The 560,831-nt window shown below is 44.5% G+C and overlaps 7 protein-coding genes and 1 long non-coding RNA gene across 19 annotated transcripts; 4 read left to right on the plus strand and 4 right to left on the minus strand.

The window, feature by feature from the left end:
• Window positions 1-7,577: 7,577 nt before the first annotated feature.
• Gcc1 (GRIP and coiled-coil domain containing 1) lies at window positions 7,578-19,443 on the minus strand. Of its 4 annotated transcripts, none has more exons than XM_006236235.5 (3): window positions 19,361-19,443; window positions 12,074-13,168; window positions 7,578-11,080 (listed from the first exon to the last, which is right to left on the minus strand). In XM_006236235.5, the coding sequence occupies exons 2-3, from the start codon at window positions 13,103-13,105 to the stop codon at window positions 9,776-9,778; spliced, it is 2,337 nt and encodes a 778-aa protein (XP_006236297.1). In that variant the 5' UTR covers window positions 13,106-13,168; window positions 19,361-19,443; the 3' UTR covers window positions 7,578-9,775. The 4 variants fall into 4 exon arrangements, with proteins under 4 accessions (XP_006236297.1, XP_038964548.1, XP_006236296.1 ...); XM_039108620.2 differs by having other exon boundaries at window positions 18,786-19,438; XM_006236234.5 differs by lacking the exon at window positions 19,361-19,443 and adding an exon at window positions 13,451-15,226.
• Arf5 (ADP-ribosylation factor 5) lies at window positions 15,236-18,215 on the plus strand. 2 transcript variants are annotated; one of them, NM_024149.2, is made up of 6 exons: window positions 15,288-15,448; window positions 15,971-16,051; window positions 16,419-16,528; window positions 16,880-16,951; window positions 17,470-17,595; window positions 17,708-18,214. In NM_024149.2, the coding sequence occupies exons 1-6, from the start codon at window positions 15,382-15,384 to the stop codon at window positions 17,792-17,794; spliced, it is 543 nt and encodes a 180-aa protein (NP_077063.1). In that variant the 5' UTR covers window positions 15,288-15,381; the 3' UTR covers window positions 17,795-18,214. The 2 variants fall into 2 exon arrangements, with proteins under 2 accessions (XP_063142796.1, NP_077063.1); XM_063286726.1 differs by having other exon boundaries at window positions 15,236-15,448; window positions 17,470-18,215.
• On the plus strand, window positions 19,441-28,991 carry Fscn3 (fascin actin-bundling protein 3). Of its 4 annotated transcripts, none has more exons than XM_063285737.1 (7): window positions 19,441-19,565; window positions 21,315-22,011; window positions 22,839-22,957; window positions 25,336-25,495; window positions 26,371-26,541; window positions 26,887-27,092; window positions 28,820-28,991. In XM_063285737.1, the coding sequence occupies exons 2-6, from the start codon at window positions 21,573-21,575 to the stop codon at window positions 27,090-27,092; spliced, it is 1,095 nt and encodes a 364-aa protein (XP_063141807.1). In that variant the 5' UTR covers window positions 19,441-19,565; window positions 21,315-21,572; the 3' UTR covers window positions 28,820-28,991. The 4 variants fall into 4 exon arrangements, with proteins under 4 accessions (XP_063141807.1, XP_063141806.1, NP_001004232.1 ...); NM_001004232.1 differs by lacking the exon at window positions 19,441-19,565 and adding an exon at window positions 19,566-19,810; XM_039107275.2 differs by lacking the exon at window positions 19,441-19,565 and adding an exon at window positions 19,894-20,376.
• A 6,198-nt stretch (window positions 28,992-35,189) lies between these two features.
• On the minus strand, window positions 35,190-43,582 carry Pax4 (paired box 4). Of its 3 annotated transcripts, XM_006236232.5 has the most exons (11): window positions 42,241-43,582; window positions 40,115-40,220; window positions 39,641-39,771; window positions 38,905-39,120; window positions 38,573-38,648; window positions 37,910-38,035; window positions 37,625-37,707; window positions 37,195-37,264; window positions 36,590-36,645; window positions 36,163-36,304; window positions 35,190-35,370 (listed from the first exon to the last, which is right to left on the minus strand). In XM_006236232.5, exons 2-11 carry the CDS (start codon window positions 40,125-40,127, stop codon window positions 35,234-35,236), a joined length of 1,050 nt encoding a protein of 349 aa, XP_006236294.1. In that variant the 5' UTR covers window positions 40,128-40,220; window positions 42,241-43,582; the 3' UTR covers window positions 35,190-35,233. The 3 variants fall into 3 exon arrangements, with proteins under 3 accessions (XP_006236294.1, XP_063142832.1, NP_113987.1); NM_031799.1 differs by lacking the exon at window positions 42,241-43,582 and having other exon boundaries at window positions 35,231-35,370; window positions 40,115-40,175; XM_063286762.1 differs by lacking the exons at window positions 37,910-38,035; window positions 42,241-43,582 and having other exon boundaries at window positions 40,115-40,223.
• A 14,265-nt stretch (window positions 43,583-57,847) lies between these two features.
• LOC134486564 (uncharacterized) lies at window positions 57,848-71,779 on the minus strand. 2 transcript variants are annotated; one of them, XR_010065767.1, is made up of 3 exons: window positions 71,378-71,779; window positions 70,396-70,535; window positions 57,848-59,436 (listed from the first exon to the last, which is right to left on the minus strand). It is a non-coding gene; the product is annotated as an uncharacterized LOC134486564 (long non-coding RNA). The 2 variants fall into 2 exon arrangements; XR_010065766.1 differs by lacking the exon at window positions 57,848-59,436 and having other exon boundaries at window positions 69,568-70,535.
• Window positions 71,780-72,005: 226 nt separating this feature from the next.
• On the plus strand, window positions 72,006-471,243 carry Snd1 (staphylococcal nuclease and tudor domain containing 1). Of its 2 annotated transcripts, NM_022694.2 has the most exons (24): window positions 72,006-72,281; window positions 103,153-103,302; window positions 110,308-110,428; window positions 113,541-113,619; window positions 115,696-115,856; window positions 116,543-116,634; window positions 117,209-117,367; window positions 118,618-118,724; window positions 121,370-121,460; window positions 132,304-132,417; window positions 213,880-213,969; window positions 249,070-249,170; window positions 285,400-285,510; window positions 303,045-303,117; window positions 326,029-326,170; window positions 377,905-378,014; window positions 456,940-457,128; window positions 462,598-462,739; window positions 465,704-465,827; window positions 466,621-466,690; window positions 467,447-467,560; window positions 468,818-469,021; window positions 470,507-470,551; window positions 470,660-471,243. In NM_022694.2, the coding sequence occupies exons 1-24, from the start codon at window positions 72,207-72,209 to the stop codon at window positions 470,723-470,725; spliced, it is 2,730 nt and encodes a 909-aa protein (NP_073185.2). In that variant the 5' UTR covers window positions 72,006-72,206; the 3' UTR covers window positions 470,726-471,243. The 2 variants fall into 2 exon arrangements, with proteins under 2 accessions (NP_073185.2, XP_038964252.1); XM_039108324.2 differs by lacking the exon at window positions 456,940-457,128 and having other exon boundaries at window positions 72,147-72,281.
• Lipogenin lies at window positions 333,048-334,303 on the plus strand. Its single transcript, NM_145790.2, has one exon. It carries the CDS (start codon window positions 333,850-333,852, stop codon window positions 334,240-334,242), a length of 393 nt encoding a protein of 130 aa, NP_665733.2. The 5' UTR covers window positions 333,048-333,849; the 3' UTR covers window positions 334,243-334,303.
• On the minus strand, window positions 410,259-413,855 carry Lrrc4 (leucine rich repeat containing 4). The gene has a single exon (NM_001037336.1). The coding sequence runs from the start codon at window positions 413,751-413,753 to the stop codon at window positions 411,795-411,797; it is 1,959 nt and encodes a 652-aa protein (NP_001032413.1). The 5' UTR covers window positions 413,754-413,855; the 3' UTR covers window positions 410,259-411,794.
• Window positions 471,244-560,831: the final 89,588 nt, after the last annotated feature.

A 560,831-nucleotide genomic window follows, 5' to 3' on the forward strand; every position in this document is an offset into this window, starting at 1 on the left:
CAGGTATGAGCTAGCTGAATTTTGGTACATGAGCACCAGCACTCACAGGTGGACAATACTGAGTTAAGTCACCCTTAGTTAGCTCAACTGGTAGCACTATCCTTATGGTCTCTCCCCTTTTCCTTCTTGTATCTGTAAGAGACTTAGAAGCACTGGTGGAAGAGGAAAGGGGAGACTCTTACATGCACAGTCTTATAGCCATGGCTGTTCTCTCTCTCTCTCTCCCTGTGCCTGGTGTACCCTGAAAGTCCAAGTCCATGGCTCACCAATCTGTCATGTATCTGATGACCCACTCACCAGCCACTCGGCCACTGCCCATCACCCTGCCAAGTGACCTCTAGGTCACTTGGTTAAGTCTCATTACGTTCATGCTGACCGATCCTCTGTGTATCTTGGTCTCCTGATGAGCAAGGAGAAATGTGATTTGACAAACTCTACTATTTCTTTCAGATCTAACATCCTGGACTTTCTTCAACATGGCCATCTCTCTCACAAAGCCAAGTGGGTTTAAACAGTCCAGGTCTCAGGACTCTGCCTTTTTCCTGTGCGAGATGTACTTCTCACATCCTAAGCCACATGATAAATATTGTTCATTGCTTATAGCTGGGCTCATGTTTAAGTCTCTGCCTTTCCCTGTCTCCTTACACTCACATGATCCGTTGGTCATTGCCTTCTTCATGTTCAGAACCTGAATCTGGAATAAGAAGGAAAAAAGGAAGTGCTCAGGCCATGGGACTCATAACGGGGTAGAGAATCCACTCTGGTTGTGACACAGCTGATCCCCTCCTGGTCCAAGTTGGTCGCTGTAACTGTGGGAAAAACAGAGTTATGACTCCAACTTGTACACATCCAGATATGAGCTGAGTCATGAATGCCTATGGCCTCTGGCGTAAGGGATGTAGAGGAAGCCAACAATGTATCTCCCAAGGATGGTCCGCTAATTGCTGAAAACCCTGTTCCCTTCCGTGCCGGGGGACTCGCTGGCCACCAGCATCCAGAAGTATTGACTAAGGTGCCAGGGGAAATGGCAGACAGTTCACCAGAAAAGATCGTCAAAAGACTGTACCGTTCTTTGCTATCACCAACCAGGAAAACAGATCTTGGCTTTGATTCTCCCTAGACGCTGAGCGCTGGTTTGAAGGCACGATTCATTTCGAAATCTACTTTTTCGTTGTTTACTACTAAACGTAAGCATCAGAGAGAAGAAAAAGTTATGCTAAGAGCTTTTCTATAACCATAGAAGATTATTTTTATTTTTATTTTTTTTTGAGTTCCTTAAAATCAAAAAGTAGAGGTGCCTTTCCTTCTATCCAACCTTCAGGTGCAAGGGCATTGTCCTGTGGAAAAGCATATTGTTCATTGTACAGTAAGACCTGTGCTAAGTTTGACCTTAACACATGCCATAGCTTATTTTCCTCTTCTCAGGGGTCTTCCTGCTAGAGAAGAGAAGTCACTGACTAAACCAGGTCTAGTTCCCTAACTCCTGTAACAACCAAAGGGGGCTACTATACATAAGGTCAATTCTAGTCACATTCATAGAAACCCAAGGAATCAAAGCACATCCACTAATGTGCCTGAGAAAGCAGTCCCAGGAGAAGTGGAGAGCAAGACCAGAAAAATAAAATCTCTTACTCTGAACACACAAGATTAGTATTTTTGGTCTCTTTTCATCCATTTGGCTATTTATCAAACACCATATACTAGGCTAGAAAAAAAAATGTTGAGAGCGCAAAGACAAATGGGCTGCGAAATGTGACCTGGAGAGATTTGCTGAGTAGCTATGATGGTTAATAATTGCCAATTTGACAGAATGTTGAATCACCAAAGAAACAAGCATCTAGGCATGCATGTGGGGGATAACTTTAATTAGATTAGATCTGGGCATGCCCATGAGGTTGTATTGACTAGGTTATTGATGTAGGAAGAACCGCCCTAAGTGTAGGTGGGTAGTACCATTCCCTGGGCTGATGTTTGAGAATGCAGAAAAATGAGAAAGCTGGCTGAGCAGCAGCCATGCTCTGCTTCCTGACTGTAGTGCAGCAGGATCCTCGGCCTCATTCATTCCCGCCCTAGGACTTCCTGCTGGGATTGGACTTCCTGCCGGGGTGGACCTTCCACCATGATGGACTGTAGCGAGGAACTATGACCCAAGAGGCATCCTTTCTCCCTTAAGTTGCTGTTGTCAGGGAACTGTATCACAGCAACAGAAATGTGAGCAGCCAAAGCAGAAGCACGTTAAAAATGAACAAGAGCCACGCACAATAGCACACACCACCAATCCCAGGACACAGGAAGCTAAAGTGGGACTGCTGTGGGTTTAAGTCAAACCATGGGTATGTATCAAATCCAAACCCCTCTCCACCCCCAAAACACTGCCAACCAATAAGTGGGCCAGTGGCAGTTCTCAAAAGAACACAAATGGTCAATAAATATTTTTTTAAAGTGTGCAACACCCTTAGCCATTAGCACAATGCAAACACTACGTCTGATCTTACATCTCATTCCAGTCAGATAGTCATCAAGGATAAAATGGCAAAAATGCTGAAGATGTGGGGAAAGAGGAACCCTTAGTAACTCATGCAACCACTATGGAAACCAATGTGGTAGTCTCTCAAAAGATTAAAACTGGGGGTTGGGGTATAGGGCTGGGTGTGAGAACAGAAATCAGTAGGGGACATCTCTGGGACTTAGCTGGAGACCTAGAATGAGGGAGGCTCCCAGTAGTTGGGGATATGGAAGCTCAAGTGGCCACCTCCTGTAGCCAGGCAGCACTTCCAGTGGGGAGGGGAAACATCAACCCACCCACAAAACCTTCCACCCAAAATTTGTCCTGCCTACAAGATGTGCAGGGATAAAGATAGAGCAGAGATTGAGGGAATGGCCAGCCAATGACTACCCCATCTTGAGACACATCCCATGGCAGAAAGCCAACCCCTGACACTATTAATGATATTCTGCTATGCTTGCAGACAGGAGCCTAGCATAACTGTCTCCTGAGAGGCTTCATCCAGCAACAAATGGAAACAGATGCAGAGACCCACTGCCAAACATCAGGCAGAGCTGGGGGACTCTTGTGGAAGAGTGGGGGATATTGAACAAGCCAGAGGGGTCAAGAACATCACAAAAAGATCTACAGAGTCAATTAACCTGGGCCCACGGGGCTCACAAAACTGAACCACCAACTAAAGAGCACACAGAGGCTGGACCTAAGCCCCCTACACAAATGTAGCAGATGTGTAGCTTGGTCTTTTGTGGATCCCCTAACAATTAGAGCTTGGGGCTAGGGCTGGGTGCTGTCTCTGACTGACTCTGTTGCCTGTCACTGGATCCCCTTCCCCCAGCTGGACTGCATGGCCAAGCCTTAGTAGGAGGATGAGCTTGGTCCTGCTGGAAATTGAAGTTCCAGGACGGGGTGGTACCCAAGGAGAATTTCCCCTTCTCTGAGAAGAAGAGGAAGGGAAAATGGGGGGAGAGATTTGTACGGGTAGGACTGGGAGGAGAGGAGGAAAGTGGGTCTGTGATCTGTTGTGAAGTGAATAAATAAATTAACGAAGGAAGAAAAGAGATCTGCCATAAGACACAGTTACAAGCAATCTTCTAGCTTCTAATTATTATATAAATGTATTTATGTGTAATTAAGTGTAGGGGCCAGAAAACTAGAAAGGAGTGGATCCATGGGATGGGGAGGCCTTAAGCAGGGGATATAGGGGGCAACAAAATCCTGCAATATAAAAGTGAGAGGAGGAATACTAGGGGCAGAAGGGTAAGGTGGGGATGTGGATGATAGGGACAGAAGGTAGGCAACCAACCACAACCAAGCAGCCATGGAAACGACGTGGGAAACCTATAACTTTATCTGCTAATTAAACTATGGAGACTAGGGGCCTGGGAAAAGGACTCAGTGAGTAACCTTGTAAAAGGATGAAGACCTGAGTTACCAGGTAAGAAGGAGGGCACATGACACACATCTATAACTCGGTGTTCAGGAGGCAGAGAGACACAGATCCTCTGGGCTTGCTGGTCAGCAAGAAATGCTGTTTTAATAAACACAGCAGAGGACTGCAGAGATGGCTCCACAATTGAGAGCATGTACTGCTCTTCAGAGGGCCTAAGTTCAGTTTCCAGCACCCATGACAGATGGGTTACACCTCTAACTGCTACACCAGGGAGATCTGACAGTCCAAGCCTCTGAGGATACTTACACCTACGAACATACACACACACACACACACACACACACACACACACACACACACACACTCACTCACACAAAATAAATCTTTCTAGAACCTGGCATGTTGGCACACATCTTTCATCCCAGTACCTGGAAGGCAGAGACAGGCGATCTCTATGAGTTAAAGGCCATCCTGGTCTACCTAGTGAGTTCTAAATAGCCTGTCCTACATAAAGAAACCTGTCTCAAAAATAAAACAAAACAAAATCAAACAAACAAAAAGAACAACAAACAAACAAACAAACAAAATCAAACAAAAAGAAAAAGTCAAAAAGCAACTATTTCAAAAATAAATAACATAGAGAATAGAAGATACTTAACATCTACCCATGGCCTCCACATTTACATGTGCACCTATACACACATGCAATACAACACACACATACAAATTATTAAATTTAATTTTTCAAGAGTTTAAGGCCAGGGCTGGAGAGATGGCTCAGTGGTTAAGAGCACTGACTGCTCGTATAGAGGTCCTGAGTTCAATTCCCAGCATCCACATGGTGGCTCACAGCCATCTGTAATGAGATCTGATGCCCTCTTCTGGCCTGCAGGCATACATGCAGATGGAACGCTGTATACATAATAAATAAAATTAAATTAAATTTTAAAAAAAGTTTAAGGCCATGCAGGGCTGCAGAGTGTAAGAAATTCCAACAACTAAAAAGTCAATCTCAGCAAAGTTGTGAGTAGGATTCCTACAGACAGGGAGAGTTGTAGGGGAAAAGAAATGGAGGGATTCATGAGTACTCATAGAATTTAAGAAATCCTGTTGTGCTATTGCAAAGAGAGGTGGTTATAAGTGAGGTTCAGCACACTGCACATCTCAGAATGCTAGGATTCTGAATGTTTTCATCATAAAGAAATGGCAGGTGTTTGAGAAGGCATGTTTAACCTGACTTAGGACACACTACAGGTTTAGAATTGTACTGGCTGGTTTGTGGGTCAACGTGACATAAGCTGGAGTTATCACAGAGAAAGGAGCCTCCCTTGAGGAAATGCCTCCATGAGATACAGCTGTAAGGCATTTTCTCAATCAGTGACCAAAGGGGGAGGGCCCAGCCCATTGTGGGTGGTGCCGTCCCTGGGCTGGTAGTCCTGGGTTCTGTAAGAGAGCAAGCTGAGCAAGCCAGGGGGAAGCAAGCCAGTAACATCCCTCTATGGCCTCTGCATCAGCTCCTCCTTCCTGACCTGTTTGAGTTCCAGTCCTGACTTCCTTTGGTGATGAACAGCATGGAAGGAAGCTGAATAAACCCTTTCCTCCCCAACTTGCTTTTTGGTCATGATGTTTTGTGAAGGAAAAAAAAAACCCTAAGACAGAAACATATCACAAGATACCTTATTAATATACACATATTATGTCTATATTATCAGTTGAAGATGTTCAATAAAAATACAAATAGTAGATAGAAAGATCTGAGCATGATGGCACACATCTGTAACCCAGCACCTGGGGCAGGAGGATCGGGCACTAAAGGTTACCTTTGGCTACATAGCAAGTTCATGGCCAGATACCCAAGACCCCTTCTCAGGAAGACAAACTCAGGGCTGAAGAAATGATCATTCAGAAGGCAGGTAAGGAGCCTCTTACACCCCAACTCAAGGGTTTCCAGTGTTCTCTTCTAGCCTCTGTGGGAACGGCACATACATGTGCACAGAAACACAGGCAGACAAAATGCCTACATACATTTAAAAAAAACCTTAATTTTAATTTTTTTATGTTCCAAGACAGGGTTTTTGTGTGTAGCTCTGAATGTCCTAGAACTACTAAGTATGGCAGGCGGCTAGTAGCCTGTGCCACAACACCCACATATAAAATCATTTTTTAAAGAACAAAAATAAAGACAAAAATACCAATACAATATAGGTGATAACTTAAATTTGGATGACTAGCTTGCTGGTACTCCAGAGGCAAAAGTAGGCAGGTCTCTTGGAGTGTGAAGACAGCTTGGTCTATATAGTGAGTTTCGGGACAATCAGCTATATAGTGAGATCCTGTCCCAAAAATAATTTAAACTTCTACCCTAAAACTGGCCCAGTTGTTCTCCTAGAAGTCAAACACAATATAAAGAGACAGAAGTGGGCTGTTAGGGGCAGGGCAGACCGAACACATCAGGGCAGGAAAGCAGAAGGGAAGGGGATGGGGGTGGAAAGGTCTGAAGATGAAGAAAGGGACGAGACGCACAAGGTGTGGGTGGTGGGTAAACAAAGGGAAAGCCAGATGCACCCCTACGACTTTATTAAAGATGCACAAGCTTGGCCCAGGCATCACGGTAACACAGATTTTTAATGCTAGCACTTGAGAGGCAGAGGCAGGAGGAACTCTGTGAGTTTGTGGCCAGCCTGGTCTACACAGTGAGCTCTAGGAGACTTAGGACTACAGAGAGAGCCAGTCTCTAAATGAATAATGTATAATATTTATCTTTTTAAGTGTTAAATGAATGTGTTCTCCATGGACGAATGATTCTTCTAGAAGCCATGGATTATTAATCAAAATTCCCAGTCCCTGGTATGGAACATCTCCCTACAAGTTATTGGATAGGAAGGCCCCTTTGGGGCCTTCCAAAACAATACAGGCTTTTGACGTTTCTCTTGGTTTTCCACCCAAACTTGATAAGACCTAGTTGCTGGAGACGTTGTGTAAATTGGCCACACGACATAAAAGAAAGGAAGCTAGAAATGGGCTGCAGGCATCCTTCCTACTAGCCAGCCTTTGTTGTCAGAAGCTGCTATGCAGGCCATGGGGGAATGGGGAGAGGGTCAAATTGTCAACATTCTTACTTGTACATCAACATCCTATGAGCTACAATAATGACCTGCCAGGGAAGATGTGTTCTCCAGTGTAATAGTGGCTTGATTGTCATGGGGATTACCAACCTCCTTCTGGTTGAAGTTGAAGCCCATGTCACAGAACACCAGGTTCTGTAAACCTCACCAAGATCCTGTGGCCATAGGTCCCAGGGAGAAACCTACTAGTGTTGTTTAGCTGGATGATCTTGTCAGACTGTCTTCCAAATATCCATGCTGGTGCATGATCAGCGCTGAGCCCACCTACCATCCGGGAAGTGTCTTGTTGCAGCAGGTTGTAATTACTGCAGAAACTTCTAAATGGCTGAAATATTTGAGCAAGAAACTCTAATTGAGGAGCTGGAGGGATGGCTCGGTGGTTAAAGGCAATCAATTACTGCGCTCTAGCATTTCCAGGTTCAATTCCTACCGTCTATCTGGGAACTTGCTATTGTCTGTAACTCCAGTTTCAGGGGATGGGACAACCTCTCTGACTCAACCTCTGGGGGTATAAGGCGTGCATGTGAAACAGACAAGCACCCAGGCAAAACACCCATACACGTAAAAACAAAGGGTTCTTAACTTTTATTTAAAGGTGAGAGAGAGAAACGACTTTTTATTAAACTCCCAGGGCCTCACACAAAAAGGAAACAGGAATGTTTGAGGGGAACTTGCTGACAAGAATTCCAGTGGAAGAGGGGAGGGAACTTGAGAGGAGGAATTGACAATGTAGTGAGAATGAGTAAAATTCGTTTTATAAGTGTATGAAAATGACAAAGAAAAAATTTAAGCTCAGCAAATACTGGAAAAGCGACTGTGGCTATGCTTCTTTCTGTCCTTCCTAGAGCCACCTAGAAATAACAGCAAGCACAGGATATCCGACATTTAGAGGGAGCAAGATAAAGAAATGAAGGAAGTCTATTATTAGCTTATTAGCTTGATGTCCTGAGATAACTTTCCAGGGTATCATGAATCCCAATTTTAGTGAAAAAGAAGCACTTACAGATTAGTTTCTAGAATATGAAGCAGTAATTATGGAAGCACCAAGCCCACTCACTAAACCCTTTAAACACACATACATACACACACACACACACACACACACACACACACACACCACACACACACGCACACCACACGCACCACACACACCATGCACGCACGCACGCACGCACACACGCAATCCCAACCTAAGAAATTTGTTATATGTCAGGCAGTTAAAGCCCTGAGGTATCCCTCCCTGGAGTAAAGCTCATGGATTAACATAATGGAATATGGATTCGAGCTCAAAGATCAATATAAAGAACTATATATCTAGCCTTTTCATTCACCATTTACTTTCACACTCTACTTGTGTCCAGACGTATAGACACCACCATTAAGGAAACACAGCTCAAGTCACTCGGGTTTAATGACCATTGTTATTACCATAAAGACATCACTTCTGTTCCATGGAAGTCTGCTCACACAGATAATCAGGTCACCTCCTCCCATCGAAAACATCATTAATCAAAGTCTTCTGCACCCCAAACCCTCACAAAACAGATCTCAATAATAAAAATAGCAAATATATATATACATATATATACATATATATATATACATATATATATATATATACATATATATTAAATGGCCAAACATTGGTCTTTCAGGTCCAAAGGTCTTTATAACCAGGAAGAGCAGACTAATCGAAGAAAAGAGTTGGGCAATGATAGAGCTTTGACCCAAGTTTTCTGAGAGCTACTTTCCTTAAAGAATAGAATTAGCCAAAGGAAAAAAGAATAGAATTGACCTTTGCCAGGATCACAGGGCAGAAAGTATTTCAGCTGAACTTTGCTTTTCCTGTGAGGGTCCTAACAGTGTTTTGGAATCCGCAGCAAATTAACTCCTTTTTCCTGTTCTTGCAAAAGCAAACACAGCTGGGAATAAATCTTGGCAGAAATTCCTTGTACCCACGCAGGCCCCAGCTTACTGTCCAAATGCCCTGAAAGAAGCTAAGATTTCATTTCTTACACAAGCTCAATGTTTAGGGAAAGACCATAAAGTCATTCACTCACACTCTCGGGCCAACCTTAAGCAGGAGAGGTTTATTTTTAATCCTGCCCTGGCCCATATAGGACCAATTTGGAAGTCGCTAAGATCACGCTGCTGCTTGGGACCCTCCCTGGGAGGGCACAAAGTGGTAACCTGGTTCCTGGAAGCAAAGCTCCAAGTTCTGGGATAAACTCAGGATTCCACAGCCCTCTGGACAAACCATTACTGTTTCTAACTCCCCGGTCTCTTTGCAGCTTGATTTTAATGTCCCCAGAGAATTAGGACAAAAGTGGACCAGATTCTGACTGAGAAGGAATACACACATAGCTACTGTGTATGTTCCAAAGTCAGATGAACTCCCCTGGGAGTCACATTTACTCCTAGCTCTGAGCTAGGAGCATAAGAAAACATCTCGTTTATAAAGACTCTCACCACTTCCTTAACTTGCATCTCCTACCCCCACCCAGCCTTTCTCCCTAACCTGCTCCATACACAGACTGCTACAAAATGCTGTCTCGACATTGGCAGTTTCCCAAAAGCCCAAGGATAAAGTTGCATTAATGGCACTTGGCAGATAATCCCATTCTACTTTGAACGGCTCTGAGTTCAACACAGTGAAGAAATAAATAAGAATGCAAGAGAAGAGGCCGTAGAAATCCGAGCCTGCCCTTCCCACATAAAAGAGGCACGGAGATTTCGGGAGTTGGTAAAAAATTATCATCTCTTGCCAGAAGGCCACCAGCTCCCACCACTTGGGAGCCTCATTAGTACTTGTTTCTCCTCAGGACTGAAGTGCAAGATGGTGAGGATGGCCGTGAGGGTCTGCTGGCGGCCCAGGCTGTCTGGCAAGGTCAGGAAGCGGTAGATGATGTTTTTGAGATACTCCAGGTTGGCTCCCTCCCTGCTCTGGTCCCTGATGTTCTTTTCGATGTGGCTCTGAAGGGCTCCAACCTCCTCTCGATGCCGCTCGCCCTCCTCCAGCAGCCTCTCCTGCAGCTGATGGGCCTCTACCTCCAGCCTGTGTTTCTGCTTCCTCAGAGATGTGATCTCCACCTCCTTTCGGGCCAACTGCTCAGCATAAAGGAAGAAGGTGGGCTCGTTGGCTGCAGCAAGCTGCAAGGCTTGGGTCAAGCTATCCGAGGAAGCTGGGTCATCCGGGTCCCCAAGACCTCCACCACCCACTCCTCCCACAGGGCTTCTGCGTCCTGGCAACCCCGAGGATAAGGCCACAGAACGAAGCTGCTCCAACTCCAAGTCCTTCTCTGCGAGCACCGCCAGGGCCCGGTCCCGCTGCTTATGTAGCTCCTCCTCCAGTTTCATCGTGCGGTCCCTGAAGTCCAGCTGGCTGCGCTCCAGTTCCTGCTGATGGAGCTGCTGCAGCCGGGTCAGCTCCTGCTTCCAGTCCTCAGCCTCCTGCTGGTGCTGGTTTTCAAGCTCCTCACAGGACAGACGCAGGGAGATATACTTGTCCTTCAACTCCGCAAGCTGCTCCTGTGCGGCCTCGAGCTCCTTCCCCAGGTTCCCATCTTTGGTGTTCTTGCTTTTGAGCACCACTTGGGCTCTCATCTTGTACCGCTCAAACTCTTCCTTCAGCTGCTTCAGCTCCTGTTGGTAGTAAAGCGCAGTAGCCTTTTCCCCATCCGCAGCCTCTGAGTTGGCCATTATATCAGGGTCACAGAGCTTCTCTACATCCAGGGTCACCTGGCTTTTCCTAGCTGCAACCTGCAGGAGCCTCTTGAGCTTCTCCATCTTGTCCTTCAAGACATTGATATCCAGACTGGATTCGTCTCCATGGATGTCAAGAGAGGGCCGGCTGGAGGCTGCAAGGGCCAGTGTCTTGTTCTCCAAGTCCAACTGTAAAATTCGATCCTTCAACTTCTGGATGGCCAGCTGGTCTTTCTGCTTGGCTTTCTCATAGGTGCCCAGCAGTTCAGACACCTCAGAGATCTGGTTCTCCAGGGCTGCTACCCTTTGCTCCTCTACCTGAGACTGCTGGCGAAGCTGGTCCTCTGCAAGGGCTGTCTGCAAAGCAAAGAACAGGTGACAAGGCGTCCAGGAAAGTCACAAAACCCTACAGTCAACCGGATATGGGGGAGCAAGACAGAAGTGAACAGGGCTTGGGATGACCCAGAACAAGCGGGATTTATAATTGAAACTCCTTTGTATATGTGCTGTTTCTACCACAGTTTCCCACTTTTCACTAAGCTTGAATACAAAATGTGTTCCTTCCTGTTAGTCCCGCACCTTCCGAATCATTTAAAGAAGCCGCATAACATTCTTTCCCTTTCCCAACATTCCTGGAAACTGAAAACCAACCTGGATCCCTCTCTCCATTGAAAGGGAACACTGCAAAAACAGTTTTAGTTCTAAAACAGGCAAACCTCAACCGAGCGCATACACGAGACGCTTCTCCCAGGAAAACCCCCTTTGCTTCCTTCCTACCTATAAGCACACACTTCTCAGGACACACACAATCTTTCCCTAAATAGCTGTCACTATACTGCCTCAAACAGCCCACACTGGTAAGATGCCAACACCCAGAGGCCTAGATAGAGCTGTTTGGCTTGAACCCAGAAATACTCAGAAACTCCTCATCCTGTTAAAAGGACACCACACAAAACAAGATTTCCTAGGACTCACTAGTGGACTTTCTCACTTGACATCAAATATCAGTGTGCATATCAGGAAGGTGGAACCGACCACAATCCCAGCACTCACCCACTAACAAGCATCAGGCATTCCTTGACTAGAACAAAACCCTGTTCTAAGTAGAGAAGAGGGTGCCTTTAATACTAGCACTTGGTACGGAAAAGCAGGCAGATCTCTATGAGGGCAGACTTGGTTACATGAGAAGACCCTGCCTCATGAAACACACACACACACACACACACACACACACACACGCACAGGAGCGTGCACATATACGACAGTTATCTAATGACCAAAAGAGAAAAATGATACTAATATTTCCTATGGAAGTTAAAATAACTGTTTGAAGGACATAAAAATAATTACCTTCCTCATTTCTTGCTGCAACTGGGCCTGGAAATGGCTTTTAAGACGGGCAGCCTCCTGCTGAAGCTCCTGCAGCCGGGGATCTGGTCGGTTCTTCTCCTCTCGAATGGCTTGCAGCTCACCTTTCAGCTCCTCTACCTCACGGGTCAGCTGCTTGGTCTGCAGTTCAAACCCTTCTAGCTGATCAGCTGCATACGCCCGCCCTGCCAAGGCTTCCCTGGTCTCTTCTAGCCGAAGTTCCAGGTCCTGGCGTTGGGTCCTCTCCTCCTGCAAAAGCTTCTGTAGCTCCCGCAGCATCAAGGCATGGTCACTCTGCTCCTGGGCGCGATCGTGCTGCTGTGTAATAAGTCGGGCTTTGGTTTCTGCTATCTGCTCTTGCAGCCCCTTCAAGTCTCCCTCCAGGCGGCCCCGCTCTTCCTCTGCCTTTTTATTGGCATCTTCTAAGTCCTGCTTCATCTTCTTCTTATCCGCCAGGTAAGACGCTTCCATTCGGGACTTTTCCTGAGTGACTGTAGCCAAGGAGCTAGTCAAAGTGGCCAATTGAGTCTTCAGCTGATGCACTCTTTTGTCTATCTCACTACCCGCAGATGGCCCATCCCCACTGCTACTGCTAACGCCACTCTCTGACCCACTGGCCTCTTCAGACTTTGGAGGAAGTGGTCCACGGGCCACTCTGTCATCTTCAACCCCAAATTCACCCTTGACACTTGTAAGACTGGCTGCGGTATCCAAGCTCGTGGCAGTTCCGGTGCTATCCTCACTGTGAGTGGAGCACCGGTCATCCACAGAATCAGGAAACGTGAGACCCGGAGGCTGCACACCTGAGAGGCCTGCATCTGCCTCGTGGGATACCGACAGTACCTTGATGCTGGCCTCCAGGGCTTCTTTCTCCTTCAGCAGGCTTTTATAGGCGCGAACCACATCCTTGAGCCTTGCCTGGTACTGGAGAAGCTGCTTTTTCTGTGTCTCTATGGTCTCTAAGAGATCCTTCTTGCTTGGGCCGCCCCCGAAATTCATCCCAAACTTCTCCATGAGGGTTCCGGAGTGGGATGCTCCACGTCAGCGTTCTTGCAGCCCTGGACAGAGCCACAACAGCTAGAAGTAAAGCAGAGAGAATCGTCTGGCTGCAGGCAATACACCCGGTCGTCCAGCGGTCCGGGCGGGATGAGGGGCCGCGGTGGCCAGGCAAAAGCACTGTGAGAGCCAGGCCGAAGGTGGGAAACAGTTCCAACCTGGATGCGGAGTGACGCTGGCCTAGCAGGAACACTCAGCCAGGGCTCTCCGGTACAGGCCCTGATCCTGTGCCGCCCTAGCTGCTCGCCTGGCCACCGCAACCTAGACCCGCCTCCCTCCGCCCACGATCAGCCCAGGATTTACACTAAGACCGGTTCCATCACGATTTCCCAACAACTGGGACAACAACGCTTCCGGGTCCACTGGAAGTGACGACAGCAAAACGCCACAGACCCCGCCCCCGGCGGGCATGAGATGGGTGGGGCTTCCGCACCCAGTATTCGCTGGTGGCCTGGAGAGAGAGTAACCTGTAGGTATAGTTACCCAAAGCGAAGTCAAGATCACCTGAGCAGTTGTTTGGAGAAGATGCCTAACTTTGCCCTCAAACTACCACCAGTGAGCGACAGGGGGCGACGTCACACTGCATTTGCCCCCCCCCCAAAAAAAAAAAAACGATGAAAGACGCATCAAACTATTTGGGGCAATTTCCAACATTTAGGGCAACAGTTAGGACTCATACTAGGAAAACGAGCCCAGTACCTAGTTAACATAATAGCTCCCTTGTTTAGTTCTGCTTAGTAAGAGGGACATTATATAGCTATAAGGTCCATCTTGCATACCAGCATATGCTGGGGTGGGGGCTGTCTCACAAGAGTTTTTGCTATTTAGTCTTTGCAAAATTCTGTTCAGAGGGTATCATTAGCACCAATTTACATTTACTGGAACATACAGTAAATGTACAGAGGGGTAACATGCCCAATGTCACTCAGCTAGTAAGTTTAGGAATCCTATCTCAGTCTGCCTCTCACCATACTAAATGCTATGCCTGATGGCACCATTGAAGAAACATGGCCTTGGTCCCGAGAAACTCCTAACAGCAAGGACATGCAAACAAGTAGATGCTGCCCTCACACTAGTATAGTATGTAAGGGTATAGTTGAAGGGTATAAAAGAGGCGAGGCACCTGTCAGAAGGACAGAGACTCTTAGGGGAAATGACTTGAAGTTTGAGGAATGAGTAAAGACTGCCAAACTGCAAATGTGGGAAACCAGCATCAAGAAAAGCGGAAACGTTTACAGGAACCTCTGAGGTATCTATCAGTGAGCCTGACTTGCCCAGGAAGCTTATGGTGTGGGAGGTGGGTGGCTATTGATGAATCTGGAACAAAGGGTAGGACCCAACTTAAAGGCATTTAGATTTCATCTTGGGTGACAAGACATTAAAAGATTTTCATCTCCGGAGGGCACCATCAAGACTCTTTGCTTTTGTCCATTCCATCAAGACTCCTGTGGGGTTTTTAAGATGGTTCAGCAGTAAAGACGATTTTCACCAGGCCCAGTGACCTGACCTAAGTTCTATCACCAGGACCCACACGGTGGAAGGAGAGAACACACCCCTACAAGTTGTTCTCTGAGCTCTACACACCTCCACACACGAACACAACATAAAAGTGGGGAGGGGCTAAAAACAAAGAAGACTCCTGTGATATTATGAAGATACCAAGCCTGTGAGGAGGCTCACTCTGAAAGAGAGAGAGAGAGAGAGAGAGAGAGAGAGAGAGAGAGAACGCGTTTGAAGAAAATATTTCTGTAATAAAAATCTGCTCAGGAGGCCAAGCCGGCCGCATCTCTGTGAGTTCGTGACCAGGTTGGTCTACATAGCAAGTTCCAGACCACCCAAGGCTACATAGTGTTTCAAAACAATAGACAATATGCTACTTTGAGGATCTTTTACATGTTCGTGTGGACCCTATCAAAGCCGTCTTACGAGTGCAAGTCTATGACTTAAGAGTAAAGCAAAGTCATGCGGAGACTAGCGACCCCGAACAAGCCCTCCGCCCCAGGCAGGCTGCCAGGCCTCGCTCGACTTCAGTTCTTCCGCAAACGCGCCTAGGGGCGGGGCTGGGGCGGACCCGGAGGGGCGGGGCCACGTGACGTCGGGCGGACCCGGACGCGCGGAGGTGGCGGCGGCGGCGGCGCCTCCTCCTTCTGCTGTTGCGCCCCATCCCCCCGCGGCCGGCCGGTTCCAGCCCTCGCCCCGCGTCCCCTGCCCGCGCCCCCGCCCCGGGCCCCGCCATGGGCCTCACGGTGTCCGCGCTCTTTTCGCGGATCTTCGGGAAGAAGCAGATGCGGATCCTTATGGGTGAGGCAGATCGAGCGCGCGGCCCGCTTGGGGCGCCGGCCCCGCCGCAGCCCTCCCGCCCCCGCGTCCCTCCAGCCCGCTCACCTGGTCCCCTGACCCCGAGACACCCCACCGCCCAAGCCTCTGAGGCCGCGCTCCCGAGCAAGCCAGGATCTGCAGTGTCGGCCCCGGGCCTGAAACCCGGAGCTGGGGCCTGGGTGGGGTGACGCTTCCTCCGCCCCAGCCCGGCTGCTAAGAAGAGAGGATTCCGCCCTTGGAAACGACTTTTCAAAGGAACGCGGCCTTCCTCCCGGGTCCCCTACCTCCCTAGCCCCTGTCGCCCCTCGGGCACTTGAGGGGCAGGAGTTGGCACTCGCCACCTAGACTGCCCTCAAGGCCCGGAAGGTGGAGAACAGCGCGCACCTGGAGGCGCTCCCGCTCTCCGCCCCCATCACCATCAGCTGGCCAGGCCTCTCCCTTTCCCTGGTCTCTAGGGGGCTCTCTCGCTCCCGTCTCCATTCTTTGCCCCTCTCTCCGTTGCAGTTGGCTTGGATGCGGCTGGCAAGACTACCATCCTGTACAAACTGAAGTTGGGGGAGATTGTCACCACCATCCCCACCATAGGTGAGTCCGGGAACAAGGCAGGGGGCCGCAGGAATGTCGCTTTGGGCCTTGTCGGGGTCTGCTCCCACTTCTGCCGAGGCCCTTATCTGTTCCTGACCCTGACACCAGATACAGCTACTTGAGAAATGGGTCACCATATCTCTAAGCGCCTGATGGTGCCTGAGGCGTGGACCATGAGCCTAGCATATCTGTTGACCTCCGATCCTCTGGATTCAATTCCCCTTGGCCTTGGTGGTCATTGTCATCTGGGTTTATGTGCTTTGAAGAGATCCGAGTGGTTTTAATGAGTTCCTTTCAGGACCTTTTTTTTTTTTTTTTCCTTCTCTCCCCTCCAAAAAAAAAAAAAAAAAAAAAAAAAATTCTGCAGGCTTCAATGTGGAAACAGTGGAATATAAGAACATCTGTTTCACAGTCTGGGATGTCGGAGGCCAGGATAAGATTCGGCCTTTGTGGCGGCACTACTTCCAGAACACTCAGGTGGAGTTGGGTTGGAAGGTGGCGGGGGGAGGCAGTCCCTGGGAGTGGGTGTTAGACCAGGACTGAGTTGCTGGCTGCTCCCTTGACTGTCATCACTCTCACCTTTGCTAAGCTTAAGAACTCACCCCCATCTTAGTCTGGGAAGCAGAAGTTCTAAGGCCACGCCGTCTACCGTAGATCTCAACTACACATCTTTTAGCTGGCTCCCTCAGTGGTCCCTGCAAACCCTTACTGTACATTTGCCAGATGAGAAGGGCTGATACAACTCAAGAAGGAAGAAGTGAGACCAGGCCAGGTAAGGATGGGACCTAGGTAGGAGTGATCCCTTCTGCTTCCTTCCTTCCCACCCAGGGCCTCATCTTTGTGGTGGACAGCAATGACCGGGAGCGGGTCCAGGAGTCTGCTGATGAACTCCAGAAGATGGTAAATACCCAGCTCTGGGAACTGGGCCCTTGGCTTTCAGACAGGGAGGCCTCTGGGGTAGTCTGGAAGTCCAGGACACTAAGGGCAGGAAGTTTTCCTTCGTGGTACCAGATAAGTATTAGCTCATCCAGTAGACAAGACCCTTTTTTTTTCTTTTTAAATCCTTTCCCATCTGAGCCTAAGGGGTTGGGAGAAAGAGAGAGAGGTTATCTATGCTACAGAGAAACAACATCATACATTACTTGTTTTGTTTGTTGTTTTCTGTTGTCATTTTTGTCATTTTTTTGTTTAGAACAAGCTCTTAAAATAGGATTGTTTTTTTTTCCTTGAGGTAAAGTTGAAAGGTGTTGAGCTCGTTTATAACTGTCTTGTGTTCAGTGGTGAACTACACAGTACACTGTATTTTTCCTACAAAGAATCTGGAAGTTTGAAAGGGGTGCTCTCCCCAACAGTGCAGTCAGCAGGGAGCCTAGGGAGCCTTGCAAGCACAGGTCCCCATCTCCCCCTCCTCCCCTCAGCTGCAGGAGGATGAGCTTCGGGATGCGGTGCTGTTGGTGTTTGCCAACAAGCAGGACATGCCCAATGCCATGCCTGTGAGCGAACTGACTGACAAGCTGGGGCTTCAACACTTGCGTAGCCGCACGGTAAGGATCATGTCCCTTTGGCACTGGGCTCCAGGCTTTCCTGGGGAGCCCGACTGGACAGGGGAATCCCTTTCCTTCCCTGAGGCTGATTTCCTTCTCTTTCTTCCTACAGTGGTACGTCCAGGCCACCTGTGCCACCCAAGGCACAGGCCTGTATGATGGTCTGGACTGGCTGTCCCATGAGCTATCAAAGCGCTAGCCAGCCAGGGGCAGGCCCCTGCTGCCCGGAAGCTCCCGCGTGCATCCCGGGATGGCCAGACTCCCGGACTCCTCAGGCAGTGCCCTTCCTTCCCACTTTTCCTCCCCACAGACAGGCCTCTGCTCCTGTGCCTGCCTGCATGCTCTCTCTTGTTGTTGGAGCCTGGAGCCTTGCTCTCTGGGCACAGAGGGTTCTGCTCTCCTGCCTGCTGGGACCTGTGGAAGGGCTTCCTGGCCAAGGCCCCCTCTTCCAGGGGAGGAGCAGGGATCTGGATTTAATTTCGTTTTGGTTTTGGTTTTTTTGGTTTTTTTCTGTTTTGGGTGTACCCTTGGGGCCAGGTTTGGGGGGAGGAAAGTGAGGGCTCCGGGTGGTGCTATGATGTGGGACTGGATATTGAGTAATAAATTTGCTGTGGTTTGTACCCGGTGTTGTCTATCGCCTGGAAGTTGGGAAGCTGAGTTACTGTGGGCACAGAAAGATAATATGGGAGAGACTGAGAGCAGCTGAAGCCCAGAAGGCAATATGCACTGCCCTTTCTTCCTCAGCTTCCCCTGTAGTGCTTCTAGCTGGGGAAAAAATTCCATTTCTTCCTCAATTCCAGGATGGTTGATTAAGGGTATGAATACCTTTCTCATTCCAAAAACCACAGTCTGTTCCCTATCTCTTACCTAGCTACTACTTACATATCATACTTAATGTTTGTACTTATCATAGCTTTGTACATGGAGGAGAAATGGACATTAAAAAGATAGGTCCCCCAAGACACACAAGAAAAGTGATCAATCCTGTCAGCCCAACAACATGCATGTTTCAAATTACCCAGATTCCAGCTCCGGTGAACATCTCTGAGCCTTATTTACTGAACCCTGGGCGAGCCTTTGCCGGGCACCACTGAGACCCTGTCTACGTGGGAAGATTCCATCTATGCAGAATCAGGAAGTGTACCTGAAAGACCAGGGCTCTGAGCTATTCTCCAAGCAAGGTTGATTACCTGTTTCCCTGTGAATCCCAGCAAAGACTAAGCAAGGCCTGTTGTCCCCATTCCAAGGACCTCTTTTGGTCTTCTCGGTCTGTCCAGGTTCTGGGCTGACGTTTTCTCCTCGAGCTTTGCTGGAAGTGATCCAGCAGAGGCTGGGGGGAGGGGGAGGCTGGTATCCTTTTCTGGCAGATCTGGCTTTCTGCCTGGCCAGTTCACCTGTAACGCAGCTGGGTTTGGTAAAACGCAGTTCTGGGGTTTCCTCCACCTACACCATTCTGTCTGAGCCTTTAGAAGTAATTTCATCCTCAGTGGTTACATATCCAGTTTCCTTGCCTTCTCTACAAAATAGTTTCCAAATCATTTTGACCTTGTCTTCCTAAGGTCCCTAAAGACCGATTTTTTTTTTAACCTTGGCTGACTTGAACTTTGAGAGAGAGAGAGAGAGAGAGAGAGAGAGAGAGAGGCCACAGAGAAGCAAGCAGACTGCCCTTGTTAGGAAGTAAATAGGTTGATTCCTATCTTGTTAATAAGAGAGAGGAGCAGGTCTAAAGTCGAGGTTGCAGCACCGATTCCCAGTTTAATCCTACCTCATTGCTTGGGGTTACAAAGACAAACGCCCAAAGCACAGGACCCCACTTCCTTTGGCTCATGATTGATGCTACTATGCCAGTGCTCTTCCCCCACTCTGGTGGGATAAAGGTACCCTTTACAGTCACAATGCCCCCGGGTCACAGAGGTGCTGGGCCCTAGGCCAGACCTTGCCTGGGAAGCTTACTCTGGGAACGGCTTCTGGTGGGTACTACGGGCCTTATTCTGGGCCATATGGCCTGTGGGACCTTACCACCGGGGGGAAGCCTGGGCCGGACAGAGCCATCACTTGTGACACCAGCCCCATGGCTGAGGTGGACTGGATACACAGACATCCAAAGGCGGAGGCCCTCAGGGTTGGGCTCATCAGCTGGGCAGGAACCTACCTCACCTTTGAAGCATATAAGAGTACAGTCACAGCTACTGCAAAGAGTTTGGGCAGGAGACAGGTAACAAGGCGAACCTGGACCAGAACCCATTTTCTGAGTGCTGTGTGTGTGTGTGTGTGTGTGTGTGTGTGTGTGTGTGTGTGTGTGTGTGTGTGTGTGTGTGTGTTGTGCTTCTATTCTAATTACTGGCAGAGTCTCTGCTGTTGCCATGCCAAGACACTTCTACTCCAGGCTTTTGCTCATGGATCCTCATGGTTCTACCTTCCAAAATGTGTCCCTAAGATGAAGTCCAGCGCTGGCCTGACTGCTTCAATGTTTCCTACACTCCATCCCAACAAAGGGCGGTTGTGTTATCACAAAGCAGAGAGGTAGGGGTTTGAGGCTGGAAGGCAGAACCAGGCATCCAGAGGAAGTTGGACCATATAGTACAAGACCCAAGCACTTGCTGACTTGGTCTCTGTTAGAGAGGAATAGTAGCAAAGTCATCCAACCAAGTTTACCACCGTGTGCCTACAAACTACAGCATCTATACCAAGAGTTAGGATACCTTTCTGCCTCTTTTCCTGTTGAAGTGGACCCTGCAGGTGGAGGTATTGGGTAGGAAGCTTCCAAGGGCTGTAGAAAAGGTGAAAGAAATAAAACCTATAACAAAGCTTGTAGGTATCAAAGGGTTGGGAATAAAGGGAAGAGGAAGATTTAGCTTCTCTGAGGTCCTAATCTAGAATTTCTCATTGGTTTCTCTCTCTCTCTCTCTCTCTCTCTCTCTCTCTCTCTCTGTGTGTGTGTGTGTGTGTGTGTATGTATAGTATGTATACAAGTACATACATGTGAGCTCCGAGAACAACTTTGCAGAGGCCGTTCTCTCCCACTTGGCTGAGTCAGTCTCCAGTGGTTTGCCTATACTCTGCTTAGACCATCATGCCCAAGAGCTCCCAGAAGATGCTCCTGTCTCTGCCTCCCATCTTGCCACCAGAATTCTAGAATTACAAACGCCTGCCACTGTATCAAGCTTTTTAAATTATTGGCAACTTTACCCATTGTACAATCTCACCAGACTGCATCAAGCTTTTAAAATGTGGCTTCCAGAGATAGACGTCAGACTGTCAGGTTTTTGAGGCCTAGTGCTCTTAATACTGCGTTATCTCTCTGGCTCCCATTAGATCTTAAGAAGTCCTATGGCTCTAGAAGTGAGCAGCCCATAAATCTTTGTTGATGTTCTTGTTTGTTTGTTTTGTTCTGTTATGTTTTGAGACAGGCTCACTATGTATCCCTTGCTGGTCTAGACCTGGCTATGCAAACCAGGCTGACCTTGAACTCAACAAGAACCCGCTGCCTCGGTCTCCTGAGTGCTGGAATTAAAGGCATGAACACCCCCACCCCCACCCCGAGCCCAGAAACCTTTTCAATTGCGTTGATTAAACAAGAAGACATTCATTGCAAGGAGATGCAGATATGGAAGGGAGGGTAACTGGTCTTGTTGGAGGTGCTGGTTGGTACCAAAGGGGCGAGGTTTTGGTTGTTGACTTGGTACTATTTATTTCCCTCCTCTTCCTGACACCTCCAGACCTGGGAGCTCCTGGTGAGCAATGAACATGAAACACAGGCTGTGGTACGACTAAAAAGCTTGCAGGGCCTCTACCTGCTGTGCGAAGCAGACGGTACTGTGTGCTATGGCAAGCCAAGAACTAGCCATCACGGATGCTTCCTGCTCCGTTTCCACCGAAATGGCAAGTGGACCCTCCAGTGCATAATCTCTGGCCGCTATCTTGAATCGGATGGTCAAGATGTATTCTGCAACTCCAGAGTTCTTTCGGCTTACCATATGTGGACTCCCAGGCCAGCCCTGCATGTCCACGTGATCCTCTATAGCCCCACCTACCACAGCTATGCCAGAGCAGACCACACTGTGGGCCGAGTCTGGGTGGACGCAGCAGTCCCCTGCCTAGAGGAATGTGGTTTCCTGTTACATTTCCAAGATGGATGCTACCACCTGGAGACTTCTACACACCATTTCTTGTCTCGAGTAGACCGCCTGGTCCCTAAGCGCTCAACACAGACAGCTTTTCACATGCAAGTGCGGCCTCGAGGACTCGTGGCCCTATGTGATGGAGAAGGCGGCTCGTTATATCCACAGGGTTCACATCTACTCCTGGGACTGGGCTCCACCCCCATGAAGGGCGAGGAGTGGTTTGTCCTACAACACTTCCCAGCCTGGGTGAGCCTGAAGTCAAAGTCTCGGAGGTTCCTCTCAGTCATCTATGGCAAGTACAGGGTCCAATACCACCATAGGGTGGGGATGGGGAGAGGGCTAGGTGCTAAAAGGAGGAAACTGTGTTCAGGATGTGCCCTAGTCTTTGGTTGCTGTGATAGACACCATACCCAAAACAACTTGGGGGAAGAAAGGGTTTGGTGTTGGGGGGCGGGGAATCCTTGCTGCTGCTGCTGCTGCTGCTGCTGCTGCTGCTGCTGCTGCTGCTGCTGCTGCTGCTGCTGCTGCTGCTGCTGCTGTTTTGCTTTAGTTTTGGGGTTTTTTGGTTTTTTGACTTACACTTGAAGGTTTCTATACATCACTGAGGGAAGTTAAGGACAGGAACTGAAACAGAACCGTAGAGGAACAGTGATTATTGGCTTGTTCCCCATGGCTTGCCCAGTTTGCTTTCTTGTATCACCCAGGAATATTGGTACTGTTCACAGTGGGCTGGACCCTGGGCCCTTCCACATCAATGACTAATCAAGAAAATGCTCCCAACAGACTTGCCTACAAGTAATCTGATGGACTCTACCTCTCAGTTAAGATTCCCTATTTCCAGAGGACTCCATCTTGTGTCAAGCCAGCAAAACACTAACTGGCACAGGACAAGCAAGAAATTTTGAACCTTAGTCATAAGATCCTGGGACCCCGAGGAGACTTCTTGTGAGGCAGACTAACAAATGACAATACAGCTTTAAGGGAAAGCCACCTGGGCTTGTTCACATTATTCCCGTGTAGCCTAAGGTTGAGGAAGGGAAAAATTCAGGGAAAGCCAACAAGAAGCATGGGGGAGGGGCTGGGACTGAGCTAAAAGCTGCTTACTTCCCTTCCCTTCAGATGCCGAGGTGTGTGCCGCTTCTGAGCGATTGACACAAATGTCCTTGTTCCAGTATGAATGTGACAGCGAGTCCCCTATCTTACAACTTCGTTCAGCCAATGGCTTCTACCTAGCCCAGGTGAGACTTTGAGCTTCAATGCCAGAAACTGTAAACTCCGAGCTCTCCCTGTCTAGACATACTTTCTCCTTCCCCAGTGTGTATGGCCAGATAAGATTAGATGAGCTATAGAGGCCCAACCCAATAGATATTCATTTTTACCCAATGGGCCCTTTCCCTTTAAAAAAAAAAAGAATGTTAATAACACATTAGTAAAACAAAGGTGAATCATATGACATATAGTATACATTATATCTTGTATATATATGGATAAATGATGTAAGTTCTATGAATAAATTGACCTACGTTAAGTGTAAAACTCAGTGTGCTTCAGCAGATGTATATAACCATGCAACCATCACAGCAATACCACAAGTAAGCATTGGTTCTGCCACCATACACATTCCCTCACTATCCCCTCAGTTTTCCTCTAGCAGGCGCCTTCTCCCACCGCTGGTCTCTGTTCGTCCTGCTGTTACAGAGTAAATTTGCCTGCTCTAGAATTTCATCTAAATGAACTCATATGGTGTATATGCTAGACAACTTTACTTTTTTTAAGATTTTGAGTACATCGTCGTTGTCCTCAGACATACCACAGGAGGTCATCGGATCTCATCACAGGTGGTCATGAGCCACCATGTGGTTGCTGGGAATTGAACTCAGGACCTCTGGAAGAGCAGCCAGTGCTTTCCACTGCTAAGCCATCTCTCCAGCCCTATGACACTTCTTTGGGAGAGCAGAATTTTACTCAGTCCCACCCACGTTGTCGCATATGTCAGTAGTACATCCGCTGTGCAGTAGCCTCTCATATTACTCATAAGCATAAACATGATTTGTGTATCCATTCAGTTGCTGTTAAACACTTGGGTTGTTTATAGTTTGGTCTCCTATGAATAAAGTTGCTATGAACGTCCACAAGGAAATCTTGTGCAGGCTTTTATTGTCATATATCTTAGATAAGCACCCAGGAGTAGAGCTACTGGGTTATACAATGGAGATGTGCCTAATGTCTCAAGACAGGGTCACACTGTTTTCAGCTGGGTGTGAGGCCTGTAATCCCAGAACGTGAGGACGAGAAACAGGTAGATCAGGACGGATGGATGAAGAATCAAGTCTGGCCTTGTGTGTGTGTGAGTGTGTGTGTGTGTGTGTGTGTGTGTGTGTGTGTGTAGTTTAGGCCAACCTGAACTACATAAGATTATATTTTAAAGGAGAATAAGGACAGAAAAAATATCAAAAATTTTCAAAACCACTACGCCATTTTCTATGTTTCCAGCCGGGTTCACCTGCCTAACGTCACCAGCACTTAGTATTACACTGTGTTTTGTTTCCCTCTCGTGGCTGTGTAACATCTTATAATGCGTGTTAGTGTTTATATAATTTATAAGTGGTTATTTAAGCATCTCTTCAAAATCTATTTGGTAATTGTATGTCTTCTTTGCTACTTGTCTTCAAATATTTGCCCGTTAGTTACTGGGCCAGTCATCTTATAACTGAAAGGCATGAGCTCTTCATGTGTTCTAAATCCAAGTCCTTTGTCAAATCTATGTGCTATGCATGCTTTCTCCAGTCCATGCCTCATCTATGTATTTTTTCGTTATGTATGTGTGTATGTATGCATGTATGTATGTATGTATGTATGTATGTATGTATTTTTTGAGAAGGGGTCTTACTATATAGCTTTGGCTTCTCCTACAACACATGATTTAGACCAGGCTGGCCTCAAACTCTCAGATCTGCTTGTCCCTGCTGGGATTAAAAGCGTATGTCACCACACCTAGACCCCTTTGCATTTTTTGATGGCATTTTTGAAAAGCAAGTTTGTTTGGTTTCATCTACAGAGTCCAAATTTTCAAATGTTTAATTGTTTTCCATCCCAGTAAATCACTCTTTGACCCCCGTGTTGCAAAGTGTTTCCCTCGGGTCTTGTAGGTATTTTATAGCTTTCACTCTAAACCTTTCAAAATTACTTTGAAGTCAGGGTCAACGTTTATTTCTTTTCCTTTTTTTTTTTTTTTTTTTTTTTTTTTTTTTTTTTTTTTCCGGAGCTGGGGACCTAACCCAGGGCCTTATGCTTGCTAGGCAAGCGCTCTACCACTGAGCTAAATCCCCAACCCCTATTTCTTTTCCTAAAATATCCTGGCCCCTTTGTTTTATGCTTCTCACGGGATTACACTGCAGACCGAAGGACGTGGAAGATCTGAGATCTCAAAATTATTTTTGTGGAGATAATTTTTTCTTTATCACCTTACAGCGAGGCATTGAAAGCATAAAGCGTACTCTAGAAAATCACAGAAGCTGGGGAGGGAGATGGGAAGGTGGAGGATATGGGAATGGGGTGGGGAAAAGCTGACGTTGTCATCCTTACTTCTGGTCGCTGGTTCCCACATTCTCTCCAGAGGAGGCACCGAGCAATCATAGCAGACGGGCACCCCATGGAGTCTGACACCTTCTTCCGAGTGCACTGGAATTGTGGGAAAATCACTCTGCAGTCCCCCAATGGGCGTTTCCTGAGCATTGCCTCCAATGGCCTGCTAATGTCAAATGTCACCATCCCAGGTGAGCCCAGCCACTCTCCTCCCAGTCTAGCCCACATCACATACAAGTGGACTTTTATATTTGTGTTTATTTTTATTATTGTTGCATATGTATGCGGGGGAAGAATGAGCACAGAGGTCAGAGAACGACCCTCAGGGATCCGTTCTCTTGGTTTTCCCCTTTCACTGTGGGTTCCAGTGATTGAACCTGGGTTGTTAGTCTTCGGTGGAAAGTGTTTTCACACGCAGGACCATGTTTTTAAAGGCACTGGAAACACTGAGTTGAGATAAGGAGCTTAGGGTGTGAGTTCAGTTGCCCAGTGCTTGTTGTTGGAACAAACCCCCTTTGAGCTTCAGTTTTAAATTCTGTGACAGAGGATTCTGGCTCCTATGTTTCACAGGGTTGAGGTGGGGATTAAATAGATGAACACATCCCAAAGAAGGGAGAATATTTAAATTTCTTGTGCTCCAAGCGGTCCTGAGTGCCCTTGCAAACATCTTCACAAGCACCTTGTAAGACCCTGCACATAGTAGGTGTTTACTAAAGGTTAAAATGCAGACATCATTCTGGGGCTAGAGTGATTGATGGCTCAGTGAGCAAAGCACTTGCTACACCAGTGTGAAGACCCGAGTTCTGATCCCCGGCACACAGGTAAGAAGCTGGGTGTCGGGTGGACACCTATAACCTCAGCACTGGAGGGGACAGGAGCAGAGAGACAGGACAAGTGTTGAGGCTTACTGGCCTTCAACCTTCATGAAAAACGCCAAGTTACAGGTCCAGTTAGAAGTCCTATCTCAAGGGATTATGAGTAAGAGCATCCTTAGAACTCCTTTTCTTCCATCCAGGAAATCCCAGAGAGCCAGCCTATCCAGTTAACCCCTTCCTGTGTTTTTCAGGCCCTAACGAAGAGCTGGGGATTCGATTTGCCAATCGCCCCTTTCTCGTCTTACGAGGTCGGTACGGGTATGTGGGCTCCTCCTCCGACCATGACCTGCTGAAGTGCAACATGGATCAGCCTGACTGCATTCAGCTACTGCCCTGCCACCAGGGCATCTATCACTTTCAGGGTGAGCCGTTCCTCTTCCCCACCCAGAGATCATTATCCAGCCCTAGCCTCAGCCCCAGGCTGGACTTTAGGACCTGATACCCAAGTCACTACTCAGCATAAAAAGGAAAACAGGGGTTTGGGTTGGTTTCGAACTTCGAGGTTCTAGTGTGGGTTAGCAGAATAAACATCGGTGAGGTTCCCACTGGCCCCTCTGCATTTCTACAGAGGGACATGCTAATGCAGACAGGATGTGATCCCCAGGGGGAGGGTAGCATGCTTCTTGGAAGCCCTGTTGGAGGTTTTATTGCTAAAAAAAAAATTGCTTTCCAAATGGCCAACCAACCTGAGCTCTTTCCCTCCCCAGCACAGGGTGGATCCTTCTGGTCAATAACATCCTTTGGCACCTTCCGCCCTTGGGGAAAATTTGCCCTCAACTTCTGTATAGAACTTCAGGGGAGCAGCTTGCTTACGGTGCTGGCACCCAATGGCTTCTACCTCCGAGCTGACCGAAGTGGCACACTATTGGCAGACAGTGAAGAAATTACCAAAGAATGTATCTGGGAATTTTAGGTAAGAGAGAACGATGTCAGTCAGGAAAGCAGGAGCTGAGGAGAAAGAGCAGAATGGAAGTAGGTGGGGAGGCTTGTGGTAAGAAGACCAAAATTCAGGAATGGGCTGACTGGCTCACTGCAGGCATTTATTCCAAATTGGCACCTTCCTTCCGGGCTTCTAACCCTGCTCTTGCTAGAGAGGGAAGAAGAACGTCATGTCTGAGCTTCTCGGTATTATGCCGCACTGACTTGTGGGCCTGCAAGCAGGACTGGATGTACAAACATATGTCTCCTTTAAGACTCGGAATTTTACCCCATTTTGGAGTAAGGGAGGTTGACTTGACCTTAGCCGTCCAGTCCCTCAAAATCAGCACCATGGACTCCCTTCCAGGCCCTTTAGGTGACTCTGCTGCTATATCTTCCCTCCCAGCCTGATATTGTCCTTCAGAATAGTCAGTCCAAGACCGGGTACTGCCTGTCTAACCAACCTCCTTTGGGCAGCCTTTATCGAACCATGCAGATTCTTGGGCATTTCCTTAAGGATGCTTCTTCATGGCACTCTGCTCTGTGATTACCACCGTCCGCCTAGGTGCTGCTTTAATTGCCCCTCAGTAACAGCCCCTGTCCCCAGATGCATCCCCACTCTAAGCTTATTTCAACATGCTGTTCCACTACCCCCTGTTCAGAACTCCAGGATGCTTGCTCTCAAGCCTGTCCGTTCATGGGCCCCACTTTCCTGGTTGAATGAACATTGTAGAAAGTCCTTCAGGTTTGATGTGGTGACTGCTGTAGTTGGGTCATATGGTCCCGGATGCCTTACAACTTAGTCTGCAGTCAGGAATGTCTTTGAAGAAAGGATCCTCTTGCCTCACCCTCCTGGGAGCTGACTGCCACACACTCCACCATACCTGGTTTTAGGTAGTATTGGAGATGGAACCCAGAGCTTCCTGCCTGTGAGGCAAGTGTTCGTCTAGTTAGTACTGTGACCTGAGGGAAATCGCTATCACATTTCGAGACCTCTGTTTCCTTGTATGTGAAGCGGAAGTAATTTACTTGATAGGTGTTATCAAAGCTAAAAGTCAATTAGAAATTAACCATAGAGACCTTCGGTGTATGTTTCCAGCCACCTGACTGTGCCCAAACTCTGAGAAATCAAATGAAATCCATTAGGCTTCAACTTTCTTATCTGTATCATGAAGAAATAGATTCGGTTTGACGTAACTTTCTCAGGCTCCTTCTGAGCCCCACATTCTAGCAGACAATGCACTGTAGTGTCTAAAAGCTCAACTCTAGAGTCCTCTAACCCTGTCCCTTGATGGCAAAACAATAATATGGTTCTGAGGGATTCGTGAGGGTTACGTAACACTAAATGCCCTGTGGGAGCTGCCATCCTCTACATTTTCAGTCTGAAGTCTTTAACTCGGTTCAACTTCTTAGTAACAGGTACTTGTGCTTAGCGTGCTGGAGGTCCTGGTTCAATGCCAGCATTAAAACAAGACAAATACACACACACACACACACACACACACACACACAAGTTCTTGGTTAACTATACAGCCTTTCTCTGAACTCTGAAGGAAAGTTTTATTTGTTTCGTTTCACACTTACTTAATGTTTATCCTCATCAGGAAGGGGATAAATCACTTATTCTCTCTCCCTTCCCAGGTTTTCAGCCAGAACTCTCCCAAAAGCTAGTAATCAGCAGATGACTAGCTGCTGAAGGCCCATTTCCTCTTCCCTCTCCAGGTCAATGGAACGTCGCCTGCCAAACTGTAAATCCTCCAGGAGCAACTTCTGAACTGAACCGAGCAGGAGACCCAGCGTCACAAGAAGAATATGTGCTGTGCATTTTTTTTCCTACCGAGTTTAGCAAAACACCTCTTTCAAGTGACAATACATCACGAAAGGCTACCCCCAAGATCCGCATGTGTGTCTGACTTGGGAAACGTACTCTGCGTCTGGCTTTGGAGTCATGGGGTCTGGACCGTCACATTGTCTCTCACTGCAGACTATGCACGTACGAGTAAATGGCATGAGAATGTAAAGGGGGATGGTGAGGAAGGAGAAAGAGACCCAAGTGAGGGCAAATGACAGGAGAGGTGACAAAGGCTGCAGGTTTTCTCTCATATGTGGATTTAATATACACATGCATGTATATGTAACATGAAGCAGAAGGGGAAGGAAGGGGACCATTAAAAAAGTGGAGAGTGGGGGTTGGGGATTTAGCTCAGTGGTAGAGCGCTTGCCTAAGAAGCACAAGGCCCTGGGTTCGGTGTCCAGCTCCGAAAAAAAGAACCAAAAAAAAAAAAAAAAAAAAGTGGAGAGTGGGGGCTGGAGAGATGGCTTAGCAGTTAAGAGCACTGACTGCTCTTCCTCAGGTACTGAGTTCAATTCCCAGCAACCACATGGTGGCTCACAACCATCTGTAATGGGATCCGATGCCCTCTTCTGGTGTGTCTGAAGACAGAGAGAGTGTATGCATATACATAAAATAAATAAATAAATCTTTTTAAAAAAAGTGGAGAGATTCGGCAAGGGTGTACAAGTGAAGAAGAGAGAGAAAATTGTGTGTGTATTCACATGCATGCACATACATACATACATACATACATACATACATAAAAATGTCACAATAAGACACATTATTTAGCTTGGCATCATGATATATGCCTGTAATCCAGTACTCAGGAGACTAATAAAGTTCCAAGCCAATTTAGGCTACATAGTGAGACCCTGTAAAAATCATATGCACTTGTATGTACACATGCACACACACACACACAACACAAGCCATACAACCATTATTTTGAGTACTATCTAAAAATAAGAATAAAAAAGAAGGAAAGAATAGATGTCTGGTTGAGGGTTGAAGACTGTGGTCCCAGGATGCTGTAAGTTCTACCCAGAAGGAAGGACACCAATGGTTACCACATTCTCTCCTCCCCCAGCCCAAACTAATAAACTCTCTTCAGTGACCCCTTGAAGAACCAGCCCTGCCTCGAGGGATTCAGAATGCAGATGTGACTTTTACCTGTCCTTTAGACTCCTCCCCGGGGAAGAGCATCTCTCCCAAGCTCAGCTCTCCTTAGTTGCCTGCAGTTCTTTGTCTAGGGTTGAGGTTTTGTGAGCTTCCCCCTTCTATGTTAGCCTGTTTATTGGTTACCCAATACCAAATGGCCAAACATGAAATCATACACATACAAGTAGTATTGTATGGACTGAGTGGGATGTGTGTGTGTATGTATGTATGTATGTATGTATGTATGTATGTATGTATGTATGTATATAAGAACAATTAAAAAGAGGTCAATATGCCTAGATATCATATACTAGGAACCTAGATAACCACCCTGGGCTATTGAAATCATAGGTCTTAGAGGAATCTCAGAAATCATAGCAACTGCACAAATCATCTGTACACACCTTAGGAGAAGCAGATCAGCAGCTTTCTTCAGAGCAGCCAAAGGGGAGCTCGGTTATGCCATTTCTGGGTTTTTGAGCACCAGATGAATTTTAAAGAAGATTAAAAAGGAAAGGAATCTGACTGGTTCCAGATTTCAGCACGAGATGAATGAAAAAGAGAAATAGAAAAAGCATGACTGCTCTGAGATTTGGAGGAGAAGGTTTATTATAGGCATGCAGGAGAGCATAGCTAGAGCTTGGGACGTCTGGGAGAGTCCAGAGTGGACGTGACCAGACTGAGCTTTGCCATGTTGGGAGAAGCGGGCAAGGGAGGAGAGAGAGCAGAGGAACCAGGTACAGCAGCCAGGAGGCCCAAAGGTACAAATAAAGCAGGTAGCCAAAATGGTTGGATTATATAAGGAACAGCAGCCCAGGCCCTTGGGCTGGAGAGTTGAGGGTAGGGGTAGGATATGCTAGTCGGGACAGCCCTGTAACAAGTAGGATTGGGGTCTGCTGGGAGAACCTGGAAGTCAGGCACCTCAGCCATTTATCTGGGTTTGAAACCTAATAACCACCACTTTGCTAAACCAACATAATCTCAATTCTAAATATCCTCATAGCCTCCAATAAGTCTCATCCCTATAACCAAGGATCATTGTGAAAAAGTGGGTAGAAATATTATCAGAGCCAGAGGGATGGGGAGTTTGCTGTAAGGTTGTTTCTCTTAGAAATGCCAGAAAGTCTCTCATGACGTCTCTCACCAACATGGTTGCCTAAACGTGACCCGAAAAAAGGAAGATACCAACAGACATGCTAACATGGATGGAGAAATCTCAGGAAGCCTCAATCCTAGGCAAAGAACTATAGGCAACTGAGGAATGGTGGGAGCCAGAGAAATAGTCTTCCTTGGGGAAAACCCAGCCATTGGTTATCCAATACCAAATGGTTAGCCATGAAAACATACATACTAGTAACATTATATGGACTAAATAGGTTGTATACACACACACACACACACACACACACACACACACACACACACACACCAGATTAAAGAATAAAGAGGCCAGGAACTTGAAAGGGTACAAGGGAGGAGGTACTTGGGTCAGTTTGGAGGTAGAAAAATAAAGGGAAATTATATAATTATATTATGTATTATAATCTCAAAAAATGATATAACCATTCACATTAGAATAAACAATGCCATGATTTTGAAAGTAAATGGGGGTGCAAAGGTACATAGGGGTTGGAGGGAAGAAAGGGCAGGGTGGAAATGATATTAAAAAATAAAAAATATAAAATATCTTATGTTTAGAACAAATGAAAGAATGTTCATCTGTGGTGGTTGGAATGACCCCCATGGGCTCACAGGGAGTGGCACTATTAAGAGGTGTGGATGGTTTCAGATACTCAAGCCAGGTCCAGTGTCATTATCTTCTTCCTGCTGCCTGATGATCCAGATGTAGAGCTTCCAGCTACCTCTCCAGCACCGTGTCTGCCCACATGCTGCTGTGCTTCCCGCCATGACGATGATGGGCTGAACCCCTGAACTGTAAGCCAGCCCCAATTGAATGTTTTCCTTTACGAGCGTTGACGTGGTCATGATGTTTCTTCACAACAATAGAAGCCATACTGTGATGAAATCTTATGAACATGGGGTACTGGTATTAACGTCTATGTCCATTCAACCCTCCCCTTCACCTTCCTGTCTGGCTTTCACCAAGTCTCCTTGCACAATCATGAGCTTTAGCTTGGATGTAGTCACATAGGAAGCAAAGTAATCCCCTCACCATCTCTCACCTCTGCAGGGTGCTGGGGTGCTGGCCTCAGGGCCTCTTAACTCACTGCAGCAGAGCTCCACCTCTAACTAGATGTGACTGATGTCTATTGTGCTTGTCACCCAAGCAGAGCTTGCAGACTGTCTGTCTGTCTAGTACTGCCCTCGTTACTTAGCCTTTACCTGCCACTCATCCTGCTAATGTTTCGTTCACGTAGATGCTTAAGCATGTTCGTTAGGGGGTATTTTTATCGCTGTCATAAAACCTAGATCACTCACCATGAATACAAAGTTATTATAAAAAATATGCATAGTGAGCAGGGTGCTGGCAGCAGTGACAGCAGCAACACACCCTTAACCCCAGCACTCAGGAGGCAGAAGCAGGTGGATCTCTGTGAGTTCAAGGCCAGCCTGGTCTACAGAGTGAGTTCCAAGACAACCAGGGCTAGTTACACAGGGAGGCCCTGTCTTGGAAAACAAAATAAGTAAATAAATAAATAAAATAAAAACCAAAGTGAGTTCCAGGACAACTAGGGCTACACAGAGAAACCCTGTCTTGAAAAAAAAAAAAAGACAACAAAAAAACTAAATAATTAGATTAATTAATTAAACAAACAAAAAATAAAATAAAACCAAAACAGCAACAACAAAGCACAATGAGAAATGAGAAAACAAAGTAATGATATCAAATCCTGGTTGAGATGCCCCTTCCAGGCCAAGCTAGCCCTGGTCTTTCCTTAAGGTTAGCAACTGTTAGGGAGGTGCTAAGTGTATCCATGTGAAACTGTCTCCTGATACAATCAGAACTGAAAGGGTTAAAAAGAAAGTTTCCTCACTTGCTCTTATTTAGGGTAGGCTTCCTGTCCCCAGCTTTGGGCAAACTGCCCCAATATGATAGCAAATGCTCACTTTTAAAGTCCACCGACAGAAAAGTTGAAATAAAAACTAAAAAAGATACTCAAAATGGCCGCAAGTTTCAGTATTTCTTTCTCAAGATATGTGAACGAATTTATTCTTTAATTTAATATTAAGGAGAAAATGCTAGAGAATAAGAAACCACTTTCTAAGAGGATATTAAATACAGACCAATGCCAGGCAGACAGGAATGTGTCTGTGGTCCCAGCAACCCGAGAGGTTGAAGCAGGAGAATTACTTCACAGGAGTTCCCGGTTATCCTGGGCATCATGAGATTCTGCTGTAAAGCAGATCTTATCCAAAGAGCTAGAGGCTTGCAGGTCATTTAATACTGAGCCTCTTCTTCTGCATTCTGTAAACACGTACACACACACACACACACACACACGAGCGTGGGAATGTGTGTGCACTGGGATGCATATGTGTGTGCAAACACGAGCATGTGCACACACACTCATGTACAAGCACACCATCTTACATACAACTTCCCACAAGGGACCCTTAATCTTTCGCCCGCTTGGGTTCACTCGTGGACCTCAGCTGAAATGAGACAGTTCCGACCATTGCTGACATCAGTCCTGTTGCTAAAGTGAGGGGCTTGTTCAACTGTGCGGTGCAGGTTGTTATCCCATAGCCTTGTCTACTTTCCTGGGCAGCTCTACCCAGCCGACCTCCGTGCCAAAAGTAGCGAATCCGGGGGCGGGGCGGGGGGGTCAGGGCGGGGGCGGGGGGGGGGCTGCGCTGTACTACTGGTTCAATCACAACCAGGGCTACAACTTTCTCTGCTGATGGAGTTTTTCCTGTCCAGAACAGTAGCCACAGCAGCAAGTGGTGTTTGAATGTGGCTGGATCAGGTGGCAGCTGATTGTTTGTTTTGATGTGAATGGCTCTGGATAGATGAGTGGGTGCTCTTAGCTCCTGACTAGCCAGCTTTGGAGGATTTGATAATAGGACTAGTTGAATGACAAGCTCACAATTGGTGCCTATCCCAGGTGGAAAACACAACCCCCACCCCCACTGCTCTTCCGGCCCCCGCTACCCGCCCCTCCCCCACTCAGAAGAGGAAGGACATGTTGGGAATTGGCAGCGCGGGCCTGTAATTCTTGAGAGGTTGAAGCAGGAGGATAATGAATTCAAGGCCTAGCTGCGATTACCTAGGAGGAGAGGGAAGGAGAGAAAAGGGAGAGAGAAAGAATTCAGAAATCCAAGCTTGTCTTCCTTTCCAAATATCCCCTCGCGTAACTTCTTTTCCCTACTCCATTACCCTTCCTCACATCCCAACATACCCAGGAAAGGAGAGAAGCTTTTTTTTTTTTTTTATCAGATAGACTTGAGAAGATCTGGGACTCAAGTGTGTCCCTGGAGTGTGTATAAACATGAAGGCAGAATAAATACCAAAATGTTTTTTCCACTCCGCTGCTATGGCAAAAAAATATGCAATTAGATAATTGTTTGTACGCTTAGACCAAAGAACTATATATAGCACTGCCTTGCCAGGCATAGTGGCACACACCTTTCATCCCAGCTTGTAGGAGGCAGAAGCCAGGCAGATCACTGTGAGTTTGAGGCCAACCTGGTCTACATAATGAGTTCTGGTACAGCCAGAGCAACATAGTGAGACTCTGTCTCAACAAAACAGAGCAAACAAACAAATAAAGGAACTATAGTAAACTTCCTTAGGGGTGTCCATGATACTGTAGTTAGCTGTGTAAATAAGGCTCTTATTTGTTTGATTTTTACAAACCCGTGGAGGACTTAAAAGTGAAGTGTTATGTAATATGTGTGTGCATGTATGACCCCAAACCCTAAATATATAATATACATAATAATATATTATATATACCTACATACATGGGATTGATAGGTTCATTACTACATAGATAATTATAACTAGATATAATGCATGTATATATAAACTAGGAGCTAGAAGATAGAATAGATAGATAGATAAATATAGACAGACAGACAGACGGAGGCATACTGATGTTATGAGAAAAGAATGATAAATAGCAAGAACCATTGTTAACTTCTAGAAAAAGTTTTTATTACTGCCAAGTAGAGGCCTCTTATGGCCAGTGTAAGTAATAGGTTGATGGCGCTTGTCCTGGGCCTCCAATCAGATGATGCACAGGATGGGTGGTGAGGCAGGGCCAGGCAAATTCCATGTATGAGGAAGAAGCCACAGGAAGGAGGGAGTGGCATTCTGTAGGGGAAAATAATAACGGCATCAGATGGTACCCATCTCAGGGCCTCTTACTTCGGTCCAAGTCTTACCACAATGCAGGGCCAGCCAGATTTGGGCTGGAGTGGCATGGAGACTAATGGCAGAGCCAGTGGCAGGAAGAGTGAAGCTGGCAATGGGAGTAACACCATGCAGGGCTCAGGGGAGCTTGGATTTTCCCCCCACTAATTTATTCACTATGGGTGTGTGTGTGTGTGTGTGTGTGTGTGTGTGTGTGTGTGTGTTCAAATGCATTCCTGTACGTGCACAAGCAGTGGAGCTTGCCCCCCCCACACACACACATTAATTTATCCACTATTCGTGTGTTCAAATGCATTATTGCACAAACATGTGCCACAGCTCACAGGTGGAGCTCAGAGGACAACTTGTTGGAATCTCTCTCCACCATGTGAGCGTCTGGGTCAAACTCAGCTCATCAGGTTCAGTAAGGAGGGCTTTTACTTGCTGAGCCATCTCAGGCACCTGAGCCGGGCTTATTGATCCTGGAGACATCTCAGAGTCACTGAGGGGGAGAGCTGACACAATTGCCTAAGGGTATTCATACACACTCGGATCTCAACACCACTCCCTTTACCTCTGCAGGTGTCAGATCTACTATAGACTCCCCAGCCTCAGGAGCCATCCAGGAAGGAAGGAAGCTATTTCGAGAGATTCCTTTGGTATCCCCAACTGGAGAATCATGCCCTCCACAGAAAAGGAGCCAGCTCTCCCATCCCATACCCTGTAGGATTGAGACCTGTTCTTAATTCTTACCCCAGTAGGGTTGGAGACAGGCTTGGGATGTGGTGTCACTGGAACATCTGTCTGGTACTGCCCCCCAGCACAGCTGACAGAAGGAAGGATTCAATTGTTCCAGCACAGGCAGGGCTGCTGAGGGTACACTGCCAGGGGACTGCTAGAGAAAGCAAGAGGAGACCCTCAACTTCTAGCGAGCCTCCCTATTCCGAAAGCCTGGGTAATAGGACTGAATGACCCCTAAGACCACCTGCCTCACCCCCAGGCTGTGTCCTACACTCCAGAGGGTGCCATTCACATAGGCGTCCAGGGGATAGCACATTATAGAAATTCACTGTGAAGGCCTTGGCTGTCCATGGGTTTTACCCATGCCTTCACCAGAAATAGGAGAGGCCATGAGATATCAGTCTTCCCAGTTCATAAACTCCGCTCTCCTCTCAAGTACCTGTGCAGAGATGATCCCTGGAGAATCTTTTGGTACCATCAGGTCCTGAGAAGCACCTATAAGGTGAAGGTGAATCCACTCAGAGGAAGAAATAGGCATGGGGACCTGGGGTGTGGTAAAAGATAGAGGTTCCAAGAAAGGTTGCAACTTCTTGCAGAGTTTGGAAGGGCAAATTTCACAAACTTAGACCATCTTCTTCCCAAAACAGGGCCTTAGGAAACTAGAAATACTGATGTCCAAGGGATGATCCTGCAGACAGAGTAGCCCTTTAGAATAAGGTCTGTGTGTGCCTAGGATCTAGCACAGAGCCAGAATCATAAGGAATGCTATGTAAATATGGATGGATGGATGGATGGATGGATGGATGGATGGATGGATGGATGGATAGTCGGTGGATGGATGGATAGTTGGGTGGGTGGGTAGATGGATGGATAGATGGATAGTTGGGTGGGTGGGTAGATGGATGGATGGATGGATGGATGGATGGATGGATGGATGGATGGATGGTTGGGTGGATGGATGGGTGGGTGGGTGGGTGGGTGGATGGATGGATGGATGGATGGATGGATGGGGGGATGGATAAGTGTTACAAGCACAGAAATCACCTGGCATCTGTGTTTCCCATTTCAACTTCTCTTGTCTGCGCCATTTGGCTCTTCTGTTGGAAAACCAGACCTGAGAGAGAACAGGGACTGTTACTGACTGCGTTTTCAGTCACCTGGCACCAGTTGCTCTTACCGTGTGTCCCTTGCTTGGACTCAGAAAGTAGAGTCTCCCTCCATTCTGACACCCTCACCCACTGCTCAGGCCTTTCTTTGCTCTCTGTCTTTTTCCTCACCTAAAAGGCTCGGGTGGGGGAAAGAAGAGAGAGAAATTGGCAGGAAAGCAGGGAGGATTTCGTCTCTCTTTTTATTTTTTTTCAAACAAGTTTTTCCACCCTCTTGTTGCCATCTCTGCCTCCACAGACCTCAAGCCATGATCAGTACATTCTTCTCCTTTACTGTTTCCTCACACTGTGTTCCAGAGCTCACTCACCCTCACTGTGTCTTCAGGCAGAGAGGTGGCAGCAGCCAGCTTTCCACGGACAACTGAATCTGGATACTGCCCACGCTGGAACTCTGTAGGGACAGAGGCTCCCACAGTGAGGGTAAGGGAAGGAGTAAGGCTCCTTCCCACTCCCTACTTCTTAAAACCCTAAATAGCCCTTCTTCCCAAGGCCAAACCACCCACAGCCTGTACCCTTCAGCCTTTGCCCGTAAGTCTCAATGCCTAGCTGCTATAACAGAAGCTTCTTCCCCACTGTCTTCCCAAGCCCAGCACCTTTCTCCAGTGCCTCAGCTTGGCCCGGGGAGAAGATAGTCCGATTCCTGTGGCTGGTCCCCGGGTGGGGACCTCGGGGAGCCTCACAGTTACTGTGGGGACTAGGAAGAGCTGGAGCCAAAACAGCTGCAAAGGAGGACAATGTCTTATTGCCTTTGTGATGTTGACGTTCTGGTTGGTTAGACAGGGTCTCTTGCAGGGTAACAACAGGGGCACAGAAGCAGAGCAGAGGTAGTGGGGTATGAAGTTCCTTGGCAGTTGCTACTCAATGCACTCAGTAGCATGGCACTACTTAGGGAAAATAAAGTTGCTCCAGGTTTGAAGAACCTCATACAACATAGAGGAAGTCCTGAGAAGCTAAACAGGAAGCAGAGGAAGGGTATAAAAGGCCCAGCTTTTAGCAGAGACTGCGAATCCAGGAGTTAGGGGATACAGGTTCTGTCCAAGATGTGCCACCAATTGGCTGGTGACTGAGCAAGTAATTTCATTTTCCTGAATTTCCATATCCTACCAAGAGAGAATAATGGCACGTGCTAGACCCTTTAAGGATCGTTGAGAGGGTGATTCACAAAACAATAAGAACTCCTGATTGGCAGAAAGAAGAGCTATAAAATGCTAAGAAAGTTGGCTCCGATTATCTCTGGCAACAACTCGAAGACCCACCTGGAGATCTAAGTTGTGTCCAGTGTAACCTCTGGTCTTCCTGTAGTGCCCGAAGGACTCGATTGATAGAGGATACCTGGGGATGTTGGGGTACACATTGGGAAGGTGGTATATAGACCTAAGGTTGCATCCTATAGAGATCTTTTCCCTCTACTCACCATTCCCAAAAGTAGCAGCTCAACGCTCTCCCCATACTTCCTCCTCAGCTCCCTGACCACCACATTTCCAGCTTCCCTTAACTCCAGCCTGAGATACCCAAATTGCCAAGGAAAGGGGGATCTTCCCCCCAGACAGTTCACCTGCAAACCCCAGAGTAAGGAGAGGGCACTTACACTGGGAGCCTTGTCCTGGGTACAAAGCCCTTCAGCACAAAGCTGGCGTTGGATCTCCCAGGCAAAAAGAGCTGGATACTCATCCTTTAGCTGGGCAATTCGAGCCACCACAGCAGGTGTGGCCAGACGTGGTTTGCTTCCCCCAATACCCTTGGGTTCCAAGACTCCTGTGCGGTAGTAGCGTCCTAGGATCTTACTCACACAGCCGTTAGATACCTGAGTGAGGTGAGAAGTAAGAACAGGACACAGATGACATGAAGGGCAGAAGGAAGTTGAGCCTTCCTGGGACAAAAGGAGGCTACAAGGCAAAGTGAGCTTTACTGAACTAAGCCATGGAGTTAAGAGGTTCATCTCAGGGCTGGAGAGATGGCTCAGAGGTTAAGAGCACTGACTACTCTTCCAGAGGTCCTGAGTTCAATTCCCAGCAACCACATGATGGTTCACAACCATCTGTAATGAGATCTGATGACCTCTTCTGGCCATGCAGAAAGCTGCATGATATATACATAATAAATAAATAAATAAATAAATAAATAAATAAATAAATAAATATTTTTTATAAAAAAAAAAACAAAGAGGTTCATCTCATCTTTGGGCACCTAAAACTCCCCTTCCCCACCTCCATGAGGGTCTTCTAGGAGGAAACCCTGGGTGCCCAAACCCAAGTTGCTGCTTTAAGACAGGTCCTTGATGCCTGATTCTTGTTTCCCTCACTGGGTCATGGGTTTGGCATTACCTTAAGGCTCCGTGAGATGTCACAGGGTCGCATCCCTCTTATCGCTAGCTGCACAATCTGCTGTCGGGTGTCCAGTGGAAGGGGCCGGCCATTCACAAAGAGTCCCCCCAGCTGATTCACACTGCTGAGACCTGGGTATGAGAGGTAAGCTTCAGCATGCTGCCTCTGACCCACACACCTTTGTAGAAGGTCTCTCTGGTCTTGCAGCTTGGCCCATACACCATACATTATGTCCTTTTTTTGAGACTGTGTCCACCTTTTCCCAGGGTCCCCAAAACAAACTACTTTTTGGGGGGCTGGTTATCTCCTAATCCAAAGGTAGCAGAGTAGAGCATTGAGGGAGAAACTGGAGAAAAATTAGCTTAGAGCTCTGGCAAAGGACAAATGGCATTGTGTTGGTGGGAGCCAAGACCCAAGGGCAGTATTCTATCTCTGACCCTTCTATACTCTTCCAACTTCTCCCAGACCTCTTACCGTCCTGCTGCATGCTTCACACTGGTATTCCTCACAGAAGGACAGAAAGCCAACTGGCAAGCTGCAAAGGGGTGCTCCTCCTAGAAGTTTTTCTTTGGGGCTGGTTCTGTAACAATAGAGGGTTATGTGTGGCCTCTTGAAATGGTCATAGGATAGAATGTCTGTGACAGAGGGTCCGTAGGCTGGCTAACACTAAAACACTAACATACTCTTTTTTTTTTTTTTTTTGGTTCTTTTTTTCGGAGCTGGGGACCGAACCCAGGGCCTTGCGCTTCCTAGGTAAGCGCTCTACCACTGAGCTAAATCCCCAGCCCCACACTAACATACTCTTAAGTTCTTATGTACTGACATCACAGGGTCAGTTGAAGACTGAATCTTTTTTCATATCCTGATAAGGGAGAGTAGAAACTAATTTCCCACATATCTGTTAAAGAGGGGATAAAGAGCAGAAGACACCATCCTTCTCAGTACTCAGGATTTTTCTTCCCCAAGTGGACAACTTGACATCTGGCCCATCATAAGCCTTCTCCGTGCTCGGTTGACCTGCTCAAGCAAGAGACTCTAGTTCTCTAGTTCAGGTTTCACAATTGGACAGTCCTGGGTTCAGGTCTCCCAAGTACCAGTCAAGCACTTTCTTCAAAGCACTTCAAAGAGATCCAGACCCTTGTTTTCTGGGTTCTCCAGGAAGCTCTTGGGGGAGGATTTGGGGTTCAGCTCTACCTCAGGTTCCAGGCATTGGTCCCACACGTTGGAAAGAGGCACATAAAACCTGAGGAGATGACTTCTCCTAGGAGACACACCTCCTAGCAGCTTCTAAAGTCACTGGCGCTGTTGATTCTTTTGAGCATTGAAGAAGTCTAGATACCATGGTGAAATTCATTCTTTCAATGGCATTGCATATTTTACTGACATACCCTGACAGCATTTTGGAAGGAAGGGATGCTGTCTGCTTATGGGAGCAGAAGCCATCTTGAGCACAAGAGAGTCTGCGCAGCAACAGTCACAGTCATGTCTCTTCTGCTTTCCTCAGCAACTAAGAGGAGTTGATGCTGCCTCCCTTTCATGCCTGGAGTCTTGGCAGAGCTGAGGTAGCTCCAGGGAGCAGCTTTGCCCATGGAACTTTCCTAAAATAACCACGCTGTCTTGGCTCAGTTAACTCAACAGCAACTACTTAGTGAATAGGGCATTAAACACAAGAGCACTTGTTTGTTCGGAAAGAAGTGAGAAAGAAAGAAAAGGACAGAGGCAAGCTAAGCGTGTGGAGCGTGTACAGTTAAGTTATGCCCAGAGAGGGAACAGGGTTAGAACATCAGCCAAACCTGAATCCTTGATAGAACTCTACCCTTTTCAATGGAGATTACAATGTACTAGAAAGAGGAACGAATCAGGAGTGAAACACCAAGAATCCAGAGCCCACGGAATCTAGTGCTTAAAGTATCCTTTGTCTGTTTGTGTAGAGACATGCCCATTTAATCTCCTAGCGTCCCAGAAACTCAGTAAGAAAGCTGAAATCTTTATGCTAAGAAGAAAAATGAAGGCGTAGATAGATTTAGGTTAACCTAAACCAAGAACCACCCTCTCAGAGAATAAAACTCAAGGTTCAGAAGCCAGCTCCTGACTAGAGGTAAACATTACTGGCTCCTAAGCATGAGATTCTGTTTCTCATATTCCCATTCCTGCTTTGTACTTGAGCAGTGGCCATTTAAGAAATAGAGAGGAGAAGGGTTGCGCTGGGAATGCAAAGGGTAGGGGATGGGAGCTTAAACTATCAGCTTAGCCCTGAATCCTTCACAAGAGTTTATCTTCCCAAGTAACCAAGGGTTATTGCGGAACACAGGTTCAATATCCAAATCTAAAACAACAAACAGAAAACCTCCAAAGCATACCCTAACACACAAACAGAAAACCCTGTTCCCAATAGCCTCCCACATGGTATCAGTATTTGTGATAAGTCGTCAGAAAAAAATACCTAACACTCAACAGATGAGAAAGTAGGTTAAGGAGTTGAAAGGGCAGGAAAGTGCATAGCTGTAAAGACAGAGGTGGGAGAAAGTTGAGTTTGGCCACACAAAGACATGGAGATAGAATGGGAGACAGAGCAGACAATGAGCCTGCTGGTGCACTACCTGGGTGGAGGAAAAGAGGTGGGAATTCCAGGAAAAGGTCTCAGGGTCCTGTGCAGGCTCCAGGGGTTGCTGGTGGTCTGGTCTCGTAACAGCCTCCACTCTGCTTCTGCTTCTGTCCTTCCAGGGGGTCCAGAGCTTCACAGAGCCTGTTCACAGGAGCAGAGGGCAGCTTTCTGGGAGTAGCCAGTGATGTCACAGGCCACGAGCAGAGGAGGAGGGAAGTGTGCATGGGGCTGGCTGACACTGGCCCTGAGGCAGGGCAACCCACAGTCAGTGACCCACTGTGTCCTTCTGTGAGGCTTCAGAGTCCACCTTGTGTCCATCTACCCTGAAGCATTCTCAGACAGGCTCTCTCAATCCAGAATGTACTCAAGCATGGGCCAGAATTCTCAGAAAGAGTGAGGAACATGGAAGATGAAGAATTTCAGACTACATACCCAAAGTTTCCCATGCATCAAAACACAAAAGAATATTCCAAAAGTACTGATACAGTTTCCCAGCCATAATGCATATGTCTGAGCTTTTAAGTCAACCCCCAAGTTCACGTGTGTGTTATTACAAAAGATAAATGATGTATAACCAGATTGAGTACTGGCTGAATTGGCTTCTAGAACCTCAGGAGGAGAGCGGATGGAGAAGAGTGCGTCACATAAATCAGTTGTCTCCAGAGAGGATCCCCACCGAGTCTTCTGTTGATTCCTTGACTGAAATGACACAAAGGGCGAATCCTTGCCTGGAAATAGGGCCATTCTGAACTTCAGGACACCAAGAGTGGGAGGAGTTGGTGGGAATTCGTGTCTGAGGATGACTAGAAATGCATGCTTCTAAGGACACACAATCTAGACTTTTCTCTTTCATCTCTGACTATTTTCAGACTCCATTTTACTGGGGATTTGGTATGTTTAGATTAAATAAAAGATGATGCTACTGTTCCCACAAAAGACACCACAGATTGTCTGGGTCATTGCAAGGGTGAGAAAACCAGTGGCTGAGTAGGGTGGGGTACTGGAAATGAGCACAGACCTCAGTGTTTGGAAACCTTGTTGCTATTGCAGTCGTGGGTAAATAGATCCTTGTAAGGGTGTGAAGGAGTAGATATGCGACGCCTTGTGCGTCCATTTTATATTTCAGAATCTGTAACTCAGTCACAGAAGTGAGGTTCAAGTAGGCAACCCTGATTTATTGGGGGCGTTAAGAATAGACCTAGCAGTCAGAGAAGAGAACAGTAGCTCTCATTGGTAAATGTTTTGGGTTTGGTAATAGAGACGTGGGTATTGAACATGAACTTGGATCTTGGAGTTGGAAACTTGTCTTCCAAAGCCAAATGTATCACAAAAATGAGTCTTCAGTCTTACCCTGACACATACTCCACTCCCCTTCCCATCTGCTCCAGCATCTTCAAGCTGAACCTGAGCGCTGGCGCAGAGGGAAGACTGCAACAGATAGTTTCAGCACCATGGGCAGGACAGCACAGGGCCCTAGTGCAAGGAGAGCCCTTCCACCAGGGGTAGCTGGGGGCTGCTTAGCTGTGTCTGGTGAAAGAAGGTCCCGAAGAAGAGGGTAACCCCGCTCTCGGTAGCCTTTTCCTGCCTTATTCCTTTCTCTGGATCTGTCCTTGCATCTTGAAGCTCAAGGCTCATACCCTGAGCGTCTTTTCTTATAGACAGCTGCCTGAGGGTGTAGGTAGGGGTGTCAAGGGGGGAGAAAAGACAAACCCTGGCAGATGGTGGTGGCAGCGATTTCCCCCATAAACTACCCTCTCGCTTAGTCTTTACAACAGGCTCTTGGGTCTGAACAAACAGAAGCTTTCGACCCAGAGGTGATAGGGAGAGGAAAAAAGGGGAAAGGGCCCTGGCGGGGGGCCTAGCAAGCCCAAAGGCTCAGTCGCTCAGCCCTCTGCCCAACGCGCCAGACTGTTTGAGGAGCAAATATCTGCCTTCACTGTCTGACTCTCCCAACTGCCCCCACCGGGTTTGGGGCTAATTGTCCCTCATTAGCTGGGCCCAGCCCCCAGGCTGCTGCCAGCCCCCGCCATCTGCTCACAATTATACATTAACTCAGAGGTCTTGTCGCACGCCAGCCAGGCTGTGCGCCCCTCTCCTGGGCCAGCCAAGGCCATTCCACCTCCTTCCTCACCTGGATGTAGAACCTGGATCGATGGCTCCTGCCTTTGGGGAGCCCCTGGTCTAGGGGCCTGTGACTGCAATAAAAGTTCTATCCTTAGTAGTGGTGGCTGAAGTTCCTCCCTGCTTTCCTCGTGATGCCAAAAGGCGAGCTAACCCGTGCGTAAAGCTGGAAAGGGCTGGGCGCGGCAGGCGCACCGGCCCGCTGACTTTGTCTGGCAACTCCCTGGGAGCTCTTGGCATCTTTTGGAGGAGGTGATGCCAGTTTCAGCCTGTTTCGCCTCTCCCTTTGTGTAGGCTATAGAGTCGTGGTCCTCATCTTCCCTTTCTAAAAAGAGTCTCATCTCCTGCCAGCCCTTAACTTTTCAGAGCGCACGCGCCACAAATCCAAAATCACTCTCCTACATCTGGCACCTCCCACTTTAAAATAAAAGCGGTTCTTTTGCTACAAAAGTATAGGGATTCTTCGAATTTCCTGGATCTTTCTGAACGAGGGAGTCGCGCTAAAGTGGCATTCTCCACCTCACAAAATTTCGTGCAGTCATTCTATTCCCCTAGACATGATTTCCTTCCAGTATCAGAGCTCAGTCCGCTGACAAACCCTTGCGCTGTTCAGTTTAGATTGTACACGGCCAGGGTCCCTCCCTCTGCTCGCCCCAGAAAGGTAGTGAAAAGCGCACCCTTCATCCCGTTTTGGAGTAGAAGCGCAGGGGGAAAAAATCTTTCCTCTGTTCTTTTTCTCAAAGAGCTCTTAATCTCTGAGCTCCTGCCTGACCCAAGTTTATTACAGGACTAGGGCGGGTCGGGTAGGGTGGTGAGTCTGCACTTCCCCAAGACGAATCGGGAAGTTCAGAGAGACTAGAGCTACCAGCATAAGGAGAGACCACGAAGCTCACTGGGTGTGAAAGAAGGATCTAGAGCTACCAAGTCAAACACGGGGCCAGCAATCACACTAGAATCAAAGGGTGACATTGTGCCAGCCACCAGCCCTGCAAAGTGGGAAGGGGCTGGGTAGGCACTGGGATTCCCTGGGAATCGCTAACGCTGCGCTCGCCCCATTCTGCCTCACTTTGTCTGGGACCGAGGCCCTACAGACACAGTAAGTTTGACAGAGAATTGGCATACACTCCACATCCACTTCCCCGGCCAGCGTGTTGCGTTAATGTGGTGCATACGTTATAGTCAATAGACAATTTTGACGCTATCGCTTACTGAAGGCCATACTCAATTCGGATTTCCTCACTTCTTCAGGAGCCCATCACATTTGTCATCCCTTCTCCTTCAGTTCCCCTTGGAAACTTTTCAGTTCTTTCTGTTTTTAATAATTGGAATGGTTTTAAAGAATCATGTATTTTATACATCAGAAACCGCTTCTAATTTATTTTTCTACTATGTAAAAGCATAAAAACCACACATACTTATTAAGGGGTATCCTGTGATGTCTGATACATGTATCCATTGCATAATTTTAAAATCAGCTTAAACACATCTCCTTAAACACTTAACATTTCCTCATGGTGAAGACATTTGAAATCCTCTCTTCTAGCTCTTAAAAAATATGCATTACTTTATACACAGAACTGTCCAATAGTGGCAATTCAGATCTGGTCACTGTAACTAAGTCCCCCTTGATTAACCTCTTGCCAGTTGTTCCTTTCCTGGTATCTTTCTAATATGCTGTTTCTTGTTTTGTTTGTTTTGTTGTTATGTTTTAGTTTTAGTTTTTGCCTTTAAGACAAAGTCTTACGTAGCCCAAGCTGGCCACAAACTGAAGTATAGCCCCAAGTAATGTTGAGCCTCTAGTACTCCTGCCTCCGCCTCCCTGGTGTGAGACTACAGGCATTCACAGCTGGCTAGCTCAGCCATGTCAGATGGCTGGACTAGGCTGGTGGGTTCAGGAGTTGAAGGTCACAGAGGTACAGGGATGTTGCTATCGTATGGAATTAGTGGTGCCTAGGCTGACGTGGTTTGTAGCTGTTGAGGTTGACCCTGATCATCTAGCTGAAGGGATGTGTGTAAGTTCTGTCTCCCTGTTATGTCTCCTACATTCCACACAGTACTTTTCTGAAGGAAGCTGTTGGGGTGTGAGTCCTATTTAACGATAGGAAGTTATGTTTGTTTGCCTAAGAACACGATAATCCACATAGTCAAGTTGAACTTCTCCTGTGAAAATTTGTGTCTTCTCTTACTTATGTGCTCAATAATTTATTTGCTGAATAGAATTTGTAGTGTCAGTATGGATTTATAAGAAAATGTACTTTATTCTTTAGGGCATAATTAAATCTATTACTCAGTTTTGCTGCTCAATTTGCTCCAGGGCTGTCCATCATGACCGTGTTCCCTTCAGCATGCCCTCACTGGCCAAACCCACATAGAGTTTGTGTGGTTTCTGTTCAGGGGACTTTGTGGCAGTGTTCCATGGCTCTCTGACACTGAAACATGCTCCAAGCTTTTCTCCTCTGTTTCCCACTCCTAGAAACAGTAGTTTCTCCAAGGACTCTGGTCCTTTTATTAGGCAATGGTATGAGATACCAAAACCTGGGCACCAGTGTTTTAGCTGCTACTGGGGTGTCATTGCTTCTAATGCATATGTTTCTATATGTAAGCATCTGAATCTACAGTAAAACATAGTGTTGCTAACTGTGATTCATAATTACAGGAAATATTTTAATTTTACCCATATTTACCTGTACAATCTAATCCACCATCTATGTACCAATCTTTCCAATTCAAGTATACATTGTTATAGTAACAGAATGGTTAACACGAACCAGCCTTGGGCAACATTTTATTCACTAGAATTGGGCAACATTTTATCAACTAGAGTACAGTGCTTATTTACCAATAGTTATTTCAGTGCTTGAGTTTGTTTCTAGGGACCCACTTATGCTAGATAAACTCTCCATCACTGTTCTACATCTCCATCCAGCCTCCGTACGAATACTCTCACCTTTAATTTTTAGACCCTGCCACGCCCAAAGTTATCTAAAGCCACACCTTTACTACTATCCCTTCTGTGGGTTGCTTCATAGATGTACAGTGCGGCTGGTTTGCTTCGACACACTCTGCATTTCTTGTTAAAAGCTTCTTATTGTTAAATTTATGTGACTTTTGAAATTGCACACATTAGGGCTTACTGTTTATGCTGTAACGCTCTGTAGATGCCAGATTGAGCCATATTGTATATCCACAGTTATATCATCATAGAATACTAGACTCGTGGGTTGGGGATTTAGCTTAGTGGTAGAGCGCTTGCCTAGCAAGCGCAAGGTCCTGGGTTCGGTCCCCAGCTCCGAAAAAAAGAGAAAAAAAAAAAGAATACTAGACTCGCTATCTAAGGATTACTGTCACACCAAGTTCAACCTTTCTTCTTTCCTTAAGCCCTTGGTAAACACTAAACTTTTTCATCATAATTATAGTTTTGTTTTTCCCAGAATAGCATACGATGGAATCACAGGATATGTCTGTCACCTTTTCATTTGCATATATGTATTTAAAATTCATCTGTGTCTATCCATATCCTGATTACTCTCTTTATTTCTTAATACTATGATATTGTATGGATGAACCACAGTTTACCTGTTCACCAGTAAGGGACAGTGTATAGTTTTAGCAATTGTAAATTGGGCTATGGTAAGCATTTATGTGTAGGTTTTGGTATGAACACAAATTTTCAACACAGAAGGAGACGGTTCTCAGTTTTGGAAAAACACTGCCAAAGTGTGTTCTCCTGTTTCCACACCATTTAATGCCCTCAGCAAGAGCAGAGGATGGCTCTGTTGCTTTGTATCCTTGCCAATACTCCCTGCCATGGTCTGTATTGTCTGTCTGTTTGTCTGTTTGCTTGTCTGTTTGTTTTTAGACAGGGACTCTCTATTTTGTAGCTCTGGCTGTCCTGGAATTCCCTTTGTAGACCAGACTAGACTTGAACTCACAGAGATCCATCTGTATCTTTCACCCCAGTTCTGGGACTAAAGGCATGCACTACTGAGCCCGGCTTTTGTGGTACTTCTTTTTTTCTTTTGTTGTGTTGTTTTGGCTGTTGGTCTGTCTCAGTATGTAACCTGGGTAGCCTGGAACCCAGATATCTGGGCCTGACTTTGCCTCCTGGAAGCTGGAATTAAATATGTACGCCACCAACAACTAGCTCTTTTTGCTTTTTCGAGAGAGGTTCTGAGGAAGTCCAGGTTTGCTTGAAATTTACTAAGTAGCCAGATGATGACCTTGAGCTCCTAATTCTCTTGCTTCCACCTCCCAAGTGTCGGGACTGCAGGGTCAACCACCACTGCCCGTTAAGAGGTTTTATAGTTTTGCATTTAACATTTAGGTTCATGGTCAATTTTGAGTTGACATTTGTGAACTGTGTAGCTTCTGCCTATGTTGATTTTTAAATATATTCTAACGGTTCCAATTTGTCGAAAAGTCTCTTTTCTCCATTGAACTGCCTTCGCTCCTCGATCGAGAGTATTTAACTGGGGCTGGAGAGATGGCTCAGCAGTTAAGAGCACTTGCTCTTGCAGAAGACCTGGGTCTAATTCCTAGCATCCCCATGGCAACTCATAACCATCCATAACTCCAGCTGCAGGGGATCCAATGCCCTATTCTGACTTCTGTGGGTACCATCAGACAGATAATACACAGACATACATGAGAGTAAAATACTCATACTCATAATAAAATTTAAAAAATCTAAAAAAAGTAAAAAACGAATATTGGACAATGCCGGTATGGATTTATCTCTGTGTTATTGATTCTGCGTGATTGATCTATGCCTCTGTCCGCTCACTAATGCCACGCTCTCTTTGTTAAGCTTTAAAGTAAGTGTTAAGTTGAGGATGTGAGTTAGCCAGCTTTATACTTCTCCGTCCATATTGTGTTGAATAATCTATGTGGTTTTAACTTTTTTTTTTTTTTTGGTTCTTTTTTTCGGAGCTGGGGACCGAACCCAGGGCCTTGGGCTTCCTAGGTAAGCGCTCTACCACTGAGCTAAATCCCCAGCCCCTGGTTTTAACTTTTTAAAAATTAAGTGTGTGTGTGTGTGTGTGTGTGTGTGTGTGTGTGTGTGTGTGTAGTGTATAGTGTATGGTAGTGGTCGTGTGCCCACGCTATGGCACATATGCTGGAGTAAGAGGACAATGTACTGGAGTTGCTTTTCTCCTTCCACTGTGTGGGTCCTAGGGATCAAATTCAGGTCATCAGACTCGATGCTCTTACTATCTTGCTGCACCTAACTATAGACTTTAATCAGTATGTCAATCTCTGTAAAATAGTTCACTGCAGTTTTGATTAAGATTTTATTGACTCGATAGAGCAAGTTGGGGGAAATGGACGGTTTAACACTACTGGGTTTTCCAATCCATTAATATTGATTACCTATTCAGTTATTCAGATTTTTTTTGACCGATTAACCAGTGCTTAGTTTTTCCTCTCATAGATCCAGTACCTATGTTTTTAGACTTATATCTTCATATTTTACTTTTTTTTGGGTCTTTATTTTGGCAGGTAGAATTTTTTTATTTCAAATTCTCATAATCTACTATTGGCATAAAGGAAAGCAATTCACCTTTGACTATTAGCCTTGTATCCTGAGACCTCGCTATACTCATTTATTAATTCCAAGAAGTATAGACAGCCATACTGGAGCCAATATCGTGTAACTCTGGGAAGTGATTGTCTAATGCTTTGAACTTTAACACCTGGAAGTCATGCCTCTCATGAACAAGGTCAGCTTTTTTTCCCTCTTTCCAAGCTGTATCTTTGTAGTCTCTTCTTGTCTCACTAAGTAAGACTTTTGACATGACTAGGGTTGAAATACTGAGATAGAACCTCAGTGGCCGGTCCTCGGCCTTGGGATTTCTTTCCTGTATGAAGTATCCAAGCAGTAGGGCTGCTTTGCTTCTCAATCTTCTGAACCCTCTCCCTGCTCTGCTGTATATTCCTGTGCAAGCCTTTACCCTATCAGATGAGCCAGGAGAGCCAGTCTCCTTCTCACTACACTCTAATCAGAGCCTTTCTCTTTTACATCTTAAATTTATCACTAGCATGCACGTGTATACGTGTGTGAGCACATATGTGCATGCATAGGGGGGCACATTTTACGTTTTGAAGCAGCTTCAGGTTCTTAGCAGAGTTGAGATGAGGGCCCAGGGATTCTTTTCACATTTGCACCTCCATATACACCTCCTTCTCCATTATCAATATCTCCCACTAGAATGGTATATTTATTACAGCTGATCAGCCTGTAGACATATTGGAGATTTTGAACCACTGAGGAAATTCACCTCTTTAGTTTTCTGAGGTTGGTGGTTGTTTTGTTGTTGTTGTCTTTTTTCATGGATGGGTATTGGATTTTATTAAATGCTTTTCCTATTTCGACTGATATAATGATATGATTTCTTCACTAGCTTGCTGATTGCATTAATGGACTTTTAAATATTTAACCAGTGTTGCCTAGTTGGATCACGTCCCACGTGGCCATGGTGGACAGGCCTCTTATCGCCGATGGATTCAACGTGCTCACATAATGGTGAAGATTTCAATGTATTTGTTCACATGCATGTCTCATTTTCCCTTCCCTCCAATATTTTCTCTCAGCATTAGGGGAGTGCTGACTTCATTCGTACAGGAGAGCCAGGCTTGAGGAAGGGCAGGGCTTATCAAGCAGATGCAACTCTAGGTGATACACACGAAGTCCGCATCCCGTATCTGTTCCTTGGACCGTGCTCACTTCCTGATCCAGCAAATCTCAGTGTTTAGCTCAGACCTGCTGTGTCACCCCCATGGTCATGGATCCTCTAATGGCTACTTCAGCAGATAATTCTAAAGTCCATGCCAGGATGGGAAAGAGCAGTGAATAAAAAAAAAATTCTTGACTTCTACCTTGTATTTTTTCCCTTCAGGATTCTCTCAACAACTTTCTATCAAGCTGAACATAGTGGTGCACAACCTTTAATCCCAGCACTTAGGAGGCAGAGACAGGAGGATCTCTGTGAGCTCAAGGCCTGCATGGTCTATGACATGAGGTCCAGATCACACAGTGAGACCCTCTTTCAAAATAACATTTTAAAAAGGACATTATGGCTGCCTCGTTAAGACTGTGGTGTTACCAGCCAGAATACAGCAAATACAGAGGCGAATGCCAGCAGCAAACTACTGAACTGAGAATAGGACCCCATTGAAGGAATCAGAGAAAGAACTGGAAGAGCTCAAAGGTGCTCGAGACCCCTTATGAACAACAATGCCAAGCAACCAGAGCTTCCAGGGACTAAGCCACTACCTAAAGACTATACATGGACTGACCCTGGACTCTGACCTCATAGGTAGCAACGAATATCCTAGTAAGAGCACCAGTGGAAGGGGAAGCCCTGGGTCCTGCTAAGATTGAACCCCCAGTGAACTAGATTGTTGGGGGGAGGGTGGCAATGGGGGGAGGATGGGGAGGGGAACACCCATAAAGAAGGGGAGGGGGAGGGGTTAGGGGGATGTTTGCCCGGAAACCGGGAAAGGGAATAACACTCGAAATGTAAATAAGAAATACTCAAGTTAATAAAAAAAAAAAAAAAAGACTGTGGTGTTACATAGGCTAACACGTGTAAGAACGTTCTGGGTGCTTGCTATTATTTTTATATATTATTTTCATTATACATCATAGTTTAATATTGTGTATTGGCTGAGTTTAGTAGTTACAATCTCTCTTAGAGATTCCCAGGCCAACCCCCTCCCCCCTCATCCTAACTCTGTAGTCCCGTAATTTCTAGCTCTCTGCTTCTGCAGATGAGCCTTGTGACCTCTGGATTTACTCCCCTATCTTATGAAATCCCTTTGCTGACCTAGAGTTACCTTGCTTAGTGGATAGTTGGGTAACTTTCTGCTTTTGAAATGACAAAAAGTTGCATTTTAAGGCATGCCCACCCCTGTGTGTGTGTGTGTGTGTGTGTGTGTGTGTGTGTGTGTGTGTGTGTGTGTGACAGGTATGTGGTATAAGTGCAAACACAGACATGCCACAACATGAGCGTGGAGGTCAGAGGACAAGTTTGGGTATCAGTCCCAGCCTTCCTCGGGGTCTCGGTTTGCACTGTGCATGTAGGTTAACTGGCCTGAGAGCTTTGCAGCCATTTTCCTGCCTTTGCCTCCCACTGTGCTGCAGGAGTGCTGGGGTTGCAGGTACACCCTGCCCTTCAGGTTTATGTGGGCTCAGAGGATCTACACTCAGACTTTCAAGCTTTCATGGTGAGGGTTAACTGTCTCCCCAGCCCCACACTTGCGTTTATGAAAAGGAGGGAGATGAGGAACAAAATTTATTGATGATCCAACGGTTTTTGTCTGCATGTTCTCTAAAGACTGCGGACTTTTGGCTTAGGTTACAGTGAGAGTGGATGCTGTTAATTCTCTTTAGTCATCCCTGAAAATAAGTTAATAGTCTGCTGTCTGGAGCACTGTAGCATGGATAGCCTTCCACTGCCTAGCCAGACCTAGTGGAGACGAGACAGAAAACTCCCTCCCTCCTGATAAGGATCCTACCTCTGTTCCAGACATCCAGGGCTCCTCATCTTCGCTGTGTCCACAAAGATCCCCAAAACAACACCTGCTAAGCCTGACAGAGGCTCTGCCCTACCTAGAGATCGAGCTATGTAAAGACGGGTAATTATAAATAAAGTCTTATTACTATCTTTGGCTTGGCACCATTAAGCACAATAATCAGATTTGAATGACCCATTGCCATGGGTTTCATTATCAGCCCAGATGGCATCCCTGAACCCTAATCCTCAGCTCGCCTCCTCTTCAGCCGTCCTCACATGTTCTTCATCCTACATCAAATCAGATCTTTGCTCTCCACTCTCCTCAGTGGAAGTCAACGTTTTAAGCTCCGGCTAAATTTGACATCACTCCACATTTCTCTTCTTCACCCCCTGCAAGACACCTAAGACCTAGAGTTGGATGGAAGCTGCTTTCTAATCTCTGGGTTTTGTTTCCTTTCTTCTCCCTAGCATTTAGACTTCTCCTGACCACCCTTTCTTCCTGTTAACAAACCGCTTTCTTTCCACCATCCCAGCCCTTTGCGTTCTTTCTCTTGGTTTTATATGTGTGCTTTAATTTCTCACAATTGAGCGTGTAGTTGGAAATGTTGTGGCTGAACAGTATTTGGAGACAAAGCTGCCTGCCCTCAGCCTTCTGGCTCAGTTAGTTGTCTGGGAGCCCGGCAGCTACAGGCGCTGCATTGGGTCAGCTCCTGGGCGCCCCCTGCAGTCTTCCTACGTTTGTGGTGACTCTGAGAGGGTAGCATCTGCAGCCTCATTCCCTTCCTTTGCACCCCGTCCCCCATCCCCACCCCTGACAGCAACAGTAATGTCAAGAAAGGCAGATGACACCCAAATGGAGGTGACAAAGGAGTTGCATGAGAGACATAACAGCAAACAGAGCTCTGAGACATCTGTTTTCCCCAAAGACTCCATTATCCCTTGCCACCAGTCTGACTTTCTCTAGGGAAGGAGTTGAAGAGACACTATGGACTCTAACAGTTTAGCCTCCTTTGCCTTACAAGCCTTGTTAGAGGAAGCTGAGCCTGAGAATAGATTTATCTCTTGAGAAAACAGGAATGTATCTCATAACAAGCACTGAAAAGATGAATTAAATTATCTAGTTATAATTGCCCCAAGAAGCTAATCTGACTAACCCAGAGAGAGAGTGTGTGTGTGTAATTATGTTGGATGAGTAGTAAAGAATGTGGATTCTACTCTGGAATCTTCTTTTCTTTTTAATTATTGCAATCACATCAAATCAACCAGTTTAGTCTTTTTCGGGCTATAAGTGAGTCACAGTGCTAGAGGAGCACCGTCACTCTTCATTGCTACAACATTTTTATTACCCCAAAGGAAAGCTTGTGTCCTTTAAGCAGTAATTGTCACCTCTTTCAACTGTTAGTAGCATCTACTCTAGTTTTGGTCTCTGAGAACTTGTCAAGTTTAGGTCCAACACATAAATGGAAGTACTGATGTTTATTGCGAATCAAATCCAGATCCCTGCTCTTCCCCAACACCTCAGTTGACCGTGATAGTTTTCAGACTGAAGTTCTTACCCATTTCTACTTCCCTCCTCTTCATTACCCAATCTCAATAAACAACGAAGGCTCTTTTCTCGGTGAGCTTTGGAGGCAGAGGGGTGTATCAGTGTATGAGCCTTGGGCAACGAGGACAATGACGATGCCACTCCAGGGAGATGACAAAGGAAACCAAGCCTGCCAATGTCAGTCTGTGAAGGAAGGAGAAGCCCGGAGAGGTCATGGTTCACATATCTCTAGTTCAAGGGAGGAGACGGGCAAGAGGAATTCATCACTCAGTTCACAGAAATACTAAGCATTTCTACTAGACAATGGTGGTGGGCAGCTCTCCCCGAAAGGTTTTCTGAACCGGAGAGAAGTTTCCCTGAACTTGGATCTCCTCGTTAAAAAGGTAAAAGAGACACGGACAAAGCAGTTAAGATGCCCAGCGTCTATGATCTCTCCCGATCCACCCTTATCTTTTGGGAGATCTTTAAGTTCAAGTCTTGAAAAGGCAGGGGTGGGGGTGCCATCCCTGTTCAGCTCTTGCAAAGCCGTCATGCTGTCAAAACTGCATTAGCGAAATTAAAAAACAATAGGGTGGGCCCGTGAGATGGTTTGAACACATAGAGCATTTGCTGAGCTAGCTGGCTGATCTGAGTCTCATCAGTGGGAACCGTGTGAAGATGAGAGAGAGAGCCAGAGAGAGAGAGAGAGAGAGAGAGAGAGAGAGAGAGAGAGAGAGAACCTTTGGCCCCCACATACGTGCCATAGCATGTATATATGCAAGTGCTTGTGTGTGAGCACACACACCATACACATAATAATTATAACTTGAAAATATTCTTGGAAGTTTTAACAATAGGAGACTAAAGAGGAATGAATAAAGTAGGAGGAAGGTGTGGGAGGGAGATGAGAGAGAGATGTGGGAAACCTCTGTCAGCTTGCCTTATATGGATGCATGTGTTTGTCTCACCGAGAGGGGAGGCACTAATACCAAGTGAGTGGAGGGGAGCACAGTCCCTAAAAATACTGAGATTTAGGCTCTGGCCTGACACTTATTTTTGCAGCCTCTATGTGGGACATCTGCTCAGTGATAATTAAAGTGAACTCTAGTCCAACTTTTCCTTTTAATGATAAGAAATGCCAATGCTGCCATAACAAAGGATTAAAAAAAAAAAAAAACCAAGTAGCTTAAACAGTATGAATTTATTTGTCAGAGTTCCGGAGGCCAGAGGTCTGAGCTCGAGATGTCTGAAAGGCTCTAATTCCTCTGAAGACACCAGAGGAGGGGCTGGTCCAGGCCGGTCTTCTTGATTCTGGGAGTTTGTTGACCCTGGCAACTGCATCTCTGAATCCTCACGTGATGTTCTTCCTGCACATATGCATTCTCCACACCCATCCTTTACATAAGGATACCGGTCACACTGGAGCAGAGACCTACTGCTGGTATGACTTCATTTAACTAACTATGTCTACAATAAATAGTCTCCAAATACAGTCATGTTATACAGTCTTATCAACCCAATCTGGTACCTTGGGTTGAAAAGTTCAGCCTGTGCTTTTGGGAAAGACACAACTTATAGCAGGAATGATTCCATGATCTTGATCAGCACCTTTTCTATGGCCACCCCTTACCACTGAGGCCTACAGAGGGACAGCCAGGCCTTTCCAAGCCTTCTGTTCTGTATTGTCCAGCCTGGCCCCTAAAGTGAAGCCTGTGCTTCTGCCTGGACAGGGATGTGAGCGAGCACACCGCAAGGCAATATGCCCCTTGGCTTCCACCAACACATCATCTGCCTCCACCCTCACTACAGAGTCCTTTGTTTGTGGTCCACCTCACTGTTAACCAATTAGGATCATTCTGTCTTTGATGGTTATGTAGAGCTCACCCTAGGTTCATCTTGTCTTTCCCGACAGTTCTAAGAGCCAGGGCAAGGAGTAGACCAGAAGCTGGCCAGTGTCTATCTGACCGTCACAGTCCTCATGTTACCTGCTCTCTTCCAGAATGCACGAGACAGTGTGGAACAAGAGCCATGGGCTGGAGTAATGGGGTCCTGCCTGGGTACCCAGCTAACAGGCCCGAGCTGGGAAGCCAAAAGATAATGTTTGGTTACCAAGCAGCTGGAAAAAAAAAATCCCTCGCCACCAAAGGGGAAAGAAAGTCTTGAAAATGAAGATGGAATTGAGACAAGCAAGGATTATTAAGACGGTTATCTCTTTTTTTTTAAATTAAAGTTATTTTAAGTGTATTGGTATTGTGGTTGCATGCATGTGTGTACACCATTGCATATGTGGTGCCTGTGAAAGGCAGAGAGGGTGTCAGATCTCCTGGAACTGTAATTCTGGACAGTTGTGAGTAACTATGTGGGTGCTAGACACAAAACCCAGATCCTCTGGAAGAGCAGCCAGTGCTCTTAATGGCTGAGCCACCTCTTCAGCACAAATATTATTCTTAATTATTCCCAGAGCATTTGACGCTGTTGCGAACACTGGCAGCTCTGTCTTAACCTCAGAAGGGAGTTCTAAGAGAGCTCATCTGATTATCGAGTTACAGGAATAACATTTCTTAACAGAGATAATTAACAGTGAAGTTGAATAAAAAGGGAAAAAAGTACACAAAGTGTTAAATGCAAGTTTCTGTAGGAGAGACAGGATGGCCACCAGAGCTTGCAGAAGCTACTCTCAGTATCACCCAGCCTCATGCTTTTTCCCAGTGATGGGGAAAAGGGAAGCAGCCTCATCTGGCAGCAGGAGCAAGGCCGAGTAGAGCATGGGCCTCTGCGGTGACAATCCACATACATACGTAGGAAATCTCATAAAATGGAGAGATCTGTAACAATGACATAAGCTTCTGTGTGGGGTGAGCTAGCCTCCTCGAAACAATGCCTTATGAGTCTATTAATGGACAGCAGGGCCTGACAAATAGAATGGGTTAGAATTTCCCTAAATCTATGCTTCATTTGCCTTAGAATGGAAAGGTTTCTGTCATGGGATCACCATAACAATTTCACAATATATTATAAAATATATAAAACATATAGTACTGTCTCTACCCCTACTTTAAATACTGAAAAATTGGAGGTAGTTTGTATAATTGACTTAGGCACCAAGCGAAGGCGGCAGGAGGTGTGTGTACAGGGGTTGGAGGTGGCAGGAGTGGCGCTTCCCCAAGCTGGTGACTGTGGAGGCCAGAGAGAAATGCTGGGATCTCTTTCTGAATTGTTCCTCTGACTTGTCGTTTTAGATAGGATCTCCCCTTGAATTCGGAGCTCCCTGTTTAGGTTAGCCCGGCTGGCCCAGGAGACCCTGGCTCTGCTTCCCTGATTTCAGTGCTGGGGTTACAGGCGTGAGCTCCCATTCCCACTTTTATGTGGGTGCTGGAGACCTAACTCTGGCTCCTCACTCGTCTGCAGCCAGCACTTTGCTCTTCAAGGCATTTCCCGAGTCCTGGGAGGCTGTTTAGCTACTAAACATTATGAACATATGGGTTACACAGCACACTGATATGGTACTTGACAAAGCAAGGCCAAAGAAAACACTCACATAGGAAAGGGACTTTTGTTGCTTCTCCAAGCAGTTGTTTTATGGCCACAAGGGACTCGCTCCTATTTATTACTCCTAGGCGAATTCTGATCTGGAGGCTAGAATGTCATGGCACTATAACTATCAATCATACTGTCACCAGCGAGAAGCAATCTGCTCTCTTCTCAGAGCGCCTGTTGAATTGTATTGGCCTGAAGGGGTGACAAAGGCAGGGCTTACAGACCCAGCCTGCTGCCTGCTCAGCACTGCCTGATCCTGAGGGGAACTGAGGTATGTGCTGTCTAGGAGCCTCGGGCAGGAAGGAGGATGGGCGACCTCTGTGGGTACTGAAACACTTCTGGGGTACTTTGTTGGAGGAAAGTTTATCACTTTCATCTCATAATCAAGCACAACTTTTTATTGTGCTTCCACTAAGTTCCAGCTGCTTCTCTCTTTCTCAAGTTCCCTGACCCTAGGAAGTTTTAATCGGATGTGAAGTCTTTAAGGAAAGCAACAGTGGAAGAGACATTTTTAGTTTAAAGGAAAAAGGGGGTGGGGTGGGTTCCAAGTGCAAGCACTCAAGCTGTGGGAGTATCCGGCATTTAAAATAATCTAGTGTTGGAAACCACATCTGCTAGCTGGGTGTGGTGGCAGGAGTCCAAGAGGGTGAAGCAGGAGGGTCGGGAGTCTGAGGTCAGCTTAAGCTATAGACTACAGCCCCTTTCTCCAAAAACGAGTCAATAAATACACAAACAAAAAGAAATGGTACTCTTGCGGTACTCTATTGGTTGGGGGAGAGCAGAGACCCATACAGACCCCACTTAACAAACAAACAAACAAAAAACAAATCCATTTCTATTTATTTATTCCCCAGTAGTTTAAATCTGGGACGGGTACAGCATCACACGGACTCTGTCCAGTGGCCTTTGCAGGAAGGTTGCTTTGGAATTTGGCAAGAACCATGCCAATGTTTCCGTGGGCCCGAGGGCCCGTGGGCCCGAGTTACCTTTCCCCAGATCACTCTGGTTTGGTTTGGTTTGCCTCCAGGAGTCACTGTATTCTTTTTTGCTTTATACACATACACACTTGTCTTGCCTAAGTAGAACTCAGTTTCATCTCTTGCATAGATACCTTCTATCTGAGGAAGAGCTGTGTGCTCTCTGGGGTTCTGGAGACCTCACTTGTAGCCAGCAAAAATGGCCTTTCTCCTCAGCCTTCCAGACATACTTGCTTGTTTTAAGATTCTGTTCCCAGCAGACCCCCACAGGCGCCAAAATGAAAGAAAGAAACAGGATCCCACTTTTTAAGAGAACAAATGTAAAGGTTGCTTTTGTTTTTGCTTTTTTGGAAAAGTGTTTGAGAGCCACTGCTGTGGTCACCTTTGGACAACACGAGCTTTCAAAAGTCAAATGGTTTTAGATAGTAGAATGGATACAAGCATCCTGGTATATGCGTCCAATGAAGATGACAAAAGAGGCCATGGGAAACAATGTGGTCGAATCTATTCACGTGCTAAACAAAAGAAGGGATACATATTGTTAAACTCTAGACAGAATACTTTTCTTTTTTAAATCTTCACATTTAGGAAGGATAACAAGGAGGTGCTGGACATTCATTTCTCAACTTGGGTGGCGGATTTCAACCTTCTGTTATAAAATCATTGAATGGGCTTTGCTTTGGATACTGTTCTTATATTTCACAATGAAGAAGGTTAAGAAATTCATCTCTTAGTAAGGAGAACCGGTTTGTTTGTCTGTTTTGTTTGGTTGTTGGGCTGGGGATTGAACCCAGGATCTCAACTACATCTTTCTCCTCCTCCTCTTCCTCCTCCCCCTCTGCCTCTTCCTCCTCCTCCTCCTCCTCCCCCTCCTCTTCCTCCTCCCCCCCTCCTCCTCCTCCTCCTCTTCCCCCTCCTCCCCCTCCTCCCCCTCTGCCTCTTCCTCCTCCTCCTCCTCTCCTCCTCCTCCTCCTCCCCCTCCTCCTCCTCCTCCCCCTCCTCCTCCTCCTCCCCCTCCTCCCCCTCTGCCTCTTCCTCCTCCCCCTCCTCTTCCTCCTCCTCCTCCCCCTCCTCCTCCTCCTCCCCCTCCTCCCCCTCTGCCTCTTCCTCCTCCCCCTCCTCTTCCTCCTCCCCCTCCTCTTCCTCCTCCTCCTCCTCCTCCCCCTCCTCCCCCTCCTCCCCCTCTGCCTCTTCCTCCTCCCCCTCCTCCCCCTCTGCCTCTTCCTCCTCCCCCTCCTCTTCCTCCTCCTCCTCTTCCTCCTCCCCCTCCTCTTCCTCCTCCCCCTCCTCCCCCTCTGCCTCTTCCTCCTCCCCCTCCTCTTCCTCCTCCTCCTCCTCCTCCTCCCCCTCCTCCTCTTCCTCCTCCTCCTCCTCCTCCCCCTCCTCCTCCTCCTCCTCTTTTACTTCTTATGTTGAGACAGGATCTAACTATGTTGTGCCGGAAGGCCCTGAGTTTTCCATCCTCTTCCCTCAGCCTCCTGAGTAGCTGGGATTTAGAGACCTATGCCACCAGGCCTAGATACTAGGTTTATTAGAAAAACAATCATTATGAACCCTAGAGACATTATTCATCAAGAGAACACAATGTTAAATTCCATTTCCGTCTCTAAAACTTCTGTTGGGTTATTTGTTGTTGTTGTTGAGTTATTTTTGATTTCCACACATATTACTAAATCTTTGCACTCAATGTGCAAAACTTGCATAAATGTAAAAGGACATGTTTCATATTGGCTTATATGAATGATAGATGCTTAATATAGCATTTTACGTAGTTTGTATGTGTGTAGTTTTAATGACTACTTGGTATTTCATTTTATTTAAATAAATGCCATATTCTTTATTGTTTCTTGTCTTTTAGACTTTCAGTAGGTTTAAGTCCTCCAGATTGTCATCATCTCTAGACTGATTAAGAGCTAAATCTTAGGTATCCTAAATCATTCATTGTCTTATCCAGTTCCACAGCAGCCCATTTTATAGACGAGCAAACTGAGACTTAAAGATGTTAAATGACTTTCAAGTTTCACAAGGACTAAGTTTCACAAACATTCCTGACAGCCACACTCTAGTACGCTCAATCCTTAGGCCACATTTGTTTTGAATTCTTTCCGTTCCGCCCATTAAGTGGAGGGCCAGAATCATGCCAAGTTTGGGGAATCCAATTTCAGGGTTTCTCTGTATAACTTCATTCATAAAGATAGTATTGATGAATGCCTACATATTATCTTCTTTTCTTGGTCCACTTGCATGATTTTTGAAAGTCTTGTTTTCCCTTTTTGATGTGTTTCAGATGTAGGTATTTGTAAAGTAAGAATTAAATGTTTTGATATTGTTTATTTGTGTGTGCATGGTTTGTGTGTGTGTGTGTGTGTGTGTGTGTGTGTGTGTGTGTGTGTGTGTAGTGTGCATATGGGTATGCAGGCCATTCAGAGGCCAGAGGAAGATGTCTGTAGTTTTCCTTTAATTGCTCTCAGTCTAGTTCTTTAAGGAGAGAGTTTCTTTTTTTTTTTTTTTTTTTCTTTTTTTCGGAGCTGGGGACCGAACCCAGGGCCTTGCGCTTGCTAGGCAAGTGCTCTACCACTGAGCTAAATCCCCAACCCCAAGGAGAGAGTTTCTTATTGAACCAGAAACGTACCCACTGATTTTTGGCTATCCTGGCTAGCCAGAAAGGATCTGGCTGTCTCTACCCAGTAATTACATGCACAGCTGGGCCTGGCTCTTTGCATGGGTTCTTGGGGATTCCAGCTCAAGTCTTCTCCTTGAATAGTAAGCACTGAACTATTTCCTCAGCCCCTGCTCCTACTTTTGAAAGCAAAGGTTTTTCTTGTTGTTTACACATATATAATAGGTACTGTTTACATATATGTATACATATATGTTATGTTATGATTATTCTTTTCCTACCATGTAATTTTTACTAACTTACAATCAAAAAGTATTTTTCTAGGTTTTTGTATGGACTTTTTATAAGAACAGTAATATTTCTCCATCTCTTTTAAAAAACTTTAAAATATTGACTGTTGTATTGGGATTTTTATATATAATTTATATGTAATAAATGCCTTTAAAATTCAGTATCAAGGAAAGCGCTTGGCTCGGAATCAACAAAAAATTTACCACCTCATATTATCATTTTTATTTCTGTTTTGGCTGCCAGTACTTCTCGCAGACTTCAAATTTAAAGTTTACCTAGCATGGTGGGTGGTTCTCAACCTCCCTGACGCTGCACCCCTTTAATACAGTTCCTCATGTCATGGTGACCCCAAACCCAAATTCTTTTGTTGCTACTTCATAACTGTAAGTTTGCTTCTGTTGAGTCATAATGTAAAGGCCTGATACCCAGGATAACCGATATGTGCCCCTGTGGGGTTAAGACCCACAGGTTGAGAACCACTCAGTACAGTGATGCTACCCTGGGTCTCAGACCGTATAGATTTTGTCTATCTTTGTTCTCTGCTTCAGGGGCAAAGCTCCAGGCAAAGAAAAAGCTTACGGTCCTATGGTGGGAGTCTCATTTTCAAATGCATAAACATCATATAAGCCTCCAGCTGTTTAGTAGCTTGTTTCAATTTCGGAATGAAGCAACATCCTGTAACCCTGAGGCTCTCTTAAGAGAGCCACTCTACTAACCACCCCTTGCTGAACAACCGGGTGTTGTGTATTGAGAATTGCCTTGCTGTTTCCCATGTCTTATTGGAATTTGTTACAAAGAACAGTCTTAGGGAGAGTTTTCTGGGTTTTGTCTCTTTAGTGTTAGGATGGAACCTGGCTCAAAGATGTACCTTCTGGCGGAATTAATCTGGAAAAGATCCAGCAAGAGGCACCCGAAAGGCACGCTGAGTGGACCATGCACCTCTTAAGCTGCCCTCTGAACTCTGGCTGTGTCTCAGCTCCACCCGTGCCCTTTGCCTGGAGCTCTGACGTGTCCTCCTGGACTCCGGTCTTTTACTGGAGGGCTGGCCCACTCTGAACATCCTATCTGCTTTCTTCTTCAAAGCAGGGGTCTCATTTTGCTGCTGCTTATCCTTCCACTACTGATATCTTCCTTTGGCTAATCTTTGCATTCTGGTCCCTTAGCTCAGATGGCTGATATTGCTTTCCTGGTGGGGATCATGCCAACACAGAGGTTCAGCCTTTGATCATTTCGGGTCACTATCTTGCCTGGAAAGGGCCCCAGGGCCACTCTTCCATAGAGACGCATGCTGTCTTCTGATTCTATTTCTACTTTATCCAGAAGATTGAGAACATACAATGTGACCACATCAATGTCTTTCGTCTCAAAGTATGTGTTTCAGAAGATCTCTTTTCCTTCGCCTGTTATGTAAGCAATAAAGTAACCTTACTAGGTCAAACCACATGAAATTTTTAATAATCAGGCTGGGGATGCAGCCAAATTATAGAGTGTTTTTCCAGTGTGCACACCACATTGGGTTCCAGGCTTAACAGTGTCATCTTTGGCTCTCCAGCTTGCTCTGTGGCTTTGGGGCTTGCTAACCTTTTAATTATAGGAGTTATTTCTGGGGCTGGAGAGATGACTCCATGACTAACAGTACTTCCTGCTCTTCTAGAAGACTTGATTTTGGTTCCATCACAGTGGGCTCCAGAGGCCTGACACCCTCTTCTGGCCTTTTCAGGCACTTACATACATTTTTACAACACACACACACACACACACACACACACACACACACACACAAATTCTTTTTTAAAAAGTTAGTCCTTAAATCAACAGAGACAGGTTTAGAGATAAGCCTTTAGTTTGTTTCCCTGAAGAAATATGAATAGTATATGTATGATACAAGATAGGTTTTAGAGGAACGAAGCATTTATTTACTTTTGTATAGTGTATATGTACATGTGTGCATTCATGTGTATGTGCACATGCATGTGTGCATATGGGCATGGAGGTCAGAGAACATCCTGGGGTGCTGTTCCTCAGGTGTCTCTTACCTTCTGTTTGAGACAAGCCTGGAAACTTTACCGAGTGGGCTAGGCTAGACAGCCACCAAGCTCCAGGGATCTGGAACTTCCCCTCCCATCTCACCAAGCTGGGACTACAAGTGTGTGCCACCCATGCCTGGATTTTTACGTGGGTTCTAGGGATCAGAACAGCTTGCATGGTAAGTGGTTCACTGACAGAATCATTCCCCAGGGCCAGGAAGAACAAACCATAAGAACGGTTTGCAATGTGGAGTAAAGACAGAGTTTCTCTGTGTAGCCCTAGCTGTCTTGGAACTCATTCTGTAGACCAGGCTAACCTCGAACTCATAAGAGATCCAATTGCCTCTGCCTCCCTTTAATCCTGTTGGGATTAAAAGTGTGTACTACCACCACCCAACAATAACAATTTTAAAAAATTAGTTCTGTGGTTTCCAAAATTGGATCTCTAATCCCATTACTATAAACCTACTAGCAACAATGTCCATGAGAATCAATTACACAGATAATCTATGTTGTGATGTGACCGCACAGATAGACACAGTGTCAGCACTGGGGACTCCAGATATTCCTGAAGAGTCCCAGCTCTCCATGAACATGCACATACATGGATAACACCAAACATATTTGTCCCAGCAACAAGCATGCCATAGATGACTGCTCTGAATTTCACGAAGTAGGAAAAGAAAATGTTGAGAATCAGGATTCAAACTTCTACACCGAATGCTATGTATGTGTCCTGAAAGTGACTAGTTTTGCATGGAGTCCAGAGCAAGACAAGGTTGTGCAACTGGTCCAAGCTGACCTGCAAATGTTTTTGTCCCTTGGCCACATAATTCAGCAGACACACTAGTGGTTGACCCCTCTGTGGCAGATAGTACTGCTGTCAAGTGAATCTTAGAGGGTCATATAGGTGAGTCATAGACCAGGTTATTATAGTACTACAACAAAGCCTCTGAAATAATGAACTATCATTAGTTTGCCAATAAGACTTGTAACTGAGTCTTAATATGGAGGACTAAATGCTTAACCTGGACCCACTAGATGATCATTTCTCCTGAGCTGCCCATCATGTCCTGGAAACTATCTCACCAACCAGACAACAAAGTTAGTATCTATAGTGGCATTGTTTTATTTAATAGAAGTGCACACACACACATATATGATTGTGCCATAATAGGCCTCGAAGGCAAACTGTGTGAAAAGGCTCAATGTTTCAAATCCCTACACTTACCTTTCCTAGCTGCACCTGTGAGTGAGAGAGGAAGAGAGGATTCAGGCCTGGCTTACCAGTGGCTACAGTTGCCCACTCCCTTCTCTGGGAATTCCTGTAGGACAGTGATGACTACAAATCTATCCATTCAGTTTTCAGAGCTTGGGTCAGTGCACCTAATTGATTATTTTGCATGGAAGGAGAAATAGCCAGAAATTCCACTCTTTACCAATTTACAAGTTGTGGCCAATATTCTGAAGCCCAAAGATTAGAATGGTAATGGCTGGATTCTTCAGGATAGAGTATATGCTCTGAACTGTCGTTCCGTAGTGGATGCTGTTTCTTCTATGGTTGGGATGGAGAAGCCTGGAAATGTCTTCGAAAACTTGGCTGTGTGTGAAATCTTCACAGCGCTAACTTTGTAAGTTCACTTCCATGGACTCTTTCCAATGTGATCCTATATTAAGATGAACTTGAGTAACCCCCCAGAATATGCTCAGAATAGTTTTTTTGGTAGAATGTCTACTAATAGGTGGGAGATTGGATAATATGGAAAGCCATTGACTTGGGCTATTAAATAAAAGAGAAATACGCGTGCGTGCGCGCGCGCGCGCGCGCACACACGCACACACACACACACGTGCGCGCGCGCATACATTTATTTAGTGTTTCTGTTGTAGTGAAGAGACACCATGACCACAGCAACTCCTATAAAGGACAACATTTAATCTGGTGCTTGCTTATAGTTCAGAGGTTTAGTTCACTACTGTCATTGTGGGAAACATGGCGGTATGTACACGGACATGGTGCTGGAGAAGGAGCTGAGAGTTTTCTATATCTTGATCTAAGGGCAACAGAAGTGAAAGTGACCCTAGGCCTAGCTTGAGCATCTGAGATCTCAAAGACTGCACAGTGACGCACTTAATCCAAGGCCACATCTACAACAAGGCCACACTACAACAAGGCCACACTTCTTAATAGTGCCACTCCCTATGGGCCAAGTATTCAAACACAGGAGTCTGGGGGTGGGGAGGATACCTATTCAAACCACCATAGTCACTAAGTAGTAAGTGACCTGTACTGGTTCTTTTGTTTTAACAGCTAGCCTGTCCTATTTGAAATTAAGATACACATGGTTTCTTGAGTTTAGGAAGAAATGGAGACACAGACTACTGTAAGCAGGAGATAAGTAAAATCCATGTCTCAGTGAATTATTCCATGTCAAAATTTATTCAATGAGGGGTTGGAGAGATGGCTTGTTGATGAACAGTACTTGTTGCTCTTGCAGAGAACCTAGGCTCAGTTCCCAGTACCCACATGACAGCTTACAAACATCCAGTTCCAGAGCACCCAGTATCCTCTTCTGGCCTCTGTAGGCGCTAGGCACACATGTAGCATACCTACATACATGCGGAGAAAACACTCACACATAGAGGACATAAATAAATCACAAACTGTTCAATGATAATAGTCCTCACTGTAATCTCAGCTCCCACTCTAAATATCCCCAACACTGGTGGAAGGGAAAAGAGAAATAAGACGATCTCTAACTCCTGTGCAGACACGAACCAATCAATGGAAAACAACTTCAATGCAGCCCAGCCAGGCTGGCTCCGAACTCAATATCCTGACTGCTAGGACTACAGAAGTATGTGACCACAACCAATTTTATGCAGTGCTAGAGATCAAACTTAGGGCTTTGTTCACCTTGAGTAGGCACTGAACCAACTGAGCTATACTCCCAGACCCCTTTTGGGTGTTTTCTTTAGACAAAGTTTGTACTGCCTACACTAGTCTGGAACTCACTATGTAGCTGGGGCTGTCCTCAAATTCACTGTCCATCCCTCTTTCCTTAGCTAAGTGTTGAGATTACAGGAATGCGTCACCATACCTTGTTCTGGTATGCTTTCTTTAATAAAGAAATGCCAGGCAAATGGGACATTGTGTACCTGACTCATAGGAGCTTATTATAATAAAATTTATAGGCATGTTTAACCACTATACAAATAACTACAGTACTGGAAGGATATGGAGCACATATTTTTAAAGGGTCTGGGGATACAGAAGAGGGAGAATTCATTTCTGGTTGGAGGAAAGCTGTATGAAATGAGTGATAGATAAGGAAGCAGGAGGAATTGGGTGAACACACTGGAGTAGAAAGCTGAGTGTGTTTGATTGACTTATACAGTGTAGCTAGAACTGCAGGAGCCACGGTGAACAACCCAAGGCAATAGATCCCTGCTCTGTGTCTTCCTTGAAGGCCGTTGAGGGAGTCTGCCTTAGCGTCCTGTCCAGAGACAGCAAGGTTAACACGCAAACTTTCTGCCTTGAAGAATGTGTGAGATAGGGAATAGGCCAGAGTTCTACGAAGGCAGAACAGAACCAGACTAACAGTGTTGATGCCACTTTAGTACCCTTTCTTGATTTCTTCTCCCTTGCCAATCAAAATGACGCCTTTGTTGCTTCTGCAGTGAGCTGAGGCCTTGTAAAGGGTACTTCTGAGAAAACAAACGCTTTGTTTTTAAAGGGCAGCTATTTTTGGAACTGATCTTTCCTTCATCTTGCCTCCTCTTTTAGTTCCAGTGCTTGGAGCCGAAGCAGCTATTCTACAACTATAAAGAAAAGCCAAGAGAACTGCACGTTTTACTGACAAGACTGAGCCTTTAAACAGGTATTTCCAACTCCTTGATCTGTGAGAGAAAAGGTATGCTTATCTCAGAGTTGAACAGCTTGCTATTCTTCGGTGAGACCTTTGTAGCTGAGTGCTAGCCATTGACTTCAGGTTCTGGGAATAGAAAGAAACGCTCAGGTGCCATCCTTGCTTGGCCATCTTTTGTTAGTGAACCAGAACACTATGCTTCTACCGTTGTCTGGAGATTCGCTCATGTTTTGGTCCTTAGAAATAAGTACGGCAGATTTCTACAGTGGTAAAACTCCACAGTGCTCAAAAGCCAATAGCTAGAGCAGGAGTAAACAATATGTAATTTGTACAAACAACTGACAAGCTCAAAGGACTGAATGCCGTTCAGGAGAATGAAATAAAAATTGACCTTGCCACTAAATAGCAGTACAACTAGTTTCAAGGTCGATCAATTACAAGTTTTGTAACCATTACCCAAATATATGAAGTTTGCACTATAAAGTTTGCAAAGTATTTATCCTCCAAAGTCTAGGACAAATTGTCTTTTTTCTTTATTTGGAGTTTTGAGACAGTATCTTGCTACGCAACCCTGTCTAACCTAGCATTTGCCCAAGTTGGCCTTGAACAGGTATAATCCTCTTTCTGCCTCCCAAGTGTTGGGATTTATAGGTTTGTGCTCCAAGATTCTCTTCTCTCCTTTCCTCTTTTTCTTCTTAAAAAACAAACAAAACCCCCCCAAAACAAAAAAAATTATCAAAAACAAATTCTCCCTTAGTTTCCTTGAGACAAGATCTTACTCTGTACCTTAGACTGACTGGAAACTCACTATGAAATCCAGGCTGGCCTCTCATGCAGTCCTCTTCCTGTAGCCTCTTCAATGCAGGGACTAGAAAAGCAAGAACCATCATGCCTAGTTTTCCTTTTCTTTTCTTCTTTCTTTAAAACGGCATGAGTTCTACTTCTAATGTTACAAAGTAAAATTTTAGGGGGATGATATATATATATATATATATATATATGTGTGTGTGTGTGTGTGTGTGTGTGTGTGTGTGTGTGTGTGTGTGTGTGATATATATATCATACACACGCGTCCACATGCACGCATGCTGAGAATGCTGCTACATGGCTGGAATCCAAGGTCCCTGGAGGCTAAGGCAGGAAAGTTGAGAGTTTGAGGCTACCTTGGGATACTTGAGGAGACCTTATCTCACAAATCAATTTAGGGAAAAGGAAAGGGCGATTTATATCATTATGCACTTTAATCAAGTTTGGGGTGCATGAGGCATATATGAACACTTTAAAAACTTACATAAAAGGTAGCAGTACAGTAGTGCTGGCCCTGGTTGAGGGGGTGAGGGCAAGCCAGCCCTAAGGACTAGAGGAAGAGCTGGCCCTGCCACTTGTTGCTGTGGCATGGATGTAGAGGTGATGCCCCATACCCCTTAGCTCCTTAACTCTTGGGAAAGCTGACCCTGGGCTCGTGAGATCAGGCAAACTGGCCTTGTCCCTTGCCTGCTGCAGCACTCTTACACCTTGTCTGGCCAACCCAGTGGGGTTGGCCCTGATGATGGAAGGTAAGGGTGAGCCAGCCCTGAGGGTGTGAGGGCAGGAGGGTACAGCACTTGGGAGAGCAGGCCCAGAACCTTGACTGGGCAGTACAGTATAGCTTCCACGAAATGTTTTCTATACTTTGTTGTTTGTTTGCCTGTTTATTTGGGGGAGGGTTTCCAAAGCAAAGGGTAGATATGACAGGGACAGAGAGATGAGGGGCCCTGGAGTGCATGATATGAAATTCACGGAGAATCAATAAAAAGTTAAAAAGAGTAAAAATAAAATAAAAGATTCTAGCAACAGACAGCAAGTTTAAATTTTAATCACCTATTTTGATAGTGTGTGATACAATAGTTTCCAACCATGTGTGTTAGATTGATAACACTTAAATAACATTAAAAAGTCATTTCCTCAGTTGCACGTGCAGTACTGCAAGTTCTCATTAGTTACAGCAGGCTGGCGCTTCCCATGCTGGGCAGGGCATGAAGAGGGCATTTCATCACTACAGAAAGTTCTAGACTTTCCCCAGACGTAAATAGACGCTAAAACCACAATGAGGAGAGTAAGTAACTGGAAAGTAGTCCAGGTATGCTATGGAAGGAGCTGAACTCTGTTCTGAAGTTGAGAGACTGGCATGACTGGAAAGTGCATTATGTTAAGAACAGCGGAGTAGGGGTTGGGGATTTAGCTCAGCGGTAGAGCGCTTGCCTAGGAAGCGCAAGGCCCTGGGTTCAGTCCCCAGCTCCGAAAAAAAGAACCAAAAAAAAAAAAAAAAAAAAAAAAAAAAAAGAACAGCGGAGTAATGGTATGGAGGACTGAAAAGGGAAACAGAAGGCTCATACACAGCCGTGTCCTCCATCCCCACCCCCATGGGAAGCTTGCTAGAGAATTAAACATCTTTATCTAGGTTATGGATTCTAATGCAGGCAGAAGATGAGGTAGGTTTGTGTGCTGGAGAAGTAGGTAGATAATCTAAGATAGGACTATGTATGGTAGATAGTCGAACTCATATCCTGACTCTATCCTTTAAGATACTGACTTAGCAATGCTCACCTGATTTTTTTAAAAATTACATTTTTAATATATATGTTATATATAATGTATATCTGTGTGTGTATGCAAGCATCACGTCACCGTTTGCATAAGCAGTCAGAAGACGACTTGCAGGAGTTGGTTTTCTCCTTCCACCATGTAGGTCCCAGGGATTGAACTCGGGTCAACAGTCTTGCATGCAAATAACTTTACCTCTTGGACCATTCTGAGCTTCTTGTTCACTTAAAAATAAACAGATGAAAAATAATACATCAATGCCCGCCTTTGAAGAAACAGATTGTATGAACTTTGTAGACTTGTCCTGAGGACTAAATTATATTCTGCAGGGAAAAAGTATTTAACAGGTAGTATATTCTGTGCATGTTCATGCTCCACATGATTTGGTTGTTAGGATTGACTAGTAGGATCAATGGTTGTGTAGAAATAGAAAATTAGTACAAGACAAAAGAGAACTGGCTGAGTAGGGGAAAAGGACAGTAATTATGATCAGAAAATGAGATGTTTGGAATTACAATGTCAACTGCTTCAAATATCCTGGAGAGTGTGGTTAAATTGTTGCAAAGGTCAAATTCATTAAAGACAAGGTCCTGGAGCTGAGATTTCAGGGTACTGGGCAAACCAGAATTTATATATATTCGAATGTATCCATAAAGACCCACTTTCTTTTTGAATAGGGTGAATTCATGGTATGGACTTGCCTTTGGAGATATAGGAAGATGCCAACCCCAAAACTTGACCCTGATTTGAGACATGGGTGACTACTCAAACTTAAGCTATAGTGGAAGTGGTGTCTTTAGCATAGGGCCAGGTTTCATTATTAAGTAATGCATACTAGAACCTATGCTCTAAAAAGGGGCACTCCAAGGACATAAATTCTCCCTAAACATCCAATTGAATATGGCTTTCCTAGGAGTGAGGTAAGGGGTCGTCTCCCGCCCAGCCTTGGGATGGCATATCCCAAGGCTTTTCCTAACCACAGCTGGAACAGCAGGGGAAGTAGCGGAAAAAATGAGGCTATTCTCAGTGAGCAGGACGCGCGTTATCTAAGAGATATGCTTATTACCTCCATCAACAAACATTAGTGGAACTCACAAGACCTGTGATACTCCAGACCGCAGGAAGATTCGCGGCCACATTCCTGGGCAAGACTAACACCAGGAGATTATCCAGTGGCTGCGATTTTCAAAAGTTTCTTCTGTTCTGCTGAAGTGAAACGTCGGAACTCCGAGAGCAGTGAGATTCCTTCAGGACGGCTTCCTTAGTTCCAGGACCCAAGCCCTTGTTGTCCAGTTCCGGTGTACAGCTCCGGAACCTCCGGGTACACGTGGGCGCTTTGCCGCTTGAGGGGCGGGGCAGGGGCGGAACCAGGCAGGAGGGCGAGGCCGGCCCCGCCTTCAGGGCTCCCATGGCTCCCCGCGCCCCACGGCCAGATGCTGACGTGTCCTTTCTTTCCCACTACACCTCCCGACACCACCGGCTCAGACTTCCCCGGAAGTCCCGCCTCAAAATTTGCCCGTCACCGCAAATCAGCTCTTTCAGCGCTTCCTGGAGCTCCGCACCCGTTTTGGGACCAAGGGGCGGAGCTTCATAAACAGAGTGCCTATTGGCTTGAGTTCTAGCAGGTTCTGGACGCTAATTGGCCAGAGGGAGGTGGCGCTCTGGCACGCTTGCGCGGCGAGTAGAACGTGTGGCGGCGGCCGAGATCGCGTCTCCTCTTTTGCTTCCAGTCCCGCTGCTGTTATAGTGTGCGCCTGGCGCTTCTATCCAGTCCACCGACGGTAGCCTGTCGTCCGCCTTCTCCTTGTCGCTGCAACCTCTCACCAGCACCGGCACCCTCTCTGACACTTCCAGTCCGGCCGGCCGCCCCACTCTCTGTCTTTCCAGCTCCACACATGGCCTCCGCGCAGAGCAGCGGCTCCTCCGGGGGACCCGCGGTCCCCACCGTGCAACGGGGCATCGTCAAGATGGTGAGAGCGGGGCCCTGGACCCGGACCCCTCTGCTGTCTTGGAGCGGGAGTCAGGCATTGACTTCTTTACCTTCCGTCAACCTGCATGGTCTCAGCTCGCGTTTCCTCTGCCCCTTACTCTCCACCTACTCTCCGAATCTTCACCAGGCAGAACCCGAACGAACTTCCCTTGACTTTTGCCTCCCGGGCAAACCTGTCCATGATTCGGTCACAGTGATTTTCGTGGTCGCGGCTTTCGGAGCCCCTGGCTGTTTAGCAGAAGCAGGTCTATTACCGATTGATTAACGGAGATAGTTCACGGACAGTTACTCCCATCCCCCTCTTTCTGTCCATTTTGACATTTTGATTTGTCGATCAGTTCGCAGTTTTTCTAGATCCTGACATCTTTTCCTGGAGCCCCAGGAGTGCTTGCCTGTCACGAAGCTTCTCTTTCCACTGACTCTCAGTTACTTAAAGTTTTCTCAACTCTTTCCCCCTCTTCGTGTCTCGTTTCTAGGCCTGGAAGCTCCTGAGTTTTGGGTGCATTTAACTTAAAAATTTAGCCTGGCAGGGATCTTATACTAAGTAGCATTTCCTCGCTTCATAAGGACAAGGAGCCTGTTTTAAAGAGGGTAAGTAACTTGCCTTAAGGGCACATGGCGGTTTGGATTGGAGCCAATAAGAAGAGCCCAGGTGTTCTGATTCCCTGTGTAGGGCTCTTAATATAGATCCTGCTCACTTCATTCTGCGTTCTTCATTCTGATTTTGAATTCCATCACCCCCCACTTTGTAGCATAAATTGTTCTATTTTTTATATTGTTTCTCCTTTTTATCCTCCCACATTTTGAGATCTGACATTTATTTGTTAACAGATTTTTCTGATTGAGATGGCTGTGATCTTTTAGATTGTTTTCATATCATAACTCCGACTTTTCTCTCCAGAGTGGAAGATAGTTTTCTCCAAAGAGCCAGTTTTTAAAACATTTTTGTTTTTGCTGTCCCGTTTGTCTTTCACAGGATTAAAATATTCTGCAGGGGGAACCAGGGACATGGCTCACTGGATAAAGGTGCTTGCTGTTCAGTCATGAGGACCTAGTTTCAAGTCTTCAGTACCCGAATTAAAGCTGGATATGCCTGTTCCATTGCCTATAACCTCTGTGTTGCCAGTGGCATAGACTGGTGGACCCTGGGCTTTTGTAGCTAAAATATCAAGCTTTATGTGCATTGAGAGTGACCTTTCTCGAGTGGGTGGAGAGCAATAGAGGAAGACATTGATGTTCTCCTGTGCTCCAATATCTTTGGTCCCCTGCATGGGTACTCAGGCACATGTTCCCTAACATGCACCCACATACGTGCGCACACATATGCAACTCTTGAACATGCAGCTTGTGTGTGAGATTCTTGGGATGTTCAATGTTGTCCTTTTGCCTTTCTATTTATATCTGGACAGTCAGAATTCATTAGATTCAATAAGTAGGGAATTTCCAAGGTCCATATTTTCTCTCTGAAATTTTGACTCTTGAAAGGATTTTCCTGAACTGCTTCCTCTTTCATTACCCTTTCATTGGTACCGGTCTTCTCTTCATTATAGGAACAAACGTGTCACTTAGCTGTCTTGTGTGGTGTTAGTGGCCTGCAGTAGCATTTTTTAGTTTTCTTGCTAAGGCTTTACTTTTTCTTAAAGGCCTCCCTTTTGTGAGAAGGAAGTTGTAGGAAGCCTCCAGGGTATCTGGGTTGTCTGAAGTGACTTCCTTTTCACAGATGACATACCCTGTGGACACTGTATTATCAGCAGTCACTGTCTATGAGCAGTCACTGTTGCATCTTCAGCTGGGTTCTCTCTCCATATTATCTTACTTATATCATCTAGAAAGCAGATGTCTAAGCTGAGGTTCAGATAGGCTTAACTTACCCAGACAGGTACCTTTCTATTGGTAAGAAGAGGTACAGCTGAAACTTGAACCCAGGGCTGCCTGCCACCACACACACCAGTGTAAACCTGCTGTGAGGCCTCTGACTGAAGGACTCCAGGGTATTACTTTCTAGCATAAAGGGTGGGGCCAGTGATGCATGACCACAAATTACAAGGGAAGCTGACTGTAATTGAGTTGCGAAAAGATTAGATGCTGTCCATGACTTGTTGGTTGCTGCTGTCGTGGTCGTATGACTTCATTTGGTGCTTATGGTTGCTGCGTGCATAGGGGTGTTTTGTTGTATGGTCTTTAAGAGTCAGTGATTTGAGCAGTCTGTACCAGGCATGGACTGCCACATGACCTGACCACACTGCAGGGACTGGGTGGGTGAGTTACCAGCAGCAGATTTGTGCCAGGCTTAGGAGCCTTGTCTGGAGTGAAGAATTGACCAATGACAAATTGCTCTCTGACGCTCTTCCACCAAGCAAAGTTGTATTTTTCTGGAGGGTAATCATTTCCAGTGGTACTAGGAACTGCTTTGTAAGAAGTGTGCACAGGAGGGTGGAGCTCTTTTGCAGGGAAGAGAGCAAGAGGCAGGTTGCTAAGTTAGAAAACAGAGGTGCTGCTTTCATTTGCCATTTGGAAGGGTGCAGAAATTGGAACTGAATGAGAAAAGGCTGGCTTTTGAGTGGCAGCATTCATCTTCCTGTGGACTGGGCTGATCTGAGGGTCAGAAATGGTTAAAGGTAGAGGCTTTGCAGTGAGAAGGAATAGTTCTCTCTCCCCCTCTGACTCTCCTTTTCTCTCTCTGGCAAAAGAAGTGTTGTGGGACTATAGAGAGTCTGTTTCTTCTGGTCTCTGAGAACTAAGTTTAAAAGACTCTTTTAAACTAGCATTTAAAAAAAAATGACTTGTGCCAGTGGCTGTATGTGCTGTCTGGATCGGGGAGGAGACAGTTTATTCTGGAGTATCCTTAAGGAGGAAGTGGGCAGTAAGTTGACACAAGCATTTTAGAGCAGTCTTGTTACTAACAAGAAAAGTCAGGTTGAGGGAAAAATGAACACAGATTTCTGTGTTTTGAGTCAGGATAAGGTTAACAAAGATGCACATGGTTAAAATACAGCTTGGATAATTAACTGTCTCTGTCAAGTCAGATCTTACTCTTGAAACCCTGACACTCTCAACTCTGGGTTTCTTTGACTTGGACCTTCCTTTAGCTGTGGCAGAGTGTTGTCTACTGTTGTTACATAGGTAACTTACGTTCCATCGCCCCATTTGGTGGCTGCTGAGGAAAAGCTATTCTCTCTGGCTTTCCTCACAGGTTTCCTTATGTGTTGGGGACAGCACCTTCTCTGGCTTTCCACTTCTTTATGAAGTTTGGTGTTTTGGGGTCTCTCCTGAGGCAGGCTCACATGTCAGTTTGGCTTTCCCAACTGTAGATGAGGCATGCATGCTCCTTGGTCTTCTCTGCCTCTTGTCAGCAGCAGACATGGGCACGGCTTACCTTATTCTGCTTGTGGTGTGGGAGGCTAAGGGTTGAATGGTCCCACACTCCCCCCTCTTAAAGAGAAAGGACCTTTTGTCAGTCTCCATGGGTTTATACATCAACTCTGCTTCCCAGTGTCGACTACGAAAAAGGTACAGTGAGTGACCATAGCTTTCTGTATCCTTAGGACTCAGGCTGTTAGTTTGTGGTAAAGGGTAAATTCTCTCCCAGATAGCTTTCTAGAAATGTCTTTGACGTATATCCTGTAGGAGATCCTTCCTATAATTCAGTTTATTATTCTTAGGTATATTTTAACCGTCTGAGCTAAGAGGATGTTTCTGTTGAGATTTGAGTGGGGACAGAGTAGGCTGTTGATGTTGGCTTGCCTGTTTTATCTTCTTTTTTTTAAAGACAAGAGTCTCGTGTGTCCCAGGTGGTCTTCCAACTTCTGTCACCTCAGACTACCACCAGTCCTACTGCCTCCACCTCCCTAGTGCTGGGATTACAGGCCTGTGCTTCATAGCAGCTTTTGACTTTCTTCTTTCTGTCTGCTCTTATTTTATGGAGGGACAAACAGAGCATGCCTAAGCTTTTTAAAATGCCCTGGTTTACCGTTTGAAAGTATAAGGTAGCTGTAGAACAATCTCTTAGAGGGGCCATGGGCAGAAGTAGAGTAAGACTTCCCTGGAGAGAAGTTAGGCATGGCAACTCTCAGTCAAGATCAGTAAAGGAACACGAAGTTGTTCTTGTGTCTTGGACACTTTCTGAAATCTTTCAGCGAAAACAAAGCATCCATCTGGGTCCAGTTATGCTGACAAGTAGTGCTGCCATGTAACTAAATAAGTAGAGTAAGAAATAATCATATCTCCTTTTTTTTTTATTTGAGACAGATCTCACTGTGAAGTACTATGGTGACCAAGCTGGCCTCAAACTTGGGACAGTCCTTCTGCCTTTACCCTCCTGAGGGCTGGGAATGTGGGCATGTGCCCCTGTGCCGTCTTTGTGATATTTCTTTTTCTGTTAAACTACTACTAACTGCGCATCTAGTGCTCGTCAGGCTTTGTCTGGTCCTTGGGTTCCTACCCTGTGGCTCATGGAGGAGTCAGTAAAGAAGCAGATAAGTAGGCATAGTAATAGAGGAGAGTGAATTCACACAGTGGACCAGAGCAGGGAGGTTGGGAGCACAAGAGGGTTGATTCCCTTAAATAGTGTATTTAGGAAAGAGTTCTCTCAGTTGGCGTTTGCCCTGAGATGTGGACATCAAAGAGCCAACCGGAGGGAAGTGTTTCCAGTAGAGGGAATGACAAGTGCAGAGCCCGTGGGGTTCCCGTTGATCATTGTTCTCCAGTGTTTTTATAGTAGCTCTTCAGTGTCTCTAAGTTCAGTATCCACACAGATGGTGTGGATTTAACCTGAGTTACTGCATAACGTGTGTTTAAGGATGATAAAAGGAGCAGGCAGTAGAGGTAGTCTATGCTTTGGTACCCTGGTGAGATAGTAACTTGATAGGCTACTGAATAAATGGATGGAATGAGAGGCCGGGGGATAATATCTATGTTTGTTTCTTCTAGGACCAAGAGTCAGGCTTTTCTGACATCTTAATGAGTTAGTCCTGTATTTCCAAGTCTTTCCCTGATGGGTTTATGGATGGAAATAAAAGCCCAGGCAGACTCAAGAGTTAAACAGTGTCTGTAATTGTCAGTGTATGTATTCTAAGCAGGTTCTGTAAGAGTTAGTAGTGTCTGTCACTGCTGTTTTCTAGTGTTTGTCACAGTGTTGAATGTTGCTATGGGTTGCTTTCAGTACTCTTTAACCTAGTAAGCCTTAGCTGTTAGTGTTAGCAAAGAGCACAGTGGCATGCCTCACTCAAACTGGTGGTGGTGGTGGTGGTGGTGGTGGTGGTGGTGGTGGTGGTGGTGGTGGTGGTGGTGGTGAGGGGAGGGGAGAGGGGAGCTGGCTGGAGCACAGCTGGGCTCATTAGGCTTGCTGGGTTCGGTTTTGGAGGCCAGTGACCAATGCTTGTGATAACTGGGCAAATGACTCAGTGAAGTTGATATGCTAGCTTCTGTGAAGTGTCATATGTGGGGAATGAGGCTATTTTAGTTTCCACTTGAACATTCAAGAGAAAATTGTCTTTTTAAAGGTTATATAGGAGGGGGTTCTGTGTTCTGGTGTACACTCACTTCTTAGCACAGGGTAGCTAGCAAGGCGATTTATTTTTTTTCTTGGAAACAAGTCGTGGCTTAACCCAGGTTGACCTCAAACTTGTGACTCTTCTTCCTCAGCCTGCTGAAGGCTGGACTGGCAGGCTGGACCCTGTGGGCTGCAGTGTCTTACTCAGGCCTTACTGAGTGGATGAGGCTTTTCAGTATTGCTGGAGATGGGTACATACCCACTTTCTGTTGCTACTTCCTCTCTTGGGAGATTGACATATGCTTTTTGTTTTTACAGCAGAAACTGATGCTGAATCACAGTCTGTGAGCGTTGGATGCAGATGGAGAGTTGTGGGATTTCACTTACTTTCAGTGAGCCTTAATATGATAAGTTAATGTTGTGTTTTTCTCACTTAGCTTTAATGATTCAAAAATGAACAGTAGCTTCAGTTGGCTTTTATGTTTTAACTTAGGAAGTTAGGCAACTTGTAGGAAACGCAATGAAAGTTTTGCTTTCGTTTTCAGGGGCCATTTAAAAAGTGTGTGTGTGTGTGTGTGTGTGTGTGTGTGTGTGTGTGTGTGTGTGTGTGTGTCGGGGAAGAGAGAGGAGAGCTCATTGGCCTGGGATCCAGGAGACCAAGGCTTTGGCCTGTGTGCATTTGTTTTGGTTTTTCTTCTGAAAGATGTGTTGAGTGACTCATTGTCTCTCCACATCTTCTAGTCCCATAAAGCTGTGATTATACCGGAAGCAGTTACATTTTCTTCAGGCACACTGAAACAAAGTTGAGAAATAGAACACCTTATGGCAAACTTAATTTCTGACTTGGTGTTTATCCCACATGCTTTCTGTTCTCTGCTTTTTCTGTAACAACAACATCATCAACAACAACAAAAAACCCAACTTTTTTGGAGATGGATTAGTTGAAATACAGTTTTTAGTATGGAAGATTAAAGAATGTGAATTAGACTAGACTGTATAATCGATTAGAAGGTAGAAGGCTAGAGATTGGGTGGAGTGAGGAGGGGTTGGCTTTTCAGTAATCAGGATCAACAGGTGTGAGTAGTTGCTTCTGGGGGACTGCATCTATTCAGTCCCCCACCTGTTTCTGATGCCTCCCCATTTTTCTGGAGTAGTAGGCCTTGATTTGTAAGGTAGGAAGTGGGAGCTTGAGCAGGTAACTCATGGGAAGAATCTGCGTCTGTCTAGTTCATAACTGAGGGACTCGGAGTGCTCCTGTCCTGCCTGGAGATCGGCTCTTATTTTTCTAGGCATTTTTCACTTCCACTTTATATATAAGGATTATCTGTGTTTTCTTATCCTTGGCATTGATGCTGAGTCACGTGTGACGGCTAGGAATGCCTACCTTGAGGTACATTTCCAACCCATTTTCATTTCTCTATTCTTGTCATGGTTTCTTCTTAGTTTGAGTATTCTTAATGTGTGTGTTTATTTACTTATTCTCACCATGTTGTCCAGTCTGTCCAGTTCTAATCTCTTAGATTATGGGTAGGTACCACCTTGCTGAATTTCAGTTTTTGTTTTTAAATAGGAAAACTTTCTTAAGTCTTTTCAGGAGTAGATCTCAGTCTAGAGAGAGAATCTTCATCGTTTCCAACCAGGTCATTGAGTGGGGACCACCTGGGAGAGCCTCAGAATTAACATCTGGGAGAGGCCTGTGTGATTCTGAGAGGTGCAGTTTGGGATCAGGCTGGGACTGGCACTTGGGACTCACTGATTTGCTTAACTGTTTTATGTAGTAGAAGGGATAGGACACGTGGTGGATGAAGTACATTTGTGGGGTTGAGTGTGCCAGGACTTTATGAGGGAAGATAGAGAATTCTCTCTTTTTCAGCATTTGTTTTGATGGTTCCCAGGACACTGCATTGGTTTTGATCATTTCAATATAGGGCTCTCATCAGGTCCATCCACAGTGACTGTCAGATCAGATTCCTGGGTCACTACTGACAGCAGAGAAGTTGTTTTATATGCCTGATTGAGGCCATATGCTCCTTTTAACACTCATCTGCCACTTTTCCTTGTATTTGCATAGATTCCTGAGATTTTCCCATCACTTGGCACTGGTGCCCTGGCACATTATTGCTACAGAATTCTTTAGTGTCATTTATCCATATGACAACTTTGAGTTCTTCATTTTCTGTTCTTGGAACCCGGAAGTCCCCTCTCTCTCTTTTCTTTTTTTCCTTCTCTCTGTTCTTCCTTCCCAACCCCCTTTCAGAGGGTATTTTTTATCCCAGGCTGTACTGAGGATAACCTTGGGTCTTGCTGCCTCTAATCACTCCTGGTTTATATGGTGCAGGGGATCAACCCCCTGGGTTCATGCATGCTGGGCAAGCACTCTGACATCAAGTCATAGTCCCAGCTCTCTCACTCCCCTCTCCCCGACTCATTTGTTTTCTGTGTAGTCCGTGGCTGTTCAGGAACTTGCTCTCTAGACCAGGTTAACCTTAAACTCAAGAGATCCATTGGCCCCTGCTTTAATGCTGGACTCAGAGGTCTGGCCATCATACCTGCCTTTATTCTTGAGATCCTCTCTTTGTCTTAATTGTAGAGGGCAGGGCCAACACCTGGGATTTGGTAACCACTGTGTCAGCTGCTTGATGATCTTGGGTGTTTTAATGTTTCAGTACCATAGTACCATTTGGAGTTTTGCTGTTACTCGCTTTATCTGTAGAGAGCTTTGTGACAAGGACAAGTTAAGACTTCCTAACTTAAAGTGACCGGCAGAGAGATCAGATCAATCTTGTTCTTGCTGGTAGGCACATAGTTTCTCTGCTTTTTCCTTTTCTTGGTTAAGAAGGTGGAGGTATGTGATTATTGTGATGTAAGAGATAACTGTGTTTCTCGATGTGATCCTTCTAAACTCCTGGTAACTTGGGGTCTCTGAGATGGCCCAGCAGGAACAGCCTTGTCACCATGCTTGATGACATGAGTTTTACCTTTAAGTCCCACATGGTGACAGAAAGAACTGACTTTTTGTAAGTTGTCCTATGAGAAAAATTAGGTAACTATAACTGGGTTTCTCTCATGTCCTATATTCGTACATTGGCCTACTGTTGTGCCAGTGCCATTCAGTGTCCCCGTGATTCCATGTGTAGTTGGAGACCAGGTGCTATGGCCCCACTCCAGCACTGTTTTCAGGATTGCTTTGGCTGTTTGAGATCTGTAGTGGTTTGAATGTGGAGTGGCACTGTGTGAAAGCGTAGCCTCGTTGGAGGAAGTATGTCACTGTGGGGGTTGGCTTTGAGAGCTTCCTCCTAGCTGCCCGTGGATGCCAGTCTTCTGTTTGCCTTTGGAACAAAGATGTTGAACTCTCAGCTTCTCCTGCATCATGCCTGCCTGCGCACTGCCATGTTCCCATTATCCTTGATGATAATGGACCGAATCCGAACCTGTAGGCCAGCCCCAGTTAGATTTGTCCTTATAAGAGTTGCCTTGGTCATGGTGTCTGTTCACAGCAGTAGAACCCTAAGACAAGGTCTTGTGTGGTATGTGACTTTTAGGATTGCCTTTTCTAATCCTTTGAAGAGTATAATTGTATTTTGGTAGTGATTGAATTAAATCTGTAGATTTCTTTCAGTCAATAGAGCTAGTTTTATAATAATCATAATTCCAGTTCAGGAATATGATTTGTGTTTCTTCCATTTCTTTGAAGGTTTACACTGTGAAGCTCTTTACTACCTTGGTTAATTTATCACTTAGTACTTTTTGTCCCCCTTTGCATCTGTGGACTTTTATTTTAGGCGTGGCAAGACTCGTAAATGGTAGAGGAGCTATCTTTGACTCTGATCACAAGTCCCCAAAGACTATATGAGATTTGGGAGTAGGGGTGCTCATGGTGGCTTCACAAACCCAGCAAAGATACTGGCTCCTGCCTACTTTTGTTTTTGACCTCTGGCCTTCAGCTGGGAAGACTTGGAGCCAGACAGATGCCCCTGATGTGTGAGTATGGGCTCGTGAGTGAATATATCTCTGTGGGGGTAGCGAGTTGGGGTGGTATATTGTGACTTGCTTGACAGGCTGGTCTAGGATTTTCAGTCATTTCCTCTCTGTGGCTAACTGGTAGGAATGGCTTGTCCCTGCGGATGGCCAAAGTCCCATGGTGTCTTTGAAGGGCAAACTGGGCCAAATTTGCAGCTGGACAGCAAAAGATACAGCCTAGTAAATAGTAAGCAAGGGTCTGTAGAGAAGTATGGAAAGGGAGGGGGATGCCCGGAATTGAGGAGGAACAGAGCAAGAGGCAGCAACTAGGAAGATACTCAGATATCCTCTCTTGTGGAGAACTGGCCTCTGGAGCTCGTCCTGGCTTCACTGCATAGTCAGTTCATTTGCACTAACTTCATTTGAATCCCGAGGCTTCATCATATCTGGAAGATCAGGAGGCTCATGCATGCTCGGTGCCCCAAGACCTTAAAGGATATATTTTCTCAGGTCAGACCCACTATGGCCGGAGCCTGTGGCCATGTTGTTCTCTGAAGCCATTTTTACCCAGCCTTCTCTGTCACGGAGGAGCCTGTTTGTCTGTGTAGAGCCCCTGCTCATCAGGTGGCGCTTGAAGACCTTCTCTGGATGTGGTGCTTGACTCCTAGGCATTGGTAAAGGTGGTCTTGTGGTGCCAAGACAGGAGAACACCTCCATCTTCACTGTGTAGGGCTGTGTTTTCTTCTCTTTTCCACTTTCTTGGAAGCCATTGTGAATGAGGTGTGGTGCCCCTGGCCCCCCATTCTTTCTTATCAAGTTTGATATTGGGAGAAAAGCTGAGTTTGTAGTTCATTTGATTCAGTTAGCATGTGGGAAGTTATGGGTTGAGCCCCAGTCCCACATAAATTGGGTGTGATACCGTACCCCTGTAATGCCAGCTAGGAGGACCAGAAATACAAGGTCATCCTTGGATACATTTGAATTTAAGGCCAGCCTGAGATCCGTGAGATCTTGTCTCAAAAGGAAAATCACCCAAAATGACTCCTGCTTCGAATTCAAAAACTACTGATTTTTGTATGTTGGTTTTATTATTCAGCTACTTTCTGGAAGTGTTTGTTAAATCTAAGAGTTTCTGGAGGAGCCTTTAGGATCTTTTAAGTATAGGATCATGTTATCTGATAATTTTTGTATGTATTTTTACTTTCAAGATAGTGTCTTGCCCTGTAGTCCAGGCTGGCCCCAAACTGGTGATCTTGCCTTAGCCTTCCAAATGCTGTGCTTGTAGGAGTATTTCTCCATGCCTGGTTTGTTTGCACGTAAAGAGACATTACTGTCTGTGACCCTTTAAGATTCTAAGGCTCCCTGGCACAGTGGTAGCTGGCAGATGTGTGAATCGAGTTCAGACATGCCATCTGTTGAGCTGCTTTAGGGAGGAGGAGACAGGTTGAGTATGGAAATGTGTAGTGTACGTGTAAGTGCTAGGAGCCAGTAGTACAGGTGGTGGACAGGCTGGGCTACAGCAGGTAAAGATTTCTCTTCTGGGCTGTTTGTCCCATAGATTCCTTATTCCCAAGAAAAACACTTGCCAGAAGTGAAATTGGAATATTTCAGAACACAGTTTCCACTATACTCTTAAGGCATTAATATTTCCTTTGTTTTAAGGGGGAGCTAAGTAATTCAGATTTATTCAAGGGTTACTGGGTTTTGTTGACAACTTCAAGGGAGGAGAAGTATGTTCAATCATTAGAAATCTATTCTGTGCACACTGGAATGGTATGGTACCTGGCTTCAGAACTACTTAAAGACACTGGCTTCTGTCTCATCCTGCCCAAGACTGCCAGGTTTCCTCGACATGGCCTGGTTATTAGGAGTGGCCTGTGGGCCTGATCTGAGTGATGAGAGGATGGCAGCAACAGTCAGCTCAGGGGGACCGAGTGCAGGACAGAGGGTGCTGTGTGGCTCCCAGGTAGCAGCGCGAACAAGGGATGACCATAGAAGGAGGGTTGTGTGCTGAGAGTCTTCCGTAGGCCAGCTTTGTGTGGCTCTAGCCAGAGTTTTGCCTGAGAGGTTCTGCTGTCTGCCTCATGCCGTTGCTGCTAACTGGCAAGAAGTAGGTTGGTTTATAGTGGAAAGAGAAACTTGTGAATTTAAATGTCCATGGTTTCTGTGGAAGTAAAATGCATTGGGAAAAGTCACATCTTAGTTTTGGTTGGTTTTAAAATGTCTTTCCAGAGAAGATGGTGTAAGGCACAGATGACAGAGGTAAAGGACAAAAGATAAAGGGCGGTGAACTGGTGAAGCACAGTGGGAGTATAGAGGAGAGCATGGGCAAGGCTGAGGTATTTGTCTAAAGACTAAGGTGGCTGGAAGTTTGTTAATAGAAAAGGGGAAGAGGAAAAGGCTTCCGAGCTTTTGCTTCCAGTCCCTTAAATACACTCGTGTGATGTCCGTGTTCAACCTCATGAATTCTGTCCCAGGAGGTTCATTGTCTTACAGCCTTAATACCAGGAACATTGTTATTTGGGCAACCACCCAAGGTATAATCATTGTGCCAAGTAAAATTTATATATTTACCCATTAGGGGATTGTCCTAGGTCTTAATGAGAAAACTAGTGTATGCTATTTCTTTATGTCTATTGCAAGGTAGAGCCCAGAACCTGGGTCCCGGGTCCCACTGGGATCTGTTATTCTGTATGCAGTAATTACTTGCATTATTGCTCTTGGCAGGTGAGGCCTTTTACAGCCCAGAGGCCAGGAGGCTGCTTCTGTTACTTAAAAGCTAAGTTACCTTGTTAAACTCCTCTCTAGTGAGAGGCTAGAATCTCTCTAGACCTCCCATGGGCTCTCTCTAGGGTACAGGTTCAGTACAGGTTAAGGCTGCCCTGTCTTTGTATTAATAGTCATAGGCATTCTAGCTCTGTGTAGTGGAATGAACATTTTAATTGAATTCTTAGGAGTCCATTTAAAAAGTTGAGTAGCAGCATGTCTGTGGGAGAAGCCAGGAACAGTGTTAAATGGCAAGGGATTTGTACTTTTATTTCTTTATTTCTGACACTCTGCCTTGGACTTTTAAGAGTAAGAAGAATCCTGGGATGACATGCTAATTCATCACTAAAAGATTGGCAAGTCTATGGTAAGGTTTGTGATTTGTACTTTATTTTGAGATCTAAAGTTGACAATCGGGATTTCAAATAGGGAATGTTTTCAAATAACCTCAAGATTAAGCTTTTGTAGATAACATACAAGTTGATGTATTTCTTCCTTTATTGTATTATGAACCCTGCACATAAAGCAAAAATAAGCATTTGGTGTTCTTGAGATGATTCATTGAATAATGTGTTCAGTAATCGAATGTCCTTTAGTGCACACAACTTTACAGAAACAAACAAGAACAGTAAATGCATGAACTTTCACTTCTCAATCATATTGTGGTGTCTTGGGTCAGTTCATTTGGCTGTATGTGGTGCACAGGTCCTCTACCCCCATTCAGTCACTGATGGTTGGCTGTTCTGTGCAGTACATTTTGTTCAGGACAGGATGAGGGCAGTGCTGTGACTGAGAAATTCAGAGATGCCTGAAGTGGCTAATAACACAGTAACTTTCCCCTCTTCTGCCCTGGATTGGAAATTAATACTGCACTTGCTTTTGGATGTGGCCCCTGGAGTTGTGAGGAGGAGGGTGAGTTAAAGAATGTGGTTGGACACAGAGACTCAATTAGCTGAGGAGGCCTGCCGGAAATGGCATTCCAGGTTTTTCTACCTTTCCTCACCACCACTGATTTGACCTGAAGTCAAAGTTTCTTTGCCCAACAGGAGTACTTTTTGTGGCTTTGCAAAGATGCCCATAATCTTTGGAGAACTGCTTCCTGCACTTGTGGTGATAATACATATTTCACAAGAAATAACTCCAACTTTTGCTGTATACATGTGCCAGCAAGGAATTAGTTCTGAAACACCTTGGACATTTATTCAAAATTTATGTGAGCAAAACCGTGATCCATTAGTAAGATGCACGATGTAGGCCGAGCTTCTTTACCCTAGAAAGTATTCTGGAAAGGGGAAAAGCCTCCAAACACTTTTCCCCTTTTCTTTTCTTTCTTTCTTTCTTTCTTTCTTTCTTTCTTTCTTTCTTTCTTTCTTTCTTTCTTTCTTTCTTTTTTTTTTTTAAAGATTTATTCATTTATTATATATAAGTACACTGTAGCTGTCTTCAGACACACCAGAAGAGGGCATCAGATCTCTTTACAGATGGTTGTGAGCCACCATGTGGTTGCTGGGAATTGAACTCAGGACCTCTGGAAGAGCAGTCAGTGCTCTTAACTGCTGAGCCATCTCTCCAGGCGCCCCCCCTCCTTTTCTATTCTTAGACTCAACACAGAACCTTCTTGTGACAGATGTGTTGGTTATTTCCCACACAGCAAGTTTTTTCCTGACAGAAAACACCAAATGGATATCTTAATTCATTTCTGATGTGTTTACCTGGAGATAAGTGTCAAGTCTCACAATGGCCATTTTCACAAGAGACTCCTTAGGTACCAATCCAAAGTTCTAGGTTGTAACCTGTACTCCCAACCAGCTACAAACTAATGTTCTCTTCCCTGTCAGTAATTTCCTAAGCCATGTCATAAAACTTATAGAAACATTTACTGGTTTGTTGAGGATGCTGCTACAGTGGACACATACAGGAGAGGACATGGATATGACAGTGTGAGCAGGAGGAATGCTTCTCAGGACATGCCACCCTCAGACCCTCTCTGTTCAGCAACGTGGAGACTCATCAGATCTTACTCAAGAATTTTTAGAATGCATGGATCTGGTGGGCAAGCTTGTAAGTCTAAGCTACTAAGGAGGCTGAGGTTGGAGGATTACTTAAAGCCCAGGAGTTGGAGCATAGACTTGGGAAGCATAGCAAAACCTTGTCTCCGATTTTGCCCCAGTATATACAGTATGTGTGTACATACTGCAGTGGGTGTCTGAGGTCGCTGTCTAGTTTCTTCCTCTGTTGTTTGCCATCTTATATTTGGAGACAGACTCTCTAACTGATCTTGTTTCTGCTAGAATGGCTGTCTAGAGAGCCCTGGAATCTAGGTTTGCAGAGGTATTATTCTTAGTGTTTTATTTTTTATTCATTTTTAATTATTTTGTATGTATGTATGTCTTTCCTGCCTGTATTTTGTGTTCCACATTCATACCTAGTGCCCGCAGAAGGGAGAAGAGAGCATCCAGTTCTTTAAGACTGGAATTATAGATGGTTGTGAACTGCCATGTGGATGCTGGAATTTAACACAGGTTTAATGGAAGAGCAGCCAGTGCTCCTAACCACTGAGCTATCTGTCCACACCAGGCTTTACCTTGGTGTTGGGATCTGAACTCTGGTTCTCATGCTTGCACAGTAGAAAGTCTACTAACATTTTTGGTTTTTTTTGAGACATGGTTTCTCTTTGTAGGCCTGACTGTCCTGGAAGTCACTCTGTAGACCAGGCTGACCTCAAACTTAGAGATCTTCCTACCTCTGCCTCCCAAATTCTGGTACTGAAGGTGTGCACTACCACCACCCGGCTTCTAGTAACATTTTAAAGGTAGAATCTCAGGTAGCCCAGTCTAACCAAGGATAACTTTGGACTCCTTATTCCCCCAAGTATATACAGCCACACTTGCTGATCAAATCTAGGGCTTACCAACTGAGTTATATTTCCAGCACTTCATTCATTCATAGACTTTAATCATCAGTACCATTCCTGTAGACTGGTGGGTGGTTGAAAGTTTCAGTCTTTATTCATTTGTCTTTCGTGGGATCTGGCCATATCCTGAGGCAACGATAAGGCTCTATTCTAAGTAAACTCAGAGGGCTAGAAAGATTGCTCAGTGGTTTAATAGCCCTGGTTCTACCAGTGGGTTCAATGTCAAGTACCCACAAGTGTTTACAGCTCCAGTTCCAGGGGATTTGTGACCCAATCTGGCTTCTAAGGGCGTCAGGCATGCATATGGTACACAGACATAAATGCAGGCAAAACACTCGTATACATAAAATAAGAATAACTCTTAAAAAAAACAAAACAAAACACTAAAAACCTAAAGGGTCTGTATTGTGTTCCATTATGAGCAGTAGACTAAATTTTGCATTTAAATCTAGGGGTGGGAAGCTGGGGTTGGGATTTGAGTTTATGGGAGACTGATCCAGTTTCATTGGTGGTGGCTTAAGCTTGCTTGTTCTGTTTCCCCTCAGTATCCCCCATCCACTGTGTTTTGTGCCCATTCACTGCTGTTTCTTAGTGAGTTGTTAAAAGTAAACTCACTCTCTCGCTCTCGCTCTCACTCTCTTTCTTCCTGTAAGTTTAGGCATTTAAATACACCTTTATTACCATAGTATTTGGATGTAGGCTTTGGGTTATAGATCTGAGAGATTCTTGTCTACTAATGAAGAACAAATACAGAAATCATGGGGAATATAATTAGAGTAGAGATGATAGCACTCGCTCAGATACCAAGTATCCCTTCTGGGATATGGGAAGTGACTGAAGAAAGTGGGAAGACAATTGAATATTGAACAGTTAATTAGGAGAGTCTCCAAAGTGGTCAGGGATATAGATTTGAGTGGTTTCTGTTGAAAATAGAGTAGACTTGACAGCTCACAGGAAATAAATCAATTAAGTGGTTAGAAATGAGTTAGCCGAGACGTTCTTGAAGGAGGTAACTCTGATAAGAGCACTGAGGGAAGCAGCTGGAGAGAGCAGTGCCAAAAATAGCAGGAACTTCCTGGGGAGAATGAAGTGATGCCCAGCAAGGTTGTTGGAGGCGAGGGAGAAGGGGTCCTCTGGGGATGGAGGGTCCAAAAGAGGACAGCCACATCCCTTCATGCGGAGGGAGTGGGGGGCTTTAGAGAGCATTGTGCTTCGTGTTATTTGATGGAGAGACCAGAGGAGCAGGTGTGAGTGTTCTTTTCCTCTTAGGGTTTGTTAGCTTCTGCAGAAATCCTCTAACGTTAGGAATCGTGTAGGTACAATCATGTCTTGATGGTTTTTGTTCTTTCTAGAGTCCAGCATGGAATATAATATTAACAATAAAAAGCTTAGTTTATTTGGTCTTGTTCTGTGCTCTGAGCCTGTGCTCTGATTGAGGTTGACACAGTCCTTTGCACTCACAAAACTGCCAGCCCAGAAGAAGACTGATGCCAACAGTTACAGACCGATTCCATGTTGTTTTGAGTCCATGGGTGAAGAGTGTAGAGCTTCAGACTTCTCTGCCTTAGGAAGGCATCTCTGAGAAAACAAAGTTTCAGCTCTGTTTGCTGGAGAATTACCAGGCCTGAGAGTTAGGGTGGGGATTAGCCTCAAACCTCCTTATCCATGCCAGTCACCAGGGGATCCTGTTAAAATGCAGATTCTGATTCTCTAGGTCTGGTGCTGCGTGAGGATCTGCCGTTTCTGATTAGAGGGGAGATACCCTTGGTCTGTAGTCTCCTGCCAGGCTTTCTGAGCATCATCCCTGTGGTCATTTACTTTAGCTTCTGTTAAAAGGTGATGGGGCTCAGCATGGCCATTTTTCCTTCCTCATTCTGTGGGCATTGCAGTGATAGAACCAAGTTGATTAGCGCTTGCAGTCTGTGACTGCTTTGTAATAAAGATTCTTCTTGTCCCTACACTGTTTATTTTTGATTATTGTTTTATGTGTATGGATATTTTGTCTACACGCATGTTTGTGCACTACATACATGCCTGGTACCCTTAGAGGCAAGAGAGCATCCAGTTTCTAGGGACTGGAATTATAGGTGGTTGTGAACTGGTCTAATGTTAATGAAAATACTTTGTTTCCTTGGTCCTTTGCTTTAGATAGCTCACACTGCAGACAATACCCAAGGTGTGGGGACAGGAATAGAAACCTTAGGAAAAAGAAATAGTTTTGTAGTAAATTAACAGAGAACTTCTTTCTGCATTTCTCCAAATGCTTAGGTTAGAGCTCATCTGCCCTAATCCCCCAAGTGATGTTTACAGGTGTTACTACTGTATTAGTATTAGTTACTTTTTTATTGCTGTCATAAAATACTATGGTCAGTGAAAGTTATTCAAGAGTTTATTTAAGTTTCTGATTCCAGAGAGTTTATTATGGCCTGGGAGCTGCAGGCGTGGGAGCAGGAGTTAGCACGCTGGGAGCTCACATCTTGAGTGGCATGCATAAGTAGGAAACAGGATTCAAGAACTGGGAATATCTTGTCTTTAAACTCTCAAAGCCTGCCCCAGTGACACACTTAATCCAGCATAGTCCACACCTCCTAAAACTATCCAAACAGCACCACCAACTGGGACCAAACATTCTAATGCTGTGACATTTGTCGTCCAAACCACCACAAGCCTTGTTCTTGCTAATCTGCACCAAGATTGCAAATCTTCACTTACACCAAAGATCTAGAGAGCATTCTTGTTTCTTACAAAAAGCTCTTAATTACTCTTAACTCTAAAGTTGATGAGTTTTTCTTAAAACCTGTGATACTATTGTGAGGTCTGACCTTCAAAATATGCAGCCTCATTCTTTTGCATTTTATATATTTAAAAGAACACCTAGTAGATGACTGGCTTACAGAGAAAGGGGATCTTCCTAGAATTCAGCTCTTCCCTGGGGTCATAATTTTGAGCACTCTAGTCAGGGAAGGTTTGAATTCTCTGGCTTGAAAACATCTTTATTTCATTTGGGAAAACTTGAAGCAGTGAGCGGATCACAGTTAAAGAGACAAAGAGACGGGACACAGAACAGCATTGTAGTTTGAACCCCATGACTGGAAGGAAGATGTGTGTCTAGAGAGCGAGAGCAGTGGGTCAGGGGTCAGCTGGTACACAATCACCTGTGAGGCCCAGTCTAAGGATGTGTGCCAGTTTTGGAATGTTTGTGTATTTAGTACCTTATCTTTTTTCAAAATTTGTTTAAGAATATCTTCTTTTTTTTTTTTTTCTTCGGAGCTGGGGATTGAACCCAGGGCCTTGCGCTTCCTAGGCAAGCGCTCTACCACTGAGCTAAATCCCCAACCCCAAGAATATCTTCTATTTGATAATTTTATATATGTATACAATGTATCTTGATCATATCCACCCCAAACTTCATTTCCTCTCCCTTCCTCTCTCCTTCCTGTTTCCTTCTTTCCTTCCTTCCTTCCTTCCTTCCTTTCATTCAGATTTTATTTCTTTGTAACCCCTAGAGTCCGGTTAGTGCTGCCTGCTGACTATTGACTGGTCTTACCGGCTTGTCCTTATGCAGGCCTTAGGAGAATGACTTAGCTGCAGTTGGTTCATTCGAGCTATAGCTATAGCAATAGAACAGCATTCACATCACTCCTTTATCTTCTGCCTCTTACACTTTCCCACCCCTCTTCCATGATGTTCCCTGAGCCTTGCAGGGTTGACATAACCATTTAGGACTGAGCACACAATAGCACTTTGTCTAGTTGTGATCTTCTGTATTAACCACAGAAAGAAGCTATTTTAGCTAAGGTTGAAAACAGTGCCTCTCTCTCTCTCTCTCTCTCTCTCTCTCTCTCTCTCTCTCTCTCTCTCTCTGTGTGTGTGTGTGTGTGTGTGTGTGTGTGTAGAGAGAGAGAGAGAGAGATAAATATTTAGAAAGCAGTTTGACAACATATATTGTCTTTTCTAGGGTTTTATTGCTGTGAAGAGACACCATGACCATAGAAACTCTTATAAAAATAGCATTTACTTTGGGCTGGCTTAATAGTTTCAGAGGCATTACCATTTTGTAGGAAATAAGACAGTGTCCAGGTAGACATGGTACTGGAGAAGGAGCTGAGAGTTTTACATCTTGATCCACAGACAACAAGAGACTGCCACACTGGCTAGATTTGCACTTTTAAGACCTCAAAGTCCACCCCATCAGTGACACCACATTTATTCCAACAAAGGCCATACCTCCTAACAGTGCCACTCTGAGCCAAGCCACAACATGTGCATTTAGTAGAACAAGGGTAATGCGTTCCTCATATAACCTGTGGTCTCTAGGGTCATGGAATTTTGACTGGTCTAAATTCCCTCCTGTGGCGCAGGCTTTGAATCTAATCAGAAAGGCGCAGGTTAGCCCCACAGTCTTCATGGCATATTATTGTGCCATTATGTGGCTATTTCACTGGCCTAGCAAAATAAAATGCATCCTTAGTTTTGATTAACCTACTTCTTTCTTCTACTTAATTTTTTAGACACAGACTCATAAGGGTCCCAGGCTGGCCTGGAATTCCCTAAATAGCCAAGGAGAATTTTGAACTTCTTATCTTCCTGCCCATACCTCTGAGTGCTGGGATTGCAGGTGCCACAGACGAATGGAACCCAGGGTACAAAGGCAACACATTCCCAGTCTTGTATGTTTAGTTCTTAGGTTTTGTTTTGTTTTGTTTTTGTTTTTAAAGACCAGGTCTCACTATAAAGAATCTCTATGTAGACTAGGCTGGCCTTGAACTCACAGAGATCCACCTGCCTCTGCCTCCTGAGTGTGGGGAATAAAGGTGTGAACCACTCTGCCCAGTAGAACACTTTAAATGTAATTTTTAGCTTTGTAATTTGGAATACTTTGCAACTGTTGAGAATGGTTGGAAGAATAGTGCGTTTAACTCCTGTGTCCTGTGTACCTAGAGAGTTTGACTGACTTACCTCTTTGTAATAATTGCAAACAGGCATTTCTCAGTATTTATGTCCTGTGAAGTTGCAAATACTGAGTTCCTGGATAGTGAACAATTTCTATGAAAGACAATATAAAGTTAGGTCCCTTTGGGATCTCTGGACCCATATTCAAGTTTTTATAACCTTGTTCAACATGTACTTTGTTAAAGACATCTTTTTAAAAATATTATTTTTGGTTAATGTGTATGTTTGGTGGTAGGGTTTGCACCTGAGTGTACGTATCTGCAGGTCAGAAGGCTTCAGGTCCTCTAGAGCTGGAGTTATATACTGGAGTTATATACTAGAGTTGTTATATACTGGGGTTATATACTGGAGTTATGTACTGGAGTTAGTTATATACTGGAGTTAGTTATATACTGGAGTTAGTTATATACTGGAGTTATGTAGTGGAGTTATATACTGGAGTTATATACTGGAGTTATATACTGGAGTTATGTACTGGCCGTTGTGAGCCACCTGATATGTATGCTGAAAACCAAGCTAGGTGTCTTAAATACTGAGCCATCTCCCCCTAGCCCAAGAGGTATCTTATATAATACCCACTGTTGATTGCTTATATTGAACTTACAGACTGCCACATTATACTTTGTGTCCAAATGAAGCTTGTTTAACATGCAGTTTCTCTGTGCAGTGTTATTATTTCACAATGGTTTTCTTGTACTCAGAAATACTAAACAGTATATTGAGAATATACTTCAGGGGTATTTTAAATAATGAAACCAACAAAGAGCACAAAAATATAAAAAAAAAATGGCACTAAGTAGACCATGAAAAAAACACTTGCTGTCAGGGCTCAAACAAGAAGAAAAGGCCAAGCGTTGTCGAGGACCTCTGCTGTGAATGGTGGAACCAGCAGCTCAAAGTTTTGCTGATCTGCATCCCTGTGAGTAAACACAGTGATTTGTGAGTTACAGATAAGTTACAAAATGGGAAAATTCACAATTACCCGATTTTTCTTTAATTGTGATGAGTGTCTCGTGTATTGTGCTGGGATTGAACCCAGGGCTTCATGCATGTTAGTAAGCACCTATGACACGTTAATACTTGTAGTTGTTAACTCTAAAAATCAGGATACCCTTTCCCACTACTGTAGAATAACCATTGAAATCAGGAATTAGCATGAATACAAAACAATTCCGCCATTCGCTCCTTAGATTTTGCTGTTTGCCTTAATGGTGCCCTTTTGTGGGTACATGACTTAATCCAAGATTATATCTTATCATGTTCCCTGAGTTAGGGATTCTCCATTTTTTTCCCTTTGAGAAACCTGACAATTACCAAGAGGTTTTTGGTTTTGTTTGTTGTTTTGTTTGTTTCTTTGTTTTAATAGGATTCCTCTCAGCATAGGTTTCTCTTGCTTCCTTAAGGTTAAGTTATGTCTTTGTCAAGAATATCACAAAATGCATCGTATCAGAGTCACAGTGTTGGTAATTCCATTGTTGCTAATGCTGATAATCTAGTTCCTTGGTCACGGTATCAGTCAGGTTTCTCTAATGCATTTTAGCCGATAAAGATCTTTATGTAATAGCTAGTAAGTGTTTTACTTAATAGTAAACCTGCAGTTACTACCTCGGTAAGATGTTTTGAGATTGTACAAATACCTGCTCTTTATCTCTCTCATCCACCACTCAGCATCCCTTTGATTCTTACAATTTTAATTACTTTTTAAAAGAACTTATTTTTCTGTGCATGGTAAGAGCTTACATGTGCCACTCTGTGGGGAGATGGGAGAACAGCTTGAGGTCATCCGTTTCCTTCTTCTGCCACTCAGGGGATCAGGCTTGGTGGCAGGCACCTTCACCTGATAAGCCACCTTGCCAGTCCCACCTTTATGATTCTTGCTTGAGTCTGTTATTGCTGTGATTGTTCCGAAATAACAATTTCCTAATTTTACCATCGACCCTACACTTATCAGCACTTATCAGTTGTCACTCCAGAATTCTCTTCCACAGTTGTTCATTCGTTTGTTCAATGGATTATGGTCTACTGTTATTATTTTGATTTTGTCTTTTTAAAAAATTTTAAAAATTATTACATATATATGTAATAATGTATATATATATGTATATATATGTGTATGTGTATATGTATACTGTAGCTGTCTTCAGACACACCAGAAGAAGGCATCAGATCTCATTACAGATGGTCGTGGGCACCATTTGGTTGTTGGGAATTGAACTCAGGACCTCTGGAAGAGCATTCAGTGCTCTTAACCACTGAGCCATCTCTCCAGCTCCCTTGATTTTGTCTTTTTAAAGATAAATTGTCTGTCTGTCTGTCTGTCTGTCTGTCTGTCTGTCTGTCTATTGCATTGGTGGTTTGCCTTCAAGTATGTGTGTGAAGGTGTTAGATTATCCAGAATTGGCGTTCAAGACAGTTGTGAGCTGCCATATGGGTGCTGGGGAATTGAACTCCAGGTTCTTTGGAAGAGCAGCCAGTGCTCTAAAATGCTGCGGCATCTCTCCAGTCCCTATTATTTTGATTTTCCAGTTGTCCCAATTTTGGCCCATGATAATACTCTTAGTAGGCTATTTTATTTTGATAAAGTATGTCACCATTGTCCTTTGAACACTTTTTTAAAGTTTTCTAACACAGCCACATATTCCTGGCTGAGACTGACTTTTCCCAGACCCAAACCTAGAACCGTCAGTTTCTCAAGGAGCTCTTGCTCTTTTTAGCAGAGAGAAGTTAGAGGATGGAAGTAGGAAATACATACATGTCTGTACTTTTATATTTATCTGTATGTTTTCTCAGACAGCTCTGTAACTTCCTTCTCCACGAGAGAGACCTGGCTTTTGTTATCCTGCCCCTGTTTGCTCAGTTTCTCATGTGACCAATTGCTTGCCCTCAACATTTGCTTCCTCAGCATCCAGTGACCTGTCAGCCAGGGCTGGGTGAATAATCAGTCCCTGCCCGGGGTCCAACCAGCCAGTGACAATACATGTGTGTGCACACCACCCCCCCACCCCCCATACTTGCTTTTTTTTTTTTTTTTTTTTTTGGCCTTATTTCTTGGTGTAGAGCCTTGTCATCCCATCAGTTTTTATTTTTTAACCCATTGGTAGTAGTGTTTGGCAGTGGAAATGGTCACCCTTAAAACTGCCCAGAAGCTTGGCAGAAAACGGAAAATGGTATCTCCATTTCTTTGGGTGGAAAGAAAGCTTTGCTTCTAGGCTTTTCTTTCCTTTGAAATATTTCCAACATTGTTTATAAAATTTTTGGAAGGTTTCAACTGGGTTAATTCCACACCCCCACCTCCAAATTGCGCCTTTGGTGTTTATGTGTAACTGAAATAAAGTACTTAAAAACCCTTTTGTTCTGTGCTTTATTTACTGTTTAAAAAAAAAAAAAACCTCCAACCAGACATTCATTTCTTTCTCCAAAATGAACATGTTTCTTCACCAGAGGACTTTTAATTCTTCCAGATAGTTTGTGTTTGAGCTCTTTTTTTCCTATCAGGATATTAAATGTAAGAGTTATGAGCACTGCCAGACTTTGCTCTGGCTCTTCAGAATTAAATTTTAGTATCTGTGGGTCCTGTGGGCACACACTGCCGACTTTATATTGTCATTGCTCAGGAAAGAAACACTCTTTTCTTAATCTTTGCTGCATACTTTGGTATGATGCTCTCAGCTTTCTTTGTACTTTAGTTCTCGAACATTTAAGGAAATTCTTTTTTCCTTATGGTCAGAAGGTTGAAGAGTCCTGATCACTGTAGTACTTTTTTTTTTCTTTTTCTTTTCTTTTTTTTGGAGCTGGGGACTGAACCCAGGGCCTTCACTGAGCTAAATCCCCAACCCCACTGTAGTACTTTTCTGTACCTTTAATTAAGGCTGAGTACCTGACCCCAGTCATTTGATAGAACAGGGGGCATTTCTCTGTAGTGGTATCCTTAAGATCTAGAGTTTGTAGTGACAATTTTACGGAATTTTGGTTCTTTAAGAAACACAGAAATAAAAATTAGTTTTTGTTTTAATTCATGGGGCTGCTTCAGACTGTCCCGCAGCAGCTGACTGAGTTGCCTCATGCTGTAGCAGGAGGTGTGGTTTTCATGCTGTAGCAGGAGGTGTGGTTTTTGTTAGCTGCAGGTAGCCTCTGTGGTTGTGTGATTCTTGGAATTCTGGGAACTTTCCAGAGGGTATATAAATGCTAGCACCTGGAGAGGGGTAGGTAGTTGTTGGTCATTCAGGGGGATAGGTTATGGTTTGTTAGTAGTCATGCTCAATAAACAAAATAAACAAAAGGAAAGATATTAGAGTCAGGGATCACTGTTTCTCCCCTCTGCCCTTTTCTCTATTTAGTGATAAACAGTGAACCAGAGGGTAAAAGGGTGGGGAAAAGGAACTCACAAAACAGCAAAGACCAGCCACAAAGAAGAAACGAGGGAAAGAAGTTAGATTCAGGGCTCTCTCTCTTCCCTCTATCCTTTCTCTCCTACCTAGTGGTGGGGGTGAAACTAGGGGTAGTGTGAGGAGGGGATAAAGGTTGGGAAAGCAAGCTACAAGAGTTCATTTACTTTTGTTTATTTTTGAGACTGTATTTTAATTTCAGCATTTCCCCCTTCCTTTTTGTCCTTCCAAATCCTTCCATATATCCTCTGCCTTGCTCTCCTTCAAGCTCATGGCCTCTTTTTTCATCAACCCTTATTGCATGTATACATGTACTTGTGTATACATACGTATTTCTAAATAGAACTTGCCAGGTCTATATAGTGTTACGTGCATATTTTCGGGAGAGATTGGCACTGAGGACTTGATGTGCTCTTCCCTAGGGAGGGCCGCCTCTTCTGCTCCCAGCTTTATCCAGTTACTTGTACTTCTTTGTGTAGGGTTGAAGCTTCTTGAGCTTTTTCTCTGTGCAGCTGTCATCTTTGTTGGTGTTCCCCTTGCTCAACTCACCATGGGATGGTCGTGTTGGTGGGTATAGTTTCTGGTGTTATTAGGAGACATGGTTTTCACAGAAAACTCCAGATCCTCTTGCTTTTCCGTATTTCTACTCCCCTTCCACAATGTTCCCTGAACCTTTTGTGTGGGCGAGTTTTGTAGATGTAACCACGTGACTGGACTTCATCTACTTTTCTTCTTTCTTTGGGAAGTAACATGACTTTTGTCCTGAGAGTTTGTTGTTGTTTGACAACTGGAATGATTTTCTTTACTGCTACATGGGTCTACTCCATACTTGTTTTTCTTCCTGAGATCGTCTGTCTTTTCGTTGATCCTAATCTCTTGAGTCTGTGGCAGTAAGTAGAGCCCAGTTGCAGGTCGTAAAGACTTGACTCTGTGGAGGGCATGTTCTTTCCTTGCTGGGGAAGCTTCATTGTGCTTACCTGTACTTATTTTCACAAGTCACCAGTGTTGGCTCATGGGTCTCACAAATGCAGCATCTGGGGGTTATTAGGAAGCATGCTGGGACGCCATCATCTTACCATGCCGTGTTTTCCTCATTTATAAGACAGAATGATAGGGAAGAGCAACTTATGATCCCGTGCCATTTCCCAAGCTTCATAACAGGTTTAGGCCACCTTGTTGTTATTCTTATTGCCAGTCAGTCCATAATTAATCGCAAATATCATTAATATTGCATATTGGGTTGGGATAAGAAGAACAGATTTGTTTCTGCTCTTGATTGTAGATCAAAGTCAGAAGGCTGGATTTGATACCTAGTTTTATTTTATGGATGGTGGTGGTGTGTGTTTAGTAAATGTTGCTTTGATCTGTAGCAGCCAGCTCAGGGTTTGATGCTTCTGATGACTTGGTCTGTGACACTGCCGGCCACACTTCTTCCTGTGGTTTTTAGGCTGCAGTTACTGTAGCTGTCTGTCTCCAGAGTCTTCAGCTGTAAAACAGAAGACTTCTCTTAAGTGATCCTGAGATTCCTGAGCTGAGACCCTGTGTGTGGGGCCGGCTGGGGAGTGAGCATATCCTTAGTCAGAGAAACAGTAGCAGCATGAAGTCCTGAGTTTTTAGGACCTTGATTTTGGCTAGTGGGGCCTTTAATTTAGGCTTGCCTCTTATTTTTAGAAGAAAAAATGAGGGGAGACAAAATCAGGAAGACTTGGGTAGATTGAAATTTCCTCAACTTAGTTTCTGTTTAGTTGTTTCTGTACTCTGTTTTATGGGATGCTTCTGGATATTAGACAGTTTTGAGCTATATGCATTACAACTACTGCACCCTCTGTGTCCCCTCCTCCCTCCCAGTCCCCCCCTTACTCTCCCATTCCATTCCCTTCCTACCTTCACTTCTTACAATGTTGGGATTTGAATTTAGGGCCTAGCAGCTGAACTCTATCCCCAGCCTTGTTTTTATGGTCTTAAGTGTTTATTGAAACAGTACTTCCAGTTGTGACTTAAGTCCCGCCTGCCTGCCCGCCTCCCTGCCCGCCTGCCCTCCTACCTGTCCACCCGCCCTTGTGCTTTTGGTGCCTAGCTAAGAGATGATCATCTAATGCAAGGTTATGCAGATTTTATTCTCTCTGTTATAAGTCTGACTTCTGTTTTCATACTGTGATGCTGTTTGAATTCCTTTTGTTTATAGTCTGAGGTGCAGATCAGACTTCTTCCTTCTGAGTGTGGCTGTTGAGATGCACCTCTTATTGAAAGTTCTACTCCTTCTGCATTTAATTGTCTAGGCATCTTTGTTCAAAACCCATTGGTTAGATGTGTGGATGTGGTGTGGGCCCTGTTTTATTTCTCCTCAGTAGCCGGTCCTTATCCTTTATATTAGTCCTTCTGTTGTCATTTTTGCCTTGTCACATGCCTTTTATATCTTCAGAGGCAGAAGTGCCCATGAGGCTGGTCCTCTCCTCAGAACCAGTAAGATGCCTTTCTTGGACCAAGGCGATTTTGCTTTTGAATTGGAAAAAATGCTGGTCAGTATTTAGACTTAAGAGTTTTCTGTACAATCAGATCAATACAGCTAGTGAGAGTGTACTTTTGCATGGCCTGGATGTTCAAGTGTTAAGTGTACCAAATCAGAATCTAGTGAAGATTTAATGTCATGCTCTGTTGCTGGGCAATATTTAGTGACCCTCAGTCTTTCACTAGGTAAATTTCCTAGTGAACTTGTAAGTGGGTTTGAACAGTTTGAATGCCCATTCTTCTTTTCAGTGCTTTGGTTCAGCCTCTGTGGCTGTCTGACTTGTGCCTTGAAGCCAGATCCTTTGAATCTTACCACATCTCTCTGCGACCTGTGTAGGCAGAGCTGAGAAATGTCAAATCCGTACCCCAGTCAAACTGATTTTGACAGTTGGCCTCACAGTCTTCCTGCTGCAGCAGGTAGTCCTGAGATTCTTCTAGAATATGTCATTTTATTTTTCTAATTGGATAAAGCAGTAACCATATGACTTGTTTTCTATGCCCTATAAATTAGCAATTAAGGATAATTACTGTATTCATGAAAGTTTGTAACATGAATCAGTCAGTGGAGCTAAGGTAGTTCAATTACCCATGACAGTTTCTTTACAGTCTTTATTCCTCTGAAATTAAAAATATGATAAATGCTGTGTTTTCCTTGCATATGTTGTTACTGTTTGTCTCCTCGCTTGAGCATCAGCTCTTCAGGAGCAGAAACTTTTGTCTCTTCTATTCCCCTGAAGTATGCAGCTTGTCTAGAGCAGAGTCCCACATATCATTGGTATTTAATAAGTATTGATGAAAAGTGAATCAATCAATGAATTAACTTTGGAAAATCCAATGCTAATGTTTATGATGCCATATGAAATAAAGTCTGCTTTGTAGGACCTTCCTTAGTCTTTTCTGTGTTTTATGTAGATATCTTAGGTATATCCCCCTTGGTTTTATCGGGTAGAAAACCTTTATAAGGGAAGCCCTTTAGAATATTTTTACTGAGGGGAAACTTCAGTAAAAGCTGCTGACAAGGCCAGTGGAGGGAGTTATCAGTTGTTGGAAAATGAGTTGTAGAAAACTTCAAAGGAGGGTATAGTATCTCTTGAATGATTTCAAATCCTTTAATAAATAGGAGGGAAACTAGCCTTTCTTATCAGAGGTGTTTTATTCTTCTGCAGTGTCTTGAAGACTGTTTCTCTGCCTCTCCTTCAGTGCCATTGGCAAATGCTGGGGAGACTATTTCAGAAGAAAGCTGTGCCCATATCCGTCTCTTCTGCCTGGAAGAATGAGCCTTTAGGAAGTTGGATTGGTGACCATTGTCTTCAATTCTTATACTTAGAAATAAAGAATAGAGAGAGCATCTTAAGGGAAAGGAGAGGTGGCTCAGTCGGTAAAGTGCTTGCTGCACAAGCACAAGGACCTGAACTTGATCCCTAATACCATGTAAAAAAGCCAGAGCTGGGGAGGTGGAGACAGGCCGATGGATCCTTGCAGCTTGTTGGTTAGGGAATCCAGCAGAATCAACTGAAATCCAGGTTCTGTAAGAGATCCTGCTTTAAAAAATAAAGTGGAGAGTGATAGAAAGAAACTAATGTTGACCTTTGGCCACTACACAATGAGGGTTAGAGAGATGGCTCAGGGGTAAGAGTGCTTCTTGCTATTGCAGAAGACCCAAAATCACTCCTAGTGACTTATACTGCTTGTAATTTCAGCTCTAGCAGATTCATTGATGCCTTCTTGCCCCATTGATGCCTTCTAGCCCCTGTGGGTACAAGTGCACGTTTATGCATACATGCACATAGTCACATGCAGACACAAAGACACACATGAATAAAAAGTAAAGTCTAAAAAGGAAGAAAGGATGAAAATGAAGAGAATATCTTGTAAACAGGATCGAAAGGACAAGTTTTTGCTTGTGCATTCTGATGTGGCCACAGTGGAGTGATTTAGGCCAAGGTCTTATGTGCTTAAGGTATAGGAGATATCAACTTGGAGGGCTAATTTAAAAAATAACGGAATAAGGTGGTGGTGGAACATGCCTTTAATCTCAGCACTTGAGAGACAGAGGCAAGAGATCTCTGAATTTGAGGCCAGTGTGGTCGACTGAGTTTCAGGACAGCTAGGGTAACAACCCCCACCTCCAAAAAAAAAAATAAAAAAAATAAAAAAATAAAAAGGAAAAAAATTAGGATCTATGTATTGTTTGGAATTCTCATGTAAAGGTAGTAGAGTGGCTAGATCAATTATAATATCATACAATGAATTACCATAGTCATGAAAATGAATTGTATTTCACACCAGCGTGGGTGCATTGTGCTAAAAAGAATTAGTAAAAGAAACAAGACATTGTATAGAAGACTCAACTAGTAGAGCTTAAAAATAGACAATATGAACTTCTATTGCTTAAAGACACTTAATGTGAATGGAACGAAAGTGTGCAGAAGAGAGCAAGGGTTGATTCTCTCATAGAGTGATGGTGGATATTAGAAAACGGAGTAGAAAGGACATGGAGGCTCTTTTGGGGTTTCTGTTGCTGTGAAGAGACACTGTGACCACAGCAGTGTTTATAAAGGAGACATAATTGGGCCTGACTTACAGTTTAGAGGTTTAATCTATTATGGAGGGAAGCATGGTGTGCAGGCAGACATGGTGCTGGAGAAGGAGCTGCGATTCTGAATTTTGATCAGCAGGCAGCTGGAAAAGAGAGTGAGGCACTAGGCTTGACTTGAGCTTTTGAAACCTCAAAGTTCACCATCGGTGACATACTTCCTCCAAAAGGCCACACCTAGTAGTGCCACTCTCTATGGGCCTATAGGGCCATTGCCATTCCAACCACCACTTTTGGGGACCTGTATTTCTGGAGGTGTGCTAGCCATTGGATAGTAGCCTCTCAGTTATTTTACTCCTCTCATTTTCTGACTCATGATCCTTTTTCACAATTTAAAGCATTGGTTGAGATGGAGAATGCTAGTGGGGGTATGGAAGCATCCTCCCCTTAGAATGCTTCAGAGTGAACTTCCTTCACAAGGATCTAATGCAAGCTGTGCTCTCCATTGACCAAACCCTGCAGCCTTTTGCATTAACCTTTCAGTGGATGTTGTTTGTTTTGAAGAATGGAGTTGAGAATCTTTCAGAGAGAGTGAGCCTACCTCACGGTTAGAGTGGCCTCACAAAGCTGAGGCAGTTTGCATAGCTTGCATTTTTACAGCATGCCTCTTTACCTCTTAACATCTTTCCTTTTGTGGCCTTTCACGTATTGAATTTCAGAGGTCTTTTCACAGTTGTGAGTAGTTTCTGTTTTGGCTCCTTAGCCAGAACTAGGGAGAAGGGGACTTAAGTGTTTAGGATGTGGGCTTTTAGAGGACAGGAGTTGTGGATTTCTCATTCAATGGTTGCACATGCTTTGGTGGCCCCTGTGCCTGGCCCTGATTATGTAGGAGTTCCTTTCTTTTAACTTTCTCTTTCTTTAGATGTTTATAGTTTGCCTCATTCCAGAATGGAAAATATGGATATATTAACTTGTTAATAATTGAAAAGAACAGTGTTGGTGCATGCTGGGATAAAATTACAAAGGTTATTAACTTCCGCGTCTCCTATGTCTTTTTATCTCAGTCTATTTATTTTATGTCTTTTCTACTTTTTGTTTAATTCCTACTTACATTTTTGAGTCAGTCATTTTTGAATCTGGCCCAAGGCTCTATGTAGGTATTTCTCTTATAAAACTCAATTAATTCTGACCACTTCATCATTTCACAGATGTTTGAGGGCCTCTGAAGTACAAAGTTCTGATCTAGATGTTGGCACTTCATTAGCATACGAGTTACTTTCTAGAGATGCTATTTCCAGATCACTAATTCGTTCTCTCCCTTTTTAATTACCTGTGTAGGTCCTCTCTGGGTGTGCCATCATTGTCCGAGGGCAGCCCCGGGGCGGTCCGCCTCCAGAGAGGCAGATCAACCTCAGCAACATTCGAGCTGGAAATCTCGCCCGTCGGGCAGCTGCTACGCAACCAGATGGGAAAGATACCCCAGATGAGGTAGGTGATTCTCCAGGGCTTTTTATGGCTGTGGGGACCTGATTGATAGCCTGCTCTCCTCTTTTTGATGCACTTATTTTTTTTTTTTTTTTTCTTTCTGTTCATGGTGAGTACTTTGTCATGATGACTGGATCTCTCTGGTAGCTTACATCTGCCATTATACATACACTGCATGTCTGAGTTTCTTTTCAGTTTTCTTTGATAAAGAAGGAAGAGATACTTCATTCAGAACTCAAGGTTATAGTCCACCATGGCGAGGAAGTCAAGGCAGGAGGAACTTTAAAGCATCTGACCACATCAAAATAACCAGGAGGCAGAATGTGAGGATGGACGCTTGCATTCAGGTCACTCCCTGCCCCTGTACACCATAGGATCTTGGCCCAGGCAATGGTGCCTTCTACAGTGGGGCAATCTTCCCATCTCAGATAATCAAATCAAGACAGCCCCTCACAGACATGCCCAGAAGCTTAGTTCCCAGTTGACTCTCCATCTCATGATTGGCTACTCTCAAGAGTCAGCTCTTGAAATAATCGTTATACAGTAGTTAATTGCAATCACAGTCTCAAGGCTATCCCTAGTCCTTTTGGGTAGGCTTCACTCACTCCTGGGAAATAGCTTTGAAGTCACATCAATGTGACATTTTCATAAACGATAGCCTTCTGTCAGTGGTAGTACTAGCCTTTTGTTACTGTATCCCCAAAGCTATCTGAATTTATGAAACTCAAGTTTTATGGAAATAAGAGGTGGGGTTGTTTTTTTTGTTGTTCTTTTGGTGCAGTGCTGGGACTTGAATGCAGGCTCTCACACATGCCAGGCCAGCACTCTGCTACTGATCAGCCTAGTTCTCTCCTCTCCACTCCCCACCCTGTCTTTGTTGGTGAGAAGTTCTCATGTAGCCCAAGCTTCAGACTTACGTAGCAGGGGATGGGATGACTTTCAATTTCTGATCCTCCTGCGTCTGCCTCCTGAGTTTTAGAACTACAGGAATGTTGCTGTCAGGCCTGGTTTGTATGGTATTGTGGTTTAACCCAGGGTATCATGTGTGGTAGACAAACACTCCACAACCCAGCTCTAAACATGCATTTTTATTACCATTTTTATTAAATGTATTTGTGTGTGCCTGTGTGTGTGCGTGTGTGCATGCATTATGCATTGGTTCATGTGTGAAGTTAAGAGGCCAGTGTGGGAGTCAGTTCTCTCCTACCGTGTGGACTCATGAGTCAGGCTTAGTGGCAAGCGCCTCTAGCAGCTAAGCCATCTCCTCAGCTCTAAACAGTTTAGCTGCATCCGTTTCTGGGCAGCTTGTAGCTTCTCCTTGTGTTATGCTGTGAGAGGCCACACTCCTGAGCCTCTCTCCTCACCTCCTACACCCCAGCTTTTAATAGCCGTTGTGCGGCTTGCACCATTTGAGTTTTGACTGTCTGTGTCCATCCCAGTTGGTGTGGTTTAGGCTTCTTGGTCTCTACACTTGGAAATTGTTGGTGCTTGATTCTTTTAGCTGTGCTTTGCTGGTCAGAAACAGGATTTCTGGACCCCTAATTATTAGTTCTCTGCCCCAACTTGGTATCTTTGGGGAGATTAGTAATTGGCTGGTCTCTGCTTTTCCCTTTCAAGGAAATGATGAAGAAAAAGCAAGAGCTTACCAGCTTTTATTTAAGGAAAGCATTTAGTTCTTTTCATCTTTAATAGTATTTTTTTTAAATAAGGCAATAGTGAAACAGCATTATAGATAATGAAGATGGAGAAAAATCACCCACAATTATTCTATCAGCAGTAGTTGGTTAGATTCTAGAGATAATGACTAAATACATTAAAATCAGTTCTTTCTCATTGGTCCTCCATCACTAAGTACAAGTGTTGAGACTAATGTAGTGTCTATATCTACCTCTGGATTGCTCAATGAGGATTAAATAAGGAAACATGAAGTGCTTAGCGCTTTACAAAGTACTTAATACATGTTTGGTAATCACCACTCTGTTAGTTCAAGTACTGAAGATTAAACCTGTTTCAGCATTCTTCAAACATTGAGTGCGCATCAAATGGCCAAACCACCGTTTGAAGCATTTCTCTTCCTTGATTGCTTCTGAGGTAATGAGCTGCCTCTTTCAGAGGTCATCAGGCTCTTCCCCACAGAAGGGAGAGGCAGTATGGCCTCTAAGAAGGTTGTGTTTTCATTTCCTTGTCTGCGGATGGATATCTGGGGCTGTCAGAGAAGCACAAGGCTGCTCTGAGCTGTTGTCGCTGTGTCCTGTGTAACAGGAGGAGACTGAGCAGACTTGTGTGGCAGGAATGATAGTATGTGAGGTGCCTGGCACGCCTCCTTGGACATGAGTCTAGCGCTTCATCTTCTCAAGTTCTCCATCTATGAGATGGAGTCGGTCTCTCCCAGACCCCCAGCTGCTCTTTCACTGTGCTGGGGACATCCAGACAATATGCTGACTTCTCCTTTCCCCTCACAAGTCCTCCAGAGGTCTCAGATCCCTATTTTCCCTCTGGACAGGGGCTTGCTCAGAACTCCCTGTGTAGATACGGTTGGCCTTACTGCCTCTGCTGAAGTACTAGGATTGAGGCGGGTGCCATCACCCTCTAGAGTTTTTGAGCTAGATTTACATACTCTTGCTCACTGTTATTCTCAGAGACTTTAGTGCTTCTTCTTACAAACTAAACTGCAGGCCTCAACCTAGACCACGACCTGTGGAAAGACGACTGTGATTTCCAGTCTCTTCCTAATTCAAGAAATAAACTTATTTTACTACTTTATTATCTTTGAGGATTTCATATATGAATACTCTCCTTTAAACTTTTTGTTTTCACCCTTCCCAACTCCTCAAATTCATGGTCTCTTATTCTTTATACACACACACACACACACACACACACACACACACACACACACACACACACGCCCCACTTAAGTATAACCACTGAGTTGATTTAGTGTTGCTCCTCTATGTATATGTATGTGTTTAGGGAGGACTGTTCAGTATTGGATCATCAATCACAGGGCTTGAAGCACCTGTGGTCATGGGGCCCAGTGGTGATAAAGCACTCAGTCTTTCTCACACATTCTCCTCTGCCTTGGCTGCTCTCTCATTTCGCTTTCCCCATCAGGAGTGCTGCCCCACCAGTGTGACCTGGTGACCATCCACTGGACACAGCCCCTAACATTTCCTTTTCTGCTCCTTCTTTGTGCTGCTAGAGCACCCACAGCATTTTATTTCAGAGTTGTTTATTTTCTCTCCTGGATTGTGAACTCTTCCAAAGGGACCTCTTCTCTTCTCCTCTCTGTGTCCTTGTGTCTGGTCAGCACTGACTCAGAACAGGTACACAGTGAATGTACACTTGAATAAATGAGAGAAGAAGCTGAGTGGCTCTCTTTGGGTTGGTGAATTGCTCACTGAGGCACCAGCTTCCCAGGCTTCCCCTTGAGAACGTTGTCTATCTCTTTTCTTTAAGGAAGAAGAGTCTAGAAGATTCAAGAAGAATCAAGAATGTCATTATTCATTTGGTTTCCTTTGTGTCATGGCTCCAAATATCATTCATATGATTATTCTTTTCCTTCCCTCCTGGTATCTTCTTTCAGCCCTAGTCAGCTTTCTCATAAGTCCTGTGGAAATGAAAGCAGGGCCCTTGTATGTCCCCAGCCGTCACTGCCCTGTGCCAGGCTAATCCCCAGCGTTGCCTAGCTACTGCGGGCAGCCTAGATATTGCATTGGCTGACACTGTGCTGGTTATATATTTATTTCCCACGGAGTAATTGAGCCTGCTGTGTGTGAAGTTCTGTGCTGGTTTCAGGAGACATTCAGAAATGAATGTCCTAGTCCTACCTTGGCTGTGGCTTTAGGGTTGAATTGGTAGAGAGCGGGTATCCAGGTGCTAGAGTGGGATAGTGAGAAGAGAGGGAGGAAGTCCTGAGCTCGGGCCATGTACCGAAGTCTCTAGCTGCCTACTAACATTGTTCTGGGTTGGATCTCGTCTCAGTAGTTTTAGGAGTCTGACCTAAAGAAGACTAGAATTAAAAAATTCTATTTTATGATTTTAGACATCATGACTCTATTCGGGTCTAAGCAGTGAAAGCAGGCTGTCCCCTGTCTGCTCTTGGGCACCCTGAAGAGAAGATGTTGTTCAAATCTCAACTACGTAAGGGCACTGTTTCTTACATGGAAGGACTCTGGAATGCCCTAGGACTGTTCTTCCTAGACTGTTGTGACGTTTGACCAAGGCTTGTCTCCAGCAGCTGTACTGGGACAGACCATCTCCCTGGCTACGCTGCGTGGATGGACACTTGCCTTACTTTCCCTTGTAAAGAGTGACAGACTCTAGCCTGTGTAGTTCTTGAGTTGTCTCTTCTCCTTGTTGTTGCTAGTAGCTTATTTGGTAACAAATTGCCCAGTTTTGAATAGAACAAAACTTGTAGAAGGCCTGATTTTGGAAAACAAGATTGCAGTCGCTTGTGTTTTCCCCTATAGGATCAGGTGTATTTCATTTCAGGGTCTCCAGTGTGATTTTCTTTTGCCTGAGCAGCTAGTGACAGATCAGCTGTAAAACGAGGGTAAGAGTGCATGCTCTTTGAGCAAGCCTTAAAAGCTTTTGGAGAGCTTCTTCGTGGTGGATAGAAACTGGAGGATTTCTCACAGGGGCTAGAGATAGATTTCCTTGTGAACTGACCCTTCATGAGTTTGTTACCTGTGGTAAGCGTGCTTCCTTCCCTGTGGAGCACTTGCTGAGCTCTTGGGTATTAAGAAGGTACCGCATTACCGGGGTTTGAGTATTAATGTGCTGCTTATAGCGTGTTGGGAACACAGCTGTAGTTCTGTACATTTTCAGGAAGTTTTTACCACTGTAGTTGTCAAAATACAAGAGGCTCAATTCTGTTGGTTCAGATCTGTTTTCTGTTTATGATTGGAATCATATATCAGCCTCCACTTTGGGGAGTGGTGTTTTCTCATTTTTAGGAAGTGAGGTGATGGTAAGAATTCTTTCTCTGCCCCCTTTCTTTCTCTCCCTTTCCACCTCCTAACAACTTTCCCCCTTTCCTCACGTGTTCCCAGCCAGCACCCCTCCTTCTCCCTCCTCTCACCCCCCCTCCCTCCCCCTTCTCTGTCCCTCTCTTTCCCTGCCCCTACTCCCTTCTCGATAACCCCTCCCATGCCCATAAATAAACTCTATTTTAAACTTAAAAAAAAAAGAGTGAGAGTCTCTTTGCTTGTTGGTGCTTTAAGGAGAGAAGAGCAGATAGATGCATTGGAGGTTGGTTTGGGTTTCTTACCTGATCCAGGTTCTTCTGAGAGCTGCTCACCATTGGGATTAAATAACAGCACTTTTCATGACTTGCATGTTACTTTGGCTTCTAGCTTCTAGGAAGTTATATGGATTTTTCAAATTTTTACTAAGTTTATTGAATGACCTCATGAAATAGGCTTCCTGGATAGAAAAGGTTATTGGAGCTGCCCTTTTTCTGGCCATTAACTGACAGACTGCATTTTATTATGTGTGTCTTGAAGGGATGACAACAGGCAGTGCATGAAGATGGGAATCGTAGAGTGTCGCTCCCTTTTGATAAGTTCCCTTTTATACATTGACATTTAGTCTGTGGGATGCCGTTGTGCCCCTGGAGTCCATCCCTTCCGTTCCTGACCTAAGGAAAGTTGGGACTCTGAGCGAGGCCCTGGCTGTCAGATGAGGAGGAATACTTTCCTTTTCACTATACAGGCATGTATAGTTAAATGTCTAGACATTGTGACACAGTGTCATCTACAAAGTAAACACTTGAGAACCATGCCATCGGGAAAAGTCGCATATACGTGAGAACATTCTGAGTCTCAACTCAGTTTACTGTTGTATATTGGGCAGCATTTACAGCCACCATCAGCTGCACATGGACTATGGGTTGGACAGACCTGAGCCATCCTAGCTGTGCTGAGGTGGGCAAGACCATCCTTTTGTGCATTATCTTGTTCACGTGAAGGCTCTATTTCCTATTATGGGATGTGTGCCCCCAGCTTGTGTCTTTCCTGAGTGAGTGAGCAGGAAGAACCATCATGGCATTCATAAGGCGCTTCTTACCAGGAGCTGCCACTGCTGTCTGCCCAAGATTCTAGGATCTTTACATACTATTTTTTTTCTGAGTTTATTATTAATAGTATTTCTCTCTTGCTCTCTCTCTCTCTCTCTCTCTCTCTCTCTGTGTGTGTGTGTGTGTGTGTGTGTGTGTATGTGTGTGTGTGTGTGTGTTAGAGACCAGAGGACTGCTTTCAGGCATCTGTCCTCTCTTTGCACTATGGGGTTGGGGATTGTCCGTTGTCAGGCTTATACAGCAAGAGCTTTTACCTGCTGAGCCATTTCACTGGCCAAATTCCAGGTTTCAGACCAGAGTAGAAGTAGAAGAGGAAACATTTTAGGGACTGCTCTCTAAACTTTATTGCTGTTCTTGAAATGGTGGTGGAAATGACATAAATAAGGCTCCTGCCGGAGCAGAGATTCCCTCCCAAGTAGTGCCAGCACTAAAAGCTTGTCAGCGTGCCAGCTCTGCCTTGAACCGGCATTAGGGAAAGTAAGTGCTTATAAACTGGAGGGAGACAGGCAGATGCGGTAGTAGTTATTCATGATGTTCCGCTGGTAGGTGGTTCCTGGAGGGGCCTCCCATTTTAGGGACTGGAATGATCTATGGAAAATAATCAAGCACTGGAGGGCACATGCTAAGTGCTATAAAAACATTGGCAAAAATTGTACACGTCAGCCATAACCGAGCAAGAGTGTGAGGAGAGTGTTACTGCTGCTGTCTGGAAGTGCCGAGTCCTGGTTTAGTGCCTGTGCTAGTTAGTCCAACTGCTAGGCCCTTTTTAGGAGGACCTAAGTGTACAGTTGGTTGTGGTTTTTTTTTGTCTTTGGCCTATCTAGATCGAGGTAGGTATCTAAATATCGAAGACATGAAGTTCCTTTGATGCTGGCTTGGATCTGGAGAAGGCAGTTTTTCTGTAACACTTGTTCTGTTTTGTCTTTCAGCCCTGGGCATTTCCTGCTAGAGAGTTCCTTCGCAAGAAGCTGATTGGGAAGGAAGTCTGTTTCACGATAGAAAACAAGACTCCCCAAGGACGAGAGTATGGAATGATCTACCTTGGAAAAGGTGGGCAGCAAGAAGAGTGAACTTGTTTGTCTTGGAGCCTAAAGTTCATCCAAGATCAGTTTTTATGTGGCAGAAGGCCAGTATGTGCCTCCGTGGCCATAACTCTAGGCCAGTTGGTGTGGTTTGTATGGAAATTGTTGCTGGGCTCCTCTAGCAGCCCTGGTCCTTGTTTATCACTGGGCTTTCTTGGCTTGGTGTAGGGCCGGCAGCATTCTTCTTCCCATAGAGGCCACTCAACAGCTCCTTGTTCTGGGGTCAGAGTGTTAATTGAATTCCTGTAGATTTCCTGTGTTTTGTTCTGCATTCTTCTATCTCATGGCTTTTCTCCTCTTTTGGGGGACTCTTTAGCAAAAGATCTGTTTGGGGACAATTGTTATTTTTAAAATCTGTCTCATGGTTTGAAATAAAATAGAATGAAAACAGGTCTTGGAATTGGATAGATGAGGCTAGATGTCTGACTTTCTTATTCTCTATTCTTTTACCACTTGCCTCTGTAGGCCCTAGTTTCTTCATTTCTTTTTCTTTTTTTCAGAGCTGGGGACCAAACCCAGGGCCTTGCACTTGCTAGGCAAGCGCTCTACCACTGAGCTAAATCCCCAACCCCGTTTCTTCATTTCTAAGTGTTTGAATTTAACTTTGTGTGAGCACACTCTTGAATTTAACTTTGTGTGAGCACACTCATGTGTTTTTAGCTAGGTCAAATGATTCATAGGACACTAGAGTTTGTGATCTTTGGGTTGGATGTGGAGAGTGTAAAACTCGAGGATAATGAAAGACTTAATTTTCTAGACAAGAGCTAGGTATATATGGACAGTTTTGGAGCAGATTTTTCTCTTTATTAAGCTTTCTGTGCTTAATTAATTAGAAGTCTTTCTAATACCATAGCGACTTACGGTTATCTGTTTGAGTAGTCAGTGTTGACTCTAGGCTAGCATTAGAAAGTAAAGCTAATGACATCCCATTTAGACTGAGCAAGTTTTAGAAAAAAGTTAGAAAAGTGAATTGAGAATGACAACGTGGCCTCTTGCCCAGTTCCATTGCACTTATGGAGGGGGGTGGGGGGTAGAACTTGTGGTTAGCCTATAGCTTACTGTAGAAGGATGATAAGACTCTTGACTTATTGGGCTGGAACTTGCTATATAGATGAGGCTGACTTGGAACTTAGTGCCTCTGCCTTCTGAGTGCTGGGATTTCAGGTGTGTGACCAAGGCTTGCTCCTCTGACTTTTGAAGAGAAGATAGTTAATCTACCAGGTTCCGAATGATACTGAGCTGTGACTCTTTTATATTTGTAATTTGATAAGTATGTGAGATTGAGATCCTTGGCTTATAGACATGTTTACTTTTCTTCGCTTTCTATCACATTTTGTGATAGAACCTTTGAAGGTTCAGTCTAAGGGAATGTATTTTTCTCCTTTCATGAGAAATAGTCTATGTTTTCTTGAAGACAGCGGCTTTGGTTTGACAGTGTAAAGATCTGTACAGTCCATCGTAGCTGGGAAGATTGTGCAGCAGGACCATGAAGTGGCCAGCCACATTTCACCTCTGACCATGAAGGAGGGGGCATGAATGCTGGCACCCAGCTTTTTATGTAGACAGGGCCTCCACCTAATGGAGCCACCCGCATTCTGGGTTGGGTATTACTTCTCACGCCCCTGGAAACTCCTCAGAACCACACCTGGAGTTGTGGCTCCTGGGTGAATCCACGTCTGGTTAAGTTGCCAAAGAAGATTAACCATCACCTTTGAGAACTTACTTTCTAAAAGTTAGAGCATTTCAGCGTGCTCTGTAACAGGAAGTTGTTGACAGTGGGCCTGGGCTCCGTTCCTTTCTATCTTCTGAGGTTTTGTATCTCAGTACTCAGCTTTTCCTCACTGCTGCATCTCTGGCTTGACTTTCCACTCTAGAAGTCTTGTGTTTTGAGGAAACCATTGTAGTATTTACTAGCACTAGTGAGATCTGTGTTTGAATTCAATAGTAACCTCAGGGCAAAGGGCCAGGTGCTTAGCTGCAGAACATGAGAGTCCTTTGTATAAAAATTGTCCTCAACATTTATTGTAGAAAAAGGAAATGTCTTTGTTGTAACATTGGTCTTCTAATGGCGAGGCATTTAGAGGTATGTGCGTGTGTGTGTATATGTATGCACATGGGCTTGTTAGTGCGTGAGGAAGTAAGGATATGGTTAATGTACCAGGTAAAACTCTTCCTGAATGAAATTCTGTGCTGATGTTACCTGTCAACCAGACTGATCTGTTACAGTTTGTCTGGGAGCTTGCTGTCTGCCATGTTAAAGGTTTTTATGCAGTGATTATGGCGGAGATGTCTTCCTTTACTGTTATAGCTGACAAGGATTTAGAGACAGACCAAGACTAACACCTTCTCAGTAATATGGAAACGTAATTCATGTTTCAGGTGCTCAGGAGGAACCTTAATCAGGTTAGGTTTTATGCTTATCATCTTTTTCTTGCCTGTTCTGATGTCTGCTCTGTGAAAGAATCTAAGGCTAAGAGACACTGTCCTCTTAGTCTTAAGCTGGGTGGCTTGTCTTGGTGTCCCCTGGAGTCTAGAATATGATGTGGAGAGGAATTGGACCTTGTGGCATAGGTGTGATGGACGCACTGAAGGAGTTTATCTGCATCTTCCTAATTCCTGTCTTGGCGCTGTGTTGATGGTTTGCATTACTTCATTCTCACAAGAACCAGTGGGGCAAGTGCAAGCCCTGCTTTTGGGAGGAAAACAGGATTCTGAGAGAACTTTTCCAAGCCACCATGAAGCTGAGTTTGTGTTCAGTAATAGGGTCTCATCATTCTACAGAGCTACCTGCCATGTATGTCAGTCTCCTGTGGTTTCCAAGGTTGTTTTGGCCTAGGAATACTTTAGAAAATTAGAAACAAAGTCCTGGAAAGGAAGATTATTCCAAGACTAAATGTTTGGTAAGTTTTCTGAGAAGCTCAGTGCTGTACCTCTGCCAGTACCTTTCTCCACAGCATCCCTCTCCCGAGGAGTAAGCATGAAAATGGTCCATCCTCTGTGCTGTTGCTGGCAGAGGCAGGTTTGGCTTTTGTGGTTCATTTCCTTCCTCAGATACTAATGTGGTTAATTTTCTCCCTCAGATACTAATGGGGAAAACATTGCAGAGTCGCTAGTCGCAGAAGGCTTGGCCTCCCGGAGAGAAGGCATGAGAGCCAATAAGTAAGTATGCAGCACTCTCAGGACATTCTTTTTTGAGGCACCAAGAAGTTGGTAGCCACGATAAACTGTTTTGTTTCGTGTCATTTTTGTTCTCTCTTACAAAGTGCGTAACTGCGGATGCTTCAGTGTCTTCTGAGATCTTGCTGAGGGATTGTTTCGAGTCAGGAGGTCACTAACATTTCCTGATGGCATTTGGTTTGTGTATACCTCCAACACCAGGCCTGGAGGCTAGGCAGCTGTTTGTTTGTTTGCTTATGTTCTTGAATTATTGGATCTTAGACCGTAGATATGCCATTCCAGAGTATTCCCGATCCAGCCAACCCAAATATTTATCGAGCCTCAACTGTGTATCAGTCGATATTCTATTCAGAGAGTATAGCAGTGAATAGACTTAGGCTGGGCTAGCATTCTAATGGGAGACAGACAATGAAAAGATGTGACGTCGCATCAGTGTAAGGAACACTTCAGGGAAAAAGGAGGAAAGAAAGAAAGATTCTGCTTGGAATCTGCTTCACTGACAGGACTACGGTTGCTTGGATTTGAAGGTTGGTAAAACCTCTCTTTTCTGAGCCTGTGGTCTTGAATCTGCAGATACTTCATTAATAAAAACATATGTCTAGCCAACGGCAGTGTGAACTTATTAGAAGTTATATATGTAAGGCTTCTAGAATATAAATCATGTTCAAGTTCACTAGGGTTCTCAGTAGGGTGGATTGCAGCTGACTTTAATTAACACTTTAGTCTCTGAAAAGTGATATTCTCCATCAGTAATTTGGAGGCTATAAACATGCTGTTTAAACCATTAAGTCCTGGGTAAGTTATAAGTGCAGTAGCTGAAGAAAAAGCTTTGGATAAATATTTGCAGCGGTGCACACATGATGAGCGTGAGCCAAAGGCTCTGTCCTCTGAGGTTCTGGGGCCAGGTCACTCGCTGTGTACCTGTGGTCCTGTCTGATTGTTAAGAGACTTTTGCTGGACTCTGTAATTGTTGTTGTGTGTCTGTGGGAATTGGTTGAATTGAGACATTTGTTTTTAGGTGGTGTTTTTGGAAGCATGCCACAGTTCTAACTTAAGGACAATTACTGGCATGATTACTGTTGCAGTGTTTTGTTTTGTTTTTTTTGAATTCAGTTTGCAAGTGGAATAAAGAAAACCCCTGTAACCATTTTGTACTGCTGCCACCAGAACAAGTACCAATCCCTCTAGACCTAAAGCTGCCTCTTCTTAGTGTTTTCATTCGCTTCTACTTATGCCACCCCCACAGCCTCATTAATCCTAGTTAACTGTGACCTTGGATATCTGAATCCTTTAGTTATGTTTTGGGTGAAGAGGAGGAAGAAAGGACCAGAAGCTTTCAGCTTGGGAAATGTTAGGGCAGGCTTGCTTAGACAGAAATTCCTAGAGACCCCGAGAGGAAATTCCATGTGTATATGGCTGTGGATGGTCCTACATCTAGTTCAGATGGACAAGTGAGCGGTCGTTTCTGTACTGAGTCTTTCCCCCTTAAGAAGTTATTGTTTCTTTTATCTTTTCCGCTTGGGCGGTTCTACTAGTGGCTTCCTTCGGTGAAGGAAGAGGCCTTATTTTCAAACTGCCTGTTGTCTAGCTGGCCTTGTTGGAAGTCTAAGCAACTTTGAGCCAATATTATCTGACAGCACTGTGCCCTGCAGCTGCCCCCCAACCCCCTCTGTGGATGGAGAAGGCATTAAGGGTGGTTCTTAGTCACCTTCCCTGCTATACCCTGCTGAGCTGGGCCTGGCTTCTGGAATCTAGGATGCTTAAATGAATTTGCACCCCCTGGAGTGGCTCCCCTTGGAGCCCTTAACTTGTTCTATTCTACCCTCTGGCAGAAGGACTGTGTGTTCTGTTGGGCCTCTCATTAAATGTTCTTAGAATCTCATCTGTCCTTTGAAGGAACAAATTTGGAATTTGTAAATTGTACTTCTGATGATTTTTCTGGTTAAACAAATGCCTTGTTCTCTTTAGGGGAGAAGATACTGAAGAAACTAGTTGGCCAAGAGCTACATAGCTCTGTTTGAACCATTAACCACACTTTTTTTGCCTTTCATGTCCCAGCCCAGAGCAGAACCGGCTTTCAGAATGCGAGGAACAAGCAAAGGCATCGAAGAAAGGGATGTGGAGTGAGGGGAACGGGTCACACACCATCCGGGACCTCAAGTACACCATTGAGAACCCAAGGCACTTTGTGGACTCACACCACCAGAAGCCTGTCAATGGTGAGGATGGCAGTAAAAGGCAGACAGACTCAGGGTGATTTCTTTCTGTTTGCTTTCTTTGATTCTTGGGGTTTATAAGATCCAGCGAGTCTTTCTTTTGCTTATTTAGTATCCAAAGGGAATCCTTAAGGGTTAAAGAACATTTAGAGAAGGGGCTTTGAATTGGTTCACAATGCTTACTACAGCCATGTATTGCTGAGGCTAGCCCTGTACTGTTGCTCATGGTAAATTGTTAGTATTTTGCACATTGTGTAAATTCTGTTCTCTTAAGGCTACTTAGACTCACGCTGAAATTGGAGGGAGAAACATTTCACATACATGTAAACTTATGAACATGTTTATATGCTATGTATGTATTTGCTCCTTGGGGCCCTTATTGATTACTGATTTAGAACAACATAAGCAAGACCAATGAAGGTTATTAGTTATTTTGTGAGCATTCTAGATTTTGGAGAGTAGAGGTGCAGGAAGTCTCAGGAGGTCCAAAAGACAGAGAAGCAGGTTTGATCTGTGTTCTCCTGTACTCACTCAGGTGAGCCTTCCTGATCCGTCAGTTTTTCTAGTTTTTGAGGGAGGCTTCTCGGGTTTTGGGGAAGGAGATGGGTTAGGTGCAGGTAGGTTGGGCATGTATAATCCTGGACCAATTTTCTCTAATGATCAAAAATGTTTGTTCTATCATCATTCAGCTATCATTGAGCATGTTCGAGACGGCAGTGTGGTCCGGGCCCTGCTCCTTCCGGATCACTACCTTGTTACCGTCATGCTGTCAGGGATTAAGGTTAGACCACACACTGGGCTACACAGTGGGTTTGGGGTTTGTGGGAGTGTTTGTTGATGGGTAGATTTCTGTATCTGGGGAATTTGGATATACTTTTCTTCCTTCTAGGAGCCGTTGGCGAGACTATTTCATACTTACTTTGGTTTGAACTTTATAGAGAGACAGTTTTACTAGGTTTAAAGTAATCAAGGTCTGTTTGCTGTGGGGCACTGTTGGAGATATGAAGCTAGGAATAAGGAGAAGGATTTGTGAGTGACTCTGAAGCTTCGTAGATATGAATTTATTTTACGCACACTATCCATGTGTGTTTAAAAATCAGGATTGAGAGCAAGGAACTGCCAGATTGTTTCTCTGTAAAGGGACAGTTTTAAAGGAGGTAAAATGATCAGCATGGTGTATTTCATTTGTCTTTAATGAAAAACTTAATTGCCCTGGTGTTTTAAAGATGGTCAAAGAGCAGTGTTTCGGACTCTGAGTTTAGACTGTGGTCCTCCCGCCCCTGGGAGCCTGATGTGGGCGGGGTCACTGGCTCTCCCCTTAAGCTTCATTCCTCACTGATCTTACTTTCCTTTAGTGCCCAACCTTTCGTCGAGAAACAGATGGTAGTGAAACACCAGAGCCCTTCGCTGCAGAAGCCAAGTTTTTCACGGAGTCTCGACTGCTTCAGAGAGATGTTCAGATCATTCTGGAGAGCTGCCATAATCAGAACATTCTGGGCACCATCCTTCATCCAGTGAGTGTGCAGTGTGTGCAGTGTGGCCTGGGTCAGTGGGTCTGCTGTGCATTTATCAGTTTGCACTGCTTCTCTCTTCAGCAGGGTTTCACATCTTGGCAGGGTAGTTTGTATTGTATTACCCACCGACTCGAGAGCTTTCACATCTTGGCAGGTTTGTGTGTATTGTATTACCCACCGACTCGAGAGCTTTTGGTGCAGCAGGTACCGTCTGTCATGGAGTCATGCACAGATCGGTGCATCGGGATTTTAGGACGTTCATCTCAAGTGTTCCTGGCCTCACAGAGGGAAACGCTTGAGTCCGGACGTTGCCATTGCCAGTTGAGGGCTGGGAATAGCACTGGGAGCTTCATGTGCAGGTCTAGAAGTCAGCTATCCTGAGTACTGACACATCAATCAGGAGGAGACTGACACATGGAAGAATTCCCATATTCTGATCTTTAATAGTTCCTTCCGAACTCTGTTTTGAGTGGAAACTATGGCTTTGGGTTTTTATTTTTAATTTTTTATGTTGTTATAGTTGTGACTGTTGGGAATTTGAGCCTGTTGTGCGCTCTCATAGATGTGATGTTCTTGCACAAGTAATGACCTTGCTTTGTGAGAACCAAGTGGATTTCCACCATTGTAATGGAGATGTAACACACAGTTAATCTACTGTTACTTTCCCAGCTAGATGACTCCCAAAATGGCAGCTGTGGTAGGCAGGGAGGCTTGGTTTGCAGGGTGCCAAGGTCATGTCTGTTTCTTCTGGAGTGCCGACTCTCTGGCCATGCCTGCCAGAAGGTTCTGTGTCAGAGAAGAATATGAACTGTTATCCACCAGGCAGAATGCGGCTTGTGCAGTCTGCTCTTCAGCTTTCTGCTGATGGAAAGGGGAGGAAGTGCTGCTTCTCAGAGGGAGAAAAGAATAAGGTATAATCTCTTCTAAAGATTAACACCCTCCTCTGCCACAAAAGAACTACTGAAATGTCACTTCCGTGCGGTCAGTGCCTCTGACATTTGCTCTGCTCCTGTTAGGTAGAGTTTCTCTGCTGGGTGTTGTTGGGACATGAGGGCAGGCTGCTGAGAGGAGCCTCAGTAGCATCCCGAGTCTAAGGTGTGATTTCTCAGAGAAACTACTATTGCCATTTTAGAAAAACTGAAGTACCAGCTAGACGGTGGCTGCATTTGCAATGTCAGAAACAGAAAACTGATTTCTTGGTGCAACAGTGTATGATTTGTGTCTGTCTTCTCTTGTGCCTCGTCTCTTAGAATGGTAACATCACTGAACTCCTCCTGAAGGAAGGTTTTGCCCGCTGTGTGGACTGGTCAATTGCAGTTTACACCCGGGGTGCAGAAAAGCTGAGGGCAGCTGAGAGGTAAGTCCTGCCAGGGCACCTTGCTAAGTGTTTCAGGGAAAGAAGCCGGCCATCGTCTCACCCTTCCTGTTCTATTCAGTAAGGGAATTGGGAAATCCCGAGAGAAGGGGTAGCATGGTTGTCCTGTGGAGTGACTCACATATTTCAGTTTAGGTCCACACTAGTTTAATGCCTGGGAGTCAGGGCTGAGTGTATGCATGTGAGTGTGCCCATGCCGCTGTGTGTGGAAGGCACAGAACAGTTTGGGTTGAGTCGGTTCCTTCTTTCCACCACATGGGGAGTGAGCTCAGGCCCTCACGCTCGGTGGCAAGCATTTTTACCTGCTGAACCTTCTTGCCAGCCCGTATAACATTTTTTCTTGCTTGACTTACTTTTTAAATGGTTTTTAGTCATTTTTCTCCAAGTTTCCATCTCAAGTGTTATAGGTTTAGGTATTTAAAATGATGAAATGAATTGCTTATCAACTGCTCCAAACAGGTAAGCTTAGAACTGTGATGGCGAGGTAAAGCCTGTGGTTCCTAAACTAGGTCCAGGACATATAGGCAATTGCCCTAATGTATTTGAAAGTGTGGTTTAATTGTAAGTGCTGATACATTCCCGAGATGATGGAAACCTCCCAGAAGACATGAATGGACATTTTAAAGGTTGGTAGCTTGTTCGGATATCAAGGTCAAGTATAGCTAGGTGTTTTGAGCTCACATTTGGTGGGGCAGATGGGAGAAAACAAAGCAGGGTCCAAGAGTAATCAAAGGGGACATCGCCACGCAAGTCAGAGTTTCCCACTCCAGGACAGTGGCGAGCAGAAGTGGAATTTAGTTGTGACAGTGGACCATCCTTTAGCTCCCTGGCGTGGAACCTTAGCTCAGAATCTTAACATTACAGTGGTTGTGTTAATTTGTTTTTTGCTACTCATGTGTACAGGTGAGAAAAAAAAAGAATGATTCTTATACTTTTTAGGCATTTTCTGAGGACTCTTATTTACAAACTCCTGTCCCTATAAGTGTACATTTGTAAGTTTCCCTGGAAACATATTTTAATCTGAGACACTGGATAGGATATATCTGACAAGTGTATATTGTTTGATGAAAAGGAGAGGGATTGCTTAATTTTTCAAAAGTTGTATATTGTGCCATAATTAAATTGGAAAGATATAATAGTCTTGTAGATGAAGCACTACAAATACTTATTATTCTGCGATGCTCAATTTCTTTCTTTCTTGCTTTGGTTCAGAAACTTCTATTTTCTACTCATTACTGTTCTACGTTATTTTGGTTGATAAATTTTCTTGACATTTTTTTTAAGTTCCAGCTTGTTTTTGAAGAAAGTGAGTACAATTAGAATAATATCTATGCTTTCTAACAGCTGTAGGAGATTATAGATTGTTTTTTAAAGAGAGTTACTGCAAAACAGGCTTAGACCAGAGAATGCAAATCATACCTTAATGTTTATCTGCCGTCCTTCGTTGCATATCTGAGCTCCATGCGTTGTGGGTACAATTACGTGCTTTCTGTGGGAATTCTTACCGTATGTTACAGCTCCTTCATCCTTCATCTTTTCTGTTTTCGTGCTGCCTAGGACAGTTGCAGTGCTGCTCTCAGAAAGCTTCGCTCTCCTGCTGTACATGTACCCACTTAGTCATGAACACATTAAGACAGCATCGCTCCCCCCACTGTACATGTATCCACTTAGTCGTGAACACATTAAGACAGCTGGTCATTGAGTTTTTTTTTTTTCAATTTTTTTAATCGTTATACATATTCAATCTCCCACTCTTGGTCTGACTCAGAAAATAATCTACTTTGCTTAGTATTTTGAAATGAATTCCTGACCACATGTTTTTTGAACTTTTATTAATGAAAGTCTGCAGATTTTGTCTTATTTTTCCAAGTATACTTTAGATACCCTATGTTGATATTTTGTGAATTGAATCTGATAGCTGATAACAATTCAAATGGCAATCAGGAGGCAGGCCTGTGATTCTTTTTTTTTTTTTTTTTTTCCTTTTTTCTTTTTTTTCAGAGCTGGGGACCGAACCCAGGGCCTTGCGCTTGCTAGGCAAGTGCTCTACCACTGAGCTAAATCCCCAACCCCAAGCCTGAGATTCTTATAGGATGTTTTCATGTGTATCTTCTTCTCTAAAGAAGTAATTGCTCTGTGTTCTAGCGCTCACTCAGAAGATACTCAATAAGCCAGAGTTAGTCACTAGAGTGGACTTGGTCCTCTCTAAGCTCTGACAGTTGCATACCAGGATCTTAGTTGGCCATTCAGAAGTTTACTGTGTACGTACATCTTGTGTACTTTGTAGGTTTTTTGTTTTGTTTGTTTTAATTTTTTTGAGACAGAATTTTTCTATGTAGCCTAGGCCATCCTGGAACCAGACCCTAGACCAGACTGGCCTTGAGCTCAGAGATCCACGTGCATCTGCCTCCTAAGTGTTGGGATTAAAGGCGTGTGCCACTGGCCTTCTTTTATTTCTCTTTTCTGTATACTTTACATTTATAGTCAGGCTTTGTTCTGCATTGCTCTGGATCGTTCCACAGGCTGGGGTAGTAGGATTTCCTGCTTTACCTGCTCTCACACCGGTTCTGGACTCACCCCAGTGGCCTGGTCAGTGATGATCTCGCATCCTTGTTTTTTGTTGCCAGGTTTGCCAAGGAGCGTAGGCTGAGAATATGGAGAGACTATGTGCCTCCTACTGCTAATTTGGACCAAAAGGACAAGCAGTTTGTTGCCAAGGTGAGTCATTCTCAGCATGTTGATATGCAGAGTGGACATTGCCAGACCAGTGATGATAGAAGGATCTCAGCAATTAGAAATGCTGTAGCTCTTGACTGTTTCAACAGAAGTCCTGTGTGTGCGTGTGTGCGTGTGCGCGTGTGCGCGTGTGCGTGTGTGTGTATGTGCGTGTGCTCAAATTTCTCATGGAAAATTAACACAAGTTCATTATAAGTTCTTGGATTAATGTTCTGGGCATTGCTAGATCAAAACAGCTCTCATACCGGAGATATTTGCAACTGGCACTAGGGATTCCCTGTCTTCAGCATTCTTTTCGTTTTCTCTGGAATTCTGTGGCTTCAGTGTGTTCTCTGCCTTGAGGTCTTTACTGGTTGATGTGTTGGGGAGATTGGTTGTTTCCTGGGGAGCTAGAGCTGCTGAGTGGATTAAGTGGTTACATCACTAGTACTCAGCAAAGGCTTTTCTTTATTAAGGTTTCAGAGGGCTCCATGTGTTCCTAAATCGTATGAAGTTTTCAGTGTGATTTTGCTTTTGCTAAGAGGCACTGAAGATTTTGTCTATTTAGCAAAATGTGGTTAAAGAACCATATTTGTGGGTGGACATTGGGTGTCTCCATCAGTGAGTCATGAATTGAGGTTGGAAAGTCACTAGGTGGCACTGTCAGCTTGAGAAATCCCCAAACTATCTTATGAATGTAAAATTTTTATAAAGACTCTGAGGCATTGGCTGATTGATTTTCTTGTCTCTCCTTCCTCCGTCTCCCCCCTTCTTTTTTCCCCCGCCCCCTCTGTCTCTCCCTCTCTCCATGTTGAAAGTAGTAATAGGTTTCAGAGCTCAACTGGCCTCTCCCCTCCTTAGCAGGTATCTAAGTAGCAGTTAGGGGATTGCAGTCACTCTCTTTAGTGGGCATGGACAGCATTGTCCACGGGAACGGAGTTGCCAGTGCATCCTCCATATCTTGAGGTAGAACACAATGGGTGTTTGCTTCCTTTTTCTGAGGAATGTGCTGTTGTGCACTTGGACGAGGGCTGCTTTGCTTGAAGCTCATTTAGTCTTGCAGACATGTCCTGTAAGTACCTACGCCAGGGGTGACCACCACCCAGCAGGGAAATAGATCTTCAGTTTGCTGACATTCCTGAGAGGCTGCAGTGCCAGTGATGTAGGTGAGACTTGGAAATGTTCCCCTGGCTTGCTCTGTTTTTAGCAGATCCTACTGATTAGGGAACTGATGGGTTGCTAGTGAAGAAACACTTTGAAAGAAGTAAATGACTGGGCTTTGCATCCTCCTGCCTGCTTGCCTGCCTGCCCGTCTGCCCGTCCACCTGCCTGTCTGTCTGTCTGGTCTGTCTCTGTGATAAGGTCTCACTGTGTTTTTCATGTTAGCTTCCAATTAGCAGCCATCATCATGCCTCTGCCTCACCATACTGGGATTATCAGGCACATGTGTATTTTGAATATGACTATCTTGTCAACTTGAAAAGGGAGGAATGGCTATTGTAACATTTCTTCACTTTTTAAATCCAGGATACCTTGTGCTCTGGGTTTTGTTTTGGTTTTTTTAAACACAATAAAATAAGTCTCTTACTACAGTTGTTTTATTTATTACATTGTTGAAGTGAGGTTTATGAAGGATAATGATTTCTCTAGAATGTTGATATAAATGTAGATCATTTTTGAAAAAAGAATTATTTATTTTCTGTGAGTGCACTGTAGTTGTCTTAAGTCTGACAGACCAGAAGAGGGCATCGGATCCCATTCCAGATGTTTGTAAGCCACCATGTGGTTGCTGGGAATTGAATTCAGGACCTCTGGAAGTCAGTGCTTTTAACTTCTGAGCCAGCACCAAATTTAGGTCGTTTAATGGAAACCCACTTAGAAAAATATTTGTGGATGGAAAAAGATTTTATGTTTTATTGAATTTAAAAAATTTTTTGAGTATCATTTTGTGTGTAAAACAGTAGTAACGCCCAGAGGAGGTAAGCAGAACACTCATTCTTCCTTGAAGTGTTGTGATGAGCTTTGCTTCTACATTAGACTGTACACACCGCCATCTCAGCGTTGGCTAACCATGGCCCCTGGTTCACCTATGGCACTACCCTCAGTAATGCATGGCTTGTAGGTTTTGTAAAGAAAAAGACTGTTGTATGGCATATGAAAATGGCGTGAAATGAAGTTTTACTGTCATGAGTAAATGAGGGCCAGCCACATGTACTTGTTTAAGCATTTTCTGAGGCTCTTTTTCCTTCTTTGAGGCTAGGGTTTCAGTATGGAGTTCTAGTTTAACTTTGCACTTGCTATGAAAACCAGACCTCCTTCAAACAAACATCCACCTGCCTGTACCTTCCAAATCCTCAAATGAAAGACACGTGCTGCCTTTGTGTTCCTCGTGTCTTCTGTGGGTTATTTTGGTCCACTATTTTTCATATTAGAGGCTCCTCAGGTATTTGATGGACTTTGGTTGTCTCTCATTTAAGAATAAGGTTTTAAAATACTAAGTTATAAGCATTGAAACTGTGTGTGGATTTTGGGCATATGTCTCTAAGTCTAGCAGCTGTTTCAGAGATTTGAAGCCAATCCTAGTTTTCAGCTCCTTGGTTGTTACTTAAGATGCCTGATTTGGTAGTTCCGGAGTCTTTCTGGACAGCTTGGGATAGGGAGTGGGGGTTCTGCACTCTATATCAGATTGCCTGCTCAGTTTCCTCACTTCTGGCACAGGATTTGGTTTTATGAGCCCGTGGAGAAGGATAGCCATCCATTTACATACTGGCTTTCAGGATCTTAGGACAGAATCTGTCTCAGATTACCCTTGTATTCTTCAGCTCATGTAGATAGATGAATAGGTGGGTTAAACTCATCCTTTAAATTTTTTTTTAAATAATTGTTTAGAGAAGGAACCAAAATAAGTGTTTGGATCAATTTCCTTAATTGGTTCCTAATATTTCACTGTGAAGTCAAACTGTAATTTATGTAACCAGTCTCTAGAAGGTTGCTATTCATGTAAGCTATTAATTTTTCCCATATTTCAAAAGTACAGCGAGTGTCTGTAAATGCTAGTTATTTCCTTAAAGGTAGTTGGAATATTTTTGCAAATAGGTCTTCAGAAATATTAACTGATGGAAGTAGGCTTATTTTCTAATATGCACCTGAAGAAGGATTGGCCAACAAACATTTTCTGAAAGGACACACAATCAATGTTTGCTAGACTTTGCAGCTCACTGCTTTTTTGTAACCCTAAACCCAGCCGTAGCTCAGTAGTCATTTTTAAACAATTGAAAATGTTAAGAGGGGGGTGGAGCTCAGTGGTAGAATGTTTGCCAAGCATGTGTGTGGGCCTAAATTCAATCTTCAGTTCTGTTATCACCTCCTCTATACCCCCACCCCCAACCTGCACAGAAAAAGGTGTGTAAATGCCCAGTAAGTTCTCAGGGCAGTCCAACAAAGGTCCTTCTGGTCCAGGGCCCTCAGACCCACAGCCAAGCCCCACAGGCCCCCAATCAATTCCAAATATGGATTATTCTGCAATCACTGTGTTGTACAGGAGTTAATTGTACAGGGCATCACTAAAATAACCTGAAGTCCTTGAAAAGGTAGCTCCTGACCTCTTCAACAGGATGCTTCTGGGTCCACTAGTTGAGTTCAGAAAGCTGTAGATGGGTCTTTGTCAAGAGGGTCACTGTGAGAAATCTGAAAGTCAGCTAAGGATATATCTGGCTTGTTGAAAAATTGGTTTTCATCATCTGCTTAAGCAGTTTTATCCCTGAAAGAAAGAAATGCAAAGGAGGCCTCTTCTTGTCTCTCCAGGTTAGCAGAGTAGCATGTTCCCTTCACAGCGATTAGCTGAGCCTGCCTGAGACTTTTGTGCCTGTTGTGGCCTGCCAGTTCCCTGCCTGCCTTCCCTGTGGCGTTTTAGCTGATCTGTACAGTTTGTAGCCATATGGTCCCCTGAGCACGTGGCTTGGCTTCCCTGTCCTTATTGCTGGATCTGTGGGCATTGCAGATTTCACAGACCTGAATAGCATTGTTGGGGGCAGGGGGAAAGCGCTTGTCCCCAAGAGATGTCTTCTCTGCTCTGCTTGCTGGAGACCTCCGTTAGTTTTCTGCATGGTAACATAAACAACACTCGTCTTTGTGTTTTGAAAAGAGGTAAAACTTAAATTCCTTCATTCAAGCTTATTCTTTGATACTTTGCTTGGGAGCTCACATAGTTAGCTGGCACCAATAGCCAAAGGCAACATTGGAGACCAAGTTGTAAGGTAGCTATGGCTGCAGCATGGATCTGCTAGAATGGGATCATTTAGTTAGATTGGACCTCACTGCCCCAGTCACTTTTGCTTTGATTCCAGTTCAAGAACTTTTCAGCATCATAGCTATAGGTACATGTTTATTATGAGGTTTCTGAGATCCCTTACCCTAGTTTATTTTCTTGAAGGATTCATCGTAGTAGGTTTACCATGGCATGCCATTGCAGGCTTTTTTGTTTCCTGTGCTAGTCATCTTTAGGGAAATGCCTATGTAAGTCCTTTGCCTGCTTCTCAGTTTTTAAAAATTGTTCATAGTGCTGGGTATTGAACTTGTTTTTTTTCCCATTTTGAATTGTACTGCTTGGCTTTGTTGTTATAGGAATTTCACAAATATTCTGGGGATTAACTCTTTGTCAGATACTTGATTTAGAAAATGTACTCTCTCACAGTTTGTGGGCTACCCTTTTACTATTGGTCGTCCTTTGGTGCACAATCGAATTTACTGTTTTCATTATATTTTCTTTGGTTTTATATCCAATAGATATTGCCAGATGCAAAACAGTGATCCTTTGCCCTATGGTTTCTGTTAAGATATTTAAAGTTTCATATGTAAGTCACAGATCCATTTTGAGTCAGTCTTCAGTGTGGTATTGACGCTTCAGCTCGATTGCTTTTGCCTCCAGCTCTCTGTATTGTTTGTTGGGGACTTGTCTTTCCCCACCTACTGAATTCCCAGCCTTGTCCGCAGTCAATGACCATAAATGCAAAGGCTCATTTTTGCCCTTTTCCACTGATCTGAGGTATATGGTTTGTATTATTGTAGCTTTGTGGTAACTGTCGAGATAAAGAAACATATATTATCCAGGTTTGTTATTTTGCCTATTTGGTGATCCTTTTTGATACAAAGTGATTTAAAACAAAAACAAAAAAACAAAAAAACCCCCATGTTTTTCTATTTCTGCAAGTCCAGATCAAACCAATGAACAATCTGTCAAACCACCTTGGGTGCTCTTTTAAGTAGTACATATAGTAAACCGTGAACAATACTCACAAATTGATTTGTTATCTCCCTTTGTTTTCTTAACACTATGGTAAAATACCCTGACAGAACTGAAAACAGTAAATGAATACTTCCAGTGTTCATTGGCTCTTCTAGCTTAGAGTACCAAACTCTTCCACATTCTAGTTACAAAATAATTCCAGTGGCCTAAGAACCACACAGCCAGGGTTATCACCGCAGAACGCCCACATCTGCTGCTGATTTCTCTCCTAGCTTCTTTCCTCTTGCTGTAATAAAACTGATCGAAAGCAACTAACATGGAGTTCATTTAGCTTACAGCCCATCGTGGCTGGGAAGTTGTAGAAGAGGAGCCTGAAGTAACTAGTCTGACTGTATCCACAGTGAATGCATGCATGCCTGTGCCAGCTCCTATCTCCTTTTCATTGTGTCCAGGGCCCAGACTGTGGCTAGGTGCAGGTGATGGTATTGTTGATGGTGGTTCTGGCTTGTGATCTTCCCACTTTAGTTAACCCACCTCACAGGAATGCTCAGGGACTCATCTCTGGGTTGGTTTTAGATTTTCTCAAGTTTACACAGTATCAATATGTATCACACATAACCTGTGCACACAGATTACCTGTGATTATTTGAAACATTGCATTTTAAAAGAAAGCAAAAGTAATTACATTTTTGATTTTGATAGAATTGTATTAAATTTACAAATCGACAAAATCAAACCAACAAACATCCCAGCAAAAATAATACTGACATTGGTAATATTAGATCTAATTCATAATCATGGATGTGTTTCCATTTATCTTTGGTCTAGCAATTATATCTGTGTGTCTAGTAAATGTGTGCAGGTGTCTGTGCAGGCCAATAGTTAGGTAAAACGGCTAGCCACAAAGTTCCTGAAATCCTCTTGTTCTGCCTCTCAGAACTGGGACTGTGGACATGTGCTGTTACGCTCACCTTTTTATGTGGGTGTTAGGAGGTCCTCCTGCTTGCCCAGGCAGCGCTTTGCCTACTAGGCCACTTCTCAAGCTCCCTCCCTCAGCCATGCTTTAAAGTTTGCATTGTGTTTGCTTTTACTTCAGCATTTTGTTGTTTGTGATACTTGCTCTCGGGGATAAAATTCAGATGTTAGTGTTAGTGAATAGAAATTGCTGATTTTTGTCTTCTACAACTTTATTAATTCATTATTTGGTTTAATAATATTTGTTGGATCTTGGAGTTTTCTTCATGTATGTCTTACGAACGGTGTCATCTTATATTCTCCTAAAATTTGTATGCCTTTTAATTTGCTTTTCTCCTTAATTTCTAGATTTATGCTGAACGCAAGTTGCTTTTTGATAAAACTTTAAGCAACAATACTTAATATGTTTGGTGTGATCTAAACTGGCCAGTACATTCAGAGACAGCAAAACACAAACAAATGAGAAATTTGTCACTCACCTGACCTTTGTCAAAGAAGGACCTGCACGGCGATAAGGAAGTTGTTGGGATGGTTTGGCCAGAACATTATTAGCCCCACTGCACTGCAGATAGGCTAAGACTTGTTTGGGAGATTTCATTAGCAGTCCAGTTTGCAGATGTGAATAGAAGGAATTAGGAGTTTTCTGAGGATGGTTCCAGAATGGGTCATTCTGAGAGTCCATTGCTACCCTAACGTTCTTTGGTATTTTATGTGAATGTGGTACATTTGTTATAATTAATGAACCAATATTGATATACTAGTATTAACTAAAGTCATTACTTTATTTAGATTTCTCTTAATATATTTTTTCTCATTAATATTAAATTTGCTTATTTTTCCTCCTGCACCTAGGATTATGTTCTATTCCTAGTCTCTGTAGTCCATCAGAAAAGGACAAATGCAGTCTTGCTTTTAAAAAGTTAATAATCATAGCAATATCCTGGTACGACCAAATACTATCAGAGAGAACTAAGAGGATGCTGTACATCAGACAAAATTTCTATGGGTAACATCCTACAAACTGTCTCACAAGTCCTCAAAACAGTCAGAGTCACAACGAGAGTCTCAGATGCCAGGGATCAGTGAGGTGAGGGCATGGATTTCATTTCTGATTGTCTCATCCCTGTTAAAGCCCTGTTTGGGCTGATGGGCTCTCTGCCTCTTTCTGTACCAAGATTGGTGGTATTGCTAATTAGAGCTGTTGTTGGATGTGTCTGGGGGTGCTATTAAAAGGTGTCTATAGCTCAGAAGGTGGTCGTAAGCATGCATCAACTATGGCAGGGGACCAAAGAAAGGGATCAGTATTTCTTCTTCCCAACACAGCTCGGTAGTTCTCTTGACATGTGGTAGCCTTTAGCTTATATCGTACCATCGGGAAAACATTTTTCCCTTTGCAACTAGACTTGAAGTGATGCGGAAGGAATTGGATTTAGTGTGTGTAATCTTGAGTCCAGATGGTGACTTGTTCCTTATAGATTTCTGCTCCTGAGCCTTGGGTGATCTCTTGGTGTGTCTGCATGAGGATTGCATGGTTAGAGAGCTGTAGCTTATAGTGAAAATGAGCAGAGGGAGTACACTTAAGTTGTCCTGATGAAAAGCTCCCTGAGAAATATAGCCGTTCAGTCTCTGGGGTAATGAGCAGGCTCTGGGTAGGGTCCACTCTACAGTTTACTTACTGCACGGTGTATGTCTGTACCCAGTCGTTTATCGATTCTTCCATGGCTCCGTAAGCAATTGCTTGTTTGCTGGGCAGTGATGACACAGTTTACAGAGAAATAGAACACCCCCCTCCCCTCCCCACCCTCCACACGCACTTCCTTTCTTCCCTCCTGCCCTCCCTGCTAAAGCTAAGCCTTGCATCCTTGGCAGCATCTGAGTGCGCAGCTCTGAAGAGGAGGTTGCTAATCAGGGATATGCCAAGCAGAGAGTCTGCTGCTGTGGCCTAAAATTTAAGCTTCAAGAATCCATTTGCTGCTGTCGCTAACATGTTATAAGGGGTGATGAACACCAACCTTGTCAGAGGGGATGCTTAGATCCTCACATTCTGGAATGGGGGGAAGGTGTGACACTGTGATACTTTCCCTGGTGTTGTCTTGGTCTCTGAGCATGCTCACAAGCCAGTACTGACAAGATATTTTTCATGCATTGATGTAAGGAAGTTCTGTATGTTTTCGGCAACTGACAATTTAATAAGAGTTAATTTGAGTTTGAGAGTAAGTACAGATCTGTCCAAGAGTAAGATTTTCGAAATATTGTGAAATGTGTGCATTTGAAATGACTGAAGATTGTCTTATTTTCCTTTGGGTATCCTTTTGAAAGAATTATTGACTTTTATAGGAACTGTTTTACTTGGTATTGCTTAGAGGAATTTTTTCTTCTCTTTGGTTTGCAGTTAGAATTGCAGACTAGCACACATCATGAATAAGACACGTCATGAAGCCCACATCCCTCAGATGTCTGTCACCTGTTTTCTTTTTACGCAAATGCAGGGTTTTGAAGGATTGAGACATAGACACTGAGCCTTTTCTGTTTGGGTCTGTTGTCCACTGTTGATAGCTTTGGGAAGGTATTTTATTGCCATGAGTTCTTCTTGGCATTAATATGTCTAGATGGTAGCAGACATAATAAGCTTTTCGCTTTTGGCTTCTGTAACTGAATACATATTTTGGGTTGTATCTTCTAGACATTAAGTACTTTGTGGGTTTTTGGAGGGTCTTGGTACTTTGACACTACCCAGTTCTGATAACCAGCCCTAACCCTAGTTTGACCTCATAGTATATATTTTTATTACCTCTCATCTTCAAGTTTCTCTGTCCAGGAAAAGTTTTGGTTCTGACTCTGGGTTTTAGGATTTAGCCCTCTGACTCAGATCTGTTATAAGGCCATAGGAAAATGATTATGGCTACTTGACATTGACTTTTGCTTCTTTAAGAGTTGCAGGTTAATCTTAATGTGTAGTAGGAAAATAACAATTCCTAATTTCCTTTAGTCTGGTCAGACCTTTCGTTATCTGAGGCCTTTTCTCTGTGCTGCTTCCATTACTCAGAGGTCAAACCCAGACCTTTCCGTCTGCCAGCCACAGCCTTCCATGCACTCACAGCTGGATTCTAACGGCGTCTGCTTCCTTCTTTCTGGTGGACTGAGCTGCTACCGCTTTCTGTCATGCATATTTTCTAACTTGTTTCGGCTGTTTGCTCATTCTTAAGATTGTCCCTTAGAGCATGCCTTATTCTTTTTGGTATGGGATTGGCTGGCTCTTTGTAAAGGTGGAGAATAGATGTTTTTGATGAGTCTACAAATAAATGAGTGTATTCTTTGCTGAAGAGTTTGCCTTGTAAGAAATAGGTTTCCTTTAAGATACTGCCTAGTGTCCCATCTCTCATGGGAACAGATGGTCTAAGTGCTTTTGTTTCATGCATCAAAGAGGAGAGAATTTTTGTCAGTCTTCCCTCCCTGGTGGCAGCTGACCCTGGGTTCAGCCATCAGAGCTTCCTGCTGGGGGCCTGATTGAAGCAGAGCAGAGCCTGATCTTCACTCTGCAGATGGAGTGGGTGGTGAGCATATTTGGTCAGCGACTACCTTGTAATGCTCGAAAAGAAGGAAGAAAAAGAGAACCCCCAACAGCCTTGGAACAACAGGGCCTGGGCATAGCTGGGTGCATTGCTGGCTGCATTACAGGTTCTGGCCATAACTGTGGTGTGTGTGGCACTGTCCCAGTGTGTATACACTGGTGGGATGCTGGAACCTCCACAGAGCACATTTGTGCCTCTGTCCTTCAAATCGGTATCCTTGTACTCCAGCCTGGGAGCGAATCATTTCAGCTGATAGTGGAGCGCATTGGTAACGATTTCTGGTTTCCAAAACCAGACATGTCCGTACTAGCATTCTGAAAGGATAGCTTGTAGAGTAGCTGAGGTAATATTTTAGCAATTTAATATTTCTGCCTATGAGATGAACGACTAGGCAGCTTCTTTCCTGAGTGAGATGACAGCTCTTTTTGTCCTTCAGGCATCTTTGATTTTTCTGCTTTCTATTGGGGCATCTCATGGGGTTCTTTCTCATGTAGTGAGAGTGGTACCCTTTTCTCCTCCAACCCGTGTCTCTTTCACCAGAGTCATTGAGTTGGGATTTTGACTTGTAGTTTTAAACTTGCATCAAGAAAAATCTCAGTGAAGACTGGATTTAATGTGTTGCTTTTTAAGTTATTATTCTTATTTAAGCAGAGTTTTTACTGTCTAACCCTGGCTGTCTCATTTTGGAACTTCTAGTACAGCCCCCACCGGCCTCAAGCTTAGTGGTCCTCTTGCCTCTGCGTCTTGAGGGCTTAGACTGTAGGTATGTGGACCATGGTTTCTTGTTTTTTAACCTGCTAGTTAACCTCAAGAGATAAAGACTGATCATCTTTGTGAATGAAGCAGCTTTTCTTTTACTGAGAGATCATTATATGGTTTTGGGAATAATATTATTGTGTATTTTCTCTGGCATTGTTGGTAGGAAGACAGTATCCGGTCTATTGCAGACGGCTGCTTCCCTCACTTTCATGTCTGATTGTGATAGGCCTGGCACTTTGCTGTGTGGCGAGGACTATGGAAGCCAGTTCAAACATTGTTGCCTTCTTACTTACAGGTAATGCAGGTTTTGAATGCTGATGCCATTGTTGTGAAGCTGAATTCTGGAGACTACAAGACCATCCACCTGTCAAGCATCCGACCACCAAGGTTGGAGGGAGACAACATACAGGTAAGAACAGGAAAATGTGCTGGTGACGTTTCTACTACCGTGATTTAAAGCACCATGACTGAGGCAGCTTGTAGAAGGCAGAGTTTCTTTCCTATATGGTTTTAGAAGGACAGGAGTCTGTTGGTGGGGAACCATGGCAGCAGCAACAGCGGCAGTGGGACCTGAGTGCTGCTCGAAGCTCACATTTGGACATTTGGAGGTGAGGGCAGTAAGAACACGCACTAGGCCGTGAGGCTTTGAAATGTCAGAGTCCACAACCAGTGACGTACTTCTAGCATGGCATCTCCTAGACCTCCCTAAAACAGTCCCAGCAACTGAGAACCAGGCCTTCAAATATATGAACCTATGAGGACCATTCTTATTGAAGTCACTCGGGAAGCATTTGCACTTCTACAAAACTAGAGAAGCCAGAATAGTTAAGTATGGTATCATCTGTGAAAGGATAAGTCTTTGAAATTCTCCAAGTATTATGCCTTTTTATTTGCAGCTCAAACCTTAGTTAGCCTCTGCTCTGCTCTATTTCAAATAGTTAAACTTGGCATTCCTCCCCAGGGAGCTAGAGAACAGTTAGGGTTGGGATATGGGAGATGGTGGGCGAATTTTATTTTAAGATCTTATATTTCTGAGAGAATAAAATGGAGAAATTCTGTATTTGACTTACATAGTAACAGGGCCTGTTTTTGATGGTCATTTTGGTTTGGTAGTTCCTTATGCTTTTGCTCTAGGTATAAAAAAATGAATCTTTGTATATGTTCTCTGGTGTCACCAACTCATCTTCTATCACTGCAGACTGTATTGTTTCGTTCTGTTTGCTGAGCTTGCCTGAACATGTGACTCGAATGTATGTCATTTCTATATAATTATGCTTTGTGTGAAATTGCAACAAGAGTTGGTCTTCAGTGTACACTAGGTAGTGTGTGGGTGGATTTTGTGGTTACTTGATTTGAGTTGGCAGGGACAAGGATTGAGATTGAGTACTTTCTTGGATTTGGTTATATCTTGCTTTTAAGGCTCTCATTCTTGGTCCTCTTATTTCCTTCTGATAACTTGAGTAATTATGTTAACTGGTTATAAAATTAGGCCCTTGATGAGAGCTAGTGCCACCAGGGCAGTTTTTATAAAATATATATCATTGTTGAAGTTAGTGTTGTAGGTTATCTACCTTTTAATTTACCTTATTTGTGGTTTTAAAGATGTGGCATTTGCTCTTCCACTGTTTTGTGCACACACATGTTATAGTGCGTTTACAAACTGAGATCCAAACCCTGTTCCCATTTGTGAGGAAGTTTATGGACAGCCCATAAGAGTAAAATCAAAATATCATGATTATCTTTTGAATCAGATCATGCATAAAGAAACACATACAGGATGGGTGATTTCAGTGCCTGGCCAGTCAGTTCATTTGTTCTTTTCTTTGAGGAGGAGGTAATTTAGTGCAGCAAACAGTATTGTAGTAAGGTTGAAATTTTAAATGCATGAAAGCTTAGAAAAGCCAAAATGAGGTTGTCTCAGTAACCGTGGCTGTGCCTCATTGCACAGAGTAAATATCCATCTCCAGTTTGATCAGGATTGGGAGTAGGCCATGCTTCTGCATCTGTGCCCTACAGTTGGAATTAAGGTTCCCACAGCAACCACAACTTTGAAATTCTTGAATGTTAATTTTTGTGTCTGCATCATTAGTCAAAGCATCATGTTAATGTAGACTGTGTGGCTGGATTTTAAGCAGTTTCTAGGGAATAGGGCATGCTGAGCTTAGGTAGAGTAATGGTCTTCTGAAGAAAGAAGTAACCTACTGAGGACTCTTTCCAGGCGCCCTTAGCTGTTGAAAGATACCCTTCTCTTAGCTTAGTGGCTGATGGCAGTTGTTGATTTCCTTTTTGTTTGTTTGGTGTTTTCCTAGCTCCAGGTGGAATCTGATAATACTATTTCTTGTTTCCTACCAAAATGAATAACTACTTCTTTTTTTCTTCTTCCCAACCCCCTTCCTTTTTCTTCACTTCTGAGATCTTACTCCATTTTAAGAAAGTTCTAAGTAAGGCTTAGCTGTAATAGTCATCAACATATGGCTTTTGAGAGAAATGAGGACTGATCGTCGTTATTTGTTCATTAAATTCTTCTCAAAGCATGTAGGAAGGGATTCCACTAGAGATCAGTGCACATGTACAGACAGACAGACAGACAGACAGACAGACACACACACACACACACACACACACACACACACACACACACACCAGCCCCAGCTTGATGGTGGAGGACTCTGGCTGTCTGGTACTTTCGTAAGAAGCGGATACACTTGTATTTAAGGAGGTGGAAGCACATAAGAGCAAGGCCAGACCAGGCTGTCATGGAAGTCATACAAGCCAGTTAGGTACTTTGTTGCTTCAGATTTTAGCCAGCTATATTTAAAACCTAAAATATATTAGCTTTTACTAAAACATTAATGATAGAGACTCTCCTTCTCCCCCCACTAAGTTTACGTTTTACACTTACAGCCATCAGAGTTCTTTCTAGCATCGTTCAGGGTTTAAGTGGCTTATGAGGCTAGTGGCTGATAGGCAGTTGTTGGTTTTTGTTGTTATTTATTTTTATGGACAGCACAGCTGGAGAAGTTGAGATGAATGGGTTTGTCACCATCAGTATTTACCTGCCTCCTGGTTCTGTTCTGGGGTGTGAAACCTTGAGAGCTTTGAAGCTTAGTAGAAGTACATAAATAATTTCACTGCTGCAAAATTTTTAAAGTTTAGGAAGATTGTATAAACTGAGAGTTTCTTTGAGGAGATGACATTTAAAACATTGATGACAAGAATCATGTGAGTTTGGGGAAACCAGAGAATGGACAGCCCATGACTATGAGTCGCATGCCACCTGAATGGTAGGAAATTACAGGCACAGCCAGGACATGTATGTGTCCTGTGAACATTTCAGGATACACAATGAAGGCCTTATGAAGAACTTCAAGTTACTTTGTTTAACCAGGAATAGTAGAGTGAGCAGCTAGATGCCAGGGGATGGAAACAAAAGGGCCTGGTCATTAAGCAAGGGTCAGAGGTCAAGATTTTATGCTTTGTTTTAGGTTTTGTCTTGAATTTTAAGCAGAGGAGAAAGATGTGTTTAGAGTTAAGACCTATTTTGTGATGATTTGACTTACAAGAAGATATGAAAGTAATTTACCTCCGTACAAAACTAATCTATTAGGAGTAATTGTGGATTTTCTTTTGATAAGCCTTAATTGACCAAATACCTGGGGAGACTGTGACAAATGAGAACTGTAGCTGTTCCTCCAGCAGTCCCTCTGGGTCCTGGAGGATTCAGAGTATTTGCCTTCCTCCTTAAAGAATTCCCCTGAGTTCTTACAAAGAGCATGAGATTCTCTTCAACATTTATTCTAAAGTTTACAAAGATTTACAGAATGGGTATAGGAAGAAAACTTGTCTCCAGTTCCCAGTGGTGCTGTAATTTATATAGCTGTGTAAAGCCTGGGCAGCAGACATACTGGAAGCCCAATTAAGTATTCAAGGCAGAAGCAGGCATAGTGGCATGCACCTTTAATCCCAGCCCATTGGAGGCAGAGACAGGTGGATCTCTGTTCATTCGAGTCCAGTCTAATCCACATAGAGACTTCCTGGACAGTCAGGATGTTAAGGCTCCATAGAGAAGAAGAAAATAGTTTTTTGTGGTTGTTTTTTAACTTAAAGTATTCAAGGTAGAGCTGTTACTGAGGGTTAGTCCCTGTGCTAGTTCACTTGGTATCTTAGTGCAAGTTAGAAAGGGGGTGTCCTTTCCCCTGGGAAGCCTCAGGTCAGTCAGTGCTTGGCATACAGAATAGAAGCTCAGTTTCTGCTCCTGTCCTGGCTTTGTCCCTGTGGCTAGATGCCCTGCGTAAGATGCAGCTCACACAAGAGTGTGTTCCTGCCCTAGTTAGAACGAGATCTGCTAGAGTCTCCAAGGGAAAGATGGTGTATTTTTGGGAGATGGGGAGTGGCCTGTGGTTGCAGAAACACTGAGTGCTTGAGAACTGTTTGGGGATGAAGGTGTGTGGTAGAAGGATTGATTGTACAGAGCCTTCAGGCATGCACTTGGGAAATTACCTTGTGTCTAATTACCAGGCACGTTCTCGAGGGTCAATGGCTAGGAAATGGAGAAAGGTATAATCCCATTGCTTACGGTATGAGCCCTCTCTAAGCAACGGAACTGTGTGGGAGAGGATGCAGATGCAGGAGCTAGAGGATAGGTGGCAGAAGAGAAGTCTTGAGTATGGGCAGTGTGATGGGTAGGCAGATGGCCTTGGAACAATTCCTGCCACTGGGTGACCTGAGCTCCAGATGAGGACCCAATGATGTTGCCTTTTAGAAAAGTGTGTGACACATTTGCTGCACTGTTTCTCTTCCTCTTTCCCTAGAAAGTTTAGTAGTTTATCATTAGTTAAACAAATCTTCTGAGACATCTAGAAATCACAGGGCAGTAGGGTGTGTGTTTGGGGCTGGGGTGGCGTGGGGTCATGGGGATGTAATAGGGAAAATTGGAATTTTTCCTCCTTTTTTTTTTTTTTTTGGACACATCTGTTAAATTTTATAGGAAGACAAAGTTTTGCCCAGGCCAGCTATCCTTTCCTCTCTTACTCTGGTTATTTTCTAGTTGGAGCTTGAGGAAGCATTTAAAACACACTTACCAGAGCAACTTTTTTCTCCCAGGCCTTTCCTGGGTTGCCAGGCAGATCTTGTGTTTTGGTTGGAGCGTGGTTTGTTGGTGCTGGTGTGATGGGAGGATTAAATGCATGAGTGTGTGTTTAGTAGTCATCAGAAGCATTCGGTTGGGTGTGCCTATAGGTGTTGGTTTTACTTGTCTATTATTCAGGGTGAATCTAGCGTCCGCTCTTAGGAGCTCTGTGGTCCTTCGGGCTGAAAGCCTGTTTAGAACTTACATGTGGTGCTCTTGTGAACCTGGCACAGGCCTGGGGGTTTCTCGAAAGGCAGAGCTTGCTTTATCCAGTTGTTTGCCATAAAGAAATAAGTCTTAGGGAAAGGCTTTGGCTTTTCTGAGCTGCTGCCTTAAAGGAGATAGTACACTGTGCAATCTCAGGGCTTCCTAGGGAGCTCTTGGCTTTGATCTGAAACTGGAAAGCCTAGTGCTCCACAGCCCAGAGCTTCCGTAGGCTTTGTGTTACACTTGGAGTGTTAATGACAAAGGAAACAGCCCCCAGGCATCCAGTGAAGGGGCTGACTTATTCCCCATGAAGTCTGCTCTCGCAGTGCTGTTATAGTTGTTGGCCCAGAGAGACGGAGCTGAAATTTACCTCAAAAACAGGTACATCCTTTGCCCAGCCCCCACGTGTTTTGTGGATTAAGTTTGCTTTTGGTTGCAGAGCCTTTTCTCTGGTTCTTCTGTGCAGTGTGTCTGGTTCTTCCTCTTTTCCCTTGGACTCTTCTCTCTGGCTTGGTACTCTGGAAAGAGTGGAGACCCAAGGGTAGAAGCTGGTATCTGTTCGTTTCCATTTCCTGCCCTTAAGCCTCTTCCCTGTGAACTCACCACAAAGATTCTTTCACATCAGGGCCTGTAAACATTCAGACCTGGGCAATCTTGTGTCCTTGCTGTTTTTACTTTGGGTGTCTCTCCCAGGTCTGTGCCACCTGGGATTCTTGGACAGGGAGTTGATAGAGAGGAACTGCAGGTAAGCACATTATTAAGGATGCCCTGGGGACCTCAAAGGCTTTTTGTCAGAGGCAAGGCTGATTCAGGTTCTGATAACTCCATCTGTTGTGTAGGACCCTGGTGTGCTTTGCCATTTAGATACAATGACAAGTGGTTCGCAGCCCATTCCCTCTAGTTTTGACTGCCCCTCTGGATCCCCAGGAAGGCCATGTGTCCACTAAGGTGCATACCAAGAGAAATCTGTGGGATTGAAGTCCCTAGGCAAAGTAGGGGCAAACCAATAAACCCAGTGACTGTGATCTCAGGCTTGTAACTGGGAGCATAAGGCAAACAGCAAATTAGAAAGGGACTCCAGCTTGGCATTAAGGACCTTGGAGACAAGCAAAAGCTCTTTGAAATGGATATAGCATTTCACCGGTTTCCAATGGAGAGATTTGGGGACTGCGGCAGTGTGATCAAAAGACAGAACATGTCAGAGCGCTGGCAGAGGCATTCTGTACCCGGTTCCAAATTGTTTGATCTGGGCATTTTTGAGATGAACACTTGAAACTTCCTTTATTGAAGGCTGAAAAAAATTACTATTAGGAGAGGATGGGTGGCTCTTAGCTCACCTATTTAAGATGCCAAAATGTGTATGTTCTGTTTTCTGAGATTAATATCTAGGTGCCATCACTTAAAATCGTTGCTGTGATCTGCTTCTCCACTGGAGAGGTCACTGGCGGGCAAGCCTGGCTTCTTGTGATGAGGTCAAGACATTCAGTATCTGGACAGAGAGCAGTTTCCTAAAATGTACACTCCACTGATCTTTGTCGGGATATTTTAAACTGGAAATGACAGCATGTGCCTGTCTTGTTGCATTTGGTTTCTTTCTTCTCTGTCTTACAAATTATAGTTTCCTTCCATTCCTTGAGTCAGAGATCCCTTGCCTCTTTCAAATCATATTTTGTGGGATTTTAACAACCTCCTAGTGGGACTTGGTGGTTAATCCCCTGAACCTTGTGCATTTACCTTTTCAGCCCATCTCTCTCTTCTTGTTCCTTTAATCATCACTGTCACACAGTTGTAACATTTTCAACTTATCTAAATCTTGTTCATGCTGTGTGATCATGTTTCTTCCCACTTCTCAGACATGCTGAGCTGTAGTAATTCTCGGTTGTTTCTGGAGTTGGCGGTACCATCATTTATCGTTCCCTGACCTCTTCATGTGCCCTCTGTGCTGAGGGGTAGCTCTCTGTCTTGCTCAGAGTCTGTTAGGTCAGAGACTTCTGTACACACTGGCCTTTCCGTCTCCCCAGCATGGTGTCTGTTTATGTGTATGCCTGCTTTTCTCTGAAGTCTGAGCACGGCTGAGGGCGGGAATCACCTTTCTCATCTTTATCTCCTCTTTTAGAATCGCGTAGAGAGTACTCTGAACATAGTAGACAATTATCAAATGTTTAAATCATGTCTGTTGAGGCATAAGAATTAATTCCATAGATTGCTTTTGAGTGGGCATCATTTTGCCCACTCTAAATCCTCTGTTAATCTCTGGACGCCTCTGATAGTTCTTTTCAGCTGGGGCTCCTGTACTGTTCTTAAGTCCCAGGAGGGAGCCTTTGCTTTCCTGTTTTCTCCCTTCCGTCCTAATCTCCTAATCGTATTGCCTGGTTTTTCTGGGTAGTTCACACCTGGATTAGATGTTTGCAGCTACTTCATTTCCCCACTCTGTTTTAGCCTAGCTTCTGCCATTGCTTGACCAGCCCTGCTTCTTCCAGTATGGTTTTCCCTTAATGTATATTCTATTAGCACAGCATTGCTTGAGTTCAGTCTACCCAACAGGGTTAATTTCAGGATTTTAAGTGTCTTTGAAGATCAGTCCCTATTTGCCTCTGTCTTTAACACCTCTGTTCTTACTCAGGATTTTCCAAATGTCTTCCTCTCGGGTATGTTGATTCATTGATGTCTTTAGGTGTACTCTTTACTCAGGGCTATTTTTTTCCCCCTTTCTGTTGTCGACCTTGTTGGTTGTCAGATTATTTCTTTGCTGGAACTAATTTTAAAATCAATTAGAGAGCTTTTCCCGTCATCTTTCTCTCTTTATTTATGAGGTGCTGATTGCAGAACTACCTACACTGTGTTTAGATAAATTACTTTTTTTTAATGTAACATTTATATTCAAGGCAAGTTTAGTGCAGCCATCCAGTGCTTTGCAGGTTTGCAGGCCAGAGCTGGAGGCTTCATTCCTTGGTGGGCTAATTAGCCTTGGGCTGGGAGAATTTTTGTTCTGTTTAGAAACCAAACATTTAAGATTCTCATACATTATAGACCCTATGGTTCTGAGAAATTATTTTTGTTAATGAGATGTTTACAATTTTAGGGGTATGTGAGTGTGTATGTGTGTGTGAGTGAGTGTGTGTATGAGAGAGAGAGAGAGAGAGAGAGAGAGAGAGAGAGAGAGAGTGTGTGAGAATGAGAGAGAGTGTGTGTGTGTGTGTCACCAGGTGGACCGTCAATGGATTATGGATAGAGTGGCAGTGCTTTACCCCCACTGTTTTCAGCAAAGGCTTTTCTCAGAACTGCGACTAGAAAGGGAAGCTGAAGGACACAGATGCTTGCTTTTCCCCCCAGCAATTGACAGGCCTATTGGTTAGGAGTATTTTTGGTGTCACTTTTCATTTTAGCCTTTCTTTGAAAATCTGCAGTCATTTTATCAGATGTTCACATTTTATAGTCCTTAATCCACCCACTACTATGCTGGGTGGCTGCTTTGGAGTTACGAATACCTTTGCCCAGCTCAGTGTCTTATTTATGTCCACCTTGGATAGGGCCGCTTTACAGCCAGACCTCTGTTCAGTTTGACTGTGAAGACATTCTAGAAACTCCATGTTCTTTCCTCTGTTATTTTTCTGCTTGGAGTCAGTTTGTGCTGGTTTGCTGTGTGGCCCTTGTAACACTGAGCAGCAGCCGCATGTGATGTAGGGCATCTGATAGATAGGCTTTCAGCTCCACACTGGTCCTTAGTTTGCTGCTTCTGTCAATGCGTTCTGGGAAATCTACACATTAAATGCTTATAATTTCTAGTTTCTGTTCTCTCTCTCTCTCTCTCTCTCTCTCTCTTTCTATTTTTTTCTGTCTCTATGCAGTTTGATTTTCTGGGTCAAGTAGATTCCTCATTTCTTGAAGCCTGTCGCAGGCTAACCACCAAACCACCATGTAGTTGATACTGAGTTATATAAGGTGCTTGCATTCTCTGTTGCCCTCACAGCTCTTGTTCATAATCGTCTGCTGCAGATTGGCAGAATACATTGACCCTTAACTGTGATTCTGCCCTTTGCCCACCAGAAGGGTATTTTCCTGATGATCAGGAGAGCCAGACTCTTTCCTTGTGTGGCTGACTGCCTTTTGTAAGGTGGGTTGCAGTTAGGAGAAAGCCTTCTCCTTATTCATAGGGAGCCTGCTTAGCATCTGCTTCTCCAGCTGGATGGCTGGTTTTAGATGACTGCTGTGCAGGAGCTGTGGGTGGAACCTTGAAAGGGATTGCTGGTGTGCGGCTGCCCAGGTCTCCCTTGTCAGCCTTCTGCTCCTTCAGACTTGGTCTGGAGGCCCAGGCCCCATGAGTTGGGGTGCAGACTGTACTGGGTGCCTTGTTCTCCTTGGAGCTTCTTTTCCTCTCACTGCAGCTGATGGGAGAGAGTTCACTGTGTTCTATATGGCAGATCGGTAGACAGTGCCACGTGCTGGTTTGGCTTTTGGGATATTCAGATTATAGCCAGTTAGCATTTTAGGAGGAAGGAAAACTTGACATCACTCAGAGCACCTTATTTTATTCCCTTCTGGTTTCTTATAAAAAGGGAAGAAACTCTGTAGTACTTTGCTAGTCCCTTCCAGTGTATGTTAAACCTCCAGATCGGCCTTTTCCTAGGAAAATGTCCGAGTTCCTTCCTGCTGCCTGAGCTACCCCGGAGCCTTTCTGTCAGAGCACAACTGTGGCTTGCCTAGCTGATTGCTCGAGTGCTACCTCCTCCCTCTAAAAGCTTTTAGCCTCACTCCGCCCCTTCCCTACTCCAGTCCTCTTCTGAGGAAAAGGAACTGATACCTCCAGCTCCAGCATCCTTATCTGCAGGTGAAGTTAGTTAGTTCTGGGGTCCCTTCTTCCAGAAATAGCAGAGTTATGGGAGCTGTCTGCTTCTTGGGGTAAAGAACAGCAGGTAGAGGAAGGTAGTTGCTCTTGTAAGGAGATTTCTCAGTCTCAGAGAATAGAAATTAGTCCCATACTATTGAAGGAAGCTAACAAATGTAAAACTCAGTGCAGGAAAACCCTGCAGCCTTTCAGTTTTTACCACATCAGCTAGCAGGAAGTGCGTTCTGAGCGCTGTAGCCTCTCACCTGGTCCTGTAGTCTGTGTTGCAGATCTGTTCCTATGTGCTCACTAAGCAGATGCTCTCCGGTTTCCAGGCCCCCATTCCCACAGCTGGGAGACGAAGACTCCTGTCCCACTGTTTTCTTTTCCTCACCTTTTTGCTCTCAGAGCATTGGTTTAGTGGTCGCCCCTGCGAGTGTGGTCATGTGTGTGCTCCTGCTTCTGTGTTGCTTTTGCATTTTATTTGGATTCCCTCTCCCGTCCTAGGTTCTCTCCTCTCCACTCCTCCTCTCTATCCTAGAGTGACTTCTCCTATGAGAAATAAGAGGGGGCACCGTGGATTTGAGATGAGGAGTCACTCCTAGTGAATACAGTGTGGGCAGCTTGCTTGCTCACACCTGTCCAGTGAGCCCTGCTGAGGCACTTCTTGTGTGTCTTGTGTCGCTCTTAAGTCCTTAGTGTTCTTTTCGGTGCAACAGGAACCTGTCGTGAATTCTTAGCATTGTTAAATTGCCTCTCATTTCGCTGCTTTGCTTGGTTCAACAGAAAGAGCAGCTTCTCGAACATGAATTCACCACCTCAGAAAGGGGCAGCAACAAAACTGCCTTCTAGTTTTCTTGAGCAACAACATTTAAACTATTTCTTTAATGCCATCTTATATTCTAAAAGCTACATTTGCACAATTTAAGCAAGAATAGTGTCCTGCTTCTGGAATTTAAATCAGTTTTTGCTTTCACTGGCATCTTCTCTGGTTATTTATAGATCCAGGTTTAAGGAGACTTGTCAAGGCTAGAGTCTTGCTTTTAAATAGTAAGGTAGACGAATTTTCACTGTTTTTGTTGTTGACTTTTTTTCCCCTTTTTGAGACAGGGTCTTACTGTGTAGTTCTAGCTGTCCTAGAACTTGCTATGTACACCACACTGGCCTTAAACTCTAACTCATGAGTGCCTAGATAAAAGGTATGTGCTGCCACACCCGACTCATTGGAGCTGTTTTAATGTCAGCCTCAGACGTGGTATTTGGTACTAGTAATAGGAGATTGCAAACCTATAGTTGTTAGGAAAGGTAAGTTTTGCCTCACTGATGCTTGGGGGGTAGCAAGCCGTCAGCAGGCTCCGCTTCTCTTTGTAGATAGGGTTAGTTTCTTGCCTTTTTCTGTTTTCTTTCCTGACCTCTCAAATCTTTGGGTGATAGCCTGTATCTGACTCCTTGCCCCCAATTACCATCTTTCGTCTTTCTTTCTTCCCCATTGCATGGTCTTCATTACTAATGTTTCTGTTTCTCCTTTTCTCCCTCTACAACAAGTCCATCTCTGATCTGTTGTTTGATTGTTGTGAACTGGCCTGTCTAGTCGAGGAATCTAAAGCTTCTGTGGTAGGTAGTAAAGCTAACAGATTTTACATGTAATATGACACACAGAGGCTGTAACATTGTAAGGACACTGTGTTGATTCTCTCATCCATATGCGTGTGTACAGTTGGATTTCTGTAGCTGAATGTTTCCTATCCATGGATTCAAGCAGTTGTGCATTGGAAACATTTTATATTCTACACGAACTGATTTTCTCATCCTGAGTCAAATCTAGGGCTTCACAAATACTTGCCATTATTTCTTAAACAAATAAACATTCAAGTAACCTAGCCCCTCCATTCCATTCTCCCTTCCTCCCTCAATTCCTTCCTCCCCACTGCATACAGGTGTGTGTGTGTGTGTGTGTGTGTGTGTGTGTGTGTGTGTGTGTGTATGTATGTGGAGAGAGAGAGAAAGAGAGAGAGAGAGAGAGAGAGAGAGAGAGAGAGAGAGAGAGAATTGATTTTGACTGATAGTTTGTCCCAGAGAGCCAATCTTTGGATACTGAGGAACTTTTAGAGCCTTGGTGGCACTGAACTTCATATTCTGAACCTGGGGATTAGGGTCTCTGGTGTTTATTTCTGGCTGTTCTTTGACTTTGCCGTGTCTCCTTTACTTGGTTCTCCTTCCCTGCTAGGCAATTGATGCCCATATGTACACTTCCAAGGGATCCCCTGATGCAGAGTTCTACAAGGGCAAATCATTTGATTGTTAATGTTAGAGTCACTGCAAATATGGCAACCCAACATTATTGCTTCTCATTTGCTGCAAATGAGCTGCAAGCCTTCTGGGCTTGCACAGGACTGCTCTGAGGACAAAGATTAAGTGGATCTCTGCTGGTGCCATATATTTTGATTGAACAGCAGAGCTGCGGTGCGTATTCAGGGTCTGCCACTGACCGCCTCTGCCCTCATCTCCCTTCTACAGCTCTGTGCCCTGTTGGTTCTCACAGTGACCTCCAGCTGAGCTTTTCCTTTTGAAAAGCAGTCAGATCAGTTTCTCTTAAGGTGTCAGTTCTGGACTCCTTGTATTAAAATCTCTGTGACTGGGGCTCAGAATGCTCCTTTTTCTCAACTGCTAGCCATGAGCTTGAGAATCCCTGCTCTAGATTGTTCCTCTAGCAGTTCAAGAGTGGGCACTTACCAAAGTCATCTCCCCAGAGTTTGGTTTCTGACCCTACCAGCCTTCGCTTTTGAGCTAGATTTAGAAGTAGTCTCTTGTAGGAACACTACTGTGTCCCCAAGGTCACAGAGCCAACTGCCAACCAGTCATGGTGCCCTTAGTGTAGAATGTGCCCTGAGGTGCCAGTTAAAGGCGATGGGAGGGCAGAGGAGGGTTTGCTAGGGAAGAAGGGAAGGGTGTTAGCTGGGACTAGTATTTTTTTCAGAGTCAGTTTCACTTTAGGGAAACAGAAGAAAAGGTTTATGAAGGGCCGCCCTGATGACTGGGATTTGCATCTCATTCTGTCATTTGAACTATAAGACCTGGAAGAAGGAATGGGTTAAAGAATGTGCAAATAAAATAGCTCATGTAGATATAGAAAACTCCGGATGTTTCATGGCACATATGGAGAAGTCAGTTTTAGGCCACAGTTCAGCAAACCCTCAAGCACCTTCTGAGTCATGCTAGCGCACAAAAGGGTGTCTTGGGACTTAGTGTGCTTTCTGGGTGCCATTGTCTCAACACAGAAGCTCTGGGAAGCTTGTCCCTTATTAAGGTTTACTAGAGGTATGCTCAGGTCTGGTCTGTTCAGGGCTCACTCATCCGAGCTCTAGCTAGAGGTGGAGAAATGCTGATAGCCACTCACCGACTTAGATGAAGTAAACTCTAGAGATGGGATCTAAAGTCTTGTGGGTGTGTTTATGGTGTGAATTCCAGCTGTCAGAAAGACTAGCATATTTGGATGGGCCAAGGACATTTCTCTTTTTTAAGGAGAAAATTTTTATTTGTAGAATCTGAAAAAAAGAAGCCTCAAGATACCAAGGGAGCCTGTGTGGTAACCCTAACTATCATCCCAGGCAGGGATGGAAGCCCTGGACTTGTTGAATCCACAGCCATCTGGATAGACTAATAAGGAAGCAGGATTGGGCGGATTCAGTAAATGCTGAGGTCCCTGCCTTCCTGTGTGCCTTGTGAACATGGATTTGGATTTGGTGGTGTAGTGGTCCTCTTCCTTAATGCTGAGTGGATCTTTTTATAGTCAAGGTGTTTCCATTTTTCTCAAAGTAGAAACTGACTATCTTTGTTAATATTGTATATAATTTCCAAATGTTTTTACACAATCAGAATATTTCTTATAACCAGCTTTTGAAGGCACCATGGTTTACATAAAAAGAAAATTAATTTGAATATTCAAGTGTTTAACTTTGGACAAGAGGGAACCCCGATTATCCCTCCTTCCTTTTTAAATGATACTGGGGATTGAACTCAAGGCCCCAAGCATGCTAGGCAATGCGCTAGCTACTCTCTGTTTACTCATCTTGTCTTCATGTGAGGTGTCTTTGGTAGTAATCTCTCCAGTGATTTAGAATAGAGGGGCTAACCCCGACATCTCCCTCTTAATAATCTCAGTGGTTGTCTGTGGAGAGGTTCAGTGCTCTGGGAGTCCCTCTCTGGGCAGTTGACTGCCTCATCTTCACTCACTAGTTTTACAGCTTTAACCAGGTTGAGATAGGAGGCTACGCCTCTGCTTTCATCCTCACACCACTCTCTGCTTTACAGATTTGTCCCTGATTGTGAATGCAAAACATTCATTTATAAATTTGAGAAATTTTAAAGAAGCAAATATAAATTACTTAAATCTTGTAGCCCAGGGGAAATATCACTGCTGTTAATATCTCATGGCCTTTCACTGGTGTCTCTGTTCATGTTTTGTAACAGAACATTTCCCCTGGCCTTTAAATAATTTTCTAAAACAGAATTTTTAATGGTTATGTAGTTTTTAATAATATGGATATAGCATAATTTATTTAACCAGTTGCCACCTATTTTTGGAGACATAAATTATCTCCAATTTTTATGATTATATCTTTACACTTAAAATGAAAATGTGCCTTGAAGTAGGAAGCGTGAGCGTCAGTCAAGTTCATTGAGATCTGAGGTGGCCCTGCAGACTGTGCTGGAGACACTGCATGGCATTGGCATGCAGATGTGTGCTCCAGAGGAGCTGGTACTTAGTCCCGCTGGCAGGACTCTCATCACCTAATTCCTTATCTGTCGGTGTTATTTAGAAGCAGGCTGGGATCCCGGCCCCTTGGGTTTTGTTGCCAGCCACACTCCTCCTCCCAACAGCTCGCCTTGCTGCTTTTGAAATAAAGGGGAGTGGAGACTGGTCTATCTCCTTCTGGGTTCCGCTGCCTTCTTGGGCTGCCGCTGCAGAACGACACAGTGATACTGGAATGGGACTGCTCACGTGCACACGTGCAGTATCGCCGTGTCTCAGCCCGCTCTGCTTACACAGTTATAATGCAGATTATTAAACTGCATCCTATTGTGATAAAACTGTCACCCCTACATACAGGTGTATTATATTTAATTAACATATAATAGTGCTTGTGACCAGCAAAGTAATTACAACCACAGCTGCTAGTTTAAATGACTATGTCTCACCTTTGTCCTGAGGAGAATTTTGCTTCATGGAGATGGGAATGAAATACACGAGGGCTCCCCACAGCCCTTCTGTGTCTCTGAGGAACTTCGCACTGTCCACCGAGTCTTGTTTCAACTCAAGAAGTAATGGGAGGTTTATAGGCAGTGCTGTCTGACATTGTTGAAGACTCCATGACCTCAAATTCCCATTATAACTGTGCTCAGAGCATAACGGCAGCTGTGAGTAACCACACCTCCAGCTCGGTGTTCTGTGTACTCGATGACAGCTCCGCTGCTGGGGTGCTGGGGGCATAGTGACCATCCGACAGTGAGCTACCCAGACATCTTGGTAACACTGTATGCTTAACCCCCTGTGTTCATAATTAGAACTTATTCCCAGACCTTCTCTGACATTCACACATCCAAATTTACCTTCTTGTCTCAAGATTATTTTATGTGCCTCTTCTCAAAGGGTCAGGATTTACTGCGGGTGGTTGTCTCTGATAGGATTTTACTGTTGTGAACAGACACCATGACCAAGGCAACTCTTATAAAGGACAGCTTTTAATTGGGACTGAATTAACAGGTTCAGAGGTTCAGTCTTATCGTCAAGGTGGGAACATGGCAGTGTCTAGGCAGAAATGGTACAGGAGGAGCTGAGAGTTCTTGGTAAGTGCCTACTTTGAGCGTTTCCCTTAGGCTCAGCTCTATCTAGGCAAAGGCCAGCAGCATCAGGGTAGGGCCTGTTGTATCTATTTACAGCTTTACATTTTGGCTCTGTTTTTTTTTTTTAACCTCCTTTCCCTTGGAGATAATAATGTCATTGAACATAAAGATAGCGGAGAAAGAAGGTGTGGGATAAGGACTGAGTCTCCAGACACTGCTTTCCTCCCCCTCCCCCCATATTCCTGCCTCTGATGGACTTCCTAGCATCCTGCTTTACTGGCTCTGCTTGGAGCTCGACAGGAGCTGGGAGAGTGCTCTGGAAGGGCGTGCTGCAGGAGGTGTGAGTATTCACTTTGTGCATAGGTGTGTAGCTAGGAGCAGCGTTGCTTGCCCACAGTTCTATTCTGATGAGAAAAACAGGACCGTGTGCTGTTAATGTGTTGGCAATTTCAGGAAGAGACGTTCAGGGCTGCATATCCAGTTAGTACTATTTTGACATTTGTATGGCCCCTTTTCTAGTTCTGAAGAAGAAATTAGTATCTTGGTCACTTGGAAAAGTAATTTTAGCTCATAGACTCCCTGCCACACTTGAGTAACTTTTGGAAGTATAATATTTTACCTAATGCCCATTAAATGTTAGGCACTCTTTCTATATTCCCTTTACTGCCCTTTTACCGATTAGGGAAATATTTATGTGAACCCAGAAGGCTGATTTATTTATTTTATTGTCTGTTTTAATAACTTGCTTCTCCCTGGTGCTGGGTGCTTTCTGAGCCCCAGACAGACGCCATGATTTCTTCTGTGATAATCATCTAGCCTCCTATGGCCTGCAACCTCAAGGGCCTGCTTGGCACTTTCTTGGCTTCAAGAAAGCCTTTGGACATAAGGAAATAAATCCAACCCAAATGCTCCACCCAGGAACAGTGTGACTTCTGGAGGGTATAGGGCAGACTAGTGGGTAAGGACCAGCAGGAGCAGCCACTAACGATGCAGAAGTAAAAGCACTACTATGGAACTAGACGCCGTGCTCTTGCACTGGGAGCCTCTTTGGTATGTTTTTTGAGAGTCTCACCTGAGTTAAATGGCTGGCCAAGATGCTTCAGGCATGCTAAAGTACCTGCCTCTGTCTGGGCAGGAAATCAGGCACTTGCTGATGAGATGATCTCTTGAGAAATCGCTCTGGAAGTAGAGAGCTGATCATTTGGCCTAAGTCTTAAAGACATTGTGGCAAAAACTGGTAAGACGAAGGTCGGAGAGCTAGAACATAGGCACAGTGCTGGTGCTCCCTTTTTATTTGCTAGCCTAAAACAGCCACACCTCCTCCTGGCACATGGATGCAAGCACACATCTCAGGCCTTGGAGAAGCACACATCTAAGGCTTGGAGAAAAACTGGTTTCTGTAATCTCTCCTGTGCCAAGAATAAGTGGCTTCTTGTTTGTCATAGAAGTGTGTGTCCTCTCTCTGTGTGTGTATATGTGTGTAGCAGTGGGGGCTCTTTCCTTCCTCATCAATCATTTGTTGGATGGATAAAAGCCACTTTCTTTAGCATTTAGCTTGGGTATTTTTTAAGCATTTATGTTTTGTATGAGCATGAAATAAAAAGCACACAAAATTTTCAATAAAACTCTAATGAGAAACAAAAGCCATGAACTCCTCACCAGCATCTCAACACCACTAAATTAGTCTACGATACACAGTAGCTCATCTGCAGATTAGGAAATGGAACTGGTTATCGTTTGCTCCGGGCCCTATCAGGGCAGCATCACAGCACAGGTCGTAAAGCGGGCAAACATGTTTTGTGTGATGCTTCGATGTGCAGGTTCTGGCTGTGCATCATAACTACCCAATGGACACCCTGCCCCAGGCCACCTGACTCCAGAGTTCCCAAGGATAGGTCACAGATAGCTTTTCCTTTTTCCCCCCTTCCTCCCCATTTTTCTCAGGACTCAGAGGGAGGTTTCTGATGTGCAGCAGAGGCTAAAACCCATACATTTTGCATGGTTTGGGGGTGTTTCTAGCATCATTGGAGACCCAGTGGGAATAATCCTGGGTGGGGGCCAGTGATTGAGGATGATGGTATTTTAACCAAATAAAGTCTTGCCTCTGCAAATATTCTTTATTAGTCTGCCTTAAAAGCTGTGTGAAGAGATCATATTCTTTTACACTGAGGGGGAATTTTCACTTATTCTTTAATAAAGGTGTCACAGCCACTCATTTCTTCAGTGATGAACTTAAGTATTTCCCTTCTGGAAAGCTCTTCTCTTAGGAAGCAGGTATTGTCTTTCTCCCCTGGAAGGAGGAGGGGACTCGTTCTGAGTTGTGCGACTTGTCTAGGAAGCTTCCGTTCTCTCCTGAGAACACATGCAGTGTAGCTAGGATATTTATTTATGGGGTGTTTCACCCTGTACTCATTGTCCTTTCTCAAGGAGTAAAAGCTGTAGCATGCACAAGACCTGGAGTGTGAGCCCCTGCTTCATAGCGCCATGAGACAAGAACAAAAGAACAGAAAGGGGTCAGGGGGCAAGTGCTTTGGCTTCTAGTTTTCCTTTTTTGCTTGTTTGCTTGATGAACTTTTCTACAAGATACCTCTTTTGACATGTCCTTCCCACTTTGTCCTTTACCTGCTTTTGTTTGCTTCTTCCTTATTTAAACTGTTAACCGAAATCATTCAAGAGGTTGGAAATACTATTGCTATTCCTCCGTCCCCCAAACCTAGTCAGGGAGGGAGGTAGCTTGTGATGAGCCCTTCCTCTTTGTTCCTCAGCCTTTGTTAATATCACCTTTAGTGTCTCTTAACACTGTGACAAGACAGAGCCAGTCCCCTTCTATAGGGGACTGATTGTAAAAGACCTTATTAGAGTAGAACACAGTAGATTTCTTTACTTCCTAACCTTTGCTTTTAATAGCTGGTACAACATTGTTTGCTTATTTGTTTTAGGGTAATGCAGAGTTCTTTGAATGCCCATTAATAATCCCCATAGTGTTTCCCTAAAGACATGAAATGTTTCCTTCTCATCGAGTCTAATGTCCTGAAGTTATTGGGCTGTAATGTTCTTTTCAGTGTATATGCTTCCTTGTGTTGGTTTGGACAGATATCTGGAATGCCCTTTTGATAACCTGAGCAGTCAGATTCACCACCTTTCGAAGCCAGCATGGCAGCCTTGTGAGGACTTCTTTCTATTTCGTGAAGAAGTCCATCCACTTGATTGGCAGCTGGTGGCTGAGAGTGGGTAGTACTAGATGAAAGATGCTGTAATCTCAGGGCTAGTGGGCATGAAAGCTGGACCCATCCCAGACAGAACCAGGAAGACCAGAGGATAGCATGTGCCACCAAGATGTGTCTTGGCTGATGTTTAAATTGCATCAAATTAAAGGGTATTTCTCATTCTCCATTGATATGTCACCAAAGGGCAGAATTAGTGTCATTTTTAACAGCTTTGAGCTTCTGGAACTGCCACTTTCTCTGACGGTCACTAGGGATAGTAGCTCAGTGAGACTTTCTTGTTCTAAAACAGCCCTGATGGAGGACTTCTTAGAAAAGGAATTCTTCCACAGCCAGTGAACAGGGTCTCTCTATGTATTCCTGGAGTTCTGTATAGACCAGGCTGACTTTGAGCTCACAGAGATCATCCTTGTACTGCATTCTAAAAGGTGGTACTTAAGGAGTATGCCACCCCCCCCTTGCCAGCCCCCTCCTTTTTTTCTTAATCTAGGTTTTATAAATTTCTATCTCACAGTATTGCATCGACATTAGGATTTGTGAAAGAAGTGTGGTGAGGAGCAGCATGGACATTTTCTTTCATAGAAGTGCTACACTAAGAGGGAGCCCTAGGGGTGTTAGAGGTGTTTAGTCCTAGTCCATTGGGTGGTTAGTTTGTCCTTGCTTTAAACAGTGTGTTGTGCTAGGGCAGGATGGATCACTGGTGTTCAAGATAAAGACTGTTGTCAGAAGTTTAGAGTCCAAGAATAGCTACTTCAGTACTTGGTAATCAAGGCAGAGTGTGGTAACCTGCTGTGAGAGAGATAGGAAGGGAGCGGGAGGATATGGGGGAGGGGAGGAAGGATTCAGTGGTGTTGGACTCAAAGGAGAAATAAATTTTTATTTGATCTCTTGGATGCTTGTGATATCCATGGTTATTTCTCTTGTCCATCCATTTTCCCTTTGGTCCACTGACTTGTTTCCTTATTTTAAAACCCTTTGTCATAACCAGTGTAGTAGGAACATTTTCAAATCAGCAAAATTTTTGGTGGAGTTTGGTAGAGAGGGTGATGCCAGAATGAAAATGCTAGGCTGATTGCATGAAACTGCGTGTGTTAGTCACGTTGTGTGTGACTGCTTTAACCTAAGACTGTGCAGGTACTCTCCCTTGAGATGTCCGTTTTCAGCTAGATGTTTGTGGTATCCACTCCTCAGGCAGCTCTTGTCATTTTGCTGAATGTCACCAAGCATTTACTGTCACTTCTCTGATGCCAAGGAGGAAGGTGATACCTTTACTTTCTAGCAAAATATCCCTCTGTCTTTTGGGTAGCACATTTAAAGGTCAGCACCCTCTCTGTCCTACTGCCTCCTCTGCCCTCACTGTCATCTGTATAACCTTTCTTTTCTGGATGCTGCTTCTGTAAAGTACACTGGAGCTGCATTTAAGGAGATTAGTTCCTTCAGTCTGAAGGTGCCAGCTGATGGTAAGCTTGAGGCGCAACACTGGAAATAATTCCATGACTTAGAGGTGGCTCACCTGGTTAATAGAGTCTTGTCCTTCCAGAAGTTGCAATTACCCAAATGATCTTGAAAAAGCTTCTGAGACTTGTAAATTTCAGGAATATCCTGAGACTGGTTTATTTTCTTGGCAAGCCTTAAAGGAATGTTTCAATTTGCAAGTCACCTTGGTTCCTTAGTAAAAAGTCCATGCTTTATGGGTCTAGCTTTAGACATACACAGTTTGCTTGTTTGTTTTTAAGGGGATTATTTTTATTTTGAACCTGTATGCCTGCCATTTTTGGATTATATATCACAGCTGATGTGTATTTCAGTTTTGAGTTGTTTTCTTAATGAAATTAGCCAAGGCAATCTTGGTAGTTTTAGTGGAGGAATCTTACCTGTTTTTGAAGTCCCATTTAATTTCACATGCCTTGCACCTGTCTCTTAGCAACTAGCATATAAATTGCATATAGACGCAAATATTTTTAAATGTGTAATAAAGAACCTAGAGTTACTGTAAAAACCTTTTTAAAATAAAGTTTGTATGTGGTGGTTTTTAATGATAGATTATAATGTATCTTTCATGATGGTGATTAAGTTGTAAGTTTAGTCAAACATCTGTTTATTTAGCAGTGATCATGAATATTCCCTTTGCAATTAACATTGATTTAGGAAAGATCTATATTTATAATTAATGGATAATGAAGGTGTGCTAAGTGTATTCAGGTTCCTGTTCCTTGGCATTTCTTCCACATTTCCATTTTTCTCCTTGTTAAGGTAGACTGAAATACATAGTTTGCTTATGATACTTCTCCTTGTGAGTGTACGTTATGACTTAAAATATTATGTCTCATGATAACATACTTGCAAAGATTGTCTGTTTTCATTCGTGTCTGTATGTGTGCTGCCTAGGCCCTAACTTTGTGTGTTTAGTGGACATGAAGTAAACAGTCTTGCATGATTGGGCACTTATTTCTGCAGCTTTGGACCTGTTCTATACAAGAATTGTTTGAACTGGGCCATTATTACTTGATGATGCGCTCATTTTCTCTTGGTGCCCTGCGCTTTCTCTCAAAGTAATCACCTGAATGCAGTCATTTTCCCCCCTTTTTTGTTTTCAAGAACGTAATGGTCTTGCTAAAGTCCATTGTCACATGGTAATCTTTCATCTTGTTCTCTTGCCCTAAATTCAGAAGCACAGGTGCAGAATAGGAAATGATTTTGGGAAAGTGTGAAATAAGTGATGTGGAGAGAGGTTGGTGTGCAGACACTGTCCACTTACAAGGGTGTGCGTGTGTGTACTCCAGTGCTGTGGTGGCTGCTTGGAGCAAGCTCTTACGGTGCCTGCACTTTGAGCTGCCGCTGAGTGCTCTAGTGTTTCTTGTGCATGCTCTTACCTTGAATGTTGCAGGACCCTAGCACAGGGGAGTCTTTCCTAATTTGCTGATAGTTAGAAAGCATTGAGTCCAATAAACTGTCCAATAGCAACGGATACTGTTAGTCTTTTGAGCATCCTTAGCAAGGAGGAAGGAATTTGGGAAGGGGTACTTGACTGAATGATGATTTGGGGAAAGGGTGCAAACAAGCAAGGACCCTGATTGGTGGTTGTCCTTTTTAATGTAGGCCACCGTAAGGATGCTGCTGTGTTTATTTTTAGAATTCTGTTACTTGGGCTACCAGAATCTTCCCCTTGTTGTTTGCTGTAGCCCAGTGTTACTGACCCATGTAGGCTGACATCTTGTTATGATAAGAGGAAGATGACTGTAAGGTTATGATTAATACATACTTGCTGTTCTCTTCATCAGAGCTACCCATAGAGTTACCCACAAGGATATCATCTTCTTCTTACCACAGAACATTAAAGATCTTAGAGCACATTCAAAGCTCCTGACATCTTGTATAGTCTGATTACCAGCTGACTGGTGGATAGTTTTCTGTGGCCCGGGCCATTTAGAGATGCCAGCAGTCGAGGGAGTGGTAGCATGCCTAGGGGTGTTTGATTGCTGTTTGGTTCTCTGCACGGCTTATTCAGCTTTAAGGCCTTTCTGTGGTCAGCAGTTTTATTTGCTGAGGATGCTGCGCTTGTGCACACACCTGTGTGTGAGTGTTGTACATTACTCTCAGCACCTGTGAGGAAGCAGTGGGACGCGCCTGAAGGGGATGGTCACGGTGCAGAACTACCATCCCTAGAATGCCCTTTTCCTGGTTTTATAACAGACTGTCTGCCATTATTATGTACTAGAATATTTTAAAGAACCTTTAAAAAGTAGTGTAACTTTACCATATCAGGGTTTTACAGACGCAGACTGAGTTCATAATTTAATTCTCTTACAGAAACAAGGTTAAGGCTTTCCTTCAGCTCTTTCTTAACTGTTATACCAGCCCTAGCCTGTGTGGTCTCAAATTCATTTCCATAACAATGGTTGTTGTACCTGGAACTCCAGGAATCATGCTTTGAGATGGGGGTGAATAGCAGGAGCCAATGAATGCTTAAATGAGAAATCTGTTTGTAATGTCACAGGCTCATCAGGGAGGCATGAGAGATGGACAGCAAGAATGGGAACCTGGGAACCCTACTGCTAGTTAGTCTCTCCCTCCTTCCCTATTTTCTCAACTTATTTCATTGGGAGCAATTTCAGACTGGTTTACATGGCTGGCCTTTTCTTTCTAATTCCTTTCTCCCTGTGAGCATTCATCATTTCAATATGGTGGTGTCTTAGGTCAAAAGCTGATGCCTTCATGGAACAAAAATGCCTATTTATACCTTGGATTTGTGACTTAGTTGATGCCTATTATCTTGTCCCTTCTAGTCCATGGTGGCGACTAGACTTTGAGCTTATACTTGGAGTTTTATGTGTGGCTAGGCAAAACTGTTAGCCTTCAGTTTGAATAATATTTAGTAGTCAGCTAGTACAGTGTCTAGTTGTGTTGAGCATCACTTGAGGCAAATTATTGTGTATTTCTTTGGTAGTCTGTATATTTTTTAAATTCTGTTACTACCTTTTTAATTTATTGGAAGAATTGTATAAATGCCTGTGACTGTCTTGGTATTTGAGGACCCATACAGATAATTTGATTGCATGCATAGAGGCTTGTTGTTTGGGTGTGAAATACATAGAATTGAGGAAAAATGTAATTTGCAGAGGAGTTTTCCCAAGGTGTCCACTTTCTTCAAAGTGCTTGGATGTTACCTATCAACCGTTCAAATAAGAATGTGTATGTGTGCATGTGTGTTGTTGAATATTTATATTTGAACATACGTGTATATGTGTGCATATATGTTCTTTTTTTATCTTATTTTTCTAGTCAGGGTTTCTCTGTGTAGCCCTGGCTATCCTGGAGCTCGATCTGTACACCTGGCTGGCCTTGAACTCACAGAGATCTGCCTGCCTCCGCTTCTCGAGTGCTGGAATTAAAAGTGTGTGTGCTACCACACCTGGCTATAGTTTTTGAGGCTGAAGGACTCAAACTGTAAGGTAGCCTCTGTCAATTCTTGCCCTTGTTCCAGAAGAATCATGGACTAACAGCATGGGAGAAAAAGAGGTTTGAGTCATTGTTGAATTAATACATTTTGCAAACTGATGATTGGCCCTTTTGTGGTTAATGTCACCCTTTCTTACCTGTTTCTTAGTGTCCTTTACTACTCTGTATCAATCAGTAAGCATTTCAGCCTTTTCTGTGCTCCTTACACATTTGGTCAACAGTGACCATGTTAGGGCCTGATTGAAAACCACATGCATGAAAACAGGGCATTGAGGTTAGAATGACTGTGGCACTCCCACCTCTGCCTGTGGTGCTCCCTGGTCCCTGCCCTCCTGTGTTCCTCTTGGCTTGTTTATGCCTTTTGATTTCATAGTACTGACCAAAATGTATGTGCTCATATTAGATCTCTGTATCTTTGCTTTGGTTGAGCCAAAATTATATAAAAAACTATATGTTTGGAGTTGTTACCCCAAACATGCCCACTTCTGTGTTTTTGATCAGAACTGCACCAGCCAGATGTATTCTGGGAGTCATTTGTCTGAATTTGTAGCTAAGAGCTAGTTAACCCTCTGATGTGGGGCAGAGAATAAATATGTGTTAAGAACTGAGCTAAGGGTCTGCTGAGAGCAGAAATAGATGAAAAATTGCTTGTTCTCAAAAGGAATTTACTGAGCAATAAGCTTAAAAAGAAAAAGAAAAATTCAAGCTTAGAAGGAAAGTAAGTATTAGAAATCATAATCTTAACTTCAGAATAAGCAGCATGACATGAAATAGCCTTCTTTGTATGAAATTGCTGTAGATATTAGGAGGTAGAAGAAATGTTTAAAGGTAGGTTGAGTACAAGAAATGGCGTTTGAACAGCCTTGAGGATGGAAGAGGAAAGGTGTGAGATGTGTGGGGTCCGGACGACCACTGGTGTCTAATCCATGAGGGGCCATTCAAGTTAGGGACGAGGTGTAACAACACAGAATCAGGAACAGTAGCCAAAGATGTGCTCTAGCGCCTCTTCTGTTTAACCCGGTGTTTGCTTAGGGAGGGGATAGGCCATCTTCCTTCCACGGTGATTCAGATATACAACTGGGTCTAGGAAGATAAACATAGGGCTGCGGAGCTGTCTCAGGAGTCTGCTGTTCTTGTACAGGACCTCAGTTCAGCTCCATGCACTCCTGTGTTGGGCACTTCACAGTTGCCTGTAATTCAAGTCCCGGGGATCTTATATGTGTACCAGGATTTATGTATCTTCCCTCTCCCTCCCACATACACATAATTTAAAAGAGAAGTTAAGTGTCAAGGTAAAATTGAAAGTGTATGAAATAATCCTTCTGTTTTAGCTTTGTTTTGTTGGCTTAGAAATTAGTGAAGGCTTTTGATTAGGTATTCAGTGTGATCACAGTTTTCTGTTAGGAACATTCACTCTGCAGTCAAAAGGTTTTGGTGTTATTGGGGATGGTCAGACCCATGGGAAGGGAGCCTGTAAGATTTGTTGATTTTTTTTTTTTTTTTTCTAAAATTGAGATAGGGTCAGGGTTTGAGTCAGTGGGTACAGAATTATCTGTACAGATTTAATATTTTGATTCAGGAGGACAGAAGTTAGATGAATTAAAGTTGCTGGTGTTGGTTTAGTAGACTGAAGCCACAGATTCAGGTGCAAGTATGTTGATTTGGAGGAACCAATTTTGAACAGAAATAGTAAAAGGAAGATGAAAAATTAGGGTAGTTTATCAAAGTAATGTTTTGTGTGGCAAAAAAAATTTTTTTGATTAAGGTGAACAAAGCTTCTTGTCAACCCAGTAGAGGTTTTACTAGCTGCAGATAGGTCATAAAATAAGTACTGACAAGATTTGAAGGTTGAGCTAGAAATTGAAATGCTTTCAATGTGCTGGTTCCCATGAGCAGAGTTTGACAGCCGGGCTACAGGTGGAAGTGAGAGGCGGGTAATAGAGAGCCATACCCCTTACTCCTTAGATTGCATTAGAACGGTTTGGGGCCTTTGAAAAGGTCTGTGGGAAGTTGGGATAGCTTAATGCATGAAGAACTTGCTGTGCAAGCAGGACAACCTGAACTCAGATCCTTAGAATCAAACAAGTGCTGGGAGGGTCTGGTGGCCTGCCTGTAATACTATTGCTTGGGAAGTTGACCAGGAGGTCCTTTGGTCAAGCTAGCCAGATAGCCAGATTGGCAAGCTCTCAGTTCAAGTAAGAAACCGTGCTTCAACATAGAAGGTGGAGAAACAATCAAAGACATGTTCTTACATATGTGCCCCAGCAAAACCCTCAGTGGATTGTGAATGTCACCTCTGTAATTAAACACCGAAGTGATTATTTTCAGTGGGACACGAGTGTTCCTATTTATGAGACAAAGACTTAAAAGTCCCTCAAATCTTTTCATGTGCGGTTTTGTAACAGTTTCAGATCAAATTCTGTTTTTCTACCAAGTGTGTTATAAGACAATCTTTGAGTTTTCAAGAGATTTTTTGAAACTCTAAATTGTGGATCTGCAGTTTTAAGACTAGAGAATTTTAACAGTGAAGGACAGAGATAGAAAGCCACGTCTGCAACTTTCTTTTTAAAAAAAATAACTTTTTTTCCTTTCTACACTCAAGAAAATTCTTTCACAATTTCTTTCCAGTCGAGGTAACTTTTCTTGGGCAGTGTTTGTAAGGATAACAGGTGTCCATCTGTGGATGGGAGAGTGGCTTTGGTTTACCAATATCCTTGGGCAGGTAGGACATACTAAGTACTTCATTGATTATTTTGAAGTCAAACTAGAAAACGAAACATCATAAGCAAATGTCTATTTTAAAAGCATTTGGCATTGATCTCCATAATAAGCTATTTTGTCCATTTTCTCCCTCTTGTTCAAAGACATAGGCACAGCTCTGGAACTCTGGTTATAAATGGCTACACCTGGGTCTAAAGAAAGTAGCTTCTCTGGAGGGCTTTTAGCAGATTTGGGCCTCCTGGGAAGGGTCGAGCCTTTCACTGCTATAGTGGTGTATATTGTTTCGAATGTCAGACAGTAAAGCTGCCTTTTTGTCAGTACTGTCTGTGACAAGCTTCTTATGCTACCCTCTTTATTTTCCCTTATTTTATATAGGAATTGAGGCAGGACTTAGAATTCAGGAGGTTTTCCAAGGCAGCTTTGTATAGTAGTGCAAAGGAAGTTGGCTGAAGGGAACCGGTCTTGATTTAGCCTGGTGACATTCTAGACTGGATTCAGTGTCCTGTGTTTGCAAGTTAAAGTGTAGGGTTTGGTGTGATTCAGAGCAATGCTTGTAGCAAATTTGTGGCTAGAGGAGCATTTGAAAAATACAGAGTCCTTGCAGTTTTGCAGGATTGTTGTTCTGAACAAATGACAGTATTGCGTTCCCTGGTTACTCAGCACCCTGTGGACACTGGCCTAGTCATGGGCAATTGGCTGTCCAAATAGCGTGTGCAGTTTTGCAGCCTGAGCTCTTAGTGAGGATGAGATGCAGCGCCTCCCCAGCTGACTGCTCCAGGGAGCATTACCCCGTGTGCAGCTGGTGCCTGAATCCTAAGTAGCATCCGGTGTGAGGCCGGTGCCTGCCCGCTCCCCTTCCTTTCTACTTGCTGCTCTGTGAATATCTGATCGATAGGGCTGGGTGTTGGCAGAAATCCAGAAAAGCCAGCCATGTTGTTAGATGTAGCATTTTGGCCTCTCCAATCTAAGCTTTTCTTTTCTGTCAACATTTAAGCTGTAGTTTTTGCAAACAGCTGTGGAGCTGTATAGCAGGAGTTGTACTGGTCACTCTGGCCTCCCTCAATCATGCGTGATTTTCCTTTTTGTCTGTCTTGAAGATGAGCACATGGCAGGGTGGAGAGGCTAGGCGTGAAGGTAAGTAAGCCCTCGTGTTCTGCAGTGCTTGTTTTCACCTGCCATCCAACAGCCCACTTGGTGTGTGCCCGGCGGTGTGGGAGGATGCAGATTTGGAGTATATGTGTATACAGAGTGTATGTATGTGAAGGATAAGGAGGGCTGCTGCCCACCCCACCCCATGTAAGTCCAAAGAGTGTCTATTGAACCAGTATGAAGCTCTGAGACCATTAATCTCTATAGCCACTCACCTCTGCTTTGTGACTGAAATCACTAATGACCCAAATAACGACCGTATACACAAAGAAAAAATTTAACTTTAACCCTGAAATTTTGAATTGAAAAAGTAATTTCTCTAAATATCCTTTTATTTTTTCAAGCTTTTAAAACAATGTGAAGACTGCTTGGAACCTGAGTGTTACCTGCCCTTCAGATCTGGCGAGGGCACTAGGCTCTGGACTTACCTAGTTCTACCTTCCTGTCCCCAGTGTTGTCTGAGGAGTGCTCCCTCATGGCTGCCAGCATCGATCAGGTGCTGTTCCCTGAACTCTTGTTTGTGTGCTTTGGCAACATGGAGATAAACAGGGTATTGACCCAGTGATCTTGACTCATGCCTGGATTTTTAGGGACAAATAGCATCCCCCTTCAGAGTGCAGAGTGCTGAAAGTCCAGTGGCTGCTTCTGAATAACGACTTCCTGTCAAGTGGCTCGACAAGGTTTCATGTAGAAGAGGCTGGGTTGCAATTCTTCTGGAGTAGTGTGTGCTTTGGGCAAGATGGTCTGACTGGGAAACTTGAGCAGTACAGTGCTAATAGGAAGTGTGCTGGGCTCTGAAAGGCAGAGGCAGTGTGGAAGCTCCTGCAGCCTCGGGTACTCCAAACCACATGTTGTTTGTAGGAGTATTTGGAACGAAATTGAATTTTTTTTTTCTAATGTGTTTTTGTAATTAGGAAAAATTTCTTTTTTTCTCTCTGGCATCTAACACAAACCTCAGTTCCTAATCCTCCACCAAATCTTGTCTATTTTGTGCTTCTTGGTTTAGTAACAGAGCTAGGATAAAGGTGGGACAAGGAAGGCCGGCCCTACGGTGCCACAAGTCATTGCCTTCTCATTCTGGAAAATCATTTATGTTCTTTTTCAAACAACAAAAACAGAGCGTGTGCTCTCCCCATCCCATAAGCCAGAGCAGGGTCAGCCTCTTTATTGTCTTCATGAAAGTACAGGTTGTATCTTGCTTTCTAAAGATTCAAATAATTTTTATACCAATAAACATTTCAACTCTTATTATACCCTGTCTCTTGAACCCTGTCGAGGTAACAAAGTCTTGTAGCTATTGATCACTATGAAGTGGTTACTTCTTTGTTAATACTTCACCGTTCTGAATCATAGAGTAAATTTGATTCCCTAAGTTAGTATATACCAAGGGCCTCTGGACACTCAGAACCCATATAGTACTTTGTTTACACCTTGGACAAAGTGGGTTATCAAGTAGAAGTGATTGGAACTAGAAGTGTGCTATCAGAGTAGGAGGCAAAGAAGGATGAAACAGATCATGGTCTAAATGTGATATGTCATTTTGCCTCCGTATTTTCTGTTTTAGAATGGAAAATGATTTGTTGGAATTGCATGTATTATCTTTTAAAAAGTATTAATTTAAAAATTACATTTAGAAAGTGTGTGTGTGTGTGTGTGTGTGTGTGTGTGTGTGTGTCCATGTTTTGGCCCATGTGTAGAGGTCAGTTCCCCCTTTACATGTGTGTCTAGGGGCTGAACTCAAGCAAGGAAGGATTGGCAGCGGGAGCTTTCCCTGCTGAGCCATCCTTTCTCCCTATATTATCTTCCTGCATGAGAATAGGGCTCAGGTTCAAGAGGTTATCAAGAGTAGAATATATTTTCTCTCTTCAAGTGGGCCACCATACTTCAGAAACACTTTTTTTCTGCCTCTCCTGGGATGTTTTGCTGCCTTTTTACTGTAACATCAATGCCCTGCTGGGACCAAATTTCTTATATATTTTATTCAGTCTTCTTTATGGAAATTGTGTTGCAGTAAGAACCAGTGGTTTCTGACTTCTATATGCATCACAGGTAGGCTGAGCTGTGCCCAGCTCATGTTCATGTTAAGATCCAGGCTGCCAGATTGCTTTACCAGTACCGTAGGAATGTGGAGAGGAAGGCGTGGCAATAAAGAGCCTTTTGCTCCTGGTTTTGCTGGATACTCACATACCAGAGTAGGAATGAATAGTTTTTCCTGGACTCACATGGCCAAGCTTGACAGTATTGGGGAAAGTTGTTAACTCGTCTCAGACAGTATTTTGAAACAGCACCACAGACTAGATGGTTACCAAGCCTATTCTGTCTTGAACATGGAATCCACTTTCCTTCTTGAGGAAAGAAAAGTTAGAATTGTTTTTGCCCTGCAAAGGTTCACTGATTTGGTGGGCCAGTATTCATAGCCTACAGAAACTAGAGGGATATAGTATTCAAGCTGCCGGCATTACATGCATTAGCATTCTCATAGTTCCAAAGCGCTGCCGCCCCCCACCCCCATTGAAATTTGTACAGGTATTCTGCGTTTTGGAACCACATTGTAGGGGGTTATCTCTGGAACTCAAAGAAACATTTGGCTTCTGGTTTTCCACCTGTCACCAATTTGTATTTTGGGTAAATGATGCCAAGAATTATCTATTGTAACTGACATCTACTTCCTCTGGCTTGAAATAGCTAAGTAGATTCATGCTAACTTAATTCCTTATGTCATTGCTTGCATGGTTGGTAGCACAGAGCCCAAAAAGAGATTCATAGCCAGTGGAGTAGCAACTAAATATCCCTACCCCTGCGCAGTTAGAGGTGGAGGCATCTGACTGAAGATGGGCTCAGTCCAGGAAAAGCTCATTTCTTCTCTTCCCTGTTTCTCTTTGTCAGAAGAATGGCAATGGGTGGTTTGATGTGAGTGCTGATGCCAGAATGCACTGTAAAATTTGATCATGTCTTTTCCCTTTGACTAACTGCAGTGCAGACTTAGAGCCTGTCCTGCTTGGGAGGCTTCTCACAGTGTGCTCCCACTGACGCACGGCAGGTGTAGGAGACTTTGCATTTGGAGGGAAACGGGGTGTGTGTGTGTGTGTGTGTGTGTGTGTGTGTGTAGCGTCGCTGCATTTGTGCCCTTCAGAATGTGCAGCAGCCGGCTGCAGATGATAGTCTAATTTGATGTGGTAGCTCCATTTGAAAGCGGAAGCTGCTGGTTGCAGAGCGGTTCCCTGTAGGATAATGAATTGTCATGCCTCTGCTGATTATCTAACAAGTTTGTACAACGTGTAACACAAGCTGACAAGACAAACAATTTTATTAATTTAAGCCTGCTGCTAATGGGATTGCAGTACTATATGAATGTAGGAGTATTATCCACAAATACAAGAGTGTGCTACTCCACAAATACTTGTAGTCTGGGCCTGGTAATGGAAACAGTCTATTAATTTTTTTAAGCAATGTTTAGTGTTTCCGTTTGTCTTCAATGAAATGAAATTCAGTTGGATTTGAGTTGAAAAATACTTATGCATGTCTGGGGATTTATGAAGCTCAAATAAAATGAGCTGTAATATAAGCTTTTGAAGTATTAGAGTTGATAAATGCCAGTGGGCAGTAGATAAACTTAGGGTTTTTACAAACCAATTACAACTAGAGTTTTGTCTTCAATGTGTCTAGAGTTTGGTCTTTAGTTGAGAGAGAACTGAGGCCTCCAGGGAGAAGGTTTTTTATTTCCAGTATTTGGCCTTTGATCTTCAGTATTTTAACTTCAAATTCTTTCATTCTTAAATGTGAACTTGACAATTTGAGGTAGTTGAATCTTGGGTTGTTGACTAGAATTGATTAACTATGCTTGTGAAACCAATTTACCATCCAAGAGAAATGAGGCTAGTTCCGGGAAGGAGAATCTCAGGAGTTCTGTAGAATGTAATTCTGGAACCTGAGCGAGGTGCTCTCCAGGAGAAAGACCCCAACCTAAGCCCATGACGTATAAATGGTAAGGCGGGATGGATGTTGGGATAACTTCTGCAAAAGGGGCTCTGTTTCCATGGCTTCTCCTCTGGGGACACTGGCCAGGGGTGCAGCATTATAGCCCAGGGTTGCTACTCTTACACATCATGCCTTGCTTTGGGATGGGGCATGTAAACTGTGCCGAATTAAAGTGGCAGACAATTAAGAATTTAAGGCTCTTGCATTTTAAAACAAAACAGGTTTTGTTGTTGTTGTTGTTTGTTTATTTATTTATTTGTTTATTTATTTATTTGATGTATATGAGCACTGTCACTGACACAGTGGGCAGCAGATTCCATTACAGATGGTTGTGAGCAACCATATGGTTGCTGGGAATCAAACTCAGGACCTCTGGAAGAGCAGCCAGTGCTCTTAGCTGCTGAGCCATCTCTCCAGCCTGTTCTTTTATTAAAGTAAATCTTTGGCAGCCAGCACACGAGGCAGAGGTGTCACCATCATGGGTCATTTATAATGTGCACTGTTTCCCCCAGTCAGTGATGGCATTGCTGTCTGTTAACCATCCTTCTCCCTATCCTATCTCCCTGTACTGCCCTTAAAATCTACATTGGGGTTGGTTTATGCTCCTCCAATATGATGTGTGGAGTTTTAAAGTGTATGGGACAAAGAAGGAAGGGAGTGTGGCAGGTAGGTGCTGCTGCAAGTGCGTTTGGGCTAATTTAAGAATTAAGAAAGTGGAAAGTAAATTGAAGGTGTGTTTCCATTTTATTTCTGTCTGATGCAGATGCTAAACACAGCATCCTGACCCCCACCCTCACACCCTTTGCCTCTGCTTCTTACTGCTGTACCTTCTGTACAGACTGAGGTCCTTTTTTTCCACCAGCCTCTCCACCAACCAGTTCCTATGGAATTCTCAGTGCTTGCCCTTTGCCGGACTCTATGACACCATTGAATGAGAGCTCCCTCTAGTCGTATACCTGTTCCCAAACAAATTAGACATACAATTTCGTTTTGTCTTAGGAGGCAGAATTGCTAGCTGCTGCCAGAGATAATAATATATTTTCAGAGTGGTACAAATTTCAAGTAATTTCCAATTCTATTCCCAGTACTAATAAAAGTTATTCTTCATTTAAATGTAAGTGGTATTGCTCTGCCTACCTTTGCTGCTTTAGAAAAGCTTTTCCCCTCTAAGTAACTTTTGTATTCAGATCAACATCCAGTCATTGGATAAGGTACAGCAACATTAAGTTCAATGAATCTATAGTGGTATATACACTGCAATATATATCTACCATCCAAATCAAGATGTATAATATTTTTAGTGCCCCAGAACATTCCTATATGCCCATTCTCAGGCAATATTTTTAACATTTGAGGCAATGTGTGACTTAAATCATCATTGTTTAGTTGTGCCCCTTTCTTGAACTTCATTAAGTAGAAACATATAGTAGGCACAGTGTTTCTGGCCCATGTTCACACAGTCCGGCACCCGAGATGTATACGTATTCTTATTTGTATCAGTGGCTTTCCTGTATGGATTCCATTAGGTACACCCTGGTTTGGTTATCTGTGCTCTTGTTCATGGCCATTTAGGTTACTTCCAGGGTAGGGCTAGTTGTAGTGGAGCTGCTAAAATACATTCTTGATTATAGCCTTCCTTTCTTCTCTGTCAGAGTATGTTCAGATCACAGAGTAAGAAGTATTTGGCCTGGTTGACACTCTAAATACTTCTCTCATTTGAAGGCTTGGAAAGTTGCTCATTTAGCATCTTTGTGGCTTCAATGTTTGTTATTCTGATCTGTGCCCAGGAAGTACAATATCAATTTGTTTGTTTCTTAGTTTGTTTTCTGATTGCATTCCCTGATGACCAATGTGTAGAGCAACTGTTTACAAGGTTATTGGGTATTTGGGTGTCTCTTATGAAATATGTGTTTCAAGCTGATTTAATTTTTTTATATTGATCTGCTCAACTTTTTCATACCGGTTAGAGTTCTATGTGTATTCTGAATATGGCTTTTTAGTTGAATTTTTGTGTCAAGAACATTGCTTCCTTTCCTATTGTTTGCCCTTTTTCTCTTGAGTGACTGTTGGCTTTGGACAGGGCCTCACTAACTAGACTCGCCTGGGCTGGAACTTGCTATACAAACATGCTGGCCTTATCCTGCCTCTGCCTAAGATTATAATACTGTCAACCGTGTCCAGTTGCCGATGGTTTTCTTAAATGGTTCTGGAAATGTCTCCTGTGTTTCTCCTTCATTTTATTTAGGAGAGAAGAGAATTTTGATTTCTTTTTATTTTTGAAAAGCTTCCCCCATTATTACCCCTGCTATGCTGGAATGTAGGGATGAGGCAAGTGTGGATCATCACTTGGGAGTCCTGACACCCAGGTGAATTCTGGCTTTCCTTGAATTGCTCTGATTCTTCCTTGAGAAATGTAAATCAGTCTTGTGACATAGACGCCAGACTAGCTCACTAGTTACTACGATCTTGCTATTCAAGGCTGAAACATTAAAAAATACACAAGTTGTAACAGCATTGTTGGTAAGTGTTGTCACTGTTCCCTTTTGACAAATGAGGACATTTACCCTCACAAAGATGTCCTGTGGAGAGGCCTGGTTGGATGGGACCAAGTGCTTAGAGCTCTCATTTCCTTCACCGCTGGTCCCTGTCCTGCACAATACTGTCAGTGAACTTCACTGTATACAGAGCGCTTCCTTAGAAAGTCAGCTGGAAAAAAGCTCCATCCTTAGAGAATTGATTCTTAGTCCATCTTTTGCATACTACCTGTGATACATTAGATTTTGATGATAGTGTGTTAAGACATTTGGTTTAATTTATAAATTTAACAGGTTGTATGTACAAAGTAGGATTACTTTCTCTAGTTTTTTTATTAATAAATTTCTGGTAATGTGTGTCAGTGGTGTTGAAATCCTATTTCTTTCGGTACACACTGCTGTTAGATCTTGTAGTTTTTCATGTTGATATTCATTGTAAAATTTAGTGGGTGCATTTCAATTGATAAGTTATCTATTGGTGAGAACTTGGAATAAGCGGTTTTAAAGGGAGGAACAGTTGTTGCTTTCAGATTTTTAAGGTAACAGGCGCATATTGACTATTAGTGTGTAGTTTAATGAGCAGAGTAATCTGAATGTTATATAATGTAGGCTGGTATCTGTCAGGCTTTCTCTGTGTAAAGGTTTTTTTTTTCTTTTTTTTTTCTTTTGCCATTAATATTGTGTGGGAAGGCATATTGGAATTATATAATTTTTTAAAGGTATGTCAGTATAGAGCCCTGCTTTTATACTTTATTCAATGAGTTATGCATTGATAGTGCCATTTGTTTTGGTGTCCAAATTGCCCCCGATTTAGCCAGTGACATATAATTTAGGCTATTATATATGTTCCAATTATTAACTTCATGGTTCTTGAATGCGACTTAATTCAAGCACCTCTACCTCAAGAAGCGTTACTTACATATTTTAGTAGAAAATCCATTTAAAATTACGATCTGGGCTTTAGGTGTGTTCCTCATTGCTGGAGTGCTAGATTGTTGCTTTCAGACCCTGTCAGTTAATCAGAACTAGAGAACAAGTGTATGAAAACACACACACACACACACACACACACACACACACACACACACTTATTTTTGTAGCTATATCTCTTTAGAATTGCACATGATTTACTTATGCTAATTCCTTTCATTTTAATCCAAACTATAAGGTTCCTGTCCCATTCTCCAACAGTGCGAGGCCCCCTTGTGTCACTTGCTGACTCGGTCATTTCCTTTATATGCAACTAGTTCTTGGATTTTTGCTACCAGCTTGTCCTCTAGATAGGTACCTCAGTCAGCACTCTTCCCACTCAAGCAGAAACTCTTGTTTGACACAAATAGGTCCTTATATTTTTGTCTCCCCCTTGCTTGCCCTTCCTGGGTTTCTGACACTTCAGAGTGTATGGGCTTTGGGGACCCTCCTTAGCAACTTGTTCTTTGGCTAGAAATGACATCTTAGTCTACCTAGGATTTGGATTTGGGCTTCTATGACTTGATTCATTAATCATTTATTTGTCTCATTAATTTTCCCTACTTATTTATTTATTACGTGAAAGGAATAGAGTAGCAGACATGTCCTTTTGACACGAAGAAATGGCATTATTATCTATGAAGTTCATGTCTGAGAACTCTGTAATGGTATTATAAAACAGACTCACATTGCTTTAAGTAAACTTACAGTTTTGTGTTGGCTTGATTGGATTGCAGGCAGCCACAAGACCTCCAAGGCAGACTTGGACTGAATGAAAGTCAAGCTAGTTGTGTCTGAAACCAGCTCCTTCTCTAGGTCTTAGACGCTGAGAGGACATTAAGTTTAAGTCTGTGTTTGTATATGTGAGTACACTGTAGCTGTCCTCAGACACACCAGAAGAGAGCATCTGATCCCATTACAGATGGTTGTGAGCCACCATGTGGTTTTGGGGAATTGAACTTAGGACCTCTTAACTACTGAGCCATCTGAATAACCTTAAGTCTGTGTTTGAATTTATACATTCACACTGTAATGATGGCTGTCCATGATTACGGCTTAGGAGATAAGGCTAAATGACTCCCTTCATCTCTTTCTTTTGCTTACTGTATACACTGATCTTACTGCTTGCTCACAGCCAGTTAAGGGTGTTTTGTTTGCCCATTCAATTTTGAACTTTCCTACTTTTGCCTAGAACAATCATTATATACCTCAATAGTAATAGAAAAATTGGTTATGAGCTAGTTAGTCCAGTGGATAACTTTTCACTACATGTTTGTCCCTGGCATCCTGTTTTTGTTTTTTGCCACTATTAGGGGGAGTTCCTTGGCAAATATTTAAAGACATACATGACTTATATATCCCAGGCTGGCCTCAACTTTCTGTGTAGCTCAAGTTGACCTTGAACTTCTGATCTGCCTCACTTCCCTAGTGTTGGGCTGATAGGTATGCTTTTCTCACCAGGCTCTGTGGTGCTGGGAATCGAACCCAGGGGTTTATGCACGCTGGGCAAGCACTCTACCAATTGAGGTACATACAACCCAGTCTTCTGAACTCTTTTTAACCGAACTCCTTGAGTTTAGAAGCAATTCTTTAAGAATTAATTTTTTTCTAACCACAAATACATGTTAGCCACTTACTTTTGAGTCGTTGAGGCTTGACCGTGTGCCTGTGTACCTATTGACTGCTTGTATTGCAAGAGATGTGAACTGGAATCTACATTATAATTGCAAACTGTGTGCCTATCAAATTTGTAGTTTTTCAGAGTCTCAGTTTATAGCATAATGCAATTTTAGGGAACATTTTAACAGCATAGCAAGGTTTAAAAATAGATCTCAAGTGGTGTGTTGCGCTCCATATATACCTTAACTAGGGCTTCTGGGAAGCACAGTTCTTGTCACATCTCCATATGGTTTTCTAGGCCACCTAGCTCTAGCATTTTGGCCATCCGATACAAGATTAGCATCCTGGAAAACTTTAAATATTTTGCTTGCATCTAATTATGTTTCGACTTATGGACTTCAACTAAGTTAATCATCCCTGAGTCTAAACAAGTATCTCTGTTGGGTGAGGACCTAGACAGCCAACACTCTTCAGAAGTATCTATATGTGAATTCTTTGTAATGGCAGTCTGAGGGGTTAAGAGCTAAGGCAGTCCACGGTCATCACTTTACCAGCTGTGCTTCACGATGACAAAGTCGGTGCTCTAGTACAGCAGGGTGTACTTTACCTCCTCTATTCCTGCAGAGTGGGAAGGCAGTAAAACAAGCAAATAGGAAAGCATGCCGGAAGTCAGAGAGCTGCAGCCTTTAACATAACATGCATTGTAACCTTAGCTCTTGTGTACCACTCCTCAGCATTCCCCATGTTTTTCAAGAACTCTGGCAACCTGAAAGTTCCACTGTTTGTGATCCCACCCCATGGTTCAAAGCCTAGCATCCATCTGGTCTGATTAGTCATTTGGTTTCATTTTTAACCACCATCTTTCTTTGAAAGCTGTTAAAATTAGTTTCATGCCCTGAAGGTCTTTACTCTTATTTTTTCAAAGTCCTTGCCTTTTCACATTACTCTGTCTTCAATTTTTTTTTTTCTTGAAGGCATGTCTTCTGTATAGCAAATATGACTAGTTAGTATTCTCCAAAGACTGATACCTTGATTTCATTTTACTTTTTTCAGGTAATCTCAAGAAATGTACACCAGAAGCTAATTGATTAAATTGTGAATCTGCAGTATGGATGTTTAGAAATACCTTTAATTATTCTTGTAATAAAATGGATGAGGAGATCTAGATCTGCTCCCTTCCATGGCAGGCTTGGTTTCATCTCTGTAAATGTTCTTAGAGTTTCTCTTTGTTCCTCAAATGTACATAGATCCCCGATGTTCACATTCATCAGGATAGCAGTCCTTTTAGGGCCTATCATAAAGAATCCATCTTCTTTCAGTTACATCTTTAAAAACCCTGTTGTTGGGTGTAGTGCAGTGTGAGATATTTCCTTGGCTTTAGGACTTCAACACAAATTCTGGAGGAACGTAGGTTAGCCTTGAAGTTAAGCAAGCATGCTGGACATCCTCGCCTGTCAAAGTGACTTTGGCCTAGACTTTATATCTGATGTGACTGAGGACCCAAGTAACTTCAGATCTCTAGGACCTACATAAGAGCAGGCAGGGTCACGTGCTTCAGTACCTCAAGTGCTTGGGTGATTGGAGGCAGACTGATGAGGGCTTGCCGGCCAGGCAGTCTCATCCTAAACCAAGCTTCAGTAAGACACGTCTCAAAAAATTAAGTGTAGCTTTAATGCTCTATACCTACATGTGGATGAGCACACACGCATATACATGTGTATAAATTGTATATGCAATGGGATCATGTCCCATTACTTGGGTTAAATAGCCATCTATGTAGGTGACTTTATCTCTAGTGTACAGTCTTTATCAAGTGGTCTTCTTGTAGCGCTACCTAAGGACAGAGCCAAACTGTCCCTAACAATATTTCCCCATATCATGGTCTCAGAAAGATTAGAAATAGGCCAAATATTCAGACATAGGGGAATAGTCAAGTAAAGTATTTATGAGCATGGTCGTAAAAGATTTACAGCTTTACTAAATCTTAATTATATGCTTTGAATTATAGAGTACATATTCTAATTTTATGTCTATTAAAATTGTAGCGATTATTTGTAAATTTATTTAGCATGCAGTGTTAAGTGATCAGAAAAGGGAAGGTCAGTTAGTTTATTTGTAGAATAGTTAGTATTATGCTGAAATAGGTAATATCCGGTAGCATTGAACAGGCCATGTGCCAGGGTACAGTGAAACAAGCGTGCTTGGTGACAGTCAAGTGAATTAAAAAACATGCTTCTGGAGGACTTTCTATGAGAGTTGTCTGTGTAAATGACTGTCCTGTGAAAGGTGAGGACACTTTTCTAGTAGGACTATACTTAGAGTGTCTCTTTGAGTTTCTGGAAAAAAGTGTTTCTCAAACTTTTTAGTTAAGAACGTCATTGTAAATTGAGAGTTTTCCAGAGAGGTTTTGTTTCTATGGGTTAATTATGTATAATTAATTACTATATTAGACATTGAAGAAATTTAAAATTATCCATTTAAATCTAATAAACCCATGGCTTCCCAGCATAAGTAACTTTTTTTTTTTTTTTTTTTTGGATAGAAATAACTACTATGAGAAGAAAATTGAGACTACTAACATCTTTTAGGGGTGTAAATCTGTTTTTAATATGACCTATTATAGTACTGCATTCTCTGATCTGCCTCGAGTTTCTCTTTTAATGTCTTATTTTAATTGATGCATTTGAAGGAATTCTTGCCCTGGGTGTATGGCTGGTTGGAAAGGTTGCAATATGAGAACTGGCACTCTTTGTCAGCAGCGTTTCTGTATTGAACAAGCCATCAACCCCATGGAAAGCTTTCCATGACTGGAAGGCGGCTGTGGATTGTTTGGTCATTGCTGTTGTTTAAGAAAATAAACCAGGCATCTGTCACTGTCCTGCCATTCTACTCATTTTGGATACCTACAGTTGAAAGACATAAAAATACTACCTGAAGCTAAACTGGGGTGCGCCCTAATTCCACATAGATGTAGAGAATGTAAACAAACAAACAAAAAACCCCTCTGAAATCTTAGCCTGCCCCTACGGCAGAGAGCGCACTCTGCACTGGGCCCTGCTGCCTGTGGGCCCGTTGACCAGAATGCAATGGGAACTGTTCTCCTGAGAATGTGAAACTCTTCTACCATTTAGGTGTAGGCTAGCTCCTAAATCATTACAGGCGGCAAACCTGGTAAAGCCATGTCATAAAGTGATGTAATGTAATTTTAATCTAGGACAGTTCTCCTGCTATAAAGTAGATGAACATGAGCTCTGAGTCCAAACAATCATCTATTCCAGGTAATTCAAATTAAGCATGATTTGTTTTTCCAATTATCTCTATTAATAGGAACTGAATATTCATTGATTTATTGACATTTGCTAACAAATGTTCTTTTTTGTTAAATTTTTGGGGTGGGATTCCTAAATGGATACCATTTTATTTACTACCTTGGTTTTTTGTTTGTTTGTTTGTTTTTTGTTTTTTGTTTGTTTGTTTGTTTTTGGCAGCACTTATTATCTTAAGCAGTGACAAAGATACTTTTCTCTACATTCTGTCTGGAAAACATCAGTATTCTAGAAAAACATAAATCAAGACCTGGTTATGCATTGTTTTATGGCCTACTGAATCTGATTTCAGATAATGATGTAGTTATCAATGGGCTAGCATGCAGTTCTGTGCTGTGAACATTATGATTTTCACAGAGGTGATCTTAAAGGTGCTGACTTTTTCTGTATTCATGTTTTTAGACGTTCTCTGTTTCTCTTGCCATAGGAGCAGTCTCTTTTCTTTTGCCAATTCCTACACAGTGTATACTTCTGTGTTTCTCTTGGTAGTGTGTGTACAAGTGTGGACGTATCTTAATAGTGTGATTTCGAGTTCTCTTTATCCTAACTCTGGGAGGAACTCTGTACTTGCTGGGTCTGAGATGTTGCTGTATTGCAGATGCCACCAGTGGTTTCCTTTGGCCCCAGTCACCACCTTCGGTTTGCTGAGTGCAGAGGATACAGTAACAAAACCAAATGGAGTAGAACCTTGGCACACATATAGCAGGCTGTGGTTGGTATCAGCATTTCTTTTGATGTTAGTATATTTGAGCTTTTCAGAAGTATTGTCTTCTTGTTTTCTTATTTTCATTTATGTATATAACAAAAGGATTTGTGATCAGAGGAAAAAATAATTTGTAAGTTGGTTTCAAATGATGTTTCCAGGACTGGTTTGTAAGATCAGATGTGAGTTTTTCAAATTGGAACCTTTCCTAATAGGCCCTTGGGAAATGTCTTAGCTAAATTGCAACAGTGACTGGTGAAGTCGATCGAGGTAAATTGCTCCCATTGCTGAGGGCTCAGAAACCAGGCAATTGAAGCTAAAATTCCTGGGAAATCGGGCTGAACTATTGCACATGGTTTCCCCTTTGGATGGAGAAAAAGGCTGGTGTCACTGCTGATGGATGGGAGGAGAGTAAAGTCTGTTTTATTTGCAATGAATTGGCAACATGCTCTTTGAGAAACTAAAGAGGAATTTATGAGAAGACTATTAGGATCAGTTGGGTACTTATTTTAAATATCAATTCCCAGTGATGTCTAAGAACATATCCTGATGCCATTGGACTCTAGTGGTTTGTCTCTGAAAAGTAGCACCCAATGAACTCAGAGATCTTGGTATTACCCAGAGCATTTGAGTTTTAACTCAACATTCAACTATTGATCATCATGGTTTTTTGTTTGTTTGTTTTGGGGGTTTTTGTTTTGTTTTGTTTTGTTTTTGTATTTTAAAAAGTCAGCCTGACTGCTTGTGACTGGTTAGAACAGAGATTATTAAGTAAGTATTTGTTGACATTAGACATGTCTCGTGTCTTTGAGAAAGTCCCTTAAGCTCGCGCCACATGGCAATAATAATACATCACAAAATTGTGTGGCAACATTAGGTCCTTTGTAATTGGTAAAACTCAATACTAACAACATCTGTCTATTCATTTTTCTCAGTCTCTGGCAAGTGTAGACAGTACTGAATTAAGGAGCAAGCTTTAAATCCTTCAATTAAAGCTTTTGTGCCTGAGGGATGGGGAGTGTTTGCTCTCTGACGTGTGGAAATCCTTCCTTGTAGAGGTTTTAGAAGATGAAGTCTTTCATTATCAAGAGGGATGAAGGATGTGGTACTTCCTGAGCTGAGGTGTATTGTGGGCCTGTAACTTGTGTGGGCAGAATTATGTAATTAATAAGTTGGCTGTTCCTCTAGACCTATTATAAGATCATATCTAAGTCAGTTTTCTTCTTTCTTCATGTGTAAGCATTGGGATAGCTAATTATTTACCATTCATATTTTAATTTACCTCAGAGAAACTTGCATCATATGAACAGAAAACCACAATTTGTATTTAATGCCTGGTATGGTCTGAATGTTTCCCTCAGAATTTATGTTCTGACAATTTAATCCTCCATGTAATTTGGGGTGGCATTTTAGGTCACCAGAGTGGAATGGATTGATACCCATCATAAAAGGAGTTTGTTTCCCTGTTAACCAGTTCTCTGTTCTCCATTTGTGGGCAGCAGAGTTCCTCCCTTGTGGAAGATGTACCAACAAGGCACCACCTTGGGAGGAGAGGGGAGGCCTTCTCCAGATATCAAGTCTACTGAAACCCTGCTTGAAGATAGACGCATAGCTTCCAAGTCTTTATAAATTACCCAGTTCTACAGATTCCGTCACAGATCATTCCATCAGAGTAGGATGCAACCAGAAAGCTAGGGTTTACATTACAGATAGGTTGCTTATGGTTTCCATGAATTCTCTCTTACACACTATATCATTTAGTCCTGTTTTTGCTGTCTCCCAGAATTGTTCTTACCGTGAATTTGGTGCAACTTCATATTTTCCTGTTGTCCTTACCATCCTGTCCCTGTCTAATATAGGCTTAGTTCCTCCAGGCTCTAGTGCCCATGTTCTGTGGTTTGTAAAGTGCTGTGTGCTTTTATAGCCTCTATAAATAACAGAATAGAGCTCATGGCAACAACACTGTTGCACTGTCATGTTCAGATAGAGTGTATGTTAGAAAGATTAGGGGACAGAGGTGTCTTTCTACAGTTTCTACAATGCAAAACTAGTCACAGTCACATACTCATCGACACCGCTTCTGGTTTTACTCGTTTACTATCTCCATGACATCTTATGCTTAATGAAGTCTTGGTGCTGGGCTCTCCTGCCTCATCCCCCCCCCCCCCCCCCCCGACATAGTGGAAAGGCTCCTTCACAGTACAGTGACGTTCTAGCCAGATGCTCGCGTGCTGGGCGCCCAGCTTCGTATCTTGGCCGTCTTTTCTTATTTCAGTGGATCACCACAGCTGCCTTCACATATTTGGAAGATGTGAAGCTAGGAACTAGAAGCTATTTCTATTGGTCCTGTCAATAGAGTTTGATAAAATGCAAATGCCTGTAAAATGGTAGACTTCCAATTAAAAGGCTCCAGCAGGGAGTCTGTTTTGATAATGAAAGTGATTAAGAAGGCTCTATTTTTTTCTGTCGGTATGAATGCTCAACTAAAATAGCTTGACTTTCTGTCTGTAATTGGACTCTGTTAATGAGGTTCTAATAACTCTTAGGGTCTAATAATGATTCTAGCATCTCTTTGTTATCTTCAGTGATCAATGCTAGGGACTTGAAGAACATAATTTCTTCATGACACTGTCATATAAAGTCTTTAATGCCATTTATTTCCATTTTTCTCTCAATCTACAGAATTAACAGGAGTAAATGCTTATTTTCTTTAGTTCTGAGCTCTAGGTGCATCTTTGGTCTGAGTAAAGCTAATCATACTGTGGCTTAATGTTTATGTTTGGAATGGCCTTCAAACCTGCATTATAGACTAAGCCCAGGAATGTGTAAGTAGTAGGTGCAGAATAACACGCAGAATTAATGCAGCTGAGGCACCATCTGAGATTCAATTTGAAGAGTGTTTAGTGTATTCAGCCCCTTTCCACGGAGACCTAGCGGTCCCAGGGAACAGCTGCATGTTAGTGGAAGCCTAGCTGGTGAAAGTAAGCTAGAGAATTAAATATTCTTCCTTCCCAAGCCACATAATCTGGGACATGTTCTGAGCTGGAAGATTGTCAGGAATGGGCTTCCATGGCTAGCTCACAGCACCTCATTACCAGCCTGCCGCCTTCCACCTTTCCTTATTAGAGTCAGTGTGTTCTCTGACTTTAATCAGTCTTCTGTCTTATTACTATTTTTTTCCTTGTTCACTGTTTATTCTCAAAGGACCGTCTACTTTTCTTTATAACAAACTTATGAAGCAGCCTGCCTGTGTACTAGGAGAGGATCACTACGTGATTACAGAAATAACAAGAACAGTTGTGGATATGCTCGGTGACTCAGAATGGCCATCAAGCCTGCTTTGTTATGCAGGTTCATTGTCCTTTGTCATGTGGCCTTATTGTAGCCATCTCTGTGGGATTATCCCGGACTGTTTTCTGCACTTGCCTTGGGTTTATGTGAGACATCTTTCCTGGCTTTAAATGTATGTTAATGTTCTTATTCTTTGTACCTCATTACAAAGGGGAAGTTGTGGCTTTTAAAACAGATTGTGCATGCGTGTGTGTATTGGGGATACATTTCCATGAGTGCAAGTAAGTGCCTATGGAAATCAGGCATAATATCCCCCTGGAGCTGGAGTTCTGGGAGGTCATGAGCTATCAGAAGTGAGTGCTGGGAACTGAACTGTCCTTTACAAGAGTAGTATGTACTCTTTTAACTTGTAAGCCTTTTTATTTAAGTATCAAAATGGGTCAGGGAGATGGGTAAAATCACTTGGTGGACAAACTTAACAACCCAAGATTGATTCCCCATTGTAAAGACCGTGGTAGCATGCGTCTGTGGTCTCAGCAATTCTACTTTGTGAAGGGAAACTAGAGATGGAGAAGCAGTAAATAGCACAGGCAGAAGTAAGACAGACCTGTACACAAATGAGGAAAGGGAGAATCAACTCCCGAAAATTCTTTGACCTCCACACAAGTGTGCCATGGTTTGTGTATATATGCTCTGCATGTGTGTGCGTCACACACACACACACACACACACACACACACACACACACACAGAAAGCAAACAGACAAATGTCAGAATTAGAGTAGAGCTTTACCTCTTTTGGTCATCAAGTCTAAGCTCAGAACATAGACAAAGATAGAAAATTGTGTCTACCCCTCCCCCAGATGTATTTAGTGCCAGCTTTGCTCTGACTTTGCTTCATGGTTAGGCACATGACATGAGATCAGGAACAATGTACGATCTCTTTGAGTGAGATAGAGAAGGGGACAACTAGTCTAATATTTAATCCCCCCAACCCCATCTTCCTACCTGAGAGGGTGAGTTATACACCAGGAAGTTATAACATACATCCGTATGGCGGATTCTCTATCTTCAATCCCCTCTAGTGTTCATAATGATTTATCCCTGGAAAGGTAAATTCCTCATGATTCACAGAGGTACTAGAAGTTGAACTGAGGTAGAGGATTCTGTTTGATTCCCTGAGTGGAAATGTGTTAGCTACTGATACAGAGTTAGACTGGCCAAGAAGAGAGAGAGGTTGTTCCTTTAGAGGAGCAATGCTTTACTGTATTCTGCTTCCTTGAGGTGGTAACTAGCCGGAAGTCCAGGCCAGTGTGTCCCAGGTCAGAGAGGCCAAATGTCAGCGTGTTTGCCCAATTCCATTGGGTTCTTTGACTTCTGCTACCCACTGAATTGGATTACTGATGGTGTAAGGGACTACTTTGGTGTCTCTAGCACAGTTAATTCTAGTTTTCTTCTCTGGCAGTTCTGAGTATTCAGACAGCCAGCACAAAAGCTTGGCGTGGGGTAAACACGTGGATGTTTTATGCACATTCCCTGGTATCTGATCTCTTAGGTATAATCTGTCTTCTATCTTTACTGACTCAGACCTATTTATTTACCATTTCTGAATGGAATAGGAACAAATGATTTTTTTTTTAAATAATACCTTTTATTTTTCTTACGTTGGTGGAATCCTGAAGTTTTGGGCATTTCTGTATATGAAGATTGAATATAGAACTTCATGTGTGGGCTTGAGCAGGGAAGGAGAGAGAGGGGAGGGGGAGGACAGGTCCAGTCCTCTCCTCTTTATTCTTTTTCCATTAGAGAGGCAGCTTTTAACTGGGGCTATGCCCTTTGTAGACCACTACTGGAGTTTGCACTGCTAAATCCTCTCTTGCGTTTTAAACTCTCAGCCTGCAATGAATTAGATATTCTGACTCCTCCTGATAAGGACGTTTATGGGTCAGGCTGGCAGCACAGTGTCCTCTGAAGCACACTGCTGTCTCCATTGGGTTGAAGCATTTGTACAGCAACATACTTGTGAATGGAGGGAAGAAGACCTCAAGACATCACCTAGCTAGCTTTCCTGTTTTGTGGTATTCCTCTTCAGTGTGCAGTGTGGCAGGCTATGAATACCAGTACCCAAAAGGTCTTCAGCTGGTAATTAGGTTCATTCATGCTTCATTCATTCAGTGCTTGGATATTTTCTTTAGCATCTCTATAGAACTCAAATACTTTTCAGTATTATGCCACTTCACAAGAGGCTGCCAAGATGCTTCTGAGGGTAGATGGGGCCGGTGGGTGGGTAAATTAGGATAAAATGCAGATTAACATTGCACGGTAGCATCAGTGTGCTTCGGGATAGAAGAAAGAGCCCAGAGCAACAGAGAAGTTCAGATAACAAGAAATTCGTATTCGGTAGTAGATGCCTCCATGCTCCGTAGTCAGAAAACAGCCATCGTGTTCACCGCGCCAAGCCTTCGTGCTGGCCGATTACTCAGAACTCAAAGCTCCGTCAGCTTGAGTCTTTTTTTTAAGATGCTAGGAAACAGAGGGCTGGCTGCTTTAAGATACTTACACAAAGGTGAATTGCTGGTGAGCGGAACCCTTGGGAATAGACCCTCGGTCTGGCCAAAAGGATGTGCTTGCAACATCTACCTCTTACTGTTTGAATTCGCTTGACTTTCAGTTCAGTGCTTTATCTGGGTCACCAGTTCTTTCAGTTAAAAAAGTGTAGTGAAATGAATGGGTTGAGTAATGTGTGCTGTGCTGAATGCTTACTGCTATTTCATGCTATACACTTAATTACTTCTGTGTGCTTATTGCTTAATTACATAAAATGCAGCAGCTCCTTTGTCATATTTCTGCAGAACTGCCCCTTATTTACTGTGGCTTAAGCAAGCCAGAAAGCAGGAAAGGATGCTAATTTTTAATTTTGGTAGGTAGAGTTGTTTGGGGGTAATGTTTTATGAGTGCACTGATACCTGATGGTCAAAGCATGTGTCTTGTCAGGATGCAAGTATTCAGCATGGGAACATCTAACAGCTGTCACCATGTAGCATCTTTTCCAGGCACTGGGGTGACATCTGGACCTAGTATTTTGGTATAAGAGAAATGGTTCTTGCTAATCATGTTGTCACAGGATCATACATCAAACAGAGCTGGGGGCTGTGTGTTTCTGCCAGTTGCCTTCTGATCATTATTCACCCTGAGCTGATGCAAAGAACACAATCAGTTTGGGGGCCACAGGCTACTTCTTAGTGTACATACACTATCGGTATCTTAGAGGATCAGATTTAAGTTTTCTAATCTCTACACTAGGGAAAGTGATGTAAAGAATGGTGTTTAGGCCTGGTTAGATGTCTTCAGTAGCCATGGTCTTCTATTTCATTGCTGTATCATACCCTTACCTCTTTGAGTTCACTTGCAGAGAGATTGCTCTAATGCAGTGAAAAGGATAGGAACAGGTATACTAGCTTTTGCCAGTAAGATTTTTCAGTTATGATGGATGAAGACCTTTGTATTTATGAAACATATCCTGCTTTTGGGCTTTATCAATGACATATGACACTTAATTCTTAAGATTCCCTTATTACCCCCTCCCCTTGTTAAACATCATAATGGTTAGTGTATATGAAAAAGTGATGTGTTTTAAAGTAAGTGGAATCTACCATTTGATTAAATGTGATAGCTCTATTATGCCTTATTATGTGGTTCTCAGTCCCATTCTCATCTCTGTTTCCATAGATTGTAGATTGTTCAGCTGATTTGAAACACCCGGGTTCTTTGGGTTTCAGGCTGGCCTTCTGTTTTAAAAGTACACACTGTTTCCTGCTCGTCATTGATTGGTGTTTGCTCTCCTAGCAGATAATCTATGTATCACTTCATTGGGAGCAGTCTTCATAAGTGTAATCAACACAGAGCGGCATGGGAGGATGGGAGTGGAGCATCTATTTCAGTGAAAACTCACTTAGATTTAATACTGTTTACCATCGCCAAGATGAAGAAAGAGCAGTGGCTTTGTCCTTGAATCCTGGAGACCTGGGCCTGGGGGACTCCTGATGTATGTGCCTTTTTTTCACTGGTCAAAATTAGATTTAAGGACCTCAGATGAATGGTTCTTTCTCATGTGAACAGAGACAGGTTTCATATTTGTTTTTTTTTTTGTTTGTTTGTTTGTTTTATCTTTTACTATTTTTCTTAGGCTCAAAAACCCTATATAGTAGATAGTGCGCTTTGTGCCCTCAGTTCTAAAGTGACTCTTTTTAGCTATGTGTATTTTAAAACAGGTATCGTGCCTATGATCTTTCCACTTAAACAGGGTTCTTTGTGAGATTGGAAGAAACAAGGATATTTGATCTGATTTGCTTTTGTTTGTTTGTTTGTTTTATCAGCTCTGTGTCTAAGAAAGCATTTTCCCTCATATACCAAACTAATAAAATTATTACTCTAGTTTCCCACATGTGTTGACTGTAAAGGAGATCTATTAAAGGATCTTTAGCACTGGACGTACACAGTGCTCAAAAATAAGCATTGGCCTGAGGCTGTGGCTCATATGCTCACGAGTGCTTGCCTATCATGCTGAAACCCTGGATTCCCGCTCCAGCCCTACGTACCTGGACATGGTGGTGCGTGCCCATAGTCCTAACTAACGCTCTGGGGGCAGACTCTGGAGGATCAGGAGTTCCAGGCCAGTCTGGCTGGGAACATAGGATCCTCCTGCCTTAGCCTCTTGAGTGCTGGGTTACAGGCACGTGCTATCGGGCACACTTCTGTCTTTTTTTTCCTTTTCTTAAATTTCTTAAATTATTTTTATTTCTGTTATTTCCGAAAATAATAAATCAGATCTTCAACTTTAGTCTTGCAAATCAGTCATGAAGTTCCCCTGCCAAAAAAAAACAAAACAAAACAAACAAAAACAAAAACCAGCAAAATTTATACAAACCAGATATTTATTTGCTATGTTGTCTTGTTTTCGCTGTTTAATTATGAAACATGTCCACTTTGCTAGTCCTGAGCTTACTTCTCAGGTCCTGGCCTTGCATGATTAGCTGTAGAGAAACCGCCACTCATCCTCATGACAGCGCTGTCTGCAGATGAGGGTACATGCACGTGATGCACGGATCTTTTCCATGGGTCTTTAAAGGACTAAGACATGCTTCCCTTAAAAGCAAATCACTTTTCATTTAAAAGAAAGCAAAATAATGTGGACACCCTTCCCCCCCTTTTCTGATTCCAAAAGTAGTGTCTTAGCCTTGAAAATTGAATTACTTACTGTCTTTGTAAATTGCAATTCTTATGAACAAGAAGGAGTTTAGGGTGAAATCAGGATCAGGGATATTTGTTGTTAAGTATAATTTCAAAATTAGGAAAAAGGAAAGAAGGGGTTGGAGAGATGGCTCAGTGGTTAAGAGCACTGACTGCTCTTCCAGAGGTCCCGAGTTCAATTCCCAGCAACCACATGGTGGCTCACAACCATCTGTAATGAGATCTGATGCCCTCTTCTGGTGTGTGAGGACAGCTACAGTGTACTTATATATAATAAAAAAGAAAGAAAATGGGAACCAGTACTTTTAAAGAAAATTATTTTACATTTATTTATTCTTTGTGTAGTTGCCAGGCCTGTGGGCATCAGTATTTTTGCATTTCTCAGCCATTTCCAAGTGTTTTAATTTCACATGACACAACCTTTACTGTGGGTTTAGAAGTAAGGTTTTTCTTGCTACATTAATTCAATTCTGGGTCTAACTCATTACTGTCTCTTTAAAGAGATTCTGTTGTGAGTTCAATTGTAGCCTTTCTTAAAGCCTTTTAAAATTCCTGTTAGTGTAGCCTCACCTGCCTCCACGTGTACAAATGTCTGGTGTCCTCTTAAAACTAGATGAGGACACACGTGCACAGGGATGAGAGCCAGGGAAGACGGAGGCGGAAGTTGGGGTAACACAGTGGTAAGGCAGGAAGCACTCAGCCTTACCACCTCCATCAGCCTCCAGTCCTACCCAAATTGGAAGAGACAAGCAATGAGCCCAGACTGCAGAGGAAGCAGGGTCCTGTCAGTGCCTCGCTCTCATTGTCTGGGCTTTGAACTCTGTTAGAAAACTCCTGTTGTTTAAAGCCATCCAGCTGGTTTTGGAAGTTTTCATGTTTGACACTTTACATTTTGTGATTAAGAGTGGCTTTCCTTTTTAAATAACAATTGCAACAAAAACTTTACAGAGCTCTTAAGCAAACAACACATATGGTAGGGGTGTTTATTTTATTTTATATTTCCTCCAAAAAACTTGCTTTAAGTATTCAAGTGATCATAAGAATTGCTGTTTTTAGAATCTGAGATACCAACTCTGGAGCATTGCTGTCCTTCTGTGTCTAAGGCGTGCTATTGTATCTCTCCTTGGCCCCTCAGGCAGCCCTCCTAAGAAACTGACTGCATTTCAAGTATCCTGTTATTCCTAGTGTAATCACTCTCACTGGTGCCAGGAACCCTTTGTTGGGAGTGGTGAGCATCGATGAGTTGTACAGTCTTTCTTTCAAATACCTTTTCCTTTTGTACCCTCTGGATCGAATTTCTCAGCTTGTATCCAATAAATAAGAATGACCTCTTAGATACTATTATAGCTTATAGGTGTCAAGCTCTAAAAAAGTTAACCAAATCACAAAGATGTCAACAGATCTTATTTAGATCCCTCTGAATCTCTGATTTTGGTTAATATATACATGTTGCTTTATTTCTGATTTTTAAGCTATTTACGTACCATAGAGCAGGGAGGGGGTATATTGATTTTGTGTGTGTGTGTGTGTGTGTGTGTGTGTGTGTGTGTGTGTGTGTGTAAGACAGGTCTATGAAAAACCCAGAGCTAGACAGGGAGCCTGCCAGCCCCAGTGATCCTGCTGTTTTCTCTGACACAGCTCTGGGATTAAGGTTATAGGTACAGCAGACTTCTCATGTGTATGCTGGGATTTGAATTCAGGCCTTCTTGGTTATGTAGCAAGCATTCTTAACCAATGAGCTGTTTCTCCAGCCCTGCATCATGTACATAAAAAAAAGAAAATGTCTTGTATTGAGATTTATTGATGTTGAACGAAAACTATGCATATGTAAATGCACAATTTGTAAAACTTGAGGAACTATATATAACCACAAAGCCATGGCTGCAGACAAGATCGTGAACATGTGCCCCTTTGTATTCATCCCCATGTCCCTCTTCCACAGCTGCTAACCACTCATCTGCTTTCTGTCCCCATACATTAGTTTGCTGTAATTTTGGCTGAATGGAATTGGATAGATGTTCTTTTGTTTTAAATCTGGCTTCTTTAGCATCCACATTGTGACGAGTGTCCATAGTTATTTCTCTTTTACTCTAGGGCAGTGGCAAGGTCATGGTCTGCTCAGTGTGTGGGTGGTTGGCTTCCAGGGTTTGGTTTTCTTATTGTCAAAACTATGAACATTTGCGTATGAGCATTTGTGTGGAGTCGTGTTTCTTGACTTGAATACATACCTGTAGGAGAGTGTCTAGATCATAGGAGTATGTTGGCACCGTTCCCTCTAATTGAGTCTAATGGGCTTTTCCCTGACCTCAGCTTAGTTTTTCTCCACATTCATGTGTGATCAGTGTCCCGCTCTTTACATGAGTCATGGGTCTCTGTCTTTGCTGACCTCATCTCCTTGATGGTTTGTGCCTTGAACTCCGCCCTGTGCCTCTCCAGACTGTGGTTATGTTGCCAGGAGTCTTATCAGATAGGGCTGAGGCCATTGTTCACTGCCCCCATAAGAGAGGGCAGGCCCCCTTGTTTGCTGTCTATTAGGGTCACTATTCTTTGCTGTGTGTTATCTAGTGTCATGAAAAGCAGGTCTGAGTGCCTCTGCCCCTCCTTTTAGGCAAGAAGGCCCTTTTTGGCTGGAAACAGAAATTCCTTGTTTTAAATTACTGCACTTTTAGATTTTGTATTTAGATCCATAGTTCCTTTGTGTTAATGTACTATTTTCTAATTAGTCTTCCCATTCCAGAGTTTAAGTTTTCTTAATACCTTTAGATAGAGATTTCTTCCATCCAGTTTAGAATTATTTATTATAGACATATTCCCAAGCTGGTTAAGTGGTCAAAACATATATTTATATTTCCCTTGTAAATAATTACCTTTGATTACTTTTTTTTTTTTTTTCCGGAGCTGGGGACCGAACCCAGGGCCTTGTGCTTGATAGGCAAGCGCTCTACCACTGAGCTAAATCCCCAACCCCTTGATTACTTTTAAAGCACAATAATTATTTTAGTTTTTGAGATTATAAAATAACTATCATTTTTGTCTTCCCCTTCCTTCCAAATGCTCCAATATAAAAAGTTTTTGCTCTCTTTCAATTTATGGCCTCCTTTTTCATTAATTGTTGTTATACATACATACATGTTTAATACATAAAAACAAACTGCTCCATCTGTATAATGGTAGTTGGATGCATGCTTTTTGGACTGATCATTTGGTATTGGTGTACTTACTTTTTTGTGGCAAAGAACATTTCTCCCACTCAGAGCTCCTCAGCCGCCTGTAGCGTGCTGTGCTGGGTTGAGGCCTCCTTGTCTTTACCCTGTCTACCTTGCATGTCTGTTGTTGCGGTCCTTGCTCAGCTCACGTTTAGGCAGTCATGTTGGTGGGACTTGGTGTGTGTGCCTTCCTTCTGTCACTCCTAGGAGACAGAATTTCAGAGAAAACTCCCTGTTCTTCTGACTCTTAGAATCTTTTTGAGCCCTCTTCGGCGGTGACCCTGAGCAGGTCCTGTGTGGGAGCCGCACCTGTCACAGCTGGGACTGACCTCCACAGCTCTGCACTTGCATTCTTTGGTTCTCTGTAATGGTCTCTGCCGGCTATAGAGAGGCCAAGGCTTGTCTTATTGGCTGCATATTTTATCTTCTTTTTGGTGTGGCTTTTAGATGATTTCTTAATTTTCTGTATTTGAATATTTTATTTTAGAAAATATTCATGTTTGCAGAACTGTTTTTATTTTTCCATTCTAAAACATGGCTTTATTGTTACTATTTCATGTCATAAGTTTATTGTCTTTCTGCAGCTGGATCTAAATCTCTCTTTAATCTTGTTTTATCTACTCTGTTTATTTATTTTTGAAATGCTTAAGTCTTTGGCATAGAAAGAAGACTTTTGCAATGCCTTTGAATAAGCTATTCCTGTCAGAAGCCAGCTCTTACAGTAGTGATCGGCACCCCATGTTGCTCTAGCCCAATCTACTCTTTAAAGCTGCTTGTTAAACACCTAGCATGAACTCCCACTTCTTCTGCCCTATTATTGATTCTAGAGCAGAACCTGATAGAACGTTAGCAGTTCGTTTGTTCGAGTTGACTCTATGCATAGAACACTCCCAGAAATTACTCTAATGAAAGGACCCGCCATTTTCCTCATGACTTTGATGTGCAAAGCTGACTATCTGTTGAAAATAGTTTATTTCTACCTATACTTTCTTGTTTCTATATTTTACCAGTTTTTGGTTTAAGAAGCTGGTAAATGTAGGGCTAAATTTTATATCAAAATTACATCACAGAAGTTTCCTGAATAAAGCTAAAACTTTATAAGGGTTTCTTAGGAGCAATGTAAAAAGGCCTATGATTGTAATAATATGTGAAATAGATGAGTGGCTAGTATGTGTATATATGGATGTTACAACACAATTACGGGGAACTCTAATATATGTCCTTCTAAATCTGATCTGTGTGCCAAATGAGAGCTTGGTTTATCTGGAGCTTTCCCATCAGTCTGTGTGGAGGTGGCTGAGAGTGTGAGCTCGTGCTGGTGCAAAGCAGCCACACCTGTGACTTTTCCTCCTTACAGGCTGGTCACTAGATAAGCTTCTTAACCAACTGTTACAAAGCCACTCGGTGGTAAACAAAGGCGAGTGCTTTGTGAGTGGAGGGCAGGTTCCAGTTTCTGTGCTGTTCATAAGTCTGAGTTTGGGGTGGTATGAAGCTGGCCAGTTTGTATAACCAAAGGCTTGAGGTAATGGTGATGGCCAGAAGCAGGAAGGAAGAAGTTGGGGTCATATCCATTCTTGCCTAGGGCTTCTGCTCAGGGACCAATTAGTTTTAAGAACACCGTGGCCTTTCCCCCTTTTGGGATCTGTGTGCTCAGGGAAAGCACACTGTTCCTTACTCTCATTGTCACCCACAGCGTTCCTAAACGTATGCACTCACCTCTTGTTCTCAGTCTTTAGTGCCCCTTTCATTTTATTCACAAGAATAAGAAGTTACCCGCTGACCCAGCCTGTTAGGAATGGCACAGTGTTTTGACTGTTTCACACTTTAATCCCCCTTCTCCCACACACATTTTCTTGCCCACCTCCTCATAGGGCAAAAACAAAAAGGGGAACCACCAAGTAAACCAAGCTTGTTACTTGGCTACAGGGATTGTAATGCTCTGTATAATTAAGATGGCAGAAATAAGCTCTTGAAGACCAGCTATGGCTGCTCATCATTAGTACACTTTGGTAGAGGGAACATTTCATACACTTGCATTCGGGGTGCGTTTTCTTCCTCCAACTTTCAGGATCCATAGTAGAGGACGCCTGCCTGTCCACAGGCGCGGCGAAGGGTGAGCAGAGGCACTACCTACTTGCTATGATTGAATTTAAATAGGACGTGGCAGTGTGGGCTTGAAAGAGTACATCCAAGGAATCTGTAGAGTAGGAATGTGTTTCTGCGGCAGAAAGGGACTGTGTAGCATTTTTGTCAGCTTCTACAAGATAACCAGTTTAGTTTGAGATTTTCTTTCAGTGTTGATGCATACATTTTGTTCTTCGAAGACTTAACCTTTCAAAGTTCATGGAAGTTGTTCCCATTCTTTATTCTTTTTATCTTTCCTTTGGTCTGTGCCCTCTGCTTTGCTTTATCTGGAAGATAGCGCAAAGGCTTTTTCTTCTTTCTTCATGGTCAAATTTGCCCATGCTGGTGCAGTTCAGAACTTAGCACTGGTCTTTTCTTATCCTCTTCCTAGGGTTTCTTGTGCCTACTGGCTAACATTACTCCTTTTTCTTTATGATTCCTGCCTACCTATGTCTTCTACACAGTTGCTTGCCTTGATATCATGCTGTAATTTCAGAGTCAGTTATAGAAACCTGGCAGTTTTAAAATTAGGCTGAGCTGAGTGCTAGGTCTGTTTGTGTACTTAGTAATGACAGTCAGACTTCTTTGCATTCTACTTCTTTTGTCTATAAAGGGGTGACACTGTGATTCTTCTTCTGCATGTTGAATGGATTTCACATAGTGCCTGCACGTGCTAGGCATTCAGACGTTACATCGCTCTGTAAGCCTTACTGCTTCTCAGGCTTATTTAGTGACTCTTGTAGTTAGTTCACTGTGGATCCCCCAAGGCGCCTAACTGCAGCCTTCAGCTTTTCATTTACTACACATACAGCTCACTTAGCTGAGAGCTGCTGGCTTCTTCCCCTAGGTCTAATTTTTTTTTTCCTCTTTCCATTGAAAGATTTATCTTAATATTCTTGATTTTCATTTTGAATGGCCTATTCTCAAGTGTCATTTTAATTAGTTTGTTATACTAATATCTTAAGAAATACTTTGCTTCCTGATTAGTCTATATGAAGTAAGGCCGGGCATCTACCTGTGTATTTGGATATAAAGTTTCCTATGCCAGAACCCTGAGCTGAGCTTTCCAGTGTTGGCAGGGGATTACTGCAGCTCACAAAGAAACTTCTCTGTCTGGCAGGAGTGGAGTGACACAGTACAGTAAGGAAGTCATGAAAGCTTGGGGTTCAGGATTGCTGGAATCTTTTAAAATTTGTTTGGACAGTGTGCTTTTCAAAATTTCTGGTTCTAATAGGTCTTTCTTCTATCTTCAGAGGTGCCTCTGAATTGGTCATTTGTTTCTAGCTGTTTTTTTCTCAATATACAACAACAATAAACAACAATACAACAACAACATCAATAACAACAACAATAAAAAACTAGCCCATGGTATGGCCTTTGCTTCCATGCACTTTCTGTATGCTTGGTTTTTAGAAGTTTGGGGTATGTGGTAACATTTTATTTGTGTGTCACTGTAAACACTTAGTGGGTAGCGCCCACCATGCTATGTCGGACAGTCGTGACTACTAAATATTTAACTCCCCACCCAAACCCAGCAGTACACTCATGATTAGAGCAGCACAGTTTCCCAAGTCAGATTGTTTGTTTCTCATGCGTGCTTCATGCTTTCCTTCCCTTTCTTTTCCTGCTCTACTCTTGCCCGGATTGCTCCTTTCTGTTGTCTCTGTACCATGGTCCCCGCTTTTCAACACTCAGCAAGCAGGACCATCTTCATGAATCCTCTAAGAGAGCCTCTCCCACTGAGCCAGACTTGATCCACATCTTGTTTTATGTTCCTCTTTTTTGGGGGTGGGGTGTGGGGCTGACATTGAAGTGTATGGCTCATCTCCATTGACAGATTTTTAGCTTCTTTGAAAGGTAGGATTCCTGTTTGATTCATTTTTGTATCCCCAGTGTGTAAAATGACTCCTTGCAGGCCATAAACAGGTGCTTTATAGAGTAGGAAGGAGAGGTCTTTTCTGCCTTGAGGCAATAGCAAGTTTAAGAACTGTTTGTTACTTGAAAATTCTCTCTAAATGGACTGAAATATTTTGTAGCCATTTAGGTTTGTCTTTTTTTTTAATCTATTTTGTAATTACTTTCATATCCCGGAGTAGATACAGTCCTTTGGAAAATTGGAGCAACCAGACTGTTTCATGGTTAACAGGGTAGTCCTTGAAAGGGGTTCCTGAATCAGATTTTGGGGGCAGGGGCTGGTTGGGATAGTAAGGTATCAAATTGCCAGGACCTTTAAGAGTGCACATGCCCAGACTCCTGATCCGGAGCCCAGTGACTCTTGAAGTGAAGTCCCCTGAGGCTGACGTGAGAGAGACTTCCTGTGAGGTCCAGAGCTCCAAAAGGACTCCCAATAGGAATGATGTCACCATTGTTGCATTGCTGTTTTCTTTGACAGCTCAAATTTGGACTTGGAATCCCTACCTCTTCAAAGATATCTTCCTTTGTAATTTTTCTTCTTGACATAATGAAAGCCTATCCCTGTGTTCTCTGTCTGGAGTTTAGCTCACTAATCATAATGACACCATTAGTCTGTCTTATCTCTTTTTCGAGAATTGTTTCAGTGCTGTAACCGACAAATTAGACAACAAGAAGACAAAATCCTTAATTTTAGATTTTTTTTTTATCCAGTTGGGTCATTTAGAAGGCCAAAGCAACAGGCAGCCAAGTTCCTGAAGGATGATTTCATAGTGCACTGGGGATTTGGTTGCCTGAGGTGTCCTGTGCTGGAAAGTGAGTTCTTTATGATTCTGGTGGCATTTAGAATCCCACTGAGCTATAGAAAACTCAAGTTTTATGACTTTCTTGTTAGGCTGCACTGCAGAGACACTAACACTGTCTAGTCAGTGAGAAACATGAGGGATTTTCCTGCAGGACAACAGACAAGTAAAACTCAGATCTGACACATGGGATCATATTTTTGCTTAATGTGCACAAAAGAACATCTAAGAAAAGGTGTCTATTGAGAGTGGGTATCCACAGGAGGACACGGTCGTTTTTTTCATTGAAGAGGTTTAAGCAAATACCGATTAACCATGTAGTAGGAACCTTGAGGAGATTTGAAAAGAGTTTCAAGTTCCCTTATAACCCATAGGTGCTGTGATTCTGTGGGTCTTTTAATTCATAAAAAGTTGAGACCAGTTAAATTCACTATTAAAAATTCATTACTCTTATTAATCTTTCTATACACTAATTACAGTTCTATACACTGATTATAAGTGTATTAAGTGCTTCTTACTAAAGCTATGTCCTAATGCAATTATCTTTCTTTGTTTTACTTTGTTTTTATTATACCAACTTATAAAATTGAACTACTGAATTCAAGAAAAATGAAACTGGTTTATGGCTATAATTGTTGAATTCCCTTTATAATTTTAGAGCAGATTGATTGATTGATCGATCGATTCATTGATTGATATAGGATCTTATACTATAGATCAGATTTGTTTAGAACTCACTATGTAGCCCAGGGGCGTCGCAAATGGCAACAGTCCTCTCCCATTAGCCTCTAAATTCTGGGTGAGCCATTGAGCGGCTTTCTTTTGTAATTTTAACTCATTCCAGTTCTTTGAACTTACAGGGCTAGAGATAATGGCAGAATTATTGTTCTATAGGTATTAGGAAAGGAGGAGGAGACTTTTGTGTTGGGGTTTTATTCAGAATGGAAATCTGGCCATGATCCTTTGTGACTTGATTGGCAAGTCTTACTTTTTCCCCCAGTCCTGCCTTTCAGCCACAGAATCTCTTCTGATTATCCCTATACAGAGCAAGGCAATCAAATGCCACTGTATCTGGTGGAGCTTCCCTACTCATGTTAATAATCAACGTCATAATTAAATGTTGCTTCAGGAACAAAACTGCCCCAGAGCAGTTTGGGTTTTCAGTGTTCTGAATACATAGGAGTAATCCCTGAGTTCTCCATAATCCTCATTTCACACAGGGGAGACCCAGGATACAGACATCCAGCAGCTGTTTTCAAAACTTGGTTTGCATTCCTCCTTTTCCCTTCTGATCAGTCCCTACTTCCTGCCTATGTGTCCTCACAGTCAAGCTGCAGTATTTCGACCCCAGTCTGAGTCCCCTTCTTAGCTGCATCCTCTGTAACAGCTCTTAGTCTGGCCTCTTATTTACCTTCTTACTTTCCTGATATGTGTGTGGGGGTGAAGTGGGGGTCAGCTGGGGACCAGACAGTGCTGATGATCAAGCCCAGGGCCTTTCCTATACCAGACAGTAATTTTACTGCCAGGCTGTGTCCTTAGCCTCCTCTTGTTTCTTGACCACGTTTCCTAAGCAAAGATGAATTTAAATGCTGACCTCCCTTGTTGAGTACAGGCACAGCTGAGGTCTGCTTATTTTCAGGGAGAAAGGTGAAGCTATTTCAGTAGAATCTTCATCAGAGCAGTAGTCTCTGTGATTCATTGCACGAGGCAGTGTGCAAAGCCGTGATGGGTTACTGTGTTCTCACCAGGAATGCCGATAAGACTGCTCTTTAGACGGGATGCGATTCCTTTGAGGCTGTGATGTCTCAAGCAGCTCTGGGAGTTTATTTTTCTACTTAAACCTCATTCTGTCATAGGTTACAGTCCTTTGGGGCAGACATGGGTTGTTAGTTTGCTGAAAATAGAATTTAATTGGCCACTGTACAGAGTAATGATTTTTAATTTGGCAAGAGAGTCATGATTCAATCAGCCTATTAGGTCCTTAAAGTTGTGTGGAAAGGGGAAGTAGCTAGAGCCCACTTGGAACCTCTGTATGATTGTGTACTCTGGAGCTCCTGGCCATCTTGAGAAGCAGGAATGATGGGGATTTAGTGCTCTGACTGAGCTTTCATATGCTATACATTTACTTCCTATGGGAATGCCAAAGAGTACAAGCTCTAGTGGGTGAAGCATCATCTTGCTCCCCAGGTTCCTTGATAGGAAAGAGAAAGACGGAGCAGGCCAGTTACTTCTTCAATTCAATAAAGACACTGCAGGAGTGTGGGGACTGGCGGTAAGATGACACAGGAAGGAAGGAAGGAATCCAGTTCTGGCTTTATTTTTGTAAAGGGTGCTTACAGCTTCACCTGCTGGGGCGTGTGAGTCACCTTCCAGCATGGCACCCCTTTTGACTGGGATATGCAGAGCTGTGGTTGCCATTCCCAGCAGACACTGAACCAGATGTGCCTGCATTGTAGAAGTGGTGTCTGACAGCTGTTACCTAAACTCTACAATCTCCCAGACTCTGTCTTCCTCAGCCCTTTTAATTTCTGAAGCCTTATTAGATAGGGAAATGTTTTACTGTGAAGAACAGGCTACCTCTCCTTGGTGATTGACATGGTATTGGTCAGGTGACAATGATTAGCAGAACACTGCGATTCTCATTTCCCGTTGATGAATATTGTGTTAACAGACAGATCAGCTTCTTGCTGCCATAGAATCGTCTGATGTAATGGGGAAATGGATTTCAGATTTTATAGACCAGTGCCTGAGAGGAGTTGGGTGCATTTGCTTACCACTCCGATGATTGAGGTTGCTGAATCTGAAGGAGGCCAAGCACACTCACAGTTCTCATGGTTGCTGTAGTGCTGGATGGACTTAGTGAGTAGACCCAGCTGGCCTTTGTCTCCCAAGTGCTGAGATTAGAGGTGTGGAGGTGTGTGTCATCACATCTGGCTTGATGTTTATTGTTTGTTGTTAATGCATATGGTGTTTTGCCTGCAAGTGTGTGTGTGTGTGTGCGCGCACGCGCGCGTGCGTGTGTGACCTACAGATGACCATGAAGGCCAGAAGAGATTGTCTGATCCCTTGGGACTTGAGAGTTGTGAGGCACCATGTGGGTTCTGGGAATAGAAGCTGGATCCTTCCTCTACAACAAGATCCAGTACTCTTACCTGTTGAGCCATCTCTCTAAACTGTTTCCACTTTTTAATGTTGACATTTTGATTGTATTGATAGGAAACATGTCAAATAGGAATATTAGGGGTTCTTAGATATTTATAGAAAAGCAGCACCACACCTAGATCGATACTCTAGCAGACTTGCCCAATCTTTTGTCCTTATTATCTGCAAAGTTCATGTTTGAGAAGCATGCATTCAAGTCACTTAAACAAATGGTTTGCCAAAAAAAAAAAAAAGCCTATTTTAAATAAATTTACAGTTTCCTGTTGGACTATTTTCAGCGTCTAATGCTGCTGTAAGTGGCCTTTGAAAATGTCTATGTTATAAAGTAAACATGATGAACAGAGCACCTACCCACTTTTGTGGACTTCTACACCTAGGTCTTGTTATATAATAATCACTTTACGTAGACATAGAGCACAGAACTAAGCTGCAAAATATTGTCCCGGGACCCCACCCCACCCCCCACAAACTGGGGAAGCCTTTATCTCCTGTTTCACCACACAGCTTTTAACTCCCTGTTTGAAGTATTGTCTCCTGGGTCTCTCATCCTATACAGCTGCTCATTTGATCTTTGCAAAATTCAAATTGTATCACCTTTCTTCCTGTCTCCCCCACCCCCTTTCCCAGGGCTAGCATCTATGACTAGCAAGCAAAGCTGGGCTCTTCAGGATTGGTCAATTGGCTGCCTCCCAGAATTACCACTTGTCTGTTTTCCCTGAATCCTCTGTTCTTTGCTCTTGCCTCCTTTTCCTCTGTCTGGAAAATGAGCTCATCTTCAGGTCTAAAATTTAAAGAGAAGTGTGTGCGTCTACACCCTATGTCTGGGATGATTTCATAAAAGAATGAAGATCTACTTCTAAAAAGGCATAATTTCAGAGTGATGGCTCTCCTTCAGTCTGGAGTAATTTACCAGCCCGTGGTTCTCCATTATTTCATCCTGTGACTACTGGGGAGGACTTAACCTTGCTGTCTATGGCTCACTGACATGTGTTTTCTGGAACTCTAATCAGTATTGAAAATGATAGAGAAGTTGGGATTTAGAGGATGTTGATGAAGAGGGAAAGCAATACCTACAGTTTGATTCATTGAAAGGGAGAGTGTGTAGTAAGAGAATAATTTTGAGAGAAATCCATGAGTACCTTCACAGCGGTGAGGCCTAAAGAAACTTGACAATCTGGGGTGGATGTGTGGGAGAGACAGGCAGGCATGCATTCTGATTACCAGTGGGAGGGAGGAAGGGATGTCCAAGCAGAAATTAATTGGAAGATGAACAGTGCAGTGAGCAAGGGCAAGACATGCAGCCTCCCCCAGGATTGTTTAATGACTGCTTCTGTCATGAGCCAAGTCTGATTATACAAAGACAGAAGTGATATTGATTCATTTTGTGACATCTGATGCATTCTATTCAAAAAAGGAGATGCTTTTACAAGTTTATTAATTGTGAGATGACATTCTTTAAGAAATATTACCTGTGATGGCCACTAGGGAGTTGAGCCATTTAAGCCTTTTGCCCTAAAAGTAATTTAACAGTTCAGTATCTTTCTGGGTGACTGTAATTGCTAGAAGTTCGATAGTCATGAAATTTAGTTAGCATTCTGTCTATTGAGTTCATTCTTAATGTTTATTTGCAAAACCTCAACTGTGTGTCTAAAGCCTTGAATTCTTTCCCGGAGTTATCCATTGTACACTCCCTAGATATGAAATATCAATTTTACAAGCTGGCAAAATGGTATTTAATGGTGGCTGACAGGATGGTGGTTAAGGACAATATATATTGGATACTTAAGTTTTTCTATTATCTGACTCGTGGTACAGATCACTGAATTTAAGTTGTACTGAGATTGCAGATGTAGCTGACTTAATCACCTCTGCTGTGCTGCCTGTTTATTTAGTCTCGGACCTTCCTAAGCCTTTCTGCTTTCCAGGCATGCACAGAAGAGAATAAGACAATTTCAGCTTCTACCTTCATATCTCCTTGCATTAGGAAAGACATCTAAGAAATATGAGGGATATTTTTCAGAATGCTTTTCCTGGCCTCAAGCATAGAGCCAGACCAGTGTTACAGGATTCGTTGACATCAAGTTTTTATTTCTGCTTTGTTCCCTGCTTCTAAGGCTTAACTTCTTGATTACACCTAATGATCCATGGTTTTGCCACATGGAAACTTAAAAAATTGAGGGCTAAGTTTGGTAACCATGGTGCTCAAGTGCTCTGTTTGATGCTTTTGTCATTTTTCTTAGAATTTTGTTTTAAGTTGATCTTTGTGTATGGTAGGCATATGCAGTTTCTTCTAAATGGCCTCTTGGATAACACACTGTTCAGTTAGATGAGTAAATGAATCGTCTGTGTTACTGAGCATGACACATTTAAAATCTCATTTGAAACAATTTCTTTGTCCACTGTTTGTTAACTGTGTGTCCCCCTGATCTGCAGCACCCTTAGCTTTTCAGAAGACTTTTTTTTTATAGTGGATATTTTTTATTTGTATTTCAATTGTTATCCCCTTTCCCCCACCCAACTACCCACCCCTTCCCATCTCCCTGCCCTGACATTCCCCTACACTGGGGTGTCCAGCCTTGGCAGGACCAAGGGCTTCTCTTCCCTTTGGTGCCCAACAAGGCCATCCTCTGCTACATATGCAGCTGGAACCCTCCATATGTATGCTTTGGATGGTGGTGTAGTCCCTGGGAGGTCTGGTTGGTTGGTATTGTTGTTCTTATGGGGTTGTAAACCCCTTCAGCTCCTTCAATCCTTTCTCTAACTCCTCCAATGGGGACCCTGTTCTCAGGTCAATGGTTTGCTGTGAGCATTCCTCCTCTGTATTTGTCATGTTCTAGCAGAGCCTCTCAGGAGACAGCTGAATCAGGCTCCTGTCCGTATGCACTTCTTGGCATCAACAATATTGTCTGGGTTTGTTGCTTGTATGTATATGGGCTGGATCCCCAGGTGGGTCAGGCTCTGAATGGCCATTTCTTCAGTTTCTGCTTCAAACTTTGTCTCCTTATCTCCTCCTATGATTATTTTTGTTCAAGGTGTAGAGACCAGAATTGGGGGGAGAGGGGTGGACTGCTCACCCTGAGGACTCTATTCCAGTGCCTTTCCTTTGATCTCTTGTTGGTTTTTCTTTGATCTTTGGCTATATTTTTTGTAGTTGCCTGTGTGCGTGCACATACATGTGTGGTGTCTAAGAATGGAGTAGTTGAGTTAAATCCCAAGGAAACTTGAAGTGACTAATTTGATATAATTCTGTACACACAACCTGTTGGGTTGACTGAATGTCACCTCTGGTTGGCGCAAGTACATATATTTGCTTGTAATTTCTTTCAGTGAGGGAATGTCTGGGCACACCCTTTTCTTATCTTTTTTATTTACTCTTTCATCTGCCCTCTGGAGCAATGTCTTCTCTTCTAAGGCCTCTCCACTGTGAGCTCTGGGGTGACAGCGTTGGCCTGTGGTTGGAAGGGGTAAAGTCTGTAATTATTGAACACCACATAAAGCTCTTAATAAAATGGAATAAAAAAAAAAGGAGAGCCAGTAATGTTTGCTTCATTCTTTTCTCTTCTCTCCTCTTGAACAGTTTAGCTTTACTAGAGCTCAATTAGACAAAGTAAACAATGATAATTCACAAAGAGATGTTTTCAGGGCAGTGGCAGCACAAGTGGGAAAGGTGTAGCTCTTTATTCTATTGTTCCTGAAGCTCTGCCACGACAGCTGCCTGTACCGACAGTCAGTTACACGATCAGCATTTGCTTTAGAAACTCCTAAGATAGATGCTATTCAAATAGACAGCACTGTGTGCGGGTGTGCATGTGTCATGTGTGCCATGGCAAACCCTGCCTGTGGAGGTCAAAATACAACCTGTGCTCTAGGTTTCTCTTTCCACCTTCTTGTGAGTTCAGGGGGTCAGGTTTCTCAGTGGCAAGCACTTTACCCCCCACCCCACCCCACCCCCGAGCTTGCTCAACCACCCCAACATCAATTTTAAAATATCTGTGTAAAGAGAAGGGTTTGATTCTTTTATTTGCTTGAGATTTTTTCCCTCATAGTAAGTTTTACATAATGCTATTTGATTTCTATTTGAATTGATTTGACATAATGGTCAACTAAATGTTTGCTGATTAGTGTAGACACTAGTACAAACCAATAATAAAATACATCTACTATGAACACTTGGCCATTTGAGTGGTTAATGTTTAGAAATGGTCTCAGGAGAAAAGCATTGTTACTAAAAACCTGTGTAATAATGGCATTTCTAGTGGGTTAGTCTAGATTAAATTGCTGGCATTGTTCCTCTGTTCACAGTCCCGTTGGATGCGGTCACTTCATCATGTATTTAAGTTTTGCAGGTTGAACTGGGAAGAGCCTCTCGTGTTAGAAGTAGAGTGCCGGTTAGCCGATAAGTTGGCAGCTTTGTCCTAAAATAACTGCAGCTTTCCTGGCTATTGAGTTCTTCGCCTAACCTGGTTATCTGTGGTGGTGGAGCAGGGAGGGCACAGAGTGAGGTTACTACCTCATCAGCCAGGTACTAGCTGCCATTTCTTCTTTTTCATAGTATGTACATGGTTGCTTTCTGATTTGAGGCTGTTCCATTCTTGATCGTAATGAGAAGCTGATTGTACATTCGGTGGTTAGTGATACTGTGATGCATCGCACTCCTTCCCGGGAGCTACATGTGCTCTAGTGACTGTCTTTCCCTTTTCCTTTTTCAATTCTTCATATTTTTCGACTGGGACTAAAACTTTTAAATAGCTTGGGCCTAGAAGGTCTAAGACTTTTACAGATGTATTGCCTTTGCATCTTTGAAAATGAACTTGCCAAGGTTCCTATTCCATTTTGAAGATTTCCATGTAGTGCCCATGTCTGGACAGACCTACAGTTAATCCTGGGTAGGGAGGGTGGAAAAGGTTAGGCTCATCACATTTTCTCAAGTGCCCTACCTGCCATTTCCTTTCTTTGACCTGATTTAATGGAAACATTTCCACCTCAAAGGAGCCACTCAAGAATGCATGCACACAATCTCACTCCTAGGCTGGTGGCACAGCTTTGATGTTCTGGTGCCCTTGGTTGAATATGAATTGTACAACAAGGCAAAGAATCATAGGGAATTGACCTATTTAATGTATCATTCCTATGCTGATAGGCATTTAGAGCTAGAAGGAACATCATTTAGATCTAGCCAGTTCTTCTTTTTAACAGAGGTGGAAATTGAAGTCCAGAGAGATTAAGTAATTTTATTCAACAAACATTAATTGAGCAGTGCACCATGTGTTAGACACAGTACCAGGTGCCGGGGGCTACAGAGATGAATAAGTTTTAAGTCCCTGCTGGAGACATGTACATAGCTCCCAGATCATACAGTTTGCAATTAGCAGATCAGGGCATAAGTATTTGTGATTCATTCATGATCACATCCTTCTGGACTGATGAGGTGGAATTTAACTCAACTGTCTCTTTTGCTACCTTTTAATCATATATATATGGAGGGGGGGGGAGGGAGGGCGGGAGAGACAGAGAGAGAGAGAGAGAGAGAGAGAGAGAGAGAGAGAGAGAGAGAGAGAGAGAGAGAGAGAGAGATCTTTTTAAAAAATATTCACCTGAACTCAAAGACCCTCTTTTAAACTAATACTTGTTATTGAAAGATGAATACTTGTTATTGAAAGACACCTCTGTTTTCCCACCTTCGAAACTGCCTAGAATTTGATTGTAGCTGCCCTTTGTACTTCTGGTGGCTATATTATGTGGTTGTTGTTATGATGTCTTACAGTGTTTGGGCTCCATTGTCCTATCTTCCCCAAATCCTATTGTGCCATCAAAATATCCCTTGTGCCAATGTGCAGTGAGCCTTCTCCCCTTTCCCTTTTAAACATTCATTTCTATGGAGTTCCACTTTCTCCTTCCCAGATAGACCATACTGGTCATTTATCCTTCAAGTCTTATCTCAGATGTCATGGTATAAAGCTTATCACCCTTTTAAGGATGTGGGTCCTGCCATCCTTCCCACTGTTCATAAATAATTCTTTATGTATGTTTTCTAGCCCTGTAGTTCTTGCCCTGTAGATCAAGGTTTCCCTTTTCTCCTGTTGGGAACAAGATCATTTTCTCCAATAACTGGAATATACACAAACTTGTTAACAACTGTAATTGATTTATCCAGAGTGACTTCACACTTGGTCAGGGAAATTGTTGTGATGGCCCCCCCCCCTTTCTCCTAACTCTAATCTGTTCTGTTGTCTCTCCCTACACACACACACACACACACACACACACACACACACACACACACACACACACACACACACACACTGGACCTCATACACGCACATATACCCGCCAGGAATTTTCATTGCTGCAAACAACAGTCCATAGTGGTTTGCTGTTAATGGTAAATTTATAGCTCTATCAATTATCTGTCAGTATATTAGTTCAGTTAAGAAGCTTAAACATAACCCTTAGTTATACTCAAATCGATTGGTAATCCCTTTTTAAATTTATAAATTATACATGTACAAACTTACATTTAACCCTATCTGATTAAATCTCTGTTTATAATTAGTATGAGATAAATTATTAATTTTTTAAAAAAGTTATTCTCTTATTTTAAGAGAATTTTATACTTTTCACTCTGGCAGAGAAAATATCCTATGTAGCAATACTGTTTCCATACTTAATTTTAATCTAGGCATTTGGGAGCATGCCAGCAGTCCACCAACATGTAGGAAATCCAATATACATGCTGCAAAGTGACAGATGTGTTGGCTGGTTTCTCCCGTCATGTACTTCTTGTACTACAGTTATAATTCTTTTGGACTTGATGTGAGGATCTGCTTACAGAGTTTGGTTTTCTGTTTCACTCAGGTTGGGGACTTCTCTGCTGTGTACTTTTCCTCACTGAAACTTCTAGAAATAGTTAAGACATGCCAAAATGAAGATTTTCCTCAAAGTTGCAGTCACACTTGCCATCAACACATTCAGAAATAAATGTCCATGTTTTTAGGATAGATATCAAACCTTTGTGTATTATATCTCTTTTGGGGATATAGAGGTACTAATGTTTTGGGTTGGTGTGACTATGAATTTATTTTTTGTTGTTTTTTAATAGTAACCTCCTGATCTTGGGTTGTGTTCAAATCTGTAAGATTTATTAGGTAAACATTCTGTAGCTTGGTGGCAGAATGTTCTGGCTTTCTCATTAGCAGTGACCCTGGGTAGTTTTCACACATTCAGCAACATTTGTTAGAAATGGCCCAGCGTTCTTGTCACCTAATGGTGAGGCAGAGCCCAGCTTCCAGGTGAGGAGGTCACCTTGCACACATCTCCCCAAGGGTGGGGGTTGCCTTGTAGGGAAAGCACAGCCCAAAGTCTATTTCCCTTTTCTCCTCATATTTGAATTCTGCTCTGCTAGGACCAGGGGCCTAGTGCTTAGACACAGGGAGCACGACTATTTTTCTCATACTCCGAGCTATTGCAGCAGTGACCTCTTTAGAGTCTCCAGTGTTTGTTGGTTTTGGAGGTGGTCTGAATTCTAGTCTGTCTTCTAGTGGTATGTCAAAGGGTCTCCACTTTCTATAATAAGTTTAAAAATTAAGTGGGATGGTGGTGTCACGAAGCCAATATGCACCTATTACACTTACGTAGCTTTTGATCAGTTGTGGGATGTGAAGGATGGACCAGCTTGGGCCAGATGTGCTAAGGAAAGAGTGGAGGTTTAACTAGAGAACTCACAGAAGTTTTCCTGGGAAACCGTAGAGGTCTTTAAAGGTTTTTGTTGTTTGTTTCTTTGTTTAATAGAGGATCTCACTATGACCCTGCTGACTCTGGACTCTCAGGAGTCCACCTTTTCTTTGTGTGCCAAGCACTGGGACTAAAGGTGTTCGTTTCATTTTGCAGAACACTTGACATTTTAATTGATAAGCTGATTTAACCAATTCTACCTGAGACAACAATCACACTCAGCTAAATAAATCACATTAAATAGGTCTAGATGATGCCTTTGTGGGGCTTATCAAAAAGTAGACATTTTGAAGATAGTTTTGGAGACCAGAAGTGGGCCAGCTTGCTCACTTATGTTCATAAATTGTAACTGAGTAATTTCCTTAGCACTAAACAAAATATCATCATTCATATCTGAAAATTTTCATATTGTGGAAAATGAATTTGATCTCCTGTCTGATGCATCTGTCAGATTAAAGAGTCAATGGAATATTATCTTTAATGTGCTTAATTTTTATTATGGTTAAACAATATAAAAATCAAGTATAGTTCAGAAGTGTTAAGCAGACACACATTTTTATAAAACCTACTCACTGACCTTTTCATCTTGAAACTAACTCTGTGAGATAGTAACTTCTGTTTCCCTCCTCCCATAGTCTGAATCAGAAGCGAACCCTATCCCTCACCCCCTCCCTTTCTTTGCAGTTGCCTTAAGAGATGTTTGTAGAGTTCACTGCAGGATAAAGTACGCAATCGCAAAACCACTGTAGTAGAAAAATGGTATTTTGTTGCTGTTATCAGGTCTCCAGTGAGTTTTGCTGTCTCCACTAATCCTTCCTTTATTTACATCCTGCTCTGTGGTACAGTAGCCATATTGGCATGTCTAAGCTAACTTTAGTTTTCCCTCTTTTACCATGATTGTGATTTGCGAACTATGAATGATTCCTCCTTGTGGTTAGGCTTTAAAGCAATACAGTCATTCACTACCCATAAGAGTGTTCAACAACTTATCGGGAAGAGAAAAATTACTGCTTATATTGTTCCCTTCTTGTATAATGTTTATATCTTGCAGACTCCATAGATTAGACACACACTGGCTTGAAAGTCTTCTTTTTTTACTCATTGTCAGTTGTTAAATCTTTGAGCATTAATTTCTCTGCCACCACATATTTTAACTATGGAAACTTTTCAGATGCAGTGGTCTTTTGGGTTGGATGTTTGTGCACATATGTGTTACAGAATAATTCCTCAGGGATGTGTTTATCAAGAGACCTGGAGAATGGGGCTGGTAAAGCACTTGCCTAGCAAGTATGAGGCTGTGAGCTTAAAAGAGACTTGGAGTAATACTGCCCTGGAGCCAGTTTTCTTTGCCCAGCTACACAGAGTACTTTTGGCTGCTGTGCCACGTACAGACGGTGTGAGTTATTTAAACAATGCAAACATGAGGAATTTGTAACAGTATGTGAATACTGAAAGAGTAAAGATGAACCCAGTAACATAAAATCATTTATACTGACATGTGTGGTACTGGTTGGGTATGCTACTTCTCTGAATATTACATCTTTCAGGTCTTTAAAGCTCATTATCTTAGCTCTATTGGTTATTGTAGGGATTACAGAATTAGTATGTTTAATGTGTCAATCACATAGCAGGCATCAAACAGCTCATTTTGTTTATAATGATTTTAAAGTTTAGAGTATTGTTGATCCTGTATATTGAGGTAGCTAGGAGACCAGCAAGAGGAGAAGTAAAGGCATGGCTGTTATGGTGCTGATGTGGGCATCAGACATTTCTAAATACAATTTCATTGTCCTATTAAGGCCTGATCTGGAGAATTGCAAAACTCTTCTCCCAGGTCTGTGTGTCAGCCAGTCCTGTGTTCTTCACAGGACAAACAGTTGTGAAGTAAGAAACTCCTGGTTGTGCTTGCTTTCCTCCACTCACAAGTAACTGTTGTGGTTTTGTTATTTGTGAACTTGTTTACTGAGTGCAACCATAGGAACAAAGGGACCCGGAGCAGGTGCTCTGTAGTCCATTTCAGATGTGGTGAAGGACAGGCTCCTCCCAACAGCAGCCTCCACTGGGTTCTTGTTAAGGTCCCTCCATGCAATGTCAAGACTGTGTTGTCTGTAACTGTTATGACAGCTGAGTGCTGAAAATCCCCTCCCATATAATTAATTAACACACGCGCTTATTTGTGTGTGTGTGTGTGTGTGTGTGTGTGTGTGTGTGTGTGTGTGTGTAGATTTTCCTCCAGTGTAGTATTAGGCAGTAAATGACGGGCGCTTTTGACTATTGGCATGTACACTGTATAGTAAAGGAGAGTGATCTTCATTTTGTAACATAAGATGCAGAATGGCTGAGAGCAGGCTGTCTTGGTAGATAAAATACGTGGTACTAGACACAGAAGCTTGATTTAGACCTTGGAGGAATGCAACTGGCCAAGCAGAAAGTCAGTGTCTAAAGTGAGGCCTTTCTGCCGTGTACTTACATAATTCAGTCTCCTGTTTTGAAATGCGTGAGAATTTATTGCACAAATTTGACTGGAACTCTGGCTCAATTGAAGGTTCCTCTGGCATCAGCTAAATAATAGTGTCATATCCAGCATCATTTTCCCTTCTGTCTTGTTCCAGGAAGAAACTTTAATAATAATTATTATTTTTTAATATGGTGAAGAAAGGGAGATATTCACAAAGAGGCATTTCTCTAACAGAATCCTCTGAGTAAGCCCATCCCATCCTGCTGTTGGTTATAGAGAAAATCGGTTTTCTATTGTAAGAGATGTATTTTTTCCCCTCTAGTTCCTTTCTTCTCTTTGAGAACTGTGGGAGGGCCTGTGGCACATCACTGTGCTGGATGGGTTTCATCTGGCTTGTAGCCTGTGCCTTAAGTAACGGGGTTGTCTCTTCTGAGGGCATTGGCTCTCCATTTTTAGCTTGGGTATGAAGGGTAAAAAATGGAGGAGAAGATTTCTCCATTACTAGAAAACATGATTTGAGGCCAACTGGTTAATTATGAGCCTCCATAATTAGAGAAGTGAAGAGAAGTGTGGCTAGTTGGGCAGAGCCAGTGGTGAAATGGCTGGTCCCTGCTGCTGCTGTGTCTTCACCATTCACCACCTCCACGGCCTCTCTCTGGGTAGTCTGTGCTTTTACCTGTTAGATTCTTACTATTTATTTCCTTGCTGTTTCTGTTTTGTCTTCTTTCTGGTACTGGGATTCTTTCAGGGCTCTGTGCTTTGCTAGGCGAGGACTCCACCACTCAAGCCAAGCTTTTGTCTCTGCAGGCTCTCTTTCCCCACCCCTTTCCCTTCTGCCTTTAAACTCTGGTTTGTTGTTTGTGGGCTTTTTACTGTCCTTGCCAGTGAAGGAGTTTCCCCTTTCAACACTGACTCATGGTTCTGGTTCATCTAAAGAATTCCTAGCCAGGTAGCAAGAAAGTCTTCTCAGTGATGGTAATTATTTGTTAGTCCTCCTCTGGTCCTTCTGTTCTTGGGAACAGCAGATGAATTTGTTTCATTTTGGAAAACTTCACGCCTGTCTGTATCACTGCCTGTTACTCTTCTAGAACAAAGGAAGGACTCTACAACCTGGCCCTGCCTTTTCCTTTACTCCTGTTTATTTGTTTAGTGGTGGTGCAGTGGAGGTCAGGCTGAGAGCTGGCTGGTACTGGGTGGGTGTGTGCTCTGCACCCTGCAGCCTCAGCTCTTTTTCTTCCTTTGTGGTGCTGGAGGGCCTCATGCTTGTTCTACGGACACACTCCAGCACTGAGTTCCAGCCCCAACTCTCCATCTTACTTCCCATATACCCCAGAATATACTTTCGCTTAGACTTAATCTCAACTTTTTAAGGCTTTGGACAATAAGCTTTCCCCCTTTATTTTTCCATGTTTCCTTCCCTTTCTTTTGTCTTAGTTACTTGTTTGCTTTTAGTCATAACTTGATATATTAGTGTTGAACTGTTACAGCTGAGGTGTATTTAGTTTATCAGTTCATCTTCCTTTGAACAGTAATCTTCTGTAAGGATTTCTGATTTCATTATAGCTACTGACTGTTAACAGGTTTGTTCGTCTCTGCACCCTCCACCCCAAGATAGTAAGGAATAGAGTTCATTGTGTTAACTTGTAAAGAGACAGAAGATCGCCTTAAAGATTTAGCCAAGAGGGCCTGGTGACCTGTGCCTTTCTATTCCCAGATCTTAGGAGGCAGAGGCAGGAGGTTGGCAAGCGCGGGGTCAGTTTAGACTTCATAGCAACAGTCTGTCTTTAGAAAAAGGCTAAATTAGAGAAGAACATATTGATGGTTTGGATTTTATTCCTCACAATTATGCAGTGATATTTCAAGATTAGGTGCTCTGGTAGGATCATTAACTTGCCAGTCGTTCTTAGTCAGCTAATATGCGAGAGATTCATTTTTCTTCAGTGAATTTGCTAACTATGTAACAGAGCTCTCTCCTGTGTAACCCACGTGGAGATGTATTAGTTTCACTTGTGCCCATAATCACAATAAGTACATTTTGAATTTTCAGAAACCTTCCCTGTTTTCTCTTCTTACTGTTCACCATCGGCACCTACTAACAGTTCCATGCTGGACCCTTTAGAAAAGGCTTTCTCCCCCTTCACACTAATCTTCCCTCATGAGGTGTGGCTGGTAAGATCAGACCTATATGAAGTAATTAAATTATAGTACTAGTGTAGAAAGTGATTAATGCTGTAACATTGCTTTATCTCTTCTGCCCCTTGACATTAGCTCTCTTGTTAACACCCATGTTAGATGGTGTAAAACTTAACTTGGCTAAGTAGATTTTGTTTTCCCATGGAATTTGTATTTTTCAGCCTGCCTCTGAGCATGAACTTACGAGTTCAATTAATCTCAACTTACAAGTGGTTTTTGCCTGCTTTTCACGGAAAAACTATTTAAAGGATACTTACTTTCGTAATCTCAGGAGCAAACTGAAGCCACTCACCATGTAGACCAGTAGCTCCTACCGTGCTCACGGTCAGGCCAGGCTGCCCTTATTTGATTGGCAGCAGGTGGTCTGCTTGCTCCTGAGCACCTGGTGCCAGGAGATGTCCCAGGAATGTCGCCTTCGGATTAAGGTGCCTCACTTTATCTTTGGCCTCTGGATCACTGACCTTGAACCTTGTTCTCCTCGAGTATGCTGTGCTCCTTCTGTCTAGCTATCCCGAATCCTTTCTACTCCTCTGTGGAAGGTGGCGTGGCCATCGTTCCTCATCAGAGCAGGGTTTTTTTGTTTGTTTGTTTGTTTTGTTTTGTTTTTTAAGAGCATTCGTGGGTGAGAGAAAGGATTTTTTGCCCAGTTTGCGTGTGGGAAGCCACACCTGTGCAGGAAGGACAAATGGGGCAAGTCCCCAGGGCTGTCTTCTTTTTACATTTCCTTCAGTGAATCTGGGATCCACCTTTCTGTTGGCTGCACAGTTTCTTACTTGGAATTCTTGGCTTCCTTTGGCATTTAGGTCTGTGAAGCACAGTGCTGTTCTTTTTTTCTACTCTTCCACCTTCCTGCAGAAGCTTTGCAGAGAGGTGAGGGGCCCCGTATGGTTTGCTGCTTGAATAGTGGTTAGGGCCCTTAGAGCCTTCACGCTATTTATTCTGAGTCTTGCAGGGTGGGGGTGGGGGACTTGTCTGGCTCCATTTATTTCCTCCCCTCCCCACTTTCCACTCTGCTCTTCCCTCCCCTTTCTTGCTGCATCAGAGCAATAAATAGCAGGCGCTTCTGAAAAGGCTCTTAGTTGCCTTATGTAATTGAGTAGAAGAGCAGTCTCTTGTGAGAGATTTTTTTCTTACATGATAGTCTTGAAAATGGTTCTTTAATTTTGGGATATGCCAGTTCCTGTGGACTATAATCATGTGCTGTGCACCGGAGATAACGGGTCAGTCCCTTCAAGGACACAGGCTGCCTTCATTCTCTGTACTTCACTCACTCTTGGTTCTGTGAAACGGTTCTGCTGGCAGCTCGCCAGGAGACATTTGTAACTGGGACTGTTGTAGAGTTGCCACTTCCCTTGCCTTTTCCCTGTCACCATGGTTGGTGGAGGACCGGCCCTAGGAAAGAGTGAGGTCCGCCTGCTCCTCTGCTCTGGTGTGGTCAAGCTGGCGTGGTTTGTCATGTTCTCGGGTCTGCTCCCACACTCAGACTAGTTGGTACTGAGGGATATTTGGAAATTGTGTGCTTGAGTGTCGCCAGCTGTCACTGAATAGAAGGTCAAGGGGAATTGAATTCCACGGCTGTTGTTAACCTACTTGGTTATTTGTACAGAACCATCTTATCGTCAGTCAAGCACTTCACTATGGCTTCTCGCCTCTCTAGACCTCTGCCCCCTTCTGTCTTTTATGGCATTGACTTCTAGATTAAGCACATCTGTATTCTTTCATTTCATTTCTTTTCTTTTGTTCCTTATAGACCTTTCTGTTCATTTCTCCCTGGGATATGTAAGAACAGTATTAGATTGTAATTTAGTCCTTACCGATGCGTGTCTTTGTAGTAGACTTGCTTATTCTTACGATGTATTTTGAGTGGGAAATAGGCATACAGCTTGTTAGTCTGACATCGCTCCCCACCCCCACACCTGCTCCTGGTAGTTGTTTGAGAGCGCACAGCTTGTACACACTCCTGCAGAAATACTTAGGTATCGCCATTCGGCTGAGGTGGCTCAGGTTTAAGCTTCCCCTGTGCTGTTTTGTAACTTTGTGGTTAGCAGACTTCTTTTTTTTAATTTTTCTTTTTTCTAATAAATAGAAATATGTTGCTCTGTGTGTTCAGGACTACAAACTAGTGGATATCCTTGTGGATCCTGTCTCCCGGCTGCCAAGGGAATTGAAAGGTCCTTGATTGTAAATATGCTGAGGGCATGTGATACTGTTCCTATTTTAAGTCTATAATTCAGATGGAAATTGCAGCCTTTGTTTATTAAAATGCCATGTGAGGCAGAGCTACTGGGACTGGTCCATTATTTACTGTTTGAAATTTTATGCATTTAAGTCTGATCATGTCTGCTCTTATTTTAATTCAGCAGTCAGTTTTAAGATCACCATGGAGTATAATTCTGCTTGGCTACATTAATTAATATATTATAGTTTGTTTCATTTTTAAGGCAAAAGTCAAACTTCTTATTGACCCCGTTTATTTCATAGCACATTTTGTAGTTAAATATTCCCTCTGCATCATGGAAAGCCACATCTTTGCTGTGCTGCCCCTTTCCCTCTTGTTGTGATAGTGGAGAAGAATATAATATATGCTTTGTGAGGGGAATAACAGCCAGTTAGTCTGCTGCTCACAGGAATAAAAGTACAAGACGTGGTGAGGAATGGCTGAAGGCTATCAACCAGGTTTAGTGGTAATCAACGCCTGCCTTCTGTTTCCAGCCTTGACATTATCCCACATTTGCTGCTTAATATCATATATGACATTTGTGCTTGGAAGGCCCGGGCATCATCATGACCCCTGTTTGTCCACTATTCTTATTCTCCTCCATCCAGCGTTAGTAACCATTAGCCATGTTTCAGGTTGTGTGTGTGTGTGTGTGTGTGTGTGTGTGTGTGTGTGTGTGTGTGTGTGTGTTGGGTGGGTGGGTGGGTGGGTGGGTTTTTCTTTTTTTTTTTTTCTTCTTTTTTCTTGGGGCTTTGCTGCTGACAGGGTCTATGAATACATAATCCTCCTTTTGTCTGTTTATTCTGTATTATAGAGTTGTACTGTGTCTTTCTGGAACTTTCTTCTGCTCAGTATTATTTTCAAATTTATTCCATGGTTATGTTGCTCTAATTCAAGTTAATTGTTCTGTATTCCATTATACAATTATACTGTATACAGCAATACTTGTCTACTGCATGTGAGAATTTTCTAGGTTCTAGAGTCCATACATGCCTATAAGCAGCACTCCTTAATTAGAGGAATGTGTCAACCAAATATCAGTGTGCAGTGTGCCAGTGACATTTTCTATTTCTATCAGTAGGTAAAGGACATTCCAATTTTCCCACATTCCTACCTTAAGTGTTTTTGTCAATGTAATTGTTGTAATGTAGTTTTTTATTGTTATAAAATTATTCTTTTTTATAAACTTAGCATTCTGAGTTCTTAGTGAAAGTCTACACATAGTCTTTGCCTGTTCTTTCCTCAGGTTGTTGTGGTTGTTGTTGTTGTGGTTGTTGAATTTGTCAGGCTTTTTCTGCCATGTTTGAGTAATGTGATGGAAGAATTCCACCACACCTTCTGCCCCTCCTGCACAGATAATGAGTGGTGGTAGGATGCTCTGTGTAAAGACATTGCCCTATGGGTATATAAGGGTAGTTACTGCCTCTCTCTGATGTCACTCATCTGGGCACTGCTGGACTGTTGTCTGTTGTTTCTCTCATCTGAAGCTCAACTCCTGAAACACTATTCTTCCTCCGGCAGCTACAACCTTATTTTTGACTGGTTTTCCACCCATCTTTCAAAGGAGTCCTATGTGCCTGATTTTCTTTCCCCCTTCATGTCTTTTCTTTCTTCCCAGTGTCTTGTAAACTAATTACATCTGACATGGCTTTTACTTCTACTGTCCCCAAGAACTGCCCTCATGAATCTACCAAGACCGTTCTTGGCTGGATAGAGAATTTGACAGCTCAGCCCTATCTTGCTTGGTTAACTTTGCAGTATTTAATGCAGTTGATCGTCCTTCTGCTCAGTCACTCTTCTAGTGTCCTTGTACTCTGCTCACTGGCTGCTCCTTCTTTCTCCCTCTCCTCATACGCATTCATTACCTGTCATTGCAGACAGACACCAGGGTTCTTACAGAGGACCAGGTATCACTACACACTCCAGCTTTCACACTGGTAAACTAGTTTATGCACACCCGACTTCCACATTTGTGTATCCAGCTGCCCCTTCAGCTTTATGTAGACCTTAGCAGCTGAAGCTTACACGCTCAGCTCCAGCTCGAACTCCTTTTCTAATCCAAAGCACTTACGGTTTCCCCTTTTCCTTGATGGCCTGTAGTCATTTTTTGCTCAGATCCAAGTCATCCTTGATTTCTTCTTTCCTTGACATTTCCTGTACCATTTAGTATGTGCCTTTAATACGGCTACTGTCCCTTTGTAATCTAGCATCCTGTTCTACATAGATTGCTCTGCTAATTTTGTAATTTATCTTGGTTCCCTTGTTACAGTGGAAGGCCTCAACCTAAAGACCAGAGCATTATTGTGTGAGGAGCTGGTTGGGAAATAGGGCTGCCTTTCCTATCAACTCTGCTCCTGCCTTCTATTTCGGGACCTAGTATCCTTTTTCTTGCCTTCAATTCATCAGGCACACTCCTGGTTCACACTTAGCTGTCTTCAGATGACCGTATCTTGAGTCTCTGAGAAGGTGTAATTTAAGTGAAGCCTGCCACAAGCACATTATGCCAGCACCCTGCTTAAACTTCCTCTTACTAACTCTCCACCTTCATTTTCTTATTACCCAGTAATTCTTGGCTTCCCTTTTGCTTTGCTCTGTCTATTTGATAGAGAACTTTAAAAGTCTTACTAGAACACACTTAGCCACCATTTCCTTATCCCTAGACCCATAATGTGTATCTGTTGAACCTTAAGAAGCACTGTACTTTTTCAGGGTCATTATATTTTATGGCTACAGCCTTTAGGGGCAGGCTAGAAAAAGCCTGGAAGCAAGGATTTGACAGGAGGTCTCCTTTTTGTTCTTCAAAAGATCTTTGACCCCACACTTGCCAGTTTTGTCTACCAGCCTAAAGTGCCTCCCGTCAAAAGGCCAGATGTGTCTTCATATGCCGAGTTGTGGGTGTTGGGCCTCTTGCTTAAGGAGAGGGACAGATGACTGTAGTTATCTCTTCCGTCTGTAATGTGAGTCATTGCCCGGCATGCACATAGTGTCAGTTCTCAGGAGGAATGGTGATTACAGCCCATATTGGTTTGTGTATTATCCGCCCACCAGATAAAGCAAGCATTCTCTTCTATTTTTATTTTGAAAAAAAAATATTTCCATGTAAATTAGAATCTAAACTAGACAGTCCCTTTTAGCAGGAAGATTCAGCAGCAGTCCTGTTTCCCCAGAATACATTCCATACCTCAATTGCCTCTTCGAGATTTCAAAGGCTTTTATGTACCTGGTAATTTGGAAGAATTGCTTTTATTTTGTGGCTTCTTTGGGACTTCTAATATCTCTCTTGTAAGATGTTTGTAGATGTCAATAGCTCCTAGCTCCGAAGGGTTAGAGTAACAAGATCACTGTTTGCCTTGTGCTTTGTGTTCTTCCGAGCTTCCTGAGAGACATATAATCAGACTGTGAATTTGCCCTATTGTCATTTGGGTGTTTGCTGGTGCACTGTTTCCTCACTTTCCCTCTTTTGAGGGGATTTTACATCAGTCCATCCCAGAAAGACTAACTTCAAATAGTATTCTTGTTTACGTAACCATTTGCCACACATATGTATGTATCACCCTGTGGCCTTCTTTGGGATGCTTCTGGAGATATACGCCTTGCCTTCCATTTTCAGTTGTAGAGTTTCAGTCAACTGTCATTTTCTAATTGCCATGTGGAAGAGTTTCAGGGTACGTAGATCAGGCTGGGAAATCAGGTGTTGTGACATGGCGTAAAGCTGTGCCTGGTAAGCATCGTTGTTCTGTTCAATTAATTTAAACCTTTTTGTTCACTCAGGCTTCTGTAATCACACTGATACTTTTGGTAAATAGATTTTTTCCTCTTGCTTGGTGAGTGTGAATCCATTGGTTCTTTTTATTCCTGGCGGCTGATTCTGATAACCATTGATTTTGTCTTTATTAAAAATCCTGTTGGAACTAGATGTAGTTCACTAGGGCTTTCCTGGCATGTGCCAGGCTTTTGTTTTAAGTCTCCTTACTGAGAAACAAAGCAGAATCCTGCCATTACTGGTAAGTAAAATCTGTCAGAAAGTCTCCTGTGCCACCAGGTACTCTTACCAGGATGTTTCTGGTAACTCTTTGGTGGCAAACATTGATTCCCCACAGATTGTCTTGGCAAACCAGTAAGTTTACTGGAGTTACAAGAGTAGGTGGGGTTCTTTACAGGGCATGATTGCTCAAAGGTCACTACACTGTGTAGAAGCCCACCCTAGCATGAGTGATTACAGATAGAAGCTGGGTCCCACACCTCTGCATTATACAGGTTACTTGATAGGTGTGGAGGGGGGTTGGAAGGTGGGGCGTCTCCGGTCTAGGAATTGTTTATGATTTCTTTAACCTCAAGAAGGGGTTTGAGCTTTGTTAAATTCAGTTCCTGTAACTTACAAGGATTGTTTACTTCTACATAACATCATCTTAATTTGTGGTTCCTTGATTACACCTAGTTTCCAAGACATTTATAAAATATCTACAATACATCTTTTTGTAATACACAGCATTTTTGTTGACTGGACACTCCCACTATACTCCAGTTTTTCTTCTCTTGTTTTGTAGTATTCTCATGTTTAGGGTCATACGCAAACATACACAGAGGTCTTGATGTCTCAGGACTTTGTTCTGACCTTGGACACCCATGCTCTTTCTGCTTTGTGTAGTAGATTCCTACGTGTGATCTGTGAAAAGATGTGCCTTCTCTTCCTGGGAGAGTCCTGGAACAGTAATTCCTCTTTTCAGTTTCCCAGAGGACATAAATGACCCTGAGATGATGAATGTGAAGCTCAGAATCCCTTGTTACTCAAAGAATTGTTTACTTTCTCATAAGAGATCCTCTTGGTCATAGCACTGAATTGAAATGTCTTATTATGTGTTCAATACATCAAAGCTCAGTCAGCGTATGAGAGGAAACACCTACTTCATTTCTCTCTTCCTTAATATTGACTTCAGGATGAGTTTTGAATGTAGCATTATAATGATGAAGGTTCCTTACTTGAAAGCTGTTTAAGAGAAAAAATAAATTACAAATACCTTCCCTAAGTATTACACAGATTAGACAGAGTCATATCACTTTGTCAGATACAAAATATATGGACTAAATTAGGACTAAATTAGCCAGCCATGGGAGATGGAAATCACTGGATTACATATATGATAGGAAGTTGTTTCTGCTTTTCTCCTCCATATACTTTTTTCCCAGATACTATATGGGTCTTGGAGACCCTTAATTCTATACATGCATTCATGTTCTTCTAGCATACTTAATCAGGGTATATATTAATAGCAAGGTATTATAGAGTTACTGGACAAAAGAAATTTGTTGCTTTGGAACTTAAGCCTCGTGTTCAATACATCAAAGCTCAGTCAGCGTATGAGAGGAAACACCTACTTCATTTCTCTCTTCCTTAATATTGGGTAGTCATAGCAGACTACCCAAACACTCTCTTAAGAAATCAGGTTGGACTCTCTGGATGTGCTCTCTTAAGAACATTCCTCATGTTTTCACACCCGACAAAGGCAGGCAGCTCTGGACTTCTTAGTCCTGTCATCCTGACTCAGGGTTGGATTTCTACCCATTTATAATGCCTTTTTCCAAAATATTCTCATAGCTCTTAAGTTCTATCCATTCCTACTCCTGTCTCCTTCCTCAAGACTTACTTATTATCTGCAGAGGACTGGGGTTTAGAGCAACCATAGAGGGGAAGTCTAGGGTACATACGACAGTGAGCCAACTAGTGGATATTGAAATATATTCCTTTCTGTCTCTTGTTCTGTTTTTTTTTTTTTTTCTAATTCTAGTTTTCACACTAGTTATTTTCCCTGTCCTGCAAATACATTAAATACTATATGTCAGTGAAATTTACTGGGTGAAACTTTTCTTCCTTTCTGTTTCTCTGAATTCTTGTACATTAGTTTGTATTTATTCAAAACTGCTTTGTGTTGTTCCTTTGTATTGAGGATCTCAGTTGTTACTATGTTAGGTTTTGTCCTGTGTCTAGGATGTATGCATATTAGGTAACCTGTATAGATAGTTAATAGTTGGTAAGTGCTCAATTGAGGTTTTGATATTAGATATATTGTGTGTGGGGGAGTGCGCATGTGTCCATGTGTCCATTGGGTTTCCAGTGAATACTGAATTTCTTCCATATTGCTTGTTTCCAACTTAGGTCACTCCTTTTGAGCCTGTGACTTGAGAAAAAGGTCTTCTCCCAATAAAGCATTTCAACCAACTATTTAGTAACCAGTATAAGGATCTAGTACTTGGTTAACATTTGTGATGCTTCTGTGTGGTGCAGTAGTGCCTATGTTAATGTTTTCATTCCTAATAGTATATTCTACTTTGCTTGCAGGATAAGAATAAGAAGCTCCGGCCCCTGTATGACATCCCCTACATGTTTGAGGCCCGGGAATTCCTTCGCAAAAAGCTCATTGGGAAGAAGGTAAATAACTAGCATCCATTAGCACATGTTTGGACTGAGGCAGGTGCTTTAGAAGCCATGGTTTTTAACTGGGTCTTTACTAGGCCTTCTAGCAGTAGATGACAATTACTTGGATATGAAGAGAGGCAAGTGGTACCCCTTAGGCGAGGTTTAAAATTGGGGCTCTGACCACAGTTTGATTGTCAGTGTTTTCACGGCAGGTTCCAGGCTCAGTTCCAGTTTTCGTAACTGCATATTGCCCCATGCTGTATTCAGTTGGCTCTCCTGTTCTCTCTAGCCACCTCCATTATAAGTTCAGAGCCATGAAAGGTAGAACTGGGGGAAAGTTGATGACTACGGGAGAGGGAAGTTGGATTCCCCTCTGTTAAGGAAATGCATGTACATGGGCGCTACCTCCCAGTAGCCTCTGTTTCAGCTACTGGAACAATAGGGACTTTACCTGGAAATCATTGTGTGAAGACTGCTTGCTGCTAGGTGTGTCGACTTTGCAGTCTATGGACTCAGAGACCTAGAGTGTGTGTCTTAAGATTATTATTTATGGCAATATGCTACAAGGGTTATGAATGATGAACTATTAAACATACCTTTATTTTTTCTGACGTCTTATTCCAAAGTCCAAAACCATTTGTGATCTAGGTAGATGCTCAAAGAACGAAATGCAGTGCTCCTGCAATGGCAGCAAAGGCAGCCGGCTTGGGAAAGAACTGGGAAGCTTGCTATAGTGTGGGATTCAAGAACGTTCACATTCTGAGTTGATTTTTTTATATGGCAGTATCTTGCAAATCCTCTAGTACTTCAGAACAGCACAGTCGTTTTTGGTGTGGTCTTAAATATTCAACCCATGTTATTTGCTCCTCCCCTACACTGATGGTGTTTTGACAGGTTTACTCTCTCCTTTGGTGTGCAATGCACACATTCCTACCCACAGTCAGGATGAAGTGTTTCAATCAAGCAGTGTAGCAAAACTCTCCTGAGCTCTTGCCTCCACCTCCCAGGTTTTGGCATTACAAACATGTGCTCTCATACCAAAGAACCTGTAGCTTTTGAATAAATGTCAAAATAATGTATTATAAATATAGACACTTGTCTGTGCATGGTGTCTCAAGCCTGCAATCCTAGCATTTGAGATGATGAGGCAGGGAAGTAAAAAACTCAAGACCAGCTTCAGCTACATAGCAAGGTCAAGGTCAGCCCAGTCTACATCTTACGGAAACAAACTAGGTAAGTAGATTTGTTATGTATCATAGTAAGTAGCACAGTAAGTCATAGCAAGGCACTTTGAAGATGGATGTAAAGTGAAATGGCTAATTTTCAAGTTTTAAAAAAAAGGAAGCCAGACTGGATTCCCTAAAATGAGTATTAAATCTGCTCAGGTTCCTTCAGAGAATAGGCTCATTTGTCACTGTATAAAACTTGACAGAGTGCTGTACTCATTCATGAAGTGTAGTGCCAGTGATGGCTTTAAGTCTCTTTCAATTTCCTGATCCCTGTTATCTGATGTAATGTCTAACATCTCTATCTTACCCACTTATATCATATCATTCACTTACTGGCTCATAAACAGTTGCATAGAGACAACCAAGATGTTCCGTGGATTTCAAAGGAACCCACACAGGAACCCAGCAAAATGACAGCACATGTTTGGTTTGTGTGGCAGGGTCTGTGCCTATATTATGGCACTCGCTAGTCTCCTGAGTATGAGCCTGCTGTGTTTGTGTTTCATCCCTGGACGCATAGATCACAGCTTATTGCAGCTGCTGCTGAATAGTCCTGAGGGGCTAGCCAGGGCTATGCTCTCTAGGACTGTATGCCAGGACACTGTAAAGTCCTCTATCATAGGACTAAAGGACTGACCTCAAGTGTCAGATTTGATGTCAATTCTTAAGCAATTAGGTGCCTTCTTAGTGGGAGAAGCCTCATTTACTGGTTCCTGTGCAACAGAGTTGATTAGATTCTGTTTGTGCTGATACCAAGCTTTGTCCCCCACAGTGACATTGTGTAAATGATGAATACTTTATCCTCTCATAGAGAGCTGGGTGCATCTCATCTCTGCTGGGCTGGAGCATTCCTGACGCAAACCACTTTTCCTGACTCACCACCTGAAACCACTTGCCTGTCTTCTAGGCCTGTCAGTTACAGCAGTCAGCACCCATGAGCTCTGCTGTCTGGGAGCAGGCAGGGCAGTGGCTGCCTCGGAGGTGGCTAGCACATCATTGCACATTTCTGCCAATTCCCTTCAGACCTCTGCAGCACGGCACATGGTGATTAGGAGCTTCCGTGAGGAGCATGTGTGCCTGTGTGCATGAAAGCTGATTAGGGCAGCCTGTCACAGGTTAAGGAAGATATGGCGATACAGTCCTCTTCCCTGCCTCCTTCCCAGAGAGTCAGCACTAATGGCATCTTTAAGAGATGTCTAGAATGTGGAGAATTAAGATGGAAGGTAAAACCCTGAAGTGTTTTATTGGTTTTGATGGCCCCTCTTCCATTGTGAACATCTACATTGATTTAAATCCATTCACATAGGTTTCCCTCTGGATGTGGGCCACGCAGCTGCAGTAAGGCTACTTCTCCCAGGACTGGCTTTCATTATTTGTACACTAGGGTTGTATTCGCCTCTCCTTTCCCAGAGCAGTGCTACAAAAAAAAGGTGATAAAGTCTTTCACGTTGGTCCAGATGTCAGGAAGGTGCAAGGTTTGGTTTGCTTAATAAGAGTTATTTTTGTCTCGAATCTGGTGGATCCCTGCCCTTTTAGATTGATTTCTGGCTTTCATGTCATGAGAAATGAATTGCTATACAACTGGTTGGTATCTGTCATGACTACATTGTTTTTCTGTGTGTTTTGTTGTTGCGTCTATTGACTTTGGTTGATGTGCTGACTGCTGAGCTGGGGATCAGGATGTTAGCTTGGAGAATGCTTGTGTCACCGCCTCCTCCCCTTGCCCTGTTCATCACTTGCCTTCCCCCCACTACTAACTAACGAATATTCATGATAAATACCTTTCCTGCTGATTTCTTCAAAGGCTTATCATGAAATAGAAATGATGATAATTCTAGCTGTCTGCTTGTCTGTCTGTCTGTTTCTTTAAAGCTTTCCTGGATGATATCCTCCAGGTCTAAGATGATGACTTCTTAAAGGAGTCATTATAGCTACCTACTACTACTAGCAGAAACTGCTCTCCCTTTGTCTCTGTTTCTCTCTCTCCCCTCCCTCCTTCCCTGTCTGCCTGTCTGCCTGCCAGCCTGTCTGCCTGCCTGTCTGTCTGTTTGTATAGCCCCTTTCCACCTTTCTCCTTGAAGAACAGCTTATATAAGATAGGAGAGTGCACATCTCAATCATTTGTTTTCGGCAGGTAAAATAACTGGTCTTCATTGGGAGTTTCCTTAGAGTATATAATGCTGGGTTCCAGTATTTTCTCTCTTGTCACCCAGCATTTACGAGTGACATGAATCATTCCTACAACTCTTGTCCCTTAATTGCAGAATTCCATCACCATGGGAACCATTGTGTTCAAAGTTGGAACTTGTTTGAATAATTGAGGGTCAAAATGGTGGAGGAGCTAGAACTGCAAGGAGCCTGAGCTCACGACACACACTGGCTGGCAGTAGTTGCTCTTTGCAGGCTTTCAGCAGCAGAGGCCTCGTTTCTTTTAATAAATCTGTGGATGAGACTCATTTGTAAACTAACGGGTGACTTTGTTTCATTTTTATGCCATTGAAATTTGTTCTGTGAATTAACTTAGCTCTTCAAATTAAGCTTCTTTTTTCTGGATTCTTAAGGACATTTTAGAATTATGGGGATATAAATCCTTCATTGAGGGTTATTTCATTTCCAGATTGTTCTTTAAGTTGTTGCATTCTTTTAAGAATCCACTTTTCCAGGACTACAGACATGGCTCAGTGGTTAAGAGCACTGACTACTCCTAAGGAGGTCTGGAGTTCAATTCCCAGCAACCACATAGTGGCTCACAACCCTCTGTAATGGGATCTGTTGCCCTCTTCTGCTATGTCCGAAGACAGTGAAAGTGAACTCATACATAAAATAAGAAATAAAATCTTTTAAAAAGAATCTTCTTTTCCAAAGCTTGTACTTTTGGGGTGCAAAGCTGGAAAAGTCTCTCTGTATGCCCACTCAGGCATACCCATAATTGATCTATTGCCTTGTATTAGACATGTTGGCGGTTCTTGCCTAGTTATCTGGGAATTAATTATCTTTTTGTGTCAGTCCTTTGTCAGTGCGACAGAATTTCTAATATAAATAACTTAAAGAGAAAAGCAGTATATTTTGACTCATTACTTCAGAGGTTCCATCCATGATCAGGTCTAGAGATGATTCAAACTATTTTGCAAGGATACTCCCAAGTTAAATGCAAAGACTATGGCACATTATAATATTCCCGAGGAAGTATTAGCAAAGACAGCACTGCACGTACTTAAATTAGACCCACTTCTTTTTTCCATGTATTTGTAGCCCATGATTGGTTGAATCTGTAATTGTGGTCTGAACTTTCCTTTGTCTTCATTGCATTCTCTTGTGCAGCGAGCATTGCACTTGCAGCTTTGACTCTTGTAGACATTTCTTCCTTAATTCTTTAAATTCTTGAAAATGTCATTTGTGTTTGCTGAATTATTTGGAAATCTGGTACCTACAGAGGCCTAAGAGCATATCAGATTGATAACCTGACACCAGAGTGACAGCCATTAGGGAGCTTGCACATTGCTGAGACTTGAACCTGGGTCCTTGCCCGGAGCATCCTGCAGTATCCTTGCTTCCTTTTCCTGTCTCTCTTTCCATGTAAAGCTCAGGAATAGGCCCTCATCTGTGCCCTTCACACCATGCTCTGCTTTTGCCTAATGATCTTGCCTTCCATTGCTCTGTGGCCCTGCTTCCATTGTGTCAGCTGATGTGCTTCTGGATACTTCCTCAGAGCGAGTTAGCTCTCCACAGCCTGTCTCCTGGCTCCCAGCAGCTCTCTAGTCTGAAATGCATCCTGTTCCCTTCCCACCTCAGGATTTTCTTTCACTTTGTGCAGCCTTCTTATTTGCTTCCTTTCACCTTTCTGTTTATTGCTGTTTGCCATTTTAAGATATGGGTTAAATTTGACTTTAAGAAAATCTTTCTTGGCTTTTCCCCATTTCCTGTAATTTACTATGCACACGTTTCATAGTTTACAGGAATGTAATTGGGAAACTATGTGTAAATAGCTATCTCTCTTACTAAATTTACTTTATTATGTTCATTAAGGCATACCATCTTAGTGTATGATAGAGTTGGGGTACACCATAGGTGCTCAGTCAATTTTTATTAAGACAGTTAACTTCAAAGGCACTGAGTTCAATTCGTAAAGATAAGTGTGTACCCAACATAAGAACATAGAAGAGGGGAAGTTGAAGTCACTCACTTGACCAGCTTAAGCCAATGTGCTTAGCCAAGATGGCACCCCTTTCAGTAAGCCCAGAGACATCTAGATATAGCTAGTGCAGTCCGTAGTTATGTCTGGGTACTTGTGTGTGAGCGAGGCTGACCACCTGCTTGTTCTTACCCTCCTTCCTCCTACTGGTTAAATATTTAAAATATCTAAGCAGGTTTTATGAACTTTCATTTCCTCATTTTGTGACTAGTTTTGTATGACTTTCACTTCATTCTGCCTTTTAAAAGCATTTCATGTATGACCTAGGTTTTCTGCTTGTTTGTTGACTGTTATGGTATTTTTTTGTTGTTGTTTGTTTTGAGATAAAGTCTCACCATGCAGCCCTGGCTGGACTCACACTGGTTATCAGACAGGCTGTTCTTGAGCTCACGTTCATTAGCCTCCAAACCGCTATACTTAAAGGCATATATAACCCTTTTTGTTCATGTTTATTTTTACTGGTAACAGCCACTGTTAGTTGAGCTTTCTTTTCATAGTAGGCATTGAATTCTTAAGGTTGTCTTTGCATGTTTTATTTTTACCTACATCCTGAAAAGTATATATATAAAATGGTCCCATTTTTACAAGTAAAATCCCTGAAAACAATAAAAATTACTTTACTGTCCTTTTTCACTTTAATTGTTATATTCAAGTAAAGACCCATCTAGAAGAATCTGATTCCCAGAGTCAATGAGCCGTTGTACTTTGGGATAGTGTCAACTTCTATGTATAACATGCCTTTTCCATGCTCCAAGAAGTTGATTGTTCGGCTGCCCCGTTCCAGCCTACAGCTTTGAAGAAGTAGCGACAGCACCATGTATCTGCCTTCCGAGTGCTCGCAGCCCCCCAGACATCATCTCATCAGTCTCAGATGTCCCTGTCTGGGCGCCTTCTGTTCTTCATAGAACACAGTCATATTACATACTTTTCACCATCCCACAGGCAAGAAGCGGAAGCAACATGGTCAGGATGGTGGTTAAGTTGTATTTCTCCTTCTCACTCCTTCTTTGGCATAGCAGCAGCAGAGTGAAGAGGGACAGATATAGTCACCACCACCACCACCATTACCCCCGACACACACACACACACACACACACACACACACACACACACACCCCACCACCACCACCACCACTACCACCATCACCCCCGAGACACACACACACACACACACACACACACACACACACACACACACACACCACCACCACCACCACCACCATCACCACCACCACCACCACCAACCACCAAACCCACCTTGGCCCACAGGGGTGAGGGCTGTAGATGCTTGTTCACTGAGCAGGAACAGATGTCTGAAGGCACCAGAGGTTGTATTCTTGAGAGGCGCTATTTTTCATTCAGCCAGAGTAAGTTCCTCAAAGGCAGAGAGTTTTCCTGAGAAAAGGCCTCCGCCTCTCTGGCTGGTTGTTGAGAGTGTTACTCAGGTAGCTGTGCTGACTGTGAAGCAGGCCCAGCCAGCAGGGTGGAATTCTTGTTTATGCCTTTGATGTGTCTTAGTTTGGGTTTTAAAAACATTTCTTTTGTCATTTCCACATTTTCCACTTCATGTTACTTTGATTCATTCATACTATGGGAAAGTCCTTTATATTAATGATCAGAACAGGCTCTAAAGTTTCAAACGCATTGTGATTTAAATTGACAGGTTTATATGATGTGGCTGTCCTTGGCTTCCAGTGCCAGCTGTTACCATCAGTGTGGCTGTAAATATTTGAACAAGTGACTGGAGATACTCTCTCTAAATGAGGAGGGGCTTTGAATGACATAACTTTAGATGTGTCTTTGTCTAGCAGGAGATTCTCTGTTGAGCGTGAGGGGATTAGGCCAGTATACATTGGACACCAAAGCCTATTGTAGATGTGCTTCACCTTGTAGTTTACAGCAGTGAACCTGTTTGTCCCTGAAGCCAATCACCCCCCTGTTTGGTGACAGATGGTTAGCAAAAATGGCCGTGGAGTTGCCTGTTTCTGGAAGCTGGGCAAGGTGGCTTTCTTCCCATTGCTACCTAAATGCTCTTTATATTAAGGAGCTCTTGTTTTCTTCTTTGGTCTGCAGATTGTGCAAAGAACCCCGTTGTCTGGGGAGCATCAGTGTGTGGAGCTGAGTACACAGCTCTTTGGCGTAGTCTCTTATTTGTGTGATTTATATTATAATATCCTCTTCAAAAGCATCTCTAAGTTAAATTAAGAAACTAGAATTTTCAACTACAGTCCTGGAAATTTCTGTGTGCTCACCTGTGGGAAATGATGTATTATCTATGAGAATCCTCAAGATGCTCCCATCTCTCACTGATACTTTTGTGTTACTCTGGTTATTATTAAAGACTTTCTTTATTGGATTCCCAGGGTGCTCACAGTTTTCTGGTGGAAGTTCTTACCTTTGCAGTGTGGTTTGCAGTGGTCTTTTCCCAAGCTGTCCTCTTCCAGTCTGTAATGTTAGGTTTCTGGAATGTTGTCCTAGGAGCTGGAACTTTCCACACTTACTTTCTGCAAACTGAGGTTTTATTTTGGGGGAGATTTGTGCTGAATCAGCTCAGCTGTGCTTGGGGGTAGGGAGAGCACAGGCCCTCCCCCATTTTAAAAATAACCGTTATGTGCCAAAACTCCTGTAAAATGTGCTGAGTTGCAGATCCCCCAACTTCCTATACCTCTGGGTTTACAGAGAATAGGCCCTTTGGAGCTCAAGTTCGATGACAGTGTACAGAACATCTTGTGCTGTTAAAGGGTGTAAGGCAGGACTCGGGCCAGATTAGGGGAAGAAACCTGCCTGTCTTTTCTCTCCACAGTTTCATTTGCTGTAACTGACTCTGCAGGGATATTGATGTGTTTACTATTTTTTGTAAAGAAGAAGTTCATATTGTTAACAGAACACATTCAGAGATAGTGAGCCTCATTTTAGAACACCGACTTTCTGAAGCCTCCTTTGATTGTGCTCGGGTGATTGTGCTCGCCACTGCCGTGACGCTACAGTGTCAATAATCCATACATGTGTCAGGATAGAATGTAAAAGTATCTGTTGGTTTTGAGGATAAAATCTGTTGATTCCTTCTATGTGTCATAGAAGTGATCCTTTAGTGCTATGTCTATATAATACAATTATACATTTGTACATTTGAAAATCTGAATAGCGGTTTTTGCTTTTTACTATAACAAATTATTTAATTTCTAGCTAGGATAGCCTCGTTTACTTTTATTCCTATGGCACATACTTAGGTGTGCCTAAAACAGAGCATTACATCCCAGGCAGGTGGCCAGCTTGGACAAGTGTTGGTGTTCTCCTCTCCCCGCTCTTCTGTGTGTCTGTATCAGTGTAAATGGAGGTTAGAGCTCAAGTAATATTATTCAGTAGATTCTTGACTATTTTAGAAATATAGACTCTTCCTGAACCTGGAACTTACACATTGGGATAGATTGGCTGGCCCACAAATCCCAGAGATCTTTGTCTCCACCTGTCTAGCACTGAGATTTACAGGTGCACACTACTGAACCCAGCTTTTTATCTGAGAATTGAAGCTCTGAAATCAAAACCCTTTTACTGAGCGAGCCTATTCTGATATTCAATGATGTTTGCATAGTGGAGTTGAGTATCCCCATCTATCTGCTGTCTTAGCATGTGATCTGATAACAAATAGCATCTTTTGCAGATATAGTTGAGTACATTTAAGTGAAATCATACTGTGGTAAGTGGGTTTCATCATAGGAAGGAGGTGACTGTATGACAGTGGAGGTGGAGAGCAGAGTTGGTGTGAGACCTGGGGAGGGCAGTGGTTGCTTACAGCCTCTAGAAACTTGAGGACCCAAGGAAGGATACTCCTGTGGGACTTCCTGTGGGGATAATGACTGCTTATGCCTTGACACCAGCTTAAAGCTCCAGACTGAGGGGGAGTGCATTTCTGTTGTTCTCGGCCTGTCCTGTTACAGCAGCTCTGGGAACTAAGACAGACGGAACTATGTTTGCTTCTCGTGTCTGGTCATCTCCCTGTTGGCTGATGTCTGGTTTCTTGATATTTACTTCAATAATGAGATTGTTTCTCACCATAATTCATGGAGTAGAGTCTGGTCCTCTGCTAGCATGGTTTATTCCTATAATTTGTACTAGTGCTTTGTCATCCTTCTAGATAGCAAGCCTAGCCTTCCTCCAAACCAGGGACAGTTGAAGAACAATCCACAGACTTCCCCACATTTGTCAGTAGGCTCAACCTACCTCCCTTTAAAGGATGAGTGCGGGCATCCACCACAGGAGGCTACGTTGTCTTGTGGCCATCTCTGTCACAAGGCTTTCCTCCTTGATCATCAGCAGCATTTGAAATAGGACACCCTGGGGGAAATCATTATTGGTTAGTACTTTGCCAGTATTTTATATACTTATTGTGAGCCTTATATGAACTCTAGCTTTTCCTTTTGTTCCCATTGGATGTCAGAGTTTTGTCTTTGATTGCCTCTTTGTCAGCATGTGTGACTGTCTGTCTGTCTGTCTGTCACCTTGCTTTCTCACCTCTTCTGGCTTGGTAGATGGGCTGGAATGAGTCCAGCTGTGCTGATGAGCATATAATATTCTGAAAATAATAGCTGGTCATGTATACTCTGGTTAGCCAGTTACAAAACAGCATAATGAGATCAATTTACTGTTACTGTACAGCTGATACTCCAAAGCTTACCTCAGACATTGGGGACAGAGCCTTACATGCACCTCCTCGTGAGCTAATACTTTAAAAGAGGACAACACAGGTGCTGCTTTCCTTCTTTGAGGTGAAATAAAAATAAATACGACATCTATTAAAACTTTCCCATAACCTAACTGGGATAAGATGACCTCAACATGTGCAAATTGAATGAGGGCCAATTTGAATAACAGGTTAGATAACAGAAAAGTGGGTCTTGGCAGTATTTGATAAATATTAATGTGAATTGTGCAGATTACAGTTATCTGCCACAGATCACAGAGGTCTTACCTGCCGGGTGACCTTATGTACTCGAGCCCTGGTTGGCCACACATACTGCTGACTGACTTATGACTGTTTTCACACCTTCCTTCTTGGTCTGCCTGAAGCCTCCCTTCTAGCTGCTGGCTAGTGGTTACCTAAGTAGCAATTCCTGCAGCCAGTGGGCACCTATCCTGTCCAAAATGCAGCTCATGGATTCAATATGACGTTTTTAGTACCTGTAAGTGGCCTTCACTTGGTTACTGGTCTTTCTTAATGTTACTACCACCCAATGTTCCCCAAAATCAGCAGTTCCCTGGCCTTTAAGCCAGCTTCTCGGCTCCAGGTTTCATCAGACTGCTTTCGGTAGCCTTCTTCCCCTGGATTTCCCAGTGAGCAGCTCCTAATCCCTCTTTTTAATTATTGCAGCTCTGCCTTAACTCATTTTCCTGCAACAGCTCGTACTGTGCTATCTTTCACCCTCCTGTGCCAGTTGCTTTCTCAGTGCACAATCCTGATGTGCCACCCACTCTGGTGTTACCTGATTGCCTGCCGAATAGAATCTAACTCTCTTAAGTGAACACAAAAGCCCGAAAAGGAGCTGTATATAAATTACCATAATTTTAAATGAGCCTGTTTCCGTTTTCAGTCTCCCTTACTTCTCTGCTCTGTGTAAGACCTCTCAAAAGCTTGACCTTTCACAGTTTCTTGCCTCTCTCACATTCGATTTTCTTTTAAGAACCTCTCCCTATTCTAGTGCTCCCTGTCCTCTTGATAGTCCATGTTCATTTTGTATTGTAGTTTCCAAGTCTTACCTAGACAACCAGCATGGAACCAGCATCTGTCTGATGCTAAGAGTCAGGTTTGGGTTGTCCTGAGTCTTGAGGGAGGAGATGGCTCCTAGCCTGTGGGAGCATCTGCACAAAGAGGGTACATAGAGAATGCGTAGTTTACGGTGGGCAGTGGCTTCTTGCCAGCTGTGTTTCCTTTCCTTGTGCTTATTATGATCCTCGTGCTCTGATTCCGGGGTACCATGGGCATGTGATGACTGACAGCACTGCAAGCCAAGGGCTTAGAGACAGGCAGGGTAAATGTCTTCTGTTTATGCATTAAATTGATTAACTTAGTCCTCCATCCAATTGGCTGCAGGATGTCTGAGGCTTGATGGAGTCAATGCCCTGTCCACCTGACATGCTGCCGCCAGAGACTTGATGCTCAGTGGTGATGTGGCTTATTCTCTTGTCTTTAGAATTGGGGTTGTGCGGTACTTTTTATTTATTCTCTCTAAAAATAGCAAAAGGATTTGCTCAAGCAGTACAGGATAACTTAATTTTTTAGCTTGAGTTCCCCATTATTTTATGGCTCTACATGACAGAAGTTCAATAGCCCCTGAAGATGCCCTGCTGGCCCATGCTGGGGTTCATAATGTTCCAATCGTCTCACGACAGTCCACACAAATTGGAAATAAACAAATGAGTGACATGCTCACTTGGCCTAAGTGTATCATGGGCCTTCTTGTCTGGCTGTTGTTTCTGAGCCAAGCCCTTCTAGGTTGTCTGAGGTTCACTGGGGTCCAGAGAGGGAGTGTCTAGTTAGAAACCTATTTTACCTTCCAGGCCAGATTCCCACCCCTCTAAATCTCTGACTTACCTTTAATAAGAACACAGCAACGGGAGGGGGAGGAATGATAGATAGAAGGGAGACCATCACATTGCAACCTTCATTCAGCAACTGAAAGGGAACCCGGCTTTGATTAGAATGGATGTGGGCCTGTGTGGGTTAGATAGTCCTGTGTGCAGCTAGCGCGCTGGAAGTCTCTGCCTTATATGTTTTGTGTGTATGGTTGTATGTTCATAGTGCCCCTTCTTTGATTTGTGTGGTGCCATGGTTCTGATTGCTTCAGCTCCTCGCATGGAGTAGTGCAGCCAGTAGCTCAGGCGGGAGGCACAAGCTCGCACATCTAATGCAGGCCTGAGTTGCGCTCCGTTCTGTTCTCAGCTACATTAAAATCAAGATAAGGGGCATGCCTGTGACCTTTGGGACAAGAAACTAAGTAATTTTGCACTCAGGAAGAATTAATTTCTTCACTTTTTTCCTTTCTTCTTTGAGTCTGGTTGGCCTTGGTTTTGCTATGTAAATGAGGATAGCATTTTTAATTTCTAAATCGCAAAGGAATCTTGCTCTAAAAATATGATCTTACTAAAGAATCCAAGATTCGGCTATTGTCCAGGTATCCCTAATCATAGTCTAACAGCAATGACAGACAAATGTATAGTTTTCCTACAGAGTTTCTGGGCCATAATGGGGACTCAGATAGATTTCTATTGCTGGACACTGGTCTTCCCCCATATGACTAAAGTCCTGGACCAGAGTTCCTATACACACACACACACACACACACACACACACACACACACACACACACACACACTACCTCTTTCATCTTGAGGGATTAGTTTGCACCAATATTCTTAAGTTGAAGTTCTGAAAGTTTAATCTTTCTGACATCAGAGATTTGTTTTACTTAGAAGATCAGTGAACATAAGGACCTAATATGAAAGGTCATGTCTCACTTCTGAGCCTTGTGACCCACAGTTGAGTCCTTGTGCTGACCAAGAACCGGGATTGCTACATATCTCATTTATTGCTGATGCTGACTTTTAAACTTGACTTCTTTTATGAAATGATTTTGCCTATCCACCCCAGCTGGGCAGTAAACTTGGCTTTCCCATGCTAGGCAAGGTTTGCATCATTGAGCTCCACACCCCCAGTTCAGCTGTAACCAGCTGTAATTTCCCAATCTCCCCACTCCTGAAAGCTGACAGTGAACTCCATCTTCCCCACCTCTGCTTATGACTTATGATCAAAGACCATCTTGGAAGTTTTTAGATGGTTATAATTAGAAATTCTGCCTCTCTTCTTTCTCTCTAGATCTATGTGTCTAAATCCTTTTCTCATATATGAGGTCTGTTATTTGTTTCCCCCCATTTTTCTCCTCACTAAATTGTGAACTATGCCTCCAGGAATCCGAATCCATCCAGATGATTCACTCTGTACCTTTGGCCAGGTGCTTTTCTGCATTTCTCTCCAGTTTCCCCGCGGTGGAGTTTGCTTGCCGGCAGGAGTATGAAGAAGAGCAGCGCGCAGTGTGAACTCCACAGCATGTAAGGATTTTGAAGATGAAAGACAGGATGAGTCATGTTGCTGCTTTTCAGTTTTCCTGATTTTTTGTGGTAGTTAGCCATAGATTTCCAAGGAGAAAATGGCAGCAAAATCGCTGAGTCTAGATGGATTTATAATGCCTCTCATCATTTAATCTAGATGGATTTATAATGCCTCTCTTCATTTAGAGACTGAAAGAGATATTGATAGCAGCAATTATCCCCTGCTTCATAAACATAAGCTCCTTCCTTCCTTCCTTTCTGTCTTTCTAACATTATTTTCTCTCTCTGCTCTTTTCTTTTCCTTCCTTTACCCTTTGGTTTTCACTCTTCATCTCTTTTCTCAGCAATTCTTACTCCATTGATGTCAGAATGCAAGCTGTTCTCACTTCCGGTGGGTATTCTGTGCCTACCTCAATGCTGGCTTAGCTGCTGGAGTGGATCCCTGGTGCCTTCCTGGCCTTAAGGAGAAAACAGTGATTTTTTTTTTTAAGTGTCCTTTTCCCCTTGTTTCTGTTCTTCTTCCCAACTGCTTGAAACTTGTTTCACTACCAGAGCTGACGGAGCTGTGGTCTCTCAAGTTCCACCTCGTTTGCCTATGGCTCCAGTTGCTGTTTAGGCTCAGGTCTCTTGGATGAGCACACAGTTTTCAAGGCTAGATCGAGAATATTGTGGTATCTTTGACTCTGTTGTAACTGCTGTTTACTACTCTTGATGGAAGAGAGGACATTGGATCAAGGGGGACGGTGTGTCAGCCATCCTCTCAGTTTGCCCTGTCCACCATGAAGGCTATGGTCGCCCTGGGGAATAGGGTGCCAGAGACCTTACGTGTACTCTGGTAAGTATCACTTTGTCACTGCCTCAAGCACAGATAGCAGGCTGGTGCTTGCTCCTAACTGGTTAGGTGACCCATGATCTCTTTCAGAGTCCATGTGAAGTGTGTTTCCATTGTGTGGCCCACAATGCTGCAGGTCCCGCCTCGCTGCGATGGTCCCTTTCTTGGCTGGCTGTCATTATCTTGCACAGAACCAGGGCTCTTCTTAGCTGAGAGAGGGTCACTTTTCACTGCTTCCCTGTTTCCTTCTTTCTGTTGCAAAGATCATTTTTTTGTTATTATTTTTTACATTGATAGAAATTTTTGGTAGCTAACCAAACATACTTTTCTATAGGACTTTTTATTTTAAAGTTGTTTTATATAACATAACTTAAATTCTTTACATTTTAAAAATAGACAGAGGCAGGGAGAAAAATAGATGGATAGAAAGCACATACATGGACCAAGCCATGGTTCTTTTTGTTTTAAAGATTTTCAGACTCAGGTCAAAACGAGTCAGTGAATTTTGTTGGTTTATTTAATTGAAACAGACATCCTGATGTCACTGGCAAGAAGGCCAATACGGAGATGGGGTTAACCCCATCCTCACCTCTACTTCCTCACACCGATGGTAAATAAAACAGACTAGACATTTAAATTACTTATCATGTCCTTTCAAGTTTTTAACTAGAAAAACCGTAATATTGTACTTCTTATGCTGTCCTACATTATTTCGAGTAGATGTGCACTTCCTTCAAAATTCACATAAAGAGTATGAGGGGAGGCTTCACTTGCTTTGGGCTTAGGCCTTCCTTTGTCCAGAGCATCCCTCAGAGTCAGCCACATTGTCATGTGCCACATTGGTCTTCTTCCTGGACATTCTGTAGGCCTCCATATAAGCATGGTTGTGGGAGGGGAGCTGTGTTCTCGCATTTTGCACACGTGCTGGTACCACAGTGTGGTTGGATATGGGGACTGTGCACCAGGAGTAATGTCGTAGCTTTGTTTTTCCTTTCTGTGCGAGTGCAAACACCACAACCTTTGCCTGTTTGGTCTTCACAGTTAGGGAAACGTGCTGCTGTTCTATAAAGATTCCATCCTAATTTTCTCCATGGGCTAATTTTTCTACTTGAAAATGCAGTTATCAATTGCATTCAGCACTGGTACTGTTTTCCACTGTATCCATGCTTATGATCCTGTTTCCTGTTTTCTCACTTACTGCCTACTTCATCAGTCACAAAACAATACTGGCTTGTCTAAGCTTATTATTGTTGTTCAAACGAGAATCAAGGATGCAGGAAAAGCTGTGCTTTCCAGGGGTAGCATCCGCTTACACTTGAGTGTCAATCAGTCCAGTATTTTTTATGCATGTGGCTATTAGCATAATTTTCATTTTGGCTAGTAATTACACGGTGCTTACTGCTTTGTAACCTTCAACGTGATGATTTCCCTGTGTCGTTAAGTAGTCTTCTACATGAGGTACTTTTATCATTTAATACAAAGTGAATGTTTAATCAACATCCTGCGGCTGGCCATTTGTAGTGGTTTAGTGGGAGGCTTTGAACCACATAGACTTGAGTTTGAATCCCTGAGGTGGCATTACCTAACCTTGGCTGTCATGAGCATTAAATGACATAATGTACGATGAGTACTTAGTCCAATGCTCGGCACATCTTGGCTGCTCGATCGATATCAGCAAACTTCTGAGTCAGGACTTAGGAAAATTAAGAACAGAAAGCAGTATATAATATGACAAATAAAATGAGCTTGTTCTAGTTTATGTCCTGAGCATGTGAGCATGCGCAGGTGCATGCGCATTGAGCAGTGGGGACAGAGATGCAGTTAGTACTTTGGAGGGGTAAACTATAATCCAAGTCTGTTTGTCCTTCAGAAAGGCCTTTGCTGCCTAGGAGCCTGGGTCTCCTGAATCCTAGAGTAAGAGAAGTGGGCCTGGGAAAGGCGGAGTGGGGGAGAATGTAAACATTCCACTCCCTGCCTTCCTTGGTATGCTGGCCTGTTTCACAGCCTGAGAGAGTTCCAGAGTTCTCATGGGAACTGGCAGGACATCTGAGGACTGCAGCCTCAGGGAAGCTGAAGAAGGGGGAAACACCCCTCTTAGTTTTTCTCTGAAAGGTTTACGTTCAACATTAAGGATTCCATATCTATTGAACATAACCATCTAGTCATCAGTGAGGAGTAAATGCTACATGCCTTCCTGTTAGCTTTCTCCATGGACCCAACATTTCTAAAGTGCTCCCCACATACCCTCACTTCCTCTCTCTCCTACTTCAATGCATTTGCTTTTAAAAGCAACACTGTTAATTGAGCTGTCATTGATGAATTTAGGTATTGAGTAAATTTGAAATAATATTATGAAGTCAATTACTTCTGATCATACAGGCAACATATTTTGCTTAAAGTCTCTTGATGCTTTGAATTAGAAAGCTGTTGTGATTGATATTAATGGATGATGACTATAGTATAGGCAGTGGGTAAGCAGTGAAGAATTTATTTTGGTACTAAATATGGAGAATGTTGAAAATTAAAATGAAATGGAATTGCTGCTTTATTGAAAAATGTATGCAGTCTGTGTAAGGCAGACTGGTTAGGAAAACACAGTGCTGTATTCTTACTGTGTTCCCCCTTGCCCATGGTTTTACCTTTAAATAGAATCACTTTTAAAATTAAGTATATATTTGCCAGAATACTTAATTGAAATAAAATGTCCAGTTCTAATGTGCTTTCAACAGCAATGTCTTTTTTTTTTTTTTTTATCTCAGAAAATTTATCTGCCAGATTGTTTTTCCTCCCCGGTTCTTTATGGACAGCCAGTCAGGGTCTTGTTTTCAAGAAAGCATTGAAGTCTTACTTTGTTTTATAAGCACTCAAGCTAAATTCCGTGAAATAGAGGAAATCTCGCTCTCCTTGTTTATTGTTAAACGAACTCAGGTTTAGCATTGGCTCTGGGCTTTCCTTGTGGTTAGCTGAATCTATAAGCTTTTTCTCTGAAGACCAAACCAATCTAGGTTCAAGATTCACTTTAATATTATATCCAAAATTAAATTCTGATTTTATAGTTCCACTGCTCTAAACCTTTTTTAAACATTTATTTATTTTATTCATATGAGTACATTGTAGTGCCTTCAGACACCAGAATAGGGCATCAGATCCCATTGTGAGCCACCATGTGATTGCTGGGAATTGAACTCAGGACATCTAGAAGAGCAATGCTCTTAACTACTGAGCCATCACTCCAGCCCTGCTCTAAACTTTTTATGTTTCCTTGCAACTTTCATACATACAGGTTTCCTCACAGATATTCATTCTTTCCCCCAGCCTTGAACATATGTAGGTGTAACTAATTAACATGTGTGAAGGACAGAGGTCAACCAAATGTCATTCTTAATGACTGTCCACTTTTTTTTTTTTATTTTTTTTATTGTGACAGGGTCTTTTACCAAGACCTGGAACTCACAAATAGTCTAAGTTGGTGACTAGCCAGCAAGCTCCACGCATCCCTTCCACACTTTCTAAAACTTGTTTTATTTTTATTTCAATTTTTATTTGTTATTTTGGTGTTTTAGGCAGAGTTTCTCTGTATAACCCTGGCTGTACTGGAACTCATCCTGTTGATTAAGCTGATCTCAAAATTATGGCGATCCATCTGCCACTGTCTTACAGGGATTAATGCTGGGATTAAAGGCTCATACTACTCCCTCCCCATCTATAGCTTGTTTCAAAAGATAATTGATAGGCAATAGGGCTGTCATTTTTGGTAGTTCTCACTATTTTATTTCTTTAGTTCTTGACTCTAGGAAGCTTTATAAATATCTTGATCTTTCACTGTAAATAACATTGACATAGGTTTCAGGCAGTATATTTGCCAAATGGGGGTCAAATATTTTTGAAATGTTATATATATAGCTACAGAAGTTTTGTAGGTACTAACTAAGAAAATGGGAAGTTAAAGGCAGTAAAATAAAATTGACCTGTTGAGTACAGCATTTTGAAGAGTTGGGATCAAGACATGTAGTCTCTTACATTTATTTAATAGGTGTTTAAATTTGGAGATGTCTAGAATCTTTCCAAAAATCTTTATTTCCCTCTGTATGAGTGTGAACTTGCTTTAGGTACTAACAATGATCACTTTCCTTCCCATTTAAATAGACTATGTCTGTTCCTTAGAAATGCAGTTAACAAATTAAGAGTTGGAATAAACACTAATAGAATTTTATATAACTGAATATTAAGTATCTAATGCTTTTTACCATATAGGTATTTCTTTTGGTTCATTTACATTATAGACTGTCATTTAAAATTTTTATCTCTTGTATTGCTGATGACCCCCTTTCCATCATTTCCAAGTGAATTATGTAACTCCAAATTTCCAGTAGCTATTACTGTTTTCAATGCTGTTATTAATGTGGTTTCCTACTATTTTCCAGTCCAATTATCCTTAAGTAGCTAAAGAAATTTCACCTAGTGCTTAAAAAGAAGTGTGATGATAAAACAAAAAGAAGCGTAGAGTCCCTACTGCAGATGCTAAGTCGTATCATATTGTGAGACAGATACCAGCTGACACTTTTAGCCGTCATTTGTTCCAGGTTACATTGTCCCTAGCAAGCCTACAAGTTCTTTTTGACCATAAGGTATTTTTCTAGACCTTTTAGCTTTAAAGTTGTCATTGAATATTAAACTTTATAGTCACCAAAATTAAGCTGATGTCACTAAATAATTCTCATTCCATTAGATTTGGTGCAATATTTCAATTTATGACCTTTTATCTTCTGTAATCACTCATTATGCAGGTTCTATTTATAGTATTTTTACTCAGTCTAACTATGCCTATACATTGTGGTTTGTCTTTTATGGAGAAAATTAAGAGACAGTAGTACATAATAGTTATCTTTTATCTATTTTAGGAGATAATTAATTTACTGTTCTGTTTCCTTTCCTTAGTATACATATTGAATTAGCATATTGCTCTTTTTTTTCCCATCAGCAAGTTTTACTGCTGTTTCCTGAACTTTCTAGGTATACTAAAATGGGAGCTTTAGTTGTCTAGGTTTTAGACATGTCTCTCTGGGTTTTACCTGAAGGTCTTAAGTTATTAATGGTTGTAGTAAAGTTGTGTGTGGTTGGAAGCCATAACTTGCCGATTTCCTGGAACACTAGTACTTGTGTCTACTTCTGTCCAGATGCTCTCTCTTCTTGAATGGGCATTTTCTCGTTACTTTCTGTACCCTCTGGGACCTTTGGCTTTGTTCTTCTTTTCCATAGACTTGGCCTCTATTCCATGGCAATTCTGTAGTGGGGGAATAGTATTAAATATCACCATTAGGTGCCTGGACAGATGGCTCAGGTGGACAAGAGCACTTGTTGTTCTTGTAGACGATTTAGGTTCAGTTCCAGCACCCATGTGGTGGCTTACAACCTCCTGCAACTAAAATTCCACGGGGAAAACACTCTTACACAAAAAATAAAATAATACCATCATTAGCACTCTATTTGGTGTTTTGATACCAGTAATAGAATTACTAGAATACCAGTTTATAGTTCAAACCTTTCTTGTTTGTAGGATATTAGTTTAACTCTTAGGGTTCATTTAGCAAAGGGTTTCTGAAAGAGACTTTCTCTAATATCACAGGAATGGGCTGGCAAGATGACTCAGCAGGTAAAGGTACTTGCTGCTAAGCCTGATGGCCTGAGCTCAGTCCCTATGGGCCCACATGGCAGAAAAAGAACCTCCTTCCAGAAGCCATCTCCTTGCCTGCATATGCACACCTGCATTCCATGACACACACACTAAACTAACAGCTTGGAAAACTGCTTATTATATGTGTGTAGTGGTTTTGCCTGTGTATATTTGTGTTCCATGTATGTGCCAAGTGTGCATGGATGCCAGAAGAGGGCAGGGATGACCATGTGGGAATAAACCGTTGGTCCTCTGCTAGAATATCCAACACTCTTAACAATAAGCCATTTCTCCAGCTGAAGGAACTTTTAAAAGAATAATAATTTTAAAGAACTTTCCATGATAACTTACTAAACAGAGTTGTGGATTGTCTGTGCTTATCCTTTGACTGCCATGATACATAGATATCATGGTATATATAAATATTATAAATAATCTTAGTTTTCCCACTGTGAACTCCTAGTACTAAATGCAGAAGAGGGATGGGGTTAATTTGGAATGACCTCAGGCAGCAGATTGTGGTGAGATCCCTTGCTTTGTATACATGTGCTGTTTCTCAAAGACCAAGACAGAGAATGAGACTCAAAACCTGAATAAGCTGGTTCAGTGCAAGTGTGTTCAAAGTAATATAGAATCCTATTACTGTTGTCTCTGGCAGACTTTCCACTTTTATACCTACATCAACTTACACACTATCATTGCCCATCTAGTTTATGATAAACAACTGTTATGGAGGAGGTTTCCTTTCCTCTGAAGTGATTGATTTCTCATTATTTAGAAAATGACTCTCTGCCCCCCAGTTTCATGGATTTGGTCAAGGCTATCTAGGTTAACAAATTAGGAGATTAAATTATGTACATGCCTTCATTCTGATGTCTTAGCTCTTGTGCATTATAGGTAGTTCTATACCTGCAGTCCATTGTTCTCTACTGACTTCCAGTGCACCTTTCTCATAGTGTTCAAAACAATGGCAACCTAGGATCTTACTAGTAAAGTTGTTCTTAATATACTTTTTGTTACGGCGCAATCTCAGAAGTACTTCCAGTTCCTCCCGTCTGCCTAAAGAAGCACTGGAGTCTCATTAACATATCACAGTATAATTGAACCTCGATTAAAAAATGAGGCAGAACTACACATTAATGGTTCCTTGTGAGATGGTCAGAATAGTAAAATGCAGAGGGACAGTAACTAGATTGGGGATGACCAAGCTGCAGTTGGAAAGGGGTGTATTAATGGATACAGTGCTGCTTCCTGATTTGATAAATGCATATTGGAATTAGGTAATGGCCGTGGTTATAAAGTATTATAAGTATACTTATTTAAGCTGGTGAATTTTATGCTGTCAATAAATTAAAAGGTAAATCTGCTTGTTAGGTGGAGTAATTGCTGAAGAAACATTTGGTGTTTCTTGGTGCATATGTTGGCTGGCATTTTATTCAGTGTGTTAAATAATGCTTATAGAATGTATATACAAGCAGTTAAGTGTGGGCAGGATCTGCTCTTTTAGAAGCAGTGATGTCCAAACTCATGGGATGTGTTCCTTTCATTGGCGTTACCAGTGGTAGACATAAGGGCTTTGGGTGGCGTGCATGACCAATCCAGTAACCTCTTACTTGCCACTATCTGTTACCTAAACTCTACTGAAAACCTCTTTTCAGGACATACACACTAGTTTTTGGCACAGAGCAGGAATGAACCGTGTGTTTTCAGATTCTCTATTGTATATAATGAAGTTAGGCTTCTAATTAAAGAGCACATTGCAGGCCAGCTTGCTGGTATATAACCACACACATTTCCCCCATTGTGATCTCTTACCATACTGTGTCCCCCTCCTGAGCAGACTCTCGCTGCCTCACCCTATGCTTGCATCTTTATACCTCCAGAGTAAACAAAGAGGCCCTTTGGCACGGCTCCTGGTCTCCTCTGTGTTACTACAATTTAAGGATGATGGAAGATGTCCAGTTTACGGTGGGAAAAGTGAGCTTCTCTTCTTTTTCCTAATGTGGCCTAGAAGGCCTAGAGCCTTCCAACCCTAGAAGTCTCCGTACTAGAACTAAAGGAAGAGCAGCTAGGTACTCTGCCCCAGACTGCTGTGTCCTTGTGAATGGGCAGTGGACCGAGCAGCATCTTCTATCCCTCTGATGCTCTTCTCTAACTGAAGGGCAGCAGTGAAGTACACCACCACCTACCAATAGTATCAAACTGTCAAGGACCAGCATGCCAAATGCGGTTCCTCGTTACGTGACAAGTAGGGAAAACATATGGCAGGCAGGTGGTGGTGGCAGGATCATTATCAGCTCACAGTGAGATTGGCAGTTCATTTGCAGGCAGTGATGCCCACCTGCCATAGCAACAGCACACCACTGGGCACCCGGAAGCCCTCCTGACCACATCCTCCTAACTGCTTAGCCTGTCCTGCATAATTTTTTGGTAACTGGCAGATACTTCTGAGCAGTGCCCATGGCCACAAGTGGGAATTGGGAAGAAATAGATCCTGGTTGTGAGCAGGTGGCTGTTGGTTTTACTTTTGAAGGTAGATTTCATCATACGTGTATTTCAGGCTCTCATACTGTTAATTTTTGCAAACATTACTCTTATTTTCTCTTTAAAGTTTTTTTTCTTTCCTTCCAACAGAAAAAAAGTACACTAATTGCAACTTCAGAAATAAGCTCTTCTGGCCAAGTATGTCCTCCCGATTCTATGCATCTCTTTCTTCTGTTCCCCCACCTGGAATCTTATTTTGTATCATTGAGCAGTAACATTGTTATCTAAACACTTTCCATCTCAGATTGTATAGATCTCCCTTGCTTTCAGCCGCTCCATGGTTTCATTGAAGTGCTAGTAATACACTGCTAGGAAGCCAGCCAGCAGCTCTGCCAACGTGGATTCTTGGGCACAGCATGTAGTTCACACGTTTATGTTACATCGAAGTACAAAAGGGGCATGGCTTTTTCACCAGCTTCTTTGGTCTGTTAGAATGAGTTTTCAGAAGTGCAGTTCCTCAGCCAAAAGACATCTTATGTTGAATGTTATCAGACTTGTTAGCAGGGCCTCCAAAGACGTAATAAGTTTGCTGATAGCAGTGGAAAATACCTCTTAGAGAAGCACATGAAGGCAAAGTTTATTAAACAAGGGCCCAGGTAGAAGTTATTAGATCCAGTGGCTGAAGAAGTAGATAGAAGTGTGGAAATTATAATGGGATGCAAGAAAATTCTTAAATAAAGATCTATAGGTGACAGATCTCTTAGGGTAGGGAGAGGCTATTCTTCAGAGGAAATGTATCGGTTCACAACATCAAAAAACACCAATTTAGTCAAAGACGCTTACCCCTTTCTCAAGGTGCCTTGTGGGAATAACCATCCCTTTAAGTAGATTCCTCAGAACCCCCATGTACAGTGTGTTCGGGAAAAGATTGGCCTTTTTCAGAAAGTGAGAGAATAGATGAGGCCAGGTTTATATCCTGGGAATGGTAGTAATTTTTATCCTATATAAATAGGACCTTTGATCTCTATTTAAGTCATTACACGTTATTTCTAATTATCAGTTGTCTTTGAGAACCACATTTTCCCCTGAAAACATTGATGCAACCAAGATAATTCATTTGTTTGTCAAACTGAAGCCTGGGTTTGCCTGGTCTCTGCCAGCTCAACTGCCACTAAACCATTGCTAAGGTACACGAGGACAGTTGAGTCTGGTGGGGTTAAAAATGTCCTCTTTGGAAATATTTGTAGTGTAGCTTTGCAGTGTCTTGTTCTCTAGCCATCATCCATTTCAAGAACTTGTTCATGTTGGGAAACTGAAACCATACCCATTAAACATCCTTTCTTCCAGCCCCTGCCAAACTCCATTCTCCTCCTGTCTTCTTGAACTTAAGTACTCTTGTCACTTCACTTAAGTGGTGACATTCAGAGTCTCTTTTTGTATATCTTCTCTGTGACTACTTTGTTTTTACTTACCATAAAGCCTTCATCCTACCTCCATGTTGTAACATGTCAAGAGTTTTCTTCCTTTGAGCCTGAGCACCATGAGCCACATTTAGTTCATCAGTTCATCCACAGATGCACATTTCTCTGTGCATCATTTTGGCTGCTGTGACTTAATTTTTCTGCAAACGTGGACATTCAGATTTTTTTTGTTAAGACCCTATTTTCCACTTTTAAAAATGTTTACCTAGAAATAAATTGATGGATTGGATGGGGAGACTAGATTTTTGAGGAACCTAAGTAGTATTTTTTGCTTGGTGTATCTGATAACTTAGAGATAAGAACTGGGGGGAGAGGCCCGGAAGATTCATTAGTCTATATAAAGAAATACCTAGAGTTGATTTTTTTTGTTCAGTGGTGGAGTAGTACTTACCTATATCATTCTTATTGGCCTGAGTTTGGTCCCCAGAAAGGTCAATTATTTTAAAATGCTTACTTAGCTACAGAAGTAAGAATAAGATACAGAGTGATCTATTAATACCAAGCAATCTATTATCAGACTGTATTTTGTTCCAAACAATTCCTAAAGAATGATTACATCTTTCTGTGCAATTCTCTAAGGTCATGATACAGCTCTACGAGGCCAATTCACCATTTGAACATTGGCCTTTAGTTAACTTCCTTGACTGCATTAACGCTAGGCATAATGGCTTCTTTGTACCAGCTCCTGAGCATGCTGGAGAAAAGGGAATGAGTGTCCTCTACTGTGGTGACACAGGGTACCTTTTCCATACCAGCTCACCATTCCTTGCTCCCACAGCAATGGAATGCTAGTGACATTGTTGGCTGAGTGAATACTTTTATTATTCATTTATTGCCTAGGCTTTTCAAGTTTTCTTCATAGTGAGGGGAGGACACATTGCAAATCTTCATAGGCTGGCTTTATTAACAGATGTAACAATGTTTTACTCTTGCACATTCCCTAGTCGTCGTCATCATTGTCATCCTCCTCCTTCTCCTCCAGTAATCTATAAGCTATTAAGCACGTCTGCGTTCTTCATCTTCCCTCTAATCATCTTCTCTTAGTTTTAGTACTGATGTCTGTTTTAAAAACTGGGTGACATTGTATGCATTTTCCACAAAGGCAAAGGCATAAGTATCTCTATGTTCTTGTGCTGCTTATGTGACTGGAATTCCTCCAGGGAAACTTCTAGACATTGTGATTTAATTTTCCCTGACTGCTGGTGACCTTGGGAATTTTGGACACAGATAACTTTGATTGGCACTATATAGAAGAGAAAAAAGACCCACCCCTGAGTTCTGTCCCTGGGGAAAGCAATGAGAAGCTATAGTTGTGATAAGGAATGAGCTAGAACATGCTAAGGGGTTCAGGGGATAGTTTGGGGCCTTCCAGTCTTTAGAGACGAGCAGTTTGGTGTTAACAGTTATGGGTTGGAGTCATGACAGTGACATAATAATGAAGTAATGGAATGTTAGGGCAAACACCAGTTACACTCCTTAATTATATTTGTGGGATTATCAAGACGAAAGAAGGCTCATTTCCCCAGTGTAGGGGAATGCCAGGGTGTTGAGTTGGGAGTAGGTGGGTGGGAGAGGGAACATCTTCATAGAAACAGGGGAAGGGAGGATGGGAGAGGGGAAAGTGGGATAACATATTAAATATAAATATATAAAATATCCAATAAAAGAAGAAAAAAATGACTTAAATCAACAGAAGTTTGGGGCTGGAGAGATGGCTCAGCAGTTAAGAGCACTGGCTGCTCGTCCAGAGGACATGGGTTCATTCCCCAGCTCACAACTGTCTGTAACCCCTGATCTAGGGGAATCTGACACCCTCATATAAGCATGCATGAATACAGACAAAACACCAGGGCACATTAAAGAAAAAAAAAAAAAAAACCTCTTTAAAAGAAGAGTCAAATTTAATGAGTATGTTGGCATCTTTAAGGATATTTTGAGCAAATGGTGATCTATTTTTCTAAAATCCTCAAGTTTAATTAAAATAATTTTCATTTTCAAAGCCATGTTTCCTCCTGTTTGTTTCCATGGCTAATGATACAGTTTATCTTCAGGTCGTTCTGATTTCATATCTGTTGTCAGGTAGCCATCACTGCTTCAGAAATCTTTGCCGGTTTCAAATGACCCCTTACATAAAATGTGTCACTATGTATTTTTGAATGAGTTTCTGTATGCTTCTAATTAAATATTTATCAAGCTGAACATTTATCAGCCAGCAATGATGCCCACTTAAAGAATACTTAATGTCAGCTAGGGACTCTCAGCATCTCCTGTGGCCCTGTGTGTGCTGTATTTTACTTTCCCCCTCAAAATAGAGAAAAGCATCTGCCCATGTAAGTTAGGATATGTATGTGCTTGGGGTGGGATGGGGAATGTTGGAGACTCGTTTGTTAGAAAAGCATCAAGAAAGCAAGCTATTTGCCTCTGGGCTTTTAAAGGTTTGTAAGCAGTATAGGTTACTAGCCCATTGATGAAAAGGAAACAGGCTTAAAAATAGATCTGTGCGCAGGAGGTGGGAGGGGATTGTAGATGGAGAGCAGCATAGATACGGGAGAGTAGACCACCAGCCTTAGCACCTGGTTGCAGTGATGTGGAAGGGAGCGTTCCAGAATACAGGTAGGTATGGCATTGGTGGCCTAGGAGCACTGCCTTATGTCTTCCAACCTGTTGAAGTGTAGATGAAGCAATAGAATGTGTAACTTTTTATGAATGCTTATTATAAAGGCTATTTTGATTTAAGAGACATAAATATACAAAGATGGCTGAATAAAATAAGTTTCAGCTTTAATAATTAAAACTTTAAAAAAGACAAATAGCTCATATGTAAAGATAACTCATTTTCTGTTTAATAATATCTGCAGATCAACAGACATCTTTACCACTAACTTACACAGCTATTTTTAACATGATTTAACAAGACTGGTTACCACCTGTCTTAGAATAAATTTTGGACCTTAAGGTAAAGAAGACTACAATTGTGTTGGCAAATCGTGAGTTAATTTTTAAAAATCCAGCTGTGGTATTAGAAAACATCATTGAAAGTTACTTTCATGAAACTACTGAACCAGAACTAGGGTGTGGTTTAGGGCAAAGCACTTGCTTAACAAAAGCTAAAGTCCTAGGTTCAATTCCCATTTCCACCAAAATCACAACCAGAAACAGGAAAACAAACAAGAACAACAAAACAGTTGAACAGGGTCTATTTTATACTTAGAAAGCTGGAAGACGGCCCTCTGATTCTTACACACATGTATTCAGATACCAGAATTGGATTTTAGAATTACCAAAGTATGTGATATATTGCTCTAGTCTAATCAGACTTTTTAAAATAGAGAATAAATAGTTTTGGTTTTTATACCATATTTTTTCATACTTGCTTGCAGAGTTTTCACAAGGACTCATAAAATCAGAAGATATTAAAAATTCCCAGGGGTAAATAAAGGGAGAAAATTAGAACCAAGAAGTAGGATCATATAACAGGGATCAAAGTGAAGTCTTGACTGGGACCTGGAGAGAGAGGGGGTTCAGAGTTTAAGAACTCTTGCAAACTCGTCTTGTCTCACACGACAGCTCACAACTGCTTGTAACTTCAGTTCCAGGGTGTCCAGTGCCCTTCTGGCCTCAATAAGGCTCCTGCATGCACCTGATACACATAAGTTCACACAAAAACAAAGATCAAATAAATGAGTCTCTGTGCATTACAAATGTCTTACCTAGGCTAGGAATACAGTACCAAGTGACTCAAGCCATTACTATATGTGGCTTCAAGTACTTGGATGGGGTTGTCCAAATCGAGATGTGATATGTGTGTGTGTGTGTGTGTGTGTGTGTGTGTGTGTGTGTGTGTGTGTGTGTGTGTATGTGTGTGTGTGTGTATGTATATATGCACACACACACAAAACTTACCAAATATTAAATTCTTTATACAATAAAAAATCTTTTAGCTTTTATTAGTGGTAATATATGGTGGTATGTGGTAAATTTTGAGTGAAATAAGATTACTTTCATATGTTTCTTTTTAAAGACCACTGTTTAATGACTACTGTTTCTACTAGCACAATGTAAGCATGCACATGTAGCTCTCAGTGTTTAGTTATGTCTTTTTTTTTTAAATTTCAAAATAACATTGTTATTATATAAAAATGTAAAAAAATCCAGCAAAATTAGAAATACGGACATATTTTCCTGGGCTTTCACATTGGTTGATTTTTTTTGTTTGCATCTCATTTTCAGTACAATTTACAACATTGTCCCCGTTCCAGTCTGATTATACACATGCTAAGTGGCAGAAAGGGTCTGGAATAAATTCATTAAAAAAGAGGAAAGGCTGTGAAACTAAGTGGCCTGCAGTAGGTCCTTATGGGGTGTGGGGGTGGGGCTGTCTGAGAAACCAAGTGGTACACAGTAGGTCCTATGGGAGGGGGTGTCTGAGAAACCAAGTGGTACACAGTAGGTCCTATGGGAGGGGGTGTCTGAGAAACCAAGTGGTACACAGTAGGTCCTATGGGAGGGGGTGTCTGAGAAACCAAGTGGTACACAGTAGGTCCTATGGGAGGGGGTGTCTGAGAAACCAAGTGGCATAGTTGTGTCTTTCACAAAGTGAGTAGCAGCACGTAAGTTTGTCTCATGAGAGTCGTGTAGCTCCATACATGATCATATGTGAAAAGCTCATTTTGCTAGGTGGTCAACAGAGGTTATGCCTGGAAACAGGACCAGTGGGCCTCATCAGTAACGGTTTTGGAAGTTATTTTATTCCCATGAGTGGATGACTGACTGGTTTCAAATTGGTTTTTAAAAACAAAAAACTATGACTGTTTTCAAAATGATTACATGAGGTATTTTTTACAAGGAAAGGATTAAGGATGCATAATTAATTTAAATAGTGATGAATATTATGTATGGAAGGTCCTACTAAGTCCAAAGCAAATGTACTTATGGTATTTGAAGTTTATTGTCTTCTTCATTTAAAAAGTCAAGAAGCACCCTGCACAGAATTTTCCAGTTAACCTACTAATTGAGATGGTTCACAGCATTCTGCTCCAATTATCTTCAGTAAATAAAATATCCAATAACTAGTACCTGTGAAATTAATCCTTAAAACGTTTAAATAAATACTAAATAGTGTATCTTTCTTTAAAATAAGCCCTACTTATCTCAAAATTGGGATGAATATGTATGAGGTACACATTCTTGTTTGCTATGACTCCTTAAGGAGAAAAGTGTATTTAATTGAGTCTGTCTGTCTAGTGATTTCAGAAGTCTAATGACTTAAGTCAACATGTGTCTTATTTATGCATATAAGTATAGGTGTGTTTGTTTATTTCATGCATAGTTACTTAACACTTACTCTGTGATAGGCACTGTTCTGAGAAAATCAGGACCTGTTTATCTAAAAATAAGTTCATGGAACTTACTCTGAGTCACGCCCTGTCCTGTTCCCTTATGCATACTAATGCTTTTCTTCCAAGCAGAGACAGGCAGACACAGCCACACCGAGTGGCTCTTCTAAGTTCACAGGGCTGCTCTGAGACGTCAGGAGCCAACCCTCTGAGTGCTCCCAGTTTGTGCCACGGCCTGTGCTCTCTCTTACCTGGCCTTGCATGCTCTCCGCTTTACTCACCTTTGTGTCTAGTCAGAGTGACTTGGATTTAGGCCCAGATGGTGCCACCTTCTGTGTGTCAGAGGGTCATAGAAGCTTTCTGTAACTACCCACAAATCATGCCATGAGAACAAACACATTACAGAACTTATTTCTAAAGGCAGAGTCTTGCAGCTTCCAGTGAATTTATGGTTCACTGTGTGGACTAATAGGTGGGATTATGTGGTAATTATACAAACCAGCTTCACATCACAGCTCTCTTTATATTAAAGGTAAACTTACATTATGGCCTGGAAATGTTATGAGTGTGCAGTTCTTCTGCTTCCCCATCTTTCATGCTTAGGGACGTCACATTTTCGCATTTAATTAGCACCTATCTAGTTCTTTGGCAATTTGATGTTTTCTAGTCACTACTTATGTGAAGAATGTCCGTGGATGCTCAGAGTGTGGTCCAACGTGATTTTATTATACTAACTGCTTTGGCTTTACAAGAGACAGAAATGTAGACTGAGTTTCTCCAAAGGTTTCCTGTAATTGCACTCAAAGAAGTTTCTGTAATGTAGTGGCCAATGATTGGTTAGATTGCTTTCTGTTCTTTCATAGCTTCGAGGAACAAATTTTATGAGAAATACTATAATGTATAATTTTCCTTGTTTGTCTCTCATGGTAGTTACTTTTTTGTTAAGCTTTGGAGTTTCATCACAATTTTAAAATACTTTCCCTCCCTCAGGCTGCCATCACCCACAGGTGAAATCATTCTTCTTGGTATGTAACACCAGACTCGCCAACTTTTCAGGTTGCCTTTAAAACGCCCAACCTTCTCATTTCAAAGATGTCCTCCAGAATGTTATGCCTGAACATATTCCTGTTTACATACATTCATTCATGCAACAAATATTTACTATATGCTCAGCTGCAGGTTCTATGCCAAACCTTTGATTTAACGAAAGACATGTTCGTCTCTCCCCTCTCTGTGTCTCAGTTAATTGGTACAAGGATGTATAAATTACAAATATTTAAGAACTTGGGATATAATACACCATTTTTGGCTAGGTTTATCCTTTACAGTGTTACAGCTAAATGGTACTGTAACATTCCCAGTCTAGTGTTCCTTGTTTCCACACGAACATGTTGCACACATGTAAATCCAACACCTATGGATTTACATCTGTGATTGTTTTTCTTTCTGCTTTGCCTTTAGAGGGTAGGTCATTCACATTTTATCCTTTTGTTATCAAGAGCACCTTCCCTTAAACAGAAAGGGCCATCTTTGTATTAATCAGTTTCTTCTCTTTAACTTGGGCCACTTCATATGAACTTACCATAAACTGAGAATTTAGGTCACCCTTTATTCAGACAGACATTTCTAGCATTTCCCGTCATTTTAATTGAACCTGTTTGAACTTCAGCTGAAAGAGTGATTGGCAGGTCAGTGATGAATATCTGGAGATGAAAAACTCCAAGGCAGAGGAACAGATCTGAGAATCCACAGGAGAGGGACATAAATGCTAATTACACATTGACTTTAATTCCTGGTTTGTCATAGTAGCCCGAAGGTGTGTATCTTGGCTGTGGGCTATTCCCAGAGCCTCATTTGTATCTGAGATTTTCTTTAATAATGTCGCTGCCATGAAGAGCTCTTTAATCTCTGACTCATTTGCAATTCTCTTTCTCTTGACATAGGAAATAATTAATTGAAAGATGAATGTAGTTGTTATTTCTTCTGGTTATTGCAGATTAAAGTATGTGGGTGGGAGGTGTGTTCCCACGGGTTCCCTTGGAAGGCAGTTCCCCTGGGCGCAGCACCTCAGGCTTGTCTCCTGGCCTGGAAGCGCAGGCATTCACTCTGGTTTTCTGTCATCATTACTCCTCTGCAACCGCAACCCCTGTGGACCTAGGGAGAATGCTCCGTACACTGTTTCTGTGCTTGTGGCTGCTCCCCTATGCCCATCCCCATCATGGCTTAGGAACAAGGTTGGCATTGGCAGCTACAAGGTAACTGAGACTCACTTCCTTTATCTTTTAATCAGTGGTGATTTTTGTTCTTTCCTATTGCTTGATTTTTTTTGGATGGGGCTTGAATTTGTTGGATGGGTTATTCAAAACTGAGGGATATGTCTACTTTGTCATTTCCATGTATTTAAAAAATTTGTTTATTCTTTGAAATATTCATACAGTGTATCCAGATCATATTATTCTCATCTCCCAGTTCCTCCTAGAGCCTTTGCCCACAACCTTACCTCTCCAGCTTCACCTCCTCTTTTCCTCTTAAATTTCATAAGCCCATGAACTCATTTTGCAGCCCACATGCTTCTGGGTATGGAACATCCACTGGATTATGAGTAACGTGCCAGAAGCCACACCATTTAGGAAAATGAACTCTCCCTTCCCCAGAAATCAGTTGAGGTGGGTCTGATGGACCTCTTTCTGTTCTGCTGGACTTTAGACCAGGCTGACTTTGTGCATGTCTTGAGCAGGCCGTCACAGCTGCTAAGAGCTGATGAGTGCAGCCACCCGTGCACATCCAGAAGACACTGCTTTACTCCTCCATGGCCCTGGCTCTTAAAATCTCCCTGGCCCCTCTTCTGTGATTGCCCCTGAGACTTGGGAAAAGGGTATGATAAAGATTTCTCATTTGTGGCTGAGTACCTCGAAATCATTTGTTCACATAATTTATGTAATTTGGTCAGTTGTAAGTTGTAGGAAACTTCTTGGGTGAGATTTGAGAGCTTCACAGTCTACGGCCCTGAGATAGCTTTTCTTCCATGTTTTGACTGCCTTTGGTATTTAGCTGACATTTTGACCACCTATGTGGTTTTTGCCATTGCTTCATACTCTTATTATTTTCCTAGCCTCTCACTTTTGCAGATATGTTGGGAGGCCTTTTCTGCAGAGTTCCAAGTGAGCTAGAGTACTTTTTAGTAACTGAGTCCCCCATGCCTGCTCTATGTGCGACCCTCCCATGCCTTGTCCTGACTTTGTTCTACATTAACTGAGTTTAGCACCAGGCATGGAAGCTTAAAACCCCTGAAGTATTTGTTGGTTAACCCCCATCTGTCCACATTCCTTGTATTTACATAATTTGAATGTGGACACCTGCTTTTAGGGGCCATCCTTATTACTAAAGATTTACCTTGTCTCAGCTCTTCTGTGCCTGGTCTCTGATATGGCTCCTGGGTTTTGTTTGGTAGGTTCCCCTCAAATTTAGAAGTATGATCAGGTTTGTAACTTGACAGTCAAAATTTTAAGATGTCTGTCTCTTTATGTAAATTTTTTGAAGTGTGTGTGTGTGTGTGTGTGTGTGTGTGTGTGTAAATTAGATAGAGGTCATCGTCAGATGTCTTCCTCAGTTGCTCTCCTTATTTTTGAAGCAGATCTCTTATTGAATTTGGGCAAACCGACTGTACAGCAAGCCCCAGGGATCACCTTGTCTCTGCTGCCCAGTGCTGGGCTTACATGCATGTGCAATTGACCTCTTTCTCTTTTAAGTGGGTGTCAGAGACAGAACTCAAATCCTTGTGGTTGTGGGAAGCACTTTACCTCTTAGACATCTTCTGAGTCCTTCTTTGTTTTGTTTTTTAAAACATTTCTGAAGGGCAAAGTGAACATTTTGGAATGGTGCTGACCAGAAATGTGGCCGACCTTCATGCCTGTGTCTTTAGGTGGGTGCTTGGAGAAGGCATTCTGGACTCAGGAACGGCTTCATGCTGCTTGAGTCAGGGTTGTCTTTAGTGTAATAGATAAAGCTTGGCTACAGCCCAAACCAAGCATACAGATATGACCCTAATGGATCCCATGTAATTGGTAGTGACACAAATGGTTTATAGTAAACCATTTCATAAAGAATAGTACTGTTCAGTGTACCCACATTCATGTATTGTACAGTAGTCGGTTTATGCCTGCAGCTTTCTGTTTGTATGCATGTCCTTTGTTCATTGGAAACTTAAAGATTCTTCTGCTCTCTTCTGTCCTGGCATGCCCCGAATTCCCCCACAAACGTTCCTAACTCCATCTGTGTTGCTATTAGACCTAGTTAGCTGTGTCACTTTGATTTACACACTGTGAAATCAGATCCAAGCATCCTTGTGATTGCCATCTTGTTCTTCTTGATAGTTCTTCACTTGGTCCGGGGAGGTTAGGGCAGACTGAAATCACACGCAGTCTCTCTAAGGAGGCAAGTCATAGATTTGGACACAGATATTTGATGCAGAAACGGTCTAAGAAGTATTTTGCCATATTATCTGGTACTCGTTAAAGAACTCTACCACTCTCATCAATCAAGTGGAATTTCCTTGGAGCTTTCCTTGTTCAACCAATTGACTTCTTTGGGTTCTCAGTGCTTCTCTTAATTTCTTTCTTGTTTGTTTGTTTGTTTGTTTGTTTGTTTGTTTGTGTAGCCCTGACTGGCCTTGAACTAGAGAGATCTGCTCTGCCTCTTGGGCATTGGAATTAAAGGTGTGCGCTACACTGCCCAGCTTAATCTCTATTTAAATATAAACTATTCTTTGACAGTGGTTTTAGGTTTATACCAAAATTAAACAGAATATGTAGGCTTTCTATGCATTCTGTGCTCAAACCCCTGCCTATATACAGTGTCCCACACCAGAGAGAGAGAGGTTTCCTCAAATTGACAAACCGGGTTAGACAGTTGGGATCGTGCAGTTTGAGGTCTTTGCAGATGGGCTGTTTGCATTTAATAATAAGCATTTGTGGTTTTTCTGTGTCTTATCTATGGCATGGCACCCCATTTCTGTGCTGAAGAATGTCACCAGGATTTAGCAGCTTCTACTCCTCTCCAGACGGTTCTCATAACTCCTCTGATTATTGTCGGCTATGAACAGAGCTGCTGTTCGCTTCCCTGTATAGATTGCTTTGTGGACAAGTTTTCACCTCTCTAGTGAATTTTAAGGACCCCTACTTATGAATAAAATTTATGCTTAGTTGTTTAAGAAACTACTTTCTTCCAGTGTTTGATACCCACGTGTTTTACATTTCCAGCAGGTGTAAACGAGAAATCTTCTGTTCCGTACTCTTTTGAAGCCATTGTGTTTGATTCCTGATCTGGAATTTGTCTGTCCCATTAAGCATATAGTCTGGGGGGGGCAGTTTTGCGCTGCTGTAGATTGCATATAGAGTCTTGTACGTGGTGGCCACACATTTTATTAGTAAGCCCAATCCTCAGCTCATATTTCATTGCTTAAAACTGCCATTACCTAGTGACATTTGGAGTGGAACATCTATGCCAATGTTTTCTTGTCATCTGTATGTTTTCTTCGAGTTGTTTGAGTCCTCAGGCATTTCTTAATCAAATTGTCCATTTAAACTTCAAGAGCGTTTTTGTACCCTGGGTACTGTCCTTTGTCTAATGTCTTTTGCAGCTCTTTCTGCTGGGTGCTAGTTTGCTTTTTGTTGTTTTTAATCCTAGATCCACAAAGTTCACCTGAGTTGAGTGCTCATGTGCCATGGCTGCCAGTGAGCTGTGCTAGACTCCCAAACCTAACTCTCAATTACCTCTTTCCAGGTCAGTGTGACTGTGGACTACATTAGACCAGCCAGCCCAGCCACAGAAACAGTGCCTGCCTTTTCTGAGCGTACCTGTGCCACTGTCACCATTGGAGGAATGTGAGTGTTCCAACTGGCAGAGACTTGGATTTGGTTTTAAGTATCTGAATTCTCTGCTCAATCAGCCCCCACCTGCCCTTCTATCTCCCCTCCCCCTCCCCTCCCCCTCCTCTTCCCTTCCTACCTCTCCCCTCCCCCCCTTCTTCCCTCCTGTTTTGCTCTCTCTTGCACTTAACCCAGTGGATTATGATTATGTGCCTGTGTAGCACTATATTTCTAAAGTACTTTATAATCACTCATTAGCTAATCATATACTTTCATTATTGTTATTATTTAAGATTTATTGTACTCTGTGTGCTTGGCCCTATGAAGTACATTATTACTACTAATAATGCTATTTATTATCAAGCTGTTCCTAGGTACTATTCAAAACTAGTTAAGAACTTCTTCATGTTGTTTTAGAAAAGTGAATTTTAAATACTTCCTCCCATTAATATAAATTGGGGAAGAAAAAAGAAAGAGAGGTTAACTGGTCATTTCTTTGTATAGAGATATTGTGGTGGCTGTGCCCCACCTATATTTTAAGGTCTCTGGGTAGCCTGGCTGATGAGTGGAATCTTTCAGGGGAGGCATCTGACAGAGGAAGGAGGAAGCCTGCTGGGCTATGCTTTCACAATAAATATTAAAACAATCACTCAGTCCCCAGTAGCAACTCTAACTTTGCATAAAATATACCAGCATGGTCATTGTTTCCATCTCCTTAACAGTCTTAAGTGCTATTTGTTACCAAACTGGTATTTTTCTCTTCTTTTAAAGGGAGGCAAAGAATGGAGTTTTCAGCAGAACAGTCTTACTGAATGTGCAGTGAAGCTGGGTAGGAGAACTGCTTACAAGATATGGTGGTTCACTGTGGAGCTGCTAGAGCTCTCCTGTCAGGCAGGAGCCTCCTTCCCCTCATTGCTGCCTTTGCATTTGGAAAGGACTATTTTTAGACAGTTTCCACTCCTGTGTTTATTAACGTTGCTAATGTTCACACAGTGATTTCCTTTCTGTGGGACAATCTCAGTGTAGGTAATTGATGTCACTGCCTTCACACCAGCCCAGCTTTTATAAGGAGCCAGCTCTTCACAGGCCAGATAGCATCTTGAAATGTGGAAAACTATATGATAATTTAGTCATCGTTCTGTTCAGATAACTTACAATAGCTATTGTCAGTTTATCACCAATTCTTTAAAACCGACTGTATGGTTCTCCATTGGAAAGTGCTGGTGGTTTAATTCCCCTGTATTAAAGTTGTGACTGGAAGAAGCAGGACTTGCCTCGGTAGATTGCTGTTCCTGCTTCCTAATGACGGGGCAACCAGTTTTACGTCTGTGCAAACGTACATCTTTATTTTTGGCAGATGGCCTCCACCATCATTTAACACTTCATCAGAGTGGATTATCTCATACCACCAAAGTCGATTTAAAAATAACTTTACACTGTCTAAAATCAGATATTCCCGGACTGGCTTTTTGGGATTCTTAAATTTTTAGGATAATCCGCAACAGCCAACTTTAAAGTATTTCCATGTTATGATGAGTTGTGGCTATGCCCTGTGACTCAGACCTTCGGGTGCAAGTTTGATTTATCACTCCGCAAGCTGGGCAGGTTCTTATTTCTCCAGAAGTGGAGCGGCTCGGTGGAATGAGAGAGGGGCACTTCCCCAGCAGTTCTGTAATGGCTGTGCAGTTTACACCCCACCAGCAGTGCTGGAGAGGCCTCTTCCCCAGCACTTGGAGCCTTTGTATTTATATATTGATATTGTTCTGATCGTGACCCTTCTGACTCGCATTTGTCCCTTTGGCTTGCATTTTTTTTGTTTGTCTGATCACTAATAGTGGTAGATATTTTTTAAAATGGTCCTTTGTATGCCTTCTTTTGAGAAATATTTATTCCAGTTATTTGCCTGTTTTGGTTCATTCACCTGCTTTTGTCCATTCAGTTCTTTGAGTCTCTTGTATATCCTATATCTTCTATTATGTATCCTGTGTCTTGAGTACCCTTGGTGTATCTAGAAAGCAGAGACTTGATACAGTCTTGACTTAGAAGTTCCAGCATCATTGAAGCTATCATTCCCTAGACTGTCATCAGCCTGGCATTGGGGAATTTTCTCTCTTCTACTCTACCCATTGTCCCAGTAGCCATGGGATGATAGTTCCAAGAACTTCATTGAACGATTTGTCAAGTCTATGTCTTTAGGCTTGCCAAGGGAAGGCCTTAGGCTAAGTCACCACTTGGATTGTTTCTATCTAAGCAGAGCTAGTAACTAAAAATTGTCCTCCTTTCCTTGTTCTAAAAGCTTGGTGGTAAAGGGAGGTTTTCCCTAGCAGGTAGACCTCTATACTTGCTTTCTGCATGGGAAGGAAGGGCTTTGTGTTCTCTTCATCTTGGTTTGTATTTGTTTTTCTCTTTTTACCCCTGAATTTTCTTTAGTTCAAAATAAACCTAAAATAATAATGTAGAAAATTGAGTTACTAGTAAAATTCAAGCATTTAGCTTATATTCAGAAATAATCTGTATTAAGAACTCTTTATCGGGTATAATGGTTAGATATTTAAAACCACTGTATAAAGAGAAAGATTTTACCTAAGCAAAGATTTTCCTGTATGTTTGTGTGGAGGTCAGAGGACACCTTGAAGGACTTTGCTTTTTTTACCATGTAAGTTCCAGGAATCAAACTTAACAGTACCTAGACCCATCAAGCCATCTCACTGGCTCCTATATTTAGTTCTTTAATACATGAGAAACATAGGTCACTTACTTGGTGTCCCAGTGAACAGCATGTCTGAAATGAGGATTCAAAAATACTAACAGCAGAACCTTAGACTTCTGAACCTCTTCTCCTTCAGCTGTGTGCCTCACCTATTTTCAGCCGTTTTCAGCTGCTCCTCTCTACTCAGCTTTTAAGGCATGTGAGTTTTCATAAACATTTCCTGTGCGTGTATATTTCACTGCTTCATGTGACATTTAAAGAAACGCATAATTAAAATACAAGCACAAGCATTAAAATCTTGACTTAGGAACAAAGCACGTAACTGAACAAATTCAGTGAGGTGTTCAGTTTTGGGAGAGTGGCCCTCTATCCCTCTCACAAGCACCTTTCCTGCATTTGCTGAGGTCACAGGTGGGTATGTTAAGGGAAGGGCTAAAGGTGTGTGGTGAGCATTTTCTTTCTGGAAGGCAGGCTTTGCCGTGGCTTGCCAGTGTGTGGTGTGGAGTAAAGAAGAGAGAAATCCATCTAAATTACTCTGCAGACTTCCATGCCTACATGAAGCTTGCCCCACACTTCATGGCTCTCACTGGAGGAGCTCCTTTGAAGTCGATGATTCCAGGGGAACAAGAAAAAAAAAAAGGCAGATGAGATGGTGTCTTGCAAAGGGCTACTTCAAAGGGGACTTTTAGAGGTACTGCACATGCAAAATGTGTGCACTGTCTGTATTCTCAGTAGGGCTCAGTGGAACCCTTATGGTTTCCCTCTTGTTTATATGGGAGGGAGGTGACTCTTGGGCTCCCATGGGCCCTTGCTGGTGTCACCCAGGCTTCAGCTCCTCATGTCGTCTCCTCAAGGGAATCAATGCAAACAGGGCTCATCATTTCTCTAATAGATTAAATTTTGATTAACTTCACTGTGGAGTTGGCAAGAGCTGTTATCTGTTAATCAAAACAGTTTAAATAAAAAATAAAAAGACCAAACCCTGAGTCCTTTCTCATTCTCTTGCTCCCGGGTTGGGAATTAGCTGGTCTTTCTAGGCCTGGTTTGTGATGTGTAGCTGTCAAGATGGCGCTGCCTGTTAATTACTTCTTATTGTATTTAAGACACTTAAATAACTCTTCTTGTGATTTAGTCTTCTATGTAATTAGCTGCAGTGATTAAAATCTCATTCTTTCCTTCTTGCCAGTGCTTTCTTGAAAAGTGAGATTTTTCTGGGGTGACCTTTCTCTGTGCTGGACTTCCCAATTACTTTGAGCTCCAATTTGGCAAATCCATAAAACCTATTAACTCATAGCTCATATTTATGCATATCATACATTCAAAGAAAAGTATTATAAGACTATTTGTTCATCCTTATATTAAGACACCTAAAATTATAACACGAGTTCAGTTTCACACAAATTCACGTCTCCCCAACTTCATCCCTGAAAATCTGTCATACATAAAGATACATTCGTCAACCAAGCCATTTCCCCACTGTTTCTCAATTTATGGCATATGTTATAGTGGTAGGAAATGTTGGAGAGGCCCACGTTTTAGACAGGTAAGGAATGGCTGGTTCAAGGCATATGAAAAACAAACAGTGGGGAGACTCTGGCTGGCTCATCCCTTACAGGCTTGCTTTGTGAGAGAGATGGTTTGGGCTTCTGCAACATTTTTTTTCTCTGTGCCTCTGTGTGCCTCTGTATCCCTGCCTCAACCTTCTTGGCCCCTTCATTGCCTCTGCCTCTCATCTTGATACCAGTGTTGAGCATAGGGCCTTGCCATCTGAGGAGCTGTCTGTGTGTGTTTAGGGCTTCTGGGGTGACCTCTTTGCTCTGAGTACTCTCTAGTAGTGAATTTTTCAGCTAGAGCTTCACTCTCCTGTAGTCACATGAGCCAAACTTCTAAACTCCCAAGGAAAAGGGCTGACTTCACTTCCGCTTTCCTCTGCTTTGATTTCTCAGGAGCACTGTTTGCAGCTGTCCCACTAAAGCACTGGGCTAAGTCCTGCTCCGCTCTGTAAGAGTAAACTTCTCCCCCTCCCTCTGAACCCCACCACCACAACCAAGTCACAGTAAGAATAAGTGTCATGTAGTCTCCAGAGTCCATAGCTTTGAAACCTTCCCTGTCCAATCTCCCCCTCAGTTCTACATCCTAATCAGAGCAGCACCATTTCTCTTTCAAACTACACTTGGAAGCAAAGTAGCCTCTTGAAGTTCTTTTTTCTGACTGAGCTCCAACCCTACTGTATTTAAAAGAGATGCTTAGATTGTTTTCTGGGAGGCTACTTGATTAATGCAATTTTCACTTTGTGTAATAGAAAGACTTCCATTGGCTTTTGTCTCTGTCTGTAAGTGGCTAACAATACTTGGGAAAATAGTTGACTCTATTCTCTGATAACTCAAGTATAGCAATCATTTGAAGAGACTTGTCTCACAAGGCACCACATGAACATGACAGTTGAACAAATTCAGGACTGGAGTCTGGAAGACAGTGTTGAGTTTCAGACAAATCTGTCTCTTTTGTTCAAATATTTTGTGACTGTCTCTGAACAGCTCATGCTGCCACGTCTTGCTTTTTTAAAGCCCTTGGTTTCAGATTACTTGGTAGCCATTGCTGCTTTATGGAGCTTCAGGGGAACGTTTCATAGTGGCTCCTGTGGATGTACAGATTATATAGAGCTTTCTCTTCCCCTGTTTTTCTTCTTACAGTAGCAGTTGAGCAGACTGCCCGGCTGTGGAGGACTTGCGTACCTCCTGAGCTAACTTAGGACTCTCCCTTTCTTGGTTCAGGGCAGACCAGAGAGAGCCTGAGACACAATGAGGCTTTGCCTCAGATCACTAAATTAATCCTCAGGGAAGGCTGTCTTGGAATATTGATAGACGTAGGCCCAACAAGGGAGGAGTTCCATGAGACTTGTGTGTTATTCTTTAATTCTATGTGCATTGTATTTTGCCTGCATGCATGTCTAGGCATCACTCATGAGCTTGGAGCCCATGGAGGCCAGAAGAGGGTATCATCTCCTGGAAGTAGTGTACAGATGTTATGAGCCAGTGCACCATTTAGGTGCCAGGAATTGAACCCAGCTCTTGTGGAAGAACAACCTTAACCACTGAGCCATTTTTTAACCCGTTGAAATTATTTTCAAGTATGTGGATGTGGGGGGGGGGGGTGGCACGGAATCTGCACTTGGACGTATAGATGTTGTGTGTTTAGGAGAGAGGCTGTTGGATCCCTTAGAGGTAGAGTTAGTGGGAGCTGCCAGACATGTTTGTCAGAACCCTAGCTCAGGTCCTTTGTAAGCTTGTAACTGCTAAGCCATCTCTCTAGCTGACCTTTTCTCTCCCCTCCCCTCCCCTCCCCTCCCCTCCCCTCCCCTCCCCTCCCCTCCCCTCCCCTCCCCTCTTCCTTCTTTCGCTAGAAAAGAGAAAGAATAGTCCTCCATAGCCCAGGCTGATCTCAAACTTACCATGTAATGCAGGATGATCTCGAACTCTTACTCCTTTGCCTCAGCCTAAGTATAGGGTTTCAGACATACTCCCCCTGTTTTCCTCAAGTATATTAACTCACCGGGTAATATTTATGAGGAGCTTTTCTTCAAGAAACAAAAGTGTTATTTATTCGGGACATAAAAAGGTTAATTTTTATTCCAGTTTTGGTAGGTAGAGACCTTAAGAGACCTTATCTTACCACTTGGAAGTAGGGTGAATTATTATTGGAGAACTAATTCTCACAAGTATTAGCTAGGTCAGCAACTGACTGAAACATTCAGGAGCCACTCAGTGAAACCTGCCCGCTCTTTGTCCTGGTTCATTCAGGGTGGAAAAGCTCTGGGAATTCATTCAGTTAGCATTGTTCCTGCCAGGTTGCTGTAGGTGGGCTCTGGAGCCTCCGGAGCCACGTTGACAGGAGCATTTGGCTTGTGACGTTGTCTTATTTCTCATCACTGTTACACTGCTGTGCTCTGTTCTGAATATTAAGGAAAATGGCAAACTCAAGTTCCTTTTAAACACCTTTATTTTCTTCTGTGATCATAATATATAGCGTTTATTGTACTTCTCTTCTGTCAACCTAATTGTCTTCTGTAATTTGTCCATAAATGTATCCCTAAAGTTTACCTCTGCCTCCATAGTAGTTATACTATATAACCACATTGGACATTGGAATTCTATTAGAATTGTGGCAGAGCAGTCTGTGTACCGAGGTCTACCTGAAGTGTGCATGGTTTCTGCCCACCCTCCCTCTCTGTGCCCATGGTCACCTACTGCTTACCTCCTGGTTCACTCTGGCATTTCTTTTCATCTCACTGAAAAACCTTCTTTTTTTTTTTTTTTTTTTTTTCATATGTTGAAAAGGAAACTATGTGAATTCCCACGTGTTTAGGACCATCTTCATATGGGCTGAACTCTTACTATTCTAGCTTCAAAATGACCAAATTGTAAAACAACTTGTGTGAACTTTGAAGTTTTGGAGTTTTTACAATATTTTTATTTAAGTTTGGTTTACTGAAATGCTTTTAAGTTGTTACCAGGTATATATTACTGCTGCATACTTACTGGACTGTTTAAAAGAGCAGCCATCTTTAAAAGTTTACTTTTGTTTTATTTGGTCTCGAGACAGGGCCCTGCTATGTAGCTTAAGGTGACCTTGAACTCAGTGCACTTCTTCCAGCTCCTGAGTGCTAGAAACGCTGTGTGCCCAGCACCACACATGGATTTTAGGAGACTTTGAAAACTGCTCTCTTGGGTTACTTTCTCCCTGTTGAACTCTCCCCTTTACTTCTGTAAACTGTGTTTGACCTTTTGCTGTCTTTGTCTGGAGACCTTCCTTCACATTCCCTGCAGCATTGGAAAACCCGCCTCAGCTACACCCCAGCCAGTCACACACAATTGACTTACTTTCACTTTTGTGCTTATTCATTACCGTGTTTGTTTATTCATTTAGTTACCCATTAGTTGATTCTTCATGTCTTTGTAGAGTGATTGTGTATTTATTATGTGCACTGTGTAAGGCATGATAACTACGTTGGTAAAACCAGAAAGATTTCCACTTCACAAAATTTACACACTATTCAGTTGATGGAGCTCACTTTATTTTGGTTGATTTATTTTAGCACTTTAATTTCTATTTGAATATACTATTATAGTACCATCTTTCCAGTTTATAAACACAGTTTTATTAACTCTGAGTACTGCTTAAAAGAATGAACACCTGTTCATCTATGACTGATTTGTTCTCTTCGTTCGTTTTGTTGATTTTCTTCTTGAGTCCCAAGTGTTCTGTGTACTTTGACAAATACTTCTGGAGACAGGCAGCTGCTCAGTAGTTGAAGTAGGATGTCGTCAGACCATCTCAGAGAGGAAAGGGAGAGGTGAAAAGGCTATGTCAGAAGTGGTCTTCTTTACAAGGTACTCCCCGAATGTCAGGCCTGGAGCAGGAAATTTCCTGTTATCTGCAGTTGGGACAAACAGCTGCTAATTGATAATTTAGAGACTGGCTCTGCTGTCAAGTTGGAAGTCACATTCTTTTAAATGCTTTTCTCAAGGACTAAAAATGAAGGCTACCTTTCTCACCTTTTATGAAAGTTGTGGAGTAATGCAGGCTTACAAGTCTGGAGCTCTAAATTGAGGAATCTATAGTTTGAGCTTCTTTTCATCTAAGGTGTGAGAACTTTAGTGGATTCTAGTCTTCTGCATGGGTGACCTCTGTAGTAAGGTGGCAATGAAGGCAGAAAGTTTTATGTGAAAACAATGGACTGATGGGAAGTTGTGTCATTTTCTCTAGTTTGCTTAAAATGGTCTGTTTCCAAAACACCCATCTCTTCAAATCTCCTCTAGAAGGAGCAGGAGACAGGCAAACCTGCAGAATTTAAAGCACTCTGCTAGTAGACATTTCAATGTTTGATGCAATTTTATTAGTGTACTTTTAGTAAGTCCATGGTCTACAAAGATCCATGGCTTTAAGTGAAAATTTTGCAGCTCTTTCTCATGAGCCTTTTCATTTTTTAGGGTTTTCTGCAAACAACCTATGTTTTATGGATCATACATTCAACTATGGGATGGCAGACATGCCTATAATAACATGCCTGCTTATTAAGGGACTTGTGGAGTTTTTGCCAAGTGTTAGACCAGACCTTTCTGTTTTTGGTGATTCTGTGGATTTCAGGGAGACCCAGGAGTGCTCCCTCTGCTCAGCTCTTCTGAATGATGGCTTCCTGGTGTCTTCAGAGCCTCCCCGGGGTAGTCCTTTGTATTTGTAGTTTACTGTCTTCTTGGAGTTCATGCCATTTCTCCACAGTCTGACCCCTTCTGCTGTCCATCTTTCTGAATCTAAGGTTTCCTGCCATGTTGTTGATGTGCTTTCTACCTGTCCATTCTCCTCAGAGCTTTACTGTTTTTCTGTGTTGACTATGCTTTTCTTTGTTTGAGCCTTATAGGATGAGTTGTGGACAGTTTTCAGTCTAGCCATTCTGACCTTCCTTCTTTATTTCTATGGCTACTGCAGTTGATGTGATAAGAAGGAGCATGTGGATGCTTACCACTAACCAAAACATCTGGGTCCTTTAAATGCTGCTTTTCAAACCTTTTCCTCTTTATAATTCCTGTGGTAAGCACATTTAAAGTGCGTTAAGGGATACAGGAATGGAATTTTTCCAGATGTTTCTATCTCCCAGTTGTGATAGTGCTTAAGAGACTGGCTGCAGTTCATACTGAGTGGTCTTTTAAAAAGTAATACAAATTGTAGAGACACTTTCAGAAAGGTTAAAAAAAAATAGGGTTGATTTCTCTCCATTTCTCCCAGGCCCAATAGCAGCACTGCTGAGACCTTTGGATCTCTATGGCCTCCCCTCCCCTCCCATGTAGACTTTGGAGGTAAAACAGACATGAAGTAAAAAACCTCTATCGTTAGATGGCTGTATAATCTTGGGTTCTCAGCTTGTTGTCTGTAAGTTAGAGATATTATTGGTGCTATTATAATGCCGCTACTATAAAGCTTAAATGTGGTAATGTATTTTAATGTTCGGCTGAGCACTCTCTCCACTCAGCGGTCACTGTTGACCTAGTGGCATCTCCCCTCTCCAGCCCCTCTCACATGTCTAGCCATTTCCTTCCCTCAGATATTACTGATGTGCAGCAAATCTTTTCCATGTTGTTTATGCCATTCTTGTTTGTCACATATCCTTATGAGCCCCAGCCCTAGATAATAGTCTCTACCAAATAAATCAGAGCATTCATTTAACATAGTCCCTGAACTGAGTGCTTACTGGGAGGTAGGTGCTTCTTTACCTAATATATTTAGGTCCTGGGTTCAAATCCTATACCACCTCCCTCAATATCTGCCCTCAAAGACCAGCAAACAAACATGTCCTACTGGATTATGGTCTAGATTTTACCCTCTGTTTGATGGTAAAGCACTTTGTTCACACAGACAGTAATGACTGCCAAGTTCTCACATAAGTGTAAGTAAGTGGACTGTGCTGTTCTCAGTGTGTCAAGAACCGTCACATACCATTGCCATTTAATGACACCAGGAACTGTGTGGGCCACCTGTCCTTTGTGTGTTAGGTGCCTACCTGCCAAGAAGTGGCAAATGTGGACCAGTATCAACTTAGTGTAACAGATTGGGCAGACTGTAGAATCCTTTATGAATTTTTCTGCCTCCAGTGAAAATGAATTAAAATATGGAGAGATAAGAAATTATGAGAGATTTAGTGTAAGCATCATGGTCTCAGACATAAAGTGTAGATGTTTGAGAGCAGTGAGATAGTGAAGGAGTTTGAGACTGCTTTCTCAGGATTTTATGTCGAGCCTTTGGCTTCCTGATGTTTCTGAGTACAGATAGAGTCAGCAGGCTATTGCTCTAATTTGTGCTTCCATTGTGTTGAAATTGTGATTTATCAACCAACCATCAGTGTCAAGTCAGTAGCAAGGGGAACTTTTTTCACAGTTCTTGGGCCATCCTCCTAGTCCTTAAATAAAAGTATCAGCTTAGCACTGGGCAACATCTTTTTCCTGTTTTAATCAAGAAGTAACTGTGTTATACTTTCCCCTGACACTGTTTCCAAACCAACCCTCTCTGAAATGTTTGTGCTCCTTCATGTGTCATTTAGCACAATCTGCTGCTATGAAAACATCAGATCAAGAGAACCTTGACCACAGAGTCTCCTAGTGGCTTCTTCTATTTCAAAGCATGAAGCCAAGTCACTTCTCTCTCCTCAAAGGGAAGGAAGGAATAGGATGTTTGAAAACCCATTAACCTTTGTTGGGCTCAGTTTTCATTCACACTAGAAAGACAGCTCATTAAGTAAAACAGAAAATTCTGTTTTTCAATTCTTAAGAAAACCCTTGGCCTGATTCCCCACCCATATTTTCATTTCCATGTATAGTTCAGTTTCACTGGCTTTTATTTCTAGAACTCTGCCACACTTCAGGCCTCGATAAAGGTAGACCTTGGATTTGGTCCAGGTGCAAATAAATTGTAGAGAGCAAAAGCATACTCCCCCTTTTCTTATGCCAGGGCTGTGACCATGAACTGTAATGAGGCAAGGTGGAGAATCCTGCCTTTTTTCCAGCATCCAAACAAGACAAAAGCTTAATTTAAGTTTTCTTCCTGAGAATCAATGTGTGCCAAAACAATTTTGTTCTATCTTATCAAAAATGATTGAGTTCAGTACTGCTAGGTGCTCCTGACAGCCTTCCAGAATCCAGATTGTCATTCTGTCCTTTACTGTGACCAAAGCGCAGCTCAAAGCAGTGTTTGCACACACCATCAGTGACATGAGAGAGGCTCTGAGGCTGTCCCATCCCTGCTTTGGACATTATTAGGTCTGCCTGGTTCTGCTTTCTCCATCAGAGTTGATCATTCCAGATGCCGTTGTGTAATTTTCCATCTTGGGGTATGTGTTTGTGTGGGTGGGTGGTTTTGTTTGTTTTTTAAGTGGAGTTTAATGTCAGGCTAATAATAAACTGGATACGTAGGCCTGGTTTTGTCATAATGGCCATGAGTTATTTGTCCCTGTTCTTCAAAGAGGCTGAGAACTACCCTCCCTTACTTAAAGTTATATGTATACTTTTAGGGGGCGTTCTTGTCACTGTAGCTGCTTAGGAACTGCAGTATGGCAGCTGGCAAGTTCTGCTGTGAGTAGGCAAAGGATGAGGGATCTTCTCCCTGGTTGCTACCACAGCTGATTCTCTACTTCCTTGCAACCTAAGTAGAAGCAACTGGCATTCAGTCTATTCCCCACCTATGCTTCTTTCTGAAGATGCTGGCAACTTTATGATTCTTCCGGGAGGTGGGGCTTAAATTATGCTCAGTCATTCTTGGCCTTTCATTTCTTTAGAACTTGAGTATATTTTTTAAAAAAGATTCTGACTACTGTTTTTCACAAAGCTTCTTTAGAATCCTGGGAGACACTTGGAAAAAACAATAGACCATGCCCCCAATTAAAAATAAGTACTAAGGCTTGGAGTTTTAAAAATAGCGATTTTATGGCTTCTTGCTTTGTAGCTCTGGAGCAGAGCTGGCATTAAGTCTAACTCAGTGATTTCAGTGGCAGAGGAAGCCTGTAAATGAAACAGAAGGCTTCCAAACCATCATTTTCCTGTCCTCACAGATCAGGCCCCAGTAGACATGTGGGTGGCAGGGTGAATGGAAACCCTTACAGGTGTCCATTCTGTCCCTTCTTGTGCCTAAGCACAGCCTTTTAGGGATCGATTAATTTTCTCCAAGTCCAACCCTATTTACAAAGTACAAAACTGAGAGCAGTACAGCAGCTCAGCTGCTATGGTTAGTTCAAGCCCTGCCTCCAGCTCCAGACATGACCTTGGTGAGTTTCCCAAGTACCTAGCCTTCTAGAAAGAAGTGTCATGGAACTGTTGGTGCTGTGCTTCCTTCCTGTGTCTCTTCTTGGCCATCCAAGACCAGCAGAGGTTTGGGGGGGGTGGTTCACTGTTGCTGGATTGGGAGTGAGAGAAGCAGCAACTGAGAAACAAATTTCCAGTTGGTTTTAGCATCTAGCCATGATTGTTTGTTTGTTCGTTTGTTTAACAGCAGCCATACCCTGTCCTATAACCATGAAGTGACTGTTCTACCTGTAAGGCGGGATTTATAAGTCTGCCCACAGTACCTCCCTTCAGGAGCGCACGAAGGCTTTCTCAGTTACTGGTCTCCTAGCAATTTCTGGTTTGCTTTGCTTGGCTTGGCTTTGCTTGGCTTTGCTTTGCTTTGAGGATGGGTTTCACTGACTGGCCTGGGATCTATCTGCCTGCCTCTGCCTCTGGAGCCCTAGGATTAAAGGCACAGGTCACCATGCCCTGTTCTCCTGGTGATTTCTACCTATTGCCTCCATAATTTTATTGTCATTAGCTGCCAACGTGGCCCTTGTTAAGATGCTTTCCTGAGAGAGTAGTGGTGTGTTGCCACAGGAGTGTAATGATTTTGATTGAATCTATAAGGTTTCTATAAAGACTATTTTTGACTGGTCATGGAATTCAGATTTATTTATTTACTTAACTTATGTTGAATGGCAGGACATGAATGTGGTATTGTAAAATTTCTTCCTCAGCAGAAACTCTCAGGTTGTAGTTAATTGTTCTTACTCTCATTTGTTGCCACTGTTGACAGTTAGCTCAAACGTCATCCTCAAATAATAATTCAGGAGTCATTTATCCATGTATCAGGTTCAGTAAATACCATTGTGGGCTCTATTTACCCCATCTTAAGCTGACAGTAAAACAGCCACGAGAATAGTTTACTGTGTTCTATTTGGGGACAGACTGGTGCGTCTGAAATTAATAATGTGTGTTTTGATGACTAAAGCATCATTATTTGGCAGCTTTCAATCCAAACTAATATCCTGGAGTAGATTTACTGTTTTATATGGATCCCCTTCTAGATACAGCCCGGTTTATAACCTGGCTGCTTTCTGTCATGCCTTTCTATTTGTGAAAAGGTCTTCCATTCATCCAGCACCCACAGAACAGATAGGACAAAATATCCTGTGCCATAATGTTAAATATTTTGATCACCATTCATGGAGATATAACACAAGCTTTTAGAATTAGATCACTTGGCCTTAGAGAGCCTTTCAAGGTATCTTTTCAAGGAGAGATGTAATCTCATTCTTAACTGTTGGCAGAGAGGATTGTCAGGCATAGATAGCACAGTTGTCCTTCCGTATCCACAGAGGATTGATTGCAGGACCCCTGAAGACACCCAGATCCACACGGTCAGTGTTTACATATAGCCGGGACCTGTAATCCCATGTACTGGATCCTCTCTGGACTGCATAACACCTAACACAATGGGCACCATGTAAGCAGTGCTGCATTTCATTTTAGGGCATATTGGCAAGGAATGAAGTCTGTATGCACTGTAGTCATGATTCTTTTTATTTTTTATTTTTCTGAAGAGTTTTGAAGTGCAGTTGGTTGTCTACATAGGTGTGGGAGCCACATATAGAGGGCTAAATGTATTCTCAAATTTTGTTTGGATCCTTTGAACTAACAGCATTTTCAAAACCTTACCTAGAGCATCTCTGAGAACAAATCTCTGAAAACTTTCCTGTTTGGAAAGTGGAACCTAACACAGTAGGTACAGTTCTGTGGGGCTGTGGTTTTTTTCCTCCCATCAACAAATTTGGTAACTTGAATGCATAAACAGATTCTATCTACCATTTGGTGTTCATTGTTGATTCAAAGATATTGTTGCCCTCTATCCCAGCCATACTTAGACCTTTTTTGTTTTATTCACTAGGTATTCTGTTTCTCCCTCTCTCTCCATATTGACTCAGAAAGTGAAGAATGGCTTCATTATAGAGTCTGCTAAAGGGGCTTGGGGATTTAGCTCAGTGGTAGAGCGCTTGCCTAGCAAGCGTCAAGGCCCTGGGTTCGGTCCTCAGCTCCAGAAAGGGAAAAAAAAAAAAAAAAAAAAAAAAGCAGGGATTAAAGATTTTAACCAAATTCTCATTATTCTAGAATGTGTTGAACCTAAATTTTTGTTTCCTGGGCATAAAGTGTTAGCGACCCTCGGCCCAAAAATTATAAAAGTACTCTTCTGTGAGAAAAGTCAAAGGCATCAATAAAATCTGGACAATTTTCTAGAACTCTTATGACACTGTTAATATGTTTCTTGGAAGTTATTTGCCCAATGATTTTAGGATGATGATTCCCCATTATAGACATAACTTCTTTTGCCCACTGTCTCTTCCTCCTATAATAACAAAATTGCTGTGATAGCTATCCAACCTGTTTTAAGAAGATCAGGTAATTCATTTCTAAATTGTAACTTGTTTCTTTTTAATCAGCCTTGTAATGTATTACAGACATCACTCTCAGCATTGGCTACAGAAGTGATTTAATGCCGGCTCTTTAATGACTCCTTCATTAATCCTGGTATTCTGGGATTTAACACTCACTGGCCTTTGACCACTGGAAATGATGAAAACTTTGATTTCATGCATATTGGATAACACTGGACTGTTGCCGGAGCCATGAATCTTGCCTCTGCGGTGGCGCGTATGATTGACTGTGCTGTGGATGGATGGGTGTGCTCCCAGGCCGTGCTCTGACGCTGAGAGGTGACCATGATATCTCTATCAGCTCAGGGTGACCTCTTCCCAGGACTGTCGGACTTGAAACAAGAATCTGTTCTGACAGCTTTATCTTCTAGACAGTTCTGGCCTTGTGAAGTCAGGGCTTGCCTCCTCATCCACTCTCTGAAAGATGCCTTCTGTAAGAATATGCACCATGTCTTTGAATTCTTTGTAGAATTTTGCAGTTCGGTAGTCACTTCCAAGACTGTCCATTTTATGTGCATTCCCCACCCTCTGCCTCACACCCCCTCCCCTCCCACAGACAGGAGACAGGAGTCCAGCAGCAGGAGCAATACAACCAAGACAATGCTAATCAAAATGAAAATTAACAGCAACAATAGTGAACCCCAGCACCTCCCAGGCTTCCTATGTGCCGGGCAGGCTCTAAATATAGTCATTCATTTTTCCCTCATGGAAGCTTCAGGAGGCAACATTGCACAGCAAGTCCGGTGTTCACATAGCTTCTCTCTGGATCTCCTGCTGCTGCTAAAAGCAGAGATGACAGTGTTAGTTGCTCTCTTTCCTCCTAATGGAAGCACTGTGAGTGTTCTTTGGAAGGGAGGTTCAGCCTTATTTACTGTGGTATCTTTGGCCAAAGTGTTAATACCATGAATAAATGCCAGGTTCTTTCCCCCTCCTCAGAAATGTATTCCAGGAGAAAAGATGTCCCCTTGATCCTAAGAGTGTTCATAGAGGTTGTTGTATTTCAGAGCACTTCTTCAGTTGTCAGCCTCAGAGGTACTGTGTGAAGGTCACGTCTCCCCCAACTCAGTATAGCAGTCATTCTTATGCTGTGACCTCCTAATTGTGAGGCTCGTGTTATGGAAGTAACCTCTTAACAGTCAATCTCAAGAGCAGTGCTGTAAGGTAGAGGCCAGCATCTTTTTTCCATAAAGGATCAAATGGTAACCATTTTCTGCTTTGAGAGCCATCTGGTCTCTCATGCACCTAGTCAGCTCTGCCACGGTCAGCACACAAACCAATGGGCATGTCTTGTGTCCGTTACATTGTGATTATTGAGGCAGGCAGTGTTCTTGCAAACCACTGTTCAGGGACTTGATCATATACCTATATATCATTTTGTAGATAGAGAAACTGAAAGAAAACTGTCTCTGAGAGTGATAGATTTTCTTCTATCATAGGTAACAGGCATTTACATGAATAAAACTGAATGTACTGGCTTAAATAAAAATTTACTCATAGACTAATAAATATTATAAAGAAATATTTTAGGGTGGACAAGAAACTTCACCCAGATTTTGCTTTGTAACCTAGAACTGCTCTTCATGCAAGTATATTTTATGTGGTCTCTTCTTGACCCTACCAGAAGCTCAGCTTGTAAGGAAGAGGCTGATTTGGACCATTTCCAGGCTGGCCACTATCCACCATCTCCTCTTGATTATGTTTCCTGGTTCTGTGGACCCACAAGAATGTTTCTGTTCCTCTGGGTATTCGTTTCTTGGTTCTGTCTGTGCAGAACACTAGAGTCTGTAAACGTGAAGTCTTCCCTCTCTGATCCTATTGCTCTGCTACTGCTCACTTGTTTTTCCTTATCCCTCTCTAAGATCTTTCTCCTGTCTGTTTCTCTTGAAAATGGAGTCAGCAGTGGCTTGCTTGTTCCTTTATTATATGTTGGGAGTTTTCATACGGTTCCATACCTCCCTGTCCACTCTTTGCTAGTCTGGTGGTGAACATTTCATCTTTATTTTCAGCATGTTCATTTCAGATGCATCTGGAATAACAGCTTTATGCCCAGTCCAATGTCAGACACATTAGGAAAGTTTTCATTGGCAAAGTACTTGATTGTTCTGCTAGGTACGGAGGGAGGAGTCGATCCCAGACCAGATCCATCACCAGCACAGTGGAAGACCAATCTTGATAAGGTGTGGGTGGACAACCATGTGTGTTTATTAAATGAAAGGGATTAAGCAATCTGTTGTGATAATTTGAGGAAGTATGATAGAGAACAGTCATCTTCACGACAGTGTTCAATGTACAGGAAATGAGCTTGTGCCAGACCAGTAGTCAGGAGCTCCAGGAGACACCACCACCGTGACTGTACTGTTTTGTCCCTCTGAGGATACATGTGCTAAGCTCGATGTCTTGAATTTCTCCCACGTGTTCTTGGCCCTGGCTCTTTCTAAGTTTTGGAACATTTTTTTTTTCTCCTCTTTATAAGGAATTTGAGATGGGCTTTCTCTGTTTTGTTAGATTAAGAAGGCTCATACTGGAAGTGTTTAGGTAATTAAGGGTCAAACCATTCTGTTAGAGTTTCTCTTCCAAGAAAGATGCCAAACTGATACGGAAAACATTGTTGTCAATCTTGAGAAATGAATTTCAGAGATAAAATGAGAAACTGGAGCTGCACACATTCCCTGTGCCTTTAATTTGGGAATAATAATAATAATAATGATAATAATAGCTAAATTATTTGACTTTACATTCTTCAGGGGGCAGTCCTGATCCTACAGTTTCCCCTACGAGTCGCTTCCCTCATGTAGTTTGGTTTGTCACAGCTCCATCATCTGCTTCTTATTTCTCTCTGCTCAGCTTAACACACCTGCTTTTTCTTTCCATTTGTATATGGCTCTTATTTCAAGGCCAACATGCTTAATACTAGTGCTTATTAAAGAATGGTCTCAGTATGTCATCAAAATCTCCTGTGCAGTTTATAAAAGCATACCCAGACAGTGGGCTGCCAACCAGGTTATATCATCCTCCTGGTTACTGTCTGTTCCTCCCAAATGATTCTTTCCCTCTCTCTATCACTCAGGGATGTGTTGAACTTGGAAAGAAGACGAATGAGTGTGTAACAAAGGACCATTTCTGAGGTGTTCTCTGGCTGAATGGACAGCAGGCAGAACCAATCGATGACTGCTTGCTTGTACAGGAAGTAGTTCCAGGCATGCTTTATCTAGGCAAAATTCTTTCCAATTTATTGGATTGGTAGATTCAGTTATGAACAGTTTAGATTGATAAATTGAGTTAGAAATATTTTAGATAGGGAATTCTAAAAGCTATAAGTTTGCCCATCTGTAGCTTTGGCTCCATTCAGGAACAATCCTGCTATTTTGATCAGCAGGGTCTTATAGAAAACAGTTTTTGTTATGAACATACAAACTTCTAAGTAAGTGGATTACTTATTTATGTAATTAAGTATTATGTTACTTGTTCTCTCTGTCACTACTCTGTTGTGCACATTTGACAAATCAGATCTAAACAAACACAGTGTAGGTATGTTTTTGATACCATAAGCCTTGCCCCTTTTTAGTTCTAACTTTATAATGCTGCCTGGTTAGTTTTCCATAAATACTGTTTTCATGCTTTTATTTTACTACAACCATCATCAAGGCTTTTATAATAAGTCCAGTCGAACTCCCTACTGTCTCATCTTCCTTCACTGTCACAGTCTCATCTCCTACTTTTAGGAGAAAATACAGACTGACAAGAACATGTCTAAAGCATCCTGCCTTCTCTGCCCCAACACGACTTCCTCATGCTAATTCTTACCTCCACTTTCCTACCACTCAGACTTTGCACTCTTCCTGGCCTCTCTGTTTTCTACCACTTGTCCATTTAATTGTTTGTCTGGCCAAAACAGGCTTCCTGTGTACCTCAGGCTAGCCTCTACTTGTAGTCTCTCTCCTTCCTACTGAATGGCCACGTTCATTAAAATAATTAAAGAAATGTGTCTCTTGTCCCTCTGCTCTTTGTTCCTTGGTTGACCCTCCACATTGCTCAGCAGTGTTTCCCTCAGGGACGCCTCAGTCCTGACTTTTACTTGACCTCCTGCCATCTCTATTTTTCTTTGGAGGAAAAAAAAGGAAAACTTGTCTCATCTTTAGTAGGCCCCTTTCTTGGATTATTTCTGCATCTTTGCTGGCCGCTTCTCGGACAGCGGCAGCGAGTACTCCTAAACAGCCATTTGTTTCTAGACCTTTCCCATTCCTCTTCTTATCCCAAACCCATGTGCATGCATCTTCGTCCTGTCTGTTTCTTGTAGATGTTGCAGATTCCGTCATCCACGTCTAACCTTGTCCTCTGACCCTACTTCCCACGGACATACTCAGCTGCTGCCTAGACAGACAGCATCATTTGGGTTACAAATGAGCTATGAGAGTTCTTCCTGTCCTCAGATGGCTTTATCCCTACTCAATGTGCCAGCATTCAGTCAGGGACTGGGGTGTCCTCTTCATCCTCTGTTATTGTGGTCTGTCATCCCCATATGGTGTCCCTCAGACACATTCCACCTGCTCCTCCTTGCTTCCTTCCTGTATCTGACTGTTACCTGGTGAGCTCCAGTCACACCATCCATTCCCTCTCCCCATCTGTGTTAAGCAACATAGCCATGTATACTAGTCCTTGGTTTCTCGTTTTATTCTATTTGGTCCATTTTCCCTTGACTGTTGTAATTTTCTTTTTTAAACAAATCTGATTGTTATCTTCCTACTTGAATGTCCTCATTCATCATCCCACTGCCCTTTGGATTATACAGATCTGTGATCTGGCCCCTGCCTTTCTTCATGTTTATATATATATCATTCCCCTGTTCTCATCTATCATTTCTGGGCAAGCAAGCAAAAGAGACAGAGACTCGCTGTTTGGGAGTTGGTATGCTCTGTCTGTCTGGAGTCTACTTTCCACCTCCCTGGTCCTTGCTCATCACTCAGCTCACGACTAGACAAAAACTGCCTGGGCCCTGTGCCAAAGAAACCTAGAACTGGTCGTTTCCTGCACATTCCCAGCACCCTGTGCTCACCTGTGATGAACCTCACAGCCCTTGTCACACTCAATCACAAGTATACCTCCTTTTTCTGATTATATGATGCAGATTTCTCTGTAGTCTTTTGAGTTAATACATGCCCGTGTACTTTCCATGTTCCTCATGGCTTATCTCATTATCGCTACAGTCAGCTACATCACACCTGAAATGACAGCAGGCTTTGCCTTTTGTGACATCATTTCGAACTTTAGTCTTGTCTGGGACCCTAGTGGTTCTTCAGGTTGCTCTCCTTGGTGCTATAGAATAGCAGAATATGACTGGGTTCATCTAATTCGTCGGCTTCTCTAATTATGGCCAGAATTGAAATGGGAAATTTCTCTTCCGAATGTGGGTGAATTTAGCTTCATTTACATGTCTTCCCCAGTGTGAACCGATTTCTTATGTACCAGAAGCATATGACATAATCGTCACTTAAATTCTGTTTTTTGGTTTGTTGTGACTTTGTTTCTTCCTTTTGATTCAGTAGACTATTTAGCACATTGTGTTGCCAGGCCTGTCTCTTGACCCTGGAAATAGAGCAGTGACTGTGAGTCAGAGACATCTTTTTTTTTTTTTTAAGCTGACAATATTTCCAGTGGGAAAGCATGTAAAGAAATAATGAAAACATATTGATGCTAAAAAGCACTGTGGAGAAAAGTAAAGCTAAGAAGGGGGAAACGAAGTGTGATGGGATTGGGAAGGTAAAGTTTTCAACAGGCCATCCCGAGATGTCTGAGTGACAGGAAGACTGACCTGAACACAAGGTGCCACCGGTGTGTGGAAACCTGGACGGCAGAGGCAGACTTGCGGCTGGGGTTGGCAAGCGAAGTTAGGGTGGCGAACTATTGTATTGCTGAGGCGGGGACAGAAGAGAGCAGAAAACGTAAATTTTATATCCTATTAAACGTACTTGAATGGACTTTTGACTTCTGATGCTTTTCTCCTACTTTTTGTTAAGTTCAGATTCTATCAATGATTTAAAAGCTGATTCTGTAGTAATTACAGGTGGGCTGAGAAGCATTGAGAACTGTAGCTGTGCAATCCTGTGCCCTTCCTTCATTTTCCACTGGTGGCCCCATCTCCTATAGTAATAAAAGGAGGAGTAGGACATTGATATTTATATACTTAGATGTATGTTTTGTTGCCATGTATAACAGTGAGGTCAAAGCAGAAAATTATCCAGTCATCATAAAGATAGATCTACCTGTGCTGCCCCTTGAACCCTTTCCCCTCCCATCATTCCCGACTCTTAAGTCTGTTTCTCTCCATACCTTTAAGATCCTTATGTGAATGAAATAATAAGGTAGGCCTTTTCATTTAAGACAATGCTCTTGAAATCCATCTAAGTTGTGGCTGACATTAGTATTTATTCCTGTTCACCTTTTGTGATCTGTGTGTGTGATTTTATGATCATACACACAGATCCAAATTCTAGTGCAGAGTGTCACTCAATATTTTTTGTTGTTGTTTTAGTGTCTTTATTTCCGTTTACCCAATTAAAAGGACAGACATTGCCTACATCTGTTTAGCAGGAAACTGATTTTTTCTGACTATGTTGAAGTTGTTTTGTTGGTAGTCTCTCCTGTGGTCTTTAGGGTATTGTTTGGCCCATAGTCGTCACGTAAGAAGCGTTGCATGATGGTTTTATACACATATTGCTCCCGCTTGCAGATTTCAATATGAAGCCCTAGGGCAGATCGCTGCTTGAGAAGCTGTGTGCCTGGTTCTCAGCATCCTCAGTGCTGAGAGAGATACGAGCAGGCATCCTAGTTGCCCCACTACACAGAGCTGGAGCATGGACTGTGGGCAGCTGAACAGAATGTCAGTTCTGTTCCAGTCAGCGCTCTCATTTTCAACCCATTCCTTGAAAGCATTGTTGCTAATGAGCTTGGTCAGCTTCAAATGAAGAAAGGTGCTTGGCCAAGATAAAACTGACCTAGCCCAAAAAGAGTCTTGGAGTCTGCGTATGTGTCCGGAGTGAGGAGTACTATACTGTCCCCTTTCCCACTTGCTCTTTTTTTTTTTTTTTTCTCTTTCCTGTGGTACAGGTTGTGTGGGTGATACAGCATATCTTAGCAAGCAATGTATATTAAAACGTGGGGCTGGGTATCAGTATTTTCTCCGGGCTTTGCTAAGTCTAACCTCCTACCTTTTACCAACACTGTGTGTGTACTGGAGATAGGGTCCACAGACTCTCTAATGGAAGGCCTAGAATGAATTTTTAGAACTTACACAATGTTCTACTACCTATGTTTTATTAAATACCCATTGACATGAAGCTATCCTGTTACCCTTTAATGTTACTGCCAACTATTATAAGATGGCTCAGTGGACAGTATGTATTAAATGTATATTCCATGCTGTTGATCAGTAAATCCTACTTCATGTTGAAAAGCCATCAACAGTATGTGAGCTAGAATGTGCTGTATAGACGTTTAGTCAGACTTTCTCAGCTTAGGGTGTGGAAACTGGCCCAAGCCTAAACACACAGAGCCAGAGCCCCCAGATCTTTCGTGCTTCACTGATGACCTCAGAGACCCAGGAAGGTGAGAGGTAGAGCCTCACCAAGCTTTCTGTGGAGGACAAGTGTCCCCACTGTGTGACTCTCTTTCTGTGGAGGACAAGTGTCCCCACCGTGTGACTCTCTTATATTAGAATAATAGGCCATTTTTATCCCTGAAATTCCTGTTTCACCATGTGCATCTGTTTCTCTGTGTTCTCTGTTTGAGTGTCTGTATGAAACTGCCCTTTAAAAGCAGTCTGTCACACTGTACAGTGTCCTTAAGAAAGTTGCTTTCTTGTATGACTTTAGAAAACAGGTGAAGTGAGCAAAGCTGCAAGACCTTTTGTTGATGATATCAGAGTCTGTTAAATCTATTAAGATGATTTTGAATGCAAAAACACAGTAACAATTCTACTATCAAATCTAACAAATCAATCTGCTTAGTAACTGTTCTACTAAGGGAGTTATTGGTTTGAGAGTTATGGAAAAAGCAACACAATGCCAAGAAGCAGGGAGCATTAATTATGGTTGCTTTAATTAGAAGTAGTCTGGCCTAAACACCCTTACCAACTTCACTAGATGCTGCTCTAGGGGCAAGATACCATTGTAAAATCCTAACTGTCTTGTCAACCTCTCAGTGTCAAACTGACTTATCTGCCAGGGATAAGAGCGAGAGTGTGCACTGACGGCGTGCATAGGGTGTGGAGTGTTACTGCCTCTCTTGGCAGTGAGCTATGTGAAAGGAAGATGACATTTGGTAGCTTTCAGGCACATTTCTATGCCGTATTGTACCTAAGTAGGCGGAATCCCCTTAGTTTAGTGACTTGAGTCAAGAGTGGGATGGTGGTCAGCAAAAGAGTGAGCCTGCTGTGAGACTGAAGAAACCCAGGGAGGCTCCATGGTCGCTAAGTGAGAGAAGGCAAGAGTAAAAGTTTTCCCCTCATCCGTAAATCCACACTCATCACTCTAGGGTTTTTTTTCTTATTTTTCTTTAAAGCAATCCCAATTCCTTATGCCTTCTGAGCATGTATTCTATCAGTAAGGTGCACTCCCAAGTCAACAAGGTGATGTATTGTGAAATACTATTTCTCAAGGGATAGAAGGGCAGAGAAAGAGATGAAGAAAACATTGCTCTGTTTCCAGTGAATGGTTCTGCTTTGTGTTGGAATATATATTGAGGGGAAAGAGAAGACATTGGTCATTTTCAAATCATTCATTTCTCACATAAGCCCACTGAATCTTCATTTGTCAGACAAACTATTTAATTAAATGTCTAATGTGTATTTTAGCAAGCTTATTACTATTAGAGTGGTCAAACTTATAATCTAATATGAATAGATTATTTTTAATGTGCTGATATATTTTTAATGCATTAAAGGCATCTCAGCTAATTCATGAGCACATTATATTTATTCCCCTTTTATGGAATTTTTTTAAAAGACAGCAGTATAATAAAGGGAGATGGTCTGAGATTCGGGGGGCTCTTAGGTGCCGGTTGTGGTGTCTGTCTCTGTTTTCTCTTAAACAGCTTGCTTACAGTTTATCTCTGGATCTGTCTTCATCTCTATATGGAAGCATTTGGATTAGTTTATCTCTGTGGACTCTTTTTCCTCAAAAATTCTATGACTCAGTCAGTTATTACTTTGTTTTCGTCTGACAGCCCACAGAACCCCCTGGGAACTCAGTGAGTGAAATCAATCTGCTAGCCAATAAATATTTATTGAGTGCCTACTAAGTGTGCAAGTCTTCATAGATCGGGAGGTAATACAGTCTATGAGTACGACAAGATACATACAGAGAGGAAGACAGTGACACAGCACTGATGGGTAGATACCTGCTGACTGTGTGTGCCAGCACAGAGCACGGTGGGTGGGTGCAGGTCTGGGAGCAGCCAAGGAGTGTGCACGGGTGGTCACTGTAAAGCCGGAAAGGGATTCCTGAGGACGGGCTAGAGAGCGCTCTAAGGCTGGACTGCACAGTAATGCTCTCTTGCTTGTCATGTGTGGCACTGCTTAGTAAGAAAGACACTAGATTTAGAAAGGGGAAACTTGCCTTCTAGTAGCAGTTTTGCCGCTTACAGTAGGATATCATGCTGCAAATCTGAAAGGATTTACTCTTTGGGGAAACAAAAGGCATGTCTGCCTGTGCATTGATAGAAAGATTAGATAAGGGATTGTGTGCTAAAATGACAGTCCTTTAGTAGCCCACACACACGTCTGCTACAGCTACAACAGTCTTTCAGTGACTGTAAGTAAGCTGTGCCAGCAGACGGTGATAGATTAGGTATTGGATGAGGCAAAGTCTTTGTCACACTAAAATGCTGCCTTTCCACTCAAGCCTCTTAGGTATACCATGATTCTGTTGGTCATAAGAGGTGCCACAAGTTTCATGTGTTGATCAAATGAGATAACAATTTTCAAGAATCTAGATTAGAATTCAATAAAGATCAGTCTTCCTAGCCTCCCCTAATCCCTTACCTTTTCTCCTTTTCTGTCTCTTCCCTGTTCCTCTCCCCATGCCCCTGGGTGATGTCTTCTCTTACCTAGGTCCACATTCCCAACACCATTTCTGAATAGGAAGTTCACGCCAGTCTCTATAGTGAAACCTTCCAAGCACGTATGGGGGTGGGGGGTGCTGATGAGTTGGGGAATGAGGACTGCTTGTTATCTAAGTGTTTTGAAGTGATGGCAGTGTTAAGGATTGATTAGAACCACAAGGAAAACAGGTAGGGGATGCTATATAGACCATAGAAGAGACAGTGCAGGTCTCAGCAGGATTCCTGAGGAAGAATAGAGAAAGAAAGCATGGAGGTTTGAGTCCTGCTGGAATGTTCTGCAATCAGCAATGGCGGGCCTGTAGGACTGCAGGACGGAGGAGGTGATTGGTACGATTCAGCAAAATTTTTAATCTAGGAAACTGCATTTTATTTTTGAAATGCTGAGTTTTATGTGAGGATGAATCACACAGATTCACATGTCCTGCAAATAGTTGGAAATGTGAGTGCATGGCATATTTAGCTATGAGTAGACCAATTTGGCTGGGCTGGAAGCACGTGTTTGTTAGACTATTTACTTTTTTTTAACTAGATCTAGGGGCTAGCGAGATGGCTCAGCCATTAAGAGCATTTGCTGCTCTTCAGAGGATCCCCAGTTCTGTTTCCACCACCTACTTCAAGAGGCTCACCAACACCTATAAACCTAGTTCCAAGGAGACTAGAGGCCTCTGACCTCTGCAGACGCCCAGCATCACATGCGCGTGCCCATGCACAGGCACACATGTCCACAGAATACTTTAAAGGGCTACATACGGTATTTTTGCTTTTGTTATTTATGAGGCACCTTTCTTTGTCTCCAAAGAAAGAAGCCATTTCTTCCAGAGTGGCTTTGGTGCTCACTCTCATGCTCTCTGTCATAGAAGATTCAAGCAAGCCCAGGCTTTGTTATGCCCTTGTGTGATTTTGCTTGGCTGGGATAGTTGGAGACTGGGAGAGAATGCTAACTGTTTGAAGGTGGGCGGTATCTGTGCTATTGCTGTTTATTTAGTGTGCTCCTCTCCTCAATAGCCTCACTTCCTCAGGGATTTGGCCCCCTTGAAGTGCCCTGGTATTTGGAGGGATAGCGGCATGAGTAGAATGCCAGTTCTTTATACTTGTCTCATAACGCCATAGCCATGATGTTGCTGACATGAGACTATCAAATAAGAGATGTCGATAAGATTACAGCCCTGCAGAAATCCTGGGACAGAATAAAATTGTCTGTTTACTGAGCAGAACTATCTGATATTGTGCTTCCTCCCCTCTCTTGCTAAATCATTTTGATCCATATTTTCAGAACGTTTCCCTCCACTAGCCAGATTTATGACATGGCCTTAGTGGTTTATTCTATGGCTCCCAGCCATAGTCCTGTAGTCTTGCTTTCCCCATCAGTTGTTCTTTCCGGGGATCAATGTAAGTATGCTCACTGCGGTGGTAGACCATGAACGGAATAGGTATCTATGTGGCTCATAGATACGTTGGCAGGTAAATTACTGTTTGGCAGGTAAGTGTAAAGGAAGATCTCATTACTCAATGTTTAAAAGCCAGGACCCTGGATCTCTTTGATTTTACTTTTTTTCACCCCAATCTGAAGAATACTGTTGGAATTCAATGGAGCATGGCCTCTGAGGCCGGGGACATTGATTAGTGCTGAAATGTAAGCCTAGTTTTTAAGTTTAATTGTTATTAAGTGACTAATAATGACATTTCAGTGGCTATGTGCTCTAACAAGTCAATGGTTTACCTATCTGTAAGGCAGCAGTTTTCATGGAGGGTCTTTCCTCCTGTTTATGGGTAGGTAGCCTTTGGTTTCCAACTGCATTCCTGAAGTTGAACTGAGTCAACCCATGTCAGTCTTAATATCTCTCTTCATGGTTCTCTTTCCCTTCCTGTGATCTTTTCCTTTGTTATGACGATTAACAAGCAGAGAAGATACTAGCTGTTTGAAGGTGGGTGTCTTTATTACAGCTACACCCTAGCTTTATTCTTGCCCCCTCCTAGTCCCCCCTTCCTTCTTGAGATGGGCTCTCAATGTGTAGCTCTGGCTGGCCTGGAACATGTTCGTCCCTTCCTGCCTCTGTCTCCTGGGTGCTGGTAATACAGGTATACATCACACTCCTGGCCATAATAATGACATTTGAATTTCTAGGTTACAATGTATACATACCTTTATAGCCCTTGGCAGTAAAGAGAAGCTCTTGCTCTGGAGTCCCTGCCGGCCTCAAACTTAGAATTGCATTGGCCTCCAAGTGCTGTGATTGTAAGCTGGGCCACCGGCCCCAGAATTGTAACTATCACACTGGCCTGTTCACGTGTTGAGGTGTCTGAGATCAGGTTCTTTACTGGTAAGTTGTCAGAGAACTTCCAGTGTGGATGCTTTGCTGCAGGCCTCACTGTGCCTTAATTCTGCTCTTAATAGTTTATGATTTCCCTTCTACTTCAGCTGACCTCATTACTAAAGCAGAGGAGGGACACAAAAGCATTGAATTTTCTCTTTTGTTTTCGGTCTGTATTGTGAATGCTGAGAGAGTCACCTAGCACTAGCAGATATCTCTTACTATCCTGATGATACTTGTTAAATGGAAAAGGTTTAAAAATTAGTTTGAATCCATTTTAGAACCACATAAGTTTAGGGGGAAGTTGTTTTTAAGGTACGTGGAGGTAGGAATGTAGAAAATCTCTAAAGGTATGCGCCACTGGAAGTGTTTCCTTACTGCTGCCTCAGAATCCAGTACCCTGTCAATACCCTGTAGCAGTGCTGCTGGGTTGGGTGAGAAGTGCTTGGCTGTCTGGGTGGGACAATGGTAGAGCTGGGACCCAATCAACCAGTAGAAACTAGGAGACGGAAGACATTGTTATGGAAATGTGCAATGTGAGTCCTCAGAAGGGGATCCTATTAGCTTTTAAAAGATATCTTTCACTTTGTGGGATTTTTATTCCCCTTTTGAGGTCTGGTTGGAAAATACTCAGAGTAAGATTTTTCTTCCTTGCCCATTGTCTCCCTCAGTCTGTCTTGTGCCGAATTTTTTGTTCTTCCCCTTTATAGACACATTTTTTTCCCAGCTTTGAGAAGCCAAGTCTGTCACCAGCCTAAAGTGCTGGGTTCCTGCCTCTAAGAATATGAATGCTAGAGGTCTTAGTGTGAGCAGGAGATCTTTATGGAGCCTGGGTTCCTGCCTTTAAGAATATGAATGCTAGAGGTCTTAGTGTCAACGGAAGATTTTTATGGAGCCTGGTTTGAGGAGCATTTGGAATGGTGTCAAAATTAATCTTCATTACCAACTCTGTGGGACTTATGATGGCCATGGAAGGAAGTCTCTGGCCATGTCTATGGGGATGCTTTCAGAAAGATTTGACCCCCAGGAAAGACCCACGAATGTGGGCAGCACCCTGGCATGAGTCTGGGGCTGAATAAATTGGAGAAAGCAAGCTTGGCACCAGCTCTCCCTGCTTCCCCACTCTGGATACATCGTGACCAGCTATTTCCCCCCGCTGCTCTGACTTCCCTACCACACAGGCTTATGTCCTGACACACAGCCTTGAGTAGCTGTTGTCTGGTATTTTCCCATAGCCTCAAGAGAAGTAACTGATATGGACCAATAGCCCACATCCTCCATGTGTTCTGAAGAATCTTCTGATCTATTTGTTGAGTCTTTCATTGAACTTCTTTATTGAACCTTTGCTTTCTTGCTGCCTCAACGGAGTTGCAAAGACAGACATCAGCACTCTATAGATTCTGGGGTACAGCAGCTCCACTGTAGCATTTGTTTGAACAGTTGAAGAGAAAGAAGTGAGACCAGCCATTTGAATGGAGTTCTGGGGTCTCTAGGCCAGCACCTGTGAGAATGCCTGTACTTGCAGCAAAAGTATAGCCAGTGTACAACAGGGAAGTCACATCCTTCCAGCATCACATTGTTGTAGCCCTTGGGAGTTGTAGGTGACAGAAGCTAAGCTACATGCCTTCCATCTCACAATATACAAACACGAAGTGCTTGTTGCCCATGGCATCTGACCTTCAAGTCTCGAAATTATTGCAAAGTGGTATGGCGAGTGTGTAACTGCATACATGTGCTTGAGATACATTTCTTCCCACAGACTGTGCAGAATGACTGAGCTCTTAGTTACCATTCGGTCCTTTCCTTTAGTTTCCCTAAGATATAATGCAAAAACATTTCTTTGTGGGTTTGCTTTATTTTAAATATGTGCCCACATGTGTTTGCCTTAAGGAAAATATTCTCCTTTTGTAATCTCCATGGGCACCTTAGTGACTGATAAAATGCAGATGGTTCTTAAGAGGAAAATGTTAAGCTCAAAGGACCTAGATAAAAATCTGGGAGCCTGGAGCACTGAGCTCTCTGTTATCCTCTTCAGATGGAGACTGGAGGGGGTGGGCCTGCAGAGGTGTGAGCTATTGTTATTTCCCTGCCTGCTCTGAAGGGCTTTATCCATTTAACCCAGGTCCTATTTCTCACGGTACATATTTTAGTTAGCTCTACTTCTAGGCACCAAATCATGGAAGTCACACAATGTGTGAGTGAGAGAAATATTCTCCCTATTGCATATGCATGAGCTTTGACTGTGTTGATAACTGGATGTCTAAATGCATCGTGTCTAATCAGTTAACTCATGGAGTAAGAACATTCTTGAGAAACAGGCTTTTCATAATTTAGCTCTAAAGAGTTAGTATGGCTAGTGTTTGTAGACAAATGGAAACAATTTCATCTGAAGGTACATAGAACTCAGGAGGCATATCTGCTGAGGGAATAGCCCCACTTGAAGTATCAAGGCCCAGGAGGAGGTGATTTGCACAGGGCAGAGTCTGTGGCGGATACACACATCCATGTAGGAATGTGGCTCAGAGGCAAAGCCTAACAGCAACTCAGGAGGAAGTGACAGCAGTGATACAGATTGGTTCTAGTCAGGCATATGGATCCTGCGGAGAAGCACACTAAGGATAAACCTCTTACTTGGATGAGGAGAGTTAAAGGTATGGAAAGGAGGAAGGCTGTGTAGGTACTTGTGTTATATCCTGTTGTTTTGGTACAACTTCCCCAAGAAGCAGATGCCAAGAAGGACCAGGCTTTTGAGACACTTGAATCTCTTCTGGAGGAGAATGGAAAGGAAGCAATGAGAGGCTGTGGGAACAGGAACAAACACTTCCTGGGAGGAATGTGTGTGTTTGATCCTCGGAGGAAAAGGAAGAGGGTTGAATGAGGGGAGTCCAAACTGTGGGACAGCAGTAAAGAGTGTTTTCAAGTCTGGTAGTGACTCTGTTCTGCTGTGGATTGAATGTATCCTTCTGTATTTACTTATTGGGAATCTGTTTCCCAGTATAACATTCTTGCTAAAGAGGGCCTAATAAGAGGTGATTGAATCATAAAGATAGAGCCTTTGATTAATAGTTTTCTTAGAACTGGTTAGTTTTCACCAGAATTGGTTCTTTAAAAGTGACAACTTAGTGTTCTAATCTCAGCATGAAGGACCTAGACGGACACAAGCACCACAGTCTTGGGCTTCTTAGCATCATGGACCGAGAGCCAGTTAGCAGTCTCTTCTTTGTAAATTTTCCAGTCTTAGGCATTCTGTTACAGCTGACTAAGAGCGTTCTCGAGTCCAAATTAATGTCAGAGGAGTCCCATATCTCTCAGTAGTAGAGGTGCCCTAATGTCTCTTCTGGGCTCTTATTGGCTAGTAGCAACTGATGGGAAACAGCCTGGGCTTTAAATACAAAACAAAATAAACAGTGATGGCTTTTAGGACACAGTAGTTTGATTGCCAGTCAGTTATGCTTCCTATGGTCAGAAATCTAAGAGCCATGTTTTCATACCTGCCACATATGGTTTCCAATAAATTTATGTAGAAATAATAGGTTGTAAGTGTGGGCTCCTTAGATAAATGCTAATCGCAGAGCTAGAGAAGATGCACAAGATTAGCCTGAGAGATGACATCCTATAAGAAAGGAAGCTCAAACACTGATAGCAGTCCTGTCCAAGGGGATTGAAGCCAGCATGTCTTTATTTCCAAGTTGGGAACAATTTAACACCAAAACAAAGAACAGTAGCAGCAGATTTTAGCTATATAAAATAAGATCATGTGAGTTGACACTAAGAACCAACTTAGTGAATAACTTGGGAGTTTGATGAAGGATAAAATTATATAGTTCACAGTGCATCTTCAAACTGCCTATTAATACAGAAAAGAAGAGTAACTTACAGTAGAGACTCTTGCAAATACTATTCTAACCAAGTGGATCAAATACATTACCACCACTGTGTTATCTCCACTACTTGTCTCATTACAAAGGAACAGACAAGGCAAAACAACTGGCCTATATCCTCTTTAAAAATCTTGGGGTTGGGGATTTAGCTCAGTGGTAGAGCGCTTGCCTAGGAAGTGCAAGGCCCTGGGTTCGGTCCCCAGCTCCGAAAAAAAGAACCAAAAAAAAAAAAAAAAAAATCTTGATTCTATGGGGCGTGGTGGTACACACCTTTAATCCTAAACTCTGGGAAGTAGAGGCAAGCTTGTGAGTTCCAGGCTAGCCAAGACTATCTCCAAAACAAACAAAATTCAGCTCCGTGTTGTCAAAGATAGAGATGGTTCTGTTAGAGAGATGCAGAGCCTTGATGGAGCACCTGATTCTGAATTACAATAGCCCTTTTTACGTATAGTAACCGCTATTTATGCTCAACCACAGTCCAAAATCACTACACATCAAAATCGGGGAGTACTCATTTGTAAGTGTTTGATCAGGCACTGTTCTGAGTCATAAGAAATCTCACCTGCTCCATGATGTTTACAGTGTGAGTTGTCTCTGACCAGTCTATGTGTATTACATATGCTACCTCCCTATTCAGCTGGCACTTAGTAGGCTTCTTGATTTTCAAGTTGAATGTTGTGGTATTGCTGTATGTTTGCTTTCAAGTAATTATTAATTTGACTTATTAGCTCCTGCAAATCCTGATAACAGTGGTGCTGGAAATTCAGATCTGTGGACGCAAAGCTACAACAAGGTTCTTTTGAGATGCTCTCATACTTTAGGCCAGACTGCCTTCTAATACTGCAGTCTTCTGTCCTAGCGTGCCCCCATCCCCAAAAGGCTTGAGGTTACAAGTGCTTCTTATAAAGTAGGACATGGGAAAACATAAAGGAGTATGTTAAGACACTACATTAACTTAGCTTTTATTACAGTGTATTCTATTCTATAAATTAAACTTCATCATAGGTACATCTCTGTAAGTAAGGGGTGAAAAATTAAAAACATACATTATACCCTAAATATCCACGGGCAATCAATTGTTGGGAAGTGTACCTTTACATAAAATGTCATAGTGTTTGCATGTTACTTATGCGATATCCTTTAAATTTCCCCAGATTACTTATACTATTAACCAGTGTAAATACTTCCTAAGTCATATTGTTTAGAGAAGAATGATGAGAAAAGTGTCACTCCAAGTTAAGTAGCAGATGTGGAACTGTGATGCAGAGGACTAGCTGCTTCTTAGCCTGAGTGCTGGCTTGAGTTTCAGGCACCCACTGGGTGATCTTAGTGCGTATCTCCCATGGATACCCGGGAGGTAACTCTGTAGGTCCTTTTCCTTGTACGTATTCCATTAGGACAGTTGGTCTCTGGATTAGATGGTAGCAATGTGTCTGTCTGGTAATAACTTGATTTTGCTTACTTGGGAATATAGGAAAACGACCTCACTTAAACGTACTGGGCGATGTTCCCAGATGGTGCAGGGAGAAGTGTGTCTTCTTTGTAGACTTGTGGATTATACACATATGCTGTGAAGCAATCCAACTGTAGACAGTTAGCTTGCTCATCAATATATTTTTCTATTCCTTTCAGTATTGAGGTGTAGGGAGGCAGTAGGAAAGGTAGACAAACATATGCTCCAATGCTTAGAGTTTTGCGTACTTAAAATTCTATTTTTTAAATATTTTCACTCTCTTTCCCGGGTTTAACACACCTTTGTCCACATTGGAGGAATCCAGGCCTGATGGTTTGGAATTGTCTTCTAGATGGAACTCAGGCTTGCTGTAACCTGCATGCAGTGGGGAACGGAGTTGTGGAGGAAGGTGCCCGCTATTGTATACACTTGGTGAACACCTGTGTGTGACCCCAGGCCGTGGGTTTCTATAAACACCTGACTCTGACTTATGACAACAGGTCATGTTTAATAGAGAGAGCCCTTAATGCCTTCAGTTCGGAAAAGCACTTCAATTCCAGCATTAATATTCTTTCTAGCTAATACAGAGGGAGGTGATGTAATGATAGACGGCCAAGGCCATGTTAGATCTCCTTTTATGTGCTGAATCTGAATCAGCCATTCACCAGACATGTAATTGTGGTGGAATTACTGACACACTCAAGAAAGCGAGATAATGTCATGGAATGTGCTTTACATGTTCTCTATTTGCTTGGGCACCTGATTAGCGAGCACACTCACATTCGGTTCTGTGCTGTCATTGCCAGAACATCTTCCTAGCCTTTTGCTAGCAGCCAGTCAAATACTAGATCTAGACTAACTCTATCTGTGCTCTCTTCCGCTGTTTTTTCCAGTTGTGGTTTCAGATCATGGAAAAGAGACAGAAAAGGTAGAGAAAGCTTGGAAAAACCTCTTGTCCTTTTTTTCCGTGCTAGGCAAATTTGGCTAGGAGAATCCTTTTAGAATTCCAGCACTGTATTTACAAAATGACCAGGCGATGTTCTTATGCTTTTAAGAGATTCTTAATTTTCTGGGTGTTTTAAAACTAACTTGGTGTAATTTTTCCACTTTAAATTTTCTTAGGATTCTAAATATGATAATTCCACCATAGAAACATGCTCTGCACCTTGTTTCAAAGGGTCGTGCAAGAGAGCCACGAGCTCTGCTCACTCGGAGCACACCGTCAGGGCAGAGGGGCGGGGAGTTAGTAGGTGCTTCCTCACCAAGAAGAAGCACATGTGACGGTCACAGGCCTGGAGTGGAGTAAACACTCAGTGAGGAGACTGTTGCTCCTCCGTGTCTCTGCCCTCCTGCTCTGCAACTGTTCCTTCAGGGCATCTGTTAAAGAAGCTAAGAGCTGTAGAGCTTTGGGGACGGGAAAGGAAGGGAGTAGCAGCATTGTGGAATGAGCTGGGGATCTTAAGGCCTCAAGAAGTCCAGTGGCAGGCTTAAATTGGTTTGTAAACGTTCGCTGATGGAACGGGGAGGGCAAAGATGATAAATCGGGAAGGATTGGACCCTTGGTCTCTGTTGGCCTGGCAGGTACTCAGTAATTCTGGAAATTAATTTGAGTGCATTAATGGGATTGGATCATTAAATATTTGTGCTGTTTTGCTTAATATTCTCTAGATTTTCACAGTGGGGCTTGTTCTTATGAAAATTTCCTTACTTGCTCTGCCATTCCAGCTTTCTCCTCTAGACCTCATGCATTGAATGTAAAATGTCAGTGCTCGGTAATTCAAAATGCAGTAACAAACATTTCTTTATTCTCTTGGCATTTAAAATCACCAAGACATCTCAGCCTGTCAAAAGTAGAGTTGTCTTGCGAGCCACTCCCTAGACTTCTAGCTTGACAGCTCTTTGGTGGGTGTAGCCAATCTCCTGCCCTAGTAGGGGCTCCTTGGTGACAACCTTAGTTAAAATCCTCACCATGAATCAACATCTACATCTGCTGATTTGTGGCTGTTGCTTTCTCTGTGCTGCCAAACACAACTCTGATAACGACAGCATTTGCCAGCACACTTACGCAGTGACTCAGGGGACAGGGTGGCCAGCAGAGCAGCCTCTTTGTGGGAGTGGATTTTAAGAAGTGCTAATTCCATGGCAGTTTGGAGATATTAATATCGTGCTGGCAGTAGACAAACAGGCAGCAGAGGGGCATGTAATGAGAGCAGAATCAGCCATGACATCTTTCCCTCCTTTCTTTACCACCATATTTTGTGTTGCTTTCTGTTCTCCTAGGTTTTAGATGAATAGAATCCTTCCTGCTTTAAACAGATACTGCATAGGTGAGCTGCCAGCGACCTCAGACTATGACTTACTGAGGCTCACCAGTGTGCTAAGAGTTAACTACATTTTCAAGCACTACTAAATCACAGCATATGGCACAGTAGCCTATTGCTTACTGTACCCTCTCCCTAAAGGGCAGCAAACCAGATGGTATGAGTGGGGCCTTTGGTGTAATTATGACAGACACAAAGAAAGATATAACAACCACTCTCCCTCAATAATATCATGTCTCTTACTTTCCAAAAAATTGATATCGTTAATTTTTTTCAGTTGGCTTTTCATATCAAAGTTCTCTTTCCAGGTTGGGAGAAACCATGAAAAGAGCAGCATTAGTCACTTGAATGTCATTCCCTATGCATTATTTTTAGGGTAGTAAATTGGACATAATCTAAAAGGGTGTGTCTCATTCTGTAGTGGGCAGAGTGTTTGTAAGAATAACTTGAAGGCAGATCTGAGGTCTGTAGTCAATTGCAGTGTTGTTGAATATAGTCAGGTGGACCACTTGAAAACTGGTTACCTCTGGTTTTGTTCCTCCTCCTCTGTTTGTTCCTGGTTTGGAGGGGGGAATGCTTTTTGTTGCCCACTCCCCACCCCCCACCAAAATGCCCTTTTTCTGCGTTTCCTTCTCCCCAGTTCATTGCTGGCTCTTCTCCAAGCCCACTTACCGAGGAACATCTTCTGTCTGGAGCTATGAGAACAGAGGCATGTTGAATATCGTGTTACACCAGTGTTTGTAACACTGGAAGTATAAGTAGGCATCGTCTAGCTTTCAGATAGGCTGGGAAGGAGCCTGAGAAATGTAGGTCATGCTTTTATGTGCTCGTTTTTTATCTTGTGTGCCGGTATTTTAGAGCAGACTTTTCTTGAGGGTAGTAGCTTGTTTATACCATTCTGTAAATAGCCCAGCCTAATGTGGGCTTTTTACAGATAGTTACTGCTGGTTTTGTGTGTGGATTGATGTAGCATCTGATGCTACTAACAAGAAAAATGCTGAGTTGGGGATTTTTGTTGTTTGGTTTTATTTGGATTCCAGCTTAACATCCTCAGCCTCTCCCTCCTCCTGCCAGAAAGCATTGTGACCTCCAGGTGCTAACTGTTGTTATTTCTGTTGACTGAGCCCCATCTGTAGCCCCAGTGTTAATTGACCTATCTCTTCTGTTGCAGAAACATTGCTGAGGCCCTTGTCAGCAAAGGCCTAGCCACAGTGATCAGATACCGGCAGGATGATGACCAGAGATCTTCACACTATGATGAGCTGCTGGCTGCAGAGGCCAGGTAAGTTGTGAAATTGCTACACACATTGGGACCCATAGCAGCACTTTCTTCTGTGTCACTGCCGCACCTCTTCTTGACCGAGCAGATTGGAAATGAGATGCAGATAGAGTCTAGATCCTTTCTCTCTTCCAGCTTTGGCCAGTGGACAAGAAGAAAGAAAGAAATTCTTTGAAGTTTCTGCCTAACCGTGATTAAGCATACTTAGTTCCTCCACCCCAATCAGCAGCATATAGAACGTGGCCGCCCTGTGTTGTCATTATAAAAGGAAGGAAATGTGGGGGTGAGCATGTCATGTCTGATAACCATGCATGATGATTGCCACCGTTCCTGGGACTATCAGGGAAGCCACCATTCCAGGGACTCTCAGGGAAGCCTGGCATATGTGTGCAGTGCCTTTGGCTCAGTGCCTTTCCTTCAGAGGCCTCCCCCACACCCTCCCTTCCCTCCTCTTCCCTCCTTTCACATTTATCACCTCTAGACCTTTTGTCGTGTACAAAGGAAATGAAAACATTTATTAGGAAATGAGTTTTGGTTTCTTCTGACAGCTAGCAGGAGAGCATTTGAGAAGCCCCGTGACATTTTCCTTTTTTTGTCCTTCATCCCTCTGGCTGGTTACCCCAGTGGAAAGCATAGTGCTCGGCTGGGTTTGCTGCCATGGACATGCCTCCTGGATCCTATTCTGAGAGACTGGTCAGTGGTTGGTGCTCTTAGTCCCATGGTTTTCCAAATTCTTGAAAAGTTGTAAGAACTGAACTAAAGCTGAACAGATGCTCAGCAGTCCATGTAGACCCACAAATCTCTCCATTGTGTCGGTGACTGCATGGGTTCGGCTCACTCAGCTGTTCTGCGGTGGTCACTAGGACCTATTAGTTCTAGAGGCTTGGTCACTGTGAGATTGTGCATTCCATTAGAAAAGGCTTGAGTTGAGCACTTATTACCTAATTTTGGTTTCTCACCTTGTAACTGCCATCATTTCTCTTGCTCTTTAGCCCAGAACATTGTCATAATATCCAATATGTACCTGTAACACTATGTCACATCCTGACTAATAGAATACTCTAGAACGTCAGTGGAGAGGTCAGCCTCTCAGGCTGATGGGACTTTTCCGATTCTTTCTTGTGGGCTTTTCTCGGTTGTCCTGTCTAGGAAGGGGTTGTTACAGACCTTTGATATAATGCTTATTAGTAACCATTAAAAAGCAAGGCACCTGGGCCTTTTATTTCGGCACATGGTAGGTTGAGGCAAGAAAATCTTGAGTTCCAACCTAGGCTTCACAGCAACTTCCAAGCCAGCTTTGGCTATAAGTAGACTCTGTCTCAAATAACAGTAATGCAGTAATCATGTGATATAGATTCAAAAATTGGTATCTGTCAAAGATAGATGGTTTTCTCTCCCTTCCAGTACAATGTGCTCAAAACCCCCATGATGGAAATCTGGATACGCCTTCCTTCACACCACACAGGTTACTCTCCAGGAAATAGCTTCACCAGGTGATGGAGTTCATGGGGCAGGCTGATGGGCAGCTTGGCCCTTGTGATTTGATGCAATTTGAAGAACAAGTGAGGCATCACAGAGTCAGGATCACCCAGCAGAGCAGTGGGATGTGTAACCCCTGTCTCCAGGTCTAGGTCCATCATACTGCAAAGAACAAAGAACCACTTAATTCTAACAGGCAGGTGTGTGTGGACATAATCTGCTGAGGAGCTCAGAAAAGGGACTGTTAGAAACAGGCATAGTATGAAGATTGCCATGAGTGTTGTTTAATGAGTATGCATATATAAAGAAATTTGGAGACGACAGGGACCCCAGTGAAGGAGTTAGAGAAAGGATTGAAGGAAATGAAGAGGTTTGCAACCCCATAGGAAGAACAACACTATCAACCAACCAGACCCCCAAGAGCTCCCAGGGACTAAACCACCAACCAAAGAGTACACATGGAGGGACCTGTGGCTCATGGCTCCAGCCGCATATGTGGCAGAGGATGGCATTGTCTGGCATCAATAGGAGAAGCCCTTCATCCTGTGAAGGCTCGTTTCCCCAGTGTAGGGGAATGCCAGGGTGTTGAGTTGGGAGTGGGTAGGTGGTTGGGAGGAGGGGAGCATCCTCATGGAAGCAGGGGGAGGTTGGGAGGGGAGCAAGGGGGATAACGTGAAATGTAAATACATAAAATATCCAATTTTAAAAAGAAGAGAACAAGCCTCTTTAGTGCAGATTTTGAGCTGAGGTATGTGCTTGCTTGCTAAAGCAGTGCCTTGCCTAGAGATAATTGTGTTAAGCCGTTGCTTTCAGACTGATGGTGGAAAAATTGGCTTCTGAGTCCTTGCCCTGCTGCTGGTGAGTAAATGGAGAGAAATTAGCCCCTCCCCCAGGGCCCGAGCGCATGCCCACGGCAATACAGGCCTGTAAAGTACTAGGAGAGACAGCTGAGATGAGCTAGAGTGGGTCTTCCTTTGGAGCACAATTGTCAGTGATCCCTGGGATGTTGGCCCAAGGCCATCTCCTTGATGCTAACCCCTAGGCAGGTGAAGTGAGAGTCCAGAGATCAGGATTACTGCTAAGTAGTGTGGTGGTCTTATAGCTATTTGAAAAGATTTCTCCTGTAGAGAAGGCTTGTTTTGCAAATGATCTAGCCAGTCTGTCCCCAACTGTGTACTTGCTGACACTGTTTTATAAAGTTTGCCTACAGTTCACCCTTTGTCACACACCGGCTTGGATGTCCCCATCCTTGCCTCTGTCCCGCACAGCATGTCAGAGCTCTTAAGTACATGCTGCCTGTCCTGCATCGGGCCTGTCCGTTGACTATTCCCCAGGTTTAGGGCTGTTCCCCTGGATGGATTAGCTTTGCATTTCCAGTTGCACTCTGCTGTGTGATTTGGTGCCCAGTTGATTAGGTTTCTGCACTTCCCAGCTTAATGTCCTCTGCAGATTTCATTAGTGAGTTGTTTACTCCCTTTCTGGGCCATGAATAGAACCCCTCAACAAGAAAGGCTTTGGTGTTGACCCCAAGTCTTTCGCAACATGGACTGTCTTTTGTTTATCATTCCTTTAGCCACTTTTTAATCTTCAGTGACTGTGTACTGAACCAAGCCAATTTGAATTAATTTCCCAAGGAAATTTTCTTGAGCTACTATAGCTAAGGCTTTAGCAAAGGCCAAATTAGTAACATCTGCTGCATTCCTGTCAGTCATTCATGCTGAAGCTCCTCAGGTTGGTACAAGGCTGTCCTTGTGATGAGTCTCTCCCCACAATGGTGTCGATTGCCTCAGATTTCCCAGCCCCTGACCTTGGTTACCTCTTTTCTCTGCTTATCGATGCTCTGATCAGCGGCGGTACAGCTGTGCTCCTCCATTGACTTTGCTTTCCAGTGCACTGCTTGGCCATTAATCCTTTTAGAGAAGCATTGTAAGCTTTGGTAAAAGGGCAGCCTGTTAACTTGTCTGACTTCTTGGGTCAGCACAGCTGCCTGCCTAGGAGTTGATGAGCTTTCTCTTGGCTCTGCACTTCCTACCATCTCAGGTTATCTGATAGGAGCTCCAGGAATGGTGTTTATGCACTCACTGGGCATGCAGGAGAGAGGAAGGGGAAGAAGGATGGATACTCCTCTGCAGTCAGCCAGCCAGTTGTGTTCAAGGTTGCCTGCTTGAAACAAGCTCTCCTTTGCTTTCTCTTCAGCTTCCTGACCCTTTAAGGAGCCGAGCCTTATTTAGCTACCTGTCTGCTTGTAGGCAACCCCCATAAAGCCTCAAATGCCTGGCCCATCTAGAGACAGCCACATCCCTTTGTTTAAAGAATAAATAAGCCTGTTAATTCCCCAAAGGCAGCCTGCCTTTCTAGCTCAGGTGTCTGTCATCAGCCACTTCCTCCCTCATTACCTTGTGTCCTGCCAAGATAAGGTTTTAGCATTTCCTGGGGTTCTCTCAGGCCTTGTTTCTCTCCTGGGCTCCATTGAGAAACCCTTGATTTTTGTCTCAGGTTCTGACAGATCCAAGTTTCTTGTCCTTTGAATTTTTTACAAAAAGAATATAGGTGCACCTGACCCGTGGTTCACTGTGACACCCTTGAATTTATTTCCCTGTTTTTCCTCGTGGGCCCCTCTCTAGGAAGCAGCCCATATCTGTTCTTATCTGCATATTTTAAATATTTAGTTCCCAGATTGGTTTGCTAGTATGGAGGAGGTTTTACCAGAGCCTCTCACTCCTAGAGGAAATGCCCCTTACCTCCTTTTGAAGTATTTCCAAGCCCCTCCCTCAACTTTTTTTTTCTTTTTTTCTGAAAATGCTATAAAATGTCACATATCCCATCCCCTGTATTTGCTATAACACATCCGGTTTGATTTTAGAAAGGCCAGCATTTTCATCATGGTGGTAGACTCCATTACTGTGGACTTTTCTTGTTAACGTTGTAACATAGGCTTCAGACTTCCCCAGGGCTTCCAGAAGGTCAGCCTGCTTTCACCCATTGAGTGCTGGTTATGACCACCACACCTGCCTTCCCACTGGGCGTTTGTTGAACTTGTTACTCACATTGAAGAAATATCTGAAGTCTGAGCAAAGCCTGGCTGGTGTCCTGCTTTATTTGGGTTTGTACAAATGGGAATGACGTGTGTGTGTGTGTGTGTGTGTGTGTGTGTGTGTGTGTGTGTGTGTGTGTGTGTGTTCTCTTTTGTACTATCCAACTTTGTTTAGAACTGTAATGTTCTAAACTGTAACAAAACTGTAGTCCCAGTAGGCAGGAGGAATGGAAGTTCAAAGCCAGCCTGGCCTACACAATAAGATCTTACTTCACAAAATAAAGAACAGCGGAAGAAAAAGCTCTTTTTTTTTTTCTTCTACTTTCTTTCTTTTTCTTTTCTTTCTTTTTTTTTTTTTTAAAGGTGTCCCACTGTGGAGTCCTGGCTGACCTGGAACTCATTGTGTAGACCAGGATGGTTTCAAATTCACACATATCTGCCTGCTTCTGTCTCAGGTGCTCAGACTGAAGATGTGCACTGCTATACATAGCTTACAATCTACTGTTTTAATTATTTCTGGAATCTCTTAGAATTTGTAGCATATTACAAAAAATGAATAAAACAAGGAAGTTAGGACTTTGCTCGGTTAAGGTACTTTTTCATCTCAGTTTTTGTGATTTCAGGGTAGGATTTATATATTCAAAAAAGAAATTGATGCCCCAGCTTGACTGTGGAAAAACACTTGTACTGAGTAATCTAGCACCTGAGCAGATTTAAATGAATTTAGATTTGTTCTGGACATACGAAATGAAGTTAGTGTTATCTCAAGAGAAATGGGCAGGCATTCTCTTACCTTTTCATGTATATTCTGTTTCTTTGTGGCGCTCTGCAATCTTGGAAAACTGGTGCTGTCCTTAGTCTCTGAGAGGCAAGCACAAACCTGCACTCCTCTCTGCATTGTGTAGCTCCCTCAAGAACTCATTTTTCTGATTGAGCAAACTCTCTCTTTAGAACAACAAAAACAAGTGCTCCTGCCTTGCTGAATTCTGTATCCCCAGTCTCCAAAGCCCATAGGCATCAGCCTCTCGCTTTTCTCAGTATGATTGGCAGTCCTTCCACTGTTGGCCTCTCTACCTGAAACTCAGGAAACTATACAAGCATTTCTGTCAGAGTCTGTTCAGAGACTATGTGCTTGTTGATGACTCTTGTTGATTTTGCTAGGCCAATATCAGTGAGCAATGTTATAGTGGATACAACTCTCATCAGGTGACTCCTGCTGAGTTAGAGTTAGAGGTCATGTTGGTCTTGCCACTATTTTCATGGCCACTGGGAGAGAAATACCCTTGTTCTATACATGCTCAGTCAGAGCTGCTATCCTGGTGTTCTTACACAGAAGAAAGTTTTCTGTCAACTCACAAGGAATAGGAAAAACTCACGCCTTTGAAAACAAAAAGATGGTGACGCCTTACATGCTGTATCTTTAGCTGTATTAGCATCCATTGGCTGGATCCATGAACAGGAGGATGCACCTTTTAGCTCAGAGATAGAGCCCATGTCTAGTATGCATACCGTGACCACAGTCAAGTTGGAGAGGAAAGGATTTATTGGACTACACTTCCAGATCATGGTCCATCATTGGAGGAAGTCAGGACAGGAGCTAAGGTCAGGACCAGTCCTCAACAGCCAAGACAAGACAAGACAAGATAAGACAAGACAAGACAGCCAGTGTGATGACTCAGCGGGTGAACTCTTGCTGGGCAAGCTTGAAGGCACGAGTTGCGTTCTTGGATCCCAGATTTTAAAAGCCTGCTGTGATGGAGGTGTCTGTATCCCAGCACTCCTGCCTGAGAGAGGAGATGGAGGGGAGTCACCCAAAAGCCCCAGGGCCTGGCCTGCAGTATGCAGCTATGCAGCACAGAAACAGGAAATGCCCTGCACACACACACAGAGTAAATGAACAACAATGTAACACTTTATGACTTAGTGAATGAAAGAAGTCAGTGGACTTGTATGACATATTTCCAATTTGTTAAAGATCTTGAGCTGAAAAGCAACAAGTTTCATCACTGTATAGTGTGGAATTTGAATGTGTGTTCCCTGCAAATATTCGTGTACTTTGAAATGTTAGAACTGCTATGTTCTGTTACAAGTTGTCTTAGTTAGGGTTTCTGTTGCTGCAACAAAAACACCAAGACCAAATCAAGATGGAGAGGAATGGGTTTATTGGGCTTACACTTACAAATCATAGTCCATCATTGGAGGAAGTCAGGACTGGAACTCAAGCAGGTCTAGAACCTGGAGGCAGAAGCTGATGCAGAGGCCATAGAGGGGTGCTGCTTACTGACTTGCTCCCCCTGGCTTGCTCAGCCTACTTTCTCACAGAATCCAGGACAACCAGCCCAGGGATGGTACCACTCACAATAGGCTGGCCCCTCCCCTAGTGATCACTAGTTAAGAAAATGCCTTACCGCTGGATTTCAAGGACACATTTCCTCAATGCATTTCTTCTGTGATGGTTCTAGCCTGTGTCTAGTTAACACAGAGAACTAGACAGCACACAAGGTATAGATGGCATGGGTTCATCCAAGCTTCAAGAAAGCAGAGCTTGTTAGGAACAGTTGTTTATTTTGCATATGATAGTTTAGCATCCATTTCTTTTCTCTCTCTCTCTCTCTCTCTCTCTCTCTCTCTCTCTCTCTCTCTCTCTCTCGGGTTACAGGTGATGAGAATAATAGTGGTGAACAAGAAAGGCGATTAGATTGAACTCTACAAAGCATACAATCCTAGAAGGATAGGCATTAAATAATTAAATATCTAGATTAGTACATCTAGATAATACTTTTCCCATTTCTTTGCCTTTCTCGCCTGTTTTCTTAGCTCTTTTTCATCCTACTTGTTATTAGCACTGCTTGCCTTACATCTTTTTCTATTCCATCTCTCATTTCTATTAAATTTTCCCATGAGTGTCTCCTTGAAATTCGTCATTTTTGTTCAGCCTCTGTTCTTATGTTCTCAATAGTTTAATGGTACAGCTTTAAATAAACCAAAATTTCTCACTTTGAATCTAATGACCTCAACAAGTGAAAATTCTCTTTGAATAAAACTGGAACTACTGAACGGTGTTAAAAACAGCTTTCTCTTCCCTGATTATCCTCCAGTCTCTATAACACCAAGGTACTTCTGGCTTTTCGCTTGAGCATCATAGAAAGCAGAAGTAGATGAATGCTTGTCTGGTCTCTTCACCAGGTGTATTACCTCATGCCAGAGCAGGTTGGAAACCAGCACTGAGAATGGAAAGTGGCCTTTCTCTGAAGCAGCCTTCTGGCTTCCTTTCCTTTAACTCTGGAGATGGCATCCCCCCCCCCCACCCTATTTTTGGATTGCAGTTTGGTGTTACAGTCATGAGGTTGCTAATTGGCTTCAGCACGTGGTGGAGATTCAGGGGAGGGGTTCAGTGTTGGGGAGCAGGGTAGATCAGCTATTGCAAGTGGATATGATAACAGGAAAATGCATTAAAAGAGCTGGCGTGGGGAAGTGATTTGAAGACACAGCTGAGTGTGAGGAAATTTAGCTTTTTCCCTTTCTTCAGAAAAGATGATGCACTCAACATCCAAATAGCAGTAATCAATCTGCATTTAAGGCAGCACAAATGGCCACTTCTGGAGAGCTGTATAATGCCTCCATTTCCAGTGAGTTTTCTCCTCTAGGATATTAAGAGGATCTGCTCAGTCCCTCCATCCTCTTTTCCTCCTTCCCCTCCCCTGGTTCTGGTGTCAGCTGTGGGGGCTCACTGGTGACCGAGGGGAATGGGGAAGTTGGAGCCCCTTCACTCTACTTGCTCCCCTAGGTGCCAGGTTTGTAGAGAGTTCCGCCTGTCATGGTCAGATAATAAGCTGGTAATAAGCACGTCTTGCATAATATTTCCTGCAGTCATTGGTCTGTGATGATTGTATTCCTTCAGACGACATTGTTCCGGACTTGCCTTTCTGGACGTCTGATCACAGTCACTGCTCCTCAGTGCCTGAAGCTGGGCCCTTCGCACAGTTGTGCATTGTTTGCCTTCTTCCTGTCTTCTGAGCTACCTTCTGGGCCCTTCCAGAAAATGTGCATGCATTTGAAGACCATCAGATAGAGAATATGATTTTAATCTGAAATAAACCGTAACGGTGAAGTGATAACTGATTGAGGAGCACAGTGTAAACAGCTCTAACCACTGTAAAGCAAGTCCCATTACGTGACCTTTTATGGCAGATTTAATCTTCATTACTCTAGCAATTGTAACCATGGTTATAAGCAAAGAGAACAAGCATGAAGCAGACAAGCTTAAATTTCTCTGCATGCTTGACTTCTTTCTTCCTCTTGACTCTGAACTCCTTCATACACAGTTGTGGTTCTATTGTGTCTCAGTAGCCATCACCTGATTAATGTGAACACAAGCAGGATGCCATGACGCTTGCTTGATTCAGCCCCTCTGCAATGGCAGGTGGCAGAGCTCCCTGCGAGCTGAGATTATGTTAGGCGTATCCCTAGCCTGCTTGGTTATCATCCTTAGCAATCCCCTCGAAGGCTGATAATCTGAGTAATTAAGCACTGATCCACCAATGCTCAGGTTTGTGGCTGCTCGAGAATCCACTTCACAGCTTTCTTTCATGTGCCAGCGTCTTGGCTTCTCAACTTCTGGTAACCTCCCTCGTGAATCTCTCTTTCATCCTAAGCTGCCTCTGTTCCCCCTCCTGCTTTGGACCCAGAAATTGAGAAGGATTACTTCCCATTCCTTCTGCTTTTGCATCAGGTTCAGAGAGCTGAGTCTCCAGAGGATGCCAGCCGGTTCAAGTCAGCATTGCTTACACTGGAAAAGCGTTTTCTAAAAACCTGTGCTAAATGTGTGTTACTTTTCACTCATCTCAAAAGACACATTGCATTTTCCTCTAACTGGACTGGTGAGATGGCTCAGGGTAAACGTGCTTGCTACCAAGCCTGATCAGCCGGATTTGATTCCCTGGGACCCACATGTTAGAAAGAAGGGAGAGAACTAGCTGTCAATCCCCTGCATAAAAAGTAATTCAATGTAGTTTTTAAAAAGTAATGTAATCAATTCTTTAACTGCCTTATGTCTGTTAGACAACATACCATATCAAGTTTATTATGATAAATTCAAGAATTCAAAGTGCATAGATGATTTAGATAAATAAGTAGTTGCAAAAGCAAAGCTACATTTGCAGAGTGAGCCCCATGTAAGAATTACCTGAATCTGAGAGTATTCACCAACAGTGTCCATGGGAGCCATCGTGTGATGGGCTTAGAGCCAGTGATGCTAAGGCAAATAGAAGTCTGCTATGTTGGTTCTCTTTTCTTCCTAATGACCATGTATTTCTACCTAGCACCAGCACTCCTTTGGTCCTGATGTGAGCATCTGCTTATCTGCAACAACAGCTCCTCCCCTCTGTCCGCTGTGAGCTCATCCCTCCTCTTCTCCTTTCCCTTCACTGCACACCATTGTTATGCCTCTCGCAGTAGCGTGTTCCTTCATCTCCGTCTTATATTAGTTTTAGATGAGAGGATGACCTGCAGTTCTTTGCTGTTTGCTTCACGGCCTCATAATGCCTACTGACTCATTAGTCCACCCCCTCCCTAGACTGGAGCACTCCATTTCCTCATTTCCAGTCTGTGTGCTCTCCATCATCTTTCTTATCAGTAGTGCTCACTTCTGTTGAAAGTGCAGCTGCATAATCTTAGTCGGTCCCCACACACCTGCCATTCTGCACCTGCGTCTGCTCTGTGCCTCATTTTCTCAATAGCAGGGCCCTGTTGCTTTCTCCAGCTGCCCAGGAACCAGTAGAGAGACTAAAGGAACTGTTTATTGCAGCTATGCCTGGTTCATGCTGAAACACCATATTCCTTAGTGTGGCCGAAAAGAGTGAGAGGTGTCAGAGAGTTAGCACTTCTCATCCTCTCTTTGTTTGATTTATAACCTTTTTGTTGAGATTATTTTCCCTTCTAAGTCATCTTCCATAACTATCATCACAATCGGGTAGTTCTTTCTATTGTTTAAAGTAGTCTGAGTTCTGTGCCTCCTCCCTGTCATGCAGACTTCTGCTCATCCAGAGCCCTGGCATGTGAGAGGGAGATGGATTCCTGGTGCGATGCCCTAGGGCTTGGATCATGACATGGTGCTTCCAGCAGGACCAGCAAGCGTCAAATGGTGCCTCTCCATGGACACTATCCATGTCCCTAATTTGAAGCATTTTCAGCATTCTATAAAGGCATTTATTTGCTCATTTTTACGAGGCACACTTTAACTGAACTGGATGGCCTTGTGCTTATATAATAACGAGAGCGCAGATCTGTGTTAAATGCTGTAACAGACATTAAGCACATTATCCCAACTAATCCTCAAAGAGCCTGCAGTCTAACTAGAAAGGAAGATGAGAACATGAAGCAACGCAGATTGGTCTGTTGCCATTTATAGTTCCGTTCTAAACTTAGTGGTAACACACACACGTACAGGGACACACAAACTCTGAGACTACCATTTCAGAGGAGTTCATAGACACTTCATGGATATAAAATATAGTTCACCCCACACCTAGCTTTATCCTTAGAATTACTGATAGAGTAGCTTTTTCTCTTTTTTTTAAGCAGAATTTTTTGTTTGTTTGGGTTTTCTTCGTTGTAATTTATAGCATAGTTTTATGTAGCCCAGGCTGACCTCAGACTTGCTGCATGGCCGAGGATGGCTCAGAATATCCAAATCTACTGCCACCTCCCAAATGGTAAAATTGCAGGCCTGAGTCACCTTGCTGAGCTCTACTGTGTGTTATGACGTGGTTTGACAGTGGCTGCAGACGTTTATTTGTCTGTCTATACACATGAACGGGCTACCCTCAGAACGAGCTACCCTCAGAACGGGCTACCCTCAGAAGCCAGAAGAGGTTGTTGGATCTGCAGGAGCTAGAGTTAGAGGTCGAATTGAGCCATCTGACTTGAGTGGTAAAAACTGAACTCTGGTCTTCCTCAAAAGCAATAAGTGACTTTAACCACTGAGTCACTTCCTTGGCTCTCAAGTATATGGCTGCTCTTTTCATGTTGTAGCAAAGAACGTGGACGGGCAGATGCGGTGAGAGAAGCAAAGCTCTAGGGGATGCATATAATTCAAAACAGATGTAGAGTGCACCAATGTTATGTTTTATGTTTTAAAAAAGAGAGCCAAGAATATGTTTTGTAGAGTACAGGTGTGGTGAGGTGGGAAAGTTACCCCCAGGGGCCCATGCTGAGGCATCCCTTAGCCCTGAGGTACCAGCCATATAATGGCTTTAGTATACAGTAGAGTTTATTTAGGGCATGGGAAGGGAAGTTGAGAAGGGAGCAGAGGCAAAGAGGGGAGGGGAAAGGAGAGGAGAAGTCAGCCAAGAACACATGGAGAGAGGGGAAGTGGGTAGAGAGAAAAGGGAGTTAGGGAGTCAGGGAGAGTAAGAGGCAAGGAGGGGCCAAACAGCCCCTTTTGTTGTAAAGCAGGCCTACCTATGTTACCAGTTAACTGTTGGTGGAGCCTCGAAGAAGTGCTAGCATAGAGTACCTAAGAAGAAATGCTAGCATAGCGTACCTAAGGAAAAGTGGACTCAATTCAGCTAAAGGCTGTGGTTTTGACTCTTATGCTAGCATAGAGTACCTAAGGAAAAGTGGACTCAACTCAGCTAAAGGCTGTGGTTTGCAATCAGAGGCAGATATGAACTGGGACCACATGGTAGGTACTTATGAAAGTAAAGTGTAAGGAATAAAAATTTTTCTTTGTATGGTAAGGGTGCATTAACTGAGCGTACACCACTACTACCCTAGCATACGTGAAGTCCTAGGTTTGGTTGCTACTGCCGTCGTCATCAGCAGCAACAGAATCCCATCCACTTTCTGTTTGGCCTTTATTTGGAACCTAAGCAGGGAAATAAAATGATGAAGGGTCATGGTGGTGATTTACAATAAGGAATCAGTTAGTAAGCAGCATCAAAATTGGCTGGTAAATTTATTTTAAATTTTTGTATAGTTATCTTGGGCTAGACTCTGAATCCAGAGAGTTATAAAAGGACACAGTGAGCACCATGAAGAAAGAGGAAAGTGCTGCATGTAGCAGATGAAACAAGCAGAACCGAGGGACATCTCGGTACCCGATGACCAGAGATAGAAGATGCTGGTGCCGAGGCAGTCAGGCGTCTAGACTTTGTGTCCTTTCTTGACCATCATCTCCCCGCTCTGTGTCCTTTCTATCAAATGCAGTTTTTTCTCTCCATTATATTATTGTCTTAGAACTTTTTATGTATGAAAGCAGCCTCTTTGCAAATCTGCAAAAAGCTACTGCTCTCTAGGAAAATTCATGTAAACACTCCGTAGTTTTTGGTCCCCTGGCTAATTGGTAGATGTTTCTAGTATCTTTGCTGAAGCTCCTGTTATACCTAAAGTAAGACTTCATCATGTGGCAGCTATTATCTGATCTCAATAAAAATCAAAAAGGTTTATTGAAAAGTTTGTAAATTAACAAAACTGTTCAGAGTAACAGTCCACTATCCCTAATTGGCAGCACAGTGGTTGCTTTAGGATAGGCCTGTTAATTGGCCCAGTGTAGATGTACCAACCTCTGCCTTAGTGAGGCCTCATTCTTGGAAGTTGTTAGGGTGCAGTATAGCACACAAAACCTAAGAGTGGCCCGCATGGAAACTGTCTTCTACACTGTAGCACCCAGCAGTCTGACTGGGCCAGGGAGAACCCTAGAAAGCTGTTTTCATCCCTCTTCTGCTCGTCTCCCTTTCTTGTATCTGGCTATATACCAACTCCTCCTGGCCAGTGGCAGCTTTTGTCCATTCTTGACACTGTTGGCGTTTCTGGCTCCATACTGCTACATCTCAGAGAATGAAGCTTTGGAGAGGAACAGGCTGTGTTCTACCCCACAGCTTCCCTGGCTGGTCTCTACACCCAGCTTCCCATGCTGAGGCTATACCTATCGAGGGGAAGCAGAAGAACTTCAGAAGAAAAGAGTTTGATTCACTGCCTAACAGAAAGGGATATAGAGCCAGAGCCATGTTTATAGCCTGTAGGGCAAGATCCCCTGGAGCAGTGTCAGTGTGCCCTGTGGCACCCAGGTATTTGTGGTTGCAGTCGTGCCTTTGACCTACCTACCAGTATCCAATACACAGTATTTCCTGAGATAACTGGGGAGAGCAACACCGAGAAGTGCCTTCGGGACAGCACACATGGCTTTCAGCCAAGCGTGGCTCTTTTTGACTTCATGCCTGTAGTTGGTCCTGGTGTCTGTCCTTATAGACATAAAGTATGGATGTTTACAGCTTGGCAAAGGATGTAGGTTTGGCCCAACTCAGATTCACAAATCCCTCTTGCTTAGTGACTTCCTGAATGTCACCTGAATAGTTAACTACCGTCATGCTGGTCAAGTTAGTCTTGAGCTCCTGGGCTTCACCTCCCTGGTAACTGGGAATGCCAGCCCAGGCCTTGATATCACAAATGAATAGGGATCTGGGACATGGGGTTCTGCCTCAAACATTCTTGCTTCACTGGATGCATAATGCTGTTACTGGTCTTTAGTATAAGTAAAAATATTCATATGAATAATAATTTGGAACTGGCTATGCTATCAACTTTGGAAAAAAGAATTTCAATTTACTGTGCTTAATTGACACCAAACAGAAAATGACAACGATATTGGTCCAGAAACATTTAGAACATGGGGTTGGGGATTTAGCTCAGTGGTAGAGCGCTTGCTAGGCCCTGGGTTCAGTCCCCAGCTCCGAAAAAAAGAAAAAAGAAAAAAAAAAAAAAAGAAACATTTAGAACTTTTTCTGTTTGTGCAGGGATAGCACACTTCATGTACACCTTCACTGTTAGCTTTTGAACGTGCTAAACTTGATCTAATTTAACCATCATAGCTTAAGTATAAAACAACCTATCTGAAGATTTTTCAGTATAAATGCCCTGATGCAAGGCAGCACGTGAGATTCCGGTTTAGGAACAAAGCAGAGCACATCTTGTTACTAGGACTTGGTTTTAAAGAACTATCTTGTTTTCAGTGTTACGTCTACATTGGTGTTCACATTTTCTATTTTCACCTCGCTAGCTGCTTGCTTCTCCCTGGTTAAGTCCTGGGTCTGGGGTCACAGAAAGAAACAGAATCGGAGCTTTCTCTATACTTCACTACTTTTTGCCTGGCCTTCTAATTTACGCGAGAGTCCTTTGTGTTTTTCTTCATGTATGAGTTGTTTTCTAGTCAGGGAAGTCTACCTGTTCAGCAGCTCTTTAACATGAACCTACCTGCTCAGAGGGCATATTTACTTATTTTGATGGTTCTTCAAATACCTGGGCCCTGGTGAACATTGAGAAAGCTCAGAGCCCTCTTGTGTTCTGGGGTGAGGTGCACCCAGGTAGGAGTCAGTGTACCAGGCTTTTTAATAGCTGATTCACTAAATTTATAGTGGCCAAATCTGGAGTCTGTTGTTGGTAGCAGACGTTGTAAAAATGGGGCTTTAAGAAGTAGAAGAGACTCATTTATGGCTTCTAGTTTCTGTCTCAACCTTCATGTTCTGACAGTTGCAAATCCTAAGAACTAAGCACATCCTTCCTAGGCAGTTAGCCCTAGTCAGTGACCATCAGCAGAGTCCTGAGGGGTAACAGACTAATTGTGGTGCCTCCCCACCCCGCATCCATTTGCAGTTGAATCCAACTGAAGAGTAACCTTGGCATTCAAGGAACTGTGAAATGCCTTCCGAGTTACAGGTCAGATCAGAGTGTGCTTATGAGTCTTTTTTTTCTTGCTAACTAGCTATAGAATTAGCTATATAGCTTAGTTTAGAATAGAAAGTAGACTGTCGTATGACTACCTAGAGGTATAAGGACCAGTCTACAGGAATCTAGAGGCTAGTGTGACAGATCTGTAGGTCAAAGTCTGTAGCAACAGGTTGCTTTCTCCACCAACTAAAAGATGTCAATGAAGGAACAGAGGTTTAAGAGAAGTCTTGGGGCGTTCCAATTGAGCCAGCATATAATATGGAGCAAGTTGTATGTCTACTCTTGGGTTATTAGTCTCTTTAGGCTCAAACAGAAGTGCAAGAATTTACAAGAGCTTAAAGGAAAAACCACACAGTAGGCAAACTCTAATTCTTGCCGCTACCCAGAGGAGGTGAATGGAAAAGGTAAGCCAAAGAGGTCAGCCCAGTAGCTGGAGTTGAGCCTTAAAAAAAGAATAAGGAATCCCAAAGCAGTAGGGAGTTTCAAAGCATACTTGGGCTCTGGATAGTATCCAAAAGCAAATGAAAGGAAAAAACAAATAGTTAAGTGTTTCTTAGTCAGGACTCAGTAGGTCAAACAGACCCTGCCAAACCCCTTGGCAGCTCCTAAGGATTACACTAGAGGATGGAAATACTAGAAAGGAAAAGTCCTTTATCCTAAGGTGAACCTGCCTCCTGGGGGGGTGGCCCCCTAGTCTGATGTTTGACCTGCCCAATTGAATTAAGTCTCAGAAGGAAACAGGGCATATTTCCTAGAGCTAGATCCCGTTCCTTACTATAGCATATGCTATAACATGATGTAACCTGAGTTCTGTTCCTTGGACCTACATGGGAGGAGAAGAAAGCCTACTTCCCAAACTGCCGTTTGACCTGTGAAGGCATACATGCACATGCTCACACTAACATGTTAAATACATAAGAATAATGTTTTTAAATAGGTATCTATATACCTCAAATAGGGAAGATACCACAAACCACAGAAAGACTGTTGCTTAAGTCTACTTTGGTAAACCTTTTAGGTTATTGGGGTTGTTTACAGGAGCCATTCACAAACAGCCACACCACCAGAATTCCCCAGTGCAGACTTACAGCACTATACTTGCTCCGAGGATGCTTTACCACTCAGAGTCCCCCTAGGATCTGCTCACTGGAGGAAACAGCCATACCAAAAAAGGGACGCTTTGGTCTGTTGTTTTTGAAAAGCATTTCAAGTCAGACAGATGAGTGACAGGTGACCTGGAATGACAGAGGGGCTCACTGAATTGTCAAAGCACCAGCTGCACGTAAAAAGTGTGGCTATGCTAAGTGGTACTGAGCAGTGCCTCCCTGACTTGGTTTGTTGAGGTTAGGTTAAAGACTTGACACTGAGAATAACCTCTTCAGAGAGGCACTGCCACCACTTCAGTATAGGCCCAAGGAGGAAGTGTGACCAAGGGTTCATGCACATCTCTTTCTGGTCCTGTTCTACCAACTTCCTTTAGAACACAGAAACCCTACAAAGGCTAGAGTAGGGACCTCTTGGGACCTCTACTGTGCTGAAGTCTAAAGCTAACAGAATGTACCCACATGGGCCTTCTCTAGAAGTGGAAGGGCTCAATAATTTAACCAACCAGCTCTCTCTCCACCATGGCTCTTCCTGCATCACCAGTGACCATGCCCAATTGTGATGGGTAGTTGAGAGGTGGAAGATTGGTACCAACAACTAACTCATGGCCAAATATGTGAGTTCATGAGTTAGTTGTGAAATCCTGTTGTTACCACCTCACAACTAATTTGGAATCAAGTTTACTATTGGTTATATAATACTCGCCCCACCCACCCATGGCTTTTCTATACAATATTGCTTCATTCCAGGCAATTTATCTTTTTACCTGGGAGGAACTTATTTCCATTAGAATTGGAACACTAGCTACATATTTTGCATTTAAAATGTTTCATGTGATTAAGCACTGAAACATTATTACTTGTGCTTCTTAAGAGTGTGAGCTTCCAACTGATTCTTCTTTTGTGCCCAGAACAATGCCTTTAATTTGGAAACAAGTAAGGGAGTTCTCTGATTACCAGGCACTCAGTTAGCTGAGACTGGCAGCCAAGTCCTAGTGACTGGGCTGGACAGAAGAGCAGTTTACAATCCTTCAGCGACTGCACCTCACAGTCTGGCTGCTCGTGGTGTACACCGTGGCTTGAGTAGTGGCACATCCCATGTCAACAATCCGTGTTCCTTTCCCCACACCCCCAGCCCCAGACGCTTCCCTGGTATGGCTTTTATCTTCATGGGTTTTCCTCTTTTACCCTTACAGAGCGATTAAGAATGGCAAAGGATTGCACAGCAAGAAGGAAGTGCCCATCCACCGAGTTGCAGACATTTCTGGGGTGAGTTGTGGCCTTGAATCCTACTGTGGGCTCAGCCTCCAAGAGCCAGTGTGTTTCTTACTCCTAAAGGACTCTGCTTATCTGTTTTCTGTAGCTTTGTGCTTTTCAAGCCCTATATGAGTTTTCCAGGGTATTTTTAAGGCATGTGTAGTAATTCTGGTTTACACTGTGGATAAGGTTAATTTAAAGCTCCCATTCTGTTTCTTTACCTGAGCTGTCTCTATAATGCTTCCTCATTATTAACTGTTAATGAGTTTAGAAGATACTGTATATTTCCTCATTGTACTGAAGTAAAATTAGCTCTCTGGGTTTTGGGGTTTTTTTTTTTTCCCCCTCTCTCTCTGGGTTTAATACCTATTTTATTCTGTGAATGAGAACTCTTCATGTTAAAAGGTTAAGTGTAGGTTATAAGAGAAGTCTAAGAATTACTTGTGACTTCTTAATGAGTTCGTCTTCACAGTTTTTCTATAACTGGAACAGAACGGAGGAATATGTGACCGTCCTTAGAGATAATAAATAAAGACAGTATATAAAAGAATCAATGACAAATACTTCTCCCAACAGGCTCTGTCCCTAGCAACAGTTTGCAGCAAAGACTTGCCCTTGCTAAGATCTCTTCTGACTGAGCGGTGTTCTGCTCGTTGAGGATTTCCTCCAAAAATACTTAGTGACTGCCTACTGTGTGTAGGAACTATTCTAGGTGCTATAAATATAACAAGACAGGATGGAACGGGAGAGGGAGAGGGAGAGGGAGAGGGAGAGAGAGAGAGAGAGAGAGAGAGAGAGAGAGAGAGAGAGAGAGAGAGAGCGCGCCCTACATTCAAGCGAGAACAAGATCAAACAGTGCCTGTGAAGAAAAGCACTGCCAGCTAAGGGGAGGAGGCAAATGCCAGTGTCGATTCCACTCTTATGACCAGGGAAGGCACCCAGGATGCACAACTTCTGCACAAAGGCCAAGCAGGGTTTGGTGTGTGCCATAGGTGAGGTGGACCACATTGCATCAAGAACTGAAGGAAAAGGGACCAGTGATTCTTTGCATAGACACACAAGGAATGAGCCTTGAACCTCAAGATGGCAATACCAGTGTAAACAAATTATTCCATTGCTCAGCCTGGGCCCAAGCAGAGACGAACTTGAGTGCAGTGTTTTCTCCTTATATCCTGTTTACATGCCTGGTCATGGCCTTTCCCTCTTGCTCCTATTGTAGTTTATGAAAGTCTGTCTGGTTAAATCCCCCATGTGTGGGTGTCCACATACCCCAATAGAAACAGTGGGACTAAGTCGAGCTTTTCTTTGAATATAGCTAGTTAGCCTAGGCGGCAGATTAAACAGGGTTGCCTACGTCCCATGACCTAGGAGTCAGTCTCAAGGGTGGGGTCTCTTGTCCTTAGGTGAGATGTGGTGAGATGCTTGTTTTTGTGGCTTAGAATCTTGAGAAGAAACTTTCTGGTAATGGCCATTCAGCCCTTAGTGTGTGCAGTGCGTCTGCTAAGGCTATTGTTGCCCCCCAGCATGTGGCTATTCAGCCTGTTTTCTCTGTGGCTTAGCCCGCTGAGTTATCCTGTTATACATGTTATTAATTTCTAAAGGTATGTGCTGTGGTATTCTCAACAATATTCTCCGTAATGTTCTTTTGCTGACAAGGTTGGTATAATCATGAGGCATAATTTTGGTATAATTTGGGGGACTGTTCAGCTCCAGGGAAAGAAAATGTTATAAATACTTGTTTTGTAAAACACAATTGAGGCTCCTGTACAAGTGGACCATCTGCCTGTGGAAATGTTTATGTAAAACTGACACTCTAGGATCTTTCCAGAGCTGAATGAAACCTTTGGAAACGATGTCATTTAAAATGGAAAACAAATTTTAAACAAATTAAGTAAATCACACTAGTATGAGCTGCACCGCACCCCCCCCCACCCCCCAATAATAAAAAGAACACCTTGAAGATATGCTCTCCTCGTAGCTCAAGGTCACATTTTGGCTCCTGATTTGTCCTGGCAGTGAAATCCTAAGGAAGTTAGTAGAGTAGAGGTGTGCTGCCATGGTTGTCCTCTTAGGACCTCTGAGGACAGAGTCAGGAAATCTGTAGCACTGTCTTAGACACTGTCTCTCACCCTTCTGGTTTTTCGAGGCGTTTCTTAACCCTTTCATTGCTAGCGTAGATGTCAGTCATGCTTGTGCAAACTTGCCTTCATTTTTATCATTATCATGATTGATATTACTATTCCTAACCCACAGACTCATCCTTAAACCCTGGCTCATTTTTGTACCTATTTTTATTCTCTTTTCTGTGTGGAAAAAAAAATGCTTTGCTCTTAAGTTATTTAAAAATAAATGCCAGTTAAATGTCCCTTCGTGACCACATAAATAAGAGAGGGAAGCTTGAGCAGGTGGAAGACTGGAAGCTATTCAATTTAAATAGATGTCAGGTATGACCTTGTCTGCCTGGATCACAAATTAGTCAGCTAAGACTGCAATTTTTTGTGCCCCATGTAATAGAAGAGGTTTGTCTTCCCCTTCTCCCCTCCCTGTCCCTCCATCACAGTGTTGAGTATGGGTTGGGTGCCCTTGTGCCATTTAAGTGAGATGTATGGGCTTTCTGCTCCCTAGAGCATGCTGGCAATTTTGCTGTCTGAGGGACAGGTAAGCATATAGGGTCATGGGCAAGCAGTGTGCAGCTGATGGAAAATGGACCCCTAGTAATGACAGTGTAATGTACACATATAATAGCTTCATAAAAGATTCTTAATCTCTCTTAAATTTTCAGCTGTGTCTCACCACCACCACCACCCCCATTGCCCCATACTGACTCTCCCTATAGTTTCAGGTCATGATAAATGGAAGATTTTGTTGAGCTGACAGTGTATGCACTATGATGCCAAAATAATTTACTGTGAACTATTATTTATGCCTAATTCTTCCCTCTATTCTCCTCCCACCACAGTGCATATCTCTAGAAAAAAAAAAAAGATAGGAATAAATATACACTCTGTCTTCTAAAGACACTCAAGAAATGTTCTCTGCTGAAGATGTCCTGTCAGGACTGTGAGGCAAATAGCCTATGCGTTTTGTCCCGAGTTGACTGCATCTCGCTTTAGAAGTTAAGTTTGTACCCGTTCTTCATACCTCTTCTCTTGGGTTTTCATGAAGCTAAGGGTAGAAGATATGTTAGAAGATTTTTCATATGGCGATTTAGCAAAAGCAGTATCTTCTTGGTAGGATTCCTGATGGGAAGTAAGAATCTAGGCCTGGGAGAGATGTGTGGACGTCTTAGGAAGTAAGACTCTAGCCTGGTGTATTCTAAGAAGCAGGTCTTTGTTTATGAATGACAGGTATGTTTAGCATTAGGTTGAGTCTTAACAGATTACCTACGTCATACCAATTAATTGGACTCTTTTTACCAAAGTGCTAAAAAAATTGACCCATCTGTATCTTTTGCATTTATTTTCAGAGTGACTTCTAAGGAAGAAAAAATGCTCACCGCTGGGCTAATAACTTAGGTCCTAAAGAAATGATTGGTTAGTTGGCAGAGGCAAGAGGATCACCCAGTGAGTTCAGCCAGCCTGGTCTACATAGTGAGTTCCAGGCCAGCCAGGGCTACAGAGTGAGACAGTGCCTCGTACACAAGAAGTGGCAAGCTTCTTTTTTTTCTCATTTTTCCAGGTATAGAGTGTGGGCTTTTTGAACACAAGCCATATACTTTTCTGTAATCTGATTTTCTTTTGGGGTAAGATACCCTGAAATAAATCCACACAAACTTGACAGGCATGGTTCTAGATCTTTTTTGTTTGAAGGGCGGTTCTATGATGAGTGCTCCATTCACGCATCTACGGCTCGGTTGTCAGGGAGTTTAGTTGTTCCCGATCCTGCCTGTCCTATCCTTGCTACTATAGAAAAGTTGGGCTTTACATGTCAGTAGAATATAAGGCCATTCTTTATCTTAGGTGTATTATTGTTTTTCCCTCAGCCTATTCTGCAGTAAATACAGTGTTTTATAGATAGAGTATAAAACGGGAAACAAAATAGGACTGGTGCATGGCTAACTTTTGTTCTGGTAGATGAGACAAATCAATTATGATTCAAAAGCAGCGAGAGAGTGCAAGTTTCCCACTCCTTGGGGCAGCCAGTGCTGCTAGTGCACATTGCTCCCCTGCCTCCGTCTCTTCCTCTCCCATCTGTGCAGCAGAAGCTATAATGATCGGGTGTGTGTGTGTGAGACTTCCTCTCCTGTCAGCTCTGGTCTCTTTGTTCTGATGCTTGAGGAATTTTAATGACTGTGTGTTGTTGATTGCAGACACAAAGAGTGGTCAGAGCCTGTGCCCAAAACCCTCTTCAGCCATGTTTCCTCTAGCTATGCTGCTGGGCTCCATGTTTGCTGTCCTGAGCAAACATAAGAAGAGCTACTTGACTGTCTGGTCCATGTTCTCTCGGGCAAGCATGTTGTGCTCCATGTGTCAGAGTTGGAGCTGTGATCAGAATCTGTGGTGGTAACAGTGTTTGTGTCCCCTGGGCCCTTTCTGGACCCTATGCTTCGTTTGACAGCTTTTCCTTACTTAAGAGAAGATACTGCGTTCGCTGTTCTCTTCTGTCTTGAAGCGGTTGGACTGCAGTATGCAGCTAATTGACTTGGATTCTCTCCACACAAAAAAACATGCCCCAGAGCTCTGCAGCACTCCGAATCTCTAATGGCAGGGGACTGCTAGATTAGCAAGCTGCAGAGAAGGTCTGAGGCGTTCAGTTTTATTTTGTTTTAAAACAGGAGCTCACTGTATAGTCCAGTCTGGCCTCGCCATCCTCCTCCTCCAACAAGACTGCTGAGATTATATGCATGTGCTACCATGGAGGTTCTCTGTCTTACTGTTTCCGTGGTCTGTCTTCCTTCCTCCCTCCCTTCCTTCCTTCCTTCCTTCCTTTCCTCTCCTTCCACTTCCTCTTTCATTTCCCTTCCTCGAACCCCACCCCACCATCTCTGTAGAAAAGTTCAATGTCATCAAGAAGACATTGATTGTGGCAGAAAGTCTGAGTTAGTCCGTTGCCCTTACCCTTGTGGTTTGAGGGAGGAGGGAGGATTGGCCTCTAGAGTTCTGTGGCTAATCCTTTTTTTTCTTCCCTTCATCAAGGTGCCCAGAATTGCAGGAACATCACTGTCTTCTTCCAAATAAATCAGTGAGAACTTTCCCAGGATTATATTTCAGCCTTGACTACAGTCAGTGGTGGTTATGTTTAAGTACTTCTTAGAGAGTTTTAATACATTTTTTGACTGAGTTGTATTTCTTTTGTGTTCTTTGTACAATGTAGGGCACCAAATTTAGGACATGGTCTCTGGCTTTTATTTAGTTTTGAGTATCAAGAAAATTGTTCAAGACTTTGAAATAAGCAGGAAGATTACTGAGTGTACTTTCTATAGACTGACTACTGGACACAGCCTTGTAAACTCTTTTGTGGTGATGCAATTCTGTGAGCTTTGCTTTGTGGATTTGCCTAGTCTGTTTTTCACCTTTGTTGTTTGAGAAGATGGCTCATGAAGGGCTGATGTGAGTCACATCCTGAAAACAGGTCCTTTAGAGACACAGCTGATCTGTGCTCTGAGAGAAATGTGTTCAGATTTGACATGTCACTCTATATTTTCATAAAGTAAGACTTAGGATGTTTTCATCAGCATTCCTAGTGACTCTGTCTGCTTCTTACTTTCCTCTCAGTCTTTCCCTCATCAATAAATGGGTTAAAATGAAGCTCTAAAGTGTCTGACTCCATAATGCTTGTTTGGACTGTCATTTTGTTCACTGGGAGATTTACCAGGTTGCGGCGGGGGGTGGGGGTGGTTTCTAGAGATCACAGACAAGGAAGGCCAAGTCTTCTGCCACTGAACTCAGTCTCGGGCCTTGGGATATTTGAGACAGGGTCTTACTTGGTGGCCCAGGCTACCTTGAATTATGGCATCCTCTTGCCTCTCTCCTTAGCAATGGAATGTATAGGCTGATTCCATTATGCCTGCCATTCATTGGCCTTCTTTTGTTGGTAGAACAGTTAAGATTAGGGGTAAGAAGTCTGGACACTGACAGCAAGGTGCAGTATCTTGGCCATTGATTGGGTGTGTCCTGGCTCTGCTGCTTGATACCGCTGAAGAAATGCTGAGTCAAGTGACTTGCCTGAAACGTAGGTCACCATTAGAGGCAGGACACTTTGCTGCCTCTTATGAGGAAGACCTTTTTATCTCTGTGTACTCATGAATCTTGATGATGTCTTTCTGTCGTGAATTGTGATATTGAAAAGTTCTCTGCCACCATAAATAGACAAACAGACATAATTTTTGCCATGTTCCCTCTGATTTCTTGTTTAACTGTGACTTTACATAGGAGTACATGTGGATGAACTCCATGGCACTGGTGTCTGTCCAAGTTTGTTGTCTTGGTGTGATAAATACCATGACCAAAAAAACTTAGGAAAGGCTTTAGTTCATCTTGTAGCTTACAGTCTATAATGAAAGCACTTCAGAGTAACTAGAGGCAGGAACTGAAGCAGAGACCATAGAGGAATGTAGCTCTCTGTCGTGCTTTTCATGGCTCCATCACCGTGGTGGTTTGGTTTTAATAGAACCCGAGATAACCCGTCCACAGGTGGCACAGTCCCCAGTGAGTTATTCTCCAACCCCAGCAGCCTTAGCTATCATTAATCAGGAAAAAGCACCAACACAGATTTGTCTGTCGGTCAACCCCTAATAAAGGAATTTTCTCAATTCAGGTTTCTTCTTTGGAGATGGCTCTGGCTTGTGTCAAGTTGACAGCAAACTTAACCAGCACAGGCCCCTAGATCCCATTTCAGTAAACAAAGCCATAACCTTTCTTTTGTTCAAAGAAAGTAGCAAGGAAATGGAAAGAGACCAGGGCCATTTTTCTGAACCAGATGTTTTTTCTTTGCAAAGAGAAGTGCTTCAACACATAGATTCTGCTGTTACTGGTTCATACTCTCTCACTCTCCCATTCTCTGAACACATGGCTATTGCTCTGTCGTTCTACTTCAGGAATCAGGAGTGCTTAAATGAGCCCAACAAGGCAAAAGCAAATGAATAGAAGGGTATTTTGAAGCCATTCACTAAGTTCCTGGTTCCTGAGCTGCATTGTGTGGCTGGGTTGTCTGATGTATCTTTCCCAAGTCCACAGTGATGTGGTGAGCCCTGAAGTTTCCTGCACTGCCCCCGCTGCATCTGCTTTGTCATCAGAACTACTTAGCCCTAGAATGAACCCATTTTGTCCTGTGGCTATTGCTTATGTAAACATTTCAAAGTAAGTCATTTTACTAACGTAGACATTCTGCTCGCTTGTATTGTAAGCCTTTATTTAGCATGTTTCTAACATATTCCCTACAGACTCTGTCGCACAGAATTTTGGAAACTCTGCAATGTTGACATCCAGATATTCTTGAATTAGAGCTCGGGGGACCTTTGAAATGGCCAGTAGTTATATGGCTCTCTTCTTCAGGATGTGGTATTTTAAGGAGGAAATTGGAGATTTCTGACACAATATTGGGTTTGGAAGGACATAAGCTGCTAGTGAAGTTTCTAATCTGGAGAAGACCTGTGCTATCTGTGCGCTGCTGTAGAGAGTGTGGATGCCTCCCTCATGGTCAACCAGGCCTGGTTACTTTCTGTTGTGTCATGTTTACCTAGCCCACAGTTTAGTGTTCTCAGATAAAGGACTTTCCTGCATTCCCTCTTTATCCCATTTAGAGGACGCACTCTTCTTTGAGTGCTGTCTCCTCCCCTTGGGACCAGGCTTTCTGCCTCCTGTGTTTATGTCCTTCGCATACGTCCTGTCCTCTGCTGTTTGTGAGCATTGACACAGTCCCATTACTGTGATCTTGTATGTGTTGATAAATAGGTACTTTTTCAACTTGTTTAGAGGTATTCTCTTTATTAGCTTCTAATTCCCTAAGGGGAATGAATTGCTTTTATATTTATTTACAGTGCCTTACTTAGATTTGATATGCTAAGTAACACACCTCAGGGAGTGAGCTTATATTTGGAAAAAACTAATGTTGGCTCTGCAAGGTCAGAGTTAACTACAGTTAGCCAATTAGGCAGGTGTGTAAGAGATGCACGGAAGTAGTGTGTGCTTGTGGAGTGGAGTCAGATGAGCAGCATAGGCTCTTGTCTCAGATCATTGAAATTCAAGTCAGAACTCCGTTACTTACACTTAGTCACCCTGAAGAGATTATTAATGTTTCTGTTAGCTTTCCAATCTGTAAAATGGGTGTGATGGTGATGCTTGCTTTCTTGGATTATGGTGTGATTTTATGAATTAATAAATACATATATTCTGAACAATTGGCAGAACAAAAGCTCAACTAAGAGTGGTTAATACCTTGTGTTGATTGTTATTACTAAGTTACTTAACTATCTATCTAGCACACAGGAAGTCTTCTGTGAGTGACACACGTCATTATCTGTAGTATTTATGTTTCAAACTCCTTTTCCCATTCAAGTTCAAAATCACTCCTCCTCGAGCTCTTTTACCATTGCCTTATCTCTTTCTGATGATGCATGTGTTTCCTTGTGGGCTTTTCCCCCATGCATTTCTCATGTAAAATCAATGAGTGAACAACTAAACTGTATGTGTTTGATAAGAGCTTTTTAAATGCCAGACACGGCACTGCATATCAAGGATTAAACCAGACAAATGTATTCTTTATGGACATACATAGTTGGTTATATAATTGTTATGGGATTGGAGCAGAGTCCGGTGAGAGTACATACTAATGATCACAGTTTTTTCAGCATGGCCTGACAAGGGAGTGGTGTCTGGAGCTAGAGTTGTGGCCATGGAAGCAGAAAGGCAAGTGGAATGTAGATCAGGGAAGGGACTAGGAGAACTAGATAGGAGATGAGGGGACAGGGCAGGAGAGTTAAGTCAGCGGCCATGCAGGAACAATGTGGAGAAGGTCACAAAGAACTCTTTGTGGAAATATTCTTTTTCCCATGTGATAGACTTTGGCAGAGTAGATTTGAGAATAAAATTAGGAATTTCTAAACATGTTAATATTAAGCATGCATGAGCCATTCAGTGGTTTCTAAACCAGTGGTTTGAAGTGTTGGATCCATAGATGTGTATGTGTATAATTGCCTCAAATCCTTTTTAAGATTTCACCATTATTATGATGATTTATAATATGCATGAGTGGGTGCTACATAAATATGGAAGTCATAGGGCAACTTTTTGGAGTTCTCTCCTATAATGGATTCTGGGAATTGAATTAACCAATGAGTAATCTCCTCATTTCCGAGTGTGAGTGTGTGTGCGTGTGTGCGTGTGTGTGTGTGTGTGTGTGTGTGTGTGTGTGTGTGTGTGTGTGAGATGTGTGAAATATATCACAAACATTTGAGGCAGGGTCTCATTACATAGCCCTGTTTGGCCTGGAACTTGCTATGTAGACCAGGCTGGCCTGGAATCACAGACTTCTGCCTGCCTCTGCCTCCAGAGCACTAAGATTGAAGATACACATTGCAATACCTTTTTTAATTAATTTTAATTTTTTAAATTTAATATATCCGAGATATCTGTGTATGTATAATGTACACCCAGCATAGCCTACGTGTGTGAGAGGACGTGGTTCAGGAGCTCGATCCTTTCCATGAACTCTAGGAATCTGACCAGTATAGAGAAGCACCGTCTGCCTTCAAGCCGTCACACCGGCTCCACAGAGCACATTAAGGAGAATCCCTAGGCTTTGACCTTTTTTCTCAAATACAAAGGTCATATAGCACTATGAGGGAGTCGCTGGCAAAGGAAATTGAAAAGCTTGTTGCCCAAAAGACAGAGTATTAAGAGTGTCACTGCACAAACTCTAGTGCTTCACTGTCACATGAGATGAAGATCTGAGAATGGCTTAATGGGTAGTTTAGCACCATGTTCTTAGTTTGGTGTAGGGTAAGAGAAGCAGGGTGATGGGAGGTGGTGGTGGTGGAGGTGGTGATAATGGTGGTGGTGGTGGTAGAGGGTGGTGGTGGAGGTGGTGGTGGTGGTGGTGGTGGTGGTGGTGGTGGTGGTGGTGGTGGTGGAGGAGGTGGTGGTGGTGGTGGTGGAGGAGGAGGTGGTGGAGGAGGAGGTGGTGGTGGAGGTGGTGGTAGAGGTGGTGGTGGTGGTGGTGGTGGTGGTGGTAGTGGAGGTGGTGGTGGTGGAGGTGGAGGTGGTGGTGGTGGTGGAGGTGGTGGTGGTGGAGGAGGTGGTGGTGGTGGTGGTAGTGGAGGTGGTGGTGGTGGTGGTGGTGATGGAGGTGGTGGTGGTGGTGGAGGTGGTGGTGGTGGTGGTAGTGGAGGTGGTGGTGGTGGTGGAGGTGGTGGTGGTGGTGGTGGAGGTGGTGGTGGTGGTGGAGGTGGTGGTGGTGGTGGAGGTGGTGGTGGTGGTGGTAGTGGAGGTGGTGGTGGTGGAGGAGGTGGTGGTGGTGGTGGTGGTAGTGGAGGTGGTGGTGGTGGTGGTGGTGGAGGTGGTGGTGGTGGTAGTGGAGGTGGTGGTGGTGGAGGTGGTGGTGGTGGTAGTGGAGGTGGTGGAGGTGGAGGTGGTGGTGGTGGCAGAAGTTAGAAATCCCCCCTGACTTAGCAGAAGAGCTAGCATACTTTCCAGCAATATATACATGTGATAATGGCACGTGCCTGTACAGTTTGAATGTCTGAAAACTCCCAGAGTACCAGTGAGCGCACTGATGGAGACAGAGATGGACGTGAGATCAAGCTCCTTGCTTGAACACACCGAGTGTGACCTGACCAAACTGCATTCAGTTCCACTCCTCGGTCAGTGAGGATTTCATTGAGGATACCTAGATCATCAATACAGTCCAATGTGGTTTCCCTCAGTACCTAAGTCTAAAACTACAGGGTAAGGCTAGGAGTAAATGCTACATACAGCTTCAGGAAGAGTCTATAACCTCCAGTACAAAAGTTCTACATTAAACTACCAGAAAGATGTTTTTTCTGTAGGGGTTGCCTCTTTGCTTTGTAAGCTTCTTATCAATTCTCACTTGTGTGCGGAATCCTGGGTACACTTTATTAATCTGTTGCTGAGCATGGCTTTGAGTTGTTTTACAGCATGCTGCTGCCTTACCAGGAGCATTTTTTTTTTAATTCTCAAAACAGTCTGATATGTGAGCTTTGTTTATTTTGTACCTTTCTGACTTTGAACCATAATTATCTATGTAAAGTCTTCATTCCTTTGAAGAAGAACTCCTAAGTTTGTTGTCTATACTGGGAAGCACTCTGTATACAGCCCTTTGATTGAGTCAGAACAAATTTCACATCAGCTCCCAGTGATGTTTTCCACATCATTTACAGACTAGTCAACATCAAAAATATTTGTCTCGAAAGATAAAGAGCAAGTTTATAGCAGAGGGCTGCAGAGCTAGAGGAACGGTTAGCTGACCTAACTGATCTGTAAGTTTATCTGGGCAAAGCAGAATTAGTCTTGAATGCTAACAATAAATAAGAAAACCTTTTTTTCTTAATAGAAAAACTTTGTTTTTAACTGAATCGACTTCAAGTAGGCGAAAGAGGAAAATAAAAATCATCTGTACCTCTGTGCTGGAAAGATATTTGATAAGCAGATTGTGCCTCCCCCACCACTTCTTTTACTTTTTTTTTTTTTTTAAACTGTGACTCCAGTGCTTTTTTTTTTTTTTTTTTTTTTTGAACTCATTTATTATATATAAGTACACTGTAGCTGTCTTCAGATACACCAGAAGAGGGCATCAGATCTCTTTACAGATGGTTGTGAGCCACCATGTGGTTGCTGGGAATTGAACTCAGGACCGCTGGAAGAGCAGTCGGGTGCTCTTAACCGCTGAGCCATCTCTCCAGCCCCACTTCTTTACTTTAAGTTCTTTCCAGAGCAGAGGCTAGGTGCTTTATCCTCCTTCAGAAGTTCGCATTGCTAGTTTCCGCTTGGCAGTACATTGCTTGTACAAAGTGACAGGTCTAATCAGCATTGTTTCAAAGAGAATGCTGCTTAGTCCCCTTTGAATCATGGGACGATCCTGACTCTTGGCCTGATTCCTATCGAGCCTGTTGTGAATAGTGGCTGCAGTCAAAGTGGGTGCAGTTAGAGTCAGGGAGGCTTGGCAGAGGCAGATAGTGGTTTTAGCTTTACCTTTTTGTTTTGCTTAGGAACTTTCATACTGACTTCCTTAATCTTTGGGTAAATTTACATTCCTACCAGCAATATATAAGGGCTCCCATATTTCCACCACCAGCTTTTGGATATTCTTCTTGTTCTTGTTCTTGCTCTTGCTCTGGGTTTGGAGTGTGTGTGTGTGAGAGAGTGTGTGTGTGTGTGTGTGTGTGTGTGTGTGTGTACGCACGCATGTGTATCCTTGGGGAGTCAGCTCTTTCTTCCACCTTCTGGGCCCCAGAGATTGAAATCAGGCATTAGGCCTGTGTCTACTGAATCACCAGCTTTTATTTGTTTTCTTAATGATAACTATTCTGTCTGAAGTGAGATTTAGTTCTAGTTTGCATTTACCTGATAGTTATTAATATTTATCAGTTCTTGTGTGTTTAAAGACCATTTGCTTTTTATATTTTGACAACTACTTGAAAAGGACTCCAATTGTTCAGAAAATAAAGCCAAGAATTAACAAATAGGACTAAATGAAATTAAAATGTTCTGCATAACAGTGAAAATAACTGAGTGGCGAGATTGATCTTAGAATGGGAGGAAACCTCCTACAGGATTAATAGCTAAGATGTGTTTTATCTCAGCTGTACAATCAGTTCCTAGAAGAGGACATATGTGGTATTTAGTACTTTGGGTAAATGGTTTGCTTAAATTGTAATTGCCTTAATCTACCTCTTGAAGTATTTAAGGATAATATATATAGAATATATATATATTACATATATCATAAATAATCATTAAATCATAGTAATTTAGCAATACCACAAAAATAGAAAGCTAAGTTAAAGAATAACAAATTTTATGATTCTGGAAAGCTACTGAGTAAAATAAGTGGGTTTTTAATCTGATACATTCCCAAATATTAAGGAAGTCAGTATGAAAGTTCCTAAGCAAAAGTTTCTACCATAATTGTTGTCAGTTGTGTGCATATTGAGGAAACTAGAACTTCCTCTTCCAAATTGTATAATTATCTATTTTTTATTAACTTTAAAAACACCAGACTTTGAAAGGTCTTAATTAAACGTAATGAAATGCTTTTGCTTAACATACGGGGTCATTGGATACTTTATGGTTGACCTCAGTATTTAGGATTTTGCATCTCTTTAGTCCTCTCTCTGAGGAAAATATTTAGGGGAAAATGCATGCCTCCATCCGATAGCTAGTTTACACTTTCTTAAGGTTTTTGAATTTTGTGTTGTAGATTACTGACTGATATTTTTTTCTCCTTTTCTGAAGTTGTCTTCTTGTCTGGAGTAGGATAGAGTTCTGCGTGACATCAATTTCCTTGCCCCTGAGTTCTTGATTTGCCCATGAAATGAAAATGTGTGCTTCATCAGGCCATTTTAAATTCTTTTCCCTGCACATTTCATTTTAATTATCTCTTGAGCCATTTTCTGATTCTGTAATTCATTCTTACCTCTAACCTATAGAGACATTGGATGTAATAAGAATCTGTCCGAAACTTTTAAGGAAAAATAATATTCTACACCTGTACGTTATTCTTTAATCCAGTCCTGTAATAGATACCCAGCTATAGTCTCTGGCTGGTGCACTTTGTTTTAGATCCTAGTGCCACATGCCATGGCTACACTGTTTTTAGGTCCTGCTCGTGCTCCCTTCTGGAGACACTTGTCGTGTTGCCATAAAACTTACTTGTACAAGGTATGGTGCTGCAGGCCTTTAACCTCAGCGCTGGGAGACAGAGGCAGGCAGACCTCTGATTCTTGAGGTCAGCCTGGTCAACATGAAAGTTCCAGGCCAGCAAAAGCAGCATAATGATACCCTGCCGAATGAGTGAGTGAGTGAATGAATGAATGAATGAATGAATGAATGAGTGAATGAATGAATGAATGAATGTCCATTGCATGATGCTTGGAAAAGAATTGTTAAAGTATAAGCCTTTGCATTTCCCCGTTGTCTGTGCTGTGCTTCTTTTCAGTACTGCCGCTGCAGTTTAGGGGTTTATTTGGATAAATGAGGCATTTACACTAAGAAATTGCATGTTTGGGCAGAATATTTAATCGGAAAATAATTGAAAGGTGTTTCTCCTAGTTCGTTATGCTCTGCCTGCAAAGACTTTTCTCAAATGTTGGCATTTCTGAACCAGAAAACAAATTGCCGTGTCTCCTGCCTATTTTTTAGAGTAATTACCATTGTTTTATAATAAAATAACTTTCCTGTACGTCATAGCTAAAGCATTCAGCACTCTGAAAAGTATAATGTGTTGCCACACTGTTGAATAATGAAAGGGATTTACTACCGACTCGAGGCTATCCAAACAGGATTGTCTCTATCCTAAACAGAAATATAACTGCAATTCTGTATTTATTTACCCGACCTTAGAGAGGTAAGACATTTTCTCTGTGAAGTATGAAAAGAATTTTTTTTAAAGGAAAAGAAAGTGGAAGGCATGCATCTGAGAGGAAACCACGTTCTAGGAAAAGGCATGAAGGAATTTCTAGGGTCTTGATGAGGAAAAGGCTGGCAGACCTGCATGTGGAGGCTAGCAGCAGGATTAGAGAACTCATGGGCGGAGGCTCTTAAAGAGACAGCTATTTTGTGTAGTATCATAGGACAAAAGCATGACAATCAATTGAGACAAAAGTTTTTAAAATATGCTGTTGAGAAGAGTACTAACAAGCAGGAAAAGGTAGAGGAAGACAGTTTGGGATGATCTGAGCAGAGGACGAGAAAATATGGGTCTGTGGAAGACTTTTCTGAATGCCATGAATTTGAGTGGTAGATTTACCCTGTCTGTATAGGTTAGCTGGTCTTGGGAAGAACCTGACTTGGCATCCTTAGCCCTGCCTTAATGACTGCACGGAACCCTTATTAGAAAATGAGGATTGAAGGCAGGAAGAGAACAAGTTAGTGTATATTTATGTAAATTAGGTGTACTTTGTCATCCTTTTTATATGAAGCACACATACTCCATCTTCTGCAGTTTCTATGCCTAACTTAGCTTACATATGGAATAAGGTGAGTGTGTTATATTTCCTGTTGATGATAAAATGCAGATTTTACCACTAAACGGCAATAACTCCATTTCTAAAGGTTAAATTAAATGATTCTCACAGCTTACTTTTAGCTGGTTAAATTTGGGAAGCTGAAAGTCATTCAGTAAAAAGAACAATCTCTAAGCCTGTATAGAATTTTTCTTTTGTTTGAGAATTATTTTATTCATGTTAAGTCATATCAACTGCTTTTATTTCCAGGTAGGTATTAGGACTTAGTGAAACCTTTTTCTCTTTTTACTCCCTTCTTTTTGCCCCTCAAAAGCTTTTTACAGCTTTGGTGAGGAGGTGCATGTGGAGCACAACAAATGTTTGAGGGCGAAGGGACCATATTCTACCCTGTGGGTCCCAGGAAGTGGACCCAAGCGCTTGGCTTGGCAGCAAGTACTTTTTACTTGTGTTTTTTTTTTTTTAACCTCTGTGTGTGTGTGTGTGTGTGTGTGTGTGTGTGTGTGTGTGTGTGTGTGTGTGTGTGTGTGTGTGTTTTAAGACAGGTTCCATGTAGCTCAGGCTGGCCTCAACCTCCTTATGAAGATGTAGCTGGCCTTGGACTACTTGCGTTCACCTCCCATGCTGGGTTTACAGCATAGACAGTGATTGACTGAAGCATTCTTATTTGAACAATGCAGTCCTCTCTAGTTATCTGAGCATGGCATTTGTTCCCCTGCTTTCTTTTAACTGTTGCCTAAGAGCTGAAACTTTGTTGTGCAACTTTGGAAAAACTCCTAAGATTGTTTCCCCTTTTCACCTAACCATCCATCTAAACCATTTTCTGGTTAAAAGTTTTAAAGTGCTTTAATACATTCATTTTTTTATTATATTAAAGTAATTCGTATAAAAAATAACTACTGAGCTAACAGTTTCGAACTTGTCATTTTTTCCTACTTAATGATAAGTTAGTTGGCTAGGGTAAAAGTTGTCTTAAATTTTAAATTAAGGAAGTGCATTCTCCATATTCTAGCTATTTTTACCTTTTAAAATTTAAAATATATGCAGCTAAAATATATTATCTTCAGCATATAATTCTGAGAGCTTTGACAAACGTGCCCCCTCACTTTTTCCCTTTTGAAGAAGGATCTCCTGTATCCCGGGCTGGCCTTGAGCTCATTATGTAGCCAAGAGTGCTAGGATTGTAGTCTTACACAAACCATGACCAGTTTTATGTGGTCTTGGACGTGGAACCCAGGGCCTTGTGTGTATTAGACCAGCATTCTAGTCTACCAACCTGGCTTCATTCTCAGATTCATACTCATCCTGGCTAGTTTTATGTCAGCTTGTTGACAGAAGCTAGAATCATCAGAGAGGAAGGCACCTCGATTGAAAAAAAATGTCTCCATCATATTGGGCAATAGGCAAGCTTTTACAGCATTTTTGTAGTTGGTGGCTGATATAAGAAGGTCCAGCCCATTGTGGATGATATCACGCCCTGAGGGGATGGTTCTGAGTTTTATAAGTAAGCAGGTTGAGCAAGCCAGTAAGCAACACCCCTCCGTGGCCATCACTGCACCCTCATTAGAACTGCCTCCAGGTTCCTGACTTAGTGATGGACTGTGTGAGGCCATAAACCCTTTCCTCCCCAACTTGCTATTTGGTCATAGTGTTTTGTCACAGCAATAATAGCCTGAGAAAATGCCTACTGTGCTCATACCAGTCCCACTGCAGAGTACTATTACATGTTGAGGTATGTACAAGTTAGATATCCCAAGCTGGTAAATTGTTAGGCCATTCTGCATTTTAAGTGGATATTCAAATCCACAACATACCCTGGGTCTGTTATGATTGTCAGTCAGCATGCCACTTTGTGTATGTTTATCCTGAACGCAAAATGATCCTTATCTTCCTAGCATTTGCCAAGTTCCCATTTCTTTCCTTCGTATTGTATGTGAGAGAAAGATCCCATGTTAGCTGGATCAACCAAATGGAATCATTTTTAGATGCCTGTTATTTGTAGCAATTCTGAAATAGGTGTGTCTGCAAAGCCTCAAAGATTTAGTTCCTCCTTATTTGGAAGAGAGGTCACACTGGAACTAAGGAGTCTGCCTTCTCCTGTTTCCGTGGTTAGCACTCCATTGAGGTTCGCTTGTCTTTTGACTATCCTTAGTTTGCAGGTTCCGTTTGGAAATTTAGCTAATTGAAATGTATTCCTTCAATAACAGATGAAGGTATAGAATTTTTAACTTCAAGAGAACCACAAATAAGAATGCAGATTTCTTCCAGCTCGTGCCCCTTCTAATGTCCAGGTGGAGCCCAGGCCCAGACAGCCACTTCTCTGTTCTGACTTGTGGGAAGCCTGAGTGATATGATGTCCATCTAAGCCAACAGCATGAGGTGATGTAAGCCAGACATCACTTAGTGAGAGAATATTGATGGCCTAGATTCAGTACCATTATAAAAAACATGGTAGAATGCTGTTCTAAGTGGTTTTCTCTGTGATTCTCTTCTACATTTCCTTTATTCCAGTTAAATGTGTAGCTCACTAAAGTTTGCACACACATATCAGACCCCTCGCACACCCTTATTGTGAAATATTAATAACTAGCCAGGAAATGTTGGCTTCAGAGTTGTGAGTGCTGTGTGGTAACATTAGAGCTGGAGTGCATTCCCAAGTGTCCTCCCCTCCAGAGTCCCATTTATTTCAAGAGATTGTCATGCTGTACAGTTGGCCTCTCACAGAGAATCATAAACCCATTCCAAGAGTTAAAATGTCACTTGTGGCCACAGAACCCAGCATGTGGAAGGGAGGAAGAGTGTGGAGTGATGAATGGTGTTTTTGCCTTTCTGGTAGGGGATGTAGTTGTGCGTTGTCTTCTATGCCACTGCAGAAGTAATCCGCCTGTTCTGTACAGCCCTGCAAAGACAGATAACTAGAAGGATCACAAAAGTCTCTAAAGTGAAAACAACCCGTTTGCTTCAGTGTCCTTAGCAATTAGTTCTGATCTCCACTCGAGCCTGTGTCTGTCCTCATGTTTCACTGAGTATGTATTATGATTGTCAGCCAGTTTGCACCGGTGAAGAGGCTTTCTAAGGTAGGGAAAATATCTGAGCTACTTCCAAGAAGTCTCCTTGGGCCCAGTGATTTCTTCACCATCCAGCTTCCCAGTCCTGATAGAGTATGTCTGAATTAACAGTCACTGTGTGTAATTTGGTCTGCCTCCAGGTTATTCTTTGATGTTAATGGAAGAGTGATTGCAGTGATGGGAATTTGTTGGTGAGCTTCCTTCTTAACAGTTCCCATTTGAGGCTTGCACATGATAATCCTGAGTGTTACCTGGTAACTAATAGGCTTACCTCTTCCCATTTCCCTGTGCTCTTGAAGTGCTATGGTGTTTCATGTATGGGGATTTGAGGGGGAAGATGAGGATTCCTTTCTGCTAAAGTCAGGAACATGTGGACAGCTTCATGGAACTTTCGTTTCTGAAAGTTGTGTTCTTCCAGGACCAGTGCCCTAACCAAGTACTGCCCTCACAACCCTGCCCTGTGCCTGTTCTCTAGGATTCTGTTTCATCACCCCTCTTCCTTCCAACCAACTATCACTCTCCCAAACCTGACAATTGAGAGACAGACAGACAGACAGACACTAATTGTTTTCACAGAAAGGTACGTAGTTGAGTTGGGTTGAGTTTGGTTTGGTTTGGTTTGAGTTTTTAAGGCAGTTTTGTTTATCCTGGGCTGTTCTCCAACTCACTGAGTAGCTAGCTAAGGATAACCGCAAACGTCTGATCTCCTGCCCCAGCTTCCCCAGTGCCCGAATGGATGACAGGCATGCACCACTGCTCCCACGTTGTATGGTCCTAGAGACTGAGCCCAGCACTCTCACAGCTGAGCTACATCCCAAGCCCCGTTCTTTGATTTCTAGAGGCAGGGTCTCCTGTAGCCTGATCTGGCTGCCTCCTCCTCCTCCTAAGTGCTAAGATCACATGTATGCCCCACCATGCCTCACCCACAGGAAAGTACTTTTCAGAGAAGAGTTGTTGGGCCAGCTGCTCAGATGGATTTTGTATAGCCACGGAGGAATGTGATGGAAGGCTGGCGAAGCCTCCACAGGTAAAGGCCACCTGACAGCAAGCCTAATGACCCATGCTCAATCTCCAGAACCCACCTAATGGAAGGAGAGAGCCAACGACAGAGAGATGTCCTTTGGCCCCCTCATGAATGTGACACATACCTACAGTAAATAAATGTTTTTAAAGAAAGATGTGATGTTTCCACATTTGAAAGATTGGGCCTAAGCCAGAACAGGAAAGAATGGGAGGCAATAATTAAGATGTGTTTATATCCTTTGACGCTCTCTAAGGAGAATCTTTCTTGGGGATCATTCTAAATCCTGTTGCTCTAAATTTGAGATATAGATACTAACTGCTTTGAAGTGAAGTCACCCCAGGAGCATTTGTTGCATCATTGCCTTCTCAATTTCAAGGTGTATTGAGGAAGCAGAAACATTCCTTAAAGAGATGCCATCTACAATCGTAGGTTAAATGTGGCTAATGCAACCTCAAATTAGCTCTTCCAAGAGTACAGAAAAATGCTTGTGCATGGTTTGTTGTGAAGCACCAGTAATGTGAAAACTAGCAGTGCAACCAAAAGGAAAAGCTTCTGCCCAGAATTACAGCTGCTGCTGGATTATTTACACCAATGGAGGAGAATATTGCTATAGATAACAGAGGACCATGCCTAATTTATCTGCTTAGATTCTCTTGAGCCAGTATAGTACCAGGGACGTATAGTAGATTCCCAGTTCTTTTATAAGTAGGCTATCTTGTGGAATACCTGAGATGACAGTCTACCCATCTAAGCTTAAGAAGATGACATGGCCTTGAAATGAGCATTTGGCACTCTACATCCCAATATTATCCTGAGATATTTAATGACTGCTTTTAAAAACAAACTCAAGGCTACGCTTTAGTGCAGAAATCTTTGGATTATTACAAATTTGAATGTGTTAGCTTCTGTGTTATTGGGAAGGGATTGAGACTGTCATCGCACCACTGTGTTAGCCTAAAGATCTGTTTGCATTTTGAACTTCACTGGAGAGTAGAAACTAGCCTCTGTCATTGTTTTATTTCTTGTAATCAAAGTTTATCTTGTTTACCTTTTCTTTACCTTTCTCTGATTAGCCCTAAACATCATTGTGAAGTACAAATACTTTTCCATGCTGGCATAAGGCTCTCTGAGAGGCAACTTACTTAGCCACATTCAGTCCATTTTGTTGTAATATACTCTGAATTCCTAAGATAAATAATTTTTATATCTAAATTATCTGGAATGATTCATAGGTACATCATCTGTGGAAGTTACCAATATTCTTTACAATTCTGTTCATCTGAGCTGCAGAAATCAGCTGTCTCACGAATCTCCCTGTTGAAAAGGAGCTAAGCAGAGATACGCTTGCCCTAACAAGGAAAGACAGACACCGTCCTGTAGCCGTGACTGAGGTTTGAAAGAGCTGACATCTCTTGGTTATTACAGTCAGTTTAATTGACTTCATAAGACCCCTTCAGTCTTAAAATGCTGTCAGCTTGGATAAAGTCTCCATTCTTCCTCTTCCTGGGTGTTCCATGTCATTTCATCTCCTAAGCATTTGAATCCTTGCCTCAAGAACATGGGCTCTCCATGTCTTATTTTACAGCTTTGCATCTGGAAGTAAACATGGTGAGCTGTTATAATTGCATGCCTTCAGCTTCCATTGACTTCCCCTTCTAATCTCTGCCATTGTCAGTGGCCTGCCTTTCTCTCTCATCTTCCCATGGTCATTTCTGGAGTCAGCCTGCTGGATTGTGAGCTAAGACGTAAGGGAAGTGAAGGTCCTCTCTGGATTTCACTGCATAGAGACCAGTCAGCTCTCTTGAAGGAGGATAAGGACACAACTTCCTTGTCAGTTTTAACATTAAAGACCTACATGCGTGTGTGTGTGCGCGTGTGTGTGTGTGTGTGTGTGTGTGTGTGTGTGTGTGTGTCTGTCTGTCTGTCTCCTATAAGCATCTTTTTTTTTCTCTCTCCCATGTAAAGCCAAAGACAGGAGTGAGCAAAAGTCTATTTCTAGAAAATTTAGAGTTCCTTCTCAGTGATATTGGGTTGCCTCATGATTTGCAATAATCAATTTGGTAATTGTTGTTGACTTACAGGCTCAGCTCATGAATAATGCCCCAGATTTAGACTAGTATAGCAAAAGGATTTGAGTCAGGTAGTGCTTTTGTTCCCTTGGAGCATTTGTCTTGCTTGACTGTCCTGGACTTCAGCCAACTGCCAGAAAGGCATTTTTCCTGCTGTATGTGTGTAGTAGAATATGTGTCGCTTAAGTGTTCACTGGGGGAGTTTCCAGCCCACCACAGCTCATTGTTCGCTTACATTCTACCAGTGTGCCATTAGGAAGACTAAGGATGGATGACTGGCTCGCCTTTTCTCTAAGGATCCCTTTGAAGGGAGGATGGATCTTATTACTATAAATATTGTTTTCATCACAGCCTACCTCACTGATTCGAATGAGAGGAGCATCTTTGGCTGCTATGGAAACACTGTAATACTTGATGGCTTGTTAAATTTTCATTATTGTATGTACATTAATTTAGATGCAATAGCTATGTTGCTAGGAGGAGCATCAGAATGGTAGAGCCTAGCTGAGTGCAGGTTGCCTGTGTCACAGAAGTCAGGAAAGTCCACAGAACTTGCTGTCCTCAGAGGGAGTTTGCAGTTCTGCTGGCCGGACTGAAAACCTCAGAAATTCTCAAATCCGGCAGCTATTCCCCCAGCATATGTGATGTGATATTTTGATGCTTGCTTACTCTATCATCTGTTTAATTAGCTTGAGAGACTGAGAGGATTTGAAAGCCCTCAGCGACTATGTGGTCAAGAGCTCTGAGATTCTAAACACTCACACTTGGTACTCTTGAGAGCAGAATGCATGGACTTGTGTTGATGCATTAAAAATGTTTGGAAAGTACTAGATTGTGTCTCTCCCTCTCTCTCTCTCTCTCTCTCTCTCTCCCTCTCTCTCTCTCTCTCTGTGTGTGTGTGTGTGTGTGTGTGTGTGTGTGTGTGTGTTTATTTTCAGAATTATTGTGATGGTGCGAGGTGATGTGATCTGCGTCTTTATGGAACAGATCCTGGGTAGGAGAGTATCCCCTGATATACCCCCATTCTCAAACTGCATATGAAACAGTGATAATTGGATCGATGTCCAGAGAAGGCCAGCTTCTGTACAAGGTTAAACCAGGGAGCTTGGAGTCCTATACAGCATGTTTACAATTGAAGATAGACTACTTATGGCTTCCCGAGCAAGGATTGTAGGTGTTATATAACACGGCATGAACACCACTTTTTTTTTTTTTTTTTTTAAAGAAAATTAAAGTTTCAGCTGCCATGGGAGAATAGTATTAGTTTTCTGACCTCAGTTGTAACTGAAGAGAAAATGAACTCTTTATCCTGTCCCAGAGCAGAAATAAGCTCAGTTCCCAAGCACTCACCTAACTTACATACACACTTAGTGCAGAAGGAAGCACTGGTCATCAAGAATGTTCTGAAACTGGTGCTTAGCAGTATTTCTTCTAGCAAGGTCACATGAGTAGCATGTCTGGGACATGCCTTCAAAACTTATAAATTCTCAGGTGGTTAACTTGCTTCATTTCCTCTGGACTCTTTATCCCTAACTGAAGACAAATGAGCACACATCTGTGAAAGGAGCTTGTGTCATGTCTGTGTTTGCTGCCCTCCAGTGATTGTCTCCTCCTTCTCTCCATCAGGACACCCAGAAAGCAAAGCAGTTCCTGCCCTTTCTTCAGCGCGCAGGCCGTTCTGAGGCTGTGGTGGAGTATGTCTTCAGTGGCTCTCGCCTCAAGCTCTACTTACCTAAGGAGACCTGTCTCATCACCTTCCTGCTGGCAGGTGAGCTCCATGTCTCATATGACTCTGAATGTCCTTGTGGGAAGTTGACCCTGGACTCTTCCCCGTCGCCTCATGCCCTCCTGTTTTTCCTCTAGCCCACCAAGCATATGACTTTGGAAAATAGTTTGAAAGAAGCACCAAACCTCATCCTGCTTAGATGGGGAGGAAATTCTAGGCCTAGAAAACAAACAGTAGAATTCCCATATTTGGCATTAGCCATTTAAGGTCACCTGCTCCTGCCATGTCAGTAGTAGGCAGCCCTCAGGATTTGAGCTGCCCTGCCTGTGGAGTTCCCCAGGCAGTGCCACTTGGTCCTTTTTTCTTTTTTACAAATGTCATCAGGTTCCCAGTTCTTTAGGAAAGTGTAGCCCTGACACTGCTTTCACAGGCTCTCTGTCAGTCCTGTTTCTTGCTGACTGAGGGTGACATGCTAGAGCGAGCCTTTCTCCTTCCTTGCCGCCTGAGCCTTCACCTCTCTCAACGCATGCTTTTCTGCCTTGCTTATGGTTTCCCCAGACAGCGAGACTGTGTGCACTGTGCTCTTTGAACCACTTACATTTATGTATTCAGCGTATAAACTGCTTCATTCCTTCGCTGCTGGCAAATAATAAAGATATTTATTTCCAGTCAGCCCTTACAGAAACTGCAGCCTTTGAAGGAAGGCTGTCCCTTCATCCTCCCACCCCTCGTACACATTCATCCACTCACAAAGGACACGTGCTGTTGTGCTCCCAGATGGCGCGTTGCCGTTTCTGTTACTGTCCTGTTGCCTCAGCACTTCTGTTGAATTCTTGAATAGAATTTGCTGTGGTTGAAGGGAGCAAGAGCCTTGCTTTCTATCTGTCTACAGCCAGATTGCTTTGGCCCCTTTTTCCTGGAAGGCACTGAGAACTTCTTGTCCAGATAAGGGGCTCCCTCAGGCCCCACTGAAAGGGTTATGGACAGTAAACCACTCACTGAGCACCTGGCCATGCAGCTCACTGACAGGGCACCAGAAGATCTCTTACCAGTTTGTTGGTCCCTACACAGCTCTGCAGGTTTCCTGCAAGGACCAAGAAAAATATGACTCCATCCTTGGAGATAGCTGGGGACAGAAGCCTGAATCAAATCCACACCTTGCTGGAGAGCCAAATTTGTGTTTCTGTTGGTGGCAGTTGTAGTAAAGCAAAGCTACAGAGTAGTGGAGTCTGTTCCTGTGGACGTTTGTGACCCTGTTCTTAAGCTTTCTGTAGCTGAAAGGTTTCTGGCTGTGAGTTCTTCTGGGGTTTGAGGTATATACTCAGCTTAGTCTTTGCCTACCGAAAAAAACAAAAGCAGCATCTTGGCAGTGCGGAGTTTTGTCCAGGATGAAAAACAGAAAAGGTCTGATTGTTTCCCGGAAACCTGACCTCAGATTCATAAAGGACAAAAAAAAAAAAAACCTCAGTTCCTTCGACAAAGCTAGTTCATGGTGTGTGCTTGGTGGTCCTATAGGATGCTGCTTGTTACATCTCGCTTAGAAGGAAGCCATGTTACTGCTTGACTATGTCAACCATTTCCTCTATAGACTTAGCATTTTCTAAGGGTCATAGTTTCAAAACATTGCCTGAGTTAACTTTCAGTCTGAAAGACAGATTACATAGCCCAAATACATGCTAAAAAGTATAATCACAAGTATCTAGGAGGTAGACTTCATTTTTGTTTAGTATGATTGTAGGTGAGGAAGTCAAGCATCTTAAGCTTGAGCCTTGGAGGAGATCATTATGAAGGCCATACTCAAAGCTAACACAATGATAGGAACTGGTTAGAGGAATGGGTAATTGGTTCGGCCTTGGGTATGTAATAGTTACAGTTTCCATGGAAATGTTGCAGCTCATCAGAAGAGCCAGGGCAGATGCTCAGATCAGGGAGTACTCGAATGTGTGCAGTGCTTGAGACTCTCTGGGTGCCTCCAGAGCAGCTCTAGGAGTGGTTTATCCAGCCCTATATGGGAAGTAAACACCCAGGACCTCCAGCATAGGTTAAGGATTCATATGCAGACAGAAGGTACAGCCCAGGGAGTAACAAAACCATTGAGGGTAGTACTCACAAGCTGAGGAGACAGAGAACTCTGAGGAGCCATCACTGTCAGTTAAAACATCAAGTATTCAAAGCAGAGACATGATTTTACACTGTTAACAATCAGAAAGTCATAGGTGACCTTGGTGGATATATTTTCATCAGAGTTATCAACCAAAGGCAGATTCCAGAGATTAGAAAATACCATGGCTGCTGATAAGGAGCAGACTTACCAGATGTCCATTGCTTAACTCAAAGACCCAGCAGAGAATGGAAAGTGGTGCCATCAAGGAGAGCTGACTGGGTAACAGGGCCAAAGGAAGCCAGCATCTACCATACTTGTAAAATGGATATATGTGCTTTCAAATCATGGAGGTCGTATGTTAGAGTTGGAAAGCTATCTAGTATAAGTGTTTGTTTTTCTTAAAACAATCCTAGATTGTTAGCTAAAACTTAAAAAAATCTTCATATAAAAAGATGGACTAGCCAAGACTGGTGATAAAACCCTATAATCACAGTACTAAGTAAATAGATGATCAAGAGTTCTGGGCTATATATCTAGGCTAATCTAGGCTACATGAGACCCTGTCTACAAAAGAGGTTGTGCAGGGATAAGGAGAATGGAGAAAAATCTTGGGGAACATGCAGTTTAAAGTACTGAGGCCCTGTTGAGAATTCTGAGAAATCAAGGAGATTGTGAGGGGATAAGGAAGGAAAAGCTGACCTAGAGAAGAGAGTTCACTGGAACATGCATGGAGTGAGTCTTCTTAGAGAGCCCTTTGTGGCATCAAGGTGAGCGAGCATAAGTGTAGGCCTGGAACCTGAGCTGTGACTGTTGGAACAGTCTATTTTCATAGTACAACTCACTCCACAGCATATAAAATGACGCTGCAAAGACAGTCTCTATTCTCAGCGAGAGAAGAACTTGAATTGCAGTTCTCAAGGGGAAAGTCAAGACATTTGTTGAGATCAGTCCCCTCCTTGCTGCTCTCATTAATCCTGGCCTTTTGGAGAGCTCTCTGTACTTGAAGGTGGGGTGGACACTTTGCATTTTTATGTGGCCTTTTTTGGGCAGACGGCCCCACAGCTTGATAGGGAGTGGCATTTGGCCCGAGCCAGCTGGTCTCTCTGTCATGGTTCCTGCACCCCTGTACGTGAAGTGATTGTTTAGTCAGATGGGATAGCAGGTGGGGCTGGGAAAGTCAGCTGCAGCTAACAGGTCAGTGCCTCCTGACAGCTCATGCCCTTTAGTCCTTTCAGCACCTGGCCTAGGTTTGGTCAGCGAGCAGATGACCTTAGCCCGTCAGAGCTGAGTCTGCTGCAGGTCCCTAAGCTGCCGCTGTGCCTCCTATGCACACTTATTTTGCTCTTGGAGGCAAATCACAGTCTGTTTGTGTCTGAGAACCCAAGACAGCTTGCATTTGGTTTTCCTCAAGCAGCATTTAGTAAGCCTCACACATTTCTGTCCATTAGAACAAAGGCAGCGTGCATCCCCTTACTCTTTGCTTTCACATTAGCTCAATCACTCATCGTGTGTGTTAAGCTTTAGTTTCGTATCTTGCCTAGGAAAGACCGAGGCATATGTTTACAACTCATGTGCCTCGTGATTTATATCTTTATGAACGTTGGGTTTATGCCCTACTATTGCCAAGACCCTTGTGTGAAGTTTCCTCATTGTAAATTACATGCTACCTCCTGGGCATAAGGGCCATGCTGAGGGCACAATTCAGGAAGTTGTCATACTGACTAAGCATAGCAGGTATCAAGGTAGTGTCCTGTAAACAAAATGCCTTCTCCAGAATCAAAACAGAAGAATAATTTGAACCTTCAGGGTAAAGTAATGTAGGGAATCATAAATAAGATGTTGGGATCTTTTGCCACCTTAGGTTGAGACACATACAGGCTTTTGCTTGCATTTCTATGCCTCTAGGTATTGCTGTCTGATGAATTACAAGCCAAGGTGAGGGGCTGGAGTAGATAGCACTCACCTTACATAGAACTGCTGGGACAAGCCGCCTAGATGACAGCAGCCACTTGGCAGGGGTTCCATGTAGCTCACAGCAGGTGACTTATAATTAACCAGTTACCTAGGCACATGAGACAGGACTAGAAAACGAGGCTTCTCTTTGCCTGCCCTTTGCCATCTCTTTACTTTCTGTCTCTTTCTGATTATAGCTCCTCCCCACCCCCAGTGCTGCATTCTGACAAGCAAGGCAATAAGGTTCTAGATGTCTGTGTTTTAATGACTGGTAGTGGTTTGTTCATGGTGAACAAAAGGCGTGGCAATGTGTCTGTCCTTCCACCTTGAATGCCTTTGAATAGTGTTTCATTTCCTTCCTTCACTTTAAAGTCTCTTCTCCAGCCTGTAGTAATTGGAATATCAACTGCTTGTTTCAATAGACCAAAAACTTGTAATGAGAGGAAGGGAGGCAAGGTAAACAGGAGTATCCTTCTCATCTCCGGGCCCCAGGAATGGTGGATCCCCATTGATTACCAGTGCCTAACCAAATTACACAATTAAAGCCAATGTATGTTTAAGTGAGAAATCCCATTCTGCTATCACAGAGGTGCTAATGAATCAGACTGTTACTGTGGTTGTGTTTGCTGGGCTTCTATCCTTAATTAAGCAATTACAGGGTCTGCTGATACTTATGAATTCCTTTCAGATGTTTTAATTGAATTGCAACTTAATGGATATTTGCGAAGTGGGGTATTCTTTCTCTTGGGACTTCCCAGTTTGGATGTCTCCTCTGCGTGTGTGTTTTCAGTTGGGACCCATCACCTGAAACGTACAGCTTGACAAGATACCTTCCTGGAGATTCTGTATGTAGTTCTTTATTGTTTCCATAATAAAGAGCATCCTAAAAGGTCACAGATAGGAAATTATTACCACAACAGTTTCGGGCAACATTTGTGACAAGGCCCAGAGTTCTCACAAATTTATTTATTTATTATAAAGCAGATACATAATTAACAAGATAGTTTATGCTCTCAAATTAACTTTTAATCTAGTAGTATACACAGCCATATAAAATAAATAAATTAGATTTTTCAAAAGTGTAAGCAGCACAGCCTAAGAATTGTCTTAATTCCTTCTGTGTTGTGACCATGAACCAGCTACTGTGACTGGGTAATGTGTAAAGGGAAAAAGTGAATTTGGGCTCTCAGTTCTGGAAGCTGTGCCATCTAAAGTCCTAGTGGTGCCAGCATCTGCTTGCTTCTGCTGGGGACCTCCTGCCACTTCAACTCATGGTAGAAAGTTGAAGGGCAAGTGTATGAATAAAAGAGAAAAACTCTGAGGAGCAGGGTCATTTCCTAACAACTTCTTCCTACAAAAAATAATCCATCCCTTAAAGTCCCTGCCTCCCAACACTGCCAGTGTGCCAGTTCTATTTCCCTGGAGTGGAGAGGTGTGGAGTGGAAGGCAAACCAGACTCAAAGCACAGCAAAAGTACAGAGGAAAGAACAAGTAAATGAGGGGTGGAAAAGCTTCCAGGAAGGTAGCATTTACACATCCAAGAAGATGTGGAGCTTTTCTTTTAGCAGATTGGCTATCCAGGCTGAACACCTTTGCCTGTATCAGTTCTCAGAAGATTGCCTTACAGAAAGGTTGTAGTCATCATGGCTTCTGTTCCAGCATACAAACATCTCAGTTTGGTACTTTACTCCCATTGAGCTCAGTGGTGTGGCCTCAGCTGGAGGTTTCTGCAGGCTCACTGCTGCTCAGGCAGGTGGAAGAGCAAGCCTCTGACTGTAGGATGATTGTCTACCCTCTTTAAATCAGGAATCGGCCCCAGAATGGGCTGCCTCATAACTTTTGAGACATTCATTGGCATGGTTATTTAATAGTATTTTCTGTCCTCTGGGCGCCATCTTAAGGAAGATAGAAATGCATGATAAAGTTGGAGCCTTCTAGCAGGAAGCAATGTATAAACATAAAGGAGAACAAATATTTTAAGGCTAAGGTAGCTGGGCTTAGTGGTTCATATCAGTAATCCCAATACATGGGAGGCTAGGGGAGGAAGATTGCCGTATTACCAGGCCAGCCTCGAGTAGTCTCAAAACAAAATGTGAGGTAAGAGAAAGGGAATCAGAACCTTAAGTTACAAACAGGAGGCTCACTTGGAAAGTCTGTAACAGTAAGTAAGCATTGTGAGACGCTCAGAGGGCTAACCCACAAGTTTTAGATTCAGAGACCAGTGGGGCAGACTGACAGTTTATGCCAAAGCAGGGAAGGCACCCTGATGCATGGTATTTCAATGGTATCTCATCTTCAATGAGAATGGAGAGGCTTTAGTAAGAGACTAGAAATGCCCAAATCTGGGGTGGACCATAGGGCTCAAAAGGATATCATAGAGTATTTTAGGAGAGGAGAGGGAAGGCTTTTTGATCAAGGCAAAGTCATCAGTAAAAATGAAATTTGTTCAGCATCCTTTAAGGAAGCCACAGACCTTGTAGCTGAAACACGTAAGGATTCTGATTTCCAGATTCCTCAATAATTGTTTCAACCAGACCAGTCCGATTATCTTGGCATGATGCTGATGACCAGGGTTGTGGGAGACAGCAAGGCGCCTATGGCAGTTCTGTGTTAGCCTGTGTCATGTCAGCCAGGGGCTTTTCCTTGTGGTACCCTGGTGGAGTGTGTCAGACTTCTGTGGCCTCCAAGTCATGCTGTTCAACCTATACCATCTCACTTGGTTCTGTGTGCCAAAGAAACATTGTCTAATCCTCCTCTGGGAAGGGCCCTTGGAATGCCTTTGGGTAGTCACTGAGAAGATTCCTTCTGAACTCTTCCACTCTGCAGAAGGCTGCTGTGCGTTTGTGTTCTTACTAGTTCAGAGTTTTGGGTTAGGTGAGATGAGGGTGATCCTCGGTAGAAACAAAACCTGTCATTCACAGTGAGTAAGAGCCCTGAGAATGAGCCAGAAGCAGGCCATGTGCTTTTTCCTTTACAGTTCCTGCTCTTGCTTTCCTACTTCCAAAAGAGCTCCGTGCTGAATCTTCTTTGGGCAGCAGAGGGTGAAGAGGACGTTTCCAGGGTTCTGATAGGTCCATTGGCGTGTGTCCAGTCCTAGCACTGTCGTTCTGGTGGTGCCCATTGCATTCCGTGGTGTTTTCAGAATCCGTTTCAGGAGAGAGTTGTTGTAGTTTTCTTTCAACACCATTACCTCAGCTTGCTGGCATTTCCCATCAGCCACCAGTACTGATGGAAAGGCAACCCAGATTAGGCTACTCTCCACTAGCCCAGCTTTATGGGGCCATCCATTTGCCAAAAGGATAATAGAAGCAGACCCTGGATGTAAGACAGGGAACATAAAAAAATAATTTGATAATTTAAAAGGAGTGATGGGGGATGGCTCAGCAGCTAAGAGCACTCGTTTACAAATTTGGTTCTAGCACCCACATGGCAGCTCACAACTCTCTGTAACACTAGTCCCAGCTGATCTGACACCCCCTTTTGGCCTCCACAGGCACCAGGCAAGCACATAGTACACAGACCTCCATGCAAGCAAACCATCCATACATAGAACAACTAATAACTATTTTTAAGAGAAATGACATTTCTTGTAGTGAGTAATCTTGGTGTGAACAGTACACACTACTTATAAGAAATATCTTGGTTGCTATGAGAACTACCTCTCATGTATTCTTTTCAAACTACACATCATTTAATCTGTTCATTATTAAACAATAAATTGGTCGTGGCCCTTCTCTTCGGCCCCAGGTCATTGCTCCCCTTGCAGCTTGTTCATAAAGTTATTGGGGCTTCTCCAACTGAGGTGTGGATTTGCATGGGATTGTACAGTTTGTGTGGGAGCTGCACACTTAAGTTGCCCAGTGTGGGCCACCATGTGCATTCCTCCAGTTGGCCTTTAGAAGGCCTCACAGACTTTGGCTCACCATGCATGAGACCATTGAAGAGGCACTGGGAGGGGGCTGGAGAGATGGCTCAGTGGTTAAGGGCACTGACTGCTCTTCTAGAGGTCCTGAGTTCAAATCCCAGCAACCACATGGTGGCTAACAACCATCTGTAATGGGATCCAATGCCCTCTTCTGGCGTGTCTGAAGACAGCTACAGTGTACTTATATATTAATAAATAAATACATCTTTTAACAAAAAAAAAAAAAAAGAAGAAGAAGAAGAGGCACTGGGAGCTGTGCCTCATTTCAGAGCAATAGGAACATTCCCATTCTGGTGGAGAGGTGCCAGGCATAGGCCTCGTACGTGCAAAACTGAGGCACAGAACTCCCTGTCATATGTGGAAGACATCTGAGCAAATGCATTCACTACTGAAGCTTTTTTCCATTTATTTCAATTACTTAGAGGTTTTAGAAAGGTTTAACCAGAGTTTCTCTTCTCTTTGCCTATGAAAAAAATAAATGAGATGTGCATTTTCTATGGCTCCCTGCTTACAGGCTTTTTTCTAGAATGGACTTGGGAGAACTTCACATTGGGGCTTTCTGGCTTCCCGTAGTCTTCCCTTCTGTATATTCCAGTGTTGCTGCTTTACAATAGAAGTCCTGAATAAACACAATGAATTCCTGTGCGTACCTTTACTGTGGATGAAGATGCTTAAGTCTACCCGTCAGAGACTAGCAGAGACGTCCCTGTCTCCCTGCCCTTGTGTGCCTCCTTTTCCTGGGCTTGTACATCTGCTAGTGATTTTTCTAGGGTTAATTTGGGTGTTTTTATTTTTAAATTGGAACATGGTGTCTGTCTCTTCTCTGTGTGTGTTTTGGATGCAGCCCCTGTGCTAGGCATGCGGTTATTAACTCCACTGATACACCAGTTCACTCATTAGCATTTGCATTTTAAATTACAAGCTAGAGCAGACGACATTTATGCTATATTTGTACCATTGCCTTCTTCATGAATGATGTTGTATGTGCAGAGAATGCAGAAATAACTCTAAGGCCCTGATATATTTTAGTCTCTTTTTCAGCAAACTGCTATTTCTTTTTACTCTTGATTCTCATTGTTTATTGGGGAATTTTTTTTATTCTTTTCCAAGTTTAGACGTACTCGTGAGTGCTACTGATTGGGAAATGGTAGCAACAACAATCAAAATAGGCACATTGCAGGCACATTGCGTAGCGTGACCATCTTCCTCGCTCACATGGTATTCCTTGTAAGCAGCCTGCTTTGGTTTTAAGGAAGCAGAGTTTTGTTCTCCCAGAGTAGTGGGTGGAAGACGTGGTAACAGGTACTTGTTCTTGCTTGTGTCTGTGCTCCAAGCCTCCCTTTTAAAGAGGGATTAGTCAGTGGTTACTTGCTGACACCTCTACTACTGCTCAGCACTGCAGGGGGGACTCAAGGAGATGGGGGGTGGGGCTTCAAGGGATTAGCATTTGGATTTCACTGTCCTGCATATTAGGGTGTAAACTGCCAGCACAGGAGTAGGCCCCTTAAGTTGAGAGGTGCCAGTAGTTAAATCCTCTTGCCCAGCTCCTGCTCACTGTAGGTAGAAACTTCATCTTGTAGATCCCAAGAAGCAAATGAAGCCTGCACAGTCATGGACTGGGACCAGAGCCTTCCCAGCCTCTCCCAAGTGCTTCCTAACCTGGTGCTTGCCACTGCGGGCAGAAGCTCGCACTGGCTGATAGGTCAGCATACATGTTGTTCTTTTCCTACAATTCAGTATCTGATTTTATTTCTTTAAATTCTTGATTTACAAGGGCCTTTCTTTGGTAAAAGACCAGTTCTTTTACCCTACACACTTAGCATAACACGAAAGGTGCTCAGAAATGCATACTGCAAGTCCAGGTGCATTCCAGGTCGGCAACCAAATTCCGCAGTTGGTACGAGTAAGTCCATTCCTTCTTTCTAAAGGTTTTTTTTTTCTCCTCTGCTAACCAATTCCTGAGTAAATAAGATATAAGCACTTGTAAGGCTGGGGGTGATCCACAAGCTTGTAATTCACTAACTCAGAGCTTGACTCCTGCAACTGGCCATGTGCTCTCTGGTTGAATATTGCCTGGTGTGTGCAGGGCTTTGAACTCAGTCCTTAGCACTAATTTCCAAAAATAAAATAAAATGTGTCTTATTGCTGCATATAATATGTCACGTACTAAGTAATAAAAGAAATTACATGGGCCTGGACAGATAGCATTTTAAGCCTCCTTTCTTTTTTTTTTTTTTTCTTTTTTTTTTTTTTTTTTTTTTTTCTTTTTTTCGGAGCTGGGGACCGAACCCAGGGCCTTGCGCATGCTAGGCAAGCGCTCTACCACTGAGCTAAATCCCCAACCCCTTTAAGCCTCCTTTCACGTTGACCTGCCTCCTGCTATAAGTTTGAGCCTCAGTAAGTACCATCAGAGCATGTTTATCGATTGTTGAGAGGAGGCCTAGTAGAATGAAGGACTAGACATGGTTCTTTCTTCTTTGGTTTCTTCAACATAGTAGCACCTGAGCTGCATTACTTTCCATATCCCATACAGGCTTCTGTGTGTCTTCTAATTGTATTAGTTAGGCTTATAAACACCTTACCGGAGCAGGGCTAATTCAGTCTCCCTAAGAAATTCACACCAGCATGACAGACACTTAAGTCAGTTGACCAGATGGGTTGGTTCCAAAGTCAAGCGAGGAGTCCTTCCATGTGCTGTGCTGATTCCACCACACCTTCACTTCATCTTCTATGAACAAAACACACATGAGGTTCTCTGAGACCTTGTAGACTGTGTGATACGTGCTTTCCTAACGGGACGCTGACTTCAATCCCCAGCACCACATAAACTGGACTGTAGAACGTAAAGTTGTCTCATGCCTGTGACATCAACCCTCTGTAAGTGGAGGCAGAAAGACCTGAGATTGATCTGATCCATGCCACATAGCAAGTTTTAAAATGGCCAGCCTGAGCTCACCCCTGCCTCAACACCTGAACAAAATTAAAAAGGTGATGGACAAGGTAAAATTAATAGGAAATTGTTCATACCTCTGCATCTCTTCTATGGAAAAGTCCCTTTTGGTTACATTCAGTGTTTACCACCCATGAGCACAACTCCTGATGCAAGCATTCTGCGCTCAGTCCTTAGCTTCTTTGGTTTCTGGGCTTGTTTCTTGGCAGACCTGTTCTCTGGAAACTAAACTGTGCCTTACGGGATAACCTGCTTGGCAAGGAGTGGTAGGTAGTCCCCAGAGACACCCAGGTGGTAAGGCAGGGCAGGAGACGTGTGGCTGGTGGTGTGACCTTCACAGTCCACTTGGCTGGTGTAGCAGTGGGCATCCAGGTAGCACTCAGTAACATTTACAAAAGCTACTTAAGGGTGCTAATGAAAACAAGGCAGCTAGCTCACTAAAGAGCCCTGGAATCCCTTAGCCTGACTTAGTTCTCTTATTGATTATCCATTGGCTGTCCTTTTGAAATGCTGGTTACTTCCAGCTACTCCCCCTCCTGCTGAGCTGGTTCTCCAGAGAAAGGAGATAAGCCTTAACTGTGTCCCCACATCCCCCAAGACATCCAGACCTCTGGTTCTCTGTACCTGCCTTGAACATGTCCTGGCTTCTGCCAGCAACCTTGAATTAAGTGGGTTAGGGATAAACTGCTTGACTGCGCGTGTGCAGATAGCTTCTCTCACCAGCTATCTGGAGTGCTTTTTGAAATACATGGGAGCCCTTTGTAAGCTGCTTTATAAGCTGTGAAGTCCATTGTTGCTGCTCACTGCAGCCAGTGTGGCTCTACCCTAAGTAATGTCTCCTTGGCTCCTGGCCAGGGCTGGGTATTGCAAACTCTAGTAAGCAGGAAAGCCGCCCACCAGAGTCACTAGCAGCTGTTGCAGGTTGGAGGATTTGCAGAAATTGAGATTGCTGTTCCCAGATATTGGCACTTGCCTGGTGATGAATGACCGACTCTGTGCAAGGGGACTCTGTATGCTTTCCTTCAGCCTTTTATTCTCAGCTGTCTATTGTGGCACCCACTCAATGGCTCCGTTGTGGAGGAGGGCCGCTAAATGCTGGAGTGAGTAGCCTGCCTCTGCCTCCACTCCCTCCTTCAGTTGGCCTGAACTGAGACTTTAAGAATAGCTCTTTGATCCCCTGATCTGATTCCTGAGGCAAGAATTTCATGGGACCTAACACAAATGCTAGGGCTAAGAATTGAACCTCAAGAGGGAAAAGAAATGAACTTCACCTGAGAGAGTCTGAAGTGAATTCCACCTTGATTATCCTGGTGGTCTTACCTTAACCCACCCCTCTACACTGGGATAGCCTGGGAGGGAAGACCAAAGACCTGCAGAGGTCTATTCTTATAAAAAGTCATTAGTGGTCGTGTGTTTGTTTCTATTATAGCCCGAGAGTGAAATTCATAGAGGGCAATGCCACTGTAATTTCTTATTCCGTGTACTCATGAATATTCATGTATGCATATGCTGAAACTAGTGTTTACCATCTTTCTAGAGACCAACCCGGGCATGAATGACCTCAGTTAAGGCATGTCTAACTCCATGCTTCGGTCCCTGCTATCCATCTCCTTCTCATGTTACTCTGGCTTAAGTCTGTAAGATGCTTGAAGACAGAGATGCTCTTGTCACCACTTAATTCCCCGTAGGAGTGCTTGCACTTTGTTGGGGTGGGGGGGAGTCAGGGGCAGTGTAACATTTTGATTATTTAAAAATTCAGGGGCTGGAGAGATAGCTCAGAGTACTGACTGCTCTTCCAGAGGTCCTGAGTTCAAATCCCAGCAACCACATGGTGGCTCACAACCATCTGTAATGGGATCTGATGCCCTCTTCTGGTGTGTCTGAAGACAGCGACAGTGTACTTAATATATAAGAAATAAATCTTTAAAAAAAATTTCAGAAACACACACACACACATATTATCCCCACTATGTTCCCACAGGCTGGTAAAGCCATAGTAGTTCTGACATCTAAGAGATCAAACTGGGTGTGTCTCAAGAGAGCCAGAATAATGCTGGGGTCTGCCCAAAGTTACAGAACCCTGAACAGGTACATTAGCCTCTGTGGCCTCTATTTTTCCATAGGATAAGTAGGTTGAATTTGGTTTCTCTGGTTCATTACTGTTCTGATCTTCTAATAATAGCTTTTGCTTAGTAGGTATTTACTATAGTTGTAGATTTAGCTCTGGCCATAGCTTTCTGAGGTAATTAACATTACAATCCTATTTTACAAATGAGAAAACTGAGGTATAGAAAAGTATATTAACCTGTTAAATAGCAGCACATTTTCTTAATCTCGCTTTATGTGCCCTCGTTTAGAATGTAGCACCCATGTTAGCAATGAACACAGTTACACAGATCTCACCTCTTTTGTTTCTGGAGGCAGTAAGGGGTGTTCCCAGTCTTTGCTCATTCATTGCATCTGCCTGTGCCCTTGCTGGCTAGAAGCCAACCGAATAGTCCCTTTCTTGTGGGTAAACCAAAAACAAAGCTTAGAAAGATGGTGACATCCATCCCTCTTGGGAAACCTAGTAATGGAGATGCAGGTTTTAGTCATCATTTTGGAGGTTGGATTTGTTTTCTTGGCCCATAAGGTGACACAAATAAGAACATACATACCTAAGAGAGCATGGCTAGGACATGTGACTGTGGAAAGAGCAGGTCAGACCTGTGGGATGGGTTTATGAGCTGGGGTGTTTATGGACAAATTAAACTTTAGCCCTGAGTAAGCAGAGTCCTAAGCCAGTTATTACTGCCAGGACACTTCTAATGGGCCCTGTGCAGCCTTTATAAATTATTCAGCTGCTTTACTAATCAAAGGCCAAGCAACTTGCCTGGTCCTGGTGGTGCTTAAATAGATGGCTGAGAACAGGTTAGAGGGCAGGATCTGCTGACCACCAGGGAACCCTCCTTTCTGATTTGGTGGTAAAGGGGTTAAACAGAGGGCCTCGTGTAGTGGTGTAGAGAGAGTTGGTGTAAAAAACGTTAGCAGTGTTGACTAACAGTGCTGCTAAGCAGTCCCAGAAGCTTGCACACCGTACATGCTTGTTACCTGACACAGAAGATAGGGTTTTAAATTATCCAGAGGTCTGCTTTCCCGACAAACTCTGTACCTTTTTCTTCCTTTATTCGTTACTGTATTGTTAGCGCACTGGCCCATTTGCCATCTGTGTAAAAATCAGAAGATGTGGGTGTGATTGCTGCTCAAATCCGTAAGAAATGGCTTGGCTTTGCTTGGCTTGGGTTGGCTTGGGTTGGCTTGGGTTTTCTTTGCTTTGCTTTGCTCTGCTCTGCTCTGCTCTGCTCTGCTTTGGGTTTTTTCCCCATTTCATGGTCCATACATGATGATGGTTGCCATGCCTCCAGCATGGGCTTTCTTAGCCCTGGGTGCTCACAAGGGTGGAAGATCTAGAAATAATAACATGAAGAATAGCATGTAGTTACTGGTTTATCTGGAAACTTGTGGATTGAGTGTGCATGTCCTAGATGTCAACATGTTTGCTACCACTAGATATGGTAGGATATTTATAGTCGCTATATTTCAATTAACAGTGGGTTAGAAATGTGCAAAATGATTCTTTTACCTGCAAGGGAGTTTGGAGCTTATTGTTTAATGATATTCCAAAAATGCTTAGAATTTCTTGATGACCATAAACAGTTAGACTCTAAACTGCTGACAGCTAGCTGACCAGAGAAAGAAGAATATCAAATTCGATACTTCCCAGCAGGACCACTAAAAAGCATGACCAAGCCAGTGGCTCCAGTAAAGTAATTGGGGTACAAGCCTGGCCCAAGTCCTATCCTCAGAACTCATGTGACTATTGAAGGAGAGAAACAACTCCACAAAGTTGTCCTCTGACCTCCACTTGTACACTTTGGTATGTGCATGCACATATACACACACAATGATAATTTTCTTTTAAGATTTATTTATTTATAATATGAGTACACTGTAGCTGTCTTCAGACACACCAGAAGAGGGCATCAGATCCCATTACAGATGGTTGTGAACTGCCATGTGGTTGCTGGGAACTGAACTCAAGACCTCAGGAAAAACAGTCAGTGCTCTTAACCACTGAGCCATCTCTCCAGCCCCCAACAATGATAATTTTTAAAGGCATAACTAGCAACAAATATCCCAAGACCCTGGACTCCTTGTCTAGAATTTCATGGTGCCAGATATTAAACAGAAGGTTTTTTTCAGCTTTGCACGCTCTTGTCATTTTTGCTCTTCTAACCCACTTCACTATACATTTCCCAGAATTTTTGCTAAAATGAATACTATGTTGAAAAGTATACTCATCTTCATTGGTTATGTTTATTTCTTTAAATAACATCATATATCTCCAGCTATGCCCTTTTCTCATTTCTCAGAATGATCTTGGTTTCATACCAGCAAATAGTGAAAACACTATTAGCATCTGCCTCCGGGAGCCATATGTAGTTGGAGTGTCAAACATGGGAGGGTCAGAGGACAGCTCTCAGAAGTCAGCCCTTAATTGCCACCTTACAGTATCCAAGAACTCAAACCCGGTTGTCCGCCTGTGTGAAGAGGGCTTTGTGGCCGAGCCACCTCACAGCCTGTCACCCTCACACCCACTGTTCATTGATCCTATGGGGTACGACGAGATTGTTACTTTACATTGCAGCAGGAATAGAACTGATAGAAGCTTGTTCTGGGTATAAAATAGGTGAGAGATGAATTAGTAATAATTTAAAGGACAGTTTTGTGGAAGATTGTCCAGATCCCACTGCTTCTTGATGGCCGAATACGAGACGAATAGCTGAGTCTCACTGTCTGCACTTCTTTACGCTCCACCCCCAAAAATCTTGAAGTACAAGTTACAGTAAGTAGTAGCCGACGTATTTTCAAGGCCTTGATCTTATAACTCTCCTCACACTTACATTTTGAGTTTGGAATCAAGTCAGCTGATCAGCAAATTGAGTTGATTAAATCTTCGCCCTGGCATAAATGTAATCGGTATGAGTAGGAGATGACAGCTTAGAAGACAGCTTGTGTCTTCCCTTGGTTCATCAGATAAACACTCTAATTAGATGACAGAGCTCAGTCTTAAAGTGTCCTGAGCTCAAAGGTGAGCTAGCCAAGGGCTAATGCTAATGTCATTGATCCACCTCCTCAGAAGAGCAATTAGGGCCCTACTGAGATGGGGACAGTGAGCTTCTGTGCTGCACCAGGAGAAGTTGAGAAGCTGTGTTGACTTTCCTACAGCATCTCTGAGGCGAGCTGTCTGCTTAGGTGCTTCCTTCAATCCTGTCTCCACCATAGCCAGCCCTTCTTATCCTCCTCCTCCTGTACTGGCTGGGATTATAGCTTTGTCATGTTAACTGTTGGTTTTATTTGTATTAGAAACAAGGCGAGAATAATCTCAGTAGTGAAACAAAGCAAAAGAAGTTAAACAAGCAAATTTAATGGGAGAAGGCGGTGCCATGAACCGTGTGTGGCTAGCAAACACACCAAGCCCTTCACTTAGTTCTTCTGCCAGTGCATGCGGTCTCTGTGTTTTTCCTCCTTTGCCAGTGGTCCATCCTCATAGTCTGTTCAGACAATGAGGATGCAGACCTTTAATCTCAGCTCTCAGAAGGCAGAGGCAAGTGAATCTCTGTGAGTTCAAGGCCAGCTGAGGCTACTTGTTTTTTGTTTTTTGTTTTTTGTTGTTGTTGTTGTTTTTTTAAAGCAAAAGGAGAGAGAGGTTGGCTGCTCCATGCCTTCAAGTTGTAATGGGTGGGTGGTGAACAGAAGTTTCACTGGGAAAGTTTTGTGTGACATTGGCCCTTACTAAGCTAGCTTCATTGATAGGAAAAAAGCAGACATTTCTCACAACTGATACTGGGTGTATGTGTATCTCTGTCCCTTTCAACTAGACTGGCCTCAAACTCAGATCCACCTGCCTCTGCCTCCTGCGTGCTGGGATTAATTGCATGCACTACCACCACCCAGTTGAGCTTGGGTTTATCTTTAAGACTTTAGATTTTAAAACATAAAAAAGGTTTAAAGTTCTGTTAGGATGCTATTTCACCCTTCACACGTGCAGTATATTAAGGCTTAAGGTTTCACCTTTAGCAACAGCCCAATTAGTAATTGCCAATACTGCTATGTGCATCGTGGGACTACCAGTTGCCATGAGAACCTTAACTTTCGAATTCCCTGACTCATTTTACATGAACAGTGCAATTGTGAAGAGATTCGAAGTGGAGGGAGGGAAAGACAGAGCTGGCAATGAAATGAATCCCTGCTCTCTCTTAAATCACTTGGAGTGTTAAACTCTGTTCATTCAGCTTTCCCACCTCCTGCAAGTTTGTTTACTCTAAAGCCTTCAGAAGGAGGTAAAATAGTTTGACCTTTATTTGCATCTAACTTAAAAGCAGTTCAAGTTCAATACTTAGCTGGGAGATTGCCTTTAATGAGCCAAGTTTAAAGGAGGAGCATTTTAATCTCTTAATGCTTGCATGGAGATGAGAAGTGCATACACAGTAAGAAAGTACGTTTACAGCTTAAACTATTGCATTATACGTTTAAAACAGATTCACTCCTCCCAGCAGCACTGCAGAGCAATTAACAACCCAGGGAGAAATCTGTGTAGGTTGTTGTTGTTGTTATTGTTGTTTTGTTTCGGGGGAGGGGGCAACAAAAAAGCATTTTATCCCTAGCATGTGCCTATATGTGAAATCCTGAATTAGAAAGACACTCACTGGGTGTCTCAGAAGGCATCTGCTCTTGTTGTACACATCATCCTGAGAAGGCAATTCGTGTTCTGTTCCCAGCTCCTTTTCCTGACCTCCCTCTTGTGTCCGATCTGGCCCCAGCACAGGGTTAAATGCAGGTTAGGTCCTCCAGAGGAGGACAAGGTGCTTCTCAGCCTTTGTCAGCGCTAATGCCAGCTGTGTTTGCTGCTCCATCTCTTTTTTCTGTCCCTTATTATCTAATGGGCTGCCTTTGTGCTGAATAGAAGATGAAGAGGCTGCCTCCCCAGCTCCAGTTCTTCTAGCTGTGCTTGAAAGACAAATGGAATGCTGAGTGAGGACTCCTTGGTATAATGTGGGATGAAAGCTTAGAGGGACTGGTCACCAGGCCCCCAAGGAGTGCAGGGCCTCACTCATAGTCAGGCTCGTCTTCCCTGTGTGTGAGGAGTAGGGCATTCCTAACACACAGAACATAATATGAACATTCATGGCCACTTTTGAGTGAAAAGGCTCTAAGCCTTCCCTCCCTTGTTCACACACACACACACACACACACACACACACACACACACAGACAGACAGACAGAGAAGTGAGCTTGCCTACTCACAGCAGTTTGTTTGGACCTTCCCATTTGTCATGTGAAGTATTTCCATATTAAATTCTATATGGAAATCTCAATTTCCATATTAAAGAAATGGATGCACTTTGCAGGGCTCTTTGCCAAGCCTTCCGGGCTGGTGTGTCATTCTGTCCAGACCTGGCTGAGCTGTGATAGGTATTTCCTCCCCTGACGCCTATAGTCAGGTAGTCTGTGAACAACAACAGAATGGGCCAGTTAGCTTGCTCCCCGGAAGGGTATACAGTCAACGCTGTCTGTAGCAGTGGTCTGCTGACTCAATCTCAGATGTAGATAAGATTACAGGCTTAAAAGAATTTGACCAATTATGGTAAATGCTATCAAAAAAACCAAAGATGATAAATGTTGGCAAAGTTGTGGAGAGACTGGAACCCTTATGAATTGTTGATAGAATTATAAGATGTTCCAGGTACTATAGAAGACGATAAGGAGATTACTCAAATTTTGGATACCTTTTCTTTTTTTAAAGTAATGTCTCATACTACTAGCACAGGCTCACCTTGTAGCCCAAGCTGACATTCAAATTTTAACAGTTCTCCCTGCATCAGGATCAAAGTATATACTACAACCTCCATCAGATGCCTCAAAAACTTCAAAAATAGAGCTGTCATCTAGTCTATCAGTTGGACTTCTGGGTGTATAGCCAAGAAGTAAAATCAGAATCTCAAAAAGTATCTGTATCCCCCTATCCATGCCCATAGTATCCAGGTAGTGAGAATTTTGGTTTCTTTACAAACAGAGAAATATTGTAAGAATATATTTTTCTTTTAATCCCAAATGTAGAATATGGGGTGCTTTAGGTTGTCTACAGCAGCTGATTATGATTTGCTTCATGCTCTAGCAGGGCATGATTTTGCCAGCTACAGATAGTTTCTGCGATTGTGTGACATTTGGAATTAAGAGCCCACAAAGTAGCCAAATTCCAGCTACAAGCCAAGATGTAAATGAATGTTATGAAGCCTTTTAAGGGGGAGGGGGGAATCCTGTCATTAACTACAACTAGATGAACCAACTTTGGGGTCATTATGCTAGATGAAAATACTATATGATTACACTGATATGTAGGTAAAATAGCCAAACACAGTGAGTGCTGACTGCCAAGTGCTTCAAGGAGGGTGAAATGGGTAGTCGCATTCACTAGCTCTCATTTCAGTTATTCATGAGTAGAGCTCTGTGTTTCTACTGACATCCAAATATGTTATGAAAGTAAGGTTCATGATAAACTGTCTTACCCTATTAAAAGAGGAGTCTGGAGCCAGATATGGTGCTACCTGTAACCACAGCGCGCTAGAGGCTGAAGCAGAATGACCACACACGGGGCCAACTTATGCTTTGTAGAGAGACGATGTCTCAAAAGGGCGCGTTGGATGAGCTGGATAGGCTGGAGGAGTCCTTTTAGGACATAAAGACAATTTGTTTGGAACAGAATCTGGTGGCTAAAAGCAGGAGATGAGAATGTGGGACCGAATGGGTAAAAGCTTCCTGATGTGAGGGCTTTCTATAATCCTGGTCCCAGTTCTAAGATAGGATAGGATCTTCACATGGCCCTAGGTACTAATGGAAAAGCAAAGAGCTACTTCATCTGGCCAACGAGCCTTTATTTCTTTTCCTAGTCCTATTTGAGTTTGTGGATTAAAGAATCTACTTTTACGTTGAAGGAAGTAGCTCCTATTGAACCTTTAGTCCACTCAAGTGCCTTTCTCTTAAAGATTCTTATGACTCCTAGCACATACTAACCCTTTCCCATTGTCTGTTTGCCCGATGTTCCCTCAAGTTCTCCCATATATATTAAAGTATGTCTTTTCCAACACATCTTGTTTGTTTCTTTTTTTTTTTTTTTTTCCGGAGCTGGGGACCGAACCCAGGGCCTTGTGCTTGCTAGGCAAGCGCTCTACCACTGAGCTAAATCCCCAACCCCCCAACACATCTTAAATTCCTTGTGTGTTGCTTATATTTGCTCCAAGCCTAACCATCCCTGGCTTGTTATCATTACTTAATAATTATGTTACAAAATAAGTGCAAATTTGCTTACTTTTTTAATTGTTTTAAAGTGAGGGTCCAACTGAATAGCCCAGGCTAGCCAGAAACTTAATAATTTATCTGACTAGCATTACAGATCATAGGCATATACGAGTGTCTATTCTACTGATCTTAGACAACACCATTTTTTTTTCAATAGGAAAGAGAACAGGGTCTGGAAAGAGATAGCTCAGCCAATAAAGACTAAGCTCTCAACCAACCAAAAAGAAAATAGGAAGCAAAAATTTTCTTACCTACAGGTTCATTGCTTGAGAGCTTTGGTCGTGGTGTCCTGTTTTGAGTCAGGGTCCTACTGTGAAGCTCTGACTGTGGTTTTAGGTATATAGATCAAGCTGGTCTCAAACTCAGAGGGGTCTCCTGCCTCTGCCTATCCAAGGCCAAGACCAAAGCCTTGGTTTCTGTTGGATATCCTTCCCTGAGTATTTCAGTTCTGAAGTTGTGTTTGTGGCCCTGACATGAATTTCTAAGTCTCCAGAGACTGTTGGACCTGTAGGATTGTAGACTAAACATAGAGCTCATCGCTGACTTCCAGAGAGCGCACAGCAGCCACGCAGGTGCAAAGTGATGGAACCAGCTCGGGAACAGGAGCAAGCAAACTTGTGTGAAACTATCAGCGTTTGGCAGACAATTAAGAACTCTTAGCTCTCTTGTATTTTTCTTGCCCCATGGCCTTTACTGCCTCTAGAGATCCCTGAGCAGATCTGTCAGCCATGGAGGAAAGCAGCTATGTTCCATTTTATGGCTGTTTGTGTAGCTTTTTGTGCTAGTAACTCATTTTTGACATGACAGCTTACAAAGATGTAGATTTGTTTTCTGAAGTTGCTTATCAAAATTGAAAGTGTCAGATACCCGATATTTTGAGGCCAGTAATTAGCTGGGACACTTGTACGTATGTAGATGCCTGTAAAACGTCTTCTCTGTGTTAACAGCCTCTTGACCATTTTTCCCAAGGCTGGGTGACTGTAGCACACTGTAAGAAAAGCAAACTATTGGTAGAGAAGGATCTCGCTGGAGAAAGGAGTTGGCTGTCTACCTGACCACCAAGGTGTGCGAGTGGGAGCAGAGGCCCTGTGCTGGAGGCCTCTCCTCCCCTGACTGCATTCCGGCTCCCTCTTCTCTTTCAGGTTTTTTAGTTTTAAGCATATTTCTTCTTGATTTATCCGTGTTTTTCTTACCCCTATTTCCCCCAATCCTCTCTAGTTGAAAAGAGAGAGAGGTGGATAGGAAATAAACTTTGAGGAGGTTCTGGGAATCAGACGCATGCTTGGTGCCCCCTCTACCACTGAGTACCTCAGCCTCAGTCAGCTTTGTGTGTGCTCAGCTTACCTCACACTGCGCCCCTTAGTGGATTTATTGTCAGAATCCTATTTGGGCGGTGAGAAGGACAGTCCAGTGGAAAGTGCTTCTGATGCAATGCAATCTTTCCCGTGTCCTGTCTGCAGATTCCCTTTACGTGAGTTGGAGGCTATTGGAAAACAGCTTTTACTAAGTTTCATTTCTTCATCGACTGCTTATCTAATTTGGCAGTCATCATTTCCTCCTCTGGTCTCCTGCTGCTCTTCCAAGCTGGGCCTTTTCACTGTTACCCCGCTGCCACCAGGGGGGAGGAGGGGCGGGCACAGAGTTCTTCAGTCAATGATTGTGAGGCACTTTATAAGTTTGGAATAGGCAGCATTTAGTTTTCAGTATTGGCCTTGGCTGAAGTTATAGCTGAGTAGAGCAACTACTTGGCATGCATGCAATTCTGGGTTCAAAACTCAACACCCACAAATAAATGAATTTTGAAAATTAATTTTTAAGTCAACTCTCCTATAAGCACTGTACAGTCTAAGATAGACTAGCCAAGAAATGCAGACTGGAAGTTACTTGGGGTGGTGGGGCAAGTATTCCAGTGACACGACCTAGTAGAGAGCCACCTTTCCTTCCCCTTGGCGAGTATTTATTGGTTATACACTGTCCTGGAGACCTGACTACACAAGACTCACCTTCAGTAAGTTAACCGTGGGGCTGTATACGGAGGTATACACTGACAGATGATCTTAGCTGCAGATAGATGAACCTCTGCAGAATGCTAAGTGTGAACGTCCTGATGCAAAAGCTTTTGGTATTGTCTACTAAAATAAGATGGTGTCCCATCTCATTCCCACCTGACTATATTTCTCTGGTTACATGTGGACCTGCAAGTCTCTAAAGCAGAGTCGACAGAGACTTGAGCAAGGCCATCTGCTCTTCTCTCTCTTAGGTCTTCAGCCTTGAATGTTTTAGCCAGGTCCTCTCCCTCTGGAGTCTGTCTTCTTCCACATGGCCACTCTCCGAGAGTTTTGTATTTGTGTTGGCAGAAGTTAGGACCTGGAGAGCAGTATTTCTTGTGGATTAATTGTCGGTATAATTATATTGTAACATAATGTACATGATTGATACTTAATATATCCATCTCCAGGGAGCAGAAAAGCTTCATTGATCTGAAGAGATGAGCCAGTTGAAACAAACTGTCCTGATCATAACGGCAAAAAAAGTAGGCAACGATGTACAGTCACCTTGATTGTAAAGGATACTGAGCCAAGAGGTCTCCACTGGACACACCTTAGGAAGTTGCCAATCAATCTCTAGGAGGTTCAGGGTGGCAGGTCGCAACCCACATGTCCTCTTGTTTCAACACCACTGATTCAGAATGAATCTCCCTAGACTATACAGGGACATGCCAATGAAGAAGCTCCTCCCTGCCCTCTGGCCACCCCCACTGGGACCCATTTGAAGGTCACTGGCTCAGGAGCAGGCTCTGGCAGTTCTGTGACGCCTCCCCTCTCCCTACTGCTGCCTGTAGTCTCTCAGTGTGGGCGGTGTCCATAGGAGGAGGATGCCTTATTTATTTTGGGTCCATGAGCTTGCGTAATGTGCCTATTTAACACTCTCCTCAAAGCGCTTTTTCAGCACATGAGCAAGTAACAAAGCCCACTAAATCCTGCCTCTTCTGGGCACAGTGGGCTGTTTAAGGTTGTTCCCGCCGCTGAGTATTTATGGACAGGGGCTGGAGTTATGACATTTATCTCTGTTGCTTAGGGCACTGATATATATCTGTCTGCATCTCCCACAGAGAACTGCACCTTATCTCGAGAGAGAGAGATGAGAGTGCACCCATAACTCATCTTGGCATCAGACTACCAATGTGGGAAACCACTTCACCTTCTGTTCACCCCCTGGCCAGGGCTCTGGGTGGGAGTAGGGACTGGGTGCACAATGGAGTCTTTGGTAGTAAAATTATGTGGTACTTAAATAGCACAACACGAAAAGAGAATGCAGCTCTTAATAGGCTCTTTCTCCATCAGGTACCTGTCTGAACTACCTCTGGCATAGTCTCAAGATTCTATGTGTTCTGTCTAATCTGTCTGTTCCAACCATGCTTCACAGTCATGAATGTCACTGGCCTGTTTGTCCACTGCACCTTTTCTACATGTTCAACCACTCACAGTGTGTACCTCATTGTAAACCCTGCATTTGTGAGTGCTCGCTGAACAGAAACCCATGGGTAATCCTCTGCTAGCGCTCTACCCCATCTCCCCCATGTGGCTCTTTCTGTTTTCTGAGATCGGGGTTCCCCACTGTAGGTAGCTTGAGCTATCCGAAGGATGCATCAGACAGCATGAGCAGTACTGGATAAGCACCTTCTGTAGAAGCACGTACCGGGTAAGAGGCTGCTTCTTTTAAGTCATGTTAGTTGACATAATGGGCATCTGAATACAGGTGGGGGTGGGGTACACCTATCTCCAGAACCTCGTGTGTGAAGCAAGTGCAAAGAGAGGCTCGAAAGTCCCTGAGAGCTGCTGCTACACCTACTAGCAGTTACTCAGACCTGCTGCTGAGCGCCAAGAATAAGCACGGGCACAGTAAGAGCAGATTAGCTCCTACTCATTGCAAGCATGAGCACTGTGGTTCATACTTGGTGGTTTCCCAGTGTGTAAGCATGGGTTCCTTGGCTTGTTTGTTTTGATACAAATCCTCTTGTTCCTGTCACATTGTACCATACTTGGCTTAGTTTACTTTTCTCCTCAGAATCCCAGGCCTGTGGAGGCAGGATCTTATCTCAGACATGGCTTAGGAAGTGGTGGTCATTTACTCTACAGTGACCATTTCTCTGAACAGGGAAATCTTGGGAGGCCTCAAGGAAGCCTAGCATCTCTCAGCCTGTTCTTCATCAGGGAGCAGTAGAACAACAGAGACTGAAACCACAATGATCCTGTAGCCTTATACCTAACTTCCTTCAGTTAAATCCAAAGTAGTTTTTCTTCAAAGGTATCTTGCCAAGTTGTCCTGTTGCTTCTAAGCTGTGGAACAGAGGGATGGCAGAGTGAAATCTATTCAGAATTCTGTAGAGGCAGCAGGACAGCACTTGTTCCTGTTCAGGGGTCTCAGCTTCCTGAGGGACACCCGCCTTGTGGGAGTCTTGACCAGATTAATGGCCAGACTATTAGGAGAGTGCCTTTGTCGAATAAATCTCTTTCCCTCTTCTTGTTCCTAGGAAGTCACAACTGCCATCGTGTTGATTCAGAGTAGGGACTGCTGACATGATGACTTGACTGATGACTGTAGCAGGCATTCTGGGAAGTGTTGGGATTGAAATTCCTTCCTCTGACTTTACATCTTCATCCACAGCAACAAGGCAGAGAGAGGAAACACTGAGACTCTCAGGAGTCTTTGGAATGGCACGCCTCCTCCAACAAGGCCACACCTCCTGGGGTCGCTCTCATCTAAGCCACCACAGTAGAAGCTCTTGAAAGAACAAAAATTAAAGAGCCAAGCAAATTGAAGTTTTAGTTCAGCTACTAAAAACGTCATCCCTTTCTAGTCATACAGTCTTTTCAACTCAGCAGTTTAATATGAAAGTCTTCTGAAATATTTCAGTAGATACTCAGTGTTCACTACTGCTTTTACAGGCTTTGAAATGAATACTTTTATACATGTAATAATTCTATTTTCATTTTAATTTTCATTCTTATTTTACTGAGGAGATAGCCCAGCCCTAGCCATATATGGTGGCCCTGAGCACAAAACTAGAATAGACCCTGACACTCTGCATTTGAGTACAAAGGTAGCAGGGATATTAATAGTAGAATCTGCAGATCTGTGATTCAGGTTCCCAGTAGAGGTCTAGTCTTGGGTCTGAAGGTATCTGAAGCCCCTGGAGAGTATGGTGTCTCTTCTTTGCTTGATGCTCTTCCTTGGTTTTGGCTGTGCTTCTGCTCAGAGTATCGGCTCGTTCTCTGTGGAGATCTGCCTGCTGCAGTTGGAAAAGAATCAAGCAGAGCCCTCTCAGACAGCAACCATCTCCTTACTTCCCTGGAGCCTCTGCAGAGTGCAAAAATAAGGGCAAACTGCAAGAGTAAACCTGCAGACATGTTAGAGGCATTAGGTATGAGGATAGAGTAGAGTCAGGACCATCTGTGGCCCTGGGTTCTCCACATACATGGGACATGTGGCCGGAAATGAGAGTGAATGCTCATACATGGTGAGAGAGCATGTAGCAAGCTAGCATGTTCGCACATTACCTCCCTCAGTGCAGTTCTAAAGCAGTGCTCAATTAGCCAATTAATAAAAATGAATATGCCATCGGAAGCCACATTTGTGTGGGGCTTTTTGTTGCTGTTGTTAAATTGGCTAATTGAACAGCAACCTAGGATGGTGGTGATGTTAATAGCAGCAGCCCACGAGCTCAGGAGCAGGTGGGGGTGTTCAGCTTTCCCAGGCTTTGCTGTGTGCCCGCGTCTTCACGCTGAACTAGTGGCCCACAAATAGAGATCTGACAAGTATAGGGTCCTTGTCCTCACACACTCTGTCACAGTCATTTTTTTGCCCATCCACATAGCTGTTTATATATTTATTCATCCCAGAGTGCCATGCTAACAATTGCTTTCTGTCCCCAGCGTGGGACAAGCTGGTTCCTGCTCTGGCTTTCTTACCCCTCCCTGTGTTCCCTGTGTTCCCTCTCTCTTGTCTCGCCTTCAGTTCTTCCCACTCCACTGAGTTGAGACCTTTGCATTTCTCATGCTTTTCCTTGGATAACTCAGTTCTCCAATTTTGATCAGATGTTCCCTTTTCCATAGTCTTCCTGGTTCCTCTTTAGGATTACAAAACAAGCCTCAGAACCCTGCCATGATTAATCCCCCTGCTCCCATCTCCAGGACTGTCACCACCTAGTACCGCATGCAGAAAGCAAATAGAGTATTTGAGCATAAGTTCTGTTGAACATAAAATAAATTCTTGACCCATAGTAGGTAAAACGTCTTAAATTCTTGACCCATAGTAGATAGAACGTCTTAAATACTTGACCCATAGTAGGTAGAACTTCTTAAATTCTTGACCCATAGTAGGTAGAACGTCTTAAATACTTGCTGACTGAGTACTCGGTGCTAATTTGCTAATTAATATTCAGTATAGTCCCCTACGGTATGAAAGTATGTCATAAGTGTAGACTTTTATTTCTTCCTTTACTACCTGGTAAAGAGTCCATTTGTGTTTTCTGCTCCCACCCTTTTGTGTCTTGTGTCCACTCATCTGTCTGTCTGTCCTCACCTAGACGAGAAAGATGTACAGAAGATTGTCTTGGCTGCTACACATTCAACCTGTAGAGTTGACTGGATACGATGACAGAAAGATGTCAGTAATACCTCTGCCTTTGCCTTTTTTTTTTTTTTTTTTTTTTGGTTCTTTTTTTTCGGAGCTGGGGACTGAACCCAGGGCCTTGCGCTTCCTAGGCAAGCACTCTACCACTGAGCTAAATCCCCAGCCCTGCCTTTGCCATTTTTATCCTGGGTCCATGACACAATATTGAGGCTAGTATTACAGTTGCTGGCATAGGCATTCTGTTTTCTTCAGCTTTCTAGACAGACTCTCACTGAATTTTCTACTCATACTGGGGTCCTTGGCATTACTGTCCCTACTTACCAAAAAGCCATCAGTAGCAACCGTTGCTGCAACAACTAGAAATAACCCAACTCCTCACATAAGTTCCTAATACTCTTTGGAAATGACACTGTTCCCTAGTAAGAACTACTCCTCTAGAATGGATACAGAAAATGTGGTACATCTACACAATGGAATATTACTCAGCTATCAAAAACAATGACTTTATGAAATTCATAGGCAAATGGATGGAACTGGAAAATATCATCCTGAGTGAGGTAACCCAGTCACAGAAGAACACACATGGTATGCACTCATTGATAAGTGTAGCGCTATTAGCCCAAATGCTTGAATTGCCCTAGATGCACAGAACACATGAAACTCAAGACAGATGATCAAAATGTGAATGCTTCACTCCTTCTTTAGAAGGGGAACAAGAATACCCTTGGCAGGGAATAGGGAGGCAAAGATTAAAACAGAGGCAGAAGGAACACCCATTCAGGACCTGTCCCACATGTGGCCCATACATATACAGCCATCCAATTAGACAAGATAGATGAAGCAAAGAAGTGCAGATCGACAGGAGCCGGATGTAGATCGCTCCTGAGAGACACAGCCAGAATACAGCAAATACAGAGGCGAATGCCAGCAGCAAACCACTGAACTGAGAACGGGACCCCCGTTGAAGGAATCAGAGAAAGGACTGAAAGAGCTTGAAGGGGTTCGAGACCCCATATGAACAACAATGCCAACCAACCAGAGCTTCCAGGGACTAAGCCACTACCCAGAGACTATACATGGACTGACCCTGGGCTCCAACCTCATAGGTAGCAATGAATGGCCTAGTAAGAGCACCAGTGGAAGGGGAAGCTCTTGGTCCTGCCAAGACTGAACCCCGAGTGAACGTAATTGTTGGGGGGAGGGCGGTAGTGGGGGGAGGATGGGGAGGGGAACACCCAATAAGAAGGGGAGGGGGAAGGATTAGGGAGATGTTTGCCCAGAAACCGGGAAAGGGAATAACATTCAAAATGTAAATAAGAAATACTCAAGTTAATTAAAAAAAAAAAAAGTACTCCTCTGTAATAGAGTAAAGAAAGCATTTCATCACTGTCATCAAGAAAAGAATGACATACATATTTTGTGGAGGAGCAAGCAATAAGGCCCTAGGTGAAGTTAATTAACAAAGAGTGAATATAAAGTCCAGCCGGTCTGGTTCTATGACTTTTTCTAATTCAGTTATGTTCTACAGTCCAGGAGCGTTTGCAGCTGACACAATAGGCATTAAATCTGTATTCGATGTGCCCTTTCTGCTATGATTTGTGAAATATAAACAGACCAGGTTCCATTTATATTCAGATTTTCTCTAAGGGAAACTTTAGTGGGAGATTAGGGTTAGGCTCTGAGAGTCTTTAAGGGATTATATCAGATGCTGCCATGCGATGGTGAGACCAGAATGAACATCCAAGCTCCGTGAGGTTTAGTGCTTGCCTGCCCACTCACTTCCCTGGAACAGCCTGAGACAGAGCTGGGGGAATCCCTAGGGAAGCTAAGTCATTGGCAGAGACTTCTCTGGACCTATTGTGGCCTTTCTTTCCCATCTGAAGCTTTGGCATTGGCAAGTCTGCTTCTGTAGTGATTTGAGAGCAGAGCCGCACATTGTAGAATGTCAGTTCTGTCCTCCTGCTGAGAAAGAGTCTTACTTGGACCATGGAAACCCACGCGTGTGTATAGACACACTCTTGCATTATTTTTAGATAGTTTATTAAATCTGTAGGTAATACAAAATGCATATTTATCTACTTTACACAATTAAAACTATTTGGTTACTATAGTGACTAATGTTTGATATGCATTAATCTCCCTTGGTCCACAAGCAGTATGATCTAAGGCCCACAGTGGATAAATGAAACTGGAGAAAGTACCAAATTCTATGTACTTACTCTTTTCTTTATAACTACTTAGGGTAAAGTTTATTACAAACCAGGTATAATAAGAGAATAACAGCAATAACTAATAACTAAATAGGATGCCAACATGTATACTTTCCTAAATGCGGTATGAATGTGGACTCAAGCCTCTCTAATCTTCCCTCCCCCCTTTCTCTCAATGTCTTATTGTATTTTGACTTTTTCATCTAGAGGAAGCACTTTACTACATCTCTGGCTTATCTGAGTTGTCAACATTAATATTCTCACACTTTGGGGCAATTACTAAGTAAAGAAGAGCTACTTGAACACATAGCAGTCAGAGCTGCTCACCATGATAGCTGCTACGGGACTGTGGGCAGCACACTTCCCAGACTGCTATGCTGCATAAAACTTAGGAGTTATTTCTGGAGTTTTTCATTTAATATATTTGGACTCCAAATGACCGTTGATAACTGAAACTGTGGTTAAGCAGGGAGCATTGCTACCTAAATATATTTTTAAATATCTAGTTGCAGGTTTTCACACAGTGAGTACAATGACATTTACTTACACAAATGAAGCTACATGATATTAGGGTGCAGACTTAGACTGCTCCATTCACAGCTACATGATATTAGGGTGCAGACTCAGACTGCTCCATTCATAGTTACATGAAAAGCAAGCTTGGAAAGAGAAGAAACCTCAAGATGATAAAAAACAAATACATTAAATTTCTGATTGTTTGCTACTGTTAAAAAGTGCCGGGCTTTCATTTGTGAGAAAGGAGAGAGGGGAGAAAGCACTATCTAGAGCCAAAGCAACCAGCATGAGACCTTCTCCTCAGCCTCCTTTCCTCTCCAGCCATCACCTGCTTGTTTGTTCTGATGCTTCAGTTTTAGAGTCTTCATGGGTTTATGGAAGCAGGAAGAGTGCCTGAGTTGGGACAGGCTTTTCTCCCATTTTTCTCAACCAGAATAATTCAGCACAAATGCCAGTGTCCTTTAAGCAGGCCTTGGAGACCTACTTGGGAGCATAGCAGTATATTTTACCAAGTGACGTGAGCCAGCTGCCCACCTCAAGTCCAAGGTAGCTTATGTTCCCTTTCAAAGCTGGTCAGCTTGAGCAGTCTCAACACCTGCTGTGAGGGCAGGAACGTGATCCTATAAGCATTTAATAGAAGATGGCATTTAATAGAAAATAAAACCTGATAGCTACATTAGTGCACATAAGGTGTGCCTTTCCTTACTGTTATTAAGAAGGAAGGTAATTCCAGAGAGTGCTGGCATAACACTGAAAAACTCTGCATAAGGGAGCATGATGGATTCTCTCATTCGTTAGAACTGCTGTGCTGGAAGGAAAATGGGGAGCGGGAATGAATATAATCAAATAAATTAAGCCTAGAAACCCAAATAGTGATGGGTAACCGAGCTGACTACAAATCAGAAGTGTTTGCTGGAGAATACATGAACGTAGTAGAAGCTGAAGGAAATGACTCTTCACACGTGTGTGTGTCTCTTGACCAGTGCAGACAGTTGTTTCACTTCCCTTGGTTGCAGACTTCTTTGGCAAAGAGCAGTGTACTTCCAAAAAAATGAAGAACGTGTTTCACCAAATGGCAAAGGGTAGGCAGATATTAAAGGCAGGAAGCAGATATGTGTGTTTTTCTATTTTCTTTTTTCTTTTGTCATTAATTTACTTATTCACTTTTACATTCTATCCACACACCCCCGCTCTAATGCCCACCCTCAGAACTCCTCTCCACCTCTAATTTTCCTCAGAGAAAGTGAGCATCCACACAACTCACATCAAGTCAAAGCAGGACTAAGTGCATCCTCTCCCACTGAGGCCAGGCAGTGCAGCCCAGGTAAGGGAAGGGGATCCAAAGGCAACAGAATCAGAGACAGCCCCTGCTCCAGTCGTTAGGGTCCACATGAAGAACAAGTGCACAGCTCTCTCCTGAGACGCTTCATTCAGACGTTGATGGGAACATGCAGAAACCCACGGTTAAACATTAGGCAGAGCTTAGGGGGTCTTGTGGAAGAGTTGAAAGGATTGAAGGAGCCAGAGGCCTCAAGGACAGCACAAGAAGACCAAAGTCAACTACCTTGGACCCTTGGGAGCTCACAGAGACCGAGCCACCTTAGGGCAGGGCCTAATCCCCCTACTTTTTTTTTTTTTTTTTTACTTTTAAAGGTCCTGTGTGTGTGTGTGTGTGTGTGTGTGTGTGTGTGTGTGTGTGTGTGTGTGTTGTATATTTGTGTTCATGTTTATGCACATGAGGCGTCTGTGAGAGAGAGTTGTGTTTCTTACCTTTTTTTCTCTTACATATATATCCTGGAAGATTAGGTCGTAGTATAGGGCATAACAACCTAGCCCAGTGTGTTTATTCTACAGAGCTGTCCCATAGGCAACTCTGACAGCCTTTCTGATAGAAGGACTGAAGTCTGTTCAACCATTTTGTAAGTGAGCGAGCAGACACAGTGGAAAGGAACGGCCTTATCTCTGTGCAAGCTGTTAGTAGCATGAGCAGAGACTTTATCCACTGAAGCAGTGGCTCTCAGCCTTCCTATTGCTGCGGCCCTTTAATACAGTTCCTCCCCTTGTGGTAACCCCCAATCATAAAATCATTTTTGTTGCTACTTCATAACTATAATTTTGCTACTATTATGAATTGTAATGTAAATATATTTCGGAGATAGAGGTTTGCAAAAGGGGTCATGATCCACAGGTTGAAAACTGCTATACTGGAGCCTTTAGCTCTGCATTTTGTACCCTAGCATAAAAATGTTCTTAACTTGCCTTAGTTGAACTGATGGCTCTCATCTCAAAAGCAAAGCTGTATAGAGCATCAGTTCAACACCACTATAATCTCTTAAGAGAAAACTGGAGTAAAATATATTTGACCTTAAGTCAAAGTAGCAGCTGCTTTCTTGTTTATTTTGATGGTGCTCTACCAGTTAAGTTGCTAAATAGCCTTAGGATACAATGATGAACAAAGACATTGGAACAACTTAGAGGTGGGGGGGGGGGGGGAGAGAGAGAGAGAGAGAGAGAGAGAGAGAGAGAGAGAGAGAGAGAGGTGATGCGTGCGTGCGTGCGTGCGTGCGTGCAGGTCCTTGGGAAGCCAGAGGCAGGGTGTCCATTTGGAATAGTGTAGATGGTTACTGCAAAAGGTTAAGCCTAGAGTTACAGATTTCTCAAAGGAGAACCTGGTGACATTGGAGGATAAACAGTTCTTTCTTATGAGAGGACGTCCCATGAGCTGCAGGATCCTTCTGCCATCCAAAATATTGAGAACATCCGTTGGTCAGCCGCACCGCCACTGCCTGGCTTCTGTATCAGATCTTTTGAGGATCAGGAAGATTGAAGAAAGGAGATCTAAACTTGAGGGAATGCTGCAAAGCTGATGTCTAGGTTAGGGAGGTAGCACTCTTGTTTTCAGTATAATCTAATTTCCTGAGGATGGCTTCCAGAGAAAACTGTGTCACATTGATGCTGCCAGGGAGGGGGTAGCAGAAAACAGGTTTGCCAGAATGATGATGGAGAAGATCAGCAAGGACGCGATTTGTGCCTTCATGTGACTGTCATTTGCTGTCATGTTCCAGGAACATGAAACCTGCAGCTTGACTCCCTCCCTTCCAGAGCCCCAGCTGTTGTCTGCTGTTCCTGCTTTACAGGTGTCCTCCAAGAGCACATCCTAGGATCTGGATCTAGGCCCTGCTTCCCTCCCTTTCATCACCCTATCACCACGGGCCTCTGTCTACTCTGCCCTTTAGGATTAGGCTTCCCTTCCTGTTCATGCTCAGCCATACCTCTTGGTGTGGTCTAGCATGTGATCACTCTTCACTTCTTTTTTTTTTTTTTTTTTTTTGGTTCTTCTTTTCGGAGCTGGGGACTGAACCCAGGGCCTTGCGCTTCCTAGGCAAGTGCTCTACCACTGAGCTAAATCCCCAACCCCCACTCTTCACTTCTTAAACATATTTCCATGAGGACGCTCTTGACTTAGTGCAGGCTGGAGCTCACCCATCACTATTGTGGCCCTTTGCAGACTTAGATGATGATTAAGTAAGTAAGCTAAAACTTATGGGGAAGCTTCTCCTCCATGAGGGTTCATTTATGTACTGTCACTTTCTTTTTAGCTGTTTTCACATGTCCCCTTCCTCATCCACTGGCTCTTTATTATGATGCCATTCAAGAAGGCCAAGGTCATACAGCTTCATTATGGCTGGAATCCACACTTACTGCTCCAGCACTTCCTGCCTTTCCTCTTTAGGAACAGATGGAGGAGACCAATTTGATTTGTCCGTTTTTGGGTGTCAAAACAATGTTTCTTTTTTAAGTGAATATTTTAAGCTTTCAATTGCAATCTTCCATTGAGAGATGTTCTTTATTCTTCTGCCAGCGAATTATGACCTCCTGTCAATCAAATATCTCTATCTCTCTTTAACCCTTAACTTTTAGAAGTTATCACAACAGAAACTATGGCCCATGTTACTTGATATGCATATATATTATAGTAAAAGCCATTTTCATAAGAGTTTGAAGCTAAAGATCATTGTAAGTTGTGGCTGATTATAAAATAACCCACTTTAATTTTTTTTATTTTTTGATCTTATATGCATTGGTGTTTTACCTACAAGTGTAGGGGTGTGTTGGAACCCCTGGAGTTGGAGTGTTTTTGAGCTGCCATGAAGGTGGTGGAACTAAGCCTGGATCCTCTGAAAAGAGCACACAGTGGTCTTAGCCATTGAGCCATCTCTCTAGCCCAAGATAGCCTCCTTTAACCCTTAGTTTCCTTTGAATTTCCTCTTAGAAGCTTTGATGATTAGACATGCTGTGATCATAGTTCTGAGATAGCTCACAATCTTGGTTAAAACTAAGTCTGACTGATAACATGAAAATCTGTCTTTAAATAGTGGTTATACAGACTTGAAATAATCATTTTTTAATCTGAAATCACAACAAAATATTGGGAAGAACATGCAGATGTTTGTTTGTTTGTTTGTTTGTTTATGGGACCAGGGCTTTTCCAAGTCTTAAAAGTAAGAGAATAACAGAATTACTCTGCTTTCCCAAAGGGAGCAGAGTAGAAACTGGGAGTGATTGATTGGCTACCAGTGTTTTATGGCATTTGAGAGCAGCTAAGGTGTCAAGCATCCAGCAGTTCACCAGACACCTTCCATGTGGGGGAATCATTCTGCCTCAAAGGCCACCTCGGTCACTAGTTGGTGGGTAGGTAAACTGATGACAACAATGATCAATTGTCATGTCCTCCACATGCACTGAGGTCCAAGGATTCAGAGGACCATGGTAGAATGAGCATTCCTCAAACTGGACAGCTGACCTGCTTTGTGTTCTCCTGAGCACTTCACAGAGGCCTGCTCTATAGGAGGAAGCAGGCTCTGTATAGGACGGATGCTCCGTTTGCTTAAGAAAGCGAGAGTAAAATATCTGCCTCTTAACTCCAGCTTTGGAAGTTCAATGCTATATCACATGTTGAGGCAGGTGCTTCAGTCCTAACCTCAATAGACATGAGCTTGAGAGTAACCAGAATAGGCTCGACTCACAGGCTTCTCTTTATTTAACCTGCCTTTGCCTTATTTTCCTCATATGCAAATTATAATAACCATAAGCATTAAATAGCTAAGTACAGGGGAAGCTAGTATTTACAGTGTCATAGCATTGTTATGCTAATTTCTTAAACTTGCTATCTGGTCTCTTCTTGCACTTTGGAACTCTTTTAATTACACGTGAACCTAACTGTTTGAGGCCTAAATTTTTTTTTTTAAGTCCACAGTATCAGATTATCTGTTAATTCAGAAAAAATACCCAAAGTCAGAATTCTGCAAGCTAAATCAGGACTTCATAGAACCTAAATAAGATGAAGTGTATTTGGCTTGAACTGACAGAGTCCAGTGGAAACCCGTGCCTAATCAAAAGATAGGGCTTATAATCTGTTCTTAGTTGCCATGTGTACTTGTGTAGGTCATTGAATTTCTAGTACCCTCCTCTATTAAAATGAGAAATTTAGGCTAAAGCATTTCTAAGGCGCTTTGCCCTTGTAGTTCTGTGGTTCTGTGAATGTTTATTTGTTGTGTGATGATACCTTTACTGACATTTATTTAATAGTCTGGGAAATCTGGGAAAGAGACCTTAAGCACTGCTCTTTTCTCAAGTTAACCTCTATGTTCTGCATATCATGGAACTATAGTCAGGTACAAGTTCTTTCCAGGTCCTTTACACATGAACTGCGTGAACATTGTTGGCGTTTGCTCTTCTACCTTTAAAACTTTATATGAACTTTGACTTTATTTTACCTTTTCTCTTTGTGTTTACAATCTCATTGCTATATATTTTAAAATAGGTCTTCAAATCCTTGAACCTAGTGCAGACTGTCATCACATTTTTAAAGGAACACAAGAACAGTTGATCACTAGTGCTTAGATTCATCCCTTCAACAACGGGGTTTTGGGGGGGTGGGTATTGTGATTTGTGTGGGTGTGTGGTACATGTGGAAGCTAGGGTTGACATCTGATGTGATGTCTTCCTCAGTTATTTCTCCACTTCACTGTTTGAGACAGTCTATTAATATACTACCTTTTGAGCTAGACTAGATACCCCCAAAGAACTGAACCCTGAACTCACTGAGCCATGTCCCCTGGCCTTCCTTTTGCAGGCTGATTATGTTTCTGTTACTTTGCAGTTCAGATTGTTTGCTAATGTTAAATCTTAAAGAGTTGCAGGCTTTCTCCCTTGATAGATTTTTAAAGAAGAAAAGGTGGCGATCAGAAATGGACAGGAAAAGCCCCGAGAAAGCATTGCTACTCAAAAGCACAAATAGTTTAGTAAGGCAGGCTCAGGGCCAGGCTCAGAAGGACTTGTGTGACTACGTGATCAATTACTGATGACTTTAACTTTGGGGACTAATAGGAAAGCATTCAAGAAACTGACGCACACATGAAGATTTTTATCCAGGTTCATTGGGTCCACAAATGCTAGCCTCCCACCCCAGTCCATCCTTGACTTGTAAGATAGGAACTAATAAGAAAACTTAAAGCCATGAAAGATGGCTGAGGCATTGTATAATCTTTTATTTGATTCTTTCAGTATCACATAAAGGTTATAAGTATGCAGCTTGTTGAATTATTATCTGTGTACATACCCCCAAGTAACACTCCCATGAAAATACAAACTATTTCTAGTATCCTAGTATGCTTCCTTGTGGCCGTCCTCTCAGACATAGCCAGTCTTCTGACCTCTTTAATCATGGCTTAGTTTTCTCTATGTTGAACTTCAAAACTGAAATCAGTTTAAACACTTAGCAGTTTGACGATGATAGTCGTTCATGTTACAGATAGGTTAAAAGGTTCTCCTTTTTCCTTCCCGTGTCCAGCCTTAGAGCACTTTAACTCCAGTGTGGAGGAGAGTAGACTTGAACAGCTCTGAACCAGCTGAGCATGTGTAGCTAGGATATGATTGTCATTGACTGGAGACGAGTTGAGGAAGCCTAGCTTAGTGTACATGACCGGGTAGAACTGACCTGAGAATCGCCAAGTAATGTTGGAATCTATGGAAATTTGTTAGTTGTTTGCTAATGAGCGGTGAGAACGAGGACTGCAATTTTCTGGGTTATAGATAATAAAAGGTTTCCTTAGGTTAGTTTTGAAGCCTTTTCTCTTAAATGCCTGTAGACATTTATAGGTACAGGTGAATTCAGAAATGAATATCAGTTCTGAGATCTCCAATTTATGGTGAAATTGGTGCTCAGCGATACATCTGTGATTGCTCAGTGATGACAAAGATTGGGATAAAATGTAGCCAAAAATGAGCTGCCATGAAGCCCCAGCCCTTCAGAAACAGTCAGGAGAAAGTATTAGAAAGCAGAAGAGACCTGCCACCGTGAGGGTGGGAGAACCAGGAGAAATGGGTAACAGAGCAGTCTGTGTGAACTTATACATGCCCTTAAGACATCTTGTCTCTATCCTTCAGAAGCGATGGCTTTGAAGCCACTTGTGTTTCCCCTAAGACAGTTCTGAGAAGAGCCTTTGCCACAGCCCTAAGGTTGGCTAGAACTGACACTGAATAAGATGCAAACTTCAGAGCTTCACCAAGCTCGACCCTGGTCAAGGCTATCAGGACACAAGAGGCCTGAGGCCTTCCTGGTTGTCTGGCAGTGTAGATCCATCACCCAGACTCCATAAAGTGATTATTTGGGGCTGGAGCACACTGATTATGCAAGGGAGATGATGCTGTTGATGCAAACCAGTGAGCAGAAGATCTCAGTCCTAGATACCACCTGATTTGCTGAGAATCTAGCAAATAGGCTGGCTCTCCCAGGCCTTCTCCTCCAGCCAGCCACATAGATGTGGGCCAGAATATGAATATGAACATGGCCTGGAGACCAGTACTATTTTATATGCCTATGTAGAGGTATTGAGAGGCTCTGCAGCTGCCCCCATTCACTGCCCTATTCTCCATGTTTCTTTGGGTTCCATTGCAAACTCTGTGGAGTCTAAGAAGAAGCTACATTGGCTTCTCTCCTCATTACTTTCCCAAATCTAGCTGAGTAGACTTTCTCTGTGGTAAGAGGTCACTGAATGGCTGAGTTGCATTTATTTACAGACAGTTGTGAACTGGACAACCTTCTTGCCTCAACCTCCTTGGATGTCCTCTCACTGAGGAAACGTGAACTTAGCCTCTAGACTATGACTGCCTCTCTAGGAGTGCCCCTGTCTTCCAGCAAGCTGGGTGGCTTCTTCCCTTACATAAGATATGTGTGTGCTAGCAGAGGAGAGCTGCCTGCGTGAGTGTTTAGCAAAGATGATTTGTGTGGAGTTATTTTGAGACCCCAGGGGAGGGAATGGCAGCCAAGCCTGCAGTATTTTAAACCGTATCACTCAACTCCAAAGATTAATATGTTACAACATCTCTGCCAGAGCATTGGTAAAAAGGAAATAAGAATGTTAGGGATCCTACAAATTATAAATGTCAGCTCTGTCTGAACACACAAGGTCACTTCAGTGGTCTTCATCTATCCCGATCCCTTGGAGTTTCTCACACTGTCTCCTCACTCCTGCCCTGAAGATCCCTCATGGACTTCTGGGGTGCTCACCAGGCTATCTCCAGAAGAGAGATCTGATTTTTTTTGATCCCTAGATATGATCTGGTAAGTGTCAGAGTATGCAGAGAAGTAAAGAAGTTTGTATTCTGGCAGCCCAGAAAGAACACTTCTGTCGTATTGACTGAGCTTGAAGCTCCAGGCTGACTAGAAGATATCCCCAACCAAACTTCCACCTGTCCTACTGGCCCCAGCCTGAACAGTTGTCCACTAGGGCTAGATGAATCACAAAACAAAGGATGCTTTTGTTTAGTGGCCTTCCTCTGTATGAAACATTTATCTTGGTTTTCTTTTCCTTACGGGTGTTCTGCTGTGGAGTTTGCTTCATGGGGCCCGCCCTTTACTGACAGCTGTCCTTTGCCTGAGATGGAAATGCCAGCACAAGCATGGTTACACAGCTCTAGCACTACCATTTCCTTCTCAGAGATCTAATTGCCTTCTGATCTTAAGAGATCCATTTGTGGACCATAGAATGTCCCAGGTAACTTATAAATTATGGAAGGCGGGATTGGGGATTTAGCTCAGTGGTAGAGTGCTTGCCTAGCAAGCGCAAGGCCCTGGGTTCAGTCCCCAGCTCCGAAAAAAAAGAAAAAAGAAAAAAAAATTGTGGAAGGCAAAGCCAAGGAAGATACCTGTCCAGAACTGGCCACTTTTATTTTGTTTTGTTTTACATTCAAAGAGTACACACAATTAATTCTTTTAATGACCAGACCTAGGGACACAAATAGTATTTGTTATTATATCAAATATGTTATTTCATCAAATAGATAACCACAAAAGCATGCTACTTCCTACCTAGGTCCTCCATGGTTCCACAAGGACTTGTAGCCCTCTTTTTCTCTTTATAAATAGGGGTCTCATCACCAGCCTCTGGCATTTACTCAGACATTGGGCATAATACAAATGGCATGCTTTATGCCACAGCTCAGAAGACACAGTGAGCTAGCTAGCTAGCTTGCTTGCTCGATTGCTTGCTTGCTTGCTTGCTTGCTTGCAAGTACATATGAGAGAAGTAGAGAGAAAACCAGTGTCTATGAGGTATGCAGGATGGTAAAAGGACCAGACATACTGTATGGACTTTGGAGGAGACCAGCAGAGTGTACCTAAAGGGAAAGTAACCCTTTTTCCAGGAATGATGGCCATATATGAGCAAGAGAAAGGTCCAGCTATGGCTGTCCTGCTCCACTGTGCTGCAGACACTCTCACTATGCCTGCAGTAGGTAGACTCAACCTGATCTCAAGCTTCCTGAGTGCCAAGACACTGTAACAGTCACAATCTCCCAATGTTCTGTGTTAGACTCCTGCATATGATCTCAGCCCCTCTTCCCTCTCTCTTTTCCTTCCCCTTCTTTGTCCTCTTTCCTTGGATAAATGAGGGCATGCATGTGTGTACTCATACATGCTTTTGCATCCTATCCTTCTGCCACCTCCACCACCCCCCACCCTACCCCATATTATCAGGGAATGTGCCAGACTGAACTGTGTTCAGGAAATTTTACTGTCCCTACCATCCTAAGCACTATACACCACTTTTTCCTGCCCCCACCCCTACACACACACACACACACACACACACACTTTGGTTGTGTGTCCTAATTTGGGCACATTTCTACCCAGGTCTTTCCTCAGTGGTACAGTGGTATACATGTTAAGGCAGTCCTCTGATACTGTACAGACAACCTTTTGTCCCAGGTTCATCTAGGGAAGCTGGTCTTTCTGGGATCTGAGTTTTCCTCCTTACTGACCTTGCCTTTCTCCTGTTTCTCAGGTGAAGCTATCTGTCCAGTGTTATAGTACAAATCCTGGTGCTTTAATGACCTATTGTTCCTATGTGACAGCAGCTAAAAGCCTTACTAAGCACACTGCCTTCCCTGAACACTGGCCACAGTGGTGCCTGAGACAGTAGTGCTATGGCATCAGTGAAAACTAAAAAAGATCCTTTTTGTTTCCCCTCAGGTCTTCCAAACGGGATCTAATTGCTTCAGTAGACCAGTTTTCCCCTGGATTCTGCAAAGTGGGTTCTGGGCAGTGGTTTAGATTTGCTGTCCTTTTATCCCCAGAGCGCTTCACTGAGGGAAGGAAATGAATAGGCTGCTTGCCACACCACCACCAGGGTCTCCATTGTGCCTTTGGGCTGCTGCTGAGAGTGGAATGGGCTGGAAAGGGGGCCAGTAGAGGCAGAAGCCTCTAAAGGGACAGTCCCCACTCTGGGGATGGCTTTTCCTCAGCTGGCTAAGTCCTGCTCTGTCACCGTAGCTTCATTCTGAAGGCCTAGTCAATCAGAGGGTGAGAATCATACACCGTTCCACCGACCCCACTCTGAAGTCTTCCCTAAGGCAACACATCTCTCAGCTCCTGAACTCAATTCTCAATAGTGAAAAAGGAAAGTGCTGCCCACTGTACACTCCACACACCTTTAGATCTTTTTTAATTAGATCAACCAAAAAGGTATTTTCAGAGAGAAGACTTCATATTATGTAAGTATAAAGAGGGAAAAGAATGAGAGTACGAAATCAAAACTCTTGTCTCATGAGGGTCTTGAATGTTTAGCCTAGAGAAAATAAGACGAGGATGAGAAAAAATAGATGTTGTGTCTTCAAATATTTGAAGGCTGTCAGATGGGTAGTAGAGGTTTTATATGGTCCCAAGGAATTACACAAGTCTTATAGGGCCTGGAATGTCAGATTATTGAATTCTGATATTATTTGGTGAAATACAGGATGCCACTCAAGGGCAAAATGTGTGCTTTAGAAGATTATTCTGGTAGCTGTACATATTTAAAAAAAAAAAAAACTCTATAAAAGAAAATGGATGGTAGGCAGGGAAATCAGAAGATTCTGGAAAGCCAGAATTCAGGAGTCTGAACGAGGAGAATGACTTTGAATGCAGAGGGCAAGAGCTATGAAGATTAAGTAAAAAGAATTGTTAGGGCAGAGCATGCACTGACCCATGTGGGTAGAGAAGGAAAGAAGCAACAAGTGATGAGTGATATTTTCCAGCATGAGGACAGTTAAGCCAGGAGCAGAGGGCACTGGATGAGAGAAAAACAGCCGAAGAAGAGTTTAGCTTAGGTAAACTGGATTGAGGTATTATTACTTAAACACACAAGGAGAAATCTCTGTCAGATGAAGGCAACTTTATGTAATGTATACTCCATGTTTGCTCTTCTGGTGTGTATGTTTTGCATGGGGAAATCTGAATCATGACTAAGGGAGCAGTGATGGCAGTGAAAGAGGCTTTCACAGGGTAAGGTCTAGGAGCAAGCGTGAGGGGTACACACATTACCTAGACAGTGTCCTTCAAGCTGTGGGTCCTTCTCTATTTTTTACTAGTGGTAGAAGGTATACAGTTCTTATGCTGTTTGCTGCCTCTACTCTTCTTTCTAATCTAGGTGAACACTATCTTGCCTGGTTGTGTTTTTGTTTTATATTGTTTCTATATCAAATGGCATCCTTGAGAATAAATGTTGCCAAACATTTCTGTAAAAGGCCAGATAATAATACTTTAGGCTACTTGGGGCTTATGATATCTGTCATACTGCTCAACGCTTTTGTACCATGAAAAAAGCCATGGATGGGCACTTTAGCCAGAGTTCCCTTGTGGACACTGAAATCTGAATCTCATGATTCTCAAATACCCCAGGATACCATTTTGATTTGTTTTTTTCTCTTACCCACCCAGAAGTGTGAAAAACATGTATTAATTTGTGAGCTATACAAAAATGGGGTATGTAGCAAGTTGTAGGCCCGTTTGGGGCTACGTAGTAAGACTGTATCTGGAAAAAAGAAAAACGGATGCTGGGAAAGTCAATTTCCAGAACACTGCTGTTCAGAGTGTGGTAACCCAAAAAGGAAGGAAGAGGGTAGACAGACTCAGCCTATACTCCCCGCGCTTGAGAGGTGCAGGAAGACCTTAAGCTCGGGAACTCTGTAGCTCACCTTGGTCTACATATGGAGACTCTCAAGAGAAAAGCAAGACAGAAAAGAAAGGGAAAGTCATTCTCTACCCACACTCCAGACCGCAAGCTGCTTCACTATCAGGACATGTGTCTGTGTGTCCTCTTGAGAGCACTGTCTCTTCAGAAGCCTTTGCGTTCTGCTTCCTGGCTGGCCCTGCTGTATTTGCTTCTTTCCATGGTTTCTTTAAAGTTAGTTAGAGAAAGGACTCTCAGCTCTCTGGGTTTTTATCCATTCTCTCTATTCATGGGCCTGAATGCTTCTGACACTGGCTGGTTTTCTTCCTCCTCTCTTCTGCTAACTGACTGTACCAATTTCTAGGCATTTGGAATTCATTTTCCTCAGGAGGAGGAGCCCAGAGCAATTGTCAGTGAGTGCAAGCTCAAGAAAGGCAGTAGTTGGAAGGACATTAAACACATCTCAAACCATTTTGTTCAAATAACACAACACAGCTTGGTTTAGAAGTCACTCGAAATGTATGCAGGTAAGTAGCTCTTACATTTGCCTGCCAGATGTGTGCTAGAATACCTTCTGGAAGCTTGTACTTGCAAGATCCACGTGGGTATTTCCTGTGGCTTCTTCCTTACCCTGAAGCTAATCGCTTTCGGAGTCTGGATGGTAGATTCAAATATTTCTCTTTACTCATTATCATAGAATAAAACAAACCAAGACCAGGACCCCTTTGAGTATCAGAAATGAAAAGGGGGAAAAATTTAAGTTCCGTTTGATCCAGAGATAAAGTTCCAAGTTTAAAATAAGTCATAGAAGCAAGGTGGAGGTTCTCGTATGAACCAGGTCCCCTTCCGGCCCAGGTTCAGGGGGTTTCTTCTGAGATGCTTTCTCCACAATGAGTTACAGGAAAGCCACCGCCTTGTACGAGCCTTCTTGTCACTTAAAAGCTCTCTACTTTTTTATACCTCAAAATTCTTTATTTTCTGCCTCCTAATAAAAAGATAGATGGCTGTTTGATATGACAGTGAGGACATAACCAGAGGGCACCAATCATCCCGTGCTGTTGTTCTAGTCGACTACTCAGTTGACAGGGCCAGTATTGCAGCTGCTGCTCACAGCAACTCCCCAAATGAGCATGAGGAAGAAGCCCACAGCCCAGGCACAGCCCACCCGCCATTATGTCTTTTTAAAGAGCTGTGCTCTGGAGGTACCACAGGAAGGGGAAGGCCATGTTATTCAGGGAGAATTGTTTTCTCTTTAAAACTCATTGTTTTCTGATCTTGCTGGGCAATAGGTGGAATTATATAAAAGTTGTTCCGATGCAGGCTTGATCGTTCTCTCCTCTGCCAGCTCCATCTGAAAAGCTTTTTCTCCCTTTGGGGAGTGATTCTTTGGTGTCTAAAGCTGCTGGTAAATCAGGTCTGGAGGAGCAGGTTCTGCATGCTGCCCAGCTAAACTGAGAATGAGAAATCCAGTGTCAAGCCTCTAAGCCACCCCTTCTTTGTCTCTTCCACTTACCATACCCAGTGATTTGCATCTAGTTCACGCTCACCTTGAAGTCCTGGAAATAAGTGTCACTGGAATTTCTCTTTAATTCTCCCAGTGTTGACTCTGATGCATACTAAACTCAGGAATGGAGATTGATGTAACAGGTTTGTTACATTATTTCCTCTAGATTCTCTCCTCCTGGCATTCCTGTCCACAGTTACTGAGAATCTACCATGTGCCATGCACTAGGGGAGGAAGAACTCGCTTTTCCTCAACTGATGGAAGAACGGGAACATATTAACAGACTAATGGTGTTATTACAACTTGTACCAGAGAAGCATAAAGTGTGTGCAGCCCTGCTCTGCACCACCGACTGGAGCTACCTTCCCTCTTCTTCCCTCTTTACTTCAGTGTTAGCTGAAGTTCCCACTGCATTGGGAAGACTCAGCCCTATTGTTCCTGGACCCAATTAACTTCAGGCCCTAGTCTTTCAACAGATGCATCAAACATCACAAAACCAGAACAGCCTAATAAAATCCATCCTTTAAAACCCTAAACTAAAAGCATTCATTTTTAGCTCCTGCCCTGCCCAGTTCTGGCTCCCTTGACCACAATTCCCTGAGATGTTTGATCCTTTAATTAGGATCCCTTCCGTCTTCTCTTAGCCCCTTATTGTGATCATTGAGAAAGCTGTAGCAGTGGCATGCTCCAAAGGTGCTCACAAGATTCGAGCTTCCCCGGAGGAAACAAAGTACCGCTTTAGAGAACAAGGAAGAGAATAAAGAACCTGAGACAATGAGAAATCCTGGTTTTATTTCTGAACTTTTAAATATAAATTGAGGGCTAATCCCACACAGAGCTAACTCATGGGACCAGCTAGACTCCATCTTACCTTCCTCTCTGTCTGGACCATCCTAGGAAGGGAAAACTGAGAGGCAAGTGTGTCACCTCCAGTTCCTCAGTTGTTAACTGATCCATCAACAGCATTGACGATCTCTCTTACACCTGTGAGCAGAACAGTGCTAAAACCAGCAACTTAAGTTTTTAAGTGATATCCACATTCCTTAAGACTAAGCAGGTGGCCTGCCTGCCTGCCTGTCTCTGCCTTTCCTGCTAATGATTGAGGGGTTTTGTTCTTGGAACCTAGAAAGGAAATCACTGTCTAAAAGTGTTGCTCCCCCGCACCCCAACACCCAGGTCTGTATGCGTCATTGAAGTACTGTGCTCTCTCTCTCTACAATGGGACCTTTTCACTTTTGTTTGTTGGCAGGGAGAAAGGTAGCAAGGAAGGTAAAGAAATGGAACTAATTGAATCTAGGGAAAACTCTGCGGAGAGCCCATGGATTATAAGTTGAGTAGCTGCAGCAGCAGGAACTCAGACAAAGGTGTTGGAGTGCAGTCAGTGTGACGGGAAGCTTGTTTGGGTGTTCTCTCCTGCACTGCCTGGTCCTTGACAGTTCCGCCAGGGAGAAAGATTCACACTTCCCCATCTGGAAAACTCAACAGCATTCCCACCTGGGGGCTACTCTCCCTACCCTAGCTGTCTGTCTATCCCTTGCATCTGTGTCTATACCCAAACCGGCTTTAACTACTTGCCAGGCATGTTGGAAGCAGATAAAACCTTTTTGTTGTTGTTCTAAAACTCCCACTAGAACTGCTGTTCTGTCTCCTCATAATTAGATCAACAAGAATTCTGTAGACATTTCAGGGGCCACTAGTACTTAAATCAGAAATACTTCGAGTTGAATTATTATTGAAATCTGTCCCTAGATGGAGAGAATGCAGTTGCAGTTGACTGGTGTGTACCTCTTTGATGGTAAGCGAAGGGGCAGCCGAGCACCTTTCAGCCTCAGGATGTGGTAACAGCATTCTCCTTGCCATTGGGAAACTTATTTATAACCTAGCACTTATCTCCACACTGTTTTTCCAATATTGTGTCCAGATTTTTCTTCCCCTAATAATTATACCCCTGCTCTCAAGCTAAGCATTTCCCCTCCTCTTTGGTGTTTACACCTTTCAAATGTTTGCAGATTGCTAACGTGTCACCCTCTTAGTCACCACTTAGCTGAGCTGTACCGATTTAGCACCTTTTATCTCCCTTTAAAGGCAGGCCTTCCCGCCCTGACTCATTCTCTCCTGCTCTCTTTAAGGGTGCTCCAGTTTTCTGCATTTCCATGTGGCCACACTGGCATTCAGTGCTGATCATACATGGGATCATATTCTGTTCTGTTCTGTTGGAACCCAAACATCTCAGCTGTGCCCCAATGTCACAGACATTGTTGCTCACGGTTCATTACTTTATCTCTAAATTTAAACTGTGTTCCCAAATGTGACAGTTCAGAGATCAGTGGGGTCAGTAGTTGAGAATTCTGTCACCCCTTCTCTGGTATTCATGTAAAACACCTCTGTCTTACAATAGGGTTATTCTAGACCAGGATGCAGCACATCCTGCTTTCTGCCTTCTGGGACCTTTAGAAATCCAACAGCTCACCTAAGCATTGAGCTACTGCTGTCTAGTCCATTATAGACACTGTGTGGGAAGAGGGAAGGCTGTATGAAAAAGACAGCTCAGGAAGCTGTCACCAGCCAGAGCATAGCCCCTCTACTACTATGAAAGGCACGTTAGTGGGGACTGGCTTTGACATTTTTCTTTTTAAAGGTTTATTTACTTAAAGTACACTGTAGCTATCTTCAGACACACCACAAGAGGGCATCTGATCTCATTACAGATGGTTGTGAGCCACCATGTGGTTGCTGGGATTTGAACTCAGGACCTCTGGAAGAGCAGTCTGTGCTCTTAACCACTGACCATCTCTCCAGCCCTCCATTTCTCTTTTGATGTTTACTTCTTTTTCCCAATATTTTCACCCCTATTTCCTCAACACTTCTTGAGAATCTACTTTGTCAATTGACAGGATATTGATTGGGTATCTGGTGAGAAAAAAATAAAACCTGAATATGATACAGTTCCCATCCTCAAAAGCAAGTTGTACATCAGTTTCCATTTTATTTCTCTTGAAAATACTAGATTCCTTTAACTCATGGTGACAGTGAAGGGAGAGAGTGAATTTATAGGAACTCAGTGAAAGTCACCCTAGGGGTCCTAAGTAGGATCTCATCTCACAGACCTTAAGAACATGGACAACGAGTCTGAGGAAAGCCATTGCTACAGCTACCTTTCTGTCTACTGCTTCCATCCTGTGGTTCCTCGGTAGGCTTATGTTTTACGTGGGGCATATACAGAGCCAGCTCCAGTAAAAAGATAATACTGGCTCACCTGCCATCTGCCACCTTTTTTAGGACACCAGTTTATGGCTGGCCTCTCTACAGATTGACCTCCCCTGAATCTGGCATGACCACATCTGTCCATCCCTCACTGCTGCCCACTTCTACTCTTCATTTCCATTCCCAGCAGCGGGGTGATAAGAACAAATCCCAGCATCCTGTGTGGGAGGACATCACTGACGGGGCTTGGTAAGCCCACCACTGGCTGAGCCACGGCATCTGTCTGCCTAATATACTCCAGTTGTCTCTCAGGTGTTAACAGCCTACAGCCTCTGGAATAGCCTTATACAGCCATATATACAGCAGTTAACAGGGAATGCTTCCTGTTTGCTGACTAAGTTGTACAAGCACTCACAGTCTTCCTCATACTGCTGCCCTACCTTCCATGTGGCCTCTGACGCACTAGAAGGCAGTAGTGAATAGAAGGAGGAAGGCTTAAAGAAGTGTGGCTCTTCTGTGTTCTAAGCACACAGAAGGAGCTTCTGTTTCGTGCCTCTGCTGTTTCGTGCCTCTGCTCTCTTTCCTCTGATGGCAGGGCAGCAGTGAGCACAGTGGACAGGCAATCAGCACCCCTGACTAATCCTTCAGATTGGTTCCTGTTTCCACTCGCCCTTTCCTTCTGATAGTGCCTGGCATGTTTGCTAGACTGATAGTCATTGGGAAGCTGTCACTTGTAGCCAAAGCAAATTGGCCATATTTCCCTTCAGCTCCCACTGTGTGATACAGGAAAGATCAGACACACTTTGAGCCCTGAAGCTTAATTATCACAGAATTCAGCATACATTCTAAAATATTCAGAGTGATACATAACCCTTGACCATCAATAGAGTCTCTTATATGCCTATTATCTTGTCATTAGCAAGAATTTGTTCTTCTTGTTCCAAAGCTGACTGACCAAAGTGTTTTTTGTTAATTGAGCTAGTTAGTCAATGTCTCTAAGTGTATAATTTTTTAATAGATTGATTACTCCACAACCCAGCCTTTTAAATGTTAAAGAAAATGTTAATGTCTGTACTCCAAGACTCAAACCTTGGGTGCACCAAGGACATACCTCAAATTGTAGGGTTTTTATAATCACGCCAGACCTTGTAACCTTGTAGACTCTCCTGTCAGAGACAAAGATTCTGAGCCTGGTGACATTTAACAGTTCTTAGTGGCAATGTGGAAGCCAGAGTCATGATGTCCTGATATCATATCTCTGCCTGACCCCTCTAAACATCAAGCAAATATTCTTTTATGTCGTGTTTTAAGTAACTTTGTTCAACCATTCATATGTTTGAAAGCCCATGAAAAACAGTGAACTTTACCTTTCAGCATCTAGGCCTTAATGTTTGTCTGAGCTGGAGGGAGTGTACATGGCTTCCCAGCCTCTTCCAGATCTGAAAAGTGTAACTCTCACATCATCCCGCCAGCGCATCATGGGAAAGAAAAATGCTCAAGAATGCTTAGGGATTTTTTAGGTATGGCATTTTTTCAGGTTACAATATTTTTATTTCTTGAGTAGTTTCTTGGGGGTCACTTATTCTATACCTGTGACACTGGACAGGCTCGGCTGAGTCAGCACAGCCTTATCATCAGGCAATACCACTCCACCTTGTCATCAGGAAAAGCAGCATTTAGTGGTGATTTGCAGTATCCAGAACTACACACACTGACCAGAGAGAGTGTCTGTACTCACTGCCTGTCTCCAGTCTGAGGCAGTCCAGAGCTTGCAGGTTCTCTGCTGCTACTGTCACCAGGTCCAGACCAACTGCTTCAGCCTCACTGGAAAGCAGCCTTTCCTGCTGTCGTCTCCTCCTCCTCCTCCTCCTCCTCCTCCCTCCCTCCCTCCCTCCCTCCCTCCCTCCCTCCCTCCCTCCGTTTTTATGGGTGGGAAGGCAGCACAGTTTCCCAACTGTTTGAGGCTGCTGTGCTCCATGAACCCTGGACAGAGGGATACATTCCACTCCCTGTTCCATGTGCTCGCCTGATTGCTGCAGCTCCAGGTACTTCCTTTCTGACTCTTGTAGGTTAAAATTGGCAGTGTCCCATTTGTCACCAAATGAATACTCCTTGTTTCTTTATCACTTTGGACATAAAAGCAAGTCTGGAATTCATAAACCCCTGGATTGAGATGTTCTGAGGCCATGAGGGTCTGCCCCCCTTCCAGCCTTGTCTTTGCATCTCAGTGTCAGTGCTTGTCAAGCTGTGTGTTGACACCTACTCAAGTCCTCAACCCAGTACCAAAGCCATCTTAGTTGTTGTCTTCAGTGAACCTACAGTACAATAGACTCATTCCATGACACTAATCAAAATTAACCAGTTTGTAGAAAATTAGTTATACGTAAGTATATATGCTTATATGCAAATACACATGTAGAGCTGCTGAGATGGGTAACGGTACCTGACAAGCCTGACAGGTACACCAAGCCTGACAACCCGAATTGAGAGAGCCGATTCCTTAAAGTTGTCCACATTGACTTATCTGTGTACACATGCATGCATGCCTGCATGCACATACTCATGTACCACAACATGAATGCATATTCAAAGGACAGTATATGTAGAAGTCTCTTCTATTATCATATAGGTCCCAGAGGTTGAACTCAGGTTGTCAGACTTGGTAGCGAGTGCCTTCTCTGAACTCTCTCTGGCCTTTATCTGTGGTTATCATCTCATAAGAGTCTCCATGTCTACCTCTGCCTGCCCGCGAACCTCCTTCTCACAGGTTCTTCTCCTGTCTGCTCCCTGTTTGGTATCCCATGGAGGGTTCACTTATTCCCTGGCAAGGGGTTTCTTAAAGGAAATGAGCTCAAGAGAGATCTCATCCTTCCTTTGCCCATGTTTTCTAGGCATTGGCGTGAATGTTTCATGGCCCATTAGAGTGGTAGGAAGCACCCTGATTAGGCTTTTTCTACATAAGCTGAAGCCTGGAGAAGCAACTGCATAGCACTTTCCTTTCTGTCCACAGAGAATGGATGGATGTGTTTCATAGGTCCAAAGGGGAAACCTTCTGACGCAACTCTGCTTGATTTGCCTAGCTACCTGTGCCCACCGAGCTGTCAGGGTTCCTCAGCTTGATCAAATGGTGTCTGGATCTCATAGGGTTTCTGAGCTCCTAGCAGCTTGACATGCTTCTTGCTATTTTAGAATTCAAAAAAAAGTGGCAAGGGCTAAAGCTAGTAATTCACTATTGAGAATCTGAGACCTGGGGTTTCCTTCTAGAAAAAGCAATCCTTGTATATAGCAGCCCACCTCACCCCATTCTGCCATGAGGCTTGGAAGAGATCAGAAACTTGTTTTTTGCATTATTCTTGTCTCTGCAGCAATGCTTTATCTATGGGTATGTGACAAAATAGTTCAACAAAATCGTTTATTTTTCTCCCTGGCAATTCTCCTCTTGCTTAGTTTGCAGATCTAAAATGAAAAGTGTTTTTGGCTATTGATGTTGTGAAAAACATGGGCTATCTTTCATTTCATTTCTCTGTAGCCTCATCAGGGTTCTCTCCCTTCAGGGTTATTCTCAGGTCCTTGGCCTCTGAAGTTCTTGCTTTTAGAAAATGGAGTTCTACTTCTCTGGTAGACACAGTGTAGGGAAAGCAGCCCTCTTGATCTTCCAGCTATATGACTTGGGTAGGGCCTTTGGCTGTCCCGTCTTTGCAGCCAGAGCTGCCCACTGCAGTCATTCTTTTGCTGCTGTATCCCACCACCACCACCTACAGCTTCATTTTGTGTAATCTGTTCCACTGGAGGCCTAGAGACCCAGAGGGTGAGAACCAAACACGGGACCTATTCCTTTTCTTTACTCGTAAGAATGTAGACCCCCTCTCCTGTTGGTTATGAGATGTCTATTCCCCAGAGTATTATAGAGCCAGGGACCAACAGAAGTCAGAAACCAGGACACAGATTTTCACCACTTTTGTTCTCTGGAATTGTCATTTCTTTATTTTCCCAACTGTCTCTAGCTGGGTCACATTCCTTCATAATTACCGTTGCAGTCCGCATTACTTTGAAATATATATTCTTATCCAGACATTAAAAAATAGCATACTTTATGCTTTATCATATATGATCACTATTAGTAATAAATGTATCTTCAGAATAGTGATTGAATCGAAGAGAGAAAGTACCATCATTGAAAACAAACAAAAGAGGTTTCTGTGCTCATAGATCTTAATAGGCTTGCTGTGGGGGTCATAGAAAATTTTGAGATTTTCAGCATGAGAATTGCTAAGACCGATAATGATGGTAATGAAGAAGATGGTGATAGCTGAAGTAGCCAGCACTGTTCTAATATCTTCCCAACATAATCTCTTCTGGGCTAAGAAGTAGATGTATTATATGACTTCTATAAACAAGGACTGGAGCCTTTGTTGAGTAGTTTAGCCAAGGCCGTGAAGACAATAAATGGTAGAATAATAGGCTGGGAAGCCACTGTGTCTGGCTTTAGCCGCCTACTATTCAGTCAGGTTTCTGTGTTGTTCTGCCTCCTATTCTGAATGAGAGCTGATGGAACTAGCATGCAAAGCACAGCCTAAGGACAGAGGGGGTGTTGATTGGAAAAGGAAAGTGACACTGAATTAACACTTGGGATCCTGGCAGAAAGTCAGATAGTAAGGAGGAAGTGTCTAGGAGCTGGCTGCATTTGTTCTCCAGCACACTGCTGGGCTGGCAGTGTCATTTAGGTGAGGAAAGCCAATTATATAAGCACTGGCTAAAGCCTGGGGCTGAGGGGCTAAAAGGACCAGGGGGAGCAGAGTAAGGCCTCCTCCCAGGTTGAGAGTGGTGGTATGGGCAGTGTTTCTGCACACTTTCTCACACATGTTCCTTTTCTCCTCATACAGGCATTGAATGTCCCAGAGGAGCACGAAATCTCCCAGGCTTGGTGCAGGAAGGAGAGCCATTCAGTGAGGAAGCCACACTTTTCACCAAGGAACTAGTGCTGCAGCGAGAGGTAGGGCATTTTCATGTAGCTTCTTGTGCAGGAGGGGTACACAGTCCTTCTCCCTGGATCTCATAATTTCCTGCCATGTCAAAGATAAAGTTGGTCGCCCTTTCCATTGGCCAGCCCTGCCATCCAGGAGCCGTTTCTACGTCAGCCCACATCTTATCTCCTTGAGCCCTGCATCACTGGTCAGCCACCCCCAAATTGTCCCTTCTCACTGTTAACCTGGCACATGAGGCCAGCCCAGCCAGGATCCCGATGCAGAGGGCTTAAGCATTGCGGCCCTCCTCCTTGGTGAATTAGCCTGAGCAGCCTGCCTCTAGCTGGATTTAGAAGCTTGACTAACCCTGTCAGGGGCCAATTTTCTTTGAACATTTATTTGTATCTTTGAGTAATTGCATTTTCTGTAGCGGGTTTTCTGACTTAATTTAATTGTATTTCTGTATCTGCCTGTTGGGCTGACTCTTGCAGGCAGGAATGAGGCTTTCTGCTGCTATGGTGCCCTTCTACCACTAATTTTACTCGAGCCTTCATCAACAGATCTATCTTCCTTCTAGGAGTATGCCATCCATTCATCCTGCTCAGTGAGCACAGGGAAGAGCAGTGGGAAGTGTGCCTCACTGCCTGCCTTTGTCCCTCCTCCCTCCTTCCTCCTCCTTCCTTCCTCCTTCCTCCTCCCTTCCTCTTGTCACCAGCTCTGCACTTAGACAGTGCGCGTGAAGCCGCACATATGTGTGTCCACAAGCTTTCTCTCAGGGCTCACTTGAGATCCTGGAGAGCAGATGGAAGGGCTTCAAGACATTCAGTGTGGACATACTTGGGTAGAAACATCAGCATCTCATTTCCTTTTCCCATCAGCCATTACTTTAACACTGGGCACTATGGAAGAACATGTCATCCCTAGAGGCCCTGAGACACCACCTTTTCAACTCAGCAGTACTCTTGCTATCTGTGGCCACCACTTTGGGATTTCCCTAACACTGGCCTTCTGGTTTTAGTAGAAGAAATTAATTTGGCCAAACAAATCCTGAATCCTCTATTCAGAAGAGGTATTTGTTCCACATCCCAAATACCAACCAGTTACCTGGATAAGCTGCTTCTGCTTTGCTGGCCATCAGTGGCTGGGGCGTGTAGCACTTAATCATCTAGTTCACTTTACATTGTTCTCTGTTCTCTCTGTTAAGATGCACTTCTCCTTGAAAAGTAGAAGCTCTTGATAGAGACATGCTTACTGCCTCTACATACATGCATACATCTTGTAACCACACGGTATAGCTTGAATTTTTCAATTAAAGATAGCAATATCCGCCCCTACCCTCCACTAACATTTGAATGCTGCAAACACTCTGTTGTCTAGCAACACTTGAAGATTAGCTGGGAGGGGCCTTCTGACTTTTTGGAGCTTTCAGTCTTGTCCTTCACAGGAATTGGGAAAGCAGGCAAGCACGCTCTAGTTTGTGACCTGAAGGCACCAGAGAGGAAGTAGCAGAAAATCTTTTTCTTTCTCTCTTTTCTTTTCTTTTTTTTTTTTTTTTTAATTTATTTTTTGGTTTGTTTTGAGATAGGGTCTCATTATGTAACCCAGGCTGTCCTGGAATTTACTATATAGACCAGGCTAGCCTTGAAAGAGATTGCTTGCCCCTGCCTCCCAAGTGCTAGGATTAAAGGTGTATGCCACTAGCCGGTCAAGGCAGCAGATTCTTTGCTGGTTTCTTATGCTTACATAGGGAGGAAACCTTAAAACACTTGAGCCGTTGAACTGTCTATATCACACTCTCACCTGACTCCTCATTTTCACCAACATTTCCTAAAGTAGTGGTTCTCAACCTTCCCAATGCTGTGACCCTTTAATACAGGTTCTCATGTTGTGAGGACTCCCAACCATAAAATTATTTTCAATGCTACTTCAAAACTGTAATTTTGCTACTGTTAAGAATCCTATGGTCTGGGCTGGAGAGATAGCTCAGCAGTTAAGTTAAGAGCACCCGACTGCTCTTCCAGAGGTCCTGAATTCAATTCCCAGCAACCACATGGTGGCTCACAACCATCTGTAAAGAGATCCGATGCCCTCTTCTGGTGTCTGAAGACAGCAAGTATACTCACATATAATAAATAAATAAATCTTTAAAAAAAAGAATCCTATGGTCTTAGATGACCCTCAGACCACAAGTTGAGAACTGCTGTCTGGTAGTGACATTCTCTTTCCTTTTCAACTCTTGTTTCCTCTACTACTTTCCTGCCCAGCCGTGTTTCTGTCCCCGGGTGACAGCTATAATGGCCTGTTTTCTGTGCCTTGCTGTTTTACTGTGTGTTTAACACTTCCTGGTGGGAAGGCAGCATCTCTTTCTCCACTTTCTCTGACGCCTCTTCCACATGAGTCTGCAGAGCCTTAGTCCAATCCAAAGTTGACATTTGTCTGTCACTGCAGTGGCCCGGTCTTCACAGCCCTTGGCTTAGGGTCTGTCTGTAATGAACATGCTGCACCATCACAGCAGCTGATATGATCACTTGGTCAAACTGTTTTTTTTTTTTTTTTTTTTTTTTTTTTTTTTTTTTTTTCGGAGCTGGGGACCGAACCCAGGGCCTTGCGCTTCCTAGGTAAGCGCTCTACCACTGAGCTAAATCCCCAGCCCCGGTCAAACTGTTTTGAAAGGTCATTATCCAGAGGACATAGGAGTACTGCCTAAACCGCAGATAATTTAAGATTTTGACTAAAGGAACCAGCTGTAACCAGCTCTCCTGAGCATTTCCCCTCATAGAATAGATGAAAACTGTTTTCCTAATGGTGAGACAGTCAAAGGAGGCTTTCATTTAGCAAGAGTGTTGTTTATTTACTATTCCTACTCCATGAGGCTTTACAGAGAACACAGCTCTTGCCTTCCCACTCCTCCACAGAGGTAAGGGAGGGAGGGAAGTCGCGTGTGCTGGTGCCCTTGCTTGTTGAAAAGAGGATGATGGGATGACTGTATGGGCAGAGCCCCGGCCATGTGTGACTCGGCCTTGTGGCCCTACAGGAGCCATGCTGCTGCTTGGATAGCTGCAGTAGACCTTGGTTTTATGCTTGTTCTTCTGCCTTTGATAATCAAGCACAACTGGGTATTTTGAAGATCTGACTGTCCTTGTCTCTGCCCCATCTTCCCTTTTAAGTTATTAAACCTTTGTTCACATCATTTCACTTGGGCCCAGGATTTCTCTACCTTGGCCTGCTTTCCCCCAGATACTATAAATCTGTATTACTCAGGGGAAAGAAATAGTTCACATTTCAAAGTTTTCACTGGATCCCCGTAAGAGGAAGCACAGCATGACCAGAGAAGGATCTAGACACTGAGGAAATACCATGGTCACTGTTACTAGAAGTCAAGAAAGAGATGGGAGCTGGCTCTCAGGATGCTGACACTGATAAATACTCCTTATTTTCCTGGCTTTGGATAAGCAGGGCACAAATACCTGTCTCTGCTCTGCTTTGAGTGAGTAGGAAACTGCTTGCCTTTCCATCCCCTTCCTATGTAGGGGCAGTCCTGCAAGGGTCGATGAGGCGTCTCTCTGCATGCTTCCCTTATACATAGTACTACTGTCTTTATCACAGAACTACTGACATTTGCAGCCACCGCTCAGTTCCATTTTCCTAAGTGGCTCTCTTGGCCTTCTCATCACACCACTTCTTTTTCCTGTCTGCTACCTGGTGTTTCTCCTTAGCCACTGATTGATTCTTTTTGGCTTGGTTCTCTTGGATCTAGTAATTCTGGTCCTGGGCAGTGGTCTGTCTGGCATGCAGGAGGTATTGCCAGCCCCAAGGCAGGAAGGGCCCGAAGTCAAATACCAGGTTATTACCTGATTCTGATCTGATGCTCAGAGCAGCCAAGGACCTTCAGAGGATTTAAATTCTTACCTTTACTCAAAGGAAGTCCAAAGCATTCAACATCTCTTTCCAGCCTGACCAAAATGTGCGTGCTAGAGCCATGCAAATCTGGCCCTCTGCCAGTTGTTTACAAATAAAGTTTTGTTGAAACATAGACATGGTGATTCTTTGTACATTGTCTTTAACTGCTTTTACACCATTAGTCTGTGATGGAATTGAGTAAGGATGTCAGAAATTGGATGGGCTCCAAACAAGTTTGCTTGTAATCCCTTATAGTACAGACTATGCAAAATTGGGTTAAATGGCTCATCGTAGCCATGTGGAGCCTCAAAAAGTCTCTGACCTTGAGGTGCTGGGTTGCTTATGAGCCATGCAGCATAGAATTGTTTTATGTGAACTGTAAGTGCTGTGTCGAATTGGCTAGCATGTGTGACACATTTTATCCTCCCCCCCACTCCCACCATGCACTTGCCTTTTTTAAAGCAACTCCCTGCTATACTGCCAAGGACAGGAAGATCGGGTGTAATTTCCCAGGCAGGGAATTGCACTTGTTGCTAGCATCTTCCCAGAAATAGTGATGGGAGATAGCACTAGCTAATGGGTAGATAACTGGCTTAAAAGTGCAAACTCCTGGTCTTCACACTCCAGTTATCATGCAGCCTGAGAATGTGTTTTGAGGTTTTTTTTTTTTTTTTTTTTTTTTTTTTCTGGCCTTGCCTTGGTATTTCTGTCTAAATGATTGATCTAGCAATCCAGCCATCCAAGAGCCCTCTGAGGCCTTTGTCATGAACACAAGTCATTTGTGCTCTTTTGACATCGTCTTCCAGAAGGCCAGCTAGCCAGGATACACTCACCGACCCACCGCTACATCCTGGCACTCCAGGTGTTGCAGTGTTGGAGAAACCTGAACTTACAAAGAAGGAGCTATGGGTATTTGAAAAGCTGGTGTCACGGTTTACGTGAAACAGTTCTGCAGTGTAGCTCAGGCAGATTTGCAGCTCACACTTCCATGGATGCGTCAGGTATGGCTTTGGAGGAAGAAGAGTCTACAGGGCCTTGGTAATCATTCCCAGTGTGTTTTATCTCCTTTATCCTCTTTAAGCCTTCAAAGTTGTTCCTTGATGGTGCCTGGATAGCGACACCCCCATGCTGGACAGCTCCAGCTGAAAACTCAGGCTCTGCCCTGACCTACTTCCCTCTTGCTGCTGGCATCAGAAGGGAAGATTTCCCCTGGGGAACCCACTCTGCAGCTTCAGTAACCCTGGCACGGCCCTAGTTTTCCTCTGACCCCTAGCCACCCCCTAGATTTTTTTCAAAGACAAAGCTATAAAATATTATAAGCAACTGTTGCAGCTGAGGAAAAAAATGCCAGTTTGAGGGAGCATGGCCCCATCCTGAATCCTAGTCTATCTAAGGAGGAATGTAATATACATAGGGAAGACAGCTTAGCATGGAAAGAAAAATGGGCCCATCTCCTTCATTTAGGTTTCATGTTGTCGTGCCTCATGTGAAAGGGAGGTGAAGGTTGACCTCACAGTCTTTTCTGTACCCTCTGGCTCCGCCCCGTTCCATCTGTTCGTGTAGCCTACTTCCTGCCAAGGAGAGTCATTGGAGGAGAAGGTAGCACACAGTGCGGAGGATGGTTCCGTCCTGGGAAGTCCAAGAATGTGCAGTTCACCTGGCCTCAATGGCTCCAGTGGAACCTGCTCTCCCACACTCGCTGTTTGTCATTGCCCACTAGGAACCCTCACTGAGCCACTAATAATTGCCTGCTAGAAAAATAAACAGGCTGCTCGGTGTGTTTCCTTTTCTTGTTGTTCGTTTTGTTTGTTTGTTTTGTGCAGAAGTCACTTTATTTTAGGCTGTCCTAGCCACCATCCAAGAGAGAGTGGGATGTATGTGCAGCCTTTTTAAAGTGCTCTCTTCCCCTACAGGTGCTTAAGAACTTTTGGTTGGAGGAGACAGTATAGTACCCATCAGTGATGCTTTCCAGAGTTTGTTGTTGAGTTCACTGTTGCTTTCATCTAAAGGGGCTCAGGAAAAGGACCTTAGGTTCATAGTGTTTGCTAAAATTGGAGGGTTTTGTGTAATCTTTATATGTCACAACAAACAAATGCATGCAAAGCTACTCTCCCAGGCTCACAGTCCCAGAAACTCAGTTCCACCTGCTCCTCCCCACTGGTGTTACAGCAGATACTAAAGTAGAAATACCTCACTGCTCCTCAAACATTGCTCATTCTCCTATTAGAAAGGGACCACGGTTTAACCTTTACTTTATCTTTTTTTTTTTTCCAACTCCAGAGTGTCTAGAAGTAAAAGATTTTCCTAAAGGTTTACCATTGACACTGTTCATGAAACATTCCATTCTGATTCTGTTCTTGGGCGTGAGGGATTTGCTGTGGTCCTGCCTCCCTGGGTATTTTCTCTGTTCATTTGTGGTTCTTCCATCGTTTGACCATCTGACTGCTTGCTTCGTGTTCTGTTTTAACTTTTCTGAACCTTGTTTTCTGTGCAGCCACATCCTTCCATTTGGTAATGTATACGCACATTCCTGTGTCTGTAGTCTTTCTCTTAGGAGGCACGTCTGACTCTGGTATGCATCTATTTAAGCAGACGTGGTGCCCTTGCTTCTGGATAAAGTGTCATCTCTAATTTATACATCTCCTGAGCCACTTCTCCAACCTCGAATCTCACCCCTTCCTCATATCTGCCTGTGTCAGAACAAACCTACGATGCTCATAGCTCCCCTCTGTATCAGTACACAAGAGATGTTCACTTTTGTAAAGGAAAGTGATTTATTTCACCACTTAGGGTGAAGAAGATCTGCTCTGTTATTTATGGTTCTCTGGAAAAGTTCTCAACATTCAGTGGGAGAGGAAGAAAGGCATTAGAGTTCTGAGACGGAATATGTGGCTTCTGACTGAGGAACTAACTTCCTATAAACTTGGCCGTGTACTTACTACAGACTGTCCTCTCTTGAGTTTCCCTATGTACTAACCAAGATGCTTAGACAAACCTAAACAATGGTGTGACGTTGTAGAAAGGCTTTCATTGCTTTAAATTTTTTTCACTGGCCTAAAAGAAGCCACCAGTGTCTCCTTGGTTTCTAACACAGTTTCCTGTCTCCTTCCTTTGTATGTCTGTCCTCTACTCTTGCTGATTAGCCCAAGGGATCATTTTGAAATTTAGGCCCCCATAAGTTCCTGTTCCAAGATTGGTTGTAAGCACTGTGTGAGCATCGGACTGTCATCAGACTCTTCACTCCTGAGCCTCCAGCTCTTCCCCGGTACTTGTTAATGCCCTGGGGACAGAGACCTCAAACCCCATCGATGCCTATAAGTGAAGATAGCATCGTAAGATGGCAGAAAGCCAGGCGTGGGGGTGCACAGCTTCAGTTGGAGCACTGAGGAGACAGCGGCGAGGGGACTTTGAGTTTAAAGCCAGCCTACATGACACAGTGAGACCTTGTAGAGTTGGGGGTTACGACAAAAGTTTTAAATGCACACTGCTGTCACGATGCTCTTTTTTTTTTTTCTCCTTCTCGCAGCCTGCTGGGTCCCCCTGTCAGTTTTAAGTCATAGGGCAGCTTCCAGTGGCCTTCCTCAGCAAGCTTAGCTGTTTGCTGGCTCCAGTAGAGTTCCTTTCTGCAGAGCTGCTGGCTCAGCTCTGCTGTTCTTCTACTGAGAACTTTCATAGTCAGTCAAGCATAGAATTACCATCCATTCTTCTGAAATAGTTGCTGGGGCTAATTTGTCATTGGCTTGGCCATGTTCCTATTACCTGCGTGTCATAGGGGCTATCTAGTGTAGGTTTGATAGGCCTCAGTGCCCTCCAGAAATAGTATCCACATCTGTCACTGCTGCTGGCAGTGAGGGTGGGACAGGCATGGCATAGAACAGAAGAGATGTGGCCTCTCTGAGCTATGGAGGAGGGTCTCAGGGGTGTGATTCTGTCCCAGAAAGAAAATCCTATTCAGCAGAAGTATTGTACCTTTCCCTTAGGAGCTCGTCTCCACTGTTGCAAACTCTTCTTTGAGAGGCATTTGTATTTTTCTCTGCCAGGTCAGCTTGTTTTTTTTTTTTTTTTTTTTGTACTGTTGTTCCATCAAAAATTAAGTAAGAAATATAGTGCTTGGTTGGACTTGAAATTGTACTTTCCTCCCCCAAGTAGCAGCAGCAGCACCCTTGGCAACGCCAAGAGGATCCTGGCACGGTGTTCTCCTCCCTTCATCTTTGGTCCTGACCCAGATCAGTCCCAGAGTAAAGATGGAAAGACTCAAACATGATTTCTCCTCACATCTCTTCTCTACCAATATGACCCACACAGTTCATTTGAACATCATTTAAAGTGAGGCCTGAAGCAAGGCTAGTGAGCTTGTTGGCTCTGAGAGCATCATTGCTGACACAGGATGCTGAAAACTCTTCACACAGACACACTAGGCGCAGCCTCTGCCCCTCACCAGATTCAATGCTCTCTGTTCTGACAGGACATGTTCTCTACAAGCAGCCCCATGGGAGAGCGCTGTTGAAGAGCATGTTCATCTTCTAGGCTACCAGGGCTTGTGGCCCAGAACAAATGGAAAAGTGTCATCAAAAGGAAAATAAAGGTTTCAACTAGGGGAGCTGGGTGCCGTTTTTTTTTAATTGAGGTATAGTAGATGCTCCTGAAATAGAGTTCTGGCTTCTCTTTCCTCTTTAGTTATAAATGAAGACTTGAAAGAAAATAGCTAAGAGTTTTTGTTTCTCAGGCAAAGCACGTTACTCAGAACTCTTTACCTTCCCTGCTAAACCCTTGTTTGGAAAATAATTCTTCATTTCTCTATCTTCAGTTAGGCAGATATTTCTCTTAAAACTAAAGATGACCTCATACAGACCTGCCCCCAACTTATCAGAAGTTTCATGCAGGACCCCAACACTTCACCTACACCTACAGCAGCCAGTCATGTTGGCGTGTTTAGAGTCTTTTCAGCCCTCTTTGTCCCAAACATTCTAAACCACACCCACTGCCTGAATCTCCCCCAGCTCTCGTTATTGCATAATTCAGTTGGTACCTTTTTAGCACACAGCTCATACTATGTAATAGCAAGGCTGCCTGAACCGCCAGCAGAGGACAAGCAGATTGTCGGCTGCGCTTGCTCTCCAGGTAGCACTAACATTCTGTTCCACGTGTGACTCCCCCCAAGGACACTAGCGTGACTGTTCTGGTGGATGAGCTGACCTTAATTCTGTCTTCTTTTCCCCCACTCCCTGAGCTGTTACCAAGGACTAGGGCGCCTCTGTGCTCTAAACATGACTCTGCTGATGAACTTCTCACTTGCTACTCCACCCGGGACAGTTTCTGGTCAGCTGAACTTAAATGGATTTTGAGAATGAAAGTGACCAATGGTCTGTTATGAAATAAGATTCTGAGCAAGACTGAGAATTAATGGCAGAGATACCCTGAACCTGTCCCAGACAACAGGGTTTCACAGTCACAGGGGACAGCTTGTTCTCCAACTTACCCTCACTCACTACACTTTAAGGACATCTTTTGTTTCTTTCTTAGTCACTGAACAAAAACTTTTTTAACATGTGAAAAGTCATACCTGGGTCCTCATTTTCATTTCCTATCTCACCTCTAAACCAAGGCAGCCTCACTATGTACTACAGTGTTTCTAGTGTTGTGCAGTATGGCAAACCTGCTCCATTAAGTTACCGTAGTTGTATAAAGAATATCTCTCTATGTAAAGTTACTGTGAAAATGAGATGTCTATGGAAATGTTCAATACGGGACCTAGTGAACAGTGCACAGTCCATGAACAACACTTTACGCAGTATTTCACCAGGGACACTGTTTCTCTATTGGTTTTGCTAGTGTGGGATTCAGACTCCAGTGTGGATAAAACAGGATTGATATAGGCTCATGTGTTATGATCAGTATTCTTGTTAAAATCAACAAATTCATGTTTAGTTCACTGCCTCACTCCTAAACCTGTCTAAGTCAGTGTCAACCGTGTAAACCTACTCTTCCAACCCTCTTCCAGTCTTAGACCATGGCGGACAACGCTCGTCAGTCATGGCATGCTTTGACCTAGGGCTCTGATACTTTTCAGGTTCTTCAAAGCTACTACCAGTTGAGCTGAGCATGGTGACATTTATCTCTAACCTCAGCACTTGGTAGGCATAGCTCTTAAGTTAGAGACCAGCATGGTTTGTTCAGACTTCAAGGGGCTAAGACGCTATCTCTGAAGGAAAAAAAAAATTATTTTTTTTTAAAGCTTCTATCAATTGGATGGATTTGGCACTTGGATGGAAACCCATTTGCCCAAGTTCTCTTGGTCTAAGTTCCCAAACAAGCCTTTAAATATCTTTGGGCATCAACCAGTCTTTTTTCTAAGCATGATAAGACATTTTGCCTTTGGTTCTTCGTCCCATACATCAAAACTATTTCCTTCTAAGCAGTGCCACTTTCACTGACAAAGCAAAGGTCTTCCCAAGAGTGTTAACCTTTGCAAGAAGGCTTTTCTAGATTTGACTATGAACTGATAAGGCCAACCATCACTACAGGAGAGGAGAGTCAGAAACTATAGGTATCTGGGAAATAAGTATCTTAACCGCCTAAACTACTGTAGAGGTTCCCTGCTTTCCTCTACTTAGGTAAGAATCCTGGCCTTGTGTGATCCGTAGAAATGGCCTAGACTTTGGTAGCCCAGGGCTCCTTGTTCTCAGACAGAGTACCCATGCTTTCGTTTTGGCCCCATCCTTTCATCCACAGTCACAGCAGTCTAAGATCACCATATGTTTGTCCTTGAAGTGTGTTCAATTGGAAGACTTGGAAACTAGCAAAGTGCCAGCAGGAGCCCTAAAGAAAGATCTAGGTGTTAACCAGGACAGAAAGGGACAGGAAAAGAGCCTCAAGCAGCATTGTTTGGAGCCAACACTATAGAACAGACACCTATCACTGAAGCAGGAATAAAGACTAAACTGGAAGCCCCTTCCCTTCCCCGTGCCCTTTTTCTTTCCAGGTTAAGAGAGTGCTCTCCTTTTCTTTATTTCCGGTCTCATGATACCGGAGAATTCTTTTCAGTAGTAAAGGAAGAAGTTGGCTAGAGGTGGAAGATGTTGCAGCCACTCCCAATCCTTCCATCCCTCTGTAGAGGGCTACACCTGGCACTTCACTGTCCAGGTCTCCACAGCACGCACATATGGTACGAGGGTGCTGGTACCTCTCCAGCTCCGTCTAAAACATTGTCCTGAGGTTTGTGTGGCAGCACTGTAACCTTATATGAAGAAATGCAACAACAGTCCATTACCGCTGATTGGATATGGATTTTTGGTCTGGCCACCTGCCACTTGGTAATTTTAGAATAGGGTCACTTTCACAATAGGAGGATACCTTGTAGGAGAGGACTAGTTGGTTCTTTCTTATTGCCGTGCCCTTTCACAGCCATGCGCCCTATTTCTTGAGTGTATGACTAGTTCTCAGTCTGCCTGGCAGAGAGAGCCAGAGCTCTACCCTCAGCTTCCAGGGCTGCAGACGTGGCCATTTCCAAATGCCTGGGGTGCACTTAAGTACTTCCTCCTTCTAATCTCAGCACTTCCACTCTCAGCACATCAGCAGCTTTGTAACTTGCATTTAATTTTGCTCTGCGTTTTGGCCTTTCAGGTATTTGTAGGGAGAAGGCAGGGATACTGGTGAACAAAGTTAGGCAGTAACGCCTGAGTCACAGTCTCTGGAGAACCATTTAAACCAGGTGCCAGAAGCATCCTGAGGCCTTCTGCTGGATTCTGTTTCATAGTGTATGTGTGGTGACTGCCTGCCCAGGTTTTACTATCTGCAAAATGGGGGTACTAGAACTCTGTTCTGACTTAAGAATGCCAAATGAGGGGAATGCTCAGACAAGATGAGGAGTTTACTGGGGAGACCTAGGCCCCAGGTGGTTCCTGAGAGTGTGTGTGCCTTAACAGGGAATACTGTTAAAGAGTTTTTTGGTTTGGGGTTTTGTTTTGTTTTGTTTTGTTTTTCTCATCAGCCACTCAACTATAGGGCCAACTGACAGAATAACAAAGCTGTGATCTGGAACTATGGATAATTCTATACTCTATTGGGTTAAACTTTATTTTTTTATTTATTTTTATTCCCTTTTCTCTGATACCAAATTTGTGATATGTTGGCTTTTCTACATGAGCAAGGTAATGTTTGACTCCTGCTAAGACACAATCTAATCCAAAAGGCTTACTAGCTCTCATAGTCTTCCTTGTAATTAACTTGTTGGATGAAGCTCCAAGCTAAAGATGAAAAGCAGACACTGAATATTTTGTCCGCCTGTTAAGAGTTGCTATGCCCATGAATCTAACACTGCTTTTTCCTACTGGTCTGGATAAGTCCATATTTGCATATCTGTCTTCTTCCCTGTCTAAGTCCTGGTCAGATTCCCTTCAGGATTAAGAAAAGACCTATAACATTTTAACCAAGACCCCTGATCTTTATGTCAATTCTTTCAACCTGGAGCCATGATGCTTGTTCTTGTTGAGTATAAGTTTCACATTTCTGCCACCTATTTATGTTTCCTTGACATGTGACCCAGAAATGGATTAATGAGATTGTCCTTGAAGCTGTGGATTCTTGCTTTTCCGTACAAAACTGTAGTCCGTGGCTGAGATTCCCCAGCTCAACACCACTAAAGTATGGCAACTTCAAAAACCCATGAGCCCTTAGGAGGCCTGTCATGTCTCAATGCACAGGCTTTTAGGCTTGCGTCAGAGGGACTTGTATGGTTTATGGAGCCATTGCCCTCCAGAAGCCCAGCGGCATGTAAAAAAATGAGGGCACTGAGAGGCTCCATGCGGCCCATGAAGGTATGAGGACAGAGATAGGGTAGTCATGACAGAGTTAAGGGCACCCAAGCATTCCCACCTGGGTGATTAGAAGGCCATGCCAGGAAAACAGCAGTTTCACATGCTCAGACTTAAATACTCTGACCTTCCTCTTTTCATTTCTTTACCTACCTCCTTGTGTTTTTGTAATTTGTACAGTATCGTTCAAGGGTGTTAAAGTGATCAATAGCAATTCACCTTTTCCCTTATTGATTAAAGTGATGGCAAGGAAAAATGGCAGGCAATACCAATTCATTTATCATAAGCTATCCATTTCCTACGGAGCCACCACTGACCTGTCCGCCTGTTGGGTTGCTGATGTGCAAGTGGTGTTACCTCTGTTTCAGGCTGCCTTAATGGAAATGAAGAAACCACTGTGATTGGGTCTTCTAATCAAAAGATAACACAAAAAGAAACGAGGGAGGGAGGGAGGGACAGAAAGAGAGAGGGAGGGAGGGAAGGAGGAGAGAGATTGAAGCTCACCACATATACTCTGCCATGAAAAACAGCTTGTCACCCCTTGTGAACACTGCTATGTCACTCAGCAGTAGCTCTCTCGTTTTTCCAAAGTGTATAGTGTTCTTTTACTGTCTGCTTTTCTACAGAATGTAAATCAAGTATGATGAATGAAAAGATCAAGACCTCTATGAATGACTCCAGCTTTGCTGAAGTAAACTACCATTCCTCTGTGGCTTTTCAGTACCAACTGGGCTCCTCTTTGGAGAACGTGAGGTGCCAGGGTTGGATCCAGGGAGGCTTAGGACATAAAGGAAGGGTTCCAATGGTTAAAGGGTTCTGCGCCCACCTAGGGATAAAACACAGAGGCAATTCTTATCCATCTCACTTAATCCTAGACATACGCATGGAAGGAGTGTGTGTAGGTTTGTATGCTGTTCCCCTTCCCTGGCCCCACCTTCTGTCACTTGGCAAGAGTGATAGAGCACGCATTTTAAATGTACCCTTTTACAACAAGTGCTCATGTTTAAACTTCACTGTTGCAAATAGCAGTCCACACAGGCAAAGACTGGCTTTTAATTCCAGGACTCTACAGAGGGAAGTCACACTGACTACAGAGCCAAGCTGACTAACCTAGCTGCTGCTTCTCTCGTTTAAACATGTGAAAACAGGAATGTTGTTGCTTCTTACCCAGAATCTCACCTTTCTGCCCTTCCGTCCGCGGCACGTTAGGTTCTCTGCTATCATTCAAAGGAAGCCGATTCTCCTTTGGTTGAGCTGTGGTGGAGAAGCAGTAATACTTGGGTTGCTTCCTGGAGGACAGCCCTGCTGAGGCACTTACCTGAGTATGTAGTTAGTGGCAGTCAGTGTGGTCCCAGGGCTGGCCGCTTGTTGCTGTCCGGGCTGCAGTCTTTCATGTTAGCCCAGCACTCAGCCTGGCTTCTCCAGAAGAACACTGCCATTATTATGCTGTCTGAGTACCTACTGGGTTGAGGTCACTATTTTTGATATCCCTCTTCCAGTAGGAAGATGTCACTGGAAACCCAGTGTGACTATGTCAGGTATGTCACGGGTGGTCTGCCAATGGTAGACGTGTAGAAGGCCGCCAGCTCTCTGTGAGGCTGGTGAATTACATGTGACACTGCCAGCAGGATGACTGTTCTTTCCCACAAACCATTAGTAAACTGTCCTGCATTGGGGTTGGGAGGGGGGCTGACAGTTCCATCATCCTCCTCAGCTTTGTTTGACAACTTTGCTCTTTAGGCCAGAGCTTTATAAATGGCTGGAGGTGATGAGAAGAAAAGAAATGAGGACTGTATTTCCATTTACTATGTTTTTCTCCTGAGCTGGAAAGTAACCCCCTTCTTTTGCATCATCTTGGCAGCACAGTACGAAGGTTCAAGGCTTGTATGGGTAGGAGTGCTAGAGGCTCAGCTCCTGCGTGGGCAGCAGACTCCCAACTGGACAATGTCTGCAGATGCATCAGCTAGTGGAGGGCACACGTCTTGTTCCACTGGGGCTTGAGTCACACCATCTTCTTCCTCCAGCCAAGGCAGCCTTACCCCTGCTAGGTCTGAATACAGAAAGCATCTCTGGTTTTTTAGAAACTCCATTTTTAGCAAAGGTGGAAGAAGGCAAAGCAAATCCAATACAGGAAGTTCAGTCTCTTATAGACATCCCATGTCAACAAACTAAAGCAGGACTTTCCCTTTGCTGGCTAGAAGATTTAGAATAGAAATCACATTTCTCCATAAAGCATTGAGTGCAGAAAAAATAGATAAATAGAAATAAGTATGATCCATTTGGTTGCAAAGACTTAAGCGTAGTTTATTGCTGCAGTAGACGATTTTGTGGCGAGAATGGCTGCAGGTGAGACAACTGAGGCCTGAAGTTAACCACTTGAACACACTCCCACAGGGAGTTAGGGGAGAGCACAAGTTTCTACACGGCATCACTTCCACAGTACCTCTGAGGCCGTACAAGAACTAACGTAAGAATGTGTCTACCGAGGAGTGGGTGGTGTGACTGAAGAGGTAAACAGGTGAATTTCCCTCGGATTGCGTTACTTTAGTGAGACAAGGACAGGGGCTTAGGGCACTGAGCAGTCATCCAGGCCCTAGTGTTTGTAGGAGGCTCTGCAGACGAGTGCAGAGCCGAGCACACAGATCAGAGTGCAAGCCAGGGGGAAAGACGGCAGGTACCAGGCCAAAATCTAAACTCAGACGCAGCCAACGGAAATAGCTTAATGGCTGAAGTTGGAGTCATTTACCTTGTGGGCAGGGCATTTTGTTTTATTTGGGTTTTTCTTTAAGAAACTGGGTAAAGTTCAACTTACATAGCTGAGATTGTCCCTGACACTGGTTTGACACAGCCCCATCCTTGTCCCCGTGTATCATATGTTCAGGGACCTGCTCCTTCTGTCCTCACAGAAGGCCTCTGGAGAGCTGTACCACATTGTCAGGGTCTGGAAGATTTTCACTCCATGCTGAGATCTCCCTTCCATCTTCTCAGTCTTCTTTTTGTCTTTAAAGTTGGGGAGGAACAAATCACATTTTCCAGCAATTTAACATTATTAGCTGATTTTCCCCCCTTTCTAAGCAGAGCTAAATGGAGCTAAACATATACACAAGGGCTATATTTAGACCTGATGGTGTGGTAGAGTAGAGAAGGCACAAACATAGAGGTTTATCTGCTACCTAGTAAACACAAGGAGGTGTCAGGGCTGGAGAATTCAATAGTAATAATAAGCATTTATATGGTGCGATGACAACTTTGATACAGGGCATAATTTTCTGGGGATTGCTATTAATTGTGACTCTGCCTGTGAGCGGCCCCCTGGTGAGGGGCTTGGAACACCATGCAGAGTTAAGCTATATTAAACATCAATTAAAATAGTGTAAAATAGCAGCCAGGCAAAATACGCAAAGGTCAGAGTAGCTGTGAGCATGTAGATAGGCACTGGGATGGATATGCGGGGTTAGGACCTAGGGTGCCTCCTGTCCTGGGGTATTTGTGTGGTCAGTTATTAGCTTCTTCAAGGGCCCAGGACCATTGGGTTTGCTGAAGAGTGAATTGTGGAACCCATTAGCTTTCCTAAGTTGAGTTCTTGCTCAGAGAAGTTTCAGAAACCACTGCTAGCCAGCAAAAAATGAGATAAGACAACCAGAGTCAAGTGATGCATTCTTTATCTGCGCTGTCCGGTATCATGGCCACTGGGCATATGCAGGTACTGAACTCAGGTGATACGAATGCTCACCCTCACCCTCACCCGAGAAACAAAGAAAGGTGTCAGTGGCTGAATCAAATCAGCCCTGGCTTTGCCTTTGCCCACCGTCTCCTGACAGAAGCTAATCACACCTACATCCTGTGGTTCCTTATTCTCCCAGGCAGAACTAGCCACAGAACTGTGGCTGAAAACCGCAGGTCTGCAAAGCTGTCACTGTGCCCATAGAGCACATCTGACTCATTTGCTATGTCTGACTGTGTTCCCCAGACACAGGGGTACAGGTCATCAGACAACTCTCCCAACATTGGCACCTTGGGCACCTGAGTTGCAATACCTTTTCCCATCGCTCTTTTGGCACTCGTTGAAAGTTAACGAATCCATTGATCAAGGTGATACTGTATAGAAATCAGAAATGCTTTAAAGTTTTAAAGTTCTGACTATTCCATTTACCAACTCTGACCTCCATGAGGTTTGTTCTTCTCCAGTGTCTTTATACATTTAGACAAAGAAGAAAAGAAATCCAGAAAAGGCCCTGTGAAGCCCTGTGTTTCTGCATGGTGTCCCTATTCAAGTGTCAACCTGCACTGAAAGCAGCCCTGGCCTCAGTGCTTCCCCCAAGAAGCTTCACCTGGTTTTCTTATCCCTGAAACACCCTTCCAAGTTGCTGTCCAGCACCCAAATCTCCTGAGGCAAGCTGGATGGCATTGTTGCGTGTGTTAGGTATGGTCCACATGTAACCCTCAAGAAAGTTTGAGAACAGCCAAATCCCCGATGATAACTTTGGGTCATTCTCAGGTGTGTCATTTTGGCTTAGGTCCGTGAAGCAAGAAGGGTATAAAAGTTGCCTTTGGAAGTCAGGTCTCGATGGTGACTCAGTGGCTGTTAGCCAGTCCCCTCCACCTAGCAGTAGAAAGTCACTGCTCCAGAGATTGTCCTCGGCCGCCCAGAGCCCCTGTGGAGCTGCCAACACTGCACAGCTCACAAAGGGCCCTGTAGCATCTCTAATTGAGGAGCTGGTGAGCGGCCGCCTTCAGTAGAGGTATTTTTAGCAACAGTGATACAGCCCCATCTTTTTGCAGGATGTTTTGTTTAGTTATTTCCTTAAATGAAATAAATAAGTAAAATTGAAGACTGTACTACTTATACCCCAGTGCCAACACCCAAGAAGTTATGCCGCACCCCCTCACCATAGCCTATGTAATTAATTCTCGCTAAGACCCAGGTGCTGAGGCACAGTATTAGTCAGAATATTAGAGAGCTATCACACACAGAGGCAGGAAAAGCTAGCAAGGAGAGGAGAAATACTGCAGTCTGGCCTATGTCTCGATGCTGAGGGCTCTGCAAGCATCGTGGGCAGCTGGGAACCACCCTCCTTTCAGGCTGTTCAGGTCTTTGATGTATCTGATGCATCAAGTGAGTGGGCTTCCACTCCTGAGCAGAAGGCGCCCTTGTGCTGCATGGGATTCCATCCTGTGGTTTGCTGGGACTTGGGGCTGAGGACATGGGGTTGCCGTGGGATGTTTGTTTGTTTGTTTGTTTGTTTGTTTGTTTTATGCTTTTATTTTCCTTGTCTTTGCCCTATCTGTGACTTGTCGTGCTGTCCTCTTTTAGTTTGGTTTGGTTTGGGCACCTGTGTTTGTTTCTTTGCATGAGGTTTTGGTTAGAGGATCTTCTCAGCACTTGCTTCAGACCCCGTGGCAGGATCCTGTACTGACCGTGGCAGTCATTCGTCACCCTGGCAACACATGTGGGCCAGGAAGGCATAGAAAAGCTACTAATTCTTGGACCTCCAGAGACTCTAGCTTCATCAACCACCAGGTTTCTTGGTTTGAGGCTTTTTTCCCAAGTCCCCCAGGTGCATTAGCTGATACCAAGGGAGAGCTTTGTTAATTTTGGTTGGTGTGATAATAGCATTGTGGTTATGTAAGGAAATGACCGAGTATTTTTAGAGATGCATACTGAAGTATGTAAAGCTGAAGTGGCATCGTGTCTAGGATACACTTTAAAATGCTGAAGCAAAGAAAGGCGGGGAGAGGGAGCGAGAGGATGAAGACGACTGGACCTCTATGATGGGTTTATGGAGAACTCATTACTATTCTACTCTCAGTGCTCCAGGTCTTTGTTTTCACAGAAGTTTTTGTAAATTAAAATATTTTTAAGATTTTTAACACACACTCCCAAAGAATTCCTATATGCAGCTAAGGTTAAGAATTACTGGAGATTAAATTCAGACCACCTCACCCTAGCTGATCAGACTTGACTTTGTTCATGACTATGGATTTCTATCAGCATACACTTGATCTCTCCAGCTCATAAACAGTGCACATCTGGGGACAGGACGGACAGACCAAACAGCCTGGTTCTGCCCCTAAATTAGAATTGAGGAGTAGACAGCTCTGTGTCTTAGGAGAGCTGCTGTGCCTTAGAGCTGACCCGCCTTACCCCTTGCCAATGCTGCTCCATCCTGAGAGCTTCCCTGGCCATGCCAGGGAAGTAAATGATGGTTGCACCTATGCTGTGATGCGTGGTAGAAGGTCCTCATTTCCTTAGAGTGCTTTACCCACTGGTGTCTGGCTACTTCTGGTGTGTCCTTAAATTTGTACCTACCCTCCATTCCCAGAAGTCCATATTCTCTTTCTTTCTCTGTCTGTCTCTCTTCTCACTCTGTGTGTGTATACGCATGAACCCCCTTGTGTCCTCAACATTGTCCCAATTCCCAAGTGCTATTTTGTTCTGGCTGCTTAGTAGGTGAGACCAATAGCAGCTTGTGCAGCCAAATTAAATGGAGTTCTGGACGAAGGCTGGATCTTCTATCCTACATTTGCACCATGGCCTTGATTAGGACCCTGGCTAAGCACCTCTTGATTCAGAGGCAAGCTGTTGGCTAATCTATTCTGGGGGCTTTGTGAATTACACCTAAACATTAAGCTAATCTGTGTGTTGCTATAGGGTCCTGCAGAGGGGGAAAGACTACAGATGATCTAGGTCACTTATCAGACTAGAGTACAGTTTTACCGGAGTATTTACTGAGAGCACTGCTGCCAAGCTTCCAACTCCCAGGGCAGGCCTTTTAGCAGATGCCTGCCTGAGAAGTGTTGAGGTCATCTACCCACCCTGCGCCTGTGCCAAAGGACTGGGGCATCTCTGGCTCCCTACAGGGTTGAATGACAGTCTTGGCCCTAACAATACACTCATATTGTCTGTGTTCACAATCCACACTGGGGGAATTTTCTCCTGTCCTCCTTAAGTACACCACAAGCCCATTACATACCTTGCACTGCATCTCTCCATAGAACTCTTGAGCAGATGGAAGCTGACCTTTCTCCTGCTTCTGGCTTGCTTTAAGCACATATTCCTGTCATGTATACCCCCACCCCTGCTGTCATCCCCCAGCCTGGCCATCTCGGGTGTGCTGAGTAACCTTAAGGGCAGAATCAAGTCTTTATTGTTCACTTGCACTTTGACCTGCCCCTGGTCACAGAACTGGGTCCACAAAAGCATGCAAACAAATAAATAAGCCATGTGTGCTGGTTAGTTCTTGTCAATCTGACACAAACCTAAACATCTGGAAAGAAGGACTCTCAGTTGAGGAATTGCCATATCAGATCATCTTATGAATACATCTGTGTGACATTTTCTTGATTTCATATTAATGTGGAAAGGCCTGGTCTACTATGAGCAGTGCAATCCATTGCAGGTGGTCCTGGGTTATGTAAGAAAGCTTCCTTCCTTAGTAAGGACCATTTTAGTAAGCAGCATTCTTCCATGCTCTCTACTTCAGCTCCTGCCCTGGCTTCCTTAAGGATGCATTGTGACTTGGAAGTGTAAGCAAATGAACTCTTTCCTCTCCTGGTTTCTTTTGGGTCGTGGTGCTTTAGCATACAATAAGAAAGCAAACTAGGATACCAAAGAAGGGCTAAGGCCAGGACTGCAGTTGCCTTGAGTCAGAAGCCTCACTTAAAAACTGGTCCATCTTTTACTTAGGCCTGTGAACCTAAACCATAGGGGCGGTCTGGAGTTGCCCTGTGTTCACCCGGAAAGGAGCCTATTCGATGACTAGGAAGGTTCCCATGTGTAACAATAGTTACAGCTCTTCTCTTTGCTCTTGAATCAAAGGTGGTCTAAATCAGTTCCTCCCATTTGTTTTTCTGGGGCCCTAGCAATCTTTCCTCCCTTGACTTGGCCTCAGAAGAAGATACAACATTTGTAGATAGGGTCTCCCTTGTTTTCTTGGACAGTCATTGATACCAGGCTAGCTCTCTTAGAAGTGACTACTGCTGAACCTGACTGAAGGAAGGCTCTGAGCCCTAAGTAGCTCATGCTTCTGTAACCAGTGGCAAGGCTGATTTGGCTATCCATCTGACCAGTCTTCTCCTTGCCTTCTTGAATGTAGAGCAGAGCTTTCTAGTCTCCTGGAGAATTTCATAATAATGGAGTCCCTCCTGCCAGCCCTAAGATTAGAATGTGACCTTAAGTTTAAATGCTAGTTTTGTTTTGTTTTGTTTTGTTTTGTTTTAATATATAGCAAAGGTAGATTAAAGGAAAGGGAAGAAAACTCCTGAGGAGCAGTTCCAAGAGAAAAATACCTAAACACTAGTATCTAATGATTCCCCCAGTACAGCTAATGTACACCTAAGAGAGGGAAGCATTGTCTCAAGAGTCTTCAGTAGAAGGAACCAAAATAGTGCCTCATTCTCTAAACAGCCTACTGTTGGCTCCCTCCACACAAGAGAACAGAGCACCCCTGTATTCCCTCCGTAGGTGGTTCTGAGACAGGTCCCTCATATAGTGTAGTTAGCAGCGTGGCAGATAGACATCAGCATACCCAGTGCCCGCTGCTTAACCTTGAACACAAAAGTAGAGAGGAGATGGATGAAGCTATAGACAAGAGCTTGATTTTGTTTTCAAAGATACTGACAAGAAAGAACAATCCAGAGGTGACTCTAATCCCCAGGATGACAGTGTTCAATGCTAGCTCAAAGAATGCTTATCTGCCTCCAGCCCCAAGTTCCTAAGCCTCACAACCCACTCTTCTGTAGCAGAGGAGCCTGGCACAGCAGTGAGAGACAGGGAAGGCCAGGCACTGATGAACACCAGATAGCTTCCTACCCTCTCTCTGTATCTTGTCAGATTCCAGCCCTAAGCCCGGATTGCGCTCTGCCTACTTGGCTGGCTGTTCTTGCACTTGAGCGGCTTGTTTGCCTGGACAGGTCCAAGCTGTCTGAGCCATCAGCAGCTGCACCTCCTCCCTCACGCCTTCTGTCTGAGCCAACCTTGATTCACAGTAGTGCAGATGGCCCCAGCCATACCCAGAGACGTCTGCCACTCCTATCCCCTCTCCTGCCCTGTTTTCCTGAGATGAGGGGGCAGGCCGAACAGACTTGCCTACAGGTCAACCTGGGCCAAGACGGAGACAACACATGGTTAGTTCAGTTCATGTTCTAGCACATTAAGCTTCCAGCATGATTTTAAAGACAAAATGAACTGAACCCAAGGGACAAGGACAGGGCAAGGCTCAAGTTCATACTGTGTAAGAAATGCTTTCCAGCTGGTATGAGCACTAATCTAGACTTGCAGGTCACCTTAGCAGCACCCACTCTGCTTCCTTAGCATTGGTGTGAGCTGCAAGAGAATCCAGAGAAAAGTAAGTATCAGAAACTGGTTTTCTTTTTCTTCTTCCTTTTCCAGTCATTACAGATTTTGGCAATTTTTCAAAGCACTGCTCATTTTCCTAGGATACTCAATGTGTTCAAGGTAGTAGTTGCACACTATTGTAATCAACTAGTTTCTTTGTCCCTTATCCCACTCTAATAGAAACTAAGTCACTAATAGCAAGCATGATGAGGGCTGTGGCTGACGTTTTATAGAGGAAGAAATGTGGCAGCAACCTCAGGACAGCCCTCAGCCTTTTCCAGGGAAGCTCACTGCTGGGCAGCAGGACTGTAAACTATATAGGAAGCCAGCCCTAATCTATCAGACTCTGCCTGAGTGACATCCCACAGTCATCTCTGCAAATAGCCTACTGCAGGGAGGGAGGCCATGGCAGCTGCTCTACACTGGAGAGCTCTTCTAGTCCCAGGCTGTTGAAGTAAGGAAGGACAGAACCCTCAAGCAAAACTCTCCTGTAGAGGAACATCAAGAAAAATATGTTCCGCTCTGTACAACACGTTGTGTGTTTGCTGTAGGGTAAGGACAGCTTCACTCACTGGTAATGGTAAAATATTTTGCCCAATAGCATCCTTACTAAAATAAAGGCCTAAAGAGGCATGTGCCTGCATTCCACTTTCTTCTGTGCTCTCGGTAGAATGAGGTTGTGCTAGTGGCATAGGGTTAACAGGCCTTGGTCTGCTACAGTGCAACAGTTACCTGAAGCCAAGGGCTACAATCTGGCATCTTCTATCTTATGTGGTATAGAGGAAGTACTCTTTGCCATAGCAGAACACCCAGGAACCTTCTTACTCCTATAAAGACACGTAGTAGATCTCACCGGTATGGTCAGTTCTGTGTTCTTTGTGACTGCTTGGACCTCATTATCTAGAATTAGATGTCACTTTCTCTTCTGTTACAATGGTTATTTAACCTCTTAATCTTAGGAAACATAATCCACTGGCTCTTTTAATCCATTAAGTCTAGTTGTGTAGAAATGCTGGACTGAAGGCAACCTACAGATATAGTCAAGGTTGTTGGGGTGGATCCCCAGAATCTGAATGGACAATATTTGTCATCGTTCTGAAAGGAACCATCAGATTCACGGCCAGGCTGTTAGCCAGCAGTACAAGTGGCAGATACACCATCTCCACCCCACCCCTGTTATGTCTCAGAGAATAACCCTGGAATGCTCAGGGCAGTGTCAGGACAGCAAGCCTCCAAGAGAGTCACTGCCTTCTTTTCTTGCCATTTTAGAAGCTTCCAGTTCAGGATAGGGAGGTTCTTCCCTCCCTTGCCACAAAGATTCCATAAGCCTGCCTTGAAAGGGACCCACAAAGGCTCTACAGCCACCTGCACTATACTGTAGCTGTCTATGTATATGCCTGACGACAGGATGCCCTGGATATGAGGAGAAGATGTGAATACAACTAGTCTCCCAGGAAGCTTTCCTAATGGCTGAGTGCAGAACCACCTCTCAGGCCTCACAGAGTTTCAGGCTCAAGACTGCTCTGTTTCCTCTGGGGGAAAGTTGAGAAAAGATCCCCTAACTGACTCTTGGCCTGGCTGCAGTGGGAAAACTACTCTGCTGCCCTGTGTCTGCTTTCACCACTGCACAGATTCCATCACAGGCTGGCTCCCACCAGCAGAGGGAAGCCCTCTCCTAGCTCCAGTAGCAGCATCTGTATACTTATGGAACATACAGACTGGAGCAGTGAGGCCTGAACTTCCAGGAGGGAAATGAAGTGACCTTAAAGTGTCGGCAGACCCACCTAAACCATCAGGTATTGGTGATCTCCATCTGCTAAATGCACAGCCTTCCTTGACTGATCCTCAGGTCCTATACCACAGTGGCACTTGTGCATGGAAAGGAGAGAGGAACTTTATGCTATACTCTGGCACCTGACAAGATTTCTCTATCCAGCAAGCCATTGCCAGTAGGGAACTGCTGAAGTAGCACTCTGTGAGTTGCCCGGGAGACCCCTCCATCTCCTGCCAAGTCAAACAAACCTGCCGGTGCACTCGTGAATTGTGTCTCCCAGCAGCTCTGTGCCTTTCTCCCAGCACAGGGCAGGACACAGCCTTACGGGAAAGTCCTAAGTGCCAACAACAGAGGTGTCTGAGGAGAAATGAATTAATGCAGAAAGGGGCGGGGTGCCACTCAGTCATCTAAGTGAAAAGGAAAAGGTCAGTGGAGCTGTATGGGGCCCAGGTTGGATTGTTGACTCTGCCTTACTGCAGCAAAGAGGGCCAGATAACTGTCCAGCCCTGGGCACTGCCAGCCCCTTCCAGCTGCCGACAGCTCAGCACGAAGACATACATGCTTTCAGTACACAGATGGGTTTGCATGTCAGCATGAGCTGGTTTTTAGCCCTTGCCTAGGACGGGCAGTCCATGACACAGTAATTTAATTATATTTGCCTCCCTCCGTGGCCCGCATATTTGAAGAGGTTTGGGGGGAATGGATCCGGCTGAGGAAAATTACCCTGCCGCTCTGGCACTGCCCCAGAGCTGAGCTGCAGTACCATAAAGGGTCTTGCCATCCTGAATACAACCCAGGGCATCTGTCTGCACTGCAGGCTCTCTGGCCAGGCTGCCTACTGACACATCTGGCAAAGCAGCCTCTGGAAGCATCCTTCTCCATCACAGGAAAGCCAGTAGGGGCAAAATAAGGGGACTCCGTACTCCCCTCGTCAAGACCAACTGGCGGTGGTTTTCACAATAACTAAGCCACATTCGCACAGACTGCAGTGTGTTAAAACAGAGATGGTAAGCCCCATACCTTCACTGTCTCTCCAGCCTCAGTGACAGCTGTGATCCTGACTCCAAGAGTTCTTAGAGCACATCCATCCATCCATGTGCGTCTACCCTGGAAATGACTGCTGGAGGGACTAAAAATGATTTTCCTTCCTCCCAAAAAACTTTTGCCCATTTCATAACTCATGTGCTCCTCAGTTGTTACGCATTGTGCCTGCACTTGCACCACATCCTAGAGACCTGCTTTTTCTTCCTAACCATAAACCAGTGCTTTCTCGAATGAGATTCATCAGCTTGTCATGAAGTCTGAAGTCTTCATGGGCCACCTCCCCAGGTACACTGTCCCAAGGAATTCTTTTTTGCCTATCACCATCTTCTCATCTCCACTTTTGAGGGGGAGAGGAGGCTTTTGGGGTGGGGGTCCTAGTCAACTATATCAAGCCTTCTAGAGAAGAACATTCTCTTTGCTTCTCTTCCCAGCTCAGTACCAAGAACACATCTTCCTTGCTGGCTAATCTTTCCTGCATAATGATTGCAGTTCCTCCGAGACAAAGGGAATCTTCTGGCACAGTTTGCCTCACACCAGCATAACACAGGCTGTTGCTTAAGAGTGGGGATCATTAGAGTCAGGCCATTATTGAAGGGGACCAGTCTCTAGGGGAACTAGCAGAAATTACCACTCCTTAATAGATGGAAACTCATTTGCTTGAAGCCCCTGCCCTCCTCTTTATTTCTCTGCATTCCCCACCTCCCTGCTCTTCTCAGCTTTGAAGTTGAAAAGAGAAATAACTCCACCCTACCCAAGATGGAAAATGTCTGCCAAATTAACTTGGTCAAGATAGAGCCTTTGCTGAAAGTATCTGTTCTTTTAGAATGTTTCTAGTGGGACTCCATAAGAAACCACCATAAGGAGGCACATTGTGATTAAATATGTGACAGAATTATAGCTAGGGCCACTCTGTTTCCTAAGAGAGGATTATTGACCCCATGGTTCAGAGTACAAGCATTCCTCTGAGGAACTCATTGCTACACAACACTAGGAAAGGACGGGGAGATAGAACCAGGACTACAGACTGTTCTGCTTCTCCAGTGGTCTTCACAACCTTGGCAAAACTCTAATACAACTTAGCCTTTCCAGGCTATAAAAATGGCCCAGCCATTAAAGGCTTCCCCATCCAGAGGCAAGTGTTGTCCGTCTCACTGCCTTCCTGAGTTACAGAGAAGGGAAGAGCACTTATGCAGCAAGGGTCCTTTTTGGTCGTCTGTACTGCCACCAAACCCACATGCCCTGGAACACTTAAAGCTGTAAAGAAAGGAAAGTCGCCTGGTTTCTCAGCTCTTAACTGGATGAAATCTGGAGTCGATCCCTGGGTCTCAGCATTGAGCATAAGTCAGAGATCTGGGGAAAGTCCTTCCTTTGCCCCCTGCCAAGGAACTGTTAGAGACTGCACAGACTTGCAAGTTTCAGGGGCCACCAGTTACTTTGCCCTCCCATACATGGCACCCCTAGAGGCAAGCATTATGGTGACTCTGCTAGACTGACCAGAAATCTGGTCTTCATGATAATAGCAAGTCACATCCCATTGGGTTTATTCATCTTCTTCATAAATAAATTGGGGTAGTTCAACAAAATTCTCTAGTAAATTTAGAGGGTACTCTTAGCTATGTTCACACCCCTGACATTAGAAAGCATAAGCCCATACTCTATCTCAATTTCCATTGTCATCCCAAGGTTAGCCAGCCTTGATAAAACCCCCATAATGTGAAGATGACATCTACCCAGAGTTGATAACTGCTTGAACAAGGAGGAGGGGCTAAAGAAAAGGAAAGCTATATGCTGACATAATGGACTTAAATAAGAAAAACGTGTAATGGGCCAACCCTTCACTTTTGTTATAGTCATATTTCTCTGTAGCTTCAGAACTAAACTGATGTAGATATGTTTTGAAGTAACTGTGCCGTGCCGTGAGTACCTTGTCCTTGTTTTCTTCTTCTTTTTTTTTTTCTTTTTCTTTTTCTTTTTCTTTTTCTTTTTCTTTTTTCTCCGGAACTGGGGACCGAACCCAGGGCCTTGAGCTTGGTAGGCAAGCGCTCTGCCACTGAGCTAAATCTCCAGCCCCCTTGTTTTCAAAAGGGGGGAAGTAGTCTTCCTTTCCCTCGTCCCTCTAGCAGTCTCCCCTATGTCTTTCTTTTCCTCCTTCCCTTCATACTCCAGACTTCCCTCTCTGTCCTTAAAGAGATGAATTGGAAGAATATGCTGTCATGTCAGAAGGAAGCCATTGTCAGTTCACACAAGCAGACACTAATAGGATAAAGTATTATCCGACTTCCTTTAAGTCCAGAAATTAAGTCTTCTTGGGATGGTAATAGATTATCATTTGTAACCTCTGGCTGCCAGGCTGCAGGAATAGGCTGCTAGTGTCTGAGCATTCCTCCAGTCAGGACCAAAGGCTGACACTGCCTATGCAGCAAAGTCATTCAATTTACCTACTGGGGGTTGGGGGTCCTGAGTTGGAGCAGCTGTCTGAATGGTATTAATGAGCCCAGACGAGTGGGTAGATAAGGAAATCTAGACCTTGAAGACTGGGAAGAAGTAGCCTGAGGCCAGAAAACCAAACTTTGCCCAGGGAGCTGTGTGAAAGCAAGCCTGTCTCCTAGGCTTGCTGACTCACTTAGCAGGTGGAGTGACTTACCTAATGACTAAGATACCAGCAGCTCAGAGACAAGCAGGACTGGAGGTGAGACCTTAAAGGAAGTATAGGAAATTAGGAAGCTGCTGCGGAGAGGCAATAGCATGCAACCGGAGGGAAGAGAAAAACAGCATTCTTGCTCGGAAGGATCATTCAGGATTTCTTAAGCCCTGTTGTGGAGATTATGAAAGAAAACCTGATGTATTAATTGAAGGCTGTCTTTATTAGTGGGCATATAAGAAGACAGATGGATACTAAAGAAACAAACATGAAGGACTGTTGTTACTATTTAATAATGTGACCATCGTAACTGCTCTAGTCCTGTAACTGGCTGAGTCTTACTGTGTTCCAGTAGTCCTCATACCTGGTGCTAGAGCGGCCTCTCATCTTAGTGCTTCCCAGATAGAGGTTCCAAGTTCTCGAGATGTTGCTGCCTTCTCAGGTGCTAACTGCTTTGACAAGACAGCTTCTCCAACATGTCCCTACAGGCCTAGGCCTACTCTCTGACTCACTAAAAGTATTCATATGCAGTGACCTCAGTCATCATAATCTCCATAACATCTTCCCTCGTGGGTAAACACTGAACTGTGGCCCCCACTGCTTCCTTGGACTCTACCTTAATAGATAGAAACAAGGGAATGGATGGGCTCACAGCAGACCCAAGAAGGCTATCACAGTCCAGGTCAAGATACCATCTGAAGACTGCCATGCCTTCCCCAACAGTGGACAGACCGCAGGAGAAGGAACAGGACTCTTGTGAAAAGGTGTGGTTTGGCGCAAGTCCCAGCAGCAAAAATGCTGGCATGTACCAGAGGATAAAACCTATGATCACCCTTAAGACTAACTCTCGGGTTGGGGATTTAGCTCAGCGGTAGAGCGCTTGCCTAGCGAGCGCAAGGCCCTGGGTTTGGTCCCCAGCTCAAAAAAAAGAAAAAAGAAAAAAAAAAAAAAAAAACTAACTCTCGTTAGGAGAACAACATGCATTGGTTTCTGGCCTCCCTCGGAAAGCTGATCTTCTGTTTCTCATCTCCTCTGCCCCAGCTGTCTGTGTCACACTAACAACATCTGCCTGGTCCAACAGCATCCTGCTTACTAAATTAAAAAGAGAAATCTCCTTCTTCTCAACTGCACCTCAGGCCGGCCCTTCCTTGCCTGTGTGTCTTCCATGTATCGTCATTTTTCTCTTACTCGCTAAAATCATGGTGCTCATTCCCTTTCTTCAAGGGCCCAGTAGCTCTCTCTGTGCCAAGAGCCTTCTCCATCTTGGTGCTTCTTCCTTCCTCTCCAGACCTGGTTAGGCTTTAAAATAAGGAAGCATTTCTCTCACTGACCTGGGTAATTTTGGTTCAGTTGCCCCTGATGGAGAACAACAGACACTTGAAGAGTCTAGGAAGCATGGCATCCTGTTAAAGACCAAGACCTCCTAGGTAGAAATGTCCTGTTCTTCCTCAGTTTCTACCTCACTATTAGCAGAAGCACCTTTACAGAGAAGGGATCCATTCCTAGACTAAGATAGTGCTGTGGGCCAGCTGAAAGTTACTTAGGTACAGAGCACAAAACCAAACACAACCACCTTTCCCTCTGTTTGGCCTTGTAGGTAGCATTGTCTCCAGCTCACATAGAAGCATTCTTTCTCCCTAGCATAGCGAAAGTAAGGAGACACAGGGTTGAAGAGTAGAGGTAATAATGGGCATTGGTCTTTGGTCTGCATACTTACATCATAAATGACTGCCAACTCTAAAGTGCCCACTAGACAGCATCAGCCACACACCAAGTGTGGGACACATATAGAAATTCAATGTTTACAGCAGCCTAGGAATAGGGAAGTACATACAAATTAATAGTCTTCATCACTCTCTCCCCACCACCACCACCCCCATGGATACACAGGGTGGAGGGGGACAATACTGACCGACTTTTTTAATTCCTTAAACATACTCAAGATGTAATTTGCTTGTTTTAATTTAAAGCAAAGATGGAAACAATCCAGTGCCCAAACTATTCTTCCCCTGCAGAGGAGAGGGTACTTTCTAAGTGGATAGAAAGCAAAGAGTCACTTTGAGCCAAAAGCTGCCTTGCAGTTTAGCATGAACAGTGCCTGTATTGGGCCAGCAGAGGAGATAAAATCAGACCCATGTTTAGATATAAGTGTTCTCTCCCTTTCTCTTTAATTTTAAGCCCTTGCAGCCTTGGTGCACTGAAATGGTAGACCATCAGTTGTGAACTCTACCCTCTTGAGTTAGAAAGCTTGGAGTACAGTCCCTAGCCATCAGCCAGTGATGGGAGCCAGAGGCCGTTGACTCTGCATGCTGCTCAGCCCAGGTTGCTGGCCTCAGTACATGTTAAATAGTCATGATAAAACGAATGTCTCTGTGCCTTAGAGACTAACCTGTCTACCTTCATTGATGATGGGGTGCGGCATTACACCAGAGGGTAATAAGCAGTCCTGGAGTAGATTATCGAAATGGTAACCACAGTGTGGCATTTAAAGAACTAAATGGCTCGTCAGGTGAAGGCACTCGTTACGAAGCCTCAGCACACACGAGGGAGGAAGGAACCAACTCCCACAAGTTGTCCTCTGAAAGCCACACACACTGCACCCCCACCTGGTAAACAGATGTAAACATTTTATAAGAGCCAAGCTAAGGCAGGGAGCAGTAGAGGAGAGGAACTACGGTCCTGTTCTCCATCCCAGTCTCTTCATTATTGGGCCAAAGGCAGACACCACTCCCTGTGGAGACAGCATCTAATCGGAGCTTTAAGGCCGTTTCAGCATCTGCTTTGCAGAGCGCTCCAGCCTATGGCTGCGAGGAAGCGAGTCCTCTTTCTCACTGGAAACACCATCTTCCTACTTCCATCTCGCCTCTGTAGCTTTCACCTTCTGTGGGATTCTGCAGTTTCTCTCTGCCGCTCGGCCTAAGAATCCAGAAGCTCAGTGTGCACTGCTGAGGCTCACTCCCTATGCATAGATGGGCTCCTGCTGTCAGACCTTACAGGGTAGCTGAGCTGACTGGGGTGCAAGAGAACACAAAAGGATCAGTAGGAAGTCCCATTTTAGTTGCATATTAGTAAGGCGGAAAGCACATTTGGCTAGGAAGTCAAGCGACTCCAGTTCTAGTCTCACCTCTTCCATTGTCAGTGTGACCTTGGATATGTCTTTCCATTTCTGTGGCACTCAGTTTTCTTGACTAGAAAATATTTTTAAAAATTAGGCTAAGTAATTGTCATGACCTTAAAAATTCTATAATGAAAATTCTATATACTCAGCTGCAGTCTCTCCTCTAATGTGTTGCTATAACTACCCCTGAAGAGCTACCAACCCACGTTCCATTCCCAGGTAACCAGCCGTACAGCTTGGCCAGGCTTGAGAATGAGTCATTAACTCAGCCTTAGAGGCTCACTTCAGTGCTCTTCCGAAAAAATGTCCCAAACTCCTGCTTAAGGGACCCCAGCTGCATGGCCATAGAGAGCCACCTCTTATCTGCCAGGCCAGCGGATAAGCCTCCTGGGGAAAGAGCTGCACTTGAAATGCCAAGGACACTTTTGCCTAGTGCCCCCTTAGTTTCCCACCCTCATCCCTTCAGGTTCCAAGAGCAGACAGCATATGCTCATTCTTAGGACAAAGGCATTCCTCCTTAGTTAGGATTCTTCCCATTTCTCTTCCTCTATCCTCAGACCTTTGTTTAGCCCAAGACCCTTTGTCATTGCAGTTACTGCATAATTTCTGACTTCCCAGACAGCTGTCAAAAAAGAAGGGGATGTTAGGAAATCAGAAATCCGAGTCCCACCTTGTGCTGAGGCAGCAACTTCATCCCCACTTGCCTCAGAATGCATACCCAGGAAGCTGTCCCCAGCAGCCTGAGTTGTGTCCTGTGGCACTAGGAAACACAGTCATTTCTTGGATTTTCATCTGATCCTAGGCCAAGTCCCACCCCTTGCTCTGCTGCAGTTTTCTTTATTAGGAATACATAGTAAAAGAAGGACAGGGAGAACCAACCATTGTTGCCTGCATTTTAAGTGCATACCAGTGTGTATGTGCTGCCATGGGCACAGAAATGATCTGTATACCTAGGAAGATTTGAAATTGGCCATTTCTTAGCCAGCTGCTGCAAAGTGCTGCCTGCCTCTTTCCCTTCTCAGTGCCACATAGATCACACCCACTCAGTCCTCATTCCCTGCATTATTTAAGTGTGTATAAATACGCACTTAAGAAACACGAGGTCCTTGTTCATGGAACCTCCCTGGGAGTCATTGCTCTGTGAACCTCCAGAGCCAGACCCCCACCTCCTCCAAACCACATCTGACTATTGAGCAACATTGCTTATTGAGACTTGCAGCCAAACTACATTGCTGCGTCCCTCTTACTCCAAGCCTCCCAGGGTCCTTGGGTTGAGCGGCCCTCGGTTCTGCTGAGGTGGCCGTTCACTTCTGGCCAGGTCCCAGGAGCTGAAGCTGACCCATTTCCCCTCCTTTTTCCAGGGCATGGAGAATTTGGTTATATCCCCAACAAAGCCAGGGACTAACACACTTAGCCTGTGGAAGATGCACTGGAGTCAAAGTGCATTTATTTAAACTAAAGAAAGGTGGTTGACAGCTTTTAGCATTTTCCACACTTAAAAAGAAAATTAACATTGTCTCCCTCCCCCACGCAGTGCCTCTTCCCTCCCCCACCCCCTTCATTTAAATATAAATGACTCGGTCAATGCTTATAAGACTGTTTGGTTCAGAATCTTATTCAATTTAACCCTTTGGGGACATTGAATTAAAAATTGAACAATATTTATTAAAATACAAAAATACACTTTTCTCACATTACAATCAGTGTTCTTTTGTTGGCATCCCCCACCCGTACCACCCCATTTCAAATCTGAACCCTTTTATTTCCTCTTAAAGCTAAAGTAATAACTGAAAGTTACATCATTAAATGGACCAGAATAACAGATCTTGCCCCTGCTTGTAACTACTGGAGGTAGGCCTAGGGGAGGGAAGCTTCCCACCTTGATGCCCCATTCAACAGAACTCCATGCCCAACTTGTTCCCCTTGTCAGTTTTGTTGTAGCATGCCCCACACACACACAAAACATCCTGGTTGGCAAAGGCTTCTTTAAATGGAGCCTGTGCCCTTTTTAGCTCTCCTTTTCCCCTCTCGACTCATGTTCTGCCCCCACTCTATCACCACAACTAGTTGGCATCAGCTGTAATAATCCCTAATGAATCAGCATTTAGAATGAATAGTCACTAAACCGTAAGCATGAGAAAAGCTTCCACTCCCCCAAGTCCCCATCCCCAGCCTATCCTCCTTTCCCACCTTAAAACAAGCAAGATCTTTTCTGAAAAATCATAAAATGTCATCATTGTCTACAATCATTTGTCAGATACCCGGAACAACAGGTGGACACGGCACAATGCTGATTTATGGCCTCCCTCCTGTGAATCATCCCCTCTGCTGCTCTGCTTCCCTTCTTCCCGTGCCGCACCCCCTTCAGGCCGCCTCCTCCCGGGGAAACCCTGAATAGACACATGCCTTGCAGAGTGGGTTATGCCCAACTGCAGGAATCTGGTGCAATGTGAAAGCATTTGACTGAGAGCTACGCCAGCTCCTCTCCTTCCAGGCTGTCCTGAGCACTGTCAGGGGAGACACATGCCAGTCTTAAGCACAAACCCAGAGGACTTGTGCACATGTACAAAGAAACAGCCCCTGTAAGGATTAGTTGGAATTTTGGTGGTTTTCCTACTTAAAATAATATTTACAGATCTATCTTCCCCATTGTCTCTGAAGGAAAAAAAATATTGCCTCTCAACCTTTTGGCACAGTACAAATTTGTGATGCTTTTTTAAAATTATTTTTTTAATAAGATAGATAGATCTGTAAAGACAGCTCTCAGCTTAAGAAAGATGTCTGTAGAAATGGTATTCCTAGATCCTGTGAAGTGTCTTCTAAAAATTGACAGATGCAGTCTACCCTTCCTCCCCCAGCAGCCCACCCCCTGCCACTTTAGGGGTGTTGGTTGTTTTAGTTTGTTTTGTCTTAGCAGTTTCCACCTTCCACCAGTTGACTTGAGGCTCCTACCCACAGCATTACCAAGATTCCCTTCCCTCCCCCTTTAAATAGAACTTACAAGTTAGAAAATAGTTTTGTTTTGATTTTTTTTGTTTTTAAATTTTAATATAATCTTTTTTAACCAGCCCATAGATTTAATATATAAGCATATACAAGAAAAAGTCTCTCCCCACTCTGTACAAAAGTTGCTCTTTTTTGTGCATTCTATTGCATTTTATAAGTTTTTGAGGGAGGGGGAGTCATATTTGAGTTTCCTGTACCTTGTCCTTGGTATGGGTCTGAATTATATAAGGTTCAGAGATAGTGGTGACTGTGGGGTGCAGAGAGTTCCCCAGGCTGTTTTCTGTCCAGTGGGCCCCATGTGCTGGTTTGTAGGTGTTGTAGTTAATATGGTCATGGATTGTGGGCAGCACTACTGCCCCCTCACCTGATACACCGGACGGAGCTGCTGTTGCTGCTGCAGATGCTGCTGCTGGGATGTCTTCATCCACCTGGATAATCTCTACTGTCCTGGCAGCTGTGACCGTACTCCGCTGCTGGTGCCGCTTGCGAAGTTTATAGAAGACAATCAACATGGCAGCAGCTAGGAGAGTCACTGCCACAAAGCAGCCAATGATGATCTTGGTGGTCTTCATGACTTCATCCAGACTGGTCTGCATCTTGTCAGTGGTATCTGTCGAGGGTACTGGCACCTGCTTGGGCACACGGGTGGTCTGAATGAGCACCGTGGTGGAGGTGGTATATGCCGGCTGGTAACCAGTGGACGTGGTGGGAACAGGCTTGTACTTCCGTGTTATGTCCTCAGGTGATATCTCTGTGGTCTCCACTGTTACAGTGGTGAAGAAGCTGAAGTTGGGGGTATTGAGCTCGGCCGAGCTCACATTGAGGTAGGCCGAGGCATTGGAGTTGCCTGCCACGTTGGTCACCATGCATGTGTATACTCCAGTGTCTATGAGCAGCACACGAGAAAAGTTCAAGGTGCCATCATTGAGAACGGAGATCCGTGGGTGCCGGGAGGCGTGGCTGAGCACTGTCCCATTGGGCAGCAACCACTTCACAGAGGACATAGGGGGAGTCCGACACTTCAGTTCTGCCATCCGATCCTCAGAGATATTGAGGTCCCGGGGTGCATCCATGATGAAGGGGGCAGAGCACTGAAAGGAGGCCTGGTCCACCTCTACCAGGTAGCGGCCTCGCATATGCATGGGAGCGTGACAGCGGCCACAGCAAGTAGAATTGGTGGGTATATACTCCCGAAGCCACCAAGCCAGCCACAGAATATCACAATCACAGTTCCAAGGATTGTGGTGTAGGTGCAACTCCACTAGGTATCTCAGGGGAGTGAAGAGGTCATGGGGCAAAGATGAGAGGTTATTGTGGGCTAAGTTGAGTTCCACAAGGGAAGCCAGTCCATCAAAAGCATTCCGCTCAATCAGGCTGACCTGTGAGTTCATCACCCACAGTTTTTTGAGGGAGCTTAGGCCATGGAAGGACCCAGGCCTGATCTCAGGAAAGTGGTTCCCTGACATCTCAAGCTCCTCTAGCCCCACCAGGGGTGTAAGATTGGGCATGTCCTTAATGTTACACATGCCCAAGTTCAGGTACTTGAGGTTGAACAGCCCCTCAAAAGCCCCCTCAGAGATATACTCCAGCTTCTTGAGTTCCCCCAAGTCCAGACGCATGAGGGAGGGCACCCGGTTGAAGGCATAAGAGGGGATGCTCTCAATAGGGTTGTTTCGAAGCCAGAGCTCCCGCAGTTTGGACAGGTACTCAAAGGCCCCACTGGGGATGACAGTCAGCCAGTTGTCAAACAGTTCCAAGGTGTTGAGGCTGGCGAGGCCATTGAAGGCCCCCACCTCGATCTGCCTGATGGCGTTCCTGCCCAGCTGCAGGACCTCCAGGTGGTGGAGGTGCCTGAAGGTGTCGGCCTGAATCATCTGGATGTTGTTTTCCATGAGGTTGAGATACCGGGTGTTGGAAGGAATACCCTGCGGGACCTCAGAGAGTCCCCGGCGGGTGCACACCACCTTGCTGAACTGGTTACTGCAGGAACAGACGGAGGGGCAGTTCTGGGGCCCAGCTGAAGCGGCAGCAGCGATGGCTGCACACAGAATCCACACTTGCGCCGTGAGGTAGACGACGGGAAGCAGGACGGCATTCCAGGTGTGGTGCACAGTTACCTGCCACAAGAGCTTCATGGTGTGGCACGTTCATAATTCACCATCGCCTGGGATTTTGGCTTGGAAAAGAGAACCAGCCTTACCCCGGCTTAAGTGAGCTAGGAGCTCCTCTTTCCATCTGGAGAAGGAGGTGGGGAGGGGGCGATTAGAGACAAGCAGATCGGCCTAGAAAAACCCTGTGAAACTACAGAGCGGCCCCTCATCTACTAGCCCACCCTCAAGGCCAGCCCATAGAAAGCTAAGACTCTCTCCCACGTTGCAACCATCCCCACCCAATTTGCTGTCACCTACCTCGGAAGGAAAGCAGGAAAGAATCAGCGCTGTGTCCTTAAGCTTTCTCCACGAGAGCCGGGCTCATCGCTCCCATTCTGACTTTAGTTTTAATTAACAAAGGGGGAAGTAGTGGGGGCAGGGAGGGCAGAGGGGAGGGGAGGGGAGGGGTGGGGGAGACAAAATGGCTTCTAGTAAATCCGGAGCCGGCGAAGCCGGGGAGTTGAGGCGCGCCAGGGAGAGCCGAGGCCCGGCGGGCTATGCAGGTGCATGCCCCCCCGAGAGCCCGAGGAGCGGCGCCACCAGCGCTTCCCTGCTTTGTCCTTGGACCCTGGCACCGGCTTGCTCCAGCCGCTGGAGAAGGCGCTTCATCGCCAAAGTGTGTCTCCGGGGGCCCCCAGCCCTCTCCCTGGGCCGCCGCGGGGGATGGGGTTGCGGGGGCGCTCCCGAAGCCGCCCAGGCCGCGCTCGCTGGTTGCTGCGCTGCTCTCCACTCCGTTTTCCCGGCGTCGGCCGCCCGGAGCTGGCGGCAGCTGATTGCAGTCGTGAGCTCGCGGAGCTGCGAGAGTTAAGAGGTGTTCGCTGCGCCTTCGCCCTCCCTAGGCACACACCCCCTTTTCTCTTCGCCTCTTCTCCGAAGGGTTAAAAAGACCAAAACTGGGCTCAGTTCTCCAGTCCCGCCGTCTGCTGGCGCGAGCAGCAGTAATCCGTTCGGCCCCAGAGGGGCAGCGGCGTGGACGTGGCGCTGGGACCCGGTCCGCGAACGGAGGAGCGCGCAGCGCCCGCGGTCGCGCCCGCACCGCAGGCCCCTTCAGAGAGTCCGGGGGCGGGCGCGGGTCCGGCGGCGGCGGCGGCCGCAGCCCCCGGCAGCGCGCAAGCGCCCGCCGCCGCCCGCCACCGCTAGGCTCCCGGCGCGCCGCCGGCCCCGGCTTTGTGCGGAGAGTGCGAGTTCGCCACTGGGGCTACCAGAGCCTTCAGCAGCCGAGCTGCCAGCGGGCTGCTGCGGCAGCCAGAGCGCTGGCGACGGCGGCGTGAGCAGTGGGGGTAGCGGCTGCGGGAAACGCTCCGAAGCCCGTGAACATGGTCCCCACTGGCTAGCGGTGGCAGCAGCGGGGCCCCTGCGCTCGGCGCCCACCGTCTCCTCCTCGCGCCGGGCTCGCGGTGTTGCAGGCGGCAGCCACGCAGACTGCTCTCTCATCCTTTTGTCCTTCAGTCAGAACGTGAATGTACTGCTGACGCATACTGTTCTAGGGAGAAGATTAGCGTGATGCAGTGCTCTTATGTATTAACACCGCTCTCCCTCTGCCGGTTGCCCTCAAGGGGTTAACGCCGCGCCTTCCAGCGCGCGCCGGACCGCGCCGCGCAGCCCCGAGTCGCGAAAGGCTGCCTGCCTTCCTCTCTTCTTCCTTCCCTCCTTCCCTCCTTCCTCCCTTCCTTCCTTCTTCCTCCCCACCCCCCTCCCCCCTCCCCTCCAGCTTCCTCCCCGCCCCCTCTAGACTATCCGAGCGGCCCAAGCGGGCAAGCGGGCAAGCGAGTCGGAGTGAGCGTCAAGTGAGGGGCTGCGCGCTAGTCTCAGGCGTTCGCAGCTATTTTGGTCAGGTCGGAGCGAGCGGCTGGTTGGCCGCTGATAGGCTGGAGCGGTGCGGGGCTGCAGCGGGAGACTGCGCGGTCCCCACCTGGGCCACCCAGCACCCTCCGGCCCTGGACTGCTGGGCTCAGGGGTGCGCCGGCCCTGGATGGGGCTGCAGCAGTTGGCCGGCCTCCTGCGAGCGCCCGCGTCATCCGCACCCCCGCTGAATGCTGACGGGGTGCCTGGCTGCGCGGCCAGAGTTTGGATCTGCAGGATGGTGGGGACCCAGAGGCAGGCAGCCGAGTCGACGCAAGGGCTGCGTTGAGTCAGAAGACCCCGAGCTTGAGCTTCGCCCTTACTCCCTGCCTGTCCTTCCAGTCCTCTCCCTCTCACACTTTCTTGCCCCCCCTCCCCTCTCCCACAGTAACTAGGACTTTAAATGATAGTTTTCTTAATGAGGGTTGTGGGGGCGGGAAACAGTGGAAAGAAAGACCAAATTCAAGGAGCTGGGGGAATGACAACCTGGGGAGGATCAAGGTGAGCTCCCGGAACTCATCATGGTGCAACCTATGGTTCATTCATGGAGTTGCATGCAGCCTTGTCACACTGTTGCCCCCTTTCCCTCCCATGGTGTGCGGGGACCAGTAAAGTGATTTATGCCTTCTGCCCCTTGAGCTGCACCAACCTCTCTCTGGGAGTCCCTCAGCAGCTTGCTGGAAGGGAGTTCTGGCTTTGACAGGCTAATGTAAAAGCATAGGTCAGCATTTGCCAACTCATTTCCTCCATAAAAGAGCCTCTTTTCTCGGCGTGTGAGGGTGAAACAATCTCTAGACTAGCACTGTGATGTAGATCCAGTAGAGTCTGGCTTGGGCTTACTCTCCCCTCCATCCAGCCTCCTCCCCTCCTCACTCCTTACAGAGCGGTTATCTAACAAGTGTATTTGTTTAACCCCATTATCCCCAGGTGGGCTGTTGCTTATGAATTAGGAAGCCCAGGATTTCCCAGCTTCCTAAACTCTACCACAACCATAATCTCATTATTATCTGCTGCTTCAAAACCTAAACCTTCTTGAAGTCCTAGAAAGTTGCAGTGTCCGAAACTTAGTATTCCTGTCCTTCACCAAGTCCTTGAAGTTTACATTTGCTGTCAAGGAAAAACATTAACAGATGATATTTTTGAGCCCTTTCTTTATGATTCATTTTATGAATGGGTAAAATAAATGTGAGTGACTAGAGTCGCACACATATAATAGGTTGTAGCACCAGGATTTGAACTCTGACTGGTCTCACACAGATTAGTGTGGAAATAATTCCTCAGAGTATTCTTACAGAGTAATGCAGTCAGATTTTACCCTCCACTTGCCTGTTCTTGTTAGGCTGTTTGTGTGCCCACCATACTAAGAAAGAACTTACATGTGACTGCTCTGGTGACGTGACTGCCCCCTATTGTCTCCATTTCGCGGTGAAGGCACTTAGCACCAGCAAGCAGTAACTTGCTTACTTTACTGTCCTGCTGCCAGATAGTGACATTCAGCTTTTCCAGTCAGTCTTCAATTCATGAGACCAGTGATTTCATCCCTAACAATATCCACTGTATCTACTGCATGGGCCAGTGGTAGAGGCAAGGTTGGGGAGAGACTGTACATTCAGTGAAGAATATATGATAAATCAGAAAGAACATGCCACAAAGGACTGAGGAAATAAGTCCCGTAAACTTGTGTCACTTGTGATGAGAAATCCAGGGGAGAGATGAAAAACAGGTAAGTCATGCCATCATGCTAAGGTCTAATTCCATTTGACTCTGTAGTGGCTTTTTCCTTGGAGACAGGGAGGGTTTTTGTTTTAAAGCCTAGACTGACCTTGAACTCGTGGTGATCCTCTAGCCTCAGCCTTTCAACTTCTGGAATTCCAGGCATGTACCTCCAAGTCCCTGCAATCCTTTGAACTCCCCATTAAAAAGCCCAGGTGTAAGAAGGATAGCACTGTGGTGTAGACCCAGGAAATGTGAGCCTGGTACCCCAGGGATCTGTGGGGAACGCTTTGTTCTTGACCCTGAGCAGGCAAAGCATTGTGTTACTGGGAATGTTGGGATATTGGGGGTGTGGGGGTATCACTTGGGTCTGGGTGGCACACTGGAGTATGGCGCTTCACTCCTTGGGTGGGAGAGGGGCTCTGCCTGAGCTGGTTTTCTGCCTGTGTAGGCAAACTGGGGCCCCATCTGTTCAACTGCTGCCCCTGCATTGTGAAGGTAGATGGGAGGGTGGGCTGAGTTGGGTTAAACCACTACATAGGAACAAGATTATCTCATAGTAAATGCGGCCGATACTGATGGGAGCAAATGTTACCAAATTCAGTAGAGCTCTGCATGGGACTGCCTTACCATGAGCCAGCCAGGCCACAAAAGTTCCTGGGACCTACAGAGTAGACTAAAGAAGAGGCTCTGGCACCTACAGGTCACAGTCCTCCTGCCCTGAAGCAGTCCTGCAGCCTCTACTCTTGATAAACTGAGTTCCCTCACAATAAGTGGTTCTGGCTGGTGCCTGGATCTGTAGTGGTACCACTAAGAACTAAGAGAGGGCAACTCACACGTAAATAAGAAGCAACACTGCACTGGGCTGAGAATATGGGCAGTTTCACATATGCAATGGTAAAAGAATGCTAAAGGTGTGTTCAAGACGCTGGGCGAGGCCTGGGTCAGCAGCTCAGTTTTGAAGAATGGGCCTTGAGCTTATGTTGGGATACTTGAGTTACGGTTGGTTTTTCTAATTAGATATGATGCATAGTGAAGTATGCCTTGATTTATAAAATCAAGGAAATGGACTAGAAAGTCCCTTTCAGTTCTCATAGTCCATGATTTTTCCCTCCTTTTCAAACAGGCAGCTTTGAGAAGAAGGCTGTTCCTTTGGGATTGTAGCCTAGCCTTGGAGATAGGCCATGGAGCTGAAGAGAGAGTGCTCCCCTCAGTTTAGTGTAAACATCCCCAGGACTGGAGTAGAGTTGGTCACTAAAAGAGCACATAGACCACAGAGTGTTTGCTTTAAAGAATCCTTAAGAGAGAGATCATCATGACTTGGCCTCTCACTCTGCCCTTGTTAAGGAAACTCAAAGAGGCACGGCCATGTTCCTAAAGTCAAATGACTAGTTAATGTCAAAGTTTGTCCAAGTTCCTTCTGTCAATATGCTGATGATATATGGCTAATTGGCCTTCAAACCCTGGGCTTGAAGATAGCAGTTGTCAAATGCTTGCCCTGTATTCTTTGTGAGCAGACATGTTATATTTTACTGCTTTGGGGGTAAAGGTGGAGTTTCCATAGTGCTGATATGCCATTCCATATGACTTGGGTCTCTGATAAGAAGTCAAAGGATTGTTCATGTAGAGGGACCCAGGGCTGTCAGGCTAGCCCACTCCCTACTTTACTAATACCTCTGTCCCTGAGGCATTATCCTAAGCAGCCACTAGATGTCCATAATGCCTCATGGGGTTTGCCAGCAATAGCAGGGTACCATCTTGCTTCTAATATGTTTTTGGGTCCCTTCTGGGGAGGTCCAACAAGAACAGAATCAGAGTAAGGGCAGGAAAAGGAAGAGATTTCAGAGACAGGAAAAACAATATGAAAATTGCTCTCCAAAGAGACAAGGAAATATATTGGTTGGTGAATTTGTAATGATAAAAACATGTAAGAAATGTTCCACCAAGAAGTAGTCACCGCCTCCTATCTATCCAGTGCAGTGAATGAACACACGGACTCTTGTGTTTCTCATTCAGTTCCACTCATGTGCAAATGCTTCTTCTCTAGAATCACCTGGTCATGGGAGTTTCTGTTCATCTTAAAGGAGGCTCCTTTATTGCTTTTGATCGCCTAGTAAAGCTATGCTGTTACTGTCCACAGCCATAAGTAGAAGGTATAGCTTCCTTGAATGGATGGTTCAGGGCAACACAGATGCTCTGAAAGTTGTTTTCTCTAAAATCTCTGCTCTTTTAAAGAAAGTTAGGTAGGGGAAAGTGTTTAAACTAAAGAAGGAGGAAGTCAAGAAGTGGGCCAGGACTATAACTTTGTGGTAGATCTCCAGCATGGCATTCCCAGTGCCTTGGATTCTGTCCCCAGTATTGAAGGTGGCAGGGTTGGGGCACTCCGCAGAGCCCAGCAAGAGCAACTTTCTAAAACCTCATCTGAAATGAGACAGGGTGGCTGATAACCATACAGAGAGCTGGGCTTATGATACAGCTCGGGCTATCTAGCATGAGAAAAGCTCTGCGTCACTGGGCGTGGTGGACCATACCTGTAACCCCAGCACTCAGGAGTTCACAGTCATCCCACACAGCAACTTGAAGCCAGCCTGGGATATAGGAGACCCTGTCTCAAGAAAAAGAAAGGGAGGGAGGGAAATTACAAGGAGCTATACAGAATACAAAGACCTCCTTCTCTACTGAGACGAGTTTCACCAGGGCTGGTGCTATCTTTGGGCTAGAGTGAAAAGGCAAGCCTCTTGCCTGCTAGCTGTCTGTTCCTTTCTTGAGAAAGTAAGTTTAGGATGCCATTCTTGCCACTGTCACACATAAGGGCCATTAATCAAAGAGATCCAGCAGAATGCCTATGAACACCCCTCACCCCTTTGCAGGTACACTGGCCCATCCAGGCCCAATGGTTTACTTTCTTTAATCAACTGTATACAGAATAATAACTTTAGCAACCTTTTCTGGGTGTTGATAAGTACTTAGACTATAAACACATACAGCTCTTTGAGCTGGAAACCATTAGATTCACCAGTTTATGGGTAGATTCAAGAAGTTTTGTTATGGTTACAGAAGTAATGAATGACTTAATTTCTGTGGCTGCCATGAAAATATTTTCACATAATAGTGACTCTAGCTACCAAATTCTCTTGGAGCTTTTTAGAAGCTCAAAGCTCATAATCTGCCAAGGCTTTGCTCCTTGGAGAATCTTGACTGACCTTGACCTCTGGAGGCATCCCTTGTCTTGTCAGTGTGTCTCCTCAGGCTTCTTTTATCCTATTGGGCTACAAGCAAATTTTGCAATTCATAACTGGTCTCAGCAAACAATAATAATAGTATGTATTGTTTTGTTTCTTTTATATTTATTTGTTGATTGGTTGATTGATTGATTTTTAAAAGAGGGTTTCTCTGTGCAGCCCAGCTGCCCTGGAACTCACTCTAGACCCACCTGCTTCCTGCCTGTGGAATGCTGGGGTTAAAGGTATACGCTACCTCTGCCTATGCATTTATTGTTTTTAGTATGGAAGCTACTATAGGAAAGAACTGTTTATCTAGTCAGTTTTTGAGTGAATTCTCTTTCTGTTATCCTTTTATTATTTAGGATCACTTACTCTTGACATTGCTCCTAATTTAGAACTTCTAATTCTTCACTCAAGGTTAAAGTGTTTTTTCTATTTCTAACAGTTAGTATAATTCTGCGACATGATATCACTCTATAGCCCTGGCTGCCCTAGAACTCACTACATAGATCAAGTTGTCCTCAAACACGAAAAGATCTGCCTGCCTCTGCCTGGCAGGTGCCACCACACCCAGCAGTTAATACTTGCTTGCCAACTTGAACACCTCACATGACCATAGAACATATATTCAGAACTGTTAAGGTAATCTCTGTTACCTTAATAAATCATTAATAAAGTCCCGTGCTGTTTGTAATTTGTTCTCCATAGCAACTAAAGTGATCTTGGTGACTTTACATCAGATTATGTTATTGACTCACTAAAATGTTCCATTTTTCTCATAAGTTGAACAGCGACCGAAATGCCTACCACAGCTCCTCAGCCTTTACCCCTTTAACCTCAGCCCCAACGTTTATCAGGCCCCTCCATCCTAGCATAACAGTTATACTGGCCATCATATTTGGAAATAATCTTAAGTCTTTCTCTCCCTTGGGACTTTGCTCTATCTTTGACATAGTTTGCTCCTTCCCACATCCTTAGGTAGCTTCTTGAGCAGGGCTCCCAACAGAGACTCAAAGTGAGCTACCAGCAGTCTTCACCACCTTAACCAGCTTTAGCTCTGTTTACTTTGTGCCATTTCCAGAGATGATCGGGTCTGTATATTGGTTTATGTGTTCACTGCACTCCCCCCTGGAAGCACAACAGGGGTCTTCCTTCTCATCCCTCCTTCTCAGGAGTGAGTGTGCTTAGGCCTCTGAAGAAGAGCTCAGACCCCTCATTCCATGGACACCATTAGTCCTGATTCTGCTCAAGTATAGTTTCTGAAAAGCTAGCTGAAAATTTGTTGGTTTTGTTTTTTTGATACAAGAAAACAAATAGGATCCTAGTGATCTCAAGGTTTCCCCAGTTCTCAATTCCGACTTTGCCAAGTCCTGCTGACAGACGCCTGAGAGGCAGTTTTAGGGAGGCGACATAAAGGGGTGCAGGCTTCTGGCCGTTGTGAGTGGGAGGAGTGAGTTGAAGTGTGGACACAGGTAGGTGAACAGACGTACCTGCACTCATCTGCATGTGCCTGTCATTTTCAATTTTGCTAAAGTGCATTTTCTGCTAAGGGAGTGAGGACTGTTGAGCCTGAAATAGAGAACACCAGGACAGTGAGATCAAATGCTTTGAAAGTGGCTGTGCCAACGCTTTCTGCTAATTAAAGAATGATAGGACAATCACCACTAGCAGCAGTAAAGGGCGCCCCATTACCTCTCTCTATGGCGAGTTGGGCAAATTTAAAGGCAGCTATAAATACCCCACTGAGCTCCTGAGCTTAAGCACAGTTGGGGCTGGGTGAAGAGGAAGCCTAGCTTCAGTCTCCTTCTGTCCCTTCTCTAATAGCTGTCAGCTCCTAAATTTTTCATGACAACAGAACAAACAGTTCTATCAACAAACTCTTAATTTAACTTAAAACATCCTAGAGGAGGTACCAGACAAGTGAGAATCAAATCTGACTGGGAGCCCAGGTCCCCTGGGTCCTTCTGTGTTGCCTTTGACACTTTTTTTTTCCTTTTGTGGGAAGGGAAATTGTTTCATCTTGTTCCTCTACCATAGGTGTTTTTAAGGAAAACAAACAAAGTCACTAGGCTTAAGGCCACTCTCCCAGGAATATTCTAGGCACCCTTACTAGAATTCAGTATTTAGAATGTGTAAGTGGGAGCATACTGTCTACATTCACTCTCTGCAATTTTGGGCTAATTTTAAGAGATATGATCAAATTTGGAACTTCCATGTTTTTAGTCTCTTGAGCTTAGCCAACTCTTGGGTGGTTTCTAGCAGCTCTTCCACAACCTCCAAGCCATTCTTACCTCATCAGTTTATAGAGAGTTGCCATGCTGCTACTACCTTCTCTCTGCCAACCTCCTTGATTTGTTTGCTTTTTGTAGATAGGTCATCATTTCTGGCCATCAAGCAGCTTTATATAATCAATCCATCGATTGTTCTCAGTCTCACACTGCCAGCTTTAGCTATGGCTAGAATTCCCCTAGTTCCTAATGGTGTGACTCCAGTTCATCTGGAGTGACATCCTCTCCACATCCTACCCTAGCCTGAGGAGGAGTACTGGTGCTCAGAGATGGAGGGGAGTGTGGCCCTGGGAATGCCAGAACCAGCCACACCATTGGCTTCCCCATGAGTCATCAAATGAGCTGTGGGTAGATTGGCTGGCACCCAGGTTCCTGGATGCTCTGTCCTTTTTATTATGATAACTTTTGGGGGAGTTGGATTTACTAAGCATTCAGCCTGCTTTTAGTTGATGTTTTCAGATGCAGCTTTTACCAGCAGATGCTGGCCAGTGGAGCTCACCTTTATTTTAGAGGATGTGACTGTTGATAGACTTGAAGTAAAGGAACTAGGGTCCTTAGATCCTCACTCATGTTTCGACAGGTTGGAGAGTTCCTAGTCAGTTGGTTAGCTGGGCTGTTCACATGTGCATTTTCTCCAATTTACTTACTGCCTCTTATAACAGTATCTTCATTTGACTGGAGCCAATGGGTAGGTTTATTTCTCTCTAATTAAGACAAGCATAAGTCTTTTGAGATTCATTCTCCCCCACCATAGAATACCTCCATACACCCCACCATAAATCCTCATCTTTCAATTTTTGCATCACTACCAGCCAAAGGTACTATAGTGAGAAGCACTTAGAAGCTTTTTGTGTTCAACCATTTAAATTTCTTCTGTAAAGGACAGCAGACTGAGGTGGTTCTACTTCTAGTGAGTGCAGTGAAGCCCCAGCCAGTTGAGGGTCTAGGGCTACCTCTTGGAGCCTGTCTCTTTCTTGGTGACTGTGGCTAGTTTGTGTGGCAGCCCAGTGAGACTGCTTGATTGGTATTCTGTGCACAAGCACTGAAAAAAGCCCAGGAGGAACCCTGCCAGCCAATAACTCTGAAAGGGCTCTTTGTGCAAATGAGCAGCGTGCGAGCTGGACAGAGCTCACTCCCTCCCCCGCCAGTGTCCTCTCTGGCCAAGCAATTTGGTGGTGCTTTGGTGCTGGCACAGAGTACTTGGGGATCCCTCCCCAAAAAGAGACCATCTTGGGATCCCAGACACATAGAGCAACTTGAGCTCTGTCCTTCCTGCCCCGGCTCTGGCAGTCTGCCTCCAAGTACCAGTCAGTGGGATCTATTCAGGGCTGTGTCTATGCATAGATGAGGGGCAGGAAGTAAAGAAAGGAGGTGAATGTGAACAAACCAACCATCAGCAAAGTAGGGACACTCACTTCTCTCTCTGGTGGGATCCCCAGAGTCTTGGGGCATGGAAGCACACTGCACCTGAGTTTCCTTCTTCCAGCAGGACCTGAGCCATTTGATTTCCTAATCAACTAAAGCTGCCTGTTGTCCCCGTGCCTGAGAAAGGAAAGAAATAAGACCCTTTGTGCCTGCATAGCTGACAGCTGCAGAGTAAGACTCCATCAAGCTAACACCAGGAAGCATCCTGGTGCTGATAGGAGCCAAGCACAGCCAGGCACAGGCACTAGTGACTACCCAGACCCATGCTCAGTGCCTTAAGGAGTTGGCTCCTGCCACTACCATCCCCACCTGACACTGTCTCCTCTCAGATGTTCTCTGTTATTAATGAGTTTTCTAAACACATAAGCTTGACTCACTTGCTTCAGTGAACAAGACCATTCTCATTAAGTACTGTTTTCTAGGAAGGAAAAGCATTAAGTGGGTGTTGAAGAGTTTTCTAAGGTCTCAAACTCACATGTGAGCCTAGAAGACAAGAGGGCTGACAAGTGAGGGTAGGTGGAAGTGGTTGGTCTCCTGCAGGTCTCTCATGTCCCTCCCCATCTGATTGCTTCCTGAGACAGTCCACCTCCTGGCTGACACCAGCGGTCCCAAACCTCCATTTCAGATTACTGCTGTTTTGTTTTGTTTTGTTTTGTTTTTTCCATAGAGGCCTCGTCTTTTGCAATTTTTGCTACCTCCATATATCTCACTGACCTTAGTTATTTTGAATATGTTAATCAAAACCCAGATGTCCAACTGGTGACAGAAATACAGTCCCCAAATGAGTGAGCTGGAAAGATGGGTGGCTCAGTGGATAGTGATTGCTGTGCAAACATGAGGACCCAAGTTTGAATCCCCAGAATTCACATAAAACCTGGGTAGGAATGATGACCTGCCTCTAATCTCAACATAGATCTCCTGAACATTCTGGCTAGCCAGAATGGCAAATGGTGAGCTTCAGGGCAGCGATAGGCCTTGTCTCAGGAGAGGAGGAGGAGAACAGTTGAGGGAGACAACTAATGTCACCCCTGGGTTTTCACATGGCCCCACATAGAAGAGCACATATACACACAACCCACACTCTGGGGAGTAAAAGTGACTCAGTCCACAGAAGCAATACCGTGCTGTCAGCACAGTGGGCACTGAAAAGGACAGTGGCATCAGACAAGTTTTTTCCCCTTCCTACCAGTCTAAATGCCCTTATTTTATTCTTGAAGCCACCAACGAGGGTTGAGCAGAGAGAGCAGCGTAAAGGGGAAAATTACAGGCCTGAGGTAGGCTGCCTTGTAACGGAAGCCAGCAGAGTAGGGCTCTCTGCACTGGGCTTGTGCTTCTGTCTCCTGGGTGTGTCTGCTGCCACTAAGGAACAAAGATGTCACCCTGCTCAGGACCTTCCCTGGTACTGTTACTCTCACATCCAGAGACTTGGAGGAGAAAACCCAAGGAAATTTTCCCATTTGCTTGGTCCAGACTCTATCTCAAGTACAGCCACTAGCATTTGAGATACGTGTTGCAGAGTCTCTGCCCCATGTGGTCAGGTAGCCTCGCAGATTGGAGAAGCACACACACACCCCAATTCATACACACACACACAGGGGCAGGTAGGTTCCTAAAGATGCACACTGTGTAAAGTAAGCCGGTCTACTACTTCCCAGAGGCCTTTGTCCCCATACAAGGTCAGGTGGGTAGCAAATCTGAATCCAATGCCTTGAAAGCTTTTCTCTGCAGTTTTCTGCATGGGTACGGATCAGCACAGTCCCTAAAGTCCTTCCTTGTTTTCACCTTGCTGCAGCCACTCATTATTTTTGCATTTTACAAAGAGCTTTCCTCCCCCTCTTTTCCTGTCCCTTTTATCTCTGCTCTTCTATCCCCAAACACCTGAAGACAATCTTCCCAAGGGGCCTTGACAGGGTGGGAACAATAGACATACATATGTTGGTCAATGGGTACAGAGAAGTCTTGGGGTTCTGTTGCATGGGAGAGTGACTAGTTCACAATAATACATTGTATTTTTCTTTAACTGTGTGTGCACAACTGTTCGTGTTCATGTGTATGTTTGGCATGCGTGACATGGGGAATGTGTGGAGAGGTCAGGAGCCACTTAAAGAGTTAGTTCTCTCATCCTACCTTCATGTGGATTCCAGGATGGAATTCAAGTGGCCAGCCTTGGTCAGCAAGGGCTTTATCCACTTATCCACCTCAGCAGTCACACTTTGAGCTTCAAAGTAGAAGAAACAATCCAATTATAAAGTGATGGATGTGCTTGTTACCCTGATTTGATCATTATATAATATGTGCATATATCAATAAATATGTACAGTTATTATGTGTCGAGTCAGAGCAAAGTTTTAAAAATACACACAAAACAGAAAAAAAAAAATCCTCGTGAAAGAGGAGATGGCTTTGCTGACAACTCCAGAGGTCTGCCAGCCTCGGCCGTGCGTCTGCTTCGTTATGTTTTCCAGGTGCTTAGTGTGGACGATATCTCTGTAGTGATGGATCTCATTTGGTTGTCGTGTGCATTTGTCTTGGAGGCCTGCTAATGCCATTTGAGTTTCTGAAATCCTTATTTTGCAAATCCATTTGTGTCCTAGGTTTAACTCCCGATTACAGGATTAGCAGAGATTATAGGGTCTGTCTGATGTCTTCTCCAAGCTTTCTATCTGATTTCTGGCTACGAATTGAGAAATTTGCACACTGATAAAAAGGAAACTAGGGGCGGATATAGGCTGCTGGGGAAAAATAAACAAAAAGAACTGGAATGGTGCTTGCCTTGATTTGGATCAGAACCATTTAAGAACCTGAAACCTTATCAAAGGCCACATGACTTCAGAACTATTCAAGGCAGACCCTCCCTCTTCCTCCTCCATGCTCAGCAGCTGCCCCTGGAATGGAGGAGTGGATGCCCTTTGGTGGCATCCTTCACTGAGCTTTCCATGTCATCAGCCGTCCTGTGGCCTCCACCTTGTCAGTTCTCATTAGACCTTCCACTCCACACAGCAGAGCCGGAGAAACTAGAGAGGACAGAGATGAGTTGGGGATACGACAACCCCTGCTGCTCCTATTAAGGGATCCAGTGATTTTGCTTTGTTTCAGGGTTTAAAAGGCCATACATAACTGTGCTAAAAATTCACAGGTCACACTAAGTGGTTGTATCCAAATAAGAAAACTCTGAAGCATGAGGATCATCATGTTGTGTGTACAGTTGGTCTCAGATGTACAGCAGCTGTAGGGTAGGCTAGTCTAACAGAAATGTGACCATAATCAGATTCACTGGTGGTGTCTTTTCTTGGCTGCAAGATGGTTGCCATTAACTCCAGGCATTGCATGCTTACACACCAGTCTCCAAAGGCAGGAAAAAAATACAGATTCCTATTTTTTAAATCATGACGAAACCTTTCCCTAAAAGTCTGTCAGCTGACCCCATTTACACCTCCATCATTCAGACCAGGATGGCATGCCCAAAACTAATATGTGGGATCATAAAGGGAATTCTCCTGCCCCACCTCACCCCCAATGAATGACTGAGGCTGGGCTTTAAAGCTCCAGTGGATTTACATAGGAAAAATGCATCTTTATTTTTATTAACCATAACTAAAACCTAGCTTTTCACTTGAATATGAATGTACGCAACAAATCATAGTAAGACCAATGCAGCTACAATCCTTGTCACTCCTTTGAAATGATGGTGGCTTAGGAAGGGGCTGGAGAGATAGCTCAACAGTTAAGAGCACTGGCTGCTCTTCCAGAGAACCAAGGTTTGATTCTCAACACCCATATAGTCACTCCCAACCAGCTGTAGCTCCAGTCCAGGGGAATCTGTGCTTTCTTCTGGCCTGTGCAGGCACCAAGCATGCATGTGGTGCACAGACATACACATGCAGGCAAAAACACCTATACACATAAAAGAAAACATTTGAGAAATTACAGTAGACTTGGACATGTCGTCAAATTTCGTTACTTGGTGTACTGATAAAGAAGGGAATGTACTTACTGTGTCTGGATTTATTAGGGTTTAGAAAACATTTCCATATCTGTATGCTAGTAAAATCAGTCTCCTGTGCGTTGTGCATATTTTAACTTTCCTATGTATGTTAGAACCCCAGTCTGTAAAAGGGCCACAGCATAGAACTAAAACCAATCGGCTTTTCCCAGATGCACACAAGGGGAAGGAAGGAGGAGGGACTGTGCTTGGACGAGTTGCCCAGCAGGTCTTTGTCACAGAATCAGGTAGCCTAAATTGCACTGGCATGGTCTTCTCTCTGCCACCACCTGTTAATTCCTAAATATTTTCATTTAAAATCACCCCAGTCTTTCTAATTTTTATTTCCTTAAATGGAAATCTCACTTATCATAAAGAAAAGAAAACCTTTTTTAAAAAGTAAATAGAGTGTATAGAATAAAGAAGCATATTACTGAATTCTGGCAATCCCATTTGCCCTCAAGGCTCTGCCCCTCTTTTGTTAAGGAGATGCTAAAGACAGATTAGCCGCACACTGGGACTTGCTCCTTAATATAATCAGAGCTGAGAGATAATTGAAAATGGAATAACTCAGTTTGTGGTTCTCCATTTAGTGCCCTGTCATTGACCTGCCTAAAATAATTCAGTGTGTGGACAAAAGCAGGTTTATGATGGGCTCCCTGTCTTAACCATCAGTGACCCCACACCCACCCGCCATAGATCGGTATGACATATCTTTTATGCACGTGAATCATTTTATCTTCTACTTGCTCACAGAAACAGTTTGGTTTGGAGCAGACTTGAAGCGTCCTCACCTCTGACCCACACAGCACACCTTTCCTTGTTCTGCTTCCCTCACACTTTCCCCTTTCAAAGTCGTGCATTCTCCCTGACTTCCGGGATCCAGCAACTACTGGCTAATTGATGGGGTTGATGTCACTAGGCAGGACTTGAAGGGGGTAGGTAGCCTTTGTGGTACAGTTCCAGAACGCTAAAAGATGTGGGAGCCCAAAGTGCACCCATTGCCTTAGGCCCTACAGAAACAGCACTGGGTGGCTCTGATCATGCAACTTCAAGGTGCAGGGGCCAGGATTAGATCAGAGCCTTTGAGAGCTGGAAGGAAACTGGTGATGAGTCCTATGCCCCAGCCAGAAAACATGGCATAAAACAGTGGCAAAGCCTGGAGTTGTTTCCACTCATTATATGGTGGCACTCTCAGGGGAAGGCACATACTTGCCTTTCTGCCAAAGCATTCAAATCACCCCTCCATCTTCCCACTTTACCCTTCTTTGTTGCGGCTGTTCCTCCCTTACCAAAGCTGATGAAGGTTAAAGCAGCAAACACCTGGGCCCATGGTCCTTCCCTTTGCTACTCTTCCCCTTAGCTCTTCCTCCAGGGCCTTTGGGAGGATACTGCAGGAAGGGGTGTTTTTGGCCCTGTGTGCCTTGCCTTCCTGGTGTGTTCTTGCTCACTTGTGGAAGCCTCTAGAGTATGAGGATGGAGTGTGGAGGGGCTTCCTCTCCCCCCTTCTGTTGTTTCCTCCTGCCCTAAAAACTTCTGATTGCCATGTGAAATCCGAAGTCTTTTCTTCATTTCTTTTCTGTACTTTTTTCTGAACTCAGAGATGAAAAACATTGTGGGGAGGGAACGATACCACAGTTGTAATTCTAGGCCAAGAAGTACAACCATCCATGGTAAGTTGTGGTATTTTTAATTCGGTGCCCCAGTAGAGAGAGGCCAGCTGACACTGTGTGTGCGTGCGTGAGTGTGGGCAAGTGGGCGGGCGTATGTGTCTTAATGAGCACGTTTGTGTGTATGTGTGTGCTGCCAGCCTAGAGCAGGCCTCATATATAACATCTCACTTGAGAAACATTTCTTAATGGTTCTCAACTGTCTTTAAGCTAAGTGGTTCAATTAGCTGTGATTGGAAAGAGTGGGATAAACTGGGGAAACTCACAGCTTATTTGGTAACAGCATTGGGAACAGGAGAAGACGAAGCTAGCGTTCCTCCCGGTAAGAGTGGTGGTCATAGAGGCTTGGCTAGCTGCATGGCTAGGAGAGAGTATTGCCCAGAACAGTCTTTTATTTGGGAGAGAGAGTAGAGCAGAAAAGCCTCGAGGGGAGGTATAACAGCACATCCTCAAATGAGGTGAGTTATACATGTCTTCCCTGCTGCTAGACCGTCAGTTCTCCAAACAGTGCTTCCTCCCCTGTGTGCCTTCTCTGCCCTGCTGGTGCAGCACAGCACGCGCTCAGCTATAGAGAATGACCTCTGCTTTGTGGCCTCTCGCAACTGTTCACATGGCTGTTTGTTCATGGTCTTCCTGCCTACCAAAGAGCAGAAGCTTTGGGGAATATTGGAGCCGTCGCAGGACCTTTTACAGCATCTTTACAGGCAACTACAGATACGTGGAGTGGGTGGAGTGCCCATGTGGCCGAGACCTTCAAAGTCTGCTCCCTCTTCTTTCCCATTTCCCTTTGCCTTAACTGGCCTTGTAGGAAAAAACAAAGACCATTTCAATCTGAAGAATTTTTCTTTCCCTTTTTACCCAATGTGCATTTCCGTATGTATAGGGTTCCATGATTGATGTGCCACCCTGACAAGTCCCCCAGCACATCTTCTGCTCTCTCGCAAAAAGAGCCAAGGCCCCCGTTGTTCCTCCTCCTTGGCACCCCTTGCTTACATGCTCATTCTGCCCCTGCTCCAGCCTTTCCATTGAAAGCGAGGGGTTTTTTTTCCAAGTGTCAATAGGACACAAAGCCCAAAACTCCCATCTTTCTACTCTGTTCTCACTGCCCATATGTAATTGGCATAGTTAGTTGCCCACCCTGCCCACCACCATGGTTGTGGCACATTTACCTACCCAACCCTCTCCTGTGGGAAGGACTGAGGAGCTTTAGGGGTACCAACCATTCACCATGTGGCAGTCTGATCCAACACTGCAGACATAGGGTCAGGTATTTATTTACCTCTGAATTCTAGCCCTGTCCTTACTAGCTTTGCAGTCTAAGACTTCAGGAACCCCTCACTTCCTTCAAGCTACATCCACCCATAAAACAAGGATGTTTACAGAATCAGGGTACAATAGGAAGTGTGCCAGAGAGCTCACTGCTCGGGGAGGAATGGAGTGGTAAGGTCCATCCATGGTGGGTCTTAGAGTAGTGAGATGGGGAAAGGTTCTTCGTTGTCCTGGAATCGACACATGAAAGCCTAACTGAACCTGAGGAGGCGGGGTGAGCATGTCAAGGAGTCATGTCACAGGCAGCACTGCTTTCTGAACCAAGAAGTATCGGCCTTGTTGGAATTCTCTATCCCATAACCTCGGAGACCACAGGGTGACTCCCACTGGATTTGATGGGGTGGGGTGCAGGAGAGGGATTTAAAGGAAGAAGTCTGAAACACTTTCTCTGGTTCTTCTCTTTTCTTCTTTCTTCCCTGTGGAAAGTTTTCTTTGAATACAGGGAGTAGGGGGTGTTCTTGCTATCTTGTTTTGTTTTGTTATAATACCTGGGGCTTTGATGGTCTTTTCTCCCATTTATTTTCATAATTTTGGACAAATAGGATCAGTATGGTCAAATAGGTCTTGAAGGAGGAAAGTCCCCCCCTTAACGTGTGTCCCTCTTGCTGGTGTCCCCAGATGACCCACCCTTAGAGCACAGACCCTGCCGGTTCCATCCTCACAGACTAGTGCAGTGCAGTGACCACACTGAAACAAGGAGTTCCCTGCTGCTGCTCTGTCACCCGCATAGGCTACCTTATTAACATGGGAAATCCATGTTCTTCCACAGTTCCCAACAGGTTGTCACTGGAAGAATCATTGCAGAAGCTTCCTTTGGCCTCTAGGTCCTGGCTTATCTCAACAACCCTGCTGGCCCACAGTCTGGGCACAGATCCTGGTCCATTTGTCTTGTCACCTATAAATCTAGTTTCCATGTTTCTACCAAGATCCCTTTCTTCATTCCCATGTCATCTACCAGTGACCTAGCCAGTCTTCTCCAGAAATTCCTGTTGTAATGTGAGAGATTCGTTGTGTGTGTGGTTCTGGTGTGAAGAGTAGAGAGGAAGCAGGGGACAGACTGTCACTCTTTCCATCCTGAGGAAGGCCACCCTTTCCTAGATACTTCTGAGTTTCTCTGTGTACCCTCCATGGTAAGAATGGCTCAGTAAGTGCATCTCCGGTCTGGGCAGCAGTAGCTTTGCTGAGTGGAAGCCTCAGGTGCGGTGAGTGCAGCCTGGCCTTGCTGGTCCTGCCTTGTGTGCTCGGCTGTGAGCTGACCTCCAGCACAGGGATTTTGCTTCTCATCAGCCCACCAGATCCTTCTGTGTGGAGCATCCACATGCCCGGGCCTACCCTTCCAAAGACTTGGGAAGAGGTCTAGAAAGTCATTTGAGATTTCTTACAAGGGTGGAGAGTGATGGACTGCAACTTACATAAATGTGAGATATAATTTGCTAGTTGTAACAAATGCCAAATACTGTGCTTAAGTTCAGAAATCAGTTACACAATTACAACATGAAGGTGACCCAGCTTGACAGCAGTTCATTTCAAAATTACTCCAGGGGGTTTTGTGTACTACAAACTGTACACTAACTAACAACAGTATAAAGTGACTGATAAAATGTATTGACGGGAACAGTATGGATTGAAGGAGGTATACCCACTGCTAAGCAACCTTGCCAGTGCTGCATGTTTAGATCATTCTCTTGTTATAATTAAATGTGTGCTGTGTGTATGTGTGCATGAGGGGGGGAAGAGGTGGGTGCCACAATATGCGTATAAAGATCACAGGGCAACTTTGTGGAGGCAGTTTCCTCCCTCTATATGGGTTGTAGATTTTGGAGATTAAACTCAATCAAATATTGAGGCTTGTGCAAGTAAGCCTCAGGGCCATCTAACCAGACGTAGAGGTTCTTGGGGTTTTTTGTTTTGTTTTGTTTTTAATATTTTTTTATTATCTGTAATTATATGTCTGTGTCTGTGAATGGGCCTATATGTGGATATATATATATGTATACACACACACACACACACACACACACACACACACACACATGCCAGAACCGGGAGCCTGACACATCAAGTGCTTCTGGAGTTACAGGCAGTTTGAGCTGTGAGAGCAGTATATGCTCTTAACCACTGAGGCACCTCCTCAGCCCCCTTTCCTCCTAGAGGGTTCTTTAGTAATGTGTCCAGGATTCAGTCGGGACCAGAAATCACTAGGGAGGGAAACAAAGAGCAGGACAAACATTCCCGGTATGTTGGCAGTGGAAAATGGCCCTGCAGTGGAAAGAGACAGGGAAGGACTACCCTTTATGAGTGCTGTGCTGTGCTGTGCACCACTCCATGTACTTTCTCTTTCCATCCGAAAAGCAGCACTCTGAGCTGTAGTCACATTTGGACTCAGGGAACTTTTCCAGATAACAAGAAAAAGGAACCATGTTTGTTCCAGATTGTGCTGGAATACAAAATTTAGACCATTAGGAGTTCAGATTAGCGAGGTTAGAGGGTTTGGAAGAGGAAGCGGCCTATGAGCAAGATGGGCTCCTTTACAAGAAAGGCCCCAGGTACCAGCCCATTTAATAGAAATTGATCTGTCAGAGGCATGAAGATGTCTGCATCAGGAGGAGGGGGAGATAAAGGTACTTGAACCTCTGGTTCAAGAAGGATGTTCTGGAATTCCCTAAGACTTTAAGAAGGGGGCATGAAGTATAGCTGCTAGGCAGGAAGAGAAGACTACAGCTGCCAGCAGTTCATTTTCCTTGCTCAGGTTTGCAGATTACAGGCCATTTATGCCCGGCTTTAGCCTAGTGCCCCTGTTTGCTCATCTCAACTGTCTGCACAGGCATCCATCTGGCAGCTTGTCTGTCAAGGATGCATCTGACCCTCCTCCCGTTTTTAATTCCACTTCACTGCCACAGCTTGTCTTCCACAGAGGAATGGGTATTCTAAAGAGGTTCCATCCCCTCCCTGCCTCCCTCCAGAGGTACAGGCTCCCTGTCAGCAGCATCCACTGGAGGAAGGCCGGGGCACAGACGTCCTGGTCCAGACAGAACTGTCTCCAAGCAGGCGAGTTGATGAGGCTGTGTGGATCTGCATGCTCACACTGCAGCCTGATCGATGCCTGTCAGAGCTCAGCATCAGAGTGACAGCTGCATGCCGGGCTGTTTGCTGAACACAGCTCGTCCGTCAAGGGAAATCAGACGAAATCCATCTTCTTGTCCAAAGCATGGCCCCAATGGGCTGTGCCTAGAATGCCAGTCCTGTATCCCATCCTACATCCCGCATGCCCAGGAAATCATGGCTCTTGGAATTTCAGTGTTGTATTGGTGGGCCCCTTGGACAGGAGAATTCGAGTCAATGAAAATTATGCACGGGGACCAATACCCCTAGCCCCATCCCCGTAGCAACTTCCTGTTGTTGCTGGTGTTTATTGTCACTGCCATAATATTGTGTAGGTGGTGTAGTGCCAGAGCATAAAAACTGACATATACCCTAAACTGGTACAAGATAAAGCATAAGGTGTATATTGAGTAGGACAGCTAAAAAGTACAGGTTAGAGACAATTGTGGGAAAGGGGCTTTTTGGAGAGTCTCATTAGAGAAGCAGTTATCGGGCTTTAAGGTTTTCAGACTTGACAGGGACACACTTTGGCAAAGGTTCTGTGTTTGTAAACCATTTGGGGCTGCAGAAAGCTCTGCCACCCTGTGTCTTGGCTGCCAGCCAGCTACCAACACTCTCCTCTCCCTAAAGCCTCTTTTATCCCCTACAAGCCTGTACCTGAACCTTCAAGGAGCTCCTCGGCAGCCCTCCACAGCCCTGTTCCAGCGCCTGCACTTCCCAGGGCTCCGAGGCCAGCTCTTCAGTGAAGAAGAGTAGGGCCCTTCCCACCTCTGTCTGAAGCTGAGCTGGTGCTTCTGTCCATTTGCCTCCCCTCCCATCAGGGTCTGAACAGTTCTTAGATTCCAAGGGGAAATGCGGCAGGCAGCCTGTCACTTAGCAAGGTGGTATTTTTCCTCACTCCTTGGAAGACACAAGTGGGCTGGCTATCTGGGCAGCAGAGGAAAGAGGTCAGTCCAGGAGCAGGGGGTAGATCCCAGCAACTGAAAGGTGAGGTTTCTCTGGTGGAGAAGGGCTGCCTTGCAAAACCCACAAGAATGGGGATTCTGGATGAATGGCAGTCCAGGGAGAAAAGCCACAGTTCCAGAGGGCTTCATTCTCTGCCAACCCTCAAAGGGCCTTTCAAGCCGGGGAAGGATTCTCCAGTATGACTGCCCTGGGGATATGCTTGCTGGAATGGGCCCCCTGCATGGGCCTTCTCTCCACACTGCCCTACTTAGTCAAGCTGAGCTCTCCTCACCCCAGGCCTGTGGAGTGCAGCAGTCAAAGCTTTATTGCCCACACGCTGGAGCTGCTCTGCAATAAAAGAAAATAAAACAAGGTAATGGGAATGGCTAGTGCAGAGGGCAGCCCCCCAGAGAATGCTACTGCCTGTCTCCCCACACCACCCCTCACCTTTAAGATGGCTGTTGCAGAGGGAGGCATCAGTGGTCAGCAGGAAGCAGTGTTTGCACAGAACAGTTTGTACAGGGGTACAAACCCAGTCTGGATGCATCCTCCAGGATTCAGCCTCATAAGAGGGCAGGGAAGAGAAAACTGATTATGCCTTCCAGGGGAAAGGAGTGCTGCCCAAGAGCATCCCAAAGGGTAACAGAAGTCACTGTCCAGAAAGCTGCCTGAGGCTAGACAGTATCCTGGCAGGTGCTGGTAGTAGAAAAACTCACTAGAAGAGGTGTAGTCTGGAAAAGTCAAAGAGAAGTACAGGGGCCCTTGGCCCTGGCTGACTGTTCTACCCAGGTCCCAGTTCACATGAGAATCAGTCTGAACAGCAGACATTTATGCCTCACAAGGAAGATGGCATTAGCAGTGGTTCAAAGTCTCCAATGATTTTCATTTTGTCATGCAGCACGTCTGGACCTTTGACCAGAGAGAGCTTTTAAATTCCTCTCCCTGGCCCCTTCTCTCCTCTCCCTCTGCCTCCTCTGTCCACAGGCTTGATGCAGACTTGTTGATGAGCCTCGGCTCCCCCCACCACCACGCGCCCCCCTCACACACAGGAGGCACTAAATCCTGCCTGCCTGCCTTGCGACCCACCATCATTTCCCAAGCTCACCTACGCCCATGAATGCTTAATTTAAAACTTCTGCTGCCTCTCAGCAGTTTGTAATTCTGAGGCTGATCTCGGCAGAGGAGACAAAACGGGCTGATGAATGTACTCAGGAAAGTGAGCAGAAAACGATACATGGAGCATCTCTGTGATGTGAGGCCAGGCTTTCTTAACCATTTAGTATAATAAGATGGATATCTACAGTGCCGAGTTGTTCTAATAGGATGGATATCTGCCTGATGTATCGGCCTGCAGGGTAGTTATGAGTTTTAAATTTCCTCATCTCTACAGCAATAAATTCTCTGGGCTTTTCAATTATAAACTCACTTTTCTCAGTTGGGGAAGCCAGAAGAGTTTTGTTTTGGTCAAGGTTAAAAGCAGCTGGCACAGTATGGGCTGGGGATAGAGGAAGGCATGCAAGCTGAGCCTGTACCTCTGCTTCCCTCCGAGCAGCCAGAGTGCCCTCCCCCAGGCAGCACTGCAGGCCAGTTTCCTTTGCTCTTGTCAGTTAGATATTCCCCACTGGGATCTAAAGGAGTCCCTACTGCTTCAAGAAGTTTGGACTTACAAGGTTAACCCCTGCTGGGGCTTGCTTCCATGGAGGGAGAAAAGCTGGAGAGAAATGAAATGGGAGCTCCAGGAAGGGGATGCCCTGGCTGGCCACCTCCAGATGGAAGCCCAAGAAGAGGCCACTGCAGTGGCTCCTAGGCAGGCAAGGAGCTGACTGAGTTGCTGGGGCTTGGCCCATGCTGAGCAGCCAGCAAAGAATAGACTGGGAGAGTCCCGGAGGGAGGATAATGAGCCCAGAGCTGCTAAGTACGTCTCAGCAGGGTCCTGAGGATCCTTGCTCTAGCAGAGCAAGCAGAGGGACCTGCCTTTCCTAATGACTTTCTCTTGCCACTGACACATCACCCAGGCCAAGAGCAGAGGAGCCAGGCCAGCAGGAAGACAGATGCCTCTCCCAGGGCTGCTTCCTGGCCTCTCAAATGCCTTCAACCCCACATCCTGGCCAGAGTCTCCACCTCAATTTCTTCAGGAAATTTAGTCATTCAGGAATATGATGCTTCCAGAAACCCACAGAATCATTCTGCCTACAGGTTAATGACAAGAGCCAGCTTCTAAAAGTATGCAAGATTGAGCTCAAATTCTGGCCTCTGTACTTACTAAATGACCTTGGGCAGATTCGTCCTTTTCCCCCCTTTTAATCTGCATTTAATTAAATTTAACCACTGCCTAGTAATAGAGCACCATGGTATGTTTCTATACAATATACATTATATTGTCTTTAGATTGATGTAGACATCTTTTTCAAACATCACTTATATTTTTATTTATTGGAGGAGAGCTTGACTTTCTCTAATAACCCCTGCTGTCTTGGATCTGTGTAGACCAAGCTGGCCTTGAATTCAGAGATCCATCTGGTTCTGCCTCCTTAGTGCTGGGATTGAAGGCATGGACCACCAGGACCAGCTTCAAAAATTCTTTTTTAAGGTGAAAGCTGCCCAAGCCCTTTCTCCCGTCCTCTCTGAGATCACAGTGCATCATTATCTGTGTCATGTCACTATACAGCAGCATGTTAGAATTTCTTCTACCTGACTAGAACGGTGCCCTGAGAGTGCCCTTTCCTCTTCCCTTTCCGTCCTTCCTCTTCTTTATTTATTTATCTGTGATACTGGAGAACTAGCACAAGGCTGTGTACCTGTTGGCCCGTGCTCCACCGTGGAGCATGGTCCCCAGCCCAGCAGTACTCTCTTAACTTCAGCAAGTTGTCTTCACTTTTGAGAGCCTCCAGCTCCTTATCAGTAGATGGAGCTGTAAAAACCATTTTATAAACAGTTGTAAGAATTAAGTCAGCCCATGTTGTATCTAATGAATGTTCTTCCATCAGTGGCTCTCATAGCCAGAACTTGGCAAATGATGATTTCCTTCCCTTATCCCTGATATTCCATCCCTTCAGATGAGGAGTCGACAGTTCTTACCTAGAGCCCTCTTACAGAGAATGTTTATAGTCTGCCTTTGCCACACCTGTCCATTAGCAAAACCTCTACTCCAGGTACAGCCTTAGTGAGCCAGGCTGTGACCCCAGGGACTATCTGTATGGGTCCAGCCCTGTGTTCCTGTCAGTTAATAAAACAAGAGCCTTCTTTTCCTGAGATAGTCTGTTTTTATGTTCTTCAAGCCAGACAAATTGATAAATGCCAGTGATAGACATTTGTATGTCCTTTTCATTCCACCCCTTTTACTTGTGTTGACCTACTGTGTGAATCAGACACCATGCAGGCATTGGTTAAAATACAAAGTTAAGTATCAAGGAGGTGGCAGGCTGGCCTCAGCAAACAGAGATGATGATCTGTGCTCTGTGTTGCCCAGGATTCCCTCAGCACCACAAGGCACTGGGTAAAACTCCTTACAGGAAGTGCTGTGTGGCCCAAGTCAGTGAGGACAAGAAGAAGTTGGGGGGGGGGGGGCATACACTCCAGACAAAGGTTATGACACCCTTAGAATTGCACCCAATTTGTCTCCCTGCAGATCAAAGCAGTGTTTGCTTAAATGTGTGTAAACTTTTCTTTTCATAAAAGAAGCTCAGAGGAGGGTGGCCCAGAAAGTACCACTATAGTGTCTCCCAGTGTCAGCAGGGTACATGTCCCCTGTGTGTGTAGAAAGGCCCCTTACCCCACTCTGCTGTAATTAGCTTTTACCCACCATTCTCAAGGTAAGAGGTTCCCACAGGCTGCAGCCATTCTGCTTTTCCTACTAGCCAGGGAGTCAAGAGAAGGAGAAAACACAAAGATAGCAACTACTTTTCTACAAGTCCTGCCCCAGGATTTCTGCTAAATCTCACTAGTGTTACCAGAGAGAGAAGAGACAGGGAACTATAATCTTGGAGCTGACCGTGTGAATGCCCGAGATAACAAAAATAGAAAAAGAAAGGCTATTGGGACATCTCTACCACAGACAGCAAGACATAAAGGTGCAAGATTGCAGGGTCTGTCTAGGGCCAGATCAGAGTCCACACGGCATGAGGGGAAAGGAGGTGATCGGCATGAGCCTGGAGGAGCACTCACATATCCGTTCCCTTCCTGCTAAGCCTTACATCCCGCTAATTCAGCCAAGGGAGAGTTCCAGTGTCCAAGAAACAGCACCTCCAGTTCACACTCAGCTCTCTCAGGGACAGGTTCCTTGCATATTCTAGAAGCCAAGGCCCAAAGCAAGCAAGCAAGCTAGGCTACATGCTGGCCAAAAGCCAATATTTTTCCATGGAAAACAATAGAACTTGGTTACTCTGTACAACAGAATTAGGTTTCTATTTTTCCTATGTGTGTGCAGCCCAGTAAGCAAAGGCAGCATTTGTTCAGCATTTATTGTATTTAAGCTTACTATATATTAGCTCACATTAATCTTATGAAGGAGACTCTTCGTTTTCTTACTCCTATGTCACAGCTTGTAGAAATATAAATAAAGAGTTAAAATGTGTCTTAGAGTTTATAAATGGCTGAGGCTGAATTCAAACCAAAGTAGTCTGACTGTGCAGTACTTACTGATAACCAGTGCAGTCAGTAGACACCCCCAGAATCAAAGACAGAAATATGTGGAATGGGGGTAGGTGGGTAAGACAAAGCACAGAGCTGGTTCCCCAGCCTAGCAAGGCCCTGGCCTTTAGCTTAGTGTCATAGTCATTGTCATTTATTTGTTCTCCCTTCCCTCTCTCTTCTTTGATTGTTCCCTGTACATTCCAACTTGGGATGAGTGTACCTCACTGTCCATTAGCAAGCTATATGTTTTCTTCTCACACACACCCCCCATCATGATTATAACAGGATTTTGTGCACCCTTGTTCAAGTCACATCCTTCCTTCTTTCCTTCCTGCCTTCTTAAGGGTATCCAGAATCCAGCCCCTGGTCCATGCATGACAGGTCTAGATCAGAAGGGCTAGGGCCCAACATGCCCCACACCTCCTCTCAAGGCTAGTCCTCCAGAGTTTAAGTTCTATCCAGTCTGCTTATACTTGATCCTAGCCTGTGCTCACTCCACCACCCCTCTCTTCCTCATGCTAACATCTGTTTATATCTCCACTGATCTTGTCATCCCCTTATTTCCATGCTTGTTACACATTGCTTTCAGAGCTCGCTCACGCCCCCCGCCCCCTTCTCTCAAGTCGAACCTACCCTTTAAAGCCCAGCCCCTTTCTAAAGAGTATTGTAGCTCATCATCCCTCAAAGCTGCTTGGTCTCCTGAACTGTCTAGTGTCTGCTGTCTATCAGTGAGTTGTTAGGTGGTTTACATGACGTTTGTCACCAATTGACATGATATGGCTTCATTGTGTCTTCTCAGCTGAGTCGCAGGCTCTTTACAACTCTCCCACCCCACTCCCTTAGATCAGCTGCGCTGTCCTGTGTCGTGCTTTTCTACTTAGCAAATGGCCATATGACTTTCCCTTGGTTGGTTGATTACAGTGAGCTCTCAGCTGCTCTGTATATCCTTCATGGTTTCTCTGGTCCTGTTTCCTTGGCATTTGTCTTTGCATTTTGAAGACTCAGTCGTAGTTGGATATTATCACTCTCATCAGCGCACAGACATCCTTCTTGCCTCTGCAATTCTGCTGTTTCTTCCTGAGCCACACTGATCCTGCCATAGACACAGAACCCTACTACAATGTGAACCTGTTTTTTCTGCTGCTTGCCTGGCCTTGGAAACTATCTATGTTAAGAAAGCTCTGGGTAGCAACCAGGAATATAGCTTCCACCTGGAGAGCATTGCTCAGAAGCAAAAGAACCACCCTGCCAAGCATAGTCTCTCCCCAAACAGTGCAGGATCCTTCTTCCCCCAGCCCTTCCAGCACTGCCTAGGATCCTGCTGCACTTGTGCAAGCTCTGGGAACCCAAATGGGTTGAACAGAAACCAAAAAACAACCACCTCATTCAGAAAGAACAAAGGGTCAAAGAAAGCTGGCGCAAGTTGATACAGGGTCGATCTGAACACCAAATGGCATTAGTTTTTAGGAAAAGTAGGTGAAGGAAAGCTTCTTGGAAGACAGAGAGCTGTGGGTTGCACCTGTGAAATTACTACTGCCCATAATTTCACTATACATTCTAGATAGCACCTTCTAAGACAAGCTTACCATAGTGTTCTCTATCAGTAAAGGCATAGCTTCCTCAGAATGAATTCTGTCTCCTCTTACCTGCGTAGGCGAGACTCCTTGCCCAACTATCACAGCCCTGATATAGGCTTGTGGCTCTGAGACAGGTAGGGATTTAAGAGGTAGGGATGGGCAGCACACACAGCAAGCAAAGCAGAGGGTTCTTGAAGAAATGAGGCTGGTAGGGGTGCATACGTCAGCCCTGTCTAACGTGCTACATCTTGGGAAAGTAGACAATGCTAAAAATCTCTTTAGTCCTTTCCTTTTTTCTTTCCTGATGTCCTTGTGGCATCTCAGTAAGTCCCTGCTTAGAAGGAGATTAGGATTGGCCTTTTCCTTCTTGCTTGCTGCCTCTGACTCTCCCTCTCTGCTTTTCCCTGTGCACTGACTCTAAGCAACAGCTCAGGAGCAACAGGCCATAGAGAGCACCCCCAGAAGGCATTGAAAGAAATGAAATTGCTTAAATGGTATTTACACTGAGTGTCGGGGTGGTGGCAGGAGTCTCAGAGCTTTGTCTGAGGGCACTGTAACAGGAAGGCCACAGCGGGCAAGCTGTGCTGACAGCAGTAGCTGCATCCAAGTGTCCCTCTGTCAGAAGAGGCAGCTCACCTGATGCCAGGTCAGCTCACTGTTCCTCCTTCAGCTCAAAAGGATTCAGATGCTAATTGTGACTTCTGGGTGATCTTGGGAGACACTGAGCATCCTCTCTCTAATTTCAGAACACCCCTTCCTTAGGGCCATTTCCCTACAGGGAGCAGAGAGCACGTGGCTTATGGGATTCTTCCTAGTACAACAGAGCCAGGAGGTAGAGCACACTGAATGAGGCCAGCTATCCCCTGTCTCAGAATGGGGCAGAGTCAGCCTCAGCAAATACCTTAGGGCAAAAGTAACACCAATGACTCCTGGGGCTTTGTTGTACTGAATTATATTTGGGACATTTGATTGAGATTAGAAGGAAGGAAAAAATATCAAGATTAATGGAACACTACTTCCAGTCAGGAAGACAGAGTCCATCCACAGCCAAGCTGTGACTCTCTGTACATCTTTTTTCCCTTGACTAAAAAAGTCTTTGTGTGGGGTTGGGGATTTGGCTCAGTGGTAGAGTGCTTACCTAGGAAGCCCAAGGTCCTGGGTTCGGTCCCCAGTCCCGGAAAAAGGGAAAAAAAAAAAGTCTTTGTGTGTGTGTGTGTCTCTAATCTCACTAAGAAAATAGAAAGCCTGTATCATGGGCTGGGGGTAAAGTGAAGGAAGAATGTGGTTCTAGTGTAGATCTACATACAACATGTCCAGGCCCATTGTTCCATTCTCTTTGTGGGCTGGAAACACTGGGACCTGTCACAGAATAAGATAGGCAGAGCTCTGGGCACATCCAGAGGTGTCAATGTAAACTATAGCCCTGCACTACGTGTTTGGAAGGGTTATAGCCAATTAGTGCTCCAATTTGAGAGGGCACAAGTGATGCCATATTTTAATTGTCATTAGCAAGGAATAGTCAGCAGGAGGAAGACCAACCTTTCCACATAGAAGAGGGCAGGGCCCTGTCATTAACCAGGCCGATCTGGCCTCTGGCAGGCTGCATTTATCCTTATTTCATGTGTACATGCTCAAACCTTATAATGGGCAGCTTTTACCCATGGGCTTTTCTGTGCATTACTGAGATGCCAGAGAGATCATGCTCCCCGTGGGTCATAGAAGGCAAGAATCAAGTTGTTGTCTGTGCAGAAGGGTTCACGGAGAACAGCCCTCTAGCACTGATACTGCTTAGGCTCTCAGCATCTTCCAGGCTCAGCATCATCTCAAAGGATGTTTCTCTTTCTCTGTGGTAGGAATTTGAAACAGTTTGGAAGCATGTAGCAGACAGGGGCATAGCTCAAACAGTGCTCAGCTCTCTTTTCTCTTAGGTCTAAAAGCAGCTCCTTGATGGGGTCCAAGGAGAACCTAGGACCTTCTGTTCTTTTGTGTTGGACTGGAAGTTAAGAGAATTATTGCAGCCTACAATAGTACCAAGCACAGATCATTAAAGGATGCCTTCCTGCACACAGCATGCACAGTGCATGGATTGGCACACAGGGGAGGATGGATTGAAGAGGGTAGGGATAAATACAGGGCCGGGGGCTTCCTTGGGATGATCTGCAAGGGTGGATGATAAGGGAAGTGGGCAGTTGCAGAAAGTGTAGAATTTCTGTCCATTCAAGCTATTTGCTGTAGCTCTTTTTATAGTCTGCAAGAAGAATAAGTATGTCCCTTTTGCTAAGAGGTCAGGTGATAGTACAGAAAACACCCCAATAGTTTGTGAGCAGACCTATGGCCACAGCCCAAGGTTTCTGCATTCTCCCAGAGGCCTAAAACCCCTTGGTGCTCATAGGTGACCTGTAGCCTAAAGCTTTCATAGTCCTTGTTCCCTAAGTGACAGAGGCCTGACCTATATGACCTAACTCCTTGCTTGGAAGAATTAGCACTGTCTCTCTGGCCTCACCTCTGCATCTGCTCCAGCCTCTTAACTTCTGTACTGTGCACCTCATGTGTCCTATCTGCTCTTGCCCTTCCCCGCTTCTTGCTGAGGGATCAGTAGCCAGGAGGCGATGGATATGTAGGAGACTAGGAGGAGGTATACACAGCTGCTGCCTGCACTCATGCCCGGATAAATAGAGAAACCCATTCTTGCTCCAGTTATATTCAGCCCAGACCAAGCCAAGTACAAAAGAGCCCCTTCTGCTCACTGTGTCTGGGCTGCTTCTGAGTCATCAGCACCGACTGTCCTGACCCAGGCCAGGCTTCAGCCCTCTGGGCTCCCATGGGCAGGTCTGCTACAACAGAGCAGCTGTGAACCAGCCCCTATGGCAGAGAGTGTCTCAAACAGGCATCTGGGATCATTTCAGTGCCGCTGTGTATAGACACAGTTAAGTACTTTCTCCCAATCTGATTATGATGAGCTAAGAAAACCAGGACCTTTCACCTTCCAGCTACTTATTGAATGCTTACCAGGGACCATTAAGAAGTGTCATTCTAGTATTGTGACACTGAGATGAGATGAGCCATGAGAAAAAAAAAATCCTAAGTATATACTGACACGGTTCAAGTGAAATCGGGACTGCCAAATCCTCTGGGCAGGAGTTTGCAGCTGCAGTAGTAGGGAGGAACATTCTAACTAAGGGATAGCGTGTGCTGGGGCCTAGAAAGGCAGAGCATATATGGAATAGGAGGCATTTGGCATGCCTGGATGAAAATAGCGAAGGCTAAGATCCAGCAGATCCTAGTGATGACTATACTTAACACTATACTATGCTGAGAAATTTGAACTCCAGTAGAAAACAAAGAACTTTAGCAGAATGGTGATAGATGCAGATTTTTTTAAAATGTGCTGACTACTAACTATAAGCCAAACTCTTAAGTGTTTGGCATATTTTTTTAAGATTTATTTATTATATATATATATATATATATATATATATATATATATATATATATATATATATATATACACACGAATACACTGTTGCTCTCTTCAGACACACCAGAAGAGGGCATCAGATCCCATTACAGATGGTTGTGAGCCACCATGTGGTTGCTGGGGATTGAACTCAGGACCTCTGGAAGAGCAGTCAGTACTCTTAACCGCTGAGCCATCTCTCCAGCCCTGTTTGACATATTCTTTATCAAAGCCCTTTGAGATGGCACTCCTTCATTATGCTCATATGACATAGAGAATGTCCTAAGCCCTTAATGATTAAATACATTATGTATAGTCATGTTGCTAGCCAGTAAAGCAAGATTTGAAACAGATAATCTGGCTCCAGAGCCTGCTTCTAACCATTGTGCCACATTGCCTAGAAAAAGGCACATCCTGTGAGAACATAGAGAGGCTGGCGAGGACAGCAGTGAGGAATGTGTTACCTACAGCTAAGACACAACCTGAAGTGTGGGACAGTAGAGATAAAGGGAGGAAGAATCCCAGTCAATAGAATCATTGTGAGTGAAGGTCATTTGTGACAGTACATGGAGCCCAAAAAGTATCCCTCACTGGCACCTGAGAAGAGAGGACTTCCCAGTAGGAGGGCAAGTGAGGGTTGGACTCAATCCCTTCTCTCTGCCTGGTGAAGTTAAATTAGGTAGTGAGGCTTAGGCTGTGGGTACTCTGGCCATGTGGGGTAATAGCGTGGAGGAACTCTCCACACCTTAAAATGTGCTCTGGGGATATCTGTGTTCAAAGGTCCTGCTGCTGGGGAAGAGTTCTCAACTGAGATCAAGAAAAAGCCAAGGTTGAGAATCAGAGATCTAAAAACAGATCGTTTCAAAAAGATAGGGCTTGCTTAGCTTGGTCAGATCGTTTGAAAGGTCAGAAATGATGAAGTCTGTAAAGAAATTATGAAAACGGCAATGAAGAGGTCCTGAGTGTCCTCGTGAAGTAATAGTCCGTAGGAACTGGTACATTGGACAGGGCAAGCGGAATGGAGGGAGTGGTCATGTGCAGAAAGCTCTGGATGAGGAGAGGAAGGTGGCCAGGCCAGGTTTCCTGCAGGATAAGATCTGGATGGCGGTGATGGGCAGCAACCAGAAAGGCAGCATTGAAGCTAAGTGACAGGAGAGGTGTCTACGGTAACAGAAGAGGGATCTGGTGCCTGCTGGGTTTCTTTTTCCCATTAAAATGGATGGAGAGGAGAGAAATAACCATGGATACCAATCTAAGTGGGTCTTCAGTAGAGATCCTCTCAGTGACATTGCCCACAGTGTGTTGGGTAAAGGAGCTTGAGAGTCGGGGTCTGCAATAGAAAACTGCCATTTGAACATGACCTGGTAGGCCATTTGGCAAGAGGTTTGCTAGCCTTGGGCAGTTGCTACATAGATCATACACACATTGATTTTCCTACTACAAAAATAGGCTGAAGCCTAGCTTTGTGTCCCTTCAAGGCAGGTATAGCTTTTGAAGCCAGAGAATACACTGGCTGGGCTTGGGCAAGGTCATTCAGAGTGACCTTGTGGCCCATGCGAAGGCCTCTAGTAGAGAGTGTTGTCAGGAGGCATCAAATAGAAAACAGTTTTCATGCCTCCTTTTGGCTAAGACCACTCTCCACATCAGCTAGCAAGCACCAGAAGGATCAGAACCATTCAGAAAAATCTCAAAGCATGCCTCTTGCTCAGTGAGGCACCTTCCAGTTCTGTCACATTTCCTAGGAGAAGCTTGGGGAAGAGAGAGTTAACTCTCCCTCCGGCCTCCAGCCTGGGGTTTTCCTGGGAAGACGAACAGTCTGCTTTCCTTATTGTCTGCACCAAAGGAACAGATTGCGTCAGTTTGTAAACTGTGTTACCGCTTGCAAAGGCCTGGAGTCAGCAGGTTTCCATTTCCCAGCAGACTCCTGATGCTGATCGCCTGGGCTCCCACTTCTCTGCCTCGAGCAGGATAGAAAGTATGTTCCCACCCTCATCCTCACCATAGTGGTAGGGGAGGAGGAGGGCCCTCTAGCCCAGTCATCTCTCTTGTTCCCCAGACTTTCCCTGCATTTCCAGTAGCTTCTTGGCCTCACTTTCTATTGTGCCACCCTGGCTGGACTTCTGGGCTTTGGCATGGCCCAGTGCTAAGATGTCAGAAAAGAAATTGTTTGGAAAAGCAATTATCGATATGGGTTAGTCATGAAAGATCATGTGGTGTAGAGGTGGCAGGGCATCTCAAGGAGGTATTGGTGGGGGAGCCACACTGTGCCAGCAGCATGTGAAAGAGCTTGCTGCTGCCTGCCCACTCCCCACTGCATTGCACTGATGGTAATGAGACCCAGGAGGCCTTTCAGAGGCACAGCCTCCCAGCTCCCAAAGCATTGAATTATTAATTGCATTGTGTTAATGTTCATCGTCTCTGAAAGAAGTTGGTGTGTGTGTGGCCTCGGGGGGAGGCCTTGAGTTGGCCGTGTTAAACTGCTACTATATTAAGGTGAAGTGTCTCTTCGAGTTCTCACTCTGGCCATGGCAGCATCACCACAGCTTTCATGCAGCTTCAGTGATGGAGGAAAACCTAGCTCCATGGCATGGTTCCCTCTCTGTCATAAAGGGAGCTCAGTTATGCTCTGGTTGCCCTGGAGTTCTACTCACATTCTCACAAAAGGCTGGGCAGAATGAGTGGGTTGGAGTCTTTGACTGTCTGGTGACTGTCTGGTGTTGCTATAACAGAATAAATGATACTGGTTAGTTTGAGGGTTTTGTTGTTGTTGTTATTGTTGTTGTGGTTGTTTCTTAGTTTAGGGTGCTTTTGTTTGTTTGTTTGTTTGTTTGTTTAGGGTATTTTAATTTTGATTGTTGCTTTGGGGTTTTGTTTGTTTTTAATTAGTTTATTTGGGCTCACAGTTTTACAGTTTGGGAAGCCCAAGAGGATGCTTTTGTCACCAGCACTGATGTCATGGTTGTGGATGGCATTCTGTCTGGAGCACCTGTAAGAGAAAAACAGTTTATGATAAACAGAAAACAAGAGAAGTAGGGAGAGAATGGCCTTACTGTTCTGTAACAAGCTCATCCTTCCACAGGTGATATCCTTGTGACCTAATTCCCTTCCACCAGGTCCCACTTTTTTGTTGGTTGGCTGACTGGCTGGCTGGCTGGCTGGCTGGCTGGCTGGCTGGCTGGCTGGCTGGCTGGCTGGCTGAGGGGTTGATTTGGTGATAGTGGTAATTGCATTGCAGTAAGATCTCATTATGTAAGCCAAGGGAGACTCATGATCCTCCTGCCTCAACCTCCAAAGTACTGACTTGTTTGTACATGCAACTATGCTCTCTAGCCTACTTAAAAAGATTCCCCAATTCTCAAACTACCATACTTTGGGTTCTGCCACACTTTCTTTCAGACCAAGGTTGCACACATGAACCTATGGCAACAAACCAGCCAAGCCATAAAGGAAGACGCTGCAGTGTCCCCAGCTCACAATATCGGTTAATCATTCTTTCTGCTTCTTACCCTTCCCTTCCAGCTTACCTCCTATGAGACATGACTGACAAGCAAGGTTTCCCTACCTGCCTTCTTCCTCACATAACTCATTGCTTTTCTTTGATGCATCTCGCCTTCTTCTGTGTATGTTCCTTTACCACAGTCTCATAAAATCCAGACCGAAGAGAGCCTTAGAAATGGGTCAACTCACTTTACTGAGCCCAAAATCAGGTATGATGCACCAGCCAATAGGAGACAGTTACTTTGACAGTTGGAGACCAAAGCATTTCTCTATTCCTCATTGGTTATATGAGCCATTTAGCCTGGCCGTCGCTGATGACTTAGAGTTGAAATCATGACTATGACCGATATGAGAATGATGGGGATTTCTGCCCCCTAAAGCCTGTGGTTGGAACCCCCAACATGATCTCCCTAGAGCTAGCCCCAAGGGTTCCTGGTCCACCCCCTAGAGAAACAAACCCACATCTGTGCACAACCATGTACACAGTCTTCCTTTCCAGGTGCCCTTGGGCTGTGGTTGGGGCACCCCAGGGCTATCTTCCAGGAATTCTGTAGGCTCCCAACCCCTGGATCTCAGGCTGACTGAAGGCTCTAGTCATTTTCTGTGCTGCCTTAGGCATTGTGCATAGGCTATGCCAGTACCCTCGAGGAGATACTGCTGTTCTCCATCTTCCAGGCACAAAGTTGGTATATACGTGTGTGGTCCTATGCCCATAGCCAGTAAATCTCACCTGCACTATCTCCTTTGGCTGCCTGAATTCATTGTATGAAACATGAACTCCCCTTGCTGTCCTTCCCTAATCTACCTTTTGCCCTTGGTACCCTAGCTACCGGAACTCAGCAGAGGCAATCTCTCATGCACACCTTCTTCTTTCCCGTGTCCTCACTGTATTGTGACCTGAAAGAGCTTCAGGAGGAGGAAGTAGCTATACCTTTGCCCTTTAGTGATACGAGGCATTCAGATCAGCATCTGCAGTAGATGTTAGGACACGCCCCAAACCCCAGAGAGGGCTGAGCTCAGAGCTCCCTTTGTGGTTTAATACCTAAGAAGTCTTATGTCTCCCACCCCAGTATACATGTGTGCACATGCGCGCACACACACGCACATTCAGTTCCACCCCTCCTTCACTTGAGGAGAGAATCTGGAAGTGGAATGGCTAGGAAGTCCAAAAGTTAAGAGAAGGCATTAGCAAACGGTCAACCTTGCCTGGCTTTTCTTTCTCTCCCTTCCTCCACACCCTTGGCAAACCCCAAGTGGCTCTCTAGCCTGCATTGCACCCCAAGCAAGGAGTATGTTCCCGCTTAGAGCAGGAGAATGACTCAGCCCCACTGCCTGTCTCTGATTGAAGTAGTTCCTGTGTTAAGGAGCTGGACAGAATCCAGACAAGGGGAAAGGGGGACAATTTGAAGGCAGAGACCGAAACTGAGTATGTATTTCTGGAAGTGAGGGCACAAAGGCCACTGAAAGAGAAGCTGTAGAAATGACACAAATTGCTGGCCACCACCATCCTCCCTCTGCTCCAAGTCAGAGAACTGGTGGTCGCTTCCAGTTCTCCGTCCCTCGCCCCCCTCTTCTTGCCTTCCTTACCCAGCCTCAGGCAGAAAGAAAGCCCACAGCACAGCTGGGTGGGCACTGAGGTGTGCGTGTTGCCTGGGCACCAGGAGCTCCAGTAATTAGGAGACATGCAGATTAACAGCCTGTGCCATTTTATTAATTTGGTAAATAAGCCAGAACAATTTCATTAGTGGCACATTAATGTGCTTGGGAGCAGGAGGGTGTGTCCCACGGTGAGGCAGAAGGCCCGTCTGACTCCCCTAGCCCACAGACAGACCGGGTCCAGTGTGCCTAATGTTTTGTCCCCCTGAGCATGGCTGACTCTCATCTCCCACCCCTTTAGCTTGATGGCGAGGATAACACACACACTAAGCAGGTAGGCATCTGTCTGTCTGGGTGAATTGGGGACAGTGAACCATGCCTGAACACTTCCTGTCAACCCCATTTGGCTAACCTTCACTTGTTTATAAGGACCTCCAGTACAAGAAACCCAACATTTTTAGGGAGGGTAGAGAATGACAGGGCTTACTAAGCAGGATTGGTCCCAAGTATGTAAAGCTCAGTGTATGCTTGACCAAGGAGGACAGCTTCTACGCATAACTCAGACGTGTAGAAGCAGCCCATAAGCTCTTGGCATTAGTTGATTGGAGAAACATTTTTGTGTTACCCCACTTAGTACATATCTCCCTCTCCTTGTTCTCCTTGTAATGAGTCTAGAAGAGGTTGTTTGTCTTGCCCTCCCAAATCACAACTAATGCTAAGGGTTGAACCATAGTCCTTCTGATTCCCAAAACCATGTATTTCTAATCCCTGAACCCAAGCAGTAAATGCTCTCAAGCTCTGGAAAATTTTTTGAGTATAAAAAAAGCTTCATTCCCTGGTGTAACTAACATTCTAGCTGTGGGATGAAGACATTTGAAAATGAAACAAGTATTCCTATCAGGCAGCAGAGAAAATACGAAGAAACATTTACATATCAACACTCTACATTTAGCATATTTATATTGGACTCATTTAATCACAATAACAAACCCTCTGGGTAGGTACCCACTCCTCCAAGTTTCTAGCAAAGTTTTTTGTTTTGTTTTGTTTTTTAAGGCACAAAGAAGTTAAGCAATTCACCACAGTGCAAACAGGAGGTGAGTGGATCTGGCACGGCCACCTAACTCCACACTTCCCATTCTTAACCTCTCTGCTGCATTCAGGCCCCTGAAAGTCAGAAGAAGCTGAGTCCCACATATTCATAGGGTGGCCTTTGGCAGGTGATGCCAGAAGTGGTGCTGAAACCAAGCAGAACACAGTGCACTGGGACTGGTCTAGCTCAGGTGTCCATCAACTACAAAATCCAGAGTCACTCTGTCACCATCAAGGGCAGAGGTCACAGGTGCTGACAGAAAAAGAAAAGCAAACAGGAGTGTCTTTCAACCCCCGGGGGGGGGGGGGGGACACACCTGCCTTAACTAGCTACCCCAAGCCACTGCCTCAGGATGGCATCACCTGTCCCTTAGAGTCTGTCAGGAAGTCTTCACCTTCCCCAGTATCATTTTCCTTAGGTCTCCGTTCTGTCATATACCCAACAAGAGACTCAAGAGCCACTGTCTGTCTGCTTTTATGTAAGCATGTGCATACTCTGAAGTACCTGCAAGACCATGACCACCCGTGTGTGTAAATGTCCTCTCTGAGAGGATGACAATTCATGGTGATCCCCTAAGACCTCAATTCCTTGATGTAACCTTCACTGTAGGACTCCTCCCACAGAAACTGTTGCGTCTAGATCACTTCTGAAACACTCCAAGATGCTAAAGCGACTGAATCAGATTGCTTTTTTTTTTTCCAGTTTGCACAGCACTCCATGGGTAAAGATCTCAGTTAATGTTTGCAATTGCCAGTTGGGCAAGAAGAAGTTTCTTGTATATTTCACAGGAATAAATCTCCAGTAGCTACTGTCTGTAATTTGAGGCAACTTGTAAGGATTGATCTATATGTAGTCAGTCCTCACCATTTGCAGGTTTGGGGTTTGCCAGTTTACATGCTCACTAACCCCGTGCTGTTTCAGTCATTTGTAAACATGTAGAGTGTGAAGAAGCCTGTGTTTCTTGTCAGGCGTGTCCCAGCTCAGGTGGAGCAAAGCAGTACTTCGGCTTCCTTTTGATATAGGATTTACTTAAGCCGGCAGTGGCCTCAGACTTGGCCTCAGACTTGAGGGTGGCCTTGAACTCCTTGTCCTCCTACACCTACTTCCCCTCCCCAGTACTAGGATCACAGGCATAGACCACAATGCCTAGGGCTTTGAGACTTTTATTTACTTATTTATTTTTAGATTGGGGTCTTAATATGTAGCCCTAGCTGGCCTGGAACTCTCTGTGTAGGCTAGGGTAGCCTAGAACTCAGAGATCTCTTTGCCTCCCAGTTGCCAGGGTTAAAGGTGCAGTGTAGTACGCCTGGATAGTTTCACCTCCTCGTTTTAGCTCTTAAGTATAACATTATTCTCTTTGTGATCTATTTAGTGTCTTTCTCTTAGTGATTTTTCTCATAGAAAAATGGTCCCAAGCAAGAGTACTGCTGGTATATACCTTAAAGAAAACATACATATTACATAACAGTCATTCAAGCATGATCTCTTATGTGCTATTGTCTGAGAACTCAGTGTAAATGAGTCAATGATACATAGTAAATAAGAAATTTAAACAGAAACACATTTAGAACAAGGTTACATATTAATCTTTTGACAAACAGGTAATAATAGGCTACCAGGTTCCTAAACCTTTTATTTGCTCTAGAGTATTGGTTCAGTTTTTTGGGTTTTTTGTTTGTTTGTTTTTGTTTTGTTTTCCTTTCTTTTAAAGATCTATTTATTTTATGTATATGAGTACTCTATGCATGTACACCTGCACACCAGAAGAGGGCAACAGATCCTATAATAGATGGGTAAGAGCTATCATATGGTTGCTGAGAATTGAACTCAGGACCTCTAGAAGAACAGACAGTGCTTTAACCTCTGAGCCATCTCTCCAATCCCTGTTTTGTTTTTAAGTCAGGTTTCTCTGTGTAGCCTTGACTGTCCTGAAGCTTGCTCTGTAGACTAGGCTGACCTCAAACTCACAGAGATCCTCACCTGCCCCTGCTTCCTGAGTACAAATGCAAAGCTTGCACCACCAGGCCCAGCAGTTCAGTGTTTTCTAATTTAGTGTTCATGGTCAGTTTAGAACACTATCCTGGGTAATAAGAACGGACTGTGCAGGTGGAGTCTATACCTCAGTAGTAGAGCAATAGCCTAGCATGCACGTAGCCCTGGGTTGATTCCCAGCACTATAAAAAGAACAAATAAAACCAGGCATAGTGCCACACTCCTGTAATCCCAGCACTAGGGAGATAGAAGCAAAAGGATCAGGAGTTCAAGGTCTTTATCTAGTCTATTTTCTCTTTCTCCTCCTCATTCTCACTGTGAACATGTCTGTTTTTCACAGCTGCCTGTGCTGCCTATGTTAAACCTTAAACTCCTGGTGGGCTCAAGTGATCTTCCTGCTTCAGCCTTCTAAATATTCTAAGTAGCTTGAACTATAAATAAACACAGCCATCCTTGGCTTTCTTGGGGGAAATGGGGAGGAAATCCCAGAAGTTGGAATCCTGGAGCTAAACCAAAAACTAGAATTTGTATAGGTGCAGATCCTGTCACAGTTAAACCACAGATCCCTGGCAGTCGGTCAAAACAGAGAAGTGGAGGAGGTTGTACATACACTCTACTGTTAGGCTCCTGCTTAACCTGTGCTCACGAGGCCCATAATTCTCTATGCCAAAAAAGTGTCACAGACTTCCACCACCTATCCAGGCCAAAGTGTGTCTAGGAAGGTGGACCTATAACATGGGACTTGACTACAAAGACCAGGAGCCAAGTAACTCAGGAGCCTGCAGAAACAGTATCCGGGCCACACACACCACACCACACACCCCCACACCCCCACCCCCGGGAGCTTTTGACTGAGGAATTACTATGTCATTGTCACTGGCAGCTGTAATGAAAGAGGAGGCTGAGCCCCACTGGCGACAGCTTTACCTCCCTCTGCAACCCCAGATAGAACCGGTGGCAGCACACTGCCCAAGGCCAGAGATTTCTTTCCTCTGCTGCTGGCTGGGCCTAGGGACTTGTCAAGCCCAAGTTAGCACATCGATTGCAGTCAGAAGGAAGCTGGATACATGTGAGGTCTAGGCTTGCTTGCCAGGGAGAATCCACTGCTCCTTGGTGGATTGGCCCCAGGTATATCCACTAGTTGCCGGTTCTCCCTGGCAAGCCCTGGAGAAAGCATCTGGATCCTGGCTTCAGAAAACCTGATGTCAGGTTAGGGTTTGCCATGTGTAGTGAGGTCTGAGCATGGCACTGTGTAGGATGAGAGAGATTGTTCCTGCCTGGTTGCCTGAGCAACCCATTTCTGTGCTTCTTACATCAGTGCCAACAGCCCAAGCCGCTGCAGAAAACCACACTGGCCTACTGCAAGCTGCCTGGGGGCTGCCAAGCCTGGAGGGGTGCTGGGTGGCCATACAGGGGAGTCCTCCTCTATTTTACTTGTTTATTTGTCAGGAATGGGAGAACACTTGGCTGCTGAGAGTGTGGAACACGACGGGTCAGGGAGGGGGGGACTGGTATGGGCTGGACTCCATGTTGGCTGGGAACTGAACCAGCCCCATTTGCTTTTGGCTCAGCACATGTCCCCTGAGCTTCCAACTACAAGGCAACCAGCCTGTCTGTTCTTCCCACTGCCGCCCCCGAGTTCCTCTGAGACCTACTGCTTTTTGGCCTTCGCCTGTTTGGTAAAACTTAGCAAATTTAGACAAAGGAAAGGTGGTCTTTACAGTGACATCATGACCATCACAGTTTTATCTTGTAAGTGCAGGTCTGATGACCTCTTCAACTCACTCAGTCCTTTCCCTGAAAGACACTCAAGCTTGCAGTGCCCTGGGCTTTTGCAGGGTGGATCAGAGCGTCAAACTCTTAAGTACCAACTGTTCTTCTCAAGCCAACTGCTAGACTCAGAGCAAGGAGAGACCTGTCTCAGCACCTACCAGGCACTAACTGCTGGTCCTTCCCACTACATGTAGCTCTGCAGAAGAGCTATAGGTCCTAAGTCTGGATGCTGGAAGGGCCAGCATTATTACCTCAGCACAAAGAGGGACTGCTCCTGAGACAAGCTATTGGAGTCCAGGGAGGGGGTGAGCTTGGCCTGCTGGAGGCAGTGTAAAAAGATAAGTCAGGCCACTGTGTGTTACTGGTTCTGCGCGTCTAGCTCCAAGTCATTCCCTCTCAGCATCCCTGCAAACTCAACCAGAAAGCCAGCTGGAATCTGCCTAGCATTCTTTTCCTCAGTTAGTGGGTTCTGCATATCCCCTGTGTCACGCTCCAATCTAAACTGCCATTTCTCTTCAGAGGATTAGGAATGGGCCTAAGGAACAAAATAGTGTGTACACTAGGGTGCAGTCAGGGCCTTGCCTCCTGGTCCTGCCCCTTTGACATATTATCCCCATTATCTTGTCTCTGTCCCTCCCCAACCCAGGCACCTCTGTCTAGGGAGTAACATCACGGGGCATTTCCCAACTGCCCACTCTTATTCCTTCAAGCCCACTGCCACTGGCGCCAGTTCAGGCTTTGAGAGTTCCCAGGTATTTAGACATTCGTTTTATTGCTTAATCGAGCTTGAAGCCATTTAAATTAATACAAGTTTTTACATTTAGCAGCAAGGGCTTTTATAGGCCCCTTTAGCTGAGGAAGAACGAAGGTCTAGAGAGACTCAAGGAAGAAACTTATCATAGGCTTTTGCTTTTCTAAGGTCAACCTCCCCAAGAGATACAACCCTGGACCACCCTCTTGAAGGAACTGAGTCTGTTCCTAGGGACAGAGCCTTCCATGGAGAATGTCTAAGATCCCTCAGACTCTAACCCAGTATCTGGGCTTGTGCTCATGACCCCACCTGTCTGCTTTTCTCCCCTAAACTGCCCCTGTGCTAATGCAGCTCCACCTACACCCTCGTGCCTTACCTGTCCTCTCCTCTCTTCCCCTGGCTTTCTGGAAGCCTCCTTAATTGCCTCCATTAAACATTAATCCTTTCAGTTCTTCCTGGAAGAATTCAGTCTCCCTCTCCCCGGGGATTATCTTGTTCCTGAGCCTGCCTGCCTTCCCCACAAAAGCTGGGGTGGATGAGGAAGGGTAGGGTGCACCACATTCAGCCTGCTTCTCCCCTCACTCCTGTACACACATATGCACAGCTAAGCAGAGGGCCTCCTTCAGCCAAAGTGAGTCAAGTGCACCCCAGCAGCTCTCTGCCAAAAGGAAGGGTGGGAGAGAACGCAGAATGATGAGTCTCGAGTGCTGCGCTCTGCACAGCTGCAGGGATTGACCTAAGTGGGTCAGTGAGGACATAAAGAACAGACAGACACACAACACAGAAAACCTGGGATCGGGCGGCCTGGGCACTCTGATGGAGAAGCTTAAGTACAGTATGTTTAATTCTATACACTTGAACCACGATGCAGGGTTATTGCACTGAGATAAACAGGAAGACAGGATTTTTACATACAGCTAAACAAGGAAACAGGTTTAGCTCATCTCCGTAGGAGCTGTCTTCAAGCTGTAAGCATGGGTGGGGAGAAAGCTACGGTCTAGAGTTTCTGCACACCGTCAGTCAGCGTTCACACTGATGCAAGAAGGGTTTGCACTCTCCCCGAGCCTCGCTTGGGGAAGGTTTTGCTACTTCCATGGGGCATTGGCATTGGGGTCCTTGACATGGCTGCACTTATGTCAACAATACAATCACTCAGGCCTTCTCTGGGTCTAGCTGCTTCTGCTACATAGAATGAAAATGGAAGTGACCTTGGTGCCATTCTCAAGCCTCGAGTTTGCAGAGCTGCCCATGAGCTGACACATACCCTGTCTTTTGTTTCCAGGTGGAGGTGGAGGTAGAGAGCATGGATAAGGCTGGCAACTTCATTGGCTGGCTACACATGGATGGGGCTAACCTGTCTGTCTTGCTGGTGGAGCACGCGCTCTCCAAGGTCCACTTCACTGCTGAGCGCAGCGCCTACTATAAGCCTCTCCTGTCTGCTGAGGAAGCTGCCAAGCAGAGGAAAGAGAAGGTACCAAGTGCAGACTGTGCCAGTCAGCCCCCAGCATGTGCTTTTTTCTTACCTACTCCTTCCCACACACCGAAGGGCAAAGGATAAGGTGCTGGCTCAGGTGCCTTTGATCAAAAAGCCAGACGCAGCCCTTCAGTGGGCCAAGATTGTCAGTCTGGAAGCTTCCCAGTGGTGTTCCAGGCCTACAGCTAGAACATCTAGATGATAGCATTGGAGCAGTGGAAGAAGTGTCAAGGACACCACTGGTGAAGGGCCTGAGGGTCAGCCTGCCCTTCTCAGACAGTGTCCACCAAGCTCTGGTCAGCCCAACACTGAGTTTCCTTACTACTGCCCTTCAGGGCAGCAGCCCAACAAGATGCATGGAGTCCTTAGAACAGCAGATTTATAACCAGTGTCTGATACTACATTGAAGAGACAAGGGAGGTGGATCCAAAGAAGCTTTTGGAAACAAATTGACTATTAAAGAACTCTGTGGCTTTGGGGTAGGAGCTGGGCTGGCCCCTTCCCACACTAGCCTGTCTCCATTGACTTATAGCCTGCCTCATAGTAGGATAAATCAGTCGGCCACCAATCTGTCAGAGCTCCTATGCTTGAAGAGGGTTCCGTGGGACAGCCATGCTACACCATAAATTGTTCCGAGAATAAATATGTCCTTCCCCATAGGGCAGCCATCTGGCTTGAGATTTGCTTCCCAAAGCCAAGATAACCTGCCAATAGGAGTTTGGGGGCTCTGTGCCCCTAAACATACCGTGTTCCTCAGGCCAAAGCAGCCACTTCCTGGCTCAGAGTCTCTTTCAGTACTGGACCTAGGGGTCCCTGTCTTAGTCATCCTCTGGGAATTGGGAAAGGTGTCACATACTTTGGTGGCAGGAAAACACGGGTGGACAGACTCCAAAAGGATGTGGCTCAAACACCGAGGCTGGGCACCAGAGATTGGCTGCGATCTAGGGATGCTAGCTGCCTTAGGGCATCAGAGGAAGTTCCCTTCTTCCTTGCTCCAGTTCCTGCTAACTTTAAACCCTGTCACCTGAGGGTAGCGGGAGAAGCAGGCAGCCTTGGCTTCCACAGGGAAGGAGAATCTAAGTCTAGGCCTGCCACCCTTGTGGCATCTGTCTCTAGGAAGGGACTAAAGGGCCAGTGTGGCAGCATTGAGGACCAAGGGTGTGAGCTAAAGTCATCTCTGCCTAGGGCACAGCTCCACACATGAAAATTCACTGGAGTCTAGACGCTCCCTCCTCAGCTCTGTCCACTCAGTGGGCTTGGGTAAGGACCCGAGTGGTATCTGCCCTGAGGGGTTGACGAGGTTCCTTGCCAGGTGCAACACGAGGCATCTTTATTTGCTGCACAGTGGACTTGTCTGAAAGAATTCAAGTTGTCATTCTGTTGCTGCCACTTGATGATGCTAAGTAATTACCAGTGATTAATTACTTAACATGAGCTGCACATTTTATTCCAGTCCAATTAAAATGCAGTACCCAACCCTCTATCCTGGGCCACCTTCCCCACAAGTCCCTCTTTTAGGGACTGTGGGTTGGCAGTTGATGAGGGTGTTTGGAAGCCAGCTGGGGGACAGTAACCTGAGTGTCTCAGGTGTACTCGGCATTTCCCACTTGTGACCTCCTGAAGGCTGCTTCACTGCTGAGAAATAACGGATTGTGGTTCCTTCACAATGTATAAATGTTTAGACATACATATGGGCTGAACCAGGAGACCAGGTTTGTGAAGAGCCGTTTGGACAGTGACCTGTGCGAGCATGTATTGGAGAGTGCGTCTATCTGGACGAACCTGATGGTGCTGAGGCCTAGAAGCTGCTTCCTCAGGAGCCTGGCTACAGAACTTAGCTGCCTCCCTGCCGGGTTTATTTAATTCCACCCTGTGTCCTATAACAAACACCCTCCCTTTCCTCAGTACTTAGTAGCTCTGGGCAAGAACAAGGAGGGACTCACAGGTGGCAGATAACCACATATAGATAAATATTCTCTCTGTCTCTGTCTCTCCCTCCTTTCTCTCTCCCCCTCCCCTTTTCTCATCACAGCAGGGCCTTGAACTTGGCCGGATTGACCATTGATTAGTTTTTATTGAACTTGGCCTCCCTGCTGTGTGTTTGAAGGCCTCTGCCACCATGGCTCCATCCCAGCCACACCCTTGGAGCCTAGTGAGTAGGGATATTACATTGGGTTTAGACAGCCAATGGATGCCCTGGACACATTTCTTTTTCCTGTCAGGAGGAAGGTCTGGGGCTCCATGGAAAAAGTGAGGGGAAGGTGGGGCGGAAGGAATAGAGGGCCAGAAACCCAGAGGAGAGCCAGCCTCTGCTCCTAACCCATTCTGACTTATGCCTGTGCCCAGCATAATAGGGTCCTTCCCTGGTGACAGCTGCAGCAACAGGGGACCCTAATAAGTTCCAGATATAGAAGGAACCTGAAGGAATCAGAAACTTGTTGCTTGGCAGAACAGCCTGCAGCAGGAACAGAGGAGGGGAAGGGTCACGGTCTGTAGCAGGAGCTGTGAAGGGTCACAGCAGCGCCTTGCCCCAAGACAGATCCACCATGACCCTAGCTTTGCAACAGAAGAGACTCTGTTCTTTAGCCTGGCCATAAACCCTAACTGCCAGGAAGACATCTCCACAGGAATGCACTCACAAGTGGCCCGAGATTGGGAGGCTAACCACCAGGCTCTCATGTGCCTGGGCCCTGCTGTAAGCCAAGATCTCCTTGGCCACAAGGCTCTGCCAAGAGCCCAGGAGTGTCTCTGTACACAGTTACTGCTCCTTCTAGAAAAGGCCTTTGAATTTTCCTAGTCAACTCTCATGGGTCCAGGAAGAGTAGCATCCACCCCAAAGATTCCCTCAAACAGAACATAGCAGGATGGGCCCTCGAGGCTGTGGGCAAGCAGCACCTGTCTAGCAAGGGGCCTTGCCAGTGTGTTTGTCTTTCCTTATGAGATTGCTCTGTACAAGAGCATTATCAGCCAATAGAGGTGTGTTCTGAGGATGAGGACCACACCCATCCCAGCAGACCGGTTCTATCAAGCCAAAAAGATACATTTACCAGCTTGCCTAGGACCACTGGCTACCAAGTCCCAAGGAATAGCTGAGCTGCTCTTTCTCCCCCAAGAAAAACAAGGAACCACTGTGGCTCCACTGCCCAAAGAGCGACATCCAAAGAGTTGAATTCTCACTTAGAATCAAGGTGCGTTTCCTGAGGAGCAGCTCTCCTCTTCTACCCCTGGATGCTTGGCAGCCCGTGTACCTGCCACTCCATAGGTAGGCACCTTGTTTTTATTGTCTTCTCAGCCCTGGTGGCAGTATATATTCCCAGCTGCCAGGTGAGCTAACAGACCTAAGGTTGGAGGGGGAGGGATCTGTCAGGCTTTCATTTGCATCACTGTGACCTCAGCAGGCGCCCACCTGAGCCTTCAACCAACAAAGCTCCGCCCCCTCTCCCCTGGGGAGGGAGCCCGGTGCTGTCGCCTGGGGCTCTTTCACTTGAGGACTCATTAGCAGTTTCTGCTCTCACCCTGTCAGTCAGCTCCAGATTCATCAACGCAGCTGAGGAGAGCCCTCCCCAACAGCCACAGCCCAGGAAGTAGGTGGGGGAGGGTTGGTCTCTGAGTGACTCTCAGATCCTCTCCAGCACAGAGGCCTCATCTCTTCACCGAGCTGCAAGCCAGGAAAGGAGGCAGCCGGAGGAGTAGGCAGTGTAGGGAGGAAGGAAAGGGCCCCTGCAGACAGCCCAAGTCCTCACCACAGCAGGGTGCTGAGAGATTGAGGGTAAGAAGCATGGGTGCTGGCAGGAAGGGGAAGACTGTTGGGTCAGAAAGGTTGCTGGCGGCAGCTCAGCCCATTTAAGGCGGTGATGACAGGCTTATTTTATAGGCTGTGTGAGTCCTATTGATCTGTGGAGTTCCAAGGGCTCTGAGGGCCTGGGAGCCCAGTCGATGAGAGTGACTGGCTAAGTTGACCCCTTCCAGCCAGAGGAGCCTAAAGAGAGAGCGGAAGGCCTTCTTTGAAAGCACTCTTGACTATCCTGTCATAGGGAACTTGACTAGGAAGGCAGAGCTCCACATTAACACTCCCTGCCTGCTTCTCCTGGCCAACCAGGGCTGGGCCTGATGTATGTCCTGAGTCCCTGGGTGATGGAATGAGAGCAGTGGTGGAGACAGATGTTAATAGCTGGAACCCAGCCAGAGTAAGCCCTACCCCTACCCATGCCATTGTGGAAGGCACTTCTCTGTGTGGCATGATGGCCTAGATGGGTCTTCATCATTCCCTTCGATATCCCCTGAACTCTTGCCTCTCCTTTTGATAGAAAGGCACACACTTCTGATGAACGGCAAAAGTGTACACTTGGGGTGACCCAAGGGGGTTCCATAATTGCAGCATGCCTGCCCTTCAGCTCCTTCCAGGGGCCCCCCAAGAATCCGTTCGTTAGCTGAGGATGTCAGTGACCATAAATGTTCTAATCAAAGGAAGTAGACCCAGAGCTCACTTGTTAAAGTCAAACACAAGATAAAGGGCAAAGGTGCACACCTTCTAAGCTTTTCCCAGAGCCCTGTGCTGCTTGTTGCCCCCAGACACCCAACCATCACCAAGGGCCTACTGCATACCGGTGTGCCTCAGTTTCCCCATTTGCAAAAAAGGAGTAGTGCTATACTCATTCAAAAGGTTGTTGTGAGGCTCAACTAAATCGATACTTGAGAATGTTTAGAAGGTTCACGGCACTAGTGAGCACTCAGGTTTCTGTCTGATATCTTCCTCTTCCTCTGTACATGTCTTCATGATGCCATGTGTGGCCCTGTCTCCTGACTTCCTATCTACTTCCTGCTGCTCAGCTGGAAAGCCACCTCCCTCCCTGCTTTGACAGGCCTCACTACTTGGCTAATCTCCTGGCCGCAGGATTGGACTTGACACGCTGTCACGTTGAATCAGCTTCTGAGCTGCTGCAGCTCTGGCACAGGGCTTGGGAAAGGAAGAGAGGGAAGGTGGAGAGGGGTGGCCCAGCCTCTGAGCTGAGGTCAGAGCAACCTGCTGGAGGTGAGGAGTCCAGAGCACAGGAGAAACAGTTCTGCAACAGAGTCGAGTCCCCCTTTCCCAGCTGCAGCTTAGAGCGTCTCAGGGACAGGATGGTCATAGGAGTGACCTGCAGAGTGACCTTGCAGAGCACTGTGGGAAGGGAGATTTGAAACTATATAGGGAGTACGTAGGTAGCCCAGCCCAGGTAGCTCACTGATGGGATCTTTGCACTCTACTCTTGTGGATCACCTGGAACTCAGTTTGATTCTAATTTAATAAGTCTGTTTTTAAATAAGCTTCCAGTTTGGTATCTGTCAGAATCATGACCCTCTAAACCTTTCCTGCTCAGAATCAGCCCTGCAGTGACCCCAGACTTATCTATCTATCCCAAGCCCCTGGTTGGTATCCTCATTGATGTCCTTCTCAGCTACCTTTTCTTCACTCCCACACCCCAGGTCTGGGCCCACTATGAGGAGCAGCCTGTGGAGGAGGTAATGCCTGTACTGGAAGAGAAGGAGCGCTCGGCCAGCTACAAGCCAGTGTTTGTGACCGAGATCACAGATGACCTGCATTTCTATGTGCAAGATGTGGAGACTGGTGAGTGCCTGTGAGCTGCTGCCTCACAGATCCAGGTTGGGGATGGGCCCCAGAGTTCCCCGAAGGAACTTAAAACTGCTGCTGCCCCTACCTCCCATCTCACTGGGCCTACGGGTCACTTCAGGAACCCACAAGTGAGCCCTGGAGTGGACATGTGGCAGGCCAAGCAGGTCCTCTGAGGACAGGTGGCATTATAGATTCATCTGGGTGGTTCTCTGAGACTCTTAGGTAATGCTTTTCCTCCCAGACACCCCTGTCAGGGCTGGGCATGAGGATTTGTTGCCTGATGTGTCAGGAATCATGGAGCAGATTGTCTGATGTGGTCAGGGAGCCCTCTTCTTACAGAGGACCACAGGGTGTAAGCTTGTCCTCTCTTTGAGGGGTTTTCACCTACAGAGGTTAGTTAGTATAGAATTGTAGTGGCCAGTTTCCATGGCAACAAGCAGGCTCTAGGGGAAGCTATCCCCTGGGAGTCTTTGTGAGGGACCCTCTCCTTTCTCCTGTCCTCAGTCCACCACCCCCAATGCAGACACCTCAGTAGAGACCATTTTAGCGGCAGCCACGTCCACCATTCTTATTTCCCCGACCTCCCTTCTCTAAATTCTGCTCTGGGCAAGGAGCAGTTTTGTTGGGAGGAAAAAAACATGCTCTTACAGCTACCTTTGGGTCCAAGAAGCCAAATCCTGGTGTGCAGATATGGGCAGCCCCAGGAATGGCAGGGTACGGTTTTTGCCTGGGTTCCTCAGTCCTACCCACAAACCTACTCCAAGTTGCCAACAGCCTGTCTCAACTACTTCCCCTCTAATGATATTTCTCCAGCAGCTGCTTTTGTGGTGCTGTCATTTCACCAAGGAAGACTCTCTTCCTCATCCTGTGCTGGCTGTGCTAGAGAAAAGGTGGAGGAAGGAGGGGGAAGGTTGATAAAGCCTTGGGGATTCACTTCTCCTGAGGGCAGCCAGCTTTCAGGACTGGATTGCCTGATGGGAAAGGAGTCTAAGTAGAAATTAGGTCTATGAATGAGCAGAGGAAGAGCTAAAATGGCCATTGGAGAGCCTGAGGGAGGAACTCTAAGCAGTCTCTGCCCAGGGACAAGAGCCACCCACAGGCCCCTCCTAGGAAGGACCTCCGTAATGTAACTGGCCTCACTGCGTTCAGAGGCAGAGCTTAAGGATACAAGTTTCCTGCTTGACTCCCTCTTCAGAGAACCCTGTCAGGCTATCTCTGGCTGCTCTAGAAAGCCAAGATACTCAGAGAGAGTGGTGTCCAGGACAGAGATAGGAAAGAAAAAGGCCCAGAGAAAGCTAGCATTCCTAGAATGCTGTCACTGGCTTCTGGAAGGAGTAAATACCAGGGAGGATGCTCAACTCTCAGGTGGCTCTGTTCAATCCCTGAAAATAAGCCCAGGGTCTATAACCTCCTTCTCTGAACCTTTGGGATTCTTCAAGGCACATCCTCTCACAGTGCCCCCTTTCTATTAAAGCCCATATTCACAAGGGATCTCATAAAAACATTAAATGCAAGTGACCAATCAGACCCTCTGTAAGGACCTCCAGGAGGCTGTGGCTGCTGGCAGGAGGCATGAGTCTGTTTCTTGCTGTTGCCTGGGAACCTGAAAATCCAATAAACTAAAAGGAGACCAAATTCAGGAGCACCTGTCAGTGTAAAGGCTGCTTCCCAGTGCCTGGAGCTTGGGTATCTGTGGGCAAGGAGCACTCTGGAGGAGCCCAGAGGCCTCACCGCTCAATTGAATGAGTGCCAGGACTGTGGGTGCACAGCAGCCCAGGAAGACAACATGTGTTGCATCTGCAGAGATCATTTCAGGATGGTTGAATTATTAAGCACCCTGGATGCACTAGGGATCCCACCAGGCCTGTGCAAGTAAACAATCAAGTTAGCTATGGTCTGTGCCCTGAAGGAACTCACAGAGTAATGGCAGAAACATAAACACAGACAGGGAACTTATACAGTGGATGGTGGCAAGTTTAACCATAATAAACATGTATTCTGCACCTGTTACAGTGTGGCCTCAGCCCTGAAGGGAAAGAGGAATGCCACACTTAGACTACATATCACCAGCCCTGTTCTCACCTATGAGGCAGAGGAGAGCAAAGAGCTGTGAGGCTGAACTAGCAGCATCTGGGCCAGAAAAGGACAGGCCACAGGGAGCTGATGCCCAGCCAAGTTGGGCTGGGGGAGGCACTGCAGGAGGGAGCCAGAGAAGGAAAATGAGACCAGGTACTGCCAAAGCTGGTCGTGTAGCCGTAGGTAAGCAACACAGGCTGCAACCATCAGCCAGGGAGATCAGGCCGGAAAGTGGTGCACTGTTCCCTGCTGAGAAGAGGTAGAGGAGGGGAACGGAGCCTGGGCGCATTGGAAGTACTGTTCCATATGAATTTCACAGGGTGACAGGGGTCAGAGTGCCTGTGAGTAGGCAGAGCCTCTGAGCGCCACTCAGAGAATTACCCACCATCTTCCCAGGCTCTGACTCTAAGGTCCTTTCCTGTCTGTGGTTGTAAGTGATCCATCCTTTTGCCCCCAGGAGTCATTGGGCTCCCAGAGTGGCTCCCTACTAATCATGGGGTCCTTAGTCCCAGCGCTTATTCTAGAAGCTCTTTTGCCTTACTCAGTCAAGACCCAGCCACAAGAAATGTAGCTCAGTAGTAGGGCTGTTCCCTAGCATGCACAGGCCCTGTGTTCCATCCCTAGTACTTGAAAGAGAAAGGCCCACGCAGTTCCCCAGGGCTCCTTTAGCCGTGGCCAGCACATTAGAACATGGCCAGTACAGTGCATGCAAGACCCCTGGGATTAGCAACCACCAAGTTTGCTTTTGAATATGGCTGTCATGAAGCCTCTAAAGTGAGAGCCACAGAGGACTCCATTGCATGGACAGAGGTAGCCAGTGCTCATTCCCAGGGTTCACCAGGAGCGAGGCTCCCAAGTCCTACTGTCCTCTTGTTCCTGCAGGCACCCAGCTGGAAAAACTGATGGAGAACATGCGCAGTGACATCTCCAGCCACCCTCCTGTTGAGGGTGCCTACGCCCCACGCCGGGGAGAGTTCTGCATTGCCAAATTTGTAGATGGAGAATGGTGAGCCACTTGGACCAGCAGGGCAACGGGGCTTCTGTAAGATGGAGAAATATCCTGGGGCACAGGCCTATAAATGGCAGGCGTTCACATAAGCATCCACTTTCTGTGAGGTTGTTGGTAACAGCCTCTGCCAGATCTTCAAGGTACCTCTCCTCAGTTGGGGGTCGGAGCTGTCATCTAACCAGCCTCCAGAGGTGGGAGGATAAAGCAGTGTCACTCCCTCTCCCCTGAGGACACCAGTATAGTAATGCTGGCAGCTGATACCTTCCAACCCTCACAGGAAGAATGATGTCAGAAGTCAGTTGGAGGTGTGTTCACAGTGAGCACAGACCAGCCCGCCCGCCCTCCACCTCTGCTGTCTGGGATACAAGCAGTTGTGCTTCTAGGCTGGAAGGTCACTCATGTACCCATGTACCAAGGGTAGAGCCCATGGCCTTCCCAGGGTGACAGAGTGACTTGGATGTGTTCCCTGTAAGGCCTCCCAGACAGATCTGCTGGCTAATTACAACTGCTGTTTAGTGTGCTGGGTTTAGACAGCAGACATCAGTCTACTCATTACTCTTGTTGCTTTATGCCCCAAGGACATATTAACTGCTCCACATGCTCCCCTCCTTCCTCCTGTGCTCCCAGCTCCTCTCCAGCTCCTATAGAGGCTGTCCACAGCTCCCTGAGGCTGGGCTTCCCTGGTCTGAAAACTGTCCTCTGCAGAGACCCTGGGCAGGAAATGCTGGGTCCCCAGGGAGATCAAGTTCATGGCGCCATCTTACGAGCTCTGACCTTGATGCCTTTGCAGGTACCGCGCCCGGGTAGAAAAAGTGGAGTCCCCTGCCAAAGTGCATGTCTTCTACATCGACTATGGCAATGTGAGTGCTGGGGACCAGGGTGGAAAGCAGGCACGGTAGGGACTATCAGGCACAGTAGCTCCCTTGGTCAAGTCCATCTCTCAAAAGCTTTCTGATGAGACACATACACGGGTCACCTCTACTCTTCGTAAAACAGGCCAGGCCCCTTAAACAACTAGAAAGCACAGCTAAGTATGGCCAGAGGCCTGCAAACACTGACAGATCTTGAGGGACTTGATGCTCCGAGGTGTGGCAGTGGCTTTCTACTGTCCTTTCACTGCTCAGGGATAGATATGAGAATCTGCTAGCAGAAAGTCCAGAGCTAGGACCATGCCCTCATCTGTTACTTGGGAGCATACAGTAAAGAGGTATTGCCAGGCTGAGTGACTCTCCTACCGGGGCCAGACCATAAGCATGCCCAAACTGCCAAGATCCTTCTTGATGTGAGCACGCTGCCCTACAGAGTACTAGAATGGAGCCCATGTGGCAGAGAGAAGGGCACTAGAGGGGAGGAGGAATGATGAGACAAGCCCAGGTATCTACATGACTGTCTTAAGTAGTGGGGGCCTCCGAGTATGCCAATGTAGGGCCCACAAGCAGTTGGTTTCACGAACTAGAGAAGCCTCTGAGACTAGCAAAGTGGAACTGAGTCAAGGAGTAAACTAGAGAGACTCAGAGTAAAATTGTCCAGCAGCCTGATACAGAGACAGAGGGTTATACTTGAAGCAACGGGACATCATTTCTAAGTGTGATATTGTCTTGGTGCTTCCTCTCTAGAGAGAGATCCTGCCATCCACCCGCCTGGGTGCCCTACCACCTGCCTTCAGCACTCGCGTGTTGCCAGCTCAAGCCACAGAGTATGCCTTCGCCTTCATCCAGGTGCCCCAAGATGTGAGTACAGACACCGTCCTCTTCACAGAGGACTGACTGTTGACATAGCCATTGCCGCATCCCTCACTGACTGGCAGGAGAAGATGGAAATGGGTTGCATTGTCTGGTGTCGTTGATAGGATCAGGAGCTAGGAGTAGTTAGCTTTGATCCTGGAAATTGAAGGAAGATACCGCAGACAAGATGGCATGATAGCAGTTTCCTTAGTTCTTGAACAGTAGATAGGCCTGAGGAGTTGGGTGCATTGGAGTAGACTCCATCCCCACAGCTGGATCCTAGTGAGTAGCAGGCAGTGGCAAGTGAAAAGAGAAAGGTAGTTTAGGGCCTAGACATTTAGGGTCTTGTCTGTCCTGACAAGAGTCTATTCTCTGTACCTTAGGCAGGGAGGGACGTGTGACGTGGTCAGATCTGTTTCTGGTAGCTTTGTAAGTGGAAGGAGCGGTTAGAGATAAGGGCAGCCAATCCAGGCCCCTTTGGAGGGCTAGGGGGAGGACAGGAGAGGACCAGTCTCAGACACATGATAATATCAGAGAGGTAGGACAAAGCAGAGGAAGCTATGATGCCACTGAATCCCTGACACACATCCATGTATTGTTCTTGGCCAAGGGAAAGGAGGAACACTTTGGGCTTGGAGGATCTCCACAGGGCTACACAGGGTCCAGCATAGAAGAGAAAGAAAACCTAGAGCTCTGGCAAGGAGGCTGAGGCTTTAGCTTCAAGGAGGCACCTGGTGCTCAGAGCAAAGGTGTAGGAGCAGCATGTGTAAAGCTGCCCAAGCAGCAGGATGCTAGATGCCAGTGAAAAGGTAGGAGTTATCACCTGACTTCCTACCTCCTCACAAAGCCGTGCCAAGGAGAAAACAGACCACAAAAGGCACGGGGAGCTGGGGGAGCATGTGATGACAGTCCAGGATGCCACAGTAAAGACACAGATCTGATAGGGTCAGCGTGCGGGAACCAGACGGTAGAGGTTTGTTTAGAGTTGGCCAGGGCAACAGCTCAGTTTGGGGCAGAGAAAAGCCACTTTTCCTCAGAAACAAGCCAGATGAGTGAATACCCAAAAGCTGGATAGAAGAATGGTTTCTGTGCAATTGGTTTGGGTAGAGGAAGGGTTTCTTCATGTCCAGGACCTGTTTGTCACTCATAGACCACAGGGGAGAGTCTTGGGCCTACTGGAGATCAAAGGATAGGCCTTGAGACCCAGGTAGCTGTTTGACCTTCACCTGTCCCCCTCAGTAACATGGCTGCATCCCTGTCCAGGAGGACGCTCGCACAGATGCTGTGGACAGTGTGGTGCGGGACATCCAAAACACTCAGTGCCTGCTCAACGTGGAGCACCTGAGTGCCAGCTGCCCCCATGTCACTCTGCAGTTTGCGGATTCCAAAGGTGATGTGGGGCTGGGCCTGGTGAAGGAAGGACTCGTCATGGTAGAAGTTCGGAAGGAGAAGCAGTTCCAGAAAGTGGTATGTGATTTGGAGGGGGCTCCATCCTGGAAGCAGGCCCTTAGCACATACCTGCGCCATCAACAGTATCAGAGATGAGGGACTGGGGACTACACCAAGAGCCAGTGAGGAAGCGGAGAATCCACCAGCCTCCTGGTCCTGCTGGGGAAAGATAATGGATTTGGGTTTGTTGGGTTTTTTAAAAAAAATCTAATTAAAGCACAAATTAATTGGCTGCGGGTTTGGCTGAGAATGCAGCTGCAAACTAGAGCAGAAAGTTTCCCTCTGTTTGTGCCCCAGTCGACAGGCTAGAGAGCTCTGCCAGGGGTGATGCAGAGGGTCAAAAGCTGTCTCCTTCCCAGTCCTTTTTGGTAACATACATTCTCTAAGTCCTATTACCCGGGACCACCCATGCCATGTGGTAGCTATAAATGGTCCAAAAGACTGTACCACAAGGCTCCTCCAGCCTACTTGGAAAGCCCCAGGACCCAGGTTACTGGGAACCCCCCGTTGATGAGATGGGGTTCATCCTGAGAACTGGGCCTTAGGTCCTGAGACTATTAGCTACCCTCTGGAGTTGACCATAGTCAGTTCCTCTTGCTCTTTCCCTCCGGTGCCTCCTCTGTGTGGATTCTGACTCGTCTGCAGTGCCTCCATTTGGCACCACGAGTGTCTACTAGCCTCCTATAAGCATTAGCCATGGCCCCGTTGTAGGCCAGCCGACCTCCCAACTGAGGCAAATCTATGAACACTCTAGAGACAGCCTGAGGATGCTCAGCTCCATAGCTCTCAGGCTGGAGCTGACAGACAACAAGCAGGGAGCTCCCACTTCTTCCCCACTGAGAAACACGGTGTGTCAGTACCAGCTTTTCCATTTTTCATCTCTGACTCCGCTCATTGCTCCCCTTCCCAGGCCCGTCTTTTGCCTGGCCTCTATTCCCCACCCCATAGGTCCACGTGGTGTTTTGTTGGTGTGTGGGTCAGAGGTTTTGGCTACTGTAATGCCCTCACATGTAGCTGTTTATAATGTCTCTGACACCCAGAATTCCTTTGCCTACTATCTATAATGAAAATAGACAAACCCTATCCCTACCTTGTAGAACTTAGATTCCAGCATGAGACAGTGAACATAAGTTAAATAAAATGTCACAAGATGTTAACTGTGGTAGAAAGGAGGAAATGGAAGTCTAGTCCAGAGGATCAGGAACAGAATGCTTGCTTTTAAATGGACGCCATTGTGCTTGGCACGAAGGTGGTACTGTTTTCTCAGAGAGTTGAGGGGTGGAATAAGCAGGGGGGTGGGGGGTGGGGAACATGAAAAGAGCCTTCGAGCACATGGACTAGCCCATTCACAGTTGAGCAGTCCCAGAGAGCATGTGCCTATACACCCTGCAGTTTGCTTTAAGTACTAGACTCCTGGGGCCACTGGCCTGCAGCAGCCCTTTTTGGTTGCTCATTCCAGAGCTCCTCCATCTTGACCACTCCCCATTTTCTTATGTCCCTCAGATCACAGAGTACCTGAATGCCCAGGAATCAGCCAAGAGTGCCAGGGTGAGTTCTTGCCTGGGGGTCTTGGAGGTACTGAGTTTGAGAGGTGTGGCCTTGTGGCTTCCATTGGGTCACACATCCCTGAAGAGCCATGTTGTGTCTCTCTCACAGCTGAACCTGTGGCGCTATGGCGACTTCCGAGCTGACGATGCTGATGAGTTTGGCTACAGTCGCTAAGGAGAACTTGCCTGGCTCCCAGCACCGCTGATGCCAGACCTTCTCCCTCTGCCAGGAAGCCGTTTTCAACTCCAGACCTGGTCGGGGGAGTATAGATTGGGTCCAGCTTGCTTCAGACAGAAACCTCCTCTGTCGCGGGTAGCATTGGAGCTGGGGTGGAGAGCCCAAGGCTTGCTGGGGCAGACCCCCTCAGTGGTACTGCCGTCCAGTCTCTCCCAGATGATTTTGTATTTTTATTTGGGGGGGGGGGGTGCTTTTTTTTAATTGTCTTCAAATCAGGAAAGAACCATGAAAGACTGTGTGTTAGTGAAGGGTATAATCGTGACACAGAGGCAGCTGTCAGCTGGCACCCACCTCTCCCCCAGACCACCCTTCTTCCCAAGCTCTGTCCAAGTGTTGATTATGTGACTTCTGATACATCCGTTCTCAAATTCCAGTGTGCCCATATCTGCCCCCACACCAGCCTGTTCTGTATTTAAAGCTTTTGAGACCCAATAAAATAGTACCTGCTGTCTGCAGCCCTTACTGTCATGGTAAAGCTAGAACGCTGGGTTCTTGGCCCCAGCCAGAGGGAAGCTGAAGACAGTCCCTGAAAGCAGGCTACCATAGAGTTCTAGTCAGCACCGAGGCCTGGTAAGTACCACCACAGCCATCCTGCAGTAGAGTAGACATGTCCTTCAACTCGCTGCATGTGACTGCCCTCCAAGACCTCTGCTTCAGAGGTACATGCCCTGCAGTGCTCAGTGTTCCTCAGGCTCATCCACAGCATGACCCAGCAAGGGCTCCAAAGGGATTCCAGTGAGGACTCTCCCAGTTCCTACTGTCGGCTCACATTGGATTACCAGTAAGCTGCTCCCTTTAGGATATACCCTGACTTCAGGAGGCTGAGGCAGGAAAGTCATTAATTTAAAGCCAGCCTGGACTACATCATGTTCAAGATCAATCTGAGCAATTTAGACCTGTCCTGTCTCAAAAAAAAAAAAGTTTAAAGATAGCCAGGCCTATACCTTAATGATACTGTTGCTTGACTACCATGCATGGGGCCCTACGTTCAATCCCCAGCACCATGATGGGTGGGTGAGTGGGTGGGTGGATGGGCGGGCTGAAATAGCAGGCATCTCTGAGGGATCCCAGGTCTGGTGAAGAAGGCCTTTTGCAGTGAGCTAGCTCTTGCTCTGGAAGACTGTTGCAGTGAGCTAGCTCTTGCTCTGGAAGACTGTTGCAGTGAGCTAGCTCTTATTCTCATAAGTCTTCTCAGGCTCTTTAAGGCTGAGCCATGTAGAACCATTTGTGGTCCATAACTGGGCAGGGAAGGCCTGGAGCAGCCATGCAGTGGCAGTGAAAAGCCCATCACTTGCAGGTAATTCTGAGGGTGGACGAAGAGCCTGGACTCAGGCCACCCCTCTCATGCATGTGGCCCTGCCCTCAGGGCTGCTCAGAACTCGTGCCTGTGCTCGTCACAGACACTCTACAGACGAGAACTGCAGGACTCTGCGCTGCCCTTAGGGTCTTCACCAAATCCTCAGAGTGATGGCGACTTAGGCGACCCTGTCACCCCCAGTAGGCAGTTGTGCTTTTACTATGGCTTCATGTTGCTTTGGTCCATAGAGAAGAGAATGTCCAGCTCATTTCTTTACCCTCCACGGTGCTCCGAGGAAGGCTTCAAGGCAGGGCGCTGTGCACTCACAATGAGCGCAATCGGCAGAGGGGCAAGATGCCAACCCACTCTGCAAAGGGTCTGAAATCATCTCCCTGTTGGAACAGTTGCCTTGGTTACGTCTGTACCCAAGGATAAGCCTTCCATGGTTTTCCAGATGAAATCATGCCTGAGCCTTTCCACTTCTTATTTCCTTTCTCTTCCAAGGCTAGTTTAGACAAAGGTCAGGGCAGTCACCAGGTAGGCAGCCTCTGCTGTAGGCTCCAGCCTGCTGAGTCTCTCTCCCCCACATGTGTTGAGCTGCCAAGGAGCCCTAGGATTGGGTACAGAATTGAAGGAGACACTCGTGTGCAAGTGCTCTGGCCTGCTCTGTCTCGGTCTGTGCTGGTCCACTTGCAGGCGAGCCCCACAGTGCCCAGACTTTTAGACTTGTTCCTTGGGTTTGGAACCTTGGATTATGTCCTTTCCCCATGCTTTTCCAGTTTCGCCCCCAATTGTTCATTCCTTTCTTGCCCCTGCTAGATAGATTAATACCTAGAAAACACTTAGCACAGCATTGGGTCCAGCAAAGTGTCAGGGCTATTTTGGGGTCCTCCAGGGCCTGCAGGCTAGGCAAGGAGGCAGCCAGTACTATACAAGAAGAAAACCGAATAAGATTTCAAGGGTCTAAGCGCCCGGCTCAGGTGGCTAGACAAACTCCCCATGGGGAGAAGAGAAAGTCGGTCTGACAGATGAAGAAGGGTTTGCTCATCTCTGCTTCTGTTAATGACTGACAGGGAGATCCTGGTACCTGAAGCCCCTTCTCGGTGACATCATCTTCCTCTCTACTACATGCAGGGCCAGCAGAGAAGGCAGGCAGTGGAGGGAAGGCCTCACCAGCTGCCTCCCTTTATTTATTGGCTTGATTATTTCTACATCCTGGGGAGAGTTAGTCAAATGGACCCCTTTTCTTGCATTAGTCCATGTTGGGAAGCATTAGGGAGGGGCTAGAGGGCTGGAGCCTCAAGAGTGGTTATTGATGTCCTAATTACAAGAGGATGCTAATTTAATTTGAACCTAATTACAGTGCACTACCCTGGGTGGCATGTGTTTTAATAATTAACGTCCTTCAGATGCGTGGGAGTATAATAATATTTACACTAGGTTGGCCAGCAGCCTGGGGAGGCGGGCTGGGGGCCCATACACCACCCTCTACCCGGCAGCTTGGCTGCTGGTGGGGGGGAAGACAGCATTGGTAGACTTGGTCCCCTGGTGTCCTGTCATCCTTCACAGGGAATATGTTAGGGTCTCTTTTCCAGCCCCTTCCTGACCCAGCAGGCTGCTTTGCTATGCAGGATGCCACGCCGGACTTCTGAAATCCATCATGCTTCAGCTCCCGTCAGCCTCAGCCTCAGCCTCCCCCTCCTCCCCAAACCACACCAGCAAGGGTGCCTTCCCTGCCTGCCTGAGCAGTCCCAGGAAGAGGCTGGTGTAAATGCATGAGTTGAGAGGATGGACGGAGAGCTCCTTGGTATTGCTTCCTCTCTGGTTTGCAGGTACAGAAGGAACACATTCAGAAAAGTTCACCAGGGCATAGCTCAACACACAAACAAAACTACACAAACTGCACCACACTCGACCCGATAGAGACCATCAAGAGCTCCTTCCCAGTCAGCCCCAGGTGACCCCTCTCTGACCTCTGCCCCCATGGATGGCTTTGTTTTGTGTTCTCTTCACCTTTCAGCTTCACCTGGCTATGGTGTCTGATTTAGGGTTCCCACTGTACAGATTCCTGGGTGCTCACTGCTTATGTCTTAGACCCACGAAGGTGATGTAAGCGTCACTATTTACGTTGAGTTCTCTGAATACACCACCATGAATGGTTGTTAAAAAGAAGACAGCTCAGCAGTCTGCTGGAACCATAGCCACACCGGTCCCTAAAGGAGAAATTGTACCATTAGCACCTGAAGGACTGGTGACGCCTCATAAAAACGGGGAGCAGAACAGTTTGGACAGCCCATCCAACCCCAGAGCAATGTGCTTACCAGCCTGATGCCTACAACCAGCCTTGTAGAACATGCAGGGGTGGGCAAAGGATCCATCAGAGCTCAGGTGTACACTGCTCAGCTAGCATGAAGAGGCCTGATTCACACCCCAGCACTGCCAGAGGGAGGGGCGGGGGGGATTGGAAGAAGCCTGCAGTTAAGATGCATGAGAGAACATGAGTATCTACTGAAAAATCTCCCGGGGCAGTTTCCTCTCAAAGCATGGCTGGCAGACCCACCCTATCAGAATCACTTGGGGTGCTCATTAAAATACAGCTGCCCAAAATAGTGTCAGAACTATACTGGGAATGGGGTGGCACAAGGGAGCTAAGTCTATCAGAACAGGACGACAATGGGCAGTGTTTGAAGTCAATGAAACAAGAGCTGGCGTATTATTTAGCAATAAGACGCTAGCCCCCAGAAGATCAAAAACAGATGATTAAAAGTGGTCACCTGTGGATAGCCCTGCAGGGGGTGGGCAGCACTGTTGAGTTTTTAACCACAGGCAAGCATTTCCGATGCTCCGGTTTTTTTTTTTTTTTAAGATTCATTATCATATAAATATTGTACTGATCCATTTCACTTTGGACCGCTGCCCCAAGCTGTGTGGAGTTGGGGCCTGGGAGTCTACTTTTAACATGTTTCCTCTGTGGTTCTGATGAGTTCTCAAGTTCAAGCATTAGCTATCACTGTCCAGACTCATTTTATAAGATGAGAAAAGAGACAAAGTGACTTACCCAAGGTCACCCAGCTTATTAATGGCAGGCCCAGGAATAGAAAGTAGCTCTCCTGGCCCCAGGCCTGTGATTTCTCTCCACATCATGGCTCTCACCTTGGTAGATGTCCATCTCAGCAAGCTTGACCCCTGGAGACCTTCAGGGTGAGCTGGGGTCCTGGCTCAGGTGGGAAAGCCAGAGTGCCCTTGTCCGTATGCAAAGGAAGCGATTCTTCCTGCTGCAGACCCAGAGCCCTCAAACAATCCATAGCGTGCTCACAGCATCTGAAGCTTGTGTGGAGTCATGTGGGGACCAGCACATGTAAAACTACAGCTGTGGGGCTGGGGATTTAGCTCAGTGGTAGAGCGCTTGCCTAGGAAGCGCAAGGCCCTGGGTTCGGTCCCCAGCTCCGAAAAAAAGAACAAAAAAAAAAAAAAAAAAAAAAACTACAGCTGTTCGCCCTGCCAGCCAGCAGCAAACTCATGGCAGTTTGTTTTCCCTGAAAGTGGGAATGGACCCGCCTATCCATTTAGCATCTCCGGTGCTGCTAGTTGCAGGTAGGTACTGTTCTGAGGCTTAGGGACAAAAAGGCCCCCTATCGCTATGGGGCTCACGGGAGCAGATGAAGGGAGGCTGATATAGTAGGTGGGTGAGCAAGCTGTAGTTCATAGTGACACTGTATGCCCCAAAAGTCCCTTCGCTAGAGTCATACAAGAATGGCACTATAGCCATAACCGTGTGGCACCAGAGAAACCTTTTAAAATGTTACAGCTATCAGTGTACTTAACACCATTCTTCAAAGAAAAAGAAAAAGTGGTTGCTTAGACCCGTGATGCCCAAGTTGGGATGTCTTTGGGATTGAAAGTAAATACATAAAGTCGATGGGTTTGGGTCAAGACTGTGCCACTACTTTGAGTAAACTGGAGCATATAAAGACCTACTCATGGAGAGTAGACTGAAGAAAGCAGAGGACAAAGATGCTGGGAAGCCCAGAAGCCACTGTCAGTCTGGCAAGCCCCGACACAGACACACGTATGTGCCAAGAGGGAGCTCAAAGGAAAGGGGACTTCCTGGGAGACAGGGGTAGAAGGAGCACCTGGGGGCGGGGGCGGGTTTCAAGGGAAGGGGACTTGAACCAGTAGTACCTAGTGAAGTACAGGTCTGACAAAGCTCTGTCCTTGGAAAAGGTTGCTGACAGCCCAGTGGCTACAAAGCTAGGGACCTTCATCAACTAGCAAAGCTTCACCTCTAGGGAGAAAACAGCTTTTTGTTCCCGCTTCCTTCTCAGGTTGGAGTGTAATTCCAGGTTTCCAGATCTTAAGTCTATGTCTTATGGGTTTCAACAAACCCTACACTTCTGCAGCTACTGTGTTGGTCAAGCTATATAAAGTGCATCCCAGTAGCTCCCTGCCAAGGTTCTCAGCCTCCGTCACAATCAAATGTTGGGGACCCCAATCTTTTAAGAGACATTTCCCCTGACACAGTCCTAGGGGAGGAAGGGAACCTGACAGGCTGGGGGCCTTTGCCAGAGCTACTAACCTTGGGTCTAGAATTGGCAGTGGTTAAGGTGGGATCCTCAGAGCCTCACTAAGCTCTATCACCAGATCCTGGTCAAGACCATCAGGACACGAGGGTCCAGAGGCCTGCGTGGGGGGCTGGCGGCACAGATCTATCATCCGGACTCCCTGAAGTCATTTGGGCCCCTGGGCAGTGACTGTGCCAGGAAGGGGGCAGCACTATTGGTGCAAATCAGTGAGCAACTATCCCAATCTGTAGATGCCATCCGATTTGCTGGGATCTAGCAAATAGGCCAGTTATCTCAGGCCTTTTCCCTCAGCCAGCCACATAGATGTGGGTCAGGTGAATGTGGCCCAGGGACTGATACTGTCTCGTCAACATGTCCTATTCTCAGTCACGGGGAAGGAGAATTCAAAGTCATGGTTAATATAAATGGTACATGTGTTTGACTTGGCTGTGTTCAGTCGCTCAGCTCCTCTATAGTTAGAAGTGTCTCACTGTAGAGAAACTACACTGCAGGAGCCCGAGTCAGCCTCCTCTCAGGCTGCCTTCTCTCCAGCCTATACTATAGCAAGTGGTCAAAGAGCTTGAGTTTCAAAGAATGCCTTACTGAGCCTTGGGCTGTGGCCAGTGACCACTGTAGATAAATGTCAGCTGGAATGCGTGTGTTCACACTAGTTGAGAACTTGCAAATGAGGTTTGCCTCAAGGAGCTTTGCAACAAGATGCTCCAGGACATTGCTTTAATGACTGTCTAGACTGTGTCCTGCATGCCGTGGACTAGCTGAGGACCCTTAACCCGGTTAATCAGCCTCTCCTAGGCTGTTTACTCATCTGTAAGAAGCTGAAGAAAAAAATATTCTTAGGGGTGGGCCACAAGGCTCAGCGGGTAAGTGCTTGCTTGTCACCAAGCCTGGTAACCTGAATTCCATCTCCAGGACCCATGTAGTGTAAGGAAAGAACAGCCTCCTGCAAGTCATCTGATGAATGCAAATACGCTTGCGCGCGCGCGCGCGCACACACACACACACACGCACTTTTAAAGAATTAGGATTCGCAAAGAATTTGATGAGACATTTGTAAGACCCTTTGCACAGGAACCAGCACAGATCCAGAACTGAGAAAAAAACAGTGCCACCTCCCTTATACCCAGTAGCCAGTCCCTCGCTTCCTACCCCAAGGGAGGGGGTGGTGAAGCAGCCCTGAGCTACCCAGTGAGAGGAACTAGTGATGTCATGAAATCCAAACTCATGGGGCCAGACCCCTGCTCCAGCGAGCACTGTGTGGCCAAAGCCAGATAGGATCCAGAGTGTCAGGAAAGGAGGGCCTGACTGAGCCACCAGGACTCCTGACTGACCTGGAACTATTAAGGTAAGTCAGTCCCTGAGTACTGAGCATTTGTTACACACCAAGTACAGTTTAAGTGTTTCGCCTGTGGGCATCATTCTTGGGTCCTAAACTCTGGACCCAGCAAGCAAAAGGGCAAGTTACTGTCAGACTGGCTGTGTCTTGAGCTGCCTCTCTGGAGCTGGTGAACCCTCACAGATGCACGTGTACCTCCCAAGAAAGCCCTACCTCAGCAAGCATGGGAATTCAATGCACATGTGAGCACACGCGAAGGCCTCACTGGCTATAAAAGGAGCTTGTCTGCAAGGCCAGGGACAAGAACAGCAAATAAAAGGGACTCACATGACCATCCTCCTTTCCCACACTCTGGATAGACATCACTAATTGGTGTCAGCTATCTTTCTGGCATGGCCTTAGGGTTGTGGAAAGGGCGCCTTTCAGGCACAAACAGGTACCATGCCAGGCAGAAATGTTGACACACATGCATGGCACTTTTTGTCCTTTAGTGTTCATTCCCCAAAGCTCTGGGGGGCTGAGAGACACCACAGTGCATGATAGTTGGAAATATCGCCCTTTAACAAGACAACAGACACCGAGAGGTTAGTGCCTAGGTGAGGGTAGATAAAGGGTGAGAGAAGAGATAGGATGTGAACATAGAAAGCCACATGGAGGTCTGTATTGAACTACATTTGTGAATTTGACCTAGAGAGAGGCCTGTGTGCACTCAGCACCTGGCCTTGCACAGCTGAGGAAGGGTAGTTTATGAGGCCCTCCCTGGATACGGCAGCCCACAAGCACAATAGGCAGTTCGGTGGGAGTGGGGAGCCGTGGGCATCCTTGGGTTCTGGCCTGACTGCCTTGTCTCATGTGCTCTGATCTGTGGAGGGTAGCTCCCAGGAGGGAGTCCCAAGGCAAAGATCACAAACAGTGCCGTGTCTGATCAATTGATAGTAGTTCCCTGGGGTTCTGTGAGAAAGGACTGGAAGGTCATGCCACAAAGTCAGCTGTCATCAATTATTGATGTCCACCCAGAGTCTGGGAAAGGGACAGTCATGCGGGTCCCATATATTCACTGTCCTTGGCTTTGTGTATTCGTAGACAGAAGGTTCAGGATTCTGTCATAAGTACAGTATCCTACTCAGTGGGCAAGGGCACATACCCTCAAACTGGACCACCTAACTTCGGTCTCCAGGATCCACAGGATACAAGGGAGACTGACCCTCTGACTCCATACAAATGCTGTGGCACCTATGGCCACCCAGATACATATAAAGAAATAAATGTAACAGCGAATTTTGATTTTAAAGAGTAGAAACCACACAGCATCCTGACTGCAGCAGGCATGGGCTTATGAAACAGAGGGCTGGGAACCCCCAAAGCAGCACTGCCCAATCCAGGGAGCTCTTACCCTGCCTGGTGCTGCTGTTGTGTTGCATTTGCCAGGAATGGATCGGTAAACACAGGCTAAGCACTTCTGCTGTACTGGACACAGACCCACAGATCAGTCCGTCACGGCGTCTCCCTTGTCAGTAGATGTCGTTGGTAGACTATCAATCCACAAGATATTTTTCTTGAGAAAGAGTAAGGCCAAGTAGAGAAAGTCCCTAGAAATGAAAACAATGAGGGTCCTGAATAGAGAGGTGACTGCGTGCTACAAGCAGCAGGCATTTTCTGAAGACCACCCTTCCATTTTGTCTGGTGGGGGCAGGCCGTTCCAGTCAGCACAGCTTCCCACACTGGATCAGCCTGTGAGTCACTGGAGGGAGGGACTTGTTAAAATACAGGCTCTGATTCAGAAAGGATGCTGCAAGGCTAAGGATCCCATTTGGGGAAGGGGGGGACGTTTTCTTTTGAGACATGGTCTAACTGTGTAACCGTGGCTGGCCTGGAGCTGGCCATGTAGACCGCCTCTGCCTTCAGAGTGCTGGGATGAAGGGCCTGACTCATTTCTAACAAATTCAGAGGGTGCGTGGAGCCCTAGACCCACCATATGAGAAATTGTCGCCTGCCCTTTCAGTCTCCCAATAGATCAGAAACTAAGAGCAGGAGTGGGTTAAGTAGAGGAGACTGGGGAGTCAGACAAGACCTGAGTTTGGAGGCCGAGAGCAAAGAAAACTCCCTTCATAGAGCCAGACATCTCAGTATAAGGATCAGACCCTGGCCTGGCTTTGCAAGATAACCTCACTTAGGAAAGGACCCAGTTGCTTAGGGCCAGAGACAGCACAGTGGTGGCAGGGCAAACCTTCGCGTGATCGTGATGGCAGTGACAGCTAAAGTCTCTGTGCCCAGCCCCGAACTAAACACTTAGCAGCAGCTCCTACAAGGGAAGACTTTTTGCCCATTTCACAAATATTCTACAAGATGAACCACCTTTTTTTTTTTTTAATGTATGCATCCCTGCCACTGGAACAGTGTCCATCAGCAAGTATTAAGCAAGTGATTATGAATGAGTGAATAAATGCGATTTGTCCAAGCAGATCCCAAAAGGAGAAGCAAAGTGCCCTCTGATGTGATGCCACCCTCCTGACCTCCACACCAGACCCAGGCAGGAACTTGATCTGCACCAGGTGGCCTGGAAGCCAGTAGCCAGGCCTCACTTGTTGGGATAGCATGCTCCTTTAGTCCTGTGTTGGTCCAGGTTGATGCTTTCCCAACACTTTCTTATCTGCAGCTTATCTGCTGCAGAGTCTAGCAAAATTTAGGGCTGGTTAGGTCCCTGCTAATCAGATAGCTGTGTCCACGGGGCTCTTCCCTGGGTGTGTTCTATGCCAAACACATCACATGCCTGTATCCCACCGGTGCCCTGCTGTGGTGTTACAAGGTATATATTCTGGCCCAAGGTCACAGAACCAATTCTGAGCCAGGCAACCACGCCCTTCCTCGGGAGACAGCGCCCCCTAGAGGTCCAGGCGAGACAATGGGATGAGCAGAGCGTGGGCCAGGAATACCCTGCTTGTTTGAACCAAACCACTAAGCTGGGGAGTTGCGAATGGCGCTTCTTCCAACCTGCTGCTGGGTTGGGAGTAACAAGGAGATAACAAGGGTGTCTTACAATGGTGTCTTACAAGGGTCTCTGGGAAGTTAACGTCCCCATATCCCCAATCCCAACCAAAGTCCCATTTTACAGATTGACAAAATAGGGGAAGCGACTTGGTCAAAATCGCGGGACTGGAGCTTGTTCTCCGCACCCAGGTAAGCACCTAGGACCACTATTTGGTCCAGAGGGACCTCACAGCCTTGGCTAGCTGTGCATCCCCGGGGGTCTGGCGATCACCTTGGACCACCGAGCTATGTGGTGCGCACATGCACACATACACACATATGCCACCCCCAGGTAGCTCCTACCACTCCACCAACCTCCAGATCTCTTGCTGCGTGGCCCAACGGCTCTAAGCCATGAAATTTTGGTTCTTGCTCCTAACAATGGCACGTTGCACACCTCAAGGCTGAGGAGCCCCAAGCCTCCAGGATCCTGATGCAGATCAATCTGAAGTCCAAAATGCCAGAGTCAGATGAAAGCCTGCAAGCCCCTGGGGTAGGTAGGTCGCTATAGAGAAGGCAGCAGAATTGGACTCCTGGTCTCTATGCTAATCTTGTCTCATTCTCTGGGAACTTCTACCAACTGTTCTTTCTCATTTCTCCTACCACCCAGTCCCAAGAACTAGGATACGACCCAGATTTGGCCCTTCAGTTGGTCTACACTGTACACACCCCTTTACAGTTGGCAGATAGGCTGACCTGAACTCAGCAAGTGGCCCTCAAAGCAAGGCTCCCAGGTGGCAAACTGCATTCTCCCGATCTGCTGAAAGGAAAACCCTAAGGAGCTCAGCAGATGCTTTTGAGGCACGCTAATGTTTGAGGGCTACTGATCTGCACATTCCTTCAATATTCACTAGTCCACCCCGCACTGCCAGTAGAGGAGGGGCACCCAATCACAAACTGATTATCACAGAGGTACTCCAAGTTGGTCCAGTGCAGTCTCGGCATTAGGAAACATAGAGGAGGCTTCAGAAGGGGGCGGATGAAAGGGGAGGGCTCTCTCAGGAGAAGCAGCTACCTGGTTTTTCCTCCTGCTTACACTCAGTTTCCACCCTCAAGACTGTGAGGACATGGAAGCATTCCTTTTTGGTCCTCACAAGCGGACATTCTCTGGAAGCGCAGGAGAGAGAGAGAGAGAGAGAGAGAGAGAGAGAGAGAGAGAGAGAGAGAGAGAATGTGTGTGTGTGTTTGTGTGTGTGTGTGTGTGTGTGTGTGTGTGTGTGTGTGTGTGTGTGTGTGTGAAGTCCTAAATGAATGCAAACTGTTGACAGGAACACAGTCCTATCAAGAACCCCAATGCCTCAGATCCAACCCAGTGACATTCAGATGACAGCCCCCTCTGGTTCAAGTATGTTTGTTGACTGAAGATTGATCTTTAGCTAAAACCAGTGTACCAACTATGGGCCACACTTTCCTTCACTCAGATGTTTCCAACCTGAAACTATTCTCCTACAAACCAAACTAGCTAACCCCCCTTGGTTCTGAGTTCCTGGGGTTTGATAACGGGCGCCTTCCATCGGAGTGAGCTCAACCCATCTCACCCCAGCTTTCCATACGCCTGTCTGTTGTCTCCGCATTCCTGAATTGCCTCAGCCAAGTTTCCAGGGCAGACCCGTGCAGGACACAGCTCCAGGGACACCCAGGGTCTTCTGAAGCCTTCCTTTTTTTTTTTTTTTTTTTCCAGAAGAGCAGTAACAAAAACAGAAGCTTAACCATGGGACGGGGCTTTTGACAAGGGAGGCCACCCATCTGTGTCTCCCGAGTAGAGCTTGTATAGGCTTCTCCTTTGGAAACAACCCAGACAAAGAAAAGACCAAAGTTCTGGCAGTGAAGCTTTTGTGGGTTGTGTGGTCCCCGTACAATGAGGATGGCAGCATCATTAGCCAGATGGGTCAGACCAGTGTGGCTTCAGAACTACACACCAGAGCCCAGCTTTCCTTGGCTGCATTCAGGCAGGCAAAGGCCAAGGAGATGAGGCTGTAAAGCATCCTACAGGGCAGTTTCCGGGGGTGGCAGGGAACAGAGACCCTTCCCATTCCTGCCCTACTGAGGCCTTCAGACGAATATGAAATGGAAGTCTCAACGGCCCAGATTGTGGCATCACAAGGGACCTGGTTTTGTTTGATGGCATCCAGGGTGCCCCAGAACCCTGCCTGTCATGAAGTGATAGCTGAAATTTATGTTTTAGCCTTGCTCTGATCTTAGGCAGAATATCTCACCATAAATTGGCACGCCATGGCAAACAATTAAAAGAGAAAAATAAACCTCAGTGCAATCTCGGGGTGCTTGGAAATGAGGAATTACAAGGTGGTGGCATGAAAAAATTATATAAAAATCTATTTTTACATCACAATAATGTGCTTTTATACGGGTAGTAATTTCTGGATGTGCAATAAAGTGGCTTTTACATCAGGCAAAATCAGAGTTTATAGGCAATCGGTGCTTTTATCTGGGAAAATATAACTCACCCTTCTCTGTGTCATCCATCTTGCAGGCAGCAGGCCTCATCTTCCCCAGCACCAACATTACTGTGAAAATAATTATGCAATTAAAGTGTCAGACCTCTGGCCCCCCAAGGAACCCTGCACTACATCTCCAGCATCTGTCATTGGCTCCTTCCGAAAGTGGGACAAACTCTGGGTCCAGACCGGTCAGGGAGAGGCAAATGTGCACTACTGGTGGGCTCGGGGGAAAACACTGCAGGCCCTGTGAGCATTCGTTCGGAAAGTCCACTTTGGGTCAGACACTGAGAAAGGAACTGGGTGTTCAAACACGGTGTAGAGGCAGGCAGCTCTCTGAGTTCGAAGGCAGCCTAGTCTACAGAGTAAGTTCCAGGAGAGTCAGGGCTACACAGAGAAACCTTATCTCCAAAAAACGACAACAACGAAACAACAACCCAGAGCTGATCATGGTTCTCACCAAAGGCCACTTTGGCCTCTGGAGACACATGAAGATGGGTGTCTTTCAGAGAAACTGCCTCTGGGCGTTCTTTGACTGAGGATTTGAGGGAGGAGCTAGATCGATGCTCAAATATCGCCTAGACTGGCTTGTCATTTCGTGTACTCCGTTAACACTCTTTGCCAAAATGCCAAGAAGTGATTGTGCATTGCTTTAAATATCTGGCACTGTCACCAGTCAGATCCCCATGGGAAGCAGGTCTCACAGTGCCTTCAGTGAAGGAATGGGCACAATGATGAGTGGCCAGAGTTTAAGGAAATCAAAAATGGATGTTGCAGTAGCCCACAGAGACAAGAGACAGGGCACTGCTGCTGCCAGAGGGGGATGGGGAGTTCTGAGAGAGCTAAATACATTTTGAAGACAGAGCAGTCAGAGGTAAATCGTCACTTCACTCTTCTCCTATCTCAGGGTCTTCTTCTAGTCCCCAGTGTTATCCCTCAATGGCTACAACCAATCAGAAGGCCAAGTGAGCCTCTCACACAGGTTAGCCTGGAGTAGGACTTACCAGGTGGAGAGGCCTGTGTAAGGGTAGCAGGTAGAGCGGGGGGGGGGGGGGGGGGGGAGGAGCAGGAGGATCAGAGGGAGTGGGAGGAGCAGGAGCAGGAGGATCAGACAGAGTGGGAGGAGCAGGAGGAGGGGAGTGGATGCAATCCAGTGTGCAAACGGAAGAAACTGCGCGTTTGTACAGCCATGGATTTAAGGCAGTCTTTTGAAAATGGAGCAGTATGGTAACACAATATTCATTTCTGTCTTCAAGCCAAGTTCATAGGCTTTCTCTTCTCATATCCTTGCCTCACCAGAACTTAACCTGGGGATCAACATTAGCAGTATGATGGGACATTACGTTTCATGACTAGGGAGCCTGAATGGCAAGTGTGGAAAAGAATCCTGAAGGCAGTTACTGGGTTTGTGTGCAATATGTCTTCTCCAGACTCACATGTCTGAACACTTAGTAATCTTTAAAGAGTCTGTAAAGCCTTCTAGACGTGATGCTTAGCAGTGCCCCCATGGGCTGAGAGTTGCTAACTCTGCCTCTGGCCTGGTGTTACAATGTAACAACCACTCCCCACTCTAGTTACAACCTGCTACCGTAATAAGCTGTGTCCCCGAGCCCTGGCCAAATAAATCATCCCTCCCTTAAATTATTCCTCTTGAGAATTTTATTAAGGAAGCAAGAAAAGTAACAATCACAGTATTATAGGAGGGCCATTGACCGAAGGGATCATTCTAGAATCGAAGTAGCTAGGCTGATGCCAAAAAAAGCCAAGCCCACCCTATACCTCAGCTATCTCTGTTCCTGGCAAGTGCTTCAAAGGAACCCTCGTGAAGTCTCATAGGGTTTGGTGAGGGCGGCTGTGGCACTGTTTGTTGTGGTGAGGGAAGGGGGCAGTGTCTAGGAGATTAGTCAGGATGACCTGCAAAGCTCAGCAGCCTCTGCGCTGTGGGAGGGAAATCGCCCTTCAGAGTTCTGGAAGAGTTAAAGGCCGTGCTGAGCAGCAAGAGAATGAAATCTGTAATTCTGAATGAGTCAAGTCGACTAAAACCTCACAAAAGCTCCATTTCACAAGCATCCTTACAAAGCCCAAACACTTTAGAGCAGTTGGCTTTAAGAGAGGGAACTGAGAATGGTGGCTTCATGCCTATAATCTCAGCACTGAGGAGGCCGAGGCAGGAGAATCACAAGTTCAAGGCCAGCCTGGACCACATAGCAAATTTGAGGCTAGCCCGAACGGTATGAGACCTGTCTAATAACAACAAAAGGAGGAGGACAGGAGGGGAATGGTCATGGACCAAGACAAGTACTGGGCTCGCTTCAGAGCTTCATTCCACAAGACTTTGTAAAAGGTCACTGTTGCTTTAGCCTGTAAAAGAAACAGCAGTGAACAGATCCTGCATTGTGTGCATCTGACCCAAACCTGTCTGAAATGCTGGCCCATGAAGATTTGTTCCCGGGTGAGATTCCACAAAGGTCTCTGGGCCCATGTGTGCAGGGCAAGAGACTTCCTGGACTGCCTGGCATGGGCTCCCTCGCAGGCTCCTGTGTGGATGCATATGCATGTTCATTGGGTGGGGGTGTGATGTGATGTGCACACACACCTGAACTCTTCAGGGATGCGAGCAACACACAGGAGATGAGATCCAGAGCCCTGATAAAGGTCAAAGTTTTAACTCACGGGCTGGAGAGATGGCTCAGTGGTTAAGAGCACTGGCTGCTCTTCCAGAGGCCCTGAGTTCAATTCCCAGCAATCACATGGTGGCTCACAACCTAATCTAATGTCTCTGGCATGCAGGTAAATGTGCACTCATATACACTAAATAAGTAAATAAAATCTTAAAAAGAAATTTAACTCACTGTGTTGAGAATCGCCACCAACCAACACCAACTCCTCTCTTCGGATTCCAAAGTCCCTTCTGCTTGAAAATGCAAACGTGCACCCAGCAGCGCCTGTGCGGTTGGTTGGCTGTCTCAACAGTTTTCCTCATTAACTCCCAGGCGGGTTTGTGTTTGTTTGTCTGGCAGATTAGCTCCTATCACCTGGAAAACTGAGAAAATCAAGCCTAAAGGGATACGCTCCTGCTGCTAGATCTAGATAAAAGCAAGAGACGGAGAGGGGCATCCCAGGGAGCTAGGTGCAAGGCAGGGGACGGGCGCCCCATTGGAAGGACTCCAGGATATATGTTCCAGCTGGTGAAGGGGGGGGGTGCAAATCTGTTAGTTTGCCAGGTGATGCTGGGATCCCGAGGCATCAAGCCGCCTCCTTGCTCAAATCAGGCAGTGTGGTGGGGCGGGGCGGGGCGGGGCGGGACTGCAGCACCTGAGAGGGTTCCAGGTCTTTTCCTGAGCCTTGGTTTATTGTCCTCCTTCTCTGCCCAGGTGACACACATTCTATAGGACTGTTTGGTTTAACCCCACATTCTTCACAATTCTTCATTTCCCTTTACCGAGGGAGGAGTCAGGCTTGACGCCCCTTTTCATGCTCCGTGGCTCAGTTGATGAGCACATTTCCCATTTACATCAGGAGAGCTAGTGAGCAAATCAGGAGAGAAGCTGCTTTCTGGAAGCAGGGTTGTTGTTTTTTTTTTTTCCCCCTAGAAGTCTAATGCCCTCTGACTTCGTGCCCTCTGACCTCACACCTCTGTCACACACTACTCTAGGGACGAGAATCTATAAGCCATGTCCATAAGGACTTGGCCATGGCAGATTGAATATGGTCCTCTAAAAGATACGCCTAAATCAGGCTCTAATAAGCTATTGGAACAACCATGCCACATACCACAAGGCTTATGTATAATGGAAATTTATTGCTCATATGTCTACAGGTTGGAAATGCAACATAAATGTGGTGCTTGGTGAAGGCCACTCTCTGTTCCACAGGTGGCCTCCTCTTTCTTTTCTTTCTTTCTTTCTTTCTTTTTTTTTTTTTTTTTTGGTTCTTTTTTTTCCGGAGCTGGGGACCGAACCCAGGGCCTTGCGCTTCCTAGGCAAGCGCTCTACCACTGAGCTAAATCCCCAACCCGGCCTCCTCTTTCTGTGTCCTCACATGATGGTGGGCCAAGGGGCACCCTCTGGGGTCTTGTAAGAGCTTTCCCTTTTGAAGCTCAAGAAGAAGGAAGAGCAAAATGTGGGTTCTTTATTCCTTTTTAGAAGGGAGAACAAAATACTCACAGGAGGAAATACAAGGACAAAGAGTGGAGCAGGGACTGAAGAAAAGGTCACCCAGAGACTGCCCTACCTGGGGATCCATCCCATATGCAGCCACAAAACCCATCACTTTTGCTGATGCCAAGAAGTACTTGCTGACTGGAGCTAGATATGGGTGTCTCCTGAGAGGCTCTGCCAGAGCCCTTCTGATACAGATGAGAATGCTCGCAGCTGACCATTGGACTGAACAAGGGGACTGCAATGGAGGAGTTTAAGAAAAGACTGAGGAGCTGAAGGGGTTTGCAACCCCATAGAAAGAACATCAACACCAACCAACCAGAACCCCCAGAGCTCCCAGAAGCTAAACCACCAACCAGTGAGTACACATGGAAGGATCCATGACTCCAGCCACATATGCAGCAGAGGATGACATTGTCTGGCATCAATAGGAGGAGAAGCCCTTGGTCCTGTGAAGGCTCATTTCCCCAGTGTAGGGGAATGCCAGGGCGTTGAGGTGGGAGTGTGTGGGTGGGAGGAGGGGAGCATCCTCATAGAAGCAGGGGGAGGGAGGAGGGGGTATGGGGGAGGGAGGAAGAGGGATAACATTTCAAATGTAAATACATAAAATATCCAAGAAAAATAAAATTTAAAAAAAGGGACTCTCCCTTTTCTCCTAACTGTCCCTTAACGATCCTGTCTTCCAATAATGGCATATTGGGGATTAGCTTCTGCATACAGATAAGGGGCCAGGATATGGGGGTGACACAATAGGCAGGAACTGTGGTCATGCAGGCAGCAGCCAAAGAATGCCTGCCTGAAGTCAACAGAAGCTAGAAGAACCAAGGCATGGTCCCCCAGTGCTCTCCCTAAGGGAGCAATGACCTACTCATTCTGTAGAAAAGAGAAATTCCTTGGGCATGAAGGACTGAGCCCCCAGCTACATCAGGCAGGGCCAACATAGGTCTAGAAGCCACATGCCTCTTGCTTCGTGATGCTGGCTCTCCTCTGCAGGAGCCTGAAGTACAGAGCAGTGTGAATACGCTGGAGAGCCTGAGGCGGGATCACCCTGATGCTGTCTTCTTGGTTACATCCTAGAGTCACTTCCAGCCACCTCTTGAGCTGCATCAAGGGCGGTGTCAAGCCCACCTGCCCGCTTCAGGTGTTTTCATGACCCATAAGATAGTCAATCAACATAACACGCGCGCGCCAGCCTGCCTGGGGCCGAACGCTACAGTGGGCAGCTGCTGAGGTGGCTGCTGAGAAAATAAACTAATTCCCAGCCCTGGTGGGGAGAAATAACAGCATCAGCCATGAGGGCAAGCCGAGCCCTGGTCTGCAGAGCTCCAGCCAATAAAGAGAGCTAAAAATAAGCAGGCCGTCTGCAGCCGCGCCTTACTTTCCTTACCGCCGGTCATATCACTTGGCGTGCTGAGAGCTTCATGTCCAGGCAGATGTCTATCTGCTCTGTGGCCTTGCCTCAGGCATGGCCAGAGTGCCTGTGCTGGGAGGCATAGACTGGAAGAGGAGAGAAGGAAAGATTGGGTGGTCCCTCTGGCTCCCGGAGCTCCTAGTATTGCCTGACTTGGCCATGTAGCCCTAGGCTACTTCCTGTCTGCCCTGAGTACTGTCACTGGTGAAGGATTCCAAATTACTGTGTTGGAGCTGGGCACTTGGAGCCTATCTGTCTTCACGAGAGCTAGCAAGCAACCCCACCTGGATTGGTGGCCCACACAGGGCAGATCCAACTGTGGGCCTCTGGCTCTTGTGGTGGCATCCAGCAGGCAAGATGTGTGGCCTTAAAAGAATAAACTTAAACAAGATGTGGGGGTCCATGCCTATAATGCCAGCACTTGGAAGATAGACTTAAAGGAGGATCAGGGGTTCAAGGTCATCCTTAGCCTCATTGATAGTTCAAGGTCGGCCTGGACTGCCCGAAACAGTTTATTAAAAAATAAAAAACAATCCACAAAAGCAAAAAGAACTAGTTAAAGAAAAAATTATCAAAGTGCTAAGTAAGTTAGATACAGTCCAGTCCCCTCTCCCAGACTCCCACAGAAGTTGAATTCTCAGAGTCTTAAGTTAGTGGTATTAAAACATAGAAGAGGACAGATCCAGAGAGATACCTCAGCAGTTAAGAGCACTGACTGGGGGTTGGGGATTTAGCTTAGTGGTAGAGCGCTTGCCTAGCAAGCACAAGGCCCTGGGTTCGGTCCCCAGCTCCGAAAGAAAGAAAGAAAGAAAGAAAGAAAGAAAGAAAGAAAGAAAGAAAGAAAGAAAGAAAGAGCGAGCACTGACTGCTCTTCCAGAGGTCCTGAGTTCAATTCCCAGCAACCACTGGGTGACTCACAACCATCTGTAATGGGATCTGATGCCCTCTTCTGGGTGTATGAAGACAGAGCACCTATAAATGTTGATAGATAGGTAGATATCGAGATAGATCTCTAGATAAATATCTAGATAGTTTAAACAAGTAAATAAATAAATAAATAAACAAACAAATAGTGGGTCTTCCCACTCCCGCTGATACAGCTCCGAGGGCGGTGGGAGCAGAGAGTTGACAGGGGCTTGGGAAGCCCTGTGAGTGTGTAAGGTGAATAAACCACCCTGGGACCCACAGTCAGTAGGCAGATTAACTCTACTTAGGGTGATTTAAGGCTTAGGGAATGTTGGGGAACTGAGGGTAGGGACATCCGGGATGGGTAAAGGTCATTGGCTGGGGCACCTGGAATGCCTCATTAGCATGGGGAAGCACTTTAGGAATCTTAGGTGCTGGCTGAACAGGCTTTGTCAGGAGAAAGGAAATTGACCCTAAAAACTAATTGAGGCTACACGACACCCTCAGGTAGAGGTGAGTGTGGGGGCCTAGAAGTCCCCAGACAATGTCTGAGAAGGAGAAACCTTCTGGCTGGATGTGCTTCTCCTTCACTCTACCTTACGTTTTGGCCCAGCTGCATCACAGGAGCTTGAAATCCCTCACTGAACCTGAAACTCGTGAATTTGGCTAAACTGGCTGGCAGGTGAGCTGCCGGGACCCTCCAGTCTTTACCTGTCCAGGGCTGGGCTGAGAAGTACACTTTGTCACGTGCCCAGCGTCTATGTGGGTGCAGGGAATCGCTCAGCCCCTCGTGTTTGTACTTTACTGATTGAGCCATTTATGTCCCCAGCTCAACCTCTGCTCCTTATAAAGGAGCTGGCCTTGGGTATCTCCTTACAGTTATGAAAAGCGGACTAATAAGGAGAGCTCTGTAAAAGCATCCACCTGGGGTTAAGTGCTGGGACATGGATTTATCTCAATTATGCTGCTATTGATTAAAAAACCATTTCGATAATTCCTCATTCACACTACTCAATCCGACTGAATTTCGGTCTCATAGAAAAATTCTTCAGGTTGCTCATGGCCTATGCTACATGAAATGTCAGCTGGAGTTGGGGAGGGTGGGGACTGCGGTGCTCTCCCACCCCAGGATCATGCTCACCCAACCTTCAGCAGCTCTACCCACGTCCTCACCAGCCTTACCAGTTGACGTTCAGGTAGGCATTTGCCCTTACCTGCGTAGCCGTGAGAGCCATCTTCTAACCCTCATCCTTCAACTCTGGTCCTCCTCCCTTTTAAAGGCTGTTTAGCCCAACCTACCACTTAAAAGAGTCCACCTGCGTCTCAGGATGCTTGGCCCAACTCTTTCCCCTCTGGGGTCCTCTTGCAGCTGCCCTCTTACCTGCCAGTCCGCTCTGTTCCCCAGGCTCCTGCATCCCCTAAACGACCTTCATTGCGTTATTCCCCTGCAGCCCCGTTAAAGATGGATGACACTTCTAGAAAACACTAACCCTCTTTGATGTTTCCTGAAATCTAATCCCCTCCTCTCAGCTCATTGGCTACCCTACCTCAATTCATCCTGGTGGTAGCGATCACTCGTTCTCTCCAACCCCAGCACTTTAGACAACTCTTGTGTTTCTCACTCCAGGGTCTTGCACATCTTTCCTGCTGGTGGCTCATCCTGAAGGTCGGTGCCTGGGACATCACGGCTGCACGATAAATGTAACCAAGCTGCAGTTGGCCCTCAGCCCCCTGACGGCAGCATGTGCTGTTTCATGACAGCTTTGGGATGGCGGTTTGTCGTGCTCTATGATTGTACTGAGGGATGGCTAGGGAGCCTGCATCCAGGGAGCCCCAGGAATGATGAGCCCAGACATGTGCACTGAGCCCCTGGGTGCTGATGTTGTGCGGAAAACAAGGCTGCATTTGATGGAGTGATAAGAACACGTACAGCAACGAGCGAGTCTCTGGTCACGTGACTCGGCCTCTCCATGGCTCAGTTCCCTCATGTGACGAAGGGCTGGTGGAGCTCAGTGTGTTGGCATGCCCCTGTAACCTAGCTATTCAGGAAGCTGAGGTGGAGAGCTGCTCGAATCCAGGAAGCCAAGGATAGGCAGTAGCGTGATACTACATCTCAAAGAAAGGGGAGCGGAGAGGAGGGATAGCGCAAAGATCTGTCTCCGTTCTCTAGTGAGAATCGAGAGGAAGAATACCAGGCGTGATGCCGGGCACACAGCGAGGGCTCTGCGAGTGTTTGCTGTCAGTAATTACAAATAATCAGGAAGGATTAGCTATCATCTGCTGCTTCCTCCCTGTGAGTACTGTGTGTTTGGAAGGGAGCTTACAGAGGATGAGGTGACTTTCTGCTGCTCACTCTCCTGTTTCTTTCAAGATTCTGGGGTGGATGTTGCTTGGACCATGCTTCCAGCAGGAGAATTGAGCGTGGATGCAGATGTTTTCCAGAAAATGTGGAAAGAAAGTCTTCACCTCAGAAAGCTTGACGAAAGCCAGTGATGTGAGAACGGAAGTGAGTGTACACCTCTATTTTCCCTGTTCACCTGCATCCTGTACACCCTCTTCCAAGACCACCACCCTGTAGATACAGACCAGGACCTTCAAGTGTCCACAGTCATCTTCTTATTGGTGATAGCCACACAGTTAACATCCTCAGGAACTGGAGGCATCCAGCAAGATGGCAGCATAAACCTTACCTTCTGCGAGCTCTCTGCTAGCTGGGTGGCCAGAGAGGCACAGGAAATAACTGTGCAAATCACAATGTTGTATACTGAGAGGACTCTCAAAGTTAGTCAGCAGAACATTCATAACAATGCCAGGACCTGGGCTGGAGGGATGGCTCAGTGGTTAAGAGCACCGACTGCTCTTCCAGAGGTCCTGAGTTCAATTCCCAACAGCCGCATGGTGGCTCACAACCATCCGTAATGAGATCTGGTGCCCTCTTCTGGTGTGTCTGAAGGGAGTCTTGAGAAGGCCCAGAAGGAAGGCTTGGATAAATGGAGCAGATGGCTTAGCTGCACCCCAGACCCCTGGGCTCCCTGCTGTGCCTGTCCGGACAAACCACACTGTCTGGCCCAGTTTCACTAGAGGTCTCCCCGGGGAGCCACTTAAAGACTCCTGGCACCTCTGTGGTTCATATGTTTGAGTACCTGGTCCCCGGTTGATGGAATTGTTTCGGAAGGTCTGCCAGGTGTGGCCTTGTTGGAGAAAATTTGACACACAGTCAGGCTTTTGAGGTTTCAAAAGACTTGAGCACATTCTGAACGTGCTCTAGATGTGAGCTCTCAAATGTTCCTGTCAACATGCCTTCGCTGTGCTATTATGGAATCAAACTTCTGAAACCGTGAGCCCAAATGAAATGCTTTCTTTTATGAGTTTCCTTGGTTGTGGTGTTTTATCACAGCAATAGAAACTCTTAACTAGAACACCCAAAAGGTAGAAAATGAGGGGGAAGAAGGGCACAAACTCCTAGAGACATCTACATTCCCTACCTAGGCTGGGATCTGGTACGAGTAGACTCTTCACCCATGAGACTCTTGTTTTCACTGGTACCACAGAGAGTGATGCCTGGTATCAGTACAGTCTGGTTCCAAGACCATTCTTACAGCCCCTAGTAAGCTGCTTCTGCTCCTCTATGGGCTTTCCTGGTAAATCCTGGAACTGTCTGTCAACTCCTTACCCCACACTATAATTGGCAGACTGGAGACTGTCTGAGGTCTTAGAGGTCACCACAAAATCATTTTTTTTTTTTTTTTGCTGTGTACCGCTCAGTAGATCCACAGAGAAAGGCTTGAGGGTGAGTGCAGAGGCAAGACTGAGAGACTGGCACCTGAAAGAGAGAGGAAGAGGCACTTGGAGGCAGACTAAATGGTCTGAAACCAACAGATGCATGTGGAGCTCAGCGCAATGAGAAGCCAGGGACGGTGGGGCTGGGAGCTGGAGCGAGAGAAAATGTTCCCTTCAAAATGATTTTGAAGGGAAGGGACAAGAAGGACCCTAGAGAGGCAGATGGGTAGGAAGCAACAAATGGACTGCATGCAGCCTGCCTGCCCCCAGAGGCCCCAGCTCTGATTAGATCACTCAGCCGGACCTCAGTTCCCACCCAGGCACCACCAGAAAAGATGCTTCAACACGAGATGCTGTCACACGTGAGAAAGACTGGGTAGAGGAGGTTTGCTAGTCAGAGCCTGGGGTACAGGGTCTGGGGCAGCCAGTCATCTACTTCATGGACACCAAAGGCCCTGTGGTCAGGACCTACAGACTCAGTCTGGTGGAATGATTGAGGTGGACTCAAGCCAACCACTGGGAGAGAGGAAGCATTTCTTTCTGGCTAGGCAGAGTGCAGCTATCTCTACCCAGCATGGCTTCCTGCCTAGCCTGGCCTCTGAGGAGAAGGCATGGTGAGGTGAGGATGCCAGTGGTAATGTCTGACCTGCAGTTCAGGGGCCAGTGGGGCAGAAGCTTGAGCTGGACTGCCCAGGGACACACCATCGACCCACCCCCAAGCCCAACACTTGTATCAATGTGCTTTGGCCTCGTTGTGTGTGGTATAGCCTGGGGCTGGGGGCTAGGGCTACCCAAGGCTCCTTTTGATCCCTGCCCTTTGTGACTGTGAGCTCAGCTTGGGGTGGTGAGTCTTTCTATGTGATCATCCCACATGGGTCATTGTGGACTTCCTCACAGCATCTTGGAAGCCTCAGGGATTGGTGCCCAATTGCTTACTAGCAACCGAAGCTTACCACAGTAAGAACTCATGCTAGACAGCAAGGGGGAAACTGCAGGGTCGTGCCAGTCAGATAACACCACTTACCTTCTCAGCCAGCAACACCTTCCAGCCTCACCAGGCACAGAGACCTAGATCCAGGGGACAGTCCAAGGCCATATAGTAAGAGCTTATGGGACAAGAGACAGTACTACAACTGACCCTGGAAAGTGGAGCCTATATTGCCAGATGATACCCACAAGACAAGGAAAGCTTTCACATACAAGTGAGTACAAGAGCCATCACCATCTTGAAATAAAATCAACTGTGATTCCCAACATACACAAACACACACACACACACACACACACACACACACACACACGGGCCTACTAACATTTCCTAATGGAAGGGTACTTACACAGCTCATAAGACTCTTCCCTTCCACAAGAATCTCTAAGTAGTTAATAATTGCCGGAAGAGAGCCTGGAGAGGTGGCCTAGCAGTTTAGAGCACACACTGCTCTTGCAGAGGACCTGAATTCAGTTTTCAGCACCCATATTGGACAGCTCACAACTGTTGTAACTTTAGCACCAGAGGACTGGGCGCCCTCTTCTGGCTTCTACTGGCATTGCACTCAGGTACACACACCTACACAGAGATACAAATACACATCTAATTTTAAATAAAATACATTGTGCTAGGAAAGGGAGATTTTTCTTCTGTGATATAACTGCTTCTGAGCTCTACAATGTATAGCTAGTAAGTAACCTTCCACACACACGCTCCTGTAAGTAAACTCATACTAATGATTTTAGTCAAGCTGTTACCCGTTGGAATCATTTCTTTGGACTGTCACTGATGCCCTGTATGGGTGAATAAATATTTGTTCCCCAGAAAAAGTTATGCCATAAATTCCCAGCCTAGGCTAGCTTCCATAGAGCTGGAGGGTCCTGTGCAGACTGCTGGAGAAGACAAGTTATTAATGGTGTTGCTGTGCTGTGAACTGGGCCAGGTAAGTCGTGCCCACTGGGGTAATAGCGGTACAATTGTTATAGGTGCAACCAACAACCTTAAAACTGGATTTTAGGCCCACCCTTCATAAAAGACATACCTAGGATTGTCCACCTGGCCAAAGCCCATGACTTTCCTCCTATAAACCTACTACTGCTATTTTGCTAAATAGATATGGGGTCCAGCCACCTCCTACATATTTATATTCATGCCCGTAGATGAGTGTTGGTCTCGGCCTCGGTCGGAGAAGCTTCTGTGTGCTTCAGTCAGGGGTAAATATGCAGACTGATAACTCATCGGCGAGCTGAGAGTAAGTGGCCTTAAAGAGAACGACGCTATAACCAGCCCCAAGATTCAGAAAACACAGCAGAAGAGGGGACAGAAAGAACGCAGGAGCGAAAGGATAAAAAGCAGTCTCTAAAGCGTTGTCTTCTGGACATGACAGGGCTGTTGTTGCTGCAGTAAATCTCCAACCCCAACAAGCTCGGGTAAAACCACACCCCTCTCAGTTACAATGTTTCTAAGCTGCATGCCTAGATTGGGCAGACACACCACTACACCACTCCATTCCCCAGCTATGAGATCCCTTGAGACCTGCAGCTTCTCAGGGCCATGGGTTCTGCTCCATCTTCCTTCTACCCCCTCTTCCTCTGTCTTCCTCCTCTCTCCTTCCCTCTCTTCCCCCACTCTCTAAAACCTCCAGCCCCACCTTTCCTTTCCACTGCCCAATCACAGGTCCCAGCCTTTTTTTTTTTTGACCAGCAAAAATAAGGAGAAAGTTCACATGAAATCACCTGAGTACACGATCCACTCCTCATGGGGCAGCCCCTCTAGAGGAAGCAGGGTTAACATCAGAATACAAACAGCTCCAGGGCAACCCACAACACGTTGTACCCAGGAACTCACAGCAGCAGGGACTACCTGCCTAAACCCTGCATTCGACTGAGTCTGCCAGAACCCAGCACAAGTCAAACAGTCCCCTGAGGGGGAGTGAGGATGATTACAGGAGAGGTAGAAAAAAAGACACAGACAGAGATACATTCGGGAGGGTGGTTAGTGAATACCAAAGCAGCCCCGTGTTTATTTTTCACAGCCCTTTCGTAACCCACGGGACCGTGGGAAGCAAAGCCACAAGCTAACAGAAACGACGGCTGAAATATACACAGGCCATCTGTTCTTATCCAGAGGCCTCCCTGTTCCTTCCACCAAGGTCAATAGAACTTTCAGCCCTTCGCCTTGAGCCTCAAGTGCAGTTTCCTTCTCCAGTTCCATGCCTCAGCAGGAAGTCTGCCAGCAGACTCTGACCTGCCTGGTAGGCAGACTTTTTACTCGGAAGCAAGCAAATGGCTTCAGACAAATGAGCCCATCGAGATCTCTTCAGGGATGGAGGGAGGGGCTTCTGGGTTGCACTCTGCCCTGAGGAGCTGTAGGCAGTTGGTGCTGGGAGAGAAGGACTCATACTCTTCAGTGGGATAGCCACTGGGAAGTTGCTCTTATTCAAGTAAATAATCCTCCACTGGTGCTCATTCAGACAACCCTAGGGCTACAGGGGGAAAAAAGACACACAAGGAGAAAGTGTCTAATGGGGAAGAAAGGCTTCAGTGGGGAGGTGGTAGGAGCTTGTGGGGGAATCATGCAGGTACATGATATGTGTATGAAATTGTGAAAGAATCGGTCATTCCACAGAGTTCCCATCAGACCTTCTTCCCCTAGGCATAGAGGAAGCACCCTGTGTGTGCTCCAGGGCCACTCCGTGTCACATGTCACCTAGAAAATCACCAGACAAGCAATGGTCACATATGGGATGGAAAGACTCACAGGACAAAGAACCCTCGCATTGCCCAGGCTAGACCAACTGGAAACACATATAACAGAGCGAAGGGAGACCAGCAAGTTAAAACACAGATGGGGTTCTCGTGGAGAGAGGGGCACACACATCTCCAGTTCTAGGACACAGGGCTCCCATGACCCGTTTTGGTTGGTTTTTGCCTCGTCTGTGGCGGGGTAGCTAGAAAAGGTCAAAGTGAGCGAGACACTCACCAGATAGAAAGTACCTGGAAGCCAGCCCTGTTCGCTCAAATCGAGGGGGCGCACCTCTGTCTCGCCCTCTCCCAGCAGCCTCATGGACAACTATTTGTTTTCTTAAAGATCTGAGCCTGTCGGTGCTTTACTTAATTATGAAAGGCATTTTCTGCAAGTAGACTTAATAGAACATCTGGGATGTTTTAAGTAAAGAACTGACTCGCTTTCTTAAGCACAGGACATGTGGTTCCAGAGACAGTGCTACCGGAGGGTGATCCAAGGTGCCATGAGCATGGTGTGGGCGAGCTGCCTTCCTCTGCTTTGGGCGTGTACTTTGGGTTTTAAGTACCTTGCTATATTCCATCTTCTCATCCTATATATCAGTGATGTTCTCCTTTTCCTCTTTTCTTTTTCTTTTTTAGACATGAGTCTCCATGTGCAGCCCTGCCTGTCCTAGAACTCACCATGTAGAAAAGCTGGTCTTAAATTCATAGAAATTCAGCCGACTCTGTCTCCCGGGTGGTGATGGGGAAGGTATGTGCCACCACACTTAACTTGGTGTACTGGTTAATACTGGTTGCCAATGAATCAACTACATCCCAGGCAGCTGTACACACCGGGGAGGAATTTTCTTGATTGGGTCATTTGAGATGGGAAGACACACTGTAAACCCGGGGCATGCCGTCTGGTGGCCTTGCACCTCCAAGGAGATGGACGAAAGGTTTTGCTTTTAGCCTGCTTGTCCTCATTGTCACCACTAAGTTCATCCATCCTGCTGCTCTGGCATTCCTTTCTCTGTTATTAGGACCTACTTCTAATAAATATCATATGTAATTATTCATATTTACAGTTTCATAATATACCATGGACTCTGAGCATATATATCCCCCACTGTTCTTGAACCCATTCACCGTCCTACCCCTCTTCCCAATGAAGCCCACTTCCTATTTTCATGTCTGTTTTCCTCTTTAGTTCCACTGCATTTAATTAGGGTGTAATGTTTTCACACACACACACCCGTCCACCCCCACACATATATATTCATATATAACATGTATTTACCTATATGTGTATGTATAGTATATTTACCCATACATATGTATATATAACATATTTATCCATATACATGTATACATACCACATATTTATCCATATACATGTATGTATAACATATATTTACTCATATATATGTATATATAACATATATTTAACCATATATATGTGTATATATTTACCCATATTTGTGTATATATAACATATTTATCCATATACATGTATACATACCACATATTTATCCATATACATGTATGTATAACATATATTTACTCATATATATATGTAATATATATTTAACCATATATATGTGTATATATTTACCAATATTTGTGTATATATTTACCAATATTTGTGTATATATAACATATTTATCCATATACATATATATATACCACATATTTACTCATATATATGTATATATAACATATATTTAACCATATATGTGTATATATTTACCCATATTTGTATATATGACATATTTATCCATATACATTTATATATAGTACATGTTTATCCATATACATGTATATATAACATATGTTTACTCTATGTGTCTATATAACATGTATGTATCCATATATGTGTATATAATATATATTTACACACACACACACATATTCATTCTATCCATCCTGTACCTTCAGAGAACCCAGACTGATACACAGAGCAATATTCTCACTGTCACATCATTTTAATCTGTTCAATAAACGTACGTCTATGCTTTATCATGCTTCACCACTATCCGCGTCTATACTTCACACTAGAATTTAGTATTTATTTACTTATCTGTGAAGGAGGTTTTACTTGTGATTTTGAACTCTGATTCTTCTGCCCAAACCTCTGAAATGCTAGTATTGCAGAGGAGTGCCACCAAACCCCGTTACAGAACTTATACTCCCAAAGCAGCTCACACACTTCACACAGTACACCTTAGAGACGGCCTCTCGAGGTGCTTAGACGTGAACTACGCCTTCCAGTCTACTCTTCTGCATACCCAGGCGTGTGCTAATGGCTGTGACTAATACCCTTACTCCAGCCTCGGCCGGTGATCACTCTTCTACTCTCTGCCTCTTCCCCTGAAACTTGGGAATGGCTTCTTCTGGCTGCACTGGACCTGGCTGTCCTCGGTGCTAACAATCCCTCACCTGCTCCAAGCAGGCTGGCTTCCTGACCAGCGCAGTGGGCCTCCACAGTGCCATCGCTCAGCACAGACCTCTCCATTCCCATCCGGAGTCTGTTCATTGCCTACAGGGCCAGCCATGCCTTTTGAGGAAACCCCAGGAGGCTTGCATCTGACTCTGGCTGTCTGGCAATGCTCTTCCAGAGACTTCCTGATGCAATCAAGTCTCTGGGTAAGATCAGCAACCCTTCACCCACTTCGAAGTGAGAACGCTGGGTTTGCTCTCTTCCCAGGCCGCATGCTTATTTCTGCTCCAATCTCCTACAAGCAAATGCTCTCATTAATTCAGTCCTGCAATCTTTGTTGCATCTCTGCTATGTGCCTGGCATTACTGTCAGCCTAATTGATTCAGCGGTATTGATTCAGACGAATGTGTGCCCTCCCACGCCCACTTCTACTGGGGGAGGCTTATAATTGAATGTCTCACCCAAGATATGTATGTTGAAATCTAATTCCCGGTGTGAGGGTATGCGGAATACATCGCTGGGAGGGTGTGGCCCTCGTACATAGGGTTAGTGCCATTCCGAGAAGAGCTCAGAGATCTAGCTAGCTCTTTCTTCATGGGTTGGAGAACGGCCTGCAAACAGAAGCCAGTCATCACCAGACCTGCTTATGGTCAGACCCTGACCCCAGACCAGAAGTCTCAGAACCGTATGGTACAAGTGTTTGTTTACTGGCTGGGTGCCAATCACTAAGATAGAAAAGCACACAGGATGCCACATAGACATTACACTACAGGGTGCAGACCGAGGATCCCCAAGACAGGAAGTCTAAATCTGAAAGGCTCAAGAATTCAAAGCCTTTGAGCATCAATAGGATGCCTCTAGCCTGATGCTGTGACACGCACGAGCTTCCTCACGTCCCCTGTGTGCTACAGCATACACCAGTCACAAATGGGGTTTGTGTTAGCCTTGAGCTCCACGCCCACAGTATCTCATTGGGTACTCAGAAACATTCCTAGGTGTGAAAACCTCTGAAAAAGGAATCCCAAACACTGCTGTAAGCATTTGGATGAATGGCTTTCAAGTGCTGTGATAAAGGATGATTACTATGCCAGGAAAAAGAGTGAAGTCTGGAGGTTAGGGCTTTGAGCTGCAAATGTAAAGAGGGTAGACAGGGGAGGTCTCGCTTAGTAGGTGCATATATTAGTCAGGGTTCTGTATGGAACAGAACTGACAGAATGAATATATGTTCCCCTCCTCCCCCATCATGATAGACTGCAGCCTCAAACTGTGAGCCCAAACAAACCCCTTTGTCTCCGTTTCTTTTCCAGTTGCCAGTGACAGAATACCCTGCTGAAAGCAACTGAAGGGCAGAAGGGTTAGTCCGTGGTCATAATTCCTGATTGCAGCCCACTACAGCAGTCAAGGTGGCAGAACTGGGGGTGGGGTGGGGCAGGGGGCTGTTGGTCACAGCGAATCAATAACCCGGAGCAGACAGCAATGGATTCTTCATCTTAATACTTAGCTCGGTTTTGTCACGGTTACCACTGTTTTTTCCTTTATTTATTTTTTTTCTTTTCTTTTTTTCGGAGCTGGGGACCGAACCCAGGGCCTTGCGCTTGCTAGGCAAGTGCTCTACTGCTGAGCTAAATCCCCAACCCCTTTTCCTTTATTTTTATTGTATGCGTTTGGGTGTTTGGCCAACATGTGTGTCTGTTTGCTATGTGCATGCTGTCCCTGCACGGGCCAAAGGAGGGTGTTAGATGTCCTGGGTCTGGAGTTACAGACAGTTGTGAGCTGCTATCTTGGGTGTTGGGAATCAAACCTAAGGCCCCTAGAAGAGTAATCAGAACTCTTAACCGCTGAGTTGTCTCTCCAGCCCTGAGTTTCAACACTTACAAAGTTCAGAGTCGTCCTCCCTGACCCCGCCCCCCCCCCCCGCCATAAAGTGGTGCCCCCACACTGGGTAGTTCATCTCACCTTAATTAAGGTAGCAAAAATAATTCCTTACAGACATGTTCTCCAGCCAATATAATCTAGTTATCTTAGGGTTTTACTGCTGTGAACAGACACCATGACCAAGGCAAGTCTTATAAAGGACAACATTTAATTGGGGTTGGCTTACAGGTTCAGAGGTTCAGTCCATTATCATCAAGGCTGGAGCAGGGCAGCCTCCAGGCAGGCCTGGTGCAGGAGGAACTGAGAGTTCTACATCTTCATCTGAAGGCTGCTAGTGGAAAACTGGCTTCCAGCACGAGGTACCTAGCACGAGGGTCTTATAGTCCACACCCGCAGTGACACACCTACTCCAACAGGGCCACACCTTCTAATAGTGCCACTCCCTGGACCATCACAATAGTCCCCCTGGAGATCCCCTCTCCAGGTGACTACACTGTGTCCACCACCAAAACTGTCACACCTTCCTTGCTATTGTCACAGCAAGATAAGTAATCAATACAGCGTGAAATTGTTGTAATGGAATGCTCTCTTTGTGTGCTATCCAAACCTTTTGTGGTAAAGAGTATTGTCCCATTAGCATCTGGAGACTGAAGTTCAGAGCAGGCAACCCCCATGCTTGAGAACACACAGCTGTCTCTTAATAGAACTCAAGCGGACACTCCACAGCTTCATTAGCGGTCCCCATCTGATTCCAGTGCCGTTTTCCAGACTTGGAGATTCAGACAGAAGATCCAGAGAACCAAGCCTGGGAAGCCTCTCTGACTGGGAAGGAAGCCCAGGACTTCCCACTGAGCCCAGTGACTGCTGGGCCCTCCACCCTATGGCTGCCCGAGTTTCCGGGCATGTTTTCCATGTTGCGTCTCCTCGTTCTTGAGCTCTTTGCAGTGAGAGGCTGTGTAGCTTTGGCTCTACCACTCGGCCTCGGAGCTGCTACGCTACGTTCTTCCGTTCTTCCGGGGAAGAGGGGTGGGTCTTCTGCTCCCTGCTGGTCAGGGCAGTGAAGAAGCAAGGAAACAAGGAGTGTTGGCCCACATCGGGTGGAAATCAACAGTCAGTGCTGGTACCCTTTATGTCTGGGTGATGACAGGTTCAGAAGAGGTGACAGTCCGCTGCTACCCCTCCATTTGGCCTTGAGAGTCCAAGAGGACACACAGGGTTCAGGGGCGGGGGCTGGCGGGGCTTGAGATTGGGTTGGCTCCTCCAGGCCATCTGATCATTTTCTATCTTATCTTTTTTCAAGAGCCGTAATAATTTAACAACCTTGGAATGAGAAAAGATAGCTGGGAGAGTAAATGCTGAATGGCTTAAATTAAAATATAATTGAAATAAATTAAATTAAACGGGCAACTTTCCGGTGCTCATCTCTCAGGCCAAATTATTGTGGAGTCTTTCAAGCTGCAGAGGAACCCTGGTGGCAGATGCTGGTGCTTGCTGTGGCGCCCCCTGAGGCCAGCACAGGAGGTGAGCCTCAGCCCTAGGAAGATGGCAGTTCCTCCTGGATTGGGGAAGTTCTGGGGGACCCAGGAAGCCAGGGGCTCGGGGCTGGCCATGGCCACCTCAGCCTCTTCCGTTCTCTCTGCTTCACTGTGGAGATCCAGGTTAAGCAGAGATATCAGCCAGCTCCAGACAAGCCCCAGCCCAGGTCTTTGGGGACCTAGCTTGGAGAGTTACCTCTCAGATTGATCACTGCAGGACTCAGAGGTCTCATAAGGAACACACTTGTGATGGTTTGTATATGCTTGGCCCAGGGAGTGGCACTATTAGAGGGCATGGCCATGTTTGAGTAGGTATGGCCTTGCTGGAGTAGGTGCGTCACTGTGGGTGTGGGCTTTAAGACCTAGCTGCCTGGAAGCCAGTCTTCCACTAGCAGCCTTCAGATGAAGATGTAGAACTCTCAGCTCCTCCTGCACCATGCCTGCCTGGATGCTGCCATGTTCCTGCTTTGATGATAATGGACTAGACTTCTGAACCTGTAAGCCAGCCCCAATGAAATGTCCTTATGAGAGTTGCCTTGGTCATGGTGTCTGTCCACAGCAGTAAAACCCTGACTAAGACAACACTATTCTTGGTGCTTTGATTTTTTTTGAGATTAAAATTAGAGTAGGGAGTCAAAACTGCAGGCCAGCTCCCCTCAGGCCACAGCAAGCCAGATCCCTCGCTGGCTCAGGGGTTATGAGCGACAGGTTTTCCCAGCTGCCCACCAGGTTCCTTTTGGGTCTAAGGCTGGAAGGGGATGTGACGGGAGCACAGCATTTTTTCCAAGTCCCAGCTTCGGGTGAAAAATTCACAAGCGTTTGCATTCTGCAACAAAATGCATCCCTGTTTGTTTTAATGTGTAACGTTTTACAATATTTACCAGTGAGCAGACGTGACAAGCCTGGAAGCTGTGCTCTTTATCCTTTATCTTCCGGGAGCCCTTGGTAGAGGACTGGCAGCACTTGCCAGAGAAACAGCCTCACGGCCCAAGGTCCACTCAGCAACACCCCACCACACACTTCTCCCTCCACCCACCCCAGCCGGATTCCTAGAAGAAGGCAGGGAAGCCTCCGGTCACAGTGAGGTAGATGAACCTTGACATTATGCTGAGCAAAGCAAAGCATCCGGGCAGACGCTGTGCATTTCTGTCAGCCTGGTGTACTTACATTACCCAAATTCTGAGACCCAGAAAGTCTGAAGGCAGTGGCCAAGGGCCTTAGGGGAGAGAGGGATGGCGAGGGATAATGTTTCCTGGGTGCAGGATCTCAGTTTGGAAGATGAAAACATGGTGGGTAAGGATGATAGTGAGGGCCACGCACAGTGAGGTGCACTGTTCCCTAGGCGGCCGCGCACAGTGAGGGTGAGCTGTTCTATAGGGGGCTACGCTGTTTTTCATCCAAGCTATCCAAGGGTGTGTGGGAGAGTTTGGAGGGTGGAAAGAGATGAGAGAGATTATATAATTATATTATCATCTCAACAATAAAATAAACAATTAAAACATCTACAGTGAAGTTATATATTATGTAAAAAGAATAAAGAACAGAAGCTGGAGGGATGGTTCCCCAGCTAAGAGCAGTTCCAGAGAACCTGAGTGCATTTCCCAGCACCCATGCTGACTGGTTCACAACCACCTGCAACTCCAGCTCCAGGGGTTCGAACACCATCTCTGACCTTCTCAGCTGCCCGCATACACTTAGGATACGGTCACACAGACACTTTTACATAAGTAAAAAGAAGGGGTGGGTACAACAGCTCGGAGGCATGGATACTTGCCACCAAACCTGGTGACCTAAGTTGAGCCTACAGAACCCCATAGCAGGAGAGAACTGACTCCAGCAAGTTATCCTGTCCTCCACATACATGAGTATATTCATGCACAGATAAAAATTAAAAATAGATTTTTTTTAGCAACAAAATTATTACATTATCTAAAAGCCAGATCTCTGGGTAAAACCAAACTCTCCTTGAAAGGCAGACGGGATATTCTTTTCCTGGAAAACCCCGGCCCCTCTTCCCAGTGAGCAGGCTCTAGATTCAGCACATGTGCCCCTCTGGCCACTGGAGTCCCATTGGACGTCCAAGCTAGAAGGCATCCTGGAAAACAACCATCCCATCTGAGTATTTCAGATGAGGAAACGGGGCAGACACAGGGAAGCCAGCCCTCCAATTCCCATAGCCAGGGACTGTCACAAAGGGAAGCTTCTAAAGGCTAGGCCTGGAGCTCTGTTTGGATGGCCCGGCCCCTATCAAGGTCTAGAGCAGGCTAGGTAAAGCCTTCAGCAGAGAACCATTTCTTCTTACCTATGGCACCCCTCTTCTAAAAGGGTGCTCATCACCCTGGCCTGCTCCCCTAGCTGCAAAGAAGCTGATTAATTAATTAATCCTTGTTAAGGGCTCAGGAACAGGCTAATGGGCACTAGGCATTCTCATTATTATTTTTAATCAGACTTAGCAATTTTATAGCTCCCATCACCAAGGGCTATCGAGTGTTTTGTGAAGTTAATTAAGCCTGCTAGGGATGGGCTCCAAAGCGGGGCGGGGGTAGGGGGCTCAGGCTGAGTAGGAGAGCCCAGAAATACTGATTCCTCTCAAACCCCCACTTTAGAGGGAGGCGAGAGATGAGCAGCAGAACTAGAGAGCTTCCGCTAAGCTCTGACATCACCGGAGAAGGAGCCCCCAAGAGGGCCAGGAATGGACAGTAAGGGATGGCTATGGGGCTCCCACTCCAGTTCCTGGCTCTCACCGGGGGGTAGGGGGGTAGGCTTCCTGCTGAGTAGGGAGAAGAGCTAGTGGTTGGAAGACCCATCACTTCTGTGAGACACTACCTGCCTCCGCCTGGCTTGTCCTTTCCCTTCATGCTTTCTTTTCCCTGTGTAGTATCAAGCAGGAAATTCATCCTAGAGTATCGTGTGACAAGCCTGGAACCCAAACTGGGGATCGATGCGGTATATGGACATAGCACAAGTCGCCTGGAGCTGAGAACCTTGAACCTCTTTCCCCTCCTGAGATCCCAGCGCTCAGTTCTGCCTTCAGTTTGCATTCTTTCCTCCTTATCCTCTTCCTTTCCCCTCCCCCTTCCCCTCCCCTGACCCTTCCCCCCTTCCCCTTCCCCGACCCCTGCCCCATTCTTCCCTAAACCCCAGGCTTGGGATCAGGGAATTCTCCCCGAGGTCCTGGGGCCGGACAGGAACTAGCCTGTTCTGGCTTCTGGCCTGGAAGAATAACTGCAGAGGTTCTGGAGTGCTGGGTTGGGGGCAGGGATGTCCCCGTTCAGGCAGCACAACCCTTACACGGGGCGGTTTCCAGATCCTCCTCCTGCCCCTGATCTCCAAGACCTGCTGCAGTCTTCTTCGGAATGAAGCCTTCAAGCTGGCATCAGATCATTCCCAGAACCGGAGGCAGAGATGGCGTGACCCAGCCGGGCTGCCTCCCAGATCCGTTTCTGTGGAGGCAGTGGCAGGGAAAATTGTCACTGACTTGGGGTGTTTGGAAAGCAGCAGATAATTGGAAACTGGCTATTCACAGAACTCGGGGCACTAATGTGAGGCCCCGCAGTGATCATGCTAATGGAGGGCTTGGGACTTTCTGCTGCCAGACACCCCGGTGACAACGTGTAGAATTTTGGCAGACAAAATGCAAAGGACGCACTGTGGAAATCACTAGAGCGTAGAGAAGCCAGCTCCCACGGCGTTCCCCAGCAGCTGTGTGTGAGCCTTGGAGCATGCGTTCTCTCAGGCAAGGTCTCTGCATATCCTTCAAAGTCCCTGCCCAGTAAGGGAACCCTATAAGCAGCCTGGAGACATGGATTCATCCATAAAGTGCTTGTCCTGCCTTGGCGCAGCTCAAGAAATGAGGTGGAGGGCAACTGAGGAGGAGATCTTAGTTGAGCACACATGTGCGTGCCCACATGTGTGTGTGCACAAGTGTGTGCACAGGCATAAACATGTACACACAATAAATACACACAGTACACAAAACGCGCGCGTATACAGGAAAGAAGATGGCAGAAAGATTTGCCGAAAACTGGAGTAGGTGAGAACTGTGCATGGTTTATTATTAAACACAGGTAGGCATGGTAAACCGTGATTAATATGTAGACCGCACCGGTGTAAATATCAAATAATTTTATTATTTGATGTTTGAGTTCCTTTTAATTACCAAATACCCAGCAGTGTATTTGGGTTCACAAGCACAAGAGCTTGTGAAACTCTTGTGTTTCCTTTCAGTTACTTGAAATTAATCATGGTCCAAAAAATATTAAATGAAAAATTCTAGAAATGAACGATTTAGCGCTGGCAAGACAGTGCAGTGAGTGACAGAGTTGCCGCCATGTCTGACAGTCCCAGTTCAGTCCCAAGACTGAACATGAGGAATGAAGAGAACCAATATTCCTGTGACCTCTATATGCCGGCTGTGTGTGGCACGCCTATGCCACACTTCCCGCCATATAAAACACACTGACATATAATAAAAATAATTTACACGGTTAAATTCTGTATCATTTTGAGCAATGGTGTAACTAAAATCTCAAGATGGCTGCTCTATGATGCCTGTAATACAAGCCCCGCCTTCTGCCTAGTGTACCCACCCCGGACACACTACATGGACCATTACTCAGCTCTCTCCCTGTGAGACTGAATGATGGGTGTGGTGCCCAGTGCTTATGTAACAGTGGCCACAGAGCCCAGCAATGACGATACTGGGGAGAAGCTGCAAGTGCCATTAGTGTAAGAAGATATTGATTAGTAGAAAACTACATCCATACAGTTTTGATTACCATATGCCTCTACGATTGTTATTTTTATTAAAGCTCTTAGTCTCATCCTGGACCCTGCTTTTACAAGTTAAAATTGATCAATGTACACTTACAGAAGGAGAAATGCAGTGTTTAGGGTTAATATACTCCCCATGATTTCAGACACCACTTCAAGTCTTGGGTGGATCCCTTATTGGTAAGAGAGGGCTGATAGATCAATACTTATATTTCTTTATCCTAAAAATATATCAAAAGTGGGACTGTTTTGATGGCTCAGAGTAAAGGCACTAGTCACTAAGCCTGATGACCTAGATTTGATTCCCAAGATCCATATGGTAGGAGAGAACTGACTCCAGTAAGTTATCCTCTGACGCGTGTGTGCGTGCACGCGTGCACACACGCGCACACACACCCACACTCACACCCACACATTATATATAAATACACCTATACATAAATATAACTTTTAGAAGGGCTAACTAAAGGATTGGAGGGATTGTTCAGTGATTAAGAGTGCTTACTGGTCTTTCAGAGGACCAGAGTTTAGTTCTCAGCACCTATCTTGGTTAGGGTTTTACTGCTGTGAGCAGACACCATGACCAAGGCAACTCTTATAAGGACAACATTTATTGGGGCTGGCTTACAGGTTCAGAGGTTCAGTCCATTATTATCAAGCCAGGAGCATGGCAGCATCCAGGCAGGCATGGTGCAAGAGGAACTGAGAGTTCTACATCTTCATGGAAGGAGGCTAGGAGAAGACTGGCTTCTAGGCAGCTAGGACAAGGGTCTTAAAGCCCATACCAACAATGGCACACCTACTCCAACAAGATCACAGCTCCAAATAATGCCACTCCCTGGGCCAAGCATATACAAACTATCAACATTCCACTCCCTGGCCCCCATAGGCTCATTCAAACACATGAACCTCTGGGGGTCATACCTCAACATACTGTAATAAAAAAGTTCATTTAGTCCAACTTCCAAAGTCCCCATAGTCTATAGCAGTCTCAACAATGTTAAAAGTCCAAAGTTCATACTCTATTCTTCAATTCATCCACTCCCTTAACTGTAATCTCCAAAGACTCCACTCCACTGCTGCTACTATTCTTGGTGATCATCCCATGGTTCTGGCATCTCCAATACACCGTGGTCTTCTCCTACATCTAGGCTTCACCAAGAGTCTCTCTCATAAGCTTCCTTTATGGCCAAGCCTCAACACCTTTGCATGATGCTTTCAGTCCTGGACCTCAACTGCAACTGAGGCTGCACCTTCACTAATGTTCTTCTCTGGCCTCTCCCAGTGCCAAGTCTTAGCTGCTCTCCATGACCCTTCATACTTTCAAACCAGTACTACCTGGGTAATTCTTTTTCTTTTTTCACTTTTATTAAATTGGGTATTTCTTATTTACGTTTCAAATGTTATTCCCTTTCCCAGTTTCCTGTCCATCAGCCCCCTAGCTCCTCCCTCTCCCCTTCTATAAGGGTGTTCCCCTCCCCATCCATCCCCCATTACCACCCCCCAATAATCCCCTATACTGGCGGTCCAACCTTGGCTTCTACCTGGGTGACTGTTACACATTACCGAGTACAGCTGCAGCATGAGGTACAACCTTGGCTGTCTATGGAACACAGCATCTTTGTGCTCTCAGAAAACTCCCCAGATTTCACCTCAGTGATGCTGGTCTCTTCTTAATCACTGCTAATTTTTTAGCTCCAGCTAGCCAGCATCAATTGTCCCAGTAATCTCTTCTACGTATTCTGGATTCTAAGGCCAGAGCCACGTGGCCAAAGCTACTAAGTTCTGCTGCTTGCTGGGACTGGAACATGGCCCCTACTTATTTTATTACCAGCTTTCTGTTTTCCAACTCCTTTACTGCCTGAGCTTGGCTGTCTTGGAACTTGCTCTGTAGAATGACCTTGAACTTCAGATATCTGTCTCCTGGAATTAAAGGTGTGTACCATTATGTCTAGACCTAAACTTAGCTGGATGGGATCTTCCTCCAAAGTCCCACTCCCTTATCTATTATATCCCAGAGCACAGGATTCAGCTCCATTCTACTTTCTGGTGCCCCTTTAATACTTGGACTATATAGTTTGTAATTTTCCTTTCTCAGCTTGCTCCTTTTCATTAAAATGCTCTTAATAAGAATGAACTTTAGTAACCACACAATGGAATTTATACCAGGTTGTTTCAAGACTTCCTCTTTTCAAAGCAAATAATCTAAGTCTCTTAACCTTAGCCTCAGGCAGTCTCGGCAGACAATGGCAAAAAGCAGCCAGATTCTTCACCAAAATACCACAAAACCAGTTTCTAAACCACATACTCAAATTCTTCTCCACTGAACCTCTTGGGCCAGGTTTGCACAGCTCAAATCACTCTCAGCAGCAAAGTCTTCCATATTCCTACATGATGGCTCATTAAGCCCCACTTAAAGGATTCCATTGCTTTCCAAATTCAAAGTCCCCAAATCCACATTCTTCCAAATAAAATCATGATCAGGCCTATCACACCAATACCCCACTCCTGGTACCAATGTCTGTCTTGGTTAGGGTTTTACTTCTGTGAACAGACACCATGACCAAGGCAACTCTTATAAGGACATTTAATTGGGGCTGGCTTACAGGTTCAGAGGTTCAGTCCAGTATCATCAAGGTAGGAGCATGGCAGACTCACCCACTCCAACAAGGCCATATTTACTCCAACAGGGCCACTCCCTAGGCCAAACATATACAAACCATCATAGCACCCCTTTAAAGCAGCTCTCAACAGCCTATAACTCCAGCTCCAAGGGATCAGATGCCACCTAGCCTCCATGGGTACCTGCACATATGTGCACAAAGAAACTCACAACAATCACAAGTAATAAAATAAACATTTTAAAAGGACTAAATAACTATAATAATTAGATTATCAAAAAATATATTCAAGGACATCACCTCTTCTTTATCCTCAGAGATAACTGCTTGCAATTGTGGATCTTTCAAAACAAACGAAAAACACCCTTCGAACCTCCTCTAGAGGACCCAGGTTTGCTTGAAGCACCTCCATGGATAGCAACCATCTATAACACCCATTCCAAGGGATCCAACACCTCTTGTGGCACTGCACAAGCCTCGATGCAGGCAAAACACCTAAAAATACCCATAAAAAAGAACAAAAATGTCTTAAATATATAAATAGGGTTATGTAGTCTGTAACTGTTTCTCTCACTTGATGTTTCTTATCTGTGTATACCAACCGGTTTCAATGGCTTCTCAACTTTTGCCTGCAACATCATCTTCTATCCCAATACTACATCGTGTTATATTTATTATCCCACTGTTGTGTTATTTCAAACACGGCCACTCAGAGGCATGCTGTATGACATGCGTCTGCATCTTTGCCCAGTGCACACATGGAAGCAGGATCACCAGGTTCCATGAGATGCCTGTTCTCCTCAGCATCAAATCACATCAGACGCCCTCCCCAGTGTGAGGCACACCTGTTCCCATTGCTTTCTTGAGTATACATTTTTTTTTTCCAAAGCTGATAACTAAGAAATAGCTTTTCTCCTGAGAATTCTGATTTGTGTTTTCTTGATTACTCCCGGGTTTGGGGATCTCTTTACCTGCTGTTGAATCTTTTATGCTTTCTCTTTTGTATATTATGCTTCACTAGCCACTGCTCCTGCTTTGCTGTCTTTTTGTTTGTTTGTTTGTTTGTTGTTTTTTTTTTTTTGAAATTTGAAGTCTTTATTGAACCAATCGGTTTGTTTGTTTTAATGAGGTTCCTGGTCTCGTTTTGCTGCTGAATTGTCACTTGCCTATAAATAGATTTTAATTCCCCATCAGTTTGTTGACTACATTTTTAAGGTTGTCAGGTGATGACGGTGCACACCTTTAATCCCAGCACTTGGGAGGCAGATGCAGGCAGATCGATGAGTTCCAGGCCAGCCTCCTCTACAGAGCAAGCTCTAGGACAGCCAGGTTTCAAAAAACCAAACACACACACACACACACACACACACACACACACACACACACAATTATAACTGCAAGAATTTCAGAATTAATTTGTCAGGTTCCTGTTATTTAAAAAAACCTCTTTAATTTTTCAACACTTTTTTGATTTATTTGTGTATATATTTGCCACATATATGCAGGTGCCCATATAGGTCAGAAGAAGATATCAGATCTCTGGAGCTGGCAGCACAGGCAGTTATGAACCACCTGACATCACACGGGTGCTGGGAATCTATCCTCTGGACAAACAAGCAAGATCTCTTAGACACGATGCTCTCCAGCCCTATAGACTGATGCTTGGTTTTGTGTGTGTGTGTGTGTGTGTGTGTGTGTGTGTATGTGTGTGTGTGTGTATACATGTGTGTATACATGTGTGTGTATATATGTGTGTGTATACGTGTGTGCGCACACATGTGTGTATATACATATGTGTATGTGTGTATACGTGTGTGTGTATACATGTGTGTGTGTGTGTGTGTACATGTGTGTGTAGAGGCTAGAGAACTTTTTTGAAATAGGGTCTCCCATTGGCCTGAAGGTCACCTAATAGGCTAGCCTGGCAAGCTAGTAACCCCTGAGATGCCCCTTTTTATCTCCCCAGCACTGTGATCACAAGTGTGAACCACCACGCCTGGTTTTAAAAACAGGTTTGGGAGATTAACTCAGGTCCTGATGCTTGCGAGACCAGCACATTGCTGCCTGTCTCTTTCCCTATCCTTGCCCATGTTTTGAGAAAGGGTCAAGCTAGAGAGCTCTGACTAGCTTGGCAGTCATTATGTAGGCCAAGCTGGCCATTCTTCCAAAAGTGCAAAGACATACGCAAACAATCAAATAGGTCAGTTTGTTTGTTTTTTAAAAAAAAACATTAATAAGCATGAAGAGGAGAAACTCAGAGGAAATGGTGTTGAGTCAAGCGGGTCTTGGCACGTCAGTATGAAGTACGAGCGCTGTACACGTGGAGATGCAGAGCTGTGGGAAGAGAGTTGCTGCTTCCTTTGTGTTGCTGTGATAAAATAGGCAACTTTAAAGGACATAGGGCTTATTCTGCTCACAATCCCAAGCTGTCCGCCGTTGTTTGAGGAAAGACCATGCAGAAACTTGAAGCACCTGGCTACAGTCAGTCAAGAGAAAAAAAAAAAAAAAAAAAAAAAAAAAAAAAAAAAGAGACCGCTTGCGCATGCGTGCTTGCCAGCACTCTGCTCTCTTACTCTGTTCTGCGTTCCCGGACCCAAATACAGGGACACGGCATCACTCCCATTTTTAGGATAGGTCTTCCCACATCAATTAATGTAATCAAGACAATCCCTCAGTGAGACTTCTTCCCAGATGACTCTAAATGTTGACAGTGGGGGTCCTAACCGCCAATTAGCCACAGCCTAATTGAGAGGACAGCCTCCACTGAAGAATTGCCTAGATAGAGCGGCCTGCAGCTCCACCCCTATACAGATGTGGTCCTGGGTTGCCTAGGAAAGTGTCTAAGCATGAGTCTGTGGGCAAGTCTAAGAGCAAATCAGCCAGCAAGTATTGGTCTTCCACAGTTCCTGCCTCTCGGCTCCGTGCCCTGACTTCTCTCGGTGAAGAATTGCGAGCCAAATAAATCCTTTCCTCCTGTGGTGTTTTTGGTCAAAGTTTTATCACAGCAACAGAATAAAAATGGAACAATTAACAAATAAACTATCAGAGAGAAGAGAGAGTGAGAGAGTTCTCTGTCAACTTGAGCCCCAGAACATCACCACCATATAGCAAAGGGCCCACTAGGAACTTAAATTGTGGTTTCTAATCGTTGACCAATAAAGAGAACTATAATTCAATGATGAAATGGTACAATCCAAGACTAAGGAAGGAAAATTGTAAGACATGTCTGATATCTCTTGTATGGATGGCTTCTCACTGGTAAATATTTGATCATCAAATTAAATCTCAATAACACATTGTAACTCAGTTATGAATTGTGAATCCGTAGCATATACTGAGAGGAGGAAAAAGGGAGAGGGGATGACAGAGCCTTTTCTTCTTCTGTTTTTGAAACTGCATCTCACTGTGTAGACCAGGCTGGCCTCAAACTCACAGAGATCCTCAGGTCTCTGCCTTCCAAGGGCTGTGATTAAAGGCCTGCGCCACCACATCTGGTCATGTTTCTGAGGTGGTAGGGATTGAACTCAGGACTCTACACACGCTAGGCAAAGCACTCCACCATGAGCTGCAGTCCCAGCCCTGCGGCCTTTTCTTATTATAGAACACCAACTAATAAATGCAGGAAGACTGAGGAGTCAGAAAATTTGACAACCCTTATAGAAATAATTAACTCAGCTAAGAAGCATCATAGATACTAAAACTAGTGAGTGGAAAATGAAGAGTGACGGGTATCACAGAGCTTCACAATACTTATTGATCACCTAAGGGGAAGAGAGGACTTCAGGGGAGAAGCCTGGCAGTCACCACCTCAAACCGCTAATCAAGGTTAACGTTATCAGTGTGGGACAAATTGAATCTGAGCTCTCCTGCCAGGCCTCAGCGAGAAGAGAAGAGCGCCGCATCACTGCTGTGCCGTCCCTCTCAGAGATGCATAGCCCGGATGTGATCTGAGAAAACTTCAGATGAACCTGAACTGAGGGATAAGTGTGCTGAAATCACAAAGAGATCCAGGTCCTACAGGAGATGAAACGTTGGTACCTCAGGCTGGGGACTCTGGCAGAGAAGACGTAGCTTGGGCAACGGCTAAAATCTAATGAGAACACAAGGCAGAGGACAGTCACATTTTAAAGCCTAAGTCCACATGCAGCTGGCGTTATTGTGGGAGAATTATCATTTTCTTTTTTCCATTTAAAAAAGAAATTTATTTGTGTGTGTGCGCATGCGCGAGCGCGCCCCGGCCTTTCTGTGTGCCAGAGGCCAGAAAAGGGTATCAGGTACCCAGTTCTTTCCCTCTCCCGTTATTCCTTTTGAGGCAAGGTCTCTCTCCCTCCACCTGGGACTTGGTGCCTTCTCAGCAAGGCTATAAGTTAGCAAGTCCTGGTGAGCTTTTCTCTGCCCTCCTCAAAGCAGAGGCAAGCTTAGTGAGAACGAACGCCTGGCTTGTTACATGACTTTTGGGCTCTAAACACTGGTCCTTATGATCATACTTTTGACTGTTTGCCACCATCTTTCCTTCCTTCCTTCCCTCTCTCCCTCCCTCCCTCCCTTCCTTCCTTCCTTCCTTCCTTCCTTCCTTCCTTCCTTCCTTTCTTTCTTTCTTTCTTTTCTAGATAGGATTTCATGTAGCTCAGATTGGCCTCTAATTCCCAATTCTGCCTTCACCTCAAGGAAGTGCTGGGATTACAAGTCTGTACCATATCTCCTCCTCCCTCTCCTTCCCCTTCCCCTCCCCCCTTCCCCTCCTCTTTCTCCTCCCCCCCCCTCCTCCTCTAAATAAAAAGACAGAGGTTTCACCAGGCTGGCCTTGAATTCATGGCAGTCCTCTTGCCTTAGCCTCCCAAGTGCTGGGCTCACAGGCTTGCAACCACTATGACTGTCAGAGAATAGCCTTATCTGTAGAAAATACACAGTAATATGTTCTTCGGTGGTAAGGCATTATCTCGACAACCTATTTTCAAAATGCTCAAGGGAAGTCTGAGTTCATTTCATTAATTATTTTTAGTGTGTGCAGGTGTGGGAATGGGTGCCGTGGTATACAGGTGGTCAGAGGGGTCCTTCATTTGGTTCCAGGGATCAAACTCAGGTCTCCAGACACAGACACACATGGTGCCTACACATGGTGCCTCTAGTTGCTCCCCTGTTCAGGAAGCTTTTCTATATGTTTGAAAAAAAAACTTTTTAAAAGACTTAGTTATTTTCTGTACCTAAGTACACTGTCGCTCTTTTCAGTCACATTAGAAGAAGGCATCAGATCCCATTCCAGACGGTTGTGAGCCATCATGTGGTTGCCGGGAATGGAACTCAGGACTTCTAGAAGAACAGGCAATGCTCTTAACTGCTAAGCTATCTCTCCAGCCCTGGAATGAAGAAGAGAATAGCAGGGAAGGGTTGGAGGCGAAGGCGGTTTAAAACCGAAGAGTAACAAACCAGTGCCGATCCCCATTCCAACAAACTGTCTTAAAAAGCACATGGCAGTCATCTGATGTCGACTGTCCCTAAAGGTTCATCTGTTAGAGGCTTGGTCCCCAGGGTGCTGCGATTAGTGGGTGCAGAACCTTCTGGAGGTAGAGCCTTACTGGAAGCCCTCAGATCACTGGGGAAGCTCTGGAAAGGGATCACAGAAGCTGGGCATCATCGAGCATCATCGAATCATCTGGGATTTCAGCATCCAGGAGACTGAGGCAGAGTAATGGTCACAGAAGTCTGAGGCCAGCTTGGGTTACACAGTAGCTTCAAGGACACAGAGTTTGAGGCCAACTTGCGCTGCCTGGTGAATTCAAGAACTACACAGCAAAATCCTTTCTAGAAAAAAAGAAAACAAACAATTGTGGTTCCTTGTGAGGCCTGGGTTCCCTGTGTCTCTCTCTGTTTCTGGCTTTGACGCACTCTCTCTGTCACTGCTGTCAGCACCCCCACCAGTGGCCCAAAGCGACCCGATACACCTGAACCTGGAGCCCCCAGAACCCACGCTGAAAAGTTTCCCTTCAGTAATTAATCGCCCTGGGTGCTCTGTCATAACCACCGGAAGCTGACTAATGAGGACAATCGCTGACTAATGAGGACATTTTTAAGACAATGAGACAAATCTCAATTAGATATTACCAAGTAATCCTTGCTAATAGTCTTAGTGTGAAAATCCATGGCAATTATGCAAGAAAATGTGCGTTTTCCATATGCATAAGCATACTTCAATAAGTATATAGGAGGGAAATGCCACAAGGTCTGTCTAATTACTTCAGAACAATAGGCGAAGGACAATCAAGTAGAGAGACCTTTAATAAGTATGTGTTTTCTTAGGTTGGACTGCCACGCACAAAAAAACAAAACAAACGGGGCTGGGGATTTAGCTCAGTGGTAGAGCGCTTACCTAGGAAGCGCAAGGCCCTGGGTTCGGTCCCCAGCTCCGAAAAAAAGAACCAAAAAAAAAAAAACAAAACAAAACAAACAAACAAACAAACAAACAAAAAACCCACCAGTACTATCTTATTCCAGAACTTTCTTTATCCCTAAAGCCACCCCCTAAAGCATTAATCACATACTTACCATTCCCCATTCTCTAAGCTCTTGGAGACACCGTGTGCCATCTCTTTGGGTATTCCACGTAAATGGAACCCTATACTAGGTGGCCTTTGTATTGACAGCTTTACTTCCTTCCCCTATTTCCAATCCATAGGCCTTTGGGTTTCCCCCCACTTATTGGCTATTTTGATCAGCACTGCTGTGAACAGTCACGCATCGTTTTCTGTGTGGGCTTACATCCTCAGTTCTACAGGATGGATATTTCCGAGCTGAACTGTTGAAATTAGATGCCAATCTCATGTTTAACTTGAGGCACTGACAGGCTATTCTCCACAGCAGCCCCACCCGTTAACATTTTCACCAGCAGTACTTAAGGATTCTTTTCTGTGTCCTCACCAATGCTTGTGGTTTTCCTTTTCCAAAATTGTTACTATGGTTGCTCCACGGGATATGGAGTCTGGTCTCATTTGGGTCTTTCCTGAACGGCTGATGACGTTTAACAACTTCTCATGTACCTTTGGACACTCGTATGTCTCCTTAATAGAAAGATTCTTTTCAAGACCTTGTCCTGTTGTTGTTGTTGTAACTTTTAAAATTTAAACAGCCTCACTATGTAGTCCTGGTTGGCCTGAAATTTACTATGTGGATCCGGCTGGCCTCAGACTCACAGAGATCTCCTACCTCCACCTCCTGAATGAAGGAATTAAAGGCTCACTATGTCCCGCTGATCCACGCCCACTTTTAATTGGGTTTCTCCTTTTCTGTGAGTTCGTGTAAGAGTGCTTTCTATTCTTGGGTCTGGAGAGATGGTTCAGCAACTAAGAGGACTTTCTGAGTGAGGATCTGTGTTTGGTTCCCAGCACCCGTATAGCGGCTCACAACCGTCTGTCCATCTGTCCGTAGCTCTAGATCCAGAGATCTGAGCTTTGGCATGTATATGACGTGCAAATGTTTGCTCCCAAACTCTGAGCTGTTTTCTCATTCTTCATGGTGTCTTTTGAGTCACAAAAGCTTTTAATTTGGTTCAATTTCTCTACTTAACCCACATGGCATTCTGTTTAAGATACCATAGCCAAATCATAGTATGAAGGTCATGAAGATTTTGTCTTGTATTTTCTTTTGGAGTTTTATAATTTGGAATCTTAAGCTCGGGTGTCTGAGCCATGTTAATTATTTTATCTCTAGCTCCTTCATTGTACTTTACTCCTGTCCTGGTCAGCTACCAAATGCACTTATCCTTAGATTTCTTTTCAACTATGTACCCGCGGCTAAATATATATCAAATACAAAGAAAGAAAAAAAATTGCTTATGTCATAAAAAACCACGAATCTAATTTTTCCCTTTCATTATGTCCTTAAATGCTATTTAAATCGCTTTTTCCAATGTATCCAGCTTCTTCCAAATGCAGTTAAAGCAATCAGGATAGGGACCACATTGCTAGGTTTCAGACAACTACACTGATATTTATGGAAAAATGTTTTACAATTTTTAAATTTTTAGACTGAAAAATTAGCTGATACATATCAACGGGATTACATGTGCTGTGCTCTGAGGTGAGGGTAAATGTCATTGGTTTGCTCATGGATATTCAGTTCTTTGAGGACCCTTTGTCAGAGACAGTTCATCCTTTCCCTCGCTGAGCAATCCTAGCACCTTTCCCTGTATATACATTAGCCTTGTATATATGATCAATTGATTATATATTTATATGTATATATAAACATACATATACATCATATACACATGCACATATATATCATATAACAGGCACATATACCTCTTATAAACAGGCACATATACCTCATATACACATGCACATATATATCATATAACAGGCACATATACCTCATATAAACAGGCACATATACCTCATATACACATGCACATATACCTTATATACACATACACATATACATCATATATACATACACATATACCCCATATACACAGACACATATACATCATATACACACGCACATACACATCATTACACATGCACATATATCTCATATACACATACACATATACCTCATATACACATGCACATATATATCATATAACAGGCACATATACCTCATATAAACAGGCACATATACCTCATATACACATGCACATATACCTTATATACACATACACATATACATCATATATACATACACATATACCCCATATACACAGACACATATACATCATATACACACGTACATACACATCATTACACATGCACATATACCTCATATACACATACACATATACCTCATATACACATGCACATATATATCATATAACAGGCACATATACCTCATATAAACAGGCACATATACCTCATATACACATGCACATATACCTTATATACACATACACATATACATCATATATACATACACATATACCCCATATACACAGACACATATACATCATATACACACGCACATACACATCATTACACATGCACATATACCTCATATACACATGCACATATACCTCATATACACATCACATACACATCATTACACATGCACATATACCTCATATACACATGCACATATACATCATATACACATGCACATACACATCATTACACATGCACATATACCTCATATACACATACACATATACATCATATACACATGCACATACACATCATTACACATGCACATATACCTCATATTTTTTTTTTGGAACCTGGGTATCGAACCCAGGGCCTTGCGTTTGCTAAGCAAGCGCTCTACCACTGAGCTAAATCCCCAACCCCCATATACCTCATATACACATACACATATACATCATATACACATGCACGTACACATCATTACACATGCACATATACACATACACATATATCTCATATACACATGCACATATACATCATATACACATGCACATACACATCATATACACATACACATGAATGTTTCTGGAGACTTGATTCTATGCAGCTGGCCCATTTGTCTGTACTTACACACTGTAGGTATCATCATCATCAGAGCCTTTTACTTCATTTTGAAATTAGGAAGTCTGTGTCTTCCAGCTTTGTGGTTCTTTCTTAAGAGTGGCTTTCCAGGACCTTCGCTGTTCTGTGAAGAGGGTTTCTGTAGAAAAGAACTCCATGATCTCGATAGGGATAGATCTGTTTGGGAAGTATTTACATTGTCTTCAAGTTCGTGTATATGTGAGCATCCCCTTATTAGCTCTTGATTTTTTTTTACAATATTATATAGTTTGGGTATGAAAATCTTATTTCCTTGATTAAACTTATTCTAAAAAATTGTGTTCTCTTTGATGTTATTGTAAATGGAGTCATCTTCTTAATGCTGGTCTCTGTTGTCTATTTCTAATTTGTAGAGATGCAACCAATTTGTGTGTGCTGGCTTTGTATCCTGTAAGTACAAGTTATTGGCCATCCAGCAGTGTCAGGTGTGGGTTCCACCTCATGGAGTGAGTGGGCCTTAAGTCAAATCAGACGTTGGTTGGTGACTTCCACAGGTTCTATGTCACCATTGCACTAGGGTGTCTTATAGGCAGGGCACCAGTGTAGCTCCAAGGGTTTGTGGCTGTACTGATACTTACATTTCCACTTCGGTAGTGTGTAGGGTTCCTTCCCGTGGCAAAGGTGCTAGCACATAGGTGTGAAGGCTCTGGGTAGGCACCAGCTTGACTTCTCCATGTTCGATGAGTAATGTAGGGTCTTTTCATTGTGTTAAAGAAAGTCTCTTCTATCCCTAGGTTTCTCAGTATTTTCTTTATCATGGAAGAATGTTGGTTCTTTACCACCTATGATCATATGACGTTTTCCTCTCCTTCTCTCAGAACACACTAAGGTAATGGACAACCTTTGGCTTCCATATGTTGAACCATCCCAGAATTCTTGGACAAAACCTCTTGCTCTTTTTACTTTGCTGCTAGAACTCATTCCCTAGATTTTGGTGATAATTTTTACATCTATATTTGTAATGGATACTGTTGTGCAATTTTCTTGTTCCAAGATTATCTGGCTTGGTACCAGGGTAATGCTGGATTTATAGGTTTGCAAGTATCATTATTCAAGTTTAATAAAATTCACTAGTAAAATAATCTAGTCCTGGGCTTTTATTGTTTTGCAAACTTTTGATTACAGGTTCGTTTTCTTTATTTGCTATGAGTTTGTTCAGAATTTTTTATTTCTTCTGAATTCAGTGTTGATAGCTTGTGTGTTTCTAGGAATGAGTCTCTTTAGAGTATATTATCTAGTTTGTTCTCATAAAATTATTCAAGTATTACCTGCTGGTTGTAATGTTCCTGTTTTCAGTTCTGGTCTCAGTTACTTAGATCGTTGTTTTCTTTCTCAGTCTAGCTAGGAGTTTGTTGCTTTTCCAGACAACTCCTGGCTCCATCCCCTCCCTCTGTTGTCTTATTATTTTGTTTATTTGCTCTAGTCTTTTTTTTTAAAATTTGCCCATTGTTTTTATATGCATGTATGTACCTGAGTGTATGTATGTCCATGCACAACATGTGTGCAGGAGCCCATGGAGAGCCCGTGGAAGCCAGAAGAGGGTGTTGACTTCCCCCAAACTACAGTTACTGAAAGTTGTGAGCCACCATGTGGTCCTGGGAACTGAACCTTTGTCCTCTGGAAGAGCAATAGTGCCCTTAACCACTGAGCCACCTCCCAGCCCCCCCTTTTCCCCTCTAATCTTAATTGCATCCTTTCTGCCCCCTCCTCTTCTCCCCTCTCCTCTCTTCCTGCTTTCTAGGCTGGAGGGTTGAACCAGGCCCTGTGCATGCCAAGGAAGCACGCTATCAATGAGTTATGTCCCCATCTCTTTCTAACCTTTTGTATTTTTTATTTTGAGGCAAAGTCTCACCAAGTTATGCAGGCTAGCCTTGTACTAGCTCTGTATCCCAGACAGGCCTTGAATGTATGATCCTCCCTTAGCCTCTCAGGTATCAGGGATGGGGGAGGGCACAGGACTCAGGCTCTCAGACTCAGGAGAAGCTTCCCTTTGTTTTGTATTACAGGTGTTTAGCACTGCAATAACCTTTTGCATGCTTCATGAAAGTCAGATTTTGGCATGCTGCATTTAACACTCATTCATCTCAAGGCCCTTTAAACTCTTCCCTTTCCAATGTGATCTCTTTTAGACACTGTGATGGCTGGCCTTGGCTGCCAATCAACCAATACCCCAAGTGGCAGGGCACAACTGTAGGGGTGCTTTCTTGGTTGGATCATTTGAGGCGGAAAGACGCACCATAAACCTGGACAAGGTTTTTCTGGTGGCGGCTCACATAAAAAGGCATGACAAAGGAAGCTTTTGCTTTTCACCTGTTTGCCCTCACTCTCCCTGGCAGGTTCATCTACCCTGCCACTGAAATAGGCCTTCACTGGCCTTAGGGTCTTTTTCTTCAGGAATCCAAGATGGACTGGGGACCAGCAGCTCTCTAGGGATCTCGCAGGACTTCAGCACCAGACTGGAACTTCTGGGACATCCAGTTAAGTGGACTGATCAACTACTGGATTCTGGGCCTTTCCATGAGGAGGTACTTGTTGGACTGCTCAGATCACTGCTTGCTCTCTATACTAATAATCCCCCCTTTTGATGTATATGCCTACATTCAATATATGTATAGTTCATTCTGTCACAGTCTGGGTCCTTTAGAGAATGGTGACAAGCACAGACTCCACAGGTGACCTAAAACTACATTTCTTAAAGTCGCACTTACCGTTATCCTCACCATCATCTTTGTTACTGTTATCATTGTCGTGTGTCCGTGGTGGGGACATGGAGGGCAGAGGATGACTGTGTAGATTGATTCTCTCCTTCCACCTCTATGTGGGCTTTGGGGATGAAACTCAAGTTAATGGGTTCAGTGCTGGTGATTGTGAGGTATCCCCCCTCAGTGGAAGACCACGTAGACACAGTTTAAGCCAATAGGAAGTCATTATAAGGAAGTCAGTGTAGCCCTGAGCCTTTCTCAGGGTCAGCTTTTAAGCACAAAAACCGTATCCTGGTTAACACACTTCAACAAGAACAGTCAGTCAGAAGCAAAACTACAGAAGCCCAAAACGAAGGTTAGCACATTTAGAGACCGTCCCAGAACTATGGGCTAGGTCTTTGTTTTCGTTTTGGCAGGTGGTGCCGTCTGTGTGCTGCGTTTTTTTTTTTTTTTTTTTTTTTTTTTCCGGAGCTGGGGATCGAACCCAGGGCCTTGCGCTTCCTAGGCAAGCGCTCTACCGCTGAGCTAAGTCCCCAGCCCCTGTGTGCTGCGTTCTATGACCTGAAGGATACTTCCTTCCATCATGGAGTCGGCTGTGCTAAGGTCTGGGGGGCCTGGTACATAACCTCTGGTTCAATCTATCCACCGAATGTCATCTCAGTGATCATAATTTCATTTCTAGGGGATCCATTTGCACTGGTCACGTCTTACTCTGCCCTTTAAGAGTCTAATCTTTGTGCTGTTTTAAGTAGTCTCACTTACCACTCAGACACATGAAAGCACGCCTTCCCTGTTCCCATCCTCCTCAGAGCAGAAGCCGCCGTTCCTGCCAGTGTGATTGAGATCTGGTTTCCACCTGAGTTGAGCAGTTATTACTGAAAATCATTATTATCTGTGCAGACTGTTTTAAGCCCAGGCTTAACACAGCCACCTCTCTAGGAAGATTTCTTTTTGCCTATTTACTGTTCCTTGGGCAGAGAGGAGAGACAACCCCAATATGGAGTAATTATAACGCTTTCCCTAGTCATACATGAATGCCAGTTCAATTATAACGTTTTCCCAAGTCATACATGAATGCCAGTTCAGCTCTAAATATACGCAGGCGCAGCCTTCTTGGGAGGCAGAGAGAACTTTTGTTATCTTTGACTCCCACCCAGACTAAGTAGATCATGTGATTGCCATTTTCCCTACAAGCGCGTACCCTCTCACTGAGAAGGGGCCCCGACGTGATCCAGTGTGGAGCCTCATGTCTTCTCTCTTTACCTGTGGCCCCAGTGAAACCTGGGCTCCAGCCCTGGGGACTGGCACCTCAGAATGCAAATGCAATCTGCATAGGCTCCTCCCCTACCCCAGGCCAACCCCGCCCCCAACTACCATCACGCCCACATAATGATTTACAGTTTCGTGGCTGAGTATCAAACCCAGAAGCTACCCTAGGCCACACCACAGCCCCGCAGTTATACCTTTAGTCATTTCTGACTTACTTCCTGCCAACTTATATTTACATTCTCAAAGAAAAGACTCTGGGCCTTCGAGAGTGCTCAGTAGGTAAAGGAAGGCATTGACCGCACAACCCTGGTGACCTGAGTTTGATCTCCAAAGCGTGCATAAAAGAGAGAACTGACTCCACCAAGGCTTTCACACCAGTCTCCACGCTCGCACCGTAGCACTCGCACATCCCCGGCATACACACACCCCACAGGCATATACAAATAATAAACAAAATTAATTAAATTTAAACAACGAAAAACCCACAAAGCCAGGTCTGATGGATAGCACACAGCTGCATTCTGATATAGAGGCTATAGGCAGCTTCATCTATGTAAGACCATATCTCAAAACCGGAAGTGTGTGTGTGTGTGTGTGTGTGTGTGTGTGTGTGTGTGTGTGTTGCACGTACAATAGGGGGCACATGAACATGTGCACAGCTGTCAGAGAAGATTCCCTACTCCATGAATAACTTGTAGATTCGGATCCTCTTTGCTTTCCGTGCAATCCTGCTTAGACTGCGCAAGTCTGGTCAGAATTTATCTGTCTGCACTCCGCAGAGCCTTCCCGTTGGCCCCACACTGGCTTGTGGCTTTGCCCACTTTCCCCTCTGCTGCCCAAGACCTTCCTCTTCACTGCTTGGAAATCCTCACTTTGCTGTTTCTCTCTCTCTGAAATCGTGCTATTTGTATTAGATATTCATTGGTGTTAACAAGAACTGGTCCGCTTTTAACAATTGCTTTTAAATTATGGAGGAGAAAGGGTTGTCAGCCATTAGAGTTTAATGTGAAAGTGTTAAAGCGAGGCTTTGGCACTCTGCAAAGCAGGGGCTGGGCTGAAGTGTGGAAGCAGAACTCTGCACAGAGGACTGTCAGAGCTGGGCTTGCAGGGCAGAACAAGAACACAGGGGTAGCTTCTACCCACCTGCCTCTGCCTGCCCCGTGTCCTTCCTGGCCCAGGGCTCGGGTGATACTAGAACCCCTTACAGGTTCACTGGGCTTTCAAGAGTTTGAATAGAGTTTTATTTATTTGCTGTTTTTGTGGTTTTGTGTCTGTATTTTGTTTTGGGATAGGGTCTTGCAGGTAGCCCAGGCTGGCACCAAGCACAGGCTCCTTGTACTTTAGTCTAACGAATGTAGGATTGCAGGCGTGAACTGCCGTGCCTGGCTTCCTGAGAAGGACAGACTGGCATGTTAAAGAGCGGGGGAGTCTCTTCCCATTATTGGGGAAGTCTTCGTCCATGTGGACGAGGTGTCATCGGTGTAACAAGTGGCTTCCTTCACAGCTGTCTATCCGCTTCCCCTGGGGTTGGACGGTCAGGTCTTTCTGTTCTCACACCGACTCACCCTTCAGCTTCGGCTTGGCTGGCAGGACAGGACTGTTAGGCTTCTCCATCACCTCTCACTCCACACTGACTTGTCAGTTTGTTCTGAGCCTGGGCAGAAAACAGGGGTGCTATTGCCAGATTCTTTCACTCTCCTTTTGAAGGCATCTGGGTTTCCAATGTCTGCTGAACCAAACAAGTAAAGGAATCTTCAGACTGACTCCTCCCAGGTGCTTTGAAAAGAAGACATTGGGGCTGGAGAGATGGCTCAGTGGTTAAGAACACTGACTGCTCTTCCAGAGGTCCTGAGTTCAAATCCCAGCAACCATGTTGTGGCTCATAGCCATCTATCTGTAATGAGATCTGATGCCCTCTTCTGGTGTGTCTGAAGACAGTCTATCATATATAATAAATAAATTTTCTTTCTTCCTTCCTTCCTTTCTTTCTTTCTTTTTTTCCTTCAGAGCTAAGGACCGAACCCAGGGCCTTGCGCTTTCTAGGTAAGCGCTCTACCACTGAGCTAAATCCCCAGCCCCAAATAAAATTTTAAAACAAAGAAGAAGAAAGAAAAGAAGGCATTGGCACACGCCTTTAAGCCTCAGCACTGGGGAGAAGGATACAGGCTGATGCTGAGTTCCGGGCCAGCCTGCTTTAGTATATTCAGAGCTTTATAAAGACACCATGTCTTCAACCACCACCACTACCACCACCACAACAACAATAACCAAAAAAGGGAGGGAGTGGGGAGGAGGCAGGAGTAGCAGTGCCTTTGCTAGGAATTGGGCATGACAAGTGTTTATGAAGAACGCGTTCACAGCATCACTTACGAACCTGGTGAATGGAAGATCTGAGGCTTCCCACCTGCTCCTAGGAGAGTTTTATTGTCGGCGGTGCTCCCTTGTGCAGGTACATTTGGGTACACTGATGGGTGTCCTGTGAGCAGATGTGACTCTCTCCTGGATTCATTCCATTTCACTGCTCCTTCCTGTGGATCCAGTCTCTACCCTTCCCTTCGGAACTCTTGCCATTTCTCTGTCAGGCAGACGATTGTTGTCGCTATTCTCATTGTAGCTCCCAAGAACAAGAGACCCTCCCCCTGCTGTCCTGGCAGATGCTGTGAAGTGTCCCTAGGCTTGGAACGCTGGTCGCAAACCCAGAAAGGCTACCGAGGACAGGGAGGGACCTGTGGGTAAGGTGGCTTGTATTCAAGGGGGAGTTTCAGGGCCCTTAGTTAAGTCCTGGCAAACCCCTCCATGCAAGATTTACGCCTGCTCCTCCCTATACTGCTTCAAAATCTGTCCTCTAGCATAGAACCCTCCTGGCACTCAAAGCCACTGCTGGATCTGGCTAGCAGCAATTCTGACAGGCCACAGACAACTGAGGGAGAGTACAATCCACCTCAGCGTCAACATGAGCAAACACAAGATGGTCGGCTTCAGGGGTCTCAGCCCCAGAACAAATTGTGAGTACAAACAGATCCTGGGGACAGGCGAGAGGATGCATTTCCACCTCTGCACTGAAACCCAAGTTCCAGATGAACCCGGAAAGAGTGGGGTGAGCGAGAAGGAGAGGGGACTGGGGGCCTAGGCACGAAGTAAGATGCGGAGAAAGGGCGTTGGAGAAATCTTGGCAGGTGCCCCAAAGAATTTTGGGCCCTACAGGGAGCCTCAAGGTCCCTGAAGATGGTGCATCCACCCGCAGAACTCATGGTAACCACGAGGGGGCGCGCGAGCGCAGTATCTGCGCTGGGGACACCAGGGGACCAGACACAGGGTGCTCCCATTCCAACTGGTGCCCAGCAAACCACAACCTTTGGAGGAGTGGATTTTTACCTCTGAAGAATGGCAATTAACTTGGCAAGTTCTCATTGACTGAACACCCATTGACCAATGCCCCCACTTGTATGGAGAAACGGAGATATACCTGTCAAAGCCCACTACGTAATATACCCCACCAGTTACATGTATTAAAGGAAGCCCATAGGAGAGGCTGATGCACACTAGAAGGGTTTTAGATGTCCAACGAGGAAGAAAGAACTTAGGTGTCATGGTGGTTGTGCGTTCAGGAATCAACTGGCTCGCAGGCCCTGGATAAGAGCTAGAATGGGGGGGGGGGGGCAGACTCCAAGAATTTTTCTACCCTGTACAGGTTTTTCTGAGTGTTTCTGGTTAAGGAATACACAGGTATCCCTAGGAGTTATGATTGTAGAGTCTCTTCTCCAGGAAGGGTCCTTTAATCCACTCCTCCCTGTACAGAGTTGAGTTGAGTTAGTGCCACTGCTCTCTGATGATGGCAGCAAAGATCTTGTGGTTCTTCAGACGCAGGTTCAGATCCCTATAAACCAACAGGGTGATTTGAGCTAAATCATGTAACCCTTTAAGTCTTACTTTCTTTCCAGTTACCTTAGAAAATGAAACTAAAGCACCTGCCCCTAAGGAAGCTGTGAGCATTCAACAGGCCTCTCTCTGGAGGTAGCAGGCTCTGGATCCAAACCAGGATCCTGCTTCATCACCAAAGCAAGGATCTTCAAGGAGTGTGGCAGTCTGACTCATCCAGAGCCAATCCCAGTACCCAGTGCCTGGGCTCAGAACCTTCCCAGGTTCTGCTAACTTGTCATGCCTGTCCCCAACTTGGCACCTATTGAGGTCTCTGGAATGACCTTTTTTTACTCTCCACTCAGTCCGGCCACATGGTCTGCTATCCATCAGCCCTTCTGCCACCACAGGTCCCACACCTCCCACCTCGTTCCTGTTCTGTTTCCAGATGGTGCCAGCAGGTGGCCCACATCCTGAAAAGGTGTGCTGCTGACGCCAGGACTCATTGCTGACTCCCTCTGCAAGAGCAATGAATGCTCTTAACCACTGAGCCATCTCTCCAACTTCCAGACGTCCATTGTATGGGATTGTGACATACTTCTCGTGATGGTTTGTATGTGCTCAGCCCAGGGAGTGGCACTATTAGAAGGGGTGGCCTTGTTGGAGTAGGCATGGCACTGTGGGTGTGGGCTTTAAGACCCTCATCCTAGCTGCTTGGAAGCCAGTCTTCTGCTAGCGGCCTTCAGAGGAAGATGTAGAACTCTCAGCTCCTCCTGCACAATGCCTGCCTGGATGCTGCCATGTTCCTGCCTTGATGATAATGGACTGAACCTCTGAACCTGTAAGCCAGCCCTGATTAAATGTGGTCCTTATAAGAGTTGCCTTGGTCATGGTGTCTGTTCACAGCAGTAAAACCCTAACTAAGACGCTTCTCAGCTGGTGATGGCAGCTATTGTCAGACTCCTGTTTGGATAAGGAGATGGGCATAGCCCTCTGGTGAGTCTTCATCACCTCTTAGAGAGCGGTTCATGATGTAGGACCAAACTTGACTCATCAATAAATGTCATGCAGAACTCTGTTCTTGAAGGTGCCCGCTCTGTATACTTTGAATTGCTTAGCAAATATCAGTCGACTACTGCGTTCCCAGCATAGTTGAAATGCTATGGCTGGGGAATTCCTGGCTCGTTTGCCTTCGTCTTTGCCCTGTATGCTGTGCAGCTATTCTGCTTCCAGGATCGGTTTAAATGACTCTCCTCCCCTGCAATCTTTGTCCCCGGACCTTGCATCGTTACGACTGCCTGCCGCGTGGATGTGTTTATTGAACACACTTCCCCAGTAAGACACACTCATTATAAGGACAGGGGTGGACTGGTGGTCCTCAGGGTGCCAACTGGAGATGATCAAAGTAGCCAAGACAAGGGTGAACAGACCCAGCAGAGAAGCCATGCAAACTTCCCACTGACAACTCCAGAAGGAGGGAAGAATTCTTATGCTAAGAGAACAAAAATATATCCTCAGATTAAAACAGATGACACTCAAATTGTCTGAGATGGGAAGGCTGGAGAGATGGCCCAGGAGTTAAGAGCACTGGTTGCCCTTTTAGAAGACTCTGGGTTCAAGTTCTAGTACCCACATGTTGGCTGTCAACTGCCTGTAACTCCGGTTCCAGGGCGTACGGTACCGTCTTCTCATCTCTGCAAGCAGTAGGTGCGTGCGAGGACCTGGTGTACTTACCAACGCGTAAGATAATGTTTTAAAAAATGTGATGAAACAAGTACTTTCAAATAAGTATGTTTAAGGTGCTCAAATTGATAACAGGAGGAGTAACTTCTATGAAGTTCAGAAATAAGACATTCCAATCTAAACTAAACAAAAAAGAGATACCTTGGCGATGCAAAAAAAAAAAAAAGGAAAAATTGACCTAAAAAATCAATGGAAAAGTGATTGAATTTGAAGATAGTAGGAAAAAAAATTAGCCTAGACTATATCACATAAAAAAAAAATCAACAATTAAAAAAGGACTAATTACCCCATGAGAAGAACAACAATATCAACCAACCAGAACCTCCAGAGCTTCCAGAGACTAAACCACTAACCAAAGAGTACACATGGAGGGACCCATGCTCATATGTAGCAGAGGATGGCCTTGTTGGGCATCAACAGGAGGAGAATCCCTTGGTCCTGTCAAGGCTCAATGCCCAGGCGTAGGAGAATGCTAGGGCGGGGAGGTAGGTAGGTAGGGGAACACCCTCAGAGAAGCAAGGGGAAGGGGGATGGGATAGAGGGTTTCTGGAGTGGAAACCAGGAAAGGGAATAACATTTAAAATGTAAATTAGGGGTTGGGGATTTAGCTCAGTGGTAGAGCGCTTGCCTAGGAAGCGCAAGGCCCTGGGTTCGGTCCCCAGCTCCGAAAAAAAAGAACTAAAATGTAAATTTAAAAAATCCAATATATATATATATATATATATACATGTACATATATATATATATATATATATATATAAAATTAAAAAAAAGACTAATGATTTTAAAAGCTTCAATATCTTAAACCAGAGCAGAAAAATAATGTTTAGAAGATAAAACTGAGGGTTTCCTAGACTGAAGAGAGTATGAATTCTTTACAATGTGTGTACAGAAGGTACCATGCAAAGTAAATAAAAATAAGTCTACTTATGCAAAACCCTCAAGACATACGAGACAGAGAGACAACTGGGAAAAGTTATTCAAAGGAGAGATAAACACCACTTAAAGGCTCATCTATTAGACTGTCAGCCTACTTCCCTGAAGCCACAGTACCTGCCAGGAGACAATGGAAGAGTAGCTTTAAAACTCCTGCGTTTACATTCCGCTAAATTACCATTCAGGAACAAGGACAAAACAAAGATATTTTAAGACACACACAGAGACTGAGAGACATTACCTCCCACAGATGTCATTGCGAGAGAAAGTAATTCACCAAGAAGAGACGTGGGTCTGCAAAGAGGGCGTGGGGTGCAACAAATTGCTGAGCGCTGGCACAGAGGAAACGTTGCAGGATTTGTTAACCTTTGGAAAGGTTCCATGACAAAAGAAACGTAAAAGATGCTGTGAAAATCTTGGTGGTGTTTGTCCCATGTGATGGTTTGACTATGCCTGGCCCAGGGAGTGGCGCTGTTAGCAGATGTGGCCTTGTTGGAGGAAGTGTGTCCCTGTGTGGGTGGGCCATGAAACCCTCCTCTTAACCATGTGGGAGCCGGTCTTCTCCAGTTTGCCTTCAAAATAAAATGTAGAACTCTCAGCTCTTCCAGAGCCATGCCTGCCCGGATGCTTCCTTCCCACCTTGATGATGATGGACTGAACCTCTGAACCTGTAGGCCAGCCCCAATTAAATGTTGTCCTTATAAGAGTTGCCTTGGTCATGGTGTCTGTTCACAGAAGTGGAGAGCCTAAGACATCCATTGATTAAAATAAACCAATGTTCACAAGAAAATAGAAATATTAATTTTTTTGGCGATGCCAAGATAATTTGTAGTTAAGCATATGTACTAAAAATTACAGGTTGGAGCTGGGAGGAGGCTCCATGGGTAAGCACCTCCCACACAACTGTGAGGACTCGAGTTTAGATCCCCAAACCCACACAAATCTGGATTAAGCAGTACACACAACATTCACAAACATAAATAAAGGGTCCATGGTAAAAAGAGAAGGTGCACGATCTTTATATTCCAAGGCAGAAAAAATGTGGAGAGCCTTGATCAGTCCAACAGAAAGAAAGGAAGAAAGAAAGAAAGAAAGAAAGAAAGAAAGAAAGAAAGAAAGGAAGGAAGGAAGGGAGGGGAAGGGGAAGGGAAGGGAAGGAAGGAAGGAAGGAAGGAAGGAAGGAAGGAAGGAAGGGGAAGGGAGGGAAGGAAGGAAGGGAAGGGAAGGGAAGGAAGGAAGGAAAGGAAGGAAGGAAGAAAGGGGGAAAAACCAAAGACAGACTCAGGACTACAAGGAGCTGTGCAAGGCAGAATTGGAGTAGAATATTGATTACCGATGCTAACCAATCGGATTTATTTCATTATTTCATTTAACTCAGAATCACTCTACTTCTAAATATACTACAAGAAAACTATAAAGTAAGATAAAAATCAAAGGCAGGGAAAGATGTATCACGAAATGTGAACCAAATAAAGCTGATGTGGCAAAATTACTGAGTCGATTTCAATCCGTCCTGATAGCAGGTATAAAGGAGGCATCACGTGATGATCAAGGAGCCCCTCACAAGGGTTAGATCTCATACCTTACAGTGCAGCCTCAGTGTATATAAAATGAAACTGGAATTATGAGGAATAATTGATGAAATCGTGGTCATCAGGAGATTGTAATGAATCTCCTTTGAAACTGGTTATAATATGAAGTAGATGATTTGGTTTTTGTCCGTTTCCCCACTACTGGCAGACCACTAAAACTCTGTAGGTCAAAAGATCTTCATGCCAGAGGGGTCTGACAGCCTGCCCTAGAGGGAAAGGAAGCTTGTATAGAAGCCAAGAAGTCTCAGAGCAGAGCAACCTGGCCGCCTGCCCCTTGAGTCTGAGGCAGTCGTCTGTGAGTAGATTCTCTGTGAAAACACTAAAGGGCTGGGTTCAGGAGCTTCCGGATGGCTGTGGGTGTGGAGGTACCTGGAGGGCGTGTCCCTGGGGGGGGGTACCTGGAGGTTCTCCTGGAGGGGGTATGGACTCTCCAAGTCCTCCTGATACCTCATCCTGTGCAGGTCTTCATCCATATCCTTTATAGCATCTGTTTCAGTAAACCGATCAACTTTTTCTCTGAGACTCGTGAACCTCTCATGCAAATTAGTGTGACTCAAGGCTGACACCATGAGAACCCTGATTTATAGCCGATTGATAAAAAATATGGTTTAAAACAAACCAAAAACAAAGAAAACAAAAACAAAAACCCAAAACAACAACCCTAGGCTTGTGCCTCACATTAGAAGCTGGGGTGGCAAGAAGGTTTTCTGAGACTGAGGCTGTGACGTAAGGGTGTGACACTCTAGGGAGATACTCTCAGAGCTAGCGGGGTTCGGAGGACATCCCTTCATCTGTCTACTGAAGGGTTATTTGCTTAGGATATGACTGTGCCCCTCCTCCACCTCCCGTGTCAGAAGCGAGTGTATAGAAAGAGACAAGGAGATGGTGTCTGTTTTCCTTTCTGTATCTTCGGAATAATAGCTCAAACAAACAAATTGACAGGGCATCCAGGGGATCCGTTTAGAAGTCTGAGCAAAGCAGGGAATATGTGTTCCTTTGAAGACCATAAGAATCGTGTTGATTAACATCTCGCAACTTTATTTTACTCAGTATTTGTGCCACTGAAGCTAGACATGTGTCTACCGGGATGGGGGGAACCAAAGAGAGGCTAACGAACAGGATATCTTGGAAGCTGGGAGGCAGACAGGAAGACGCCAGCTTGGCAGATCCAAGAACTCTATATCCAAAATTGGCAGTGGCTGAGTGGGAAGCCCTCCACTGCACAGCACCCTCAGAGGGTCAAAGAACCGGCAGGACTAGCTGCTCCTGTGGTGGGAAGTGAAGGTGAGGTCAGCCGGAAGTTGTAATATCTCCCTGAGACAGCCCACCACTAAGCAAGCAGTGTCCCACCCTACCCTGGCAAACGTCTGGCCTAAGAGAAGCAGTTGTGAGGGTGTGAAATTATAGCCACAGAAAAGTGACTTAAGCTAACGCATACACAGATGCTACAACTGTTCGGCCTTCATCCCGGCTAAGTCCCCAAGAGGAAAGACCAGCGATTAACGTGGGCATGATGGGGTGCGCCCGCAATCCCAGTACTTGTAAGGTGGAGGATGATAGAAGATGAGGAGTTCAAAGTCATCTTTGGCTAGCGTGGGCTATATGAGACCCTGTCCCAAACATACAAACAAGAAAAAAGAAAGATCAGCTACTTACACTGGGGTACACCCACACTTACGCCCCCTACCTCCAAACCCCCTCCCCTCTCCATCCACCTCACACAGCTCAGAGCTATTAAGCAGCTTCGCCGCTTTCAGTCTGAGGCATAAGCAGACAACCAAAAATTCTGAACACCTGAAGACAGTCTGTCACACTCACAAAAAAGAGAGACTGAAACAGTGTATAAAACACGTGTGCACACACACCTACACACTTTGATAAATAATAAAAACTATAAAGCTTTAAAACACATAAAAATTAATAAAATAGAAAAACAGAACTATTATATACACCCCCAAAGGCAGAAGAGAAGCGATACAGCTGTGAATTGAGTCACAACCTTTTTTGGGGAAGGGGCTGACCCACACTAGGCAAGCGATCTACCACTAAACTACAGCCAAACTGAGTATCCATGAGAAGAGAGCAGGGTGCACTTCTGTTCCTCACCGACAGGGGGCGGAGGCCCAATGCAGGCCCACCCTCTGCAGTTTGGTGCCCAGGGAACTACAGGGGGAAACATGGGCAAAGCACCGAGGGACCCCGGTGCAGTGAGAGCTGTTCTGTCTCTAAGTAGCTGCGCTTTGAGAGAGGCACTGACTCTGTGCAGCTGCTAAGACTCGGCTTCTGACTCAGGGGCTCCTGGAAGTAAAATTAGAAGCTCTGTACTTGGGGGAAGCTGAGAAAAATGACAGACTTTCATTTCACCCTACAAATTCCCAGGATCCATACATGCAAATCTTTAAAAATGTATATTGCAGTTTGCTTAATTGTGGATGAATGCATATGAACATGTGTGCAAGCCAAGGGACAACTCTTGGCAGTCAATTCCCTCACTCTATGACGTCACTATGACGTCTGGTCATCACACTTGACAGCAAGCACCTTTCCCCTCTGCCCTGTATGTTAAATTTTTAAGGGAGTTGTTTTGTGGACAGGACCGAGGTTTTGGGGTATCAGGACTCTCCACCGTGAATCTCATGAGCCCATCCCATGGCTCAGAGCTGAGTTCAAGGATTACAGAGAGCTGGTCTTCTGCACTGCCTGACAGAATGGCCAGAAACACAGAATCAGTACAGCCATTCCCAAGGAAAACCAACATGCTGGGCCTCGGATCCTGTCAGAAGCAAAAACATCAGAGCAGATGGAGCAAAGTCTTCTAATTAGCCTCATAAACACAGACTGATAAAAAAAGATCTTAGTAATAAGAAGCAAAACATGAAAACAGAGACCCAAGCGGCAAGGCAGCGCTGGGTATGAAAATGTCCTGGTTGGAAATAAAATATTAGATATGAAAATTGTAGTTATTAAAACAAGCAAAACAGAGCAGAGCTGCACTGTAGGTCAATGGTGGGCCATTTGCCTAGCATGTACTGGGTGTTGATTTTGAGTCCCAGTGCCACAAAAATGAGCCAATAGGATAGTTAGAAGCTAAGGAGTGTATTAAAGGGTCAGATGAGGAGATTCTCAAAAAGAGGGGAAAAGAGAAAAGACTGTGGGGACCCTAAGAAATATGAAAAACATGAAACCTAGCCCACACACAGGGAGAAGGAAATTGGGGTCCACTTTGAGAGCATTGAAGAACTTGTGGGTGATCTGTCTTCTCCACAGACAGTAGAATTTTCTTTTCTTGATACATAGGCCTGTCTAGCCTTGGAACTCTCCATGTAGACAAGGCTAGCCTCTACTCACAGAGATCTTCCTGCCTCTGCCACCCATGTCTAGCCCTAGAATTTCCTTAATGTATCCTGCCTGGAGTAAATGAAGACTGATATCTGGCCTCAGTTTTAGAAAACTCTTAGCTGTTAGCTCTCTCAGTTCTTTGCTCTTGTCTCCTCTAAAACTATTACTAAACATAAATCAAACTGTCTCTTACCTATGTGCTCACTTGTATTGAAATATTGCTGTTATCTTCCAATTCACTAATTCTCTCTAAATCCTCTGTGTGTGTGTGTGTGTGTGTGTGTGTGTTTGTGTGTGTCTGTGGTCTCTCTTGTGTATGTGCACTTGAGCACAGATGTCCTCAGAGGCCAGAGGAGTTAAATCCTCCTCGAGCTGGGCTTATAGCCTTTCGGGAGCCCAGTAATGTGGGTGCTCAGTACCAAACTCAGGTCCTCTGCAAGAGCAGCAAGCGCTCTTAGCCCCACTCCCTCCACGTTTCATTTTGAAAAGTTCCTCTTGCTACATTTGTGCGTGTGGACATTTATCCCCAGGGCAAGTGCATCCCACTGGTGTGGTTAGGACTCCTCGACTTCCGCAGTGTCAGCGCACTCTGGCCCTCAGAGATTTCATTTACTTCCCGAAGTCCCAGCTGTGCAAGAAGAACTGTGTTTCCCGCAGGTTAGACATGAACATGACAAGACTTGTCGGTGTAGCTTAGCTGCTCCTTCCTGAAGTGGAAGAGCCAAGAATTCTTGGTATAGGAAACGCCTCCTCAAAAGAGAATTTAAAACAAAGTCTCTGAGAAACATTAACGAAGAGACCCAATGTACACAGCAGCTGATTACCAATTAGAAAACAGAGCAGAAAAATCCTCGCCATGGCAATGAATGCTAAGGAACTTGGGACTAAGTCTATCAAAATACCCAAAGCTTTTATGGAGCAGAATCATAAGACACTGAAGAAGATAGATCTGGATAAACAGAGCGTTTCGAATATTCATGGGTCGTATTCCTGGGTTGGATGTTACTGTTATAAAAATGTCAGCTCGTTTCAACTTAATTTATAAATTTAAAACAATACAAATAAAACTGCTGCAGAATCTTTGCAGAACTTGAACGGCTTATTCTAATATTAATGTTGGGAGAACAAGAAGGCTTGGGAGCAACTGTGAAGCTATGTAGGAGAGCGGGGCTCTCCCTGCCAAGGAAGAAGATGTATTAGTGTGCTATTAGCAAAGGGGCAGAAAGGTAGCCTGCGGATTGAAACAGACTTCCGGCTGGGAAATAAACCCCCTCAACGTGGAGACTTGATGTACGAGAGAGGCCACCGTACATTCATGGGGTTAAGAAAGACTACTTAGTAAATGGTGCTGAGCTAAATTGTTGCTCCCATGGGGTAATGAATCTTCAGAGACCGTGTCAGCCTATGCATGGATTAAATATATAAAAACCAAACTTCCTATTTCCTAGAAGATGAGGGGAAAAAATCATTATGTCTGTTGGCAGGAGGAGAAGTTTTTTGAAGTAGAATACAAAACATCCTGGTCCTGAAAAATAGCAAAGCCAGTGACATTTAGTCCCAGAAATCTTGGGTGGGGCCTGCAGCTCGATGTACATTTCCAAAGCCCCCACCCAGGTCATTCCACAGTACTTAAAAAAAAAATAGAATTTTGTTGCAACAAAGATATCATCCGGTTTTTAAAATTCACTATTTCTTATTCATGGATCTGCTGTGGGCAGGTACACATGTGTGGGGCCATGAAAGCCAGCCTGGTTCCCAGTTGAGCTATGGCTTGAAGCTCTGGAAACCCTAAAGGGATGGTAGGTGTTTCACCTGATTCCTGGGTACCAGGCCCCTGTCATTAGCTGCAGCCCCCATAGATGTGTGGCCATCAGTCACATAAGGTGATGCCCCAAGCCCCTCCACTTGCAGAGGATGTGACCCTGTGGTCACATAGGCTCAAGACTGATCTCCATTTCAATGAGGTACCTAAAGGCCCGGAAGGCTCAGTCTATAAACTCTCTTTCCCAGACCCTCCTCGTGCAAAAGGTATTTAACCTCAGGCCCACCCTGAGAAATGGAGTATGGTTTTACTCATCTACTCCTTGCCATGACAATAAATGCCTTAAGGCCATGGACTTTCTCTTTTTATCGGGATCCGCCCTGGGGAGTGATAGAGAAGCCCTCGCCTACAGAGCCATCGTCTAATCTCCCATAGAAGGACTCCCTGCACTCCCAACCATGATTGCCACCAAGCCAAGCTCAAGCCAACCACCGACATGCCAAGGACTCCCCCCCCCCCCCGCCCCCAACTCCCAAAGCGGGAGTTTCTTCCTTGCTTCTCCTCTAACCCCTCCTTGGCCCCGGGCTAGCTTGGCCCCGGGCTAGCTTGGCCCCGGGCTAGCTTGGCCCCGGGCTAGATCCAGCCAACGAGGGTGGGGGGGAGCACTCTGTTTTCAGCTCCGTGTCCAGTGGCTCCTGGGTGTCCCAGAGCCTGAGAACTCGACGGCCCCAGCCTCCTTGCAGGCCCTGTGACCCCCAAAGCCAGCTCTGGCTGTCCAGCACCTCAAACTGTGCTTCCCCACTTCCGGAGCAGTGTCCTGGGGCTTCCCTACCGACAGCGTGGGGTAAACTCCGCCAACTTCCCACATCCTGAGCTACCTGCCAGAGCAGACTCGGACCAGACTGCCACAGCATGAGAGTGGGGGTTAGAGAAGAGCTTGTAGGAGTTCCTTCTCTCCTTCTACTATGTGGATCCCGGGGCTCCAGGTCAGGTCGTCAAGCTTGGCAGCAAGTGTATATTTACTGGCTGACTGAGTCATCTCCCTGGCCCTAAAGACACTATAAACACAGCCAAAGTCAAGATACAAATTACGGAAAGAAAAATTACAACACTAATAACTGTGAGTTGACATATAGAATATACTAAAAAGTTGTACCCATCAAAAATTTTAAATGACATAATTAGAAAAAACAATGTTAAGAAATGATGCAAACGGGCTTTGTCAGGAAGGAAACCCCGAGTGGCCAGTAACCGTCTGAAAAACTGCACGATTTCAATAGTAATCAAGAAATCGCGCATTACATACCCATCAAAATACCATTGCTGGGGATTAGGCATTTAATATTAATAAATGTTTTCATTTTTTAGAAGCAGAAGCTTGTGTAACTATTTTAAAGGGCGATTTGACAGAATCTCGCAGAGCCATGTACCCGACACCTAGCCATTCTCACTGCCGCGGTCCCCCGAGAAGTTGTCAAATGCATAGAGACCCCGTAAGGGAATGCTCCCCATTACCCCAGCACCGTTTGCAATAATGAACAGCCAGAATCACGGGAGAACGGATAAATCACGAGAGATCCAGTTGAGAGAATACAGCGAAGCTTTCCGAGTAAATGAACAATGGCCCCATAGATCAATGCAGATGTCTAAGTCCACGGTGCCTGAAGAATGGATGCTGTGCGGTGCCATTTATAAAAAGTCTCAAACCATGCAAATGGTTCTTTATATTGTTTATGGCTGTGATTACCACGCGTACACAACGCGGGTGCGGAGTAAACACAATAGAACGTTAAAAATTGATAATGCCGGTGAAGTGGGCACATGGGGTGTTTTATTTATTGTATTATTCTTCTTACTTGATCCAAGTTCAGAAGTATTTCATTTAAAGAAAGCACCCCAGAACTGTATGGAGAACGGAATCAAAAGGGAGCAACACCTAAGGGCGGCTTCTGCAGGCGCCTATAGGTGCGAGGTAGTGAGCCCTGAATGACAGAGAGGGGAGAGGGGTGGTATGCACGTTCCCTTTTGTTCCTACCACGGAGTATCAGAGGCAGAGTGACTTTGCAAAGAAAAGGTCTTTTTAGATCACAGTCTTGGGGGCTGCCAGTGTAAACAGCAGGCTGCAAGCCCTGGAAAAGACTGATGTTCCTTGGAGGCATCACCTCATGGTTGGTAGCAAGGGCAGGGGTGTGCCTTCAAGGAAGCAGACGGCCAGAGACTGTCTTAACTCATCTTTATAATACTCTGCTCTGGCAGGAAGCCCGAGGCCCCATCATTCTTTTTTTTTTTTTTTTTTTTTTCTTTTTTTTCTTTTTTTTTCGGAGCTGGGGACCGAACCCAGGGCCTTGTGCTTGCTAGGCAAGCGCTCTACCACTGAGCTAAATCCCCAACCCTGAGGCTCCACCATTCTTAATCAATTCCAGAGGCTACGGCTTGCGTGCCCCAAACACATCCTTCCGTGTGCCACCTCTGTACAGCCACACAGGAGATCAAGCTTCTAAATCCGATCCAGCTGTGGGGGAAACGCTCAAACAGCTGTGGAGAAAGACTGGCTTAAAATCCGATCCTGTAATTATGAGTTTCTTGTTACATTATTTGGGTTTTGTCTTATACAACTCCATAAATGTGGAAGTTTAAATAAAACCTTTGAGCATTCGACCATCGCAAGCACACTCCTGCGGGTGGAGAACATGGAAATCAGCTTGGTAGCTTTGCTGGTTCGACTCCATGCCGCCCCCATGAGAAGACAACACAGTGGAGAAAGTCAGGTTTTCCCCCATGGAGGCTGAACAGTAGTACATCCCTGGGCGGTGTATGTGATCCCTTAGCTCTTTGAGAAACTGATGCCTGGACCTCGTGAATGGCACCTGGACCAAGGGACAAAACAAGAAAGGGTCTTCTTTTAAAGATCAGTGAAAAATTAAGACCCCTCAAAGCAAACGCCACTCCTAGAGGCTGAGAACAATCACAGCTCAACTGTGCCTCCTCAGGCCTGGCAGACACAGAGACCTGGCCTCTCAGATTACTTAGTAGCCGCAAGTAACAATGTGTCGGTCTCAAGAGAGAATCCCGTGTGAAAACAGCAGCAGTTCTGAATGACGTCTGCAGCATTGCATGGGTTTAGTAAAGCGGCAAATTAAAGTCATCCTTTTCCTGTTTCCCGTGGACACACTATATTCATAAAATTTTTTTTATTTTGGGGTTGGGTTTTTTTTTTTTGTTTGTTTGTTTGTTTGTTTCTTTGGTTTTGGTTTTTGAGTTTTGTTTTGTTTTGTTTTTTGTTTTTTGTTTTTTTGTTTTTTTTGGAGACAGGGTCTCATGTGGCCAAGATTTGCCTTGAACTCTTAATCCTACTGCCTCAGTTTCCCAAGTGCTGGGATTACAGGTGTGCACTACAACACTCAACGAAGATGCATTTCAGTTGGAAGATGATCAATTAAAAGTTTTAAAATAAATTTATAACTGACAATTCTATACATGTATATAGTGTATTGTGTTATCCCCCCTCCTGGTCCTCTCTTGCAGCCTCCCACCCCTTCCTGACTCCTCTTCCCCAGAAGTCTCCTCCTACTTTCGTCTTTTCCTTTTTTTTGTTTTTTTCAGATTTAATAAGTTTAATTAGGGTTGTTTGCATGAGGCCCTGGGTTCTAGGTTATTTTTTCGGCAGCTGGCCAGTCACTCCACCACTGAAGAAAGTCACCCCCAACCCCACTCTCACCCCCAGTGGTGGAGAGCTGGCAATAGCGCTTCCGGAAGGGTCATGGCCTCCGGAGCCCCTCCCATATCCATGTACTCATACTAACCCGCTTGGACTTGCAGAAAGATGATCATTTTTAATGACCATGCAATCCATTAATAGCATTTCCCCTGCTGGTGGGAGGAGATTGGGCAGGGAGGAGGCCTTCAGGGCAGATGGAGTGGAGGTAGTGTCGTCTCCAGGGTTTCTCTTTTGGATTCCTCGTCTTGTTAGTGAACTTAGGAACCAAGTCAGAACGAAGCTCGAGGGTAATTTTATTAGAGCTGAAGGGGAGAACAACAGGACTGAGAATTTCAATAGCTGTTGGGAGGAGGGAGGGAAAGAGGAGGGAGAGAAAACCAGTTTAAAGTAGGCAGGCATGGAGAAAGCCCCGAGTGTCCAGAAAGGCATGCCCAGGCTTCGCTCAGCATCTGGAAGAACAGAGATAGAAAGAAGGAAAGGGGAAAACTATACTTTGAGTCACAGCGCAGTGGGTGGGCAGGCTGCACCGTGCTGCGGAGAAGCTCTGTTGGGGACTGCACTCCAGGAGCCCTGAGAAAGATCAGCACACTACTCATTAAGGGAATGATTGCTCCTCTCAGCTGTTAGCATATCTTCAGGTAAATCGGATTTTCTGTGGGGAGGTCTCCTGGCTAGGTGGTTAACTCTTAATATTTTTAAGCTTTTAATTTTTAATTTTTTTGAAAGTGTGTGTGTGTGTGTGTGTGTGTGTGTGTGTGTGTGTGTGTGTGTGTGTGTGTGTAACTTGTCAGCATATGCCTGTGGACCACATGCATGCTTGGTGCCTTTGGAGGCCAGAAGAGGCTCCTTAGATGCCCTGGGACTATTACAGAGGGACATCCTCTGTGTGGGTTCTGGGACTCGAACTCAGGTCCTCTAGAAGAGCAGCAAGTGCTTTTAATAGTTGAATCATCTCTTTAGCCCCTCTAGCCCCATCCACATTATTTTTATATATTTTGTAAACTTACTCTTCCTGTATATTTATATATGTGGGGGGGGGGAGGACATGTGTACATGAACTACAGCTTGGGTGTGGAGGTCAGAGGAAAAAAAATGTGGGAGTTGGTTCCCTCCTTCCACGTGGTGGGTCCTTCGATCAAACCCAGGCTGTCAGGTTTGGCAGCCCACTGAGTCATCCTCTGGTTCAAAATCTTTTTTTTTTTAAAGCATTCATTCATTCATTCATTGTGTGCTGAGCCCATGTGGAAGTCACAGCACATCCTGTGGGGAGTCTGCTTTCTCCTTCCACCTCGGGGATTCTAAGGATGGGACTCAGGTCACCAGGCTTAGTGGCAAGTCCTTTACCTGCTGAGACATACAGCAGGTAACTCTTAAGGGAGGAGACGATGGCATGTGATGTTTTAATCTTTAGGACAGATCAGAGTGCCCTGAGGTAGGTGTCACTGTCTTGATAGGAGAAAGCAGTTTTCTATCAGTAGGCCTCAGTAAAACCCCTGATATCCCCACCTTTTCATACAGTAATTAAACTACAGTCTTGTATTCCCTGGCTAGCCTGGGATACTATGTAGTGTAGACCAGGCTGGGCTCAAACTCAGAGAGATCCACCTGCCTCTGCATACCAAGTATTGGGATTAAAGGCGTGCGCCACCATCAGTAATTTAAGTTTTAAGAGAACAATTGTGATGCTTCCCTTTCTAAATTTACCAGTGACATCCAAAGCTGACCACAAGAGAAGGCTCCTTCCCCAGTGGCCTCCAACAGCTTTCTTCATTAAGCTTAACTGCTGCGGAAAGACTACTGCTTATTTATTTACTGTATATACTTTTCGTGTAAAACAAAATACGAAGCAGAAAACCAAAAATTTCAATACATCATGGGGAGGTAAAATTGGTTTAAAAATATAAGATAATGTCATCTTTATACCCTTGTGCTTTATTTATTTATTTATTTATTTATTTATTTATTTATTTATTTTGTTAAGGTTTTAATTTAAATCCCTCTTCACAACTCACCATTCTGGGAGATTGTGAAGCTCAAATCAAGCGTACACCACGCGTCTTGAGGACTAACAGAGACCCAGGAATTCTTTGCTGATCTCAGGGAAGTTAAGTGGCAACAACCACTTCGGAAAGATCTCACTGAGAAGAGGCACAGATGCTGGTCTCTTGCTGGGCTGGACAGAGGTCACGTGGGAGGTGACTGTGGGCTGAATGTAGAACCTGTCACTCAGCAGGGTGGGTGGAGTCAACCGCTGCCACCAAGCCAAGCTTTTGAGTAAGGTCGACTTGAGTTCTAAATCTCAGATGCGTACGGTGCTCAAGCCCCCACTCCACCCCCTTTCTCATCTATATGATGAGAAACAATGCTCATCTTTCGGAGCGGTTTCGGAGTAACCGCTGATGCAGAACTGGTTTCAGGCACCAGCCAGCCTCCTCTACCACCAGGTTAAAAATTCAGGATTATGGGGTTGGGGATTTGGCTCAGTGGTAGAGCGCTTACCTAGGAAGCGCAAGGCCCTGGGTTCGGTCCCCAGCTCTGAAAAAAAAAAACAAAAAAAAAAAACAAAAAAAAAAACAGAACCAAAAAAAATTCAGAATTATATCCCCTTTGTCCTGATTTGGGGAGTAGACGAACCGTAAAGGTCGGGGAAGGGCAACGTGGAAAGCAGAAAGACAGGATATACAAAGGATTGTTCTGCTGCTGCTCACTGGAACAGGCTAAAAGCAAGGGCGAGGGGAGCAGCCAATGCCTGGGTTCTGGTAGTGGCACTATGTCACATAGGTTTCCCCCTGCCTTCTCATGCCTGGGGGAAAAAAAACACCTCAGCATCCACGGGGCACTGGGGTTTCAAATAACCCTCCTCATGGCGACCTTTCCGGAGCTACCTCTGAGTACATTTCCAGAGCCCCGTCTCTCCTCAGGAAAGTGCCCCCTCAGGAGTCCCCTTCTCCCTCCTCATTTATCTCATAATAACACTTGATGGCTCATTAACTCCACAACATAAATCAAGCTAATACTAGTTCCCTCTCTGGGGATGCTTAGGCCTCCAACCCATCCAGAATAGCACGGGGAAGATGGGCTGAACTTCAACTTCAGCTGAGGAGACTAGAAAGGCACTGTCTGTGTAGCACGTGTGTCTTGTGTCGCTAGCTTGCAGCAGAGGCTCGTTCCTCCAAACACCTGATAGGCACTGAAAAGACGTAGCAAAATGCCCATTTAAACAAAGTTAAAGGTGTTTATTGCAGGGATTGTCTGAACCTTTCAACTCTATGCACTGTGCAAATCTTCAAGGGGAGACAACCTACTGAGAACTGTAGACAGATTCCTAAACTTGCCCGACCACAGGGCCCTTGTTTGAGGAACACCAGGCAAGTCTCCTCTGAAACAGGAGTCTGAGGAACACCGTTCCCAAGACCGTATTTGGAGTGAACAGGCTATGTAACTGGATTATGGCTCTCTGTCTGTCTGTCTGTCTGTCTGCCTGCCTGCCTGCCTCTCTGTCTCTGTCTCCGTCTCCCTCTCCCCCTCCCCCTCTCCCCTTGCCCCTCCCCCTCTCGTGTGTGTGTGTGTGTGTGTGTGTGTGTGTGTGTGTGTAAGAGAGAGAGAGAGAGAGAGAGAGAGAGAGAGAGAGAGAGAGAGAAGCCAGAAGTTGATATCTGGTGTCTTTCTCTATTGCCCTGCACTTTATGTCTGAGACAAGGTCTCTCACTGAACCCTGGGGCTTGCTGTTTCAGCTAGGCTGTCAGCCACTGAGGCTCCCCCTCCTTCTAGGATCCTTCTGTGTCCACCACCTACCCATCCCTTGTGGCTGGGTTATAGGCAGGTGCTATTGTGCTCAGTTCTGGGTTCTGAACCAGATTCAGAAAGTACAATGAGCACTTTACCTGCTGAGCCATCCCTTCTGGAGTCTAGCATCTCTCTTGATTATTCTACTTTTGCTTTTTCCAGCCCAGATTGAGCTATGTTTATAGTAGATAAAAGTAGAGAAAGTCGTTTAAAGAATCCATAGAGATTAGGTTAACTTGTTCAGTGGGGACTAAAGGTCAAGACGTGTGTGTGTGTGTGTGTGTGTGTGTGTGTGTGTGTGTGTGTGTGTTGGTTTGAATATGCCTGGCCCAGGGACTGTCACTATTAGGAGGTGTGGCCTTGTTGGAGGAATTATGTCACTGTAGGGGTAGGCTTTGAGATTCTCCTCCTAGACTCCTGAAAGGCAGTCTGCTTCTGGCTTCCTTTGGATGAAGATGTAGAACTCTCAGCTCCTCCTGAACCGTGCCTGCCTGTTGCTGCCATGCTCCCGCCTTGATGATAATGGACTGAACCTCTGATCCTATAAGCCAGCCTCAATTAAATGTTGCCCTTTATAAGAGTTGTCTTGGTCATGGTGTCTCTTCATAGCAATGAAAACCCTAAAACTCTGACTGACTCACTCTCTCTCTCTCTCTCTCTCTCTCTCTCTCTCTCTCTCCCTCCCCGTATGTGTGTGTATGTGTGTGTATGTGTGAGTGGGTGTGTGTTTGTATGTATGTGTGTGTATGTTTATGTATGTATGTGTAAGTGTGTACGTATAAGTGTGTATGTGTGTATGTATGTGTGTTGTGTATGTGTGTATGTATGTGTGTGTATGTATGTATATGTGTGTATGTGTGTGTTTGTATGTATGTGTGTGTTTGTATGTATGTGTGTATATGTATATGTATGTGTGTATGTGTATGTATATGTGTGTGTATGTGTGTGTACGTGTGTATATGTGTGTATGTGTGTGTTTGTATGTATGTGTATGTGTGTGTATGTATGTATATGTGTGTATGTGTGTGTTTGTATGTATGTGTGTATGTGTGTGTTTGTATGTATGTGTGTATATGTATATGTATGTATATGTATGTGTATATGTGTGTGTATGTGTGTGTACGTGTGTATATGTGTGTATGTGTGTGTGTTTGTATGTATGTGTGTATGTGTGTATATGTATGTGTGTATATGTGTGTATGTATATGTATGTGTGTATGTGTGTTTGTGTGTATATGTATGTGTGTATGTGTGTATGTGTGTATATGTATGTGTGTATATTATGTGTGTATGTGTGTGTATGTGTGTGTATGTGTATATGTGTATGTGTGTGTGTATGCATACATTTGTACATACACATGTGGAGGTCAGAGTTTTGTCGGGATTGTTTCTCTCCTCTCAGCATATGAATCCTGGGGATCAAATTCAAGACTTCAGGCTTGGTGACAAACATATTTACCTGTTAAACAAGCTCACTGCTCCAAGGTATGTGTTCTAGTCAACTAAACCTTTTGAGATTATCATGGATTCACGTTCATTTGTAAGAAATGTTCCATAGAAAATTCCTGTGCTCTTTATCTACTTTCCCCCACGGTAAAACTATAGTTACAGCATTATAACCAGGTAGTGGTGTTGTGTGCAGAGGTGACAATCTAGCCTCCTGTTCTTGCAGCCACACCTTGCTGGCCATGATGAACTGTATCCCATAGTACTGATAAGCCCAAACCAAACCAAACCAAACCAACCAAAAAAACAAACAACCAAAAAAACTCTCACTTCCCCCTTAGAGTTGTTTTTGCCAGGGTGTTAGATCACAGCAACAAGAGAGTAACTAACACATGGGCTCCTGTGTGCACCATGATCAAGGTACAGAGCCCTCATCACAAGGATCTCCCTCTCCTCCAGCCCTTACCAAGGCTTTAAAGTGTGTGGTTTGTGAAAGCAGAGGAGAAGCTTTACAAGAAGCATGTGCTGGAAGGCAATCCCCACACAAGCAGAACACTGGAGGGGATGGGGGATGGAGGGCTGAGGTGCTGAGATTAGAGGGGATTTCGGTGGCTCCACCATTAATTAAGGAAATATTCTGTCAACTGATGCAAACAAGAACATTGACCAGAGGTGATTTTCCTGAGGCCACACACCTTGGAAATGACAGCCTCTGGGGAAAAAACAGTCCAAGTGTGGAGACATCCTGCTGGCTGGGCTCCAGGTCCTTCTAGATGCAATTAGAAGCAGAGCAGTCTTACTGGAGGGATGGCTCCTTTCCAGTCATCCCCTTACACATCGAGTGGGCACAGTCATGCCCACTTCCATTCAGTCTCAGCCCCACACCACCTGGGATCCCCATGGCTTCCGCTGAACTACCTACAAGCCTTCATCACCTTTCGATAGATTTCTTCTTGTAACCAGCTCTCAGCTTCCCTTGCCAAACTCCTGAGGGCTGTGAATGGACTCCTAGTCAGGATTCTAACCAGCATGCCCTGTGGGCCAAATCTGGGCTGCTGCTGTGTTATCAGTCACACAAGGGTTTTTGTTTTTGTTTTTGTTTTTGTTTTTTTTGTTTTGTTTTTGGTTTTTTTTTTTTGGTTCTTTTTTTTGGAGCTGGGGACCGAACCCAGGGCCTTGCGCTTCCTAGGTAAGCGCTCTACCACTGAGCTAAATCCCCAGCCCCGGGTTTTTGTTTTTTAAAGAATTTTAAATTATTAAATGATGGAGGAAAGCCAGAAGAATCATATTTTGTGACATAGAATATAATGAAATTCGTATTTGTATTGTCCATTACATGGAATTGTATCAGATACAGCTATAGTCCTCCCTTATGTATTGACCGTGTCTGCTTCCACAGACATGAGTGGTTGCAGCAGAGGCCTGGGACTGTAATACTTCCTGTTCCGCCTTGACATCACTGATCCCCATGAGTCTCTTTTCCAAAGATGCTGTCTACCTTGAGATTGTTTCCCAGGGAACCATGAGGGAGGCCTGCACTTAACCAGTTTGGGGAAGACATATTTCCCTCAGCAGGCAAAGGGCTCCTTCAAGTATCAGGAACAAAAATCTATTTAAAAGATTAGTCATGGGGTTGGGGATTTGGCTCAGTGGTAGAGCGCTTGCCTAGCAAGCACAAGGCCCTGGGTTCGGTACCCAGCTCCAAAAAAAAAAAAGAATAGAAAAAAAAAAAAAGATTAGTCATGTCAGCATCCAAGTTTAGTGATTGGTACAAATACAAAAACTTTTGATTTGCCTTCCCAATCAAAATGGTGAAGCCACCAAAATCCCCTCTCATCTCAGCACCTCAGCCCCAATAAACACAGCAGGCTGAGGTGTCATAGGCAGAGAAACACATGACTGGGCTGATTGACTAGAGGATGCTGGGAAAATAAAGTCCCCAAGTAGCGATTCTCAAAAATAATACAGGTTTGTTCCTGCCAGAGTCATCCACGCCGTGGCCACTCAGGGATCCTGGATGGTGGAACACAGGTCATCTCGAGTGTTTGTGGAACCAGAAAGAGACGTCTCACATCAGCGATTAGACGCTGCAGTGAAGAGTAGAGAATGTTTCTGCTGACTACCAGGACTCATCCCATGAGCTCAGTCTCAAGTCACAGAAATGGGGGTGCAATCTTGTCCTGAACCTAGGAGGGGTTGTGTGCCGGACGGAAAGTAAAGACATCGGCCTGGGTGGGCCATGTGGGAAGACTGTGCTCTCTTCAGAGACAAAGCAAGACCGGGTTAGCGGGAGAGCGCGAGGAAGAGGAGAGCTGAGAGAAGACCCGGTGGACCGGGTGGACCTGTTAGACCTGTAAAGACACGCCAGCAGGACTAACGGCTCTGGCCTTGTTTACCTGAGCTGCAGAGCCCGTGTGCCATCTATTGTCACGGTGTCTGAAAAGCTTATGCTTTATTCATAGCTTCTCAACACTCTTTACCCTTAAAACATCAATGGCACCCTTGTGAACAGTAAGTTACACCAATCATCCTCGGGTAAAATTATTCTCCAGGCTCCTGCTTCAGTGAGCAGAGGCATACAGCCCTGGGGGACGTACCTAGCCGAGGTATGAACTTGGGAACAAACACAGTTCTTCACAGCACACCAAGCGCTCTAAGCATTAAAGGCCATGGATAAATAAAAGAATTCAGGTTTCCTCTCAGGGCTGCCCTAACATGAGTTTGCAACCACAGCAAACCTTCCTGATGGCCCGCACTGTCTTCTTTTGAAATGGTGCATCCATTTATACTGACAGAAATGTTCTCTGTGTATACTGTCTAACACAGGTTCCACAGGCCTCATGTGAGTCCCAGGCTCTGGAAATGTGGCCAATGCCACGAGGGCAGGAATTTGTATGTGTGTGTGCGTGTTCGTGTGCATGTGTGTGTGTGTGTGTGTGTGCATGCATGTGTGTATATGTGTGTATTTGTTTATGTATGTGTGAGTATATGTATGTGTGTATATATATGCGTGCATGCATCGTGTGTGTGCATGCATGCATGTATGTATATGTGTGTGTGTAATGTATGGGTATAGATATGTATATGTGTGTATATTTGTATATGTACGTGTGAGTATGTGTATGTATGTATATATGTGTGTGCATGCATTGTGTATGTGGATGCATGTGTGTATATGTGTGTGTGTGTATATGTGTGTGTGCATGTATTGTGTGTGTTGCTAAAGATCAACTCCAGATCCTCATGAATCCCTCCTTATCCCTTTAGGCTAACTTTACATGTAAGCTTAAATAGCCACATGTCATTAGTGGATATCACAGTAGAAAGTGCAGTTTTGGAGTAAAAAAGGAAAAATCATAGCTTTGTTTGTATTTAGTTATCTTTGTCACACACAAAAAAGACCTTTCTCTTACCCACATAGGAGTCATAAATTCTGGTTATGGTGTGTTTGAACCCAATACCCTCTTGGAACTGGGGGCTGCCTTACTCAGAGCCTCCTGGCTGGGGAAGGTGTTGACTCTGTTTGTTTAAACATGGCCTCTACTTAGATGAAGAGGTAAGTCACCGTCCAAAGACTAGTATTTAACCCACAGAATGCCACAACAGGGAAAAACAGTCTGTCCCAGTGGGCAGCTCCCCAGGAGCAGCGGTGATGATCTGCTTGGCTTTGTTGGTGTGGGGGATGGAACTGGGTCCTGGTGACTCCACCCCCCCCACCCCCCCAGCTGGGGACCGAACCCAGGGCCTTGTGCTTGCTAGGCAAGCGCTCTTCCACTGAGCTAAATCCCCAACCCCTGGGTCCTGGTGACTTTAAGCTCTGCCACTGAACTACATTCCAGCCCCATTTCAAACGTTTTAGCCAGTCAGCACTGAGGAGAGGCAAGTAGAAACAAAGACATCCGGCTGAGGAATCTGGGTTCCTGGTGGCCATCCTGTGCAAACCAGTCTTCATTGGCATCCGTCCAATGAAAGGACCTTTCCCTTTAAAGGGAATGGAGGGTCTTTTTTTCTGTGTTTCAGAGGAGATTGAAAGCTAAGTTCTTGTCATGCCTAGGGCCTCACAGACCCTACACGTGCAAATCTCCACCGGGCTGAGATGGCTAAGCCGTAAAGCACGTGTTACGAACACATGAGCATCTGATCTGATCCCGGGATCCACAAGACAAACGAACAAAAACTGGGCATGGTGGCAGGTGCTTAGAACCCCAGCACCAGGGAGATAGACACAGGGAAACTCTTAGGGCTTGCTGGCCACCCATCCATATTTATTTGACAGGTTCCAGACCAAGTGAGAAACCCTGTCTCAAAAAAGAAAAAAAAATAGCCCAATAATAGTTAAGGTTGTCCTCTGACCTACAGACACACACACACACACACACACACACACACACACACACACACCACACACACACACACACGGGGGGGGGGGTTGATTCCCACCTGCACAAAAAATTAAACCCTTCCGACAACCCAGGGCATCTCCCCATTGGCACCATGACTTGCAGACAGGGTTCCATGCATCGCCGGCCTGTAGCAGCATCCTTGGCATCCATCCACTAGAAGCAGAAACAAACCACACCCACACACCACTAGTCAGGATAACCCCAAATGCCCCTAGATATGGCTGACCAAGCCAGGAGTGGGGGTAGAAGGAAGACACCCCACCCCGCATCAGTTCTGCATCAAGCCCACTTCCCCTGGCCTCCTCGGGAGGAAGAGACAAGGCAGCAGTTTATTCCTGGTACCCCACAGCTCTCCCTCCCTCTCCTCTCCATCCTAAATAGAGATGGCTTTTTTAGTCTCTTTCCTAGACTCTGATTCACAGATATTGATGGAGGCATCTAAAGATGAGACTAGAACCATGTGGTTGGGAACAACTTCTCTATTTATAGAGATGTTGTGGGGGAGGGCAGACACAGCCCAGCAACCTGCAACCCTGGAAGCTTCTTGACCCAGGACACGCCTGTAGTGGGAGCCCTGGGGTTCAGCACCCGTCTTAGCCAGCCTGTTTCCCCATAAACTGACTCAGACCTTAATAAACCATGAAACTGCTAACTTACAAACTAAGGTGAAGGGGTTTATCCTTCAGTATAGGGGAATCTGTCTCTGAACATTCCACCTTTTCCGAGATCTTTACATTGGGTCTCCGTTCGAGACACAATGAACTTGGTAAATATGTAACTCCTCATCTGTTTCCTCAGATACGCACGCGTTTGCCAGTCTTTTCCATATAGCCACCCAGTTTCTTTTCAATGTCTTTTGTTTTGCCTATGTGCATGTGTCTATGTGTGGGTGTGTGCTTGCGTGAGTGCAGGCGGCCGGAAGCCTCAAATCCCCAGGAACTGGAGTTGTAGGTGGTTGGGAACTGATTGTACGGTGCTGACTCAGGTCCTCTACCAGAGCAGTGTGTGCTCTTAAGCTCCGGCCCATCTCCTCAGCCCTCTGCCCAGTTTCTTGATTCCAAAACCAGAGTGTCATCCTTGAAAACCCACCTCCCTTCACCATACACCCCCTAAGCAATCGAGTCTGTCTATTTGAGTCTACTCATCTCTCTCTCTCTCCTTCCTAGATATTTATCATCCTCTCTACTACTTGGACTGTAGCTGCTTGTAATCACGAATGCTAATTATGTTCCCCAAAAAACTGTTTGCGAGAATGTCTACGCGCGTAGCTTCTGCGAACCTCCCCCAACTTGGTTCTGATTGGTAAATAAAGATACCAACAGCCAATCGCTGAGGAAGGCAGGCAGAGGCGGGATTTCAGGATTTCCCGGGTTTGGTACTGGGAGTCCACCACGCCTGAGAAGAGTGCAGGACAGAGAGGCATAGGGGACAGAGAGGCATAGCTCCCGTGTGAAGGGGCCCTAGAGGGAGGCCCAGAGGGCTGCCCAACTGAGTCCAGAGCAGCCAAGATAGAACACAAAATTTAGAAAGTAGTAACTTGGGGTTGGGGATTTAGCTTAGTGGTAGAGCGCTTGACTAGCAAGCGCAAGGCCCTGGGTTCGGTCCCCAGCTCCGAAAAAAAAGAAGAAAGAAAGAAAGAAAGGAAGGAAGGAAGGAAAGAAAGAAAGAAAGAAAGAAAGAAAGAAAGAAAGAAAGAAAGAAAGAAAGAAAGAAAGAAAGAAAGAAAGAAAGAAAGTAGTAACTTGGAGTTATCGACAGCAGCAGTGGCGGTTAGGCAGTGGCCCAGCTATTGTGCTGTTTCCACTTGAACCATCTCCATATCTTCTCTGCTCCCTCCCACCCTTCATGCTGCAGTCAACCTCATGGAGTAAAAGTTTAAATGTTTCATTCCTACTCAAAGCCATGAGTTCCCGCTGATGAAGCCTACAGCTCTTACGAAGCCTGTAAGTCACGCCTGCTCGGCACCGGTTTGTCTCAACACTGCGCTTTCACCTCAGCCCCAGTGGTCTTTCAGCTCTTCGCCCGGTATGGATCCTGAGCCTTTGCTCACACCAGACCCTGTGTACGCCCATTCTCCACCTCCTTCTCCATGATCCAGGTCATTTCCTAAGACCCTCCTAAGAAAGGCTCCCTTCCAACCGGGTTGAATTCTCATAACACTTGGAGATCCCATTGTGTTTGGTTAGGGCCCCCAGTGCAGACTGAGCCACAGACTTGTGCAGGTCACATTTTGGGATGTGGTCACACAAATCAGGGGCGTGTAAGCTTCAAAGGGCGACACTGCCAACAAGAGACGGATCTGCAGACTTGTCCCCCGTGACTAGGGCTGCAATCAGAGGTAGTAGTAGAGGAGGGGTGACCTAAGAGGCCAAAGGTGGCTCCCGCAACTGCAAACTCCATCACACAAACCATAAAATGGTTCAATCCACAGTGAGTCCACATAAGTTGGTTTTCTGTCCATTAGTATAGAGCTTTTCCTGTTCAAAGTTTCATTCTCTATACCTGACCACTGTAGAGAAAAGTAGTCTGGTGCACAGTAGGTCATTAATTAACATTTGCTGAAATACACGGAATTGAATGGGATAGGGGTTGGGAAAGCAAGCCTAGGGAAAAGGGACACTGAGGTCCTACTTAGAATGTGATATTTCCTTACTTCAGTTGAGACTTGAGATTAATTTATGGATTGAATGACAGATTTATTATTCCCTTTGTTTTTTCTTCTTCTTATCGGTTCAGTCATTTCACATCGGAAAGAAACATGCTTGACTCACCTGTACACCGCCATCTTAGTTATCAAGATCACATTACTCACTGCCTAAACCAGTGTAGCAGATCCTCCTTACTAAAAGTGTCAAAATTCACCCTGCCTGGATGTCGACAGTGGGACCTGATTATAACAAGTCTCCACTTAAAGCTTCCCTCTCCACATCTGTCCTCCAGCTCGTCTACCAGCTCCAGAATAAACGCCCCTCCTCTTATGTTCTCTTGCCATCAGCTCTGGGGGGATCTTTTTAGAATCTGCTGCCCACACATATGAGAGTTCACCATATACCAGGAATTGTGCTACATTTCATGGCTACAAAGACAATCCGCTTTGTGCTTGCCTTCCAGAAGCTTGCGAGGGAGACAAACTCATTATCAACTGTGAAAGTCTTAAGAATATGATGGAGTGAAGCCTGGGGCAACATGCAAGAACTACTGAGACATCCAATAGTCCTTCTGGGTTAGTGGTCAATCAATGCATGACTCGAGATCGGAGGCTTGGGTAGGAGGTCATTTTAATGGGAACCTGCAGAGGGCAAGCCAGATGTTGTAGAGATGAACCCAGCAAGTATGGAGCTGTTTGGTAGAGCTGGGCAAGATATTAAGGGACATGACCAACAGAAGACTCTAGAGACAGGAACCAGTTTACGGAAGACTCAGAGCACTGTGCTCAGACTTTTCTCACGTGACTGGCCACCTCCTCCCCATGAACCATACCTGTCCTCGTCAGCTCCCTGCGTTTTCCTTGCCCCTCCTCTATGTGACTCTAAATGTTCTCTTGAAAACTCATACCACGTACCTTACTCCTATCCACGGGGAAGGGATTAGATGGGTGTGTACCACAGGAACCAGAGCTCTCAGGGCTGTCTTGGAATTCTGTCTGTCTTATAACCCATTACTCTGCACTCAGGCTTCCAGCTCAATGTGTTTTGTTTTTTTTTTTAAATGTTTTTCCCCAGTCAACTCCACGATTCAAATTCATCACTTGAAGAAATGAGGCAACTGGGGAGACTATTAGTGCTTCTCTAACATCTGACCCCTAAGCTTTGAATTCCTCTCTTTTATAAGACACCGGTTCTACTTTTATCACAAGATATATCATAGAAGTTCTAGATGATACAAGCTTACTTAGAGCATAGCGATCCAATCTTCCAGCTTTTCTTGCAAAGAGGTACAACAATGAGAACACTTCTTTAGCAAGAGTATAAATAAAAGATAGATGTGACTGTGGGAGTCTTCTCAAGAGACCCCAGATATTGCCTTTTCTTTCAGAGTCTCATGTATATCCGACAATGTAGGCAAAGAACTTCTGATTCTGGTGCCTCTGTCTATTCTGGGGATACAGGTGTATGCACCATGTAACACTTATGCAATGGAGGGGATCAAAGGGCTTCACAGATGCTGCACAAGTACTCTATCAACAGAACGACACCCCCAGCCCACTTTGGCCATTTCTTTTCATTCCTTTCTCCATCTATGGATGCTGTATCGTAAGAGAGATGGGAAGAGCCTGGAGCTCCACAGACTTTGTGGGACCAAAACACCATAACAGTTTTAGACTGTTTACATCTTGACTTGTTTGCTTGTTTCAAGACAGGGTTTCTCGGTGTAGCCCTGGCTGTCCTGGAACTCACTCTGTAGACCAGGCTGGCCTTGAACTCAGAGATTTACCTGCTTCTGCCTCCTGATTATTGGGATTAAAGGTGCGTGTCACCACTGCCCAGCTACATCTGGACTTTTAACTGGTAGAGAAATAAGCTTGAATTGTGTTTAAGCCACTGATAATCAGTTGAATATAATCTCAACCAACACAGGAGCGATCCTTAGTCCTGAGAGCTTATTCATGCGTTTTCCTCGATCTCCCTAAGATCTTATGTCCACCAAGGTATGAAATCCAATTCTGCTTCCCTTTGTGCCTCCTCTCAAACTCTTCCCCCACCATTTTTTTTTGCAACTTCCCAGCCCCCTTGAGCTTGCTGTCTTCCAAACCCAAACTCCTTCCCTTCACTTAACACTGCCCGCCCCCGGATTCTTGAATATCCTTATGTTTGTCACATCATGACTCACCCTCGAACCCCCAGACACAGGCTTCACTTATGCATAACAGGACAATTTCAGAATTAGTCTTCACCTGGAGTTTTAGTTTCCTCTTCCTCTGATAATTGTCACCAACATCCAAGTCCCGGGTTAGGCCATTTTCTCTCATCTTCTTTGCCTGTGCCTTGGCCATATATTAGACCATCTGGGAAGTCATTCAACAGGACCGATGCCCAGTGGGCTGGCACTCAATGCAGGCATCATTTCACGGACCCACAAACAGCCGGCAACATGGCTGTGACCATTCTACAGCAGAGGAAGGAAGACACAGGAAGTTCAGGGCATCTCTCCTCGCCAGTGAGTAGGGAGCCGGATTCCAACAGTGAGGACTTCTCTCCCTTCCAAGTCTTGACTCCTTGAACTGTATTACAAATTAAAAATAATTTCCAATAGCACGGTACAAGATTGCCAACAAATCGCTAAGTACAAGTGAAATATTAAATACTATCAATTCCTGGGCCTCACCCCAAACTGATGAATGTGTAATTTTCTGGGAATCAGGGTCTGAGTATATCTTCATTCATTTTAAGTTGAGCCAAATTAGCTCTCAGGGACTCTGATGAGAAGCCAGGTTGAGAGCTGCTTTATCAAGATGCCCCCACCCGTCTTCCTCCTTATTTCCTTAGCCCCGTTGTGTCTTTGCCTTTGGGGTTCAGTCCGTACCATCCCTCTGTAGACCTGACCTACTTTTTCCAGCCTGCATAAGCCTTCCCTCTCCCAAATGCAGGTGGCACAATTTGTCCATCCCAGCTAAGCTGGCACCCATCCCACCCTTCAGTTTGGACCCGTCTCCTCTTGGCTTTATGCCTCTGGATCCTTGGCAGACGTTGCACACTTCATCATTTGCTGCTCAGCTACCTCCACCTCTGCTCCACACAGCATCAAGCACAGTTGCTCCTCCATGGGAAAGCAAGGCTAAAGCTCAGGGTCTTGCCAAGTGGTATTCTCGACTCAGCGGTCCATCCTAAGGAACCCTAAAGCCAAGAGAATGTGGTGAGTGGAAACAGGTTCTAGAGGAGGGACAGAGGGAATGTGAGCAGGGCTTCCAGGATCTCAGGTGCAAATATGGCAATCACAAAAACAATGATGGATGTGATGGCATCTCTAAGGGTCAAGCCAGACCTGTGGGCAGATAGATGCTGAGAGCAAATCTTAACTAAACCTGGGATAATAAAATAAAGAACACAGGGGCCATGATACTCCTGTGTAACAGGCTGTCAGACAGCCATGTCTTACTTTTCTACTGCAATGACAAAATCCTATGTCAACTTATAATTAATTTAGAGCTCATGATTCTAGAGGGCTAGAGTCTATAACCATCATGGCGAGGAGCATGGCAGCAAGTGAGCATGGTGCGGGAGCAGTAGCTGAGAGCTCACATCTTGATCCATAAGCATGAGGCAGAGAGAGCTAACTGGGAATGCTGTGAGCTTTTAAAGCATCAAAGCCAAACTGGGTGGTGGAGGTGGCAGTATGCGCCTTTAATCCCAGCTCTCAGGAGGCAGAGTTTGAGGCCAGCCTGCTCTACAGAGTGAGTTCCAGGACAGCTAGAGAAACTGTCTCCACATACCACCCCCCTCCAAGTAAAATAAAACTTGAAGTCCCCCACCCCCACCCAGTGACACACCTTCTCCCGCAAGGTTGTACCTCCTAATCTTTCCTAAACAATTCCACCAACTGTGGACCAAGCATTCAAATATATGAGCCTATGGGGTCCATTCTCATTTAAACCACCACAATATACATCGAGGGCTGGTGGAGGAGAGAGCCAGCTAACTGCACCAAATCACAAGAGAATAGAGCCCTGGGGGTTAGGGATTTAGCTCAGTGGTAGAGCGCTTGCCTAGCAAGCACAAGGCCTTGGGTTCGGTCCCCAGCTCCAAAAAAAAAAAAAAAAAGAAAGAAAAGAAAAAAGAAAAAAAGAAAAAAAGAAAAAAGGAAAGAGAGTAGAGCCCTTTGTCACCCGCACTCCTGCAGCTCTGAACCAATCCCCACCAAAGCTGAGGTTGTCAGCAGGTCTGCAGACCTCTGCTGCTAATCTACTAGTTTGATAAGACAGATGAGTAAAGGAGCCTGGAGTTGGGGGTGGAGGGGAACAGTCATCCCCTGTCTTGATGCTGGGATTAGAAACCAGTTCTAATCCCAAACCCGGATCTCTTTCTTCTTGACTCTGTTGTTCACGTGACTCACTCTGCCTTTGCATGTCTAAAAACAATGCAAATCTTTGAGAGTTTGGGGGACAGCTTGGTCTACACGGTGAGTTGTAAGCCATCTAAGGATAAGCAGCGAGACCCTGTCCCCCAAACAGGAACAAACCGAAAACCAAAATCCTTGAAAGAAGGCCTTGGGTGGAGCTGAGGGATGCAAGAAGGGTCTTTTCCTGGCTTCCCGGCTTCCCACAGGATGCCCCAGGACTTCTGTGGGGTGTTTGTGTCACCCCATTCCTACCTGAGCCATTCTGTTTCTTTCTTTCATGTGAATTTGAACCGAAGATCGTCAGAGAAAGGCAGAAGGCAGCAGAAGTGAATGATCCAGAAACAAACACCCCGAGTAGTACTCCAACTTGAAATCTTTCAGCTTCTGCATCTACAGAGCTAGCCCAATCAGCAAATAGAAACTCCTGTATTCCAAACCATCTTCCAGGTACCCCCAGTCCATTTTGCATACACACCCAGAATCTTAACTTCCTTATCTCCATGCTTCCTCCAACCAGCCCAATTACCTGGGAAGGCCCAACTGAGGCCCTCTGACATAATAATCTAAAATGGCAGGAGAGGCCCCATTAGCACCACAGAGGCAAAGTGAGGGTGGCTGCCTCTTCCCACACTGAGAAATCTTCCACCCCCACCTCAGAGGCTCAGAAGTGTTAGAGTAGAAGACCCATTAGGCCCCCAGAGACTTGCAGTAGAAACTAAGACAGTCTCGGGGCAATGTGGCCATGAGACACTGGGCAAAAGAAAGAACCAGTCATGGGCCCGTGTGTGGAAGAGCTAGCAGATGCCCCAGACACTGCTGTGGGCTTGTGTGGGATCAGTCTTCTCTGTGATTGCAAACACTGGCTTTCCTACACACTGCTCACTGGGAAGACCGTGAGCCTCTTCTATATCTTCAACCTCATCTTTACATATTGTACACTATGCAGTCTCCCTCAGGGTGGAGGAGAAATAGGAGATGCTGTCCTGGAATATCTCTTTCAGGGGCTGGGAAGCCTGAGACATATCCTAGAGATCTCAGAAGGGCTCTCCCAGCACAGGCCTGCAAAGGTATCATCAGTGTGACAAGTCCCTGACCTTAGTAGGAGGGTCCCAGATCTTAGCACAACTGACTCCATGATGGAACCATTCAAGCTGTAAAACTCAGCACACGGACAGCATCACATGGCAAAAAACTAAAACAAAGGCCCAATCCATCAAAGTCCACAGTTCTGGGAAAGTCTCAAAATGGGATAGCCTGCTTTTTGCCTTCTGTAGTTCTGTTTCTGGCTAACTGTTCTTGCTAACTGAAGTATGTCAACCCAGAACATCTTTTTTAGGCTTAAAGGTTCACCCTGAGGAAGGCTTAGAGCCACACTAGGATCCTGAACACCCAGTGTAATTGTTGGTCAGCTAATAATGACCTTACATTGTCCTAAATCAGTGATTGAAATGTCTTCTCTGGTGGAAATCCACAGCCGTCAGCAGCACCACTGGCTTCCTTGGGTGGTGCGGTGTGCACAGATGGTGTGTAGCCTGCAGAGCTCGGCTTGGAAGCCATTTCCTGAGCACTCATTGTGTGCCTGCTGGTGTAGCTGAGCCATGAAGAACCCGAGGAAGAGGGTAATGTAAATCAGGGTCACAGTGTGGCTGCAAAACTAGACCATTCCATGGACACAAAGAAAGGTTTATTGGGACTCAAACTGCCAAGGCTATCTCTCTTGGGGGATAGAAAGAAGCAAGATGGCAGAAAAGTAAATGCAGTCAGTGGGGTTGGGGGAGGGGAGAGCAGCAGGCTTTGGACCTGACTTCCAGCTCTAGGAGATTTACCCAGAAAACTGTACTCCTTACTCATAGAACGGCTATTCAAATGACTAAACCCAGGCATTCTTCTAAGGGATTAGAGACTAATACCATAAAAACCCTTATCCATGGAGATCGAGGTCTGCAATAAGAAGTCAAAATTCGATCCGAGTTTTGGAGAAGAGGTACATGGAAACAAATGTTCAAAAGAGGGATTGCCCATTTTTGTTCACAAGCAGAAGTGGGGTACCACAAGCTCTGGTCCCTGTAGTGGTCTAAGTGGGTGGCCAGAGAAGCAGATGAAGGCCACAGCTAATGGGACTGTTCTGGGTAGGGGAAGGATGTTGGGTAGATGTCCAGACTATGTAGGCGTGGTGCATATCCTGCTGGAAAATAAGTGTAGAGGGAGGGAGAAAGCCAGATCACCACACACAACCACCACCACTTGACTGTCCTTGAGTCTGACTCCATTACTGCTTTGCTGGTGGGGGCAGAGCACTCAGAGGCTGATGGATGCTATGCAATGAAAGACTACAGTATCATCTTTGGAGAGGACAGTGAGGTGGAGAAGGTAGGGTCACTCATAGCTGAGAGAATCCACTGTTGGGTAGGAGCAGGAAGAAGCACATCATTTCTTCAGTACATTCTTGTATCCTGTCCTGTGTTCCCAGTCCAGCCCTGTGGAGGGGTGTGAAGGTTAACCTTCATGACCAGTTTGACTGGATTTAGAATCGCCCAGGAATTACGATGCTGGGTGTGACTTGAAGGTGCTTTCAGAGAGGTTTAACTGAGAGGTAAGACACACCCTGAGTATGTCTGGCGCTACCCTGAGAACTGGTTTTCAAGACAGAATAAAAAGTGAGAAAAGAGAAAGACGGGAGCATCAGTAGCCGTTGTGGCCTCTCCCACTGCTGTAACTTCCCTGTTGTGATGGACTTCACTTCTTCAAACTGTGAATCAAAGTAAGCCCCTCCTTCCCTAAATTGCTTTTGTCAGAGCGTTGGGAAAAAAGTATCGAAAACAAGGGGACTGTGGCCTTGTTTTACAGTCAAGGACACCCTGGCTCAGGGAGAGAAAGGAGCATGAAAAGGCTGGGGGGGACACCCTGGCTCAGGGAGAGAAAGGAGCATGAAGAGGCTGGGCCACACAGCTTCCCAGGGGCCAGACCAGAGCTGTCTGTTGTACGTATTATTCTTGGTCTGGCTCCTACC

Source organism: Rattus norvegicus, chromosome 4 (assembly GCF_036323735.1).
Source record: "Rattus norvegicus strain BN/NHsdMcwi chromosome 4, GRCr8, whole genome shotgun sequence".
Taxonomy (NCBI): Eukaryota; Metazoa; Chordata; class Mammalia; order Rodentia; family Muridae; genus Rattus; species Rattus norvegicus.

Bases quoted from the DNA above. Each gene is read 5' to 3' on its own strand.
- Gcc1 (XM_006236235.5), bottom strand. From the start codon at position 13,105: ATGGAGAAGTTTGGGATGAATTTCGGGGGCGGCCCAAGCAAGAAGGAT. The intron at 11,081-12,073 runs GTAATTATTTTT...TTTGCTTTGCAG, and splicing joins TGCAGCAAGAAATGAGGAAG to ACAGCCCTTGCAGAGGACCA.
- Arf5 (XM_063286726.1), top strand. From the start codon at position 15,382: ATGGGCCTCACGGTGTCCGCGCTCTTTTCGCGGATCTTCGGGAAGAAG. The intron at 15,449-15,970 runs GTGAGGCAGATC...TCTCCGTTGCAG, and splicing joins GCAGATGCGGATCCTTATGG to TTGGCTTGGATGCGGCTGGC. The intron at 16,529-16,879 runs GTGGAGTTGGGT...CTTCCCACCCAG, and splicing joins ACTACTTCCAGAACACTCAG to GGCCTCATCTTTGTGGTGGA.
- Fscn3 (NM_001004232.1), top strand. From the start codon at position 19,667: ATGGCTGAGGTGGACTGGATACACAGACATCCAAAGGCGGAGGCCCTC. The intron at 19,811-21,314 runs GTAACAAGGCGA...TGACACCTCCAG, and splicing joins AGAGTTTGGGCAGGAGACAG to ACCTGGGAGCTCCTGGTGAG. The intron at 26,542-26,886 runs GTGAGCCGTTCC...TTCCCTCCCCAG, and splicing joins GGGCATCTATCACTTTCAGG to CACAGGGTGGATCCTTCTGG.
- Pax4 (XM_006236232.5), bottom strand. The intron at 36,646-37,194 runs GTGATTTCTGTG...TTCACCTTATAG, and splicing joins ATGGGAAACACAGATGCCAG to GTGCTTCTCAGGACCTGATG. The intron at 35,371-36,162 runs GTAAGAATTAAG...TTTCCCCTACAG, and splicing joins CTGTCTCCAACCCTACTGGG to AATGCCACTCCCTCCTTCCT.
- Snd1 (NM_022694.2), top strand. From the start codon at position 72,207: ATGGCCTCCGCGCAGAGCAGCGGCTCCTCCGGGGGACCCGCGGTCCCC. The intron at 116,635-117,208 runs GTTAGACCACAC...ACTTTCCTTTAG, and splicing joins TCATGCTGTCAGGGATTAAG to TGCCCAACCTTTCGTCGAGA. The intron at 378,015-456,939 runs GTAGGGCATTTT...TTTTGTTTCCAG, and splicing joins AACTAGTGCTGCAGCGAGAG to GTGGAGGTGGAGGTAGAGAG.
- Lipogenin (NM_145790.2), top strand. From the start codon at position 333,850: ATGTATTCTTTTCAAACTACACATCATTTAATCTGTTCATTATTAAAC.
- Lrrc4 (NM_001037336.1), bottom strand. From the start codon at position 413,753: ATGAAGCTCTTGTGGCAGGTAACTGTGCACCACACCTGGAATGCCGTC.